This window comes from Canis aureus, chromosome 7 (genome assembly GCF_053574225.1).
Source record: "Canis aureus isolate CA01 chromosome 7, VMU_Caureus_v.1.0, whole genome shotgun sequence".
NCBI lineage: Eukaryota > Metazoa > Chordata > Mammalia > Carnivora > Canidae > Canis > Canis aureus.
The window spans coordinates 61802342-62322513 of record NC_135617.1 but is presented as its reverse complement, the minus strand read 5'-3'; the positions used below and the strand labels follow the sequence as shown (position 1 = coordinate 62322513).

Here is a 520172-nt window from a genome sequence, read left to right as displayed (position 1 = left end):
GCTGGAACTTTCCAAAAACCACATTGAGTGATGGTGGGGAGTGGGATAGGAAAGAGGGCAAGATCTGGAAATAGTCTTTGCTGACTTCTCAGAACTGTCTTGTCCCTTCCTGCTGCTTTCCACCACGATCTGTTACCTTCTTCATCTCTCTGCCTCACCCCTGTCCATGCCACCGTCTCCCCCTGCCCTAATCCTCTGGACACTTGCACAGAGTCTGGGGTGAATCCCTGTTCCTCCTCAGGGCATCTCAGAGGGTCCAGCCCGGTCAGGCCAAGGGACCTCTGCGTGGAGTCTGAGTTACCACCACCCCCAAGCCTCCACCCACAGGTTGGCCCGCCAGGCAGTGTATAAAGAAGTAGCACTGCTGTGTGCTGTCGCCTGGCCCTCCCTGCCCTATGTGGAGCTGTCGGCCCTGCCGGGAGAACCAGCTGCATGTCATCCCTGTGGACAGCGGCATCCCCCGTGATGTAATAAAACAATTACTTAGGATTTCACTGCAGCCACTTCCCCTCTGGGACCCACCAGCCCCCTACGAAGCCCCAGAGAATCCAGAGGTGTCTGCTACCAAGCTCCCAGCTCCCTTACTCTACCCTGGGCGAAGAAGGTTTCTGGTCTACAGACAGGTCCTTCCTGCACCAGAGATGACAACCAGCCTCACCGTCACGACAGTCCTCCCAGGGGTCTAACTTCAGCTTCTCTTGCTTCAACTAGAGTTTTGTTTTTAGTTTTTGGGTTTAATTCTTTCCCTAGAGATACAGCAAATGTCTGGTCAGTGCACTTGGACATGGCGTGAGGATCTGTCTCGGGCTTTGACTGAGGAGGAGAGGGGTCTTGCAATATAGGCAACAGGAGTCTGCTGTGGGCCACCGCCTGCACAAGGCTTACAACTCCATAATTCATTTTCTCGATGATTTCATAGGTTTCCTTGGAGCCCCCCCTCCACTGCCGTTACCTTTTCCCAATAAGAACCAAGCCCCCCTAAGGCCCCTGGGCATGCTAGCTGTCAAGAGGTTTTGCCTACTGTCTTGTCCCTCCTTCCTACTGCGCGTCTGGGTGATGGGTGCAGGTTGGGTTCGTGCTGGCTGCCAGTTTATCCTGGTCTTAGCATTTCTGCCCTGACGGGAGAGGGAGGCTCTCCGCGGAACCGGTCCTCCAGCTGGCAGGAAAAGAGGGCTACTCCAAGCCGCATATTTGGGCGGGTGAGAAGGTAGCAGTGTGGGCTCTGCAGGGGGTACAAGTGCCCCCTTCCCCTCACTTCGGAAAGCTCTTCCCTCCCTCTACCATGAACTGGCCACCCCTGCCCAAGGTCTTTTGCTAACGGCCAGCAGAGGGCGCTTTAGACAAAGCGGCCCTTGGGCTCCTCCTCTGGGCACACGGGCGGTCAGAGGAGGGGAGGGGAGGGGAGGGGAGGGGAGGGGAGGGGAGGGGAGGGGAGGGGAGGGGAGGGGAGGGGAGGGGGTCGGGGAGGCGGGGCTCAACCTCCGGTGAGAACTACAACACCTCAACCGCTCTGGCTGTTTGGGGGCTTCCCGGACCTCTCCAACTCGGCGACCTGAACAGAAATGGGAGAAGGCAGGAGAAACGCTGAAGATCTAGAAAGAAGTGGTCTCGGAAGCCTAGTACCGGGCAGATGGGCTCAATAAAGGTGTTTAGTGGTATTACTAACCCTTAACGAGCTCTCATTTTGTACCAGACACAATTCTAGACACTTTTATCTTTCTTGGGATCCTCACAACAGCTCTGAGTCAAATACCATCATTATCCCCATTTTACAGATGAGGAAAATGAGGCACAGGAATCCAAGAGGCTAACAGATAAAGCCTTAAGAATGAGGAACCTGTGGTTTAAGGTGGGGAAAGGGAAGAGGAAGCTCAGTGGCTTAGTTTCAGCGTCTTAGGGACACTATTTTCCTTGGCTCCCCCCTTCCACCCCTTCTTGGAGACTTTCAATGAGGAAACTGAGGTAAGAGCACCTGGGAGCCAGGGGCTAGGCCCTGGCTTCATAGTTCTGCAGCTGCCACTCTTCTCCCAGCAGAATGAGGTAAGTCGGGGCTCGGAATAGTCGCTGTGGGACAGAGGGAACTGGAGAAAGCAGGCTGGAACACCCTATAAAAATAAGCAACCGTGGGCCTTCTGATGGAGCAGAGCGTCAGAGCAGTGAAGACAAAGAGGCCCTTGTCCAAGGTGGGGAATTCACAACGACCACACACAAGCGTACACCTGAGCATGTGCACAGACACACACGGCACACACACGTGCTGCCCGCTACTCAGGCTGTTTATGCCCAGAGGCCTCTTCCATCTTGAAAGCCTGCAATTAGCCCGTGGACACCCAGGGCAGGGACACACAGCACATGGTAGTCACAGAGACATCCCATCACACGGGCCCAGGACCTCTCCACACCTGCAGTCTGCCTCCACCTCAGATCAAAAGTTTAGAAAAACAGCCCCTCCCAAGAAGGTGGTCATGCTGGCAGCCTAGGCTGAAAGGCCCTCTGTCCTGGCCAGGAGGGGCCGCAGCCAGGGTGTGGAGGGTGAGGGGCCAAGTTAGTAGGGTGGAGGGGGGTCCAGAGGTGGGTTGGACATTCTGGGGAGCTTCTGGCCCAGACTAGGAGGCTTCCACACCCACTAGGGCTCAGTGCCCCTCCTGCTCTCGGACCTGGAGCTCAGATCATCTACATCAGGCCACTGCCTAGGCCTAAGAATGGGCCAAGTGTAGGGGTATAAGGGTGAGCAGACGCCAGAGAACTACAGGACAAGTCTCTGTTCTCAGAGAGCTGGTTCTCTGGCTGAGAAACTGATAGAGATGGGCCTGGTGCTACAAGGAAGAAAACTCAGGCCCTGCAGGAGTCAGCCTAACAAAGATCCAAATCCTACCTCTGCTACTTGCCAGTTCTAGGGCTTTGGGAAACTTCTTGACCCCTCTGGACTTCTGTTTCCTCATCTATAGACTGGGTGGGATTATCATCTTGGCTTCTTGAAAAGAATAATGATATATTCTAAGAGTGGTGCATAGGGGCACCTGGATGGCTCAGTGGTTGAGCATTTGCCTTCGGCTCAGGTAGTGATCCCGGGGTCCTGGGATGGAGTCCCACACTGGGCTTCCCTCAGGGAGCCTGCTCTTCTCCCTCTGCCTATGTGTCTGCCTCTCTCTGTGTGTCTTTCATGAGTAAATAAATAAAAAAAAATTTTAAAGTGGTGCATATTAGGCCCACAGCACATAATAGCTGTTAAGAAAATGTAGTCTTTGGATGCCAATGACCATAGGGGGCACAAAGGACCAGACTGCTCCTGGAGGACTCCTTGGAGGAGAGGCTGGAGCTGGGGAGGCGAAATGCATGGGAAGAGGAGAGACTTTTTAGGTTTGTTCCAAAACCACATGCTTGGCTTTTGGAGGTGTTCAGAGCAGGCCTCTTGGAGAAAATGAGGTTGCTGAGGAGCCCGGAAGGAAAGATAAGACAGGGAGAGCTTGCCCAGTGGGGATGTAAGTGAGCAATGGCAGGGCTGGGAGCGGTTAGGATGCTTGTGGTAGGGGGGCGGACCCAAGGGGCCATGGTACTGGGAGATGACACTGGAAAAGTGGGAGCCAGGTTGGGGGGTGCCCACAGGCCAAGCTTGTGGGGTCCAAGGCAGGTGCATGAGGCAGCGAGCCTGAGAGGAGGTGAGAGCAAGGCAGTGATAGATCGATGTCAGGTTTGGAGGAGAAGGAGGTATGGGGAGAGCAGGCTGGCTGAAATGTTGGTGCTGTGAGGGTCACTCAGGTGGCTGCCTGTGTTGTCAGATGGCAAGTGACGAGGTCCCAAATGGGGAGGGTGCTTTGGGTAATGATGTCAGGAGGCTTGTGAAACAACATTAAAGTTGAAGATGGAATTGGGTTGCTGCATGAGAGAAGAGAGGTGCAGAATGGCCTCACCTGGTATATCTGAAAAGTCTGATCAAAGTGTGGCACATTTTCACATTGGAATATTATATAGCACAGAAAGGGAATGCATAAGAGCTGCTTGCATCCATGGGGTACAAAGTAAGCAGAAGAGAGAGAGTACTGCCGTTTACATAATGCTTGAAAACAAGCATAATAATGCCATATATCATGTTAGGGCACATAGGTGTGTAGCAAACAGTTAAATAATTTGTAGGACCAAGAGAACTAATCCAGGTCACTGCCTTTTTAGGGAGGGTGGGGGATGCAATGGGACGGGGTGCTCAGGGGGCTTCAAGCATACTGATAATAACTCAATTTTGAGCTGGAGTGGGGGCACAGGAGTCCATCCTCTTGCTCCCTGTATCTTTTGTTCAGCTAGAAGATTTTATTTAAAAACAAACAAAAAGGGGCACCTTGGTGGCTCAGTCGGTTAAGTGTCTACCTTCAGCTCAGGTCATGATCCCAGGGTCCTGGGATTGAACGCCTCCTTATCAGGCTCCTTGCTCAGCGGGGAGTCTGTTCCTCCCTCTCCCTCTGCCCACCCCTGCTTGTGCTTGTTCTCTCTCTCTCAAATAAATAAATAAAATCTTAAACAAATAAAGACTGATTGCAAGATTTGGGTCCTGGGCCACAGAACTCTCATCATTGCAACCCCTCTGGGCTAAGATAGGGCCAAGAAAGAAGTCAAATGCTGGGCTTTCCAAAGCAGGTGGGACTTTGTGCTGCCCCCATGCAGAGGGTCTGGGGAGAGAGACAGAGAAAGAGAGAGAGAGAGAGAGAGAGAGAGAGAGAGAGAGAGAGAGACCTTCCTGGCTGGGGCACATCTGGGCTCACATCTGGCTCTAGGGCAAGAGGCACAGCTGTGAAAGAAGGTAGACATGGTCAACGGGCAAGGAGGAAGAGCCAGGAAGGAGGGCAGTCCTCAGGCAGTGATGGGGCTCCAGGGTCCATGGTTGGCAGGCCTGAGAGACCTCCGACCACCTACCACCATGGGCTTGGCAATGGGAGGCCTCTGACACCCTAGGACAGCAGTTTCCAAGGACAGGGATGAACTAAGGAGTCAGTGTGTGGAGTGGAGATGGAGGCAGAGGTGTGGTCTCTTTTAAAGGAGTTTAGTAGCAAGGGGAGAGAGGGGACCCCCAGAGGCACAGAGGAGGGGGACATGGCATGGAATGCCAAGAAAAGGTTTTCTTCCTGACTTGCTCAACTGTAATGATTTTGTGTATTGTTAAGTATTTTTAAGCAGGGGAGAAGGCAGAAAAAGATCAAACCGTGTACTCCCCAGTGTATGTGTGTGAGAGCACACCCTCCCTCCTCCACCAGACTCCGTGATTCTCAGTCTCCTTCCTCATTACTCATTAGCTCCCCCAGGACCCAGGCCCAGCTGCTCAGGAAGACCGGAGAGTCTGGAAACAGTCATGAGACTTATGTCCGGGGCAAGGAGTGGAGTGGGAGTCCCATCCTATCCCATTCCAGAACAGAGGCCTGGGTCTGGCCCTGGCCCGATGACACTCAAGAGGAGAAGGGGAGACTGGGCACACAGTGGGCCAGGGAGGCTCTGACACACACACTACAAGGAGGGAGTCCTGAGGTGAATGGGAGAAAGGGAGCAGGACAGAGGGAGGAGTGGGGCTGGGCAGCCATTGGAGTGAGGCCTCCCACCTACTTCAGCCCTCCCCCCCATCGCGCTCACCACCCCCACCCAGCTGCCATTCACTCCCCTTTCTCTTCTCTCACCATCTAACACCTTCTTTATCCCTGCTTGCTTCCGGCTTCCCAAAGAACACTTGGCTGTGATTGACTGTTCCCAGACATCCTTTCCCGCAAGCTGCTCTGGTCTCATGCTCACCATCACCCCAGGCTTGAACCAGGCCCAGCTGGGCTTCTTGATGTTGCCTCCATGCCAGAGAGTCACCCCAAACTGGCCCACTTATCCTCCACTACCAGAGCAAACACAGTGGAGCGACAAATCTTTACTGAGCCCCATTATGCCCAGGGCTGGGTGCTAAAAGCATAGCTAGGCATGGATCCTGCCCTCGGGGGGCTGACACAGCTCTGATACATGGAGCAGTAAAATAAGAAATCAAGATAAGGCACCATGCAAAAGAGCATATTCTCCTCTGGCCGGCAGCAAATTCTTGGTATAGGGACAGTCTTTCTGTTTTGTTTGTTTTGTTTTAAAGATTTTTTTTTAAGATTTTATTTATTTATTCATGAGAGACAGAGAGAGGCAGAGACAGAGGCAGAGGGAGAAGCAGGCTCCTCACAGGGAGCCCGATGCAGGACTTGATCCCGGAACTCCAGGAGCCCTGAGCCAAAGGCAGATGCTCAACCACTGAGCCACCCAGGAACCCCAAGATGGTTCCTTTTATAACACTTTCAAGGAGTTCAATTGTTAAAAAGATCTTACAAAATTGTTATTAATATGGTAACAACAAAGCCAGCAGCATAGACAGATAATGAAGCCCAGCTATAAAGTCAATCATTCAGACATCGGACGTTTATTGAGAACTTACCAAGCTAGGCCCTGAAGTACCAAATGACCAAGACGTAGTCCCTCCCCTCGAAGAACCCCAAAGAGAGGCAGATACATAAGCAGAGACAGCTTTCCATTTAAGTCTGGGAACCTAGAAAGGATGTGCACGATCTCCCTGGGTAGCAGGGAGCTGTGGGTCAGAGGTCACATTTGAGCTGAGTCTAGAGAAGTGCATGGGCCTAGTGAAGAGAGTCAAAGGGCCAGGGGGCGGTCAATGTATTCAGAGTGACCACGCCCAGCAGAATTAGGCCCCGAGAGGCAGATTGGAGTCATATGCTGGAAACTTGCTTGCCCAACTCAGAAATTTGGACTTTTTACTCTAGACAAAATATATGTGAGCAGGGAGTGACAAGCCCATGGCGGGTTGTTTGGTTTGGTTTGGTTTGGTTTGGTTTGGTACATTCATTCAGCCTGGGTGTGAGAAGGTAGACCTGGGTGGTATCTGGGAAGAGAGAGGGAAGGAAAGGGGAAGGCCCCCAGAAAGGAAGTAGGAAGAAGCTGAGATGTTCCACAGACAGGAGGCAGGAGACAAAGGGGCAAAGGAGGCCCTGTGGTTTCCCCCGGAGTTAAGAGAGTAGCAGAAGCTCGGGCAAAAGTCAGGAGAGGTGGACAAGGAGTTTATCTGGGTAGAAGGTGAGGGATTGGTCAGGGTTGGGTTGAATTTGAGGTAACCACAGAAAATCCAGTAGGCGCAATTTGTAATTAAAGATCGTAGATCAAGCTCATGCATTTCTCTTCAAGCTGACTGAAGCCCTGCTAAACAATAGTAAAGAAACTTTTTTTATCTTTCTTTTTTTTTTTTTTTTTAAGGTGTGGATTTATAGAAACAAATAGAACAAGGCAGAAGAGGACAGTAACACGTTTTGGAGGTTGGAGAGAGGATGGCAGAGGAATCTGAGTCCTGAGCCAGCAAGGACAAGGAGAGCTGAGAGGCACCCAGCTGGAATCATGGGCCTCCCCACTCAGGCCCAGGGATCAGTGGCCAGCAGGATTACCTCTAGAAGTAGGGGTAGGAGTGATTTTTTTTAAATAAACAAGTAAGTGGCTCCCAGGGGGTACAGAGGAAGAAGAGATCTTCAGGCAGAGCACAGAGGATTTTTTTAAGGCAGTGAATTTCTGATGAAGGATAGTGGGAAGAAAGGCAGGCAGGAACAAGGGGCCTGGGGCACCCTAAGAGGAAACCAGCCTTAAAAGGATTTTACCCCACCCTGAAAGGAGACCTCCACTCTTTCCCATGTGATAGGTGGGATGATCATGACCAAAACCTGATTGGGTGACAGGCACAGGGAGGGTTAATCAGATCAAAACAGCCCAAGGAGCCCATAAAAACTCTTAGACTTAGAAACTCTGTGGCAAGCCTCTCGAGTCCCCTCCCTCCTCGGGAGCTGTGTGCCATCACTTTGCTATTGCTCAATAAACCTTGCTTTGCTGCCTGCCACTCTGTCCCACCTCTTCCTTCTTCAAAGCGGCGTGACCAAGAACCACATGCATCGACAGAGAAGAAAATCCTGTAACACTACTCTGTATGAGACTCTAGTGGTGGATACATATCTTTATACATTTGTCCAAACCCATAGAATGTACACCACCAGGAGAGAGAACCCTAATGTAAACTATGGATTTGGGGTGACTATGATATGACAACAAAGGTTCCCTGATTGTGACAAATGTACCACTCTCATAGGGGATGTTGATAGTGGGGAGGTTGTGGGGGCGGGCAGGGGATATATGGGAACTCTCTATACTTTCCCCTCAGTTTTGCTGTGAATTTAAAACTGCTCTAGAAACTAAAACCTGTTATTAAAAGCCAAAAGCACAACACAATAAGCGAGTAAACAACAAAGTGAACAAGTAGAAAATCAGTTTAATGGGCAGTTAGTCCTCCAGTCCTCCTCCCCCACCCTAAGCAGGCAGGTCCTTTCCCTGCCCGGTCCCGTCAGAGACCATGGGAGATGCATATTCTGGAGTGGGTGAGACAGAGGGTCTTTGGGCTGGGGGACACTGACATAGTTAAGGCAGGGACATCACAGGGGAATTAAGTGTAAGACTCTGACATCACGGTTTCTAAAGACCAGGGTAGCGAAGGCTCACCCACCTGCACAGAGCTTTGAGAGTCCCATTCTTCAATAGAAATGCAAGGATCAATACACATATGAGGAAAGTAATATGAAAAAAGAGAGAGCAATCAAAACAAGCAGACAAAAGCAACTTGGAGAACTGTGCTATGCAAAGAAAAGAAGAAAATTTTAAAGTCATTTTTTCTCAGAAAAAGATGATATTGCACTCATGAAATAGGAAGACATGCTAGGGGCACTCAGCTAGCTCAGTCCATAGAGCATGCGATTCTTGATCTCGGGGTCATGAGTTAGAGCCACACATTGGGCATAGAGATTATTTGAAAGAAAGAAAGAAAGAAAGAAAGAAAGAAAGAAAGAAAGAAAGAAAGAAAGAAAGAAAGAGAGAGGGATCCCTGAGTGGCTCAGTGGTTTGGCGCCTGCCTTTGGCCCAGGGCGTGATCCTGGAGTCCCGGGATCGAGTCCCGCATCGGGTTCCTGACATGGAGCCTACTTCTCCCTCTGCCTGTGTCTCTGCCTCTCTCTCTCTCTCTCTCTCTCTCTATCATAAATAAATAAATAAATCTTAAAAAAAAGAAAGAGAAAGAAAGAAAGAAAGAAAGAAAGAAGAAAGAAAGAAAGAAAGAAAGAAAGAAAGAAAGAAAGAAAGAAAGAAGAAAAAGAGAGAGGAAGGGAGGAGGAAGGGTGTTTAAAAAATAGAAAACATGCTATAAGAGTAAACATTTGGAGAACAAAATGAGGTCTTAGAAATTCAAAATATAACAGAAATGAAAACAAACCAGAAATCTGGAAGTTAAAGATATCCTCCCCAAATGACAGCAAACAAAACAATGAAGGAAAACAGAAAAGAAAATGAAATTAGAAGTCCAGTTCAGGTGGACCGACATCTAGCTAAAAGGAAATCTAGAAAGAGAGAAAATCCCTAAAAAGGTAAATGAAACGGCATTTCCCAGGATTGAGTGACATGAGTTTCAAACTAAATAGGCCAAAGAGTTCATAAAAAAGTGCCCTCACCAGAGCACATCCTCATGGAATGTCAGAACACCAGACACAAAGAGAAAATCCTACCAACCTTTAGAGAGAAAAATCAAGTCATGTTAAAGAACTGAAACTCAAAATAGCATTGGTTGTTCAACAACACTGTTGTAGAAGATAATGGAGTATTTGTTGCCTTTGAAGTTCCAAGAGAAAATTATTTCCAACCTAAAATTCTATCCCCTGCCAGACTACTAATTAAGTGTGGGATAAAAAATGCGTCAAGACATGCAAATGATCCAAAAGCTGCAATTCCGGTTTATTGCTTGCCACAGTGGGAGGGAAGAGGATGTGTTCCACCATCCCAAGAAAAGGAACACAGAAGGACAGCATCAGAGAGTGGTTAGCAGCCCATGTCAGGAGTAGAGGGCAGCCAGGCTGCCAGGGGACATCAAAGAGCTCTGGGAGAGATCTCTTCAAGAAGATAAAATGCATAGGATACCTAAAATTTGAACCTATTGTGATGAAAATCTGTGCCACTGATTTGGGAAAGATTTGGGGGATGAATCACTAATATATATAAAGAAAACTAAGCAAATAAAAAAGGACCATTAACTGTGGAGGGAACAAAATTTGCAAAAAGCTAAATAATGTGGTACATGGTTTGGCTAGAAATAATATTTCATCATAAGAGTGAAAACACTGAACCCCGATCTAAATAAGAGGATGATGTAACCATGAACCATACTGGGAGGATGGGGAGACAGGCAGCATTCTGGGGGATGGTTATATGGAGACAGTGGCTGAAAGAGAGTTCAATCTACACCTTATAAGGTGAGACCTTAATTGGTACCTAAAACTGAAAAATCCAGAAGCAGCAATGCACATCTCCTTTATACAGATATGATGCCCAAACTCAAAGGAATCATCTAAAAGAAATGAGAGAGGCAGAGCGTGGGGAGTGGGAAGGGGAGGCCGGGAGGCCAGGAGAGTGCCACGAGACCTTTTCTTAACAAAGCTACTAGAACAAGCTGATGCTTTCAGCTATAGTGCGTAGCCCTCTGGGTTATAATCCCATGCTTCTCCATCTGCCTGTCTTCTAGAAGGTGAGTTCTACAAGGACAGGGCCCAGGCCCCACTCGTCTTGTTGCCCCAGCATCTAGCCCAGTTCTGGTCCGACAGCAAGCCCTCAATTACATGTTTGTGGAATGAATCATGGTAGGTTCAAGCTGGGAGGGAACTTTCATTTAGAGTCTGTCATTTTACAGGTTGGAAAACAGGAGCCCACAGAGAAGAAACGATGTGATCCCCAGTGAGTGGCAGCTCCAGGGCCATGCTGTCAACCTCTGGATCCTCTGTCCACTGCTCCTGCAACACCAGGGGCTGCCTTCTCCTCTGCATAGAAGCGACAGTTCCGGGAGCTCTCTCTGGGAAAGGCTTTAGAGAGGAGCAGGAATGTGGAGAGGGAAGACAAGCCACCCAGGAGCAGGAGATGTGAGTGAAACCTGCTCCTCAACAGTCAGGAAGCTACAGAAAGGAGTTTGCAGAAAAAATGGCACATTTCCACCACCTTTTTAAAAAAGATTAATTAATTAATTATATTTATTTATTTATTTATTTATTTATTTATTTATTTATTTGAGAAAGAGAGCAAGTTCACAGAGAGAGAGGGAGAAGCTTCCTACTGAGCAGAGAGACAGGTGTGGGGCTCCATCCCAGGACGCTGGCATCACGCAATGCTAGGATCACACAACACTAAGATCGTGTGACCAGAGCCAAAGGCAGATGCTTAACCCACTGAACCACCCAGGCACCCACATTTCCACTATCTTACCTGTGAGCAAAAGCAACCACAAAGGGCGCTCTGTGCTGCCTTCCAAAGAGTGCCAAGTGCATGGACAGGAGGCGGGGATGAATTTGCACCTAGGTCACTACTGCCGGTGAGTTCTGAAAAATGTGGCCTTTGCTCTCTGCAGCCTCCAGAGAAGAAGGCAGGACCAGACAGAGGTGGAGAGCAACAGTCCACAGCCCCTGTGGCGCCACGCCACCCTTCTCATCTCTGCCTGCAACCCCGGCAATTGCACCAAAACGTCCCCACCTGGGCATTAGTACATTCATACGAACAGTAAATTCATACAAACCCCTAGCCTAACTCCGAATCCCAGTGTGGGCTTAGCAAGTCCACCCTGCTCTCAGTGCCGGAGGAATTATTAGCATCATTAATGGGCACCTTGTCCTTCCCCTCTCATCCATCAAGGACAGTGTCCAGCACCCAGAGGGGAGGGGGATCTCAAGTCTAACCTGTGACCTGAGGAGGATGTTTGGCAGGATGCCAGAGGGTGATATAAGGAGGCAGGAGGGAGCAGTGTGTTGGAGGGAGAAGCAGCAGCTGATATTCTCTCCAAAGGGACTCTGCTCTGACGCCCCTGTTCGTGGACTTCAGCTCCGTGCCAGGGAAATGCGCGGGGCAGGGGCAGGAGGCTCTCACTGGGCAGCAGGAGGCTGGCCGTGTGGAGCCCCAGGTTGGCGAGCTGGCAGAGCCACGAGACCTTTTCAGACATGATATCCGGTTGGGACTCTGTGAAGCCTGGTGGTATCTCAGGCAGGGGACAGGGTATTGTCTGCCTGGGTCAAAGAGCTCCTGGCCATGAAGCCCCTTCCTCCAAGAGCTCTTGGAGCCACACACCCCCCACAGCCCCAACCCACCCCCTTACCCCCCAGTGCAGAACCCAGTCTCCCCAGTGCATTCCATCCCCCGCTGGTCCTCATTTGCCCTCCTGCACTCCTGCCGTGGCAGCAGGATGAGCCTGTGGGGGGAGTGAGGCGGCCAGCACCGTTTCTCCCTCCCTCCGACATGAGAACCTGGGCCCTTCCCTGGACTCCTAGCCGTCCCCTTGTCCTGCTGAGCTTGGAGTCAGACAGACTTAGGGCCAAATCCACATTCCACCGCTTTTTAGCTGTGAGACTGGGAGCCAGGTGGTTGCCACCCTTCTAGGCCTGGCTTTTCTCAGCTGCTAAAGGGGACATTATCCTGGGGATGTTGTGAGGATTAAATAAATAACATGAGCAAGACATTCAGCTGCACTTGGCACGTGTTTCAGTCGTCTGTCGCTGAGTAAAACCCACTCCAAAATGTAGTGGCTTAAAACAAGAGCTATTTATGATGTCTCACGATTCCCGGGGCTCAGCTGGGCAGTGGTGGCTGGGCTCACTCATTTGGCTGCATTCAGCTGGCAGTTCAGCTGGGGTGGCCAGAGCAGGTGGGCCCTGGCTGGACCTCTTTCTCCAGCAGGATGGGTTTCTTGTGTAGTGGTCCAGGGCTGTAAGAGTGCAGGCTGGAACTTGCGCAGCATCACTTCTGGAGCATTCTACTGGCCAAAACAAGTCCCAAGGCCAGCCCAAGAACCGAGGAGGGGGTTGATAGCTCTTGTTTCCTGGCAGGAGGAGCAACATGGTACAGGAATGGGAGAAATTGTTGGGGTGGTGTCTTTGGAAACAGTACACCTGGCACATAGCATTAAAGCAATGGTAGAGGGGGAATGGTGGGACCTCGGCATGCCCATTCGGATTAGAACCCTCTTAGAGTCTGGCCCAGAGAAGTGTTTCCCAGACAATGAGGGCTGTATCTCTGGCATCCTAGAGATGATTTGATGGACCTGGGCATGGCAAAAAGTAATTTTGCATTTTCAGTTCTTTTGCGATCTTTTGATACCATCAAAGAGAAAGATCCCAACCCAGTGCTAGCTTGCCTCTAACACCTCTCTGACCCTGGCCGTCTCTGGCTGGGCAGCATCTGGCAAGCAACAGTATTTAGCTAGACTCTAATATGTTACTTTGTTTCCTCTGTATTTATTTTTATAATTGCCGGGTAATACAGGCTTTCCATTCCTGAGGATGATAGGGAGTTGGCTGACGTAGAGAGCCAGAGAGCTAAGAACCTAGGCTGCAAACTCTCCCCTAAAAACCCCCTTTCGGTGAGTCTGTTGTCCCCAGAGGGAAAGTCAGTATCCCCGGGAGCCCCCATCTTTAATCTGTACTCCTTACCCCCTTCACCCATCAAAATTCTCCCCCTCAACGTAAATTCTACTCCCTACAGAAGTTCCCAGACGTCCTCACAGGCCTCTTCCAGAAACTTCTCTGTACTTACTGTTCCCAAACACCCTCCCCATTTTCTACAACCAGGCAGTATGGTGCAATGGGAAGCACCTGGTCCTGAGGCCAGACCACCTGGGGGACGTCCTAGGTCTATCACCTGTCAGACAGTTGAACCCTTCATGTTTGCAGCCCAGGGCAAGAAAGCAAAGGAGGCCCCCAAATTCTATTATCTTGACAGTTAAACATTACAAATAAACTTACCAAACCATTACATAAAATAATTTCCAGCTTCCTAGGCTGACAAATACATTTTCCTTATAACCAAAGATTTGTGTGTGTGTGCAGACACAGGGGTATGGTTTTCCTATGATGAAAGACAGAAAAATATAAAAATGACTGAATTTAATTAATAATGTAAATGTATGGGAGTTCTTCTGATAGGTTGGCAATGTTTGGATGAATAATCAATAATCAATTCATGAATTATTATATATTTTTCTATAACATTTACATTCCTTGCTCTAATTTCAGTAGGATCACCAATTATATTTTTATAATTGATTCTCATGTAATTGTTTTATTGACAGTAGTGCTATGACAGATTAAAAAGTAAAATGTAGGGATCCCTGGGTGGCGCAGCGGTTTGGCGCCTGCCTTTGGCCCAGGGCGCGATCCTGGAGACCCGGGATCGAATCCCACGTCGGGCTCCCGGTGCATGGAGCCTGCTTCTCGCTCTGCTTCTCTCTCTCTCTCTCTCTCTGTGACTATCATGAATAAACAAATAAAATCTTTAAAAAAAAAAAAAAGTAAAATGTAATTGTGCTCTAAGTATACATTTCAATATATTTTATTATAAGCACTTTAAAATAAATGTAACAATTTTTAAACTTTAAATTATTTAGATTCTTTAACTTTTCTTATTTTTAAGATATTCAACATGATCAATTGTAATTAAAAAGGGAAATAATAAGATATAACTGATGAACACCAACCAATGATTTGTCTGTACATGAATACCACACTATAATTTTATAATAAATTTTGAAATAGGTTAGTGTAATTCTTCCTAATTTTTACTTCTTTTCGGATTTGCTTTGGCTGTTCTGTCTGTAGATTGCCTTCATTGTCTAAAGATATTTTCACTAAGTATAGAATTCTGGGTTTGACCGTTTCTTTTCCTTTCTTTCCTTTCTTTCCTTTGTTTCTTTCTTTCTTTCTTTTTGGGTCTCAATTGTCCTGTGGCTTGCGTAGTTTTGCATGAGAAGTATGCTGTCGTTCTTTTCCTTTGTTCCTCTGTATGAGATGTGCCCTTTTCTCTCTGGCTGTTTATACAACTTGCCCTTTATCACTGGTTTGCAGCAATTTGCTTATGTGTCTTCATGTGGTTTTCTTTTCTTTTTTTTTTTAAGATTTTATTTATTCATGAGCATACACAGAAAGGAGAGAGAGAGAGAGGCAGAGACACAGGCAGAGGGAGAAGCAGGCTCCATGCAGGGAGCCCGACGTGGGACTCGATCCCAGGTCTCCAGGATCATGCCCTGGGCTGAAGGCGGCACTAAACCGCTGAGCCACCTGGGCTGCCCTTCATGTGGTTTTCTTTATGTTTCTTCTTCCTGGTTCATTGCACTTCTGGAATCTATTGATTTTCTCTTACATTAAATTTGGAAATTTGAGGGAGGGGAGAAATTATTTTATTTTACTTAATTTTTTCATCATGATAAATGTGCTTTTTAATCCCCATCCCCTATTTCCCCCATCTCCCACTCACCTCCCCTCTGGCAACCATCAGTTTATTCTCTATTGTTAAGAGTCTGTTTCTTGGTTTCTCTCTCTTTTTCCTTTGCTCCTTTGTTTTGTTTCTTAAATCCATAGATGAGTGAGATCATATGGTATTCATCTTTCTCTGACTGACTTATCTTGCTTAAATTTGGAAAACTTTTGTCCATTTTTCTTCAAATATCTTTGTCATCTCCTTGCCCTGATCTGGGTCTCCAATTACTCATATGTTTGATTTCTGGATATTATCTCAAATGTCATTGATCTTTTATTTATTTTTTTCACGTTTTTACCTTCTCTCTGGGCTTTATTTTGGATATTTTATATTGCTGTATCTTCAAATTCACTGATCATTTCTTCTACAGTATCTAAATATGCTTTTAATCACATACAGTGTTTTTTAAAATTTAAGATAGATATTTTTAATTTATGGAAATCTCTTTTGGATCTTTTTAATATTATTTTTATAGTATTTTTCTCCTCATATGTTCATATGTTTCTCAAAATTCTTGAACACATGAGGCATATGAGGCATATTTATATTATTTCTTTCAATGTCCTTCTCTGCTAACTCCTTCAACTCTTCATTTCTGGGTTTTTCTATTGAGTGATTTTTCTCCTGATTGTGGGTCATACTTTCTACTTCTTTTATATATAAAATATATATTTTTTCTATGTTTATGTGATATCTACACCCAACACAGGGCTCAAACTCCCAACCCAAAGATCAAGAGTTACATGCTTTACCAACTGAACCATTGTGCCCCATACTTTCTACTTCTTTGTATGTATTTTGTTGTTTGTTTGCTCTTTATCGGATTGACGTTTTTTCTATTCCTAGTCTTCTGTAAGTTTTTATTATGAATGAATGTTGAATTTTGTTTAATATGCTGAATTAAATTGATTGGTTTTCAAACATTAAACCAACGTTGCATTCCTGAAATATACCTCACTTTATCGTGATGTATTATCTTTCTTACATGTTGTTAGATTTGATTTGCTAAAATTTGGTTAGAAATTTTGCAACCATGTTGAGGAATATTGGTCTGTGGTTTGATTAGATGCTAGACATTGTGAATCTTCCATTGCTGAGTGTTGGAGTTTGTTGAATTCCTTTAAATAGTATTGGACTTTACTCTGGCACATAGTTAACATACTTGGAATAAGTTGTATACTTCTGAGGCTTGCTTTTAAGATTTTTAGGATGGATATAGAGTAGCTGTTAGTCTAAGGTCAATTTAGACCTCTACTAAGGCAATACCCTTCTGAGAACTGTACCCCGTGTATTACAAGGTCTTTCTACTCTGCCTTTTGGGAACACAAACTAATCCCTGCCCTGTGTGAGCTACAGGCATAGCTCTGCTTCCAGTGACTCTTTCCCTAGCCATTCCTTTCATGTATGTATAAATCAGTACTCAGCCAAAGATTCAAGACACTTCTGCAAATCTCTGGATATATGTTCAGCTTCCCCTCCCTGGGACTCTGCCCTGTAAATTCTAGCACCTTGGCCTCTTGAACTCTAAATCTGTCTTCTCAATCAGCAAGACATCCAAGCTCTACTTGGATTCCCTTCTCTCTGCACTGAAGCCTGCAAACTGCCTCAGGCAGTGAGCTGGGGTAATTACAGGGCTCACCTCATTTTTTTTCCCTTTTCAGGGGATCATAGTCCTGAGTTGCCTTTGTCCAAAGTCTGAAAATCATTGTTTCATATATTTTGCCTGGAGTAAAGTATTTTAGGGCATGAGAGTAAATCCAGTCTCTTTCACTTCATTATGGCCAGAAACTGAAATCTTGTTCCGTTAATAAATTTATTTTTTTGTGTGGTGATGACTATGCAGAGCCTTCTAAGATGCAGATCTCAGGTCTGAAGCCCCATTGTCTACATCTAAAAGCAGTATTAACTAGATGTGCCACTTTGGGCCAGTTACTAATCCTCTCTTGCCTCTGTTTAGATTATTGTCAAGCAGAGAAGACAATGACAATATTGATTCTAAGGGTCATTGTGAGAAATTGGTAAGATTTTATAAGCTTAGTACCTAAAACGGTGCCTGGCACACAGTGAGTGGGTGTTCTGTAAATGCGGATTCTCTCAGGGACAATCGGATCACCTAATCCAGGCTCCCTCAATCCCCTCTCACCTTTGCTCAGAGAAAGAGGAGTTCTTCTTTATTTTTCCTAAGGCCATCATATCCCCTGGATGATGAAGTAAAAAGACCTTTTATGATTATACTTTCTCCTCATTGACTTTTTTCCCCCTGATTTTTCACCCTCTCTCTTTCCACAGACTCCTTTCCCTCAGACTAAAACATATTCCTGTCTACTGCCTTCTAAACACAAACAAATAAAAACATTCCCTCTTCCCTACCTCCCCCTTGAGCTCCTTTCCTCTGGCTTTATTTCTTTTCCCTGCCAACTTTCCTGAAAGAGGGCTCTGTACTCTCCACTTCTACTCCTCACCTCATGCTCACCCGACATCTCTCCACACCCTGCTCGGCTCACACACCACCCTCTCACAAAGCCCAGGCAACCTTCTAGCTGCAGTGGTCACATCTTAATCCTCACTCCACCTAACCTCGTTGGAGAACTTGACAGTGGATGAATCTTCTTCTTAGGTCAGGGCCTCTACGATTCTATCCAAAATGGCCTTTGGACCCAGACAAGCAGATTCACTGACAGAACCAGGAGCTTATGGGGCCAAAGAAACATGCCCGCCCTTCTAGAACACCAAACTTGTCTTCATGGCCACACTCTGGGTACCCAATATTTAGGAATTCTTTGCCCAAAGAGTCCTAGGCCCACTTGCAGAGTCTGCAAGGGCTTCTTCCCTCAGTTTGCCCTCTTAAAGGGTGGATCATGACTACCACATGCACTCTGGGCCTGAGGGGTGATCAGTGGCACTGTTGGCAGGTGGAGAGCATGAGCAGAGCTTGGCTGTATGGCTGGAATGTGCAACGCATGCTAATGTGAGACCCTCACTCTGCAGGAGAAGCTAAAGGGTGAAAAGAAAGGTGGCAGGCTGTGAGCCAGGGGCCATTTGTGTATTCTCCTGCCCTGAAAATGGATAAGGGTGGGTTTGATTCTGCCCTCTGGCTCTCCTGCAGGTCCCTGACCATTTTTCCTGTCTCCTTCACTGACTTTGCTCTCATGTCCATCTTCCTGAAAGAGGCTTCCCAGGAGCCAGCTTTCGACCTCCATGCTCTTCCTCCCCCTGCCCATCTCTCCAGCATTCTCTGTGCAGTGAGATAGTTCAGCATCTATACACCTGCCTCTTCCTTCAGATGTGAGGTCCTGGAAGAAAGCCTCCCCTGTTACCTTGGTTTCCCTAGCATGGAGTTCACGGGCACCCACAGGTGCTCCATCAATATCTGTTGAATGACAAAGTGAATGAATGAGTACAGCTCACTCACTCACAAATTCATTCTGTGAGGCTAGTATTTCCTCAGCTGATGTGATGAAAAGACTAAGCAGGAGCTCTGCAGTTAGACTCATAACTAGATGTGCTCTAGGGTAGGTCATTCAACTGCTCTGTGCCTCAGTTTATTCTTCTGCAAAATGAGGATAATAATAGTACTTACTCATTTAGGATGTCATGAGGAATAAGAGGGCAAATACACAGGCCTCCACTTCCCTTCCTCTATACCTGTGCTTGTCCTGTTTGTCCTCCCCAGAATGCCACTGGCATCATCCCTGTTCTTCATGACCCAGCTTGAATACACCACCTCCTTGCAGCCTTCCCAGATTCCCACAGCCTTGTGTTGCCTCCCCAGCTAAACAACCATGACATGCTGCCCAAAGACCATAGTCCTACCCTGCTCCCAGATTCTGGTTATGGCTCTATGCCCCACTCTCACCACCATAGAAAGCTTCTGGAGGGCAGGGCCTCAACCGTTGGTGCTTAATGAATGCTTAGTGAATGAATGAATAAATGAACGAACAAACGAATGCATGGTTGTAGGATGTTTCAGACACTCTGATAATATGCTGATACATCTATAAGAATTGTTTTTTAGGGGGTCTTGAACTGAGGTGAGGCTGGCCCTCAAGAAATGAGAGTTTTTTTGGTTGTGGTTATTGCTAGCAAAAACTGAGCACGCAAGGAAAGAGGCCAGTGAGCTGATCCATTTGCAGTTAGCAAGGAAAGATTTCTGATTGAGGGCTCTATCTCCGCTTTCAGCCCCCACGTGTGCTCTGTGGGTCAGAGATCAAACACAGGTGTCATGGAGGTAAACTCATGTCAGGGCTGCCTGCTTTTCTGGGGCCCGAGGCCCCTCCTTCCATCTTCAAAGGTGGCAATGGTAGGTCAGTAGGTCAGCCAGTCGAGTCCTTCTGCTGCCATCTCTCCGACCTTCTGTCAACACATTGTGTATCTGCTCTCTGATCACAGCCAGGAAGGTGTCTTTGCTTGGAAAGATTTGTGTGACTAGATTGGCCCACCTGGATAACCCAGAGTCATCTTCCCATGTCAAGGCCATACCCTTTAGCGCAACTGGCAAGCCCTTTCACCATGTAAGGTAATCCATTCAGACATTTCTGGGACATCTTCTGGAGGGACATCATGATTCTGTCTAACACAGTCCTACAAGTTGTTTCCTGTGTGAGGACTGTCTAATCTCTTCAGAGTATCTTCCCATTGCCACCATAACAGCAAATCACGAGGTAGGGTTTAGCACATGACAGGCACTGTTCTAGGATTATTCATTTCTCTCTTTTTTAAAGATTTTATTAATTTATTCATAAGAGACACAGAGGGGGGGCGGCAGAGACACAGGCAGAGGGAGAAGCAGGCTCCATGCAGGGAGCCCGACGTGGGACTCGATCCCAGGTCTCCAGGATCACACTCTGGGCTGAAGGCAGCACTAAACTGCTGAGCCACCTGGGCTGCCCATAGGATTATTCATTTCTTAACTGATTCAGTCTACACAAATTCCTTATGAGGCACTCCCCCAACCCCCCACACCACTCCTTATGTGTGGGTTGTGCATGGTGACTTCCTTCCAAAAAGCACAGTCAGGAAGAGGTGGTAGGGAAACCTAACGAGCAGGCCCTCAGCCAAGTGATCCAGGGTGACATCCATAGTTGTGAATCACAGTGATCATATAAAATATTGACATGATATGATGAGAAGGGCACATCACCCCTGTGATCTTCTTCCCTCCCTTAAATCCATAACCCAAGTTTGATCATGAAAAAAAATCAGACAAATTCTACAAAGGGGCATCCTACAACATGTCTGGTTAGTACTCCTTAAAACTGCCAAGATCATCAAAAGCAAGAAAAGCCTAAGAAACTGTCGCAGCCAGGACAGGAAGCGCCTAAGGATACATTGACAACTAACTGTGATGTAGTGTCCAGGATGGGATCCTGGCACATAGAAAGCACATTGGGTAAAAACTAAGGAATCCAAGTAAACCATGGGCTTTAGTTAATAACAATGTATTAATACTGGCTGATTAATTTTAACAAATGTTAACAATGGAAAAAACTGGCCATGATGTGTATGGGCAGTCTGTACTTGCTTTGCTATAAATCTAAAGTTTTCCTAAAAACCAGTCTCTTACTAAAAAATAAGTAAATAGTGGATCCCTGGGTGGCTCAGCAGTTAAGCGCCTGCCTTTGGCTCAGGGCGTGATCCTGGGGACCCGGGATGGAGTCCCGTGTCGGGCTCCCTGCACGGAGCCTGCTTCACCCTCTGTCTGTGTCTCTGCCTCTCTCTCTCTCTCTCTCTGTCTCTCTCTCTGTCTCTCATGAATAAATAAATAAAATATTTTAAAAATAAGTAAATAATTTAAGAAAACCCTACAAGATAGGGGGCATCGCCACCCCCATTTTACAGACAAGAAACAAAGGCACAAAAAGTAACTTGTCCTCTAAAATGGTAGGGCCAGCATTTGAATCCAGGTTTCTGCCTCTGAAGTTCATACTCTTAGCCACCATGTTTTCCTGCCTCTCTAGGGGCTGTCTAATCTCCCCCGTCAGCCCAGAAGTCCCCCCAAAGTCAGGATCTGTCTCTTCCCTCAGACAAGGAGCAGGACTGTGCCTGCCTCCCTTGAGGGATAAGGACTATATTTTCTGCCAAACAGTACCAGCTCCTGGCCACTGGGCACATCCAGTGTAGACATTATGTCCTGCATTTGAGGTTGGGGGGGAGGGGATAGACCAGTGCTTTTCAAGCAGAGCGCTTTTGCTCCCCCAGGGAACATTTGGCAATGTCTGGAGAAATGTCTTGGATTGTCACACCTAGGGGAGTGATACTGCCTTTTAGTGGGTAGACAGCAGGGGTGCTGTTAAACATCCTGCAAGGCCCAGGACAGCCTCCAAAAACAGAGAATTATCTGGCCTCCAAATGTCAACAGCACTAAGGTTGAGAAACCCTGGGAGAGACCCCACTTCTTTTTTTTTTTAAGATTTTTTAAAAATTTATTTATTCATGACAGACACAGAGAGAGAGAAAGGCAGAGACACAGGCAGAGGGAGAAGCAGGCTCCATGCAGGGAGCCCGACGTGGGACTTGATCCCAGGTCTCCAGAATCACACCCCGGGCTGCAGGCGGCGCTAACCGGCTGGGCCACCGGGGCTGCCCGAGACCCCACTTCTAATACCATTTTTCTCAGCCAGTCATGTGTCCACCCTCGAGCGCCAATGTTTGATTTGGGAAATCCGGTCACCAGAAGTACAGTCGGGACCCTGCGGTGGAGAGCTCCACCCCAGGGAAGCAGGAAGGAGGGGCCAGCCCAGCACACCCCCCCCTCACCCTAGTCTACCTGACCTCCCCTTGGACCTTTTCGGCAGAGCCACCAGGATGCCCTATTTCCCGGGGCAGAAGGAAGTAACCAGCCCTGAAGAGGTCACGGCTGAGTCAGCCCCTCTTGGCCTCCACTCCAGGAGCACGTGGAGGCCAGAAGGAGGCATCCACGTTGTGCTCAGCACTTGCTTGGGGACAGCCAGACGGGCAGGCGTGACCAGGAGCGGGCAAGCGGTAGCTGCCGAGTCAGCCCTGTGCTTGCCCAGGGCCTTCCTGAGGCTTCCCAGGCAGGCATGTCACGGCAACTGGGTCCCTCGGGGCAAGTCAGGACTTTCTGGACCTTGGCTCCTTTGCATGTTAACAGTGGAGAACATTCACTCTATTGGCGAGAGGACAGAGTGGTTGGGGAAGAGCCTTTTGATTGAGCACTGAGTCAGGTACTGGTTCCAGGTGCCGGAGAAAGTGTGGTGAACAAACAGCACCCCATCCTCAAAGAGGGCGGACTCGGTGAGGGGTGAAAATACAGGGGCAAACAGGGGATCTATTCTGAGTGTGGACCTGGGGTGTGCTGGTGCTTCTCCTCTTGGCTCTCATCCGCTGGCCTTCTGCGCTCTGCAGGTGCCTGAAGCCTAAAAACATTTCCCAAACTCCAGTTTGATTCTGCCAATGGGAAGAACTGGTAAGAGATGGAGAGAGAGAAGCAGCCTTACCTGCTTCTTCCACAGGTGATACTTTTTTTTTTTTTAAGATTTTATTTATTTATTCATGAGAGAGACACACAGAGAGAGGCAGAGACACAGGCAGAGGGAGAAGCAGGCTCCCTGCAGGAGCCCAATGTGGGACTCGATCCCAGGACCCCAGAATCATGCCCTGAGCTGAACGAAGGCAGACACTGAACCGCTGAGCCCCCACGTGTCCCCCGCAGGTGGCTCCTGAAGTGGCAGCAGTGGTGGGTCCTGGGGGAGGCACTTTGGCAGCAGCACTGGGCGTGTGGGCTGGTTGGATCTGCCCAGTGGCAGCCATTCCAGCCATAGCCAGGGCAGAGCTAGTAGCACTCCCAGCTGCTCAACGCCATCCGCAGGCTGTGGGTTCCAGACCAGGGATATTAGCAGCTTCCTAGCCTCTGAGCACCACCTCCTCCCTTCCAAAACATCTGTGACCAATCTCCCCTGTATTCAGTCCCTTTCTGCTTGAAGCACCTAGAATGGTCTCTGTTTTCCCAATTGGACACTAATTGATACAGATGATAATAAGTGAGATGATAAATGTGAAAATGCTCTGTTTCTTCTCACTACAAGGCCCAGAGCAGAAGGGAAACTCTCGGTGACTTTCCCCTTAGTAAGACTCTGGCATATTCCCACCCCTGCCCCATCAGCTGGACGGCTTTAGGCCAGATCACCTGCCACTCCAATGGGAGGCCATCTCCCCAATGGATATCTTCAGGGACCAGGATTCACAACCCCCCACTCAACACCCCCTTCACTTCTACTACCTCTTTCACCCCCCTGCAGTCCTGTTTTATCCTCATGGCTATTAGAAGCACTTTCTGATTATCTGACTCAATCCCACTCTCTCTACTTTCCATCTGTTTTGCTTTGTCAGGTTGCCATCAAAGACTTAATAGCCTCAGAACAGGGCCATGGAGGAAGGTAAAATTCTTGCTCCCTACCTCCAAATACCACTCTGCCACTTCAGAGTGGTCCCCCAAATAATAATAACAAGGCGAATAATCTTAAATGAGGTTTCCTGGGAGTCCCTGCATCTCCCAAACCCCTGTTGGAAAAGCTTTGTTTATTTGAGGGGGAATTTTTGGAGAGAGTGCCCATAGCATTCATCAGATCGTCAAAGAAATATGGGCTCCAAGAAAGCTATAACCAGTAGGTTAAGACCAGTCTGTCAATCACATATATCCCTTTAAGACCAGTACCGCATTGCTCAAAGTGGGATTCAGGAAAGAACATCTGTTTACATTTACTTATTTTTATACCAGATTCGTTCTTATTTTCTTTTTGTCTCATCTTTTTACTTTTCTTTTTTTTAACTTTTACTTATGTACTTTTCAAGATTTTATTTTTCAGCAATCTCTATTGACCAATGCGGGGCCTGATCTCACGCCCCCGAGGTCAAGAGTCACATGCCCCACTGACAGCCAGCCAGGTACCTCCCCTTTTATTTTGCTGCTTTGATGATGTTTGTCATGTACATTTTCTATTAACAATAGCGCAGGTATATAATTTATCAGTCAATAGACACATGTCGGGATTGATATTCAACTTTTCTTAAAGATTTATTTATTTATTTATTTGAGAGAGAGAGAGAGAGAGCACACAAGTAGGGAGCAGGGGCAGAGGGAGAGGGAGAACAGACTCCACATTGAGCAGGGAGCCCGATGTGGGGCTCAATCTCAGGACCCAGAGATCATGACCTGAGCCATAGGCCTAACTCACTGAGCCACCCAGGTGCCCATATTCAACGTTTTGCATTGAAAAAGTTGCCCTGTCAATAGAGTTTGGAGGAAGCAGAAGGGCTCATATACCAGCTTTCACTGCAGTATTATCCATAGCAGCCAGGAGACAGAAACAACCTGAGTGTCCATCAAATACATGGATGAGTAAATAGAACGTGGTCTACTATCCATACAGTGGAATATTTGCCATAAAAAAAAAAAAACACCTGAAGCTCTGATACACGCTACCACATGGCTGGACCTTGATATTATGCTAAGTAAAATAAGCCAGGCACAAAAAGACCAATCTTGTATTCCACTTACATGAAATATCTAGAATCAGCAAATGCATAAGAGACAGAGAGCATACTGAAGGTTTTCATGGGCTCACGGGGAAGAAGGAACTAGGAGTATTATGTGTTGAATTGTATCTCCCCAAAATGATGTGCTGAAGTCCTAACCCCTGGTGCCCCAGAATGTGGCACGATTGAGAAATAGGGTCTGTGTGGACTGAACCAGGTGGAGGTCATGAGGGTGGGCAGCCCTAATCCAATATGACTGGTGTCCTTATAAAAGGAGACATTTTTATCTCATTTGTTTTTATTGAAGTTCAATTTCCCAATATATAGTATAACACCCAGTGCTCATCCCATCCCAGACAGGCTCTCCTCAGTGCCCGTCACCCAGTTACCCCAACCCTCTTTCCACCTCCCCTTCCGCAACCCTTTGTTCGTTTCCCAGAGTTAAGAGTCTCTCATGGTTTGTCTCCCTCTCTAAGTTTTCCCACTCAGTTCTAAAAAGGGACATTTGGACACAGAAACACACATACACAGAGGGAAGATGATGTGAAGACAGGGAGAAGGCAGCCATGTGACTGGAGTGATGTGTCTATAAGCCAAGGAACTCCCAGGATTGCCAGCAAACACCAGAAGCCAGACGAGGCAAGGGAGGAGCCCTGCCTAGAGCTGTCAGAGAGAACGTGGTTCTGCTGACACCTTGATTTCAGACTCCTCGCCTCCAGAACCGGGGAGACAATAAATCACTGTTGTTTTAAGCCACCTAGTTTTTGTACTTTGTCATGGCCATAGCCACCCTGGGAAGCTAACTGTAGGGATTTACAGCTTAGGAGTTACAGCATTTCTGCTTGGAGTGATGAAAAACTTTTGGAAATAGATAGTGGTGATGTTGGCACAACATTTTGAATGCAATGAATGCCAGTGAATTGCACAATTAAAAACAAAGTGGAAAATTTTTGATGTTATATATATTTTACCACAACTTAAAGCAATTAATAATGTAGTACATAAAAACTTATGTCTACCTGCACATGACTGTTTATAATGGCTGTTTATAATTTTGTATATATTTTGCATGCAAAAGGCATGTCTGATAAAGGACTGCTATCCAAAATACAAAGAGCTCTTTAAACTCAACAATAGAGAATGGAGCACCCAACCAAAAAATGGGCAAAAGATCTAAACAGACACCTCACTGACAAAGAAATACAGATGATAAGCAAGCATATGAAAAAAATGCTCCACGTCCTATGTCATTAGGGAAGCACAAGTTAAAGCAGCAAGGAGATACCACTGCACATCTAGTACATGCCTGCATCCAACACCCATGAGAATGGCGAAAATCCAAAACATCGAAGATAGCAAATGTTGGGAGGATGTGGAGCAACAGGAACTCTCATTCACTGCTGGTGGGGATGCAAAATGGTACAGCCGCTTTGGAAGAAGTTTGGCAGTCTCTTACAGAACTAAAATACTCTCAGCATATGATGCAGCAATCATGTTCCTTGGTATTTACCCAAATGAGGTGAAAACTTATGTCTACCTACACATGAATGTTTATAATGGCTTTATTCGTGATTGACAAGACATAGAAGCAACCAAGATATCCTTCAGGAGGTGAGCGGGGAAAATAAACTGAGGCACATCCAGACAATGGAATAGTATTCAATACTAACGAGAAATGAGCTAGCAAGCCATGAGAAGACATGGAGGAACATTAAATACACATTACTAAGTGAAAGAAGCCAATCTGAAGAGTCTACAAACTACGTAATTCCAACTACGTGACATTCTTGAAAAGGCAAAACCTGAAAGGGACCAGTGGCTGCTCAGGGTTAGGGCAGGCAGTGAAATGACTCTGTATGATACCATAGTGCTGGATATACGTCATTACACATTTGTCTAAACCCATAGAATGTGCACCACCGAGAGTGAACCCTAATGTAGGCTCTGGACTTTGGGTGATATATGGGTATATGGTAAATGGTATATGCGTATATGGTGGATGTGGTTTGTGCTCAATTTTGTTGTAAATTTCAAAAAGCTCTTAAAAATAAAGTACTTTTTTATATCCAAATTCTGGCACTGTCCAGATAATTCTAACAGGTTTACTTATAATTGTTACAAAGTTGAATTATGGAGAAGAAGAAGAAGAAGACGACAACGACGACGACGACGGAGGAGGAAGAGTTGTTTGGATGCCACTGACAGAGGACATTTTTATGTGAATAACAGCTCACAGTTAACCAGCTTACCACAGGGATGAAGGAGAAGAGGTCCTCTGTGGGGGCAAGTTACGTAACCCCTCTGTGTTTGGGTCTCCTCATCTGTGAAGCAGGAGAAATATCGGTATTTAATATTAATCTGTATTTACTACCATGACTATTAAATTGGCGGCGAGTTACTGTAAAACGCTGTTGCGCGTATCCCATGGGAAGCAGGGCTTGGTGCTCAGCACAACAGACAGGGGCCCTCTGAAGCTCCCCTCACCTGCTGCTGGGCGAGCGCTGGGGAGGGTAGTGTCGGCAAGAGAGTTAACATTTACTGAGACACAACCAAGTTGTACCAGGTGCTCACTTAATTTCTCCCCCAGTGGCGAGGTAGGAACTCCCCTTCCCTTCCCAAACGGGCGACTCAGAAAGTTCAAGTGATTTGCCCACAATCAAATTTAAAGCTAGGTAGAAGGGACTGAACCAGGATGCAGATCGAGTGGGTCTCCCTGACACCCACCCAACTCATTTCTCCTCTGCCGTGTGCCTGGTACCCCAACCACCAATGAGCCAGAGATGCGTTGCAGGGGATCCTGTCACCATATTCAGCAAGCAGCTTGGAGGTGGTGACACATGATGAAGAACACAGCAGTTCCCGCCATGTGCTAAAGGCCGTGTCAGGAATTGGAATGGGCGCTGCCTGGGGCCTCGGAAATTGTGGCACAAGTCCCAGCTACGTGTACTACTAGTTGTGTGGCCATTAGCAAGTCACTTTACCTGGGCCTCAGTTTCCTCATCTGTAAAATGGTTATATGAACTATCCAGACTGGGGGGATTTTCAAGGAAGCAACAGATCTAGAAATGTCTAGTAAGGGGCTGGCATTTCTATCAGGAAGCGGCGGGGCGAGGTTAGAGCCCAATTCCCCACAAAGTGGCCCTCAGGGAGCTAGTCAGGGAGGGGAGCTGGAGGTTCTGGGTTGGTTCAGATCCAGCAGTCTCCAGGCTACACACAAACACGCCCCCTTCTACACAGCCCTCTGCTGGGAGGTTGCGCCATAATGTCCTGTTCCCCATTCTCCCGGGCATGGTAGAGAGCGCAGCTGTGGTCCAGCTGCGGAGCCCAGCCCAGCCGCTCCCGACCGGCTCTGTGCCAGAAACAGGAAGCCAGGAAGAACTGTGCATGTCTGCTGGACAGTGGGAAGGGGTGGACACCAGGGCCTGGAGCCTGGCCAGGTCTGTGAGTGCATTGTGTGCAAAGGACTATACAGGAGAGCTGTGCAGGGTCACTGTCACCCTTCCTTGCCTGGAGGGCTCTGGGGGGAAGGGATTAGAATAAGCTCCAGGAGGCTGGAAAGAGCACTGGTTTGGGAGTCTGGAAACTTGGGGTTTAGTCAGATTTTGCCACTTGCTCACTGCGTGACTTCCATTAGCCCCTTCCCCCTCAGCCTCTTGTGAAACTGGAACTATCTATTGAGCTGTCTGGGGCAGACACAATTCTAGGGAATATGCTAGCAGACAAACAGAATCCCCTCCTGGAGCTTCCTTCTGCCAATAAACAAGAAAATGTAATAGAAAACATGGTGAAAAGGTCATTGAAGAAGAATAAAGTGGTGTGAGTGGACAGTGAGGGGTCTGGGATGGCCTCTCTGAGAAGATAACATAAGCAGAAGAAATGCGGAAACAACAAAGGAGACCACAGGAAGATTTCAGGGAAGCACATTCTAAGCAGAGAAAAGAGCAAGAACAAAGGCCCTGAGGCAAGCGCATGAGACAAGTAGAAAAACTCAGGAAGCAGTGAGGACAGAAGGGAATGAGTGAGAAAGATGGAGGTGAAGGTGGGAAGAACCCACCTAAAGGAGGCAGGAAGCCATTGTAAGGACTTGGCATTTTACTCTGAACTGATCAGTGGGCTCCAGGAAAGCAAGGCCTGGGCTGGGGAGCAGAGCCCACCTGATGTTGTGTGTGAGTGAGTGGAGGGGGGAAACTTCAACCTATGCTCCTTTACCCTAGGGTCCTAGCCAGGTCCTTCAGGAAGAGTGGTATACAAGGCCTAGAGTGAGCAAGGCACCTGGCACAGGTGCAAAACTTAAAGGGGCATCAGAAGACTCTGCAATGAAGATAAACAATATTTTCCTGCAATATGTCTAAAAATCAAAATGAATGCAAGAAAAAAAATTCCACGATGCACAAATTGCCAACATCTTAAATCAACACAGGATGTAAGTCTGCACTCGCACGATCCCGTCTCACTGGCTTCACTCTAATGCCAGCCCTGGTTCCAATAAAACTTTATAAAAACAGGCAGCTGGCCAGCAGGGCTGTAATTTGCTGTTCTGGCTTTTTTTTAAATACTAAAATATTGGATTAAAACGTTCTTTGTCTCAGCACCCTTCTAAATTTTGCACCCTAGCTAAGTGCCCCATTTATCTTACCCTAGTCCTAGTCCTGGATAACAGTGAAAGGGCCGATTTCTACCCTGAGGGCCCCAATGTTGATCCCTCTGGAGGCTCAGAGAGATGAAAAGACTTCACCAGGGAAACATGGGGATGAGGCCCGCCCCCTGGCCATTACATCCTACTGCGCTCTGTCCTGGAGTGTTGATTTTGATGAGTGTTCATTTTTTTAACTTTTTATTGGAGCATCATAGGCACACCAAAAAAGCGCATGAACCTTAAATGTTCACCGTGCTGAATTTCCACGAACTGAGCACACCTGTAAAACTGGCATGTGGGATTCAACTTAGAGCATATTTTACATTTCCAACAAACCAAACATATTAATTAGTGCAGGGCCAGATTCCTAGGGTTCTGAGCTCAAGCCAGCGACTAACAGTAAGGCTGAGGACTGGGCTGACCCAGAGTTTAGGGGCGGGGATAGGGATTGAGAAGGGGTGCATCACTTAGGGTCAGTGCTTGAGGAGGAGGCCCCATATGCAGGAGAGGACAGAGAGAGAAGGTGGGGGCTGCCCTGGAGACAACGTCCCCTGCCCCCCACCGCCACCCTTGGAGGAGGGCGAGGCCCACGCCGCAGGCCCAGGTAAGCCGGTAAGAATGCAGCAGTCGCGGAGCCCGGCGCGGGTGCGTCCCGGTGACTCAGCCCTTGCCAGGAAGGGGGAGTCCACTCTGCTCTCCAGAGCTCCCAGACAGCAGCCGGATCCGGGCTGGCTCCCGGGACGCCAGGCCAGGGCCCCGCAGCAGGGAGCCCGGCCCCGGGAGCGGGACCCTTCCTCCCGGGCCGGGGCCCCCCCTTCCGGCCGCAGCCACCTGGGCTCCCCGCAGGGACGCGGCGGCGAGGAGCGAGAGCGGCGAGCACCGTGGGGCCACCGCCGTCCTGGCCGCGACGGCGCCGCAGGGGCCTTGGAGGGCGTGAGTAGCGCCTGCGGGGCCGGAGGAGGCCGGGAGAGAGCGAGTCCCCGGCTCGGCCCCCGCTCGGCCCCCGCTCGGCCCCCGCGTCCCAGCCTCGGGCTTCGGGCCGGCGGGAAGGCGGGGTCTGGGGGGAACTGGCCCGGCGCCGCCGCCGCCGCCTCCCTAATTGCTCGCTGGCGGGCGCGGTGGGGCGCCCAGGCTGGGCTCCCAGGCCGCCCGGGTCAAGCGCGGCCCGGAGCTGGCACCTCGGCGGCGGCCCCACCTGAGGCTCGTCCCACGGGCGCGCCCGGCCCCCGCCCGCGGGGCCGCAGCCTCCAAACCCTGGCCCTCGTCGGGTCCTGGCCCCAGAGTCGCGTGGAGGGTCCTCGCCCTCCCCCACCCCGCGCTGCCCGACGGCGGCTCCTTCCGTCCCCAGGGCCCCCGGGAGGGACCCGCACGGCCGCAGATGTGCCGTCGGGCCGTCCCTGCCTGCAGGGGCCCCTTCTGTCCTCTCTCCTCGCGCACCCGCAACTTGGAAGGCCTCGGATTCCGGTCTGGAGCCAAAAGAAGGGCTGAACTCGGGGAACTCCCTCTGCCTGCGAGGTTGGTGTTCTCACGCACAGCTGGCGGGGCTGGGGGTTCGGGATGCTCGGGACTGCTAGGGACGCGGGAGGCCAGGCGGCCACCAACCGGGTTCCCCGAGGGACAGCTTCTGGCGGCGCGAGCGAGCACGAGGTCTGTGAGCCCCCGGCCCCGGGCGGCGCCCTACGGGGTGGGAGAAGGGCCCGAGGTCTCTGATCACTCCCACCTTTGGGACAATGAGATTTGGGGCCACGACTATTGAGGCAATTGCCTCGAGGTGGCTGCGGTCAGAGCGGTTTCTCTCTCACTCTCCTGACTTTCCGAAAACTTTTGCAGAGTTCAGGGCAGAAGGCGAAGCCGCAGCTCCTCCGGCGGCCCCTCGGGGCGCCGGGCCTGGGGGCGAGCGGGGATCTGGGGAGCCTGGGGCCGGGCTCCGAGGTCGCGGAGGAAACGCGAGGAGTCGGCTTCCTGTGGGGGCTCGGGCCGCGGCGCCCCGCGGACAGACGTGTCCGGCCCAGGCGGCTCGGGGCCGGGACGCGGGGGGGAGGGGGCGACGGGGAAGGCGAGGAGGGGGCGGGGAGAGGGTGGGCCTGGGAGGAGGGGAGGGGAGAGGCGAGCCGGGGAGGAGCGAGGGGGCGGGAGAGAGAGAAGGAAGAAGGAAGGGGGCGAGCGGCGCGCGCTGGCGCCGCGATGGGAGAAAGGAGCGAGTGAGAGGGGAGGGGGCGCGGGGCCAGGGCGGGGAGCCGAGCGGCCCCTCGGTGGGGCGCCCTCCGCAGGCGCGCATGGCAGCCCCCGGGCGGTGATCCCCGCGGGCCGAGCGAGTGGCGCGCAGCTTGCACGAGTAAGTCGGTCGGTGGCCGCGCTGGAACGGGGGGAGGCGCGCGTCGGCGGCGCGGTCACCCCCTGCGCGTCCCCCTCTGCCCTGCTCGCGCCAGGGGGAAGGTCGGCCCCGCCCGCTGAGCCCTGTTTTCTGCAGGTCCCGGGCCGATGTCCCAGGTGAGCGGCCAGCGCCCCCCTCACTGCGACGCGCCCCATGGTGCCCCCAGCGCCGCCCCGGGCCCAGGTAGGACCTGGGATGGAGAGCGAGGCTGGAGGGGAGCGGGGCGGGCGGCTGGAAGGGGGGTGGGGGGCGGGGAGGCGGGCTGGGGGAGTGGGTGGGGGCATTTGCGCACCCTCACTCCTTTTCCCTGAAACGCGGGGAGACGGTTCCGGGGAGCTTGGGTGCGGATGGGGGGTGAGGACACTGGGAATCGGGGACCGGGTCCAAGAAGAGTGGAGGGCTGGGGTGATGGGGGCAGGGCCGAGTGGAGACAGCGGCTGCGCCAAATTGGCTCCAACTACCCCCACTCCCAACACCAGACACACACACACCGCGGTGTCTGTCCGTCTGGGATTCGTGTCCTAACCGTTTCTGCCCAGTGTGTAAATATTTATGGGGGCCCCAGGCGGGGCTTGGGGTGTCTGAGTCCTTCTCTCCTTCCCTTCCCCCATCCCAGCCGGAGCGCAGCGCTTCCCGAAAACTTTTGTCCGCCTCGAGCGGCTCCAGGACCCAGCCCCTCCCCTCCTTGCCATCTTGTCTCCCTCGTCTTCCTCCCCACCCCAGCCCGGCCCCGTTCCCTGCAGCTCCGACCCTGCAGGCGCGCACGCGTGCACACGCACGCACACACACTCCAACCAAGTGAAATGCACTTACCCCAACTCCCGGGGTCTGTAATCTCTCTGGGATTCCTGCAGGAGCCTCCCAACCCTGGAAGGCTTTGTGGCTCCCTGGGGGTGCTGGCTGTGGCCCTCAGACCGGTCTCCTTGCGATACCCATGGAGGCCGAGGCTCCCCGTGGCAGGCAGGGCCAGGGAGAAGTCAGGAGCAGCTGGGATTTGTTCGGGGGCAGCCGGGTGGAGAGCAGGAGTCTAGGCCCAGATTTCTGGACTTTAAACCCAGTGTAGGTTGGTCTCATTCTTTTGCCTTCCTCTCAGCCACCCCAATTCTCCTCTTCTCCCCTCTTTGAGTGTCTGAATAAGAAAGAAGGTCTGGTCCTGGACCTCCGTCTGACACTAACTGGCTGATGGCCTTGGACAAGTCCTTCCCCCTTTGGGCCTCAGTCTCCACATCTGCCCAGAGGGGCCTGTGTGCCTGTTGGGGAAGGCCGTCTACCTAGTGCACACCCAAGCCAGGCCTGGTGGGGCGTCTCCTACAGCAGAGTGAGGACAAGTGGGAGATGTCTGGCCAAGGGCCAGCACATACATGGGACTAATGTGTCGGCTGAGCACCCCCCCCCCCCAGCCTCAGATTCTCTCCTCTTCCTGGGGCCCCTGGAGCAGAGACTTCTGGGGGATGAGCTTCTCCAAGAAGTGCACTTCTTTCAGCCTGGAGAGAGAGGTTGGGGCGGGACGGGAAGGATCTTTCTCTCTGAGAACCTCTCTCCTTCTTGGCCTCTCTCACTGGCCACCCCCCTCCCCGCTCCACTTTCTGGGCCTCTCTTCCACCCTCTCCCTTCGCCCTGCCTTTTTTCTCCACTTCTCCTTTTTCTCTGCTCTGTCACCTACTACCTCCTTGCAAGATGTGCTCTCCCGTGTGACCCATTCTGAGGCTCAGCAGGGAGCTGGGGACTCAATGTTCTGGGGCAGGGTGGGCCACCTAGAGGGGTAAGCCCCAGTCTGTAACTTGAGGCACCCTCCCCCCACCCTTCCAGCAGCCCAGAGAGCCCCCTCCCCAGCCTGGGCTGGGCCAGACAATGTGGCTTTCATAATGTGAGGAGGCCTGGCTCTGCCGCCTTGGGAGAATGAACCCTGCTGCCCAGGAAGCCCAAACCGCAAGAGACCCAGCCAAAACCCCACAGCCGCCTGAAGCGTAGACCAGAGTCCCCCACACTCCCTGCTGAGTGCTGAACAGCCAGCCAGGCCATAGCACTGCTCCTAGGGCCCCCCGGCTGGCAGCACTGCCAGGGAGGAAGTCACCCCCCCTCAACTGCCCCAGATGCAGACAGGGTGCAAGGGGACTTGGGGCACTTCTGATTGGGGCAAGTGGCCAAGCCCCCACACCCTCGGCTCCCCCAGTGCCTCCTCCCCACTCCACCCTGTGAGCCCTGGAGAGCCTGGCTCCCTAACCCACAGAAGATTTCTGTCCAGCACTGAGGCGTCACATTCCAGCTCTTGGTTCTCAATTGAATTTCCTGGGGAATTGGAGCCTTCAGACCTAAAATAAAACCAACCCAACCCAGCCTAACTGGCCAACTCAGGCCCTCTTCAGTCCTCAGCCTGGTGGCCAGGATTGTGACTAGTATGTCACAAGTGTGCATCCAGTGAGCCCACATTCTCTCCTTGGGGTTTGGAGCCCACTCCCCCAGGCCTCACCCCCTCATTCTTTTCTTGCCCTAACCTGGGGCATCCTAAATTCCAGGACTCAGTTCTCACCACCAGACATTTGCTGAGTGCTCACTGCCAGAACTTCACTCCCCAGTCCTAAGTAACAAGAGGATGGCTAGATTGATGCTAAGTCCTCAGTAGATGGGCCACTCCAAGGAGGGACCGTTGGCTTGGGTGTCAGGGGAAGGCTTGCTTGAAGAAGAGGAGCTAGAGCTGAGCCCTGAAGGACCGGTTCGATTAGGGGAGTGGGAAAGAAGAGGGTTAGAACCTTCTGGTCAAGAGGAACAATATGAGAATGGGTGGATTGGAGCATTGTCAGAAGGCCCAGTGGTGACCTGGGGCCATGGAGAGATCAGGCTGCCTGGAACACAGGATCTCTGTCCATTCATCAAATTGAAGATGTAGACTGAGCCCTTGAATACCAGGCCAAGGAGAGATTGGAGTGTGGGATTCCAGTCACTGCTCTCTGAGTGGAGAAGTTCTGGCCCTCTCCAGAGATAGTCAGAGCTCCAAGGGGGACGCTCGGCTCCTCTGTTCACAAGACAATGGAGAGGTCTGGGTTTGAGCCACCAGAGATTGTTGCTCCAGAACAAAGGCCCTGTGGGCACTTAACAGGCTTGGAGTGAACCCATCCCACCTGAAAGAGGTCCCCCCCATTCCTCGGTCCAGGAACACCTCTTACTTTGGTGGACAGCAGGCAGCTGTGGGCTCCTGCTGAAGCTGTGAGTCTCTTGGCCTTCCCTCTTGGGCTATGGATTTTTCTTTTTTGAGATTTAATTTATTTATTTGAGACAGTGAGAGAGTGGGCACAAGCATGGGGAAGGGCCATAGGGAGAGGGAGAAGCAGACTCCCTGCTGAGCAAAGAGTCCAATGTGGGACTCAATCCCAGGACTCTGAGTTCATGACCTGAGCCAAAGGTAGACGCTTAACCAACTGAGCCATCCAGGCGCCCCATGCTTGTGGATTTAAACAGGACTTTCCCACTCCATTCTGGGAGGTCCTTCCAGAACTCAAGGCATTGGCTCAAACCCTAACCTGTGTTACAGAAGATAGTATATTGAGGCAAAGGGGCTGCTGCCTTTCTGCATTCCCTGTTGTAGATGGAGACCCTAGAAAGAGGTGTGGGGCTGGGGCTTCTGCTCAGAGATGCCACCAGTATATCGTGTATGGGCCCCTGTGAACATTAGAAAAAAGTGCTCTCTGGACAAATGGAGTAGGTATATATAGCTGGGCGGGCAGGTGGTGCCTCCGGAGAGGATGGGGCCCTAACCAGGGACGCCAGCATCCCACCCCCGCTTCCTGCCCTCCTTGGCAGACCCCTTTATGCCAAACATGAATTGTGCATCCATGTAAGAATCCTTGGCCTTTGCTGGCCACTGCTTCCCTCCAGCCCATGCTGCATTTCTACCCTCTCGAGCATTCTTATGGGAGCTTCTCCCCAGAGATGTCCTCTGTGGCTGACCAGCAGGGGCTCCTGGTCCCAAGAAGCAAAATGAGGCTCTTTTGTTCTCTTGATGGTTGAGCACTTGGGCTCCCCCTTTTGTCTGACTTTTCTGCTCCCTGTGCTTCTAGGGAGAGCTGTTTCTTGGCACCAGGCCTTCTGGGTAGTATCTCCTTCGTAGCTCAGGTCTTCCCCTGAGCTTGATGCCTTCCCATTCTCATTCTGCTTCTGTGTCTCTGGCCACTTAGCACGGGTTCCTCTTAGGCCCTTAGTGTCACATCTGCTGAGTCCCCTTCTGGCTTCAGGAGGCCTGTGCCTCTGTGTTTCCAGGTCAAGGTGACTGCACTGGATTGTCTTTCCTCCCTGATATCTGTCCCCCGTCTGAGGCTCGCCCTAGAATGGCAGGTTTCCTGCAGGAGGGCCTCCTCGGGACTTGGTCCAGGCTCTCTAACTAGCTGCCCCCATCGGCCTCAAGGTCACCAGCCCTGGAGGTGACCCACAAGGAGAGACTGCCAGAGAGTGGCGACAGTGGGGAAGGAGGGCAGAAATGGGGACGAGTCTCCCTAACCCCTCTGTCTTGCCTTCATCCCTCTCCAACCCTGGAGGTAGGCCAAGAAAGCTGCAATCCCTTTTACTACAATCTCCTTTTACTACAGGATTGATGGTGTCATCAGTGTGCACCCCAGTGACCTCAGGAGAAAGCCTAGGAAGTGACTGCGAGGTCCGGGCTCTCTAGGCTCCCCAACTGGCCTCAACACCTCCAATGGCTGTGGCTTCCCTTGTTCATGCTGCAGCCGCTCACCCTGCTGCTTTTCTTGAAATGTCCTTTTTTTCCTTCTTTGCTGATTATCATTCAAGACCCAGGATGGGCACCATCTTCTCCAGGAAGCCTCCTGGATACATGCGTGCACATGCGCGCGCACACACACACACACACACACGCATGTGCACACGCACACACATGCATGCACACCCCCGGGATGGGTGCCCATCTTCTGAGCTTCCACAGCCCTAGTGTACCTCCTGCCCCGAAGTGTTTGGGACTGCCCACCAGCCGCCGCAGAGAACCCCTGAGACAGGGCCCCCCTCTTCCTTGCTTTGGTCTACCTAGCACTTGACCTATTGCAAGGTGCATAATAGCTGCTTAATAAATGGTAAACCAAACAGTGCAGAGAGGGAAAAAGGAAAGAAAGAAGAAAGGAAGGAAGGAAGGAAGGAAGGAAGGAAGGAAGGAAGGAAGGTAGGTGGGTGGATGGAAAGGTTTCATGAATGGCCCCTACATGCCAGGGCACTGCTGAGCAGTTCATTTACTCTAGGAAACCCTGAAGGACAAGCATGAGGACCCTCCTCCCCACCCTTTACATACAAAGGAACACAAGTCCTGGTAACTTGGCCAAGTTGCTTAGTGCTAAAAGCCAGGGCTTGGATCTCCGAGCTCCTCACTCAGGCCTTTTTCATTATACCACACGCAGGAGAGACAGCGCTGCCTGTCCAGCCGTGGCACGGTGCCTCTAGGGCCAGAGGCTGGACCCGGGCAGGCCCCTCCCTTCCTAGGGGCTAGGACCAAGCTCTGAGCCTCTTTCTTCAAGCCAGCTTGGTCTTGGCCCCCAGGAACCACAGCTGACCTGTTGTAGACCAGGATTCGGGCTGGGAGAGGCACCAGCCAGCAGGCATCGCTCCTCCCTGGATGTCCTCACCTGCTCCCCTTGTCCCAGCCCGGGGATCTTCCAAAGCCATTTGACTCCCCACTCATTAGCCCAGTAGTGAGGGGGCTCTCAACTGGCCCAAAGAGTGGATGGGGCAGGACGGAACTGACCCCTGCCTCCTTGGAGCAGCCGAGGTCACCATGAGGGGTGCCCAGCATATAACTCTGCAGCCCTCCAGAGCTTGCAGGAGCCCTGGGCCCCTCTCCCACCCCAACACCTGTCTCTGCTGGGTTTTCCTAGGCAGGTGTAAGCACATCCCTCAAGCCTGCTGTTCTCTCTGCTGCCTCCTTGGGCCCCCTGGGGCACCCTTGCATGGGGGATGGGGATCTTTGGAACAGGGCTTGCTCAGGGCCACCAGTGCAGCTGAGCCCCTGAGTGGTGCCCTCCCCTCAGGCTGCTCCCAGCCCCCCTGCCCTACAGGCCCCACCTTCACTGGCTCCTCTAACGGTGGCCTTCTCCGGGCCTCCTCTCTCAGCCTGGCCTTCATCTGGAGACAGAAGGGAGACGAAGACCAACACATGCAGGCGCCTGCGTTCTCTGTGATTGAGTCTCTTTGGGCTCCCCCTTTTGTCTGACTTTTCTGCTCCCTGTGCTTCTAGGGAGAGCTGTTTCTTGGCACCAGGCCTTTCTATTTCTAAGACTAGTCTTTTGTCTATCTCTCTCGGTCGCCCGGGGCGTGTCTCTCTCTTGGTCACTTTGTGTGGTGTGTGAGGAGGCGGGTGTTGATCATTTACGCTCTGGGTTCTTGCCCTTTCTTTTTCTCCGCCGTTGCCTGTGGCTCTCCTCTCCCTGTGCCCTCGTGGTGTCTGTGTTTCTCTGAGTCTCTCATTTCTGTGTCTGCCCTGCTCTCAACATGGCATATAGTGGGTATATGCCTTCAACACCCTGTCGAAGCCCCTGTCACCCTGAGTGCACAACTGGGGGGTCTGATGAGAGGCTCAGGATGCACCCTACACCCTGGAATGGCTAGCCTGGCCCCGAGCCCCATGACCCCTGACTTGCCTTCCTTCTCCCCCCTTACCCTCAGGCCTTCCTGCAACCCTGGTGGTGCTAAGAGTTGGGAGTTCAAGCCCCTTTCTGCTTGGGCCCCCACTCCCAACCCCCTACTCCTCTTCCCCTGGGCCCAGGGGGCCTAGTCCTGCTGCCTCAGGAGCAGTGGGTTTGAAGGTGGCTCCATTTCTGCCTTCCGCCCACCCTGCGCAGAGGGGCCGAGCTGGTCACTGTAATTACATGTGGCTGCGGTCCGCCTCTTCCCAGTGTCTTGGGCCGGCTCCCTGCCTCCCTTCCTGCCTGGCCCATCCTTCTCCTCACCCCCAGGTCTCTGAACCTCTCTCCTGCTATCATGGTCTCTCCCTGACCTGGCTTCTCACTGCCTGTCCCTCTGGCCCTGCTCGTACAGCACACTCCCTTCTCTGTCGCCCCTGCCTCCCCCTCACGGAGTCTCTGCTGAGTCTCCTTCCTGTTCCAGGCCTGTGTCACGGGGCTTCTGGGGGACCCCTCCTCTGGTGCCCAATCCTGCCTTCTGATGCTGTCTGTCCCTCCTTCTTACCTTTCCTTTGACTCTTTCCCTGTCCCTGTGTCTCCATCCTTGTCTATCTTCTCCTGTGCCGTGTTTCTCCCCACTTCCCTCCTTTCTACTGCACATCCCTGGCCCCTCTCCCCCATGAACTCACAGACCCACGTGCACACGCTCATGTACACACATAGATACACGCACTCTTGACCACTCGTGGCTTGTGTTTTGGCAGCTTTCTATTTTGGAGTCTGGCACTATTGCCAGAGAGGGTAAGGGCTGGGTAGCTGGTATAAAGAGACCAGGAATGAGGGCACATGGCATTCTGGGCTGTGGGAAGGGGACCAGGGCCGGGCAGACAGGAGGGCACCAGGAAAATATACCTTGGTCGTGTGTTTTTTCTCCAGCCCAGACCCCATCCCTCCTGCCTGGGCTGGAGGTAGTAACAGGATCCACTCACCCTTTGGAGACAGCGCTAGAGGAGGGCTCCCTGGAGGAGGCGGCGCCCCCCATGCCCCAAGGCAATGGCCCTGGGGCCCCTCAGGCCCTGGACAGCACTGACCTCCATGTCCCCACAGAAGCTGTGACACGTGAGTCCTGGAGGGCCAGGGGTTGGGAGTGGTAACATGTAGGGGTTGCCCTAGGGGCATCCTATCCATACGGGCTGGCAGCAACATGGTGGGTGCCCGCGGGAGCCTAGCACGGGGCCAGAGCCTCAAAGTGTGGGCAATGAAAAGGTGTAGCACACTGTCAGTGCCCTTGCTGTCTAGGAAAGAGCCCTTCACATACAAAATGATGAGTATAACATCAGTTCACAAGGAGCGTGGACGGGCTCCAGGCAATATGGTTCAAGACAAGAGGGCGTGGGGCCGTATGAAAGGAGGAAGAGAGCTGGGGGTGCTGAGGGCCAGAAGCCAGAGCCCGCTACAGCCCACCCTTCAGGGGATCCAGGGTGAAAAGGAAAGAGAGAAGCCCCTAGCTAATCTGAACAGAAAGGAGCCTATTCCCAGGCTTGTCTCAAGGCCTCCACGGAGGTCCTGGGAGGGAGAGAACTCTTCCCCGTCACCCTCACGAGCAGGGGAGGAGGCAGCCAGAGCCATTTGTAATTAATAATAGGGGTCACAAAATCTATAGACACATTTGCACTTTCCAGCCTTCTTTCCCTGAATGATGCCTCACAAACTCCTCAAACCAGCCTGTAGTGAGGCAGCAGGATGGCCAGCGCCAGGTCCGTTTTACAGGTGAGGAAACCGAGGCGCACAGAACCACGCAGCCTGGACACAGCCGGGGAACTCGGGTCTCCTGGCTCAGTGCTCTTTCCTCTGCCTGTCTGCTCAGCTGGCATGGCTGAGCAGGGAGCCGCCTTCTGCCAGGGCAGCTGGGGCTAAGTTGGACTCCCTGGAAGTCAGGGTTACTAAATCCTGCTAGCGCACTGCCCTCAGCCTCCTCTAGACACACCCACCAGCAGAATTGAGAGAAAGAGGTCAGCGCCGTGGCCACAGAGGAGGGGGCCTGGATGGGAGTTGGACAGACACCTCTGTGTCTAGGGGCCCAAGTGTTTGTTCTGTGACTCAGTCCCCATGGCCACCCCCACGGCCATGGCCACAGCAAGCTCTGTGTCTGTCCGAACCTCCCAGGGCCCTCAGCCTCACCACACACTCCCGCCCTCTGGCCACCGTGCCCATGTGTAGGCATCAGGGCAGGGGGCACGGAAGCTGGCCGAGGACTCAGGCTGGTCTCCCGCCTTGGGGCCAGGAGGTGGGAGCAGGATGATTCAGGCCTGGCTGCTTCCCCTGGCCTTCCCCCTGTTTACCCAGATGCAGGCACCAGCCACACCTCAGGGCCAGAGGCTCCCAGCGTGGAGCTTCTCCAGAGTCCCGTGTCCCATCCTCCCCTGACTCCCCACCTAGCCTTCAGCTCCTTCCCCTCACCTCCATCCTATCCTCGCCCCACTTCCTAGCTGTGGAACTTTGGGCAAGTTTTGCCCTCTCAGGGCTGTGGGACAGTGAACAAGTTACTCTGCTTCTCTGGGACCCAGTTCCCTCCTCTGTGAAAGGTGGATACTGCCCTAGGGAGAAACTGAGAGGGTTCGTGAGAGAATGGCACATCAGGCACTCAGAAGAGTGGCTGGCAGGCAGGAAGTGCTCCATGATGTGATGTCACTACAACCATCTTTCAGCAGGCCCAGCCCTCTCCGGCAGGGGAAGCACTGAGGCCACCTTCCCCTGTCTGCAACCTCCAGCACCACCCTCCAAGACACCTCCTTCTCGTACAGTTCAAACCCAGAGGCCTGGCCTGGAGGGAGTCAGGGACCCAGACCCCCATGCCTATGGGATGAAAGTGCCCAACGTTTAGGCATTTACAGAGGGTGCCACCCAGGAACCAGCAGCCCTGAATGACTGAGGTGTCCCAGAGCTCTCCACGTCCCCTTCTCAGTCCCTTCCTACACACACACACACACACACACACACACACGTCTGCCCCCCATCTCTTGCAAACAGAACCACACCATTCAGGTGAGCAAATCTAGTGTAAGGAAGGAACTGGGTGCTTTATCCCCAGCTTCTCTGTACCCCAGTGATGAAGCTGAAGCTTGGTCCTTCAGCCTGGGATGGGGACTCAGAGAGTTCCTGACCTCAGGGATCTCCCCATGGGCATCTCTTGCCTTCTTTCCCCCCTCATTCTGGGCCCCCTACTAGGTTTTTTCTGCCAGTCACCCCACAAAAGCAGACAGGGCAGGGGAGTTGAAGTGGAAGAGGAGATAGAGGGGCTCCTCTGAGGTGCCCCTGGAGTCCAGGGCCAGGGCGTTCATCTCCAAACAGATGTTTCCAATAAATCACCCAGCACACCAAGGGCAAAAACAGCTGGGGGCTTGGCAGGGGCCAAGGTGAAGGTTAACTGCTTCACTGCTGTCCTCTGCACCCCAGCCAAACAGTCCTTATCCCTCCTCCCTGACCACTGCCACTCCTGCCAAAACCCCAGGACCCCAAGAGCAGAAGAGTGGATTTCACATGGGATAAGATGGTGGGATCCGGGGCTTTGAGCCTCTGCTCTTGCCTTGCACCTCTGTCTTTTCCAGAAAAGACAGGCTCAACTCTACTATTTCCTGATGTGCCTCTGGGCAAGTCAGTTCTGTTCTCTGGGCCTCAGTTTCCCCATCTGCAGAATAGAGGGCTGGCTAGGTGACCCGTGGTATATCTAAGAAAGAAGGCAGGATTAGGGCAGAGCTCTGGGAGGTTGGGCGCCCCCCACCCTCACCCCCATTAATCTTTCTCATCATCTCTCTAGGCCAGCCTCAGGGGAACCCCTTGGGCTGCACCCCACTAGTGGCAAATGGCTCAGGCCACCCCTCAGAGCTGAGCAGCACCAGGCGGGCAGGAAATGGTGCCCTGGGTGGCCCTAAAGCCCACCGGAAGTTGCAGACGCACCCATCTCTAGCCAGCCAGGGCAGCAAGAAGAGTAAGAGCAGCACCAAATCTACTGCCTCCCAGATCCCCCTCCAGGCGCAGGAAGGTAAGCACCCCATCCCCGCTCTCCCTAGACAAGGCCTTCCAAGTTGGGCGCCTCCAAGCGTGATGCAGGGACGAGCAGCAGCACCCTTACCAAGTTGCTGGTTACATGCAGGCTCAGCCCCACTCCAGGCCAATGGGATCTGAACCTCCAGGTGGGGCCCAGGAGACCCGGTGTTCACACTGCCTCCAGGGAATCTGCCAATTTACACCTGCTGGGTAAAGTGAGGCATAGCTCTGTTCTCAAGACTAATCCCTTCCCGTCCATGCTCTCCCAGAATTGCTGTAACAAGGAACAAAACCATCTGGGCTGAGCCAGCATAAGCCAGTCAAGTTCTGGAAACAAAATTTTCCTCAAGGAGTGGACCATCTGTTTAGTGAGAGCAGAATAAAAGGATGCACCATCAGATATTAACTGGGGGTGTGGCAGGAAGTCAGAGAACCCAGATACACTAGCCATTGTTGTGGTAACACGAGGGTCCTCTGCTGGGCCACCCTGGGCAGCTGGCTTCCCTGCCCCACCAGGCATCAGTTCAGTGTGGGTGACAGCAGCCTGTGGCTCAAGTGGTACTTGACCTTCACCCCAGAAGTTTTGAGTGAGTCCTGTCCACGTTGGGCGATGCCAGCCTGGTCTTCTGCAAACAGGATTCAGTGTACACATTTGCACGGAATGTGTTCATCAGCCTTCCCGCAGGGCAGATTCTGCTCACCAGTCTTAATTATGAAGGGAATATTCATCCATTTAAATGTACTGGGCATCTGCTGTGAGCCGGGTACTGTGCTATGGGCTGGGTACCCAGTCCCTGGCCTCATAAAGCTCTCATGAGAAAGACAAACAGGTAATCACCATATGGGGTGATAAATACAGTGATAAAACCACACACGGGACATTATGCAAACACAGGGGACACCCACACCAGCCTAGAAAGCTGAGGAGGGGAGTCTGGGAAAACTCTGGAGGTGTCTGAGCAAGCCTTAAAGAGTCACTAGGAAAAAAAAAAGGGGGGGTCACTAGGAGGATCCAGCCAGGGGAGCATTAGCATAGAAGGGAGAAATGGCTAGTTTGGCTAGATTATCTAAGTCTAGGTGAGGAATGGGGAGAGGTGAAACTCCAAGCAGGCAGGGGCTGTGGGGGTGGGAGGCACCTTGTGAACTGTGGATCAGACCTAGACTTTTTATCTGGAGCGTAAGGGGCGTCTGGGGGCTCAGTCGGTTAAGGGGCTGACTCTTGATTTCGGCCCAGGTCATGACCTCGGGGTTCTGGAACTGAGCCCTGCCTCCAGCTCCATGCTGGGTATGGATCCTGCTTAAGATTCTCTCTCTTCCTCTGCCCCTCACCCCGTGCTTCAGGTGGGCCCACAGGAGTGCTTTCTTGCTCTCTCTCTTAAAAAAAAGTGTTTATCTGGAGGGCAATAGGGAGCCATTGAAGGATTTTAAACAAGGAAGTGGCTTCATCGGATTTGCATTGGAAGAGAACTCCCCTGTTCAGTTTACAGGTAGTTTGCAGGGGTTCTAGCGGTGCAAGACCTCAGTCCCATTCCACGGAAATGGGGTGAGAGAGTCAGACCCTCTGTGGCACGTGGGACTCCCATAGGACCAGCAGCCTTGTGCCAGGGGCACACCTGGTCAGGGGAACTGGATGCTCTGCTGCATGCCCAGCCTCTGGGAGGGATGCCAACTCAGCATCCTGGCAGCGCACGGAGCGGTTCGGAGCCAGCCTGCCTGGTTTCGGTTCCCAGCTCCATCACTTACCAGCTGACTGTCCACGGGTAGGCTCCTGCATTAATTCACTTACCATTTATGTACTCAGCCCCTCAATGTCAGGTGCTTTCTAGGGTCTTGTAACGTATCGGTGACTACAACGAACAAAGATGCCTCTCCTTGTGGTGCTTACGTTTCAGTAGGAGGAAAAAGCTGTGCAGTGGTGTGGAAGGTGCTAAGTCCTTCCCGGGAAAGGCGAAGCAGCCCAGGGCAAGGGGCTAAGGGTGCTGGGGTGGGGCAGCAGGCTGCAGTTTTAAAGAGGGTGGTCTCGGAAGACCGCTGCAGTGATTCAGGAGACAAGAGTGTGGGAGGAGACCAGATCTTACTTCTAGGCAGGTGGAAGCCACTGGAGGGTTCTGAGCGCAGGAGGGATGCACTCTGCCAACCTTTTGCAAGGGTCCCTCTGGGCTGATGTGTGGGGAGTAGATGCAGGGAAGGGTAGTCAAAGGTGGGGACTGGGATGGCCAGTGAGAATATTTTTGCAGTTGCCTGGGTGAGAGATGAGCAGAATGGGAGGATTCTGGGTATATTTTGAAGTGACTTCTATGTGCTTCACATAGTTTCTTCATCTGTAGAGTGGGGCTAATAGTAGCCCCATCTCATGGAGTTGTTGCCAAATTTAAATGAGTTCCATTCATGCCTAACACTTGCTGGGCATGTTCAACACTTGTTGAACAGTGCCTGGGACCTGGGACCACGTGGGTTTGTTAAATAAATGACTAAGGATGAGGAAGAGCAGGGACTCAGAATCCAGACCGCGGGGGCTCAGAGCCCCGCTCTGCAGGGAGCGAGGCAGGTGCGTGCATGTAACTCTGTTCCTTGGGGTCATCAGCCAGAGGGAAGCTGAGCCCCTCATCTCATCCCTCTGTGGGCGCAGGAGCAAGGGGAGGGTAGCCGCGCACTGGGTGAGCCCTCTGTGGCTGGGTTCCTGGCCCGGCCGGCTCACCGGCCCTGTCCCCCACCCCCACCCCCACGCCCGCAGACTGCTGTGTCCACTGCATCCTGTCCTGCTTGTTCTGCGAGTTCCTGACGCTGTGTAACATCGTCCTGGACTGCGCCACGTGCGGCTCCTGCAGCTCCGAGGACTCGTGCCTCTGCTGCTGCTGCTGCGGCTCGGGCGAGTGCGCCGACTGCGACCTGCCCTGCGACCTGGACTGCGGCATCGTGGACGCCTGCTGCGAGTCCGCCGACTGCCTGGAGATCTGCATGGAGTGCTGCGGGCTCTGCTTCTCCTCCTGACGCCGCCCCCGCCGCCCGGGGCTGGGGGGATGTGCCCGGGCCAGCTCCGAGGAGGGAAGGAGGGAAGGAGGGAGGGGCGCCCCCCCCCCCCCCCCGCAGCGCCGCTGCCTCCTAGCGGTGCGGGGACCCTTGGGGCCTGGGCCGCTGAACACTGTGAAGAGGGGGCAGGGGGGGCAGGAACGGGGAGAGGGAGGCGGCGCCGGTGGGCCGTGTGCTTCTCTACCTCTCCCTGCCCCTGGGGCCCGCCTCCCCCCTCTGGCTCCGAGGACAGCAAAATGTGAAGTGAGACACCCCAGCCCGCTCTGGGCCGAGCCCCTGCCCAGTCTCCTTCCCGGGCCCTCATGGGGGCCTGACTCTTACAGTGACCCCTGAGGTCCCCCAGGGGGCAGGGCTGGGCCACGAGGGACAGGAAGGGTATAGAAAAGACTGGAAGGGAAGAGGGAGGGAATGGAGGGAGGGTATGTTCTATTTGTTGCTGTAAATAAAGTTATTTGTCCATCTCAGATCTTTCAGCACTCACGAGTAGTGTCCGTGGACTGCGCGTCTCCAAAGCAAACACACCCCCACCCCAGCACACACACCAAGCACCCAAATGGTAGAGGGGGCCTCCCTGCCCTCTGGGGTCCCTTCCCTCCTTCACGTTCCCACGAAGGCAGGAAGAAGAGGTGTACCAACTCCCCCCCATGATTTCCCTCTTCCCACCAAAGGGAAGGGAAAGCCCAGGGAGGGAAGAGTTAACCCTTGGCATAGAATTAATTAACAACAGATGTGTTCGGGTTTTGATTAATTAATCTCCTGCTGACTCCTGCTTCTTGAAGCCCTTCCCCACCCTTCCCCATGATGGCTCCGAGGCTTGGGTGCTGCCTGTGTTGGTGGCAGAGCAGTGCCCAGGGTGGGGGCAGCTGTGGCGGGGCCCAGCATGGGCTTGCTCCTGGGCTGCACTGGGAGGCAAATATGGCCCAAGTGGGGGGTCACTTGGCCCAGCCTCAGTGCCCTGTCAGAGGGCCCGAGAGGGAAGAAGACCTGCAGGACTAGCAGAAGCCTCGGAGGCCATGTGCGGAAGCCTCAAGGCCAGCACCCTTGATGTCTGTGGGGAGGGTAACCCTGAGCCCTGCAGGGCTCCCCTGGGGGAGAGGGAGCTTCCACAGGGAGGAGGGCTGGCAGGACTGAGGCCTCCCCACCCCATCTGGGACCTGGGGGAAGCCAGGAGGGGTCCAGGGTGAGTGACAGGGCAGTTTGGTGATTGGACTTGGATCATCCTGAGAAGAGAAGGCTGAAGAAGGCCTTGGAAAGTGGAGTAATTGGTGGGTACTGCTTTCACTAGTGGCCTGGAGGGTTTCTGAAAGAAGGAGGGAGCTCAGAAGAGGATGAAATCTGAACTCTTAAAGAACATCATATGATGGAGCAGCCCATGACTTCGGGAGGGGGGTGCAGTCACAGCAGAAGGAGATATAAGAGGCCCTGAGAAGAACTGCCCCGACCACCATGCGCCTCCCCCACATCCCCCCCACCCCCCAACAGGTACACAGTGCTTGCTTGCCAACGGCAAGGTTTCCCTGACCTCTGGGACTTTGTAGGACACTCAGGACACAGAGAGGAGGGTACCTGCCCAGGGTCACATAGTCAACACCAAAGCCAAGAGCAGCCCTATCTCCTCCACCCACCCCACCCCCGCCCCCATGTTCATTTATCTATCTGGTGATCTGAAGTTTTGTGCCTAGTTATTGCACACCCAAAGTACAATAGGCTCAAAAGTCTCACCTGGGCGTACACAAGCTTATATACCTAGTTTCTCTCTCTCTTTTTTTTTTCTATTTTACAAAGATGTCGAAATTCTATACACATTGTCCAGCACTGTTTTTATCACTTGACCATTTGTCTGAGGGACCTTCCTTAGCGCAGCGAAGAACGGCCCAGAGTTCCACTGAAGCCCGAGCCACAACCTGGTTACCCAGCTCCACTTAGTCCCTTCCCTTTTTTTTTCTCTGCTACAAACAAGTCCGCGTGAACACGGACTCTTCCATGCATAAGCTGCGTCTGTAGCATATGCCTGAAGGTGGGATGGCTGTGACTTGGACAGGGCCGCGCCATCAGAGGGTGTGCCACTCTGCTCCCATGGCCACAGGAAGGCCACTAGCTGCCACTGCTGTGGCTCTTGGCCCCCAGGAGGGCAGACGGTGGTGGGGGGCATCCATTCAGTCCCTGCCCCGCCTCAAGGCTTTCCCAAGGCTGGGGTCTGACGTTAGGGAGGCCGGGAGGAGGGGTGCAGTGCGCCTGACCAGGTCTGGTCCAGGTGGGCAGGAAGGCCCCCTCCCTGGCCCTCTCCCCTCCGAGGGCCGTGGCAGGAAGAGGCTCCTCTCCAATCCAAATAGCCATTTCCTGCTGCAGGCTCGGGGCTGTTTTCTTTAGGACAGTGGCTGAAACCCGAGAGGCTGAGCTGGTGAGGGCGGGACAGGGGCAGGCTTCAGCCAGCCTCCCCCCAGCACACACAAGCTCACACTCACACCCACAGACTCTCCTTACAGTCACGTACTCACATACATTCCACAAAGTCACACACACCACACTTACACACACACACACACACACACACACACACACACAATGTACACATATGTACACTCCGGCTCTTCACGTGACATGTGCAGCCGTGGCCAGCTTGCTCGGGGCCTGGGGCTGTGCTGCAGAGCCTCTGTACACTCCCCCCCTCATCCCCTGCCTCCCCTAGCCTTGCCCATGTGGCCCTCAGCCGGGTTGGGAAGCCAATGGCTTCTGTCACATGGGCTACTCACCCACCCAGTCCTGCCCAGATATCCTTCCAGAGCAAGCCCTAGTTCTAGACCCTTCTTCCCCTCTACTCCACAGCTGTTCTCTGTTGGCTCCCCAAGCTGCTTTCCAACTGGCTGGCCTGAGCCAGGTGTCAATTCTAGCCCTGGCTCTGGGGTTGGCCCCCCCACCCCCGCACCCCCCACCCCCCTGGGCTGGGCCCCCCTCACTCCCCCACTCCCCCCCGAGGAAGAGGCTCTGTCCCTTGGCCTCAGTTTCTTTATGTATACCGTGGAACATCAGTGAGACTCTGAAAAGGTAATGGTTGTCACAGTATTCAGGGAAGTAGCCTGCCTATCTGGTTTTCCTTTATCTAGAGAGCAGGTGACGAGCCCCCTTTTGCCCAGGAGACTTCTTGACTGGCAAACCTCATGCCCTGAGTTGTCTAACCCAAGACAGGCATCACCACACCCATGGGAGGAGAAGGTGGTAAAGCCAAGTTAAGTTGTCTCTGGCTAGGACTACCCATGACCACTGGGTGAGCTTATGTGCCAAACTCATAAGATTTTGCCCCATGACCAAGCAAGTAGCTAAGCTAGGGGCTGGCTGATGAGGGGTGTGGTCAGCAGGCCCCTCTGCCCACATGGCTTCCATCAGCCTCTCTCCATTCTTTAGCACAGTTAATTGGCATTCCCCATACTGGTACCCAGAGCTGGGCAGAGCTTCAGGCCCTGCTGATCCTGTGGCTCTGGGGCTCCTAGGACGGGACACCTGTCAGCAGACTCCTGCAACCAGTCATGCCTTGGAGCCTTGGCCTATCCCCATCATCACCCCCACTACCACCACTGGGAGGTGAGGCAGAGGTGGGGGCTGAGGGCTGGTCCCCGAGGCTCTCGAGACAGTTGCTACAGATGCTCCCCATTGCTGAGCAGTGGCAAGGCAGTGGGGTAGCTCCCAGGACTGGTCCTGGAGGGGAGGAGGAGGAAGAAGCAAGAAAGGAGCCTCAGGCTACACGTGGGGGCAGCAGAGGGGCCAGAGGATCACAGACCTGGCCCCTTGTCACTTCCGTGTTTGTGCTCCTTTGCATATTCTGACACTCATGGACAGAGCATAAGGTGGACCCATGGCCACAGCCCTCCCGTTGATGCAGCCATCCCTTCACCCTTCACCTCCCCCAGCCTTGCCTGCTCCTCACCTAGTTTGACTACCTCTCCCCAACCCTTCAGCAGCCTCCTCAGTCCACAAAGCCTTCCATCTCTGGGCATGCCTCTTGTTACAACCTCATTCCCTCCTCCTTCAGAAGGGTAGGGCACTGGGGGGCTGGGGCAGGTGGGAATGGGAGGCATATTCCTGCACTGCGTCTACCCGACATTCCTCTTTTTGCCACATTTTTCTTTTTGCTCCCCTTCCCCAGGCCAATCACCACGTCAAGGGCTGGAGAGCTATGACAGGACTCTGTGGCCAGGGAGGGTGGGTTCCTTGGCTGCCCCTCCAGAACCATGTGGAATCCAGGAGAAGAAGCTTCCCAAAGAAGTAGGGGTGCTGTCACAAAAAAGAGGGAGGAGTTGGCAGACAAAAACAGCAGGTGTCACCATGGGTCGGACTATTATGTGTAGGTCCAGAGGAGGCGCCTGGGTCCCGGAGGCCTGGCTGGAAACCTTGAACCGTCAAATGCCACTCAAGGCCTTTGGCCAAAGAAGAGAAGTCAAGGACGGTGAGCCTCAACTATCCAAAGCTCTGGAGGAGAATGAGGCTTGTTTTGGGGCTCCAGCAGGCAGAGGGAGACCAAGGAGCAGACACCAAGAGAGAGCTCTCAGCCCCAGGCAAGAGAGTCAGCTCTGATAGTGACAACAGCCAGTGACAGTGGTGCGGTTGCCTTCCTATTCCAAGGACTGTTCTTGTGGGGAGGGAGGTGGATGGGGTTGACTGGTGTCCTGGGGTTGACTGGTGGCAGGGAGGACAGGTGATGGGGTCATGTCAGGTGGCCGCCTCAATTCCTGCGACCTCAGACCTTCCACAGCCCAACAATGCTGAGGAGAGAAAAGCAGGGATGGAAGGCAGAGGGGAGATTGTGGGGGGACAGAGTGCAGACAAAGTGTCCTCGAGGCCCTGGAGGCAGAAAAGCCACGCAGGCAGGCTGCAGGACCCCGTCCCCAGCTCCTCCCAAGGTCGCTGGCCGTGGGCTGTGGGGGCAGTGGTGCCAGTCATCCCAGGTCCCTCCCGTGCCTGGAGCCTCCGCAGCACCGGGCAGCTTGGCATTCATTAGGGGCTGGCTAATGGCTCGGAAGATTGGCCAGGGGCGCTGCTGAATAGAGACCTCGGTGAGATTTATTCCTAATTATCTCATTTGTCTCCCCCCATTACTCTTTATGGCTGGGATTTATAGGGCCATTAGTGGGGCCCAGCCAGGCCAGGATGAGCATGAGCCTTGAGATGCTCCATAATAATAACAATAACAATGCTCACCCTGGCCAGATTAATGGGGGGTTTGCCTTCTTGTCCTCCCCACCCCCTGTCCTTGCTGCCCACATGTTCCTCTCCCTTTGGGACCCCTGGTCTTCAGCGCCAGGTCCTCAGCCACCTGTGGAGTTAAGGCCTGTGGTCTCCCCAGTTCCCCAGTCCCCTCTCCACCCCAAGCTTGCCTCTTGGCCCTTCTCTGGTGCCACCGTTTGGGAGCTTCAAGGTGGTAGTGGGGGAATGTGGATTCCAATGGGAATGCCTCTGGAACAAGCCTGTATCAGTAATGGATGTATCAGTAATAGTTGAGTTTGGCTATAAACGGCAAAAAAAAACAAACAAACAAACAAACAAAAAAACCAAATAAAGGTGACTTAATCCATAAGGACATGTATTATGTCCTTAACAAGAAGTACAGAGCTAGGTGACCAACCCTGAGCCAGTTGAGAGACTCAAAGATGCCACTGAGGAGCCTGGTTTCCATCTTTCTGCTCTATCATCCTCAGCATGTGGTCCACATCTCCCCTCATGGTCACAAAGTGGCTACCAGAGCCCCAGGCATTAAGCTCACACACAGCATCCACGCCAAACAAAAAAAGACAGGTGGGGGAAATGAGGCCTTCTTCTCTTGCACCTTTCACCAGTGGAAGGAAATCATGCCCAGATGCTCCTTGCAGGTCAACCTACACCTCTGCCCGATGGGGTCACATGTAGTCTTAGGTTGGGCTCCCCCAGAAGCAGGTCTTAGACAAGGCTTCGAGTACAAGTTTGTTCAGAGATTTCGGGAAACCTCAGTAGGAGAGCAGAGAGAGACCAGGAGGGAAGGCAGCCAATGAAGCGTGTGTTAATTGGTTACCACTGTGAGCGATTGGCACCCAATCCTGGAGGACACGTGCCTTCAATGTTGCTGAGTCACTGGTTGACTCAAACCCACAGTCACTCATTGAAGGCCATTCCCAAAGGAGTGTCAATTTTCTGGCACTTGCTACTCAATTGCGCTGCTGGAGGAAGCTTTCAGGCAAAGGGGTGGAGATGCAGGCAGGCAGAGGTTGGCCAGCCAACTCCTCATTCACTGGTAGGGCCCAAGCATACAGGAGGGCCCCATCACCAGCATTGGGCTTGCCATGACAAGCATCCAGACCAACATGGATTCACTGTTTGGCAAGGAGAACTTGGCTAGCCATCAGGGAGGCTGCCATAGGGCTGGCCACAGCCTTTCTCCACAGCCTGTGTGTATGCAGGGCAGGCAGATGCATGCATCCTAAGCACACATTCTGGGACCTGAGATTTACATGGTAGGAGAAGGTAGTACAAAAGGGAAGAGTCTTCCCAGAGAGAAGAGGGAACTAATACTTAATAAATACTACATTTATTATCTATTGTTATGTAACAAGTAATCCAAACCTAACAGGTTGAAACAATGATAAATATTTATTCTTTCATAGAGTTTTAATGGGTCAGGAATTTGGACATGGCCTGAGCTAGGTGAGTCAGCTTCAAGTTCTCAAGGTTGCAGTCAGGATGTTGACCAGACCTCTGGTCATCTGCAAGCTTGATGGGATGGGATGGTGGCTCCCTCACATGGCCAGCAAGTTGGTGCTAGGCCTTGACAGGGGTCCTCAGTTGCTTGTGTGTACACCTCTCCAAAGGGCTATCTGAGCATCCTCACACCATGGGCAGCTCACTTCTCCCATGAGTGATCCAAGAGACCAAGGTAGGAATCACACTGTCTGTTATGACTTGGCCTTAGAGTCTTCCCTATCTTAGAAGCTGGCTACCATATCTTCTATGAACCAGGGTCCACAGCCTATTTGATCTTCATTCCATTGTTAGAAATTCATATCTAGTTTTTATAGCATGCCAGGCTCACTCAAGTGCTCAGCACATGTAGGATAGGAATCATTATCCCCATTTTATAGATAAGAAAAAGAACTTGGAGAAGTTAACTAACATATTTGGGATGACATCTCTCATGAGGCACTGTGCCAGGCTGGACCTCAGATTTCCTGGCTTCAACACCTGAACTTGTCTCATTTCACCATGCTGCTTTCAAGACAGCAGAATATGCTCTGATCTGGGAGTCAGGGGTCCTATGTTATGATTTAGGCTTTCTGTTGCTGAGACACCCTTGGCCATTATGTTCTATAGCAGATGGTGTTGACTGCCTGCCTGTATTCATTAGGAATATGTCCACTGTCAGTTTATTTCTCTCTTTTGTAGAGAAGTTTGGAGATGATGGTACAGAGCTGGGATAGCACTCTACTCCTTGAGGCTCCCAGAGGCCCAGGCTCCTTACAGATCACTGCTCTGCTCCGGCTCTTGTTCTCATGGTGCGTTGTGGTGGCACCCAAGTTCCTGGCAGCAAGTGCAGAAGAGAATAGAAAGGAGAGCAGAGGGCATATGCCAGATGTCTCTTAAAGAAGATTCCTGAAGGCTGCTGTGTGCAACTTCTGCTGACTTCTTATTGTGTAGAACTTAGTCAAATGGTCATGCTCAGCTTCAGAGGAGGCTGGGAAGTGTACTTTATTCTGGTGTACTTTGTGCCCAGCTGAAAATTCTATTATTTTGGAAGAAATGGAGCATGGCTATTGGGGGATGGCTAGCTGTTTCAACTACCCTACCCAATAGCCATTAGCTTCTCTCTCTCTCTCTTTTTTAAACAGATCCCTGATTTAATTCAGTCTCCTCCAGGCAGCCATGAGCTTCTATGACAGCAGACCTCAACTCTAGGGAGTGAATTATGATTATGATTGATCAAAGCCAATCATGTGGTTTCATTCCCTTGCTAGTAATTTAATTTATTCTAAAAGGGGTAGGTGACACCATCTTGGCCAGTGAGAACCAAAGGTAAGTCTCTGAAGGTTCTAGGACCTAAGACAGGAATATTCCCATTTCCATCCTTAGTGATTGTTGTCTGTATGTAACCTAGGCAGAAAGAACCACCTTAGGAGTATGAAGGGAGCCAGTCTAGGAGGTCAAGACAACCCTTCCAAAGATTTTAGAGTGGAAAGCAGAAAAATATCTGTTCCTGAAGACACCTTTGAGCCACCAGAGTAACCAACCCTGCAACCATACTATCTATAAATACTATCTGTTCAGTGTTGTCCTGTGGTGAATTTTATTTAAGCCACTTTAACTAGGCTTTCTGTTACTTGTAGCTAAAAAATACTGACTTATGGACAATTCTACACCAACAAACTGGGCTAAAAGAAAGCTAAAAGAAATGGAAAAGCTCTTAGAAACATATAACTTACCAAGCCTGAATCAGGAAGAAATAGAAAATCTGTGCAGATCAATTACTAGTAAGGAGATTGAATCAGTAATTAAAAATATCCTAACAAAGAAAAACCCAGGACCAGATGGTTTTACTGGTGAATTTTACCAAACATTTAAATAAGAATCAACACAAATCCTTCCCAAACTCCTCCAAAAATATGGAGGGAACACTCATTGTCAAATTCATTTTACTAGACTAGCATTATCCTAATACCAAAATCCAGAAAAGGACACTAGTAGAAAAGGAAACTACAGGCCAATATCCCTGATGAATACAGGTGCAGAAATTCTCAATAAAATACTATCAAACAGAATTCAGCAGCACATTAAGAGGATCATTCATCATGATCAAAAGAAATTTATTTTTCAGGTGTGAGAATGTTTCAACACACATAAACCAATGAGTGTGATATACCACATTAATAGACTCAAAGAAAAGAATCATGTGATCATCTCAATAGACACAGAAAAAGCATTTGACAAAATTCAACATTCATTCATAATAAAAAATCTTACTAAGTTAGGCATAGAAAGAACGTTATAAAGGCCATATATGACAAGCCACAGCTAACATCATACTCAGTGGTGAAATGTTGAAAGCTTTTCATTTAAAATAAGAAAAAAGACAAGGGTTCCCATTCTTACTACTCCTATTCAACATAGTATTGGAAGTCCTAGCTAAGTCAGGTAGCAAAAAGAAATAAAAGAGGGATCCCTGGGTGGCGCAGCGGTTTGGCGCCTGCCTTTGGCCTGGGGCGCGATCCTGGAGACCCGGGATCGAATCCCACGTCAGGCTCCTGGTGCATGGAGCCTGCTTCTCCCTCTGCCTGTGTCTCTGCCTCTCTCTCTCTCTCTGTGTGACTATCATAAATAAATGAAAAAAAAATTAAAAAAGAAAAACATTAATAAAAAAAGATATTAGAATTGGAGAGGAAGAGGTAAAATTATCTCTATTTACAGATTACATGGTTTTATATATAGAAAACCCTAAAGATTCAACCCAAAACTGTTATATCTAATGCATGAATTCAGTAAGGTTGCAGAATATAAAATTAATATACAAAAAACAGTAGCATTTCTATAGACTAACAGGAAATTTTATGAAAAAGAAATAAAGAAATCAAACCCATTTATGATAGTATCATAAACAATAAAATACTTAGAAATAAATTTAACCAAGGAGGTGAAAGATCTCTACTCTGAAAACTATAAAATATAGATGAAAGAAATCAAAGAAGACACATATAAATGGAAAGATACCCCATGCTCATGGATCAGAAGAATTAATACTCTCAAAATGTCAATACTACTAAAGGTCATCCATAGGTTCAGTGAAATCCCTATCAAGATTTCAATGGCACTTTTTACAGAAATAGAAAAAACACTCCTGAAAGTTATATGGAACCATAAAACACTCCAGTTAGCCAAAGCAATGCTGAGAAAGAAGAACACTCCCTGGTTTCAAGCAATACTAGCTATAGTTGTGGTGTTTGCGTGGCTCAGTCAGTCAACTCTTGATTTTGGCTCAGGTCATGATCTCAGGGTCGTGAGATCTAGCCCTGCTCAGGCTCCACACTCAGGCTTCAGAGTCTGCCTGAGATTCTCTTTCTTTCCTTCTCCCTCTTCCCTTCCCACTTTCAAAATAAGTAAAATCTTAAAAAACAAAACAAACAACAACAAAAAAAACTAGCTACAGTCATCAAAACATAATAGTACTGGCATGAAAACAAATAAACCAATTGAACAGAATTGAGAGCCTGGAAATAAACCCAAGGATATATGGTCAATAAAATTTGACAAGGGAGTCAAGAATACCCAATGGAGAAAAGAGAATATCTTCAATAAATGGTGCTGGGATAATTGGATATTTTCTTGGAAAAGAATGAAACAAGATCTCTATCTTATACTACTCGAAATGGATTAAACAGTTAAATCTGAGACTTGAAATTATGAAACTTCCAGAAGAAAACATAGGAATAAAGCTCCTTCACATGGTTCTTGATAATTGCTTTTTGGATATGACATCTAAAGCACAAGAAACAAAATAAAAAATAATCAAGTGGGACTACATCAAATTAAAAAGCTGCTGCACAGCAAAAGAAGAAAGCATCAACAAAGTGAAAAGACAACCTGTGAAATGGGAAAAAAATATTTGTAAGCCGTATATCTGATAAGGGGTTAATATCCAAAACATATAAAGAACTCATACAGGGATGCCTAGCTAGCTCAGTTGGGTGAGTGCAACTCTTAATGTTGGGGTTGTGAGTTCAAGCCCCATGTGCAATGTAGAGATTACTTAAATAAATAGAACTTTTTAAAAAAAGAATTCATACAACTCAATAGTAAAGAAAAAAATAACCTTCTTTAAAAATGGACTAAGGACCTGAATAGACATTTTCCCAAAAAATCCACAAAAGGCCAATAGGTATGTGAAGAGGCTCAGCATCACATTAGAGAAACTCAAATTGAAACCACAATGACATATCTCTCTGTACCTGTAAAAATGACTTATCATCAAAAAGACAAGAGATAACAAATGCTGGTGTGGATGTGGAGTAAAGGGGACCCTCGTGAACTCTTGGTGGGAATGTAAATTGGTGCAGCCACTATGGAAATCTGTATGAAGGATCCTAAAATATTAAAAATAGAACTACCATATGATCCAGCAATTCTACTTTCCTTATCCAAAGGAAACAATACTAACTTGAAAAAATATCCACATCTCCATGTTCATGGCAGCATTGTGTTCAATAGCCAAGACATGGAAACAACCTAACTGTTCATCAATTGATGAATGGATAAAGAAACAGTGGTATATGTGTACAATGGAATATTATGCAGCCGTAAAAAATGAGGAAATACTACCATTTTCAAGAACATGGATAAACCTTAAAGGCATTATGCTAAGTGAGTAAGTCAGACAAAGACAAATACTTTCTTTGAATGCATGATCTCACTTATATGTGGAATCTAAAAAAGAAAAGAAAAAGAAAAAAAAAAAACCTCATAGAAAAAAAGAGATCAGACTTGTGGTTACCAGAGGCAGAGGGTGAGGGAGGGGGGAGTTAGAGGAAAGCAGTCAAAAGATCGAAACTTCTGGTTCTAAGAAAGTGCTAGGGGGATCCCTAGGTGGTGCAGAGGTTTGGCGCCTGCCTTCGGCCTAGGGCGCGATCCTGGAGACCCGGGATCGAATCCCACATCGGGCTCCCAGTGCATGGAGCCTGCTTCTCCCTCTGCCTGTGTCTCTGCCTCTTTCTTTCTCTCTCTCTGTGACTATCATAAATAAATTTAAAAAAAAATTAAAAAAAAAAGTGCTAGGGATGTAATGTACAAAATGTTGACTGTAGCCAACACTGCTGTGTGATATATAGGAAAGCTGTTAAGACAGTAAATCCTAAAAGCTGTCATCACAAAGAGATATTTTTTCTTTTTTCTTTTCTTTTTATTGTATCTATACAAGATGATGGGTATTGGCTAAACCTATTGTGGTCATCATTTCACAATGATGTGAAATCATTGATCGTATAAGTCAAACGATCACGCTGAATGCCATACAGTGATGTAGGTCAATTGTTTTCCAATAACACTGACAAACAAAACCATACTGACTAATCTACTTCCTTTCTCTTGACTTAGTTGTTCTATGAGAGGAATAGAGAGGTAACTCCCAAATCTCACTTTCCTGGTGAAGAATTCCAGAAAGCTCAATGTCTACCATGCTAGTGACAGAAATCCTATGCAAACGAACTTAAACCAGAAAGGAATTTATTGCCTCTTATAGCTGGAAGGAACACTCTGGTATTTATAAAATTAAAAAGAGATTTTCAGCAATCAGTGGGAGCAGGGGACCCAATACCATCAGGATTCTCCTCTATTTCCTTCCTTCTGTTTCAACTCTGTGACTCCTTGTCTATTGGCCTCAAAGTCTCCTGTTGCAGACAGTTCTTCTCCATGTTGGTAGATGAGGGACAGAGCAAGGCAGAGTAGGAACCAGACGTGCCAGCACAACCCCAATAGGAAAAGGGTTCTTCATATAGTTTGTCAATCCTAGGAGAGGACTCTAATGGCTCTTCTGTATCATATGTCCATCCCTTAGATGAATCCCGGTTGCCAGGAGCATTGGACACACTGATTGGTCAGGCCTGGGTCATCTGTTTACTTCTGGAGGGTTACAGTTTACTGTGACTCTATGTGATTGGTGCCCCCTTGAAGCTGGACAGTGTGTTGCAGAACATGATCATGCCTGGTTGGACCAGGGAGGGTGCCTGAGCCATGAAGGAAGCCAGCCATCCCTTGGGCTCTTGTCCTAAAACTCTAGCCAAAGGGGCCACTCCATTTTGGATGATAGCTCTATGAGTCAGGACCAGTTAGGAAAATGCAGAGTATTGGAAATTGTTATTGTGTTTGGAGAATGAGGGGAGGATTTAATATAGAGAATGGGTTTGATGGGTGGTGGCGGTGGAGGAACTGAGAAGCCAATGTGATGGGGAGGCACCTCAGAGATTAGCAACACGAGGAAGACATGGAGAGAAAAGAGGAGGAGGTGGTGTTACCAGAGCCCAGAAGCCAGGGCCACATGGGGGGGAGCTATACCACTACCAGGGCTGCCTGGTAGAAGTTGTGCCATGGAGTAGGCCTGGTTGGGGGAGCTGGAGCCCCAGAGGGGACCCCCTGCCTCTGGGGAAGCTACTCCAGGCAAACAGAAAGGGAGACAAGCACTCTGGCTTCTCCCTCCCTTCCACCCTACAATGTCTTTCCAGTGGTCCCCCCCTGGCTGAACTCGGCAGGGAAGAGCCCGAGAAACCCAAGCAGCAAAGATCACTGACTCTGTGGTGCAGAGCAGAGCAGAGGAAGGGAAGGAAGGCTCTAAGGACACAGGCAGATGACAAGCACAACAGCCAACTGACCCCATCAGATCCTCTCCCTTGGAAAGAGTGAAGGTCACCAGAGGTGATTCTCATGCTATCTGTTCACATCCTAGTTATGGAAACTCGGGGTCCCTGCATGACTACCTCCCTGTATCTGCGTATTGCTGAGTGTCCCACAATGATCCTCTGAAAGTTCCTCACTACCCATCCTTTCAGCCTGCTCCCCCCCCCCCTTCCTGGCAATTCTGGGAGTCTGAGCTGCTGCTCCCTCCAGATCCAGCCTGGGCTGACAGGATTGAAGCCAAAGGCAGAGCATCCAGCTGTGCGGCTGAGGAGGCAGGCCAAGCCTGTGAAGCGAGCCCCAGGCCAGGAGGGAGGGAGGCCCTCTCACAGCTTCCTAACTTCACCACCACCACACCGCTCTCCAGGAAATATTCGGAACTCAAGGCAAATGAAAACACGTGTCAACGTTTATAGGATGCAGCTAAAACAGTCCTTAACGGGCAATTTAGGCCAGTAAATATCTTATTAGAAAAGAAGAGATTTCTTTCTTTTTTAAAATTTTTTAAAAATTTAGATTCAATTTTCCAACATCTAGTATAACACCCAGTGCTCATCCCATAAGAAGATTTCAATGATCAGAATTCCCACCTAAGGGAACCAGAAAAAAAGCAAAGGAAACCTGAAACTAGCAGAAGAAAGGAAATAATAAAGAACAGTGCAGAAACTGGGGCCCCCGGCTGACTCAGATGATGCAGCATGTGACTCTTGATCCCAGGTCGTGAGTTCAAGCCCCACATTGGGCCTAGAACTTACTTTTCAAACAAACAAATAAATGAATGAATGAATGAATAAACAAGAAATAAAGTTGCAGAGGCATACCTTTAAAAAAAGGGGGAACAGAGCAGAAATCAATGAAATAAAAACTAGAAAACAACAAAGAAAATGAATAAAACCAAAAGCTGATTTTTTTAAAGGATTTTATTTATTTATTCATGAGAGACACACACAGAGAGAGAGTCAGAGACAGGCAGAGGGAGAAGAAGGCTCCATGCAGAGATCCCGATGTGGGACTTGGTCCCGGGTCTCCAGGATCACTCCCTGGGCCAAAGGCAGGCGCTAAATCGCTGAGCCACTCAGGGATCCCCCAAAAGCTGATTTCTTAAGAAAAATCCAATAAAATTGATAAACCTCTAATCAGCCCCAAATTACCCAAAATACATTTATGATAGCTTTGAAAACTATGAAATACTTAGTGATAAATCTGACAAAAGATACACAAGACTGGTACACTGAAAAATTAAAATATGTTGCTGAGAGAATCAAAGAAGAAATGGAAGGGGCGCCTGAGTGGCTCGGTTGAGCGTCAGACTCTTGGTTTCTGTTCAGGTCATGATCTCAGGGTGCTGGGAAGGAGCCCTGCATCAGGCTCCCCACTCGGTGGAGAGACTGCTTCTCCCTCTCCCTCTGCAGCATCCCCACTCGTGCTGGCTCTCTCTCTCTCTCACAAATAAATTTTAAAATCCTAAGAAAAAAGAAAAGAAAGAAACATTCAACATCATTAGTTATCAGGGAAATTAAAATTAAAATCACAACAGGGGGCGGCTGGGTGGCTCAGTCAGTTGAGTGTCCCACTCTTGGTTTCGGCTCAGGTCATGATCTCAGGGTCCTGGGATGGAGCCCCACGTTGCACTCTGCACTCAGCACAGTCTGCTGGAGATTATCTTCCTCTCCCTCTGTTCCTCCCCTGCTCACACTTTCGCTCTCCTTCTAAAGTAAATAAATAAAATCTTAATTAGAAAGTGACAATGAGATATCACTGCATATTGATTAGAATGGCGGAAATGAAAGACTGACCAGACCAAATATTCTGGAGGCAGTGGAGGAACTGGAATTCTCATAGGTTGCTGGTGGGAATGCAAAGCGACGCTAGTAGCCCTTTGGAAAACAGTTTGGCAATTTCTTTAAAAATTCAACATACACCCACCAAATGGCATGTCTGTTCCACTCATAAGTAGTTACCCAAGAGACGTGAAAGCATGTCATACAAAGACTCGTACACAGGTGTTCATAGCAGCTTTATTTACAACAGCCAGACTGTGAAGCAACCCAATGTCTATCAAAAGGTGGACAGAGAAAGGAACTGTGTTATATCTCTACAATGGGCTATGAGCACCAAACAGGAATGAAGTGCAGGTACACGCAGCAACACGGATGAATCTCAAAATGATTATGCCTACCGAAAGAAGCCAGAGTAAAAAGCCTGTGTGATTCCATTTAGGGAAAATTCTAGAAAATGCCAACTAATCTATAGTGATAGACAGCAGACCAATAGTTGCCTGGGGTAGAGGGGGGTTGGAGAAGAGCACGAGGAAGGGATTCCGGAGGATCACGAGGGATCTTTGGGAGGGGATGGATACATTCACCATCTTGATTGTGGTGATACTTTCACGGGTGGAAACATGTGTGAGATTCTACCAAATTCTACACGTTAAATACACTCAATAAATGTCCGGCATATCTCAAGAAAGCCGTGTTAGTAAATGAAGAAGGAATGGTTTCCCGGAGGAAACTGAGGCAGAACAGTTTCGGGGTGAAGGACGGCATAGCACTGTGCCCGAGCACATGGCCTCAAGAGCCAAACTATCTGGTTTCCTGCTTTGGTACCACCACTGACTATTCATGTTGGACATTATAAGTAACATCATTATGGACATCTTGGAACTTAAAACCTTGAAGCACATCTTGGATCATTTCCTTATGGTAAATTCCTACATGTTACTTAACTGCTCTGTACCCTGGTTTTTCTACCTATAAAATGGGGATAACAGTGATATCCATACCATTGGGTTATAGAATTAAATAAATCTGTGTGTGTGTGTGCGTGTGCGTGTGCGTGTGCATGTGAGAGAGACCTGGAATAGCTTCCTGATACATAGTAATTTTGTTAGCAAAAGCTGGCTGGATGCTAGAAAGGCAAAAATACAGATGACCCCTATATCCTTGTGGTGCTGGCAAGTGGTTTCCAAGGAGATCGGCAGCCCCTGGAGCTCGGAGACCAGGGAGGGGACACCCGGCCAGTGGAAGGCTTGGAGACCAGGAAGGGGACACCCGGCCATGAGGAATGGGAGGCAGAAGAGAGAACTCAGATCACCCAGCTTGTTTTCTAGGCAAAGCCCCCAGGAGAGAGAAAACCAAAATGTTGTGAAAACATATTTCTTCCCTAAATTTCATCCTGGTAGAATTACTGGCCAGTAATTACCTAGCAAATTAGAGCATCTACCAGGACCCCAATTGGATACCTGAGGACATAATTGGTCCCTAATTAGAAAAAGTTGTCAAATGGGAACAATTATCTCTGTTCTGTGTTTCATTTTCTCCTCTCTGCCAGCCTAATTCCTCTGCTCCCCCTTCCCATCTGGCCTCCCTGCTATCGTACTGCTGGCCAAGAGGCAGGAAGGCAGGGGCTCCTCTGTGCCCGCCCCTAGCGCCAGCCCGTGGGGGTAGCACTAGCGGCCACCCTGTGTTCCCAGTGTTCTCCCCACCTTGTTTTCCAAGGGTCTGTTTACTCGTCTCCTCTCCCACTAAACTGTAGGTTCTCTGCAGGCAATGATTTGTCTTTCTTTAACTCCCTGTCTCCAGACCTAGCCCAGGGCCAGGCTTCTAGAAAATGCTTAGAAAGGATTGTTGAAATGCGGTGATGACCATGGGCCCCAGAGGGATGGTGCCGAGTGTCTCCTTCCAAGCACAGCTAGAAGCTTGTTGCCTGACCCTCACTTAGCCTGTCCTAGCCCAGAACCGCCACCCTGCCCACATCCAGCAGAGGAAGCTTGGCAGGAGGTGTGATCTTAGCCTGCATCCTACATTCTGCATCGTTCCAAAGTTGGAGACAATACTTCCAGGTTGAAGAATCAGGAAAAGCTGCATGGAGCAGCTGGTGTTTGGTTTGGGAATTCAGAGTTACAAGGCCAAGCCAACAGAAGCCATCACAGAAGGTCAGAGGTGGGCAGCTCAGGCAGGTGAGGGAGCTGGGCTGGTGTGATTATTGAAGTCCTTGAGGGAGGTAGGAAGAAGGAGAAAAGGAAGGCAGGAAGGGAGGGAGGGGGGAAGGAGGCTGAGGGGTGCGATAAAGCTTGAAAGACCACCAAGGAGTGTGGGCTTCCCATAAGCAATGGGGAACAATCCAGCAAAGACATTCCTGGAAGTTGAAGCTACAGTCGGTGATCATGACAAAAGCAGGAGGAGACCAAGGGTGGTGAAAGGTGATGAGAGGTGGTGGAAGGAGGGAAAGGAAGGGCACGAGAAAAACCGGGGGTGATGCCAAATGGCTCCAATGAGACAGTGAAGACAGAAGGGGATGAGAAATAGATCCAACCAAAGGCCCCATCTTTTGCCTTAGCAATTTCATGTCTAGAAGTTTACAGGGGTCTACAGGCGTCTTAGCAATTTCACATCTAGAAGTTCCTAAAGAAATTATTCAAGCTGTGCTTGAAGTCTTATGTTCAAGGTCTGGTGGTCCTGAAGATCTCATGTCCATCACAGTATTTATAACAGTAGAAAGGGTGAGGGAAACACTATGCTAAATGAAAGAAGACCATGTACTGAACAATCTCATTTTTTATGAAATGTCCAGAACAGGCATATCTGTAGAGGCAGAGAGCCGATTAGTGGTGGTCAGGGAGGGACTACTAATGGATCCAGGGTTACGTTTTGGGGTGATGAAAATGTGCTAAAATTAGATGATGATGATGATGATGATGATGATGATGATGATCACACAACCCTATCAATATACGAAAAACCATTGCATTGTTCATTTAAAATGAGTGAACTTTATGTTTGTAAATTATAATATCTCAATAAAGCTGTTAAAAGTTTGAAACAGGGCAGGAGGGAAGGGTTCAGGTCTGACGCCACCCATTCAGAGGAGAAGGCACCCCTGTGTAAAGGGTGTGTAACAAGGTGTGTGGAGGGGGGACCAGGAAGCCTTGGAACCAGCTGGCTGGATGCTGACAGGTGAAAGGGAGACCTGCGGAGCACGACACTCCAAACACAACTGTCCTTCCAAGTGCCCTCATGTGGACACACAGATAGGGCCCCACTGTCCAGCATGGCACAGACGCAGCTCTATCTGCAGCCTCCAGTCTGTAGGAGGGTAACCAGTGTTGCTCTATATCCAGCCACCAGGCCAGGTCGTGGTTGACTAACAGGGGTGAGGGTCAGAGGAGAAAGAAATAAGAAGGAAGCAGTGATGGAAGGTTCTGGAAAGGGGGTGGGGGCAGGAGTTTAACCAGAGATATTGTCCAACTCTGCCCAACCCTCTCCAGCCTTTGGTTCATCTCCAGGGCTGAGAGCTAGGGAATCCCAAAGGAAGCCATGTTGGGGTGGGGGGGCAGGGAAGTGGGGAGCAGAGGAAGGAGGAAGAAGGAAACACTTCATCACCTTCTTTGTGTTCAGCGTGCTTTGGGTCACCATGTGCACGACTCCAGGCCTGTTCAGTCAGCAGATGCTCATTGAGCACTTACTCCATGCCGGGCACCAGGGATAGAGCAGCAAAGTCCCTGCATGCATGGAATTTCCATTCTCTAATTGGGAGACAGGCCACGAGCAAAAGAGTAAATAAATATACAGGCAGTCAGATGGGGATATTTGCCCCGAGGGAACAGGGACAGGGAGTGTGGGGGTGACATTCCATACAGGGTGATCACAGGCTCTCTGATATCTGAGCAGAGACCTGAATGAGTGAGGGCATGAGCCTCACAGGTATTGGGGGACAGGGAAGCATTAGCAAGGGCAAAGCCTCCAGGATCAGGCTGGGTTGCTTGTGGGCTGTGCATTCACTTTCTCAGGCTTAGGTTTTCAGAGCAGGTCCCAGAATCGGGTGGTCCTGGGGTTTAATCCCAGATCTGTCGGTTAACTGGCTGTGTGACCTTGACCGACTTACTTAACCCCTCTGGGTCCTGGTTTCCTCATTCTCCTCAAGGGGGAGCAGCTGAAGCTACCCTAAAACAGGTGTGGAGAAGGGGTGCAGTGCCTTAAGGGCCCGCTTCCATAGAAGCTGTGCAGAGGTGTCATCACTCTGGGGTGACCACACACTGGTAGTGAGGGAGAGCCTCACAGGACCCCCAAATCTCCATGATCGGAACCAGTGGGGATAAGTCATTGATCCCAGAACTGGAGGAGGTGCAAGAGGAAGTGGGGCTCCCCTTCATACCCTCTTTGCATCCACCTCTCCCCATCCCCACCTTCCATTCCGGAAGCTTCCAGCATGAGGGTCTTTCAGGCTTCTCCAAAGAGGGGACTAATTAAGCCTTAATTGACACAGCACTAATTAGCTTCTTAATTACACGGAACCACATGATTAGCCATACAGCAGACACTAATTGTTCATTAGGAAGCAGCCTCCCCTCTCCCCTCCCCTTCTCTAGGATCTACCAGTTAAGACACCTAAGGGGCCTTTGGTGGGCAGCAGCCCACCGCCCCCAGCCTCGCCTGAACCCATTCTGGTGCTAGAAGGGTCAACTGGAATAGGTCACACTGCCCTGGCCTGAAGCCAGGTGCCCTCTCTGATAATAATATAAATAACACCAACTTCTACATTTTGAGCACCTTAGATTCAAGACCCTGCAGCATTTCTTCTTTAAAACCCCTGGCCCATATCAGGGCAGAAGTGTGTTCTGGGGACCCCAGGGCAGGCCCAGCTTAGACAGTGAGAAGCAGGAACAGCACTCATGAAATGCCCACCTTGTCCTACCAGAGGTGTGGACAGGAAGGGGAGTGACACCATGTGTGGATGTAGTGACCACACATCTTGCTTCTAGAACAGTCTATTTTCACCTGATGCCCTGATGTCACTAACAGTAACTTCTTCCATTCTCAGAGTGCCCCAATTTAGACAATAAATGATGTGACCCCACAGCGGACACCCCTTCCCCTGCTTGCCATGGGCCAGGTGCAGCACATACTAGCCAAGAGGGGGCAGGGTTGGGTTGTGGCCACAAAACAGGGAAAACCAAGTGTGGGGATGTGGGCGAGGACTCCCCCAAGCTTTCACCACTAGAAAGGGGAGGCGTTGGGATGCTAACCCACATGGCGGGGCAGGAGGGGATGCTCAGCAGCTCACACCCCTTCTCCTCCTGCCCCCGCCATGCTCCTCCCATGCTCCTCCTGGTTGGCAAGGGGGTGCCATGAAAGAAGGGCCTGGTGGGATGAGGAGGGGCAGACATTACTTATGGGGGAGTGTGGCTCCAAGTTGAATCTCTGGTGGGTGGGGTTGGGGCATGGGATACAGGATACTGGGATACAGGGAAAGTATAAGCAGAGGCATGGCTGAGGGACCCGTGTTGTGGGAACAGCACCTCGGTGTCTGCAGTCAAGGCTGCCTATTGGGGGAGGAGGTTGGACAGTTGGCAAGCGGACTGGGAGCAGGTAAGAGAGAGGAACCTACAGAGGCCAGGGAACAGGGACATAAGCCAATTACCCAAAGAACTGCCCAACCAGAGGCGGCATATTCCATTATCCATTTCCTGCCACCGGCCTGAAGATCTGAGATAGACGGTGGCAGAGTCCCAGAGCGCTTGAACCGAGACGCTCCGAGAGGCTGGGCACTTACGTTGGCTATGATCTCTTCAAGCTGGTGAGCAGATTTGCTTGTCAGGCCTGGGACACTTTGATGGACATGAGGCCAAAAGGGATATGGTGGCCCGTTCGAGGAGAGCCTTGGGCACCCTGACCAGTGGCTTATTTCTTGTTGAAGAGTCCTGGAGAACCAGCGCCTAGGTCATGACGATGCTGGTGTTGGGACAGGATGGGCAGATTCGCTCACGGCCCCTTGTCACCTCTTCAAGTCCCAGCCAGACCTGGTCTCCAGGGCCAAGGTGGTCCGATGATATCCCGTTCCCTCTCTGGGTCTTAGGAGAGGGAGAGGGTGAAGATGCCAGTGCTGCCCCCATCTTAGCATGCTGTGGGCAGTGCCAGCCACCCACACCCCCACCAGGTCCCTGGTGTCACTGCAAGAGACACGGCAAGTAGGTCACAACGTTCCTCCAGATGCTCACCGGCTTCTCATTATCTGGAAACTGTTACAGTGTGTCAAGGAAAGCCCTCTGGGGTGTTTTCCCATCTGTTGCTCTATTTCTGACACATGCTGCTCCCCACCTGGAATTCCCGTGCCCTCTGCTCCTCTTCCCTAAGCCTTCCTGTCCTTGGACAAGGTACCAAGTGTCCTGTGCCTTTTTCTCCTTATGCATAATGTGGACATGACAGACCCACCTCCTGGGGGTCACAGAGGACTCCCAGGGTTAATTGATACAGAGTACTTAGGGCAGGGCCCGGCACCAAGTAGGGGCTCAATAAACAGTGGCTACAGTTCTTTTTCAAGGCCCAGCCTCAATCTCTCTTCCTCCAAGAAGCCCTCCCTGACCACCCCAGCCTTAGGCGGGCACTCCCTCTTGTGCCTTCGCTGCCCACTCCTCAGGGCTTGTCCTTTGTCATCACTATACACCTTGCCTCCACACTTCCTGGGGCTTCCTGTGTGCTGGGCAGTAAGTGCTCTATGTCTGTTCACTCTTTTAACCCTCACAACAACCCTATGTGGTAGGCACACAATCATAATCCCCATTTTACACATGTGAAACACAGGTAAGTTAAGTAACCTGCCCAAGGTCACACAGCAAGTCAAGTGATGGACTGAGGCCAAAGGCCCAAGCAGTCAGAGTCTGTGTTGTTTCCTTCTACTGGGATCTTCACTTGATACGTGTTTGGGAGGGGGCGGTGGGCAGGATCTACACATGACAAGTACCCAGATGCTTCTATGGAGTTTTCAGTAGGTATACTGGGGGGAGGCCCTACACCAGGGCTCTGCGTGTATGTTCATTGTGTGTGCATGGTGCGCGTGCAGAGATGTGTCCAAAGGTTGCCCGTTGCATGTACGGAGAGCCTAGACACCATGTGTTTGGAGTGTGAGTCCTGCACACTGTGTGTATATGCGCACCCAGGGTGTGTTTCTGCAGGGGGTCGTGGGAGGGGACATCTCACCCCTTTGTGTGGCTGTCCTTCTGCCTCAACAACAATTACATACTGCAGAGGGATGTGGAATAGCACTTATCTTCTCTGGAAACTGAGATGCTAGAGCCTGGAGTGGTTTCATGGCTACTGTGCTGTGTGTGTGTGTGTGTGTATGTGTGTGTGTGTGTGTGTAGTGTGATCTTTATGTGATCTAAGCACGTATGCACGTGGACATCTGCCTGTATGTGCCGAGTACACCTGTGTATACATGTGTCAGCAGTGCACCAGCAAAGGTTTGCACGGTGCGCTCGGCAGGTGCCTTTGGGTACCCAGAAGAGATACAGGAGCTGAGTGTGCAAGAGGCGTGTACGTGTGTGGGCATGTGAGCGCCTTTGTGCACGGAGACGCACAAGTGCAAGCATGCGCAAGAGGAAACGTGGACGGTGCCAAGATGGCAAAGCAGGACGGGCTGAACCGGCGCCGCCTCTGCGCCAGCCCGCCGCTGCGTGATCTGGCACCTGGTGCTCCATCTCCCACAGCTCAGTTTCTGAATCACAGAGAGAGAATAGAACACCTGTCTCCAAGGGCGCCGGGAGCATTGGAGATGACGGGCGGGTGGCACAGCAGGCGCTGGATGCGGGCACACTGCTGGAGGGCGTGTTTGTGTGCATGTGTACATGTGTGTGTCCTGGGGATGGGTCCGTGTGCATCCACAGAGAGTGGAGTGGATGTGGGCGAGCATCACGGCGAGCCTGCGTGTCAATGACTGCTGTGTGCACATGGGGGAGGGGGCGGGGAGGGTGGATGGGGGTGCACAGTGGTGCTTGACCGTGTGTGCCATGTTACACGCTGGAGGAGCATGCAGGGGCTGTGCCCCGGGCCCCTCGGTCCAGGTGGGGCTGGAGATGAGGGGCTCGTCTGGGCCCAGGGTGGTATCTCTGGCTGTCAGGCCCGCGGTGGGTGGGGGGCAGCCCCCCTGGCGGTGATCGAACCCCGCTCTCCCACCAGGCCTGCCAAAATACAGCGAGACAGGGTGTAATTACCGGCACTTACCTCGGCCATTACCCCCCTCGCCGCTGCTCGTGACACACGACCCGTCAGCTCCACGTTGGCACCATTAAGGGGCCTCATTAGCATCCCGGCTCAGAAGCAAAATTACCCTCACTGCTCATTTCAAGATGTCATCAATTTTAATTTAGGGCCCAAAGATAGTACAATGGGAAGGCCCTCCCCAGCCCGCTGCACACGGAAACGGGGAGAGGGTGGGGGAGGGGCCGCGGGGCAGCCAGGGCTGGGGGGTGGGGCACGGGCTGGAAGTGCCAGGGAAGGAGGGGGGCCCAGGCTGAGCCGGGAAGGGAGGAAAGCGCTGGTGTCCGCCTGCCCGGGAAGGCCTGGGGCTGGGACCTGGGGTGGGGTGGGGGGCGCAGATTGGGAGGGAAAAGGAATTCAAGGCACCACCAGGCAGGGCCCCCACCCACCCCACGGGGCGAAGGCCATCTGACGCTGAGATGCGGGGAGCCGCATGGGGGTGAGCTGCTGGGCACTTCCTTTCAGCTGTTCCTTTACCCCCACAGCAGCCTCGGCAAGTGTATCTTGCAATCCCCTGTTACAGGAGAGGAAACTGAGGCATAGGGACCTCCCGCCTCCATGGCCTAGGGGAGCCTGTTTGGCCTTTGGGATGGTCTCCGGTCAGCATGACAGGGCAGGTGGGTGGAGGGCAGGGGGTCCTCTCACACTGTGCCCCCGTGTCTGGAACGCCCCCTCCCTCTCCTTGTCAGCCTGGTCCTCACGACTCAGCTTGATGTCCCCTCTCCCTTTCTTTAAACCTCTAGCTGAATCCTCCCTATGGTTCCTGTGTCTGTCTCCCTGCCCCCAAAGCCCCAGAGACTGACTTCTAAACAAGGGCTGTCCCTTAGCTACCCAAACAACCCCAGCATCCCACGGTGGGGGGGGGGGGGACTCAAAGTGGGTGCTGAGTGACTAAAAGACCAATGAGCATCTGGGGCTTAAGACAGGGTTGGGGGGGCTTGAGAAGGGCTATCTCAGCCTCTGTAATGGCACAAGAGCAGGAGTGCCACAAAGGTTAGGTGCATGAATGAATGATTGATCACATGAATGAATGACCCAGCAGGTGGAAAGTGCCTTTCCCTGGGCACTTTCAGGTCCCTCCAGGGACAGTATTTTTTTTTTTTTAAGATTTTATTTATTCATGAGAGACACACAGAGAGAGGCAGAGACACAGGCAGAGGGAGAAGCGGGCTCCCTGCAGGGATGCGGGACTCGATCCCGGGACCCCAGGATCACGCCCTGAGCTGAAGGCAGATGCTCAACCACTGAGCCCCCCAGCTGCCCCCTCCAGGGACAGTAATTGAGCTATTCCTTCACCAAGCCTGGTAGCGACTTGACTTATCAGCACTCGTGGGGCATTTCATTGTACCAGCGGAGCCTGGCACAGCCACACCCTTGAAGAGCCCCTTTCCGGAGGGGAATTCACAGGCAGCTCCATGGGTCTCTGGCCAGTGGAGGTTTTCCAGAAGGCATTATTTGGGAGGCTGGAGGAGGCAGTCCTCTCATTATTTCCAGCCAGCTCTGCCACCCTGGTCTGTTTTAACTCATAGAAGGCCTTCGGGCAAGATTTCAAGTCCTGTGGGCCTCGGTTTCTCCAAGTGGAGAGGAGGAGGCCACAAGGCACGCCTCAGCTCTTCCAGCGACAACGCGGCCGGGGGAGGGCCGGGCCTGCGGACACAGGCTGAGGGGAAAGGACACTGCCAATCACCGCGCCCGCCCTCGTCGGGACTGGACGCTGGACGCTGGACGGGCCCTGCCTGCCTCCCCCGCTGCCCAGCAGCCCCTCCAGCTCCCTGGCCGCCCGGAGGTGAGAGGAGTGTGCAGGGCCCCATCCTGAGCCCCGAGACAGGGTCCTCGCTGGCGGCGGGCGCTGCTCCCCGGCCTCACAGAAGACGGATCGCTCCCTTAATCACTCTGGAAAAGAACCCCAAGCCGATATAATATTATAATTAATTAATTCACTAAAAAGGTATTAAATTTCTCTCCCCCCTGTGGATATTATCTGAATTCATTGACCTTTAGAAAAATCACCCTCTAATTGTAACCAGGTCCAAAAGCATTTGCAGCCCGTCCCTTTTACATTAATAATATCTTCCCGGACTCGGCTCTGGCTGCTTAAATATTGTATAAATTCCACTGCCCCCCTCGGAAAAGAGAGAGTGAAGAAAAAAGATGAGGCTAAAGGAGCGGGGGAAGGGAATGGGGGCCCAGGCCCCTGAGAAGTGGGGGCCCCAGCAGGTGAGGGGCAGGAGGGGCCTCCCAGGGACTGTTTCTAGCTGTTGTAGCTGATATGCTGGGTGGCTGGGAGGGGCTGGGAAGGGGAGTGGGCCCTGAGATGGGGAAGGGGGCATGGGTTTGGAGCAGGAGTGTTACACTTGGAGTTTGTTTTTTATAAGGGCCTATGTGTGGGTGTAGAGGGAGATCCAGAGTGTGTATGGACGCTCAGCCAAGTCAGTTCTCCAAACAGTGAAGGAACAATCTCAGTTTAAAGGAGCAGTGGGTGACGGAAATCCCAAAGAGGACATTCTGGTCCAGGCTTCACTCCAGTTCCAGCTTCCCAGACAGCCCCATCCTAGGGATGCTGGAGCAGGCCTCGGAGGAGACGCATGGTTGGATGTCCAGGGCTCCCTGACACTGAGGATGGAGGTACTAAGGAGCAGAGAGCCAGTGCCCCCCTCCCCAGCCCGGCTTCAGCAGGGCCCACATCCACGCCTGGCCACCTGTCCGAATGACCCGAATGACCCGAAGGGGAGATCTCCGCGGGAGGCGGGGGTGGAAAGCTGCCTTCCAGTGTGTATGTATCAGCGAGTGTGTCCGTGTCTATCTCAGCCTGTGGGACTCAGATCCCAACACCCTCACAGTACAAGGGGGTGAGAAGCTGGCAGCTGGTGGGGACAGGCTGACAGACACAGGAAGTGGAGCTAAGGGTGGCATGAGGATCCTTACGTCCAGCACCTTGCCTCTTGCTTTGGGACCCCACGTGGGACCTGCAGCTGTGACAGTGTCTTATCCTTCCCCTACCTAGCTTGGACCCCTTTCCCAGACCCCAATCCCTTTTTACGCTTTTACTTGTTCTCAAGGCCTGGGGGGGTGGGGAGAGGGAGAGGGCTTCCACCATGAAATGAGGGGGTTGGAAGGATGTGTCTGTGTTTTTACACCAGCCCACTTACCCCCTCTACCTTTTAAAAAATAACTTCCCCCTCGTAGACTTGACATCTGGGAGGGTGTTGTCTACCAATAAAAAGCCTCAGTGAAGAAAGCATCCCCCTCTTATTTAATTAGAGATGTTCAGGGGCAGCTGAGTGGTTAAGCGGCTGGGTGTGTGTTTTAGGCTCAGGTCATGATCCCAGGTCCTGGGATCGAATCCCGCATTGGGCTCAAACCCCACGGAACAGGGGAGCCTACTTCTCTCCCTCTGTCTTTTCTGTCTTTCATGAATAAATAAATAAAATCTTCAAAAATAGTAATAGAGATGTTCATAACCACCAGTCCGGAGCTGAGGGCCTGACTCCATCTCAGCCACAAGCTAAGGGCCATGCAGCCCAGTCTCAGATACGCGAACACTGGCTGGTGGCTTGTGGACATGCACCTGCCAGGGTGCACAGGGGTTGCACCTGTGCCGGCCTTAACCAAATCCCCAAACCCGCAGGACTGGCAGCGCCCGCAGGCTGACCGCCCGGAATGTGCAGTGGCGCTGAGACGCCGCTATCCCCCCGCTAGAGGGCGCGCGCTGCGGCCTGGCCCTGGCCCTGTGGCGCCCCCTTGTGGGCAGAACTCCTCACACCCTTCATCGGCGCCAAGGAGGGTCCAGGCCCTGCTTCCCAGGCTGCAAGTGGTGGCGGGGCTGATGGGCCCTCGGGGACAGGAAGCCAGCAGGCAGGTGGCTGGGGAATACAGCGGTCTTGACGGGTTGCACAAGGAAGCAGAAGGGCGGCTCTCCACTCCACTGCCTGGATCCCCAGGATGAAGGAGAACAAAACAGGATGGGAGAGTCCCCAATTTTGCCTGAAGGACTGGACTTGGGAGTTGCCAGCCCCTCCCGCTCCAGGGTCCACAGGGCCCAAGCCTGGGCCCATCGGCTCTCTCCCAGTGAGAGGCCAGGGCTTGCCCCAGGAGGGGCTGAGTGCATGTGTGGCGGGGGTGTCCCAAGGAGGGACTGTGGGGCAGGGGGAGATGCCACTGCTCCTGGGCTGGCTCCAACTCCGCAAGGTCATCCACGGCTCCATCTGACTTTGAGATTAATCCCGCAGCCTCTGCCGGTCCAGCCACCATGGGCACCCACACACCCGGCTCCCTTCCCTTCTCTCCCCTCACACGTTAATTGCTCCAATGTTGATTTGATCTCCAGTTCTGCACAGAGGAAATTGCCCTCTTAGCCATTTTCATCCTGGGATTCTTAATTTTTTTTAAATTAGGCCCCTTCGGCCTCTTAGGGCCCCGTGAGGGAAAAACCATTTTGGTCTCTGCCTGAAGACTGTGGGAAGAGTTGGAAGAGAACCAGACCCTGTCCTCCCTCCCCCAAGACCCCTGGGACTCAAGAGGCTGCCACTCTGCCCCTCTCCGCCCCAAGCCTACCTCCCCATCCTGGGTGAGGTCATAAAATCCCAGGGTCTCAGAGCAGAGGCGCATGGGGATTAGACGCCCAGAGAGAGGAAAGGATTTGCAGAGGCCTCACTGCCAGACAGTGCCAGAGCAGGGGAATGGGGCCCTCATCCTTGCATCTACCCAGAATCTGGTACTCCTGCCTCCCCCCAAATTAGTTCAGTTGAGGTCCTCTTTCCCCAAGCCCAGAGGACTCAGCTCCTCAGTGCCTAGAGGGCCTGTCCTGCTAGGGCCGTCAAAGAGCAGAGGTGGCCAGCCCTGCCTCCACAGAGCTGCCTGCCCCACCTTCTTTCTCAAGCAGCTGTCAGCCCACCCAGGGAGGGAGAAAATTCAGGAGAGGCCACCACTAAAACAGGCATCCAGGACCAGGAGAAATATGCACCCCCCACCCCGAGCCAGGGGTGCCCCAAAGCAGCCTCTAAGACCGGAAGACTTGGCTTCTGAGCAGCGGGGTCCCCGCACCACCCAGCGCAGCTGTCTCAGACCACAGCTGGAGGTGTGGAACCGCGTGGCTGCAGCGCCATCTTGTGGCCAGGAGGAGGGACAGTGACCCCCCTCAAGTACCCAAGGCCCCCAAGTCAGGCCACATCCCCAGCTTGCCATGAGGCAAGTCTGGGAGGTGGGGGGACCCAGTGACGGGCTTGTTCCTTCCTCTCTGTATCCCCCTACCCAGAGCCCCATCAAGGGTTTTTGAATTCCAAATCCGTAACCGTGTGCACTGGGTCAAACCCTCCCCCGTGTGTCAGCCCCAGACCACACCAAGGAGACTGGACAAGCGGGTACAAAGCACAGTGTTTACTAAAGGCACAAAGTGGGGAGCCTGGAGGGAGCTGCTTTTCCAGCAGTGACCCCGTGCTCTAACAGGAACCCGGCGCCCCCTCTTCCGGCCGCCCCCGCCCTCATACCACCTGGTAGAGAGCTGTTAGCACCAAAGGGGGGTGGGGGTGCCAGGCTGGAGGACAGACTTGTTGCCATCTGAGTCCCAGAAAGGCAGGCCTGGGCACCCCCTGGACCAGTCGCTGCCTCGGAGAAGGAACTTCCTGAACCCCCTGCTCGGGCGTGTCCTCCTTCACCAGCAGGGGTGGGGATCAGACCCAGATGACAGAACCCTCCCAGGACCTCTTCTTACCTCTAGCACCCCTGTCCCCTCCCTTCCCCTCATGGCTTCACCTCCAGGAGCTGGGCCGAAGGGCTCTTCTCCCCCAGCCCCTTCGGGAGGACTATCCCCGGGGAGTCCCGATCCCCACAGGCTGCCAAGCAGGCACTAAGTCCAGACAGGGGGCCAACAGGGAGGAGTGAGGCAGGGCAGTTGGCTACTTCACACACAAGTGCAGCCCGAAGGTGGGGAGGGACGTGGCCCCAGCCCCGGCCCGGCAGGGCAGCGGCAGTCAGGGTCACAGCACGTCGCCTTCCTCCATGCTGAAGCTGCTCCGACGGCTACTGGCCTTGGAGGCCTCGGGGGACATGGTGGAGAAGAGAGGGTCGGAGGCCAGGGGTAGCAGGGAGTCGTCCAGAAGCATGAGGTCCAGATCCTTCTTGGACAAGTTAGGGAACGGGGAGCCATGCTCGGGCCCCAGAGGCTCGGGGTAGCCTGGGGGCCCTTCATCGCCCCCGCCCCCAAAGCTCAGGCTGTGGCTGAAGTCCAGGTGGTGGAATGGGGACGGCGGCTGAGGTGGCTGGGCTGGCAGGGGCAGCGGGGCCTGGGGAGGCACCACCGGCAGGGGCTCGGGATCCGGGACCTCGGGCTCCAACAGCAGGGCCTCCCCGGGGCCCTCGTCACTAGGCAGCTCCTGCTTCACCACCTGCTGGGCCAGCTCAGCCATATTCACGCCTGATGGGGAGGTGGTGGGGAGGCCATGCACTCGAGCCTGCATCTCCAACTCCTGCAAGGTGGGGCAGAGAGGGCTGGGGCGCACACCCACGGGCACCAGCTGCCCTTGCCCCTCCCCTTGTGGCACCCCCGGACCACAGACTGGCTCAGCTGGAAGCAAGTATAGGGTAGCTCCAGAGTCTAGACCGGTGTTTTTTCAAACTACAAGTCACAACTCATTAGTGGCTTGTGAAACCACTGTAGTGAGTCTTGACCAGCTCACTCTCTATTTTTTTCTTCTTAAATTGAAATAGACTTGCCTAGACCGGACCAGAATAGAAATGATCAGAATGCACTGCCTCTATTAAGAAGGAGGGTTCTTTCATGAAACTTTGATTTTTCACTTGGAGTGTGGCTATGTGTGCCGGATTGTAATGTCAATTGTACCATCTCCTCTGAGAAATGGACGAATCAGAAGGCTGCCACCCACCCGCCCTTCGCAGGGACGACCAGCCTCAGATCCAAAGAAGGCAGAGACCCCGAGCACAGCCAGGACTACAACCTTGGGCTCCAGGTGGTAGGCAGGAGTCTCCCAAGCCTTGCTTGTCTCCAGTGGTGAGACTGGGCACTCGGCCACTTTCCAGATCTCTGCCTCCCTCCCCACCTCCCACCCTCGCAGTAGGTTCACACTTCCCCATCCCCTGAGGTGAGGTGTAGGCCTGTACTTGCACTGATCAGGGAAATGTGAGCAGAAGCCACAGGTGTCACCTTAAGAGCTACGCATGGCTTTAAGAGCCCACTCTAGATGGGCCTGTCACTTGGCCTGGGTCCCAGAATGAGGGCCTCACAGAACCTAACTGCTAGCTGGTATCTGTTGCTTAAAGTTGCTGGGGTTTGCCTGTTAGCCAACCAACCCGTCCTCCCTCTTCGTGGGCAATCATCCCCGTTCCCCCAATGTCAGAGGTGTAAGCACTGCCCCTGAGGTCAAGAGCCAGGCTGGGGTCGGGAGGCAGAGCTACCCAACCAGTCCAAGTGTGGGGGCCAGACCTGGATGCGGAGCAGGAGCTGCTTGTTGGTCATCTCCAGGCGCCGAGAGTGGCTCTCAAGCTCCCGGGACTTCTGCAGATCCTTCTGCATCCTCCGGATGTAATCAACAGAGGCTTTGAGGATGGTGCCCTTGTTCCAGCGAACGTCCCTGCAGGCCAGACAGCGTCAGGAGCGGCCAGGTATTTGCCAAGTGCTCCGCAGGTGGAAGCAAAACCCTGCTTTCATTCCAGAAGTCTATGCTGCACATCCCAACTTTGCCCGCAAACCTTAGACACGAACAACTCCCATCTGTGGAGGAGGCCAGGCTCCATCTGCACAGAACGGACCCCCTACTATGCCAGGTGACTTTGCTGCCACTACCCACCTCACTAACCCCATGGAAGCAAATAATTCAGAGCAGCCTCCTTCCCTAGGCCTTCCATTTCTGCCACCAGAACCCATCATATGTGTCCCCCACTCTCACTCCTCATGGCCCTGAACATCCCTCTGTGGTAGTCCCAGGCCCTTGCCATAGGTTCCTAGCATGACTCCTCCTCCAGGAAGCCCCCGCCCCAGCCTCACTTCCGGGATTTTGCTCATCTGTCTCAAGCTGTTCTGATTTGGGTGGAGGGATCTTCTTTCCCCTAATAGATGATAAGCTTTTAGAAGGTAGTACCCAACCATGGGATTGTCTCCTCAGCCCTCTGGCAACCAGCGCAGGCCCAGGTCCGGTGCAGGAAATACAGGTGAGTCACCTGCCAACACTCCCCACCCCCCACAGCCCCAACCCTTCCCCCTTCCCTCCCGGAAACCACTCACAGGTCATTGGCCTTGGGGATCAGCATGCCCAGCTCCTTGATGCGGTCATTGATGTTGAACCTCCGCCTCCTTTCAACTAGAGGTAACAAGTCCCAGAGGGAGCAATTAGAAGGATGAGGACCCCTGTGGGGGAGAAGGGGCCCAGCCCAGGGAGGGATGCCTCGGCCCTTCTGGGAAGTAATGGGGGACTCACGGAAGGGGACTGTTATGGGAATGCGGGGCCAGAACAACCAAGGGGCTCTTAGAGGCAGAGTCACCTGGTCAGCTGGTAGCACAGCAAAGCTGCCAGGGGTAGCCGCGCCCGGCCACAGGGCTAGGACTCCTTCCCTACAGGCAATGATCTGATCCGATATGATAAACCCATTCATTCTGAAGTGTTGGGGATTCTGTGAATATTGCTCCCCCATCCCCTCCTAAAGAGGGGCTGAGGGCAGAGGGCAGTGCTGAACCCCCCCAAGTCCCACCCATGGAGGATGTAAGATCTCGAGTAGGGAAGCCTTCCTAGAACCCATGCAGGTCAGAGTGGCTTTTTTTTTTTTTTTTTAAGTAAACTCTCCCTGCCAACCTTGGGGCTCAGATCAGAGAGGCTTTCTAGGCAGCCCAGATGAGAGCAAGGACAAGGGAGGCAGGGAGAAGGCGCCAGCGGGACTCACTTAGGTTGTGATTGTCTTTCTTCTGCCGCTCCTTGGCCAGGGCCCGGCTCTCAGCGTCTGGAGGTTGGGGGAGAAGGAGAGAGGAGCTGGGAGGGAGGCAGGAGAAAAGGGAGGACTTGGGAGTGGGGAGCACCGTGAGACAGGGAGGTGGTACCTGTAAGCTCTCGCTTCTGGGTCAGGTCAGCAGGGCAGGAGCTGCTGGTGACGCCCACCAGGGAGGCTGTGACCTGAGGGTCACCACTGTACACGTTCAGGTGGCTGCTAGACAGGGGCAACTGTGGGGTGAGGTGGGGAGAGGGACGCGGTGAGCACCCCCTCTCCATGGGCCCATCATCCGGGGGAAAGCCACTCCCAGGGACACCAAGGGGAAGCTGCACTGATGTCCCCCGGGGTCCTGCTTTCAGTTCTAAGGGGTCCACAGCCAGCACGAGGATGTCAAAATCCACACTGGGCCTCTCCAACCAGCAGCTCCACAGGAAAGTCTGTAGGCTTGGGAGCTCAATAAGGTGTGGCTCCTGCCCTCTGGGAGCAACCAACCAGCCTAGTGGCTGGAAGCCCTGCGGAGTGATTGCACCAGGCCTCAGCCCTGAGGGTGACAGATGAGGGGATTAAGTCCCAGGCATTAGGAAGCCCAGGGGAGAAGCACGTAATCTTATTCTGGAGTTTCTGGAAGGTTTCTGGAGGGTGTGGTATTTGAATTGAGCTCTGAGCAGAGAGGTGAAAAAACTCGACAGGCAGAGGGACAGCTGAGCAAAGATGCAGGGCAGGACAGAGCTGGACAGAGCTGGCTGTCACTGGCAGAAGCTCAAGCCGCAGAAGCGGACAGTGTGATGTGAGCAGGCTGGGAGATGCCACCAGACCCTGGGCTTCCAGATTGAACTTGCAAAGAGCCTGGCATGTTGTAATGGGCTGCCGGTGGGGGGGTTAAGCAGAAGCCTGGCAGGGAGAGATTTGAGCTCAGGAATGGTCACCCCAGCTCCTGCCATAGGAACACGCCGAGCAATCACAGGGCCAGAAGCCTAGTGGTACACGGGCATCCTATCAGATACATGGAAAGTGCTAGAGGGACCAAATACTTGTGCCTTCTGGACCTCTGCTCCTCCCCAGCCTTTGGTGCTCTGCTGGCAGCAGGTTTCAGACCCAACTGGCCCTGACCAGTCCCAGCTGAGCCATGGGGCAATGTTGCCAGGGCAGTGGGGCTTCCTACTGCAAGATTTGGGGGCTTCCCCTCATGGGTAGGAGCTGGGGCCACAGTCAGGGTAGTAGGCTCAGTCTCAAGTGGCAGACGTGAGCAGCTGAGGTTTACGGCCTTCCAAAAAGGGGCAGGCACACCTGCTCCGTGTGAGTATCTATCAGCCTATGCAAGGCTCGTTCCCATTTCCTGTGGCTAGACGGCATCACCCCCTTTTTGCTTCTGGGAACACTGGGGTTCAGAACAATTAAGGGACTCACCAAGGCCAGAAGCTAGGCCTCTCTAGTCTAAGGCTGGCTCCTTCCCATCGGCTATCTCACCTCTGCCTGGGAGGCCCAGAGAACATTCACACTGCCAGGAGGCTGCTGGAGGGAGGGGACAGAGCCAGCCCCCCAGCACTTGTCCCTTGCGGTGAGGGACACAGGCCTGTCCCCCCTGGGTCCTAGGCTTTTTAGAGGAGGGAAGCCCCAGATCCCAGAAGAACTCATCAGCTCAAGGCCACCTACTCCCCTCCAGGAATGCTTTCCCTGCCTCCCCTCTGCTGAGGCCCAGCACCACTACCTCCTGCCCTTCCCCTAGCCACCCCTCCCCCAGGAAGCCTTCCCCAACTGCCCAGCCACCACTCCACACTGAAGCCCCATCATGCACGCAGCCTGAGCACGCCTCTGTGGATTCATAATTCTGCTCGGCCTTGGGCTTTGTCACAGAGGTGACTCTTATCTCTTCAGCAACATGGCTCTGCCCAGGTGAGGCCCCTGTCTCTGGTACCTTCCAGGCTCAAAGCCACTATAGAACCTCTCCCTCCTCCCTCTGACATGCCCACCCCACCCTGGCCAGCAGTACCGTGTTGGGCATCTGAGTTTCAGGATTGATGAAGCCCAGGACATCATCCAGACACATAATGTTGTCAATGACGTCAAACTGAAAGAGAAAAGTCCATCTGGGGAGGGCCCGCTAGGAGAAAAGCACGGAGAAAGGGCCCTGGGACAGACACTGACCTGAAGGGACCTTGGAGCCCACGTCACCTAACCTGCTAATCTCCGGGGGAAAGGAAAAAGGTCCAGAGAGAGTGCGAGTTGTCCAGGTCCCACAGGCCCAAGGCCAAGGCTCTTCCCCAGAAGCCAAGTTGCCCAAGAAGATTGCTTTATATACTTTATCTCTGGACATGGCTGTGCAGGTGTGCTGGGCTTTCCTCTAGGACTCTCTCGTTTCTCCTAGCAGAGCTTTCAAAAGTAGGGATGAGGCTTTTCCCATGAGACTGGGGCTCCCTGAGGGCAGGGCTGTGTCTCCCCTCAGACTGGGGCTCCCTGGGGGCAGGGCTGTGTCTCCCCTCAGACTGGGGCTCCCCGAGGGCAGGGCTGTGTCTCCCCTCAGACTGGGGCTCCCTGGGGGCAGAGCTGTGTCTCTCCTCAGACTGGGGCTCCCTGAGAACAGGGCTGTGTCTCCCTCAGACTGGGAGGTACTGTACCAGCAGCACCTTGCCTCTGCCGTCAGACTAGGAACCGCAGGAGCACAGCACCCAGCAGCCACTCTGCTCACGGCCACCACCGGCCACCCCTCACTTACCTCCCTCTCGGGGTTGGAGCCAATGTGCAGCATGGCCATGGGGCTGTTGGGAGCACTGTTGCCGGCGGAGGAGGACATCACATGTCCAGCCCGCACCCCTGGGGAGGCAGCAGGCAGGGGCTTCGGGGAGCCCTGCGCAGGGCTGATGTGGGCGGCAAACTTGTTCCCGTAGGTCTCGGACAGGTACTCTCGCACCTTCTGGTCCCGGGACTGCTGCAGGTGGTAGGAGGTGGGGTTCTCCAGGTAGGACTGCACCTGGGGCGGGGGGAGAAGGCAAGGGTTCTAGGGCTCCTAGAAGCAGGGCAGGCAGGGACAGGCTTTGCTTTAGGACAGGCCCTACCTTCAGGACCTCCCCGGGCACCGGTGGCGGAGACTGGAAGTGGACGGGGGTGTTGATGGCCGGGGTGGGCGGCCCGCCCAGCTGCTGCTGCTGCTGCTGCTGCATGTAATGCATGACAGCCTGCTGCTGCATGCGCTCCCGCTGCTCCTCCTGCTGCGCCTGCTCCCGCATGAGCTGCATGCGCAGCCCGATGCGCGATGCCATGGCGGCCACTGGCACGGGCTCCCTGCGGGCGAGGGGGGCAGGTGTGTGAGGGGCCAGTCCCCCCTAAAGCACTCAGTCTCAGGGAGGGGGCCAGGACTAAGGGACTGCACCCATTGTACAGGAGGACACACTGAGGCCCAGAAGGGAGAAGGGACCAAGGTCACCCAACAAGAGGGTGACAGAGGTGAGACTTGAACCCAGGGTTTCTGGTTCCTGGGCCAGAAGCGGAGACCATCTCTTCTTCGTTAACTGCAGCAGATCGGTCCCAGATAGTTGGAGTCAATCTTGACTCCTTGCTTTCTGTCAGGCCACATGGTGATCCTGGCAGATCTGACCTCAGATACAGCCCTGCCACCACCACCTCCCTGCCATCCATGCCTCCCAACCTGTAGCTTGCCTTATCTTAAGGAGCCCCCTAATGTTCAGACTTCTCCTTTCTTGCCCTACAACATTCTACTCGCAACTCAGTAATCAGAGGGATCCTATTAAATCTAAGTCAGATCCTGTCCCTCCCCCTGCTCAGAACTGTCAATGGCTCCCGTTTCACTTGGAGTAAAAGCCAAAGTCCTTACCCTAAAAGCCCTCTGTGATCCATCCTCACTGCATGGTCCCCTCTTGACCCCATCTCCCCACACTTTCTCTGTTGTTCCACATGTTCCAGCCACACCCTCCAGCCTCCTGACACTCCCTTAAACACCGCAGGCAAGCTCGCACCTCAGGGCCTTTGCACTTGCTCCTCCCTCAGTCTGGGATGCCCCTCCTACCTGCCTCCCCAACACTCCCTTCTGTGTGTTTCCCCATTACCCTTATCACCATCTTAACTATTATGCATTTTTGCTAAGTTATTTCATTCACGGTCTATCTCTTTCTCACTAGGAATGCAAACTCCCCTGAGGGTAGGCATTTTGTCTGCTGTGCCTTCAGCCTTCAGCCCAGGGCCTGGGACGTGGTGGATGTTCTAGGAATGTGTGCAGGGAATGATTACTATTTACACATCAGGTACTGGCGACACAGCAGCAAGCTACCTATATTCACTGAGCTTGGGGAGTTACATTCCAGTGAGTGAGAAAAGCAAGTGCACAGGCCATTACAACCCTGTGCAGAGATGGTCGCTTCAGGGTACCTGGGCCTGCAAGGGTCCATGGAGGGCTCCCGCCACTTAGGATGTCAGCCCTGATTGTGCATGGGTTTCAGTGGGATGGGGGCCTAAGGCCCCAGGCCTAGTCTAGAAACTGGAGGAAAAGACAGAATGGGGCACCCGGGTGGCTCAGCGGTTTAGCGCCATCTTCAGCCCCGGGCCTGATCCTGGAGGCCGGGGATCGTGTCCCAAGGTGGGCTCCCTGCATGGGGCCTGCTTCTCCCTCTACCTGTGTCTCTGCCTCTCTCTCTCTCTCTGTGTCTCTCATGAATAAATAAATAAAATCTTAAAAAAAAGAAAAAGGAAAAGACAGAATGAGTCCCGTAGCTGGGCCCCTTCTGTCCCTAGCTCACTGAGGGACGATGGCACATCCCTTCTCTTTGAGCCTCTCTGTCTCCCTATGCACAAAATGAAAGGTGCCTAAGGCTCCTCCCAGCTAAGAGACTCCCCGAGAGGTACAGAGCCCCCAGGATTCTGGGAGAGGGTCCCATCCTGGCGATATTACAAGAGGCCATATGACTTCATGGTTGAGCAAGAATTATGAAACAGGGCAGACATGGGCTTAAATCCCAGCTCTGCCACTTGTTGACTGTGTGACCTATGGCAAGTCACTTAACCTCTCTGAGCTTCAGCTTCCTCACTTGTAAACAATTTCTACATCAGAAGCTTGGTGAGCAGGGCAGCTGGATGGCTCAGTGGCTGAAAGTCTGCTTTTGGCTTGGGTCATGATCCCGGGGTCCTGGGATCGAGTCCTGCATCAGGCTCCCGACAAGGAGCCTGCTTCTCCCTCTGCCTATGTCTCTGCCCCTCTCTGTGTGTCTCTCATGAATAAATAAATAAAATCTTAAAACAAAAAAAAGCAGCTTGGTGAGCATGTTAAGTGAAAACAATGTGTCTTGAACAGAGCGTAGCACTTGGTAGGCTGAATGGGTAAGTAAAGGATAAACACAAGTTTGGCAGGGTCAGCTGCTGTACAGACTGAAGGCCAGAGCTGCACCCCGAGATCCTAAGGATGAAACCCAGACCTCTGGGGGGTAGCAAAGGAAAGCAGCATAGCCTAATGCCAGACAGACATCAGACTAAGTCAGCATTAGTGGAAGGTACTGGCAAATATTCAGTGAAAACCAATGGATCATGGAAATAATAATAGTTTGCATCTATTTGAGCATTTACTGTGTGCTGGGCGCTGTTCCAAGCACTTTAACCTCAAACAGCCCCACGAGGCAGTTTTGGTTATTATTCGCCTGTTACAGCTAAAGAGAAACAGAGGCACAGGGAAGTTAAGTACCTGGTGACAGAGACAGAGCTGGAACTCACACCAGAGTGGCTCCCCAGCCCATGGGGGCAGTGGATGGGGGACGTGGTGACTGCTCTGTCTCCACACAGACCTGGGAAGGGGCTTGTCCCGGTTGCATGTCTGGTGGGCTCAGGACCACCAATGGGGCCCAAGCCACCTGACCCCAACCAGGGCTCCCTCTACCACCGCAGCTGCTGCCTTGCAAAGCTGGTCTGCACCATCCACCTCAGAGCTTTGAGCACTCAATGACCCCTACTCACCTTCCTTCCTCCCTTCTCTGCCCCCTAGGTCAGGAATGAGCGAAGGGGCTGCCTCAGCCCCAAGGGTCTCTCTGCCCAGCTCCCAACAGGACGGTCCCCAGGGAGAAAAGAGCAGATGCCCCCACCGCCCCCCTTCTCTGTTTCACACAGCTGTGGCCTCCACCCGGTTCCTCTGCTCCTACAGAGACTTAGCCTGTCTTCACCTCCCCGCCCCCCTCCCACTGCAGCCGTGCAGACCTCATGGGCTCCGACCCCAGCCCACTGCCCTGCAGCTGCGTGCCCTGCACCCCTGCATGCTCACACATGCAGTGCCGGGGAGCCCATCCTTCTGGGAACAATCTGACTTCAGTTGGTCCCCGCTGGGGGGAGAAGCACCGGACCTGGCAGTGCCAGCCAGCACGAGGAGGACCGGGGGGAGAACGAGCCCCTTGTTTCTCTGACAAAGGGCTGGGTGCCCGTCCCAGGCTGAGCCGGAGCTGCCTCTGCCACGGGAGAACCTGGGCTAAGCCCCGCTCAGCCTCCCACTGGCTGTGCCAGCCTCAGTTTGCTCATTTATAAAACGGAAGCGGGAATCCCTGCCCAGCCACCCCGACCAGGGCTGCGTGAGCCTCCTGGGAGAGGGTATCAGAGAACTGTGACCGGCGAGGTGTCTGTGCCTTGAGAGGCGTTGATAGCCCGAGCCTGTCCGCCGTCCTCTGACAGAGGGTGGCCAGGTGGCACAGCACAGTGAGGCTGCCCCACCCTCACCCCGCTTGTCAAAGCTGTCACCCCAGCCGCAGAGCTGTTGCTCCCTTCACGTCTCAGCCTCCTCCCCTGGCCCTGCCTGGGGGGCTCTGTGAGATGAGTACAGGGCTAAGGGGGGGGAATCTGAGGGCAGGTGGGGTGACCCAGGAGGGACCCTGGGTGTGGGGACATTCCCTGCCCAGCCCTCAAGTACACCTGCTCACTCTCAACACCTGAGGGCCATTCCCAGCCTCCCCCAGTGCTCAGTCTGGTCAGGAAGAACTGGAAGGAGGGCCGTCCAAGGACCAAAGTGACCCTTGAGCCCTCCCCACCATCTGACCTCCAGGCCAACTGGGCCTGGCAAGGGTCCACCATTCATGCATTCGGTAACACCAGGAACCTCGAGTGCCTACTACGTGCGGACAGCAGGGCTAGCTGTTTCCCTGAAGAACCTTCTCCCCTGCCTCCACCCCTAGGTAACACCCTCCTCCTGAGGGGACAAGGGGATCTAACGCCCCAAAAAATTCCTACCTCTCCCCAGTCCTATAGGAAATGTAGCAGGGACTGAAGTTTCAGCCAAGACCATGGAAACTGACACTATCTGCACCCTCAAAACCCACTACCATCCCCCCCACTCCGCTGTTCACACAGAACCTCCCACCTGACTACCCCCTGCCCTAAGCTGAAGCTGGGTTCCAGCTTAGCTGTGACCAAAACAAGCTTCCCAATCCAACAGGTGCAGTTGAAGCCCTTCCCCACCTCACCCCCCACCCTGCTGTGCCCAAACTGGCTGGGTGGCTTTGGGGAAGCCACTCAACCTCTCTGTGCCTTGGTCTCCCCTTTGGTCAGATGGAACCAATAAGGGCACCTGCCTCTTGGGTTGGTGTGTGGAACTCCCTAGTGTGCCCTCAGGCATCTGAAAACAGACAGATGTTGGGCTCACCTCCAAAGCTGGGCACATCTCTGGTCAGGGCCAGGGCTGGTTTCATGTCAGCCTGTGGGGAGGCCTCCCTCATCAGCCACTTATACCTCAGTATGAACAGGCCCAGAAACAACCTTTCCTGAGGGAAGTTGTGGACGGGGAGGGGAAAGGTAGGGAGAAATCACTGGCCTCCATGAGAGACAGGCAAGGAGAGAGGATCCTCTGAAAGCATCAGAGGAAAGAAGATCTCAAAGATTGAGCACTGAGTGGGAAAAAAAAAACTACAGAATGAAATGTACAGCCTAAGCCCATTTAAGACAGGAAATGGGTAAACCTAAACCTGTAGAACAGACTAGAAGGATCAGAAGTTTTCTTGAAGGCTTGCCCTGGGTCAGGGCTGGTCTATGTGCTTTCACATATTAACTCATCCACTCTTCACAACGCTACGAGGTGACTACTGTTATTGCCCTCAGTTTCCAGGGGGAAACTGAGGCATAGAGAACTGAAATAACTTGCCCAAGGTTGCACAGTTGATGAGTAGCAGAATGGACTTAAACCAGGCTGCCCCTCAAACTTCTACTCTGGGCTCTCCCAATACCCCCAACTGTTCAGAGTGGTTACCTGTGGTTTTGGGGGGTGGTAAACAGGGGTTCTTATAGTTTCTCATTCTTATTCTTTTTTAAAAAAAGATTTATTTATTTGAGAGGAGAGCGTGCATGTATACATGGGGCGGGGGGTGGGGGTGGGAGGGCGGGGGACAGAAGGTGAGAGAGTATCCCAAGCAGACTCCACAGCAAGCACTGAGCCCAAGACAGGGCTCGATCTCACAACCCTGAGATCATGACTTGAGCCAAAACCAAGAGTGGGATGCTCAACCAACTGTGCCATCCACCCAACTGTGCCAAACCAAGAGTGGGATGCTCAACCCACTGTACCCTTCATTCTTACTTTTGAAGCACTTAACTCTTTCAATGTGGATGTGTGCTGCTTGTGTGATTTTTTTTAAGGGTGCGGAAGGGCAGAGGGAGAGAGAATCTCAAGCAGGCTCTGTGCTCAGCATAGATGATGTGGGGCTCAATCTCACACACCCTGAGATCATGACAGGAGGCTAAATCAAGAGTAGGCCGCTTAACCGACAGAGCCACCCAGGTGCCCAGCATGATTCCTTTAATACAAGGTGAAAAGAAAGGGAGACAGCTTGCAAGGGTTTGTGAGGGCCCAACCTGCTTTCTGTCATACCCAAAAGTGGGGTTCCCTCAGTTTCACCTGGAGTCTGGCCCAAGCTTGCCCTCCTCAGTGTGATGATGATTGTTAAGTCAGCTGAGGACTCTGGGTGGGGACACTGAGTGGCCACCAGGGGGTCAGAAGTCACATGCCCATTGGAGCTGGAGGGCCAGGACGCAGGTCTGACTCGGTTGCCACTACAGCCCCAGACATGAGCCTTCAGAGGGAGCACAATCAAGCAGCACTCTTCAAATTGCTCTTAGCTGAGCCAGGACCCCTCAATTAATTGTGGGGCCTGAACTTCTCTGGATATTTTTCTGTCTTCTAGGTGATTCTTTAAAACTTAGAGCTGGGGGATCCCTGGGTGGCTCAGCGGTTTAGCACCTGCCTTTGGCCCACATCAGGCATCCCACATCCTGGGAATCCCAGGATCGAGTCCCACATCAGGCTCCCTGCATGGAGCCTGCTTCTCCCTCTGCCTGTGTCTCTGCCTCTCTCTCTGTCTCTCATGAATAAATAAATAAAATCTTAAAAAAACAAAAAAAAAAAAACAACTTGGAGCTGGAAGGGATACCTGCATGGCTCAGTCAGTTAAGTTTCTGCCTCTTGATTTTGGCTCAGGTCTGATGTCGGGAGAGGGGGGTTGGGAGGTCTTGGGATCGAGCCCCGCATCGGGCTCCATGCTCAGAGCAGAGTCTGCTTGAGATTCCCTCTCCCTCCCTTTCTGCCCCTCCCCCACTCACTCGTGCTGTCTCTCAAATAAATAAATAAAACCTTAAAAAATAAGTAAAAATAAAACCTGGAGCAGGAAAGCAAAAAACATATACCCCATGATTCAGCAACTCCATTCCTAAGCATATGCCCAACAGAAAAGCATCCGTGTGCTCCTCAGACGACACACACTAGAACATTCATAGCAGCACTATGGATAGTGCCCAAGCCAGAAAGCGCCAGATGTCCATCCACAGGGAAATGGATAAGAAAGTTGTGGTACATCCACACACTGGAATGCTACTCAGCAGTGACAGTGAACCCTCTATTGCTACCCACAACACAGATGCCTCTTGCAGACAACGCTAAATGAAAGGAGCCACAAAAACGCACACAGCACCATTGATGTACAGAATGTTCAAACAGGCAAAACGAACCTTCTGTTAAAAGTCAGGATCCTGGCGACCCTTGGGGGCAGTGCCTGAGAAGTGGCACAGGACAGCTTGCAGTGGGGGCATTAGGAATGCTCTGTAATTTGACTCAGGGTGGGTGACACAGGAGTGTCAAGTCTGTGAAAATGCAGGCAGCTGCTCGAAAGGTGTACACTTTGCTGTATGTGTGTTATACAGTCATTAAAATTTACATATGAATGAGGGCAGACCTGAAATAATTTAAAAGAAGAACTGAACAAATGGCCCTCACCCCTGCCCAAGTGCGGCTCCGACTTTAAAATGCCGTTGGTACCAGGCAACATCAACACCCTGCCCCAGGGTAGGGACAGCCTCTTTGGAAAGGCAATCTGGCAATATGTATCGAAGCCTGCGGAAGTCTCCACCAGCCTGAGGAGGCAATCCCACATGCAGCAAAGGCTTTTCTGCAACAAGATGCCCAGCATATTATATAGAGAGAAAAATGAAAAATAATCTCAATGTCCAACAATAGGACGGTTAAATAAATCATGTTGTGTTCCTCCTGGTGAAATGTTATGTTTACAGTTGGCAACCCGGGGATAGATGTCAAGTGACAACACGTAGAATGCAAAATTGTATAGAAGATCTGATCATCATGTATAAATACATGTAGAAAAACCTTTTGGGAGGAAATAGACAAAAATGTCGGACTTTTGATGATGCAATCATGAGTGTAATTTTTCCTTTTTACTCTTTGGAATGTTCTTTTTCTATAATGAAAATGGACATGTTTCTAATCAGAAAAATAAGTATTTTATACTAATAATTAACACCGATGGTGTGCTTACTACATGTGAGGTACGCTTAAAGCACTTTATTTAAATACCACAATTACTTCATGACATGAGTACCAGTACTGCCCCCTCCTTTACACATGAGGAAACAGGCACAGAGAGGTGGTCACATGCCGAGGGTCACACAGCTAAGGAGTGGTGAGACTGGTCTCTGGGATTTAGAGTTAAGCCCCTCCCCATCCTGCGCTTGGGGCAGGAGTGGCCACATTTTGTATTAGGGATTCTCACTGAAGAAACCCCCTACGAATCAAAGGGTTTCAGCAGCCGATCTCTTTCAGCCAGCCTGGGGCCCGGGGCGCCTGGGAGGATGGAATGGTCTAGAATCCCCAAAAGCAAGCAGAAAAAAACTCTGCCCTTCCTCAAAGGGCAGAGATAATTTCCTGTATTCCCAGAAAAACACATGTCTCGTGGCTGAAACAACAAAGGGTACAAGCCCAGCAGCCGGGATGCCTGTTTAAGCCATTTACTACGTTCTGTGCTTCTGTGGTCGGAAGAAGTTTCCTTACTGATTGGGGCTGTTACAAACTACCAGTCGTGTGGCAGCTGCCCAGTGGTGTCAGAAGGGAAATTAAACCAACCACTAAAGGAGGCCTCCTGAACGGGTCCTGAGGCTCCCAGAGGCAGAGGGAAGGACCCCGTGACCTTCTGGGTAACCTTCCAGCCTTGGGAAGGGAAGAGAGGGGGAGATTCCAGGACCTGGGTTTGTTTTGTCTTCCCTGAGCTCCCTCTGGCAGAGGCAGTGGCAAAGGAAGGCCTGATGAACTGAGAAACAGAACAAAAATGTACACACAATCCCCATGCCTTAGGCAGTAGCCATTTGAAATTACCAAGCTGGTCACGGGTCCTGGCAGGGGCTGGGGTGGGGGTGGGGGGCATCCACTGGCCTAGACCCAAAGAGAGCTGGGGTGGGGGTAGGGGAGGAGGTGGCATAAGATTCCCGGGAGCGGCAGTCTTGCATATAAGTCTCTGTAAGAACCTGGCATCAGAATGCTTGGGTTGGAGTCTCAGCTTCAGGCCTGACTGTCTCAGACTAGCCTCAGCTTTTCCATCAGTCAAGTGGGGTTTACCAGCTGGAGCCACCTCTCCCAGAACAGTTATGACCTAAGTTGGGATGCTGGGTATGGGAACCTCTGCAAGAGTGAAAACGTGGAGGGGGGAGAGATGGCACCACTTTGTCACTGTTTACTGTCCCATTGTCCATGATCACCTAGGGTATCCCTGGATCAGTCTCCTCTTACTGTTTCTCTTAAGTTTCCTTTAAGAAAAGGCACACACATACACACATGTGCACACACATGCACACACACACACCCATATCAAGGCCCTGGGCTTGGGCGAGCAGCCGAGTAGGAGCCCCAGCTCGTCTCTCTTGATAGGACAGGGCAGGAAGGCCTTGAGCCAGCTTTTCCTACTGGGCACCCCCTTTGTTTCCTCCCAAAAGCCTTGAGTTTTTAGAAGATTTTCTTTTCCAAAGCTTGTACATCAGATAATTCACTGCAGTGCAATGGAAGAGGCAGGTGGGTCGTCAGGATCCTACCTCAGGGGTCTCAAGAGACCACAAGCAGGCAGAGCACTTGGCACAATGTCTGGCACACTGGAAATACTCCATGATTCAGGGGGTTTGTTATGCGGCCCAGGGGTTCCCTAGAGGTCATGAAAGGCAGCAGCGGGGCCCTCTGGCTACCTCTAATACCAAAAAAGAGCAAATGGAAATCACACTCACTGCCCTTGGTAAGTGTGCACTTTTGATTGGAAGGTACTTGGTACCCGGAGCAGAAAGGTGGTCAGTGGTATGTGCTTTTAATATGCACAGATTTAAAGGGTGTGGCTCAATGCATTTTGCAGGCATGCCCCCTGGGTCATGACCATCTAGATCAAAACGGGGTCCCTACAGGACCCTCCCCTAGAGGGTAGGAATGTCCAGTCTCACCTCCACCCCTTGGCTGAGTGTCACCTGACCCGGGACACATATACAGACGATCACATAGGCTGTGGGCCTCTGTATCTCCCATGGAACACAATCACTCTGCCAAATGGGACCATTCTTGGCACAGGCTAAACAATCCCGTTTGTGATAAATAAAGATTAGGAGACAGGCAGTGACTTAGAGGAGGAAGCAAAAGCTCCAAGAGGGGTCTGCACAGAGCACATCAGTGGCAGCATAGGAGAACTCGAACTCAGGCTTCACCCCATTCCGGCATGCAGAGCACCTGCGTTTAGAGGACCCACCGCGGGAGGCCGCAGGGAGCTGCGGGGCCACGGCCAGGGGAAAAGTGGAGGGCGGACAGGTGCTTGTTTTTAAATCTCTGAACACAGGCAGGAGGAAGGGAGGAGAGGAAGGAGAGGGGAGGCAAAGGGCAGCCACGGGAGCTCCTGGCCTGCTTAGCAGCCTCCAGGGCCCACAGCTCAGGCCCATCAGCCCCACGTCCCAGCTCACATCCCACAGGAAAGGGTGGGAGCTGGCGCCTCCTGGCTGGCCCGCCTGTTGGCCCTGGGGCAAAGCACGGCAATTGTGCAGCACATGGAGAGGCTTCAAAGCCAAAGCCAGACCAGAGAGGCGCCCATCCTGCCCCGGAGGGACCAGCTGGACCCTGGCGTGAGGCCTGCCCCAGGAAGACTGCCACTAGGCTTCGGGGGCAAGGGGTCATGCAGCTGAAGGAAGCATGGAGAAAAGAAACTAGAAAGGTCCTCGTCTACCCTCGTGATGTGTACAGATAGAGCCCAGCCACACATGAAGCCCCTCTGCCTGCCTGTCTCTCCTACACACACACACACACACACACACACACACACACACGTTGGCATATCCCCCACCCTGCCCCTCAGTGGGCAGCTGCCTTTCTGCTCTTTCCCTCACCTGCTTGCCCCCACCTCCCTGACACTTGGTCCACTTTAACATCCTGCCTGTGGCTGCACTGCTTTGTTCTCTAGTCGTTTCCTGGCCACCTACCAGTCTCCCCAGGTACAAGGAAACTTCTGAAGAAATCAGCTTTCTTCTGAACCTCCACCCCATCCCACCCATCAGAATTCCCGGAATGAGACTCAGGGCCCCAGAATGCTGCTTGTCCACTGACCCAACACATGCCCAGTTATCACCTGTTCCCTCTCCCAGCAAATACTCCTGAGTCCCTACTCTGGACAGGGCACTGAGCTAAGTATGTGACCTACATCAGAGCATGTGTCCCCCACAAACACCTCAGGGGACAAATAGCACCTCTGGCAGATGAGAAAACCCAGACCCAGAAAGGTTAAGTGACTTGTCCAAGGTCACAGTGCAGGAACACAGTGAGGCAGGCTTGCAAGCCCAAGTCTGTCTGTTGCGTAACCATCACCAGCTCCTGCACAGATGAGGAAACCAGGGTCCTATAGGGAAGACCCCTATAGATGGATTGTTGTCCCCCTAAACTCCCAGCCCCGCCTCACTCCCCCATCCAGTCACCCTCAGTGAATCCTACAAATGGCTCCCAGGGAGGCCCCCAAATGCAGGTCAGACTCCACCTGCCGGCAGACAGTTCTCTTCTGCTCAACCGCCAAGACTGATGCATTGCCAGGGGCTCAGGAGATGAGAGATCTGGATCTCACAGAGGCAGATGCCCTGGGTCATGAGAGACCCTTGCAGGGACGGGGAAATTATATCAAGCTCGCTAGAGAGAAAAGTGATTACAGAGGTCTGACCTGGACTCCAGCAGGGGTGGGGAGGGGGTTCCCCAGATATGAAAAGGGCCTAAAGCGCAGGGAAGGGACTCAAGATGGGACTCCAAGTGGCCCAAGCCCCCACAGACCTCCCCCAGCCCATCCCAGCCAGCCCACCTCCCTCTCCCAGCCAAGGGAAAAGCAGCTGAGTTTTGGGGGATGCTAGGTCAGCCTGTACAGTCACTGATGGCCCTCACCAAGGAGGATGAGACCTGATAGTTCTGACCCTTGGGAATGAGTCTGTTCCCAAAGGGTTCCCTCAGATGCCTCCCCAAGGGCACAGTGGCATTAGAAGACCTGCATTTGGCTGTCCCACTGCCCAGTCGTGATCTCAGGCAGGTCGTGCCCCTCTCTGGGCCCTGGAAGCTGGTTGACATGAGAGGGCAGGACAGGATCCCTGGCAGGCCCCTTCCTGCTCTGTCTGGGCATGCTGAGCCTCCGGACAGCATGGATGCAGCCAAGGCCACGTGCCCGTGGAGCCAGCCTGTGGGGCTGGGAGCAGGAGAGCCAGCTACTGCGCCCCGCGGTCACTTCTCTGTGGCCGCCCAACATGTGGGGACTCCATCCTTGCCGCCCCAGCCCCACACTGGCCTCCCCAGCCCCCCATGGCTTGGCCTACACATGGTAAATGAACTCCTGTTTGGCTTCCTTTGCAAGAGCTTAATCTGCCTCTGAATACTTTGAAAACAATTTCTTTATAACTTAAGTAACTGGATTTTGCTAAATAAAAGAAGACATGGAGGAGGGGAGGGGAAGGAAGGAAGGAGAAGCCTATGAGCATGACACCTACATTGAGCCCACAGAGGGGGCCTCTAGTCGCTCAGGTACAAGCCAACAGGTGTTCATTGTTACCGGTACTGAGCACTTACCATGTACCTGGCACTGCTCTGAGCTGGTGTATGTTACTGACTTAATCCTCAATGCAAGCTTACCCACCCACCTGTGAGGAAGCTGTAATACATCCCCCATGTCAGAGAGGGAACAACTGAGGCACAGAAGAGGCTGACGATTTGCCCAAGGTCACACAGCTGGTAGGCATGAGACCTGGGGTGCCTGGTCAGGACTCTGCACACCCAACCTCCCCTGGCCCAGGCTCCTGAGTGCAGGGAGCATGGCAGTATGCTAGGTGCCTGGGTGGAGAGTCTGTCCGGAAAGGGCCCACAGAGACAGGTAACAGCAAGCCCATTCATGGAAGGGGTCCGGGTAGGCAGGCGGGGCAAGATGCCAGCCTTACTTAGCTCTTATCCCTCCAGAACTATTCCCCCTTTGGTACCTGCTTCCCTCGGCCCCTGGGGCTGCTCCCTACAGCTTCCTGACAACTTCGTGCCATCTCCTCACCCACTCCCCTTGGCTGCAGCTCTCAGAGCTCTCTGGAAGACACTTGGGCTTAGCGGAAGGCTCACATGTCCTGAACACAGACAGACCAGAGTTCAAGTCTGGCTTTGCCACTTACCAGCCGTGTGACCCGGGACAGGAACTTAGTCTCTCAGAGCCTCAGTTTCCCCATCTGTAAAACAGGATGGTGATGATGCCACCTCTCTCAGAGTAGGCAAAGAGACCCAGGAGCCGAAGTGTGTGATGCTCCTGGCACCTAGGGGGTGGCCATGAGTGTTAGCTCCCTGGCTGGGTGAGCAGCATCAGTCTGGCCAGAGTTTAGCTACATCAGGGCCTTTTAAGCCCTCACCACTCAAAGCAGGATTCCCAGGCATCACATCCCCTGGGAGCTGGTTAGAAATGCAAGTTCTCAGGACATCCCAGACCTACTGAGTCAGAATCTGCATCTTAACATACATCTTAGAATATCTGTGGGTGCATTGAAGTCACTTGTAGCCCTCTGGGGGCTTGGTCACTTGGTTCCAAGCATGACAGTGGGTGAAGGGTAGAAAAAGACGGTGGGGAGGTGCAGGCCCCTGGTGCAGAGAGAAACACTTGAAGGGATGCCGGGGCTCTTCTGTGCCCCCACAGTGAACCTGAACAAACAGACTTGATTCTCAGGCCCAGAAGCCAAGGTGGAGGCAAGAACACAGGGTTCCAGGCTGTCTCTGCACTCAGTACTCACCTAGTGCTGGGGCTCTGGCCTATGCAGGAGGGGGACTAATCCAGGTCTATGGGGAAGCAGCCTGGAGGCCCATATGGTTACCAGTGGAAAAGTAATCCAGACAGGCTGAGTGAGACACACACACACACACACACACACACACTCACAGCATCCCCTACACACAGCATCGCACACTCATGCACACTTACCATCACATTCACGTGGCCCCAGGACTTGCCTGTCCAAAGAACAGCTCCAGCAGAGACCAGACAACTTTGAGGAGAGCGTGCACCTGCGCCCATATGCTGCGTGGTCCACAGGAGGCAGGGGGCATGTGCTGAAGCCCCCTGCAGCAGGCCTAGGACACCAATTTCTTTCCTCCTTACTGCTTTACCCTTGCTTTCACCTGCCGAAACCCCAAATCCATCTGAGCAACGAGAAACCCAAGTCCTACTCACCTAAGGTTGACATTTTAATTGGTCACAACCAACGTGCCTGCTGACCACCCTCCCTGCATGAAACCTACCACCCCAAGTTCCTGAGGGAATAAATGGCAGGGTGAGCTCTGATCTCAGGGTCCCCCCAGAGGCAGCAAGACACAGTGAAGGCTGTGCCCATCTCCCATGCACACACTCACACAGAACAACAGCAAAGCCCACCCCTTCTCAGACCACGTAACTTCAGGAGGGGCAGGGACCCCCTGCACACCCTACGCACGGAGGGGCACAGCTCTCACCTCTACACCTCCGTGTGCAGTTCAGAAACACACACCCTCCCGACCTCTTTCACACCCCCTATACAGGACCGTCTACAGGCTCCAAAGAAACCCTAAAATGTGAAGCCAGGACCTCAAGCAGGCCTAGGATGCCCAAGAAAGAACCATAGATTAGAGGATCGGTTGGGGCTCCCGAAAGTATGTGATGTCATGGGTTCTGGAAAGGCCCTCTACCCCAAAATATCTCCTCTCTGGGTCCGGAAATCCCTCCCAACCCTCTCCGAGTCACTGCCGGGTGAGGCTGCCCCATGTCGCTCACAGCTCCGGAGAGGAGGACAGTTGGCTTCAGGGTGGTGAAAGATAGGAGGGGGAGGGCGCAGGCGGAGAGCCCTGCTGAAAGCCCATCTCCCCAGGGTGCCCTGGCTGTTCCTCTGAGCTCCTGCCGGGAGGGGGCACTCTGTCCCCCAACACCAGAAGGCAGGCTCCCTAGAAGCCAGCACCTCTCAGCCAGGGAGGGGGTCCTCCAAGGGGAAGGACACTAAGCACCCCGCCCCACACATGCCAGAGGAAATCAAGTGCCAACCCGACTGTCCCCTTGAGGAAGGCGGAGTGCTGGTGACTGACCAGGAGGCGGTGGGAGCCCTGAGAGAAGAGGTGGGGGACGGGAGGGGAATTAACCAGGTTCCAAAATAGCACAGTCGGTTCTGCCTCGCTTCACCCCGCGCAGTGTCTGGCAGGTTCTGCTTTCGCTCTGACTCACGCCTGGTGGGGGCAGGACAGGGCGGCCGGCAGCGCGGACAGAGGCCACAGGACAGCCACAGGCCGACCTCCGCTCACTATACGTTGGTCCTCGTCCCTGCCCAGCCCCCCGCCCCGGAGCTTCTGGGGACATCGGTAGTGGCACAAAATCAGGGGTGCCCTTGCCTGGGTCCTGTCCCAGCCCTCACCCACCCCAGGGCCTCCACAGGGCTGGCTGCTGACCCAGACCCCAAACAGGGCAGCTGCCCAGGTACACTCCAGTTGGCACCTCCACCCCTTCTCCACCTGGCAAGACGGGAGAACTGCCCTGACGGGCAACCTCGCCCCTGGCAAGAGCAGTGGCCTCCACAGCAACGTTTCCACCTCAGCCCACCTACAGAGTGAGTGAGCTGCGGCACCTGCCCGTCCCCGCCGCACACACAGCTACGAGAGGAACACCACTCTTACTCTCCAAATTCGCACAGCAGCTGGCCCACCTTTTGTTCCTGTCCTTAAACACAAAAAGCACCCTTCCCTTAGCTGGGCAGAGAGAGGAACCAGGCACCCTAGATTTTGTGCATGGTGGGTTGGCAGAGGAGCCTGTTACTCTGTTCTCCCCATTTCATGATCTCCCACCCACCGTGTCCTGCGGCCCCCCCAGGTCCCCATTACCACCACCACCCTGCCAACTACCACAGAGGTGAGATATGGGCAGCCACCTGTATCTGCCTTATACCTCTTCCTGGAACCAAAGTCCCTTAAGCTCCAACCTGAGCCACCAACAGAAAGCCTCATCATAAAGCCCACCTCTTGGTTCTGTATAAACCGTGTCTGTCCTCCTCTCAGCCCTCACACCAGCATGCCAGCCAGCCCCAAGAGCACAATCACCTTTCTATCCAAGTGGGGGAGGTGCATGATAGACGGGGAATGTCAGAGGTCTCAAGGTTGGCCAGTGCGGTGGACAAACTCCTGCTGCCCACCCTGGCACACGCACCCTGACCAAACCTGGAGGAGAAAGGCTGAGGGCGGCAGCTGGAGAGAGAAGTCAAAGGGAAAAGGAGCTGGCTTGCCCACCTGTAGCCTGATGCCCCACCAGGCCTAGCACCGGCCCCACGTCCCCCTCCTGCCCTCCCCCCACTCCCACACCTAAGGCCTTACCTACGCACCACTTCCCTCTCTTAACTCTTCCCATGCCCTCAGCCCCATAAGGCTTGAGACTGCAATGTGGGTCTGCGGGTAGGAGCAGGAGTCAGCAGGAGGGGGCCCCTCTCCAGGAAGCAGACACAGAGCAGAGCCTTCACCAGGGACACAGGAGGGTACCCTTGAATGAAGTGACCCCCCACACACACACTTCATTGCCCCCACGAATTGCATCCTGTTCCTCATAGAGACACAGAGGGAGGGCACTAGAAGAAACCACGTGGCAGCCATGGGGCTAGTGGCCCCCAGAGGGGAAGAGGCAGGAGCACTGAGAGAAAGGAAAAGGAAGTCAGAAAAACCGCTAAAATCACAGTCTCAGGATGCTCAGGCTGGGAGGGGACTCGAAGATGGCTCCGGGCAATGTGCTACCCAGCACAGCACATCCGTCCCTCCCTCTAGGAGAGGATGCAGCACAGAGAAGTCCACTTGCCTCAGACGGGCCTGGAAATGGCTGCCGGTGTCTGGCAGAGGGGAAGGACCTCGTGTCTTCCCTTTCCTCTGCTCTGAGGGCCTGGAGGGATCCTAACAGCTTCCTCTTTTTATCCATATTACCTGGGACATAGTAGGAGCTCCTTAAGTATCTGTTGAACACAATGAATATGCAGTGGTGACTGGCTCCAGGGGGAAGGGTTGGCCCAGGGCAGCTGGGAGTGGCTGCTCCCTGGCCATGGAGAGAAAGGGAGCCGAGGAAATAGGGCTTGACCAGAGGCATACTCCAAGGGACCAGGCTGGACTGCCAGGCCTGAGTTCAGGGAGTGCAACTGAAGCTGTTGGGGCACCAGCTGCCAGCACCTGCCTTTGTGTCAGAGCCAGCAGGGGCAGCAGCCCGCTGTCCCCCAGCAGCCCTGAGCCTAGGCTGAGGGGCACTAGCAAAGAGACCCCCACCCCGACACTGGGTAACCCTAAGGCAGGGTCCACACGGGTTCCCAGCAAGCCTGCACCTCAGGGTGCCACAGCAGTCATCTACCCCTGAACACACATGTTCTTGGCTTCCCTCCTTTCCCTAGTTCATTTACCTGGCCCACTGCCGGTCACTCCCAAGTAAACTACCTGGACTCACACTCTCGTCTTAGCCAATGGGCCCTGAGGAGGCAGTCAGGCCCAGACACTGAGCAGCTAACTCTAAAGCCTAGAAAGGAAGGGCCGGAGTTGGAAGAGGGCTGGAGAAGCTAAGAGGCAGGTGTTTACAAACCCAGTCCCTGGGGGACACTGGGTACAACGGCGAAGCATGTGTATACCTAGAAATTGTCCACCTGTTAGAGGTAAGAGTGTCCTCAGAAACAGAGCTTGTAAGATGGACAGAAGAAGCAAGGACATGCCAGGATTGCACATTATGTGGTGAAGAAGCCTCCATTCCAGGGGTGGTGATGGCCTCATGAGGTTGCTGGTGGCAAATGCCAAGAGAATTAGAGGTCCTGCATTGCCTCCCACCCCTAGGCTGCAATGAGGATAGAACTATCAGTCCAGCATTCCAGAACCTCAGCATGCCCATTCATTCGATAACATGGCTGTCACACTCCACACTAAGAACTAGGTGCTGAGGACATCAAGGAAGGCCACTTCAGCCCACACTAAGGACACATGTTTCGAAGCAGGTAGAGCGGAACATTCCAGATGTGTTGCTTATTGTCTGTGTGACCTTCAGCAGAGTGGCCATCTTGGAGAATTTCTGTAATGATTAAATGTGAAATCCCTAATATAGGTGTTCAATAAACATCTGACGAATAGGTGGATGCCTGCATGCATGGATTGCATGGATGGATGCATGGATAAAATGCATGGATGGATATAAGGGATGGATGCATCTATGAAATAGTAGATAGATGCCTGAAGGGAGACGGAAAAGACACAATAGTTGTCTGCAGGCTGATTCCCATCTGAGTCCATATCTTTCTGCTACATTGAGTAACAACATGAAGGCCCATCACTCGCTAATTCATCTGTTAGAGAAATCTGTATCTCTATCTATCAGGTTGACAAATGAAACGTAAGATCCTCCTCATGAGCCTTAGCCATGCTATTGGGGGTGGGTCATTCTCTGAAGGGGACAGTAAACTGTGTCAGGACAGGGGGCATCCTGGGGCATCTGGGTGACTCAGTGCTTGAATGTCTGCCTTTGGCTCAGGTCATGATCCTGGGGTCCTGGGATTGAGTCCTGTCTCGGGCTCCCCACAGGGAGCCTGCTTCTCCCTCTGCCTATGTCTCTGCCTCTCTGTGCCCCTCATGAATAAATAAATAAAATCTTAAAAAAAAAAAAACGAGGGGGCATCCTCCTGGCTGAGTCTTCATCATGCCAGGTCCCTGTGAGGTCCCCACCAGGCCCGCAGCCCACTCCTCAAAGGCCCAACTCCACCCAAGCCCTACCCTAGGGAAGGCAGGTCAGGGGCTTGGGAGAGGGAGGGAGAGCCACACAAAGCAGGGCATGGGGAGCAGGCCAGGAAGCCAAGAACAGAGACTGGACATGTGGGAGGGGGTGAGCAGGAATCAGACCGATGAAGCTGAATTGCAGAGAGAAGGGTTTATTGTCTTTGGAGAAACAGAGAAAGAAAACAGCCCTGAGAGAACAAGAGAAACAAAATGGACTGAGCAATAAGGAAAAGTCGTACCCTGCTCCATCACCCCCCATGGTGCCCCACTGTCCGCCAGACCGAGTCCGCCAAACTCTCTACCAGGCCTCAAGGCACCTAGGACGCCCTCCCTACACAGCCCTGGGCCAAGCTGAGGAGCAGCCTTGCTCCTTCTCCCCAACACAGTCTGGGCCTCCAGCTGCTCCCCTGCACTGTCCCCCTTCCACAGAGTGTCCAACCCCTGCTCGCGTCCAGGAGCCCATGGATGCGTCCACTTGGTTGGAGATGTGTTGGCTTGTTGGTGGGAACAGCATATATGCACAAACGGGGAAAGATGAGCCCCAGCAGAGGGAGACAAGGCTCTGGGGTAGGGTGGGAAGGGAGCTGGCTTCCATGTCCCCTTCCAATCTCTCTCTCCCCTACCTGTCCCCATGGCCTAGCTCTGGCCTTGCACAATCTTGTGGGCACTGGCCATTTTTAAGAGGGCTGAGCCACCACCAAAGGAGGGGAGCAGACCCTGTGTCCAGGACAACAGGGTACAAGGAGGGTGGGCCGAGAAAAAGGAGGATTTTCAGCTCTGCCCAGTCCCAGGGGTCAGAGTTCAGGGTGTAAAGGTGAGCCCAGAAAGTAAGAAATGGGACAGACCCCATGAGAGTGGTGTCTGGGCACCTGCCATCTTGCCCTGAGGGGCACGGCCATGAGGCAGAAGCAGGACCCCCATCAGAGCCTAGCCAGGCTGCCCCTCTGTAGGCTGCCTGGCCTCAGAGGTCCCTTCGGGCTGGGAAACCTGAGGAGATGGGGCAGCTCAGGACGGACTCTCAGAATAGAAGTAACTGGAAGCCTTGGCGCCCCGCCTGCAGGGGCATCTAGACTGGGGAAGAGGGGCTTTCCCACCAGTCTGTGGAGCATAAGGAAAGAGTGTGAGGGTCCAGGCTCCCGCCCTCACCACATCTCACCTCTACATTCCCGTGCTCTCCCAAGAAGCACAGGAGAGAGACAATGCAGGTGGAGCAGGGAAACTGAGGCACAGAGCTGCTTGCCAGCTCTGGAGGCCTGCTCTGCCCACTTAGCCTCCTACAACATCCTTGAAATTTAACTACCACACTTTTCACGAGCACATAGAGATACTAGGCTCTAATGTTCCTGGGCCCCCTTTCACCCTGGGAACATAAACTTTCCAGAAGTGGCCTGCCACAAGTCCCCAACATTGGGCAGTGAAAAGCAGGCCTGCCTTTTCCTGACTCCTGACGTGGAAGTAAGTGGTGCAGAGCCCAGGCTCTGGCCGTAAGGCTCCCTGGGCTCAAACGTGAGCTCCACCGCTTGCTGGTGGTGTGACCTTGGAGAAGTCACCGATGCCTCTCAATGCCATGGTAACTGATATTAATGGGGGATAATGCTCTCTGCTTGTACCTCACACATGATGACAGAAACCAATGTATTCATTTAGTTCCTCGAGTGGCTTAATGATCCTGGCCCCTCTACTCAGGACACACTTACCACTCTGATCACCAGTCCTCCTTCCTCCCCACCAGGGGCCCAATGGCTTGGGCCCTGGCAGGGGGGCTGAGGAACTGAGGAGCCACTGCTGTTGATAGAACTGGTGCCAGGCCCATGGCGGGCACAGAGCCCAGGCGTACAATGGGGCTGTGTGTATACCCAGCGTTACCCTGGAGCAGAGCTGGGCAGGCCGGCATCTGGGGTTAGGCCAGGAATTCATTTCTCTGGAGAGGGCCTTCGCACCCCTCCTGGGCTGCACGGACAGCCCTGTTGGGGGGTGGGTAGGGAGGCAGGCACCACCCATTCCCTCAATGAACCCAGGCAGAGGAATGGGGACATGCTAAGTGCTGGACCCTGGGGAATTAGGGAGTCCCGGGTCCAGCTGCTCCACTGGGCTTCTTGCTTGTGAGGCATTTCAGACCCATTATGTAATTTGGGGCTGTGACCTCTGCTATGAGCAAAGGGAAGGTAGTCTGTGGGACCAGGAGAAGGGGCAAGAAAAGTTTGCTGTGACCCTCTCCCCCAGAAAGAGAGCCTTGATCCCACTGCCCACCCCCCTTCCATCTTGCTGGGGCCCTGGGCTCTGTACCAAGGCCCCGAGTGACCCAGGGGAGAGAAGCTGGCTCACTCCCCAGGGGAATGAGTCACTAGCAGGCTGCAGCTGGGATGGTAGGGACGGTGGGCAGGTGGAGCCTCTCCTCTTCCTTCCCTGGCAGGTCCTCTCCAGCTGGGAAACCACTGGGCTGGTGCAGGGTAATGACCACAGCATCCCAGCCTGGGCCTCCGCAGGCTACTTCCTCTGGTTTAGGGGATTACATAGTGCCACGAATTGAGGCCTGGATGCCCTCCCAGTCCCCACACTGACTCCTATAGCTGCAGGTGCGGACCGGCTCCCGAAACCCCCCTGAGAAGGTGTCAGACTGCAGATCAGGGCAGTCTCCTCCCCCTGAGGCCTGTGGAGGGGGAGCTCAGGCCTCTGGCCCGTTGTTGGAGGAAGGAAGGAAGCCAGGCCAACCTATACCTCGGGTTGTGGCCAAAATGCAGAGACCAAAGAGATCCTTTGCATGAAATCACTTTCCATTCTGCTCAGAGCCCTGGCAGCTCCCGGCAACGGGAGATAACTGCCCGTGCTCCCTCACTGCCTCCATTCACACACCCCCTCACACCCTGGCATGAACGCACAAACATGTGCCCTATGGGCAGCCGCCCACACTCCCAGAAGGTCATGCACGAAAGTCACAGTGGCAGCTGCAACCCAGGGGACACAGTCAGATGCCCACCCTTCCTCTCACACCCACCCACAGGCCCCCACGTCCCCAGCTGAGCCCTAACTCCAGCACATCAGAGCCTGAGGGCCCCATTCAGAGCACTGCAGCATCCCAACTTTCACCTCAGGAGAACTTGAGGGGGCTCCTGCCTGGCTGGGAAGAGGGACCTTCCATAGCCAGGCCCACTTCATGGAGCCATATGAGCATGTGCATGTGTGTGTGCACACACACATGTGCCTGACCTGCCCTGAGAACAGAGACTGGCCACCAGAAGGGACCTTCTTTTTTTATTTTTTATTTTTAAAGATTTTATTTATTTATTCATGAGAGACACACAGAGAGGCAGAGACACAGGCAGAGGGAGAGGCAGGCTTCCTGTGGGGAGCCCGATACAGAACTCAATCCCTGGACCCCGGGATCACGACCTGTGCCTAAGGCAGATGCTCAACCGCTGAGCCACCCCAGCATCCCCAGAAAGGACCTTCTGAAACTGAGCCCATCACCTTCATTTTACCAATGGTCAAGCTGGGACTCCGACTGAGGGAGTGTCTTTGTTCAAGTTTATGAGCAGGGCTGAGCCTAGACCCCAGGGCTGGGGCAGCTTCAGGCTGGTCAAACAAAGCAGAGGACAGGGAAGATGGAGTGATGGCAAGAAGGCAGACAAAGGGGTAGGGGAAGACCCGCCACCATAGGAGAGGTACTGTTTTTCTGGGATACTGCACTGGTACCATTTCATTCATTCTGAACTATTTCGTGAGCACCTAGGATGAGCCAGTGCTGTGGCAGCTGCCTGTCCCAGCTCTCACTCCCTCCTGCGAGATTTTGCTTCTGGGCTTGAGTGTTGTCTTCAAGGTACCTGTGTCCTGCAGGCAGCAAGGCCAGGGCAGCACTCACACCTGGTCCAGAGAAGCAGCCTGGCAGCCCCCTCTGTACCCCTACACCCCAGGAGCATCAGTGCCCGTGGCACTCAGGAACCCCCCCCCCTGCACAGGTCACCTCCAAGAATCAATGCCCATCAGAGGACAAGAAGCCTGGGAAGTCACCCACCAGAGATCCCTGGGCTGTTTCTAGCAGCAGAACCCTGTTTTCAGATAAAATTTACCTAGAACCTTGATATGTAAAACAGGATGGTAAAGTAGCTCTTCCGGGATGGGGGAGGGCCAGAGCACCTGGCCTCCAACTGGGGGCCTCCCCACCCTGTGAGTTCAAACAGTCCCCAAATCACTCCCTGGAGTTTGGAGGAAGAGTTTCAAAACCAGCTTTCTCTGGTCTCTTTGCGTTACAGAAGCCCAGGGGAAGCCAGTAATGTGCACAGATCACACAGCGTAGGGAGAGCCAGGGCCACAGCCCCCTATCGCAAGGCTCCTGCCACCTGCTCCTCCCTGACTCCCAAGGCAATGGCACTACATCCCTCTCACAGGAAAGGGACACAGTAGCACCACCCCCCAAAAGTCTTCCGGATTCAGCTCCCACCGTGTTCCTGGCAAGAATTCTATGGCCTACAGTCTCCTGGGTGGCTCAGATGTTGAGCATCTGCCTTCAGCTCAGGTCATGATCCCCAGGTCCCCGGGATGAGTTCCACATCTGGCTCTCCACAGGGAGCCTGCTTCTCCCTCTGCCTGTGTCTCTGCCTCTCTCTCTCTCTGTGTCTCTCATAAATAAATAAATAAATAAATAAATAAATAAATAAATAAATAAATAATAAAATCTTAAAAAAAAAATTCTACGGCCTACTATCACCTCTATCTTGCAGGTAAAGAAATGGATGTTCACAAAGGCTAAGTGACTCACTCAACCTGTGAAGGGTAAAGCCCGCATTCCAACCCACCTGTATGCCCTCCACCCCTTACTGCAGCCCTACAGAAATCACGGCCATCACAATGCCTGGGTATAACCACTCCTTCTGAGCCCCATCCCTAGCTTCATCTCACTCAGAAAACTGAGAAGACCCCTGTCCAACTCCAATACACAAAGAGGACACACACAGAGCTTCTCATTAGTAATAATAACAAAAGTAGTAAGAATGCCACTACCTCCTCATATAGCACTTATTATTCATCACTTCCAAAGTTCTTATCTTAGTCCTCAAAACACTATACTCCCATCCTTATCCCACAGATAAGGAAACCGAGTTACAAAGAAGCTGATGAGTTGCCCAAGGTCACACAGCCAGGAAGCAGCAAAGCCAGGAGTGGATCCCAGGCCATCTGGCTGCACCCCTAACTACTGAGTTATACTCCTCCCCTATAATGGGGGCTATGACAAGGGCCCTAGCTTGGGGCTTGCCTCCTTCCTCTGAGGTCCCTCACTGCAGGAGTCAGAAGCCAACTGGAACCTTGGAGCCAGGGGCATGGGAAAGCCTACCTGATGAACACCGTTAGCTCATGCTGGAGGGGGCGTGCAGGGGGGTGCCTGGAACACTCACCCCCCTTCCCCACCCCCACAGGAGCTGGAGCTGGAAGGATGAGATAGTGGCAGAGCAATCAAGGCCCACACACAAATAGGACACCTACTGCGTGCCTGGCTTCAACTTGTGACAGGTGCGGGAAGGAGAAGACTCTGTCCGCGCTCTCCTGCCAGTGGCTCCAGTCCCCAGCAATGCCCAAAGGGGTCGCCCCTGCCACCCACACCCCCTTCAGTCCTGGCTGCACCAGATGTTGGAAACACATAGAAACAGGGCTAAAATTAGACCCTATAATGAGTCAGTGCTAAGAATAACTCAGGCAAACAGCCCTCCGGGAGAGGACAGTCTGCCAGGGAGGCACCACCTCTTCCCACCTCCCACTGGGCCTGGTAAACCTCTCAGACTCTCCTTCAGAGCCCACGCCAGTCCACAGAGGGCCTAGGGGATCGATACCCTAACTGCTGGGATGACGGAGACAGGGACCTGCTTGCACACCCTCCCAGCCCACAGGCCAGGTGACCAGCCACCCTTGGTGAAAGGTGGGAGGTATCAAGGAGTGAGCAGGGCTGGAGAAGGCCATCCCACTCAAGGCACAGCCGGGCTGAGGCCCTGAGATGCTTGACCTTCTTTCCCCAACCCGAACACCGACTACCCCACAGGAAAGTAGGAAACGGTGCCCTGGCTCCCTCCCCTCCTGGCTCACCTGCCAAATGGGACCAGCCCACCTCATAGGTAGTTGGGGAGCTGGGACCTGAGGGGGACAGCAGCACAGTCAAGGGCAGACAGCACGCGTAGGGGCTGAGACGGGATTTAGGGGTACCAACGTGCTAGATCCCACAGTCCCAGGGTCTCCCTCATTTTTCCCATGTGCTTCCCTCACTGCCCCCCCGCCGCGCCCAGAAATGATAAGAATAGACTTGTCAGCATCTGTACATGAACCATTCACATATGGTGTCAGAGCCGAACCTCTGTCACTCCAGGTGATAAGCCAGAGGATGCGTTTCATGACAGTTGAGAAGACTGGGACTCAGAAAACCCAATTAACTGGCTGGGGCCCCCAGAGTGGGATGCAGCCTTATTGCCATCCATTAGCCGGTCAAGGAGCCCCCTGGAGCCTGTGTGCTGGGCATAGCCCCATCTCCCATCAATGAATGCCCAAAGGGAATAGGACACCCTCTAGTGCTGCTGGGGCCACTAGAGGGCCAGCAAAATGTGAGGAGCCTTCCAGAAGGGAGCATCACTACATACAACATTTCTCTGAGAAGAAAGGAGGAAGGAGTAGAAGGAGGGGATGTCCTGGGCAGAGCACATGAAGTCAGGAGCCCTGGCATCTAGTCCCAGCTTGCATGATCTGGGGAATCATTTCCTAGGCTTCACTCCAGGTCTGTTTTTCCATCTGGAAATTGAGCTTTGAAACCCAGGCCTTTGAGATACCCTGCAGTATATCACAACCACATATTGGAGGTACACAATAACTATCAGCATGTCAAAGGCTCAGAGAAGTCCTGCAGCAAAGAAAACCATTTTGCTTTTTTTTTTTTTTTTTTTTACTCCTACTATCCCATACCTGCTTGACCACCAAACCCTTCCACAGACACATCTGGGGAAACCCTGAAATAGGACTGGGGTTCCCTGGAGTAGATTTGGTGTCACCAATTCAAATGCCTATAAAGGACAGCAGGAAACATGAAAGCTTGAAGAAGGCCCAAACAAAATGCATCGGGGCTTTGCAGTTAGTGGCAAGCCCCCCCACCCCCAAATTCCTGGCAGCCCTGGGGATTCAAGGAGTTTAGCACTTCTGTTCAGAACTGACTCAGTGTTTTCATCCCAATTGATCCTCAACAATTCTGTTGAGAGGGACAAGAAACGGAAAGCAAAACATGTCACTTTGGCATATTGATCGTTTTGAATCAAAGTTACTAAAAAGACAGCAGGTACAAGGACACTCTGACCCTCCTTTGTGCCCCTGAGAGCAGGAAATAAATCTCCCATGTGAAAGGTACCCTTCCTGTACCAAGAGGTAGAGAGGCATCCTCATTACCAGGAATAGGGAATTCTGGGCCTAGAAGGTGGTATTAACAACCTTGTTACTTCTTTGCTAATGAGCTATCCCAAGCCCAAACCCCTGTTTTCTCAATTCCTCACAAATTTATTGTTTCTTTGTCTAAATGGTATAAAAGCTGCCTGCTTGGCCACTTCGTTGAGCCTCATATTTTGGGGGCTCCTGTATATACAAAATTAAAGTCGTTTTTCTCCTGCAAATCTATCTTATGTCAAGTTAATTATTAGACCAGCCAAAGAACCTAGAAGAGAAGAAGGGAAAAGTTTTCCTCCTCTATACTTTTGGTGTTCGACATGGAGCTTCTTTTCCCTGGCTGGACAATGCTCACATTGGGAGCAGCTGAGAGATTCTGGGACTACTTGTAGGAGCCAGCAGACAGCAGAAGGTAAAAATTCTTAATCATGTTGGTCTCCCAGATCTCGGCCTGCTGGGTCTGGTGAAAGTAAGAGTGGTAAGTCCTTTTCTTTTCTAATTTAGATTGGGAAGAGAAAATATTTGTGTAAACTAGTTCCTTGGGTATGGGGACTCTAGTAAAAATGTGTTATAAATACTTTTGTTTTCTATTGATCCTCTGACAACCAGAGATTGTCACTGTTTTCTTTTGTCTCTTTTGTGATGTTTGTCATATGGGAGAGAAGCAGACATCTCCTTTCCTTTCATCTTATTCTATATCCCGAGAGCTTGGCTTTGTGACCAGTGGGAATATTCTCTCTAGTGTCCATAAGCAGAAAAGGGCATGTCCCGGCCTATGTCTGATGGCCAGTTGAATAGACAGGAGTTCTAAGAGACAAAGCCACAAGCAACATTCTCTTTGTCTGACAATGACGACTCTCAGGAGAATCTGTCATAAGAGGTCCCAATCCATCAAGGGCCTTTGTCATCTCAATGTATGTGGTCTTGGTAGTGCTAAAGTCTCATTCTAATAGCACCCACCCAGAGTCACAAATTAGCAGGTCTGTAACTGGAGACATTCAATGTTCCTGTGAAAGACAGAGATGCCATTTTTACTATACCATTACTATCACCTATGATGACACAGGTGTTTGCTTTCTTAGACTAATGCTAGGTGAACTTCCTGGATCTCATAAGGGCTGCATCCTTTACGCCCTCTTTAGGAACACCCCCCCACACACACACCCATGTCCATGGTTAACCAATTAAAAGGCTCTTTGGGTTGAATTGCCATTAAGGTTAATGTAAGATCCTCCTTAAAGATGACCATGGATTCTTTGAGTTGGACAAACTTCTATATTCACACACACAACCAAATTGAGACCTCTCATTCTAAATAACTGCCTCCTAAATAACTAACATTTATCCTAAATACCTGTACCTATGGAAAGATCAAATTAAAAAGAACATACAAGGGAATAGGGTGGCTAGCCTTAAGGACTTTTTCAACAAGATGAAATCACAAAGCCCGTTTGTCTCCACTTTGAGAAGATCCTACAGATTTTTTGTTTACATTTTATTTAAGTTCGATTTGCCAGTATATAGTATAACACCCAGTGCTCATCCTATCAAGTGCCCTCCTCAGTGCCCATCACCCAGTTACCCCCATCCTGCCCCCTGACCTCCCCTCCCCAACCGTTTGTTTCCCAGAGTTGGGAGTTTCTCATGGTTTGTCTCCATCTCTAATTTTTCCTACAGTTCCCCTCTTTTCTCTTATAATCCCTTTCACTATTTCTTATATTCCACGTATGAGTGAAACCATATGATGATTGTCCTTCTCCGATTGACTTATTTCACTCAGCACAATACCCTTCAGTTCCATCCACCTCGAAGCAAATGGTGGATCCTACCAAATTTAAAGAAGAATGAGAACCATTAGTGGTCATTCACAACCCCACTCAGGGACCTTGACTAGCTGCTAAGGAGCATTCTTTCCATCCATGATTATACTATAGTTATCAGACAAGCCAGATGGCCTCCCAGGGAAAAGCACCCCTCCCCTCCTTCACAGAGAAAACAGATGACTAGAAGTTCTCCCAGGCCTTCCTACAAATGATCAGGAAATGAATCAGCTGGAGGCCGATGTTCAGTAATAGGAACAATAATAGAGGCTTTCCCCTCTAAGGTGAATTGGTCCAAGAAGGCCTTTGTTAAACACTTTAGATAGATTTTTAGACACACTGTTTTAAAGCTTGAATCTCGAGGACGTAGAAATTTTCCCATCTCAGTTGAAAATTTCCCTGATATAAAGAAGCAAATTTAGTTGGATGGACAGGTCAGCCCCTTGATATTCAGGCTGCAATCCAGTCCTTGGGGAGCTGGAAATGACTCTTTGTCTTGCAGGCCTCTACAAAGCCAGAAATGTGGCTCCAGACACACTTCAAATCCCACCTATCTTTACCAATCCCCAAACCTCACTTAATCATCTCAAAATGCTTGTAGATATTGTAAAAGATCAGGACATTGGAAACAATTATCCTGCACTTAAGAAAAAGTAGGTAAAATTTAAATGGCAATTAATCTTGACCTCTGATAAGAGGCAAATATACCCCAAAACTCCTTGGAATAGACTTAGATACTTTCTCTGTGCCTTTGTGGTATCACACAAACTTGTTCCAACTGCCAGAAATAAAATTTGGATCCAACTGTTCTATGAACTTGTGATTTTCCTATCATTGCCCCTGACTCCTGGCTAAAATTTTAGAACAATGGCTATAAAGTCTCTGTTTGTGTCTCTCTATATATTTACATGTGTCTATATGAATGCTGTAGATATATGATAATTTTTTACCACCAGATGCTCTTGCCAAAATTAATCTCTAAAAGAGCTCTATTGAGTTGGTGAAGAACAAGCACTTAGAAGGACAAAGTATACTAAAACTCAGAAATATGAAAACTAAGCCGAAAAACTTTTTTTTTTAGTTCCACACTGATCTGGGATAATCTTTGGGAAATAAAAGCTTGTTAAAGCTTGTTGGTTTAATTAAAACAGACATGCCTTCAGAATTATGAACATTAATTATGATGCAAAGATACAACATTTATTCTACTAGGGTTTACTGCCCAAGTAAGGTTATGTTTTATGTTACAAAGTTTGTCAGTGAGAAAAGTAGCTAGGGATGATGTCTGATTTTGTCTATCATCTCATGAAGTTTTTGTGGGTAATTTAAACATACTGCTTAAAACAGGTAATTTAGATAGATGAATGGGATAAGAGGGTTTACGTAAACTTTTCAATAATAATTGTGTTTTATAGTACGTCTACTTAAAAATAGTTTCCCAGGGCGCCTGGGTGGCTCAGTCAGTTAAGTGTCTGCCTTTAAGCTCACGACATGATCTCAGGGTTCTGGGATGGAGCCCTGCATCAGGCTCCCTGCTTAGTGGGGAGTCTGCTTCTCCCTCTGCCCTTCCCCGCTTGTGCTCTCTCTCTCTCTCTCAAATAAAGTCTTAAAAATAAATAAAAATAAATTTAAAAATTTAAAATAGTTTCCCAAATCTCTTAATAACTTCCATTATTAGTTTTGCTAAGTTAAATGATAGAAATTCATTGAATATCAATATGATTTACAAATAAGATAGAACATTAAATATTAATTACCAAATTTAACTTTTTTTTTAAGATTTTATTTATTCATGAGAGACACACAGAGAGAGAGGCAGAGACATAGGCAGAGGGAGAAGCAGGCTCCCTGCAGGGAGCATGATGCAGGACTCGATCCCAAGACCCCAGGATCACCACCTGAGCCGAAGGCAGATACTCAAACACTGAGCCACCTAGGTGCCCCCAAACATAAATTTATCTAACGTTGTCTTCCTATTGCAGAGGAACTAAAGATATTTGGGTCTGTTAAACACATCTTGGCCACATTAAAATACTATTTAAAAAGGCACATGCTTCTAGAAATTATAAAATGTATTTATAAACTTGCCAATTTATAGACTGCTGGTACTACATACAGTTCACCTTTATTTACTTGTTTTCACTATAAGATAAATTTTTAAGGGTTAAAATTTTTAATTAAGTATGTAATTACTACTAGAAATAGTAAGGGAAACAAGTCTATGCAAAAAAAAGTAGGGTGTGGTTTTTTTGGTTAGAAAACGTATGAGGTTTGAGGATACATTTTTTAAAAAGTTAAAGAGGAGAGAGAGAATTTTACCTTGTGTGACCAATCTGGCTAAAATCAAATTGTTATTATAAGGGTTTTTAAAAATAAGCTTTAATATCAATAGTTTGCCTATTATAAAACTAAAACTGCTAAAAGGACAGAGTTTTCTTGGACTATTGGTCTGTTCCTGATAAGAGATTATAAAAGGTCTTTTTTTTTCTTCCTTTTTTTTTTAAGACTTTTATGTTTTTCCCCCCTCTTTGCCCCTCCTTTTTTTTTTAACCTTTTAAGTCTATCTTTATTATCAGTCCTTTGATTACTTAAGAAAACTGTCTAACTCAATATTAAGCTAAGTTTTGCTTAGAACCTTCTGTATTTCCCTTTAAAATCTTTTATTGTCATTTTGGTTAAATGGATAATTAAGTACTGTTTCATTATGATCTATGATCTTTTTAACAAGCATTCAAGTCTTTTTTAATATCATTTGACAAACTTCCCCCAAATCAAATTCTAAAGTCCTTTGGACCTCAAACTAACTTTGGGATTTTCCAGAGGGCTTCTGGAATATCTAGAAAGATTTGTTCTTTCTCCGTTTTTAAAACAAAAAAATAACAACAAAACTTAAAAGGTATTAGGAGGGCATTTTAAACTAATTAGACCTACTATGTTAAATCACATGGGAAGCACTGTCAAAGAAAGTTAACATTAAGTCTTCTTTATATTGTATTAGTAGAGGTATATGTTTTAAGTGTTGCAGAAATTGTATAGAAGTCCTAGATATCTGATATGTCCTAATATAATCTTATCCTTTGTAATTCTAGTTATTATCATAAAATGTATGTCACAGAAATAACCAAATATCCTCATCAATAACATGGTAATGGCCTCTCATCAGATCTTTAACCATAGGCATTTTTAAGTCTTTTGTCAGTTATACAAGTTCTTGTTTTACTCTGACACTTTTACAAGAGTGTTTTATCTTCAGAAAGATTCATGGAAAGGACTCCAACAAGTACTCTAGAATATGGGTTTCTGATAACTTTCAGATCATACCACTGAACTGGGTAAAAACTAACAGACCTCTAAGGAAAAACTGGATTCATAAAACTGTTAAAAGGTCAACATCAGCACAAATTAATTACATGAAACTGAATTAACTAATAAAGATGATTATAATTTTTATGACTTTTTTTGTATATTTTTTTATTGGAATTCCATTTGCCATGACTTTTAATTTAAAACATTGTTGGACTTCTAATATTCAATTTTTTCCAGATTTAAAAAAAAACAAAACTTTTTTTCTTAGGAAAACCATGACTTACAGCAATTTGGTAAATTATACCCTTGTAAGTAGAATTGAAACATTTACCTTTTACTCCATGCCTGATGCCTCCAGAATTTGTAGACTCTTAGTGAGTATTCTTATTTTCATGACACTATAGTTATTTACACAAAAGGGATCCTGAATTCTAGTTTCCTCCAATACTTGCTGACAACTCTCCAAACGGATGCTCTCAAATGTCCTTCTCCTTTTTTTTAAGATTTTATTCATTCATTCATTCATTCATTCATTTATGAGAGACACAGAGAGGCAGAGACACAGGCAGAGGGAGAAGCAGGCTTCCTGCGGGGAGCCCAATGTAAGAATCAATCCTTTTTTTTTTTTTAACTTTCAAGTCGCATTTTTTTTTTTAAGATTTTATTTATTTATTCATGAGAATACACAGAGAGGAGAGAGAGAGAGGCAGAGACACAGGCAGAGGGAGAAGCAGGCTCCATGCAGGGAGCCTGACATGGGACTCGATCCTGGGTCTCCAGAATCAGGCCCCAGGCTGTAGGCAGCGCTAAACCGCTGAGCCACCAGGGCTGCCCAAGAATCAATCCTAAGACCCCAGGATCACTCCCTGAGCCAAAGGCAGACATTTCAACCACTGAGCCACCCAGGTGGCTGTCCTTCCACTTTTAACAAAGAATAACTAAGAACTAAAGCTTCCCTTTGCCCTAAAGCCCTATGTAGTGTGAACAACTTGATAGAAATTTCAGAGGAATTGCCACAACCGCCTCTGTACAGGCAACCTTCGTGCCTATTGTTGTAGTGGCCCCACAGAAAAGATCCCCAGAGACACAAACTGCAAACCAGGAAAATCTAACAGATTTCCCGTCTACCCTCACTCCTTCTGAAGATGCTTCCAGCCTGACATCTAGAAACCTTCTCAACTGGCTGCCTTCAAAACCCAGAAACTGGGATCACAGATTGCTCTGATCACTAACCTTTGTCTTTTCTTTCCATAAAAATGCCTTACTAAATACCTGATTTGTCACACAATATAGGCCTAACCTTAGGAGCCCAGATGCATCACCAGCTCCTAAAATGAAACACAGCTGTTTAACTGGACTGACATATTTTCAAGATTAATTCAATTAAATAATGGAGCTCGGCTTCTAGACTGTGAAATTTCTGGAAGTTTCACGGGTGAAAACAAAGGGGAACAAAATATGCCATCCAAAAGACACCACTTTGGCATATTGGTTATTTTGAATTAAAGTTACTTTAAGAGACAGCAGGTATAAGAAGGATATCTGACCCTCCACTATGCCCTGAGAGCAGGAAATAAATCTCCCACATGCAAGGTACCCTCCCGTATCAGGAGGCAGAGAGACATCCTTACCACCAGGAATAGGGAATTCTGGGCCTAGGAGGCGGTATAAACAAACCTTGTTACTTCTTTGCTAATGAGCTACCCCAAGCCCAAACTCCTTTGTTTTGTCAATTCTTCACAAATTTATTGTTTCTTTGTCTAAATGGTGTCAGAACTCCCTGCTTTGGTCATTTCTTGGGGCTTCATATCTTTGGGGATCTTGTACATACAAAATTAAATGTTCTCCTATTAATCTGTATTATGTCAATTTCATTAGTAGGCCAGCCAAAGAATCTAGAAGGGAAGAAAGGAGAAGTTTTCCTCTCCGACACAAGGAAGGGATCAGTACCCTGTGTCACACAACTGGCCCAGGTCACCCAGCAGGTTATTGCTGCAGGCAGGAGAGATGATGAAGCAGATCATACCTATTGGGCCCTTATTATGGGCCGCAGGTCACCTGCATTATCTCCTGTAATTCTTACAACCACCTTTGAGTAAAGCACTGATATGATCCCCATCTCTCAGAGCGAGAAACTAATGGTCAAAGAGATTCAGTCACTTGTGTCCAAGGTCATACAGCTAGTCAGTGATACCACCCACATTTCAACCCCAGCAATCTGAATCCAGAACTCATGGCCTCAGCCCAGCTCTGCCACTAACTAGGCTAGTGACAGACTTCAACATTCTGGGCCTCAGTTTCCTCACCTATAAAAAAGGATAATGGAAGAGCTGTGTATTTAGTTACTGTGAAGATTAAATTTGCAAATGTATAAAAGTGCTTAACACTGTGTCCAGGAGCAGGTGCTCAGTATATGTGACCTATCATTAGATACCACATTCTACAGTGGGAGCTCACACCTGGGCTCTGGGCTCTGGGCACAGAAGGCTAGAAGTCACCCATGGCTTCCTGGAAATTGGCCTCTGCCAATCAGTCCCAGGGCCCTGCCCCCTCTGTCTGGCAACACTTTCAAGCTGGGCTTCCTAGGATGCCCGGTGTAGAGGAGGACTCTGGAAACTGGGGTTCCCAGACCCAGGTTTGACCTGGGTGTCATCCTTTGAGGCCCTAAAAGGCCACCTTCCCCTCAGAGCCAAGGATAGTCCCAGCTCACCATGGGTCACAGGCCTCTCCCCACCACTGCCCTATAGCCCTAAGTCATGGGATGGGGTGGGGGTGGGGGGCTCTCCAGCCAGGCAGCTGATGAGTTCATGACCTTTCCCAGCTCTCTCAGCCTTAGAAATGACAATGACTACTCACCGAGAGCCCTCTGAACGTCCTACAAACCGGCTTATCCATATTAGGTCACAAGATTAGCATTACCAACCAGAAGGCTGGCTGCTCAGGGGTTAGTATGCCCACTTAACAGATGAAGAAACTGATGCCCCAACTGGCTCTGGGCAGAGATTTAAGTAATGGAAAAGCTTCTGGCCTCTGGACCAGGGCTCAGGGCTGATCCAGGCTCCAGGCCAGATTCGCTGAAGCCAGCTGGGGCAGTAGAGGGGAGAAGGCTCAGGAGGCTCCCAAGGCCCAGGGAAAGGGAGGAAATGGCTAAGCCCTGGGCCCTAGGTCTTACTGAGTCACTGTAGATCCTGCAGGTCGTGGGGATGGGAGGAACATCAGTAATCCTGAGTCTTCTTCTACCCCTCCCCACCTCAGCCAGGGAAGATGGGCACAGCCTTTGCCCAGTGCCCTGGGATGACTCCCACCCATCCTCTCCTCTAGCTAGCATGGGCACTTCTGGCTAGGCCTGGCCCTGTAGCACTCTACCGATAGGGAGCACTCACTTCCCAAGATGGCTCTCTAGCTCCAGACCCCGAGTCAACCATTCATCCCAGGCATTGTCACCCCACACTGTCCCTATCCAATGCATGTCATCACCCAGAAAGCCTTCCCTGACCACCTCACCCTCTGCCTCTGCTGACCTCCCACAGGGCCCACTCACCCATATATGCCATGCCAAGAACTGGGCCCAGAATCCCCAGTCTGGCCCCCAGCATGTGGTGCTGGTCTTGCACTCAGTAGGTGTTCCCATAAACATTGCACAAGAGGGAGATAATCTCTAAGGAAGTGACCCCAAATATTTTGACCATGATCTATGGAAAAATATATTTTATTTGGCCCAGTGTACACACACACATATACAAATAGCACACATACACACACACACGAACCTGAAACAAATAAGTTGCACAAAACACTTGACTAATATCATGCAGTACACTTGGATATTCTCTCTATATCTTTTTTCATTGAAAAAAAAGAAAAATATTCATTGAGACCCATTCAGCTGCTTTCATGGCCAGAAATTAAGGCCCAGTTAGTGGCCTTGATCCACTGTTCAAATTCTAGCCCTCTAGGGAGATCTGTGTGGCTCAAACTCCCTGCCCAGCACATGACCTTCTGTACAACAGGTGCCTAGTAAAGGCATCCATTCGTCAGACACTCACTCTGGGCCAGGCCTGTGCTAAGCTCCTTACTATGGCATCTCATCTGATCTTCACCATCACCCTAAGAGGTAGGGACTCTTACTACCCCCATTTTGCACGTGAGGAAACTGAGGCCCAAAGTCCCACACTACATGGTTCAGACAGCATTGAAAGCCAGATCTGTCTGAATCTGGAGCCACATTCCTAACTCCTGCCCACACCACCCCACACTGGAGGGTCTTCAGCCCCTCTCTTGAGTCCACATCTGGCAGGGAGCTCAGCCAAGGAAGTTCACTCTAACTCCAACCACTAAAAAGCCATTCCCTATGGTCACTTGACTCTGTTAGTTGGCTACTTGACTGGAGACTAGCCCGGGGCCAAAGGCCTGAAAGCTAGCCCTCTTGCCTCCCCAGCAGTCCCTGCTCCCTCCTACCAACCCACCTCCAGCTGAACCCAGAAGAGGGGCTGGGATGGGGCGGCGGGTCCATCTCAGGGCTCTAGCGGACCATTCTGCTTTCCCTCCTCACTGATATAACTGCTCTGCGGCAAGTCACTCACTTCCCCTATGCCTCCGTGTCCCTGGCGATAAAATGGGGTGATGATAACACCCAGCCCACAGGGGGACTCTGAGCATTCAAGGGGCTGATGCAGGTCACACACTTGGCACAGCAGCTTCAATGAAGTAAGGCTTGAGAATTATAAGCTCTTATTATTATCATCCCCAGTGCCAACCAAATCCTTGCCATCAAAAATAATCACACGAACACCAGGCGGTTTTCTGCTATTTGCAAACATGCTTATATATCAGGAAAATCTTCACATTTACACAGCGCTTACTTACTGGGTGCCAAGTGCTGCTCTGAGCACTCTACATGAACAAAGTCTTTTAATCTCCAGAATGAACCCACACAGTAGGTGCTAGAATCATCATCTCCATTTCACAGATGAGGACACTGAGGCATCAAGAGGCTAAACTTACCAGGATCACACAGGGGCAGAGTGGCAGGGCCAGGATTTGAACGCAGGGGGACTGGAGAAGTATCTGCTCCCAATCCCTGGGGTAAGGAGGTATGTACTGTGGCCTGGCCAGTGCCAGGCTATGCATGTCATTACCTCCTCACCAGAGCCTCCAAACAAGCCTGGAGGTGTGGAGGTCAGGCAGGGAGTGCTTAGGTCAACTGCCCAGGGCAGGAGTAGGGCAGGAACCAGCTCTTCTGACTCCTGGTTTCCCTCACTGTCCACTATCCCCATTACCCACCCCTGAGACTGGCCAGGGACCCCTCCTCTGTGCCACCTGCTTCCCCAACCCTGACCCTGCTCAGAATCTTCCCAGCCCTCTTCAAAAGATACCCCAATGCCAGTGCAGCCCTTGGGGCCTCATCCCCACTCACCTGCCTGCCCGAAAACAGGAGATACACCCAAACACACACACACACACACACTCATAGTACCTGGGAAGTGGCAGTCCCCTGGAAGGAGCTGCCTGGAAAGCTCAGCTCCTTTGGGGGGCCAGAGCCCAGGGCCAGGCCCCTGCCCCGGTTCTAGGCCCAGTTTCCTCATTCTCCCCAGCACTGTTTCTCACCCAGCCCCCTGCACCTCAGCTCAGAGGAAGTTGCACAATCCCCTGGGAGCTGCAAGTGTGGCCGAGGATTACTCACAGAGCAGAGGGAACTGTACAGTCTCCCGGAAGGCTCCACACACCCACAAGACTACCCAACACAGACAGGCTCCTGTTCCATCTCACCCCGTCTCACCCCATCTCACCCACTCTGAGCTCCAAGACACCTATCATGCCCTCCTTCTTCCCAGACAGAGCCCCTGACAGCCCCACTCCCCACCTCGCTTCCTACCCAGCCTTAGGGCACAAGCCATCCTACCCCCTGCACCAAGATGGAGAGGCACAGAGGCAAGAGTTTTCAGGAACCCTACTAGGTCCAATGCAGGCCTAATCCTAACCTACACACCCTCCCAGCCCCTCCTGGAGACATGTGTCCTCTTAGCCTGAAGCCCCATGATCCACCACCTTCCTGACCAACCATATCATCTGCTACCTTGGCCTTGGGCCTTCCCAGGGCCTCCAGACACCCAGTGCACGGTCCTCCTATATGGCCCACTTTGAAGTGGACCCCACAACCAAGATTACTCTAGGAAGTTTTGGGAAGATCTGAGCCACCACACAATTTTCACTTGTGACAAAATGTTCTTGCTACACATGTGATTTCAGAGGTTCCTCAGCCCCCAGATACTTCTCTAACAGCCTGTCAAACAGTGTTTCTTTCTGGTGCCTAAGGGATTCCCACCTCTGATAGCTAGTATTCCTTGTCAAGGAAGGCTGGTGATTTTTTTTTTTTTTAAGATTTTACTTATTTATTCATGAGAGACAGAGAGAGGCAGAGATACAGGCAGAGGGAGAAGCAGGGAGCCCAATACAGGACTCAATCCCAGGACCCCAGGATCACAACCTAAGCCGAAGGCAGATGCTCAACCACTGAGCCACCCAGGCATCCCAAAAGGCTGGTGATTATTAAGCCAGGTCAGTCACCAAACCTCAGGGTAGATGAGTTTACTAGGCCCTTTCATGAGAGTATGTTTCAAGAAGGGAGAACAGAGTAGAAATTTCAGACAGGCCATGACTCCTGGAGAAGGCCGGAAATGCCACTGAGGTAAAGTGCACCCCAGAACAGGATGATCAGAGAGGCCCTGGGAGCTCTGACCCAGACTCTGACCCAACCTTGGGCCCTCCCTGGGATAGGAATTCTGGAAGGACACAGTGGGTGAGGAGGAGACTGGCCTGGGGGTACAGAGCCCCCAGGAATGACCTCTGGCTTCTACCCCACACGGCCCAACCTTGCAATGAGGCCTCAGATAAAGAGTATGATAGGCATCTCTTATCGCCCCACACAACCTTGGACTCCCACCCGGGTAAGGACAAAGTCAGAAATGGTTTTACCTGGGCCCCAGGGTTCCCCAGAGAGCCCCTCACTTCTGCTGCCCTCATCAAAAGGCTGGGGCCCTCAGGGCAGTTTTCCCCCAAGCCCTGAGGCCTAGAATAGCAGGAACCAGGGCTGAGCTCACAGCTGGTCACCTGACACCTCCAGTTCAGTGGACTAGGAGCTTGGTCAAGGGGGAGGGGCTGGTACCACAAAGGAAATAAGGATGATGATGATGATGACAACTACGAGGAACAGAGAGGCCCCTTTGCAGAGATGCTTCCCAAAGTGCCTACACAGGTACCCTCTCCCCAGTCCTGACGAGAGTCTCAGGAAAGGGAGGGGGAAACAACCCTCGCTACCCTCACTGTCCCTGGGAGGGCACTGAGGCTTCAAGCACCGAAGTGACTTCCCCAAGGCCATGTAGCAAGCTCAAGGCAGATCTGTTTCTTGGCTCTGTTCCCAGATTGGAGTTTCTCAATCTCAACACTGACACTCAGGGCCAGATGATTCCTTGGGGCAGGGTGGGGGGGGAGGGGGGGCTCTCCTGAGCATTTTAAGATGTTTAGCAGCATCCCAGGCTTCTACCCTCCAAATGCCAGTAGCACTTCCTGAGTTGTGACAGCCAAAATTGTCACCAGACATTGCCAAATGTCCCCTGCGAGGCAAAATCACCACCAGTTGAGAACTACTGCCCTAGGAGACCTTGAAGGACAGGCACCTGCCAATTCTAAGTTGCATGGTACCTGCTGAGGGCTCTAGCCCTATATATAGCCTTCTCTCTCCTCTGCCAGATGTGCCGGGCAAGAGGGCCTGAAGGCACGAGAGTGTACTCTGTGGCCCTGGTACCCTCTGGCCAGAGGTTGCCCCATTGGGGGTCTCCTCTGAAGACCATCTTCCTACCTCCCAACCTGTAGCCCCTCCCTGGCATTTAATTTTATCATAGATTGTCAACAGTCTCTCAGCCCTTTTGACCGCACACTGCTAGGAGTACAAAATTTTGAGCATCCCAGGTATACACGCTTCTTTTCTCATAAATTGCTTATAAATACCAATGTATGAATATATCATGCAGGTCAGCAAACAACCACAAAAAGAGGTTTAAAAAATGAGAAGGGGAATACAAATTATGCCCAGGATGAAACACTGTTACACACTCACCAGCACAGCAGAAGTTCAACAGTCCAGCAACATCAAGTGTTGGCTAGAATATGGAGCAACAGGAACTCTCAGGTGCCACTGGTGAGGAATAAATTGGTATAACCACTTAACAAAATAGTTACTAAAGGTGGGGCACCTGGATGGCTCAGTTGGCTGAGTGTCCAACTCTTGATTTTGGCTTCGGTCATGATCTCGGGGTCGTGGTTTTGAGCCTCGGATCAGGCTCTGTGCTGAGCGTGGAGTCTACTTATCCTTCTCCCTCTCATATCCTGTGCTCTAGCAATTCCATTCAGGCTTATAGGCGCTCAGGAGAAACGTAGGCATCAATGCACCAGGCAACACAAACAAGGATATTCTTTACAGTGCTGTTCCCAGTAGCCAAGAAAGGAAAGTCACCCCATGTCCACAAGTTAGCAGGGTGGATACAAACATGGGAGCTAGTTCATACAGTGGGACGCTGTACACCGTGAAAATGAACACACAATAGCTACGCATAGTGACCTGGGTGCATCTCACAAATGAAATGTTGAGTGGAAAAAAACATGACATCAAAGGCCATGTTCAGTGTCATTCTAGCGGTATCAAATTCGGAATCAGGCAAAACTAAACTCTTTTGATAAAGATTGCAGACATCGGTGGTTCCGTGATAAGAAAAAGCAAGAACTGATTATCAGAAAGAGCAGGACTGTGGTTACCTCTGGGGGAGGGGGTTATGACAGAGGCAGGGTGCGTAAGCTGACCCTGGAGTGCAGGGCACATTCTGTTTCTTCATCTGGGTGGTGGTTACTGGGGGTTTACAATTACTTATTAGAGCATACATCCAAGTTCATGCTCTTATCAGCCATTATGGTGTATTTCACAATAAAAGGGGGAGAAAAGGGTGGGATATAAATAAATAGAAACAGAAGTTCTAATATTATCTCCTCACTCCTGGCTTTGAAAACCACTATAATTAGGCCCAACAAACTGGATGAGAATCTATAGTTAGTCCCAGGCCTGGAGTATCTGGCGATGCTTGGGGCTATCTGTGGAGGGGCACCCCCAGCTGGCCAGGGCTGGCTGCCCCTCAGCCCATCCCTCTATCACCACCTCTAGATGACCCTGCCACCGCTAGCCCCTGGCTACTCTAGGGCAGGGAGATGCATCAGGTTGGACACCTTCACACCCGTCTCACTCTCCCCAGGACCATCCATTCTTTCAGGCGCCAACAGCAGGACTCATGGGCTCACGCTGGGAAGGCACCCTCTGAAGATGGGAGGTGGAAAAAGAAGTAAAGAGGAGGGAGAGAAGGGTAAGAGAGAGCAAGAGAGACATACATGCTTTGGGGGCCGATGTTCCAGATGCAGTGGAAGTAGCTGGAGGTTCAGAGGGAGGGGGCTGTGGGGTATAAAAGAAGGAGGGGAGGAAAGAAGGTACCGGCGGTGCGGGGAGCAGAATCATGACCCCAGATTCCAGGTCAAGTCCCAGGGTGCAGCAACAGGCAGGCCCAAGGAGATCTGAGTTAGGCCTAATTTAGCACACCCTCCATGGCCCAGGGCTTCCGAATGGCAGGTGGGTGGCCAGCCGCCTCCCGGTGGTCTCCCCTTGCACTCAGTAGCCTCTAGTCCTCCTGGAAGGAAGGACTCTGTCCAGGAGTGAAGCTTCCTGGGTCTGTAGAGGTGACTCCCAGGTAAGAGGATCCAGAGAACAATAGAGCTGCCCTTCTTGGGGCCCAGAGAGTGGGTAGGGCTGAGCTCCTATGCTGGCATGAACTCTTTGGTAAAAACTCACTCTAGAACAAGGAAGAATGCTTTCCAGAGTGAAGGGCCAGGCTTAAACACATTTCCATTCATGTCTATGTAATTCTGTATTATCTTACACCAATCGGCCTCTCTCTGTCCTCTGTGGTTACCGAAATTCCTCACCAGGCTGTCAGCTTTAAGGGAGGAGCCGTGTTCTCATCCCCACCCACCCCACTTGGCTGGCACAGTGCTAGGAGCCCGAGAGGTACTCAATTCATGCCTGTTGACTCTAAGGGTGCTCCAGGCCATGGGGTGCTAGAAAGGCTCCCTCACGCTCCCCAGGCCCCAGTCCTCCACTGTCCAAAATATGGGGGTAGCAGCAGCTAGCTTCTAAGGCTCCCAGCCCCACAGCCCCAGCCTGCCAGCAGCAGAGCCAGCCAGCACCACGCCACAGGGGCAGCTGAGAGCACACCTGGCCAGAGCCAGAAGGAGACAAGAGGCACCAGGGACTGGACAGGATAGTGTGTCACCTCCTGGCCACTCTGTACCTCTCAGGGACTGCAGGGGGGGCTGGGGCAGGTGCTGTCCCCAAACCAATTATAAACAAGGCAGAGGACAGGCTGTGACTTCCCTTGGCAAACAGGAGAAAACAAACCAGAGCCCCACCCCACGGACCCACTGGTAGAACTGGGGCAGGGATGGGGCAGGGGGAGGGATGCTGCTGGCAAACTCTGTACAGGAAGGGACAAACTGTCAGCCCTAAACCAGAGTGAAGCTGGACCTGGATCCTGGGGAGAGTAGGGGGGGAGGGTGCGGGGGAGGCGGGCAGAGCCAGGGAAATCCTCCTTGTGCAGCTGTGTACCCATCCCTGAGTAGTAGATGGTGAAGCTGATACCCTGCCTGTGGGGCAGAGACCTATTGTGTCCTCATTTCTAGGTAATTGATGGGGGCTCAATTCACACGAGTTCCTTCACTCCACAAAGGTTTACTGAGCACCCACTGTGTACGAGGCTCTCTTCTGGGTGCTGGGGATACAGCCTCACACAAAACAGATCAGACCTCTGTGCTCAGGGTGCTGACGGTGGAGTGTTCCGTTCATCTGTGGACTGAATGGCTCAGTCACCAAGCTCATCCTGCCACCTCCCTGCAGGGCTGAGGGCCCTGCCACCGCCTCTTCTCACCTCTCTTCTGGGTTTGCTCCAACTCCTCCAGCTTCCAAGAAAGGATCCACCCCAAGGCTCAGGACCTCCTAGAAGATGATGGAGATACCCCTACATCCAATAGTGACTCCCCCTCTCCTCCGCAACATCTCCAGTCTGGGTGAGGAAGGCGAAGGGCACTGCTACTTTTCCTGCATGTTTTATCATTTTTGTTATTAGCAAGAAACACGATTCAAACAGTGATTCCATACCTGCCCACCACGGGGTAGGAAAGTAAAATAACAGTGTGGGTCTTTCTACGGCGTGAAGGGCCACTTTGGAGGACTCCCCCCACCCCACCCCACCCTACATCCCAGCAATGCCACTCTGGCTACAAGGACTTTGGCAGGAGTTTTAGACCCTGCCCCCTGTTCCATGACTCTTGGGGACAGTGCTGTCCTTTCTCGTCTACCTCATCCCACCTTACGCAAGCAGCAAATATTTCCTGAGCACCTGTCTTAGAGGGGGGTGCCGAGACCTCAAGGCTAGACAGTGGTCAGTTTAACAGGAGGTGGGGGCAGAGAGCCAGGGTGGGGAAGGGAGGCTGATTATATGCCAGGGATTGGCAGTCACCAGATGATTTCACAGTGGTCCCTGCCCCTGGGGACCTGGCTTCAGACAGGAGACAGGCCTAAGAGGTCCAAAGCAATCAGAGAGACCCAGAAGACAGAATGCTCTTGCCTGGGTAGCTGTGAAGCAGTGAGTTCTCCAAGTGTGGCCTGGGGACCAGCAGCATTAGCATCCCCCAAGAACACATCCAAAACACAAATTGCAGACCTACTGGGATTTGTAGACCTACTGATTCCAGACCTACTCAGTCAGAAGCCCTGAGGGTAAGGCCCTAGCAATCTGTTTGTTTGTTTGTTTGTTTTAAAGATTTTATTTATTCACGAGAGACACACAGAGAGAGGCAGAGACACAGGCAGAGGGAGAAGCAGGCTCCACGCAGGGAGCCCCATGAAGGACTCGATCCCAGGCGTCCTGGGATCCCATGAGCCACCCAGGCGTCCCACAATCTGTGTTTTAACAATTGTCTCCAGGAGATTCTGATGCCCACTCCACTGCCCTGGAGAAATGGCATTATAATCACTTGGGGAATTTTTGGCTTATTGATGCCTAGGCTCCTCCCTCAAGATTCAGATGCACTAGTATTTTTTTTTTTTTTTAAATAAGCCCTACACCCAATGTGGGGCTTGAACTCGTGATCCCAACATCAAGAGTCACATGCTCTACCAAGTGAGCCAGCCAGGCACTCCGGATGTACCAGTATTTTTCAAGAGCTCCCCTGGTGATCATAATATCCAGCCAGAGCTACTGTCAAATGGAACAATCCTCTGGTCTCCCAGGAAGGTGTGCCTTGATGGACAGAGGATTTGGTTAGAGGGAAGGATACAAAGGAGGGGGTGCCAGCAGAAGGGATCAGCATGAACAAGGACTGGCAGGAGGAAATATGGGCCAGGGATTTCTGGAAAGTCTGCTGGAATTTTGGATGAATCCCCAAGGCATCACATTTTATCTTGGGGTCTCCACTGGATGGGGGTGGGGGTAGTCAGGCCTCCTTTCTCCTCATCCTTACGCCCACACCTAGGAGCCAAGAAGAAAAACCAGTGATGACTCTGCCTCGTGCTTCCGCCTCTCTCAGGTGCCCTCTGTTGTCACCCACTATCCACCATCCCACAGCAGAGCACTTCCTGGGTGTGCAGGAAATCCCAGGTCCTGCCCTGTTGCTGGGATACTACTGAAGCCAAGGGGTGATGTACCTCTGGTACAGGGTGGAGGAGGGGCAGACAGCAGAAGTGCTGGGGAAAGCCATGGGTCAGCGATGGGTAGTAAGTTGCCAGGCCAGATGCTAATCAAGGAATCCCCGCGGGCGGGGTGGACCAGGGGTGGTAGCGATGCTGCAAGCATTGGCAGGTTCTCTGTGCCATCCTGTTAAATGTAGAGACTGGGCTGGGTGTGGTCACCAGGGAACAGTGGGGCCTGTGGCCACAGAAGCTGCAAAGCCCCACAGAAGGCATTTCTCGAGGGTGTTAGGTGCCTGGGGGAGTCCTGTGGCCAACTCATAGGTCTTTTTTTCTTCGCTAGAGCTCTCTGTGCCCCTATGTCCTCACGTGGAAATGAGAAATAAAGAAATAAATGAGTTGTAAGAGTCAGTTATGATAACTAACATTTTTGAGCACAATACTATTCAAAGTCTTATACAGGCAGCATGCATCAACATATTTAGCCCAGATGGGGTGCTGGGTGGCTCAGTCAGTTAAGGCTTTGACTCTTGATTTCTGCTCAGGTCATGACCTCAGGGTCCCAGGATCAAGCCCCAAGTCAGGCTCCTCATTCAGCTTGGAGTCTGCTTGAGATTCTCTCTCCCTCTCCCTCTGTCCCTCCCCCTGCACACTTTCTTTCTCTTTCTCTCTCTCAAATAAATGAATAAAAGCTTTAAAAACATTGTTTAGCCCTCTCTAGAGCACTATTAAGCAGGTGCTATCATAATCCTTGCTTTTTAGGTGTGCAAACGGTGGCACAGCAGGGTTAAGCAGCTTGCCCCGGGTCACACAGCTAGTAAGTGGCAGAGGCCAGATTCCAAGCCAAGCAGCCCGGCCCAGGAGCTCAGGCTGTCAACTATCTCAGGCTAGATGGCACTTCGCTCAGTGCTCAATCCATGCTGGCTAGGACTATGTCCCAAGAAAAACTAGCTGGTCGCACCATCAGGGCCAGCCTGGAGTTCCAGCTCTACGGATTAGACTTCAGCAGTGCTCCCTCCTAGCACGCGTCCCTTTGGGAAGCCTCGCCCGTCCACCAGGTGCCTGTCGCCAGATATCAGTAGAAAGTTCACATTGGAGGAGACCCCACAGATGCTCTAGGTTCACAGACGCAGAAACAGAGCCTGAGACAGGCAGGGACCTGCTGCAGTACAGCCTGCAGTAAGAGGACTCCTGTGCTTTCTTAACCTTAGTCGCTGTTTATTCTCACTCAGGAGCTGCCACAGCCTTTTCCCCACATCTGAGTAAACAAGTGCCTAGTGAGGGCTGCACCATAGGTTAATGTGTGAGGTTTCCAAGGAGACCCAGGGAGCCTTGTCTGAACTCTTCTCCTCCCACCGCCAGTCAGGAGAGTTCTCACCAGAGGTCCTTTGGTCACCTGTGTCAGCAGCTCAGAACAGCAGCTGGGAGACAAGTGTGGTCTCCGGGCAGAGGCTTCAGCAAGTTCCCACCCCTGCTTGGAGCAGGAGACCCTGCATAGGGCAAAGGTGCCCAGACCATGGTTGCTCACCTTTTCAGAGAGAACTCCTGAGAAACCCAAGGTGGCCTTCTTTAGAGATTGAGAATATGGATTTTGGAGGCAGTTGGACCCAGGTTAGAATCCCTGTGACTTCCGGCAACCTGCTTAACTTCTCTGAATCTGTTGATGAAAATAATCATTGCTACTTCATTCTAAAGCGTAAATACATAATAAATGTTGGCAACTATTGTTTATAACTAAATTTTCTCATAATGTTCCATCATAATATAAAGAGACTAGATGAATATTCTATTAATATGTTGGGGCGCCTGGGTGGCTCAGTGGTTGAGCATCTGCCTTTGGCTCAGGTCTGATTCTAGGGTTCTGGGATCGAGTCCCACATCGGGCTCCTCGCAGGGAGCCTGGCTCTCCGTCTGCCTGTGTCTCTGCCTCTCTCTGTGTGTCTCTCATGAATAAATAAATAAAATCTTTAAAATATACATATGTAAACAATATCGTGTTGTTATACTCTCCTAGACACTCACATACACAATTCATATATATACAGGTACCTAGATACCTATAATCTCATAACCACACATACAGACTCCCATCAATTACACACATGACACAGTGAAACACAGAGCAACACTATGGACTCACCATGTACCAGGCACTGCTCCACCCTGAATCCTCACAACAGCCTGGAAGGAGGGTACCTTTTTCTCTCTCTTTTTTCAGAGGAAGATATACACGTTATATGCGTATTCACTTGCTGCATCCTAGGATGTGGACACTTCTAGCAGCTCTGGAAATCCTGACCTCTCTCCTGCTGTATCAGAGGAGGTCAACCCAATTTCCACAGTCATCTCCAGGGCAGCCCCAAGCTGGGCCCCAAGTGCTGACTGCCCTCCATCCCTAGGACAAAGGCCCAACCTGGCTTTCATGCCAGCTGCGGTTGGGGAAACCCCTGCTGCCTGCTGCCTGCCGGCAGAAACCAAGTTGACTTTGAAAAGGAAGAGAGAGAAGCCAGGGGGTGGCTGGGCCACTCCCTGTGGGGGCAGGTGCTAAGTTACTCTATAAACTCCAGCTAATGATACAATTACAGCCATAAACAAAGCCCCAAGAGGGATCAGGGCCAGAAGCCAGACCCTCAAAGGACAGCCAGGCCTGAAGGGTGGGAGGCCCCTCCTACTTACTTTCCAGCTCTGAGGCTGAAAAGGGGCCTCCCCGGCAATGGGGGTGGGCACTGGGTATCCCCACCATCCCAGGCCCCTGGATAGGATCTTGCCTCTCCTGGCCCACCCTCTGCCCACCTCTGACTGTGAGTCACACTGGCCTCAGCCCTCAGAAGACCAGCTCGTTCTCCGTGGATTTAGTGCTCACCTGAGGGGATGTCCCCTGTCCTGTGCCCTGCACCACTTCCGTGGCACCCAGAACAGGATTCCCAACTGTCTGTACCTCACAGAGCTGAGCTGAGGGCAAAACAGCACTGCAGCTGTAACAGGCCTTGTAAATTGTAAGCAATATAGGCTCCCTTCCAGAGAAGCAGAGCAGAGTCTGCAAACAACCTTTCGTTTATGCTTTCTGGTTCCTCACTCTTCTACCCCAGCAGCTAAGGGGCAAGCAGAAAGAAGGGGGCAGAAAGAAACAGAGTGAACTGCTGTTTTTCCTACGGCTGGGGAAACTGAGGCATGGTACTAGCATACCAGCAAACTACCGCGTCGGGCTCTCCCCTTCCGCTGTGTCTAAGACTGGCCTTTATTGCTGGCATCTCTCCCCCAGACTGGTATCTGCCTGAGGGCAGGGCCTGGAGGCTGTCCCCCAGGCTGGACACAGAGAAGGCCTCAGAGCAAACAGGCTAAGGAGCCAGGAACTCCGTTCTGATCTGAGCCAACCGCATCTGGCCGCCCAAGAGGAAACCAGAGCTGCCTCCCCCCCCCCCCCCCAAGAATTGCCAGGTCTTGGGCCAGTGGAATCTTGGATGGGGCGGGTACAGGGGCCTGAGCCCACATCTGAGAAGCATCCCAAGGGCCTGCACCGGCCTTGCCCTTCCTCCTCCGCTCCAGGGAGACCCCCCACTCAGGGTGGGGGCTGGGCGGTAACTGACACTTCCCCGCCGACGGGAAGCCAGAGAAAGGCCTGCGCTCGAGTCGAGTCCAGAACGGGCCGGAGAGAGTCCCGGCTGGCCTGGCCTGGGCTGGGGGAGGCCTCCGCGGGGAGCGGCCGCGGGGGAACGCGGGGAGCGCGTGCCGAGGAGCTCCGCCCCGGGCGTCCTCCCTCCCCCCCGGGGCGCGAGGCTGGGGCGCGCCAGGCGGCTGCGGCGCGAACCTGCTGGCGCAAACTCGAGCGGCTCGGCTCGGGGCAGCCGAGCGTGAAGCCGGGGCCGGGGCCGGCCGGGGCCGAGGGGCGGGGACCGAGCTGGCGTCTGCCCGCCCGCCCGGAGCAGGGAAGTGCACGCGCTGCGCCCCCGCGGCCGACCCGGGTTCGGGAACTCGGGGACCGGACCCCGCTCGGACTTCGGGGGCGGGACCGCAAGGGGCTGGGCGGTGCCAACTCCCGGCGCAAGGGGAAGGGGGCGTGCTTTCCGGGATTCGGGACCGAGGGGGTGGGGGGCGGGGGGCGGGGGGCAGATGGCCGGGAGCCCAGGGGGCAGAAGGACGGGCGCGCGGAGGGGGAGCTCTAGGCTTGGGGTTCCCAGAGGTCGCGCAATACTGCAAAGGGGAGCAAAAGACTGAGCCCGGGGACCCGGGGGAGCCACGCGGGGAGAGGCAGGGGCGGGGAGGGAGGGAGGGAGGGAGGGCGCTGGCACCCGCCCCCACCGGCCGCCCAGCCCCGGGGCGTGGCGCCGCGCCGGCCCGCCCACTCCCCGGACCCTCAGGCCGGGCCTGGCCGGGCGGGACTCGGCCCCCGCACACCTCCCGGGCCTCGGGCGCCCTCCCCGTGCCGCCCGCCGCAGCCGCCTCCCGCGGAGAAGGAGGAGGCGCGGGGCCCGCACGTCCCTCAAACTTGCTGCGAGTTCACTCCCACGACTCCCGCCCTGGGCTCCCCGCTCCCGAGCCGGGAAGGCCCGTGCCCGCCCCGGCCCCTCCCGCCTGGTTACATAAGGTCGCCGAGAAGCCGCCCCCGGCCCGGCCCGGCCCGGCCCGCATGAGGGGCCGGAGCGGCTCCCGGGCTCCGCGGGCGGCGCCGCCCTGGCCCTGCGCCGAGCCCCGGGGCTGGACGGACGGCGGCGGGGTGGCGGCGCGGCACAGGCACTCCGCGGCCCGGCTGCAGCCCGCGCCCTCCACCCACCGGGCTCCCGCACCCGCGGCGGCGGGGGGGGCCGGGTCCGGCGCCCCGGGCCCTCCGAGCACCCCCTGCCCGCGGCCCCTCTCACCTAGCTCTGAAGGTCAGTCCGTCCGCCGCCTGTCCCCCGCGGCTCTGGCAACTTGTCCCAAGTTCAGGTGTCCGGCCGCGAGCTGCGCCCGCCGCCCCCTCCCGGACCCCTCCGGCTGCGCGCCCCTGAGGAGGCCCGCGCCGTCCGCCCTGCCCGCTGCCGTCGGCGCCGCTGCCGCCGCTCGCTGGGTCCAGCCCGCGGCCGCCGCCTCCGCTGTCACCGAGCCCCGCGCCCGGCGCCGGGCTCCCGCTGTCAATCCGCGCCCACTTCCCGCCGCGCCCGGCAGAGGGCAGCACACGCCCCCCACGGTCCGCCCCGCCCCGCCCCGCCCCGCCCCGCCCCGCCCCGCCCTGCTCCGCCCCTCGGGGCCTACCGCGGCGCCCGCGGGGAAATGTAGTCCCTCCCGGCGGCTCTGCCGGGAACGCTGGGATTTGTAGTCCCACTCTGTGGGTCCCGGCCTGTGTGCAGGGAGGGACGGGGACTTGTTCCTCTGACTTGTTCCTATTCTTTCTGCCCCTTCTGCAAGTTTTTTTTTTTTTTCCTCTTCTCACTCAGAGATGCCTTGAACTACAGCTCACTAGGATATGCTCCGGGGCCTCTCTGACCCCAAGGAGAGGCCAGCAGCACCCTATCTTTCCCAGATTCTCGGAAAGATGCGGGGTCCCCGTGGTGTGCCATTGCCATAGAAACTACTAAGTAGCAAACCTCAATTTCCCTCGTGTTCAGAGTGGAGTGCTAGACTTGGATCTTGTATTTCATTCCTGCCCCTGAGCATAAGAAGCAAAGTTGGGATCAGGGTGGAAGAAGTGTGTATAAGGAGCCTATAACCCTCCCATTATGGTTTTCCAGTAATACCCCGCCTCAAGCCTCATCAGTCCTAACTTGCTGGCCACCAGCCCCCTCTCCACCCTATGATGATGCCCAGAAGAAATTTTCACATCCTTCTCCCTGTTGGAAGTTACAGGGCTGAGCACCTTTCTCTGCTTGCTCCCCTTCCTCCCATCCCCCATACGTGTTGCCCAAGGACTGTGGGTCTTTTACCCAGTGGCTCCTAAAAAGAATAGAATGAAGTCTAGAGGGCGAAAATATCTTATTTTGTTCACTTAGAGCAAGTGGGCTTGATCTCATGTGATTCAAGTAGTTTCCCTCTTATCCACAGGTGAGGGCCAGTCCTTCTTCAAATACAGACCTTGGGGCATAGGACTCTACGTGAAAATATGATCAGGTTCATTCAGCCCAGACCTCCTGGAGCCCTCCTGGAAATAGGTTTTGGTAGCATTATCCCCCTTCCAGAAGGACCCATGACTGTCACAAGTGCACATAGGCATCTAGCATTTCTCAGAAGCTCCTAGTGCAAATTCAATCACAGGTGACAAAATGAAGGCCTAGGTATGGGAGGCATGGAAGCCCTCATCACAGAGGTAGTAGACTTGCCTGGGGTGATTCTGCTGGTCATTCGGTCAATTAAGTGAGCAGAACATTTGGGGTTGTGGCGGTTGGGCCCCTTGGCCCCTCACAAAAGAATGTCCTGCCTCAGCGTCACTACCACTCTTTTCTCTCTCCAGAGAGAAGCTGTAGAGAGACTCCCAAGTCTGAAGGGTACAGGGCCCATCCCCAAGCCCTATGTTATGCCCCTTCTCTCTTAGAATCTCAATGATACCCTTCTCTGGCCCCCACAAGCCTCCCAGACTCTGAGGGAGAACAGGGTCCAGCAGAGGCACATCTGCCCCGACTCCCACTCTTCCCTCCCATTCCCTGTGACCAGGAGCTGCCTTACAGGCCACAACCACCTTCTAAAAACAACACGCTGGCCAACAAGGAGAATAACTATTTATTGTGACAGAAAGTCCAGAAGCCAGCAAAAGAAGATGGAATCCAGAGAAGCAGCACACAGGGAACCTCCTGCAGGGCGAGGGTAGGGTGGGGGTTGTGGGGAGGGATTGAGTCCAGAGGAAGAAGGAAGCCCAGGCGTCCAGGCGCTGAGTCTAGGCGGCAGTGGCGCAGCCCACCCTGCTGTTGCCAATGTCAAAGATGGAGTAGTAAGACCTGAGGAAGACAACCCCAAGAATCCACAGGGGCTGGCCACTGCTGGAGGGCAGGTAGGTGGCCTGGACCCCCAAGGCACAAATGCCATTTTCCTGCACAACACGGAAGGGCAGCGCTCATTCATTGGCTCCCACATGGACAGGGCACTGCTCAGCCCTGAGCACAAAGGCAGAAATGAGGGAGCCAGGTGTGCTCCCCTGGAGGCCCCCCAGGCTGACTGAGCCCCAGAGTAGGAGGGATTTCTGCAATGGGTAAATGCAGACCTCGGTGACCACCTGCAGCCTCCTCTCCCCGAGTTCCCACGCACTCCCTTTTGCTCCCGACGTGGAGCAGGTCAACCTGCTGGCAAAGCCTTGAAGCCACACCAACTTGGCTTCCAACCTTAGCTTCACCCCGACTAGCCGTGTAGCCCTGTGTCAGTTTCTCAACCTCTCCAGACCTCCAAGGTTTCACTTGTAAAATAGAAATTAGCATCTCCCTCCTGGAATGTCCTGAAACTTCAGTGGGACAGTGTGGGCACAATGCTTCCCCAAGTGCTGACATGTCAGCGCTCAACAAACCAACCCAGTGCCTTTCTGCACCAATTAAGAATAGTGATCGATAATAGATGACACTCTTCTGTTTAACAGCCTCTTGCCAGAGTAGGGGTTTGGAGCCAGCAAGTGGAAAAAATAAAGCAGCGCTTGCAAGGAGCTAGGAAATGGTACATGATAAGGAGACCCAGCGGCTCCCAGGCCCCCCTCACACCCAGTTGCGTCCCCACAGACTCACTGTGAAGAGGAAGGAGTGGTATGGCAGGGAGAAACGGACACGACTCCCTGATGAGGAAGGTCAAGGTGGGCAGGTTCTGGACGTTGTTACAGTCCACGATAAACTGCAGAGAGGAAGAGGGCCCAGGTGCCTCGAGGTCCACCCGAGCGGACCTACCAACCTCCTCACCTCAGCGCCCTGGGCCCTGCTGCCCTGCTTGGCCTCCCGTTCTGGTTAGTTTGCCTGGGAAGAGTTTAACCCGTTTCCTTGGAGGGGCCAAACCTCCAAGGAAATTCTGACCAGTCATGACCACCCCTTACCCCCTCAGCACAAGCCTCCACACCCCGGACTCAGTCTCCAGGCCTCCAGCCCAACACCCCCCCACCACCTCCAGGGCTTTGGGCAGCGGGAAGCACAGAGGCCAAGAGTGGGGCTACTCCCGGAAGAATCATAAATGCTTCCCAACAAACCTCTCCGAAAGAGGGGGATGCCTCCACCAGACACACCTGTCCATATTGGTCCGCCTGGGCCCCTATGGCCTGCAGAAGGGCACTCAGGTTACTGCTGGGGTACAGTGAGCAGAGATGTGCCTGTGTCCACAATGGCCTGGCAGCCCTGGGAGCACCAGCTGGTGGCACAGCCGCCAATGAGGAACCTGAATGGTGAGGAGAGGAGCGCCCTTAGCAACTCCAGCTCAGGGCATTTCGGAGGTGGGCTTTCCCGGCCTCTGAGGAATAAACAGCTTCAGCCACAGAATCAAGGTACACCTCAGGAAGGTCAGGACTCTGCAGAGGTCAATCCAGCCACCCCCCGGCTCAGTCTGTCCAAGGACACCTAAATGGCCATGGAATGTCTTTCTTAAAAGTTGCAAGGAAGGTTCTAGAAACACTGAAAGCCTGGGTCACTGAATGGTTGTAAGTACGTTGAGCACATTAATCCCCCCACATTCACCATAGTTTACAACCTGTAACACACAGTGTTGGACCACAGAGTCTATAATGTTTGAGATTCTAAGACCTGCCCCTATTATGTTGTCCCCACCTCACCCACTTCTTCAGGCTGAGGTGGGCCTTCAATCTCCAACAGAGGACATCTGTGGCTTTGTAAGGGCAGGCCTCAGGAGTCGCCTAGCCCGACCTCCTAGCGGTACCAACCTGTGTGTGTGTGTGTGTGTGTGTGTGTGCACGCGCGCGTGTGCATGCACGCACGCCATGAAAGGCCTCAAAGCCTGCCACTTCCTCACGTCCCCAGCACACACTCACTCCTCAATGCGAATCTGCCAGTAGTGCTCCTGGGTGACTGGGGCCCAGTAGACTGGTTCCCTTGTGCAGGCTGTGGTCCATCCCTCTGAATATGAGAACTGCTCTGTTCTGAGAGCTCCTATCTCTGCAGAAGGCAAAGGGAAGGGTGAGTCAGGGATGACTATAGAAAAGATTTCCGGTCCAGCAATCGCCTTCAGAGGGAAAGAGAGATCCTGCCCTGGCTGCAGGCTGAGGGTCCCTAGAGCATGAGTATGTCACCTACTCAGACTGGGGCTCCCTGGGGGCAGGTCTGTGTCTCCCTCCCCCACCCACTGCAGACTGGGGCTCTCTGGGGGCAGGGCTGTGTCTCCCCTCAGACTGGGGATCCCTGGGGGCAGGGCTGTGTCTCCCTTCAGACCTCCTCCCTGAGGGAAGGAGTTCTGTCCCCCTTTCTCACTGCGGCTCCAAGCAGAGCCCCTTAGAATTCCCAGTGCCTCTGGTCTAGGTAATGCTGCCCTCAAGGCCCTGCCTCTGGGGAGGCTGCTGGTTGTGTGGCCCACACCCTGTCTCACACCCCTTCCTCTCTCCCGTTCACTTCTTGCTGCTAGTGTTGTGTGTCACTGGGAGTTTGACCCTGCACCCCGGTTGACATTTTTCTGCTGGGACTGGAGGGAGGTGGGGCCTTGGCCCAAGGGAGGGAAGAATAGTCCACCTCCTTTCAGCCTCCCCTGGTAGCCAAATCTGAGTGTGGAATTGGGCGGAGCTCTAGGGGCTAAACTCAAAATGAATTGTAACTGGAGGTAGAGACCAAGTCAGCAACATTAGGAACAGGGAGATATTGTTGAAAGTCACTCTAGTGATTAAGGCCGGATAGCAGATGCTGACTATCTCCAGAAGGTGTTTGGCTCACTGTGGAGAGGAAAGAAGGAAAGCCCATCATCCCAGGCCACACACCCCGCCCCCACCACCTGGCTCCCACACTAAATGGCTGCATTGCTTGTGTTTGTGGTGAGGAAAACACCTTCCTGGGGACAAATGATGAACCTTGACCGGAAGACTCTGGCACCTGGCTGGAACAATACATCAAAGGAGATGAGGCAGTAGATTTTTATACAAAAGAAGTGTCCGGGTAGAAAACATTTGCTCAGGAGGCAATGAGTGAACTGTGGCTCTGGGCAGGAGGTAAATCCCAGTGGTATTGAGAATCAGCAGCCACACTAAAGCTAAGTTCACCCAGATGAGGGAAAGATTCTAAACTGACCACGAAATACAAAGAAAAATCTGAGTGGGCTGGGGACAGACACAGGGATGATGGAAAAGTGGGTGGACAGGGGGACGGTTTAGAAGCCCAGGAGGAAAGTTCTGGACACAAGTAGTAGCTGGAGCCAAATGCCTGCTGGGAGGCCGCCAAACCCCAAAGCATTAAGCCCACCCATCCAGGGTCTGGGGAGGATGGAGGGAGTTGCCTGGGAGCTAAGGACCCCCGTGCAGTTTCTTACCTGCCCAGGTAGAAGCTGAAGACTTAACTGGAGAGGAGGCCTGCCTGCAGCATGCCTTGCAGGGCTGTGATGCTCCTGCCCTCTGCCAGGGCCCGGTAAGCCAAGTCCATGATGCCATCAAACCTGACCTAGAGGAAGTAGGGACTTGGCTCATGCTCACTGAGGCCGAACTGCTAGTTGGAGACCTGGATGCTCTGGACCTGGAAGGGACACACCCAGGCGGTGGGAGGTGACAAGTGTAACTCCACTCACCTTCCCACAACCCTCTCCACAAAGACCCTCAAGGTTCCCTCGTTCGTCCCTCCCTGATCCCTGCCCCTTGCCTTCTTGACACATCTTACAAGAGCCATGTTTTCTCTCAAGTGGCCTTTCCTAACCGCTGTAGCACCCTCACCTCCATCTTCCCCCCCATCCTGGCTTTAAGCTCTTTAACGAAAGGACCAGGTCATCTCATTCATCAGGGTGTCCTGGGTGCCTGGCCCACGAAGCGCTCAGCGAGGGCTGGTTGACTACCTGAAGGAGCGCTTGGCATACTCATGTCCTGGCCTGAACTTGGTAGAGCACTAAATGTTTTTCTGTATTTTCAGGGTCTCCTTGGAAGCTCCCATCAGACTCTGAGGCCTCGGAGGTTCCAACCCAGGTCAGAGCCCTGGGGACAGTTCCCACACCCTGAGGCAGGGAGCAGCCTGCAGCATGGTTCACCCTCAGTGTCATAGCCGTAGACTCCACTGAGGCTGCCGCTGCCATGCTGCGCAGAGAAGATCTGCCCATTGCTGGAGTAAGTCGAGGACATGTTGGGGTTGAAGTGGGGGTGACTGGCTACAGTGGGAAGGAGGATTTGCCAAGGCAGGCTGCAGGTGGAGGGCTGCCCACCCGATTTTTGGCCTGTACTCACATCCTGGAGCCTCGGCACCCCTGGCCACGCAGTCAGGGGATGCCTGGCTGAGGGGATTCCCAAGATGTGAAAACCCATGTGAGGTGGCCAGCCTTGGCCTCGAAGCCCCGTCTTACAGACTCTTGGTGGTCCTTTGACTGTGACCCTTGGTAGGCAGGTTGCTTAGAATCCCTCTCTGTTTCCCTGGCCCCCTGCAGATCATCTGGCACAAGGCAAGTGCCTAAAAATTACCATCAGCTTTAGGAGCAAATGAACCTCCAAGGCATCCCTGCATTCTCCCCGCACTTGCCCCATCAAGAACCTGGCCATGCCAGGACCTGAGACATGGCCTATGAGGGACTCTTTGGACAAGAAGTGTCAGGACCCAAACCCCAAAGCTCCGGCAGGGACCAGAGCAGCCTAAAGGAGGGGAGCATGGCCTGTATCCAAACACAACTGTAAGACAGGGACCAGTGTCTAGGAGATACTCTGTGAGAACTTAGTGAAGTGGGATGGAATAGAAAAAATGTTATAGACCTTGGTGGGACGGAATGGCATTGTCGGCAGGGAACAGAATGAGCAGAATGGAGTGGGATGGATGGAGCAAAAGGGGTGGGCTGGAGCGGGTGGAGGAACACGTGATGGTGAGGGGGAAGACAAAGAGACCACCCAGGTCCAGGGCCAGTCTCTTCCCTCTGTCTTTTTTTTTTTTTTAATTTTTATTTATTTATGATAGTCACACAGAGAGAGAGAGGCAGAGACACAGGCAGAGGGAGAAGCAGGCTCCATGCACCTGGAGCCCAATGTGGGATTCGATCCCGGGTCTCCAGGATCGCGCCCCGGGCCAAAGGCAGGCACTAAACCGCTGCGCCACCCAGGGATCCCTCTTCCCTCTGTCTTGCACATGCCCCTGACTCTCAGGATTGAAGCACCCAGGCCCCACAATCCCTGCCTCATTGGTTCCTTCCCCCCGAGGCTATCAATGCCCTCCCCTTGCCAACCACTCTCCCTGGCAAGCCTTGCACTTACCACAGGCCCGGCTCTGGCACTGGACGGAGGGCACCCACAGGATGGAGGAGCCAGTATCAAAAAGGACCAGGAAGTTCTGCGATGGGGTCCCAATGCTGATTTCCCCAAGGTACATACTCTGGGGGGCCATGGGGCAGGCTATTACCTCTGGAGGGATACAGAGACCCTCAGGCCCAGAGCCTCCTCCATGGACAGAGCCCTTGCCCTACAATGCGATCCAGAGGCAGAGGCCCAAGCCTATCTTCCATCCTTGCCGAGAACACACAGACCTTCAGTCTGGGCTGGCAGGTAGAGAGAAGGGAGCAGGTCCCAGGGGCCAGGTGGGAGGGTACGGAGAGGATCGTGCGGCACCCCCAGGGACCAGCCTCATCAGCCTTTGGCACCGAGGAGAAAGAACCCCCACAGAGGGTCAGGACTCACATCCAGGTAGGCCAGGGGCTTGAAGACCACACTGAGGTTGCCAGAGTGGTACTTGTGGGCAGGGTCATTCTTGGGGTCCTCAAGAACTCCCCAGTAAGCCCTTCTCCTTCATGGGCTCACAGATGGACTCTAATTTCCTCAGGGGAACTCTGCAGACGGGCTGGTGTCAGGGCAGGGACTTCCCTCTTCCCACCAGCATTGCTGATCGTCTGTCCCTCCTTCCCTCCCCACCGCTCCACCTCCAGCCTCGGGCCTCGGGCCCCCAGCCCTGGTGTCCCCTGTGCCTACCACCCTGTGTCTGTGCCTAGCTCCCTCTCACTCCTGCTCTGGCTCTGGCTCCATCCCTTTCTCTCTGTCTCCATGTCTCTTTCCCTGGCTCTGCCCTTCTGTCTCTTTCTCCCTCTGCCTCTCTCTTTCCCTCTCCTTCTCTTTCCTTCAAAGCTCTTCTCAAAACTTGTTCCAAGACTCAGAAAACAAATACGGTTTTCACCATGCATGCCCACGCCCCGTCTCCAGGATGGGTCCCATCCTGCCCTGGCCCTCTGCTCTCAGACATCCCATAAATTCCTTCCCTGGAAGGGGAGGGGGGCTTCAGCCATCACCCATGGCAGGATATATGCATTGTCCTTATGTAAGCTCTACGTCCAATGGAGGGCTTGAACTCAGGACCCTGGGATCAAGGGTCATGTGCTCTACTGCGTCATCCAGCCAGGCAGCCCAGGATATATGCATTTTTTAAAAGATTTTATTTATTTGAGAGAGCGAGCACAGCAGGGGGAGGGGCAGAGGGAGAGGGAGAAGCAGGCTCCCCACTGAGCAGGGAGCCCGATGTGGGGCTCAACCTCAGGACTCTGGGATCATCACCTGAGCCAAAAGCAGACATTTAACCGACTGAGGCACCCAGGCACCCTGGATTTTTTTTTTTTTTTTTTTTTTTACTTATTTAAGATAGTCACAGAGAGAGAGAGAGAGAGGCAGAGACACAGGCAGAGGGAGAAGCAGGCTCCATGCACCGGGAGCCCGACGTGGGACTCGATCCCGGGTCTCCAGGATGGCGCCCTGGGCCAAAGACAGGCGCCAAACCGCTGCGCCACCCAGGGATCCCGCACCCTGGATTTTTAAGTAAGATTTTGGAGATGCAGAGTTCACCCCAATCCTCTCTTATGGTGGCCCTCAGGCACCTGGCCCTGGCTGAATGTGACACTGCATGGGTACAGGGGACAATGCTAGACCGGAACTCAGAAGACAGGGTCCTAGGTCTGCCCCTACTTCTCATGGTCTGGCCTGGGGCCAATCACTGCTCTTCTCTAGACACCAGGTGGTGTGGGGGTTGGCCTGGGTGGTCTGGAGCCCAGATCAGCTCTGGAACTGGAACTGAGGGGCTCTGGGTTTCTGCCTCTGTCACCCTTGTCTCCTCTTCCAAGACATGCTTGCTGCCATGGCCTAGGGGGTCCCTATGGCTCCACCAGGCTCATTCCAGACTCCAGAAGTCCTGCCTCTTTTCTTTTCCCATGTGATTCCCCATTCTCTCAGGGCCCCAAATTCTCCACTAAACCCGTTCACACTGAGCTGTGAAGACTGATGGCCGCTCGGGCTTGCCACCTCTACAGAATGTGCCTGTTACAAGCAGGTTTCTGAGAGGAGCCATGTCTTCAACTGGGGCATCAGTGTTTACGGGTGAGGCAGCAGGCAGGGTGCAGGCCAGGTGCCCTCCGGACATCCTGGGAGCTGTGCCTCCTCGCTTCCTTTCTCCGGACACCCTAGCATGTAGACACTACGTTCCTGGTGTTTCTCCTTAGATCGCTGTGCCATGTGCTAAATAGATTGCGGCCTTAAGGGAATTTTTAGTGAATGCCTGCCCATCCAGAAATAATCGTTCCTTTCTGCGGGAGGAATGCACACTGGCTGTTGAGGGTCTGTTGGGACCAGTCACCCTGGCTCTGTCCCAGGTCCACCTTTTCTCCTCAGATGGGGAAGGAAGCGGCTGTGCTTTTCCTTTGCCTGGAAGTGCAACTGCCAGCGGAGTAAGTCTGCAGAAAGGCCTGTAGCCCATAGTTAACGATTATTGGGAACATACCAGGACACTTTGCTTAAGATAATGAAAATGAGGCTCAAGAGAGAAAGAAATGAATCAGCTTGCACAATCACAAGGTGTGATTTTATTTTTGCTAACAAAGATAGCATCACTGACACACATTGCTGAGATGTTTTGGAGAGCCAGAGTAGGAGAGGGAAGGACCACCCAGTCACAGGTGATGAAACAAACCAGATAGACCAGTGCCAGAAAGACAGGTCATTTGATCTTGAGGTTGACCCAGTCCCTGATCCTTCAGAAGAACCCACCACCTCGAGCCCCTCATCTCTGATTATCTCCCTTAAAAACCCTCCCTTAGGGGATCCCTGGGTGGCTCAGCAGTTTAGCACCTGCCTTTGGCCCAGGGCACGATCCTGGAGTCCCGGGATCAAGTCCCACGTCAGGCTCCCAGCATGGAGCCTGCTTCTCCCTCCTCCTGTGTCTCTGCCTCTCTCTCTCTCTCTCTCTCTCTCTCTCTCTCTCTGTCTATCATAAATAAATAAATAAATCTTAAAAAAACAAAACAAAAAACCTCCCTTACAAGCATCAGGGAGTCTGGGACTTCTGAGCATTAGCTCCCCGTTCACCTGGGTAGTGCCACACCAATGAATGAGCCTGTCTTTCTGCACTGCAAGGCTCAGTGTCAGTATTTTTAACTGACTTGCAGGGCATCTGGTGGACAAACTCTCCTTTGGTTCAGTTAGACACTTTCTGAGGGCAAAGGCTGTAGCTCCTCCTACCTCTGAGTCCCCACCTTACACCTGCTCGGGGAGCCTTCCTCGCCCCAGCAGAAACTCCAGAGCAGAGACAGGTGGAGTGGCCCCTAGCCAGGCCCCAGACTCACTTGACCACTGCTGCCTCCAAGAGCTGGAGGCTGATCAAGGCCATCGCCATCCACTTCATGATGCTGGTTCCCAACTGGCCACAGAGGAAGAGCCCCTCCAAGTGGGGCTGTTGTGGAGTGAAGGCCGGAGCACTCCTGCCTTTATACCTCCAGGTTCTAGCCCAGTCCCTGCCTCCCTGTCCCAGGCAAAATCCTGACCTCAATCCCAGACGCACCTTGTGCTGCACAATCTCTTGTTTCCGTACGTTTTCCTTCTTGACAGTGGCCACAGAGGACCTTAGATCTTCTGCACTTCTTCATACATGCTGGGGGGCCAAGAAGTGTGAATAATAGGAGTTGCCATAAGATGCACCAATGAGGATTTCTCCTTGTCCAGGAACAGAGGCATGATGTGACATTTTGGGGTGAAGGCCAGAGTCAGGTCAACTGAGGGCATAGGACCTCCATATGCAGGTTTCTGATCCTTAGTACTATTGACATTTTGGAACATATGATTCCTTGCTGGGGGGCTGTTCTGTTCTATTTAGATGTTTAGCAGCATCCCTGGCCTCTACCCAGGGGATGCCACCAGCAGTCCGAATGTTGTGAACCAAAATATCTCAGGTTATTGCCACATGTCCCTTTAAGGGTTAAAGTTGTTGAGAATCATTGGTCTGTAGGTGACACTTTCAGAGGTCTGACTCAAGTCCTGGATCCCAGCACCCCCCAGGACCCCATGGGATGCAGTTTGGGTGGCTGGGGATGATGGGGCCGGTACAGCAGATGATGGTAATACCATGTGGTAGTGAGAGGCTGCCAATGGTGGTAATGAAGGCTGTATCCTTAGCACTGAAGCCAGTGGTGGGGCTGGCGTGCCAATGGCTGAAGTCAGAGCTATATGCAGGAGCTTTGGAGGCTTCCACAGTCAAATGGGGTTCAAATTGGACAGATTGTCATCATAGTTCAGCAGGTGCTCGGGACACACCCATGATGTAAATCACACTGGCCTCTGGCTGTTCCACTTGTACAGGTCAGCAACTACAGGAGGCCTGGGGCAGGGGCAGGGGAGGAGGGGACATGCCAGACCTAGCCTCTCTTCCTTGTTGTCTCTCTTCTCCCAACCCATTGAGGCTCTGCCCCCATCTTTAATGTTCCTCAAATACCTTCCTCAAATAATGTTTCCCCCATTACTGTCTTCCAAACTCTCATGTGCCCCTGTCTCACCCCTAAGTCTGGTCAAACCCATGCCTCTCTCTCTTTTATCTCCCAGCCCTCCTTGCTTCCCAGCTATAAGTTTCTCTTGCCTGAGATGACCTGGAGCTGGCCAAATGCCCACAAGCCTGGCACAGGAGAGCTCCCAAGTTTGGGGTGAGTGGAAAAAGCCCCCAAGCTAAACCCATCTCTGCCACCTTGTACCGTACACTCAGCACCAAACACATTTATCATGCAGAAGGGGCTTGAGGGCCTGCAAACACCGATATAATCCAGCCACTGGGGGAGTTTCTCCTCTGGCCACCACCACCCACTATCCACCCAGAGTCCCAGAACCTCCCTTAGCCCTGGATGGGGGAGGAGACAGAGGGCACTAGAGGTCTTCCTAGGATTGGCACAGAATGGGATATACCCACTTGATTGTGTCTCAAAGCCAAAGCAGCCCCCATTCTTCCCTGCAGTCCCCAGGGACACATTTGACTCTGGGATGGTAGACAAGGGAGTGAGGGACTACATTCCCTGGAGCAAGGGCTCTGCAGATTTGGAAGGGCAGGCCAAAGAGAGGCATAGGGTCCTTGCAAGCTTAGCAAATCTTATGAATAGAGCAGAATCCATGGGATCCCCCAAATCTTGTGAGGCCTGCCAGACTCCCAGACAGGGCCTCCAGGGACCATTTCTTTATCTGGTAGGACCCTAGGAGTCTGACAGCTGCAAGGCTAGCCTACCTCAAACCCCAATGGCCCCACGTCTCTTCAGATCATCCCTGGCCCACTGCTTCAAGCCAGGGCTCCCTTCTTGGCTGCCAGGCCCAGGGGGTCTGCAACCCCACCTCCCCAACTTGAACTTCTGATAGCAACCAGTCTCCCCAGTGTCCTCAGACATTCTAAGTCTTCACCTGTCTCTGGCCTGACCCCCAAGACCCAGCCACTAATCGGTGGAAAGCCCACTTCTCTCGCATCTACCTATCCAAATTCTGTCCATCCTCAGTGCCTCTCCCAAATGTGGGGATGTGCAGTCTGAGGACACCTGAGATGTCATCTACAACCATCTCCTACAAAGGACACCCAGGGAGCCTGACCCACTGACTCTGCCCACATTCTCTTCTGCCCCTAAATGCTGCACCCCCTGCTGACCCTCTCCCTTTGGTGCTGGATCTCACACACTCTCAGATGGGTCTCCAGTTGTTTCCTGGGGTATGTTTGCCTCCCCCAAAGACTAGAAGCTCCCAGAGGACAGAGGCTGTAGCCTGGTCCAGAGCTCAGGAAATCCTGAACAGTAACGAAAGCCCATGGAATTGTTCTTAATCAGGGTGGCTTACCTCCCCCGCCTCATTATCCCAACACTATGATGTCCCCCTACATTCCAAAGGGATCTTCTCAAATCCAGCCTGAGATCACCTTATGCCAGTGGTCTCCCAGGAAAGAGGCATTTGCTCAACACCCTCTGGTCTCATTTCCTTCTGAGCACCACCTGCCTCCAAACTCATCATCAATGGCCACTTGTGCCTAAGTAAATAAAATTCCAGCGCATCACCCTTGTCTTGAGAACATGTTGAGTCTGGCCCCATCCTGTTTCCATGCTCAGCTTCCATCACTAACCTACACATGCTTTATCCTGTAACCATAGTGACCCCCTTGCTTTCATCCCTCCCAAGATGGCCTGGTATTTGCCACCCTCCACACCTTCATCCATGCTGTGCCCTCTATCTGGGACACCTTCTCAAGCATCTGCACCTGCAAAACCCCCGCCTCCTTCAAGACCCAGTCCAAATGCCACAAACCTTCCCTGCTGTGCCCACCTACACTCAGACTGACCCCGATTTTGGAGGACTTTGCCTTTTCTTCCCTTGCGGTATTTGTTTTATACAATCTTCTATCCCAGTGACTTGCCCCAATCTTACCACATATAACTAAAAGATGAGGTATCTTCCTGCACGTGGCTCTTTCAACAGCTCATTCATTTGTCAGAGTGTCTACAAAAGTCATGGCTGCTGGGAATATCTTAGGAATAAGGCAAGGACCTAGGTTGCCCACTGCCACTGCTAATCCTTCCCCTGGAAGACATCACTAATCAGATGCATCACTCTTACCCATAGTGCTGAGCCAAGGCCTTAGGATCCTGCCCAATCTAGCTCTCCATGCAGCCATTCTTAATCATTCTTGAAATGAGAATCCCCAGGCCCTTTAATGGAGGGATTTATTGGGGTTTTCCTTTCAATCTGGATACTAAATTTCATTTAGCATCCCATACAATACTGCTTTTTAAAAATCAAAATATCTTGAAACCACAACTATTTTCACTGTTGTAAATTATCTTCATACTCTTACTGTACACACTTGGGTTTTAACATAGCTGTAATCAGTCCGTAAACACTGCTTCTGCTCTGCTCTTGTCACTAAGATTACTACAAACACATTTCCATGCATTAAGAAAAGCCACAATGGGGGCGCCTGAGTGGCTCAGTCAGTTAAGCATCTGCCTTGGGCTCAGATCATGACCCCAGAATCCTGGAATCGGCCCCCGCCACCCCCCCCCACCCCTCAATGGGCTCCCTGGCTCTTTGGGGAGCCTGCTTCTCCCTCTCCCTCTACCTGCCGCTCCCCCTGCCTGTTCTGTCTCTGTCAAATAAATAAGATCTTTAAAAAAAGAAGAAAGAGAAGAAAAAGAAAAAGGAAGAAAGAAAGAAAAAGAAAGAAAGAAAGAAAGAAAGAAAGAAAGAAAGAAAGAAAGAAAGAAAGAAAGAAAAAGAGCAAGCCACACTCAGCATTTTTCAGAGTTGGAACAAAGAATCCTAAAATCTGTTATGGAATTAGAAAAGATCCTGGATAGCTGAAATAATATTGACAGAAAAAAAAAACCAAATTTGGAGGCATCACAATTCCAGACTTCAAGCTATATTACAAAGCTGTAATCATCACGACAGTAAGGTACCGGCACAAAAACAGATACATAGATCAATGGAACAGAACAGAGCTCCCCAGAATGGACCCTCAAATCTATGGTCAACTAACCTTTGACAAAGCAGGAAAGAATAGCTAATGGAGAAAAGATAGTCTCTTCAACAAGTGGTATTGGGAAAATTAGACAGCCATATGCAGAAGAATGAAACTGGACCACTTTCTTACACCACACACAAAAAATAAATTCAAAATGGATGAAAGCCCTACATGTGAGACATGAATCCATCAAAATCCTAGAGGAGAACACAGGCAGCAACCTCCTTGACCTTGGCCACAGCAACTTCTTGCAAGACATGTCTCCAAGGGCAAAGGAGACAAAAGCAAAAATGAACTATTGGGACTTCATCAGGATAAAAAGCTTTTGCACAGCAAAGGAAACAATCAACAAAACTAAAAGGCAACCTGTGGAATGGGAGAAGATACTTGCAAATGTCTTATCAGATAAAGAGCTAGTAACCAAAATCTATAAAGAACTTATCAAATTCAAAACCCAAAAAACAAAAAATCCGGTCAAGAAATAGACAGAAGACATGAAAAGACATTTCTCCAAAGAAGACATACAAATGGCCAACAGACACACGAAAAAAATGTTCAATATCACTCATTACCAAGTAATTACAAAACAAAACTACAATAAGACACCACCTTGCACCAGTCAGAATGGCTAAAATTAACAACTCAGGAAATAACAAATGTTGGCGAGGATGCAGAGAGGGGGCAACCCTCTTATACTGTTGGTAAGAAGGCAAGCTGATGTGGTCACTTTGAAAAACAGTATAGAGGTTCCTCAAAAGGTTAAAAATAAAACTACCCATGATGCAGCAATTGCACTACTAGGTACAATTATCCAAAGGATACAAACATTGTGATTCAAAGGGGCACTTCCACCCCCAATGTTTATAGCAGCAATGTCCATAATAGCCAAAAATATGGAAAGACCCCAAACATTCATCAACAGATGAATAAAGAGGATGTGGTACACACACACACACACACACACACACATACACACACGCTATGGAATATTACTCAGCCATGAAAAAGAATGAAATCTTGCCATTTACAATGATGTGGATGGAACTAGGGAGTATTATGCTAAACAAAGTAAGTCAGCTGGAGAAAGACAAATACCATATGATCTCACTCATGTGGAATCTAAGAAACAAAACAGATGAACATAGGGCAAAGGAAGGAAAAGGAAATAAAATGAAAACAGAGAGGGAGACAAACCATAAGAGACTCTTAACTCTAGGGAGCAAACTGAGGGTCGTTGGAGGGGAGTGAGTGGGGGGATGGGATAACTGGGTGCTGGGCAGCATCACAGCACCTCCTCCTTAAGGAGGGCAGGTGATGTGATGAGCACTGGGTGCTATATGCAACTGATGAATCACTAAATTCTATCCCTGAAACTAATAATATGCTATATGTTAACTAAATGGAATTTAAGTAAGGAATTAAAAAGGGGTGCCTGGTTGGCTCATTGCAGTGGTTGAGAATCCACCTTTGGCTCAGGTCGTGATCTGGGGGTCCTGGGATCGAGTCCCACATCGAGTTTCCCACAGGGAGCCTACTTCTCCCTCTGCCTGTGTCTCTGCCTCTCTCTGTGTGTCTCTCATGAATGAATAGATGGAATCTTTAGAAAAAGAAAGAAAGAAAGAAAGAAAGAAAGAAAGAAAGAAAGAAAGAAAGAAAGAAAGAAAGAAAGAATTTTTTAAAAAGTCACATTCTTCTATTCCTGAAACCAGTGTTGCACTCTGTGTTTACTAACTAGAACTTTAATAAAAATTTGGAAAAAGAAAAAAGAAAAGCCACATTCTTACTCAGTTTTGGTGGTTACACAGTGTGCTACCATTTCATAGCTAGGATCAGTTAGCCCTATTCATTTAGGTGAATTCCAATTTCTTATTCTTATTGATAGCCTGTGGGCCACAAATAATCATCCAGAAGAAGAGAGTAGTAATCTCCTCACTATCAGAGTCATTTGAGCAGAAGGCAAAAGAGCACCTTTTGAGGAATACTGATCCAGGGGTCTCCTGCAGCCAGTGGGAGATTGTGCCAAGGATCTGGGTCTATCTGTGTATTCGGTCCCATGAAATAAGCCCACACAGCTGAAAGACCTACCTCACTGCAGCTCTGGGGACAGGGGCTCTATAAGATTTGGGCAGCTGTCTAATGAAATGTACCTAGATCTGTAGCTGTTATCTTGGCTTTCTGGTGTTTTCCTTAAATTCTGTGTTTGTCTTATTCTTACACCAGGAGTTCAATCAAAACTACTAAAGACATACCTGACCTGAGATTTTTTTTTCCAAGTTCAAGAATGTATGCTTTGTAAAAAAAATTTTTACTTTTATATAATTTTCTACTTACAGAAAAGTGGCAAAGGTAGTACAGAGTATTCCCATATGCCTTCCGTCTAGAATCCCCTAATGTTAACATCTTACATCATGCCACATTGCAGGGTCGAAGCGAGGAAATTTACCCTGATAACCAGTCTATGGACCTTATTTGAATTTCACCAGCCTTCCCACTAATGTCCGTTTTCTGATTGAGGATTCGATCCGGGTTCCCCTGCTGTGTTTAGTTTCCGTGTTGGTCTCCTCCAGGCTCTGACTCCTCGCTTGTTGTCTTTTTTTTTTATTTTATTTTTTTCTTGTTGTCTTTTGTGACCTTGCTACGTGTAAAGAGCGAGGTCGGTTATTTTCTGGAATGACCCTCCATGTTGGCTGTTCTGATTGTCCCAGGACAAGATTGAGGGCATGCCTTTGGGGGCAGAAACCACCGAAGTGACACACCCTTGTCGGTGCCTGATATCAGAGGACATGATATGGACGCGGCTCATTTCTGGGGATTTCTTTTTTTTTTTATTTTTTATTTATTTATTTATTATAGTCACACACACAGAGAGAGAGAGGCAGAGACACAGGCAGAGGGAGAAGCAGGCTCCATGCACCGGGAGCCCGACGTGGGATTCGATCCCGGGTCTCCAGGATCGCGCCCTGGGCCAAAGACGGGCGCCAAACCGCTGCGCCACCCAGGGATCTTTCTGGGGATTTCTACCAGGCTTCTCAACTGTACAGTTACCGTCTTTCCCCTGATAATAAATAAGTATCTTGTGGGAGACACTGTGAGACTCTGCAGGGGTCCTGTTTCTCAACAGAGTTCCACCCATTAACTTAGCATCCATTACTGGGTTTTGCCAGCAAACAGCCACGATGGTGGTGTTTGCCTTGGGGCTCTTCTAGTTCCATCAGTCCTGCTACATTTATCAGTTAGAATTCTCATGTGAGCAAGAACTGGGTTGAGGTTTTAAAGTGGACAATTCCTCACCTGCCAAAATATCCTATCATTGAAGGTATGCGGGACAGGGTATTTTGTATGTGTTTAATTGGGCAACCCTCACAACAATCCCACAAGTTAATTAATTTATCCCCATTCTACACAGGAGTCTGATTTATCCATCTATATCTCAAACAGCTGGAAATTGAGCTCCATGTGTACATGTGGAGAAATAGATGGACTGAAATAGATGCTTAACCGACTGGATGGCTCATAATCCCAGGATCCTGGGATAGAGCCCCACATTGGGCTCCTTGCTCAGCAGGGAGACTGCATCTCCCTGTCTCTCTGCCTGCCACTCTCCCTGCTTCTCCTTTCTCTTTCTGTCAAATAAATGAATGAAATCTTTTTTAAAAAAATAGACAGACTGTTTTTCTCTCTGGTTTATTGATTAACATCCTTTTGCTCTCTGACCACAGCTTGCCTGTCTGGCTTATGTGGAAAGGGAGGGAGGGTGCATTGGATGGTGAGGGGCATGTGACACTGCAACCCAGCTGCAGGAAGGGGAAGGATGGGACAGGGCCTTGGGGTCAGCTAGAAGCCAGCATCCAAACACCACTACGACCTTCTGGCTTCTTCTCATTCCGGCTTTGCTTCCTCCCCTCACCCCCTCTGTCACCGTACACCGGCTTTCTCCATATTACCAACCACAGACAGCTGACTTTCACACTTCCAGAGAAAGAAGGAAACCAGGATTCCCTGAAGAACTCCTTGAGGGATCCCTGGGTGGCGCAGCGGTTTGGCGCCTGCCTTTGGCCCAGGGCGCGATCCTGGAGACCCGGGATCGAATCCCACATCGGGCTCCCGGTGCATGGAGCCTGCTTCTCCCTCTGCCTGTGTCTCTGCCTCTCTCTCTCTCTCTCTGTGACTATCATAAATAAATAAAAATTAAAAAAAAAAAAGAACTCCTTGAATTTCTGACTCATTCCTGGACCAGCCAACTGAGGCCAGCAGCAGGGCCCTGAGAGAACCCAGAGGCTCCCTTGGGAAGCATATTGAAGAGTGTAGACAGAAGTCCCCCAGAAGAAGTAAGGGATGTGTCTGGGAAAATCTCAGAGATGTCCATGCACATCTATTTCTGATGACCTAGGGATCCACCTGCAAACTCTTCATCACCCCTCTTTGCACAAATTAATGTGATGGTCACATGTGACATGCAATTCACTTGAGAGAAGGCCAATCTCTACCATGTGTTGACCCCTAGGCCCCCACAATTCACTTAGCCTTTCTGAGCCTGAGTTTCCCTGACTGTGAGTGGGGGGTAACATCTGCCCCTGGGGATGCTGCAAGCATCCAGGAAGGCCAGGATTGTGAAAGTGCTAGCAGGGGGCAAGCCCCCAGGAATTCTCAGTGGAGTGGGAATCTCTCTCTTAACGGAGCAAGTCTGGAGGCAAGGCTAAAGACGAAAAGGAACCCAGGAGGGCTGAGAATGTTCTGTTTCTTGACCTGAGTTCCTCTTCTGAGGTCTTCCCAAGTCAATGAGTTATATACTCACGATGCATGTACCTTTCTGCATGCATGCTGGACTTCCATTCATGTTTTATAAAGTCACCATTTGAAAAGAAGGAAGGGGAGAAAGAGAAGGAAGAGAAGAAAGGAGACAGGACACCTGCACTCGGAGCACCCCTAAAATGAGGGAGGGAGGTGGTCCCTGCTCAGGGAGTTCCCAACTGATGGGGACCTGACAGGTTTACCTGTGCTACCACTGTCCCCAGCAGCACAGAAGGAAAGATGCCCTTAGGTAAGATAAGGAGCAAGAACTGTGGATTCTGTGCATAGCCATGTGTTAATTGTTATTTATTTATTTATTTATTTATTTATTTATTTATTTATTTTTCATGACATAGGAGTTTATTGTGAAAGTAAATTAAACATACAAACCTGTGGTATGCCTAGTGGTGGCAAAGGCAATCTGGTAGCTTAAGGCAAGTTTTGACGATGGATTTAGAAAAGATGTTGCAATGATGTAACTTTTCAAAATATAGATTATGGAAAAATATCAAATTACATCAATAACTTCATAAAAGTTTTCAAAGCCTGCATGCATGGAGTAAAGGACTCTTGATCTTAATGCTGGCATTAAGACAGACAGAAGCAGCGGCGTGCTGAATGATAAGAAAAATCGAGTATTTTACAGGATGGCAATATGAACATTTAATAACATTGGATATTAATAACTGGTAGAATGAAAGCCCCTAGCTAGAAGCAATAGAGGAAAATGTACCATCATCATCATGGTATTAAAAAAAAATTAAGTGCAGAAGTCAAAACCCAAGGGACTCTGGGATAAAAGTAACCTCAAAACACCATTTCAAGGGCCACCTAAAAGGCGATTCCCTCAGGGGAAATGAGGGCCCTGAATGTGTAAACATGTGAGCTGCACAACACCAATTACCAACTAAATTCATTCATAGATCCTTAGTTACACAAGATCAGCTTGATCTTTTATGATACGTTATTGTTTATAGCCATTGAAACACACTCCTTACCATGCATGACTTCAAATATGTGACAAATATTTTTATTCTGAGATACAGGCTATGTTTATGAATTATAAGACCTATACACAATGAAAGTCACACCTCCCTCATCAATTGTGTGTGTGTGTGTGTGTGTGTGTGTGTGTTTTAGATGCACTGACCTTATTTACCCAAGGAATACAAACATAGTGATCCTAAGGAGCACCTGCATCCCAGTGTTTATAGCAACAATGTCCACAGGAGCCCAACTATGGAAAGAGCTCAGATGTCCACCAAAGGATGAATGGATAAAGATGTGGTGTATATATATAATGGAATATTACTCAGCCATTGAAAAAATGAAATCTGATCATTTTCAATGACATGGGTAGAACTCGAGGAAATAAGTCAGCCAGAGAGACAATTATCATATGATCGCATTCATATGTGGAACTTAAGAAACAAAACAAGGAAGGGAAGGAAAAATAAGACAAAATCAGAGAGGGAGACAAACCAGAAGAGACTCCTAACCATAGGAAACAAGCTGAGGGTTGCTGGAGGGGAGGTGGATGGGGGGGTGGGGTAGCTGGAGGATGGGCAGTAAGGAGGGCGTGTGATGTAATGAGCACTGGGTGTTATATAAGACTGATGATGAATCACTGAACTGTACCTCTGAAACTAATAATGTTATTAACTATATGTTAATTAATTGAATCTAAATAAAATTAAATAAAAAAAATAAATCTGATGACCTTAGACTTTAGTTCCTTTTCTGAATTATTAATAATTAATAATTAATGTCAGTTTTTCACTCTTTATTTTATTTTTTTTTAAACTGTTTTTTTTTTATTTATTTGTGACAGTCACAGAGAGAGAGAGAATGAGGCAGAGACACAGGCAGAGGAAGAAGCAGGCTCCATGCACCGGGAGCCCGACGTGGGATTCGATCCCGGGTCTCCAGGATCGCGCCCTGGGCCAAAGGCAGGCGCCAAACCGCTGCGCCACCCAGGGATCCCAGTTTTTCACTCTTTAAAATAATGCCATTCTATTATGATAAAATACATTTTTGCAAAAATTCAGAAATGTAGTAACATTTAATGAATGTGACCATGAAAAATATTTGTAGAGAAGTGCCAAATGACTTAGCACTCTTTCCAGTCTTGTACGTAAAGAAAAAAGTTGCATTCGATTTGACAGTGAACCTATTTTTAAAATAGTCTCATACCAGTTCATTTCAAATAGTTCTATTAATAGTCCTTTTGGAAAATACCACACATATAACCTGTGAGTTTTTTCCCAGAACAACTAAGAAAATGTACCCTCTACACAGATGAACATTTTCTCTCTAATCTTTCATCACCCAGTACTATTTTTACAAAGGCAAACATTACAAAATACACATAAAAGCAGCTACCTTAAACATGATTTGAAGACAGTATTACTGTGACAGCTGAATCATCAATATCTCCAGTTATTTTTTTTTAGGTTTATTTATTTATTAGAGAGAGAGAAAGACAGCACATGCACACAAGAGCATGCGGGTGGTTCAGAGGCACAGGGAGAGGGAGAGAGAATCTGAAGCAGACTCTGTGCTGAGCATGGAGTCCTAGGCGGGGCTCAATCTCTCAACCCTGAGATCATGACCTGAGCTGAAATCAAGAGTCCGACACTTAACCCACTGAGCCACCCAAGGCACCTCTTCAGTATCTCCAATCAAATATACTGTTTTATACATGAAGAAGCTCCACTATCCCTTTTCTGATTGACAAAAAGAAAAAAAAAAATCCCTGAATAAAACAGAAGCCAGCCTGAGACTTCTTTAGGCATTTCAGTCTATGGAGAATATCTCCACACAAATTCATGATTACAGAACAGAATGTAAAACAGATCTGGGTCAAGTTCAAGTTAACAGCAATTAAAAATGTTTATGTTTAAGGAGGAGAGAAAAAGGAGCCGATTATCAACACTTAAAAGGATACTGCAATTTTAACTACTATTAAACTTCATGTTAAAAGGCTATGGCAGGGGCGCCTGGGCGGCTCAGTCGGTTAAGCATCCAACTCTTGGTTTTGGCTCAAGTCATGATTTCAAGGTCTTGAGATCCAGCCCCAGGGAGGGCTCCACGCTGGGCCAGGATTCTGCTTAAGATTCGTCCTCTCCTTCTGCCTACTGCTCCCTATCCTCACACATGTTTTCTCTCTTCCTCTAAAAAAAATAAAATTAAATTTAACATCTGTAGCAGACAGCTCTACACTACTAGGTTTTTAGCTTACAAATAATGCAAACACATCAGCAGTTTTGAAATGCCATCGACTACAAAAACTCACAGACAAGTAACCAAGAATGGCTATCTAAGCTGAAACTGTGAAAAAATAAAAATAAAAAATAAAAAATAAAAAAATAAACTGAAACTGTGCAAACACATCTAAAATTCCAAAAATAATTAGAACAACTGATTTTGTGGGGGAAAAACCCTCTGATAAAAATTTTAATTTCTTGACTTTTTTTAAATGACACAAACTTTTAACTTAAAATGGAAGGGAAAACGAGCTTTACAAGTGAATAGTTTCAACTCACTAAAATCATGCCATCAAGTAAGCCTGCACAGAAAAAATTTTCAAACTACTGGTTACGTGTATACAAAATTAGAAGTGCAGGTATTATAATCACAGTGCAAATCCATGGCAGTTTGTGATGACTTGTTACTAAGATTGAGGAATAGAGGGACACCTGGGTGGCTCCGCAGTTAAGCGGCTGCCTTCGGCCCAGGGTGTGATCCTGGAGTCCTGGGATCCAGTCCCACATCGGGCTCCCTGCATGGAGCCTGCTTCTCCCTCTCTCTCTCTCTCTCACTCTCGCTCTCGCTCTCTGTGTCTCTCATGAATAAATAAATAAAACCTTAAAAAAAAAAAAAGATTGAGGAATAGACCTCAGGTCCTATTCAGTGACAACAGTTTCTGGCCTTTTAATGACTATTCCCACCAACCAGAAACAATGGATATATGAAGATGGGTGAGTGCATCTGCCGTGGTACTACTTTACGAAATTGAAGGTCGTCACCACGACCTAAATTGGACCCTAAATAAACTAGGGTCTTGTGGTCTTCTTACCTCCACTTCCTCCCGATGGGGCCTGTCTGGTCTTCAAACCCACACCTCCTTCCCCAAGCCTCTTCAAAGGCCCATCGCACTAACGCATCCTTCTGCTGGGCTTGCTCCTCATCCAGGCAGCGCATACCACCCAGTCTCGGGACCTCAATCCAGCTTTTCCAGGTAACACAGACTCCGCTCAGAAGTGGGAGCCTTCACCTGCACCTTGCCTGCCTCTCCTTCTAAGTCCAGGGTCTGTCGCTGGCTGGAAAGCACTGGAGAGACACACTGGTTCCTGTGGCCACTAGAGCAATTTCCCAGTGGCTGTCAGGGCAGGCGTTCTGGAAGCACCAGGCCGATCCCTGCAGCACATGTACTTATTTTTTGCATTCTCAGCTCAGCTTCCTGGAGAACTTGTTCTTGAGTTCTCAAACTTGCGTCTCTGGTCCAGGACGAGGCATGGCACCCTTCGCACCCCAAGGCCGTACTGCCTGGCTCAGGACTTGCCGGGTACCTGCTGGCCTGCTCCATGCTGACCAACTTGATTGTCATATATTTAGTGTAGATGCAACCCAGACACTCATGATTTCATAGACGCTGTAGGATAGGAAGGGCTCCTGAGAGAGTCAGGAAGCAAGAGAACTGCAGCCTGAAATCCTCGCCTCCTGAGCACCTGTCTCCTGGGCTGGGCACCTCGGAGAGGGGCAGAGTCCCCCAGGGCTGCGGTCTCTAAGGGTTAGATTTGTCCTCCTCCCCCACCCTCTGCTCACCCTGGACCCAATGGCAAGGGGCAGTCTGTCAGAGATAAAGTTCAGCCAGGAAGTCCAGCCTGTCCCTGCACCACCAAGGCCCTGCCCAGGGGCCGTCATATCCATTGGAGCATAGTCAGTTGTCATGCCAAGTGGGGGCTCCCCATCCAAGGCTCTGTCCACCCTGCCAACTCAATTCCTCTCAAACTGACCTGATACCCTTTTATTTGGACCCCAGCTGCCTGACTGTTCCCCAAAGCCAGAACCCACAGAGCTGCTTTATTTGGGGCATCCTAGTTCTCGACCCTGAGAAGTTGGGTTTCTCTGGAATGAGTGACAAATAGGGGCTCCCCTGCTTCTAGGAGACCTGGAGACCCAGACAGCACTGTGTCTCTCTGTGTCTGGCCAGAGAGATAGTCAGAGACAGTCTACACAGCAGCGGCCAGGCTCCCCCTGTTGTTGCCCATGGCAGACATGGAGTAGAGACCCTCAGGAAGGCATCATCTGGGAGCTACAGGGGCCAACTGCCCTCCCAGGGCAGGTGCCTGGACTGGAACCCCATGAGGTAGATATTGCACTGACCTGGAGGGAAAGGAGTGAGGTGCTCAGCAGGCAAGTCTTGCTGCATTAAGGCAAGAACCTGAGCTCAGAAATCAAAGAAGCCTGGGTTCCTATCCCAACCCCCTCTGGTTGTGTGACACTGGGAAAACCACTTGACCTCTCTGAGCTTTGGTATCTGCATCCCTGGAGGGAGGGGGATAATGTGACCTACTGCTGCATTCTGCACCATGAATAGCTGGGCAGGTGAGAATGAGAAAGGAGTGGCTCTTGCAGGCAAAATAGCACCTGCAAAGCGCCCAAGGTAGACAGATGACTTGACGGAGCCGTGAGGTTGGACTATAGCAGTGAGACGGGCCTGCTGAGGGAGGCAGAGGCTCAACCACCAGAGCTAAGGCCTTGAGGTTTTTTTGACCACAGTTAGAAATGTATTTTACATCACTAGCTTATACACATACATATAATACATAGTGGAAACAAAAGCCTCACTGTTCTATACAAAGTTCTAGTCCATGGTATGTGTGTGCACCTGATTTTCCTGTTTTATTTCTTTTGAAAGTGCTTGTTCCAATCAACTAAACTGATTTCTAATGAGTTGTGAGCTGCAATTTGAGAAATATTGATGTATGTGGCATTGAGCCCATGTACGCGTGCACAAGCACACTGTCTTGCACACTCAACTGTCATTCCACACAAGTGATTAATCACAGGTGTTTGGGGAGCAGGGTGGTGTTGCTTCCTTCCTCCGTGTCGCTGACGTTCGAGGCACAGAGGATGCTCACTGCACATTTGTTCATCAGGAGCAGGGTTGAAAGCTGGGAGAGAAGAGGAGCACAGCCCACCATACTTGGAGGCGTGAGGAACTTGAAGAGGACCCCATTACCCATCATGCCTCTTGCTTTGGCTTCAGCCCTTTCCCTGGGCAAATAGAATGGAGACCCCCACAGTAGTAAGTACCAAGTCTCAGGCTTAAGAAAAACTGAGTGATCATTTGTGGGAGAGGAGTGACTGCTCCTGGGACTGTTATCAGGATTTGGAGAGTAAATGCCCAAGGAGATTTCTTTATATATCTTCTGTCTGGACATGGCTTGGAGGTGTGCCGGCCTTCCCTGTAGGAGTCTCCTGTTACTCCCTAGCAGAGCTCTTAAACGTATGGATGAGGCTTCTCCTATGAGACTGGGGGTCCCTGAAGGCAGGGGTGTGTCTCCAATGGGGCTCCCTGAGGAAAGGAATTGTGTCCCGACCCTCTGACTGGGGGCATGTGAAGGGGTGCGTAACGTGGGCCAGGGCAGGGTCTGTATAGGATTACGGGGGGCAGAGGAATGGGAGAGACCTCAGGGAAAGGCTGCAAAGTAGCAGAGTGTGGGACCCTTAGGTCAAGCAGGCTGGGTGGGCTCAGGGGCCTAGTGTGTGACTGTGCTGGTACAAGGTGGCGCTAAGGCCCCAGGTGTCTTTATGTGGGACACTTGGGGCACAGCAAGGGCCTTACTTCAGGTTAAGATGACTTCAGAACCTCCCACTCTAGCTTCAGCTTTCCTCTTCCCTACAAGACTGAAGTCCGATCTTAGAAGCTCTCCTACCCCGACTCACTTTGTGTGCAGACCTCCTCATGCAGAGGAACTTTTTGACCACTGTCTGGGGCCCATGGGCTGGCTCAGGGTACCACTCTTCATCTCAGGGTCATGAGGTCAAGCCCCATGTTGGGCAAGGAGATGACTTTATTTTTTTATTTTTTTAAAAGATTTTATTTATTTGTTCATGAGAGATACAGAGAGAGGCAGAGAGGAGAAGCAGGCTCCTGCCAGGAGCCCGATGCAGAACTCGATCCCAGGACCCCAGGATCACGCCCTGAGCCAAAGGCAGATGCTCAACCGCTGAGCCCCCCAGGCATCCCTGAAGAGATGAGTTTAAAAACAAATGCTGGGATCCCTGGGTGGCGCAGCGGTTTGGCGCCTGCCTTTGGCCCAGGGCGCGATCCTGGAGGCCCGGGATCGAATCCCACGTCAGGCTCCCGGTGCATGGAGCCTGCTTCTCCCTCTGCCTGTGTCTCTGCCTCTCTCTCTCTCTCTCTCTCTGTGACTATCATGAATAAATAAATAAAATCTTAAAAAAAAATAAAAATAAAAATAAAAAAATAAAAAAATAAAAAAATAAAAACAAATGCTATCCACCCCATTCGTTAGTGGATTGTGAGGTCAGCCCGGCAGATGCCCATGGGGGCTCTTCGCCTAATGCAGCTGTCTGGAACTGAATAGAGCAGAGTGCTAGTTTAGGCAGCACAGCTCTGCAGGGCTTTGTATGTGCATGTGTGCGTGTACTGGTGTGTCCCAGCTCGCTGTGCAAAACGCTGAAAGGAGGGCAGCCCGGGTGGCTCAGTCGTTTAGTGCTGCCTTCCACCCAGGGTGTGATCCTGGAGACCCGAGATCGAGTCCTGTGTCAGGCTCCCTGCATGGAGCCTGCTTCTCCCTCTGCCTGTGTCTCTGCCTCTCTCTCTCACTCTGTCTCTCGTGAATAAATAAATAAAATCTTAAAAAAAAAAAAAAAAAAAAAAAACGCTGAAAGGAACCCACACTCACACTGTCCTGTCTGGATGTACAAGCACAAACATGCACATGCCCGGAGGCACCCCCTTGCACACAGGCACTCACATCCAGCCTTGGGCTGCGCACAGGGCCTGCTCCCCCATGGGGGCCCTGCGTCCCCCCAGTGCTCCCCGTGCAGGCACACCTTCCTCCTACCTGGGCAAGCAAGAAGAGCTCCCTGCAGTCCTCCTCTCTCCATCCCTCCTCCCTTTTCCCCCCTCTTCTCTTCCTCCCTACCATTCGGCCCCCTCCTCTTCTGCCCTCCATCCCTGTCCTCTCCCCTCCCCAAGGGAGCTGCCTCCTCTAAGGCCCCACTAAGCACCCACAGCCTGGGAACTCCTCTCAGCCCAGCTGAGACCCAGGAAAGCTCCTCTATGTGACTCTGTTTCCCAAGGCCAAAATGAGGACTAGTGGTCGGCCTTTACCACCGACATTTGACATCAAGCCAGCCAGTCCTACCTACCCTGTTCATTGGCTACCCTGTGGGCATGCACGGCCTCAGTCTCTCTTGCCAGTGGGGCTGGGAACTTCCAGAGTCTCTCCCTGGCCCTTGACCAGCCTCCCCTTGAAGCCCTCAGGCCTGTCCAGAGGGGCTACGAACCGGTGCTCCTGCACCCTGTGTCTTCCTGAGACCCTGCTGGGAGCCGGCAGTGGGGAGCACAGCAGGTTAGAACAGGCTGCAGGAAGTTGTCTGAACCATGCTAGACTTAGCCATGCTCGGGTCTCCTTGGGTGAGGTTGTGGAGAGGCCTGGGGTTTGAGAATTGGGTGGTGAGGAGGGGAGTCCCAGGCTTGGGATATCCAAGACCAGAAAATTTAATCACAGAGCCTGGATAAAGAGTAGGAACTGGGATTGTTCCAAGAGTTCCAAACCCAGCATTGATAATGGGTCCAGGAAGCTCCATGTCTGGAGCTCTGGTTGGAGTCCCAGTCCAGATCCTGGCCGATCTAGTTTAGGTTCCAGAGAGGTCAGCCTGTGAGTGGCAGTGCAGCCTGCTAGGGCTCCTGGTGTGGAACATCTGGGTGAGGTAGGAGCCTGAGACCTGGCACAGGGAGCTGGGGACAGGTAGCCTCGGTAAGGCTCTCCCTCAGCAGGTATGGGCACCTCTCCCTGACACCTTGACACCCAAAGGGCTTGGATTCCCATGCCCACTACACAGGGACACTAAGACCTGGAATGGGAAGGGGGACCCAAAGGCCCAGGGTGTCCTCATGCACCCAGCAGTGATGGGGGAGACAAAGGATCCAGAGGCCTCCAACACTCCCTAGAGCTACCCTGATTGCTTTCCTGGCTGAACATCCCCTTTCCCAGATGCTGAGGGAGTCTGGAAGGGGTCTGGCTGGCCTTCCCTAGATCCTCCTCACCCTTCATGGTCTACCTTCTTTAGCAAGCTTCACCGGCTGTGATATAGGGATTTGGTCACTATGCTGTGACCATCCTAACAGATCTCAAACGGGGCTCTGTGCCTAGTACCCACTGGGCCCTCTATGCGCATTTTCTTATTAACACACAACATTATGAGGTAAACATTATTAGTTTCCCTCAATAGATGAGTGAACAGGTACCGAGAGGATGAGTGATCTGCCTGAGGTCACACAGCTTTCAAATGGCAGAGGCTTGCGTCCCCTACTCCTGTTTGTGTGAGCCTCACTTCCTCAACTGCCAGCTTCGGAGAGTTGAGGCTCTGTCAGGATTCAGCCCACACAATCTGGATTCTGGATCCTGGGCCCACTGTGTCCAGCATTTTCTTGGGATATCAAGACTGCTAGACTTGTAGGATTGTGCATCGTGCCCCGCAGCTCAAGCCTGATATATCAATATATCGATCTACTCCTCAGGCTCCTTAGTCCCAGGGAAGTGGAGCTCAGTAGGAAAGAGGTCAGAACCAACCCGTTGGGCCAGAGACGCAAAGAGCCTCAAAGAACACCCGGAAACTCTTCCCCGTCCCCACCCAGCCCTGTGCCCCATGGCCTCCACTCTTCCCACCCAGGCTCCCATCTACTTCCAAGCCCTCCCGAGACTCTCCCCCACCCAAGCAGCACCCAGGCAAAAGGAGAGTTGCACCGCATCTCATTCCCTTCCCCAAAGGGTCAGTCTCCAGCTTCCCCACATCTTGCCCCAGCTGCATTCCTTCTTGGGCCTTTTCACTCAAGGGGCATTCTCACTGGGCCCAGAAAGCGAGGAAGGCAAGTGGCAGGAAGGCTTCCTGCCAACCACAGCAGGCATACTACAGCTTCTAGAAGGGCTAGGGTGAAGGACCCAGTGATGCAGCAAAACTTATGCTCTATGGCCCATAGAGAATCCCCTCCTGGACACTTCTTTCTGATGCCCCCAGCCCCCAGCCATGCTGTCCTGTCATCTCCGTGTTCATGGCAAGAGCTGGAGCCTCTAAATTCCAGGACAGACCCAACTACATCCAGAACCGTTATGTCAGAAAGAACCGTGTTCTGGTGAAAACATCTGCCATTTACTGAGCACTTACTATGGGCCAGCTGCCATGGTTCGTGCTTGGCAGACATTCTCTTATTTTGATCCTCACCACGATTTCATGAGAGAGAGATGTTATCATTCCTCTGTCACAGGTGAGGAAACCGAAGCACAGAGGAGTCCAGGTGTGAGTAAGTGGTGGCGCCAAGTTTCAAAGTTCAGCATCCTTGGAAGAGGGACAAGACAGCCACATGTGGATCTGTGGGCAGAATTAGGCCCTAATGAGAGGCATTTATGGACATCATAACACTGATTGGAGGGAGGACTTTTGAGACAGCCATCTCTCCCTCCTGGGAAGCATGTGAGCAAAGACCTGATAGACATCTCCAAGAATCCAGTCAAAAGGATCCTTGGATGGCTCTTAGCTCAGCTGAGCTACGAGATTGTATCCTGGACTCTGATTCCACAGATGCAGAGCCCCTGGGGCTCCCCGCAGGGCCCCCACCTCTGCCTCAGCTCTCCTTTCCCTTTAGCCTCCTCTCTGGAGTCCAAGGGTCCCTCATTATAAAAGTCCCTGCCTGGGCAGCCCCGGTGGTGCAGCAGTTTAGCGCCGCCTGCAGCCCGGGGTGTGATCCTGGAGACCTGGGATCGAGTCCCACATCGGGCTCCCTGCATGGAGCCTCCTTCTCCCTCTGCCTGTGTCTCTGCCTCTCTCTCTCTCTCTCTCTCTATGAATAAATAAATAAAATCTTAAAAAAAAAAAAAAGCCCCTGCCCCTGCGAGCATGATTCCCCTTTACGGTATTGGTCTGAGGGCACCCCAGAGCTCAGAGAAGCCCTAACCTGACCAGAGGAACCTTCCTGTGAGGCCGACACCTGTCAGGAGAGGGGGGCGGGGCTGGGGGGGTTGGGCCGGTTCCTGCGCGGCCCTCTACAGGCCCTCTACAGAACCGGAGCCGATCGGAGACACTGCAGGAGCAAAGGGGCCCACCTAAGTGTTCTTCAATAGATGAATGGATAAGGAAAATGTGGTCTGCACAATGGAATATGATACAGCCATTAAAAAGATGCAATCCTGCCATTTGTGACAACATGGATGGGCCTAGAGGACATCACGCTTGGTGAACTAAGTCAGGCCGAGAAAGACAAATACCATACAGTTTCACTCATAAGTGGAATCTTAAAAAAGTGAATAAACAAACAAAAAGCGGAATGCGACCAGTAAATACAGAGAACAAATTGATGGTTGTCAGTGGGGAGTGGCTGGGGGTGGGGTGGCAAAAGGGGTGCAGGGGAGTGGGAGATACAGACTTCTGGTCATGGAGTGAATAAGTCACAGGGTTAAAAGGCACAGCTTAGGGATACCGTTGATGATAATGTAACAGCCACTTGACAGACGGCAGCTACACCTGCGAGCATGGAATAATGTAGAAACCTGTCAAATCACTAAGTTGTACACTGAAACTAATGTAACTTGTGGGTTAACTATACTCAAATTAAAAAAGAAAACTTAAAAAAAAAAAAAAAGCAAAGGAGGCAGGCTCTGGGGGGAGCGCATTCACCTGTGCATCAGGCAAGGCCCCGGCTGGGAATTCACAAGGATTCCTGGGTAGAAGCCCTGGAATGTGGCCTCTGCAGGCCCAATCTTACAGGCCAGAGCTCCTGCCACTCTTTCTGCAGCCCACCCAAGGGCTCTAAGCCCCTTCGGGTCAGGTGTAAGCATGGAAAGACACACGCCTGGCATGCAGCCCGAGCTCAAGCCACTAATTACCTTCACGCCCTAAAGCAAGTCACTTTACCTCTTGGCCTGTTTCCTCCTCTGCACAGTGGTGATAACAATCCAGCCCAGCAAGCCCAGGAGAGATAAATGGTGGAGAGGGCCCTATGGAAAGCAGACAGTGTTTATACCATTGTAGACTGCTATTATTACCCAGGGGTGGGCTTGGGGAGGGCCCCTCCTGGTCTGACCTGAAATGTCACTCCCAGACAGGATGCTGGCTCCCATCCTTTCCTGAGGGCAGCCCAGGGGGGTGGGTAGGGCCTGTTTCTAAAGCAGGGAACTGAGCACTCAGCAAACATTCACTGATGTTGGTGAGGATCTTTGAAATGATTCCATCAGGACACCACACCCTGACATCAGTAGGGCAGGCTCCCTGAGGGAGCAGTGGTCGCCCTCCTGGGCCTCACTCCCACCCTCCACTTCCCGCCTGGAGATCCAGCTGTCTGCTCACACCCCATCCACCCCGCCACTGGGAAATTCCTGCAATTGAACTCTTGGGGCAGAGGCAATGACCTGGGGAGGGGAGCAGGAAGGCTGGCAGCCACATTGGGCTAAATCTTCTGGAAGTCCCCAGGCTCCACAATTATGTGCCTAGAAGCTACTAGGACTTGGTCTGGGACTACCCCAGAGGAGGCTGGCCATCCCTTGCGCCTTTCAGCAGGGGTGCAGTAGTGGGCCTGGGGTCTTGGGAATGAGACATGTGACTTCCAGGAGTTTCTTCCTCTGGAACAGCTTTTATTTTTCAAAATATTTTATTTATTTACTCATGAGGGACACGGAGAGAGGCAGAGGGAGAAGCAGGCTCCCTGTGGGGAGCCCAATGTAGGACTCAATCTCAGGACCCCGGGATCATGACCTGAGCCAAAGGTAGATGCTCAACCACTGAGCCCCCCAGGCGCCCCATGGAACAGCTGGGTTGTTAGCTTGCCCACTGTCTACTTACCAAAGTCGTGTCATGTTCATCATCTCATTGGCTACTTTTCCCAGTCAGCTCCGTGTTTTCTAGGTACAAAAGCTGAGGCTGACTGGGAGTGAGCCGTTGCTCAAGGGACCATAGATAATAGCAGAGTCAGATTCAGAATCCCGTCTCTTGACTCAAGCATGGATCCCCTGCCATTGTCCATGAGGAGGGGCCCGAGCAGACCTGTGAGTCACTGGCATGGCCAGGGCCCCTAGGCCCGTCCCAGCATGGTTGTACCTTTCCCGTCGTGGGTCTCCTATTTGGAGAGACTAGCACTCCTGACTAGGAGCCCCCAAAGGAGGAGCAGGACTAGTGTGGGGAGGACAGGGAGAAAGCAGAGCGGAGTTGCCTGGATGGGCTGCAGAGAGGTCACCCCCTACTGCAGGGTGGAAACACTTCCCAGCCTGGAGCAGTCATCCCTCTGGCCCAGAGATCAGAAGGAGGTAGAAGGGTCTGGTGCCAGCTCTGCCACGGTAGCAGCTGCTGTACCCGGGGCCCCTACTGGGCCCCAGGTGAAGGGCTTCTCCCATCCTGCTGTGGCCAGTGCTCTCTTCACCCATTTCACTGACAAGAGAGTTACATCCAAGGGTGGAGAAATCTGGAAGATAGTCAGTTCGATCCCCACCCAGGGAGAGAGCAGTCCCGGAATTGAAGCCTGGGCAGTGTTGTTCTGGAGAGCAGGTGGGGAGGGAACAGGGTAGGCCTCACCTTGGCTGTTTTCCTTAGTCAGGAGGACAGGTGTGCTTGCTCCCCAGGGCAGGGAGCTGGGGCACAAACAATGACCGGAGACAAGGTTTGTCCCGGTCTTGGGCAAACCTTGCTCCCACTCCTCCCTGAGGCCCCCAGTGGCTTATCGCAGATGCTGGATTTCCTTTAAATTAACCATCCAGGGGGCTGAGATAGAAATGGAGTCTTGGAGGCAGGGAGGCTGGTGAGAGGGGGCGGCGGCAGCGGCCTCAAGATAAGTAAAGGGAGCTCCTGCAACAATGCACCAGGCAGGGGGTTTATGCAGTGCCGTGCAGGCCCCAGGCTTCCAGGCAGGTATCCAGATGTGGAGCCTCTGCCAGGGCTGGCCCCTGTGGTAGGGCAGAGGAACCCCAAAGTGTCCATTCCTGGGGAGCGGTTCTCTGGGAAAATAACTAAGCAAGCCTGATTAGTGGGTTATATATTACACTGTGTTTTTTCCTTTTGCTATTCCTGGGCTTTTAGCAAAGTCCTGTTTAAAGGTTCTAGCCTTGATCTAGCCATGCTGCGGGTGCCAAAGGAGGATCCAGGGTCCACCTCTGGGCCAAAGTGTTAAAGGAGATCAGTACCCCTAGGACCTGCCTAGTGGCAGAAGGGAAATCAGTAAGGGGTCCCAGAGAAGGTAAAGCTGGTACAGCCTCCACCCCCTGCTCCCCAACCCCTGCCTTCCCCCACCAACTCAGGAGGGTCAAGGTGTTCCCATTAAAGCAGATTTCCTTCCAGATCCCCTTTCTGCATCCAGGACTCAGCTGTCCTGTCGCTTTCCTTTGGTAGCACATCCATCCCTGGCAACTTCAAGTTCTGGGACAGGGCTTCTTGGAGGAGAAAAAGAAATGGTCGCAGACCTGTCACAAAAGCCACAACCACCCCAAATTTCCCAGAATGAAGCCCCTCTGTCTACGAGGCCTCCCCTACTCCCAGCCAGAACCATGCCAGAAAAGACTCAGTAAGAATCTGACATCATTCGCCCAGCCAGAATTTAAAAATAATCATATTAATAATAAATATGTTAAATTACATTTAAAACAATAAATAGAAAAATAAACTGATAAATAAAATCAACAGGTACAAAATGTTTCAAAATTTCAACCAAAGAAAACACACAGACGACAGATAAGACAAATGGACGTAACGGGAGGGTGCTAGATGCATCGGAGGAACCCTTCACAGTTTACATCATGGCTCCCTCCTCGCCTGGTCACCCTTCCTCTCTCCCCAACTTGGAGACCAGGAGACTTAGTGGCTGGTGTCTTGGGGGAACCAGCCAGCAGAGGGAAGCATCTGGTTCCACCTCAGTGCCCTTCTGCAAAGCAGCCTGGAACCCGGGGTGTGGGTTCGGGGGACAGGAGCGTGAGGCGGAGCGGGAGGAAGGACGTCCCTACAGAGGCAAGTCGGTGCTGTTGTGCCGGGTTTTCCTGGCAGTGCCATCGTCTCGGGGCAGTGCCCTCTGCAGGTTGGACATGGCCACGGTCTTTTTGAGGTCAATCACGGCGTAGGAGTCTGAGCTGCGGGTGGGGTGGGTGGTGGGCGCGGGGGCACGAGGGGCCGAGGGGTTCTGGGGCCCCTTGGGGCGGTCTCCACCCCAGCCCTTCAGCTCCACCTGGATGTAGTTGAGCTGCCTGGGGGGCTCAGGGCCCGGCCGGCGGAAATCAAAGTTGAAGACTCTCGGGGAGCCTCGGCGGCGGCTCAGTGGCACAGGGAAACTGCCATGGCTACGGAGGGCAGCCCGGGCGCTGGTGGGCTTCTGGAGCGGGGTCTCGTCCTCCTCACCATCAGGGAAGCCGTTGGAGGACGGAGTGAGCCCATCCCTTGAGTCTCCGTCATCCCCAGCCTCCTCCCCCAGCCGCTGGGTGTGGCTCTCCCACACAGGGGGCAGGGAGGGCAGGTTTTCGTAGTGTAGCAGGGCTGCCCGGCGGTGGGCAAGGCCATTCCAGCCTGGCTCCTCCGTGCTCAGTCTCCAGCCCGCCCCTGGCCGCAGCCCCGCACTGACGTTCTCATAGGTGCACTTGGGCTGGGCCGGGCACTCAGAAGGGCCCTCGTTGTTGTTGTTATGGTGGGGGGGGGTATCATGCAGGCTGGGGCAGAGGCCCTGGCACTTCATCATGTGCCGCCGAGCCGGGGTTGGGCCCAACACGAACTTCACCTGGCCCGGCTGCAAGAACACCTGGGGGTCACGGGGGTCGGGGGCCCGGACCTGTGGGGGAAAGGGCACCTGGCCCTCGGGCAGGGGCTGCAGGCAATGCCGGCTCCTGTGGTGGTCATCCTCACTGGCTGGCGTGTTGACATAGGTGTGGGACTGGGGGAAGGAGTCCAGGTGAAGCAGGAGAGCCCAAGGGCAGGGAGGAAGGAGAGAGCAGAAGGGACAGGGTAAGAGAAATATGGGGAAAAGAGCTGGAGTTTCCACCTCTTCCACATCCTCCAAACTTCCCAGGGAAGCTGCATCCCTTTTCTGGACAGTAAGGGACCCTATCAATTCTCTTCCCTGCCCATGATCCCTAGGAGGCGCCCTGTTTCCTGATGGCCCATCTCCACCCAGGCCAATGGGGAGGAGCAGGGCAGCTGCTTGCTCACCTGCTCATCAGGAGCAATGAGGGCATGAGTGGACTCTTCCCCAAGCGAGGGGTGTCGCAGGCTGCTTGTCGAAGGGCGCCGGGGTGCTGAGAATCTCGGGCCCTCTCCTGGGCAGCCAAGGAAGCCATTGGAGAAGCTGGAGACAGTGTAGCCTAGAGCTGGACACATAGGAGACAAGCCCATGTGGGCAGTGGGGGTCCTTACACCGCCTGACAACCACCTGCAGCTGAGCATGTGGCTTCCTGGGAGTCCTCCAACCTGAGGGGAAACATTCCCAGGGCCCCCAGGACGGTGGGCCCCATTTAACCGGCAGCCCCCCATCATCTTCCACCTCTCTGTTCTCTAATCCCACCCCCTCCCTCAAAGCTCATGGTGAGCCCCACGTCCCCCAGTCCAACCTCAGCTGAAACACTGAGGGTCACCTTGTCATCATTGAACTGTCCCTTCACGTCATTCTAGCTCTGCCAGTGAGCTCTGGGGAAACTCCCCAACATCAGAGGCTGCATTCTTCTATCTTCTACCCCCCCTCACCCCCTGCCGCAGGCCAGCCCACGAAGAGCAGAACACCGAGGAGGGGCTCAGTGTGGACCCACTGAATAAACCAGAGGAAGGTGTGGGAACCTCTCCAGAAAACAGGCATGGGCAAAGATGCCCACACCAAATCAGGAAAGGTAGATGGGTATGACCCAGTAGACAGAAAGAAGAAAGCAAACTAGCTCCAGACTGCTGTTGCTATGGAAACCCAGTGTCTTCCTGTCTGCTCCCGGACCATCCGTCATTACAAGGCCCAGAACGCCCCAGCCGCAGCTTGAGTCACCTGATTGGCCCAGACAAGGACTTACTTGTCCCCAAGAGTCATCGGATGTCGGGCAACTGTCCTGGCTGGGTGGCCCAGCCGTCCCCGCCTGCCTGCCTGCCTGACTTGTGCCTCCAGGCCTCGCATTGGCAGGGACTGGGCCTGTGTATACAATCATGGAGGCTGAGGATGGGGTCTCCTCACCATTGGGAGGCTGGGGGGCCCGAGGGAGGCCAAGCTCGGCCGGGTGGCTGTTGCGTGTGATGATGACCGGCTCTTCCATCACATTGATGCTGTTGCACTGCATCAGATCCTGAAGCAGGTTGAAAATTTCCTCGGCCCGGGAGCACTTGAAGGCGAATATCCCTGAAGGAAGAAAGGAAAAAAATGAGGCTCCTCTGACCATGTACCAACAGGCAAGGACCAAGGAGGTTGAAGAGACGCACAACACTCAGGGAATGCCTCTGAACTTGTCCCAGGCCTGGAGGGGGCGGAAGGGCCCCTCATCCCAAACACAAAGATCTGAGAGCTCAGGAAGGAACTGGGCCCACCTGTCCCTCCCCTCATCCATTACCACCATCTAGAGATCTATTACCTCACCTGTATTCCTCACAGCTCAGTCATGTGCACAGGTGAGGGGTACACAGGTAAGGGGAGAAGTCAACATCTGAGCAGAAAAGGATAGTATTGCCCCTCATCCAGTCTTGCTTTCTGTGGGTTCAGTTACCCCCAGGCACCTGGGGTCCAGAAGCAGATGAGCCTCCTTTTGATGTCAGAACATCAGTAGGAGCCTACCACTACCTCACACTGCCTACATCATTCCCCTCACTTCCTCTCATCACGTGGGCATGTTATCCTCTCATGTCATCACAAGGGTGGTGTAGTACCGTAAGATACGTTGAGAGAGAACAGACCACGTTCATGTAACTTTTATTACAGGACATTGTTACAATTGTTTTACGTTGTTATTATTAGTTATTGTTGTTAATCTCTTACTGGGCCTCGTTTGCATATTAAACCTATTAAACTGTGTCACGGGCACACATGTATAGGAAAATACAGAATATATATGGGTTTGGTATTATCTGTGGTTTCAGGTACCCACTGGGGGTCTCCTCTGCTGGCAAGGTGGGGGCATTACTGTGTTAAATGAGTGACCACTTCACATGCTGCCCCCATCCTCCTCCACGTACCACCCTTTGCTCCTCAGAAAAAGAGGCTCTACCCAGGGCACCAACTCTTGGCTTGATGCACAACCATGTCCAAGCTCTTTGAGGCAGGAGAGTCTCTCCCTGTTCATTGTTCGTTCACTGTACTTAGTCCAGTACCCAGCCAGAGAGGGAATGTCTACTCTGTACAGGCCCCTGACTTCATGGAACTTAAACTCCGGTGCAGAAAGAAAGAAAGAATGGCAGACTCACTACAAGACACATGTGGCCAGGCAATCATTAGCTCTTCATTGGCTGCCCTATGGCCCTTCAGACCCCAATGCAGCACCTCAGAGTCCCAGGGACAGCAGGATTGGCTGAGGGTGATTCAAGGGATCCAAAGGTACCCCTGGCGTGTTGGGCTTCTGCACACCCCATCCTGGCAACAGCAGGGCCCAAGGCTCAGGGGAGGCTACTTGGGGTCTATGCGCATGCATATATCCAGAACAGAGATCAATAAAACCCGGCTGACATATGAAAAATGAGATTTGCGGGAATGAGACAGCAAGGATAGAGAGGAAGTGATGGAAAAGGACTTTGCTGGCAAGATATACTAGGAGCCAGAAAAGCCTGGGAAAGCCTGGAGTTTGAGGAGAACTCGGTGTGGGGGCCTAGGGCAGCCCCTCTGGAATCCCAAGTGCAGACGAAACACATGACAAGAAGTCCCTTCCTGTCTTCTTTCTGTTCAGCCAACGTAAGCACCTCTGCTTCGGAAGCCCAAAGAGGAAGATGCATGGAGGGGAAGGCTCCCAGAACATCAGAGACTCACTGCTGTGGACAGTGGCCTCATCAGGGGAGCCTGTTCATCCCACCTCCCCAGTCACAACCCTAACCGCATCTAATGCAAGCCTGGCCTGGGTTCTTTCCAGAAACCCAGAGCTTGGGTCTGGGTCCTAAGAGATAAGCCCAGACGATGCTACTCCTTCAAAGAGCCATGGCAGGCTCTAGCCTTGACTTCATTGAAGGATCACCGTTCTCTGACCCTTGACTGCAGGGAGAAAGGGGAGGAAGGGAGAAAACATCACACTCCAGGCGACAGGAGACAAATATTAACCTCCGGGTGGTTACTCAGTACATCAGAGACCCGAGTCTGACCTTGCCAAGCCTAGCATTCCCAAGCCACGCAACCCCAAGGTAACTAGAGCCTCCAGCCTGACCCTTCGTTATTCACGGGCTCCAGGGTCTATGACCTGGGGGCTCAGAAGAAAATTTGTTTCTACATACCCTCAAACTAGGGTACAGAGGAAGGAGAAATCACTTGCTTACCCAGACAGGTTCTGGCCAGGGAGCACTGGCTGTCTCCCACGGGCTATGCAATAAATGCCCCCACAAAAGGACCCAGACTGGAATCCCAATGACTGAGCTGAAAGAGCACTGGCCTGGGAGTCCACTTAGTTTCTTTTGAACACACTATGTGCTCTTGGCCATCACCCTTCCCTTCTCTGGGTAATATCCACCAGGTCAGCAGGCTTCCCCACGGCCCCCTGAGCTCTGACTTCCTGCCCCAGTACTTGCCCTGGGGCACAAACCCCTCTCCTGGTGTGCAGCAGGAGCCATACTCACCCTGGCCCGTCTGACACCGGCGGCCACTCTCAAAGGAGAAGAGGTTGGAGTCGTAGCCATAGCGCCGCAGGCAGAGGTAGGGCCAGCGGACAGCCTCACGCCGATGCAGGTGCAGGACCAGCTCACTCTGTGTCAGCTCCATGACTCCGGAGCCCAGCTCCACCCCCTCGTCATCCACATTTGTCACCTAGGGGGGCAGAGAACAGAAGGGTCAGGGGGGAGTTCAATGAGTATGCGTAGCGGTCCCTGAGCCACTGGGAGGCAGGCCAATGCAGCGCTAGGGCTGGGGAGCCAAGGGGCTCTCTGGAATGCCACATGATCACCAGGAGACCAAGCGGATCCAGCAGTGCCACTGACCACTGCCCTTCGCTAGGCCTCGGCTTTGGCACTTGGGCAGTGAGGTGGGGGTGGTCAGTTGACCTCCTAGGTCAGATGGTTTGATGACCAAGGTTAGAGGACCTTGACGGTCCATGACCCCTGCCCAAGGACCAGATGCCAATGCATGACGTTTCAAGCTAAAATTTTAAGGCCCCTGAGAACAGAACACAGACCTCCTCCACCACTTCCCTAACTCTAGGACCTTGCCGAGGGCTCCCTCTTCTGGCAAGCAGGAGAACCTGTGCCTCAAAAGCTGGGTGTGAGGAGGGGACTCCCCTACAGGGAAGTGAGGTGGCAGGGGCCAGGGATGCCCGGGGCCACTGGGCCTGGCCTTAGCTTCCCAAAGCCACCAGCAAACGCTAATATAGGGCTTACCATGCATAATGCATATCTATGTATGTATACTAACTCACAAACACAGACTTGTTTTTTCCTCCAAAAAAATATATATGTAAAGCTATGAAGAGATACTGGTAGGAGTGGATGTTCCAAAGGCACGATGTTTGAATCCCAGTATTTCTTCATTCTCGGTAGGACATTCATGGTATAGGAGAGCCACGCAATGGGCAGCGGTCTGGGCCTCAAGTCTTAAGGAGCCACCACCTTGGCCTGTCACTTCACCTTCTCTAGGGAGGCAACGGCAACTTGACAGGTTGGCCCAGGAGCCATCCAGGGAGCCCAGGAGAGGAGGAGGTTGCGAGTACCTTGAACTTGGTTGGGTGGTTGTCTGGGACGCTGTCTCTGTTCAGGCAGCTGCAGCAGCTCCCCATGGTGTCAGAACAGCCAGGCCACCCTAGGGGAAAATGCAATGGACAAGGTAATCTAGGTCAGCTCTGGAAAGCCCCACTTTAGGGACTCTGACAGAACCACCTCGTTAAGATCACCTCCGCTTGGACATAGGAAGACTCTGTCCCTCCTCTAAGACACTCATATTCTCAATCCAGGGCCAGACATGTGTCAGATAAACATTAATTCAAGTTAGGATGTGTTAAAGATTAATGCTGACAGAGCAAAGGAAGAGAACTTCTCAGAGGTAACATCTGATCTGGACCCTGAGAAGTGAGGAGCATTCTGAATGAGATAATGCAAGCAATGGGAAGCCTGTAAAGCAGGAAAAGCATGGACAAAGAGGGAGGGGTGCCTAGGTGGTGAGATTGGTCAGTCGTCTGATGCCTGATTTTGGCTCAAGTCATGATCTCGAGGTTGTGGGATCAAGCCCCAGGTCAGGCCCCATGCTCAGCATGAGTCTGCTTGTGTCTCTATCTCTGCTCATCCCCTTGCTTGCATGCTCTCTCCCTCTCTTTTTTGAAAAGATGAATAGAATAGAATAGAAATAGAAATAGAATAGAATAGAATAATAAAATAAAATAAAATAAATAATAAAATAAAACAAAATAAAATATAAAATTAAATTAAATTAAATTAAATTAAATTAAATTAAATAATATAAAAGGCAGGGAACCAGAAAAGTGATTTTCTTCAGAGGGAGCTGGATGCCAATCCAGAGCCTTCATCTGGATTCAGCAGAGAAACTGTAACTTGGGAGTCCCCGACACTTTGGCCTGGACCTTCCTCTTTTTCTTTTTTTTCCCCTCTTTTCTACCTTACCCTTCCCACATCACTCAAATTCTTTTTTCTTCCCTCACCACCATCCCAAAATGGACTTCAAATTTATCTTTTTGATGTTCTCTTCTGTGAGGCATCACATCACAGTCAAGATACAGTAAGAAGACTAAATTCAAAACAGCACATTTTTTATAACCTTGATTATGCATTTCTTCCTTTAAAAAAAAATAAACTCTGGGTTTGCTCCTCTTTGTCTAAAAAGGAGACCAGAGGCCTTAGTATCTGGCTTTTCCCTCCAGGATTATGGCACTTGGATTACATGTCACAACAGTTGGGCCTTTGTCTAGAATGGAGAGGAGACCGCCAAACTGGAGTGACCTTAGGGAGCAAACAAATGCACAGAACAGTCGCAACCAGAAGGGTTGCAACTTGATGCAAGAAATCAATTTATAAGGGATACCTGGGGAGCTCAGTCAGTTAAGCCTCCAACTCTTGATTTCAATTCAGGTCGTGATCTCAGGGTCATGAGATTGAGCCCCACATCAGGCTCTGCACTCAGCAGTCTGCTTGAGATTCTCTCTCCCTCTCCCTCTCCCTCACTAAATAAATATATCTTTAAATAAATATATCTTTGAAAAAATGAATCTGTAAGATCAGATATCCTTCAGGAACTCCCACTAAATGTGTAAAGCCTTGAACAATCCTGACTGATATCCCCCATTCCTCCTGACTTGGAAAACTCCAGAAGAGTGGCTCCTTTACACAGCTCTCACCTCACCCAGGCCATCGGGGAGCTGACCATGGGAGGGGCATGGGGAAGGACCCCCACTTTATTCCCCCTGTTCTTGGTGGGGCATCATGGCAAGTAGTCTGCAGAGAAGTCACCTGGATCCCTCTGGGACACACCTGGGGCTCACCTGGCACAGGAAACAAAGACCACAAGTTAGCGGAAACCTTCCATGCTCGCCCCCAATTGTTAATGAATTCACTTGCTGTCAATCCATCCCACCTGGATATCTGTTCCAGGTCCTGACAGGACACACAATGAAGAGAGTGAGTTCAAGGCCAAAGGGCTACAAATCCAAGCCCCTCAGGCCCTGAAAGGGAGCCACTACCCTAGTTGCAAGGAATCTGAAGTCGGAGACAGCCTTTTCAGTTGCCCCTAGAACCCATCTGAATCCTGTTACAACCAACACCAAAACCACCACCTTACCTTTGCAGAAAACTTTAACTCTACAGAGAGCTTTCTGAAAAGGACACTGTGATGTACTGGAAAGAATGCTGGCTTAAGATTCAGGAAACGAATGATCTAAGCTGGCACTAAGCATCTGGGAGACTCTGGCAAGACAATCCCCTACCTCCCACCTCAAGGCCTTAGTTTTCAAGGGAAACCTCTGTAAATGGCGAGGTTCTGGCTTAATTAACCTGAAAGCGGTTAAGTCCGTAGTAAAATGGTCACGAAAACGGGTATTTGCCCCTTCCAGGACAAGCTACGCTCCCTCCATCTGACATTTGGAAACTTGATAGATATTCTGTTCTCCAAGCTTTGTAACGCCTAAAATTTTAACATAAACGCTAACAATAAATCAAAATTTCAGGGATCCAGGGGATTCAGCCCCAGGTGGACATGTTGACAAGCCAGGGCCTTGGAGATCCTTGAAATCCCACCCTCCTGCTTTCCAAAAGCAATATCCTTTCCCAGGGGACCCTTGTGCTCTGCTTCCTCCTACAGCTTTCCCGGTAAAGGGACCCCCATCCCTCTGGTCTGGCTTATGCTCTGCAAGAAGGAAAAAGGCTGAGGGAGGTGTGCACAGCCTGAAGACAGGCAGCCCGGAAAATACTGAGGCTGGAGCCACCAACAGGGAGTCTGGGGGTGAAACCAAGAACTATAGGGTGCAAGATGGGGGAGGGTGTTGCACCTTTTTCTGTCCCCTTCGTTTGTCTTTAGGATATCAGAACGTATCATGACACTTCAGTGACGGGGGTGGGGTGGGGGTGGTGGTGGTTACAGTGGCTGGGACAGGTAGGGGCTCTGGTCCCCCAGAGGTGTGGATCGGAGGTGGGAGTGTCAGGGTGGGTTATGGGGACTCAAAATATAGGAGGGCTTGCGGAAACATGGGTAAGTTTTCTGCATTAAAGCGTGGTGCAAGGAGAACGGGGCGTATGCAGGATCAGGAACCGCAGCGCTCTGGAAGCATCTGGGGGGCATTCCGGAGAGTGGTGGCTCTGCGGGCGTGAACAGGAGAATTCGCAGGAGTGAGGGGGTTCCAAGGGCTCCAGGACAAGCCGAGGTGTGTCCGGGGTTGGGGGTGGGGTGGTTCTGGGGAATGAGCGACAGATTCGGGTGGCGGGGTTGTCAGGGAATTTCTACAGACACCGGGAAGCGATGGGGGAGGTCGGGGCCGCGCGCCGTCCCAGATCCCCGCCCCCAGCCCCGGGACTCCACCGCCCGCCCGCCCAGGGCTTCCTCGGGAGGGAGCGGAGGCTGTGGCGCGGCGCGGTGCGGCCTCGGTGGAACCGCCTCGTCCCCGCCCCGCCGCGCCCCGACTCACATCGCCCCGCGGCCCGGGCGGCGCCGGGCCCCGCTCCCGGGTCCCGCTGCAGCAGCCGCCGCCCGCCCGGAGCTAAGGCCTCCCCGCCCCGCCCCGCCCCGCGGCCGCGGGGTCGGAGGTCACCGGCAGCACCAACGAGACGCTGCGGGCGGGCGGACCCGATCGGGGGCGACCAGCGCGCAGCCTAGAAGGTCCCCTTGGAGGACTTTGCAGTCGGGAGCGGGGAGCATGCGCAGACGCCAGAGGGCGCTCCGGGCCAGCCGCGGAGCTAGCCCCACGGAGAGGGGCGGGGCGGGGCGGGGCGGAGCGGGGCGGGGGCGGGGCCGAGAAGGGACCCAGAGATGGGACCGGAGGTTTCCACTCCCCGGATCAGAAGAGGGACCGGGGTCGGGGGAAGAGACAAAAAAGATAGGGGAAGGGCCTGAACGGCCTGCCTGCAGGGAGAAAGGCAAGATGAAGAATCCCTAAAGAGGGCTGGGGACCGGGGGAGGCAACTGAGAGGGGTGAGGACACCCGGAGAGGGGCGGGGCCGGAGGAGGGTCTGAGGGGACCTGCCGGCTCGGAGAGGCGCACGGTTCCGCCAATGACTGAAGACCCGGCCCGACGGCGGCTCCCAGGTGTCCGCCCCGTGCCCGCGGGGGCGCAGTGCCTTCGCGAGCCCCTGGGAGTGGGGAGGGGCAGTGGAGCCTGCACTCTCCACCCTGCGGTCCCCCAGATCCTGTCCTTCTGGCTGCAACTCCAGGCCCCGCGCCAGCTGCCCGCTCTTCCAGTCCGGGAGGGGCGGGCGGGGGCCGCGGGAGGCGAGGGAGAGGGCGGGCGGGGGCGGGCGCTGAGGCCTCAGGGTGGGGACTGGGCGGGGGGCCGGCCGGCGGGGTCCGTCCAGAGCTGCCCGGACGCCGGCGCGCAGCGAGGGTGAGACCCCGGCGGAGTCCCGTGCCCTCCCCTAAGCTCCCAGCACCCAGACTGGGAACCCCGGGGTTCCCGACTCCCGGGGACGTCCAAGAACAAGCCCTAGGAATCTGTCGAGGGGACACTTGGCAGGGCCGGGTACTTCTCTCTCTCGCTGTCCGCGGAAAACCTTCCCATCCTTTTACCTCCCTGGTCCCTAGGGCTGTGCAGGCTCTGCCCTCCAGGGCAGGGGCGGATTGGGAAGAGTGAACTCTTGAACCGGGTTGCACCTGCGCGGGGGCGGGAGACAGGGTTCAGCCCTGAGAAGGAGGGGGATTCTTGAAGAAATCCAGCTTGTTAGTAAGACCGGGTCCAGGGCTGAGTGGAGATGGGAGGATGGAAGGGTGAGGGGTGAGAGCTGACTTCTGAGCATTGTTTCTGTGCGGGGCAATTGCAGACAAACTAGAACCTGGAAGAGGGTGCAAATCCACCCTGAGGTCCCAGGTGGCTCCGAACCCTCTCCCAAGTGCCTCTTGCCGCCTGGATGGAGCAGGGGCAGTGCTGTCAGGGGAAGTGGCTACTCCTGGCCCTGAATGTGAACAGCCCATCCTGGCTGCTTTCCACAGGAAACATGACAGAACAGGAAGGAAGCAGATGGGTGTGGAAGCAGGGATGGGTGGCACAGGACGTCTGAAGGGGGTGGGAGGGCTGGGAACCAATATAACTGTTAAGAGTCCAAACCTTGTTCTCAACTCCACAGCTGAGTTTTATAGAGGCCTGGGATCTGGTGAGGACCTCCTGTGCCCTAGCTGCTGTCAAAATCCATCCTAGACCTCAAAGGCAACTTCTTCCTAGGACATCCCCCAGTTTTTTAGTGTGACCTTAGGCAAGTTAACCTCAGTTTGTTTCAGCTCTCAACTGGGATAACAGAAACTACCTGATAGGATTGTTTTAAGGATGCATTCTATTATGTAAAGTGCTATTTTGGTCCCTTGCACAGAGTAAACATTACAGAAAAGTTTGCTCTGGTTATTTTTCTCCTAGAGTGCCATATATACCTGCCTAGAGCTCTGGCCCTATTCAGTCTAGTCTCATCTCTCTCTTATCCACAGGAGTATGAGCTCCTTTTTTTTTTTTTTTTTGAGTATGAGCTCCTTAAGGGCAGGGCCCATCTGTTTTCTACTTCAGTGGTCACCCTCACCCCCAAGATCCTGTGGTCCTGCTAAGGCTGGCCCCAAGGAGGGCCAAAGAGATGTGTTTAGAATTATCCAATAAAATGGGAAATTGCTGCTATAGGTAGAAGCCAAAAGCACACGGGATTTTCCTGTCCTTGAGCTTATAGACAAGATGAGGAACTGTCTTGAGCTTGCAGCTGGCAAAGTGGCCCTTGTGTTGGGAGCATGAGGATGCAGGTTCAGTGGAGTGTTCAGTGCACAATGATGAATGGTGGGAGTTGACACTGGGGAGGTGGGGAAGGGGCCAGTCTCCCAAAGGCTCATTAGAAAGGCAGAATGGCCTCTCCTTCCATTGTGGGCCTCCTCTTTCCTCCTTCCCAATCTTGGGACGACCCAGAATTTGAGCTTCAGAACTCTTGGGAGTTTCTGAAAGGCCTGGCCTCAAGATCTGGCTCAGCCACTTAGTAGCTGAGTGACTTTGGGCATTTATGCTCTGTGAGCCTCAGTGTAGCCATCTATAAAATGGGGACAGGAGAACCACCCACCTCATCTGGTCATTGGGAGGACAGAAGGAGACCATGCCTGCAAAGCACTTAGCCCTGCCTGGCACATCGTACATGAGGGACTGACAAATGGGAGTTCTTGTTTTCTGGACAGACTTTGTCACCAATGTCAGTGCCGAGCTCTGACTGGCCCCATCAAGGGGAGAGCCTCACCCCTCCAGAGCCAGGTCCACCAGCCAACTCAGACAGTGACCCAGGCCACCTGCCAGACAAGCACCCTGAGGAGACTTCTGCGCAGGTAGTAGGAGCCCTTCCCTTCCCTCTGAGGCCAACCTGCCTTCCATCCTACAGGCCTCCTCCCATTTCTACCACCCGCCTGGAAGGTAGCCTTTGAGCCCGATCTCCTGTGGTCCTTTTCTCTTTGCAGGAACCCCTGTCCCTACAGCCCCCTTGGGATGGGGGATGGGGACATGGGGGTTCGACTTTAAACTTATTCACATGAATACCCGTTCCCTCTCTTGGGGAGTCTGTGTTGTCAAAGCCAACTCCAGGCTTTGGCCCCAGACTAATCGGTTGATTTCAAGCATAAGAAAGGATGCCATTTGGGGGTTTGGGGCCTCCCCAGCCTGCTTCAATCAGACCACAAATGCAGGAGTGGATCAGCTGTCCTTGTCTTGATCTTGGAGGGGGGCACATGGTAATCATTCCAGATTGGGAGGAGGAGGGAGGAAAGAAGAGGAAGGCAAAACTAACCACCCCTCTCCTGCCACATCTCCTCAGGATCCCGAAGTTCTGAGCTTGGGGCTCCCTTGCCTGGACACAGACGGGGCCTCCATCTGGCCTGGGCTTCGGATCCTCCTGCAGCAGCTGCCTCCGCAGGACAGTGATGTGGGTCTCCCTCTCTCTGCCTCCCTCTTTTTACTGTGGGGCCAGACTCCAGAGGATAGGGAACTAGGACCCAGCTGTGCCGCTAACTGGGGAACTCATTCCCCTCCCCAGCCTGAGTTTCCAAGTCTTCACAATGGGTACAAAAGCATCTGCTCTGCCCACAATGCTTAGTTGAAGAGCAAATGAGAAAATGGACATGAACAACTTCGGAAACCAATAGTGGAATGTACAAATGTAGAGAGTATGGTTAAGTATTTATTGAGGCCCTAAGTGTGTGCCCAGACAAAAGGCTTACACTTCAGCTAGGCGGGCAAGACCAGGGAACGTGGAATAAATCGGAAAAACAACAGAAAGTGACAGTGAGCTCCAGCTCCCTGGGGGTAAGGATCTAGATAAGTGGTGACAGGGCTTAGTGCTGTGGGCTGTCAGGACCTGAGTGGTGGCCATTCCCGGGGGCAGGTGAGACTGAGGTAGGCTTACTCCAGCTCTCTTCCCTCTCTCTGTGCCCTTCTGTGCCGTTGTCTTCTGCACCTCCAGAAGCTTCTACAACCTTCCTTTGACCCAGCAGCTAACTAAGCCTTCTCCCTCCAAACTCCAGCCTTGCCTGTTGGGGCTCTCCCAGTCTCAGTGGAGGCCTGTTTCTGCAGGAACGCTACTGCCTGGCCTTTGAAGAGGATGAGCTGGCCGAGCTGCGGCTCTTCTGTGCCCAGCGGAGGCGGGAGGCCCTGGGACAGGGGGTGGCCTGCCTGGTACTTTCCAATCTGGTGGAACACACCTGTGAGAAGGTATGTAGTGTGCCCCCCCCCCCATTCCTCCTTGCCTTCTCACTTCTGTAGAAGGGCCTAGCTCCAGGGGCTCAGGTGGGGAAACAGGGGTTGGGGATTGACAGTTTGGCAAATTCCAAAAAGAGAGGCCACCTTTAGGGGTTCTCCGAGGAGCCTGCAGTGGAGGTGGGCCTGCCAGGGGGAACCGTTGGGTTGGGGTTAAGATGGAAGAGCCAGGAGGGAAGCCTCTGACCAGCCCAGCGCCTGACCCGGCAGTGCAGGGAGCCGCTGAGGCCAGGGGAGTACGGAGTGTTCGCAGCCCGGGCAGGAGAGAGGCGCCGCTGGCACCCGGCTTGCTTTGCCTGCCAGGCCTGTGGCCAGGCCCTGATAGACCTCATCTACTTCTACCACGACGGGCATCTCTACTGCGGCCGTCATCACGCAGAGCTGCTCCGGCCCCGCTGCCCGGCCTGTGACCAGGTACAGCCCCAAGAGGGCTGCTGGGAGGGGGCTGCCCAGGGTCCACCGCGGGAGAGGTAAGGGGACACCTCTGCCGGTACCGCGGAGTGGAGGACTCCGAACCAGCCTGGGTCCTTTGTGTTCCCTGTGGCTCTGACTGGAATCCTGGGCATGGGGACCCGTCACCTTGTGCCCTCCCCTGCCGCAAGCAGAGGCCCCCAGACTTTCTGGGACTCAGAGGATTTCTCCGGAGCAGGGACAGGCGTTCATCTCGGTTTGCCGGGTGCCCAGTGCTGTCCTGATCAGGCGAGGAACTGCCATAATGGGAGCCCAAGAGGCAGAGCGGGACCCTGGGTTGGGAGTCCCGGCGACCGGGGTCGCGCTTCTTCAGGCGGTGCCACCTGCTAGCGGGACCCCGGCTAGGCCAGTCAACCCTCCCTGCGCCCGAGTGGTTGAGTAGATCAAAGGGGATGTCGGTAGACGTGCTTTAGCGTTAACTGGGTAAAAGGCGTGGTTCTGGGTGGATGAATGAGTGAATGAATGAATGAACGGGCCGTTCTCCCCCCTCTCCCAGCTCATCTTCTCCCGGCGCTGCACTGAGGCCGAGGGGCGGCGCTGGCACGAGAACCACTTCTGCTGCCAGGACTGCGCCGGGCCCTTGGGCGGGGGGCGCTACGCCGTGCCGGGGGGCGGCCCCTGCTGCCCCCGCTGCTTTGAGCGTCGCTATTCGGCTGCCGGCTCCAGCCAGGCCCCGGCACTGGAAGGGAGGGCGTCCCCTGGTAAGGGAGGAGAAGGTGCAGATCCGGGGGGAAGGGGGCAGCGGCTAGGGCTGGGCCGAGGAGGGGATTCTCCCGGGCCGGGACCCTCGCCCCGGTCCCACGCCGTCCCGTCCCCCCACCGCATCCCCCAGACCCGAGCCTCGGGGCCCGCAGCTCTCACCGCGCGTCCCTGGCCGGAGCGCTTCCAGGGCCTCCCGAGCCCACCCCGCGCCACCGTCGGGGCTGCGGCGCGGGACTCACTCTCGGACTGGGGACGAGGCCGCCCTCTGCTGGGCGGCGGCGGGGACGCGCGGGGGCGGGGGGAGCCCGGGAGCGGCGTCGCGGCGGCGCGGCGGCGCGCACGGCCCGGGGGCGGGGCGGGATAGAGGCCGGAGCCCCAGCTGGATCCGGCTTCTGGCGCCCGCCCCGCCCCGCCCGGATCCGGGAGAGGGGCTCCCGGCTCTGAGACCCGCGTTTCTGGCCCGGCCAGCAACAGGGGAGGCGGGCCTCGACGGAGCGGAGGACGCCGCGGCCGTCTCCCGAGCAGCCCTTCCCGCCGCTGCCTCCCGCTTCGGCCCGGAGGCCCGGAGAGGGCCGCTTCCATCCAGCCCGGAGCAGGAAGATCGAGCTGGGGACCGGACGGAGGCACCCCAAGGGCAGGAACGGGGCCGGCTGGAGAAGCCGCTCGACGCCAGGGAGGACGCCCCCTGCCCCACCTGCTCCTCCTCTTCGGACTCGGAACCCGAAGGCTTTTTCTTAGGCCAGCGCCTTCCCGGTCCCTGGAAGTCCCCCGGAAGCCTCCAGGCTGGGGACAGCGACACCTCCAGGAGACACTGCGCCATTTGCTAGTGGCGCAGCCCGGGGAAGGGGAAGGGGCGCGTGATCGGTTTGGTGGGAGAGCGAGGATCTCCTCACCCTGTAAACATCCTAGATTGAACGCAGTCAGGGGCACCCCTGGGAGAGGCGGCCAGGTCACAAACTTGGAGTGCTCCTCTTAAGCCTGCGCATCCTAAGCCTTCAGACGGAGACTTTCTTGGGGGAACCCCACCCCGCAAAGTTACGCGTCCCCTGCTGAGCTAGCCCCTAGGCCCACCCCCACGGCTGGGGCGGCCCCGCCCCAGCATCTTCCTGAGCCAATGAAGGGAGCACGCAGAGACCACGTGTGGCCGCGCCTAGGCGGGCAAGCCGCAGGCCTGGAGGGAGCTCCCCGCCTCGCGGAGCTCGTGGACGCGCAGCCCGGGACCTCTCGCCCTCCCCCGGGCCGCGGCGCCCCCTGCCGGCCCGTCGCCGGCGGAAGTGCGAGGCCGGAAGTGGCGTGCTCTGCGGGCGCCGGCGCCTACGCGGTGCGTCGGGAGACGCCTTGCGGATCGTGAGGGTGCCGCTATGGCTTCCAGCGGGGTCGGCGTGAGCGCTGCCGGCGCGCCAAATGAAGCACCCGAAATTCCAGACAACGTGGGAGATTGGCTCCGGGGCGTCTACCGTTTCGCCACCGACAGGAACGACTTCCGGAGGTAACCGAGGCCCCGGGAGCTTGTCCCTTTCCGGCCCTCCGAGCCCCCTGCGCCCTGCCTGGCGCCTCTGCGTTGCTCTGGCTGAGCTTTGGAGCGGTCCTTGGCTGGGAGAGTTCCCGTGCGGCAGAAGCGATCTTTTGAGTTACTGGGCTATGTCTAGAGAATTCTCACCCTGACCAGGGGGACCCGGGAAAAAGGCGCCAACACAAACAGGCCTTTCGGCCCTAGGCGAGTGTTTAATTGTCCTTTGCATTTGATTCTGCTCCGTGGATACAGAAACGGACTCCAAGTAACCATGTAGTTCTTGGGCAACCTACCATTGTAAAGCTCTACGTTCTTGCAATTCTAAAAGCGTTTATGCCTCCGAAGATTTTTCCAGGGCGGTGATGGCAAGTCTTTCCCCCCAGTATCCTTCCTTAACTAAAGACAAGTGAGTCAGGGACGACAGGGTTAATGAGATGTTCTTTTTCCAGGAACTTGATCCTCAATTTGGGACTTTTTGCTGCGGGAGTTTGGCTGGCTAGGAATTTGAGTGACATTGACCTAATGGCACCTCAGCCGGGGGTGTAGCCAAATAGGTAAGAACTTAACCTGAGCTCTGCGGGTCTGGGAGCTCTAGAGGTTGAGAGAAGCAATAATATTTGTCATCTATTCACAAAATACAGGAAGGAGATTTGATAGAAGTCCTTGGCTGTTCCTAGTTAAATGTGTTTACAGATGTTATGAGGAATTTTGAGTCTCTTACTAATTTTCCTCCAGTGCTTTTACATTTCTAATGCCACTGTTGTCCTGTTGTCTGATTGCAGACACATGGAACCCCCTGTGCTGTACTTGAACCTTCCAAAACTAGAGCCTCCAATTTATGACCGTCACAAGACTTAGCCATCTTGGAAGTTGAAGCTTCAATCAGACCACCTTCCCTTCCCAATTGCTTCGTCTCCTTGAGCCCACTCAGAACTCCATTCTCTGGTCAGCAGTCAGGTTTCAGCCAAAGTGTTGTCCTCTGTTCTGTAAAGTTCTGTACATAGTTCCTAAGTTTCTGCAGGAGGTGATCTTTGCTCTTGTCCTGAGGAATAACCTAATGATATTTTAAGAAATATTTGGAATAAAGACGTATACAAAGACCGTCATTTTATTCTTTTAATAAGAAACTTCAGCTTACAAAAACAAGGTGTAAAAAGTCAAGATTTACAAAAATCATAAAAACATGATTTTTATTTCACACTCAAGAGACATGAACGAGCCCCAAACATGAATTGTAACAGAGATGGTTTGCTTCATATTAAAAGGAAAAAAAAAAAAAAACCGTAGCCACTGTACACTGATGCCAACATAAGGTGAAACGTGATTTTTGAGGAATTTCCACTGTTGAGCAGAAGTAGGGGAAGAAGCCATTTGGTGTTGCATAGCATTTTACTGCACCAGGTGGGTTTTCCAGGCACCAGGGGGGCATTGTTGCTATAATCGAGTGGGATCTCTTGGGAGAAAGAGGGCAGTGATACGCAGGTGGAGGCAAGGTGAGTCAGCCTGGGCAGCGGGTACTAAGTGACACTGCTTGAGGAAGCTGTTTCCTTCACGAGGAAATAGATGTTCTCTGACCTGAAACTCACGGTAGTGCCACTGTCCCAAGAGTTGGGAGTTCTTTGGAAATGGAATATGTAAGGAACTGGCAGTGGAAAAGACTCATGTAGGCTCAGAAAGATGTGGAGAGAGACAGTTTTCCCCCTAGGCAATTTTGTTCTGGTTGTTTTATTCTAGGCATTTTTTATTTTTTAAAAGTTTATTTATTGAGTCTTTCTACACCCAACATGGGGCTCCAACTCATGACCCTGAGATCAAGAGTTGCATGCTCTGACAGCTAGCCAGGAGCCCATCTATTAGGTATTTTTTAAAATCCTGCTTTTCCACGTCAAGTTTCCTATGGAAGGGATATGGGATTAAAGGGTATGAACTGGAAAGGATGGAGGGGTCAGTATGAATGCACCACAGTGGCCTAACCGGCATAAATCTCGTTAAGAAATCTTGAGAATCAGATTGTGTATGTTTTACAAAGTCCTGTTCTCTTACAGTCGTCAGGTAGGCTCCATCTGTTGGGGAGGAGGTTGAGCATGTGTGAATTCAGGCCTGTGGATGGCTTGCTTACCAAGAAGCCAAGACCCTGAAAGATTCTACGCTAGGACCACAGACGACTTGACAGGTCTTAACACCCATCTTACTAGGTGTTAGGATGAGAAATGGTCACACGCATGAGAGCAAAGCTTGGGTTTGAACCCTCCCCCATGGTGACCAGAAAGGAAACTTAAGCCACAGCATAAATTCTAAGCCCCTTCAGATCTGCATCAGACCACTGCTAAGATAATACAAGCATCTCCTGTTCTTCATAGGCATGAAACAGATCCTTGGTCTGCGGCCTGATCTACTCATAACTGTGAAGAGTTCTATTTTACAAAGTTTTTAAAGATTGAAAATAAAAATCCAGCAAATTAAGACATGGCAGCTTCCAAAGCATAATTTGTATTTCACTCAAAATTTTACGTTTTAGCTTCAAGGAATAGAATTTACTGTTAGTGGGTTTATAAAGCCGTAATACTGGCAAGGTAAAGTTTCATTTAAACTGGCTTAATTCCTCAGTGTTAAGAATTTAGCAAGTAAAGCTATCAAATCTACAATTTTCCCAAATTCTGATGAACAGTTATGAATTCCATAAATTGAAATGCTGGCCTTCACCATTCCACACAACATTCTTCCCAAGCAAAGTCGGTTTCACATTTGTCATATGATTTTTAGCCCTGGCTGATTAACATAGCACTACAAAAATCTCAGATTACGTGGTTAGATTTTAAATGGAAACGTGCCAGCAGAAATAAGTATGGGAAGAGTCCACAAGAATGACCATTTGATCAATGCTGGAGTGGCTAGCTATAGTGTATTTAGAGCAATGTGTGGGTTGAAAGAATAAACACTGGTCAGTTGAAGCCCTAGACCAAGACAATGGTTAAATGTGAAAGATCTAAACTAAACTCACAGTCAGAAGGTGCTTTCAGCTTTAGTGCTGATTTTAAAAAGAATCTGAACCACCAGGGAGATGCATACTTACCCAGTAAAAAACTAAGTTACCATGGGAGATTTTGCTCCAAAAGTACAACCTCACCCAATTAATTAGGCCAGTAATTAGGCCGAAAGAACCAATTTTCAAATGTGCTTCAAGTGGTGAGCTTTTTAAACACCCTTTGGTGAAGTCTCACAAGCTCAATGGAAACCTTAAGATCAGAGTAAAAGGAACAGGCTATAAACAGCCCTGCAGGTGAGCAGACTGGGTCTTCTTCCCTTCCTCAGCCACTCAGCATCATCCCAGTCAGCACCTGCCAGGGGAAGAGGCTGGAGGGCTGGGGTAGGTTCTTTGAGCCTTCTCTTTTACATATTACACAGTGCATGGCTTGCCTTATAATCTAAAGGTTCACATATTGGGGATTGTGTTCTACACTGCTTCCTGAAATTTTGTGCAAAAGAACTTCAGAACTAAGGAAGGTAATCCTTCAGGAGGAACCATTTTTGTTCGACTTCTATCCTAAGTTGTCCAGCATTAGGAAAAAAAGGCCCTTTCTGAACATTTGTGCTCTCCCAACCAGCTGGAAAAACAACTCTTCCACTCATAATATATAACCCGACAAGGGTATAGTATATGTTTGGGAAGAAGTAGCACTCCCAGCCTACCCGAAAAGGCCCAAGTTAATGTTTGGAACGTAAAAGAGGTGCTGAGACAGAACGGGGTATACAGTCTGCCTTGAAAAGCAGCCATTTGATGAATAGTCACAAATCCAAAGATTTTGGACATTACACAGTAAAATTTCAGAACCTGCTGGTAAGAATAATTATCTTTCACACATGAGATGAAATGCTTTTTAAAAGTCTTATATCAAATGTCCTTTACACTGTACAGACCCATTTGTCACCCAAAATGACAAGGAGGCATCTTTTCCCTTAATCTTTTCAATCCCATGCAAACCATAACTGGGTACAAGGCACCAAATGTTATGAATTGTATAAAATTAGTTCACAAAGCTTTATCAATAAGTAAAACAAACTCCCATCTCCCCCTCCCTGCCTGCCCACCCACATCCCACCCCCACAACCCAAGCAAGTTTTCATTCTGTACTACTGTCAACCTCTCTCAGGCTTATGCCCCACTGCCAGCCAATTCACTTCATCAGTTCTTGCACTTGGATGGAGCTATAAGCATAGCCAGAGTAGGGAACTCATACAATCATTGACTCTAGAAGCCTTGCCATTAAAAACAAAAATAAACTCTGCTATTGAGTCCATAGGACACATTAACACTTCTACAGTTTCTAATTTTATTCATGACATTTTAAGAGACATCTGGAAATTCTTTTCAGTGTGGCACTGCCCCCCTCAGAGGGCCCGAGAAGGGGCTGGATCAAAACTGGCAAGAGCTCTGCCCACCATTTAATAAGAGCTTCAGTTCCTGGCTGTTAAGGGCATTCCTAATTTTTTTTTTTTTTTTTTTAAACTAGCATGGATGCTTATCTCAGAGGCAACCACAAGTATGAGGGTCAAACTAGACTGAGGTAAAAATCCTTTTTGAGGGCCAGGGTGCATTCATCTTGGCTGGCTACAGCAGAAAGTAAACACACCAGCCAACTACAAAGGGTTCCTGGAACGGGACACTAACTACTTGTCTGGGAGCAGCAGGCCCCATAAGGTTTAGTTAGGAGATCTTGGGTTTGATTTGGCAGCATCTAGTCAATGTCTACCTTGTTCTTATCTTCTTCTCTTTAGAATGTTTCAGTTTAAAGTAAGATGCAACTAAGAAATCCATCTACTTCCAATATGTAAATAAATTAAAGGCAAAGGGACACTTCCCTCACAACAGCCATTGGCTTATGCAGCAGGGAACTCTTTAATAAAAATCTCCATAAATACTAACTTCTCAACAGCGTCTAGTGCTGCTGCCTCTGGGTACCTGAGGTGTCTGTGACTGCAGGGGCACCTTCGAGAGTATGCAGCTCAGTGAGGACTCTGGTAGTGGTTTCTATTCCAACTTATTTTAAACAATTTTATTAGTTTGATACAGGGGTGCTCAGCTAAGTTAAGGGCTTATTTCACAAAGTCCTTAAATCTGCTTAATAATTCTTATAAATATTTGGTATAAAACTATCTTTAAAAATTAAATTTGAAGATCTTTTAATTTTTCATTAAATGTTCATTTTTCTTAAGTATTTCCCCCTGGACAGCCGGAGGGATGAAGTAGATGCTCTATTAGTTCTTTTCCATTTGTAAGTTCTCTTTTTCTAGAATAATAAATATAGCATTCAAAGACAGATGAGGCACAATTTGTATTTTCTTTTTTACTCTCCTTGGGTTTTGTTTTTTGTTTTTGTTGAGTTAATGAACTTTTCCATTGCTGCAAAAAGTCATCATCAATCCTGCCAACTTAAAAATGTGGATCTAGAGAGTACAGCTTTATATCAGAGCCTCTGGCAACATGGGCAGCTGTAACACTTTAAAACAGTGTCCAGGAGAGGGCGAGCCCAGGCCAAGCTTGTACAAAGAAGCCTGCAGTAGACCATATAAACCAAATAGCATAAAAAATGCCATACGCTATCGCTTCCAAATAAAAGCTAAGTATTACAGAAACCTCACAGTGTTGGAAAAAGCAAGTTTAATTTAAAATATAGTCACTCCCCCTTCTTTATCAGGGTGAGCCATTTTGTCTGAATTTCTTCCATGTCTCAGCGCTATCTGGCAGGTCCTATGGGAGAGTTCATCTCAAAAGAGGTCAACAGCACATGCTACAGATCTGATCTGGAAATGGGGCTCACCGAAACCCCTAAGCTACGACCCTCATTCTTACCCTCTCTTTTCCCAACATCCCACCCTCCCCCAAACTCCCTCCATATCTGCTTCCTTTGAGTGACAACAGTACTGCTACCTGAACTGAAACCTTAATATGAGACACTCAGCTTCATACTGATGGCTGAGGCAGGCTGCAGCAGCCCCTGCAGTGACAGTTCCGGTTGGCGTTTGCTGTTCCTGGTGAGTCTAACTGCAGGTGTGAGAAGGTAAATTCAGTGGTCTCTGATGGGGAGGAGGGTTTCCATCTGGGCAGTTTCATTCCACTTACAAACTTAACCTCTATAAAAAGAAAGATGTATTTTACTAGCACTTAAGTAAAGGACAGGGCACTCTTTTTTTTTCCCCCCCTCCAATGGGCTGAATGCAGGTGGGTAAAGAAACAGGGATTATCAAATTGGGGAGGAAACAGGCCAGGGACAGCAGCAATGAACTGTTTGGACGTCAGGGAGCAGATTCCTAAGCCCTAGGAAAGCAGAAGTTCCCAAACAAGAATGTTCTGGCCCTCCAGGTGCAAGAAAGAAGCTGCAGGCTAAGAAAAGCTGCACCCTGCACCAAGACAAGAACAGGTGATGGGCATTCAGATAAGACTGGGACTGCCAGGCATCCTTGCCTACCCTCAACTGAGTTCTGAGACAGCCTTGGACAACTGACCTAAAGACCAGTTTAAACCAAACCATGTGCTTGCCCTACACCTGAACCAGGGATATGCTACGGAACTGGGCAGCCAGAGATACCCTTAGGCTCAGCATGCAACAAAGAACAGGTCATCTGCCAGTTTATTGCTTCCCCATATGAACTGCTCCTTCTTCAGAATGAAGGGATGTTCATGCCAGTCTTAGATGATGTGGAATGATCAAATGATGGCACTAGCTAGCCAGGGAAGGTAGGAGACTTGAAAAACCTCCCATTTTGCATGGGGAAATTTGTTCTATGCATCTCATTCCGCTTTTCTACTGCTATCCCCTAAAAAAGGAAGTCTGCTAGTTTTCAACCCTTGAGGGTTACTTCCTTTGTGGGAACAAATCCTTATTATTCACCTCCTGCCTTGGAACCAATTCCATCCAGCAAGCTGCCAGCCCAGGCCCCTGCCCCCACCCCTTCACGTGCTGTGTCCAGGGCTGCTCACATCAGGAGGGTTCTTCTGGGGCTGCAAGGAGATCCTGATTAGTGGGGGGATCACATAATGGAAAGAAAACATGGCTGCTCTCCTGGCTGCATATGATCAATTTACCCCCTCTTTCCTCCACCCAGATCCTCTATATTCAGAAGCAACTGATGAAAGAATCTTCATAGAAGTTACTCCTTTTGATTTGTTTTATCAAAGGAGGGAATTCCCAATCCATTCAAAAGGAAGTGACTACAGATTTTAGGATAAGACATGAGTCACCTGGCTGGCACCTTCTGCTGTAGTCCCAGTGAGGCAAACTTAGTATTCTGTTCCTGCACTAAACCTTACTTCCTGTAAGAGGAAAGATGTATAAACACCAACAATTTAAAAGCAAGCCAGTCCTTGAAACATGCCTCCCATTCAGTGGAAGGGCCGTGGTCTGCCCTCATCGTTGTTGCTGGACTGCACCTGAGCTTGGAGTTGGGTTTCTGAAATTCTTGCATTGCCCTGAACTGTTCTTTGAGTGTAAAAAAGGATGTAGGCTTGAGTTTTGCACACTTCCTCGACACTGCATACATTCAGCTTTGAGTCATTGCAGTGGACCCAAAAACCTAGGAAAACCAAAGGAAAGAAAGAGAGAAAGTGACTACCCCACTTGTATTTCCAATTGGCAGGCAAAACCAGGAGATGAAGAAAGGGACAGAGGAGTTCTGTACAGAGCCAACCCCTGACTGGTGGTGCTGGTGGTGGGGTAAACAAACCAATAGATTTCCCTGTGACGGCTGGCTTCAACTCCACCCAAGCCCACCAAAATACTGCTTACAGTATCGACTGGCTGTAATTTCTGTCCTCATTTTATCCAGGCTTTTTCATTGCTTACTAGGGCCCTCTACAAAGGCAGCCTGAAGACGGGCTAAGAGATGGGAAGAGGAGGAGCACAGGTGAAATGTACATGGGGAGGAGTGATGAAGGGAAATTTAGAAGGAATAAAAAGTTATTCCACCCAGCTACCTTGAGGGGTAAGGGGTTCGTTATGAGAAACACAGCCGAAGCCCACCCTCCTCAGTGCAGTAGATGGGAGGCTCTGGTCTGGGATGCCCAGGACTGAAAGCTCCTTGGAAGGGGCCCTTGTATCCCCACACCTCCCACAGTAAGGGAGGGAGGTGGTAAGGACATAGAAAGTACTCGGGAAATGGCTTCAGCTCTATCGTGAGCTGGGGCTAGTGAGATTCATACAGTATCTCCATGAGATTATAAGAGTCATAGCATTTCTGCATAACTACGACGGAAATGGAGGTCTGTAGAAGTATTAAGAATCATGAGAAGCCTCAAACATTAACTGAGCATTATGTGCTAGGAACCGTGCTAAGTACTTTTACATGTGTCAGTTCCTGTCAATTCTTAGAACAATCTTATGTTGTCACTTGGTGTTATATCCAAAAATTGAATCCAACTTTCATAATTCTTTCCACTAGATTTTAATGTATGTAATATCCCCCTATAGATGACATAAAAGGAAAGTGATGGAATGTGGACAAACCAACCCTTTTCCGTGTCCCCCACCCCACAGAGTAAAGCGCACGCACCTCCCTCTGTGTTGTAGCAATAGGCTGTGTAGTGTCCTGAGCCAAACCCTTTCCCGTGATGCATGACCACTGCGGAGAGATCATAGGCAAAGGTCTCTTTGTCAAGAGAGGAGAGCATGTCCCTGCAGCAGTAAGGTTCCATGGTTAATACCTGGTCAAAGACGACATGGACCCCAATCTTCTCTCGATGATTACGGCCAGACCACCTAAAACAGGGATAGAAGTTTCTTATAGTAAAAAATGGCATATGCTATCCTAGGTAAAGGAAGGTAAAACAGGGAACCAAGAAAACGTAACCTTTCAGATTTGGCTTCTGCATCAATAAAACAGTGATCAGTGTCCACATGTATTTCCTGTGAACGTTCCGTGACGTACTTTGAAACTAGAAGTCCCTAAAACAAGCAGTTCAGGCGATAATCTTTTTGTAGTTTACTGCCTGCTCTTCTCTTCACAGACTATGTCATTCTCGGTTCTGAAGATGACTTTACATAAGCCCAGGTGAGGCTAGAGAATCTTCAAGCAACAGACACCCAGCGCGAGCTACCTGATGAAACAGGGCCATGAGAGCTGAAGCCCTGTCCTGGGCCCCCACGTTAACATGCCTTCCTGGGCGGGAAGCATGTCATCTCCATGGAACATGCAAGGTCTCTAGGGAACAGGCTTCCCTTTCCAACACCAAAGGAGACATCTGCCCTCACCAAAGCCTTTGAAGCAGCTATATCCCCAAGCTCACAACCACCTGGGAGGCCCCAGAGCAAGCTCACCTGAATCTTTTAAGGTGCAGCCGGAGGACCTGAGGTAGTCTGTAGATCATTAACTGCTTTCTAGCTTCACTCAGAACAAGGGGTTTGGGATTGGATTTTCGTCGTTTGCCTATATGGTTTGGGAAGGTATAAGACATAGATCGTGAGGAGTCTTGTTCTTTCCTAGCTATGGTGAGACGACTTGCCACCCAATATGCCCTCTCCTTATTTCTCAGTACTGGGACCTCAGTTTCATCTGGAGCAGTGCTGTGACCCTGTCAGACTCTATTTCTCAGCGGACCCCCCCCCCCCAACCCCCCGTGCCTTCCTGGTGCGGCTACAGCTCTTTTGCCAGAGAGGAAAGAGATGATTGTGTGGGGGCACTCTTACGATGACTGCAACTGCTCTTCTTCGACCATGAGGTAACCTTGAGGATAGAAGCCTTGAACTAGTCAAGTTGAAAAATGGAAAGAGCCTGGATCCCCCAATGGCCGTGCAGATACTGTGCTAACCCCTGAATGTCCTTCAGACTTCTTTTATAAAACAGAAAAAAAACAAGAAACAAAAAACAAAACAAAAAACAAAAAAAAAACCCTGTATCTTATTTTAGGTCATTATTATTTGAGTTAAACGAAAAACCAAACCTAATCCTGATATATCCATTTCTAAATTTTTGCATCAGTAGCCTCCAAAACTGGTATGGGTTTAGGGTGGTATATTCCTGATATCATGGATTTATTAATGGAATATACTGAAGGGTCACTGCAACAGCATGCATACAGCATAGATGCACATTAGGGTTCTATGCCTATATATATGGGTTTATCACTTAAATTATGACACACCAGAATATAACTTTAAACATTTTTGTTTTCATCAGGTAGGCCTAATTCAATCTCCTGCTCACAGCTAGTTGTATGCTGTTCAAACTCTCAACCTCCGTTTCTTCTGTAAAATGGGGAATAAATCATATATTTCAGGCTTAGGAAAAAAGTAAGGTGGCACAGGATTACCAAAGGACAGGATATGTAAACAGATTTTTTTTCAGCATGAATTGTTTGTGGCATATACAAATATTTAGAAAAGAAACTGGCTTTATAGTTTTATGCTGTACCTAATTTTTGGATAAAAGCAGACTGCTGGACATGGAGGACCAGGTGGACAAAGGCTGGCCAAATTCATCCAGTCCAAAGAAGAACCAGTGCTCAGACTCTAATTTTGTTTCTAAAAATACCAAATTGTGAGAGGAAAGCATTTCTAAATTACATCAAATAAACAATGGAAATAAAGTTCTCTTAATTTCCATCAGAAGCCTTCTCTATACCCATTTACTAATGACTGCTCGATTATTAAATTAATTAGATTGGTGAATGGATGGGAATATAAAATTAGTGGTCCACTGTGATAATCATTGTCTTTGAGATATCATGGTCTCAGTGTCTGAAGAGCCTGCCATCTAAGTCCTGTCTATACCACTCATGAAAGGCAGCAAATCACAACCAGAGGATGCTTCACGGGGCTTCCTGTGACAATAGGATATGGAGCTGCTGGTTCTTATAATGGACTGCAGCAGAATGGGTGTGTCACAGAACCTTTTACTAGGCCTGGTGGTCATGATATGTGGGGGCATGAACAGAAAGAGAATTCAAAAGGAGTCCTGGCCTTATTTTACGTTCTAATTCACCAGCACATTTTTCAAAATTATTGCAGCACTGCCTAGGAACCCTGGCAGTGACTGCCACTCTCAGTAGAGGGAGTATGTGAGCTACCATGAAAACAATATAGAATCCGGCTTTTGTTTCCCTAAAATGAAATTCACAAAGAAAAAGAAATTACTGACTCTGTCTCCATTTGATTAAGGTGGCCACAAAGAGAGGGAGAAGACTGATAGTTTCAAAACTTCATAAGCAACAATAATGCATCCCATACCTTCACCACAGCTTTCCTTCCCTGCTATTATCTGAACTTGCCTAGAGAAATCCTGATCAACTGGCACACCTGGCAACCAGAAAAACAATCCTTTCTTGCAAAAATAAATAAAAGTATTTCCTCCCTAATCTACCTTGTCTAAGAACGATGGACTTAAAGCTGTTAACATCCTCCTTTTTTTTTTTTTTAAAGATCATCAGGATTTTTTTTGTTTGTTTAAATTTTTATTTATTTATGATAGTCACAGAGAGAGAGAGAGAGAGAGAGACAGAGACACAGGCAGAGGGAGAAGCAGGCTCCATGCACCGGGAGCCCGACGTGGGATTTGATCCCGGGTCTCCAGGATCGCGCCCTGGGCCAAAGGCAGGCGCCAAACCGCTGCACCACCCAGGGATCCCTGTTAACATCCTTCTGTTCCTCACAAGTAAAAAGCTTTATGAATCACTACCTTAAAAAAAAAAAAAAAAAAAAAACTGCTGTAATAAGATAATATGAGTCACTACCTTTATATCTCAATAAGGAACAGGACAGGTGACTCTATAGTTACCCAAGTACAGCATTTCAACTTTTGTTTAAAAATGGCAGAATGATATCAAGCATGACTTTTGATTTTTTTTTTGTCCTGAGGCTCACTAGTTGAAAAGACCATAGACAAATATTTTAATAAGGGTCATCATAAGATTGTGGCTCTCAAAACTTAAAGTACAAACTATTTTATGGATGCAAACTGATTTCAAGATATCTACACAATCCATTAATCTTAGTTCCAAATCCTGATACGTCAAAAACCCAAACAGGAGCTTCAAGTATTTGCTGTGCTGGGTTAGCAAAAGCACTGAATGTTAGAGTGGCAAGACAGAAGGAGCTCTGAATAAGGTGCCTCTGTACCACATGGGGAGAGTTCCATTTTAAAATGAGAGCCATGACAGAGAAATACTTTCTTATGAACTTCCCCATGTGCATGACATGTGAAGACATGTGAAGAAACAAATGCATAAAGTAACCATGAAGCTGATGCACCTTATGACTTGCCTTCATGGTCTCGTACCAATCTATAGCATCGATTCTGACAGACTTGAAATCTACAAATTCAGTACAAGGCACAGGCTTCTGATACCGTAACCCTCAAAGAGTCTATGACACCTGACTTTAGATGAAATCAGGACTGTCAGATCCATGTTCATGAATTTAAATAGGACGCTTGTAGCACCATGTGGCTCAGTACTCATATTCTTAGAGCCCCTATTTCAGGATCCACACTTTCAAATGCCTCCCTAAATAACAGCTAATGTCAATCACAGCAGGAGTCAAAGGAAGCCCAACTCTTAGGTTTTGTTTTGTTTTTTAACATATGATGTCCACACACTTATTTTCAGAAAGATGGGAGAAAAAAAATCTTTAAAATATGCTTTAGAACCACTCAACATTATCAGTGTTACTTTTGACCAAAAGGGCAAAAGCAGCACTATAAACTGACATTCCATGTGAATGTTCCCCCCGCCCCCCCTCTATTCCCCCAGCACTCACTGTTACACTGGTCACAAGCGTAGATTCTCCCTTCCAGAGCCTCTGTCTCTGTGAACTTAGCCAGCATCTCAGTGAGCAGGCACTCTGTCTGATTCAAAGGGACAAACCCCTTTTCTATGCAGTGATACCGTTCAGGGAATTCCAGGGACAGATCCCAAAAGGGCTCAATGGTATTGGATTTGTAATTGCATGATATACATGTGACCTAGAATGAACAGATTGATTTACAGGTTATATAACCATCATGCTTCCCACATACATTTTTGCTCAATTTATAAAAAAAAAAAAAAAAAAAAAACCCACCAAACATAACTTGCCAAAACTACGTTTACAGTTTAATTATAATATTAAAATATTAAATGTGACCTTAAGAGCATTAGAGATAGTACTATCAGTATATATTTCTAACTATGATGCTAGCTGGAACTGGAAAATCATACAGCACACAAGGATTATCACCTACCCCTTTCTCTCCCAAAGCATGCTCTACCATTCAGTGCTGTAGCAATACAGACTGGAAATTATCACGGGACCATTCTCGGATCAGTCTGAGATAGAGGATTGGCAGATTCCTGTCTGTTCTCTCATCCTTACTCCTTCCTTGTCCAGACTTTGTCACTTCTTCCCACTCCAACTTGCCCCTCTTTTTTGCCCTTGTCTCTGGCAGTATCCCTACACAGACCCCTGTATTCAAAGAGCCTCAAAGTACCTTATGATCAGACCTCCTCACCTACTGTCACCTTCCCAGATGCACCAGTGGTTCTTCTTGTGGACCCACAGTGGGTAGAGGAAATGCCCATAAATACTCCCCCTTTACACGCTATAAAACAAAACCTCTTCCCAATCCATTCATCATTCTTTTGAAACCCTAAATACTGAGACACAAACCTCAATAACATAATGTAGAGGTGCCCACGTTTTTAACTCTAATAATTCTTTCTGCACATTCTCACAAAGTTGTATCTATGAGTCTTTGCTTATGTCCCTACATGGCCTATGATCTAGTAAATGAGAGATAATGGGGAACAGAAAGGGGACTTGCTTAGGCCTTTAGCATCCTCCGAGCCACCTCCCTTCATTGTATGTAAAGAATGTTCTGGAAGGAAATAAGGCTCTTTCAAACTACTATGGAACTAGGGTTATAATAGACAAACTGTTCAACTTCCTAAAAATCGATCAAGGATGGCCTGCCAACAAGGGGTTCTTAATTTTAACAATGAGAATGTTATATTACCTATATCGTCACTGAGGGTTAAAGACATTCGCTGAAGATGACGCGATATGGCAAATTCACCAACAAGGCCATTACAACGTACAGCACAGCGAAATGTACAATGGCCACCCTCCGATACGTGTCATCACAGCAGATGCTGGCTATCCTAGTTCGCCCAATGACCCCGGGGGGCATTCACGGGAAGCCCACTCCATCCAGCAAGTCTCCATGCGATGTGACCCCAGGCAGAGTCGGGAGCAGGGTGCGCCAACCTTACCTGACTGAGTAGCTGCCCGTGGAATATGGTGTTCACTACCTTTAAGACCTGTTTGGTGAGCTTCCTCTGGGAGAAGGGGATGAGGATCCGGCGCGTGGTGCCCTCAGACTCGAGCTCTTGCTGCACTTTGTGCAACAGCTCGCAGAGGAATTCCTGCGCGTCCTGCTGGTCGTAGCCACGGAAGGCGGGGATCAGGCTCCACACGGAGTGAAGCATGGCGAAGGGGGACACCAGGGCCCACTTCCCGGACCACATGACTCGGAAGAGGGTGTGCAGTTCGTGACAGAGGGAAATGTGCTTCGAGCTCGGCTCCTTGTTCTGTATGAGTTCTAGGCTCCTGCTGATGGAGGCCCCGCCGTTGAAGCAGAGGCCCTCGCGCTCGCACGCCTCGGCCCCGCCGCTCCTGGCCGACAGCTCCGCGGCCGAGGCGGCCGGCCTGCCCGAGAGCGGGGCCTTCCCGTTGGGGGCCTTGGGGAACAGCTGCTGGGTCTGGGAAGGGTCGAGGTACAGAAAACACTCGCGGAACTTCTGGAGGTGGCTGAGCACCTGCAGGATGGAGTTCATGTAGCAGGTGTTGCCCAGGTTGCGCAGGCCCGTGACGCCCGGCGCCATGGCGGGAGCGCGGCGCGGCGGCGGGCGGCCCCCGGCGGGCGCGCGCGGGGCGGCGGGGCGCGGGGCGGCGGCGCGGGGCGCGTGCAGCAGCAGGCGCGCGCTTTTGCGCGGAGGGGCGCTGGCCAGCTCCTCCAGCAGCCGCCGCTTCACCTCGCGCCGCCGCTGCCGCGCCGCCTCCTTCTTCCGCTCCAGCGCCTCCTCCCGCCGCCGCTGCTCCAGCTTCGCCTGGCCGCGGGAGCTCTTCTCGAACCACAGCCGCAGCGTCTTGGCCAGCAGGCGCTGGCGCCGGTACCACAGAGCCGTGAGCATCTGCGGCTGTCCCTGAGGAGCGCGCTGCGGCAGGACGGCGTCCTCGCCCGAGGCCATGGACCGCAGCGTCCGCCCGCGCCTCAGCGGCGGGTCCTGCTTCTGGCCCCTGACCGCCAGGAGGGAGCTCCTGAGCAGCTTCAGGTCCCCCTCCGGGTTATCGTTGAGCACGTAGTCCTTGCACAGGTAACAGAACACGTACAGGTCCCGGACCTCCATGGCCAGCGGGTGCCCAGTCTCCTCGAAGTGTTTCAGGGCGTGATCCTCGATGTAGCGGCCGCAGGCCACGTGGGAGCACTTGAGACAAGCCCACACGGACTCGGTGGTGGCGCACTCCCTGCAGCACCACTTCTGCGGGTTCAGGATGGAGTGGTCCTGGGCGAGCCGCAACCGCCCGACATGTTTGCATCTATCCATGTCTTATAGAAGGCTCCACTCTTTCAACCTGGCACGACAGAGCCCCCAGAAAGAGAGAGAGAGAGCTTTCAGCAAAATATTCTCGAAAAAGGCTTGCAACTGCCATTGTCAACTCAGTGTTCATTAGTTTTCAATTCAAAATTGGTTCCTTTGGAAGGAAGTTAAAAAAAAAAGAAAAATACTGGAGGGAGGGCTTAGCACCAAGTTGAATCTAAACATTTTCTAAGCTTGTATTGATTCTTGAATATCAGCTAATTTTTATGTGAGGCTGATTTGTATTCCTGAGGAAATGGCATTACTTTTAGTTCACATTGCACCCAACTGGCCACCAGGAGAAAGAAATTTGTAATCTGAATCATCTCTGAACTGATGATGTCCTGGAAGTGAAAGCCTCTACATCTCATACTGATCAAGATCCTAGTTGTATGCACAAAGGGACAGAGGCAAGGAAGAGACATGTTTCACATACCAGTAAGAGATGAAGACCTCCTCAAAAAGGCGACCCTAAGTTTCAATGTATTTCAAAGCAGAAATAACAGGATAAGATAAAGGTAAGAAAGGGAAAGTCCTCTATGGTACAAAGTATCATTTTAATTTTCTTGAGTCTAAAGAACCTCTCTAATAGTCTGTAAGCCTCAATCTAAATTTTTTTTTTTTTAAATAGGCTCTACGCCCTATGTGGTGTTCAAACTCAACCCCTAGATCAAGAGTCACAAGTTCTACCGACTGAACCAGCCAAGTGCCCCAATCTAAATAACACTTTATAGGTCTACTATGGTCTGAATGTTTGTGTAACCCCTTTCATATGCTAAAACATCAAACCCCCTTCCTGCCTCCTGAAGTGATGGTAGTAGGAGGCAAGGACTTTAGGAGATGGATTAGGTTGTGAATGGCTTGACCCTCATGGGATGAGCCTTCACGAATGAAATTTTTAATGCCCTTATAAAACTGCAGCAAAAAGCCAGTGTTACAGTCATGAACCATGAGTCCTTACCAGACATGGAATCTGGTGCCATGATCTTGGACTTCCCAGCCTCTGAACTGTGAAAAATGTTTCCTGTTTATAAGCCACCCAGTCTATGGTTATTTTTATTATAAGAGGAATTAAGACAATGTGAAAAGAACATGTACATCTTATAGAAAGGGTGGGAAAATGGTTACTTTCCTTACTGAAAGTATAGGTAAGTACAGAATTAGATCCGACTCTCAGGACAAATGGTGGAGTGGCTACTGGTTTAACCAAACTACCAAGCAAAAAGAAAAAAAAAGCAAATCTTGCAGACGAGATACATGAAAATGCTTTTTTAAGAAGTGGCAACATACTGAGTTTTGTTTTTTTTTTTCTTTTTCTTCCTGTCTTCCTAACATTGCTTCTTCAGTATTGTTCTTCAGAAAAGACTAATGGGCAATTTATCCAAGGAGAAGAAGCTAGACAATTATTTCAAAAGAAAACTTTATTTGGAACCTTGAAAGTTTTTTTCTTTCCCAGTATCAATATTTGAAATTCCCTAAAGGTAGTCACTCTTATAAAGTGAACTTCCTTCACCCCCATTTCTTCTCCTCTTTCATTTCTGTGAGCAAATGAAATTCCATGATTATGGAGTCACTCCGAGAAGTTTTAGATCTAGTACACTCTGTGTAGTCCCTTCAGTTGGTTTTAAGATGACCTTTTTGGCCTGGTCCTATTGCCAAAACCCACAACTATATCACAGGACCAAGTCAGAGATCCTTCCCATTTTGTAATTGCCCATTCCAGATTGACAAAGGCCATTCCTAGATAAGAAACCCTTAAAATCATACAAAGGAAGCACCTTAGATTATTTTCAATCAAGTCAGAGCATGCTTTTCCTTGAGTTCTTTCAGGATTTAGTTTCTTCTACATTATTTTTTTAATTATTGATTTCTTACAAAGTGCTCTTTAAGTCACTTCTCTAGATGTATTTTTCCATTTCCTAACTAGATACGATCTTCAGAGAGAAGATCATGTGTTATATTTCTTTTTTTACTCCTTTGTAATTTTACAATTTGTGGGTGCTCAACTCTTCATGGTCAAAGGTATTGTCAGAATTACTTTCCCACAAAGTCCAGAATGGTACTGAAATAACTATTTCTGTTTATTTTTTATAGGGCACAAATTAAAACACACATACATTTAAAAAATGAGATGGTGAGTAAATGAATTTTCTTTTTGATACTCATTACCAATTAAGAGTTCAAGTTGGGTACACATGATGCTTACAACCAATTACTGGGGACACAAAAAAGTCAGTAATGGAAGAATGAAGAGGGGAAAATCAAGAGATTGGCAATTCCCAAGTTTCTCACTTATATGATACTTTTTAAAATGTAGTTCCTGAGCCACTTACCAGCATCATAATTCCCTAGGAAATTTGTAATATGTAACAGATTTCTGGTCACAACTCCAAACCTGATGAATGAGAGTCTGGGGAGGGGTCTCAAATCTCCATTTTAAATAAGCCCTACAGATTACTCACTTGTACATTAAAACCTTAGAACCACTACACCAATCCAGTAAATTATTTAGGGATGAAGATATCCTCATGGAAATCAAAGAGAGAATTTTCTTTCTCAAAATCTTCCACTTTGACTAACACTGTCCAATAGAACTTTCTGTAATGATGGAAATACAATTTATCTGTGCTGCCTAATACCATATTAACTAGCCTCATGTGCCTAGAGTATTTGAAATGTGGCTAGTGAGACTGAGGGACTGAACTTTTAATTTTATTTAATTCTAATTAATTTAAATAGTGGCTGCTTGTGGCTAGTGGCTGCAGTACTGGATAGCACAGGCTTAAATACACCAGGACATATGATCTTTAACTCACTTGGCTTTTGTTTTATTTCCTTCGAAAGATTTAGTATTCACTGAATTGTATCTGAATAGCTTCTTCTTAGGACTCAAAACTTGGCAAATCCCCATTTTAGCCAACAGGAGCTTGATAGGTCTTCAGAAATTTAATTGTTACTGAGATCTTATCACATGAAACAGCACAGCTTCAAATCCTATAAAGAGAGTATCTCTGCGAACAGGAATACAATACCCAGAGCATTGATGTCTTGCAAAATCAACTCCTGTGCTAGAAAAAAATATGCTGGAACAACCAAAGCCAAAATAGAAAAACACTAAAAAACCATTCCACACCCTCTCCGTGGAGAGCTGTTAAATGGAAAGGGCATTCTGGAAATTCTTTCTTCCGATTTCATTTTCTGATCTATAAATCTGCTGATCACGCACATCTTTTCCTGCACAGCCCTTTTCCCATTACAAATCTGTCGTGGTGACTCACTAACCTGCCATATGGCAGAGTAAATCCATTCAGGAAAACACAGGGCTACTTTGCACCTCACCACAGTGATTTAAGCTAGGCAGACTAGCTTCTCTAGAGAAAAAACATTTCTGGATCATGAAATAGAAGCCACCCAAAAGTGACACAAAAGAAAAAAGCCACTTTAACCAACATACAAAATAAAGAATAAAGAGAACTCAACCCAGGTATACTCTGTTCAAGAAAGAAATTGTGTTTAATTTACCTCTCACACATACTCTAACTACTTTATTTAAGAAGAAGGGCTAACATCCACAGGCATAAAGGTTTCTATTTTACATTTTTCTGACATGTACATCCTTTCCTTTGTAATTCCCAAAGGTCACTATAGTCCTAACATTTCCACTTAAAACAGACATTACCCAGTATGACAGGCACCCAGTATCCAAGAGGTAAACTTGCAGTGTAACTGGCAAAGAACAAGTTGTGCCTTGATAGTTCTCCATCATTAAGTAGATCAGCAACTTTCAACAACTGTCATGCACATCCTGGATTGATCTGCATATGGGGTAAACTTGACAGCATATTAGCTTTTTGCTTCTTTAATTACCATATTTTAAAAATATGGATCAACTGGAGCTAAAAGACATAACCACTATTTAAAAGCATTCTACTATATTAATATAACTAATATAAAACTAAAAGGTAATGAGATCTTCAATTCATGCCTTTTGTTCTAGAAACTTCTAGATTTATCCCTATTTTTTTAAAAGTCTTTGTATGAGATGACTGAATATTAGAATCACTTTCAAAAATCTATAGTTTAAATACATGATTGTCTTTTAATTGGACTAGTCCAATTTTTTCTCATGTAGCAAATTTCTTAGCTGATCCTAAATGCGTAACTGCATCATCAGAATAAAACTTCTGGGGGAGAAATAAACAAAAAACAAATAGGAAAATAATAATCTCCTTTGGGGGAATTTCCATTTCTTCTGTCTTATCATCTTTTTCAGTTCTTAACTAGGGACAGTGGAATAATCCTGCCTGGTCTTGGTGAGACCAAGTGGCATAAATTCCAGCTTCAGAGAGAGTAGACACTATGGTAACATGCTGACAGCCTTCATTTACATAAAAGAATACTAATTACGTGGTATCATCAACATCTGCGATTCTGCTCACTGCCATATGCGACAGCGCAGGGTATTTTAACCCTTCAACTTACTAAGTGTACCCTAAATTGCATGTACCACAAAACTCGTAAAGATTGCTTGAAAAGGCACAGTGAATACATTTTTATAAACATTAAAAATGAATTTTATTTTCAGCTAACATTTTATTTCCAAGAGACATGTGAAAATAAAATTTAGTACCAACATACAATTAAGGAAAAATGAAAGATATAGTTAACCCAAAAGGGAATAATGCTATATCCTAGAGTATTATGCAGGGTTCTAAAAGGCTGTATTATAAATAGGATGAAACTAGCCTTCTGAATTTTGAGATGATGGCTAAAATAAAAAGATAAAAACAATAAATACAAAGTACAAAGTCGGAGCAGAGCCTGAGAGGGATGAGGTTAGTGCAAGAAAGTGTTCAGAAGCCCTTTGCTAAGGCAGTGCATGTGTGGGGATGTGGCTGAGTGGGTGGTATCCCTACATGCTGTCACCCTTCTTTACCCTCTCTGATTCTCCCTGAATGGGGTAGGGAGTGGGGGTTACCTATAGGTCAGAGCCTGGCTCAGGGACTCCCACGGAGGCAGAATTCTGAGAGACTTCAGAGGCTCCGACTAAATGTGCTCCTTGGCTCTCTGACCAGAGAGCTGGGAAGGATGAACAGTGAAAGAGCAGTGGCTCTTGGCCACATGTTATGGTATGCTGATGTGCTGGGTGTGCCTGAGCCCTGTGAGCTGTGTTATTGCTCACCTGGCCTCAGTAATCAAGTACTGGTGTTCAAGAATGAGTGTCTAATCGTGGGCAACAGCAGATTTAAGGCTATGCCTATGTGGTAATCTCTCTCTCACTTGTATTGGGACCTGACTTCTTCAGTTAAATAGGAATAGGATTCATCTAGGGAGCTCTGGACTGGGCCTACAGGTCTGCTTTGCCCAGGGCAGGGGCTGTGCCTGTGGCCCAGCAGGGAAATGACAAAGGCAGTACAACCATCAAGGAAAAAACAATCTGCTCTGTATCAAACACCAACTTCTCTGACCATATAGTAAGAGCTAGAGTTAGGTGTAAGCCCTCTGTTCCTTCAGTCTCTGCTCTCTTTTGTTCACCTTTCACTCCAGGTACACACATGCCCAAGTCTCTCCTGTCTAGACAAAGAAAGAGAGACATACAGAGAGATACACAGACACAGGTTTGCCCTGCCTCTAGATGATCACTGACAGTGTTGTTAGGCTCATTTTCCTTCTTCTTACTTTATTTCTGGCAAGATAATGTGCAGCTGCATCTTCTTCACAGCTCACTCCTTAACACATTCATTTCATAGAAACTATTTTTGCAAAGGCCATTGGCAATTTCCTTATAGCTGAGTTCATTAGCCTGAATTTTAGGCTACTATTCTCTGGTTTTCTTCCTCTGTCTGAAAATACTTTCCCTGTTTTTATGTCTCTCTTTCTTAAAATGAAGGATTTTCTCAAAGTTTTGCCCTCTGCTCTCTTCTCAGTGATTTCACCTATTCCTAGAATACATAGTATCATTTCTATATTGTATTTTAATTTTTAGGAGTACTTTTTTAAAAGTATTAATATAGTTTATATACCATAAAATTCACTCATTTAAAATGTACAACTAGGGGCATGTGGGTGGCTAAGTCAGTTAAACATCTGACTCTTGGTTTTGGCTCAGGTCATGGTCTTGGGTCCTGAGATTGAGCCCTGAGAGTCAGGCTCCACACTCAGCAGGGAGTCTTCTTGGGATTTTCTCTTTCCCTCTTCCTCTCCCCTTTGTACACACACTCTCAAATAAATAAATAAAATCTAAAAAAAAAAAAAAACCCATACAACTCGACAAGTTTTGGTATATTCAGAGTCCCACAAGTACTTCTGAGTATAAAATCTTCCTGCAGAGTCTCCACCTTAGGCTGAATTTTCACATTCTGATACCTGCATTATAGTATTTGCAAGATGAAGCTATTGAACATGTTCTGCACTTTTTGTTTGTTCGTTTGGTAGCTGAGATGACCATGGGCTGAGATATATACAGTTCCATCTAGGTCTCCAGGTGTTCAAGATACATAAGATGACTGATGGGGTTAGAGATGCCATCTGTGGAACAAAGCTAAGCTAGCTGGCCTTCTACAGATCTGGCTTTTTGATTGATTAGCCTAATACTCTTGCCACAGAGATCTGTGCCTAAAACTTAATCCCTTGTACAAGATGATAGTAGACTGGGTACAAGGTGGCCACAAAAGAGTGCTCCCAAGAAATTCTGAATCTACAGGGAACACACACACACACATATTTGCGTGTGCGCGTATGCGTACTCTTAATAATGTTATCTGTGACTCCACAGAGAAGTGGCAGCTAAGAGAGGATAACCAGGTTGGCTGTGCAAGCATTAAACAGGTCTAATTCAGAGCTACCTCCCAATGAGAGGGGACTATTTGCTACAACCTGATGTTGTTTTAGCAAAGGTCTACCTGACAAGCTAGTGTTAAATAAAGCAAGGTCCAAACTAAAGACTCCCACTTCTACTCCATTGCCATATGGAAAATTTCTATTGCTACCACTGAGAGAATCAGGGATATTAACCTTTAAAAATCTGACCACAGGAATCATGGTTTGTCCCTGCAGGATGCCTCCAAAATACTAGGTTCCCCACAGCAGCCAGGCAATCATCAAAAATGTATACATATGTCAAAGTATGTATGTGTGTGTGTGTGTGTGTGTGTGTATAATATATATATGCCAAAACTTCTTGGATTATGCCCTTTAAGTATGTGCAGTTTATTGTATGTAAGTTACACCTTAGTGGAGCTATTAAAAATTACACTAACACACACCAGTGAACAATTTACCCCTAATGAAATAATGGATTGAGACAGCAGCTCCTTATACTACTAGGCAAAAGCTGGCAGGAAACTATCAGGAGTGGGTAGACTGACGACACCTGACCCCAATGATCAATTTTACACTAAAAGCAGGATAATCAGACACTACAAGTGACATGCTGATACAATATAATAAGGGGTTCACAGTAGCATAACCTATAAAGTACTCTGGCTGAAAGAACTGAACCTGAGTCCAGTGAGGCATTTGGATCTAACTACTAGGGTATGAGAAATGTGGGAAACAGAACATGCTATCACAAAGCTGCACTTAGCCAGATTACCAAATCATAGTGTGGCAAATGCTATAGGATCAATGATCTGGAGTCTTTATTTTTTTTTAATTTTTATTTATTTATGATAGTCACACACACACACACACACACACACACAGAGGCAGAGACACAGGCAGAGGGAGAAGCAGGCTCCATGCACCGGGAGCCCGACGTGGGATTCGATCCCGGGTCTCCAGGATCACGCCCTGGGCCAAAGGCAGGTGCCAAACCACTGCGCCACCCAGGGATCCCTGATCTGGAGTCTTTAACAGATAAATGGCATAAAGAAAAAAGGGGATGAGGAGATGGAACTACTATAGACTATATGAAACCTAAAGGCGTTATCAACTACATTCAACGTGTGATTCATATGTAATACTGATTTGGACAAACCAACTATATAATAAGATATTTTTCAGATAACTGGAAAAAAATGTTTTAAAATATTGTCTGTCTCGACCTATATCAATATATATTTTTTAACAAGCTCATTGAGGTATAAGTGACATACAATAAACTGCATATGTTTAAAGTATACAATTTGATAAGTAAAACCACCACAATCAAAAGAATGAACACCTCTATCACCGCCAAAATTTCTTCATGCCTCTTTGTAATCCTTCCCTCTCCACCACAACTGGAGACATTTAAACACAGACTAAGTGTCGGAAAACATTTGGTATGGTAGCTATACTTTTTTAGTCTTTATATGTTAGAGACATCTCAAGTATTTATAGATAAAATATGATGATGTATGGAATTTGCTTTAAACTATTCTGGGGGGGGACCAGCAGGAAGATAGATGAAACATTGTCAAAACATTCATAATTGTTGAAGCTGGTTGATGAGTATATGGAGCTCATTATACTATTCTCTTTATTTTAGGGTATGTTTATAAAGTTCTACAAAAATTGTTGTAAGCAAAAGGAAATCTTGATACAAACCTATCATAAATTAGAGAAGTTCTGAGACCTTTCTTCTCTATCATCATTTTACCATCATATCTAGTTTTACTTTTTTTTTTTTTTCTAGTTTTACTTTGAAACACAACCTCCCCACTCCACATGAACATACCACATCAGTTTTTCTCAGCAGCATTGGTTCACAGAAGGTAGGTGACAAAATACCCTTTGGTCTGGGCCTCAAACATACCCTCCTTTAGGACCAGGTGGCAACTTCTTTGCAGGCCCTCCAAAGTTTCTTTTAGTTAACTTTACCAGAGTTTTGTCCATAAAAACTTCTGAGTATTTTTGTCTTTTGGGGTCACAAAGCCACTTTAGTCAGTCTGTTGAAATGCTCTTGCTTGGTCTAATGTTTTCTCTCTGAAACTGCTTCTCCTTTATTAAAAAAGAAAAACCTCTTTTTTCACAGTTCTCCTTCCTAATAACTGATAATGCAGGTATCAAGGTATCAAGGAGTTCATCTTGTACCTTCCTAAGTCTTACCGTGGTTCAGCAAACAGTAACATAAATCTCTGACCCTGGGCAAACACAGGTTACTCCCAGGCCACATGATGTTTGGCAAAGCAAATATAGCCACATGGATCCAATCCAATATTCACAAATATCAACCAACAGGTTGTTTTCCAGTTGAGACTTTGGAACAGTCTTCTCAGAGAAACAATGTTTTAAATAGCATGTGGCCCAGTGAAAGCCCATCATGTATCTACAGTATAGTACTAGAATACTAGCACTACCAGGATGGAAGCTAACTACCAAATGTATTATTTTGAGAAAATTAATTCAAAGTTTTAACTTGAAATGCCAAGAATTGCTCTCCCAGCTGCAGCCCAGGCAGTGAAATTGGGAAATCTCCCTCCTCCCACTTCCCCACGGCTGAAGAGGGCTTTCCACACATGGCCATTTGTATGGAAGACACATATATATGTTAGGAACTGCCTGCAGAGGGGGGAAAAAAAAGAACAATTTCTGTGAATGGAAAATAAATCTGACTAGAATTTACAAATGGACTGTCAGGATTAGATGCCAGTGTTGGTTATTTCAGTGGCTGTTCCAAGAAATGGGAACCTCCTCTTCCTAATGTCTTGTTTCTTAAAATGATAGCAGTATATTTAGTTCCATGCCTTTGCCATCAATACACCAAAGCACATCTTTCAGGACAAAGGCCCATCATATTTTGCATGAGCAGAGACACAATTTTTAAGCACTTTATTTCAAGAGCAAAGACGACAAATATCTAGAAAGAAGAGACCAAATACAAAGGGGTATTTGTTACATACATAGAAAAGGAGAAAACTGTAAGCTACAAAGAGAACACTACATTGAAGAATGCTTCAATGGAGAACAGATTAAATAAATTATAAATTGGCCATAGAACGGAAACCATCAGTTGTTTTTTGTTTTGCTTTGTTTTATAAAGAGGCAGACCTATTTGCACAACAATTCAAAATACAATATGTTAAAAAAAACAAAGGGGCAGAATGGTGTATATACCATCATGACTGTTAAAAAAATTATATACACACACAACCTCCCCCTCCCTCTCTGTTACATGTGTTAAGAGATTAAACACACACACCCTGTGGTGGCAAACTGGAGGTGGAGATGGAGAGGAGACTCAGTCATTAACTTTGTACCTTTTGGGAAAAAGAAATCATGTGTTATCAATTTTTAAAAAGGATATAGCACTGAGGAGACTGTTTCAACAGTCTTAAAAACTCAGGCATCAGCAAGATGACTGAAGAGAAGCACAGAGCATCCATGGTTTATTATGTTTTCATTAGAAAAGAAGATATAGAGACAGGAAGTCGGATGATATTTACAGTATACGGAGAACCTACGGAATTATATTCTAGTAGCACTAATCATTGCACAGGGAAAGACTCCCACTCCCTCTCCATAAGCTTATGACTAGCAAAGTGCAGACCTCTTTAGCTTATTGCAGAGTGGCAATATAGCTGAGCTTCCATTGGTCAAGTGTCAATCATTTGAAATTTCATATCAGCCAAGGTACCAAGGTAATTTCTACTCTACTTCCCCAGGGCCACTACCAAAAATTGTCCAAAGAAGTGATTTCTGTGGGAAGACTCTTGCCTTTCCCAACTCTCAAGAGATCTTCCCTTCCTTCAAGGACCAGCTTCTCACATAATTCCCAGTTTACTGGTCAGCAAGCTATCTCTCTCAACACCTAATCAACCCCTCTGAAGGAGTATGAGTGTGAGAGTGTGCGTGCACTAGAGGGTGGTAAGGCAATTGGTTAAATGGTGGAGGACCCTCCTCCAGACCACTGCAAGTACAAAACCCACACCATAAGCCTCAGCTTGTCAAGTCTGTAAAATGGAGAGGCAATGCTATCTACTTCAAGGAAATGTTCTTGAGGGATGCTCAAATAAGATGGCCATTAACTGCACTCTGAAAGTGAATGCCTCTAAGTACTGGCTGACTTGGCCATCTTGTCACCTATCCCTGAAAACAGTTACTTTTGCTTCCACAGGGCCTACATAAAGTTGGGCTGGCTAAGTGAGCAGCTTATAGTAATTGGCTGTCTGATCTTGATTTTATCCAGATAGTTTTGTTTAATATGGCATTCATAATAAAATACCCTTAAACAAGAAATTAGATGATTATTTTGTATTAAAAATGAGAAAAATCACTATTTTTCCCAAGCAAATTAAATATTTTTTCTAATATTATTTATTTTTCTTAGGTCTTTAAGACCTTTAATAGCAACACAAAGCAAGGAAAGTAAAAGTCCAATTGAAATGTTAGAAACAAACCCATAGCACCATAAAATGCAGTTGGATGAAAGAAGCAGAATCAGTCTCTGCTCCCTCTCCAGTGGGGGTATGCCCATTGAATATTTACAGGTCCCACAGAATGTGCTGCATGGCAAAAATATAAAAGAGGCCTTCTTTCAAATAAGGCATAGAAGGCTTTTCAAAGACATGAACTGTGCATGAACCCTCATCTCTCGTATAAGAATAAAGCAGCAGTGCTTCTGGGAACTCAACTATAGTAAGCAGACAGGAGAAAAGAGAGCCAGTGCACACACCCAGGCAATGAACCTCATGTAGTTTAAATCCCACAAATCCCAGCCACCTCTGCTCTTATTTTAAAGAAACCAACCCTTCTACCCTGCCAATGAGTCTCACTTTTTGGATTAAGACAATGACATCTTCATTAAAGGCAAATATAGAATCTTATAAGGGAAACACACAAAGCCAATCAATGATTAACAGCTAAATGCAGATTAAATTACCATAGCAGGAAGTGGAAAGCAGAGCTCTGAAGGACAGGGTGTTATGTAGATAGAGTGAGGAAGAAACTAAAGAGGGAGAGAAAGTCTGAAACCCCACAGAAGGAAAGACTTGAGTCTTAAGGGGTAATGGACATCAAGAAGGGATGGTCCTAAACAAAATATATGAGAACACAAAAAATAAGCTTCACAACTTCACTATTTTTTTCCCCAGCAACTCTCCCATGTTGCCTGTGGTCACTGTGCTGAACATTGTACATACCACCAAATTACATCAGAGATATATAATGAAATAAAGAATGTATGTAATTCATTAGCTCAATACATATGAATAACTAGAAAAGTAATTATTCTAAAGTTAAACCTTTCATTTCTGAACATGTGTTGTCTGAGTCTGACTTCTTAGTAAATTAGTAAAATTTAGTTAAATTTCAGTTAGTTATTTTTTAATTTTTCCTATTTTTTAGGGAGGAGGGATGGGGGAGAAAATCTTTTTTTAAAAGATTTTATTTATTTATTTATTTGACAAAGAGAATGGAGAGAGAGCATTAGCATGGGGAGCAGCAGGGAGAGGGAGAAGCAGGTTCCTCACAGAGCAGGGAGCCCGATGTGGGGCGCAATCTCAGGACCCTGAGCTGAAGGCAGGTGCTTAACTGGCTTGAGCTACCCAGGCACCCCAGGAGACAGAGAATCTTAAGCAGGTTCTATGCCCAGAAGGCAACATGGGGTTCAATCTTACAACCCTGAGATTGCAATCTGAGCTAAAATCAAGAATTGGACACTTAACCAACTTAGTCACCCAGGTCTTCCTTCAGTTTGTTATTTTTAAGTTAATAGCCACTAGCTGGCTATAACCCAAGGGTAAATAAAGTGCCCATCAAACCACCTTACTCACCTATACCAAACTTAATCAAAACATATATATTATTACTATACCTACTCACAATGAGAACCTACCTGAACAAATTAAGAACTAAACTGCTTTGAAGGAACTATTTTTTAATTTTTTTAATTAATTTTAAAAATTTTATTTAAATTCAGTTTGCCAACATATAGTATAACACCAATGCTCATTGAAGGACTACTGATTAAAAATATCTAATATTGGCAGAAGCAAAATAATAAATGTTACATATCCAAAAGACCAATCAACAGACCTCTAAGAGACCATTTAATGCATTACTAATTCCAATTAAGAGTCCAGCTTATGAGTCTGCTGGTAGAGAAAATATATCACAAAGGTCCAAATATGCCCTGGACCTTAAGAGGAAGGAGGGCAGGACCATCAAGGTGTTGGTGTCATTGAGTAGGTTCAGGAAATAAAAAAAAAAAAAAAAAAAAAAAAAAAAAAAAAGGAAATAAGGAACTTTTGGGGCACCTGGGTGGCACAATTGGTTAAGCGTCCAACTTTTGGTTTTAGCTCAGGTCAGGTTTGTGAAATTGAGCCCCACATTGGGTTCTGCGCTCAGAGTGGAGTCAGCTTGAGACTATCTCCCTCTCCCTCTCTGCACCCACCTTCAAGTAAATAAATCTTTAAAAAAAAGGAATAAGGAACTTTGTGTTCTCACATGATAATGATATCAAATATCTCCAAAACAGTAAACAAGGATTTATCTTCTGAGATTGAAATTAGAGGAAAAAAAGTAGTAAACATAATAATGCATCCGTTAAAAATACCAAAACCCTGAGATCTGAGTGACTGCAGAGTTCTGGGTCTCCCAATCCAATCAAAGTGACCCACATATAACCTTAGAGGTTATATGACTGTCCTGGACATATAAGCCTAAACCTGACCATAGACTAGAGGCCACAGGCAAGAGAGAGCATCCTCAGAGTAATAATTAAAGTGTTCTTTCTACATGGGGAACAAGTCCCCAGTCTGTAAATACAACTACTTGAGCCTGGTGGTATCAAATGAGGGCCAGATACCATTCGTCACCAAAACCATTCAACAAGACTTCCTTTGCATTAATTCCTTGCACAGAAAACTAAAATTGATTTTTCCATGCAGCCTGCCATCAGGGAGAAAATGTAATGACCACCAAGTTATAGTATGCTTCACAGTTATATTTGTCACTGTAAATGAATCTTCTAATCATTTTGACTACACAAGTCAGTTCCTAAGAAACTGGACATCCTAACGTGTTCCCACAAAATTGAGGTTCTGAACCTTTAGAGTTAAGGTCTAAACCCTAGTTATGAGTTCACCAAGGTAATGCCATCTGCAAGGGCCAGTAAGAAGCTAGCTAACTAGCTAGGGGTAGTTCTCTATCTAGGATCCCTCCAAGTAGAACATAGTTGGACAAAATTTGGCTAGGGCCAGATACTTTCTAGTATTTTTATAATTAACTTGCATTATAATTAACTGAACTATCATTTGCTGGACATTACTATATCCAGGCACTGTTCCAAAACTTAATGCGCGTCTAGTCTTCCTGACAACCTGATGAAGTAAGTGATTTTAAACTCATTTTTAAAAGAATATAAGGGCTCACAGAGAGGTAAAGAAACCTTTCCAAGGTCACACTGCTGGTATATGGCTAAGCAGTGAGACAGATACCAAAGCTGGCTCTTAACCAAATATGACTGCTACTGTCAGAAGTTTAGATTTTTACAATCTAATGTGACATATCTCATTTAGTTATCATTTGCTTGATTAGTAGCCTAATGTTGAACATCTTTTCAAATAATTATTAAACATTTTGTTTTCTCTTTTGTGAACTGACAAAACATACATTCACCACTTACCTAGCATTCACATAAGAACTTACCAGAACCAGTAAGAACTAAACTGTCTTGAAGGTGCTATCAACAGAAATATATCCACTATTGGCAGCAACAAAGTAATAAGCATTATAAATTCCAAGAAATCAACTAACCTTTGCCTACTTTTGGATCTGGTTGTTTGTCTTTTCTTTATGAAAGGAGTTCTTTATATATTCTGGATATAAGACTTCTGCTGATTAGATGCATTGTAAATATCCTCTCTCAGTCTGATGCTGGTCTTTTGTTTTAAATAAGATTTAGTTAATGCAAACATATGAGGGCATTCCGGATGGCTTGGCGGTTTAGCGCCACCTTCAGCCCAGGGCGTGATCCTGGGGACCAGGATCAAGTCCCACGTCAGGCTCCCTGCATGGAACCTGCTTCTCCCTCTGCCTCTGTCTGTGCCTTTCTCATGAATAAATAAATAAAAATCTTAAAAAAAAATGCAAACATATGATGCAATTTAGGATTTTGTATTTTATGAAATCCTTTCTTTACTCAAGATAATAAAGACATTCTCTTTATAGTATCTTCTCTGTTTTAAAGTTTTACATTTGGATTATTAAAATACCTCTGGACAGCCTGCTTCTCCCTTTCCCTCTGCTTGTGCTTTCTCTCTCCCAAATACATAAACAAATCTTTTTAAAAAAGTAAATAACGGGATGCCTGGGTGGCTTAGTGGTTGAATGCCTGCCTTCGGCTCAGGGCATGATCCTGGAGTTCCGGGACTGAGTCCCACATTGGGCTCCCTGCATGGAGCCTGCTTTTCTCTCTGCCTGTGTCTCTGTCTCTCTCTGTGTGTATGTCTCATGAATAAATAAATACAATCTTTTTTAAAAAAAAAAGTAAATAAAATACGTCTGGATTTATGTTCCTATTCTGTTCAGTAGACTTATCGGACTAGTCCCTTACCAAGACCACACTATTCTGATTACTACAGAGGCAAGTTCTGCAAATCTTGCTGTTCTATACTGCCCCCTTCAAGGATTCTTTTTCAGTGTAGCCTTAGCCATTTTTTTCTCTTTACCATATGAAATTTAGGATAAGCTTGCAAAATCATTTTTTTTAAATCCTTTTGAATTTTTGATTGGTATTCCCTTGAATCAAAACCTTATTTGGGGAGGGGCATCTGGCTGACTCAGTCAGAATAGCATGTGTGACTCCTGATCTCGGGGTCATGAGTTCAAGCCCCATTTGGGTATAGAGATTTAATAAGTAAAACTTGAAAAAATTTAAAAACTAAAATGAGGGCAGCCCGGGTGGCTCAGCGGTTTAGTGCCTGCCTTTGGCCCAGGGCGTGATTCTGGATACCCGGGATCGAATCCCATGTTGGGCTCCCTGCATGAAGCCTGCTTCTCCCTCTGCCTGTGTCTCTGCCCCTCTCTCTCTCTCTCATGAATAAATAAATAAAATCTTAAAAAAAAAAAATGAAATAAAATAAAACCTTATTTGGGGAAAATTAACTTCCTTATGATAGCAAGTCTTTCGATCCATGAACATGGTACTCTCTGTTTATTCAGGTCTTACAATATGTTTACTACACAAGACTAACATATTTCTTATTTAGATACTTCCCAGATATGCTACAGTTTTTTATGGCTATGTGAATAGGATCTTTTTAAAAATATGCATTTAATAAACAGCTATTGCTAGCTAATGTACAGGAATGTGGCTAACATTTGTATTAGGTTGAATCATATGAAATGACTGATATTTGACCATTTTTATCGACAAATAATGTTAATTTCATATGGTTCAACCACGAAATTGCTGAACTTCTATTAGCTCTAATAATTTGTCAATTTTCTTGAATTTTCTATGAATAACCACATTTTCAAATACAGACAGCTTTGTCCTCTCTTTACTATCTATATCTTTTATTTCTTTTTCTTGTTTTTGGCATTCGCCAGGAACTCCAGTTTATTACTAAATAGAAAGATGATAGTAGGTACCATGCCCTGTTTCTATCATTAGAAGGAATGGGTCCACAGTTTTAGTATTAAGTATGATATCTATCATAGGGAGTTTTGCTTAACTTTGGGTTAAGGAAGTTCCCTTTTATTTCTAGTTTGGTGAAAAAGAAATTTTAATCAGACTAAATATTAAACTTCATCTAATATTTTCTTCTGAAATTAAGAAAATTATATGACCATACCTTCTTAAAAATTAATTTGTTGGATTATGTCTGTGGTGGATTTTCTGATATTGAACCATCCTTGCATACAATGATAAACCATTTGGTCATAATGTTTTATTTTGCATTTTAATATAATGATACATTTTTTTAAAGATTTTATTCATTTATTCATGAGACAGAGAGAGAGAGAGAGAGAAAGAGAGAGGCAGGGACACAGGGAGAGGGAGAAGCAGGCTCCATATAAAGAGTCCGACATGGGACTTGATCCCGGGACTTCAGGATCACGCCCTGGTCTGAAGGTAGGCACCAAACCACTGAGCCACCCAGGGATCCACTATAATGATATTTAATCTGTTAATATTTCATTTAGAATTTTCACATCCATATTCAGAAATGTGATTAGTTTTTCATTTTCTTCTATTACCCTTCTCTGTTTTTATAACAAAATTACTCTAACCTCAAAAAATGAGATGGGTAGCTTTACTTCTTTATCTCTTCTCTGAAACAGTTTAATTCCTCCATGGTTTATCTGTTCCATGAAGGTCTAGTAAAACTTACCTGTACAGCTGTCTCTTCTTGGCACTTTTTAGGACTGTTTTTGTGGTGGATATAGCTAAGTTCAAAGCAAGACTCATTATTTCCTCCCAGTGATCACAGGTCTTCAAACTTTGGGGAAGTCTGTCTCGGTAATCCAGTGTCTATTTTTACCCCTGCAGAAAATCTTTGTTTTATACTTTCAAAAGTATTCAAGTAAATAGTAAGTTCATGGTAGAAAAGAGATAACAGTAAACAGATCTGCAAGCAATTAATATTTTTGAAAGCAGTATACACACCAGTGCTAGCTAGCCAGGAGATTCTAATACACTGATACTACTTTTAAAGGCCAACTGACCTTCAGAGTATAACAGGAAACTCCAAACAGTAACCTATATTATGGCTACAAAAAGTGATGCTAGTATTTTTGAAGTAAACTGATTATTCCCCTTCACCACTATCCCTTCTGAATCCACTAGCCTTCCAAAATCCAGATTAACATTAACCATTGCTCCAAACAACAAAAACCCACAACTACCACGTTTAACAGCTTGCCACTATCTGTATGATAAAGTCCAAGTCCCTTAGCCAGAATTTTATAAGTATTTCAAACAATCTGACCCCAAGGTAGCTTCTAATATTATCTCAAACCCTTTCTTTGTATGCAAACAACCAGTCAGACTGGTCTGCTCACCATTTACTCAGAATCCTGGTAATACTCACTTCCTTGGAATACTATCCTGTCTGCTCTATACTTAGCTTTTTCCTGACAACGTCACTGCATACTGAATCTCTCCGTCAAAGAACACCTCTCATTGCCCACAACCTCAGCTGTTTATCTAGTTTCCTAACCATACTCCAAGATTCTTAAGGCAAAGAATGCACCACTCTTTACCACTTCTTACCCACAACTCTTCATATAAAGAAAAACTAAGAACTTGATCCTAAATCTTCCCTGGGCATCTTTTACTCATGTTAGTTGCTTGTCTCTTTAATCCTAGGTAGAACTCCATCACTTTGACAGATAAGCTGAACTGTTCTCTACTACACAGAGATGATTATCTTTTGAAGTTCTATGATAACTGCTCACATCACTGATTCTTCCTAGTTCTAGTTCCTTTGCAGAACATTTTATAGGACTGTCACACTTTTATCACTACATATGTATGTACTGGTAAATGCCTACATCTTAAACAAAATTGGGTACATGCTGTCAAAAAAGTCCACTGTTTAAAAAGAGCTTTCTAGATAGTTCACATATACTGCATATTTCTTGCAAGAGAGAAAACAAGCACAGTAAGAATGTCCTTTTTTTTTTTTTAATTTTATTTATTCATGAGAGACAGAGAGAGAGGCAGAGACATAGGCAGAGGGAGAAACAGGCTTCATGCAGGGAGCCCGACATGGGACTTGATCCCGGGTCTCCAGAATCAGGCCCTTGGGCTGAAGGTGGCGCTAAACTGCTGAGCCACCCAGGCTGCCCCAAGAATGTCATTTTTGATAGCTCCCAACAAAGTGACATATTTGAAAGAAGTTAGTTTCTTTCACCTAGAAACTCACTGCTATTACAGGGACTGTGTTGTTCACAGATACCAGCTTCCTGAAAGGGCATTTCTGGCAACAAATATTTTATCACTACAAATTAATTCAGTTAATACATATTATTGGGATTCCACCTGGGATGTACCAAGAAATATGCTTTAGGCACAGAAAACAGTCAAAACAGGATTAGCAACATTATAAAATATTAATTAACTCAAATGATGGACTATTCTGATGTCTTAGAACACTAGAATAAACATAATTCAATATTTTTAATTCTTTTTGATTAAAGATCATGTGGTACTTCTAGTCACCTTTCCTTTTTTTTTTTCTTTTTAAGGATTTTATTTATTTATTCATGAGAGACACCGAGAGATAGAGAGGCAGAGACACAGGCAGAGGGAGAAGCAGGCTCCATGCAGGGAACCTGACTCAATCCTGGGGCCCCAGGATCACGCCCTGGGCTGAAGGCAGACGCTCAACCTCTGAGCCACCCAAGCATCCCTAGTCACCTTTTCTGACACTCTTTTTTTAAGGGAAAGGGGTTGGAGGTTCCTTTGACTTGAAGTCTAGTTAATGAAAAATTCAGATCTATGTTTAGGGAGGTAAATTTGTTTATTGAAGATGTTTCCTTATTAATTCTTATAGCTGAAATAAATGATTAATAACTTAAGAGTTACAAAAGGTGATAAAATGCTTAAGCACCAATGTACAACACTGCTCTAAAGGTTGTTCCATACTCTAACAATATAAGGTTTTAGAAAGTGACTCCAGTTTGAAATGTGGAAAGAAGTATAAAAAATTCCACATGAAAAACATAGCAAGGCTTGTCTCTCATTTTTTCTCATTGGTTTGACTGAGAATTTCCTTATACCTGCCATACATCACAGGTGAGAATCTGGGCTCAAATAAGACAGATGTGGACAAGATTATCAAAGTATGGGTTTAAGGAAAATAAGAAACAGTAGCAGGACTTCTATATACTACTAGGGGCCAAGTGATAAAGAGTAGGCTAACAGTTAAACTGGAAAACATTTATTAACCTGGTCCAAAACTGCAGTGTCTGATTTCAAAACGGTCTTGGAAGTGTCTCCTAAAAACCTATTGTAGAATTGTACCTTCTTCACAAAACACTGTCAGTGATGTAAAATGAGACAAGACTAGAAAAGTATGTTAGCAGGTATACTAACATATTAACAAACAGGGATTTATTTTTGTTCCAAAGATTTTATTTAATTGAGAGAGAAAGAGAGCTAGAATGGGAGTGAGGGAGAGAGGCAGAGGGAGAAGGAGAAGCAGACTTCCCTCTGGGCAGGGAACCCAACATGGGGTTCCATCCCAGGACCCTGGGATCATGACCCGAGCTGAAGGCAGATGTTTAACTGAGCCACCCAGGTGCCCCAACAAACAGGGCTTTAAAGTCAAATGCTCACATGTTTGAATAGCTAAAAATACTGAAACACACATGCCCATCACTAGGAAGACATCAATGTGGGCAACTAAAAGAAGTATGTCTTATCTTAAAGTCTTCATGAGTTTCTCTGTAGAATAGGGCATTCTTAGATTTTCCATGTCTTTGAGATGTCTGGCCCTTTGAGTCCCAAATTTATAACTATCTACTTCATTCCTGCTTTACCTTTACCTCACTCTAACATAACATCAAATACTATACAAGAAGGCTCCCAGGCTATTGACAAAATGTGAACAATGATTATATGATAGTAACAATAGTAATTATTAAGATACACCAAGGATCAAGTATTTTTCACAACTCTTCTGGGCCCGAAACAGCAATATACCATTATTCCCATTTGATATATCCTTATATATCAAAGGCTTGTGTGTACACAGGCTTATAAAGGCTTATATCCTTGTATACAAGGATATCCTTATATATCCTGAGGCTTTCTTATATGTTAAATAACTTCGTTAAGAACATATAGTTAGAAAAGAATTCAACCAGGATTCAAAAGTAGTACTGCCTATCTTCAAGTTTTGTAACATCTGACTGTATCCAAGATATAGGAAGGAAAAAAGGTAATGCAACAGTAGTGATAGGCAGAGGGTGGCAAGGGAAAGAAGTGGTGGCTATTCTTGGGGAGGTGCACCATTCTGAGACCAAACCACCACTAAAATCTTCGATCTAAGTCTTTACCCACCATCAAGGGCGCAATCCTTAGGTTGGAGCACACAGCTTACCACAGGATTGCTATGTCTTACACTTACTTGGTATCTCCCAGAGTGGCAAAGGCTTAGCAGTACCTTATGGATGAGCTGATGAATAGATGGAAGGAGACAAACACATATTTAGAATGCAAAGGAGGTTTTAGCCAGGTCAGAGAAATGCTTGTGCCATTAACATGTCCATTACAGGGATGCCTGGGTGGCCCAGTGGTTGAGCATTTGCCTTTGGCTCAAGTTGTAATCCCGGGGTCCTGGGATTGAGTCCCACATCAGGCTCCCCACAGGGAGCCTGCTTCACCCTCTGCCTCTGTCTCTGCCTTTCTGTGTCTCTCATGAATAAATAATATCTTTTAAAAAAATGTCCATTACATGATTGTGAAGCACAGTCATGAAAGCCAACTTGACTGCAATTTATTTTTGCTAGGTTATTCACGTGTGGAAAATGGCAGGCATTAGGATATACACACAACTATATACAGAGAATGCAAGTTAACAAAATATAGGAAGAGTTTACAAAATGATATAAATTGAACAGGTAGGAAGCAAATTAACAAAAGTAGACAGGAAGTGACAGGCAGCTGAGAAAGAAGGTTTTTTGGCTCATAGAGAACACTAAGTCTGTCTTTATAAAACAGTACCCAAAAGACCTGAAATAAGACACCTTGACCAGCAGATATGCAGTTTTTCCTGTTAAAATCAAACAAAACCACTTCCATTCTCTGATCTCCCCATTTCCATGATGAGTAGTACCATCACTTTCCCATATATCTAGGGTTGAAAAGTTCTGTCTCATCAAGGATACCTTCCTTTCTCTTTACATTCTATGCACTCACATTAATAAGCCAAACACCCATAATTTAAAAATGCTCCATCATGATGGTGGAAGTAATGTCTACCCAATCTACTCAAAAAGCCCTTCCCAAAAGTAAATGCTCCAAAAATGTCCACAGCACCTTAATATTTTCCGCTTAACATTTAAGACTTTAACCACCTGACCCCTCTATTTCTGATACTATTTCTGAGTATCTTCGTAGGCTTCCTCCAATGTAGACAAATTAAACTATTCATTGCCTCCCAAACATACTAACACACCTTTGCCTTCTCACCTTTGCTTATACTGTACTCCTCCTCTAGGAAAGGTCTCTATACTCTTTTCTGTTCATTTATTCATTCAGTAAATAATTTGAATAACTATTAGGTATTCTGTTGGCCCTGGAAACATAGTGAAAAAAGGCACGTCCTTGTCTTCAGGGAGCTTACCACCTACAGAGGCTTATTATTCTAGGTTCAAGATTTATGTCCTGGGCAGCCCGGGTAGCTCAGAGGTTTAGCGCCACCTTCAGTCCAGGGCCTAATTCTGGAGACCTGGGATCGAGTCCCACATCCGGGTCCCTGCATGGAGCCTGCTTCTCCCTCTGCCTATGTCTCTGCCTCTCTCTCTCCCTGTGTCTTTCTCATGAATAAATAAATAAAATCTTTAAAAAAAAAGATTTATGTACTTATGAAGTCCTACTCTAGGTTCCTATTGCATTTTTAGCTGAGCACTTATTACAGTCTACCAAATACAGGTACTTTTAATTTATAAATCTTGTATTGGCCAGAATATCTATCAATTACTTTAGGGCAGCTTCTATTTCTTCATATTACTAATGCAAAGCAAGACACCTTTAAAATAAAAAGAGGGAATGGAGGGAATGATATCAGCAAAACAGGAGACTAGGAAGTTACAGGCCCTCATTCCTCAACAGAGAAACTGAGTTCATAACATATGGATCAGAACACCTAGGTGAGAATTCCAGAGACCAACTGAGAAGCTATAACATCCAAGTCATTGTAAAACCAGGAGATTTCAGCAAAAGGGGAAGAGAAATTTGTTGTATTCACGTGCCCATTCATATCCCTCTCTCTACACAGCAGAGCATGGAACAACTATGAGGAAAGATCCTCAACAAGGACTCCTTTCTCTGGGCCAAAATAAGAGTGGACAATGCACCCAACATTCTGGCTCATCTGAGGGTTCCCTGAATGAGAGATTTCTGTCTCACCAGACACAGCACTGACCAAACTGGAGTCAGAGTTTGGGAGCCATTGAAAAGACAGAGGTAAATGGTTATGTTTGAGGTACAGTTCTGTAGGCAGACATTAGGGGGAGCAAGAAATCAGAAAAGGTTTCAGGGATCCTAGAACCAGCTGCACTAATTGGTGAAGGTCCTTCCCTACACAAATCTAGTACACAAAGACTGAGATAGGTGGTTGTTTTATCAAATGTTAAAATCTCAGTAAAAAATTACAAGGCAGACAAAGAAAAAGTGAAACGCCCCAACAAAAGGCCATTAAACAAACTGTAGAAACAAACTCTAAACAGATGCACATCTATGAACTACTTGATGAAAAATTTATAATAACTCATAAAGATGTTCAATGAGGAGGTATCTGGGTAGCTCAGTTGGTGAAGTGTTCAACTCTTGATTTTGGCTCAGGTCATGATCTCAGGGTTTTGAGACTGAGCCCCATTGTCAGGCTTCTGGCTGGATGTGGAGCCTGCTTAAGATTCTCTCTCTCTCCTCCTCCTCCTCCCTCTGCCCTCCACTCCTGCTCTCTCTCTCTCTCTCAAAAAAAAAAAAAAATGTTCAATGAGCTAAAAGAGAAAACAGACAACTAAATGAACTCAGAACAATAATGCATAAAAAAAAAAAAGGAATATCAAAGAGATGGAAACTATGAAAAACAGAAATTCTAGGGTACCTGTGTGGCTAAGTCAGTTAAGGGTCTGCCTTCAGCTCAGGTCATGATCCTAGGGTCCTGGGATTGAGCCCTCCCTGCTCAGCATGGAGCCTGTTTCTCCCTCTCCCTCTGCCTGCCACTCCCCCTGCTTGGTGCTCACTCTCTAATAAATAAATAAAATCTTAAAAAACAAAACAAAAACCAAATTCTGGAGCTGAGGGGGTGCCTGGGTGACCCAGTCATTAAGCAGCTGACTTTAGCTCAGGTCATGATCTCAAGATCCTGGAATCAAGCCCTGTACTGGGCTTCCCACTCAGCAGGGAATCTGCTTATCCCTCTCCCTCTCTCTCTGCCCCTCCCCAGTTTGCGCTCTAATAAATAAAATCTTTTTTTTTTAATGAATAAAATCTTTACAAAAATTTAAAAAAAGAAATCCTGGAGCTGAAAAATATAATAACTGAATTGAAAGAAGTCATTAGAGGGGTTTAACAGCAGATGTGATAAAGCAGAAGAAAAAATCAGCAAACCTGCATAGGTCATTTGAAATTAAGTCAGAGACACAAGAAAGAAAAAAGAATGAAGAAAAGTGAAGAGAGACTTAGGGACTTATAGGACACTATTAAGAGGACCAACGTAAACATTATGGAATCTCAGAAAGAACAGAGAAAGAGAAAAAGGTAGAGAGCATATTTGAAGAAATAATGGCTGAAAACATCACAAATCTGAGGAAAGATATGGACATATCTTCAAAAAGTACAAAAGATTCCAACTAAGATAAATCCAAGGAGAACCACAGCAAGATACATCACATTGTTCAAAGCAACAAAAGAAAATCTATTTGTGGGAATCCCTGGGTGGCCCAGCGGTTTGGTGCCTGCCTTTGGCCCAGGGCGTGATCCTAGGGTCCCAGGATCGAGTCCCACGTCGGGCTCCCTGTATGGAGCCTGCCTCTCCCTCTGCCTGTGTCTCTGCCTCTCTCTTTCTATGTCTATCATAAATAAATAAAATATTTAAAAAAAGAAAATCTATTTGTCACATACAAGTGAGCTTCCATATGATTGATTAACAATGATTTCTCAGCAGAAACTTTGTAGGCTAAAAGAGAATGAGAGGCTATATTCAAAGTGTTGAAAGAAAAAAAAAATCTGTCAACCAAACATACAGCAAGATTATCCTTCAAAAATAAAGGTGTAATTAAGACTCTCAGATAAGAAAAGCTGAGGGAAAGAGTTCATTACCACTAGTCCTGCTCTACAAGAAATGCTAAATGGAATCCTTAGAAAGAAAAAGGTAACAGACGATAACACAAAAACATATAAAAATATAAAGTTCTCCAGTAGAAGTAAATACATGGACAAATATAGTAACCTGTACTACAGTAATTTTTGGTGGATAGAATTTAAATGATAAAAACATTTAAAAACTCTATCAATTTGTTAGTGGGTATCCAATATATGAGGATGTAATTTCTAACATCAATAACAAAGTATGGGGATGCCTGGGTGCCTTAGTCAGTTAAGTGTCCAACTCTTGATCTCAGCTCAGGTCTTGTCCTGGGGGTTGTGAGTTCAGGCCCTGTGCAGGGCACCACCTGGCTGGGCATGGATACTACTTAAAAACGAAAAACATAAAGTGTGGGGAGCTATAGAGAAGTAGAGTTTCTGTATGCAGTTGATGTTATCAGTTTAAAAAGAATGCTATAGCTTTGAGATGTTTTATGTAATTGTAACGGTAACCACAAAGACAATATAAAATATACACAAAAGGAAATGAAATAGGAATAAAAACATCAATACAAAAAATCAACAAAACACAAAGAAGGTAATAAGAAAGGAAATGAGGTACAAAAAAACTCTCTAGGACCTACAGAAAGCATTAAAAAAAGGGCAATAGTGAGTCCTTTATTATCATAATTATGTTCAGTGTGAATGGATTAAACTACCCAAAATCAAAAGACTCCCTGTTTTTAGGCAATCTGTGTTTAAAGATTTTCGAAACCTTAAAAAACAGGATCTAACTATATGCTGTCTACAAGAGATTCACTTTAGATCTAAGAACACACAGAGACTGAAAGAACAAAGGAAGGGGAAAAATTTCATGTAAATGACAACCAAAAGAGAACAGGGGCTGTTATACTAATATCAGACAGAATAAACTTTAAATCAAAAACTGTTACCAAGAGGCTGGCTGGCTGGCTCAGTTTGAAGAGCATGCGACTCTTGATCTCGAGGTGGTATGAGTCCCATGTGGGACATAGAGATTACTCAAATAAATAAAATAAAATAAATAAAATAAATAATAAAATAAAATAAAATAAAAACAAGAGACAAAGAAGGACATTATAAATGACAAAAAGGAAAAGTCAATTCACCAAGATTTAGCAATTATAAACATTTACGCACCAAACCTCAGACTCCTAAATATATGAAGCAAATTTTGACAGACTGACTGTAATACAACAGACAGCAACACAATGAGATGCTTCAACACTCCACTTTCAATAATGAATAGAACAACCAAAGAGAAGATCAGTAGGGAAATAGAGAACTTGAACATTATAAACCAACTGAACCTAACAGACAAAATACACTCTACCCAACAATAGAATATACATTCTTCTCAAGTGCACATGGAACATTCTCTAAGAATAAAATCCATGTCAAGCCACAAAACGAGTCTTTACAAATTCAAGAAGACTGGAATTATGCAAAGTATCCTTTCCAACACAATGAAATAAAACTAGAAGTCAATAACACAAAGGAAATTGGAAAATCTTCAAATATGTGGAAATTAAACAGCGCACTCCTAAATAACCAAGCGGTCAAAGAAGTCACAAGGGAACTTAGAAAATACCTTGAGACAAATGAAAGTGAAAAAACAACATAACACAACTATGGGATCCAGTGAAAACAGTGCTTTTAAAAGTAAAGTTTATGGGCGGCCCTGGTGGCTCAGCGGTTTGGCGCCGCCTCCAGCCCAGGGAGTGATCCCGGAGACCTGGGATCGAATCCCACATCAGGCTCCTGGTGCATGGAGCCTGTTTCTCCCTCTGCCTATGTCTCTGCCTCTCTCTCTCTCTCTGTGACTATCATAAATAAATAAAAATTAAAAAAAAAAACAAAAAAACAAAAACAGAACAGGAAAAGGAAAGTAAATGAAACTAAGAGTAGGTTTTTTGAAAAGATCAACAAAACTGACAAACCCTTACATAGACTAATTAGGAAAAAAAGAGAAGACTCAGATAATTAAAATCGGAAATGAAAGGGAAAATTACAGCCAACTCCACAGAAATAAGAAAGATTTTAAGAGATTACTATAAACTACATACCAACAAATTGGATAACTTCAAAGAAATGGATACATTATTTTTTTTTAAGATTTTATTTATTTATTCACGAGAGACACAGAGAGAGAGGCAGAGACACAGGCAGAGGGAGAAGTAGGCTCCATGCAGGGAGCCTGACGTGGGACTTGATCCGGGATCTCCAGGATCACACCCCAGGCTACAGGTGGCACTAAACCGCTGCGCCACCGGGGCTGCCCTGGATACATTATTAAAAACACAATCTAGCAATCTACACAAGACTGAATCATGAAGAAATAGAAAATCTGAAAAGACTGATAACCAGTAAGGAAATTGAATCTGAAATAAAAATCCTCCCAATGGAATATAGTCAGTGGTTTGTTGGTTGTTTTTTAACATTCTTTTCTTTTTTAAAATATTTTATTCATTTATTTGAGAGGGAGAGCACAAGTGAGGGGGTGGGGAGAGGGAGAAGCAGGCTCCTGACTGAGCAGGGTGTCCAATGTGAGGCTGGATCCCGGGCCCTAAGATCATGACCTGAGATGAAGGCAAACACTTAAATGAGCCACCCAGGTGCACCTAGTCAATGGTATTGTAATAGCATTGTATGGTAACAGGTGGTAGCTACACTTGTGTGAGAACAGCATAACTTACAGACTTGTTGAATCACTATGCTGTATACCTAAACTGATGTAATATTGTATGCCAACTATACATCAATAAAAACAAACAACCTCCCAAAACAGAAAAGCCCAAGACCAAATAGTTTTATTGGAATAGACACAAATACATGAGAAGACATATCATATTCATTAGAAAACAATATTGTTAAGATGTCCACACTACCCAAAGTGATCTACAGATTCAACAAAATCCTTATCAAAACCCAATGGCATTTTTGGCAGAAATATCATCCTAAAATTCATATGGAATCAAGGAACTCCAGAAAACCAAAATGATTTTCAAAAAGAACAAAGTTGGAGGATTCATACTTTCTCATTTCAAACTGTTACAAAGCTTCAGTAATCAAAACAGTGTCGTACTGTCATAAAGACAAATAGACCAACAGATTAGGACTGAGAGCCCAGAAATAAACCCTTGTTTTATGGTCAAATTATCTTTGACAAGGATGCTAAGATCACTCCATGAGGAAAGGATAGTCTCTTCAACAAATGATACTGGGAAAACTGGATATCCATGGGCAAAGGAATGAAGTTAGATCTTTATCTTATACCACAGACAAAAATTAACTCAAAATGGATTAAAGACCTAAAACTATACCACTCCTAGTATATAGGGGAAAAGCTTCATAGCATTGGACTTGGAAATGATTTCTTAGATATGACACCAAAAGCACAGGCAACAAAAGCAAAAATAGACAAACATACAAGTTTGAATACATCAAACTTAAAAATTTTGTGCATCAAAGGATACAATCAGCAGAGTGAAAAAACCTACAGAATGAGAAAAATACTTGCAAATCACATATTTGATTAGGGATATGTCAGGCTATATAAGAACTCCTACGATTCAACAACAAAAAATCAAATAACCCAACTGCAAAATGGGCAAAGTATTTGGATAGATATTTCTCCAAAGATGATATATACAAATAAATGGCTAACAAGAATCTGAAAAGACACTCAACATCACTAATCAGAGGAATGTCCACTGACAGATGTATAGATAAACTATAGTATATACACACAATGGAATATTAGCCTCATAAAGGAAGATATTCTAACACATGCTATGATATGGACTAATCTTGAGGATTAAGGCTAAGTGAGATAAGCCAGTCACAAAAAAGACAAATACTGTATGATTCCATCTAAAGGATCTATCAAAGTCATAGAAACAGAAAGCATAATGGTGGTTACCAGGTGTTAGGGAAAGAGTGAAAAGAGGAGTTGTTGCTTACTGGGTACAAAGTTTTAGATCTGCAAGATGAAAAAATTCTGAAGATCTGTTTCACAACAATGCAAATATGCCTCACACTAACGAAATATACACTTAAAAATGGTTAAGATGGTAAATTTCATATATTTTTTACCTCATAAAAAAACAAAATAAAAAAGCATTATAATATTTGTTCAACACAAATAAGACTCATGACTTCAGAGTTTACAATCTCATATGGAAGATAAGGAACAAACACATAAAACCTAGATAGGTAAAGGCATCCCAGGTTGCCAACACAAACACCAAAAACTTACTAAGAAGCAGGATAAATACTAATATTACCTGAACATGCTTCTAATTAATACGATCAAAACATCATTTGGGAAATCACTCTACTCCAAGGTAATTTTTCTTCTAAACCATTAGGATCTACACTTACCAGTTCAGATGAATGAATTCCCCAACTACTAATCTTCAGACCAATAATCTCTTTGGCTAGGGTAAAATTGCTATTTGCTTTGTTCTTAGGAAACTGTTATTAGTAGATTATATCTCACAGCATTCTTGGTGTTAAATGCCCTTTTTTTAATGCCCTTTTTGTAATGGTAATGATAACAGATGGTAGTTTGGGTTGGTGTGTTGGTGTGTGTGTGTGCATGCACATGCAGATGTGTATTTTACAGATCTGTGAAATTTTTAAAATCTGAGAACCACTGTTTTAGATAAAGTTCTCTTAATACAAAGCTTTGGAGAGCCTTTTAACCTTATGACTCTGACTCTAAAATGTTATAGTTAGAGAAATAGGCTTCTTATAGTAATTGCCAGCATGGGTATTGGGTCTTATGCTATTGTTTTCTTCTGGAGAGTACTATTCTTTATTAAAAGTACTTTTATTATTTCATTTTCTGCTTCCCATAACTCTGAAAAAATAGTTTGGTAGATATTTTTCACGTGGCATGTATAAATAGAGAGGCAATATAACATAATGCTGAAAGGTCAGGCCAAGTTGCCTGGGTGGGAATTCAAGCTCTGTCCTTATTAGTTATCTATGGCCTTGGGCAAATCATCTCTTTGGGTCTTAATTTCCTTATCCATAATATGAGAACAATAATAGTTTCTACTTCGTAGGGTTTTTCTAAGGATTAAATGAGTTAATATGTAAAATGCCTGGCACAGAGTTAGAACTCTAGAAATGGCTGTCAACATAGAGAGTAATCCTGTGACTTGCTCCAGATCACAAGCTGACGCTGCCAACCAAGTGTGGACTATGACTAGCCTGCTCTCTACTAAGATCTTTCACTCGATTCCCACATACTCCCTTTTCCCTTTGGCCAAATATTATAAAGGTAATGCAGAGGTATTTTGGGGCAAATTATTATTCTGGGCTCTTATTAGTTACCTCTTCAAGTAGAATCCAACTAGTTTGTCCCTCAAAATCTGATCCTGCCATTTTACTGCTATAAGTTTGTTTACAATTTAAAACTATCTTCATTCTGACCCCTTTTTGCCTGCATAAATTGAAGCTTGACACACTTAAGGCTTTAAGAACTTGTAATATTAGTAAGCTCCGCCACTTTCAGTAGCCTCTCTCTCAAGCATGCTTTCTAAAATTCTCTGCTTTGCATTCCTAAGTAGCTGGTGTGTGATGAGCTGAACAGAGATAATTCAAGCAGAATAGGAAAAAGAAACACTTTGAAGACACACTAACGCAAAACTTCAAATGATATAGCACCGCTGGGAACTCAGAAAAATCATAGTGACAGATCAACCTAGGGAGCATGGATGAGCACCTGGAATATTTCTTTCTGAAGAGAGGAGAGCAGGTGCAAATTGTGCTAAACTTAGTACATCGAGTATGCAGCTATGAATCCCTGACCAGTATGGGCAGCTGGTGGGGACCCTCTAAGGAGATGGCAATGACTGGTCAGTGGTTGTCATCTTCAGCTACAAAAGCTAAAGTGTGGCTCCCTACATCTGCATCCTTCAACTGGTTATTTATTTCAGTGCTAAAATAATGGTTGGCCTTGAAGCATATTTACCCATTTGCATAAAAAATAAAAACAGAATCATATACAAAGGGAAAATACATAATGGGCTTAATAAAATTTATATTGACATCTGACAGGTTCTCTCTTTTCAATCCTCTTTGTACCTTAGTGAAGAAAAGTCTCTTAGAAATCTGAGAACCCTACTTAGGTAAGTGTTTTTAAAGTCTAGAAGTGAGAATTTTTGTTTTTTTCTCTGAGTAGCCACTTTGCCTCCATAGGGCCATGTGCTTCAAAAGTAGATGACCTCAGCATTATCCAGAGGTGGGCCCTGAGAAGTGTCAGCCCATTTGTGCATGGTACTCCCTGGCAATCCATGGTCACTAGGCCAGCAGCAGGCATGTGGCCAATGCTTGCCAATCAAATTTAATGGAAGAGCATAATGCACACGTAGAGTAGAAGTATCATCTTAGTGTGGCCATCTATTGGTCATCTCTCTCACATTAGTTGAGATTTTCCTGGGGCTTTTTTTGTAGGCTAAATAATTTTATATTCTACCCTAAACATTTTCAATATTGTGAGACTCTGCATCTTGTTTATACCCTATGGAAAATGTTGATATTTTTACTTTAGCAGCCTGGTTGGATTCTGGTCCCAAGTTCCAACCAACCTTCTGCAGTGTATGACTTAAATGTCATTTCCACATTCAAAGCCTTTGCAAAGCTATTCAGATATATCTGGCAGGAGCGCAACCCAGTGGCCAGTCTAGAACCTAGACAGGAATTCTCATAGCTCAATACTCAAAAGTCGGCTGTTTGGGAATAGCTTCATGCCATGTGACAATTGGGGGTGTGCCCAGGAGATCACAAACAACCTTATGGGGTTACTTTCCTGTGCTCCTCCCTCTCCACTGTCTTCTAGGTACCTCTCAGGCTCTTGGAGCTCCCCTTTACTGTCTTGCAGCCAGAAATCTGGGGCTTTTGTTATCTCATTCTACCACATAATTTGGGAGCTGGGCAGCAGAAAAACAGAGAAAGGAAAAAAGTAATGGGAGTTCACCCCACATTTTTAGGTCTATAGCTTCTCCAAATGGAGAGAAAGGTTCCCCTCCCTTAGAATTTTAGGCATCTGTAAGCCCCTGTTGCTGACATGGCCAGCACCAACACAAGATTTCCTGGGGGTTGGGGCACAAGAGAATGATAGAAAAACTTTTAAAGGGGGCAGTTTCTACCATTCTCTCTTAGCGCTAGGAGTCTCCTTTTCCACTTGAGTCAGAACTAGAGGGTTTATCCTAGCACCCAATTCCAGGTTTGGGCTGCACCAAGTCCAGGCAGGGGACATGAGAAATAAAAAGGGAAACTCCCAGCTGGATGGTGGTTAATTCAAATCCTGGTCTTCTCTAATCTACCTGCTACTGCTGATTTCTCAGAGTCCTTGAGTTGCTATTCAATGTGTTCTACCCAAGTTTTTAGCTGCATTCAGCGGGAGAGACTGGGTGGATATACGGGATGGAGTGTTATATAAAAATCACATTTTCTCATAAAATAATAGAAAATCCTTAATTCCACAAATATTTTTTTATATGAGGTTCAAGTAAGCTTTGAAGTTAGGAAAAAATAAAGTAGGGGCACCTGGGTGGTTCAGTTGGTTAAGTGTCTGCCTTCAGTTCAGGTCATGATCTCAGGGTACCGGGATCAAGTCCCGGGATCAAGTCACGGGTCAGGCTTCCTGCTCCCTCTGCCCCTCCCCACTGCTTGTGCTTTCTTTCTCTCTTGCTCTCAAATAAATAAAATCTTAAAAACAAACAAACAAAAAAGAAAGTAACTTGGCTTAAAGAAAAATATTAAGTAACTACAAATTTTACCTATGTGTGACAAAAATCATGACAGTGGTATACAAATGTCATAAGTTTAAGTAATGCTGTTCTACAGGATAGAAGCCACTGTATTTTTTGTAAAGATTTTATTTATTTGAGAGAAAGTGCATGTGGGCACATGCCTGCACGCACAAGCAGGGAGGGTGGAGTGGGGAGCAGGCTCACTGCTGAGCAGGGAGCTGGACACGGGGCTTGATCCCAGGACCCTGGGATCATAAACCTCAGTCAAGGCAGATGCTGAACGAACTACTCCACCCAAGTGCCCCAGAAGCCACTGTATATAGTTCTCTTTATTTAACAGTATTACTAATTTAAATTATGAATTAATATAAAATCAACTACACATGAACCTGCTTATACTATTTGCTTTCTGTTAACTGACCCTATAGTTGTTTCTTTCTGGCTATTATAGTCTACAGAATACTGGGAAAGAACAAGGTTGTACAGGCACCTACAAACAAAGCCTTCCTCAGGAAGATGGGTCTGAGCGACTTGGAAAGAAGGACAGAAGTAGAAGGGAGTGTTCCACACAGATTACACAGCACATGAAAATTCCACGGATTTAGAAGTTATCCTCATCTTTGAGAAGTCTGCCTCCCTTAGCCTAAAGCTTAAGGAACTCTCCCCATGATACCTTCTTCACATCCAATATTATCACATGCCTACCTGTGAGCCTGGATTTCCTTTGTCCACCATATTAGATTTTGAAGTCCTTGAGACCTGGCACAATGACCATGTCATTGTCCTCTTTGTCATCCAGGCACCGAATGGAGACTTATGCAGATCATCAGTAAATGAGGATTTAATGGATGGATGCATTTCCTAAAACCATGCTTAGTACAGACACAAAATCATAATGACTTATCTCTCAGTAGAAGCAGCTGCAATACCACTGAATTAGGTTAATGTCAACTAGGAATTTAGCAGAGATCTTAAAGCCTGCAAAGAAGAGCGAAATGCAAATGGGATGTGTGTGCGTCTGTGTATATAGGATGTGGTAATGTGTTGGGGGCAGTTTGCAGTATCCTAAGGGCTCCATCCATATCTAGCCTAGCCCTGCTGCTGTTACTCAGACATTCTCCTGGCTGCTGAGCAGTCAAGTCTGTCCCTAATTGGAGAACTACCAAAACCAAAGGAAAATCCATTGTATGGTGAGAGACTTTTTCCCTTCATAATGGATGTAATCAATATTACCTCTTCCCCAATGTTGTAATAAAAAAAGAGATTTGCATGATAATAGGTATCTAAGCTTATCTGCTCCAGCTGCTTTATTCTCTTAAATGAAGTCAAAATATTCATGTTACAAGATCACTATGTTCCCTCTCCCCTTCCTCCTTTCCACTACCCATATCCAGTCAATCCCCAAATCCTACTGATTCTTCCATTTGAATCTTGACTCTATTTCATCACAACTTCACAATGACCAATAAGCCTATCTCTCTGGCCCAGCTCCCATTATTCTCTCACTCACATATTTCTCTTTAACCATTGGCCCCCTCACTGTTCCTCCAACATACCTGGTACTCTCTGATCCCAAGACATGTACAATACTATTTCTGCTACTTCAAATGCTCTTCCCTCAGATATCCACATAGCTTGCTTCCTTACTTCATTCTAGTACATGCTCAAATGTTGCCTTCTTGGTGAAGCTTTCATTGGTCACTCAAAAAAAAAAAAAAATTGTTCCCCACACGATACTCCCCTATTCTCATCCCTCTTCCTGATGTATCCTTCTCCCAGGCAATTATTACCGGGTAGGCACTGTGTGTGTGTGTGTGTGTGTATTTATTTATTGTCTTTCTCCCCACTGGAGTGTAAGCTCCATGAGTGCAGGGAGTTCTGTCTATTTTAGTCACTGCTGACTCCCAAGTGCCTGGAACAGCACATACCAAGAAACAGGTGCTTAGTAAGTATTTTCTGAAAGAATGAACAAGACTACTTCCATCTCTAATGCCTCTAACCTAATTCAAACCACTGTCGGTTCTAGCTCACAGTACTGCCACTGCTTTTTAATAAGCCTTCCTGCCTTCAGCCTGAAACCTAACTATGTTACCCTTGCTGCTTTGGGGATAAAGCCCAACCTCACTATGGCTCATTAAATCTCTGGTCCTGCACCTCTCTAGCCCAACCCAATTTCCTCACACCACAGCTATGCTCCCATAATTCTAAATTATTTTTAGGTCCCCTATGGAACAGCTTACTATCACTTCTAGGCCTTTCCACAAGCTGCTCCCTCCCCTATAATGTTTTCATCATTCCCCTGGATACTCACTCTTTCTTTGGTCTGCCGCTTACTTATCCTTCCTCCAGGAAACCTCCCACTCTCTTAAGACTGAGTTAGGGGAACCTTTTGTGTGCTCTGGAGCACACACATGTGCCTCTCGCTACTCAGCATCTCCATCCATGTTGCACTGCGATTGCCTGTTTGATGGACTATATCACAACTATAATCAACATGAGACGGACATGGTACCACGAACATAGCAGATACTTAATAAACTTTGTTGAATGAAAGACTGAATAAATGAACAAACAACTTTCTAATCTAGTCTTCTCCTTGGCAAATTATTAGTAGTCATATCTGAGATTCCTTTTACATACACTCAAGAGGGAGAAAAATATCCAGAAGAAAACTGAAAAACTAAAAGTAACTTTTTTCTAAAATATTTTTTATTTTTTCATTTGAGAGTAAAAGTGAACAAGAACACAAGCAGAGAGCAGCCCGGGTGGCTCAGCGGTTTAGCGCCGCTTTTGGCCCAGGGTGTAATCCTGGAGACCCGGGATCAAGTCCCACATTGGGCTCCTTGCATGGAGCCTGCTTCTTCCTCTGCTTGTGTCTGTGCCTCTCTCTCTCTCTCTCTCTGTGTGTGTGTCTCTCATGAATAAATAAAATCTTAAAAAAAAAAAAAAAGAAGAAGAAGAAGAAGAAGACAAGCAGAGGGGAGGGTCAGGGAGAGAGGAAGAAGCAGACCCCAAACTGAGCAAGGAGCCAGACACAGGGCTTGATCCCAGGATCTTGGGTTCATGACCCAAGCCGAAGGCAGATGTTCAACCAACTGAGCCATCCAGGCACCCCAAAAGTAACTTTTTAATTGGGGTTTAAAAAAACATAATGATCCAACTGATCAAATAGAAAACTTTATACCATGATAAAAGGGTTCAAAGATAAACTGGCACACCAATGGTGTGCTGCAGCAACAGCTACAGACAATATAAAAATTTAGAAAGTATTTAAAATAACCCATATCCAAAAATTATATACTTAGGATACTTAATATATTGGCCACTAGCTAATAGTTCCATTTATGGAAGACTCTTACGAATTAGTGGGCCTAGGCAATCATCATCAGTGGCTACTGATATCACACACCAAAAAGATAACCAGACAGGGGTGCCTAGGCGGCTCAGTCAGTTGAGCATCTGTCTCTTGGTTTCAGCTCAGATCATGATCTCAGGGTCATGTTATTGAGCTCCCACACTGGTCTCCGTGTCCAGCAGGGAGTCTGCTTGAGATTCTCTCCCTCTCTGTCTGCCCCTCTCTCAGCTTGCACTCTCTAATAAATAAATCTTAAAAAAAAAAAAAGACAACCAGACATTATGTACTTCGTGATGGAAATATATACTGACACTCACTAAGAATTCTTCCTGAAATGGAAGAATCACTGGGTGATATGCTATATGTCGGCAAATTGAGCTCCAATTTAAAAAAAAAAAAAAAAAAAAAAGGCAGCCCGGGTGGCTAAGTGGTTTAGTGCCTGCCTTTGGCCCAGGGCCTGATCCTGGAGTCCCAGGATCGAGTCCCGCGTCGGGCTCCCTGCATGAAGCCTGCTTCTCCCTCTGCCTGTGTCTGTGTGTGTGTGTGTCTCATTAATAAATAAATAAAATCTTAAAAAAAGAAAAAAAAAGAATTCTTCCTGAAAAATAGAACATGAATCTAATTTGTCTCTGGATTTAACTACTCATTTACAGACAACACAGTAAACAATCTAATAATAGTTAACTAACACTGGGATACAGTCATCAATATTTAGGCTGAAGGAAATTTGACAGGACAAATGACCCAAATAGGACAAAGAGGTTTCAAAGAGGGGCACCTGGGTGGCTTGGCTGTGTAAGCGTCTGCCTCTGGCTCAGGTCATGATCCCAGGGTCCTGGGATTGAGCCCCAAATCAGGGCTCCCCGCTTAGTGAGGAGTCTGCTTCTCCCACTCCCTCCCCTTGCGTGTGCATGCACAAGCACCCTCTCTCGTGCATGCTCTCTAATAAATAAAATCTTTTAAAAAAGATGTTTCAAAGAAAAAGAGCGGATGGAAGCAAGAAAGAGTGATACTATCAGCTAACTGCAATGTTTGAACTTTATTTAGATCCTGATCAAATGAGCAAACTATTTTAAAAAATGAAATAATTGGGGAGATTTGTACACTGACTAATGTATTTGGTGAATTTGGTGATATCAAGGAATTACTGTCAATATTTACATGCATGATAATTATTGTGGTAATGTTTATAAAAAATAATTCTTAACTTTTATTTTTTCAAATATATTCATGAGAGACCCAGAGTGCGTGCGAGAGAGGCAGAGACAAAGGCAGAGGGAGAAGCAGGCTCCACGCAGGGAGCCCAATGCAGAACTCGATCCCGGATCTCGTCTCCAGGATCACAGCCTGCGCCAAAGGCAGCGCTAAACCACTGAGCCACCCAGGTTGCCCTAATTCTTATCTTTTAGAGGCACATAAAAAACTATTTATAGATGAAATCATATGATGTCTAGGATTTGTTTCAAAAGAACCCAGGAGTAGGGTAAGGAAGAGGGAAGGGGTATAGATAAAGTTTGAAATTTTCTTTCTTTTTTTTTTAAAGATTTTATCCACTTATTTGACAGAGAGCGAGAGAGAGAGTGTGAGAGTGTGCAAGCACACTCAGGGGGGGAGCGGCAGAGGGAGAGGGAAAAACAGGCTCCCCACTGAATAGGATCCTAAGACCTGATCATTACCTGAGCTGAAGGCAGATGCTTAACCAACTGAGCCACCCAGGCACCCAAAGTTTGAAATTTTCTATAATAATTTTGTTTTAATTATGGAAAGCAAGGTTCATTATAATTTTTTGTTTCTTAGATAGGCTCCATGCCTAGCACTGAGCCCAGCACGGCACCTGAACCCATGACCCTGAAATCAATACCTGAGCTGAGATCAAGAGCTGGATGCCCAACCAGCTGAGCCACCCAGGCATCCCAGGGTTCATTATAAGTTTAGCAAAGGAGGGGCACGAGGCTGGCTCAGTCAGTAGAGCCTGTGATTCTTGATCTTGGGGTGGGGAGTTCAAGCCTATGTTCAGGGTAGAGTTTGCTTAAAAAAAAAAAAGTTTAGCAAAGGACAACTGGACAACTGGAGTCCTGTTTTTTCCTATTAATTTTAACACTTGAAAAAATAAAACTAAGATGTGTAGAGAATATAAAACTGCAAGAGTACAGCTCTCCCTCTGCTTTCTGTCCCTGGTTGCCTCTCTAGAGGTAACTACTGTTAACTGAGTATCCTTCTGCAGCACATTTCCAGAATATTTTATGCTTTTAGAAACATGTTTGACTTTATCATACACATTATTCTACATTTAAAAAAATATATTATTTATTTGAGCGAGAGAGAAAGAGCACAAGTGGAAGGGGGGCTGGGCTCCCCACTGAGCAGGGAACCCTGTGCAGGGCTCCATCCCATGACCCTAAGATGACCGGAGCTGAAGGCAGACATTTAACCAACTGAGCCACCCAGGCACCTCTACATCTTTCTTTTCTTCTCTTTTCTTTTCTTCTCTTTTCTTTTCTTTTTTTTTAACTTTAAGATACCTTGGAGGTTTTTCCCATACATCTAGCTTTATCTCACTCTTTTTTAAAGACTATATACCATGTTCTATGACATGGATGGCCTAATTCATTTAACTAACTCCTCTACAAATGAAGAATTATGCTATTTTCAAACAATGTGCCACGTGTACTCTTTGACATCTATCATGACACACTTATGCAAGTGTCTATGAGATAATTTACAGAAGATGAATTGCTGTGACAAGGAATACATACATTTAAATTTTATTTCTTTTTTAAAGATTTTATTTATTTATTTATTCATGAGAGACAGAGAGAGGCAGAGACCCAGGCAGAGGGAAAGCAGGCTCCCTGCGGGGAGCCCCAAGTGGGACTCAATCCCAGGACTCCAGGATCATGACCTGAGCTGAAAGGCAGATGCTCAACCATTGAACCACCAAAGGCTGCACTGATTTACACTCCTTCCCTCACCTCCCAGTAGCAATATTTGAGAATTCATGTTTTCCCAGTACAGGATTGACACATCTTTAAATAATTTTCCATCTCACATTTGAAAAATTATACACACACACACACACACATATTTTGTGTGCCTTTAATTATGGTGACTATCAATGTTTTTTTTCTCTTTATCTGAACTGTCCATTCATGTCTTTTACATTCGGTTCCTGGTCTTTAAGAATTGATTTGTAAAAACACTTTCTGTGCTGATGAAATCAGAGTACTTGGTTCCAAAAAGTAAAAAAAAATGGCCTTCAAATTACAGATATAAAAATACTAAAGAGTAGCTCAAAAATACGGGTACCTATTAAGAAATCATGTGACTGAATGAAGTCAGCTTTCTGTAATAGTGTATGGTATTATTATAGGACATTCAGAGAAATGCCAAAAAACAAAGAAAGGAATACAGAAAACATGTCAGATGTTTGTATTTCCAAGAAACCAAGACATTCACATGTAATGTTGTTCAAATTTACTAATATCCCCTTGTGCTTCTTCCCACCTTACCTCAGTACTAGATATGGCACCCCTATTCACCTGACTTGAAAACTTGACATTCTCTTTAACTCCTTCATCATGTCACAGTCAAGGTGGTTACCAAAGTCTACTAATCACATTCAGAAACCAGAGTACAAGGCTCAGGGCTAAGTTCTTTGTTATAGCAGCTCATTTAAGAGAATGGATTCAGGGCAACCTGGGTGGCTCAGCAGTTTAGCGCCGCCTTCAGGCCCAGGGTGTGATCCTGGGGACCCAGGATCGAGTCCCACACATTAGGCTCCCTGCATGGAGCCTGCTTCTCCCTCCACCTGTGTCTCTGCCTCTCTCTCTCTCTCTCTTTCTCATGAATGAATAAAATCTTTAAAAAAAAAAAAAAAAGAATGGATTCAAATGCCACCTCCCCACGCCCTCTCCCCCCCACACACACACACACGCTTGCACATACACAGGTGTGCGCATGTGCACACGCGTTTCTTAAACCTAATTACCTTCCTCATTGCTATTGCTCTCTCCCCCCAAATCTAGGCCCTTAACGCTGTGGGCCATTCATTACACCTTTAAGTGCTAATTGATCTTGATGACTCCTATCTTTTTAGAACTACTATATACCCTAAATATCATCATAGTATTAAGCAAAAGCAGCATTTTCATCCTATACTGTATACCCCTGCTCAAAAATCCACAATAGTTGGGGTGCCTAGTTGGCTCAGTTGGCAAAGCATGGGACTCTTGATCTTAGGGTCATAAGTTCAAGCAGAGCTTACATTAAAATATATATATATATCCACAATGGTCATCTATCTAATATCTTAGAGATAGCTGATACACAGAAAGCTCATTTGTTTTAAAAGACTATCTCAAACCCACCATTACCTTTTACTGGGCCTGTAACTTTAAATTTGTTCCCAGAATCATTAAAATGAGGTATGATATTTATATGCCTTAGAATGGATGTGCTGATCGTATGAAATAGTTTATGTCATAGTGCCTAGCATATAGAAAGTACTCAAAAAATAATAGGTGAATAGCACTAATGTGAATGAATAGTCTAAACTCAATAGAACTTGAAGGGATTTTTTTAAAGGATTTTATTTATTTACTTGAGAGGGTGAGCAAAAGAGAGAGAGAGAGAGAGCATGAGCAGGGGGAAGGGGACGGAGAGAGAAAAGCAGACTCCCCACTGAGCAGGGAGCCCAACCTGGGGGGTCAATCCTAGAAGCCTGAGATCATGACCTGAGCCAAAGACAGATGCTTAACTGACTGAGCCACCCAGTGCCCCTGAAGGGATTTTTAAATTAGAGAAAAGACCAAGTGTCTAGCAAGTCCTAGGATGCTGTATGTACTCGATAATACATGTTAAAACCTGGGCTTCCAGTAAAATATGGCAGAATGAATACACATTTATCTCCTTTCCTCTCAAAATCCCAGTAAAATCAGTATATAAAGGGTAATAAAGGCCATCAATTCATAAAGACAAACAGTGGGAGATAATAAAATAGTACATGAGAAGTATCGAAATTTTGGAATCTGGAAAGCAAACAGAGGAATGGGAAGTGTAATATACAAGAGCATGCTAAAATTTAAATGCTGCTCACACCAGGGTGAAATAAGCAAGCAAGTTGGTTAGAACTTCAGAACCAGGAAAGGCCTGGAAATTAGAGGCTCCACATACCTCTGAAGGTAGAGGTAAGGAGTGGGATTTAAGGGATTACTAAAAAAAAAAAGGTTGGTTGGACACTGTTGAAAGGACCCCTCCGTTTACCCCACCTCTGCCCTGAGCAGCAGACTATGTCTTACCTGCTGGCAAAAGACAGGATTTTATTTGAGCCCTAGACAGTCTGGTCTTTGGAACACCAGGCACAGCTGGAAACTGGGTGCCTGGCAGGTAGCAGTGCTGAAGAGACAACAGCTGTTTGGTGTATTCTGATTAAAAAGCTCCTTTAACACCTTCAATAAAAGGAAGGTCACAATGCCGCCCAATTAAAAAAAAAAAAAAAGGAGCTTCTATTAAAGCGTATCTTAAAAATTAAAATAATCTTTAGAGATAATTTTTGGTCATTCACATTTTGAATGTCAGTTTCTTTTTCCATTAATATTCTAATGGTATTCCCAATCGTCTGCAGTTGGAAATGACTGAAGTTAGTGATATGATAGACGTCCAGCCGGTGAGCAGGAGTCTGATGGCCGCATTAGTTAACCTTCAAGTCATTATTAAGTGACTCAATCTAATGAGCCAAGTAATCTCTTTCTGTACAAAAGTCTATTAAACAAATTACAGGGTCTTGGGAGCAACGCACAGGGCAAGGAAAATCTCATGCATGTATGGACATTTTTCTTCAAATAATGAAGAATAAATAGAATAAATTTAACATCAGTTGGTATTTAATTTTTTTAAGTTAAGGTTCTTAACAAAAATGGCACTAACTTGAAAACAAAATAAGATTAAAACAGCCACAATAAGGGTGAACTAGATAGGCTAGTGTTTCATATATGATTTGAAAAATTCCAAACCATTTGGTACTTCTTTTAAATAATAATAATAATAATAATAATAATAATAATAATAATAATAATAATTTTAAAACATCACAAAATGTCAAGCAGTTTCCACTTTATCCTCAGCAGTCAGCCACTGAGAAATATCAGTCAGTGCTCAAGACACAGAGGCTTGAGCATCACAGCGTCTATTGCCAACTCTGAAATGTTCTGGAAAGGGAGGTGTGACTACAGCAAAGGATTCCAGAGCTGGAATGGCAGCTTCATGAGGACAGAAGTGTTTTTGTTTTTATTTTGCTTACTGACTTACTTCCAGCCCCTAGAACTTGTCTGCAACATAGATGCTCAGTACAACCAAACAGCTATCCTGTAAGGTCCTTTTGGTCCTCCTAAAGTAGGGAGCAACCAACACAAAGAACACTCCAAATATGGCACATATCAGTGAGATCACTGGAAAGGTTGGATGGTATTCCTACTTAAAGTGAAGCCCTCCTTTTTCCAGATTTCCAGAGCTTCCATAATCTGGAATATACCCCCCAGCACAATTATGAAAAAAGAGCATAAGTCTCACTTCTCTAGGCTAGGAGACATAGCTTCAGCCTATCAGGATGTCCCTAGAATGTACACGGAGGTGTTGTGTGGTAGGCACTGCTTGTGACCATTCACAATCCACTCAATTACTAGACAGGAGCACCATGACCTTCTGGCCCAGACTGGGGTCACCGTTACATTCTAACATAGAAACAAACCTTAGTACTTCTCACTGAAAATCTAGAGAAGAGTGGTCTTATTTTACATTTCTGCAAATCTTTTCAATGTCTGAATTAAGGAAAACAGCCAGATTCTCCTATCTATTTCTGTATTCAATTGGTTACACACCACGCAGCTTTTGGAAAACTCCACTATAGACTTGCAAGCAAGTAATGTTTTAGTATTATTATGAACATAGCTTTGACTCCTGAAAGAGTCTCAGGGGGCCCTAGACCACTCCTTAAGACACTGTTGTAAAAGAGATGTATGCTAAAAGCTGTAACTTTGATCAACAATTAGAAGGGATTCTCAAACAGGAAATGGGTGTTAAGATGGAGAGGAAAAAGGAAAACATGCTGACCATATATGGCCACACTTTATTCTTTTTTTTTTTTTTTAAGATTTTATTTATTTATTCATGAGAGAGACAGGGAGAAGCAGGCTCCCTGTGGGGAGCCCAATGCAGGACTCAATCCCAGGACCTTAGGCTAATGACCTGAGCCAAAGGCAGATGGCTCAACCACTGAGCCACCCAGGTGCCCCTGTAGTTGTTATTGTAAATGTTGCTTATCCTTTGTACTTTACCATATTTCAACGGAGAATGAATTGCTATGTGAAGAAAAGAAAAGCCAACGATTCTGATAAAATATAGCCCAGAATGAAAACCATGTATTAGAATTCTTTCCAGTTCCTAGACAAATGTCGATTGTTAATGTACACTGACTTTTTAGACCATTACTTCTAAGTGACATGCTAATTATAAGATCCATAAGTCACCTCTCTCCTGCCCTTCCTTTCCTTGCATAACTTTCTTCTGTCATTCAAATATTATTTAACAGGACAAAAGAACAATTTCCAATCACTAATCAGTTCCAAACTGCTGCACAGCTCAATCTTTCTGAGAGCCCATTTCTACAAATAGCAGCTAACTGGCAATCTACAAATCAACTCATTCTAATCCCTTTTAAACATACATACATATTAATATTAGTCCTTTGCTAGGTGCAAGTGATTTTCTAACTACTACAAATGATTCATAAAGAAGCAAAACAGCTGTATTCATTTAAGGATGGTCCAAGACAAATAATTACTTATGGATAATCATCTCATATTGTCATTTTCCCATACTTAAGAAGATACATGATTTCAAATTTTCCTTCCCATAGGCAAGCAAAATCAGATTAGTTATGGTGACTTGTTCAGGAAATATTTGGTTTTATCATCTTATTTAAATTTACACCCACCTTAACAAACTTTATATGAGTTTTACTAACGAGGCCAGCAGTTATAGGCTCTGGAAAAGAGGATCTAGGTTTGAATCTGAAATCTGCCACTTGCAATTTTGACTTTGGGCAAATTACTTAATCTGTGCCTCAGCTTCCTCAACTTTTAAAATGAAGATTAATATCAGTATCTGCCTTGTAAGTAGATGATGGGATTACATGAGATAATGAATAAGTGGGTAAAACACTTCAAAAAGTGCCTGCCACATAAAAAGTATTCAGTAAATGTTAACTTCTATTTTTATATATTAGTCTTCTAAGATAGTCACAGCAGACAGAATAGTTCATAATAATCTAATAAAGTTCCAGGACAATATAGGAGGAAAATATTAAGAAGAGATGACTATCTTAATGTCCTTCCTTCTTAAAAATAGGTAATTGTCTGCACTACCTAAAAAGTGCTGACAAGTCATGGAAAAGACACCAAAGACATTTTCATAATTATTACAATTCTGTGAAACAAGAGAGAAGAAATTTAAAGAAGACTTTTCTGTCAACATAGACTGAAGGAATCGTAACAAAATTTGACATATCTATCTAGAAACAAGAGAATCATGCAACCTGCTTTAACACAGATACTTCTATGGGCAAGATAAAATTATCACAGCCAGAAGGTAGTTCATGCATATCTGTAAGCATCATACACACCACGACATATGCAGTAAGAGCTGAAGGTGTGTAACTGTTCTCACACATAGCCTAGCAGCAGACTCTGAAAGAATTGAAGCTTAAAGCCAGAAAGAAAATTTTCATGAAAAAATTTAAAATTCTTGCCTCTAGGGCTGACCTTCTACAAGATGACTTACCTCCTGTACTGAATCAGAAAAAGATTAATCTATAGAGGGCTAGCACATAAAAATGCTAACTAGAATACATAACAAAATTATAGCTAACATTTACTCAACACTTACTATGTTCCAGGCATTATTCCAAGTTTTTTAGATGTATTATCCAACTAATCCTCAACATCACGATGAGACAGGAATTTTACGGTCCCCACTTACACCCAAGAATTAAGTTTGTTAAGAAATTAAGTTGCCCAAATATCAAGTTAATGATGGCTAGTCAAAAACAGTACAGCTTCTAATCCCAAGTTTTGAATCATTAGGCAAAGAAGAAGGTTGCACAAATACATATCATACACTTACATACCCTGGGAAGGGGCTAAGACTTAGGTAGAGGGTTTGGTTATCTATAATGTTTGAATTATTGACAATAAAAATGTATGGACTTGTAGCATTAAAACATTTTATATCTCATTAATTTAATCACACATTCTATCAGACCTTCTGTGGAATTCCATGGACACAATCTGCTCTTGCCTAAACAAGCAGGACTGCCACCATAAGCCTAACATCACAGCAGCTGGTAGTATTTGGAAAAAGAGAATCCAACCACCAAAGCTTCAAGACCTACCCTAGACTTGTTTTAATATGTGCCTGATCTCCAGATCCTACCTTTATCTTCAAATATGGCTGTGTCCTCTCTTAGTTTAAGTTAACTCATAGAACTGAGAAATTCACAACAGTATGAAGGAAGAATGTGGTAAAAGTTCAGAAGGGGAATAAGACAAATATAGTAACTGATCACTCACATGAAGGGTATACCAACCTTGGCCACTTGCTACAAATTGGCCATACATAACACTATTAAGAATAATTTTCATTAACCTTTTTTTATAGTTTTATTCTTACCCATTAAACAAGTTTTTTCCATCTTCTTCCATATTATTCCACTGCCATTGATTAGGTTTCCTCTTCTCTATTACCTATAGGGGAAACAATCCATAAGGTTGAACTAATATACAGCAAGAAAAAAGCAATTTCATGAATTTTATTTATAAATTCAAAAAAAGGGTCAGTACCTAGGACATGCAGCTACCTGGAGTTTAAGCTTAAAAGCTCTATGAAACCTCTATTAATTTCAGGAGTAATGACTTCAATAATTGTGATAGTGATCTTGAAAAATGGGAAATTATAATTCAGCTTAATTCTGACAACTATTAATAAGACTCCATATGTCCAAATATTTGCCATCTCAGTTCCACTTACATCATTTAAACTACTGCAATATACTTTTGAATGGGGAGGGGTAGAATTACAGATACATAAAACAAATCACTATAGAAGGAACAAACGAAAATGGAACATCCTTTAAATGGTCATTAAAAATAAAGTCCCTAGCAAGCAAATTTCAAGCTTACCTCCTAGGGAAACTTGCTGAATTCTCATGTTTCTGGTGTCATGAAAGGCAAGAGTACAGGATGCAGAGTAACAAAGACCAGTTATCATCATGGTGTCCACTTACTAGCACAAGATCTTATGCAAATTTCTTATTTGTCTGAGATTGTTTTCTAATATACTTCAGGGCACTGGTAAAAGGACTAAGAATGTAGGTAAAATGCTAGGTCATGGGACGCCTGGGTGGCTCAGAGGTTAAGCATCTACCTTCAGCTCAGGGTGTGATCCTGGAGTCTCCGGGATCAAGTCCCACATCAAGCTTCCTGTATAGAGCCTGCTTCTCCCTCTGCCTGTGTCTCTGCCTCTCTCTGTGTGTCTCTCATGAATAAATAAATTAAAAATCTTAAAAAAAAAATGCTAGGTCATTGCCTAGCACAGAGCTAATGATCAACAAAGGTTTAGCAACTTTCTTTTATCTTTCTATCTTTAGTTTAGAGCAATGTTCAGGGCTTGAGAGGATAAAGCCCATTCTTGAAAAACTTCCTCACCTTATTCTGTCAAAGAATAACAATAACAATGATGATGATGATAATAGCTGCTGATGGCATTTACATGGTTTTAAATGTGTGCCAGACACTCATCTAAGCACTCTCACATATACTCATTCACTTCGTACGACTGAGTTAGTTATTATCTTTATTCCCATTTCACAGACAGTGAAACTAAAGCACAAATAAGTTCCATGGTTATTAAGTGGCAGAGCTAGAATTCAAAAGCAGGCTTCTGCTCTGAAGGAACATTAGCGCCAAGGACTAACATCAAAGTGACAGAAGGAATGCCTTTCCTTAAAGAGCTCTCTAATATTAATGTATGTAGTTAACATACATTAATACATAGGGAATGTTCAGATGGCTCACCAAGTAGAATAGATTCATATTTTAGGTAATTAAGGTTATCTAAATATTGGTATAAAATAAATGTAACTAAATATTAAATATAACTAGGATTCAACATAGTTAATGTATTTTAAAATATAGTTTATGTGTTATATATCTTTTTTTAAAAAAGATTTTATTTATTTATTCATGAAAGACACAGAGAGAGAGAGAGAGCAGAGACATAGGCAGAGGGAGAAGCAGGCTCCATGCAGGAAGCCTGATGTGGGACTCGATTCCAGAACTCCAGGATCATGCCCTGGGCCAAAGCTAGGCACTCAACCGCTGAGCCACCCAGTCATCCAAATGTTTTATATATCTCAAAGTATTTTAAGTATATATTTTATATTATTTTTCAAGTTTATTTTTTTTAATTTTTAATTTATTTATTTATGACAGTCACAGAGAGAGAGAGAGAGAGCGCGCGCGCGAGAGAGAGGCAGAGACATAGGCAGAGGGAGAAGCAGGCTCCATGCACCAGGAGCCCGATGTGGGATTCAATCCTTGGGTCTCCAGGATCGCGCCCTGGGCCAAAGGCAGGCGCCAAACTGCTACGCCACCCAGGGATCCCTATTTTTCAAGTTTAAAAAGTTGATCACAAGAATATCAATACATTTATTTAATTTTTTAAAAAGATTTTTTTAGAGAGAGAGAGTAAGAGAGAGCACAAGATGGGGGAGGGGTAGAGGTAAAGGGAGAAATGAACTACCTGCTAAAAGGGCAACACGACTGGGCTTGATCCCAGGACTCTGGGATCATGACCTGAGCAGAAAGCAGATGAACCAACTGAGCCACTCAGACACTAATCAGTCATATCTAATGAGAGTAAAAAATAGGCCAAAGCCTTGGATGACACAAAAGTAAACTTACACAATAAGAAAAAAAATTTTACATCCATCCACCACTAAATAAAGAAATCTCATGTAAAATTCTTCTAAGAAGACCACAATTAAATGTCTTATATGCTAAATTAGGAAGTCCAGCACAGGCTGGCAGGAAGAGAGAAAGCTAGGTGTCAGTAAACCTGGGTTTCAGTCCATACTCTGCCACTGAAGAGTTTTGTGATCTTCAGGCCCACTCAAATTTGAAATTCCAAAATTTGTACACACCACCCATATTTACCCAGAGTAAATAATTATGTAGAAAGAAAACATGTAACACTCTACATTTCAGAGTACAGTATGGAGAACATGAACAAAAAGGATCAAAAAAATAAAAAATAAAAAGAATAAAATAAAAAAAAAGGATCAAGGTCTGCTGACTTTAATGTTCTAAGTTATTAGTTGCCATGGGTTTTTAACAATGACCAGTGGTGGGAACCCTGGGTGGCGCAGCGGTTTGGCGCCTGCCTTTGGCCCAGGGCGCGATCCTGGAGACCCGGGATCGAGTCCCACATCAGGCTCCTGGTGCATGGAGCCTGCTTCTCCCTCTGCCTATGTCTCTGCCTCTCTCTCTCTCTCTGTGACTATCATAAATAATTTTTAAAAAAATTAAAAAAAACAATGACCAGTGGTTTAAGTTCAAATTTAGGACCTCTGCACAGAAACTGCAAAACAGATTTATGATTTTCTGTGAAACACAAAGGGTGCTAGGATTGTACTGACACACTCTGACCATGGTTCAGAATAATCTAAGTGGTAAAATATAAGTTCACTTGCCAAATGAACTCATTTCTTATAACTTGTTTATTAAAATCCTTTTTCATCATTAAACAGAAATGTGGTCCATGGATTTATGAAGCTGTGTTATACAGTGTACACAGAATGTCAACCTAGACTATGAGCTTCCTGAGAACAGGTTGTTTCTCATTCATTCTAGAGTCCTACTCACTTAATATATATTGTTGGTTGAATGAATTATTGATAGAGGACCTCTTCTTTTAAAATGACCTTTATCTCAAATTTTAATTCTTGAGCAATATGATAATATTTACAAAGTATTTTCTTTTTTTTTTAAGATTTTATTTATTTATTCAAGAGAGACACAGAGAGAGAGAGGCAGAGACATAGGCAGAGGGAGAAGCAGGCTCTTGATGTGGGGCTTGATCCCAGAACCCTGGGATCACATCCTGAGCCAAATGCAGACGCTCAACCACTGAGCCACCCAGGTACCCCTACAAAGTATTTTCAATTAAATATTTCACATGGCAAGGGCGTCTGGGTGGCTCAGTCAGTTAAGCATCAGACTTTTGATTTTGGCTCGGGTCATGATCCCAGGGTTGTGATAACAAGCCCTGCACTGGGTTCCATGCTCAGGGATAGCATGAAATAGCTGCATAAGATTCTCTCCCTCTCCCTTCTGCCCCTCCCCACCCCCACTCACACACTCTCTCTCAAATAGATACTCTTTAAAAAAAAAAAAAAAAAAAAGCAAACCCCTCAAAACCCAAAAACTTCACATGGCATTCACCACTATAAACTGTAATTTTTTTCATCTCTCCACATGTACATGTTTGTTGTAGAACAGAACACTTTCACATTGTTTCCAAAATAAAAACAAACTAGGACCAATACAATGATGTGTAAAAGATCCACAGCCTCAGACTAAAAGATGGTCATGCCCCACATTAGAAATTTTCTTCCCTAAATGCCTGTGTGGTTAAAATAAAAAAGTTTTAGGGGTGTCTGAGTAGCTCAGTCAGTTAAGTAATATGTACTCTTGATTTTGGCTCAAGTCATGATCTCAGGGTCCTGGGATCGAGCCCCGAGTGTAGAGCTCCATGCTCAACATGGAATCTGCTTGGGATTCTTTCCTTCCTCCTATCCCTCCCCCACTCATACTCACATGTGTGTGTGTGCTCTCAATCTCTCTCTCTCTCAAATAAACAAAAAGTTTTAAATAAAAATTTTAGAAATCCATCTGCCTTGATTGGCTTTCTGTATCTAATAAGATATTAGATGGGTCTCTTTACTTATAAGGGGCATAAGAACACGGGAGAGTGCTAGAGTCAGATTTAGAATCATAAGGCTTGAGTTTGAGCGTCACTTATTAGCAGTGTAACCTTGGGCAACTCACTAATGTCCTGGGATCTCTACCTTCCTACTTGTAAGTGGATATAACATCAGCTCTACTCCCTTCCAAGGATGCTGCATAGATCAAATAAAATGTGTGTGCAATGCATTGTAAACTGACAAGAGCTACACATGGGTTAGCTCTTCTTTCTTTGCTACTAAAAATAGGAAAGACTTATTGAGAAGAGACTGATATTTGAACATTCCAGGGGTTTGGGGGAGCATGCTAGGATTCAAGAACCTGACCTTTCCTGTGGAGCTAAAGAATCCTAAAATGTGTTTGGTAACTGCATCTTTATTTTAGTTAAATAACACCCTGGTCTTAACTAACAGCTTATAGGGATTAAAGAGCATAAGCTCTTAGCCACACTGGGAATATCTTCTCACAAAAATTAAAATGACTTAAAAGCAATAGCAGATATACTTGCATTCTCCCCAATCATCCAAGATAAATATATGCAAACAAAAGCAATACCAAATCCCATTTAGTTTGTAGAGCAGCAGTGGCAGCCACGAAAATGGCCTTCCATACAGCATGCACCAGAATTGCTATTCCATCACTGTGCTTAAATCTAATCCTGCTTTTCTACACCCCACATATAACAAAAATCATTAATTGGTAGAGCTCAGTCTGTAGCATACATCCAAATCATTTTAAAAACATTAGTTGTCATTACCAAGAATATTTTTAAAAATACTATACAACAATTTTGTCAGCACAGAGTGGCAATTTTAATGGGAAGAGAACATTTATGAAAATTTATTATACTCCTACTAGATACCATGCTAAGTGAGGTGTTTTCACATATATTTGCTCAGTTAATTCTCACAATGAGGTGGGTGCCAGGGGCACTTTATGAATGAAAGATAGATACTTGAATCAGTTGTTAAATGACTGGTCCAGGACCACACAGGAAAAAAACAGCAACACTTAGGCCCAAGATAACTGCTTTGATTAGTGCAATTCCAGTAACTCAATACCATTGGCAAAGAACAAAGCTTTGTGCCAAGAAGGGACTGAGCTGTAAATCTGCACTCCTTTTTTTTTTTTTTAAATCTGTACTCCTATAGAAACAGTTTCTGATTTTAAAATTTAAACATAATGACTTAAAAATAAAAAATAAAAAAATAAACATAATGACTTATCACTGAAGGCTGGCTCAGTCAGTAGAGCATGTGACTCTTGATTCTGGGGTCATGAGTTGAAGCCCCACACTGGGTGTAGAGACTACTTAAAAAGGAAAAAGAAGAAAGTAAGAATCACAGCTCTTTAATTAAAAATTAAAGCTAACCTACATATCACTATTCACTATACTATAAACATAAAGTGATACTGTTGATTTTCCCTGAAATTCCTATTAAAAAACTGATATTTATAAAATGAACATTTTAGAAGGGCTCTAAAATAGACAACACTAAAGATACGATAAGGTTTAGATCAATTGATGGGCTCTTTATCTGTGCCAAGCAATGAGATGTTAGGAGTATTTGGACAAGAACCAAAACCCTATAGAGCTTTCCAATGGAACAGTTCTAGCAGAAACAATACAGAGCTTGATGGCTCTGTTATCTGGTTAGAGTATTTTAAGATACAAAATAAACCCAGATCTGAAAAATATAAGGTTGTATCAAATTATAAAACAATACCCTAATTAGATGTTGTGGTTAAGAGAGCAGGTTTATTTTATTTTATTAAGATTTTATTTATTTATTCATGAGAGGCAGAGACACAGGCAGAGGGAGAAGCAGGTTCCACTCAGGGAGCCTGATGTGGGACTCGATCCCGGGTCTCCAGGATCACGCCCTGGGCCAAAGGCAGGCGCTAAACCGCTGAGCCACCCAGGGATCCCAAGAGAGCAGGTTTAGACATCAGGTTGGCTGGATCAGAATCTCAGTAGGACCCAATTCCTAGCCTGGGTTCAGTTTCCTCACCTATATCATACAGCTGCTGGGGAGTTATAATGTGGAAAGTGCTCAGAAGAGTCAATGGCATCATCTATTATTTTTCTAGTATTACCTTGTGTAAAAAATAAAGCACATATGTCAAAAGACTGAAGGCCTCTCATTTTAAGCTAATCCATTTCCAAGTTCAGAATTTAAAACATAATAAAAAGAAGCAAAATCCTAACTTTCATGATAACAGTCAGGATGGCGGTTAATCTGGTGTTGGGTGTAAGGGAGGATCACACAGGGAACTTTTACACTTAGAGGATGGTTATCCTGGCTTTTGTTTCACTTATCTTTAAAATGTACATATGTTTAGGGGGACCTAGCTGGCTCAGTTGATAGTTGATAGAGCATGTGACACTTGATCTCAGGGTTGTGAGTCTGAGCCCCACAATGTGTAGAGATTACTTAAAAATAAAATCTTAAAAAATAAAATAAAGTGTACATGTTTTAAAATATATTTCACAGGAAAAAAAATTAGAAAAAAATAAAAGTTAAACTATTTCCAAAGTATAATGAGAAAGCACTGTTTAACCGGAGAAGAGGGGAAGAGGAAAAAAAGCAAAAAATGAAATCAATGCTCTATCATTTAAAGTGTTCTATGTTACGTTAGATTATGTATGCAGCAGCTTAGCTCAGTTATGGAAATATTTCTATTGAACTCCATTCAATCCTACAAGACGGTTTTCTTTGTGGGCTACTTCTAAAAAAGTTGTCATTGACTCACTGGGGGCACCTCTTTATAATCATGAAACCTGGAGGTTGTAAGGAATCTCAGAGAACTTCCCTTACAACATATTCACTTTCCACATAAGGGAACATTAGACCCCTGAGCTCCCAAGCAACAGGCTTTCCCTCATTCTGCTCCCAGCTGTTACTGCTAGCCACCAAGGTGACACAAAGGAAGGGGCAGAGCCCATTCTTTCAATTGCTCTGAAATAGTGACTAGAGAAAAAGGTGAATTTATACCAACCATCAGGTATCTGTTTAAGACTTAATATGCACCCCCCACCCAGATGCTAGCACCAACAGAGGAGCCCGGTACCTCAGTCAGAGAAGGCATTCCATAAATACATGTGTAAGTAAATTTGGTCAAAAGTACAATGTAGGGGGTCTGCCCCCAAAGATTTTAGACAGAAATGAAAATCACCAAAGAATTCTATGCCAAGATATAATGAATCTGGCAGTGTGCTGTGGGCAAATGTACCACATACAGAATATAGGAGGGAATGGGGAAATAAGACAAAGATTTATGTCCCAGGGTGCCACAGGCAGTTGGTTAAGCATCTGCCTCTGGCTAGAGTCATGATCTAGAGGTCCTGGGATCAAGCCCCACACTGGACTCCCTACACAGCAAGGAGTCTGCTTCTCCTTCTCCCTCTGTCCCTCATCCCTGCTCGTGCTGTCTCTCTTACTCTGCTCTCTCACCCAAATAAATAAATAAAAATCTTAAAAAAAAATTTATGTCCCATGGGTAAAATGGAGGAAGAGGTCTTAGAGGAGAAGCACTGAGAACTGAGTTTTGCAAAGTTGGTAAGAAAGCACCCTAGGATTTCTCCAAAGAAACCTGATGATATTTTTACAACACCTGCTTCCCTTTTCCACATTACTTTCAAATTTTAACAGGCATCCTGATTTGTTTTAAATTATTTCACCCAGGGCAGCCCCGGTGGCTCAGTGGTTTAGCGCTGCCTTCAGCCCGGGGTGTGATCCTGGAGTCCCAGGATCAAGTCCTGCATCGGGCTCCCTGCATGGAGCCTGCTTCTCCCTCTGCCTGTGTCTCTGCCTCTGTGTGTGTGTGTGTGTGTGTGTGTGTGTGTCTCATGAATAAATAAATAAAATCTTAAAAAAAACATTACTTCACCTGCTATAATTATATTCAGGAAAGCATTGCCACCTTTCTCCTCTAAGAACTTTTGGAACCCACTGAGAATGGAATAATAGGAAGAAAAAAAAAACCTTTTAAATGCTTACTATAAATTCTTCAAAACAGAAACATCTTTAAGTGGTAAAATGCACATTTTCTCAAGTGTGAAGTTCAACAACAACAAAAAAAAAAACTGGACCCTAAAAATTAACAGAAAGAAAAAAAATCTCCTACACTCATGACTGCAAACTTAAAGCATACACAGGATATTTGGGTATATAAGCAATGGATAAAGGGCTTCTATTTCCAGTTACTTTAGTGGGACAATATAGAACCATAGTGGTAAGGAAAAGACAACTGGAGTACAGACTCAGTTCTAGTCTAGATAGATGAGAAAACATAAATAGACCACTTCTGCACTCTGGGTCTCTTTCCACATCCATAAAAGAACATTTAAGTTACTTAGTGATCTACAGTTCTGTTATTCTATCTGTAAAGTTCCTGATTTTTTTTTTTTTGAAGATTTTATTCATCCGTTCGACAAAGAGAGAGAGAGAGTGCACACAAGAAGGGGAGCCACAGGCAGAGGGAGAGGGAGAAGCAGGCTCCCCATTGAGCAAGGAGTAGGAAGTGGGGCTTGATTCCAGGAACCTGGAACCATGACCTAAGCCAAAGGCAGAAGATTAACTAACTGAGCCACCCAGGTACTCTACTCGTATCTGTGAAGTTCCCAAAGCCACTCAGACGTCATTCTTCTATAGCAAAGTACATGTTAGGCATTAATCCTGAGGATAGCAAACCACAAAATAAACTTTGTTATCCAGAAATCTGCACTGTAGCAAAATCTTGCAATTGCCACAAGCCATTCACCTATTAAGTCTTGTACTGAACCAGGGCACTAGAGAATAAATTTAGATTTTCAGTGAAACATGATGCACTGAACATTTACATTTGCCTCTCTGCTCTCTCTATAATTCCATTGAAACAGGAATAAAAACAAGATCTACAAGGACAAAGAATAGGAGAGGAAAAAACTACAACAAAGTTTGTGGAAGCTGGAAACAGACTGTATTTTTTATTTAGAGCATAAGAGCACGTTAAGGGGAACCCCAGATCAAATTGAATTGTGCTAGAATACACCAGTGAAGCACAGAATACCTCTGAATGTGGGGGTAGCAGGCAGGGATGAAAAAGGAGTACAGAATGAAAGTTCTGCCCCAAGATTTCAACCCTGACTCCAAGCAACCATTGGTCAGGGGATGAGAAGCCTACTTTGCAAACTAGAGAGACCCTGGACTCAAACACAACTAGGGGCATGCCTAGTAGTCTAAAATTTAAAAAAATGGGGATTATGGGAAAGTTGATATCCTAAAAGGCTGATAGCCCCTGCTCTTTCCCCACTCAGACTCCCAAATGTTGCAACCAGGGGTGTAAACTAATGATGGGAGCATTCTCTCTAGGGAAGAACTTGGCCAACAGAAAAATACTTATAAATATCGGCTGCTAGAAGTGAGCTCTTAATTACCTTATAATGAATAATACCACCAGCCAACTTTTAGAAGCCTTCACTCCAGCAAATCCAGCTTTCAGCTTCTCAAGTGGTTCATTATAAAACATGAGTAAGACAGCCAAGGCTATACATTTAAGGAAATCCCCTAAATGAAAAACCAAAAGAAATGATCAAGTAAAGGTATTTTAAGGAAACAGATGGTACTGGAGGCTGAAGAAAAAAATGTAATTACAATTAACATACTCAGAAAAGAAATTTTCCACCCATGAAACAAAAATATACTATTAAAAAGCAACATTCAGAGGGGCACCTGGCTGGCTCAATTGGTGGAGTGTGCGACTCTTAATCTTGGAGTCATGAATTTGTGCCCCCACACTGGGCGAAGAGATTGCAAAAAAATAAAATCCTTTTTTAAAGATTTTTATTGGGACACCTCGGTGGTTCAGTGGGTAAGCTCTGCCTTCGGCTCAGGGCATGATCCTGGAGTCCCAGGATCGAGTCCCACATCGGGCTCCCCACATGGAGCCTGCTTCTCTCTCTCTGCCTGTGTCTCTCTGCCTTTCTCTCTCTGTGCCTCTCATGAGTAAATAAATAAAATCTTTTTTAAAAATTAAAAAAATAAAGATTTTTATTTATTTATTTGAGAGAGAGAGAAAAAAAAATGCACGCATAGAGGAGGAAGGAGAAGGACAGGCAGACTGCACTGAGCACAGAGCCCAACATGGGGCTTGATCTCAGAACTCTGAGATCATGACTCGACCTGAAATCAAGAGTCAGACGCTCAACCGACTGCGCCACCCCAGGCACCCCTAAAATCTAAAATCTTAAAAAAAAAAAAAAAAAGCAACATTTAAAAAAAAACTGGAAATTGAAAGTATGATAGCAGAAACACAGAACTAATTGGAAGAGTCTGAAGATGAAGTTCAAGACATACTCCAGAAAGAGACAAAAAAATGGAAATAGAAAAGATGGCGGTAAAGTAAAGGACCCATCACCATACATTCCATACCAAAGAGAGTTCAGGAGGGAAAGGAAAGGAAAACTGAGGGCAAGGGAGAGACGGGGGAGGTTGGTTAGAATTTAAGAATTCAACAAAATCTCTCAGAACTGAAAAATCTACATTTGTAAATTGAATAGGGCCCCAGTGTGCCCTGCTCAACACAAGGCTCACAATGAGGCAGATTATCATAAAATTTCAGAACATCAGAGGCATCCTAAACCACCTCGAACCAAGGAGGGGAAAGAAAAAAAAAAAAAAAAAGAGAATATCATCAGACTTTTCATTAGCAACAACAGAAGCTAAAAATCAATAAAGCAATTCCTGCTAAACTCAGAAAATTATTCTATATTCTATTCCCAGATAAACTATGAACCAAGTATGAGAGAAAAGGAAGATACTTTCATACATGCAGATTCTCAAATTTACATCCTATGCAGCTTGCTCTTAGGAACCTTAGGGAAGAATTGCTTAAAAATAAACACTGAAGAGGGAAGACAAAGGGTCCCAACATAGGGAGATGAAGGAAATATCTATGTTATACAGTAAGATAGATCCAAGAATGAGAGCTGTGCAGGTCTAGAGAACAAGTTATACAGACTTTTAAAAAGAGCAGCATAAGCCCTACTGCCTACAAGTGTGGCATTAAATACCAAAAGAAACAGCTGGAAGAATAGAAAATGGAGGTCCCTGTAGAGGCCAAATGTTGGGGGAAGGAAAAGCAGGTAGGGTACTTTTTATTTAGCGTTGATAAATGTTAAATTTTAAAAGATTCTTGAAAAGGTTAAAAAGAATGTTTTAAAATCACATCTAAAATCATGGTTTTCCAAGCAAGATTTCTGAAGGAAAAAGAAAATAATAAAAAATGTACTTTTCAAGGCAGTGTAAAATCAAATTATTTGGAAAAAACACACTACACCTTTGCATAGAGTATGGCTTTGTTTGAAAACAAGAGCAGGAAATAATATTTTGCTGATACTTAACTCAAAAGTCATAACCAGAAAAAAAAAAAAGGAAAAATTTAAATATATTACAGTATTATTGGGGAAAGTTCACAGTTTATAGCTATATCAATCATTTCACAAATTAAAATTCCTTTTTCACACAGTCAAGCAGTTTTTTTTTTTAAAGATTTTATTTATTTATTCATGAGAGAGAGAGAGGCAGAGACATAGGCAGAGGGAGAAGCAGGCTCCATGCAGGGAGCTGGAAGTGGGACTCGATCCCGGGACTCCAGGATCACGCCCTGTCCCAAAGGCAGGCACTAAACCGCTGAGCCACCCAGGGATCCCCAGTCAAGCAGATTTTAAACCAAACTCAAAAGAATAACTTGACTGCATCATATTTTGGTAAGAAATGAAAATGCTTAAGACACTACTGTTTCCTCAGGAAAGCACAAATACTGCAGATTTGTCGAAACAAGTCAACATTTTGTTTCAGAGACATTTATCCTTTCTGAAGACAGAAAGAAATAGTAGTGGGATTCACCAGCGAATCTGAAACTGCTGCCCAGCTTTCTCTAAGTCTCTAAGAAATGGCATCTCAGCAAATATGCTCTTCTCTAGAAATCCCCAAATACTATAAAAATATATTTTTTTAAGGTTTTATTCATTTATTCATGAGAGACCCAGAAAAAGGCAGAGACAAAGACACAGGGACAATCAGGCTCCTCACAGGGAGCCCAATGCAAAAATTTTTTTTTTTAATTTTTTATTTATTTATTATAGTCACAGAGAGAGAGAGGGGCAGAGACACAGGCAGAGGGAGAAGCAGGCTCCATGCACCGGGAGCCCGACGTGGGATTCGATCCCGGGTCTCCAGGATCGCGCCCTGGGCCAAAGGCAGGCGCCAAACCGCTGCGCCACCCAGGGATCCCCCAATGCAAAATTTGATCCCGGGACCCCCGGATCAAGTCCTGAGCCAAAGACAGACCCTCAACTGCTGAGCCACCCAGGTGTCCCAGGAGTCTGCGACTCTTGATCTTGGGGTTGAGTTCAAGCTCCACATGATATGTAGAGATTACTTAAATAAATAAAACTTAAAAATAAATATATGTTCATTTCACTCTCTTGGAATCAAGAAGAAAACAAGCTATTGTATAAAGTATCATTTTCTTCCTTTTTTTGAAGTTCGAGAAAATATATTAATATCCTGCAAAATATAATGCAAAACCAAAAACTCCTCCAGCTTTAAAAAATAATAAAATGCCCAGATCTATTCTTTAAGCAAATTAAATTAGCAAGACAGCAGAAAAAGTCTGCACTGCAAAAGTCTACACTGTAAGAAAAAATTTTATAACAATGTATGCTGACTTATTGTGGTGATCATTTCACATTATATACAAACAGCAAATCATGTTATACACCTGAAATTAACATAGTGTTAGATGTCAATTATACTTCAGTAAAAAGAAAAATTTAATACTATGTTTATTCTTTCATGCTTATTTCACAGAAGGGAAACAGTTAACTAAAATATGAGAAATGGGACGCAACTTGCTAATATCAAGTACTGAGAATATGAAGCCTGTAAGGTATATACACTCGGCAGCCTGATAGTACTTATGCTACAATGCCACTCCTGAGTCTGTACCCCAAAGAAATTCTCAGACATGCCCATAATGAACACAAACAAGACTGTTATTGGTAGCATTGTTTATGGTAGCCTAGGCACCCATCACTATGGGAATGGACGTACACCGTGGAATAGCATGTTGCAGGTAGAAGCAATTAGTTAAATGTATATCCAAAACCATTCATAGATCTTAATGCCAAGTGAATAAAGTAAAACCAGAGTAAGAGCTATAGCATTGTTTTTCAAAGATTTTAAGTAATCTCTACACCCAACATAGGACTCAAATTCAGAACCCCTAGATCAAGAGTCACATGCTCCACCAACTGAGCCAGCCAGGTGCCCCAGAGCTATAGCATTTTTACAGGGATAATTCTATAGCCAAATTCTGCAATAGTGTAATGTCATGAACAGTTTTGGAATTAAAGATAAGTATACCAAAAAAATCACTAAACATTTTAGAAAGATACATCTAGAATCAAGGATATACATCGAACACATTAGACAGGGTGCCTGTGGTGTAGGAGAGGAAAATAGGCATGGAAATGGGGGCTGAACAGAAGGCCTTTATACATCAATGCTAGACTGTGTCCAAATCACAGGGTATAAAGTTCAAAATCAAAATAATATTTTTTATTCATGCACATGTTAATTTATTCAATAAAAATTTACTGAAGACTTCTTAATGACAAGTACTGTGCTTAAATATAAACTTTCATTGTTATTTCTACTGAAGGTTTTTTATTTTAAAACCTCAAAAAGGGGCAGCCTTGGTGGCTCAGCGATTTAGTGCTGCCTTCAGCCCAGGGCCTGATCCTGGAGAACCAGGATCGAGTCCCACATCGAGCTCCCTGCGTGGAGCCTGCTTCTCCCTCTGCCTGTGTCTCTGCCTCTCTCTCTGTGTCTCTCATGAATAAATAAATAAAATCTTTAAAAAATAAAATAAAACCTCAAAAAGATACACATTTTACGATACATTTTAACTGGAAGTAGAAAAGAAAAGTAATTACAAAGACTTCATATACTATAAAGCGAGAAATTTATCATTCTTAAAATAGTTTTAGCAATTTTTCCCATCAGGACACCTGGATGGCTCAGGGGTTAAGCATCGACCTTTGTTTGGCTCAGGTTGTGATCCTGGAGTCCTGGGATTGAGTCCCACATCAGGCTCCCCACAAGAAGCCTGCTTCTCCCTCTGCCTATGTCTCTGCCTCTCTCATGAATAAAAAAAATAAAACCTTAAAACACACACACAAATATAAATATACCTTCAAATTCTTTGAATGACGAACTTAAATGAAAGGTTGAAATACAGAATGAACCCTGAAGTCCTACCAAATTACTTTGTCACATCTCAATCCACAAGTCAAACATCTTTTCTTGCGGGTTTCAGTGGCGAAACAATTTCTTTTTGGAGAAGAAATTTTTTCTACTTTATTTGTTCTATGTAATTTTCCCTAAGATATTTCAACTGCTCAGGAACACTTCTTGCCAGATTTCTGTTTTCTAAAAGAATTCACAAGCAGACTGTTGGCTGCCAACGTAGGTGTTGTAGCTAATATGCTCATTACACTGCACTGCTAACAAAAACTGATGAACACATTCAGTGCAAAGTGACATATCTCTTCCACATCCCATGGGCACAGAAAATGTTTTCCCCCCAAATTACCTGTTCCCCTCATTTTTTAAACAAACCTCAAAAGGTAACTAGTATACAAGACAATATTGGTAAACAAAACCAACAGCAACTTGTAGGCCATCATATGTCCCAAGGTCTAAAAATTACATAACCCCCTTCAGTATTTCAGATTTAGATACTAAGAATTAATACATGAGGCACGCCTAGGTGGCTCAGTGATTGAGTGTCTGTCTGCCTTAGGCTGAGGGAGTGATCCCAGGCTCGGGGATCGAGTCCCATATCGGGCTTCCTGATATGGAGTCTACTTTTTCCTCAATGTCTCTGTCTCTCTGTGTCTCTCATGAATAAATAAATAAAGTATTTTTAAAAATAAGAGTTAATAGATGGGAGGTGAAAAATAGAAATGGTTGGTCCAACAATCAGTACTGCTAGAAACACAAAAGCTACATGGTCTGTCAGAGGAGTCAGCAGAATCATCATCATACACAGTAAAAGACAAAATGTTAATTTATCAGGCTTACAAAAGATAATATATTTTCATTTAATAATACTAATAATGGACAATTACTATATGTCAGTTACTGTTCCAAATATCTTATATGCGTTATTTAATTTAGTCCTCACAAGAACCCAATGGTACCCCAGGTACTATTATCATCTCCATTTTCTAGATCATTTTTCACGTCAAATTCAGGCTCTTTATCATTGCCTTTAAAACCTCCACTGAATGGTTTCAATTTTCATTGTATCCCTTTTCTGCCATTCCAGTCCTCATTTATAACTCAAAAACTTGACTGATATATATCATATGAATAAAGCAGTTCTCTTCTCTGGTCAGCTTCCTTCTTCTCCCTTTCTACTACAGAAGATAACCCTGTAGAGATGGTCTCAGTTAACCCATTCCTCACATGCTTATTGACAGTAAACACTGTAGAAGTGTATATAAAGGAAAAAGTGAATACCTCCCCCCAAAAAAGGGAACACATCAATAACACTCCTTATATTTTACAAAAACAGAAATATTTTATACATATTGTTCCGTAACATTTTTTAAAAATACGTAATTTAAAAAATAAAGAAGTATTTTAACAGGGAGGGGTATATGGTTGGCTCAGCTGGAAGAACACATACGTGACTCTTAATCTTGGAATCATGAGTTTGAGCCCCATGCTGGGCACAGAGATTACTTAAACAAATAAGAGCTGCTAGGTATATTTAAAAACAAATAAGTAAAATAAACTTTAACAGTGGCTATCTTTCTACATCAGCAAAGAGAGATCCACTGCATTTCTAACAGCTTAATGGTGGTTCCACTGTGTGGAAATGTCACGTCATTTTTTTTTCCTGTAACAAACAATGCTACAAAGAAAAACTCTGTACTCCTAGTTTTCATGCAAGTATATGAATATATCCATAGGACAGATTTCTAGGAGTGGAATTGCTGGGTCACAGGGCAAATACATTTTAAATTCCAATAGACACTGCCAAATTTACCTCCAAGAAAATTTACATTCCCATCAACAGTATGTGAGAGTTCCAACTACCTCATATCCTTAGCCTCTACTGGCTACCATCATCTTTCAATCTGATAGGTAAAAAGTGGCAATTATGTTTTATTTCATATTTATTTAAATGATTAGGATTACTGAATTGATAGCTTAAGTTGATTTTGAATTATTATTATTTGTAGGCTAAGCTGAACTGCCCATGGAGGAAAAAAAATTCAAAAAGCATATTAACAGGATAATTGGGGAAACTGGTAGGTAATATTTAACCAATCCAGGATTTTAGCATGGAGTAGACAATGATGCCAATCACAAATGAGTTTGGTCTCTTCCTTAACATACTCACCATTCACTTGAAATACAGTTATGAGTTCTTCAAGCTATGTCATGTATTTTAGAAATGTTCTTTTAAAAGAGTATATTTAATTCCATAGTCATGTATTCACTTTGTCATCTTTACTAACTCGTAACATTCCTCTGTTTGGTGCCTATTTCAGTGATATTTTGCTTTATATGAAATGTTGCTTATTAATCTGACCTTTGACCTCTTTTGGATGGTAAAGCACAAGAATATAATCAGTGTGTGGCCATGAACATCCAATATAATTAAGAAAACTGACATAGGTAGCTATATTAGAACACAGAAAGAGGAGAATAAGAGAAGTAGATGTTAGCAATGACCATCCATAGGGATGTTCTGGGCATTTTAGATTACGAAAAAAATAAACACTATAAAGCCCCCAACGTACTCTATAAATGCTTACATAAATGTGATGTCTTCTGTTCATAAATGCTGATTCACTGTCAAAGGCTAGATGCTTATGATTATAATGCTATTTAGCAATGATGGCTGAAATGAGCTATTCACACATTTTCTTACCTAATTTTCTTTGTGGCCACGTCTATGTAACAATTTTTGTCAAGGAGACTCTAATTAGCTCTAACAGGGACTCTGACCTTATTATCCTAACAAATTAGTATTCATAACTGCAAAAATAAGTACTACAAATTATCTAGCATTCTAGAATGGTTTTGGTTCAAAACTGATATATCAGTAAACCCCTCTCTACCATTCCTTTGATTGTCAATTAAAATTTATATTCTTCATAGAACAAACTGACACTTAAGACTTTATCTCGGGACACCTGGGTGGCCCAGCGGTTGAGTGTCTGCCTTTGGCTCAGATCATGATCCTGGACTCCCGGGATCGAGTCCCGCATCGGACTCCCTGCATGGAGCCTGCTTCTCCCTCTGCCTGTGTCTGCCTCTCTCTCTCATTGTGTGTCTCTTGTAAATAAATAAATAAATCTTAAGATTAAAAAAAAAAAAAAAAAAAAGACTTTATCTCAAAGTCAAAAGCTCTGGCTACTCTAATATGTCCACATGGCCAATCCATGTGAACACATGATAGATACTAAACATCATCCTTCCCATGTCAGAGGCTGGCAGAAGGAGATAGAGCAGGGGGCAGGAAAGAGCAGAATACCAACATGACGAGGTGCTAAAGCCATGCTATAAATTATCTTTTGGTCACTCATGGCTGCATTTTAAAAAAAGCTGATAAAAAGGCAGGACCTATCCATCCTTTGGAGGAATACAAGTATTGTATGAAAGCATCTTCATAACTCACTAACAACAGAGCTGTGCTCCCAACCCTCACATAACTTGCCCAATGAGTGAAGAATTGCTAGGTTATAAAGGCAACAACAAGAAGCTCAATAAGAAGCTCTATATGCTGACAATGGGAGGGAGCAATGAAGACTGGTTCCCTGGGCTCTAAACTCTGACAGACTGCCCTGCTAATCCTTCCCAAATCCCACAATGTTGGGGTGGGGGTGGGGGACAGAACAGAAAACAATCCAAAATTGAATCAAGGACAGTAGCTCTGGATTACAGGAGGTTATAACATTCCTATTTGAATGGGGGTTGGGTGGGCAGCAAGGCTGTCACAGGGCATATACAAAAGCCTGTATGTTTATAAAAACACAATACAAAAATAAATTTTATTCCTGATCCCTTTGATGTGGTAACCAACATCTGCCCCCAATCATTTGCCAGCCCAGGCTGCATGGAAGGCACAGAGTAGCAGGCATTTTCACACAGTGAGGCTGGAAGAGATGCTACTAGAGTGTAAATTACTAATTAGCTCAATAGAAGACAAAGAGAGAAAATACCTGTCACAGAATGCTGTTTACAACTTGACATATAATAAAAACAACCCTGAAAATTTCAGAAGAGTGTCTTACTTTTCAGACTTCTATTAACATGTAAATGGCAAAAGAATAGTATTATAGTGTTTAAAAACTGCCCATGCCTCAGAAACAATAATGCATGACTAGAAAGAATGCTTTCCAAATAATTTATAATTTTCTCATCCTTATGAAAGCTAAGTGTTTTTAATTATTACAATCAGCTTTAACAAGGAGCTATATTTCATAGCTTTGGGGTGGGGGGAAGCCCTCAAGTGCTGTATTTTACATACATCAGAATACAGCTAATAGTCCTTTTACTGAAATTGAACAGGCCTCATTTTGCAGGTCATGCTTTTATGAAATGGACTGGTTACCATTTTAATAAAGATTGAGGATGAGCTGGAAGTTAGTAGCGGGATGGGGTCAATTAAATCTCCTTATATGGTGACAATTAAAGACTCCCAAAATTTAGGTTTATTTTGGGGGAAGGATATTTATATTCATTCCCCTACCATAAGGTAAACCTAATTTGTATTAATTGCAACCTTAGGTTCTTACGGAAGTACATTTTACACTTAGATCACTTCCAGCTCCTTGATGCTATAGAAGCATCTTCAATATCTATATTTCACCTAAATATGTCTCAGTTACAGTGATGAACAGGACTGTGGCTCCTGTTTTCACATAATAATCACCCATATGGGGCACCTGGGTGGCTCAGTCCATTAAGCATCTGCCTTTGGCTCAGGTCATGATTTTGGTATCCTAGAATCAAGCCCCATGTCTGGCTCCTCACTCAGCAAAGAGTCTGCTTGTCTCTCTCCCTCTGTACCTCTCCCTGCTCGTGCTCTCTCTCAAATAAAGAAAAACTTAAAAACTAACAAACAAATCATCACCCATACATCATTACCAGGTATCATACCCTGAAGACTCCCGTGTGTATGAACACACCATGCCAGATGCTAAGAAGGTCTCCAACAGAGGTGTACACCATGACATGGTTTTGCTGATGAGGGAGGGACCTACAAACTTGTCATTCACAGGTAAAAGAATGTTTTTCAGAATCCAGTGAAGAAAAGAAAGCATATGACCCCCAAATCCACTTTCAATCCAATCTTGAGATTTCTTTGCATCACAACATTTTTACAAAAATCAAACATGCCAACTTGCTTATACATTCAAAACACTCTTCCCTTTTCTTTTCAAAATTAGGCCTTCCTATCCACTTGTTTTCAAACTTACTTGAAAAATACTCAAGTAAAAGAAAATGATAAAGCAAATGGGGCAAAATGAAAAACTGGTGAATTTGAATAAGGGTACAGAGAAGTTCTATACCATCTTTGCTACTTTTCCATAAGCTTGAAACATCCTAAGAATATCAAATGTCACACATACACAAGCATTAACAAAAGCTCTCTCTCACAGGGTTGTTGAGAGTTTCAAACATTTCACAAACTTAGTTCATGGTGGGCAATTAGTAAATGCTAATTATTAGGTATTTTAAAAAATGAGTGGATCAACTATAACAAATGAACCACTCTGGTGAGGGAGTGTTGATAACGGGGGAGGCTGGTTGTGCATGTAAGGGGACTATGGGAAATTTCTGCACCTTCCACTCAGTTTTGCTGTGAATCTAAGGCTGCTCTAAAAGAAAAAAAATAAGTCTTAATAAAAAAAAAAAGAGTAGACCAATTTATTTAACCAAATTAAAGCATCCATAAATATACTTAGTTTATTATTTACACAAACACATAAAGAGAAGACAATAAAAAACCAGGGGGAGTCTCAACAGACTCTCCTTGCTTATGGATTTCTGCACTGAAACTGGAGTTCCATTTTCCTGACAACAATGTTCCTGGATAACAATCTCTCAACTGTAAGCCTATATGGTTTGTAACAAGCCCTTTTTTACATGAAAAAAAATAGGGAGGCAACCATTTATCTGCAATGCATTTAGTCATTTTATTAGTTTGGGGTTGTTTTATTCTATGAATGTAATTCTGTAATGAAAAAAATAGGGGCATGTAAGAACCCTGATATAATCTTTGCATTAGACATAGCCCTTATGGTGTTTGTCCCAGGTTCCTCATCTAGAAAGCAACTGAGGAAAGGTTTATAACAAAACCACAGGGATAATCTAAAGATTGGCAAACAGGACAGGTTAAGGAATAAAATAAACCAGCACTGTTTAATCTGGAGAAGAGCATGGTGATGGATCAGCTCATGACAGTCAAGCAGGAGTAATACCAGAGCACGGACTGCTTGCAAAATGCCAAGGTTCAAATCCTATCCTCACCACTTCCTAGAATTCTACAAGTTTAAAAAGGAGGGCGGGGGGGGGGGGGGTCTGAGTGTATCCTTGAGTGAGGGGAAATCATTTAATCCCAAGGAGGCTTTATTTCAGTAAAGTAAAATGGGAACAGGAGCAGCACCAACCTCTTAGGGTTGCTGCTAGGAGTAAATAAATTCTAATCTGCAAAGCACTTACAACAGTGGCTGGCATAAAAGCATATGGGTGGGGAGCTACTACTATTAAGTTTATGAAGAACTAGGATTTTAATACTATAGTAAGCAAATATTTTTACTCAAAAATGAAGAATGAGGCAACACAAAACACATATAAATACAGCATTACATGTACGGTGGTTAGAGAGAAAGTAGACTGTCCTAATAGAGAAAATAATTACATACCAGAAAAGACTATCTGCAAAGGTTGCCACATTATCTCTGATGATTTTTGAAAACAGGATAAATTTTTATCTACCTGGGATGATTTAAGTGGGATATTGACTGAAGTTGCAGGACAAACTAGAGGTCTTCTCAAGGTCTCTTCCCATCCAAAGAATCTATGATTAACCAGAAAAACATTTAGGTATGTACCAACTACTCGTTCAAATCTGAATATGCAAATTAAGTGTATTGCTTAGCAAATAAGATTATAACCAAAATAAAGTTCAATTGAGTAGAATTCACCTGATGAACAAATGAAAACAAAGCTCACATTTATTGATGAATAAATGGAGTCCTTATTGATGAATAGTATTATTTGAACCAAAAGATTACCTATTTTCAGCTTTAGAAATATCAACTGAGAAATAACCATTCCCAATGAGAATCAGTGATTTAGCACACTATTGCAGCATATAGAAAAGAAAGGACCCAAATGGATTCTTTCCTACGGCTGACCTTAGAGTTTATATTTCCTTCTTCATCAACATCACATAAGTCTAAAATTATTTATATAAAGACATCAAGTATAAAACAACTATAATATAAAAATGGCAAAACCATAAACAGAATACAAATTGTTAATAATACCAAACATATCGAGACAGCAAGGGAATATGCACAAACATCCAACAGAAACAGGTGCCCCATTCCAAGTTACTCTTAAGATTGAAAGTTAACATTTCAGACTAATCCTCTTCAAATTTAGCAGCAAAAACAGTAATTTCTAAAAATCTTGTATTAGGGCAGCCCGGTTGGCTCAGTGGTTTAGCACCGCCTTCAGCACAGGGTGTGATCTTGGAGACCCGGGATGGAGTCCCACATGAGGCTCCCTGCATGGAGCCTGCTTCTGCCTCTGCCTCTCTCTCTCTCTCTCTGTGTCTCTCATGAATAAATAAATAAAATATTAAAAAAATAAAAGTAAATAAAAATAAAAATCTTGTATTAAATTACAAAATCAATGTAGTCACCTTGAACACTTGCTTAAGAGAATCCAGACAGATTTTAGATTCTGAATTATTGACATATATTAACAACCATTTTTTCTGATATCTACTAATCAAAATATAATTTTGCTGTTACAAATGCCATCATTTTTGCTGTTTATACAAACACCCATAAAACAGTGGCAATACAAAATTTACACAACTTTGAAAAAAAGTTATCTTTGTGTATCTGAATGTACCCTAAAATAACCTCAAATAAGATTCTCAAGATCAGTTTGCATTTTTTTCCTTAAGTAAATTATAGCTATCCTTTGACACTATCAAATAAAAAGTAATAATCATTCACATTCTTAGCTAAATATAAAAGCTGCAGAATAAAAATCATCAAACCAAAATAGTAAGAATAATCTAAATTTTGTACCAAATTTCTCATCCTCCTTTTAATTTCCATGCCTTAAAAGTCAAAAGCTTCTACGAAATGAATATTAATATGGCCTTCTTTATTCACAACTACAAAACAGAAGAGGCAGTGGAAATGTCCAGGCATTGCATTATTGTATAGAGGCTTTTTCATGATAAAAGTTACTCATATATTCATTACGTAACCTAAAAAAGAAGTCCCACTCTAAAATTCTCCTACAAATCTCTTTATTCCATTTAGTTAAATGCGTGAGTTACCTACTATAGTGTGAAATGTCCCACATAAAGCTAAAGGCAGCTTAGAAACTCAAAGCCCTCACAGTCCTGATTTAAATCTCTTCTCCAGCAAACTTCCCCGGTTGGTTATTTGCCTTCTTCTGAAATGATTTCTCAATATTCTCCAGCCATCAAAAAACAATTAGGCCGAAATATGGTTGATTAATCAAAACAAAAAGATGTTCATCTTTTTCTATCTCAACAACAGTGGGCTCTCCACTGAAAATGAAATGCTGTGGATAAAACACTCTACCCAGTGCTGTTAGGTACACCCTGCTACAACACAACACTATCACACTACACAGGCGGAGCCACACTGCAAATAAATAAAACCTGTATTCCCATTATCACAACACTAGCAAAACACAGAGGTTTCCAACACTGAGTTGACGCTTCATCATTCACAGAAGAACAAAATCAAATCAAAATGGGTCTCATCTTTTCAAAGTGGACATGGAAGTCGAATTAAAAGCAATGAAAGGTGGAAAACAGATTTAAGATGTCTTTAAGAGAAAAGGAGGTTTCTGGAATTTCCTACTTTTGTGGACAAAAGGACCCACAGTTTCAACACACTTACAGTTCTCTTCTCAACAAAGAATTCCTTTCCTGCACAACACTCCCCCTCCCCAATCTCCACTCTTACTTTTCAGCGTTTACTCCTATCTCTAGGTCTCTTTTCACTCACCATGGTTCCTCCTCTTCTGCACCAAAGGCTCCCTACACTTGATCCTTCACTATAGTGTCTGTGCCCTGACCCATGCAGACCTTCTGGAGCATCTCCCCATAACACGCACATTTGATTCTCACTCCTGTAGAGTCTAGCCCAGTTCTTCATCCAGCAGGACTTCTCCAGCTTCCCTTAACCCTGTTCTCTTCCCTTACACTCCATCTCATCCTTTAATTCCCAGGGCCCATCTCTTCCTTGCTCCTCTCACCATCCCCTTTCAGCCCTGTCTCTCCACCTCACTGTTTTTACCTTGGATCTGGCTGAACCTCGTCAATTAACACAATTCCCCAGTGACCCTGTCCCAGACCGCCATCACTTCTTTACACCCTCTTTTCAGCTTGTCTGGTGTCAGAATTGTCCTATAAATGCCCCACCTCTCATCTGTTTCCTTTCATCCTTCCACTACGCTTATTCCTAACTCCACCTGGTCCTCATCCAGTGTCTAATTCACCCTCCCTCACTTTAAAGAATTTACACCCATCGCCCACCCACTAACCCATACCTTCCTCAGAACCTCTCGATTCCCACACCACCGCGGGTCCTAGTCCTTCAGCTCATCTCGCTCTGCACTAGTTCACACCCTTGTCACGTCTGGCTCTTAATCACCCTCTCTCCTCTACTCCCAACTATCACCCCAGCTCTGCCCCTCCTTGCCTTCCACTTCCAACTCTTACCCCAGTATGCTAACCCTGCTACTATCCCCCTAGAAAGCTCTGGTCCTCAAACCCCTGCTCTTACACCTAACCCCAGCCTTGGTCTTCCTAACCTCATTCCCGGCCGGCTTCCTAGACACCCACCCTGGGTTTTGCCTCCTTCCTACCTCCTTGGCTGGCTTTTTCTCACTCCTCCTCTCCCTGCCTTCTAACCCTTTTCCCCCTGAATCCTCATCTCATTCTTAGACCCGTTTCCCCCCGCAGCTCCTAAGCCTTCCTTCCCTTCTCCTCTCAAGGCCCCCCCCCAACCTAGTCGTCGCCCACCCCGCCAAAATAAAGCCCCGGCGCGCCCCGACAGCCGGCTCTCGCCTCCGCCGGCCCCCGCCCCGGGCGCCCCCAGCCCGCCGGCGCCGCGGTCCCGCCCCCTGCCGCCGCTCCTCCCGCCCGCGAGGCGCGCGCCGCCTTTGTCGCCCCTCACCCGGTGTATGAGGATTTGGCTTCTTTAAAGGGGAGGGCCACTGTGCCGGAGACTCCTGTCCCCGCCTCCGCGTCTTAGAATGGGCTCCCTGGCCGTCGCGTCCTCCCCGGTCCTCGTCCCCCCACCCCCTGGAGCTACCCCCTTGGCTGCCTCCCCACCTCCTCCGCCCCCTCCCCGACCCCCCTCTATTTACCGCCATCATCAGCACGCGCGAGCTGTCACCAGGGCGCGAGACAACCGAACCCGGCCCCGCCCCCTGCCCGCCCATTGGCCCGCCCGCCGGAGCCCCGCCCCCAGGGCCCCGCATTGCGCCAACGGCGCAGCGCTCGGCCCCGACCCCGGCACAGCCAGCCTCTCCGAGGGTTCGCGCCACGGGCGCAAAGTTTAGGGTTAGCCACAAACGTGCGGCCGATTTGAGCCTGGCGTAAGGGGCGGCGGCGTAGAGAGGCGTCGTGAATCGCGGGTCGAAGTTTGGTTGAAGCACAGGAGAGTAAATAAGGAGGTTTCCAGACAAAGAGACTCTTAAAGGTACAGAGTCTTAAGGCCGTCCCTCCTCCTTAAAGGGCCAGACTCTCCGAGCCCATCTCCGCCCCTTTCTCCCCAGCACTTCAGCCCGCGCGGAACAGTGAAGGAATTCTCCATTAGTTCTCCGCACACTTTTTGAAGCTCCTTTAACATCTTTCCCCACTGCCAAGGGGAAGAGCTTTTCTCACTATCCTATGTTTTCGTTTTGTTCCGTTAAGAGACTTATTGTTAACTTGCGTCGGTCCGAAAGCAGCCGCCTCCGAACCCTGAGGTTTCCCGAGGCAGCAGCGTTTGCGAAAGTTACTATTGGCTACCAGACGGGTGAGCACGTGTCTGACTTTTGCCACTGAAGACCCAGGAGGGACCCAGCTGTTTGATGTAAATCTCCCACCCCACCCTCCCACAAGGAAGAGGTTCACAGCCAAAAACTTAAGAAGTTCAGATTGTAGGGATAGAGACCACAGGGAAACAACAGCGGCTATTTCTACTAGTCTGTTCTGCCCCAGAAAAGGCTTCCTCCAGAGGCTGCATTGTTCTAACATAACTCGCGGGAGGTGACGCTACCCTCCAAATTACAAATAACAGGCCAACACTGTTACATCACCCAATCACATGGCTAAAGCAGGTAAAGGCTTACATGTTAATGGACAAGTTAAAGACATAAACATATGGCTTAACAGCTACACTGGCTCAAAGCTACACACTTGTCAGTATGAAATAGAGAAGCACAAAAGCTAAAGAACAACAAAATTATAAGGGAGAAACAGTAAGTGCATCTGTAAGCATGCACCTACAATGCCTGCAGCCAAGCGTACTTAAGTGTGAAAACATGTCTAAAGGTAATTAACCTGGACATTTTAAAGAGGTTTGATGATGGAAGGAAAGGACCTGGAGATTGATTTGGTGAGGGTCTGCCATGTGGTTCAAGAGCTCAAAGTAAGATCTAAAATTTAGCGTTCCTTTTGTTGCCTATCATCTTTAATTCTTTTAAAAATCTTATATTTTAACTCCTTTAAGATTTTAATTTATTCTTGAGAGATAGAGAGGCAGAGACAGAGACACAGGCAAAAGCAGGCTCCATGCAGGGAGCCCAATGTGGGACTCGATCCTGGGTCTCTAGGATCAGGCCCTGGGCGGAAGGCGGCGCTAAACCGGCGCTAAACCGCTGAGCCACCCGCGCTGCCCATTTTTTTTTAAAGATTTTATTTATTTATTCATGAGAGATACAAAGAGAAAGAGAGAGGCAGAGACACAGGCAGAGGGAGAAGCAGGCTCCATGCAGGGAGCCCGACGTGGGACTCGATCCCCGGTCTCCAGGATCACGCCCGGGGCTGAAGGCATTGCTAAACCTCTGAGCCAACCGGGCTGCCCCATTTTAACTCCTTTATTAGCAGTTTTCTCCCCTGACTCCCCAAAGCCCCTCCAAAATTAAATTTAAGAGATTAAAGACTGTATCTTATTCAATGTTAATTCTTTAGCAAAGCGCCTGATATGTAATAAGAGCCACTTAAGACTTCTGAAGAAAGAGGTGTTCTCAGAATAGCAATCTAGGGAGAAAAGATTCTCAGTACCTTGAGTATGTATTGGATCAGTGGTTCTCAAAGTGTGTCCTGTGGAGCCCTGACACTTTCACAAGGTCCTGAGATCAAAACTATTTTAATAATAATAGGACATTATTTGCCTTTGTCACTGTGATGACATTTGCACTGATGATACAAAAGTAACAATGGATAAAATTACTGCTGCCTTAGTATATATCAAGGCAATTGATCAATGTACTCTTCACTGCCACTCATTCATAGGAAAAAAATAACACTTGTTTCACGGTAGAAGTCTTTGATGAAATACTAAAAATTATGTTTTATATAAGTACCCATCTTTTCAATACTATTCGACGTGGTTAAATGGATGTATGAATAAAGCACTTATGTTCCTTACCTAAGTACCATCTTTTTCTTGAGGAAAAGCACTTGTGCAATGTCTCCACATTTTGAGCTGAATTAGCAACTTTCTTCATGGAATACCATTTTTACTTGAAAGAACAGCTAACAGATAAACTATATTTTGTCAGCTTTGGGTGTCTGACATATTTTCTCAAAGATAAAGTGAGCCTGACAGCACTTGTTACCAACAATTAAACTCAAGCTCTCAAGCAAAACTTCGAATTTTTACAAACCTGTATGTGCCACTGTGAATGTAATAACTTCCCAGGGCTTTTCTGATGAGATTAGTGGTGATATTAACAAATATGATTTTTTAATCTTGTAAAAGAAATGTGTCAACACCTAAAAGATCTGCAATGTTTTCCCAACCAATGCATGATGCTTCAAAATCAGGTATCAGTGGGCAGCCCAGGTGGCTCAGCCGTTTAGTGCCGCCTTCAGCCCAGGGCGTGATCCTGGACACCCGGGATCGAGTCTCATGTCGGGCTCCCTGCATGAAGCCTGCTTCTCCCTCTGCCTGTGTCTCTGCCTCTTTCTCTCTCTGTGTCTCTCATGAATAAATAAAATCTCAAAAAAGAAAAAAAGAAGTATATGTTAAAAAAAAATCAGGTATCAGTAAAAGATCCCTTCAAAGTACAAAATAGGGATCCCTGGGTGGCGCAGCGGTTTAGCGCCTGCCTTTGGCCCAGGGCGCGATCCTGGAGACCCAGGATCGAATCTCACGTCGGGCTCCCGGTGCATGGAGCCTGCTTCTCCCTCTGCCTGTGTCTCTGCCTCTCTCTCTCTCTGTGACTATCATAAGTAAATAAATAAAAATTAAAAAAAAATTAAAAAAAAAAACAAAGTACAAAATAAACCAATGAGTATTATTATATAACAGAGTACAAAAAGTTTACTGATAGAATTTGAGATTCCACATTGCAACTAACAGAGTTGTAATGTAGTATCAAAGAATATCCACAATTATGTGAAAAGATTAATATACTCCTCGCCTTTTCCAACTACACATCTGTGAGGTTGGATTCACATTATTCAACCAAAATGACAAATTTTAATAGACTAAATGCAGAAGCAGATACAAGAATCCATTGTCTTCAATTACGCCAGGCATTCAAGAGATTTGCAAAGATACAAAACAATACCATTCGTGTAAGTTTTTTTGCTTGAAAAAGTTATTTTTTCATTAAAATATTCATATTAACATGTGATGAATTTATCTTTAAATGAATACTTTCTTTTTTCCCATAACTTTTAATAAGTCAAATATAGATATAACCTACAGAAACAAAACCTCTTTGGAACTTAAAAGCATCAAAGAGTCCTGAGACTAAAGGGTTTGAGAATTGTGTATTAGATGGAAGCAGAAATAAAAGACTATTTTATTTTAAGATTTTATTCATTTATTCACGAGAGACAGAGACAGAGGCAGAGACATAGGCAGAGGGAGAAGCAGGCTCCCTGCGGGGAGCTCAATGAAGGACCGACCAGAGGACCCAACAGGACACAGGGATGAATCAATTACGACCTAAGACAAAGACAGATGTGCCATCACTGAGCCACCCAGGCATCCCTAAAAAGACTATTTTAGATCATTTAAATGAGAAGGCTATGCAAAAAGGCTGTAGTGTAGTTTCAGAATTAAGAGCTTCAGTGGTTTATCAACAAGAAATGGAAAACAGAATCAGAAACACTGAGCTTGGGATGCCTGAGTGGCTCAGAGGTTGAGCATCTGCCTTTGGCTCAGGTTGTGATCCTGGGGTCCTGGGATCAAGTCCCCTGCAGGAAGCCTGCTTCTCCCTCTGCCTGTGTCTCTGCCTCTCTCTGTGTGTCTCTCATGAATAAATAAATAAGTAATCTTAAAAAAAAAAAGCAAAACAAAACACTGAGTCTCCCTTAAAGATAAAACTGGTAACAAGTGTAATCACAATACACATGGCACCACACAAATATAGTTCAGAGACAGGCACAACTAAGGCCTAAGAGGTGAAGGGATACAGGGATGGGTATGTTCCACAAAGAAGACAGAGTTAATTCTACCCCAACCTTTTTTTTTTTTTTTTTTAAACAGAGCCTCTTTCCTTTCTGGTTGTAGAAAAACAAGTAAAATCTTTTCACTGTGAATAAATATTAAAAACAGAGTTCCATGCTCCAGAGATGGGTCAAATAACTATGCTCACTGATCGGGTTACAAAAAAAATATACCTTTGCTACGTATACCTTCTTGGGACCCTCTCTCACTGCTCATTCTCTATTACAATAACATTCTTTCCACTGGGGGAGAATTTTAACCTGCCACGAAGCAGTATGACCCTATAACTAACTCCCTTTTTTCTTTAAAGGTTTTATTATTTTTTTAAAGGTTTTAAGTAGTCTCTATACCCAACATGGGGCTCAAACTCACAACCCCAAGATCAAGAGTGGCATGCTCTTCCAACTGAGCCAGCCAGGTACTCCTATAACATCCCAGCTTAAACATCCTAACCAAACACCACTACCTTCAGCACCATCAAAAAGCAAGAGCAGAGAGGGCATCCCCTTGCCTACAAAGCTTTTGACATCTATTCTCCCTTGAGTCCGTCAACAAGCCTATGAAGCATGCAAAGTGGGTACCATTATTCTCACTTTATATGAGACCCAGAAAGGCCAACTTGACTGAAGTCACCTGACAAGTTCAGTACAGTACTACAGCCAGCACCTAGCCACCTATCTCCTAAAAGCAATAGCTGCCTTGGAATACCTGTCACCTCTATGTCCCTAGCTTTGCCCTTCCTACATGACAGATTTCCAATATTGAATTCTGCCTTTGGGACAATCTAGGATATATAAATGTGTTCCCTAAATTCTCTCTTTTAAAGCCTCCAAAGAAATTTCAGCAAAATTCATGCCATTCATTCATGCCCTGATGGGGCAGGAATGGGATGGCAAATAAAGCAGAGAATACAAGAGAATTAGGAACCTTTGCCTCAGAGTTCCAAAAAAATTTGTTTTAACTTGCTAACTTTATCACAGAGGCAAGGAACTACTTCTTGGCCTCATCAATGACATCATTCTGAATGATGAAAATATACTTATTATGTCAAGTTCCATTATGACAGCATAATTATCAGATCCTACAGAATGTGGACTGTGTAATAACGGAAGAGTAACTCCAAGAGTAACCAAGAAAGCTATAAAGATTCTTCATACATTATTTACTTTTACCCATTTCTAAAAGGTTGTGTGCACGGATGTGTAGAGACAAAAGAAGGGAAAACCAATAGAAAGGTAAGAGCAGGAAAATAGTCCCACTTGCCAGAAACTGACCGAAAGGTCTGGAGGACTATGAAATAAAGGAGGAAAAACCCCGGATAAGACCTTAGAGGAGGAGTCTAAGTGGCAGGGGGAAGGTCTCACAATACACAAGTAGAACATTATTTCACGTCTGCTTTTTTTTTTTTTTTTTTAATGGACCTGGAGCTCAGGTTCAGGTGTCTTTTTTTTTTTTTTTTTTTAAGTTTTTTACTTATGATAGTCACAGAGAGAGAGAGAGAGGCAGAGACACAGGCAGAGGGAGAAGCAGGCTCCATGCACCAGGAGCCCGATGTGGGATTCGATCCCGGGTCTCCAGGATCACGTCTTGGGCCAAAGGCAGGCGCCAAACCACTGCGCCACCCAGGGATCCCTCACGTCTGCTTTATCTTTGCCTTCCTGCTGTTTCCCTTCAGGATCTGTTCTTTTAGAGACCCTTTTTTAGATCACAGATCTTTGAGATACTCTAATAAACCCTATAAATCCTATTCCCCCAAAACTAAACATACACATACAAAACCATGTCTGATTCCAAGGCACCTTAGGCCTCTGGGGGCTCCCCTCAGAGGTTAGGCGGCTCTAAGTTAGAACCACTACTTTACAGTCATCATCTGCTCATACTCCAGCAACTAACCAGACTCTCTCATTAAGCACAATACAGTCTCCATAATCTGGGAGGGAATAGACAGGTATGTTGTCAGATATGTTGTCTTGTTTTGTGTTTGTTTCAGTTACTGAGAAAAGATGAAATACACAGGGGGAAGAGATTTCCCTAGATGAGGCCAAGTCAAGACTGCATGACCTCTGGGATGGATAATGTAGAGATCTCAGTCTTGAATCATGGTCAAACGAGGTGACCTAAAGCCCAAGAGACTGATTTTATAATGTTCTACACAATGGCAGAGACTCACCTTGGGGGGAGAGTCCATCCGCAAGAAGAGACTGCTCAAAGTCCAAAGACACCAACCCCAAGGAGAGGACCAAACTTGTAATACAACTAGTTTCAGCCATGCCACGCGGCACTTGTGACTGGGCCTGCAGCCCAGTCCAAAGACACCAACCCCAAGGAGAGGACCAAACTTGTAATACAACTAGTTTCAGCCATGCCACGCGGCACTTGTGACTGGGCCTGCAGCCCAAGGAGCCCAGACAGCTCTAAGATACAGAGCAGATGGCTATAGAGAGGGAAAAACAATATTGGGAATTACAGGTATGAGCCTGGAGACAGTGAGGCCATACATCAGTCGTGCCTGGCTCCAGATCTACTGTATTCACATCTTCAAAATGTTCAGGCTATTGCCCTTCCTATGTTCTCAGAGTCTCAATTCCTGACACCTGGAGGGCATGCATAGGTGGGAATTTCTAACTGCTCTCCTTTACCATCCAGGATTTGACAAGAAAAATTTCACTACCTCATCCTGAAGCCTCATGAATGGAACACTTGGACACTGGGTTGGGGAAGACCTGGTGGTGGAAAGGAATGGTGATGGTGAGTCTTTCAGTATTTCTTCAGTGGAACAGGGACACCAACAGACAGCAGGGGAAATGTGACTGACCATTTGATACTCAAGATCTGAGGCAAGCAAGCAGGAGGCAGCCTGAGAAGGAGTCCAGAGAATCACAACAGCACAGGAGATAAGGAAAGAACAGCCAGAGAAGGAACCACTGATGGATAAAAGTGATGGACCAGACACAAGTGGAACATAGGGTTCCCCAAATCCCAGCATTTGCCTTCTGCCATCACAGATTTTGTCATTTGCAGGTATCACTTGTCAAATAATTTGAATAGTTCTTATAAATGGACTCTTTCTTAAAAACTTACCCTCATCCTAAGGAATAAAGTGCTAGTTCTGCTTTTTCCTAATATACATTAGAATAAGATGTAAGTATTAATATAAGTTTTCCACATCCCACCTAAAATCACCTGGCACCACACAGAGGCCCAGGTTGCCAGGGGTCCTGAGCCTGAAATTTGGTCCCATCTCTAGCCTCATCTCTTAGCATGACCTCTGTGGGAGCCCACAGCTGCCCCCCCATCTCCTAGTTAAAGGAAAACTAGATGAGTCCTACAGCTGCCCTGCATAGCTTTGAGTGTTTACATTGGCAGATTTCCATGTGGTTCTGGCAAAGGTACCCACCAAGGTGACATGTTGGCACAGTCTTAGAAATTTTCCAGTTACTACTCTTTTGGGGGTGGCTACAGATGGAGACAGGGGTAAGGCATCTGCAAGCAAAAGAAGGAGATGTAGGAAGACAAGTCTAGTATAGAAGAAAAAACATCAGATTTAAACCAAAACATATGGCATCTCTATGAACTAGCCGAGTTTAAGTTTACATTTATAAAATGAGGATCAGTTTGCCTTTTTTTCCTTAAATTTATACCAAAGCTCCTAAACTTTCATCCAACCTGAACTTTCAAAAATCATATAGTGATAATCCTAAACTACTCTTGAAAGTCCCATTCAGGCTTGCATACAAAAGCTAGATGACATCTGGACCCTTCCCACTAGTTACCAGTTTAGTTTTGGCAACTTCACTAGTAGAGCCATATTTGCTAAATGAAGAAATGTATTGCATTACCTGCCTTTTTTAGTGATAAACTTTTTTTAGTTGATGCAAAAGGCAAAGACGGACACAAGTACCCAAGTGACAGTTCATAAAGTTTGATCTGGTACTCACTGGACTTAAAACTGATTAAATGTATGCTCGAAATAAGGGAAAAAGAACAAAAGTGAAGAATACTGGAAATGTATGAACCAAAATTGTGTCTAAAAGGCAAACTATAGTAAGTTTATACTATTCATTCATTTTTAGAAAACAGAGTCTCTCCCTAAAATGCATACATCTAGAGTCATATTTACCATGCTCAACCTCTGTATATTTTCAAGAATACATTATATTCAAAATGCTGTCTCATCTCACAAAATATATGAGGTAGCCTACGGAAAAATACAAACAGATAAAGCTGGACAAGAGCAAATATAAATCTGAAAGCCAAAAACTATGCATTTTATTGTGTGTAAATGACATCTAAAACACACCTCAGTTAAAAAAGCAAAAATAGGAAAAAGAGCCAAACAAAAAAGCCAGGGACAAAAGAGAACAAAAAATGCAGCCAGCAGGTCCTGCAGTTATAAAGTTAAACTGAGCTTCCCGCCAGCCAAAGCTACAAGGGAAACATGACTGCCTCCTGATTCTTGTTGCAGAGGCTTTAGATCTGGGTACCTTCAGTGAGGGACAACATTGTAGTATGTACATTAACATGTTTCCTAAGACCATCCCTGCCTGTATATATCAATGTTAGCACAACTGAACATTTCTACAGCAGGAGTCAGGTGGGCAGGCAATGTAAGTCCAATGAGCAGCAAGGAGGCTTAAATGAGATTAGGACAAAGAGCTCAAGAAGCCATGAACCCTTAAGCAAGAGGTGCAGAACTGACTGCCCAGTGTGAAGAAGCCAGCTAAACTCACAAGTGGCTCTGGCATCTATCCTAGCCCAATTGATTCACAAAGAGCTTCATTACAGGGGTTACTCTGCAAAATAACCACCAAGGGCCCACCTGGGCACATCCATTGAGCTTCATGTAGCAGAGGGGGCCTCCACATCCATTTTCTCCTTCATTTTTTAGTCACAGAAGCCCCTGAGTTTTAACTGGACACGTGGCTACCCAAGTAAGAGGCTATATATCTGAATGTCCCTTTCAGCGAAGTGTAGCCACGCTGATAGGAGAGATTCCAGGTCATACCCTTTAAAAAGAAACTGCTTTACTCTCTAGACATGGGGCTGATGAGTCTGCTTTGACCTTGTGGGCAAGATCAACACCCTAAGGTTGGCTGAACAAGATAAAAAGAAACTGAGGTCCTGGTGACCGTGTACAGTTAAACCTGCCCCAGACCACCTGATTACGTCTGTACTATTAGAAGAGAGAATAAACTTCTACTAGGAGCCATTATGATTTAGGTCCTCTTTGTAATAACAGCTTAGCATGTGGCTTAACCTCATTCACAACAGAATGGAAGGATGCCAGAGGGAGACTCCAAAGGAGTCCAGCAACACCCTAGAAAGGTTAATTCACAATTCATTTCAGCAAACAGGTCAGGAAATGATAGCCATCACACCAAGTTATGCCTCTTACTCCTTCTCCAAGAAAGGCCCAGCTGCATCCCTGGAGTAGAGGAAAAGGCCTTTATTATAGCCCAGCCCAGCCCAACCCGTCCACTGCGGACCTAGGCCAAATCCTTGATATTTGGGAGACAAAGACTGCTTTCCCCACCAACACTAGGCAGGGACAGCCCTGTCCTACCTTTTCCCCTAAAGCAGGAAAGCTCCACACTTCTCCACTCTTCATAATTACCATTCTTGAGAACAGGCCAAGTCCAGTAAGGCAGACGTAGGGTGAAGCAGCTGCCGGGGGGGCTGTGTGTGAGGGTCAGGGGAAGGGAGTCCAGAGCCCCAGAACAAAAGTCACAGCTGGGAAGAGGGAGAGAAGCCTCCATGTCTGCCCTGGGTTTCTGGAGTCCAGGGACCTCAGGGTGCAGCACCTGCTCCTTCTATGCAGTCCCCCTGGTGACAGAGCTTGTCTGGGCAGCTGCCAGTCACTAACGAATCCCAGCCACCGGCACCTGCTGCTGCTTGCGGATCTTATTGAAGAGTTCCATGTATTGGACCATGGTATCTGCTGGGCCGTAGACAGCATCATGTCTGTTCCCAAACACTGCTGGGGCTCCTGGCGTGTGGCTGCCTAAAAAACTCTGCAAGAACTCGAGCAGTAGGCTCCAGCAGTCGCTAGCTACCACACAGGGGCCATACTCCACCTAGGGCCAAAAGAACATAGAACAAGGGTGAGTGAGGCAAGGACAAGGTCTTCTGCTTCTCTTATACCTCTTACCCCCTGCTCCTAAATTCTCCAGCCCCAAACCAAAGACAAACACCTTTTAACACAGTGTTGCTCCACAGGAAATACTCAACCCAAACACCTGGGATTCCATATACCCAGCATTATTCCCTTTAGGCATCTCTGGCATTCTCATCTCATCTTAGGAGTTATCAACCTACAGCCCAACCCACAAGACCAAAAGTCCCCTTTTGATACAGGCCCCTTTTGATGATCTCAGAACTGTATAGTCCCTACTATGCTGCATTAAGATCGAAGGAGAGCTAGAAAAAGTCTGAGAGAGAAAATGAAGAATGAGAGAAAAGTAAGGATGTGTGTTTGTGTGTTTGTGTGTGTGTGTGACCAGAGAGAAAAGTAGACACTAAGTCTCTTTAAGACCAAACATTACCCCCAAGATAGACCCCACCTAACTCTAAGAAGTAATTTCCCAACCCATGTGGCAGGGGCCAAAGGAGATACACCTTAGACTTTCTCATTCCTTTTTCCTAGTTTTTCACTGGAGGGATGGCAAGAAAAATAACTAGTAACCATAAGGAGAAACAAGTAAAAAAGAGCTGGGATGTATCTGTACTAAAAAAGCTAGAAATGTGAAGGATAAGCAGACAGTGGGTTCCCAGTGGGACTCAGCTAATGCAAGGTATATCACAAGCCAAAAGAAGTCAGGAAACTTTGGTCCCAGAGGTCACTGGAGTTTCAGAGCAGTAATCACTACTAAGGCCCTTTTCTCCACCTGGAATGCTTTGTGGGCCTCATCTATTCCCACATCTCTACATTATAAATCCCTCTTTACATGCTACTCCTGCAGAAAGCATCCCAATCCCCAAAGTCAGCAGTGCTCTCATTGGCCCGAATTCCCAAAGCAATTTGTGCCTGGGAATGCCTTAAAAATTAACTTAAAAAACAGTCGGTGTGTTTCAGATTCACTCATTTTCTCAATCACACATTTTCAAAAAGCAGGCCCTATAGCTTACTAATTTTTTTTCTCCTCACACAGAGCTGGGCACATAGCAGACTGAGGAATTTCACTGGTTCCAAAGCCAGCTACTGCCACACTCCCTCTTTGCGGTCTCCAACATATACCTCAGAGATGGAATCACCACACAAACTTCTTTCCACCATGAAAGAAAGTTGACAGCATATCAAAAGGAAAGGCTCATCTCTGCTACACAACCTTTGAGACCTATCTTAAAGTATACCATGGAGAGGGGTGTAGTTACATGATTTAGGGCCCACCACCCAAAAGTTACCTGTACACTGTCTCCCCCTGGTTTGCTCCAGTCCTTGTGACAGGTGACCAGTTCCTCCACATCACAATCAACCTGTCTCCCTTGGCTATCCCTTCCCTCCTCCAGCAAGCCAGCCTTCCTAAGCTTTCTGCCACTGCAACCCCAGCTTCCCACTCTCACCCTGGGCCAGAGCCCGAAGGACTAAAGAAAGGATAAAAGATGCAGAGACAGAGAAGCACAGATGCTCTGGGGACAGGATCAGGAAGGCATCAACAGCGGTTTGCACTCAGAGGGACGTGGAAATCCACCAATCCCTCTGCTGAGCAGCCCTTCAGCATATACTGCTCCTTTTCCCCCAAGGTCTTACCTCTACAGAGATGCCTCGGGCACTGGGCCCCATGGTGACTGTGCCCACCTTCACTAGGAAATCACAGTACTGGTAACGGGTACCCCGGGTCTCAATCTTGCTGGCCTTGGCACTCTGGAAAAAGCCCTTGAGCTTCACCATGAGCACATCGAAGTTGGTGTCGGCAATAAGGCAAGGGCCATTCTCAAAAAGGGCGAAGCAGCTCAAAGGGTACTCTGAGTTGTGCATCACGTACATCAGTTTCCCGGCCTGACCTACAGGGACAGAGAGCCTATCAGCATCAGGATCTTTGTTGGCAAGCCTCGGAATAGTCAAATGCATGGAACAGGGCCAGATGGCAATCTGCCACTACCTCAGCCATCTTGGAGGGCAATGGAGGGTAATCCCCTCACCAACAGTCTGTTCCACAAAGAGGAAGGAAGAAGAGCAGTGGGCAAGGCAGTATGTGGTAAAAGCTCATTCCCCAGGAAATATGAGGAGCATAAGGGAACTTCCATAGCACTGGTAAGTTTAGTTCTTGAATGATGGGCTCCACAGATGGGTGCTTAATGATGACAATCAATCACCCACAGAGACTTCCCATAGTCTTCTGTATAATCCTATGTTATGTAATAAGGAAAATAAGAAGTAATATTAAAAGCATTTGAGTATACAAAAATGAAGCAAATGCTCTCTTCTCTGTCCTTCCCTTTCTCCTTTGGCCTCCTTCCTGATATAAAAGAAGAGGCCCCACAGAAGCAGCAAAGGGGAGTATCTGAGCTTGAGGCTGGAAAGGAAGGCCAGAGTGAAGCTATGGTAAGACTTATTTTCCATGCCTCAAGAAGTCTGGACTTTACCCTGAAGGTAATGATGAACCCCTGGAGTGCTATAAGGCATCAGCTGACTTGGGAAGCAATCAGCACTTTCACAGAAAGAACTCAGGATCTGGAATCAGAAGGTCTCATTTCAAGCCCCATCCAATCTTTCCAGTCTCTGAGAAATGAGTTTTCTCATTGATTACTACTAGAGATTTACTGCAAGAAGGAAAGCTACATATGTTTGGTTAACTGAGAAATAGAAAGCAAGATCCCCTGTTTATACACTCTAAGAATTAATGGATACACTACCACAATCCCAAGTATTCATGAAGACTTAGCTATAAAGTATTTACTAAGTACTTAATCATCCCAAACATCGTGCTAGGGTTTAAGAGGCATGCAAATAGAAGACTTAGTACCTGACCTCAGGAAACTGACACTCTCATTAGAGACAATAAGACAATAAAAAACTATTAAGGAGATAGTAAGACCAAAACGCTTATGTGGGATAGACCAGAAATCTTTTTGGAAGGAAGAAAAGACCAGAGCAGGAAAGGATCAAAGTGTGCAAGAGTCAATAGGAAAAACTTTCGTGGAGAAAATAGCACCTGAACTATGATACAAAGAGAAGGTAGGGTTTGGCCACATAGAAAAGGAAAGATATTCTAGGCAAGAATGAGAGCTTAACAGTGGAAACGAGATGGGGCAGAGAGACCTTTACATAGGCCTCCACTCTGCTGCTACTTCCAGAACTCAACAGGCTCTGCACCAACCTTTCTCCACATCCCTCCTGACCACTTGTGCCAATGGGTACCTTTTACCTCCTGCTAAACCCAGAGCAAAACATTTCAACCCTGAAAAACAAACAACCCAAAGCTGATCTATCATTCATTCTGTTCTTGTGCAAACTCACTGTAATTACCTAATTCATACTACAGGAGTCTGCAGGTGCTCTTACTGTCTTGAAAACATTTTGAAAGTCAACTAAGGTTTTTTTAATGAAGAAGGCACTGTCAACTGTTTGTAGACAACAGTATCTTTAAAATCACAATGAAGTATCTTTGTATCAGCACAAACTTTTTTTTTAAGATTTTATTTATTTATTCATGAGAAACACACACACACACAGAGGCAGAGACACAGGCAGACAGAGAAGCAGGCTCCACGCAGGGAGTACGACGTGGGACTTGATCCCAGGTCCCCAGGATCATGCCCTGGGCTGAAGGCGGCGCTAAACCGCTGAGCCACCTGGGCTGTCTGTATCAGCACAAACTTGTGAAGCAAGCAAAACCAGTGTTACTGTGCCCCTTTGACAGAGGAAGAAAATGAAGCCAGTAAGTCTGGACCAGCAACAGCAGCACTACCACCACCACCTGGGAACTTGTTGAAATGCAAATTATCTGCCCCAGCCCATACTTACTGAGTGGAAAACTGTGAGAGGGGCCAAGCAATCTGTTAATGAGCACTCTGGTGATGATAATGCTGGTCCCTATGAAACTTGTGATCTAAAGCAAGGAGCCAGCAAGGAGCAGAACTGGAACTCCAATATAGGCCTTCTGCCCTCAAGTTTATTGCTCCTTCCATTCCACCCCACTATCTGCCACAAATATGTCCTCTCCCCGACTAGACTGTAACTCCTTAAAAATTAAAGGTCAGAATAGGAAAACATGGCTCTACAATAGATAGTTTCATAAACATGGTATGCCATCGTCTATCTATGCACAAATGTTTTGTTTTCCAGATGATTTTGGAACTGTTATCTGTTTTTTATCCCACCTTCTTATTGAAGAAGGCAAAACTACCAGTAACAGTGTCATTTTAGGGATCCCTGGATGGCTCGGCAGTTTGGTGCCTGCCTTCGGCCCAAGGCGTGATCTTGGGGTCCCGGGATTGAGTCCCGCATTGGGTTCCCTGCATGGAGCCTGCTTCTCCCTCTGCCTGTGTCTCTGCCTCTCTCTCTCTCTCTCTCTCTCTCTGTCTCTCATGAATAAATAAACAAAATCTTTAAAAAAAAAAAAAAGAAAAAAAGTTCATCATTTTACTGATGATGAACCTCAGAACTCTTATATTTATTACTTACTATACAACACAACCTCAGTTCTAAGTGCTTTGCACATAGTAACTAATTAATTAGCACAATAACACTAAGGGATCAGTACTATGATATTTTCATTTTACAAATGACAGAACTGGGGATGCCTGGGTGGCTCAGCAGTTGACCATCTGCCTTTGGCTCAGGGCGTGATCCCGGGACCTGGTAAGCCTGCTTCTCCCTCTGCCTGTGTCTCTGCCTCTCTCTCTGTGTCTCTCATGAATAAATAAATAAAATTTTAAAAACAAACAAATGACAGAACTGTCGTGGAAAGATACAGAAACAGAGCCCATAGCAAATAGTTTCATTAGAGGGGATTTAATACAGGGAATGAAATACCAAGGTTGGAGAAACCAAAAAAAAAAACAAATAAATGGTGAAGCCACCCAAATATTAGCAGCAGAGCAAGCTACTACCATCCCGTAAAGCTGGAAGGAAAAAGAGAGGATGTACTGCCATTAGAGCCAGACACAAGGGCCAAACAGCAGGAGCTAACACCAAGGAAGAGACATAGTCATAGCCAGAGACACCACCCAAAGCAGGAGAGATCCTGTACTCTCCCTGTCTTCAGTCCTCTAACCTTTACCAGTGCCCTCACTGGCCAAGAGTGACTAAAAGGGAGCCTGGCAAATGTCTGCAGGAGAGGTCTGGGGAATGGATTTATGGGGAAACGGGCAAATGACTGGCATAGAAACAGTCACAGGTTATGGGACTTCCCTAAGTTGCAGTTGGTATGTGACCAGAACTTAGTTCTCTGGTTCCATGATCTAGATTCCTAATCACTGTGCTTTGGAAATGTCCTAGGTCAAGTTACTGCAGAGCCAAGACTAAGAGAATCCAAGTTCCTAACTCCTATACAAAGGTTCTCTAACACAGGAAACAACAGATGTTGGCAAGAATGCAGAGAAAGGGATCTCTGGGTGGCGCAGCGGTTTGGTGCCTGCCTTTGGCCCAGGGCGCGATCCTGGAGACCCGGGATCGAATCCCACATCGGGCTCCCGGTGCATGGAGCCTGCTTCTCCCTCTGCCTGTGTCTCTGCCTCTCTCTCTCTCTCTCTGTGACTATCATAAATAAATAAAAATTAAAAAAAAAAAAAAAAGAATGCAGAGAAAGGGGATCCCTTTACACTGTTGGTGGGAATGTATACTGGTGCAGCCATTCTGGAAAGCCATATGGAATTTTCTCAAAAATTTAAAGAAAGAAACTACCGTACACCCAGCAATTGCACTATAGGTATTTATCCAAAGGATACAAAAATACAGAGTAAAAGTGGGAACATACATCCTGTTGTTTTTAGTAGCATTATCAACAATAGCTAAATTATGGAAAGAGCCCAAATTTCCATCGACCGATGCATAGATAAAAAAGATGTGGTGTGCAAACACACATAGAGAATGGAATATTACTTGGCTATCAAAAAGAATGAAATCTTGCCACTTGCAACAACATGAATGGGGTGCATACACGTACACACAGAGTGGAGTATTACTTGATCATCAAAAAGAATGAACTGTTGCCACTTGCAACAACACAGAGTGTATTATGCTAAATGAAATAAATCAGAGAAAGACAAATACCAATATGATTTCACTCATACATACAATTTAAAAAACAAAACAACTGAATGTATGGGAGAGGAAAAAAGAGAGAGAAGCTAAAGCATAAGAGACTTAACAAGAAAACAAACTGAGGATTGATGGAGGGAGGTGGGTGGGATCTAAATGGGTGACAGGAATTAAGGAAGACTGTTGTTATGGCGAGCACCTGGGATTATATTTAAGTGACAAATCACTAACTTCTAAAACCAATATGACACTTAATGTTAACTAACTAGAATTTTAATAAAAGCTTAAAGAAAAAAAAAAGATTCTTTGCCTCCCTACCATCACCACCACCATCCACAGCCCATCTCAATATATCAAAAAAAAAAGTTGATTCAATGGTCAAGGTCATGCCAATGAGGTATCTAAGGCTGCTGGCTAGGTGTGGGAATCAGACTTCCTGCAGAAAGTTCTAAAAACTCTAATGTTATGAAAGAATCATACACTTCTGAGCCTACAAGGAGCCTCTCCCAAACTTAAGAGTGCATGAAAAGATCACCAAGGGAGTTGGTTGAAGTATAATTATGAAGCCTGTAGCACCAGTCAAAGGATCAGGATTTAATGGATTCGGAAACATCTGCCACATGTTCAAGAATGCCACGCTTAGGAAATGAGCATAAAGATTTCAATGAATATGAATGTCAATCAACTGCAAGTGAGGGTCCAGTCACCCTGCAGACCCATCTCACAGACCTTGGCTGCCAAGAGTGGAGGCAGCTGTATGGTAGGTTTCACAATCCACACAAAATGTTCCTTGCTTCTCTGCCCCAAGCATCTCCAATTTCCGAGTAAGGAGCTCCACCGTCTGCTGGACACTCTTGCCCTCGGCCACAGGCATCTGGGATACACTGAAAGGGAAAAGACCAAATCATAAGTATTCAGAGGCATATGCACACTCATTGAGCCATTCATTCACACACAGAATCACAGCTCCTCAGGGCCAGGAGTTATCTTAGAGACCATATATCCTGAACGTCTCTCTCATTTTAAAGATGAGGAAATAAGAGGCTCACAGTTCCTAACAGCTCCACTAAGAACTAGAACACAGGTCTCAGGACACTCCTACCAACTTAGTGAAATTCCTATCACAGCAGCATTTTCCAACCAGGACACATGTGCCAACATTCAAGCAGTTTTAGGTGGCACACAGAGTAATCCATAACACTGATGTCCTTTGCAATTCCTTCAGTTCTGCCTAAATTAGGAAAATCTGTTTGAGGTTAGTATGTTTTTACCAATTCTCTAACATTTTGAAGGTGTGTTGTCCAGTACAGTAGCCACAAACCACATGTGGCTATTTACACTTAAACTAATAAAACAAGTTAAATTAAAACTTCAACTGCTCAGCTGCACTACCCCATTTCAAAGGCTCAATAGCCACATGTGACCAGAGGCTAGTATATTGGACAGTGATGTTATGGAACATCTCCGCCAATATGGAAAATTCTATTCAACAGCCCTAGGATCAAAGAGAAAGCAAGCCTCAAGTCTGTAATCTTTAGGAGTCAGAGGCAACGATATGTACAAAAATAAAATCAAAACAATGAGATAAAAATGTTATTTCCAAGATTCCTTCTATGGTAAGTGAAACCGACCCCCCCTTAAGAGTAGTAGGTAACGGGGCAGCCCGGGTGGCTCGGCAGTTTAGCACTGCCTTCAACCCGAGACCTGATCCGGAGACCTGGGATCGAGTCCCGCGTCGGGCTCCCTACATGGAGCCTGCTTCTCCCTCTGTGTCTCTGCCTCTCTCTCTCTCTCTCTTTCTCTGTCTCTCATGAATAAATAAAATCTTAAAAAAAAAAATAATAGTAGGTAACAATCATTAAGCACCAACCACGTGCCAGGCAGTGTCCAAAAGGCCTTTAGACAAATGAACTATTTGGATCCTCACAACGGCCCTAGAAGATGACTATTATTTATCTCCTTGTAATAAGTAAGGAAACTGAAGAACAAAGAGGTTGAGTAACTTGCACAAAGTCACATAGCTTGGTGTGGTATAGCCAAGATTCAAAGCCAGGCATGCTGGTTCCATGTCTGTGTTCTTATTCACTATACTAGATTGCTTCCCTAAACAAGTAGTTGCCGGTTAAAATGCTTCTAAGAAAACGAAACAGATTAAAAAAAAAATTCATAAATACTTCAGGTGGTACACTTAACTAAACAAAAACCATACATATTACTGAATTCTCAAAGACATTACTTTATGATCAATCAACCACAGAGGGAGGGAGGAAAGGAGGGACTACTGCTGTTGCTAAAAATTGTCCCTACTCTCCATCAGAAGATGAACTCAGAAGCAATGGATAACGTGCCTTTACTGACAAACATAAGAGAATATCTAAACTGACGTTACACGGGTCCGAAATACCAGGAGTGTGATATACTTGCTAAGGGTCCCAACAGACTGAGGGCCCATTCCGTCTTTCTGTCTTCTGCTGAAAGAACAGGGGCTTTCAGGTTCCAAGCCTCTATGCTGCAAGCTTTTCCTTCCAACCCTCATACACTCCCTTACACTAGAAAACTTCGAAAAGGCTTAAAATATCCATTGCAGAAAACACAGGTGCAGTAACCGACAAGCCTACAAGAACCTGAGCTATCAGAAAGACTAGCTCCGGGGATCCCTGGGTGGTGCAGCAGTTTAGCGCCTGCCTTTGGCCCAGGGTGCAATCCTGGAGACCCAGGATCGAATCCCACGTCGGGCTCCCCGCATGGAGCCTGCTTCTCCCTCTGCCTATGTCTCTCTGCCTCTCTCTGCCTCTCTCTCTCTGTGACTATCATAAATAAATTAAAATTTTTTTTAAAAAAAAGAGTGGTTCCCACAGGCTCCAGCCCTGACTAGAAACGTGCTAATACTTACCGGTATTCAAAACAAAACAATCCCTAAAATCTAGCATTTCCTCCAAGAGCATTAGGCCCATACCTTTCTCTGCCACCCCACTTATATCATGTTGAGAGATTAAAAGTCCATAGTAATTAGTTACACCAACCATACAATTAAACATAGTAGGAAACGAATTCTGAAGAGGTGACGTGCCTAAACCCCAATCTACCTCCCAACAGCTGCTGCTGCTTATTTTTTTTTTTTTTCCTCTAGACCGAAAATCTTAAGACGGCCGCACCAGAACCAGACACGGGCCGGTCTAACTGCATTAAGTGGCTGTAGGGAGGGGCAGGAGAAAATCTTTACAAAAAGACGGTTTCCTCGTTGCCTATCCTTTACCTCCTCTAGCTACGCCTGTAGATTGGGTCCTAGTTCGGGCATCCTTAATTTCCACCTCGGGCAGCCCTATGGCCTCCTGGGAAGGAGGAACACAACCACTGATGGGCTCCTGGGACAAAACCTTTCACCTGCCGCCTTTCAGGACGAAGGGAAGTGTCTCCGAGCAAACAAGCGCGGAGAATCTGCAGCCCTCGCAGCGTCTCCATCACCCACACGTTCCGAAGATATCTTATCTTCATCAGCTCATGGGGGACCGCGGTCCCTGGTCCCGGCCCTCCTCCCGGTACACTCCGGGCTCCGGGGCCCTTCCCGACCCCGAGCGCCGCCCAAAAAAGTCCCCTGCGGGCCTACCAAGTCACTCCCATGGTATCGGGCCAGGAGGATGGCAGGAACAAACAATCGGATCACAGTAGTCTCTGGCCGCCCACACTAAGTGAAGACCCCTAACGAAAGCTTCGGCCGAGGGAGGTGCTCCGGAAATGACGCAAAAGGAGAGCGTCCAGTCGACGCGCCCACGAGGAACAGGGGCAGGTCTAGGCATCTCCTCGGTGACGCCTCCAGTGACGTCACTACCCAACTCTGGCCCCGGCTTCGCAGCTAGGCAAGTCCACGTTTGGCTGGGAACAGAGGTCCTCGATCTATGAAAGTAGAAAACCACCGCTCGGACTGCCACCACTTGCAGAAGCCAGCGTTAGAAGCAGTGAGTTCATTCGGGGACCGGCTGGCTCCAGGCCCCGCTCTTACGGGGTGTGGCGGCGCTGATGGCCTTCCCGGCCTCCGGACGCCGGGAGGCGCTGTGAGCTCCGCGGGGGCCTCTGGGGAGCTGGGACTTCACGGCGCAAGTGCGCTCAAGGCTTTTTTTTTTTTTTCCTCGTCTGTACCCCACGTGTAAGCCTTTCTGGCAGAGTTCTGGAAAAAAATGCCCAAATTCAAGCCGGCTCGCGGAGCTGCAGGCCAGGAAAAACATGCGCCGCTGGCTGAGCAAATCCTGGCTGGGGACGCGGCGCGGGCAGGGCCCCGGGAGAAGCGGCGGGGTCGTGGGACCAGAGAGGAGGACGAAGAGTATGTGGGGCCCCGGCTGACCCGACGGATTTTGCAGCAAGCGCGGCAGCAACAGGAGGAACTCGAGACCGAGCATGGGACTGGGAATAAGGCCGCAGCCCCGCGCGAGCGCACCACGCGTCTGGGTAAGTGGGGGAGGGGGGGTGCCAGGCAGAGGGTGGTTAGTTTTGGAGGGAGGGGGAAGTAGATAGACGGCCAAAAGGTTCTGCCAGGGGAATCCTTTGGAATAAAAAAAGTGAAATTGAATAAGGAGTCCGCATCACACCCTTGCAAAGGTGATGAAATGGGAGACCCAGCCCTGGAATAGATTCAGGGTGGTCAGAGCTCTCTATGCCCACTTGTTGCTTTAGATGCTTGCGTCTAGGCAGTCTCTAAGACCAACAAGAAGTTAATTGGTCACACCATTGAGCACTCCTAACGTTTATCCATCTGTTCTGTACATTCTTGTAGGTTGTCTAGTCCGTACTTTGCACTGTGCTAGGTAGGAGTTTAGATGGTTTTGAGTAAAAAAGGAAGCAAGATAGCCATGACCCTGACTTCAAGATCTTACGGTCTAACCTGAGAGACAATTAAATTGACGATTCGAATAATACATTTCATGATGAAAGTATAGTTTTGGGACACCTGGGTGTCTCAGTGGTTGAGCATCTGCCTTGGGCTCTGGGCAGGATCGCGGGGTCCTGGGATGGAGTCCCGCGTCGGGATCCCAGCGGGGAGCCTGCTTCTCCCTCTGCCTATGCCTCTGCCTCTCTCTGTGTGTTTCTTGTAAATAAATAAATGAAAATCTTTTTTTTTTTTTAAGTATAGTTTCATCTTAAAACAAGAGCATTAGTTTTGGGGGTCAGGGTTCCTAGGTTACATGACTTTGGTGCTGAAAACTAGTGGAGAGAGAGCTCTAAGCAGAATGAACGATATTGTTTAGGTGCTATAAAGAGGGAGAGAGACTAATAAAAAGATGGTCTTTTTTTTTTTTAATTTTTTAGGGTGTAAGTGTTGACCTCCGGGTCACTTAATCCATTTCTCAGGTCTCATCTTTCATTTGTCCTGAGAGCAGTGTTTGACACAATTAAACACTGGCCTCCTGGGTTCGGTATCTTTACTTGGCTTCTGAGCCATCCCATTCCTGTTTTAGTACTTCTTCACCTCTCAGCATCTTTTGCTGGCTCTTTTGTCCCCAGCCTTTTATCATTGATATGCCACAAGTTTGGTTCTTGGACCTCTTCTTTTCATATCTCTTCTCTGGTGCTGTCATCCATTTCACGGTTTAAGTACCATCTATTTGGTAACTGTTCCCACCCTTGTATTCTTGCCCTGATCTCTTCCATGAAAATCAGATTCTTCTATTTTAGCTGCCTTTTTGACATCCCCAATTTGAAATCTAATAGACGTCTTAAATTTATTTTTTTTAAGATTTTATTTATTTTTTCATAAAAGACACAGAGAGAAGGCAGAGACATAGGCAGAGGGAGAAGCCGGCTCCTCACAGGGAGCCCGATGCCGGACTTGATCCTGAGCTGAAGGCAAACGCTCAACCGCTGAGCCACCCAGGCGTCCCAAGAGATCTCAAATTTAATGTGTCCAAAACAGAAATCCTGATCTTCTCGCCAAACCTGCTCCTCCCACTATCAGCTCAGTTAATAGGATGCTATCCTTCCATTTGATCAAGGCAAGCCTTGGATTTCTTTCTTATTCCACATTTGATATGTTAGGAAATCTTGTTGACTCGTATCTTCAAAATAGATCAGAGTCGGGCAGCCCGGGTGGCTCAGTGATTTAGCACCGCTTTCAGCCCAGGGCCTGATCCTGGAGACCCGGGATCGAGTCCCACGTCAGGCTCCCTGCATGGAGCCTGCTTCTCCCTCTGCCTGTGTCTCTGTCTCTCTCTCTCTCTCTCTCATGAATGAATGAATGAATGAATGAATGAATAAATAAATAAATAAATAAATAAATAAATAAATAAATAAATCAGAGTCAGACCACATCTCATCACCTTGGAACACAGTCCTATTTGAACCACCATAATCTCTCACCTGGATTATTTTTAGTAGCTTCCTAATTAGCATACAGTCACCCTTACAGTCCACTCACAATAATTGGATGACTTAAAAGACCTCCATGATCTGCCCCTGTTGCCAATCTGACCTCTTCTACTACTTTCCCCTTACTCTCTTCATCCATACAGGCTTTATTTTTCCTTAAACATACTAACTTAGGGCTTTTGTCCTGGTTATTCCTTCTGTTTTCTTACCCATGTAGGCTTATTCTCTTGATTGTTCACCATCTCAGAGAGGCCTGCACTTCATTGAAAATGGAAATACACGGGGCACCTTGGTTAAGCACCTACCTCATTTGGCTAAGCACCTACCTTCGGCTCATGTCATGATCTCGGAGTTCTGGGGCTGAGACCCACGTTGGGCTTCCTGCTCAGTGGGGAGGCTGCTTCTTCCTCTCCCTCTGTGTGTGCACATGTGTGTGCGCATGCATGCGCTCTCTCTCAAATAAATAATCTTAAAAAAAAGAAAAAGGAAATTCTCAGGGTCCTGGGGTTGAGTCCAGTGTCAGGTTCTGCACTCAGCAGGGAGTCTGCTTGTTTCTCTCCCTCTCTCTCTCTATTTCTCTCTCTCTTCCTCCCCACCCCCCGGCCAAATAAAATTTTTGAAGAAATACACCTTACCTCTGTTTCTACACTCCTGACTTCTCAACTCTGTTCTTTTTTCATAGCACTTGTCTTCTTTTAATACTTATTATTATCTATCTTTCCTGTTCAAACGTAAGCTCTGTAGGTTTCTCTTTTACTTATTTTTTAAATATTTTATTTAGAGAGAGAGGCAGAGACATTGGCAGAGAGAGAACCAGGCCCCTGAGGGGCACCTGATATGGGACTCAGTCCCAGGACCCTGGGATCACGACCTGAGCCAAAGGCGGATGCTCAACCACTGAACCACCCAGGTGCCCCAAGTTGCCTTTTATACTAATTTTTTTCAACACTCGGAACAATGCCTCACATATAATAGGCTCTCATTGTTCGCTGAATGAATGGGCTAATAGTAGTAAGGTAGGTAGAAGTTAAATCTACAAAAGATTTGGAGGCTATGTTTAGGATTTAAAGCTGTCCTAAAGACAGCAGGGGGCTATTGCAGAATATGGAGACCAGTTAGGGGATTGTTGAATACAGGCAAGCAATGCCCCTGATCTAGGCATAGGCAGAACTATGAAGGATTTGAGAGATAGTCTGAGGTAGAATTCAATAGGACATGGTAATTGATTGTGTAATTGGGGTGTGGGCAGGGGGCAAGGGCAGGCCTACCAGGTTCTGGCTCAGTATTTGGTGATGGTAGTGCCATTTACTTAGATCTGAAACACAGTGAGTAGTATAGACCTAGAAGGAAAAGAGTGAGTTCAGTTGATGACAGGTGAGGTTTTAATTGCCTGTGGCTCATCCAGGAGGTGCTCTACAGGAGGGAGCTAGAGTAAAGGGAAATATACCTACAAGCACAGATTTGGGGTTTGTTAGCATGTAGACACAAAACATCTGGCACATCCCCTCCCCCATTTAGCTTTTATCACACACTGCCTCTTTTCTTAATGAGCTGTTCATGTGTAACATTTCTTTCTGTTCGGATATTACATCCCTTCCCAGATGCCCAACCACCTATAGCTTTCCAATAACCAGTTATAAAAATGGGTTGTTCCAGGGGTGCCTGGGTGGCTGAGTCGTTAAGCATCTGACTTTGGCTCAGTTCATGATCCCAGGGTCCTGGAATCCAGCCTCCTGCCTCATGGCAGGGTCTGTGCTCAGCAGGGAGTCTGCTTCTCCCTTTCCCTCTGCCTCTGCCCCTGCCCTTGGTCCTGTTAGTGCAGACATATGCACAGTCTATCTCCAATAAGTTAGTTCTTTTTAAAAAGAGGGGTTTGTTCATTAAAATCTGAACTGCATTGCCTGACCTCAAGCCCTCCACAATCTGGCTTTACTTTGACCATCTAGCCTTATTTCTTGCTACTGCCTATCAGATGCTCTTGTAACCAAGCCTTCCTGGCAGTGTTGTTACCCATGTCTGGAGCACACTCCTCCAGCTCTTGTACTCCCTGTCCAGAGTCTAACCATCCTCTGTTGTTATTACCTTTTACATACCTGTGGTATACACTGCCTTTACCTTTTATTTTGGCATTTAATGAAGCCCTACAATGTTCATAGAGCAAAAAAAAGTGAAGAATGTACAGTCTAAACTCAGACTACCTTCCTCAGGCAGGTTACTTAACTTTCCTATGCTTAGGAGTCCCTACCTGAAACTGGATAGAAGTAGCTACTTGTTGGCATTATGAAAATTAGGTACAGTGTTTAGAACAGCTCCTGCCAAATAACTGAGTCTAGGGTGTTAACGATTGACTACTCATTGGCATCACTATCTACTTGGCTCATATTTGTACACTTTGTCTCTCAAGCAAGATTGGGACCAGGAAGCCCCTGGGAACTGGAAGACAGTGGGTGCATCCGTGCTTCCACTGCCCCCATCTCTATCTGTTATAAGCACATGTGAGGTCTGTATTTTACATGATGGGTAAAGTTGAATTGACCTCTACATCCCTCCCCAACTCCCTGCCTTGCTCATCTGTTTTATCCTCTCTTCTAGGTCCGGGAGTCCCGCAGGACGGATCAGATGACGAGGATGAGGATTGGCCCACCCTGGAGAAGGCTGCCACAATGACGGGGGCAGGCCATCACACAGAAGTTGTTGTGGATGCTGAGGATGAGCGGGCCATTGAGATGTTCATGAACAAGAACCCTCCTGCCAGGTAGGGCTAGCATGGCCTAGGGATTGGGATGTCAGGTCCAGGTGCAGTTTTCTATAAGGAGGCACATGCCCTGCCAGTTTTGGTTCCCTGCCTTTGGGAAGGGCCCTGAGCATAGCTGATTGTGGGGAACCAACTTGGCAAAACTGGCCCCTCCTCAGAATGACCCCAACTTCCTGCCCACCTGTCCACTTGTTATAGAACTGCTCAGACTGGCTGGGGAAACAGCTACAGGGTCTTTTTTCATGATGCCTCGGGGCGATCCATCCTATTCCATTTGGTTTTGTTATGCTCAGTTTTCTCAGTGCTAAGTTCGATTTCCTTGGCCAGATCTCTTTCACACTCTCAGCTTCATATCAGCTAGGGTTTCTCATCCTCAGCACTACTGGCACTTTGAGCTGGATAAAACTCTTTTTTGTCGAGTCTGTCCTGTGCAGTGAGAGGTATTTGGCAGCATACCTAACTTCTCACTAGCCACCAGTAGTGACCTTTTTCCCCAATCTTGATAACCAAAAAATGTCTCCAGGTATTGCCAAATGTTCCCTGATGGGCAGACTCACCCTTGTTTAGGAGCACAGTTTATTGCCCTGTATCCTAAATGGCAGCTCCAAACAGGTGGGCATTGAAGCTCCTACATGCAAACTCTTTAAGCTGGTAGATTCTGATCCAGGGGAGGGAGGTCTAGAATAAAGACCTTCAACTAGTTCATACTGACCCTGTGATATTTATATGATACTCTTCTTAGTTCTTAGGCTTTTATTTTTTTATTTTATTTTTTTTTAAATTTTTATTTATTTATGATAGTCACAGAGAGAGAAAGAGAGAGAGGCAGAGACATAGGCAGAGGGAGAAGCAGGCTCCATGCACCGGGAGCCTGATGTGGGATTCGATCCCGGGTCTCCAGGATCGCGCCCTGGGCCAAAGGCAGGCGCCAAACCGCTGCGCCACCCAGGGATCCCAGTTCTTAGGCTTTTAGGAGCTAAATGCATCTCTCGTTGCTGATAGTATTGAGAAAAGACACAGAAGCTGAAGGATAAGTTCCGTGGTCACTGAGAACACAGTGAGGAAATGAGCCAGTTTCCCACACTGATGCCCAGCAGCTAAAGTAGACGTCACAAAGTGTGTACTTGGGCTGTATGCTTCTCCTGGCAGAGGGCCCTTGGTTCTCAGCACCTCCAAACTCCTTTGTAATATAGTATTCTGACATGATTGGCAGGATGATTTTATTGCTTGGAGCTGCCAAAACAGGGATTCTTGATAGTCCTGAGAAATGACAGCTGGCAACTTCTGAAAGCAAACCAGACCCATGTGAACTCAGCAGTCAGGGGCCCATGTAGTTGGGGGCACATTATAGTGTATTGTCAAGTACTTGGATTGCAGGCTGAAAGACCAGGGTTTGACTCTCTCCTTACTTGAGAGCTCTGAGACCCTGGGTGAGTTATTGACGTCTCTGGATATCAGTTCCTATGTCTGAATAAGGGCAATAATGACACCTCTATGAGATGTTGTACAGCCTATATGAGATAATCTGGAAAATCCTGCTTCAATGCCTACTGTTGAGAAAATAGCCATTTTTTTAAATTTTTTTTTTTTATTTATGATAGTCACACAGAGAGAAAGAGAGAGGCAGAGACATAGGCAGAGGGAGAAGCAGGCTCCATGCACCGGGAGCCCGACGTGGGATTTGATCCCGGGTCTCCAGGATCACGCTCTGGGCCAAAGGCAGCGCTAAACTGCTGCACCACCCGGGATCCCGAAAATAGCCATTTTAGATATGCCTTAGCAGCCTCTGAAGACATCATTCTACCAAAGCCCAATGTGACAATAATTCTAAACCATCCTGATAAGGTTATGTTTGATATGCTCTGTGCAAGGAAACTGAGAAAAATATTATTAATCTTAGAAATCTTTCCATAAATTTCAAAAAGTGAAATTGGGGGGAAGTTTGTGTCATAGTCTCTCCTTAATGGCCCCAGTTGCTTGAAATCTTGGAAAATAACAGAGATGTGTCTGGCATTCTAGAGAGGCCAGATCAGGACTTTGTAATAGGAGATCCCTTAGCATGTTGCCAGCACTCGATAGATGTGTTTGAAATAGGCAATGCTTACTGTACACTTGCTGTGTACTAAGAGTTCTAAGTAACATGCAAACATTAACTCCTGTAATCCTTGTGCTGACGTTATGAGTTAGGCACTGTTACTGTCCCGGTCTCACAGATAAGGAAACTGAGACATAGAGAGGCCAAGTATGCCCAGGGTCATACAGGGAGAGGAAGAGCCAAGATCTGAACCCAGGCTGACTGACTTCAGAGTCCAGGCCCTCCACCTCCACACAGCTATCAGCTTTGTCCCAAAATGAATGACTTTTGGGTCCTCACACTGCTCAGGATTCTGTGGTGGGTGGTAGGGCTCAGGAAAACTGGGGCCACACATCCCAGCGGGATCACAAGTGTATTAGAGCTCATGAGGGACTGTGCAGGAAGTCTAGAGCTTCCCAGACTGACCACCGCCCTCTCCCCTTCCCTCCCACACCTCCTCTACTCTTAGGCGTACCCTGGCTGACATCATCATGGAGAAGCTAACCGAAAAGCAGACGGAAGTCGAGATGGTTATGTCAGAGGTGTCAGGCTTTCCTATGCCCCAGCTGGACCCCCGGGTCCTAGAGGTCTACAGAGGGGTCCGGGAGGTAAGAGCTGAGAGGAGAGCCGTGATCAAATACCCTCCCAGGGGCTGTGGGCTCCACCTAAGGCTTTGTGTTCCCTCACAAATGAGGCAGAGTGGCCAAAAGCAAACTTAAAAGATACCTGCTCTGCCACTCAGGGACTTGGTAGCCTTGGGTAAGGTTCCTTAACTCTAGTCTTGGTTTCCCTATCTGGAAAACAAGGGCATAAAAGCACATCCTAACAGGGTTGTGGTGAGGATTAAGTGAGCTAATCTGTGAAAACCAACCACATGAGGACATGGCATGCAGCACATGGCTTGTGTGTCATGGGCAGCGATGACTCAGCGCCCTCATCCCCAGGTGTTATCGAAGTACCGCAGTGGGAAACTGCCCAAGGCCTTCAAGATCATCCCTGCGCTCTCCAACTGGGAGCAAATCCTGTACATCACAGAGCCTGAGGCCTGGACTGCAGCCGCCATGTACCAAGCCACGAGGTAGAAGAGGGGGGTTAGGGCGGCCTGGGGTCTGTAGGTGGCAGTGGGGGTGGAGGTGCAGCTTTCTCTGCTACTGTCATTACATCTTTGCCTTGCCCCAGAGCTCTAGCTTGTGTTTCTGTACATCACGGTTTTCCCAGCTTTCCTGTTTCATGTTTCGGAGCCAGGACTTGGTTGAGACTCTGCTGTGATGAGTTTTCAGAAGTGGGGCTTAGAACTACTGGGGGACAACCCCTGGTGTATCAGAGGGGCCTCTGAAGTCTGTGGCTCCCCAGGCACACTTGGGTCCCTCGTGACAGCAAGGTAAAGAAAATCTATGTCAGGGAAGAAAGGTGAAGAGCAGAGAGCTCTGGCTTTCCCAAAGACAGAGCGCTCCCTTTGTTTGGATACATCTTGTAGCCCCTCCTGAGCCCTCCCTAATCTGTGTCTGCACACAGCTTACTCCTACTCACCCCTCAGATCTCTTATGTGCACCATCCACAGTGATTATTTAAAGTGCCAGCTCCAGGTGGCTCAGTCAGTTAGGTGTCTTATCTTTGGCTCAAGTCATGATCCCAGGGCCCTGGGATTAAGCCCCAAATCAGGCTCCCTGCTTAGCAGGGGAGTCTGCTGCTCCCTTTCCCTCTGCCCTTCCTCCCTGCTTGTGCATGTACTGTCTTTCAAATAAAGTTTTTAAATCTTTAAAAAAAAAGTAATAAAGTGCCAGCTCCTGGCTACCAAGTGACCAGGGATCTCCCTCCGTATTCTACCCCCCTACCCCCAAACCTAGGATTTTTGCCTCTAACCTCAAGGAACGCATGGCTCAGCGCTTCTACAACCTTGTCCTGCTCCCCCGGGTACGAGATGACATCGCTGAATACAAACGACTCAACTTCCACCTCTACATGGCACTCAAGAAGGCCCTGTTCAAGCCTGGAGCCTGGTTTAAAGGTGGGAACTGAGAGGGAGGGGCCGGAGCTCCTGCAGGTGAAAGCAGCAAGCCTGACTTGGGAGATGACTGTCTCGGGTAGGTGGGGAACCTGCTCTAGCTCCTTTCTCTCACCCTAGACTCAAAAATGACTGCCTCTCTGACCCTCCCCAGGGATCCTGATCCCCCTGTGTGAGTCTGGCACCTGTACCCTCCGCGAAGCCATCATCGTGGGTAGCATCATCACCAAATGCTCCATCCCTGTGTTGCACTCCAGGTAGTGTTGGTGAGGATGGAGAACAGTCAGCAGATACCCAGATAGGAGTATCCCAGGGTGGGGGCTGGGAGTGGACAGAGTGGGGAAGGACCTAGGAATAGCCCTGGGTCTGTGGCTTGTTTAAGCTTCTGAGCATGTCGCTACTCCACTAGAATGGAAGTTCCCCCCCAAACAGGAGCCCGGTGCCTGGCACATGGCAGGTGCTCAGTAAGGAGTTGAATGAATGAATGGAGAACATGAGAAGAAAGTTTGTTAGGGGTGGAGATCTTCAGATGCTTAAATATATTCTAGCCAGATACTGAGATGAGCAACTGAGTGAGAGGTAGGGGTTTGGTGTGAATCCGCAGAGACCTAACAGGCTGAGGGTGGGTGTAAGATCAGGTAGGTGAGAAGAAGGCCTGAGATGGCCCCCTTAGGAATAGTACAGGGCGGGGGCCAGGAGAGGAGGAAAGGGACAGGGCAGAGCAGATCTTCCCTCCAGCGTCCCCCCCACCACTAACCCTTTCCCACCAGTGCAGCCATGCTGAAAATTGCTGAGATGGAATACAGCGGTGCCAACAGCATCTTCCTGCGACTGTTGCTGGATAAGAAGTATGCGCTGCCCTACCGGGTGCTAGATGCCCTGGTCTTCCACTTCCTGGGCTTCCGGACAGAGAGGCGCGAACTGCCTGTGCTCTGGCACCAGTGCCTCCTGACTTTGGTCCAGCGCTACAAGGCAGACCTGGCCACAGATCAGAAAGACGCCCTCTTGGAACTGCTCCGACTGCAGCCGCATCCGCAGCTGTCCCCCGAGATCAGGCGTGAGCTCCAGGGCGCAGTCCCCCGAGATGTAGAAGATGTTCCTCTCGCCATGGAGTGAGGAAAGTTACTTGTCCTGGTCTGAAGGGCATGGGGGGCTGGTCACCAGGATTCCCTGTTGGTGGCACTGAGCTCTTAACAACTGAAGTCTCAGATCAGGACAGTCAGTGAGAGGGGTCACAGGCATCTGTGGGAGGGAGGACTGAGGGTCTGCTGGCTCCCTGTTCATTCTAGGTCTTCATCCCTGCTCAGTTCTGAGACCTGACTTGAGAGGCCACACTCCAGTGTTACCACTCCCTGGCTGGGGCTTGGAATAGGTTCTTTCTCTCAGGCTGTTGTGTCAAGTCACTGGGATGTGGATAAATACCAAAGGCAGATATTTATTGAACTTCTTTCTGGTGTTTTGATATGATCGGTGGAGTTATTTTTGCTTTCCCTCTTTAGCTGGAGAGAAGTTCTTCCCTATTCCTGTCTAGGACTGGATTCTTTGTAGTTTATAGAGGATACGCCCCCTCCACCTCCTGATTCTAGAAGTTTGGATCTAGAGGCAGAGGCTATTTTGGGGGAATGCCAGCGACCAGGGGGCTGTTCAAAAAGATGGTCCTTTCTCAGCTATGGACAAAGTCCCCAGAGAAAACTGGAGCTATAGAAGCAAGAGAGATCAGAGAATAATAAGATCAGGCCCTGAAACAAGTAGATCCAGAGTCACCACTGGACAGGTTCTCTAACTTTCTTGGCTAATTAAAGCTTTAGACCAGAGGTTGGCAAACCAGAGTCATGCTAGTTTTCTTATGGCCCATGAGCTAATCGTGCTTTTTACGTTTTTTAAATGGTTGGGGTAAAAATTTAACAGCATGGTGTGATAGGTGAAAATTACATGAAATTCAAATTTCAGTGTCCATAAGCAAAGTGTTGGGACACAACCCTGCCTATCCATTTGTTTTTTATGGCTGCTTTCATGCCACAGCAGCAAAGTTGAGTACAGTTGGACCTTGAAGGGTACAGTGGTTAGGGGCACCAACTCCCTCATATAGCCAAAAATCTGCATATAACTTGACTCCCCAAACATAACTACCAATAGCCTATGTCTACTGTTGACTGGAAGCCTTACTAATAACATAAACAGTCAATTAACACATTTTATACAGTATATGTCCTATATACAATATTCCTACAATAAAGTAAGCCAGAGAAAATGTTAAGGAAATTTTAGGAGAAAATACATTTACAGTACTGTATCAATACTGTAAGTTTATGTATCTTTTTTAAAAAGATTTTATTTTTTACTTATTTATTTTTAAGATTTTATTTATTTATTTATTCATGATAGACACAAAGAGGAGAGAGAAAGAGAGACACAGGCAGAGGAAGAAGCAGGCTCCCTGCAGGGAGCCCAATGTGAGACTCAATCCTGGGTCTCCAAGATCACGCCCTGGGCCGAAGGCGGTGCTAAACCACTGAGCCACCTGGGCTGCCCAGTTTATGTATCTATTGGAAAAAAAATGTGAGTATAAGTGGGCCTGTACAGTTCAAACCCACGTTATTCAAGGGTCAGCTATACAATTCTTTTAGAACCCTTCTTACTTGATTCCCGTGAATTCATTTTCCAAGCCAGTTAATGTATCTGGAGAAAAACTGATCTAGAATTTCACATTTATCTGCAGTTTTGTCTTTGAGAAACACTGCGTAAAAACTGCCCAGCTAAGTCAAGCCAGGTACTACGGACTGCACAGGCCTCAAACACCAGAGCTACCTCAGTTTACCTTATATAGGGAACCACACCCACACCTGGTGTCACCTGCCTTCCACAGTTCTCCAACCTCTGCTTCTTTCAAGATAGAAGGCCATATTGTATATGTTTCTTAACCATTTCAAGTAAAAACTAGGCTCTCCATTTCATTTCCTTCTTTAAAAAAAAAATGTGTCATTCATTAAGTTTTTGAGTATTATGCCTCAAGCCTGTTTTCCCATGAGCCCTTTGGTTTTTTATTGTGCAATTTTGCATGGTGCAGTGAGTTTCAGGAATGCATACATCCCATTGTAATGCAGAACTGACTATATCTGGGGCAGAAACCAAATGGCCCACAGAGCCTAAAGTATTTAATACCTTTACAGAAATGGCTTGTGATGACCTTTGACTTCTGCCCTGCTTACACCGTGCATTCTGGGAATAGCTTTTCCCCCATACCACCATCCAACCGAAGAAGCCAAAGCCAGATTTATTCCAGAATTTTTATTAAGGTAGTAGCATGATGGTCCTGGGCCACCAGCCTGGACCTTGTGGCCTTAGGAAAGACCTGTGTCAACAGGGCTTGCCTCTCTCTCCAGACAGGGGCTCAGTCACCTCCAGTTTATCCCTGCTCTGTCCTGTACCCCTGGAGGATGGGGCAGAGGGCCAGAGGGAGAGGAGGGCATGGCCCCACCCCAGGCTATAGCAGCTCCTTGGCCACAAAGATCCTCTAGCCAGTAGCAGAGGGGAGGGATGCAGCAACCACCAGGGTTACCATTTGTGGGGTAGCCGGGCCCCACTACACCCTCTTACAGTTGTCCTCAAAACAATTAATAAATTAAAACCACCTCTTCCTTAAGCACTGACCCCCCTCAATCACACAGGAGAAGCTGAGCGGAAAGCAAAGCAAGGAGGAATTGGTTGGTTCCACCCCTCTGACCAAGGCCTGGGCCCTCCCTCTAGGAGCAGCTGTGAGCATGGATTTATACAGGGACCCCCACAAAGTGTGTCAGGAGGAGCTGTCCAGACTGTTTCCTTCACACGTCTATCAGAATATCTGAAACTCCTTCAGAAAGGCCCTAATCCAAATGCAATAACCCTGGAAGGTGCGACACCTTTACAAGGCACTGGGGGCATGTTGGCATCTGAGAACAGGAGAGCCCCAGAGATGAGGGGGCTCAAAAAGGAATGCTGGCACGTGTTAAAACAATTCACCTACTTCAATTTCATTTCTGACCAGCCTGGCCCACCGCCAGCTAAGATCAGGGAAAGAGGGGAGCTGGTCAGATGCAGAGAGAAAAGGCGGAGCCTGACCAGCCACGCAAACATGACCAGCCAGGCCCCCTAGTGCACACTGCAAGGATAGGTAGGGCCTGACCCCTTCAGCTTTGGAAGGGGCAGATAGGAAGGAGCCCCCTCAGGCCTCAGATGTGGCGTGGTTCATTCCTACAGGCAGGGGGGTGGGGGCAGCATTTGTCCCCTCCTCTGCTGCCAGGGGCCACAGGAGGGGGCCTCTCCAAGGCTACAGGTGGATGGCTGTGACATCTGTGGGAGTGCTGGTCTGGCTGGGCCCCTGGCTACTGGAGCCCCTGGGGGCTTTGGGCGCCGGGCTGGGCGAGGTCTGGGCGGCTTCTCTGAGGCTCTCCCTGAGCGCAGCTTCAATCTGCTCCTGACAGGCCCGCAGGCAGTCCTGCAAACACGGGGGTGGAGGTGGGGGTAGGGGATGGTAAGGAGTGACTGCTGGGTAGGATGGCAGAAGGTCCCCTTTGGGACTGAGGGCTCACTTCCCACCCCCACAGCATCTGGCCACAGGTGTGGAGGAAGGACACCTTCCAGCACACAGGGAAGTCTGGGGAGGTTAAGCCACAGCCCAGCCCCAGGAATCAGCCTTTAGTTCTAAGAAACTGGCAAGAGGATGTGGCAAGGGGGTGTGAGAGCAGCCCTGCATGTGACAGCAGATCCTCCACCCCACCCCTGCACACCATTTGGCAAGAAAAGGGCACCCAGGGACAGTGCCCTTCAGCCCACCCAAGTCACCTGCTCTTCTCCAGACCAAGGCAGGAGATAAAAGGCCACAGAAGCCCCAAGGGTGGGGCACCTGAAACCAGGAGCAGGGACTAGGTTAGGGATGCATGCCTCCCTCTGCTGGAGGCTCCGGGAATAGCACTGCTTCAGGAACTGCTCACAGGCTGCAGCCCAGGGGTCCCACACTCACCACCTCAGTGCCTGTGATCCCTGCCAGCAGCTCCGTCAGCTCATCCCCAGATGTGGAACAAGCACCCAGGCCTTGCACTGCAGCCCCAATGCTGCCTGTGGCGATCATGGATGGCGGGTACATGGCAAAGGTGTAATCTTGGAAGGAGGGAGAGGGAATCATGAGAGAAAGGCTTAGCGTGGACTTCCTATTGCTCAGAAAGTGCCAGGCAGCTGGAATAGAGCAGGGGGCATACTGAGAACTCCCTGCAGTGAGCTCTGGAGGAGCAGCAAGGGAGAGAGGCAGGAAAGGGCCTCTCCTAGAGAGGGCCAGGGTGGACCACAAACTTCCACAGGTCCTCAGGCCCAGGGTGGTTGGGAAGTGAGCCAAGCCAGGGACCGAGGAGTGAATGAGTCTTCCTGGCAAGAAAATAAAACCAGGGTCAGAAAGCCCTCAGTTCTGCTCCCAGCTTAATCACTGTGAGACTGTGAGCAAGTCCTTTCTCTAAGCCACCTACATAATGGGGGGTCTGTCAAATCCCATACAACTCTGATTATGTTCTGCTGCCTTTTCTGCACCCCCTCATCTCAGAGGGGATATTTTGAGAAGAGTCTAACCCAAATTTTGAAAGGAATCTAACTCAAAATCTAGTTACATGCCACCCTTCCAAGTCCTTGGATTTTCTTCACTTGGCAAAAGTGTGCGGGGCTCTTACCTGTGGCACAGAGGGCCAAAAAGGTCTGGGCATGTTTTTTGACCAGGGCTTGTCGGTCCTGGGGCAGAGAGAGCCGGTGCAGAATCAGAGCCAGGAAATCATGGGCAATCACAGCTGCCAGGTCCCACTTGAGCTTCCCCAGGACCAGCACCTCCCAGTCCTAGAGGTTGGGAAAGAGGGTGGCGTCAGTGGCTGAGGAGGGAAGGGAAGGGAGTAAAGCAGAAGTCTCACGGAAGGAAACCCACCAGACTTGAAGGTCAAGCCCCCAGTTCTGCTTCTGGATTTAAAGACTGGTGCTGTGACATGAGGAGTCCAGAGCACAGAAAAACTGGAGGTGTCTGCTTTGGGCATCTACTGCTTATTTACAAAGTATCAGAACTACACATTTGATATAAACTGTCCTTTTCAATCCCGTTTGGTTATCTTCCGGGGGCCAACAATCCAGGTCTTCTCCTGACTTCACACAGAGCTCTGGGCACTTCTCCAGCCAGAGTTGAAAATAAAAACCACCAGCAGCATCATCACCTTGAGCCTCCTCTGGGGTGAAGCAGAAAGACTCTTCGTAATCCCAAGGATTTGTGAAAGGGGAGACCATAGCCTCTCCAGTTCTGCATCCCTGCCAAGGCCACACCCCTTGAAGAAACCGGAATGAACATGAGGCCCCACCTCCTGTGACACAGCCACTGCACCAAGCCTGAGGTTCCTCAAAGGGGGAGGTTGCCCAACCCAACCCACATCCCGTTGGTGGGACACTGGGGGTGGGCCTGAGATGTAGCACCCCACTCCACCCCCTTTACCTGGAACCATAGTGGCTAGTGTCATTTAAGTCTCAGGAAGCAAAGTGGATGCCAAGCCAGACAGGATGGGTCCAGATGATCCCTGAGGGACCAAACTCTATCTCCAATGGCTCATGGCCCACACCTACATAGCACTGCTAGGTCCTGGAGGGAGGCTAGGAGCCCCACCCCAATCCACGCATCTGGGGTTCCTAGTCCTGGCCCCTTTTCTGAGTTAACACATATGAGGATTTCTTCATTGTTTTATCTCAGGAAGGAACTCATGGGTTTGGCCCCTTACTGAGGCAGAATGGCAACCCCGCCCCGCTTCTTCCAGGTCCCTAGTCACAGCTGTCCCTCTCTTGGCCCCCACCTAGGTGTCATCTTCCCAAATCAGCCCCAAGCCCCTCACAGGGCCCTACAGAAAAGAGCCTGGCCTGGAGCCAAAAGAAGTTGGACAGAGAAGCCAGCATTCTAGTCATGCTTGTCCCAGTGCCTCAACTTGTAAGAAGTGAACAGAAAGCACCTTGCCTCCAAAGAAACATCTGGAAAGAAACACCTGGAAACATCTGGAAAGAAACACCTGGAGTGGAGGCATGGGGTCCCATGTGAGGAAAGGTAGCCACCCAACCCTGTGTCCAGGCAACTCCTGAAAATCTTAGCCCTCACCTGGTGGAGGACATACCCCTGGGAGCGATTAGCGGCAGTGGCTGGCGGCTTCCACATCTGTAGGCTTTAAGGCCACCGGGGCTAGCCTAGAGGACCTGGAGGCTCCTCATGTGGCCTCAGTGCAATGCTTCCCTCCTCTGGGCCTCAACCTCCTCTGCTAAACAAGGATTTGGACTGACTAGAGTTCTCTGCAGTCCCTTCCAACTCTGACCTTCCAGGAAGGCATCTGCACACTCCACCCCCCAGCTCACGCAGAGGGAGTGGAGGAAGAGTCCTTGTGGCCTGTTCTAAAAAAACTCCCCTCGCACAAAGGCACACACACCATGCCAGTCTTTTCACAAAAAGGAAGTCCCCTTCTACCTTCCAGCCCAAACCCTCCAAAAACATCTTGCTCACTGGCCCTGGAAACCGGCTCCACCTTCAGACTTGCCAAAAACTACCAGATTCATCACAAAGAGCTGTGGGGCCTCCCGGAGTTCCCAACTCTGGCCTCCTACTCCCATCTCTGAGAGCTACTTGGCAGGAAGAGGAATCCTGTTCCTCGACAAGCAGCAGTCGGGGGGCCCCAGTACCCTGGCTTCCCGGCCAGCCAATCACAGCAAACTGCATGCTGCCCTCCTCCCCAGGAGATGGGGCCCAGAGACTCCTCTCAGGGTCAGGAGAAGACTTGGCTGGCCATAGAGCAAGGTGGAGGAAGGTGCCAGCTCACCCATCCTCTCCCCCAGGCCCCTCCGGCCCCCCAGGAGGTGATCTGCCTGCTCTAAATAACCTCTCCCAGACCCAAGCAGCTCCCCCACCCTCCTCTCCAGGCTCAATGGGGAAAGAGAGCCTTGACTCTCTTGCCTGCCCCGGGAAGAGCCCAGCCCAGGTTCCCAGCAAGAGGCTCGGGGAGCCACTTCCCAAACCACAGGAGTGACAGCAGCTCCCCACAGGGTTATGAAAGACCTCAGGGCAGAGTGGCTGGGCCAGGGGAGGGGGCGGCATTATCACATCGGAAGCAGCTGCAGCCTGGCTCCCTGTGGCTCCCTCAGCTCTGGCCTTTGGCTAAGGGGGAAAGGGAGAGGGGACTCCAGCAGGCCTGAAGCAGCTGCTCAAGTTCCTCAGAACGAGGACATGGAAGGAGCTCTGTCTTCTGGGTTACAAAAGGAAAGAAACAAGGTGGGATGACAACTCCTCAGCCCTTCCTGAGAGCAAACGGCCTGACTTTAAGCCTGACTTTAATCGGCTCTGGCTCTGGGAGGCTTTTCAATCACAAAGTCCACACTGCGGCAAAGAGTCAACCAAGGCAGCCCCCACCCCCACATGAAACACATTCCACTCCCCCACTCCAGTGGGGGTGTGCAGGCATGTCTTTTTGCTGCCAATAAATAACTCATGGTGGCTGTGTAAACCCAGAGGCAAAGTACTAGTGAGTATAGACATGCAGTTTGACTTGTTGCTATCTGGGGGAAAGACCAGGAAGGAATGGCACCCCCTGGAGGTCAGAAGGGGATTCGATTGGTGCTGGCAGCTCCAGCTCAGGCTGGGGAGCTACCCTGACTGTCCCACCCTGACAGTGCCCCACCTTTGGTCCAAAAAAAATAAGCTTCTGCTACCCTCCCCAGGGCAGAAAAGCTTTTGAGGTCTTGGTTTTTCTTTTCCTGGTAAGTGAGGCGGTACTGAGTCGGGGTGGGGAGAGTCATGCACGCACCCGCAGCTGGCGGGGAGAGACAGAGTGGTCGGTGTAGATGCACAGTTTTTCGATGGTCAGGGGCGTAGTCTCGCGCAGCTTGGAGGCCAGCAGCATGCAGACCGCACCCAGGAGCTGCAACTGCGCCTTTCGGGTGGGGACGCAGGACAAGTAGCGATCCAGGTAGTTCATGGCCAGGGGGAAGACTTCCTCCTCGCAGCGCTGCTCCTCACAGACCTGGGGGAGGGCGCACAGTCACTTCTGGGGCGAGGGCATGGGAAACGCTGCCGCACTAAAAGGGGAGAGGGGTGGCGCTGAAAGGGAAGTGGAATGGGGAGCAAAAAAAATGGGAGGGGGGATAAGTGTGCCTTCAGTGACAAGGACTAAGAGACGGAGGAGGATGCGCCTTTCCCCCAAGGTGACGCCCCCCCCCCACTTCCTCTGAGTTGCCGGCCTCCTTTCCCCCTCCCCCGGGGGGTGGGGGGATACGCCAGATACGCCAGAGGCTCCCTTCCTTAAGGATTCCAAACTGGGACGGCCCTCCCCCGTGGCGAGAAGGGGGCCGGGGAAACGGAAAAGTCAGCCCCGGTAGCCAGCGGACTGGGACCTTACCCCCATTACAACCACCCACGGCACACACCCAAAGGGAAGGGAGGAGACTCCCGCCGCCGCCTCCCGCACTTTTCATTTCCCCGACTGCCGGAACCGCGCGCGCGCCACCCCCACCGCGCTCCCCGCCCGAGCCCCGCGACCGACGCAGGCACCGGCTCTGGGCGGGGGCGGCCGAGCCCAGGCTCCTCCAGGCGCGCGCTCCGGAGCCCGAGCGGGGGAGGGCAGGGCAGCGGGGGGAGCGCGCCCCCCGGGAGGCTCAGTGACGGTGCCGAGCGATCGGCAATCAGAGTCAGGGCTGGGGAAGGGACGCGACGGCGCGGGGGCGGCCGGGGGCTGGGGGGGGGGCGGCCCGGGGGATGTCCGGGCCCCGCGGGGCTGAGCCACCAAAGCATCTTGCTGATCGCTCTTGGGACCAGGATGTCCCGACAGGGCGGCCCGGGGGATGTCCGGAGCCGGGCGGTGAGGGAGGGGAGACCCTTCCGGGCGATACCTCCAGCATCCAGTACGCCAGCATCTTCCGCATGTGCGGCTTGATCTCCCTCTGCACACACTGGAAGTAGGAGGCGCGGGGCACGTAACGCTCCTCCAGGCGGAGCAAGCTCTGCAGGACACGCTGGTCCCCGAGCAGCCGCGGGTCCGGCCCGGCCCGGGGCGCGTGCCGGGTGCCCTCGCAGCACAGCAGCTCCATGATCGGGCAGCGCGCGGGCGGGCGGGCGGGCGGGCTGGCGGGAGGCAGGCGGCGGCGGCCGGAGAGCGCGGGGCGCGGGGCGCGGGGCGCGGGTCTGGCGCTGGCGCTGGCGCTGGCACTGCGCGCGGAGCCCCAGCCCGCCCGCGCCGGCGCGCGCGCCGCTTCCCTGACAGGCGCCCCGCCCCTCGCGACGATGTAGCAACCGTGGAATGCTCGGGCGGCGCGGCGCGGCGCGGGGCGGGGCCGCCGGAGCCCCGGACGGAAAGGGCTGGCGGGCCGCCCCCGCCCCCCCCCCCCGGCGGCCGCATTGGTCGGCAGGGCGCGGGCCGGCCGGCTTCCGGGCGCTCCCGGGCCTCCTGACCGCCCGCCCGAGAGCCGCTCCTAGGAGGCGGGCCTCTTCCCCAGCGGCTCGGCCCTCCCCCGCTGGCTTCTCGGGCTCTAGCCGCCCGGGAAAGAACCTTCTTCCAGGGGGTTATTCATTCATCCGTCGGACCCCGCTCGGCCCTCCTAGCGCTCTGGGGGAATGGGAATACGGCCATTCATGAGCCGGCCGCTTCCTGACGCAGCTGATCCGAGCGCTCGGCGTGGAACCGCTTCCCCGACGATCCCGAAAACCCCACGGGCCGGGTAGTCCCCTCACTTGGCGGATGGCGAGGCTGGAGCCCAGCAGCTGGAGCCCAGCTGAGCGTAGCAATCACACATGGCCTGTGGCCCCGCGAGCACCGGGAAGCTGAACCTGGCCCCAGAACCCTCACCGCCTTCCATCCCCACACCCGCGACCCGGCGACACTGGCACTGCGGGGGCTGCCCCATCCCAGACACTTAGCACCTCTGTAGGATCCCTGGTGACCCCTGTGCCCGCGGGGCGAGGCTTGGTCTAAATCTGCCTATTGCAGTAAGACAGCAGGGGGGAAGCCGTGGATTCAAGGCCTCCTCACCTTGTCATTAGTTTGGCTGTGTGGCCTCGGACAAGCCCTGAAGTTGGCCTTAGTTTCTGTTGGAGGAAAACACGGGCGGAGAAAATAGATCCTCTGTGAAGGAGTTCCTTGCTCAGACTCTCAAATCCTCCCGTTGCCATTTCTTCTACTTCCCACACTTTGGGTTGTTTCGCTGTTTTCCCCCAAAGCTGGATTCTATGTGGCCAAGAGGGAGACCACAGGAATCCCCCGTTAGGCCCCGAATGGGAGAAGGCCTGAGGGATCCCTCTGCCTCTCCTGGGGTCCTCCCCAGGAAGGAGCCGCTGAAAGCAGTGAGTTGTTAGAGAAAGGACAGTTACAGAAGAAGCAAGTTTTATGCTAAGCATGTTCTTGATGAATTGTTCTTTTTTTTTTTTTTTTTTTACGTTTTTTTATTTCTTTTTAAATAATCTCTACCGCCCCGGGTGTGGACCTCAAACTCACGACCCCAAGCTCTAGAGTCACAAGCTCTTCTGACAGAGCCAGCCTCAGCACCCCTGTTCTTTCTTATATAATACATTTTACTGTCATCTTCATACCATAGGAATATTCATTGTAGAAAACTTAAGACAATACGTATAAGCCACAAAAAAGGAAATAACTATCCACAATTTTACCACCCAGAAACAACCCTTTAAAATGTCAATGTTTATCTTTCTAAAGTTGTTCTATGAATAAACACTAATTTTTAGGAATAAGATAGCAATCTGTTTTGTAAGCTTTCTTTTTCCCACTAAAAAAAAAATGCTGTTAATACTTTTTCCATGTCATGAAATATTCTACATTTTTAATGGCTACATAGTATATGCCTTTGGTGAATTTATCATAATATATTTTGCCAAAGATGTATTGTTGGAAATTTAAGTTCTTTCTAGTTCTTCCCTGCTAGAAATAATACTGTAAAATATTTTTGTCATAATATCTTTGTGCACACTCAGGATTATTTCTAGAAGTGAATTAATTTCTAGAAGTGGAATTTCTCAATGTAAGGTTATGAAACATTCTAAGGCTTTTGATACAGTTCTTATTACCAAATTTCCCCTATAAGAAGCTGAACCATCTAATGAGCAAACATTAGACAACTTGAAAAAACAAACAAAACACACTACCAACTAGAGGCATGAAAATGTTATACCGTAATTATATATACTTTTAATTCAAGGGCACTTGTATCAACATGTATGTGTGCCATGTGCCTTGTCTGATCTTGTAAGTCCTTTATTGCTGTCTTCAAAAATACAAACATGCAGTTTCTTTAGCTAACCATTGCAATGCACTCTTTCGTTAAAGAGAACACTAAATTTATAATTATGAAGATCAGGTATGAACTTACGGGGAGGCAAAGATGCTGAAGGCTTTTAGGGTGCAAGAGGACTAAAAAAAATTGTAGATTTTGAAGTACAGAACCAGAAATTAGATCTGTCCTGAAGGAAGGTGTCTCATTACTTTCAGAATTGTTGAATAGGGGACGCCTGGGTGGCTCAGCCCTTGAGCATCTGCCTTTGGCTCAGGACGGGATTGAGTCCCACATGGGGCTCCTGCATGGAGCCTGCTTCTCCTCCCTCTGCCTACGTCTCTGCTTCTCTTATGTCTCTCATGAATTAATAAATAAAATCTTAAAAAACAAAAAAAAAGACTTATTGGGTAGGACTGTGGAGATAACAAAACTCTATCTTTGATGAGAAAGTAAATCACCATTATTTCTTATCTTAAAATCTGCTCCAGTCTTATTGAGGTATAATGTAATGTTACTTTAATGTAGACAACACGACTATTTGATATATGTAGATGTGGCATAATGACTACCACAATAAGTTTACATCACCTCACAGAGTAACAATTTCTCCTCTTCTGATGAGAACTTTTAAGATCTGCTCTCTTAGCAACCTACAAATATACAATCCAGTAGTTAATTGTAGTCACCATGTTATGCATTATATCTTCAGGATTTATCTACCTTTTAGCTAAATATTTGTACCTTTGACCACCTTCACCATTTCCTACCCTCTGCACCTTCACACCCCCTGCCTCTGACCACCAACAATCTGTTTTCTGTACCTGACTTTGGTTTTTTTAGATTCTACATGTAAGTGAGATTATATAGTACTTGTCTATCCCAGTCTGACTTATTTCACTTAACATAATGCTCTCAGGAAAAAAACAAAAAACAAAAAAAAACCATAATGCTCTCAGGGTCTCTCAATGTTGTCATAAATGGCAAAAAATTTTTTTCTTTTTTAATGGCTGAGTAATCTTTATATATATATATATATATATATATATATATATATATATATGCATGCCACATTTTCTTTATAGAGAAAAAACTGGACAGATGAAAAGTGGAATATTAGTAATAATATTCTGACATATTATTAGACATCTACATATCTTATATAAATAAAAATGAATTATCTATTCATGTGCTTTGACCATTCTTTTTTTATTTTATTTATCTGAGAAAGAGAGAGAGAGAGCACAAGTGGAGAGGAGAGAGAAAATAAGGCTACTTGTGAGCAGGGAGTCGAATGCAGGGCTCAAGCCCAGAACCCTGGGATCACAACCTAAACTGAAGGTAGATGCTTCATGACTGAACCACCCAAAAGTCCCTGCTTGTTCTTTTAAAGGAATATTTTTCTTATTTATAAGTGCTCATTACATTTGAAGGATATTAACCCCTATTTATACTTTTTCTTTGTTATATATTAAAAAAATTTAGTTCATTGTTTGCCTTTCATTTTTGGTTCATGGAAGATTTTTTTTTTAAGATTTTATTTATTTATTCACAAGAGACACAGAGAGAGGCAGAGACACAGAGGGAGAAGCAGGCTCATCGCAGGCAGCCCAATGTGGGACTCAATCCTGCAACCGGGATCATGCCCTGAGCCAAAGGCAGATGCTCAGCCGCTGAGGCACCCAGATGTCCCGGAAGATTTTTTTTTTTTTAACAAACAAACGTTTTTTTATTTTACATAGCCTTACCTACTGAAATTTTCTATAATGACTTCTGCCCTTGAATCATGCTTGCCCACCTTAAAATTACATAAGCACTACAAGAAAATGTAGGGAATATTTACAGATGAAGTTTTTATCACCTAGGGAACTTATTGAATATACAGTTTTCAGAGCTTTTCATTCCTCAAGTCTATCATGAGGCCCCCAAAATCTGCATTTTCAAGAGTATATAAAGTTTTTTTTAAAGATTTTATTTATTTATTCATGAGAGACACACACAGAGACAGAGAGGCAGAGACACAGGCAGAGGGAGAAGCAGGCTTCATGCAGGGAGCCCGACTTGGGACTTGATCCTAGGTCTCCAGGATCACACCCTGGGCTGAAGGCAGCGCTAAACCGCTGAGCCACCAGGGCTGCCTTTTTTTTTTTTTTTTTTAAGATTTTATTTATTTATTCAAGAGAACACACACAGAGAGGCAGAGACAGAGGCAGAGGGAGAAGTAGGCTCCTCACATGGAGCCTGATGCAGGACTCGATCCCAAACCACGGAATGACACCCAAAATGGAAGGCAGACCTCAGCTGCTGATCCACCCAGGCATCCCCCCACTTTTTTTTTTTTAAGATTTTATTTATTTATTTGAGAAAGAGAGAGAGAGAGCACACCGTCACAAGCAAGGGAAGGGACGGGGGGAGGGAGAAGTAGGCTCTCCACCCAATAGGGAGCCTGACTTCGGGCTCCATCCCAGAACTCTGGGATCATGACCTGAACCAAAGGCAGATGCCTACCCTACGGAGCCACCCAGGCGCCCCAAACCATACCCTTTTTAATGCTATACTGCTTCTTCTTTTTTTTTTTTTTTAATTAATTTATTTATGATAGTCATCAGAGAGAGAGAGAGAGAGAGAGAGAGAGAGGCAGAGACACAGGCAGAGGGAGAAGCAGGCTCCATGCACCGGGAGCCCGACATGGGATTCGATCCCGGGTCTCCAGGATCGCGCCCTGGGCCAAAGGCAGGCGCTAAACCGCTGCGCCACCCAGGGATCCCCTATACTGCTTCTTCTTAAGTAGGGTCTGTGTCCTATACACCTGTGTCTCCTCTGCAAGACCTACCACTGTGCTGTGACCACCAGCAATATCAGTCCTTCATGGAGGGCTCACTGCATCCCAGGCACTGAATGTGCTTGATAGGTATTAAACCATCTCATTGGCTCAGTGGTTGAGCGTCTGCCTTTGGCTCAGGGAGTGATCCCAGGGTCGTGGGATGGAGTCCCACATCGGGCTCCCCGCAGGGAGCCTGCCTCTCCCTCTGCATGTGTCTCTGCCTCTCTCTCTGTCTCTCATGAATAAATAAATAAAATCTTTAAAAAAATAAAAAAAATAAACCATCTCATTTTCACAACAACTTAATGAGAAGTATACTATTATTTTACATAATATATCCCATTTTACATAAAAGGAAACTAATACTCAGAGTAGCTAAATAATTTGCCCAAGGTCACACAGGAAGTCAGTGGTACCAGCAGGATTCAGTCCGGTAATCTGACTGCAGAGTTCCTGCTCTTAACTAATTCATTCTTCTGCCTCTTAATCCTTGTTCCATGAGTGTCTGTTGATTTATTAGTTGTTGATTTATTGAGGAAGAGGCACACAGAAAGTTCCCAGTCCTGGAAGGTAGGGTGGGAACCTGTACCCTGAGAAAGGGAATTCCTGGTGAACAGGGCGTTTTGAGGGATACCTTTGCCTCACCCCTGGCTGGGACTGCCATGCTCAGGGCTGAGTCATCCTGAACCTCCAGGGCCAAGAAACCAGTCAGCTACCTGCCAGGCTGTCTGTCCTGTAAGGAGGCAGGTGAGCTCAGTGCAGGGCCAGGTCAGAGCTGACTCTAGAATGTTGACTGATCCAGCCTGGGCACTTCCCCAGTCAGCTCTACCTCAAAGCAATAGGGGGCTCACCTTGTTTTGTCTAAGAACAAAAACACACACCAAATAAATAAATAAATAAATAAATAAATAAATAAATAAACAAAACAAAACAGAGCGCTGACCCAGGCCAATATGGGAGGAGTTTCTGCCCAGGTGCACTCAATTAGAAAAAGTTGCTCAAGGAAATGGCAAGTTAGAGGAGGGGCAGGAATGGAATGCCACAGGCCAGATGAAAATCCCCAAGAAGGAAGCATTACAATGCCTTCTTCCTCTTCTGTCTTCTCCCACTCCTCCTCCTCGACACTGACACTGACACGTCCCCACCTGGGAACTGAGGGGGTGAGCAAAGTGATGGGGGAGACGAGCTCCATTCCCTTCCCTACCTTCCCCTGCTTCCTCCCACTCCATTCCCACCCTACCTGTCTCCCTGTCTCCATTCTTTTTTCTTTTTCTTTAAGATTTTATTATTTATTCATGAGAGAAGCAGAGAGAGAGAGAGAGAGAGAGAGAGAGGCAGAGACACAGGCAGAGGGAGAAGCAGGCTCCCTGCAGGGAGCCTGATATGGGATTCGATCCTGGGACTCCATCCTAGGACTCCAGGATCACGCCCTGGGCTGAAGGCAGGTGCCCAACCGCTGAGCCACCAGGGCTGCCCTCCCTGTCTCCATTCTGTGGCTCTATTTGTACCTTCAAACCCATTGAGAGGACAGGTAGAGGCAAGGCAGGTTTGAGGCGGAGAAAAGCTCTGGAGTCTGGCTGCTGGAGTGTAAAGCCTGGCTGCAGGCTTTATGACTCTGAGGGAGTTACTGTAACCTCTTTCCTCATTTGTCCAATGAGGCTACTACTTAGCCTATGTTGGGGTTCTGAGGATAAAACAGGCAGAAAACATCTCACCCTGGCCTAGCACAGGGCAAGCCCTCAATGGTGGAAGTTTCTGGGGGAACCTGGGTGGCTCAGTCAGTTAAGCATCTGCCTTCGGCTCAGGTCAGGATCCCAGGGTCTTGGGATGGAGCCCAGCAGCCCAGCATCAGGCTCCCTGCTCAGCAGGGAATCTGCTTCTCCCTCTCTTTGTGCCCCTTCCCCTGCTAATGGGCACTCTCTCTCTCTCTCCTCTCTCAAATAAAGAAAATCTTTTTTAAGAAGTTGGTAGTTTCTGTTGTCATCGTTATTATTGCCTCTCTCAAGGTGTACCCTTTCTTTTGTGAACATGCACCCCTGAGAGAAAAGCAAAAGTCTGAGCAGCGGAAGCCCCCCTCCTGGGGAGGCAGCTCTAGCAAACTTCTGTGATCCAGCCCATGATGTGAAGCGTGTGGTCAGGGGTGGGTGGTGAACAATGCAGGGCCTGGGGCCACAGGGCTCCACACTCCCCATCCCTGGCTGTGTGACTGTGGGCAAGTTATACCACCTGTCTGTGCCTCAGTTTCCTTTTCTGAAAATGAGGGTAATAATAGTACCTCCCCTGCAGAGTGGTTGTGAGGCTAAAATGGGCTCTTTTGTGTAAAATACACAGAACAGTGCCTCACATACAGTACGCCATTAAAAGAAAAGTTGTGACTGCAGGAGTTAAAGACACAAACTTCTTCAGGCGTATGGAGTATTTATGATAACAAATATAATCCAATGGCTATGGAGGCACCTGCAAAATAAAGCACACAGGGGATTCCTCTAGAGTGGTGGTGAAGGTTTGGCAAATTCTTTGCCTCAGAGAGGGTAATGAAGACAGTGATCCAGTCAATGAAACAATCCACTACACTACATGTGGTCTGAGAGATGGGGGAGGGAAAAAAGTTAAAATAAACATGGTCTGATACACCATTATTGGATTTCCTCATTTTCTGAGAACTGAAGGGAACCTATCTGTGAATCTCGTTTTCCCCCAACTTTTTTTTTTTTTTTTTAAGATTTTATTTATTTATTCATGAGAGACTCAGAGAGAGGCAGAGACAAAGACAGAGGCAGGCTCCCTGTGAGGAGCCCGATGCAGAACTCCATCCCAGGACCCTGGGACCACAACCTGAGCCAAAGGCAGACGCTCAAGCACTGAGCCACCTAGGCATCCCTTCCCCCAACTTTCTAGTTGGAAATATTTCAAACCTACTGAAAAAACTGCAAGAATAGTAATGCCCTTCACCTAAATCCATGTGTGTTTTGTTGAACCATGTGAGACCTAATTACAAACATCATGACTCCTTACCCCTAAATATTTCAGCCTGTGTCTCCTAAGAATCCAACAGTCTCCCACATAACCACAAAACAATGACCACAATCAGAAAATTTACACTAACACAATACCATAAATAATCTATATACAAAGTTCCCCAGTTATTCCACCAGGATGTTTTTGTAGGTTTTTTTTCCTTCTCAACCCAAGATCCCATCAAGGATCATGCATGCGTTGTTACTCTAACTCTTAACTCTTTTATTCTAGAGCAGTCCCTGACCCTTCTTTTAAAAGTCTTTGATAGGGCAGCCCTGGTGGCTCAGTGGTTTAGTGCCACCTGCAGCCGAGGGCGCCCTGGATCGAGTCCCACGTTGGGCTCTCTGCATGGAGCCTGCTTCTCCCTTTGCCTGTGTCTCTGCCTCTCTCTCTCTCTCTGCATCTCTATGAATAAATAAATAAAATATTTAAAAATAAATAAAGTCTTCGATAACACTGGTGTTTTTGAAAGTCAATTGCTTTACAGGGGGTGCTCCAATTTAAATTTGTCTGATTGTTTTCTCCTGATTATGTAAAGATTAAATATTTTTGGTAGAGATATTACACAGGTAGTGTTGTGTCTAACTGTACGTTTTAGGGGATCCCTGGGTGGCTCAGCGGTTTGGTACCTGCCTTCAGCTCAGGACATGATCCTGGAATCACAGTATCGAGTCCCACATCAGGCTCCCTGCATGGAGCCTGCTTCTCCCTCTGCCTGTGTCTCTGCCTGTGTCTCTGCCTCTCTCTCTCTCTCTCTCTCTCTCTCTGTGTGTCTCATAAATAAATAATAAAATAAAATACATGTACGTTTTAGGGGCACCTGGGTGGCTCAATCAGTTAAGCGTACAAGTCTTGAGTTCAAATCCTGTGTTGGACTCCATGTTGGGTATGGAGCGCACTTTAAATAAGTAAGTAAATAAGTGTATATTTTTTAAAGATTTTATTTATTCATGAGAGACACAGAGAGAGACAGAGACACCGGCAGAGGAAGAGGCAGGCTCCACACACGGAGCCTAATGTGGGACTCGATCCCGGCACCCCGGGATCGCATCCTGGGATCGCATCCTGGGAACGCACCCCAGGATCACACCTGCAGCCAAAGGCAAACACTCAACTGCTGAGCCACCCAGGCATCCCAATAAGTGTATATTTTATAGAGGAAAAATCAAGCATTAAACCAAACTGAACATAATTTTATTATTTCTTCAAGGATTCGGGAGACATCTCAGGGTATACAGTTTCAGGCCACATTTTTGAGCATCTGTTGTATAATATCTCAAATCAGTAATCTTCAGAAGTATTTCTCCATTCCTCAGTAAAAACTGAGTATATCATTTCTATATAGAATACTTAATTTATAAATGATGTCTATACCTGCTACTCTACTGTATCATGCACACTTTGGAACATATTAAGAAATTTTAAAGGGTAGGACAAAAATACAAAGAAGAGAATTTTTCACATTTTCTTCCCACTCCACAGCAAAAAGTCTTACACCTGGAGTTCACCGGTATTCACTTTACCAGCCCCTAGACAGGTCTCACTATTGATCAAGAAACTCCTTGCCAGGGCAGCCCTCGTGACGCAGTGGTTTAGTGCTGCAGGGTGTGATCCTGGAGACCCCGGATCGAGTCCCACATCGAGCTCCTTGCATGGATCCTGCTTCTCCCTCTGCCTGTGTCTCTATCTCTCTCTGTGTGTGTCTCTCATGAATAAATAAAATCTTTAAAAAAAAAAAAAAAAGAAAGAAAGAAAGAAACTCCTTGCCAAGGTGCCTGGCTGGCTCAGTGGGTACAGCATATGACTCTCAATCTCAAGGCTGTGAGTTCAAGCTCCACATTGGGTATAAGAGATTGGTTAAAAATAAAATCTTAAAAAAAAAAAAAAAGAAATAAGAAAAGAAAGGGCCACCCGGGTGGCTCAGCAATTTAGCGCCACCGTCACCTCAGGGTATGATCCTAGAGACCCAGGACTGAGTCCCACGTCAGGCTCCCTGCATGGAGCCTGCTTCTCCCTCTGCCTGTGTCTCTGCCCCTCTGTCTCTCTCTCTCTCTCTCTCTCTCAGTGTGTCTCTCATGAATAAATAAATAAAATCTTTAAAAAAAAACATCTCAACCCAGGAGTGCCTGGCCAGTTCATTCAGTAGAGCGTGCAACTCTTGATTTCAGGATTTTAAGTTGGAGTCCCATGTTGGGTGTAGAGATTACTTAAAAAAAAAAAAAAATCTTTTAAAAAAGAAATATCAACACAGCACTGCAGGCAGTACTACCAAATCAGAGAAATCAGAGCTGGCATGTGAGTTAACCTGTCCTCTGTTTCTGTTTCACGTAGGAGATTGCCTTCTTGGCTGCTCCATGTGATTGTCCAATAGGCACCTTTATTTTATTTTTTTTTATTTATGATAGTCACAGAGAGAGAGAGAGAGAGGCAGAGACATAGGCAGAGGGAGAAGCAGGCTCCATGCACCGGGAGCCCGACGTGGGACTCGATCCCGGGTCTCCAGGATCGCGCCCTGGGCCAAAGGCAGGCGCTAAACCGCTGCGCCACCCGGGGTTCCCCAATAGGCACCTTTAAATTCAACTTCCCCAAAGCGGAGATCCTAATATTTTCCCTGCTCCAAACCTGCTTCTCCCACAGGCTTTCCCCCATCAGCAAATGGCAACACCATCTTTCCAAAACAAGGCCAAAGCACTTGGTGTCATTCCTGACTCCTGTCTTTCAGATCCCACATCCATCCATCAGCAGAGCAGAGATGTTCTGCTTTTATTTATTTTTTATTTTTTTTAAAGATTTATTTATTTGTGATAGACATAGAGAGAGAGAGAGGCAGAGACACAGGAGGAGGGAGAAGCAGGCTCCATGCCAGGAGCCCAACGCAGGACTCGATCCTGGGACTCAAGGATCACGCCCTGGGCCAAAGGAAGGCGCCAAACCGCTGAGCTACCCAGGGATCCCCGATGTTCTGCTTTTAAAATATCTCCAGAATCCTCCCTCTTCTCTCCTCCTCCTCTGCTACCTCCCTGGTCCAAATTCAGTTCTTCCTTGTCCTTATTGGTCTCCCACATCCACCTCATTACACGTTTCTGGTTGATTCTATGCCCCGAATGACATCTCCAATCCTCCCCTTTCCTCTATTTCCAAGGCCACCACCCTGGCATAGTCGCATCACCTGGCTCACAGTTGCTATAGCCTCCTAGTGAGTATCCCTGATCCACTCTTGCTCCCTCCAGTCTTGTCTCAACACAGCAGCACTCTAGTGGCCCTTCCATTCACTCCCAGTGACCCGCCAAAGTCCTCACGATCATTACAAGACCCTGCACGATCTGCTCCCATCCCGTTTCCCACTATTCTCTCATCCACTCAGCTATTTCTAGAACAGACACTACGTGTGTCACTAACATCCTATACCCACCTGCTCCTTCATCACCCCACCCCAAAGCAGAATGGTGCCTGGTTCACAGTAGGTGTCCAAAAGAACTTTCTTGAATAAATAAACGAATGAATAAAACAATCTAGATGTAAGAAAAATGCCAGCACGAGCCACATGATGGACAGCAAGTTGTTCTTGGTAAGGAAGCTGCTGGAAAGGGCTGAGGCTGGGCACAGGGACAGCTCACGTCCCACTCAAAGCTGGGAGGTACCGCTTAGCTCCAGCCTTTTGCTGCACTGTGGTAATGAGTGCTGCTGTACAGTCCCTTTGTTTTCAAAGCACACATAATGTGGTAGGGATTGGATCTGAGGGGTGGGGAGCAGTTTGCAATCTCTCACACATAAATTGCTTGTGAAAAGAAACCTCAGGTACTAGCCTGAACCTGTTTAGTCTCTCCTTATCATAGAATTAGAGCACAGGCTATCTATGTACATATTTGCTTTTTCTCCCTCCTTCTGGCGATCTGGATTCTAAATAAGTGAAGCTTTCCTGTCTTATAACTCTTTCTGAGATAGGGCACCTGGGTGGCTCAGAGGCTTAAGTGTCTGCTTTCAGCACAAGTCATGATTCCAGGGTCCTGGGATAGAGTTCCATATTGGACTCCCTACTCAGCTGGGAGTCTGCTTTTCCTTCTCCCTGTTTCCCTCCCCTTGCTCATGTGCTCTCTCTCTCTCTCTCAAATAAATAAGAAAACCTTTAAAAAAGAGAAAGAATGGGCAGCCCATGTGGCTCTCTCAAATAAATAAGAAAACCTTTAAAAAAGAGAAAGAATGGGCAGCCCATGTGGCTCAGTGGTTTAGCTCAGTGGTTTAGCTTTCAGCCCAGGGAACAATCCTGGAGACCCGGGATCGAGTCCCACATCGGGCTCCCTGCATGGAGCCTGCTTCTCCCTCTGCCTGTGTCTCTGCCTCTCTCTCTCTCTCTATCTCTCGTGAATAAATAAAATCTTAAAAAAAAAGAATATTCTACGACATTTCTCATATATATATATATATATATATTTCATTTATTTATTTGAGAGAGAGCATGAGAAAGAGAGACAGAGAGGGCCAAGGAGTGGGGAGGGGTAGAAGAAGGAGAAGCAGACTCCTGTTGAACAGGGAGCACCATCCAGGGCTCTATCCCAGGACCTTACGATCATGACCTGAGCAGAAGGCAGACACTTAACTGACTGAGCTACCCAGGTGCTCCAAGATGTCCTAGAATATTCTGGAACTGAGTCAGAAATGAGAAGCTTCCACTTTAAGAGTTTCCAGTTGAAAGTGGATAACTATGATGATCCTGCATCATGGAGAAATCTTGGATGTCATTCAGACAGAAGACTTTTATAGGGGTATTTGCAACACCCATTAGAGGCAGGCAGGGTGCTTTATGTGATAGGAAGGATGGGCTGCATTGGGAGTGGTGGGGGTTGGTGGTCATGGACACCTGATTTCCAGGAGACGCCTGTGGTGAAAGAGGCAGGCTATAGGAGCTAAGAGAATAAGTGGGGTATAAGAAGGGAGAAGAAAGGAGGAGTGTGTCTCAACTGTGGGGTAACCACCCACCATAGCACACTACAGAATTTAAGGTAGTAATAGTAATAATGATGATGATGATGATGATGATGATGCTTGCTAAGCACTTTCTTTTAGCCAGGCACTGAAAGCTTTACCACATTTGCTCTATGAGGAATAGGTGCTGTCAAATATCCTCCTATGATGGACTCAAGAGAGACACACAGAAATTGGTATCACCAACACAGCAGATGGCTCCCTTAATTTGGGCTCCCTGGAAGCAGACTCTGAGACAAAGATTCCTGGGAAGTAATTTACCTGAGAGATGGTCCCAGGAAGCACCCAAAAGGAATGGGGGAAATGAGATGGGAAAGGGAAGGAAGGCAGTAAAGAGTGCATGATTGGCTGAGTTACCACTGTGGACAAACAGAGCTCATTTCTGCTGGAGGTAAGGAAAGGGCTTGCCTGGAAGTCACTGCACGGAAAGGTGAGAGGTGAGAGGCAAGGGAGTGGAGACACCTGTCCACCAACTCCCAACAGCCAGAGTCCTTGAGGGCTGCTGGGGATGGAGGGAAGGTCCTGGAATTAATTACATAGCACTTCCTTCCTGTGGGAGGGCACAGTGGACTGGGACAGAGCTATCAGGCAGTCATAGAGCTGGCACTCCAAAGTAGGGCTGGTGCACTCTGCAGCGGTGAGTGCCATGGGCAGCTGGGTGGATCCCGACTGCATGTGCCCCATTGGCAGAGCTGGGATTTGAGCCCAGGCAGGAGCTGGAGCATGAGTTCTAGGCCTACATAAATATTTTTAATGTTTTGTGCTCATTTTAAAGTAGTGTGTGTTGGGGCTCCTGGGTGGCTCAGCGGTTTAGTGCCTGCCTTCAGCATGATCCTGGGGTCCTGGGATCGAGTCCTACATCGGGCTCCCCATGGGGAGCCTGCTTCTCCCTTTGCATGTGTCTCTGTGTCTCTCATAAATAAATAAAATATATTTAAAAAAATAAAGTAGTGTGTGTGTGTGCATGCGTGCATGTAAATATTAGAGCACCAAACCTAAGACTTTATCAAGTTTCCTTTTATTTATTTATATTTTTAAGATTTTATTCATTTAGGGATGCCTGAGTGGCTCAGTGGTTGAGTTTCTGCCTTCAGCTTAGGTCGTGATCCTGGGGTCCCAGAATAGAGTCCCACATCGGGCTCCTGCATGGAGTCTGCTTCTCCCTCTGCCTCTTTCTCTCTGTGTCTCATGAATAAATAAATAAAATCTTTAAAAAAATAGATTTTATTCATCTATTTGACAGAGAACACAAGCGGGGGGGGGGGAGGCAGAGGGAGAGGGAGAAGTAGGGTCCTCACTGAGCAGGGAGCCCAATGTGGGGCTCGATCTCAGGACAGGACCCCAGGATCACAGCCTGAATGCAGACACCTAACTGACTGAGACACCCACGTGCCCCATTTTTTCTTTTTTTTAATTTAAAGATTTCATTTATTTATTTAGTAGAGAGCATGAGTGGGAGGGAGGGGCAGAGGAAGAGGGAGAAGCAGACTCCCCACTGAGCAGGGAGCCAGCCCTGGGGCTCAATCCCAGGACCCTGAGATCATGACCCCCGAGCTGAAGGCAGACACCCAACTGACTGAACCACCCAAGCGCCCCTCAAGTTTTCATTTAAAATAAAATTTATGTAACAAAAAACTTTAAAAAATCACAAGTAGGGCAGCCCTGGTGGCTCAGCGGTTCAGCGCCGCCTTCAGCCCAGGGCCTGATCCTGGAGACCTGGGATCAAGTCCCACGTCAGGCTCCGTGCATGGAGCCTGCTTCTCCCTCTGCCTGTGTCTCTGCCTCTCTCTGTGTCTCTCATGAATAAATAAATAAAATCTTAAAAAAAAAATCACAAGTAGACAATGGCAGAAGGGGGCACATGGATGTGGCGGTTCTGAGACAGTTGAGAACTCACAGAAGAGGAGTGAGAAAACAGAACTTTGACTGTGAAGACCTCCACTTGAGTCCAGGACCTGGCTCTGTTCTGACAACACACCTGGAACCAGGCGAGCACTTCAACTCCAGAAGCCTATTTCCAGGCTATGAAACACGATAACAACACAAACTGCTTAGAGGGGGATTCTAAGACCAGGGAGATCATGCACCAGTTAAAAAGCACTAAGGAGGGCATCTGGCTGGCTCAGTCAGAAGAACATGTGACTCTTGATCTCAAGGTAGTAAGTTCGAGCCCCACATTGGGTGTAGAGATTACTTACATAAATAAACACCAAAAAAAGCACTAAGGGGGCACCTGGGTGGCTCAGCCGTTGAGAATCTGCTTTCGGCTCAGGGCATGATCCCAGGATCCTGGGATTGAGTCCCACACCAGGCTTCCCACAGGGAGCCTGCTTCTCCCTCTGCCTATGTCTCTGCCTCTCTCTATCTCTCATGAATAAATAAATAAAGTCTTAAAAAAAAAACCACTAAGTAAACTGAAGTAGTAGGCAAATCTAAGGGGTTAATTCCAAGGAATCCTGTAGAGAATGCACAGGGATGGGGATTCTTACTTCACCCCTCCTGTGTGACCCAAAAGTTCCCACCATCATCCTTCCAACTTCTTCCTTGCAAACAGTCCAGATTTTGATGAGGTGTCAGGTCGTCATGTGTTTCAGAGGAGGCTAGACACTCATCTCAGAGGTTGAATCTCAAATTAATCCAAACCAAATCACGATAATCCCACAATTGGTTTATTGGCTAGAAATTCTAGCCAATAAGGTGTGAAGTAAGTCTGCTGAGGGGCTTCAATAAATGGGGTACAAGAGAAAAATAATTCATTTCTGCCCTGTGTCAGAATGGAGTAAGATATGCTAATATTGGGCATCTAGGTGGCTCAGTGGTTGAGCCTTTGGCTCAGGTCTCGATCCTGGGGTCCTGGGTTCAAGTCCCGCATTGGGCTCCCTGTGGAGAGCCTGCTTCTCCCTCTGCCTATGTCTCTGCCTCTCATGAATGAATAAATAATTTTTTTAAAAGATGCTAATATTTATTGTAAGCTTGCCATGTGCAAAGCACCAGTCTATGAGTTAAAAACAAACAAAACCCCTCATTCAAAGGGACGCCTGGGTGGCTCAGCGCTTGAGTGCCTGCCTTTGGCCCAGGGCGCGATCCTGGAGTCCCAGGATCGAGTCCCACGTCTGGCTCCTGCATGGAGCCTGCCTCTTTCTGCCTATGTCTCTGCGCTCGCGCTCTCTCTCCTTGTCTCTCATAAATAAATAAAAATTAAAAAAAAAAACCCTCATTCATTTAATCCATGTAATATTAAACTTTTGCGGTAAAATACTATTACCATCCCATTTTCCAGAGAGTTAATTAAGTAATTACCCAGTGTCATATAGTTATGGGATTTGGAACCATGTTCAGCTGCAAAACCCACCCTCTTTTTTTTTTTTATTTTTTAAAGATTTTATTTATTTATTCATGAGAGACAGAGAGGAAGAGGCAGACACAGGCAGAGGGAGAAGCAGGCTCCATGCAAGGAGCCCGACGTGGGACTGGATCCCGGGTCTCCAGGATCACACCCTGGGCCGAACGAACGCTAAACTGCTGAGCCACCCGGGCTGCCCAAAACCCACCCTCTTAATCACTGTGTTGTGATGCCTGGAGCTACTGCAGCCATCTTGCAGTAAGAGACCTAGCTGACACCTGACAATGATACAGCTACAAGTTCAGAATAAATTTCTCTCCCGATAATGCTGCTGAACTGCTGAATTAACCAATCCTGAGACATCTACTCCTGGACTTTTTGTGATGTATGAGGTATTAGATTTTCCTTATTGTTTAAATTAATTTCTCAAATAAAAGCTCCTTTCTCTACTATCACCCACATCGTGGGACAACCTTCAATAGTAAACAGGCAAAGAGTTCTACCGAAAATTCAAGAAAGAAGCAATATGAATATTACCTAAAGTCTTTCAGAAAATACAAAAAGAGGGTTGTCTTCTCAACTTTTTTTGATTCCAAAACCAAACCAAACAGGAAGAGTATGAGAAAAGAAAACTACGCTCATGAATGCAAAGTCCAACAGCAAGATATTAGCAAACTGATTCCTGCAATATATAAAAGGATACTATGTTATGATTATGTTGACCGTATGCCAAAAATGTTCAGTTAGTTCCTTTTTAAAATCTATGTAATTTATCACACTAAAAGATTAAAGGGTAAAAAAAAAAAACCCATATGATCACATCAACAAATACCCCAAAAAGTATTAAATAAAATTCAACACCCGTTCATAGCAAAAAAAGAACTCTTGGCAAAGCAGGGATAGACAAGAACTTCCTTAGTCTGATATAGGACATCTACTAAAACTCTAAACATCCTGTCTCATAGTGATACATTAATAGTAAAGCAGGCAAAATGCCAAACATCCAGGCCAGTAGGAGAACTTCAAGGGCAAAGGCTGGGAAAGACCCAGAAGTGCCAGTTCCTCCTCCATGTTCAACCTGTCCAGTCCTTTCCTGTTCCCGGTGTTTTCATGATGGTGTAAACCATCATCTTTCCACCTTTCTCTCAACTGGTATATTTTTTAAATTTTTATTTATTTTTTTATTACAGAGAGATGGAGATAGCACATGTGCAGGTGACTGAGTGGGAGGAAGGGCAGAGGGAAAGAATCTTCAAGCAGATCCCCCTCCCCCAGCATGGAGCCGCACATGGGCTCCATCCCACAACCCTGAGATCAGGGCCCGAGCTGAAACCACGAGACGGAGGCTCAACTGACTGAACCACCCAGACGCCCTTTAACTGGTACATTTTTGTTTCTTTAAAGGTTTTATTTATTGGGCGACTGGGTGGCTTGGTTGGTTATAATCCCTGGGGTCCTGGAATCCAGTCCAGCATCAGGCTCCCAGCTCAGCAGAGAGCCTGCTTCTCCCTTTTCTGCTCCCCCTGCTATGTTCTCTCTCTCTCTCCCTCTGTCAAATAAATAAGTAAATAAATAGATCTTTTGGGCAGCCCGGGTGGCTCAGTGGTTTAGCGCCGCCTTCAGCCCAGGGTGTGATCCTGGAGACCCGGGATCAAGTCCCACGTTGGGCTCCCTGCATGGAGCCTGCTTCTCTCTCTGCCTGTGTCTCTGCCTCTCTCCTCTCTGTGTATTCTCATGAATAAATAAATAAAATCTTTTAAAAAAATAGATCCTTTAAAAAAAAACAAAACCTTTTTATTTATTTATTTGACAGAGAGAGAGAGAGTACCATCTTTCTTTTGAGTCCTCAGATTTTAAACTCTGGTGCCATCTTGAATTTCTTTCTTTGGTTTCCGACATCTACTCAGTTAGCTGGGCCAAGGAAACCACCGCTGAAACTAAGGTCCCACTTTTCCTATCCTTCCAGTGGGCTTTTAGCCAATTTCTCAAAACTTGCCACCAAAGCAGACCCTTTGCGGCAGAGAAGAGAGAATGCATCTCTCTGAGGAATCTGGTAGCATAATCCCAAATTGCCTTCTGCAAACCTGAAATTTATTTGAAGTCTAACATTCTGCCTTAGAAATTTATATATATTTAAGATCCTGGTACATAATATAACCATAACTGTTGTAATATAAAAGTAATGGCGCCTGGGTGGTTCAGTGGTTGAGGTTGTGATCCCGGGGTCCTGGAATCTAGTCCCGCATCAGGCTCCCCACAGGGAGCCTGCTTCTCCTTCTGCCTATGTCTCTGCTTTTCTGTGTCTCTCATGAATAAATAAAATCTATAATAATAATAATAATGGTTTAAGTTACTTATGGTTATGGAAAATTGAATTCCAAAGAAGCCACGTATACAGCAAGACTGGCAGGAGTTTCAAACCCTCTTTTGAAGGGTTGGGCTTACATAGTATTGCAAAAGCCTCCCCGAGAGCCTCTCTGTCTTCACACTGCTTCCAGATAGATCCAGATCAATGGCCCAGAGCCATCAGATTAATCTCTCATAGACACTCCTTTCATCTCCTGTCCAAGGACCTGCTTATCGGGTCAAATTTAAAAGTCAACCAGCCTGGCTTTTTAAGTTCTCCTTCAAGAGGCCCCAACTACCCTATCCAATTTTATCTCAGCCAGAGCACTCCAGTCCACCTCAAGGCCTTATCACCCACCACTGGCATTTTGCCCCTTTCTCCAAATCCAGTTCTCTCCTTCAAGGCCTAGCTCCTGCGCCACCAATTCCATGAAGCTTCCAGGGCTGTAGGACTGAACAATATTAGATATTTAGAGCTAGAAGAATCAATGACGGAAAGAGAGAGGAGCTGACTTGCCCAAGGGCACATAGCCAGTTAAGGGTCCTTTTATATTATTTTCCTTGTTTCCTGTTGAATAAAAACACTGGAAACTCTTGAGGGTAGGTACTACATCCTTTCATTCCCAAATTTGGTTATCCTGCTGTAGGTGTGCCACATAAAGCTGTGTGCACTTTGGTTCCAGACTCCCTCCCTGTTCAGGCAATAACCCTGCTTAGAAGGGGTCTTTCTTCCACTTTCTGTCGGCCCATTTAAATACAGTTTCAGGAACGCCTGGGTGGCTCAGCGGTTGAGCGCCTGCCTTCAGCTCAGGGCATAATCCTGGGGTCCCGGGATCCAGTGCGACATCGGGCTCTCTGCATGGAGCCTGCTTCTCCCTCTGCCTGTGTCTGCCTCTCTCTCTCTCTCTCTCTCTCTCTGTCTCTCATGAATAAATAAATAAAATCTTTTTAAAAATAAATAAATAAATCCAATTTCAGGGGCACCTGGGTGGCTCAGTGGTTGAGCACCTGCTTTTGGCTCAGGTTGTAGTCCCAGGGTCCTGGGATCAGGCCCCGCATCCGGCTCCCCACAGGGAGCCTGATTCTCCCTCTGCCTTTGTCTCTGTGTTTCTCATGAATAAATAAAATCTTTAAAAAAAAATCCAGTTTCAGATTCCTCTAATTGCGGGTTACTTTTCCCTTTTAAAACTGTCATTAGTAAAAATATATATATAAATATATATAAATATATATAATATATATATAAATCAATAATATAAAATAATAATATAAAATAAAGTTGTCATTAGTGTTGTTACCTTACTGAACAACAAAAAAATGTATTTTTATTTTTTTATTTTTTTATTTTTTCTTTAAAAAATGTATTTTTAGAAAAGATTCACACTTCTTCCAAACTCACACATCCAGATCAAGTGGCTCATTCTTTTTTTCTCTTTTTACATTCCCTCCAGGAGAGTTTGTATCATTCATTCTCATTCATTCATTTATTCCACAGATCTTTACTAAGACCCTACATACGACATGCCAAGATACTCCTGAACTATACAAATATAAGACAGTTCTTTTCTCTTATTAAAGAGAACACAATCTCCTGGGGGAAATAAAATGTGCTTTGCTTTCCTTCTTAATAATTTACCTTTGCTTGATTCTTTAATTGACTCAAGTATGGGGGTTTTTGGCCTTTGACTCATCGTGTGGCCAGAAAGTTCCCTGAAATCAGGAATTGAATCTTCTCACTTTTTTGGGGTATGTAGGTAGAGTTCAAATGTTCCAGTTACTACTGATTGTCCTGGTATAATTATTAATGGTGTACTCCTTTACCATCAAAAGTGTTCCAGTTTGGAATAACAAGTGTTGGTGAGGATGTGAAAAAGCTAGAGCCCTCAGAACTGATGGGAATGTTAAATGGTGCAGCTACTTTGGAAAATGGTTTGGCAGTGCCTCAAAAATGTTAAACATAGAGTTACCATCTAACTTCGCAATTCCACCCCGACTACGTACATATGCAAGAAAAATAAAAACATATGTCCACACAAAAACTTGCATACAGATGTCAGAGCATCATTATTACTCATAATACCCAAAAAGTGGAAATGATCCAAATGCCTGTCAACACGTGAACAAACACATTGAAGATAATGTGGTATATCCATACAATGGAATATCACTCAGTCATTCACACGAAGAAAGGGGGTCCTGATGCACGCTGCAGCATGAATGAACCCTGAAGCATGATGGTAAGTGAAAGAAGCCAACCACAAAAGACCACAGTTCATATGCTTCCATTTATATGAAGTGTTCAGAATAGGCAAATCTAAAGAGACAGAAAATAGATTAGTGGTCGCCTGGGGCTGGGGTGGTGATTGTAACGGGGAGTGACCACTAATGGGTACTGAGTTTCTTTTTGGGGTGATAAAAATGTTCTAAAATGAGATTATGGTGATGACTGCGCAGCTCTGTAAATATACCAAAAAGAACAGAGAAACTGTATGCTTTATAAAGATGAATTCTATGATGTGAAATTTAGGTCTTAGTAAGACTTTTTTATAATTTTATTTTTTCATTTTTAAGTAGGCTCTATGCCCAACATGGGACTTGAACTCATGGCCCAGCCAGGAGTTCCTCAATAAAACTTTTTTTTTAAGTATCCCAATTTGGATAATAAGTTCTATGATTGCCTCCTACCTAGGGAGGCCTTACTGTCAGTAATTGAGAGCAGAGGGACTTTTGAGTTAGACAGGCCTGAATCTATCACTCACTTGTGTGACCTGGGGGAAGTTATCTGGTTTTTTTAATCTGCAAAACAGGGCAGTCATGCCTACCTCAGATGCTTGTTGTAATGTAAGATGATAATGCACGAAATGTGCTGGGAGCCCCTCAACTCCATATGCAAAGTGTTCAGCTTTATATTTGCAAAAGTCTAATACAGGATGAATGGATGGATGGATGGATGGATGGATGGATGGATGGATGGACGGACGGATAGACAGGCAGATGGATGGGCCAATGGGTGGGCCAAACCTGAAGCAACTCAAGATTCAGAGAGCAGGTTATACCCATTCAGTAAAACAAGATGTTCTCTTAAAAAGGAACTCAAGGATAAGTGGACCAAGTTCATCACAGTCATCCGTTCTGCTTAGCCATTCAGCCCCCTCATTAGTGTTCTGAGCCGCCACAGTGTACAAAACCCTAACTGAGCTTCCTGGAGCATTATGGCAGAGAAGTCAGGATCCCCACTTTCAGGAGATTTCCCTCAACAATGGGAGCCTAGACATGTGTGGAAGAAGAAAACAGCCCACACCAGACCACGTCAACAAACCCAGGCTGACCAGAGGCACTCTTGGCCTCTGAGTGGCTCTGAGCAGACAACCCAGAACAGGTCAATCGTGTGTTCCCCTGAGATGTGGCCTCCATCACCTCCCATCAGCTGCTGAGGTATGTCAAAAGGTCCCAGAGATGCCTTAACCAAAACACTCCTCCTCAGCTCCTTCCTTGGCTCCTCTTCCTCCAACAGCTTCAAGAACTGTAAACATCTTCCAGAGCTTAAGCCAGGGCGCTTCTCTTCTCACACATACATCAGAGACCCCCCCACACACACACACCTCTTCCTTCAGCCTCAGCCTTCATGCTTCTTCAGTTCTTTTTTTTTTTTTTTTTTTGCTTTTTTTTGCTTCTTTAGTTCTAACCTCCATCCCAAACTCCCAGCCTTCACCCCCACCTAGATATCACACTGATGCTTCAAACTCAAGGTGCTCAAAACCTGTTCCCTCTCCTCCTCTCCTTTGTTTGTTTGTTCCCTCCTCCTTTGTATCATCTGTCAGTTAACTGTGATCCACTGAGTCACCCAAGCTAAAAACGCTGACATTATTCTTTCTCAGTGCCTCTTGCTCCAAGTTTCTATGTCAACCTGTAAACAGACCCTGTCACCAAAATGTCTCTGGAATCTGGCCCCTCCACTCAACAGTCAGACACTCCCACCCCACATTTGGACTGCTGCAATCCTCTTCCTTCCCACTGGTCTCTCTCCCTCCATGTACCTCCCCAACCCCTGCTCCCCACTACTGTACAAGCATTCTTTCAAAAACATCAGGAATGCACATGTGCATTTGCTTCTTAAAACCTTAAAATCCCTACAACTACCAAGATAAAATCCAGATCACTTATCTGAAATGGACATGCAAAGGCTGCCATTAAAAAAAAAAAAAAGAAAAGAAAAAGGCTGCTGCCATGATCTACCCTAAATTCTCCCTCTCCTGCCTTATCTCCCCTCCCTCCACAAACACATCCTCCGCATACTTCTACTCCAGATGCACTAAATGGTCCAGCACTGATGCTTCTGGGAAGCTCACATACTTCCTTCTACCTAAATTCCCCAACCACACCTCTCTTGCGATGCTGCAGTGTCTTTTAAGATCAGCTCAGATACCACCTCGGCAAAGACACATGCCTCAGACTCTCCTGTTGATGTTTGAAGCGAGGGGCAGGGTGGGGGGGGGGGGGCAGGCGCGGGTTGGTGGATTGGGCAGGTACAGCAGTTGCCCACAGAGCCTGCTCTGACTACTGACCAGGGAGGGGGAATTTGCTGTGGTGAAGTCACCATATTTCAGGGTCTGGTCCTCAGCTTTGCAGAGAAACTGTGCTTTTGGAGACTGCCTGAAGAGTAGATACAGTCTAATTGTCTCCAATGAAGGCCACAGAAACAGATACACACAAGAGCCAAACAGAGCCACCAAGTGAACCTGAATACCAAGCCAGCCAGTATCAGCCCATGCTTTCCTCGACACAGAAGTCCAACCAGAGGATTGTGTGGTGAACACAGAGCCAGCCTGCCCTCACTCAGCCAAGGCATCCACTGTGTCCCGCAAAAGACAGTGTAGAGTAATGGTTCAGTCAATAGTTACAGGGTGTGGGTTTGCAACCCAGCTCTTCCACTTACTCTGTGACTCAGATTAATCTACCTAGACTCTTGGCTTCCTCATCTGTCAAATGGAGCTAATGATCCTTTTTGCCCTGGCTATTCCCTCTGCCTGCACCACTCTTCCCCTGCATACCCACATAGCTCCTTCTCCTTCTTCCCTCAGATCTCTGCTCAATTTTCACCTCTTCAGAGAGGGTTTTCCTGACCTTCCTAGATAAAAAGAGAAATCCCTCCCCTCATTTCTAGCACTGCCCATGCTGCGTGCCCTGCCATATCCCCAGTGCCCGGACCAGAGCTTAGCCACCCATGTAAGTACAGCAGAATGGATGAATGAAGCATGCCTACCCCATAGAGTTGTGAGGATATGAAGTGTTTAGGACTGGGCTTGGCCCACACCAAAGATGCATAGATGTTAAACCTTATTAGGAGAGCCTCCTGCTGAGAGAGCTGTCACATACCAGGCATCAAGAGATGCCCAAAAGGTGTTGAGGGCTCAAGGGGCTCAGTCTTGTTAGAAAGACGGATGGAAGCCTCGGGAACTTAGTGATGCTGCAGCAAGACATGAGAACCTGGCATACTTGAGGTGTGGTTTGGCACTGCCAACAGGGAGGGTGCAAGACAGGATGGTGCCAGGAAGGGGGGGCGGGACAGGAAGGTAGGGCCTGTGGCCACAGCAGAATTTCAGTTGTGCCCTAAAGGCACTGGAGAGCTATTAAAGGGTTTTCATCTGGACCAGAACCTGAGTACATAAGCATTTGGAGTTTGGGGAAGAGGTAAGCAGAGAAAGCAGTTAAGAGGTTCTTGCAATCACCTTGGGGTACATGGTTGGCTCAGAAGAGCAGGGGACTCTTGATCTCAGAGTAGTGAGTCTGAGCTCTACATTGGGTTTAGAGATCACTTAAAAATAAATAAAACATTAAAAAAAAAAAAGTGCTTGCAATAACCTAATGAGAAATTCCAAGGGTGGCTTCTGAAAATAGAAGAAATGCAGGAAACAGAATCACTGGAACTCAGTGGCCATGTGGATGGTAGTGGAGGTGCAGTCCAGGATGACCCTAGGGACTCTGGCTTTGGCCTGAATTGGACGGAATCTGATTAGGAATCTAAGTGAAAGAACAGATTTAGGGGAAAAGATTCTTTATTTCACATGTTGCTTTTGAAGTGCCCACAAAGCCCTTTGCCAGCTGGACATAATAAATAGGTGCTATTCATAGAGTTCTTACTGAGTGCTTGAAATGCCTGTCTGTTTTCGTCCTCACAACAATCATGTACGGTAGACATTAGTAATCCCATTTTGCAGATAAAGACACGGAGGCTAAAAAACAATGTAAAGAAATTTCTAAGGTCCACAGCCAGCAAGCTCCCCAGTTCGGATGTGCGCTCCAGTGCTCTGGCAACACTTTCCCCTCTCATGTGGGGTATTGCGCCTCTGAAGTTCTCAGCACAGGCAGTCCAGTCGTGGCCTGGATGCTGCAACCTGGGGAATGTGGAGAGTGGAAGAAGAAAACACCCTCATTTAAGGGGCAGGTGGAGAAGGAGGAGCCAAGGAAGGAAACAACAGTTGGAGAGGTCAGCAGAGAACCGAGGGAAACCCAGGGAAAGAGCTGCAGCCAGGTCACGATACCACCGTCAGGGGTCAGTGGGGCCTAAGACCCTTCCCTCAGCCCCCAGAGGGTCAGACCAAAGGGCCCAAGCGCCCTCCCACCTCCACTGACCTCCACTGATGCATTCTTTACTTAGATATGCTAACAGAAGCCACAGGTGAAAGTTGAGCCTTCCTTGGCTCACTCTGGGAGCCTTTGTGTCTCTTTAAATAACTTTGCATATCTTTGCTCTGACCTATCATGTATTGATTTTATAATTGACATCAGAGGGAACAATCTTAATTTCAATTTCTGGGAGGTTTCTTCCAGGCTGACCTCCAGTGGTGTGGAATGTGGCACAATATATTCAGGCCTTAGACTCAGACCTAGTTTAAACAAAGGCTCGGTTGTGTGACCTTAGCCAAATTACTCAAACCTCAGTGTTCTTACCTATAGAATGGGGATGATAGAAGCTGCCTTGTAGGGGAGGTTATAAAGGGGAGAGAAGAGTACCCACCAGTTTATAGAAATGTGCTGTCATGATTCGGTTATCTCAGCATACTGTTGGACTTCATTCCTCATTACCTGGTGAGATTCTTAAGAATTCCAGTGCCCGGGATGCCTGGGTGGCTTGGGCATCTGCCTTGGGCTCAGGGCGTGATCCCAGGGTCCTGAGATCGAGTCCTACATCGGGCTCCCCATGGGGAGCCTGCTTCTCCCTCTACCTGTGTCTCTGCCTCTCTCTCTCTCTCTCTCTCTCTCTGTGTGTGTGTGTGTGTCTCTCATGAATCAATAAATAAATTTTTAAAAAAATTCTGATGCCCTCATTCCACTCCCAGGCTTAGACATCAGAATTTCTAGGTGTGGGACCTGGATACTGTATGTTTGTCCCCGCCAGTGATTCTGAAATGGATCCAGAGTTGAGAACTACTAGCCAGCTCCTAGCCAAGAACTACTGTCTCCTTCCCCTGTGGTCTGGAGATCTTCATACTGAATTTATCAGCCTATCAGTAAATCACCTCTTAGCAGCAGATGTATCTATCCCATGATTGGAAATTATCAGAGGGCCACCCTCCTCCTAGATGAAATGTGGTTATTCCCAAATCAATGCTACTGACTCATGCCCCATTGAGCATTAAAATAATCTCATTTTCAGAGAACAACCCAGAGCTTTCTAATTTATTAATTTATTCACTCATTTGCAGTTGCCCCCTTAAACTCTCTAAAGCATGAATAACTGGGAATCCATGCAAATTCAGGGGTGAGGCTAGAACCAATGGAAAGAGAAGTTCAGCACAAGATCACCCAGGTCTCCAGGCATTAATAACTACTCCATAATGAATTACAAGAACAGTTATATAGTGACTACTCTGTGCCTGGCATTGCCCTAAGTGCTTTACACAGATTAATCATTTTAATCCTCAAATGTACTGTTATCCCCACTCCACAGAAGAAGAAAGGTGACATGACTTGCCCAAAGTGACACAAATGTAAGAAGCATTTGAACTCAAACAATCTTGGGTCCAGGATCAGGATTAGTGATGTAACATAAGCTAAGGAGATGGGCTGAACGGGCCCCTGGTGGCCCAGAACCAGAGACCAGGGAAGAAGGCCTGAAGGCCTGATGCTGTCCCCAGGCCTGGGGAGGAGTCAGGAGGAGGGGCCGAGCCCCAGAGAAACCAGACTAGGGGGTCAGGGCTGACCCCAAGCCCAAACCAAAGGCTTCCTGGATTCCCTGGCAGAGGAATGAGCAACATGAAAGGGAAATTCCTCCAGGAAAAGAAAACATTTTTGAGGGTTGTGTTTTTTGTTTTTTTGGGTTTTTTTGTCTCATCTCTGATTTCAAACCCATGGTTTCTTTGCTGAGTCATGGAGGACATTATGAAAAGGGTGAGGCAGCGTAGGAGTGTCACCTCCCTACTCCCAGGGAGGGCTGGGGGCTTCTGCAGCCCAGCTCCCTGCCTCTGGAAGGTTGATGTCAGACAGCTCCAGTTCTAGACAGAGTTCACCAAGAAGCAAATTCTACTGTTCATCTTCCTGAGTCTCTTCAATGAATAAATAAGAACATTAATGAATGCCTGAATGATAATCAAGTAAAGAAAGGATTCAAGAAACATTTACTGATCCCCTTACTGAAGACTTTGGAATCAGACAGCCCTGGGTTGGGTTCCCAGTTTCTGCCACCTATGACCTTAAGCAAGTGACAGAGCCTTAGTTTCTTCATCTATAAATGGGGATACTGGGGCACCTGGCTGGCTCAGTCAGTAGGGGACGTGACTCGATCTTGGGGCCATGGGTTCGAGTCCCATATTGGGCATAGAAATTACATACATACATAAATACATACATACATACATACATATATACATACATACATAAAATGGGGATATTTGTTTCAGCCTACAGGCTTGAAGTGAGGGCCAAATGAGGTAAAGAGAGGCAAAGCATGTAGTGTGTATTCCATAAGTGGTGCCTCTTGGGTGCCTGGCACTGTGAAGGGCCAGAAATCCAAGAAGAAGACAATTCAACCCTGTAGGAGTTTGTAGTCTGGTGGGAGGGGAAGAGGGATATAATGAATCCACACAATGGGTGACCGCCAGAAACTAGAAGAGAGGCCAGTTCCTGGGACACCTGGGTGGCTCAGTTCGTTAAGCGTCTGCCTTCAACTCAGGATGGAGCCTCGCATCAGGCTCTGTGCTCAATGTGGAGTCTGCTTCTCCCTCTTCCTCAGCACCCTCAACCTCTTGCTCATACTCTCTCTCAAATAAATAAAAACTTTAAAAAGAAAGAGAGAGGCCAGTTCCTAAGGCTAAGGACACAGAGAGGAAAAAGACAGCTGCCAAGCCTGGAAGGACACATCAAGAAGTTCCAGCTCAAGTGTCTGGTCCAGGGCTTCTCCGATAATCACCTGCAACTCTGAAAATGCAGATTCCTAGTCACCAGTCGTGGGTAGGGCCCAAGATTATGCATTTGTCTTCTTTCTTTCCCTCCTTCCCTTCTTTCTTCCCATTGTTCCTTCCTTCCTTCCTTCCTTCCTTCCTTCCTTCCTTCCTTCCTTCCTTCCTTCCTTCCTTCCTTCCTTCCTCTTTCCTTCCTCTCCAGGCCCAATGTGGAGCTTGAACTCAAGACCCTAAGATTAAGAGTCACAAGTTCTACCAACTGAGCCAGCCAGGCACCCCCACTTGCTCCTACCCCCCGATTATGCACTTCGAACCAGCTCCCGCAGCAGTTGCCAGACCAGGGGTCACACTTTGAGTCCACAGGGAGGCTGTTCTCACTCACACACTTTTCTATTATTCTTTGTATCCATTTTAGGGCAACCTGCTCAAAGTGACTTGCAGAACCTGTTAACTAGGCAGTTACCAGAGCTCATCCCCAGATCTTGGAATCAGGCTCAGATACACCCTGCGGACTCTAATGCCCACTAAGGTTCATATCCTTGAAGGTGGTTATTTATTTGCTGCCTCCAGCCTTCCTCTTTCCAGGCCAAATCATCCAAATGCTTCAAATGTTTTCACATCCGGTATTTTGTAATGAATTCCCTTGAAAAGGTCATAGACTTGTGAGAAAGGACTTTAATTATGAGTCTTTCAGTAACATAACCATCCTCATTCCATCTTAAGGGGTGGGAGACGGGAGGCTGGACTAGAAAAGATGAGAGAATTTTTTGCCGATTTAACCCAAGATACTGATAATAAAGATAACATTTAGCGGACATAAAATTGAGTAAGAAGTATCACCAATTCAAAGATTATTTTAGATGAATCACTGCAGCAGAAAACATGAAATGCCCTAAAATCTTACAGAAGAAACTTTGATGGAGGCTTTTCCAAAACTGACAATTATCCTATTATTTATATGACATTACCAATAATGACTTGTGAAGCTGAAATAAACTTTTCTAGACTATCAATAATTTTTAAAAAAAGGAAAAAAAAAACTTCCAATCAACCTCACTAGAGAAACACTGAGGTATCCTTTTTATTTTCTCCAAGGAAAAGATTACAAAATCATTGTCATAGTGGAATACAACCAAAGAGGATGTAGCCAGAAGATGCAGTAAAAAGGTGTTAGAGGAGAGCATCAGGCAGTTATCACAAATATTATGTTATTTTTCTGGAGTTTGTAATGTTTGTGATGTTTGGGCTTTGACATTTTTTTCTAGTACGTTGTGATTTCATTGCAAAATCAGATAAATATCCACTCTTGTTATCTGTAATATTAATATGTGAGTATGTATTACTTTCCTTAAAGAGGACTTCCAAAATTGCATAAGCTTTACACCCAACCAAATCTGAATCTACCCTGGGTAGACGGGGAAGCAATCTGGGGTCAGACCTGGGCTTAAGTTCACAGGTCCACCGCTTGCTGGCTGTGTGCGGTGTGGCCCTTGACAAGTTACTTAACTTCCCTGAACTTCAGTCTTCTCCTTTATCTAAAATGGGATGGGAAAAAAAATAAAAATAAAAAAAAAATAAAATGGGATGGTAATATCTATCTTGCAGACTTGTCCAAGGATTAAATAAGATACCACATGTAAAAGTGGCTATTATGTGGCCCATCTCAATGACCTTGTGGCAAAGAGACAATTGAGACAGTGAGAGGTTCATTCAAGGTCACACAGCTGAGGATAGGTACTTTAGGAAGAATCTGGATTTCCAGTTTATATTTACAATTTCCCTTTCCCTATCTCCCACCCTTTGAAGACAGGAAGTGAAAAGCATCCTGTATTATCTTGAGCCCACCCCCACTCTTCACCAAAGAGAGGTCACAGAGCCCTTTGCCTCCATGTGGGGATGTGCAATGAGCACCCCTCTGACAGTGCCTTTGGGAAATAATGAATCAGATGAAATTAAGAAATACTTGGCCTTTTGTTGAAATCACATATTTGGTTACCAGTTTTGTGTTCTCCTTTTTCTACCAACTCAAACAACCCCAAGATTCTTGTCTTCTTTCCACAGACTTATGCCAGTTTCTTTATAAGCATTGCCTCATTTCATTCTCACAGTGGCCCCATGTGATAAGAAGTTGTAACTCTCACTTCCTAGATGAAGAAACTGAGTCTCAGGGATGGATGTGAATCCTGGTCTGTCCATGTCAGAGCCCAGACTCTCTCTCTTTCTCTCTCTCTTTATGAGAGCGAGAGTGAGAGAGCCCAAGTGGCAGTAGGGGTGTGGGTAGGGGAGAGGCAGAGGGAGAAGTAGGCTCCTTGCTGAGCAGGGAGCCCAATGCAGGCTCCATCCCAAGACCCCAGGATCATGATTTGAGCTGAAGGCAGATGTTTAACCAACTGAGCCACCCAGGCACCCCCGGAGTCCAGTCTCTTAATCACTACACCATGCTGCCTTCCTGCCAATTGCCCGACTTGTATTTTTCTGTACAGTGGAATTAGGATTTAGGTGTATGCTAGAATAGAGAGAGGAAAATCAGGGGATTCTTGTGGTTCCCTATCTCCATGAACCCTAGTGATGTCCAGCCATACTGAACTACTCCTTTTTCTCTATATCTGCCCTATTGGCATATGCTTTTGCTCCCAATCTCCAGAAGAGAGTAGAGCTAAGAGCTGTTTGCCATTCAAGGAGTCACAGGGTGGGCATTAGAAGATCTTGGTTCCAATCTGGTTGGGCCACCATCTTGCTCTTATTCAACTCCATTGATCTCTCTAGACCTCACCTGACACGCTTTTTTTTTTTTTTTTTTTGGACACACTTTAAATAAAAGGTAGAAAAAGGCTGCCGGGGTGGCTCAGTCAGTTGTGTCTGCCTTCGTCTCAGGTCATGATCTCAGGGTCCTGGGATCAAGCCCACATCAGGCTCTCTGTTCAGCAGGGAGTCTGCTTCTCCTTCTCCCTCTGCTGCTCCCTCTGCTTGTGCTGGCTATCTCTGTGTCTCTCTCAAATATATAAATAAAAATATTAAAAAAAAAAAAAAGGTACAAGAGAAATACTTCCAGGATCTTTGCAGTTCTAACATCCTCTCAGGGAACTCATCCCATAAACACATGTGCAGGTAATTGGACATGTTCCTGTTGTTTTGCTGAAGATCCCCCCTTCCCCCTCAGAACTAGAGGGTCCTCTTTCTATAGTGCATCATGAAAGCTGCATGATGTGGCCACAGAGGTTAGATAATTCTGGGTCTGAATCCTGGCTCCACCAATCCCTGGCTACATGGCCTTGGTCAAGCTCTTAACTCCAGGAAGCTTCCTTTCCTTCCTCTGCACGATGACAATTTCTTAATGGTCCCCATTCCATTAAGCTGTGAGGATAGAAGAGGTGAGGCCTGGAAAGGACTCACTACATCATGGTGATGACTCATTTTATGGAGGCCATTATTGTCATCATGGTGTATGAGATGCTCAGGCCTCCTCGTCCATTTTCGATCTGGGACATAGGAACCAAAAGGGGAACTTCAACAGGAGATGGAGTTGGAAAGGGCTGAAAGAGCAAGGGACATGGGATGGACAGATGGTGTGACTCCGGACGGCCACACATGGCTGATCTGGGGAAGAAAACGGCTCACCCTCTGCCCAGCCCCACCCATGTGTATCTGGGCAATGTCAATGAGACACTTGGCTGGAAAATGCAAGAGAACACAAAAATATCCAAAGTGGGAATTACAGATATTTCTGAAATGCATCCCCAATTTTCTATCTCAGCAGGCAATGCCAAATCCCTGGGCTGAAGCACAGGGTCTGTTCTTTCCTTCTCTCCACACTGGCACCATTCCTAATCAGAATTTCATTCCCCATTCAAGCAGTCAACTCAAAGCCTCCAATTCTTCCAGCATCTGAGAGCTCAGCCCATCTGCTCTAAATCCTTGAAAAGAAACAAATAAACTGATAAACCAAACAACATTCCTACCATTTCTCTCTCTTTAAAAAAGACCAAAAAACAAAACAAAACAAAAAAAACCTTGGCAATTATTTATAATAGGGACAAAATGGAAACAACCTAATTGTCCAACAATAGAGAATTCATCAAATAAACCGTAACCTCATAATAGATTATACTATAATAGGGGAATATACTATAACACAAAACTGTACTACATTATATGTAATAATATTGCCCAATACTGTTGAATATTACAGGCAACCATGGATGTAGAATTGAATGGTGATTACTGGTGTGAACCCCGGAGGTGGACTGACCTGGGTTTGACTCCCAGGTCCACCACATACCAGTTGTGTCACTTTGACAATTCTCTCTCTGCCTTAGGTGTGCACTGGAAAAAATGACAATAATAGTAAAATGAGCTCTGAGTCAGACTATCTGCCTGGTTTAAATCCTGGTTCTGTGTCACTTTCTAATAGTTGTACAATCTTGGACCAGTTAATGAAGTCTTCAGTTCCTTGGTTTCTTCATCTATAAATAGGATCTACCACCCCGTGGGTTTTGGGGTTAGCTAATATGAGACTGTCACCCACCACTCTCATGCCACCTCTCACCCAAGTGGTTGCTAAATATAAACCCGCATCCAAGTTGCCTAGAACACATCACCTTGAGAAAGAACACCTTAGCTACTCCAGATGTGCATCATCAACCTATATCCAGCCCATGTGGGCTCCATGGTAGGGATTTCTGTCATGGGCAAGAACTAGTCAAGCAGGCACTAGCCCTCTCCCCTCTAACAGGAGCAGCTGGAGGGTGCTGGGGCTCACTTTAGCCCGGTGGAAAAAAAACAGTCTGAGCTCAGGGTATGGTGAGCCACGTGATGGTGTGCACTGCCCTTGAGCTCTACTAGAAACTCACCGGCCGTGTGCAGAGGGGCTCCTGATGGAGGGTCCCAAGTGCCCCAGTTACCACTCAACAACAACCCGACTTAGCCAGGGTCACAGAGAGGCAGCCACCTGTTGAACCACAGCACAGCTCAGTTCCCATCTTAGTTCTTCCTCTGGGTAAACCCTGGCACTATTATCAATTTTACCCTCCAAGGAGGGGGTGGGGTAGCCAACCTGCTATTTCTCTTGAGCCTAACTGTCAATTTCCCACGGTTCTTGACTTCCAACAGAACTAGGGTAATTCATATGGCACACACGGTCACACTCTACAGAGTTCATACACACAGGATCCCATTTGAACACGATGGTCATCATTCACACACGTATAACGCTCAAACATGTTAAAATGTGTTTTCTCCCCCACTAACTGACTTCATCTTCACAAGAACCTTGGGAGCTGAAGTGGAGGAGCTCCAGCGAGAGGATGGTAAGGCCAATGGAGGTACAGGATGTTGCCCTGGAAAGTAAGTTCCAAGGCCACAAGGGGGGCATGACCTCAGCGAGGGCCAGGCTTCTGAGGCTCCGAAATATGACCTGCCAACATGTCCAGGGTGGGGGGCGGCCTCCACTCCTGGGGGGAAGCTCAAGGTAACCAGTACCCCAAGAGAGAGGTACACCCCACACAGCCAAGCCTAAACCAACAGTGGGAGACACAGCCACTGAGTGGAAAGGACAGAAGCACCTGGGGCCTCTGGCCGGCACATTCTCTCTTTGTAGGCGAGGGACTGGGAGGTGGTGACTGGGAGAAGTGACTTCTTCCACAAAAGGGAAAATCACTAGGCCAAGTCAGGCCCTACTGAGTTGCCTACTCAGCAACCTTGGGCTTTTTTTTTTTTTTAAAGTATCCAGAGCTCATGGACCTTTCTTTGTAACTATGTTAGGTTTTGGTCCAGTGACAATCAGGCCTCATGGTTTGGAAGCCATTCTCTTTAAGGTAACTCTGCACACTTCTGTATCCATTCTGTTTTGATCTCATGGTCTACCTCTCAGAGCCTGCTTTTTCTCTGCAGCTCTGGGCAGAGGTGAGGGAAGGAGGGAGAGATGCATGTTGGTGGCTGTTAGATGGCACTATTATCCTCATTTTATATGTGAGGAAGTTTGATAACAAAACTGTCCTTTGTATATGAAGGATGTCAGCCTCTACACTCCTTGGGGTGGAGATCCTGGTGGACTGACCTCTGTAACACCTCCTGGCCCTGAGGTATGGAGCACAGAGCCTCCCAACCAGGAGCCTTCAGGGTACAACCAGGAGCCTTCAGGGTACAACCAAGAGCCTTCAGGGTATAACCAGGAGCCTTCATGGTACATTTGCAAGTTGGAATACAAGGATGAGTGAAGCTGCTGTTTGCTCGAGGCCACAGGGCAGCTGTCCCTCACACTGGCTGGCTGCCAAGAGAGTATATTGGAAGAATTCTATAATAGAGTAGTGGCGGAGCTGGGCAGAACCATTCACATCTTTATCCAGTCCCTCACCTAAAAGCTCGCATTTGCAGAATGACTCACTGAGTTGAGGGGGTCCAACCGGTGGCCCCAAAATGAGAGAATCTAAGGGTCAGAAGGGTATTCAAAGGCACCTACTTCAGCCTAACCAAATTATTCACTTTCCCCACAACCCTAGTTCCCAGAAATTTACATTTCAAAGACCAATAAAATTTCCCCCAAAATTTTGGAGACCAAAAAGTAAGACTATTGCCAAGTAAGGTTATTAGGGAAAAAACCTCTGGTCTATATATACCAAATTTCATAAAACAAAGAATACCTGAACACCAAACCCTTTGAGGGCTCAGAATAAAGGACAGTACTTTTTTTAAAAATCTAATCTTTATTATTATTTTTTTCCTGTTTTATTTATTTTTAAATTTAAATTCAATTAATTAACATACAGTGTATTATTAGTTTCAGAGGTAGGGTTCAGCGATTCGTCAGTCTTATATAACATCCAGTGCTCATAACATCCTGTGTTCTCCCTTAATGCCCATCGCCCAGTCACCTCATCCCCCCCCACATCTCTCCCCTCCAGTAACCTTCAGTTTGTTTCCTATGATTCAGAGTCTCTTATGGTTTGTCTAATCTTTATTATTAGGATGATGATTTTTTGTAAACCCTACACCCAACATAGGGCTCAAACTTACAACCCCAAGATCAAGAGATCACGTGCTGCACCAACTGAACCAGCCAGGCACCCCTAAAGGATAGTACTTTTAATGAAATGAACTGAGTCACACAGAAAAACCCAGTACGTCCTCTGATGAAAACTGGTTTGGAATCACAGCCCTGTACCAGCCCCAACGATCTGTGCAGCACTTGTAAAAACTTCCTCAGTGTTGGGAGCTCACCATTTGAGGACAGCCCATCTTAGCTTCAAGAAAAACTCTTAACTACTAAGATAGGCAGAGACACAGGTAAGAGGGAGAAGTAGGCTCCCTGCGAGGAGCCTGATGTGGGATTAGATCCCGGGACTCCAGAATCACGACCTGAGCCAAAGGCAGACGCTCAACCACTGAGCCACCCAGGTGCCCCCCCTAAGATTTTTTTTTAATATATAAATATGTTCTTATAAAAAATTGATCTGTTAGGGATAATGTTTCAGTACCCTTCATCCCTTCACTCCACTCCACTGCATTTTTTTTTTTTTTTTTAGATTTTATTTATTTGACAGAGGAAGGGCGAGAGCACAAGCAGAGAGAGTGGCAGGCCGAGGGAGAGGGAGAAGCAGGCTCCCCGCTGAGCAGGGACCTCGATGTGGGGGCTCGATCCCAGGATCCTGAGATCATGACCTGAGCCAAACACAGAGACACTTAACCGACTGAACCACCCAGGTGCCCCTCCACTGCATATTCTGCAACCACCTTCAGCACCAGTTCCACTGAGGCCAGGTGATTGGTAAGAATAATTGCTAAAACGTGGAGGGTCTATGGGCTGAGCACTGCTCTAAGTGGTTAATATGTAGTCACTCAGTTACTTCCTAGAACAACCTCATGGGGTAGGTATAATTATTATTCCTGTTTACAGATTTTTAGAAAGTGCAAAGACTAATTTGTCCAAGTACATGGCCGAGTTCATATTCTAACTCCAGAGGCCTGGCTCCAGAGCCTCTCCTCTTAACTATCACACTTGTTGTATAGTAAGGCTTCCTTATACATCCAATTCAAAGGCAAGAAATATATCCACCACCCTTCTCCTCCCTTGGTCCCAACTTCTTCCATTTCCCCTGGATTGCTGCAGTAAATCCCACCCATATCTCTGCCTCCACTCCTGCACCTCATGTATTCTTCCCTCCTTTCTTGCATACATTTATTTAGTTATTTACTTATTTATTATGTTGGCTCCATGTCTAGGGTGGAGCCTGATGCAGGGCTGGAACTCACGACCCTGGGATGGGATCAAGACCTGAGTTGAGGGGATCCCTGGGTGGCTCAGCGGTTTAGTGCCTGCCTTTGGCCCAGGGCGTGATCCTGGAGTCTCAGGATCGAGTCCCACGTTAGGCTCTCTGCATGGAGCCTGCTTTTCCCTCTGCCTGTCTCTGCCTCCTCTCTCTGTGTGTGTCTCATGAATAAATAAATAAAATGTTTTTTTAAAAAAAGAGTCCGACCCTTAATTCCGATGCGTAACTGACTGAGCCACCCAGGCGCCCCTTGCACACATTTAAATTGCTGGTTTAAGTTTATTCTTTTTTTTTTTTTTTAATTTTATTTTATTTATGATAGTCACACAAAGAGAGAGAGAGAGAGAGAGGCAGAGACACAGGCAGAGGGAGAAGCAGGCTCCATGCACCGGGAGCCCGATGTGGGATTCGATCCTGGGTCTCCAGGATCACGCCCTGGGCCAAAGGCAGGCGCCAAACCGCTGCGCCACTCAGGGATCCCTAAGTTTATTCTCATCAGAAAAGTAGTTACGCTCAGTTAAAGAAAATTTGACAAATACAGACTAGCAGAAAAAATAAAAAGCAAAGAGAATCCAGTCTTATTCACAGTCCTACAAAACACCAAAAACCATCCCTATGAACATTTTAATAATATCCCTTCCAGCCTCTCTTTTTTAATACATGAAGACTTTTTATCCATACGTGAGAATTTTTTTTTTTTAACTTGGGTATAATCACTCAACATCTAAAAGTTTAGTGAAGGATGCCTGGGTGGCTCAGTGAGTGGCTGAGCGTCGCCTTTGGCTCAGGGCATGGTCCCAGGATCCCGGATGGAGTCCCGCATCGGGCTCCTGCACGGAGCCCGCTTCTCCCTCTGACTATGTCTTTGCCTCTCTCTGTCTCTCATGAATAAATAGATAAATCTTTAAAAAATAAAAATAAAAGTTTTGTGAAAACTATCTCATGGGCATTTTTCACATTATTAAACATACAATTGCTATTGTAAAGTTAAGCTCTGATTGTATTAATTATTTTTCAAAAATTTCCAAAGCTCCTTCCATTCCTATCATATAAATTTCAAATTAGTTAGTTTGGCATTCCAGGCCCTCTATAATCTACTGTAGTGTTTTGTTTGTTTTATGGTTTTATTTTTAAGCAATCCCTACAACCCATTGTGGGTCTTGAACTCACAACCCCAAGATAAAGAGTTGCACACTCCACCGACTGAATCAGCCGGGCACCTCTACTGTGGTGTGTTTTCTCTCCCATTGTTCCATATTCTGGCACGTACTCTAACACATACACTTAGCACATGGAGTCTCCCCAGCTTGAACACTTCCTACACACATCTCTTGGGCCTTTGCTGACACATGTTCTAGATTTTATTATTATTATTTATCCTTATTTTTTTTTTAAGATTTTATTTATTTATTCATTCATGAAAGACAAACAGAGAGAGGCAGAGACACAGGCAGAGGGAGAAGCAGGCTCCATGCGGGGAGCCCGATGTGGGACTCGATCCCAGGACCCCGGGATCACACCCTGAGCCAAAGGCAGGCGCTAAACCGCTGAGCTACCCAGGGATCCCTTTTTTTTTTTTTTTTTTTTTTATTTATTTATTTATTTATTTATTTATTTATTTATCGTTCTAGATTTTATTTTATTTTTTTTAATTTTTATTTATTTATGAGAGACAGGAGAGAGAGCAGGAGCACAGAGACATAGACAGAAAGAGGCAGGCTCCATGCAGGAGCCGGATGTGGGACTCGATCCTGGGACTCCAGGATCACGCCCTGGGCCAAAGGCAGGCAGGCGCTCAACCGCTGAGCCACCCAGGCGTCCCACGTACTAGATTTTAAAGGACACATAAATTTTGATTGGTCTATGCTTAAACTGAACTCTTCTCTCACTCCCAAATCTATTTCCAACACCCCCCACCCTCCCCCTACCCCAGGCTCCATCATCATTGGCTCAGGGCAAATACCTTGGAGTTATTTATGACTCCTTTTTTCCCTCACCTGACCCACATTCAACACGTGACCTACATTCAATCATCAACAACTTCAATAGACTTTGCTTTGGAATAGCTATCTTGAACCCAAACACTTCAGCATCTCAAATTCAAATCGCCTGTATTTTTCACCCATAGCCTAAATCTGGACCTCCCTGCTTTTCACTCTGGCCTCCAAGCACACTGCTTCCATTGCAGGAGCCAAAGCATCCTTTTTTAAATTATTATTTTATTTATTTACCTGAGAGAGAGAGAAAGCGCACATGCAGGGGGAGCAGTAGGCAGAGGGAGCTGGAGAAGCCAACTCCCCACTAAGCAGGGAGCCTGAGGCAGGGCTCAGTCCCAGGACTCTGGGATCATAACCTGAGATGAGGGCAGATGTTTAACTGCCTGAGCCACCCTGCACCCCTCTTTCTACTTTTTTAAATGTGGCTACTAGACTCTTTAAAATTATATACGCACTTTGCATTGCATTTCTATTCAACAAAGCTGTGCTAGACCACTGGTTCTCCACCCTGGCTGCACATCAGACTCACCTAAGGAACTTCAAAAATACCAGTGCCTGGGCTCCATCTCCATAGATTCTGATTCATTGGCTTGGAGCATAGGTGGCCAAGGCATTGGGATTTTTATTTTATTATTTTATTTTATTTTATTTATTTATGAGAGAGAGAGAGAGAGAGGCAGAGACACAGGCAGAGGGAGAAGCAGGCTCCATGCAGGGAGCCCGACAAAGGACTCGATCCCCGGTCTCCAGGATCACACCCTGGGCCAAAGGCAGGCGCTAAACCACTGAGCCACCGGGGCTGCCCGGCATTGGGATTTTTAAAAAGCTCCCCCAGCCACGACTGAGAACTACCATGGCTACCATGGCTCTAGACTTTCCTACATCTCCTCATTCAGGTCTCAACTCTAATGTCACTACCTCAGAAAGGCCTTCTCTGACCAGCCCAATAAAAATGGCACGATTGGGGTCCTGGGGGGCTCAGTTGGTTAAGCATCAGACTCTAGGTTTCAGCTCAGGTAATGATCTCAGGGTGGTGGGATTGGGCTCTGTGCTCAGTGAGGAGTCTGCCTCGGATTATCTCTCCCTCTGCCCCTCCCCCTACTCTCAGGGTTGCTCTCTTAAATAAACAAACAAACAAGTAAATAAATAAATAAATAAAATCTTTTTTTTAAGTGGCACCAACATGTCCAGGCATTCACATTCTATGCTCGCATGCTGCTTTATCTTTCTTCATAATTCTTTTACTGTCAGACATTACATTACATACTCATTTGTTCATACACTTGTGGTCTGACCTGCTCCCCATCAGAATGTAAGCTCTCCAAGGGCAGAAAGTGTGCCTCATCCCTGAAATACATTCAGCATCTACAACAATAAAGAGTGAGCAGAAGCTCAATAATATTTGCTAAAATAAATGAATGTTCAAGCCATAGACCCATGAAGCTGAGGGTGCCAACTGCGGGTAGTAGCCACCAGCCATCAACCTGGCCACACTTCAGCAAGTCACCTGCAACAATGGCCATGTGATGTGCTGGGCATCACCTAACTTTATTTTCTCTCCTTCCCTACCACCTCCCTCCCTGTATAAATCTGATAGGTTTCTGGAAGACAGTTGGACTATAAGTACCAAACGCTTAAAAAATATTCATATTCTTCTAGGAATCTAGTCTAAGGAAGCCAGAGAAGGTTACAAATAATTACATATACTTGGACAATCATCCTAAAATTATACAGAATTTTTATTAAAGATTTTTATTTATTTGAGAGTGAATGTGAGTAAAAGAGCATGAGCAGAGGGGCAGAGAGAGAAGGAGAAGCAGGTTCCCTGCTGAGCAGGGAGCCCAAGTCAGGCTCAATCCCAGGACCCTGGGATCATGATCTGAGCTGAAGACAGACATTTAACTGACTGAGCCAGCCAGGTGCCCCCAAAACTTTTAAAGATATGGAGAGGAATGCCTCGGTGGCTCGGCAGTTGGGCATCTGCCTTTGGCCGGGGGTGTGATTCCCGGAGTGCCAGGATCGAGTCCCACGTTGGGCTTCCTGCATGGAACCTGCTTCTCCCTCTGCCTATATCTGCCTTTTTCTGTGTATGTGTCTCTCATGAATAAATAAATAAATAAAATCCTTAAAAAAAATAAAGATATAAAGAAACACTCACTATATTAAGTCAGAAGGGAAAAAAAAAAGAAGAAAACAAATTGAGTAGAGAAAAATGGTTAATATGGTTAAAAACAAAAGCCAACCAACCAACCAACCTGGCTAAAGAAGATGATTCCTACTACCTTAAAAAGTCACTGTATGGGGTGGGAGTGAATGGGTGACGGGCACTGGGTGTTATTCTGTATGTTAGTAAATTGAACACCAATAAAAAAAATAAATAAATAAATAAAAAATAAATAAATAAATAAATAAATAACCAAAAAATAAAAAATAAAAAAATAAAAAGAATCTCTGAACTAGGAAAAAAAAAAAAAAAAAAAGTCACTGTATGGTTGTGTGGGGCAGTGGGGGAAGCAGAGACATGTTCTGTCTCTTGATCTGGTGTTTTATGCTTGTCACATAACACCTATGATTTGTCCTCTTGTTTTATGCCCAGAGAGAAATTTTCTTTTTAAAAAAATTGTAATTAATTTCTACACCCAATGTGGGTCTTGAACTCACAGCCTTGTGATAAGGAGTTACATGCTCTACTGACCGAGATACCTAGGAATTCCTGGAGAGAAATTTTCCAAAACATTACTACTATTGGTCATCTCTACAGAGTGGAATTATGGGTGATTTAAATTTTTTTCTAAATGTTCTGTATTTTCTAAAATAATATGCTGTAGGGCAGCCCTTGGTGGCTCAGCGGTTTAGCGCGGCCTTCAGCCTGGGCCGTGATCCAGGAGACCCGTGATCCTGGAGACCCGAGATCCAGGAGACCCATGATCCTGGAAACCCGAGATTGAGTCCCAAGTAAGGCTCCCTGCATGGAGCCTGCTTCTCCCTCTGCCTGTGTCTCTGCCTCTCTTTCTCTGTCTCTCATGGATAAATAAATAAAATATTTAAAAAAAATAATAAAATAAAATAACATGCTGCATTTCTATATTTAGAAAAAAGTGAAAAAACTGTACACCTCACTCCCATTAGAAATGATCATGCCTTCTTACAGGTTTTTTTACAAAGCAATTTATTAATGGGTATCGAGGCCTTTAAAAATATTCAAACCTTGGATTGGGCAGCCCAGGTGGCTCAGCGGTTTAGCACTGCCTTCAGCCCAGGGTGTGATCATGGAGACCCGGGATCGAGTCCTGCATCTGGCTCCCTGCATGGAGCCTCTTGTGTCTCTGCCTCTCTCTCTCTGTGTCTCTCATGAATAAATAAATAAAATCTTAAAAAAAAATTCAAACCAAGAATAGAAAATGTTTGGAAAAAATCCACAGCAAACCATTAACAGTTAACACTTCTGTGGAGCCTGTCTAGGGAAAGCGATGTTAGGAAACTTTTTTTTTACTTGGTATTTTTTTGTATAGTTTAACTTATTTAACAATGAGCATGTGCTACTTTTAGAATCATACCACACACACACACACACACACACACACACACACTAAACCCTTGACTAGTAATCCTATCTCTAAAAATCTATTCTTTAAAAAGAAATTACTAATAGATAATCTGTGTAGGCCTCTATCTATTAAAGAAATTGAATCAATAACTAATAACTTTCCAAAGCAGAAAACACCAGGCCCAGATGGGTTTGCTGGCAAATTCTACCAAACATCTAAGGAAAAAATTATACCAATTCTCTAGAATCTCAGGACATAGAAGCAGAAAGAATACATCCCAACTATTCTATGAGACCAGCATTACACTAATACCAAAGCCAGACAAAAACATTACAAGAAAAGAAAACTACAGACCAAATCTCTCATGAATATAGATGCAAAAATCCTCCACAAAATATCAACAAATTGAATCCAATAATGTATAAAAATTATACACCATGACCAGGTGAGATTTCTCCTAGGTATGCAAGGCTGGTTTAACATTCAAAAACCAATTAATATAATCCATCATATCAATAGGCTAAAGAAGAAAAGTCACATGATATCAACAGATGCAGAAAAAGCATTTGGCAAAATCCAACACCCATTCATGAATGAAATAGAGGGGGTACTTCTTCAACCTGATAAAGAGCAGCTACCTAAAAACTATAACTAATATCATATTTAATGATGAGAAACTCAGTTTTCCCACTAAGATGAGGAACAAGATAAGGATGTCCCTTCTTGCCACTGTTCTCAATATTGTACTGGAAGTTCTAGTAATACAGTAAGACAAGGAAAGGAAATAAAAGATACAAAGATTGGGAAGGAAGAAACAAAACCATATTTGTTCACAGATGACATGACTACCTATATGGAAAATTTGAAAGAATCAACAACAACAAAAAGTCCTGGAATTAATAAGCAATTGTGGCACGGTTGCACGATACAATATTAATATACAAAGTGAATCACTTTCCTATATACTAGCAAGTGGAGCAAGTGTAATCTGAAATTACCATTTACAGTATTCACTTTGGCAGCACACATACTGAAATTACCATTTACATTAGCAGCCCCCTAAAAATGAAATATTTATTTATTTTTAAAAATCTTTAAAAAAATGAATCTAGATATAGACCTATATTCTTCATAAAAACTAACTCAAAATGGATCATAGACCTAAATATAAAACTCAAAACTATAACTCCTGGAAGATAACATAGGAAGACCCCTAAATGACCTTGGATAAGGTCATGACTTTGTAGAGGGAACACCCAAGGTGTGATCTATAAAAGAAATTATTAAAAATTTAATTTATACAAAAAATTTAATTTATACATATACATAAAATTATAATTATACATATAATTAATAAGCTGGACTTCATTAAAATTAAAAACTTCTGGGGTGCCTGGGCACTCAGTTAAGCATCTGCCTTTGGCTCAGGTCATGATCCCAGGGCTCTGGGTTTATGCCTCAAGTTGGGGGTCCCTGCTCAGCAGAGAGTTTGCTTCTCCCTCCCCCAGCTCATGCTCTCTCTCTCTCTCAAATAAATAAATAAAATCTTTTAAAAAATTAAAAATTTCTGGTCTATAAAAGACAACGTAAAGAGAATGAGGAGACATGGGCTATGGATTATGATAGAATATTTGCAAAAGATACATCTGATAAAGGATTGCTGTCCAAAATATATAAATTAATAAAGCTCAACAATATGAAAATTAATCTAATTTAAAATTGGGGAAAAATCCTGAACAGACACCTCACCAAAGAATATATGGGTATGGCAGATAAGTGTATGAAAGATACTCAACATCATATGTCATCAGGGAAATGAAAAAAAAATATTTAAAGATTTTATTCATTTATTCGTGAGAGACACATAGAGAGAAAGGCACAGGCAGAGGGAGAAGCAGGCTCCCTTCGAGGAGCCCGATTCGGGATTCAATCCTGGGACCCCGGGACCACACCCTGAGCCGAAGGCAAACGCTCAACAGCTGAGCCACCCAGGCATCCCAGGAAATGAAAATTAAAACAAAGATAGGATATCACTTGTATAGGAATAACCTCACAGTTCTCCTATATGTTTATCCTTTACTGTCACATGCCTACCATACTCACAATGCTTCTGACACCAAGCAATTCTGCAACATCGGCTGGGTGTCCTGTAATTTACCTCAATTCTCACACTATCTACTTGGAGATAGTGTCAGATCCCACAGGTTAAGAGCTCACTTCCACAAGACTTCCTTCTACTTCAGATGCCAATCACAAGTAGTAGGTCCCAGGTTATCCAGAACTCTGTCCAGTTGTCTACAGGTCAGAGATTCCTGTGACCTCCTCTTTGGATTTTTTTTTTTCCTCTGTATTAATTTGCTAGTTCACAGATCTCAGGAATACAGTTACTTACGTTTACCAGTTTATTAAAGGATATGATAAAAGATACAGATGACCAGCCAGATGAAGAGGGTCCCAAGCTCTGTCCCTGTGGAACTGGGGTGTATAGCCCTCCTGGCTCGTGGATGTGTTTACCCACCTGGAAACTCCCCAAACCTCATGCTATTGGGATTTTTCTGGAGGCTTCCTCATGAAGGCATTAATTATTCCATTCTGGAGAAAGGAAGGACAGAGCTGAAAATTCCAAGCTTTTAGTCATGGTCTTTCTAGAGACCAGGCCCACCCAGAGGCTATTCAGGAACCGGACCGGACCGGAGTCACCTTATTAGAACAAAAGATACTCTATCACCCAGGAAATTCCAGGGGACTTAAGATCCCTATGTCAGGAACCTGGGTCAAAGATCAAATACCAGAACAAAAGATGCTCCTAGTGTTCTTATCACAGGAAATTAGAGAGGTTTAGGAGCTATGTGCCAGGAACCAGGGGCAGAGACCAACATACTCTTTTTTCTGTTATTTCACACCACTACACACCTATCAGAATGGCCAGTAATCCAGAACACTGACAACACCAAATGCTGATGGTGAGGGGGAGCAATAGGAAATCTCGTTTGTTGCTGGTGAGAATGCCAAATGGTAGAGACACTCTGAAGACAGTTTGGCAGTTTTTACAAAATTAATTACACTCTTACCATAATTCTAGCAATTGTGCTCCTTGGCACAAATGAACTGAATGAACTAAACTGAAAATACATCTACACAAAAAACCTGTGTGTGGGCATTCACAGCAGCTTTATTTATAATTGCAAAAACCTGGAAGAAAGTAAGATGCCCTTCAGTTGGTGAATGGATAAACTATACTTCAACCAGACAATGGAATATCATCCAGTGCTTTAAAAAAAAAAAAAAAAAGGCTATCAAGCCATGACAAGACATGGAGGAAACTTAGTTGCATATTACTAAGTGAAAGAAGCCAATATGAAAAGGTGACATGTTATACAAATTAAACTACTTGACATTCTGGAAAATGCAAAATTATGGAACGAGTAAAAAGATCAGCAGTTGCCAGGGTCTGATGGGGAAGGACTGACAAATATCTGGAGCACAGAGGACTTGTAGGGCAGTGAAAATATGATACCGCAGTGGTGGATACATGTCATTATACATTTATCCAAACCCATAAAATGTGTAACACCAAGGGTGAATCTTGATGTAAACCATGACTTTTGGGTGATAATGATAATTATAGGACCATGATCAGAACAAATGTGACATCCCTTTGGCGCAGGATGTCAATAGTAGGGTTGACAGTGGGAGGCTGTGCATGTGGAGGGACAGGGAGTATATGAGAATTCTCTGTACTTTTTGCTCAGTTTTTCTCTGAACCTAAAAAAGAAGTTTATCAATTAAAAAAATACTTATGCATAGGAATATACAAAGGGTTATGTATAGGGCAACTGGGTGATTCAGTTGATTGGGCGGCTGACTGGATTTCAGCTTGGGTCAAGATCTCAGGGTCGTGGAATCAAAGCCCTGTGTCCAGCTCTGAGCTCAGTGTGGTCTGCTTGGGATTCTCTCTCTCTCCCTTTCCCTCTGCCCCTCTCCCTGCTCGTGCTCGCTCTTATGCTCTCTCTCTTTCTCTCAAATAAATCTTTAAAAAAAAAAAAAAGGTTATTTATGATAGCATAAATGTGTAAACAGGGCAGCCCCGGTGGCTCAGCAGTTTAGTGCCTGCTTTCAGCCCAGGGTGTGATCCTGGAGGCTCGGGATCGAGTCCCACGTCGGGCTCCCTGCGTGGAGCCTGCTTCTCCCTCTGCCTGTGTCTTTGCCCCCCCCCCCCCCCGTGTCTGTCATGAATAAATAAATAAAATCTTAAAAAAAAGAGAGAAAAGTCTTCTCTAAAAAAAAAAAATGTGTAAACAATCTTACAGTTCAAGGGCAGGGAAATGGTTATGTGAATTATGTCCCACAGCCAATCAGTTCTATCTGTGCAGCATTTATAATAAGCAGGGAAAATGTTGAGAAATTGAAAAAAGCAAAGATATATAATTGTATGAATGGAATGATAAAATTATGTATTGCAAAAAACCTAGGAGGGTAAAATACTGAAATTTTGGCAGTGAGTTGTCTTTGAGTTTTAAATTTTGCTTTTACAAATGTGTATCCTTTTTATTGTAAAACTTATGATAAAAACTTAAAAATAGTGGCACCTGGGTAGCTCAGTTGCTTAAGTTGCTCAGTTGCCTTTGGCTCAGGCCATGATCCCAGGGTTCTGGGATGGAGCCCCACCTTGGGCTCCCTGCTCAGCAGGAAGCCTGCTTCTCCCTCTGCCTCTGTCTGTTGGTGCTTTCTCTCTCTGTCAAATAAATAAATAAAATCTTTAAAAAAAAAAACTTAAAAAATACAGAAATGGATAGCAAACAGAAATCACTCATAACCCCATTATCTGCCAGTAACAGAGAGGTCACCTTCACATGTGAGAGAGTGGATGATTTTCTTTTCTGTGTTCTATTATTTGTAGATTTTCTATTATTAGTAGAAAATTAAATATGCTTTGTTTTTATTTAAGATTTTATTTTTAAGTAATTTCTATACCCAACATTGGGCTCAAGCACACAACCTGGAGACCAAGAGTCACAAGTTCTTCCAGCTGAGCCAGTGAGGTGCCCCTCTTTAAAATAATATTCCAGGGCGCCTGGGTGGCTCAGTCGGTTAAGCATCTAATTTTTGGTTTTGGCTTGGGTCATGATCTTGGGTCCTGAGATTGAGCTCTGCTTTGGGCTCTGTACTCAGAGCAGAGTCTGTTTTTGTCTCTCTCTCTTTCTCTCTGCTCCTCTCCCTGCTCTTTGTTTCTCTCTGGAATAAATAAATAAAATCTTAAAAAAAAAAAATCCTTGTCGGGGCCGTGCCTGGGTGGCTCAGTGGCTGAGCATATGCCTTCAGCTCAGGTCATGATCCCAGGGTCCTGGGATCAAGTCCCCCATCAGGCTCTCCACAGGGAGCCTGCTTCTCCCTCTGCCTATGTCTCTGCCTCTCTCTCTCATGAAAAATAAATAAAATCTTAAAAAAGAAAAATCTGGGATGCCTGGATGGCTGAGCTGTTCAGCACCTGCCTTCAGCTCAGGTAGTGATCCCGGAATTCGAGATCAAGTCCCACATCAGGCTCCCTGCAAGGAACCTGCTTCTCCCTCTACCTGTGTCTCTGCCTCTCTCTCTCTCTCTCTGTGTGTGTGTGTATCTCTCATGAATAAATAAATAAATCGTAAAAAAAAAAAAATCCTTGGAAGGGCACCTGGCCGGCTCATTTCATGGAGCCTGCAACTCTCAATCTTGGAGTTGTAAGTTTGAGCCCCACATGTGGCATGGTGCTCACCTAAAACTTAAAAAAAATTTTTTAATAAATAAATAGATAAAAATAATCCTCTTCAGACATCATTTCTAAGGCCTCTCCATGGAATATTTCAAATCCTCCAGTTTGAATGGATCTCTCATTCCTATCTACACTCTAATTTGTGTCTATATTAGTTCAGGATATAGTTTATTCTGTATGCTTATTAATTGTGTTTTTGCATTTCCTTCTCTCCTTGCAGGCAGAGACAAGTCTTACCCTTTCTATATCCTAGCTTTGTATCTAGAAATTTACTGATTAAATGTTCCTGCCATGTTTCCTGTTACGTCCCTGCCCGTACATTCATGTGCCCTCTCTCCAGCCAACACAGTGGATGCTCAGAGAATCTATCTTCTTTTAGGGGAGCTTGATGGCCTAAATCTCTCCCAGCTTCCTAGCTTGAATGTTGCTCCATCTCTCCCTCCCACATACCAGGACACAAAGGGCGGGGCACTTTCTCCAGAAGGGCCCCAGTCATAATGCACCTTTGTGTGAAGCAACAACCTTTGCACTGGCTCTTATTAGTATTTTCAGAGAAATTCGTTTATCAGATTAACTAGTTGGCACTGACATGAAGAATCTGACCCTGGGACAGAGATATAAGCAAACTAAGGTGGGGTGGTGAGCGCGTGGCAGAGCAAAGATCTGGCTGGTGGGGAACAGTATGACTGTTCTGGGGTAGAGGAGGCCGACTGGGGGCAAGACAGGTAAGGGGGCAGGGATTAGGTTGGGGCAGCCCAGACTTAGGAGGCCATTAAAATCAATTTTCACTTACTTTACCAAAGCACTTAGAGCCACAGCGTGAGCTGAAAACCAGGAGCAGCAGGAAAATCTGGCCAGACACCAAGAACAGCCTCAGTCTATCATTTTAGGATTTCAGATGATCACTTCTTTCCTGTCCCCAAGAATGGCAATATCTAATTACATGGCACTTACGTGGTGCCCCTGGTCTACCCTTTTTATTATATTAAGTTGATCAATCTATAAACCAGAGGAGATAAGTATTATTAATATTATGTGACAGATGAGGAAACTGGCATAAAAAGATTAAGTAACTTGCCCAAGTTCCCACAGCCAGATGGGGACAATCTAAAATGTGGGATCCATCAGAACCTGTGCTCCAAGTGCTAAGAGGGCACAATGAGATCCTCCCTTCCAGGATTAGGCCCCCAGGGCCTCTCTGCTCTACCCTTTCACTTTTCCTTTCTGGTGCTACAGAAGGAAGCAAAAGGGCTGGAAAGCCTATAGCACAAAGGCAGTGCTATACTTGGTAGTTTAGAGGTGACTAATAAACAAGCTTTTTTTTTTTAAAAAAAAAAAAAAAGGAGATCCTCCCACCCCTGGTTGTGTAGTATTCAAAAGCTCCCTCTGTCTATCAGCCCACCCAACTGCTGAATTAAATTTAGCCTTGCGGGATCCCCGGGTGGCTCAGCAGTTTAGCGCTTGCCTTCGGCCCAGGGTGTGATCCTGGAGACCAGGGATCGAATCTCATGTCAGGCTCCCCGCATGGAGTCTGCTTCTCCCTCTGCCTGTGTCCCTGCCTCTTTCTTTCTCTGTCTCTCTCATGAATAAATAAACAAAACCTTTAAAAAAAATTTAGCCTTGCAAATAACCTCTAAGCAACTCCTGGAGTGGATAGGAGTTCAGGCATTTAAAAAATACTTATTGTAGGGAAGTCTGGGTGGCTCAGTCAATTAAGCATTCCACTCTTGGTTTCAGCTCAGGTCATGATCTCAGGGTCCTGGGATTGCTCCTTACCTAGCAGGGAATCTGCTTCCCCCTCCTTCCTCTGCCCCTCCCTCCGCTCTTGCAATGTCTCTCTCTCTCTCTCTCTCTCTCAAATAAATAAATAATATTTATTGTATACCTGCTAGGTGTCAAGCACTGGTCTAAATGCCAAAATAAATTTTTTTGGCTAAAAGGATTATCACAGTAAGCAAGATGGCAGAAAAATGTAAGGGTCTTCTCAAGCAGGGATGGAACACATGGGACTACTAAGGTGACTCCTCTCTGCGCCATGGCTCAGGTCTTTCCAAGAGCAGGCATGGGGATGCCCGGGTGATTCAGTCAGTGACGCCTCTGCCTTCAGCTCAGGTCATGATCCCAGGATCCTGAGATTGAGCCTGCATCGGACTCCCGCTGAGCAGGGGGTCTGCTTCTCCCTCTCCCTCTGCCCTCCCTCCCCTCTCACACTCTCTCTCTCAAATAAAGAAATAGAATCTTGAAAAAAAAAAAAAAAAAAAAAAAGGAGCAGCCATAGATAAAAGTCGAGAGTAGCTGAAGTCAAAGATGTCTCCAAGGCAGAAAATGCTTAATAGGGCTTTCAGGGGATCCCTGGGTGGCGCAGCGGTTTAGCACCTGTCTTTGGCCCAGGGCTCGATCCTGGAGACCTGGGATTGAATCCCACGTCGGGCTCCCGGTGCATGGAGCCCGCTTCTCCCTCTGCCTATGTCTCTGCCTCTCTCTCTCTCTCTCTCTCTGTGACTGTCATAAATAAATAAAATTTTTTAAAAAATAGGGGGCTTTCAGGTCTCAAATACTATGTCACCACAAGATGTTAAGAGCCCTGGATTCCTGGATCACTGCTTGGAGGTCATGAAGTGAAAAAAGCTGTCTGATTTCGTGTACCTTTGTTGCAATAAAGTCTGTTGTGTTGGGAGAATGAAAGTTCTGAGATGTTTGGTGAAGCTGGGGTTAATGGGCTTCCCTTAGTCTGGGAAGCTTTCCCCAAACTTGTCACCCTCCTCTCCACAGGGTTCATCTCTTCTGTAAGGTCTCCTGAAGCCCTTTGTTTGAATTTCTACAATGGCACTTCTAGTGGATGTTTTAGGGTCAATCTTCTCTTGAGTGGTGAGCTCCTTAAGGGTAGGACTTAATATAAGACCATCACTTGGGTGTTCAAGAAACTGAGATGATTTGGTGAAGAGGAAGGAAGAACAATGTAGTTTTGGATAGACCATCTAAACCGATGGTAAGATACCTGAGTGTCCCTACTCCACTAGCATTTTAAATAAAGGGCTTTGAGCTCAGTAAGATGTTAGAGGGGATTTGGGCCATCAGAAAAGTCTCAACAGGGATGCCTAGGTGGCTCAGCGGTTGACCACCTGCCTTTGGCTCAGGTCGTGATCCCCGGGGTCCTGTGATCGAGTCCCGCATCAGGCTCCCCATGGGGAGCCTGCTTCTCCCTCTGCCTGTGTCTCTGCCTCTCTCTGTGTCTCACATGAATAAATAAATAAAATCTTTAAGAAAAAAAGTGTCAACATTGAGAACTTTAATAGCAGAAGAGATCCTGTAGATCAAGATCATGATAGCCAGCCACTGTGCCGAGCTCTTTTCATCATTTTTTAAAAAATTTTTTAGACACAGAGAGAGAGGTGGGGGAGAGGCAGAGGACTAGGGAGAGAGAGAGGGGGAGAGAGAGAGAGAGAGAGAGAGAGAGAGAATCCCAAGCAGACTACCCACTGAGCATGGAGCCCCATGCAGGGTTCGATCTCACAACCCCAAGAACATGACCTGAGCAGAAACCAAGGGTCGGACGCTTAACTGATTGAGCCACTCAGGCACCCCTCATCATTATTTTAGTCCATTCTCAGAGCAACCCCAGGAAGTAGTGATTATTACTGCAACTTCAAAGACAAGGAAGCTGAGACTCAGGTTATATATGGTAACATCCTGGTAAGTTGAGGAGCTAGAACTCAGATAAAAGCAAGACCAATACAATAAACATAATCATAAAGACATTGAGTTATTTTTTTTTTAATACTTGGGATGCCCCAGGTAATTTAGTACTTTTTTTAAAAGTAAATTCTATGCCCAACATGGGGCTTGAACTCCTGACTCCAACATCAAGGAGTCACATGTTCATCCGAATGAGCCGGTTGGGCATCCCAATTTAGTACTTTCATATGCTTACATCTTGCAACCATCCTATGAAACAGTATCTACAAATGCAAAAGTATAGTTCTACTGATCAGCTAAGCTCTTAACCATAACTATGGCTTTAAGTAAGCTTTTGGGGACATTCACTATTAAAGGGCTAGAAAGATAATAATTTGCAAAAACACTTTTATAGTTTGCAAAATGATTTCACGTATCTTTTATCATTTGATTCCCACAAGGTAGTGAAGGGGGATGGGCAAGGCAAGTGGAGTTTTTTGTTGTTTTTTTAAAGATTCTTATTTATGAGAGACACAGAGAGAGAGGCAAAGACATAGGGAGAGGGAGAAGCCGGCTCCCCATGGGGAGCCTGATGCAGGACTCGATCCCAGGACCCCAGGATCACAACCTGAATCAAAGGCAGATGCTAAACCACTGAGCCACCCAGGTGCCCCAAGGCAAGGGTTTTGATACCCAATTGAAAGATGAGGAACCTAAGACTCCAGGATACAATCAAGATTCGAATGGAGGTCTTTGACTTCTAATGCAGGCCCCATTAAAAGCACAGGTAGAAAAGAAGCAATACATAGAAAGGGTGAAAATTAAATGATGGAAATAATATAATACTAACTGAAAGAAGTTTATGCCAAATATTAACATGGGATAAAACAGATGCTAGGCAAAAAGCATTATAAAAGATAGTTATCATATGATGATTCAAAAATATGCTACAGGGAACCCTGGGTGGCGCAGTGGTTTAGCGCCTGCCTTTGGCCCAGGGTGCGATCCTGGAGACCCGGGATCGAATCCCACGTCGGGCTCCCGGTGCATGGAGCCTGCTTCTCCCTCTGCCTATGTCTGTCTGTCTGTCTGTCTGTCTCTCTCTCTCTGTGTGTGACTATCATAAATAAATAAAAATTTTTAAAAAAAGATATAAAAATGTGCTACAATAATAATTTGTTTGTTAGAACAATATAATAATTCTAAATCGGTATATCCCAAATAAGAAAAGCTTCAAAATGCATAAAGCTAAATTTGACAAAACTATAAGGAGAAATTGATAAATCCACATTGGGGCAAGAGAGTTTTAATACATCTTTTAAAATAATTGATAGATCAAGGAGTGCCTGGGTGGCTTGGTCGGTTAAAGGTCTGCTTTTGGCTCAGGTCATGACCCCAGGTCCTGGGATCCAGGCCCACATTGAGCTCCCTGCTCAGTGTGGAGCCTGCTTCTCCTTCTGCCTCTGCCCCTCCCCTGCTTGTGCTCTTGCACGCTCTCTCTCTGAAATGAAAAAAAAAATATTTTAAAACACAAAATAAAAAATAAAAAGATAATATATCATGTGACAATTCAGTATATTACAGAAATACAACAAAATTTAACATAAAAATATTAATGTAATTTATAGCATTCCAATGAAGGAAGAAAACCCACAGCATCATTTCAATAGATGTAGAAAAAGCATTTGATAAAATTCAATTCCTATTAAAAAGATTTACCAAAAACCTACAGCATTATTATTAGTAGGGAACTCTAAGAATCACTTGTTCCAGGGGATGGAGGGATGGGCAAAATGAATGAAGGGGAGTAGGAGATACAGGATTCCAGTCACAGAATGAAAAGCCACATGAATAAATACAGTCATTGGTATTGTAACAGCAATGTATGGTGTCAGATGGTAGCTACACGTGTGGTGAGCATGGCATAACCTAATAAACCTGTTGAATCACCATGTTGTACATTTGAAATTAATGTAACACTGTGTGTCAACTATATTTCAATTAAGAAAAATAGGGGGTAACTGGCTGGCTCAGTTGGAAGAGCATGTGACTCCTGACCTCAGCATCCTGAGGTTGAGCCCCACATTGGGTGTAGAGTTTACTAAAAAAAAAAACTTAAAAAAAGTTTTATGTATTTATTTGAGAGAGTGAGAGAGGAAGAGCACAAGCGGGGGAGGGCAGAAAGAGAAGCAAACTTCCCACTGAGCAAAGAGCCTGAGCCAAAGGCAGACGCTTAACTGATTGAGCTACCCGAGCTACCCAGGCGCCCAATAAGTAAACTTAAAAAATAAAAATAAAAAAAAAAAGTAGCATTTCCTTCAAACTCAGGAACAAGTCAAAGAAGTCAGCTGTTCCTCCTTCTAATTGACTACATTGGAGCAACAGCAGAAAGCAAAGAAAAATAAATTCAAGGTATAGAATTAGAAAGAAACAACGTAATTATTAATAGATGATGTGATTGGACAGAATCCGTTCAAGTCCTTAAACTACTAAAATTAGTTATAAGAACGATCAACAAAACTGAGTATGTCAGTAGTGTTTATTGGAGGGATGGGACCAAAAGGGGGACACAGGAAGTGTCCATGGAATTACTGATGTTGTATGTAAATTGTAAGGTGGGTATTACAGGTTTAGTTTTATTACGCTGCTTTATAATTTATACATATATGTGTATATGTATTTATATTCATTTGTGCCATATTCAGTATTCATATTCATAATTCAATTTAAGTTTAAATAAAATGTCTCTCTACTTTCTATGTTACATGTGCTTTTCTATTCTTTTACAAGGCAGGGGCACCTGGGAGGCTCAGGGAGTGGTTAAGCATCTGCCTTTGGCTCAGGGCGTGATCCTGGAGTCCTGGGATCGAGTCCCATATCAGGCTCCCCATGGGGAGCCTGCTTCTCCTTCTGCCTATCTCTCTGTGCCGCTCATGAATGAATGAATACATAAATAAATAAATAATCTTTATTCTTTTACAAGACACATATAAAAATGTCTGTATTTGGAAGAAAAAAATGATTGAAGAAAGAAAAAAAGAAAAGCCAATGAATAGAGGCTAGATGTTTTTTTGTTTTGTTTTGTTTTTGTTTTTGTTTTTGTTTTGTTTTGTTTTGTTTGTTTTTTGCTAGATGGGTTTGATGGATGGGCTGCTGGGTGACAAGGAGGGTCGTTAACAAGGCTAAGCCCAATTAACCTCAGGACAAGGGCTTAGTCAAGGACTGAGAAGAGCCTGGGAGATTGGTGGTGGTGGGGGGCACTGGTAGCAGTGACCTTTAAGAGGGCAGTTTTTATAGGCTGGCAGGAGGCGGGGCCCAAAAGCAGAGGGTTAAATCATGAATGAATAAATAGCAAAAAACTGGAAACCACCCAAAGGCCTAACAATCGGGGCCTGGTTAAACAACCATAGCACCATTCATAGAAGAAATGATGCTGTGTCCACACACAGACGGGCTTACAAAATTAGGTGACGTAAAACATTTCAGGACACAAGATAGCATTTGTGCCGATCACAATCATGAAAGGACACGCGTGTGCAGCGAGGAGCAGATAGGATTGGACAAGACCAAGTCATGTTTGCGGATGCTGTTCTAAGGTTAGGGGATTTTTTTCTTCTTTTTTGGAATGCTGGCAATCAACAAACGAAAACATGTAATGTTTCTTTAAAATCCAAAGAATGGCTGTTGAAGGGATGGACGCAGCCAGTGAAGGCCACTCAGTGGAGAAATCTGCCAGTGCCAGGAAGAAATGGGATGGCAAAGCAGCTGGGGGAGTGTGGAGGGCTTTGGGCAGCAGCTGGTGGGGGGAGGAGAGGGAGAGGCGGTTTCCTTTACTGCCTGTATTTCTTTTTTTAATTAAAATATTAATAATCTTCCTTTTCAACGGATTCGGTCTAGAAGGGTGCGTGTGTGCACGTGTGCGTGTGCTTGTGTGTGTGTGTGTGTGTGTGTGTGGTAAGCGAGCCCTCAGCCCCAGCCCTACGCCCCACTGTTAACAGTCGAATGTAGCTTTCCGGAGCTGTACCATTTTCTATTATATGCAGCTCACTGGTTTTTAATTACTGAGTGAGATAGGCTTTCTCACATAGAGCATTAGAGGGACTTAAATGGGGGAAATGTCCCATCCTCCAGAGTTAACTTCTGTTGGAAAGTGTCCTTCCAGATTTTTTTGTCTGAGTGCCTGTAAATGCCTGCATGTGTATTCGCATATAGTTTTATGGCTGGTTGTTTTTACAAAAGCGAGAACATTTTCTACCCGTAGTTGAGTGGTTTCACTCTACAATATGTCATGATGGATCACTCCCAAGTCACCACATAGAGATTAACCTCATGCTTGGATAGCTGCCTAATATCCCACAGCATACAGATGAAAGGTAAGCTTCAGAGAACACAGGGGCATCGCTTGCCCTACGATTGGCAGGGAAGGAGATCCAGAGACAAAAGATTCAAGATGGCAGGAGGCATTGCTTGGAGGCAGACTGGTCCAGGGAGTCAGAAGAAAGCAGACAGAGAGATCTTTTTTCTGCCCTCTCCTCTTAAGCCAGAGTCCCATCCAAATCTAGCTCAACACACAGAACTGCAGGGGGGAGGATTATGATTTGAGCCTGAGTGATAAAGCCACCACTGAGGGAGAACTTCCTTGAGTGACATGTTCTTCCCCCAGTGGTGACTAAGCTGAGCCTACTTATCAGAAATCTTAAGGGGAGCCCCAGAATAGCAGTTCTGTAAGTGTAGTTAGTCCCTGAGCCCAGAAGCAGCATCGACTGGGGAGCAAGCCAGATGGGCAAATTCTCGGGCCCTTGGTCCTACCCAATCAGAATCTCTGGGAGTGAGTTTTAGCCATCCCAGTTCAAGGGACCCTCTAGGAGATGCAGATGTAGGGAAGGCAACTTTGAATACATTTGTTCTAGAATGTGGCTTTGAGTTTGACCTGCCCCACCCCAGTCTAGGAGATGGCAGAGAAGTCAGCCGAGAAGAGGATGGGTTGGCCAACTTCACAGTTGGTCTTCTTTGAGTTTAGAGGCTGTAGGCACAGTCAGCAAGCAACTCTAGGTAGTCCCTGGAACTGCCCTTCCCTCCCTATGACACCACCTCCATCGCACCACCTCCTCTTCTGGGAGGGTGGCAGTGCAACCCATTGCTTCCCACTTTCCCTTAACTGTGTCCCCTCCCAGGCTAAGTAACCCCACCCCTGGGGCACTGCCCTTGGAGGAATGGAGGACAGAGGAGGCAGAGAGGAGAGCAGCCTTGAAAGTTGGGGAGGAAATGGGATGTGGCTTCAGTGTGGCTGGGTTGGGGGAGGGAGTTGGAGGGAGAAGAGAAAGGAAGAGGAAGAATGTCCTCATTTCACCAGCTGCTTCTGCCCGCACCTGTTCAGCGGAGGCCTGAGGAAGGTCACCAGTAAATGAAACACAGCCCCACCCAGTCTACAGGGGCCCCTTCCCACACCGTCGTGGGGCCCGGGTTAACTGACAGGAAAACTGTGAATGGGTTCAGGTGGCTGAAATGAGGGGCGAGGGGAAACAGCTGGTCTCCTCCGGGGGTAGAGCAACTGTCTTCTATCACCCCCAGGCTCTGAGTTTGGGGCAAGGGGTGGAAGGGTGGGGCAGGTGGGTACCAGGTCTGAGACTGCAGATCTCCCTCAGAAGCTGAATGGAACATCACTGCAGAGCAGGAAGTCTCCGTACAAGCAGGCCACGCCCCACTAGAGCAGGTTCCCTGGTGTGAAGCCCTACAACATTCCACAAAGGTCTTCAGTTACTCCATGAGCAATAACCTTCATTAAAAAACAAAATTGAGGGGCGTCGGGGTGGCTCAGTGGTTGAGTGTCTGCCTTTGGCTCAGGTCGTGATCCCAGGGCCCTGGGATTGAGTTCCGAATTGGGCTCCTAAGGGGGAGCCTGCTTCTCCCTCTGCGTATGTCTCTGTTTCTCTCAGAATAAATAAATAAAATCTTTAAAAAACAAAATTGACTTTATTTGTAGAGCAGTTTCAGGTTCACTTAGAAAAAGTGAGCTGTGAAAAGTGACAGGAAATTTTAAGTTTCCCCTTGGTCTGCCCCCCAGAAAAACACACAGTAGCAGTTCATCCAAGCATTCAATTGGTCAATCAGTCAATCGATCATTTTATACACATCCCAGGAGGTTTTTTTTTTTTTTATAGCTATTTTCATTTATTTATTTATGATAGTCACAGAGAGAGAGAGAGAGGCAGAGACACAGGCAGAGGGAGAAGCAGGCTCCATGCACCGGGAGCCTGACATGGGATTCGATCCTGGGTCTCCAGGATCATGCCCTGGGCCAAAGGCAGGCGCCAAACCGCTGCGCCACCCAGGGATCCCAAATTTATTTATTTATGATAGTCACACAGAGAGAGAGAGAGAGAGAGGCAGAGACATAGGCAGAGGGAGAAGCAGGCTCCATGCACCGGAAGCCCGACGTGGGATTCGATCCCGGGTCTCCAGGATCGCACCCTGGGCCAAAGGCAGGCGCTAAACCGCTGCGCCACCCAGGGATCCCCCAGGAGGGTTTTTGACAGCAATTCTCAAACTTATTAAGAATCACTAGGAAGAGGGTGCGCCTGGGTGGCTCAGTGGTTGAGTGTCTGCCTTCGGATTGAGTCGTGATCTTGGGGTCCTGGGATCGAGTCCCACATCGGGCTCCCCACGGGGGGCTTGCTTCTCCCTCTGCCTATGTCTCTGCCTCTGAGTGTCTCTCATGAATAAATAAATAAAATCTTTAAAAAAAAAAAAAAAAAAGAATCACCAGGAAGTTTATTAACGAGGCAGGCTCTGGGTCTCCCAACCAGAGATTCTGATTCAGGAGGTCTGGAGGGAGACGCCGGTAATGTATCTATTATTTTTTGACATACTCCACAGGCGATGTTGATATATTTGACACACTGGGCCCTATGATGAGAAGAATTGGTGTAGGGTAGAGGGCCAGAGGCTCTGGTGGGAAGTGAGGAAGTGGTGAACATAAAAACCTGAATACTCCTGCCCAACAAAAAAACAAAAGCCCCAATCCCATTCCCCAGCCCCCACCTTGAGAACTGATGACACAGCATATGGATCAATGTAAACTGAGGCAGTGGGCAATGATGGGTGTTCACAGGCCCTGAAAATGTCAGAGAGGACCAGACCATGAGAATGCTCATGGTACTGAGATCCATCCCTTCTAGAGCAACCAGAAAAGACTCAGAGTGAGGAGGAAATAAGCCAGGAACATGTCTGAGAATTTTTTGTTGTGAGGCTTGAGTAAATTAAAGTTTCTGTGCCTCCATTTCCTCACCTGTAAAATGGGGCTCACGATGGTCCTTCCTAGGTAACATTAAAAGAACACTATATGTAAAGAGTTTAGAGCAGTACCTGGTACTGCTCTGGTACATAATAAGCACTAGGTTAATGAAAGTTGTCACTGTTAGCACAAAGAAGGGCCCCAATTGGCAGAGAGGAGTGGAGAGGGCCAGAAGAAAGCCTTGCATCTAGGAGAATGCAAGCATCCTCTTGAGGATGATTAGTGTGGTTTGAACAGAGGGGTCATGGATAAGGATATGCAGGATTAGATTGGAAAGATGAGGCAGGGGTGTTGAATTATGGCCCCCAACATGATATGTTGAAGTTCTAACTCCTAGTATCTCAGAATGTTACCTTATTTGGAAATAGATTGTTGCAGATCTAATTAACATGAAGTCCTATGTGAGTAGGATAGGTCCTTAACCCAATATGACTGGTGTCTTTATAAGAAAAGACACAGAAGAAAATGGACACTTAAAGATAGAGGCAGATCAGAGTGACAGAGCTAAAAGTCAAGGAACACCTTGGGATACCGGAAGATAAAAGAAATAGGAAGGATCCTCTTCTAAAGACTTTGGAGGGACACAGTCTGCTGACACCTTCATTTTGGACTTCTGGTCTCCAGAACTGTGAAAGAGTACATTCCTGTTGTTTTAAGTCACTCAGTCTGTGGTCCTTTGTTATGGCTGCCCTAGGAAATGAATATTGGGGGTGTTTGCATTCCATGTGACAAGCAGCATGGAGCCACACTGTGGCATCTTCAACAGGGAAATTAGTCTTGATGAATAAACCAAAGAAACTTGGACTCATCAAAACCTGCTCCCAGTCTTGGCTCATTTTTTTTTAAAGCCTTTGCTTAAAAGTCCTTTGCCCAAGCGTCAAAAATGTTGGATGTCATGAAAAGACAAAGAAAAATTAAGGAGCCATTTTAGGCTAAAGGAAACCTACAGAGACATGATAACTGAATATAACCCATGATCTGGATCTTTGTTTTTTTTGTTTGTTTGTTTTTGTTTTGTTTTGTTTGGGCTATAAAGCATATACCATTAGGACAACTGCGATGTAAGAATGAGGTCTATAGATCCAAGCATCGTGTCAATGTTAATTTCCTGGGTTTTATCAATCTATTGGGGTTATGGAAGAGAAGACCTTATTTTAGGAGACATACCAAACTATTTAGAAGTGAAGGGATATAATGTCTGTAACATATTCAAATAATGTATATATATATGAATGTACATATATATGAATGATAGATTGATAAAGCAAATGTGATGAAATGTTAACATTGGGAAATCCGGGTGAAGACTATATGAGGATTTTTGCACAATTCTTGCAACTTTTCTCTATCTGAAATTGTCAAAAGGTGAAAGGAAAGAAGTCTGTCGACTAACCCCCTGAAGTCTCTAGAGTCTAAATCTGGACACTGAGCAAATGTGATCAGAGAAAGACTTCTGAGAACTTCTGATTTCTACATGTTGGGATTCTACTTATGCCTTTGGTGGTTATGGGCTATTAAAATGTGGTTAATTAATGTGGAATTCTCTACAATACAAGTTATTTGCAAAAATTACCTGGGACTGGAAGGAGCCATACATATGAAATCCGGCTTCTATCAGATTCATTATATCCTCATTAATATCCTGAGACAGGTGAATGCAGGCTCTTTTTAAACACATTTGGAAATAGAAATCTTATCCCCTCTCACAGCCCATTCCATTACTGGTCAGTTTTGACCATTAGACAATTTCTCAACCTACTGAGCTGGAACCTCCCTTCCTGACACAGGATAATATACAAGTTCCGGTGTGTCACTGTCCTTCAAGAATGTAAATGTAATATTCCAGGTCCAGCCTGACAAACAGAAGGCAGAGAGTGCTTGCTGGGTATTCTGTTCACATAGCGTCAAATGGAATTAGGCTTTTTCAAGACTGAATTACACAGTTGACTCATAATTAACTTAGACTCAACTCCAACCACAGTTTTCTCTTGTGAACCACGGTTAACAGCTATTGGTTATCACCACCCAACATCACATTATGTATCTGAGTGTGCTCAGGGTCAGGCTCTACCTCTAAATGTAAATTTCATAAAGGCAGGGACTTCGTCTTGTTCTGACTCCCCAGCACCTACAAGTCCAGGCCCATTGTAGACATTCATTTTTTTTTAAGATTATTAATTTTAGAGGGGGAGAGTCCTAAGCAGATTCCACACTGAGTGCAGAGCCTGACAGGGGGCTTGATCTCACAACCCTAAGATCATGACTCAAGCCCAGCTGCCTACCACCCCACTCTGATCATAGGCATTCAATAAATATATGCTGAATAGGGATGCCTGGGTAGCTCAGTTGGTTAAGCATCTGCCTTCGGCTTGTATCACGATCCTAGAGTCCAGGATCAAGCCCCATGTTGGCTCCCTGCTCAGTGGGGAGTCTGCTTCTCCCCCTCCCTCTGCCCCTCCCTGCTTGTGTTCTCTCTCTCTCTCAAATGAATAAATAAAATCTTTAAAAAAAATATATATATATATGGTGAGTAAATGAATTCAGCATATCTATAAAATACAAACCATATATCATTTATCTTGTACTTGTATAATATTTTTTTAAAGATTTTATTTATTTATTCACGAGAGACACAGAGAGGGAGAGGCAGAGACACAGGCAGAGGGAGAAGCAGGCTCCATGCAGGGAGCTCGATGTGGGACTCAATCCCGGGACTCCAGGATCACGCCCCAGGGCCAAAGGCAGGCGCCAAACCGCTGAGCCACCCAGGGATCCCTCATTTGTATTTTCTCCTTCATATTTTCCAAAGTTTCTACAATAAGCAAGTATTTCTTGTATAGGAAGAAGAATTCCAATATATGAATATTTATTGTCCTTGCTGTTATACTACTATCTGGACTACATACATCCTCATCAAGGCAGTGAGAACACAGATGACACCTTCCTAAAATTGACCTTGTCCTCAGAAAGTTTCCATTCTAGGAGTACCCAGGTGGCTCAGCTGGTTAGGCATTTGCATCAGCTTGGGTTGTGATCTCGAGGTTCTGGGACTGAGCCCAGCATCCCTGCATCAGGCTCCACACTCAGCAGGGAGTCTGCTTCTCCCTCTGCCCCTCCCCCTACTTGTGCGCACATTTTCAAATAAAAAAGAGAAAATCTTTTTTTTTTAAGAGAAAATCTTAAAAACAAAAGTTTCCACTCTAGTTAATATCAATAACAAATACATACACACATTCACTTTAATCCTAAAACAACTCTGTGAGGAAATCACCATGATCACCTTTATATTATAGATGAAGAAACAGGCTCAAGGAGGTAAAACTACCTTGTTCAAGGTCACTTATCTGAGCCAGGTCACAGATCTGAGCCTGGATTTTAATGCAGGCACTACCAGAATGGACACTCTCAATCACTCCACCATGCTCTAGAAACTCAAACTAGCAGCTTCCCAGGGATGATGACACAGAATGAGTAGGGGTGAGGGCTATGATGAGAAAGATGCCTGATACACAGTACTTCATTCCATTCTCGAAACTACACTGGGAAAGACATGTTCTTTTTTTTTTTTTTTTTTTTTAAGATTTTTATTTATTCATGAGAGAGAGAGAGAAGCAGAGACATGGGAAGAGGGAGAAGCAGGCTCCATGCAGGGAGCCTGATGTGGGACTGGATCCCGGGACACCAGGATCATGCCCTGGGGCGAAGGCAGGTGCTAAACCGCTGAGCCACCCAGGGATCCCCATGTTCTTTTCATCTCCCTGCTATAAATGAGGAAAGTGAGACTCAGACAGGTGCTTGGACCTCTGCTGTGATGCTTTAGGCTTACTAAACCCTTTGCCCTCCAGTTTTTTCTGCTACAACCATGGTGATAATAATAGTTGTTACCTCATTGACTGTTGGAAAGTGAGAAAACAATAGATTCAAATAGAACAACAGATTCAAAACTCTTATCATCGTGCCTAGCATACATTAAATGCTTAGAAAATATTAGTTACTGCTAGTATGATTCTTTTTTTTAAAGATTTTCTCCATTTATTTATTCATAGGAGACAGAGAGAGAGGCAGAGACATAGGCAGAGGGAGAAGTAGGCTCTCTGGAGGGAGCTGGATGTGGGACTGGGACTCCAGGACCCAGGGATCACGCCCTGAGCCAAAAGCAGATGCTCAGCCACTGAGCCACCCAGGCATCTCTAGTATGATTTTTGATTCCAGAGTTCACACTCTTTCAACTGCAAAAGGCTGACCTGCTAAGTGAACAAAGGAGACAGATTAATTCTAAGTGATGCCATCAGGACATTTTTGATGAATGAATGGACTCACAGGGGAGGTGCCATCCGAAGGAGCCTTTCACTAGGTGGAGGGGGGTGGGGGCATGCCTTGAAGCACAAAAGGGCCCGTCTGGGCTCTCTCCTGCTCTGCGGCCTGCTCCTCTCCAGCAGCTCTAGGCCTCCGGCCTCCGTTCCCCACCAAGGCCTTCCGGTTCTCCCGCCCCCTCTGCCCTGGGTGCCTTGTCTCAGCTGTTTCCTTAATCAGGGCCCCACAGCTCCGTAGCAGGGGGTGGGAGCCCCTGCCCCTGGGATGGCCCCTGATAAACAGCTGGAGCCCTAGATCGCTGAATGTGTCATCTCCAAAGGAAAAGCAGAAACAAACCACCAGAGCCAGGGCTGGGTTGGGGTGGGGGTGGGGGGCAGTGTTGGTAAGTCCCATTGCACCAGGGGCCCCTCCATTCTGTCCCAGCCTCTACATTTGGGGGCTCCTGCTCCTTCTTCAAGATTCGAGGTAACAGTGTCTTCTCCCCACAAAGCCTTCCTTGACTGAGCCCTTGCCCCCCTACCCCCTTGCAAGCTTCCATTGCATGCAGCACAGCATCCACCCCTGCTGTTTATTACATTAAGTGGAAACTGCCAGCCTTTGGGGGCTCAACCAGCCTGGGAGTTCTAGAAGGAAAGCATTTTGTCTCATGGGCATAGCCCATGGCTTAGGAAACACTGTGAAAATCCTGCCAACAATTAAGTAAAATACAGGAGAATGATTACGCAGGCATTGAAAAAGAAATGTATTGACAGAAAAGTCTTTTTGGTAAAATGTTATGTAGGTAGAAGTGAAAGCCGAGGGATTTTTTAATTTTTAAAAAATAATAGGGGATCCCTGGGTGGCTCAGTGGTTTAGCGCCTGCCTTCGGCCCAGGGTGTGATCCTGGAGTCCTGAGATCAAGTCCCACATCGGGCTCCCAGCATGGAACCTGCTTCTCCCTCTGCCTGTGTCTCTGCCTCTGTGTGTGTGTCTCTCTCTCATGAATAAATCAATAAAATCTTTAAAAAAATTTTTTTTAAATAATAGTTACCATTTTATATTTTAGCTGTAAGATGTTCATTTGAGGGGCAAGTTTCAAAGTTTCATTTGACTTTAGAGATCTAAGGATAATGCATTTTTCCTTTAGTTTTATATCTGCAAAGCAAAACAAAAAAGGTATCTCTCACTACTTTTAAAAACATTTTAACTGGAGGGGTACCTGGGTGGCTCATTTGGTTAGGTGTCTGACTTCAGCTCAGGCCATGATCTTGGAATCCTGGGATGGAGCCCACCTGGGGCTTCACAGTTAGCAAGGAGTCTGTTTTTCCTCTGCCTCCCCCACCCCATTTGTGCGCGCTCTCTCTCTTTCTCAAAGAAATAAAATCTTAAAAAACATATTTTAACTAAGGCACCTAGGTGGCTCAGCAGTTGAGTGTTTGCCTTTGGCTCAGGTCGCGATCAAGTCCTACATCGGGCTCCCGCAGGGAGTCTGTTTCTCCCTCTGCCTGTGTCTCTGCCTTTCTCTCTGTGTCTCTCATGAATAAATAAATAAAATCTTAAATAAAATAAAATGTACAGTCCAGATTTTCAGGCAAAGGACTCCAGATTTCTAGGTAGTTGTTAAACTACAGTATAACTTGGATTATGTGTTACTGGTATAAATTTGTTTTGTAGAATGTCAGATATTTAAGTATATTTACATAGTATAAAAAAATGTTATGTAAAAAAAAGAGAAATGCAACACTGGGCATGCAAAATGGCCCTAATTTTGTAAAAATAAAAATGATTACACATAAACAACATTCTATGGCCTGGTTTTAAAAGAATACACCTATGAGTGTGCATGCACAGAAAAAATTATTTCAGGACACACACCATCTCCTAACACTGGTTTTCCATTTAAAAATTTAGAGAGTGGGGTGGAATTTGCACCTTTACTTCTTCTTCTTCCTGTCTATAATGTGTTTTTAAAATAAATGTAAGAATTAAATATAAAAGTTACCTATTTAATGAGCTGTTTACATAACTGCATGACAATTATGGGAAGGAAACACACAGAACGTAAAAACCAGCTGTCTTCGAGCAGCAAGAACTAGAAACAATTTTTCTAACTTTTCCAGTTTTCTCTATTGTCCAACTTTCCTATATTGAGCAAGTATTCATTTTAACATTGTTTCAAAACTTTAATTAATTAATTGATTTATTCATTCATTCATTTATTAAGACCCTGTCCACAGATGTGGATGGATCAAGCCTCTATCCACAGTGCCCTCTCCAGATCTGGATGCCTGAGCGGTGGTGGGAGACTGGAGCAAAAATTACTGGCTCTGGTCAAGAGGATCGTGGCTTCTGGCCACACGCTGACCTCTGCCTTCCTCTGCCCCCAACTACACCCATTTACCTCCAAAGACTGCCCAGCTCTCCCGGAATCCTCCCCTCACCTCCAGCCTTCCTGACTGGCCCTTGCTTCAGAATGCCCACAGCATAGTGTCTGTATTCCAAGACTTCATACTTGCAGTCTTCTATCCTGTTTCCCCCACTCATTTGTTGGACTCGCATTTATGGAGAGAGTATCAGCAGTGACAGGCACTGCTGGAGAACAAGCATGGGAGCCCAAAGGTGTCCGGCAGAGAACGGTCATCCTTCATACAGGCTGAGTGGAAGAGGGTGGAAGAAGGCGACAAAAAAGCAGAGCTTGGGGATCCCTGGGTGGCGCAGCGGTTTGGCGCCTGCCTTTGGCCCAGGGCGCGATCCTGGAGCCCCAGGATCGAATCCCACGTCGGGCTCCCGGTGCATGGAGCCTGCTTCTCCCTCTGCCTGTGTCTCTGCCTCTCTCTCTCTCTCTCTCTGTGACTATCATAAATAAATAAAAATTTATAAAAAAAAAAAAAAAAAAAAGAAGCAGAGCTTGTCCTCTAGAAAGGACTAGAAGCTGCACACACATATAACATCCACTAGGACAAGCTACCCAGGAGGTGGGCTTTGTGGGCAGGAGCGGCCAAGTGGATTTTTTTAAAGATTTTATGGATTTTTTCATGAGAGACACAGAGAGAGAGAGAAAGGCAGAGACATAGGCAGAGGAAGAAGCAGGCTTCCTGTAGGGAGGCCGATTTGGGACTTGATCTCAGGACCCTGGGATCATGCCCTGAGCCAAAGGCAGATGCTCAACCACACTGAGCCACCCAGCGGTCCCAGGCAAGTGGATTTAAACTGAGCCTTGAAGAATGGCTACATTTGGACAGACAGGGTGGACAGGAGGAGGCTAAGGGGTATTTCAGGAAGGAAGGGCAGCAAGAGCAAAGTGATAAAAGCAGGAGCACCACAGGAAGGGTCAGGTACTCTTAGTGGCAGGAATTGGGTTATAAAGGTTGATCGTGGGTCAAGGGGCTAGAAAGGTGGATTGAGCCCAGATGCTAAGAGAACTAGAGCACCATGATAGGTTGAACCTGATTTCACAGACCCTGGGAAGCCTCTTCTGGTCTTTTTTTAAAAAGTTTATTTATTTATTTGAAAGAGAGAGCGCATAAGTGGGGGGGTGGGGGGTGGGGGGCGCAGAGGGAGAAGGAAAAGCAGACACCCTGCTGAGCAGGGAGCCAGACTCAGGGCTCCATCCCAGGACCCCGAGATCATGACCTGAGCCAAAGGCACACTGAGCCACCAAGGTGCCCCTCTCTGCTGCTGGTCTTTGAGCAATGGTGCTGTGGAAATGCACAGTGATCCAGGTGGGGGCTCCTGAAGGTCTAGCACAGGCAGGCGGCCACAGGATTAGGGAAGCGGCCCAGGGAGGAAACAGCAAACCTTGTTCCCAGGTGTGCAGTGCATCCTTAAAGGAAGAAACTCACTTGCACTGAGCGTTGACCATGAGCATGTCATTATTCTACCAACTTCAATCCTCCAAACAGTCCTGTGAGATGAGATCATGTGATCCCAGTTTAACGTGCCCGTGGTCACCTTGCTCATAAGCAGCCCGAGCCATTGGAATACCTAAGCCAAAGCACCCTTTCTCCATCTCATTTTCTTTTATAGGTATCTTTTATAGTCACCAGCAACTAGCACTGTATGGTTCAGTACACACTAGAATGAGTGGGTGAAGAAATGAAGGAACAAATGATCGGATCCCAGGGTGGCAAAGAAAGCTTCTGGGCACATATAAAAAGGGTGGAGGTGGGGAAGAGTAAATGGAAAATAAAACAATCGTTTTGTTACCACTTCCTCTGGGGCTGGGTCTCGGTTTTTAACAGCGTGCAGCAGGCACATACAGTCTGGCACACGCGCACACACACAGACACACAAAGAGCTATTTATTTACTTCCTTTGTGAGGGGTAAATAAAGATCAGGTCAAAACAGGCCCCCCCAAACTGCCAGGGGGTCTTCCCCAGGTGTTGATGCAGCACTTGGCTGAGAAAAGTCACAGGTGGCCGCCTGTACGCATGTGTGGGCCTCACTCACCAGTGAGGCCTCACGTGCAGTGGGGAAGTAGGAGAGGGGGTGGGGGAAGAAGTGCTTTCTCTCTCCTCCTCCAGTGCAGGCCAGGGCAGCCAAAGGCACCCACCTGCCCAAAAGAGTCAACGATGGTACAGCATGGATGCTGGCCGAGAGCTGGTGCAGGGTGTGGGCACAGGCGATGGATCCTCAAGGGGCTGAACATTGCAGAGAGTGGCTGACTGCTGGGCAGCGGGTACACACCCACTCATGTGGAGGTACAGTCGATCCTCATTATTCATGAATTTTGCGTTCGCGTATTTGCCTACTCACTAAAATGTATTTGTAGCTCCCAAATCGATACTCATGTCGCTTTTACGGCCATTTGCAGATATGCACAGAGCCATGAAAAATTTGGGTCACCTGACACTCATGCTCTTAGCTGAGGTCACACAAAGCACCCTCTGCCTTCTTGTTTCAGCTCCCATGCTGTAAAAAGGTATTCTTCACAGTCTATTGAGGCTACCTTGTCTACATTTTTTTGCCCTCTTGTTGGTTTTACTGTTGAAAATGGCTCCCCAGGCTTCAAGCTGATGTATGATCTAAAGATTCTTAGCACAAGAAGGCTGTGATGTGTCACAGAAAACACGTGTGTTGGATCAACTTTGTTCAGACATGCGTTATAGTACCACTGGCCAGGAGTTCAATGTTAATGAATCAGCAATATATTTTAAGTAAGTTGTCTTTAAACAGAAACACACATAAAACAAGGTATTATATCAACCGGTTGATGAAAACATTGTGATCAGAGGCTCAAAGGAACCTAACCCTGTATTCTCCTAGGAGCGATGGCTCAGTATTCACTAAATCAGTGTTCACAGCAACTTTATAGAACTTGAATAATGAGAATCACCGTGAGTAATGAGAATCGACATTTCAATACTATAATAATTGGGCACCCTTATTTTTGGGTTCCTGTAGGTGCCAGTTGATATCTTCTCTATCTACCACCTACCATCTACGAACACCTGTTAAGTACAAAATCCTACACTAAAAGCCAAAAATATGGAATGTGGACAGGGCCACTGCCCTCTCAGTGACCACAGAGATAAGGGCCTATGACTCAGAGGGTTTTATTTAATTGGCCTAGGTCCCTGGGTTTATTTGTTTTTAAAAATATTTTATTTATTTATTTGAGAGAGAGAGTGCACTTGCACATGCACACAAGTTGGAGGAAGGGCGGAGGGATAGGGAGAGAGAGAATCTTAGGTAGACTCTGTGTTGGGTGTGGAGCCCATTGCAGGACTCGATCCAGCGACCCTCAGATCATTACCTGAGCCAAAATCAAGAGTTGGATGTTTAACTGACTAAGCCACCCAGGCACCCTGCAGATCCCTGGGTTTATATACCAGTGGGACCTGGAACCTGAAATTTCTGTCAATGTTTTCATCGTAATGACAAACACCTGGATCATAATAATAGCTGAACACTTGCTATGTGTTGGGCACTGTTCTACCGACTGAGACAGCCGGTGCCCCATCAGGCGCTGTTCTAAGTACTATGTGTACAGCAAGCCTCCTAAGGACTCTGTGAGGAAGGTACTAGTGTTATCCTCATCTCACAGACAGAGACACTGAGGCACAGTAGAGAGTTAAAAACTCATCCGGGCTACACAGTTGCTGGGTGGTAGAGACAGAGTGGTTTACACCACTGCCAGTGACAAGAAAAGCAAGACGATAGACTGCGTCCTGTGAGGATCTCAGCCCTCCCCCGATGAAGGGGACTCTGATGGGTCCGTCTCCTCTGCCATGCCACTGGCATTGTTCAGTAGCAAGAGAGTAAGCAGTGACCCTGGGAGGCCACTCAGTTTCCAGACAGGAGCAAGCAGGGCCTGAACTAGGCCAGGACTCGGGGAACAAAAGGTTGGAGGAGGGGACCAGAGAAGAGATCTCCCTGAGGCTCAGATGAGAAGTCACAAAGCTCACCATCTGAGAAAACGCAGATTCCACACCGGTATGTGAGAGAGAAGTGAAACCGCAACTCCAATGCTGCTCACCCCCTCCCCACCGGCACTCCACCCCCTGCCCCAGTCCACAGCGCGCCCTGCTGCCCCAAGATGGCAGGCATCTGCTCCAAGGCCAAGGCCTGCCCCATGCTTCCATGGGCTCCCATTGGACCTTCTGAGCTCTGAGCCACAAAGATGGCTCTCTTAGAGCTGTGATAGCCTAGTCTGTCCTCAGTGGGGGCCAGGGAAAATTGAGGGCTTAAAAGCTCCATAAGGTAAGGAACTGTGTTTGCCTTGTTCTTTTCTCTCTTGCCCACACTGAGTACAGTGCCTGGTGCATCCATGGTAGGTGCTCAATAAACAGACACTGAATGGGTGGGTGGGTGGATGAACGAGTACCGGACCCAGGAGACTGCCTGCTGGCATCAAGCCACCAGGAGATTCATATGATTTTTGACAAAGCTTGACCTCCTGTTCCAACTTTGCTCACTTTCCATCTGTCGCTGAGACTGAGGCTGGCCCTGAGCGTGCTGGAACTGTGTGTGTCTCTTACCCTCTCAATGTCTCCACTTCCTGATGCTCGAGATAATTATTACCTCACTGAGGTATGAGGATATGACCCTCCTCTACCCCTTCTGAGAACAGAAGGGCCCCCCATAGGGAGGAATATGGTGCTCTTCACCCTGACCCTACAGTGCTAATGGGACAAGGGCTCCGTAATGACTTCCAAGGGGCTTTTGGTCAGGTCGACAGAGACTCGAATCCTCTACCTTTGAGCAGAGATGAGATGGTCCAGGACACAGCACAGTAGCCAAGAAGGTGCCAGCCCCTCTGCCTTACGCCTCACCCAGAAAGAAGTCCATCTGCAAACATTTCTCTTAGAGGTTCCCCACAGAAAGCCATCCTCACCATGTGACGTCAGCTCTCTTGATCCCTGCCCTTCTCAATCTACTGACAAACGTTGTTAATTGCCACACTCCTTCCCAGAATCCAGTTCCCATCCTGTACATTTCACACTAGAATCCCTGGTATATATGATTCCCAAACTCTCTTGCAGCTCAGTGTGGTGGGTGACCAACTTTTGGCTACAAGGATAGGTGACCTGTCAGTTTTAGGTCATGTCCTGAAAAGGACAGCAGTACCTCTCCTTTGCCCTCTCTCCCCACCAGCAAGGTCTTAGATCCTGGCCCCAGGAGATACGGTGGTGATCTGTCTTCAACATCCCGGGGTCTGGAGAAGCAACATCATGGAAAGAGCTTGGATCCTCAACACTGACAAGAGTCCAGATCACCCACCCAGACTTGCATGTGAGAAATTTCCATTTTATTTAAGCTCCCGATTTTAGGGAGGAGGAAATCTGTTACAGCACTCTAGTGCCTACCTCCTTGCCAATGCCTATCCCAGTCCATTCCTCGGTGCCAGGATTCAGATGGGTACAAGGTGTGCGACGGGCCTTCCTCCTCATGCATTCAGCCCCAATCACCTAACTCCATGAGGTCTGCTTTCCCAAGTGCCAGAGAGGGCCTTCCAGGTAGATGAGACACCCCAGACCCTGACTCAGTTAATATAAAATGGAGGCAGCAGGTGAATGTCTCCCTCCCTCAGAATATACAATGTCTTCTTCCCTCAAACTGACCACTTCTCAAACTATTTATTGACTTTGCTAGAAAAGGCTCTTCCACACTCAGGGAACCGCCATACCTGGTCAGACCAATCCCGTCCTACGACGAAGATGGTGAGGAAGAGCTGGAAATTGCTGGGGCTTTGGATCTGAGCCCAAGTGTCCTCTTTCCCACTTATCAGCCCTGTAACCCTAGACAATCTCTCAGCCTCTCTAGGCCTTGGTGGGAGAATAATCACTGTTTACAGGTTTGTGGAGGGAATTCAAGGTCATATACCTCTCAAGTCCCTGGTGGCACACCTGGCACATCGTAGGTGCTCACTAAGCTGTCGCTGTTATCATGGAAGTGAGCATGGGTATATTGAGGACAGAGGCGGAGGAGAGCCCTGACCCACCTCCCCCGTGAAGGGTGGCAGGGAAAAGGAAGGGGGAGAAAGCAGGGCTGAGCAGGGAGACAGCGGAGGGCACAGCTGTGCTGTCTACCAGCTGCCTCCAGCCTACACAATCCCTGTGCCCATCTCACCCGTCCCCACCCACACTTCTGCCTGGGTTGGCCACCCTCACCGCCGCTACCATTGTCCCCACACTGTCAGCTGCTGTTTCTTGCCTCATTTTCCTTCCTGCCCCTGATAGGGCAAAAAAGGGGATGGGAAGCAGCTGCCTTGCCCAGCAACCTCCCTACCCTATAGGCTGGGACGGCCGGCGGCGGGTGGTTCAGAGCCCAGGCTTTACTGACAGACAGGCTGGGTTCCTTCCCCCGCTCTGGTCCTTAAGAGCTGGTGACCTCAGCAAGTTATGAGGCTTGTCTAATCCCTCAATTTCCTTGTCTGCACAATAGGGATAATCCGGCTGCTGAGAGGAAGGCATGAGACCACGCATGGTGAGCACTTGGCAACATGCCTGGCAGGCAGCAAGTGGCTGATATGTCAGCTCCGATCGGGGCTGGCTTCGTGGGCATGTGGCCTATGCAGTCACACGGAGCCCCATGCTCGGAAGGGCCCCCGCTTGGTTCAATGCTCTATGTCACCATCCTCAAAGTCTAAATACTTTTTTTTTTTAAAGATTTTATTTATTTATTCATGAGAGACACACACACACACACACACACAGAGGCAGAGACACAGGTAGAGGGAGAAGCAGGCTCCACGCAGGGAGCCCAATGCAGGACTCGATCCCAGTACCCTGGGATTGAGCTCTGAGCTGAAGGCAGATGCTCAACTGCTGAGTCACCCAGGTGCCCCTAAATACTTTTTTTAAAGTAAGCTCTATGCTCTATGTGGGGCTCAAACTCACGGCCCCAAGATCAAGTCGCATGCTCTACCAACTGAGCCAGTCAGTCGCTCCAAAACTCTTAAGAATTTTTGAACAAGGGGCTCTGCTAATTATGTAGTCAGTTCTGGCTATTACAGCATGTACTTAGAGTCTGCTGGCTGTGAAAGCGGGGAGGGGCTCAGCAGTCTGCAGGAGATGTGGGGGCACTGGAGGGCCCTGGGGACCCAGGAGAGACATTGAAGCACAGTGATGAACAACCCTGCCAGGTCGCCAGCAGTTAGTGTGAGGGGTAGTGAGGCTCCCGTACACTCTCGCTGGGTGCTGGGGCAGATGAGAGTGCCCTCTCCTCAGACAGCCAGGCCAACAGGCGGCCTCTGGAGCCCACCATTACCTTCCTCTTGCCACCATCCCCCCACCAAGGGTGAAGATGCCCAACATACCTCAGTGCCAACACCCGCCCATGTCCCTGGCTTTGATACGCTATATGCCCAGGTCATGATCAAACTCAGGAGCACGGGAGTTATGTCCAGAATCTCTACATGTGTGGGCTGTAAAAGTCCTATGTGATGGGAACCAGTGCTGCCCTGAAGCCCCTCAGTGTCTGGGTCCGGCTGAGTCCTGCTGTTCAGGCAGGGACTGGTACGGGAGTGACATAAAGGAATGTGTTAATTACTACTCTAGGTGGCCCAGCCCCAGGAAATAGAAAATATCTGCTCCTTCTATCTTCTTGATTTAAAATCCCAGGCTGGCATGTTTGGAAAGTAGTCTGGGGTGTCTGAGGCAGGGACTTGCAACTCTCAAGAGACATGGGGGCTCCTGAGAGCTGGGGGCTCCCCTAACATGATGCTAAGAAATGACCTCCTGGAGCTGCCATAACCCACGTAAGGGAGGCACATCTTATACCTGCTGACCATCTCCCCTTCTGGATCTGAGACCCCAGAGGGCGGGACCCAGCACAGTGAGGGCTGACCAGATGTTTGCAGACCTGGCCATTAGGACCACTGCACACCCTCCTCCCCATCCACCCCACATGGCCCCAGATCCTGCCTCAGCTTCCCCAGGCTCACCACCACAGCCCAGCTCTCTTCTGTTCCTGGGCCCACGTGTGAGTCTGAGGGTGGCCGAGTCTGGCAGGTGGGGCTGGGCCCTGGATGAGGCCCCTCTGCATCCGCCTCCGGCCACCTGTCCTGAATACTCACTCCCTTCCAGACAGCTGGAGAACAGCTTCTGGTAGGGGGGTGCGGGTGTGGGAAGGTTCTAAGGGAGCTAAGCCAAGGCTGAGGGGAGGCCCTTCTAGCTGATGGGGATGCTGAGTGTGCACTCATGGGGGTGGGGTGGGGGAAGGCACTTGGGAGAAGTGGGAATTGGGGGTGGGATCAGAGAATGGAATGTGGAGTTCATTCTCCTGGGGGCACAGCTGTTGCATATTCCTTATCTTAGGGCTCAATCCAGACTCCACCTCCTTCGCTGTTGCTGAGCTGGGGAAGGCAGATCTTGTGGGATACAGTCCTGCTCCCTGTGCTCACTACCTTAGGTTCCCACTGCTCCAAGCTGCTCAGATGGACAAGGAAAAATCAGGCCCCCCCAAGGAAATGCCAGCCCCACACTTCACTCTGTGCCCATCCACGGGTAACTGGAGCTTGAAAATGTGTCATCTAACGTTAAGATCCTCCCACAACTGCCATGACGACTTGAGTTAGCCACCCCAGAGTTGCCTCGGTATTTCAGTATTACTGGTGCCACAGGACTCAAAGGGTCAGCAGATAAGGCTGCTTTAGTCAGAACATGAGGCAGCGGTCATTCCCCAGGCCTCACCAGGATCTCCCCTGGGTTGTCACACCATATTCCTCATGCCAACTCTATACTTGGCATCTACTGGCTCCAAGGAGATACTACAAGAATAAGACTGATTTTTTAAAAGGGATTTTATTTATTAATTTGAGAGAGAGAGAGAGAGAACGTGCAGAAGCAGGGGGAAGAGGGAGAAACAGGCTCTTCACAGAGCCTGATTCGGGGCTTGATCCCAGGCCCCAGGGGTCATGACCTGAGCCAAAGGCAGACGCTTAACCAACTGAGCCACCCAAGAGCCCAATAAGACTGATTTTCTATATACTTATGGAAATACGACTCATGACCATAACATTGTTCATGTTATTACAGAACCAGAACATTTGGAAAAAAGGGGGAAAGTAGGGGGAAAAAAAACACACACAGTTCTACTGCCCCTAAAAACTACCAGTGCTAACACTTTAGTATATTTTCTTCCAGTCTCTTCTGTGTGTGTGTGTAAAATATATAGTTGCGATATATCATATGTAGAATTTTACATCCTGTTATCCTCCACATTACTGTATAAGTTTTCGTGGTATTACATATTTTTGCAATTGACTTTTTTAAAAAAAGATTTATTTATTTTAGAGAGAGAGAGTATGTGCGTGCACACATGGAGAGAAGCAGAGGGAGAATGAGAGAAAAACTTAAGCAGATTCCATGCTGAGCACAGAGCACAACATGGGGCTGGATCTCACAACCCTGAAATCATGACCTGAGCAAAAATCAAGAATCAGGTGCTTAATTGACTGAGCTACCCAGGCACCCTTGTGATTGAGTGTGCACGCTATTTTTAATGGCTATCTAATATTCTCTTTAATAGATACACCAGACTTTGCTTAATCGTGCTCTATTGTGAGGCAAACTGCTTTCTGAAGGGAGAGTTTACCATGTGACAAGGCCACCAGCAGGGTAAGAAGATGCCCATTTAGGTCCACTATTGTGCAAGGACATACTCACTGTTAGACATTTTTTTTTTAAGATTTTATTTATTTGAGAGAGCGAGAGAGAGAGAGCACACGCACATGAGTGGCAGGGAAGAGCAGAGGGAGAAGGAGAAGGAGACTCCCAGCTGAGCAAGGGGCCTGATGCAGGACTTGATCCCAGGACTCGGGAATCATGACCTGAGCCAAAGGCACACCCTTAACGGACTGAGCCACGTAGGTGCCCCACAGACATCTTTTTTGTGAACAAGCCATGACACCTTTTGTAGACTCCTGTGGCTGTCAAGTATCCAGTCTTCTTTCCTACAGCACTACCGCTTCCTTTTGGGGGCATTTCCTCTTCCCTAGTACAAATCCAGGAGCCAGCCTGCCTACCTGCACCAGACACCAGAGGGGCTGGCCCATCCATTCCCACCCTGCCTGGCCAGGCATTGGTGACCGCTCAGTTGCTGGCATCTTCCTGCAGGGCCCTCTGCCCAGCCCTCAGGCACTTTATCAGTTTCTGTCCATTCCCAAACCTAGTCTTCCAGCTTGTTTGGCAAGTCTGAGTTCCCAGCCTTCTTCTAATAAATTCCTTTTGCCTCATACTGGACAATCTATTTCTGTTGCTTACAGAACTGTGAGAATACTAAGGGATACCTCGCCCACTTCATGTTTTTCCAATTGCAAGTCAGGACGCTTTACTGGATCATGAAGTCTTGAAGCTAATCACGACCAGCATTAAAAAAAAAAAAAAAATTAAACAACAGAATAAAATCTTGAAAGTACATATCTGGAGTAGGGTAAGTACTGCTTAATGGAACTTGTTTTATATACATATCCATGTGTGCTTGTATGTGTGGATATAAAATGGGTTAAAATGAAAACATTTCTAGGTTTGAAAAACATTGCCCTTATTGAACTTGGGTTACTTGAGAACAAAGAATGGAGCAATCTCTCCTAGATGTTTTTATATTTCTCCCCACATCTTTAGAACTCAGGAAAGCATACTCCCTTGCCAACAGCGTGGTATATTTCAAGGGTCCACCCACTATTTTCTCTCTCTTCATAGCTTGGTGTCTCCTCTTACCCTTTACTTAGTGATGCTTAACAGTAATGGATGTCTTTCCCTCTTGGTCTTTAAATTTCTCTTTAAGGGCACCACTATGCTACTAGCCACACAGGCTGAAACATTCTGGGGTGGCCCCGACTACTCTCATACATTCACTTACCGTGGGCACCCACTGTAGCCTAGTCGGAGAGAAGGAGGCACGTAAGCAGCAAACTATAACATACCTCATCTTAGAAGTATGCCAGGTGCCTGGCGGGGGAAGGGCAGAGCAATTTCACAGGGCAGATGATTATTCATACCTTCCTACCAAATAATTACTAAGTTCTGCTGCTTTTACCTTCAAAATATTTTGCCAAATCACCCCCCTTGTTTCCATTTCCATTGGCCTCACCCTAGTTTCAATCCTTGTTAGATTTTGTGTAGACTTTCTCTTGCCAGCTCTGTTCTACTGCTGCCCTAGAAGTTATCTTGAAACAATCTGATCATGGCACTTCCATGCTCAAAAGCTTTCAGTGGCCCCCTATTACCTACCAAAAGAGTCCAAATTCCCCAACCCAACGCTGTTGATTTGGCTTCTTCACTATTGCTCTATGTTCTACTAGGGCCACAGGTTTTGTTTTGTTTTAAAGACTTTATTTTTTCATGAGAGACACAGAGAGAGAGGCAGAGACACAGGCAGAGGGAGAAGCAGGCTCCCTGCAGGAGCCAGACACGGGATTCAATCCCAGGACATCGGGATCATGGCCTGAGCCAAAGGCAATCACTGAGCCACCTAGGTGTCCCAAGGCCGCAGGTTTTAAACCAGTCCACAAGTTCTTCCTTTCCAACTACGTATCTGTCTGAGGCCAGATTTTCTTCATGTACATCAACCCAAACAACACCCTGCAATAGATTAAAGCAGAAACAGACATGATAATCTGGCTGTCTTCTACTAAGCCAGGCATTAAAGAGATTTGTAAAAAATGTAAAACAAAGCCACAGTGCTCACTACTTTTTGATCATTTTTTTAATCATTTAATAATAGTTATTATTTTATAAAAAATACGATGCTATGTTAACACACAATACTTTTTTACAGTTCCTCTAAAGAGATTCATATTCTTTAAATTTTGCATTTAAAATTAAAAGTTAGGGGATCCCTGGGTGGCGCAGCGGTTTGGCGCCTGCCTTTGGCCCAGGGCATGATCCTGGAGACCCGGGATCGAATCCCACGTCAGGCTCCCGGTGCGTGGAGCCTGCTTCTCCCTCTGCCTGTGTCTCTGCCTCTCTCTCTCTGTGACTATCATAAATAAAAATTTAAAAAAAAATTAGAAGTTAGGGCAGCCCAGGTGGCTCAGTGGTTTAGTGCCGCCTTCAGCCCAGGGTGTGGTCCTGGAGACCTGGGATCGAGTCCTGCGTCAGGCTCCCTGCAGGGAGCCTGCTTCTCCCTCCGCCTGTGTCTCTGCCTCTCTCTCTGCATGTATCTCGTGAACAAATAAATCAAAAATCTTTAAAAAAAAATTAAAGTTAGATGGGGCGCCTAGGTGTCTCAGTGGTTGAGCATCTGCCTTTGGCTCCCTGAAAGGAGCCTGCTTCTCCCTCTGCCTGCGTCTCTGCCCCTCTCTCTGTGTCTCTCATGAATAAATAAAGACATGAATTCATGTCTCTCATGAATAAATAAATCTCTAAAAAAATGAGAATAAAATAAATTAAAAGTTAAATGTCAATAGTCACAACCTTCAAAGACAAAAACTCGTTGGGATCCACAATAATTTTTTTTAAAGATTTTATTTATTTATTCACGATAGACATAGAGAGGCAGAGACACAGGCAGAGGGAGAAGCAGGTTCCATGCAGGGAGCCTGACATGGGACTCGATCCCGGGCCTTCAGGATCGCGCCCTGGGCCAAAGGCAGGCGCGCTAAACCGCTGAGCCACCCAGGGATCCCTGATCCACAGTTATTTTTTAAGGGTGGAATACCCTAGCCCTTTTCCTTCACTCATGTCTTAACCTCTCTGCTAGAGGTGTGTCTGTGTATGCTTTTGTGTGTGTGTGTGTTTTAAGATTTTATTTATTTATTTATTTAGAGAGAAAGAGAAGGTGGGGCAGCGGTGGAAGAGGCAGAAGGAGATAGAAAATCCCAAGCAGACTCCCCACTGAGCACAGAGCTGGATTCAGGGCTTGATCCCATAACCCTGAGATCATGACCTGAGCTGAAACTAAGGGTCAGATACTCAGCTGACTGAGCCACCCAGGCACCCTTGGAGTTTTTAAGCCATTAAAAAAACATGAAGTGGTATATTAAAAATAATTATTGTTATAAAAATAATAATTATAGAAATAGTCATTAATTATTTTAGAAAGAAGCAATAATGATATAAAGAGTAAGCCTAATGTCATAGAAATAGGAATCGAAAACCGATTTCTACAGTGCAGTTTTCAGTAAAAACAAAAAATGAAAACTCAGGTGTTTAGAAAAGTAAAAAAATATATATAAAAGCTATCACCATTTAAAATTGCTCAGGAAAAAAAAATTTGCTCAGGGGATCCCTGAGTGGCTCAGTGGTTTAGTGCCTGCCTTCAGCCCAGGGCGTGATCCTGGAGTCCCAGGATCGACTCCCACATCAGGCTTCCTGCATGGAGCCTGCTTCTCCCTCTGCCCCCCACCCCCCGCCCCATGAATAAATAAATTAAAATTTTTAAAAAGATGTTAAAAAATAATAAAATAAAATAAAATAAAATTGCTCCTGGGGCGCCTGGCTGGCTCAGCAACTCTTAAACTTGGGGTCATGGGTTCAAGTCCAATGTTAGGTGTAGATATTACTAAAAAATTCTTGAAAATAAAATAAAATTGCTCCTAAATAATTTCTCCTTAAGTCCACTTCTCTTTTCTCAAATGGCATCTTTGATAAGAAATTCCTGGTTAATCCACCCAAAAGCAAGTGCACCTTCCCCCAGATTCCCCCAGCCCTACCACTTAAACCCTTCCTCTGGCCCAGGGAGCCCACGAGAGCCCATGAGAGAATGCATATTGAATTCCTAAATGTGCCCATTTAACTATCACAAACTCAATTATATTCACTGGAGGAGACACTAATCAACCACAGAAACTTAGATATTATTTATACAGTGTGGTCCTTTAACTCTAGCACAAACATCATGTTTAACCAAGGACTTGGCCATCTGTTCCGATGACAACGGGCCATCTTGGAGATTCTCTGAAATGGGGGAGAAAGCTCAAACTATGCATCTTATGTTCTATGAGCAATTTAATAAGTAAACTTAGAGTGATTCTGAGACGGATTTTGTTTCTCCACTGATCTTGAACCCAGCACCGCAGAAAATGTGACTCTGCTGTAAATGAGCAATGGACAAGACCTCTGTGCCTTACAGATGTTGTTGGAGGAATACACCAGGTGAGTGAGCCCAGGATCCAGACCTATGCAGCCCTGTCCTCTGGACAAGGTATGTGGCATGCTTCCTGGGCCAGGGCTGCTCCTTCTTTCTGGGTAGGGTATCTTGGGTGAAGTGTGCAGGTCCAGTGTTAGGACTCTGCTTAATGCCAACTCCAGAGATGCACCCTCAGCCACTGCAACCCTACTAAAGCCTGAGTCTGGGGGAGAGAAAGGAAAAGAAAAGGACTTGAAGGGCTGGAGGAAAAACTTGTGTGCACCATCACCGCAAATGGGGCGGCTGTGGTCTGGCTGATTCATCCAGGGCTCCCGAGATAGGTCAGGGCCCCAGCCCCACCTAGCAGAGCTCATATCACCACCTCCCACTCCTGCTTCCTGGGTCTTGCATGACACCTGACCTGCCTGCTGGGGCAGGGCTGGGCCATCCTGGCTGCCTCCCTTCCTTGCTTGGCATAGGAGACAACCCTGAAGCTCCCACTAGGAGTGTGGAGGGATGGAGGCGGCTCTGGGCTTTCCTGGGGCAGTTGTACCCACACCATCATCACTCCTCACAGACGTGCACACACACAGATTCACCATCACACACAGAGGCAGTTTGGGGATCTACCAGCCTGCTCTATGTGTCTCAATGCTGTATTTAGGACAGTGCATCAACAGAACCTGGGGGCATCTCACACTCCCCCTGGTGGGTGGGCACACACACGCACAAGCATACGCAACGTGCAGGAAAAGTCTGACTCAGGTCAGAGCTCTTTCAGCCCCCAGGCTCTCAGGACTGACTAGCAATATGACCTTGGGCAAGTTACTTAATCTCTGTGCCTCAGTTTCTTCACCAGTAAAATAAAGGAACCTTGTAGGATTCTTGGGAAGAACAGAGGAGAAATGAGTTAAAAACATGTATATTTATTATAAACTTATCTGCAAATGGTGCATACTGTACAGAGGCGCTCACAACAGGGCCTGGCTATGGAACTATTGTGCAAAAGATATGCTATCACAATCTCCAACATGTTTACTGCCATGTGCCTGGGAAGAAATGAGGGTTCAGAGAAATCCACACAAGATTCCCAAAAGGAATGCCAAAAATGACTCCCAGAAGCTGTGTCAGAGGAAAGGCAGGGAAGAAGCAGGACTTTCTGAGGATGACCCAGGAGGCCTTAAGCTCACATCCAGGGGTAGTAAAGAGAGGGGTTTTTTGAGTTAGAACCCAAGAGGCTGGTCCTAAGCCAAAAAAGACTATTTCTTTGGAGACACAGAGATCCGAGAGAAAAATTCAGCCTGGTCCTAGAGGTGGATTCAAGTAAATTCCAAGAGAAGACAGAGGCTGCCTCCAGAACCAGCAGGTACCAGATGACTGGAGGGAAAAAGGGAGAGGGCTTGGGAAAAACTAGAATGTTCCACACCCTGGCCTATGCTCAGCTCCCCAGTCCATCTGAGAGTCTATAACCCCAAGATCCTCTCTCACTGTGATGAAAATAGATTGCACATGTGAACAGCCTCCAAGTCTGTGGTTCTGCAATAGATACTGTTTAAAGAAAAGGGAATGGAGCTGGAAGGAAGGGGAAACACAGACTTGACTCTCGGGGGCCTGGTGTTGGGAGGAAGCAAGCCTCCCTCCCCTTCATAATCCCAAACCAGCCTGCGACAGCCACTTGCTAGAGAGGAATAAACTCTCCCCTGGGTCTTATCCAGACTGGATTCCTCAGCCCCCAGGAGTAAGCTTAGGAAAGAGTGTTGGAAGGATAGATGCCTTCCTGGGGACAGGCAGCCCAGGGCCCTCTGTGCCCCCATCCTCCCCGCCCCGACCGGCCCCCCCTTCCAGAGCCTCCAACACTTCCAGCTGGAGCCTAAGCTGGAGGCCGAGGTCTGCATGTGAGGCCCTGCTCCTGCTTCCTTTCCCAGAACTCAGGGCCCCCAGGGGAAGGGCAGGAGGAGCAGCCTGGAGGGAAGAGAACAGAGGACAGGAGGGAGGGCGAGTTGGAGCACTCGAAGCTGGGGCCCGAACTGGGAGTTTCTGGGACAGTCCCAATTTCAAGTATTTTGTCCAACTGTCTGACCACAGGCCAGAACTCATGGGCTGGTATTTATTTTAGACAAAAGGACGAAACGGAGTCATAGGTAGGATGGTAAGGAAAGAAACCAGGGTTGCCTCTTGGTTCGGGGAAGGCCCCCGTGCCCACTCCAAGCAGCTCTGGCTGGAAGACGGTTAGGACCATGACAGGACAGTGGAGGCATTGCTTCTAAGGACTCATGACCCGTTTGGCACTTGGCAGGGCTTTGTGTGCATGAATCTCATGCACCTCGTACAGAGGGTGGACTCTGAAGCCTCAGCCCCTTCCTCTGTGTAACCACATTGTGCCTTGGTGTCCTTGTCTGTGAAGACATAACAACAGTGCCTCCCTTGCGAGAATGCTGTGAGGACAGAAAAGATAACACTTGTTTTACAGTAAGCATTCAAGGAAGATCGGCCCTGACTAATCTCCACAATGACCCGGTGAGGTAGGGACTACTTACACCCACTTGACAGGTGAGGAAACTCAGTTTCACACAAGCAGGAAGGAACCAAGCTAGGACTCAAACCAGAGTGGTTTGTCTACTGGGCATCGGCTCTCTTGACCACTCCATGAGAGAAAGCATGAATTAGTGGTTTTATGTGCAGACTCTACAGCCAAACAGCCAAGTCCGACTTCCAGCTCAGCCACTGACCAGCTGTGTGAAAGGAAGCTAGCTGCTTAACCCTTGGTGCTTTGGTTTGCTCATCCTGGAGATCTGGGATCGAGTCCCATGTCGGCTCCCTGCACGGAGCCTGCTTCTCCCTCTGCCTGTGTCTCAGCCTCTCTCTCTCTCTCCGTGTCTCTCATGAATAAATAAAATCTAAAAAAAAAAAAAAAGAAGAAGAAGAAGTAAACACGAGTTAGGAAATGTCTGGAGCACAGTTAGGGCCGCTTTCTCGGGCCTGCCTTCCAGGGCGCCCTCTGGTGGTCTGGCTTGTAACCGCACCCTCCTTCCTGCTCTTGTTGGGCCTTGCCGGTCCATGGTGGGGCCTCTGCAGCTCCTCACACTTCTTTTTTTAAAGATTTTATTTATTTATTCATGAGAGATACACAGAGAGAGGCAGAGACACAGGCAGAGGGAGAAGCAGGCTCCCAGCGGGGAGCCCGATGTGGGATGCAATCCCAGAACCCTGGGATCATGACCTGAGCCAAGGCAGATGCTCAACCACTGAGCCACCCAGGCGACCTGCTCCACACCCTTCTAAGGGTCTTGATGGGGCACCAAGCAACCCCTCTCCTACTCCTCACTCCGAGACAATGCTTGGGCCTCTGCTGTCTCACCTCAGGAGTGGCTGTCTCGGGGGAACTTCAACCAGGGTAGGAGAAGTGCCCGCTGAGGGCAAAGGAGCTGCAGGTTTTGAGGGCCCTCAATGGAGATGACACGGTATTATGTGTCATGCCTTCGAAGGGTACGAAAGGCCATGCCTACAAGGGCTGCTGGTCTGGCCCTCTGCTCCCAATACACCGGGCCTTCTGTCTCAAGGGCAAAGGAAGGTCAGGGATGGGGAAAAGAGAGTGTGGGTGGGAGGGGCCCCAGCGGGAAGGAGGGGCCCCAGGGTCTGGGACCTAAGAGATCATTTTATGGCGGTTGTACTTGGTCAAAAGTGGCTCCCTGAGCTCTGGTGTAGATAGCTGGGGATGGGTGGGGCAGGGGCCCCATGAAACCGGCTGGCAGCTGAACGACCAGATGGTGCTCTCCACCCAATCCTGCAGTCCCGGGGCAACACACTGGGCAACAGCCCCACCTGGTGGACAGACGAGGATCGCCATGGGCCGGGGAGCACAAGGAGCAATGGGATGACCCGGAGAGGGGAAACAGGTGAATAATCACATGGGACGGTTTAGAGGTGGAAGGGGCTTTGAGGTCTTTCAACGAGCAGAAGCCCCTCCTAAGCATGTGCTCTAGACTCCCTTAGACGAAGAATTCACTTCTTCAGACGGGGATTAGGCAACCGTTTGTTAGAAAGTTCTCATGCTATTTCGGAGATCTGCCCCCCACCGGTCTGTCCCCTGGCCCCCTATCTGGCCCACTTCGTGTGGGCTTCCAAAAGCAACCTTCCAAACATTTGAACACAGCTATAATATCCTTCCTAAATCTTCTCCCCATTTGCTTCAACTGTTTGGAGTTTGACGCCCCTTGTTCACCCACTGCTTCTTTTCTCCACTTGATCCTTTTCTAATATATTAAGTTCCAAGGAATCCTTTCCAATTCTCTACATAAGCCACCCCAACCCTAGCAACATCATTTTAAAAACATCTTTGGATCTCAACCTCCTACTCTTCAGGATCTAATATGATATAATACTGTTTGGGCCTGATCTATGTTAATGCTCTGATTTGGGGGCTAATTTAAATTGTCAAGAGCACAGGCTCTGAAGTCAAATTCACCAGTGTTCAAATCTGGGCTCTGCCACTTACTAGCTGTGTGACTTCAGGTAAGTTTATTAGCCTTTCTGGGTTTCAGTTTCCCTATCTATAAATTGGAGATGGGGGTATTCACAACCGGGCATTGTGAGTATCAGATGAGATAAGGCAAGTGAAACACTTAGGACAGCTCCTGGCAGCATCAGTCAGCGCCTAAGTGACCATTATAAATTATAAGCACATTCTTCTGAGTTTCAGGCAAGAGGGGGTGCTTTGAGGGAGAGGAGAAAAGAAGACCTTCTGGAGTTAACTGGCCTTTCCCAAGCAGTGTGAATGCCAGGTGAAATCCAATAAAAGGGTACCTAGCTCTGGTCTCATTTCCAGTGGTGTCTCAGGACAGCCAGGTCACTCTCCCCACCCCCACCCCAACCACCATCACTGTAATGGGGCAGGTCTTGACAGCTCTTTGAAACTCAGAGGGTTTAAAATTTAAATGTCTTTGAGGGTAAGAAAAACACACCAAAATAAACATACCTCCTGCTGAACGGAGAAAGGGAAACTTGGCAGGCACCCCAGAACTTTCCCCACCCCCAGCCCTCCCTAAACTTCCTCTTGTGGTTTCTCAAGAGCACAACCTGTTCTCCCCAGCCAAGAAAACGCCTGGGGCAGGGGGCTGGGGCAAGCCAAGGGTTCCACCCCACCCCACCCTATGACAAGGGAGGAAAGTATGTGTGGCAGAAAGGTGGCCTGGAGGTCTATTTAGTTCAGAATTTCACAACCAGCTTACCTGTTATCTTGGTGTGGCCACCCTCTAAACCCTCAACTGCCAGCATCAACACCCATCCCTCCCCCAACCTATGCCTCTCTCTCAAAGACAGATGCATAGAGGTGATTTGACCGCAGGCAGAGGGGGACCGCTCCAGGCCTCCCCAGATCTGTGCAGAGAACTCTTGTGAAAAAACCTAGAATTTCAGGAAGGTAATGGAAAAGTGGCTGGAATCCCGGGAACCTCTGCCCTGTGGCCTGGCTCACATCAGGGGCAAGGGCCCAGCCTGCCTGGAGGGATGGAGTCAGAGACACACATGCAGCTTTGGGATGCAGCAGCTGTGGGCAAGAGAGGTGAACATCTTAAGATGGTTTCCACTACTGGACCATCTTCCTTACTCAGCTACCAGGTTGGACTGTTCCTCTTGGAATCTAAAATGTGAAAGTCTCTGCTATTCCTAAAAATTCCCACCAAATGAGGTGTCTTAGTCTCGCACATTCCCGGATTCTGGCACATTACAACCATGTTGCCTTCTTTCTTGCAACCTTAGTTTGTTCCTCTTGATGAGTGAGGCTTATTCAAGAAAACACACTAATACACACACAGCCTGAAGGGAAGGATATAACTCAGTGCAGTCCCTACAAGCTTACTCAAGACCTGTTGAGGCTCCATGTAAACCGTTACCAGCACCCACACTCAGCTAAAAGGTTTCTCTCCTCTCTACTACCCAAGATACAGGACCTTTTGGAAACTCCTAAGTCCCTAACTCAAGTGGACATTCTACATGGTCAATCAGGGAAGCAGGGTAGTCTAGTGATCAAGAACAGGGCCTCCCAGGTCAAGTGCCCTGGGTTTCAATCTCAGCTCTGCCATTTATTTCTGGTGTACTCTTTAGAAAAATAACTTAACACCTCTGTGCCTAGGTTTTCCCATCTATACAATGGAGATGATCCTAGTGCTGACCTCATAGGACTTAGTGAAGGTTTTTTTTTTAGATTTTATTTATTTATTTAAGATATTATTTATTTATTTGACAGGGAGAGAGCACAAGCGGAGGGAGCAGCAGGCAGAGGGAGAGGGAGAAATAGGTTCCGCATGGAGCAGGGAGCCAGATGTGGGGTTCAATCCTAGGACTCTGGGATCATGACCTAAGCCAAAGGCAGAAGCTTAACTGACTGAGCTACTCAGGTGCCCCACTTAGGGAGGTTAAATGAGACACTATACCCCAAACATTTAGAACAGTGCCTGACAGGGAGAGGAGTGCCTTATATAGTGCCCTTATATAGTGCCTGACAGTACTATATAAGCATTAGCTGGTATTCTGAACCCTTGAGGGAAGGAAGGAAAAAAGAGGAAGCACTAAAGACCAAGGTAGTCATGGCCTCAAGGACTAGGATCTTGCTGGAATTCTCAGAGATACCTTTGATTGGAAATTCCAGGCAGAGTAGAAGCTCTGACTTGTTTATGTCCCCAACATCTAGCCTGTGCAGGAGATATAGCCATAGCTAATGGATGGTGAATAAATTCATCTAATGTTGTATCAATCATCTCTCCAGGGAGCCGAGGAATTGAAAAAGCAGAAGAATCTGCAGGAACACAATGAGAGATCTAGTTGTCTTCACCTATGTCTGGTCCCCAAGAGAACCGAGGAGGGTGGCATTGAGAAAACAGTGGAAACAGTCTTAAGGCCCAAGGATGAGGAATGGGTACCCCAACATTGTGTGGATGGTCACATAACCCTCAAGTGGACTCCCAGCTGCATGCAGCTGTGAATTTTTGGATTCTTAGGGACCAGCCCAGAAACTTGCCTTTCCCTGAATTTATCCTGCTCATTCCCCCCTCTTCTTCATGCCTAGATAGTAGGTTAAAGAGAGCAGGAACGCTATCTGGGTCCTCAATGTATTCCAATGCCAACCCCACAGTCAGGGTTCAGTACAGGTCTGCAGAATGAACAAGTGGCCCCCAAAGTCCTCCTACCACTTCTCTGCCTGGTGACTATCCATCACCTAGAATCCAACTCCAAAGTCCTCTCCTCTCCTGAGTCTTCCTCGCCAGCCCAACTTGGTGCTTTATGTCTGTTGTTTTCTGTGACCCACACCAGTGGTAGTTGAATAACATCATCGTACCCTCAGCATCCCATAAATCCCAGACACATAGTAGGTGCTCAATGTTTGCAGATGAAATCATTATGCTCCCTTAGTAACAACAACCAATTTCTTCAGTTACTCTTCTTGGCAGTACATTAGAAGATGCAGAAGAGGCTTGTGTGCACATCAGACACCACAGGGACACTGAGGCGTCCCTTCTTCCAGGCGCTTCCTCTGACCTAATCCTTCTGCCCACATCGGTTCTGCCTTCCTACTCACCTCCCATTGCTATCTCTGAGGTATGAAGAACGACGACAACCCAGGGAGGCCACTGGGCTTCTGGGTCAGCTGGGAGAGGGGCTGTGGGGACAGGGCTCAGGGCTTTGGGGGCGTCTCTGCTCTTCACCTACGTGCAAAAGTGAGCCAAGCTTTAGGGGACAATGGGGAGGTGATGAGGACGCAGTGACCCCCTTAACCGACCCCCTTCCGACCCTACCCCGGGCGTCCAGCCTGAGCTTGGAGGCACCCCAGCGAAGGGTGGAGAGGCTGACACCCCATCTACCTAGGCTTCTCCAGCCATCAAGCCTACCTCCAGAGCAGGTGAGCCCCCCGGAGCACCGACTGTGGCCTCATCGTCCCGCCGCCTCGGACTTGCCTCTGGGGAGGGGGGCGTCGCCACCGCCTCGAGCCGAGCCGAGCCGAGGGGCGTGCGCTCCTCCTCCGGGCGCCCCAACACAAACAGTCTCCACCCCCGCAGGCGCCGCGTGTTTACAAAGTCCGCGCCGCGCCGCGGATCCCGAGTTTAAAGCTGGGCAGGAAGTGGGGAAGAGGGGGCGGGGGAGACAAAGGGGCTGGGTGCTCGGCGCCGCTAGTGTGGGCCCCGACTCCTCCCCCGGCCGCCCGCGGTTGGCCCCGCAGACCCCGGCCCACGTGCCCGGGCGAGGGGGCGGGGCACGCCCCGGGCTCAGGTGCGCCTGCGGGGCCCGGGCCGCGCGGGTTCCCAGAGTCTGGCCCGCGGGGCGCTCGCCCGGCGATCGCGCGTCGCGCAGGAAATAAACAACTTCAGGTGCTGGGTCTTGACCTCCGGCTCTGCTTCTGGCACGTGCCCGAGATCCTCTGCGGGTATTAGCTTATTTTCTTCTCTAGCAATCCCACCCCTGTTCCACACACACACAAAGGAAACTGAGGCACAGTGCGGTTAGGTAACGTGCCCGAAGCCTCACAGCCTGCGATGTTAGGATTCAAACCCGGCGTGCGCGCCCTCCCAGGCACCCGCAAACGGAACTGAAGGAGGGGCAGTGGGGGTCCCCGGTCCCGGCGAGGAGAACCCCCGTCCAGGGCGGCTGATGAGCGAGTGAGACGCAGAAAACCACAGGCACCGCGGGGTCGCAACGCCTCGGGACTGAGGCGGGCCCCGGACAGCTTCTTGCCGCCCGCGCCTCCCGACTCGCCGCGCACATCGCTGCGGATCGAGGGCGAGAAGGCAGCGGGATGCAGCGGAAGACCTGGGCTAGCGGGTCTAGGCTCGAGGGGCAGGTGGACGTTGGCGGGCTGCGGGGCCGGTGCGCGCAGAGTAAGGTTTCCCAAAATTACTCGCTCAGGATAATCACCTGCAGAGCTTCACAACACAGAGTCCCAGGCCCCGTCCCCAGAGAGGGAGTCCCTGGGACCGAGCGGGACGCAGCCAAAGGTGTTGCTAACAACAGGCAAGTTTGGAGCGCCCCAGGGATGTGCTCTGCGGGAGAAACGATCTCCTCTAGAAACAGGTGCGAAACCCGAGGGCGCATCTTCCTAGCCGATTCCGAGGCACACCGGGGCCCCAAGAACCTACCACTCACTGTAGGTCACGTGAGCCGGGATCCTCAAACACCGCCGCCCCCCCCGCCCCCCGCAACCCGCCTGGGCTTAGGAGAGCTCCGAGGGGTGCGCGCCGCCCCGCCCCCTCCCCGCCTCTCCCCGCCCCTCCCCGCTCGGCGACTACAAGTCCCATCCTGCCCTGCGCTCGCGCACAGTACGCCAGAGCAAGATGGCCGACACGGCGGCCACTGCCGGGGCCGGTGGCTCCGGAACGGTAAGGGCGGGAGGCGCGGGGCGGAAGCCGAGAGAGCCTGGGCATTCTGCAACTTCCCCCTAGTGTGGGCAACAAGCTCGCAGCCAGAAATCCAGCCCCACCATGAGCTCCGGGTGGAGGAGCGTCTTTCAGGCCGTAAATGCCCCCCTCCTCGGGACTTGGCTGCGGCCTCCTGAGTTGGCGGACCGGTGTACTGATGGGCTCCTCCGCTGTTGGGGGTTGGGAACCCGGAACACCTCCTGATTGGCTCGGGGAGACCGGCTTCGCCTTCTTATTGGCCAGCCTGAGTTAGGAGGGATTCCCGTTTCAGAATAATTTAGCTTTCCTACTTTTCTGAGCGGTTGCCCTTTGCCTTCCTATGCCCAGCATCGTGTGGTGCTGTTTTAATTTTTCTTTGTAGTGACAGAGTGTGGAGATGCGAGGAACAAGAGAAAGGCCTTTTTTTTTTTATTTTTTCTGGGAAATGGATGTGAATTCAATCCCATCATGCATGTTTTTTCAGCTATATATTTTGATAATCTGCTAAAAAAGTAAGAAAACTTATTAGAATCTTAAGTTTTAGGTAGCTCCTTAGGATTTAGAACCCCTTGGGTACTCGATGATTACTCAGTTGGCCAGGATTTATAAATCTTAACACCAGGGGCTACCGTATTTTATTAAGCACTGATAAATACGTATTTAGCGAAGGAACTTTTGCTTGCCATTGACGTGTGAACCGCCGGATTGCATTCTTGTCCTGTGGGTGAATTAATTTTTTTAATGGGGTGCTGATTCGCAGAGATCAGGAAGTAAACAATCCACTAACCCTGCTGATAACTACCATCTGGCCCGGAGGCGAACCCTTCAAGTGGTCGTGAGCTCCTTGTTGACAGAGGCAGGGTTCGAGAGTGCTGAAAAAGCATCCGTGGAAACATTGACAGAGATGCTGCAGAGCTGTAAGTACCAGGAAACAATAGCTCCTTCTCGAGTCAACCAGACATCTGTGCTGTGTCTTGCACTCTGATAGTGTTAAAGAGGATTTAGGAAAAAGAACAGCATAGTAAAGTGACTTTCAGGCTTTAGAATCAGATGGACGTGGGTGTAAGTCATCGCTCTGCCACTTAATAGCTTGAACAAGTTGCTAAACCTCCTGAACCTCAATTTCCTTATTTGTGAAGTAGGACAATAATTTGTATCTCCTGGAGTTGTGAGGATAAGTGAGGTGCATGTGTAAGACACTTGATATTAGGAACCTGGTAACCTCTTGATGGTTTATAAGTGCTGTTGTTGCTGCTTGTTCTCTATATTCCAGGAAGTTATAGTTTTGTTGCAGAGTCATGATCAAGTCCCATGAATAGATGCTATATATTGGATAATCAAATGCTATAGTATGTGATACAAAGAGGGAGAGTAAATAAGTTTTATAGAACGGAAAAAAAAATGCTTAAGAGGAAACACGTTGAGTTGGAGAAGCCTAGAATGGTCTCACACAGGCTTTTCTGCATATACAGTGTATTTCCCTGCTTGGGTTTTATTAGTGGTGGTGGCAGTGGCAGCATGGCAGGGTGGTGGAAAGTAGAATGGGATGAGAGATGGGCTAACTTAACTTGTCTTTTGAGGGATCAACACAAATCAAAGTGAGAGAAAGCTTTAGGCAGGGGGGAGATTAACTGCAATGCAGGCCAAATAAAGAATTGACTGACTCAGTGGGGACCTCTGGAGCACCTGTACTTCAGAGTACACCACATCAGGCTGAAAGGGCCTTGCATTTGTACTCAGTTCTTGATCGGACACTCGATGTGGGCTGCCCCAGGAAGGACGTGGTCTGAGGTGAGGTGGCTCTCTGCAGCTGGTGTTTGGAACTTTTATTTTTTTATTTTTTATTATTATTATTTTTTGTTTGGAACTTTTAAATACCAAATGTTTTCCTAAAGCAATGATCTCAAATGTTTTGATCTTAGAACCTATTTAGACTCTTTTTTTTTTTTTTTTTTTTTTTTTAGACTCTTAAATATTGAGGATCCTGAGGAGTTTTGTCTACATGGGCTTTATATAGAGCGATTTTTGCCACATTAGAAAATAAAATTGAAAAAAAAAAAAAAAGAAAGAAAGAAAAGAAAATTGAGGACAGCCCGTGTGGCTCAGCAGTTTAGTGCCGCCTTCAGCCCAGGGCCTGATCCTGGGGACCTAGGATCGAGTCCCACATTGGGCTCCCTGCATGGAGCTTGCTTCTCCCTCTGCCTATGTCTCTGCCTCTCTCTCTGTGTGTGTGTGTGTCTCTCATGAATAAATAAATAAAATCTTTAAAAAAAAGAAAAAGAAAATTGAAAAAAATTAAATATAAACATATATGAGTCCACATTCTATTATCCCTCAGAGCCATGATATCATCATAGCCCATGTAACCTCTGGAAAACTACATGAGACAATGAGTTAAAAAGTCAAAGAATGTCTTCACTTAATTATAAACATAGTTTTGGTCTGTGGACTCTGGAAAGGATCTCAGGGCTGCCTGAGGACTCCCAGGCCCCACTTTGAGAACTTTTGTCCTCAAAGAACGGACTAATAGTTCCCAACAGAATTCAGTTTTTGAAAAATTCTTGGAATTCAGAGTTTAAAGATCCTCATGATTAAGGCAATTATTTCTGATACCACTGGACAAAAGGCCTTTTTTCTCTCAGAAGAAATAGTTGCCACCAAGCGGGATGGAGCTGAGATAGTTGTGTTGGAAAGCTGTGAATATTGAAACTAAAAGGCTTGAAAATGGCATAAAAGTCTGCCACTCCAAGGCACCTAAGTGGTTCAGAGGTTGAGCATCAACTTTTGGCTCAGGTCGTGATCCCAGGATCCTGGGATCAAGTCCCACATCGTGCTACCCACAGGGAGCCTGCTTCTCCCTCTGCCTGTGTCTCTGCCTTTCTCTGTGTCTCTCATGAATAAATAAATAAACAAAATCTTTAAAAAAAAAAAAAAAAGTGCCACTTCATTCCAAGGAATACCAAGGATAGATGGCTTAGGCTGAGGTCTTGCTCAGGCTTGAGCAGCTCCATGTTGTTAAGAGCTCTGGGTATCAAAGTTTTAGGATTTGTGTTAGTTATAAGCATGAGGCAGAGTTTTTGTGCTTATTGCCTACAGTCGCTTGGTTTCTAGGGACTCCAATCTTAAACTGGGTTCAGAGCAAAGTCTCTGAATACTATTTTCTACATTTCTTATACATGTCCTTTGAAATCCTAGGACCTACTAAGAAAAGAAAGAAAAAAGCCAAATGGGTGAAGATACTTTAACTGACACTTGGCTTATTTCTAAGACATTCTATACCAGGATTCTAATTAAATTTTTCCCACAGTAAACAGATGCTGCCCACCATTTTCCTGTATGGGAGCCAGTACTAGTGACTTGCCCAGGGTAGCAACGAGTTGATGGTGGGTCTTGGTGAGTTGGTGGTGGGTCTTCAGTTTGACACCCTTCCCTCTCAGTCACCACTTGCTCTTAACTTCTGAACCATTAGGGCCTCTAGAGCAGGAGATCCTTACATTTGGGGGCTCCTTTTGCGTCTGGTGAAATCTGTGGACCTATCCTCAGAAAAACGCTTTTCTGTATGTAAAATTCAGCAGTTTCAGAGCTTCATACCTCCTCTTTCCCTGAAGAACTTGTTTTTTTTTTTTTTAAGATTTTATTTATTCATTCATGAGAGACAGAGACAGAGAGAGAGGCAGAAGGAGAAGCAGGCTCCATGCAGGGAGCCCGATGCGGGACTCGATCCTAGGACCCCAGGATCACGCCCCAGTCCGAAAGCAGGCGCCAGACCGCTGAGCCACCCAAGGATCCCCTACCTGAAGAACTTTGGCAAAACTTTTTTTTAAAGATTTTATTCTTAACTAATCTCTACTCCCAACATGGGGCTTGAACTTAGAACCCCCGGATCAAGAATCGCATGTTCCACCTGCTGAACCATCCAGGCACCCCAATAACTTTTTTTAAAAAGATATTTATTTATTCATGAGAGACACAGAGAGAGAGGCAGAGACAAAGGCAGAGGGAAAAGCAGGCTCCATGCAGGGAGCCCAATGTGGGAGTCAATCCCGGGACTCCAGGATCACGCCCTGGGCCAAAGGCAGGCGCTAAACCACTGAGCCACCCAGGGATCACACACACACCCCAATAACTCTTACATAGAAGTTCGGCTTCAGGCCGAAGAAACAAAAACTTGTTCAGTGGCATTAAATACAGTCACAATATTTTTCTTTTAAAGATTTTATTTATTTGACAGAGAGCATAAGCAGGGGAAGCAGCAGAGGGAGAGGGAGAAGCAGGCTTTCAGCTGAGCAGGGAGCTTGATGCGGGCTTGATCCTAGGACCTTGGGATCAGGACCTGAGCTGAAAGCAGACATTTAACTGACTGACCCATCTAGGTGCCCCTATATTCACAATATTGAATACTGTTAATAGTAGCCATTTCCAGAACTTTTTCTTCATCTAAACAGAAACACTGTATCCATAATGCTAATTCTCCATCCACCACCACCACCCCCCCAAGCTCCTAGTAACCTCTAATCCACTTTTTGTCCCTATCAATTTTCTTTTTTCTTGGTGCCTGAAATATAAGTGGCATCTGAAAATATTTGACTTTCTGTGGCTGACTTATTTCACTTGGGGTAACATTTTCAAAGTTTGTCCCTGTTGTAGCCTGTATCAGAATTTCATTCCTTTTGAAGGCTGGATCACATTCCATCGTATGTGCAGACCACATTTTGTTTAGCCATTCATCTGTTGATGAGCACTGGCTTGTTCCCACCTTTGCTATTGTGAATAATACTGCAGTGAACATTGGTGTGCAATGATCTGTTTTCAGTTCACTTGGGTATATTTCTAGGAGCAGAATTGCTGGCTCTTACATTAATAATTCTATACTTTGCTCTTTGGGAACTGAGAATAAGACATTATGCCTTTGACCCTTTTCTAGACATTTCAGAAATTGGGAGGAGTGCCAAGTCCTACTGTGAGCACACAGCCAGGACACAGCCCACACTGTCAGATATCGTGGTCACACTTGTCGAGATGGGTGAGTACACCCCCAGTTTCCAAACCTCTGGTGTGGCTAAAGTGGAGTTCTGAGAGAAAGAATAGTCTCCAAGAGTCAGCCACATCCACTGAATGTTCTTGAGTTCCCTTGTGAGTCTCCAGGTTTGCTTTTAGCTGGAGAGAGGGTTCCCTGAAAGGGGGCTCCTCTGAACCCATTGAAGAGACCTCCTACTTTCCTGTTGGGGGATTGATTCTCCTGGAGCTGCTTTTGAGTGGCAGCAGAGCCCTCGAGCTGGGGGTTCAAACTCTTTAGCTGCAATATTACTCCCCACTCTGTGTTCGATTGCCAGTCGTCTGGGCAGTGTGATTCTTGCTCTCCTGTTTCTTAGGTTTCAATGTGGACACTCTCCCTGCTTATGCAAAGCGGTCTCAGAGGATGGTCATCACTGCCCGTAAGTGACTTTGAACTGAGGCAACTAAGTAAGCACTCAACTAATAGTTGTGGGATGAATGCACATTGAATAGGGCTGGGATGGGTTTGTAGCTCCTTCCCATTGTGGGCTACCTGCAATATGATCTTCATTTAGGTTAATAGGATGGTGGTGTGAAGTTTAGTTACCAGAGAGGTAACCCATGTCTGAGGTATTCCTGTGGCTCCTGTGCTTCAGTCCCAGAAGAGGACTGTTTGAAAAATGTGAAAGGCCTCAGTCTTCAGTCAAGTAACCTATGGCCTGTAGGTCTAATGTGGCCTACTGCCTGTTTATGTAAATAATATTTTATTGGAACACAGCCATATTTACCTGTTATCCATGGTGGCTTTCATGTTATAATGGCAGAGTTAAGTGGTTGTGACAGACTGTATAGCTGGCAAAACCTGAAATATTTACTCTGTCCCTTGACACAAAAAGTTTGATGACCTCTGCCTTTGATAAACTGAGGCCATAAACTTGACTTGGGAGTACCTAGTTGTTGCTTGTAGGACCTTGGGGAGAATATACTAGATTTTTTTCTCAGCACTCTTTTCACGCTGGCACCTTTTTAAGAAATTCTCTCGGGGTAGCATTGGAAAGGGCTATTTTTAATCCCTCCTTATTTCCCTTAGCCCACACTGACCTACCCTGCCTCGCTCAGTGTTTGTCATCTGGGTTCTATGGAAAAAAAGACTACTAGCCCACTCAATTTCCTTAGCTCCTTGGCATGCTCCCCTATGTAGTTACCTTGTCACAGCCCCCCATTCACCTACCTGAGAAGCATGCAGGCAGATGGTGGTATGTGGTACTGGCCCCCTAGGTCATCCAACAGGGCCGAGCATTACAGGGGTGACCTCCTCAGGTCCTCAAACCATTAAAGGATCTTTATTGATAGAAATACAAAGTGCTTGTACAGAGAACATGGAGGTCTGGCATTTACTTCAAGGAAAGGAGGGAAGGGGTAGAGACCCACAGCCTTGGATGTAGGAGTAATAGGTTGTAACTCTGTTGCAGCTCCAGTGACCAACCAGCCGGTGACCCCCAAGGCCCTCACTGCTGGCCAGAACCGACCCCACCCGCCACACATCCCCAGCCACTTCCCTGAGTTCCCTGACCCCCACACCTATATCAAAACTCCGGTGAGTGATGGGGCCACACTGGGGGCTGTGAGTAATGCAAAAGTATTCAGTTCCTACCAACTGTCAGACTCGAGTCCAAAAGTTTGTTGGTAAAAGAGTGGTTCAGAATTTCTGTCCTCATTGATACACAATCTGGTAGAGGAGGCTTATGTTTTCCATGGTTCAGATGTATTCTCGGTTTGCCAGACTAGCAGTTTCACCTTCCCTGGGGAAGATGTGGTGTGCCCAGGGGTTTTCCACACTTCCTTTGTCCTCCCCTCCACCCCATGTACTGGTGCAAATGTGGCCATCAGGCAGGCTGTTGGGGCAAGTCCTCTAGGACATTTGTGCATACCTCAGGAATAGATGGTCACCCACCATTGCAACACAGCCATTGTCCTTGACCAGTGGGCTCTGTGTTAGTGTCCTAGGGCTGCCTGCTGTAACAAAGTGCTACAAACTAGGTGGCCTCGAACAACAGAAATGTACTGAATAAACAAATAATCTTTAAAAAGGTTATATTTATTTGGGAGAGAGAGTGAAAGAGAGAGAGCACAAGTGAAGGAAAGGAACAGAGGGAAAGGGAAAAGCAGAATCATCACTAAGCAGGGAGCCCGATGTGTGTCTCAATCCTGGGAGTCTGGGATCATGACCTGAGCCAAAGGCAGATGCTTAGCTGACTGAGCCGCGCAGGCACCCTTTGTAAAACTTTTCTATTACATTTCCAGATTCTTGAAGGTCAAACAGTTGTCTTTTTCTTTTTTTTTAAGATTTTATTTATTTATTCATGAGAGACACAGAGAGAAGCAGAGACATAGGCAGAGGGAGAAGCAGGCTCCCTGCAGGGAGCCCGATGTGAGACTCGATTCCGGGACTCCGGGATCATGCCCTGAGCTGAAGGCAGTTGCTCAACCACTGAGCCACCCAGGCATCTCAAACAGTTGTCCTAAAAATAATTATAAGATCTTGCATTTTAATGTTTTTGACAAGTATAAATCCAATCCACCTAAATTCACAATCACCTAAATTTTTTATTTGGGTAAGTTTTTTTTTTTTTTTTTAAAGATTTTATTTATTTATTCATGATAGTCACACAGAGAGAGACAGAGAGGCAGAGACACAGGCAGAGGGAGAAGCAGGCTTCATGCTGGGAGCCCGACGTGGGATTCGATCCCGGGTCTCCAGGATCGCGCCCCGGGCCAAAGGCAGGCGCCAAACCGCTGCGCCACCCAGGGATCCCTGGGTAAGATTTTAATTAGCAATAATCATGCTCAGATAAACCCCATTGGCTACGATACTGCCACTGTGCAAAGCTTATTTGGAAAAGATTTTAAACAAGTCTGAAAATCCTGTTTCTGTGTTTAAGTATAGATAGGGGAACTTACATTTAGGTGACACATTTGAATTAACATTAAAAACAGTGGGAATATTTCCAAATATTTCCAATACCTCTTTTTTTTTTTTTTTTTTTAGTAAACTTTAAAAAAAATCACAAACACACAGAAAAGCACGATAATAAGTGTACAGTTTGATGATTTTTTTTTCTAAGTGTACATATACATTGAACTAGCACCCAGAGCTAAAAAACAAAAGAAAAACAAAAAGCCATGGGGGCACCTGGCTGGCTCAGTTGGTGGAGGATGTGACTTTTACTTTTTTTTAAATGACTCATACGTGGAGTGCAAAGAATAACAACTTATTTTTTTAAGATTTTATTTATTTGTTTAAAAGAGAGAAACCGGGCAGCCCTGGTGGCCTAGTGGTTTAGTGCTGCCTTTGGCCCAGGGCCTGATCCTGGGGATCCGGGATTGTGTCCCACGTCAGGCTCCTTGCATGGACCCTGTTCTCCCTCTGCCTGTGTCTCTGCCGCTCTCTCTCTCTCTCTCTCTTTAGTAAATAAATTTAAAAAATAAAAAGAGAGAAACCACAAATGGGGGAGGGGCAGAAGGAGAAGCAGATTCCCCACCAAGCAGGGAGCTGATGCAGGGCTCAATCCCAGGACTTAACCAACTGAACTTAACCAACTGAACCACCCTGGCACCCTGAGGATGTGACTTTTGATCCCAGAGTTGTAAGTTCAAGCCACACGTTGGGTGCAGAGATTGCTTAAAAATAAAATCTTTAGGGGATCCCTGGGTGGCTCAGTGGTTCAGTGCCTGTCTTTGGCCCAGGGCATGATCCTGGAGTCCTGGGATCGAGTCCTGCATCAGGCTCCCGACATGGAGCCTGCTTCTCTCTCTCTCTTTTTCTCTCCATCTATCTATCTGTCTATCATGAACAAATAAATAAAATCTTTAAAAAAAAATAAAATAAAATAAAATCTTTAGGGATCCCTGGGTGGCTCAGCGGTTGAGCATCTCCCTTCAGCCCAGGGCATGATCCTGGGGACCTGGGATCGAGTCCCACATTGGGCTCCCTGCATGGAGCCTGCTTCTCCCTCTGCCTGTGTCTCTGCCCCCCTCTCTCTCTCTGTCTCTCATGAATAAATAAATAAAATCTTTAAAAAATAATAATAATAAAATCTTTAAAAAACACCACTATCATCATAAACTAGCATTCCTAAAGGTGCCTATTTCCCTTCAGTGACTAGCTCCCAAAGGCAATCTAATTTTTATCACCATAAATTCTTTTGTCTATTGTTGTATTTTATGTAAACTATGTGGCTTCTCTCACTCAACATTATTTTTGATATTCCTCCATGTTGCTGCATGTAGTTGAAGTTTATTCAACATATATATAATCTTTTGGCATTTGAGCTAATCTAAGTTTTGGCCTACACAAATGGCACTGCTGTGAACATTCTAGCTTAGGTTAAACCATGGGAACTACAATTTTTGTAAATCAACAACTGTCAGATACTCACAATTATATACATATGGTTCAACCCATTAATGTCTTTTAGTGCACATATGTTTGCATTCTGTTGAACATATACCCAGGAGTGGGATGGCTGGGCCATCGGGGATGCATGTGTTTAGCTTTAGTAGATACTGCCAAGTGGTTCCAGTGCTGCTTTCAAAAATCTAGTTTCGGGCAGCCCCTGTGGCTTAGCAGGGCAGCCCCCGTGGCTTAGCAGTTTAGCGCCGCCTTCAGCCCAGGGCATGATCCTGGAGACCCAGGATTGAATCCCATGTGGGGCTTTCTGCATGGAGCCTGCTTCTCCGTCTGCCTGTATCTATGCGTCTCTCTCTGTCTCTCATGAATAACTAAATAAAATCTTCAAAAAAAAAAAAAATCTAGTTTCTGTATCATGAAGAGTAGTTGCTTTTTTGGTCATGTTTAAAATGTCAGTTTACCGGGATCCCTGGGTGGCGCAGCGGTTTGGCGCCTGCCTTTGGCCCAGGGCGCGATCCTGGAGACTCGGGATCGAATCCCACGTCGGGCTCCCGGTGCATGGAGCCTGCTTCTCCCTCTGCCTGTGTCTCTGCCTCTCTCTCTCTGTGTGACTATCATAAATAAATAAAAATTAAAAAAATAAAAAATAAAAAAATGTCAGTTTACCGTTACAGTTTAAAATGTTGTAGCTAAGTTCTCATCCTCATGAGATCTCGGTTCTCTTACACTCCATGACGTGATTGCTGAAGAGCTCATAATTAGGAGCCAGAGGAGTGTCAGCCCACCATTTTCTTTTTATTTTTTTTTATTTTTTTTTATTTTTTATTTTTTATTTATTTATGATAGTCACACACACAGAGAGAGAGAGAGAGAGAGGCAGAGACACAGGCAGAGGGAGAAGCAGGCTCCATGCACCGGGAGCCCGACGTGGGATTCGATCCCGGGTCTCCAGGATCGCGCCCTGGGCCAAAGGCAGGCGCCAAACCGCTGCGCCACCCAGGGATCCCAGCCCACCATTTTCTTGTTCAACTTGCTTTTACATTAATATCCTCAGTCTGTGTTTCTTGGAGGGACTCCTTTGGGACAGCGTATCCACTTTGCAAAAGTTGGGTTTAAGAAAGCAAGCTGAAGGCACCTGGGTGGTTCAGTGGTTGAGCATCTGCCTTTGGCTCAGGTCGAGTCCCACATCAGGCTCCCCGTAGGGATCGAATCCCACATCAGGCTCCCCATAGGGAGCCTGCTTCTCCCTCTGCCTATGTCTCTGCCTCTCTCTGTGGCCCTCATGAATAAATAAATAAAATCTTTAAAAAAAAAAGAAAAGAAAAGAAAAGAAAGCAAGCCGATACTTAAGCAGCTGCTCACATACTGCAGGATGTCACATTACACCGGTGGAATTGGGTGCCCCCTGTCAAGGCTTTCCTGGGTCGGAGTGGAGGATTCCCACTCTTCCTTTGGGGTGCATTTCTTATGCCTGAGACCAGCTGTCCCAGAAATTACCTGAAGACCAGGGGCAATCACTATAGTAAATGTCTGTGCCTTTCTTAACTTTTAACTTAAAAATAAATATTAGTGATAGTTACATAATTTTCTTTCTGCTTTTCCACTGCTCTTGGGGATCTCGGCTCCAGATAATGTCAGTGGGTCATTGAGAGGGTGAAAGGACATCGCAACAGCAAGAATGATCCATTGGTATTACTCTAGTGTTTCTGCTGTTCTCCTTACAGACATACCGCGAGCCTGTGTCAGACTACCAGGTCCTGCGAGAGAAGGCTGCATCCCAGAGACGAGATGTGGAGCGTGCGCTCACCCGCTTTATGGCGAAAACAGGCGAGACCCAGAGTCTTTTCAAAGACGACGTCAGCACGTTTCCATGTGAGAATCTCTCCCCTCGGTGTACCCTGCCTTGTCATTTGAAATAATTGCACTATCTTCCCTTTTAGTATGGTAGGAAGAAATGAAAGCTCTGTCCTTGTCTTGGGGCAGCTTATTCTTCACATTTCTGGCTCCTTTTCCCAGGTCTTCAGGCCTTGTCCCTAACTGGTGACTGTAAAATGTTATAGCCTCTCTTGGGATTGGCTGTTTGAGATTGAGGTTCAGCTACCTTGAGGATGACTGACCCTGGGCAGTAGAAGTGGCAGCCCTGGTAGTAGGAGGGCAGGGCAGTTACAGAACACCCCCCAGTCTTTGCCTTTCATGATGTCCTTTCACAGGTTCTATGTCACTGAATTTCTCATCTCAGTGGTACCATTTCACAGCATGCCCACATTGCTTCATCTCCGTAGGCCTCAGTTTTTTCAGATGTGAGTGAGAGAGATTGGTTTGGGTGACTGATTCAGTCAGCCGGGCCCTATTGAGTGCTCATGTGTGCCTGGGCCTGGAGTAAGAGCTACTAACAGTTCATAAGTGTCAGACACTGTACTAATCACACCCCTTATCCTCTCGTGAACCTATGAGTTAGGAACTGTTACCACCACCATTAGCTGAGGCTTTTAGAGAAAAGAAACGAAGTCATTTGCTCCAAGTCACACAGCTGGTAGATAGAATTTGGCTTAGCTCTTTCTGAATGAATACAGGACCCTACATCAGAGCCTTAGCAAAAATAATCTCAGTGTCTCCTGCTAATCACATTTTGCTATAGAAATATATGTAGATGATTTCTTTCTTTTAATTTTTTTTAAGATTTTATTTATTTGACAGAGAGAGAGAACAAGCACAAGCAGGGGGAGGGGCAGAGGGAGAAGCAGGCTCCCCGCTGAGCAGGGAGCCCCATGCTGGGCTTAATCCAGGACCCTGGGATCAGGATAGCCACTTGACCGACTGAGCCACCTGGGTGCCCCTGGTTTTTTGTTTTATTAATAATTTTTTCTCTTAATCCGTGCTTTTTGGAAGAACTGGAATGCTTACTCACCTGAAGTGCCCTCTGGTTCGGTGGATATATAACTTGCATCTAGAGAGTTCTCAGGTGCAGTTTTTGGACTTCAGTCCTTTAGGCTGAAGAGATCAATATCCGAGCTCAAGAAATGAGGCTGAGAGGGATCTAGGATCACTAAGCTGATACTCTGTGAGGATTCAGCCCCAGTTATGAGTTTAGTTATACTTGTAAAAGTGGGCTCTGAGGTCGGATTGCCCAAATTGAGATGCCACTCTGCCAGTTTCTTTGTGCTTGACGAGGCTGCTCCATGCCTGGGTCCTCATCTGTAAGATGGGGCTGGCAGTTGTACTTAATAGGGTGGAGGCAAGGATTACAGATAGCATGTAGGATGTCACGTGACCTTGATTGAGTGTTGAGAGCGCGTCACCATGACTGTCGTTCGTTGCTGCTCACGACTCTGTTGTAAGGCTGTTGGGCAGCTGCAAGGACGCTATGACTGGAATGGTGCCTCTCTTCCAACTTCCCAGTGATCGCTGCCAGGCCTTTCACCATCCCCTACCTGACAGCACTTCTCCCGTCGGAGCTGGAGATGCAACAGATGGAAGAGACGGATTCCTCGGAGCAGGATGAGCAGACAGACACAGAGAACCTCCCTCTTCATATCAGCACGGTGGGTCCTGCCTTCTGCCTGCTTCACAGTACCCCCAAAACTCACCCCTGCTGCCCTCAGCCTGTCACCCTGTGAAGTAGACACCACCTACCCTGGGTCTCTGGGCTTGCATGACGGGCTCATGATGATCCAAGTGTGACATGATCTCTTGGGTGAGAGACAAGTCCATGTCCTGGGGCTTCATTCATCCATTCACCAAGTATCAAACAAGTATCTGCTGGAGCCAGGCAATTTCGAGTACTGGGGAATTAGTAGGAGACAAAATAGACAAAACTTCCTGCCCTTGTGTCACTACGGAAAAATGATAAATTAGGAGATAGGAAGTAATATGGGTATGAGAGAATGTGGTACTAGATAGGGTGACTGAGAAGGTGACATTTGAGGGAAGACCTGAAGGGAACAAGGTTTGTACATATCTGGGAGGAGAGCATTCCTTGCAGAGGGCATAGGAGATGCAGAGGCCCTGAGGTGGGAGCTGTTGTAGTAAAGGACAGCAAAGCTCCCAAGGTGACATGAACATCTTAAAGGCCATATTAAACATGACGGCTTTTTCTCAGTAAGGTGGGAGCTATTGGGAATTCTGAGCAGAGGAAGGTTGGGATCTGATATAGGTTTATTGACAAGGTCAGTCGAGTTGAGAGTAGACTGCAGAAGGTAAGGGCAGAAGCAGAAGCAGAGACATCTTAGGAGGCTCTGCAGTAAACTGAGGGTGTAGAAGCGAAGACAATGAAATGTGGCCACATAGATAATTTGGTCAGATTTTACACTATTTTCAAAGCAGAGCCAAGCAGTGGTGTGGGTGTGAGATATGAGAGAGAGAGAGAGAGCCAAAGAGGAATGCCAGGCATTTTGCCTGAACAACAGGAAAGGTGGAGTTGCCTTCAGCCAAGATAGGGAACCCCTGGGTGGGCCAGGTGGATGGTGGAGGGGCAGGAGTTCCCGTTAAACAGGGAAGCCTGAGATGCTTATTAGACATCCAGGTGGTGGTGGTGTCAGGTGGAGAGATGCATATATGAGTTGGAGTTTGAGGAGCCATTAGGGCTAAAGATGCAACTTAGGGAGTCACCAATATGTCAATCATGTTTAAAACCATGAGATGGGGTGAGCGCCTTGGGAGTGGGTAAGGATAAAAAGGAGAAGAGGAATTGGGCTTCATAAGTATAGACTTGTGCTGTTACAGTAGGCACATGTGTCCATTTAAACTGAAATTAGGGGTGCCCGGCAGGCTCAGTTGGTGGAATATGGGACTCTTGATCTCGGCTATGAATTCAAGACCCATGTTGGGTGTAGAGATTACTTAAAAATAAAATCTTAAAAAGAAATTTAAAAAATAAACTAATATAATTGAGATAAAACGAAAAATTCTTAGTTTCTTTTTTTTTAAAGATTTATTTTTATTTATTTATTTGTTTGTTTGTTTATTTATTTATTTTAGACAGAGAGAGAGAGGCAGAGACACAGGAGGAGGGAGAAGCAGGCTCCATGCCGGGAGCCTGACATGGGACTCGATCCCGGGACTCCAAGATCGCGCCCTGGGCCAAAGGCAGGCGCTAAACCACTGAGCCACCCAGGGATCCCCAAATTCTTAGTTTCATAGTCACACCATCCACTTTTCAGATAGCTACCTATGGCTAGTGGCTACCATATGGAGCAGTGCAGATGTGAATACATGCCATTGCAGAAAGTTCTGTTGGGCAGCGCTCCTGTTGACAATTGTTTCAAGGAATTTTGCTGTAAAGGGAAGGAGAAAAATGAAGTGGTGGCCAAAGAGGGGACGTTAAGGCGTTAAGAGAGGCGTTTTTATTTTTGTTTGTTTCTTTAAGATAAAAGAAATAACAGGATGTCAGTATGCTGATGGGAATGATCTGGTAGAGAGGAAAAGAGGATGCAGGAGAGAAAGAAACATTTTGGATTGATGGTCTTTGGTAGGTGAGAGGTAAGGGATCTAGGGGACAGGGCATGGTGGAGGGGTTGGCCTTGTTATGGGCATTTCATTCCCAGGGGAGGAGATAGAGTGCGCGGGCACAGGGATAGCGGTGGGTGAGATGTGCCCTTCATAACTCGTGGATGTTCTCATCTGGTTATCAATGGGTTGTACTCAGCACATACAAGTATAAGACCCCACTCTTGTTCCTGCATCATTGTGAGAAAGTGCCAAGTACAGCCACAGAACTGTGAGACACTCAGATGCCTTTAAGGCCTGCAGGGCCCTATGGTCCACTTACCATATTCATCCATCCTTTAAGACCAGCCCTGGCTTTGAAGCAAAGGATGCCTTGGTGGTTTTAGTTGAACCAAGCATTCTGCATGTTCTCCAAGGTCCATGCAGCAGGTGGCAGCCAGCAGCCCCAGTATGGGGGTGGAAAGTTGCCTCTGCTGTCTTTTATTATTTGCCGACAGGCCTCCTTGCTTGAACACAGATTTCTTTAATGTTGGATTATTCCTTTCAGAATTAGGGCTGGAAGCCCATGGCTTTACCTAAAGCAGAGGAACTTGTTATTCTACACTTCCGTGTTGGACTCAGTTAATTTGGTGTGAGATATGGTGATTGGGTCATGGACTAAGATGAGGTTCACCTTATGAAAAGGAGGACTCTTCTAAGCAAAACTACCATCCCTTTGTAAGTACCAAGTAGCTAAATGGCCTGCAGATGTGTTACCTGACACCCCAGGTGATGACCCAGGCGAGGTCGTGGCCGTGAATGAACCCAGGCTGCAGGACCTTGGAGCCGCCAGTGGGGCTCCAGGGCACTGAGAAGCCAAGCCAGACTGCAAAGAGTAGGAATACCCGACCCTCAGAGTCACGCTGGCCTGGCTCTGCTTTCCAGATAACGTGACCGGGCTTGCAGACCCTAACATCTGAATCTGTGTCCTCACGAATAACAAGCAAGAATAGGAACAGCTAACCCAGCAACAGACATCAGGTGCCTGGCAGCTCCTGGCACCCATTGTATGCTCCCCTCCCCCAGCCTCCCACCGTTTTAGGCTGTATGACCACCTGCTTTTCTATTAAAAGTAAATAAATAAATAAATAAATATAAAAAGACCTCAAGCAAAGGATTCTAGCAACACTTGATATACAATTGATTGGATTTATTTGTATTATTCTGTTTGAATGACAAATAGAATCCTGTTTCAGAATTTACCGTGTAGAAAGAAATGTATGGCCAAAAGTCTTTATCCCTTCCTTGTTCCCTGTCATCCACTTTCCCTCCTACAAAGCCACCAGGATCACCAGTCTCATGTATCCTTCTAAAGATGCAATTTCCTCATTTTTAACACAAATAGCAAATCACAGACCACTCTCCCTTTGTTTTCCTTTATTGATATATCTTGGTGAGCATTCCGTATGTAGAGGTCAGAAGCTTCTTTAGCCCTCCTTATGGTTTCATCGTGTTCCACTGTATGGATATAACTGTGGAATGTAACTATAATACGTAAACCACAATATAGACATTTGTCTTTTCTATGTATGCTTTACAGATGTCATTACAGTGAATTAAACAGCAGGTACTTTAGATTATTCTTCCACTTAGCAGTGGCAGCATGTCTTTCAAGGACTGTTGCTAGGTGGTTACTTTGTTTAACCTGGTTCCTGTTTCTCCATCTACTTGAACATATAAAGGGGCTATTCATTTTGAATTAGCGTATAAGAGCATTTTTTTCCCCTTGTGTATTTGCACTAGCTGCCTCCTGCAGACAATAGCAGTCTAAACTTTTGTTCTTTTATGAACAAAGGACCATTCATTTACTCAGCCAGTATTGATTCAGTCCCTGTATGTGCCAGATACTGTTCTGAGTGCTTGGGATACCTCGGTGAACAGAGCAAACGAAACATCTGCCTTTTGGAAGCCTGTGTGTCGGCAGTAGGGGAACACCAATAAATGTGATATGTAAATAAATCATTCACAGTACATTAAAGATGCAGATGCTATTGTCGGGGCAAGGGGACCGGGCAGGACAAGATCCAGGGTAAAAGATGGAAGTTTCGGTTTTAAATAGGGTGGTCAGGGTAGATATCACGGAGAAGGAGACATTTGACAAGAGACTTGAAGAAAGTGAGCAAGTGAGCCATGTGGCTATGTGGGGAAGAGCGTTCTGGAAAGGGACAGCCAGTGCAGAGGCCCTGAGGAACAACACAGAGGTGAGTCGGGCCATGGTGGAGGGCAGCAGGGGAAGAGAGGCAGAGGGCGGGTTAGATCGGACCCTGCAGGCAGCTTTTGGAAACTGGCTTGTAATGGGGTGAGATGGGTGTCAGGGGAGAGTGTGGAACAGCAGAGGGACCAGGACTAGGGGGGAGGCCTGCTGGCTGCTGCGGTAGTCTTAACAAGAGATCCGGTGGGTCCAGCAGGGTGCCTGCACTCGAGAGAGTGGAGGTGCTCAGATCCTACCTATACTTTGAAAGTCAGGCCAAGAAGTTATCCTAACAGTTTGGATGTAGGAGGTCTGAGAAAGAAAAGCCAGGAGGACGCTTTGTCTTAAAAAGCTGGAAGGTTAGAGATGGCGCTCAGGGGCTAGGCTGGAGTTCAGTTTCTGGCACAGAGCTTTGAAGCGCCTCCTGGATGCCAGGTGGAGATGTGGAGTGAGCAGGTGGCGGTGCAGGTGGCAGTGTGAGCCTGGGGGTCAGGAGAGAGGTGAGGGCGGAGGGGTGCACACGGTCAGTGTAGAGAAACAGTGTTGGACACTGTGAGATGCTGCAGTCACCCCAGGGTACGTGGGGCTCACCAGAGCTCACCCCAGGAGCTCCCGACAGACTTTTAGAAGCAAGTCTCAGTTAGTTTGGTACTTTACTTTTATCCACTCCTATCCCTATGTCAAGGCTGCCTGTCCCTGAAAGAGGCAAGCAAGTGACAACATTTCCAGCTCTACTTGGGAGAAGAGAAGCTGTTGTCCGATGACTCGGGACCCACATCCTGGCCCTGTGAGACAAGTGAGCCAAGTGGAGGGAGCCTAGTGCCCTCCGGCAGAGGTTCCAGGGCTGGCCTTTCTGTGCCCCTGGTTGGCCCTTCCATCCTTATTATCTCAGGAAACACTTCAGGCATGGTTGAAATGAGCTTTCAGCGACTGCAAGACAGGGAGCTTCCAGTAGAGAAAGGACAATAGGGGAGCAGGCGGTGAGTTACTAAATAAGCCATTAAGAACTTCAGAAAGATTGGGAGCCAGATATCCCAGGCAGGTCCGATCATGGTCAGACCCCGTGCCTGGCATGAGCAAGGTTGACCTTGGGGCACTTGTTTTCAAGAGAGCCTCTTTAGAAAGTCCACAACAACCCTAGATCACGTTGTGATCCCACTGAATCAGGTTTTGGGGAGGCAAAGCACAGGGACCCTGGATGGAGCTGGGTTTGGAGGGAGAACAGAATTGGTGGGGCGGGGATGGGCGTGCAGCAGAATCTGAAGGGTTTCTTGAAGCTCTCTAAGCCTGAGACTGGAGTCCCTGTCCTAGGCCTGCCATCCCTGTGGGAGAACCTGTCATTCATGTCATCCAATCACAGTATCCTCTACCCTGCTGTCTTTTGACCACAGAATCTCCTGGTTGAGGTCCGGTCCTCTTTTGCCTCAGTTAAGGAATGGGAATCTCAGTGACCAGTCACCAGGGGGCGCAGCCCAGACAGCTTCTTCTGGTCACTTCTAGTCCTTCAAGCCTGGCCTGAGCTTCTGGGTCAGGTCCTTGATGTGATTTTTCTCCACCTTACCCTGCAGCTTCTGCTCATTTTAAAGAACTTGGAAAATGGAAGAGAGTATAATAAGAATCAATCACGCATATTCCCAGAATCTGTTTTTAATATTTCAACCTATTTTTACTATGTGTACACACTTTATAGTTAAAAAATGTTTTAATCGAGATCATGTTGAATATATGTAAACCTATAAACTTTTCTTCCAAATCACTTTCCTCAAAAAGCAAACTGGAAGAGCTGACCCACAGGTCACAGATGGGGATTATCATTGGCATTCCTGTGTTGGCACCTTCATGCTGTCTTTGCCCTGGTGGGAATCCTCAGGGCTCAAGAAATGTCTGGCGTCTGTTGCAATACGATCGTTGGTACCTGTTGCAGGTACCAGATATTTGAGAATCTGGGGGAGATCAATTATGATTTGCATTCAGTTTGGTCCAGGAGATGCCCTGTGCACATGATTTGTTCTGGCCCTGTGTCCTGCAAAACATCATGGGTCACTTCTCTTTTTCTTTATCTTCCTATAGGCTGGGTTTCCTCCTTGAGGATCTAAATGTTCGTCCCTGACTCCCTGCCCCTGCCAGGGCTCTATTCTAACTCATGCCCTTGCCTTTTCAGGAGTTTCACAGTTTGGTGATCTCTGTTCCCCCGTGTCCAAGCTGTTGGTCTCATCTTCCTCTGATAGCTGGCCCCTGCTCATTTCTTTGGACAGAGATAGATACATTAGAAAGAAAATGGTCTCTAGGCTTCTAATTTCTTTTTTTTTTTTTTAATTTTTATTTATTTATGATAGAGAGAGAGAGAGAGAGAGGCGCAGAGACACAGGCAGAGGGAGAAGCAGGCTCCGTGCACCAGGAGCCCGACGTGGGATTCGATCCCGGGTCTCCAGGATCGCGCCCTGGGCCAAAGGCAGGCGCCAAACTGCTGCGCCACCCAGGGATCCCTAGGCTTCTAATTTCTTGACGAAAGGGATGCTAATAGTAGTTCTTATTATGGGCATGATCTCTTTCCTTATGCCATTGGTATTTTGCTTTATTTCGGGTTTTGCTCAAAGGATGATTCTGGAGCTGAGAAGGAGAACACCTCTGTCCTGCAGCAGAACCCCTCCTTATCAGGAAGCCGGAACGGGGAAGAGACCGTCATTGATAACCCCTATCTGCGACCTGTGAAGAAACCCAAGATTCGCAGGAAGAAGTGAGTTGGAGGCTGGGTGCGGAGAGGCTTCTCTGGCCAACTGATGTGGTCTTTTCTGCTCCCTGGCAAAAAAGAGAGGCTCCCCAGTGGGTCTGAGCCTTGGGGAAAGCTCCTCTTTTCCTTTTCCCTCTCCTCACTCATCCCCTATATATACCTCTTGTTGGAAAGAAGTTGATCTGTCCTGCAGTCCTGCAGCCTGGGGACCAGCCCTCACCACCCTAGAGCTCCCTAGAGTCCCCCTCTAGGGAGAAGGAGAGCAGGTGGGGCCCCCACCAGGCAGGCTCCATGGATTCCTCTTCTTTCTAGGTCCCTCTCGTGAGCCGAGAAAGAATTCTGCCTTGTACAGAGACGCAGACACCACTCTCCTGGGGGCAGTTAAAGCCACTGGAGGGAAGCAGAGAGGGTGGCCTCCTCATGGTCAAGCTAAGGCAGCAGGGTGCGACTGAGCATGATTTTGATAGCAAACTCCATATGAAGATTACCTGTTTTCACTGGATATTTGGGTGGAGGAAGGCATGATGGTAACGATCAGACTTTGTTAATCAACCTGGTGAAACTGTGGGGCACAGGAGCAGCCAGTACTTCCGTTGTGTCAGGACTTTATTTCCTTGAACCCTAGAAGACAGGTCTGCACAGATGATGTTAAACACAGAGGAGAGTGACACTTAAGGGCAGCACTGACTCTGTCATCAGCACTTGTAGGGTAGCGTGCTCTCCTGAGGGATTTATCCCTGACTGTCCTGTCCCTCTGTGGGATGTATGCTTGGGAACTGCCAACTAAGTCCTGCCTCATCCCAGGAAAAGAAGTTTTCTTGGACAAGAGCCTAAATCAGTGGATATTTGATACTGTGACTTGTAGAGGAATCACCAATTTTAAACAACAGGAAGAAGATTTGATGGTGGGGAGTGGGGGTGGAGAATGAGATTTTGAGGGATGGGCCTGGCCATTCTGCCAAAAGTCCATTGCGGACAGAAGGCCATGGTCCTACCTTATGGTGCAAGTGGGCTGGGAAGAGCCTGCAGGCCAAGCCAGGGTGTTCTTCTGGAAGCAGGTCTGAATCTGTTCCACCTCTTTTCCTCTCTGGGGAGAGAAGACTTCATCCTGATGTACCCTACAAAACAAAAACAACAACAAAAAAAACCCAAATGTTAAGGAAGATGTTGGGTAAGTTGATCCCCTTTGGCTGGTCTCCAAAGGAAGAGATTTAAAAACCCAAGTCCAAAGAAGAAAAATGCCTGTGATGCCTGGAAGTTCACACAGGATAAACAAGTTGTTCCCTGGGTTAGTGTCCTCAGGGCCATACTGAACTTTCCTGATGCTCTGCTTCCAGAGTCCTCTTCTCATCTTCCATGCTGTTGGTGACTGAAAACTTGAAAAACTTGACAGCGGGTTCCATGTTCCTCTGGCCTCACAGTTGCTCTAGGGCCCTCAATCCCATTGCCTGAAGGCAAAGAGCCACTCCTCAGTCCCTGAGGCATGCCCGGGAGATGTTTGAGTTCTCCAGCTACGGAGCGTTTTTTCAGGTTTGTAGTGGCCTGAAACCCTCCTACTGGACTGGAGTCAGAGTGGGCCTTTGCTGAGTTTGTGATCCGGCTCCTGGCAGTTCTTGGCCAGCTGAGTTTACAGGCCCAGGTTTGAACCCTGGCAGATCCAGGGCTGAGACCTTTCCAGTTTGCTCTTCTCTGCTCTCGGAGCAGCCACCCCAGTCAGCACATCTGCTGTTCCTCTTTCACCACTACTGTCCAAAAGCAGCACCTGCCCAATGCCACGATGCTGAGGGGAGAGGTGGGTTTGGGACAGAGCTGCCACTTGGGCTGTTGAGTAATTCTGGATGAGAGCCCCAGGGAGATGATTAGAAAGGTTGAAAGGCTGACCTGACTATTGTTGTGTAAAAACTGTGCATAATTTTCAACGTATATTTATAAATTTCTATTTTTTATAAGTTTGGGAGACTTCTCAGAGGGAAAAAGTAGTAAACAGAGACAGATTTAAGAATGCGATTTATGAGCTCTCAATAAAAGATCATAATAAAAACTTTGCAAATGAAACAGAATGATGTACTTTTTTTTTTTTAATTTATTTATTTATGATAGAGAGAGAGAGAGAGGCAGAGACACAGGCAGAGGGAGAAGCAGGCTCCATGCACCGGGAGCCCGATGTGGGATTCGATCCTGGGTCTCCAGGATCGCGCCCTGGGCCAAAGGCAGGCGCTAAACCACTGCACCACCCAGGGATCCCCAAATGATGTACTTTGAACTTAATTTGTATTCAGAAGTCACAAGAATGAATAAGACTGCAGACAGATAAAAGTTTAGTCCTTCTGTTGGACTAAGTATCCCTGGGAACTATATAAAACTTTCTACACTGGAAATTTTCAAATACAGAATGAGAAAGTATGTATGTTTTCCTTGTATATCCTTCACCCCAGCTTCAACACTGAGCAACATCTTTTTAATTCTGTTTCATCGATTTCTCCCACTTTTTTTCCTTTATTTTTTTCTTCCTGGAGTTTTTGGTTTTTTTAAGATTTTATATATTTGAGAGAGAGCACGAGTTGAGTGGGGGTGGGGGGCTCAATCTCATGACCCTGAGATCACAATCTGTTCAGAAACAGAGTCAGAGAACCGTTAACCAACTGAGCCACCCACATGCCTCTCTTCCTGGGGCTTTAAAGTAAAACCAAGACTGTGTCATTTAGTCTGTAAATAGGTCATCCTACATCTCTCTCTGAGAGACTTTTTTTTTTTCTTTCTAATTTTGAAATTACAGATTGACAGGATGTTGCCCCCCCCCCCAAAAAAAAGTCCCATGTACCTTTGGCCCAGGGTCCCCCAGCGGTAGCATCTTGTATAACAGATACAGTGTCAAACCCAGGAGACTGGCATCGGTACAACCCACAGAGCTTACTTGGATTCACCTTGTCCTCTGTGTGTGCACAGTTCTGTACAGTTTCGTCATGTGTGGATTCATGTAACAACTGCCACAATCAAGATAAAGAACATTTCTATCACTGCCAGCACCTTCCTCGTACTGTCTCTCCATAATCCCCGGCAGCCACTCTTCTGTTCTCCATCTTTATAATTGTATTTACAGATTGTTAATTGAAATGGGGGCACCTGGCTGGCTCAGCTGCTGGAGCATGCAACGCTTGATCTCAAGGGTCATGAGTTCGAGCCCCATGTTAGACATAGAGTTTACTTTAAAAAAAAAAAAGATTGTTAATATAAATGGAATCAAAATTAGAACCTTACAAAGTTGGTTTTTTTCACTCAGCATGAGTAAGAGCCATCCAAGGTTGTGTGTCGGTAGTTCCTTTGGGTTTTTTGGCTGAGTCATATTTCATGGTATGGATGTACCACAGTGTGTTTAACCATTCACACTCTGAGGAACCTCGAGGCTGTTTTCAGTTTTGGCCTCTCATGAATAAAGCGGCTATGCACATTTGTGTATCAGTTTTTATGTAAACATAACTTTCGTTTCTCTGCAATTCACATCCAAGAATGTGATTTCTGGGTCCTCTGTTAACTGCAGGTTTAATGTTAAGAGGGAATCTCTTTCCCAGAGTAGCTGTACCATCTTCATTCCTGCTAGCAATGTATGAGTAATCCAGTTTCCCCACATCCTCACCAATATTTGGTATTACTATTTTTGGTTGCTTTAGCCATTCTGACAGATGTGCAATAATAATATCTCATTGTGACTTTAACTTGTATTTTTCTAATGGTGAGATGTGCTTATTTGCTATCTGGTGGAATCCATTGGAGTCTTTTGCCCATTTTCTCACTGGATTGTTTCTTTGTTCTGAGATTTCTTTACTCTAGATACAAGAACTCTGTCAGGTGTGTGGTTTACAGACACGCCTCCCCACTCCGCAGCTTATCCTCTGTTGTCTCCATGGGATCTTCGGCAGAGCAAAAAGATTTTAATTTTGAAGACTGATTTATCAGTGTTTTCTTTTCTGGGTATTTTTAGTGTCAGATCTAAAAACTCTTCACCCAGTCCTGGCTCCCCAAAAGTCTTTTTGTTTGTTTGGTAACATGTTTATAAATTTATGTTTTAATCCTTAATCTATTTTGAGTACATTTTTATTTAAGATGTGAGTTTTTTTTTTTTTTTTTTTGAAAACCAATATCAAAACGCAGCGTGTGTATGCAGGGGAGGGTGTTGCGATGTCGCAACAGGGCAGCAGTGGGCAGGCGCACAGGGAGGGGACGGTGCCTGGATGGTGGGTGCAGCTTGCCGCAGGCGGGCCGTGCACGCAGGGAGGCTACACAATTCTTCCCGCACCGCAGGTGGTTGTAGAGCGACAGCACATAGGTGAAGACGCACTTGGGGTCGGGCTTCTTGCCCATGATCATCATGTCCTCCACCTCCACCAGGGGCACCGCTGAGTTCACCGCTTTTGCCTGTAAATGTCCAATTGATCCAGCTCCTTTTGTTGAAAAGCTGCTTTTCCTTCACTGAATTACATTTGTACCTTTGTCAAGACTTAGTTTTTTGTGCTGTGGGGGCAGATTTATGTGGGTTGATAGCTTTCTTTTTTTAACATAACCACCATGTCAATATCATACTTAACAAATGAACAGAGATTTCATTTGTATCCCTTAATATCCAGTTCATATTCAGATTTTTCCAGTTGTCCCAAACATGTTTGTTTTTAATAGTTGGCTTGCTAGGGCAGCCCCGGTGGCTCGGCGGTTTAGCGCCGCCTTCAGCCCAGGCATGATCCTGGAGACCTAGGATCGAGTCCCACGTCGGGCTCCCTGCATGGAGCCTGCTCCTCCCTTGGCCTGTGTCTCTGCCTCTCTCTCTCTCTCTGTGTGTCTCTCATGAATAAATAAATAAAATCTTTAAAAAAAAATAGTTGGCTTGCTAGAATCAAGATCAAAATAAGATCCACACACTTAGGAGCAGTGTTCATGGCTCCTAAGTGTACCACAGTCCCTCTGCTAATTACTGATGAGCACATCCCTTCCTCAACCTCACCTCCGAGGTCGGTAGACCCCAGTCTGGCCTCTGGGGGCTCCTCTGTTTCTGACCAAGGGGAAGTTAAATGGTAGCCAGTGAAAACTAAGAAACCAGGAATGAAATGGCCTGGTCTTCTCGGGAAACAGTGTAAAAGGAACTGACATTCTTGAGCTTTGTTTTTCTAGAATCCTGAAGTTGCTCTAAGAGGGCCATGTGGTTCATTAGTACAAAGATTGCTGACATTTGTATTTATGGCCACACAACTGACCAGCTGTGAAATCTTAGGCACATCCCTAAACTACCAAACAGTTTCTATAAAATGGGATAATGATGGTTTAATGAGCACTGTAACTGTAGCATATTACAATGTTATTCCATTGCCAGGCTTTTCTTTTTTCTGTTGCTTTATTTTTTTTAAATTTCCTTCTGAAGCTTTATTTTTTTTAAAGATTTTATTTATTTATTCATAGACAGAGAGAGGCAGAGACACAGGGAGACGGAGAAGCAGGCTCCTTGCAGGGAGCCCGATGTGGGACTTGATCTCAGGACCCGGGATCATGACCTGAGCCAAAGACAGATGCTCAACCAGTGAGCCACCCAGGTGCCCCAGTATTAGTTTTGTATGTAATTTTTAAAGCAACAGAAAAGGGCAGCCCCGGTGGCACAGTGGTTTGGCGCCGCCTGCAGCCTGGGGTGTGATCCTGGAGACCCGGATCAAGTCCCACATTGGGCTTCCTGCATGGAGCCTGCTTCTCCCTCTGCCTGTGCCTCTGCCTCTGCCTCTCTCTGTGTCTCTAGTGAATAAATAGATAAAATCTTAAAAAACAAAACTAATACTAATTGATAACCCTTGTCAATCACTGTTTTACATGTATTGACTCATTTACTCCTCACAGTTATCTCAATAGTAGATTTTCTTACTGCCCCCTCCCCGTTTCCAGTTGAGAACGAGGAGGCCCAGGGAGCTCAATGGCTTACTGTAGTCCACATGGCCCGCTGAGTCCTGGAGCTGTAGTCTGCACCCAGCATTCTCCCTCCGAGCTCGTGCTTTTTACCTTTTGTGTTGCTTCACAACCATACTTGCCTCTGTTCCTTCCTCAAATGCACTGTGTGCTACTGTGTGCAAAGTGATTCCTATAACACACCCACGCTGTCATTGGCCTGTGGATGGGAGGAAAAGGGGTTAGAAATAGAACCAGTGACACAGAGAGGGTGATGGGGAGGTAGACTGAGGCTGCTAGTCACAGTTCTTGTCCATTCCTTGATGAAATAGATAGGGACAAAATTATTTGTGAAGGATTTCAAAATATGATTCTGTAGCAGATCATAAAGGAGGCTAAGGATTTCCTGGTACGAGGAGAGTGGGGATCTTGTCGGGGGAAATGCCTGTGGCCCCTTTCACTATCCTGTGGAAGCCCTGGTAATAATGGGCTGGAACAACTTTTGGGTTGATCTAAGGTGGTATTTCTACTGGATTAAATGGTCTGTTCCAATAGGAGTTGGCTGTAGAGTCCCCCAAAGTCCCCAAAACATAGGGGTTTAAGACAGAAACATATGCCTTCTATGAAAGTCTGAGTAGGTGGTCTAGGCTGGCTTGGTGGCCTGATGGTGTCAAGTGCCTTATGACATGGCTCCTTCATCGCCTCACCCGCTGCTCACATCCATGTGATGGCAGGTGACTGCCACCCTATCCACTGGGTCCGCATTCCAGCCCAGGGGAAGGAGGAGAGGGGAGGCATATGTAAAGGAGATCTCAAGCCCCAGGAGCTGCCCCATCCCAGCCAATGGCTCCACCAAACTGCAAGGGAAGTGAGGAAATGTGGGTTTCGCTGAGTGTCTAGGTAAAATTTGGCAGCTATGTCACCATGGAAAGACCAAGAGAATGGATTTGGAGGACAACTGGCAGTCTGCCACAAATGAGGTTGAGGGCATGTGCCCAGGAATGCCTTGGTGGGACAGGCAGCAAACCCTACCTGAACACGGAAGCCACCCAACTTGGCACCCCTGGCTCTCCCAGCCAGGGCCAGAGGCCAACAGGCAGGTGCTCCTCTAGGATGGGGCCCTCAGTGGAATCCAACCCAGCCTTTGCCTCCCATGTGTGACTTTGTTGGCTGCCCCTTCCTTCAGAGTCAGTCCTTGGCTTTTACATTGCTCTCCTTTCCTTGCTATCCTACTTCTTGGCTTCCCTTGTCTTTGCTGGCTCCTCCCCCTGACCCACCCAGCTAAGGATGGTCTCAAACACTGCTCTGCTTGTTTAAGAAGTAGGCTCATCTGCTCCTCCACTTGCGGCCAGTACCTCCCCGGGAGTCCTCAGCGTCCGTCTCTCTCTAGCTTGCTCTCCACTGAGCTGTCTGGCTATACTAGCAATGCAACACAGATCAGGTCTGACTCTGTCCTCCCAAACCGTGTCTGCTCCCCAGCTTTCCCACTTTAGAAGGGAGTTAGAAACAGGCCAAGAGGGGCACCTGGGTGGCTTGGCAAATGAGGATCTGCCTTCGGCTCAGGGCATGATCCTGGGGTCCTGGGTTTGAGTCCCACATCAGGCTACCTTCATGGAGCCTGCTTCTCCCTCTGCCTGTGTCTCCGCCTCTCTCTGTGTCTCTCATAAATAAATAAAATCTTAAAAAATGGAAAAGAAAGGAAGGAAGGAAGAAAGAATGAACGAAAGAGGCCAGTGCGGCTGGCCCTGGAGCACTTGCGTTGGGCCACGGTGGCAGGCCTCATCCTCCCAGCCTCCTCCCCACCCCACCCCTACTCCAAGCAGGCTAATCGCTGCGGGGTCTCCGTCCTTCCCCTGCCTCTGGTCGGTCACTGAATTCTAACCCCCCTTCCCCCTGCAAGCCTGATGCTGCAGCTCCCTGCTGTCCCATCATCCTACAAGCCCTTTCCCTCCCCACCAGGCGCCCCATAGTTCTTCACTACTGCTCCTTACCCCAAGCCAAACCTGCCTGAACCTGCCGGGACCTGCCTGACCTGGCTTCCTGGGTCCTCTGCCACTTCACGGTTCCCTTTGGATGACGCCATTCTCTTATTTATTCAGTGAATGTGGATGTAGCACCCCCGTGTATGCCAAGTGTTACACCAGGCCTCCAGGGTAGCACAGTGGCCAAGACGGACATGGCCCCTGCTCCCCGGGGGGTGCAATTCCAGTGGGAAGAAAACCAAACCAAGAAAGCATCAGAGGTTGTGGAGAAATGTGAAGATGATGGCAACAGGGACATTTTGCCATGAGGAGGAGGCCATTCTCGTCACTGCTGCATCCTGGGCTGCCTTCTTTTTTTTTTTTTTTTTAAGATTTTATTTATTCATGGGAGACACAGAGAGAGAGAGGCAGAGACACAGGCAGAGGGAGAAGCAGACTCCCCGTGGGGAGCTGGATGTGGGACTCGATCCCGGGACCCCAGGATCACACCCTGAGCAGAAGGCAGGCACCCAACCACTGAGCCACCCAGGCGTCCCCATCCTAGGCTCTTCTTTTGTGCACAACCTCCCGAAATCTTGTCTGTCCTTCCAGCCTCTATATCTCCTCTCCACATTATACTGATCCTTCCTTTCCTCATCCAGTCATTCAACAAATGTTAACTGAGTACAACGTGCAGGCGCTGAGCCAGATGTTGGGACACAGCACAGAGTATAGTAAAGTCATTGCCTTCTTTGACCTTATGGTCCAGCTGTAGGAGAGACAGCTCACAAACAATGACCCAGAATGTTGGGTGGTCGAGCGGGGTCCTGAAAGGAAAGTGATAGGCTGCTTTGCATAATTTAAAGATTTATTTATTTATTTGAGAGAGATAAGGGGGGGGACACACATGCCTGGGGGGTAGGGGCAGAAGCAGAGGAAGAGAAAGAATCTCAAGTAGGGGGGATCTCTGGGTGGCTCAATGGTTTAGCGCCTGCCTTCAGCCCAAGCGGTGATCCTGGAGTCCAGGATCGAGTCCCGTGTCGGGCTCCCTGCATGGAGCCTGGTTCTCCCTCCGCCTGTATCTCTGCCTCTCTCTCTGTCTCTCATGAATAAATTAAAAAAAAAAAAAAAAGAATCTCAAGCAGACTCTATGCTGAGCTCAGAGCCCACCATGGGGCTCGATCTCATGACCCACGAGATCATGACCTGAGTCAAAACCAAAGGGTCAGAGGCATAAATGACTAAGCCACCCTGGTGCCCCTGCTTTGGGTAATTTAAGGAAAATTTAATAAAGGGATTACCTCCAACAGTGATGTAGGGGATAGGAGCATGCGAGGGTGGTATGCTGCCTGAGGGAGCAACAGGGAGGGAGGGAGGGATTACCAGAACCTGGAGAGAGAGGCCTGTGTGGGTGCCTTCTGCCAAGAGCTGAGGCCTCCATCACTGAGGTGCCCAGCCACACAGCAGGAAGGAGCCAGCAGGGGAATTAATACCCAGACCTTAGGCTCCTGCTCCTGCTTGTGCTCTGCTGAGTGGAAGCTGGAAGCCAGAGGGTGAGCCTCCCAGGGCACAGCACCGGGTGCGGGTGGGAGTGATTGGATCTGGAGGTGCAGATGAGAGGGGCCAGGTGCCACAGGGGTTGCTATTTTATTTTGTTTTATTTTTTTAAGATTGTATTCATTTATTTGAGAGAGAGCATGAGCAGGGGGAGGGTTAGGGTGGGGAAGGAGAGAGGGCCCAAGAGGGGAGAGGGAGAAGCAGACTCCCTCCTGAGCACAGAGCCAGACACAGGGCTCCATCCCAAAACCCTGAGATCATGACCTGAACTAAAGGCAAACGCTTAACCGACTGAGCCACCCACAGTGCCCCAAAGGGGTTGCTATTTTAAAAAGCATAGGGAAGGAAAGCTGTCTTTGAGCAGGGTCCTGAATGCATCGACGAGGCCAGCGGAGTGGAAAAGCATTGCAGGAAGACGGAAAAGCAACCACTGTGTGCCTGGGGAAGACAGGAGAGGGGTCAGGGAGGAGCAGGGGGCCACACTTCACAAAGCCTTCCGGGCCTGAGTAAAGCGCTTTGGGTGTTACTTAGAGGTGAGTAACAAGGGAGTGTCAGGGATCTTTCTGGCCACTGGGTGGTGTCTCGGCTAGAGGGGCAGGAGACTACTTGTCTGCAGTTAGTTTCATGAAGTCTGACATTGAGCAAACGTGAACCAACCAGGACAACTGGCACCCCCCAAACTGGAGAGAATGTTAGTTCTGGCTCCGAGAGCACCAGCCGAGCCTCTGGGCCTCTCCCTGCTGGGAAGAGAGAAGAAAGCAACATGCAGTAACTCCCTTCCCCCCAGGCGATCCCTCGTAGCCAGGGAGACAAATAAACACAAGAACCTGTGTAACACCACGTACCTAGACAGAGGAGCAAGTGTCAGGAGAGGGTTGGACTTGAGGACTGAAGACTGGCCTGAATGGGGTGGGTTTGGCGAGTGAAGCTTCTGGAAGAGGTAAGGGACTGGGGAGAGCTGGGGTGGCCTGAAAGAAGGTGGGAGGTCAGGTGACCCAGCCTCAGAGGACTCTGGTGCTCAGGTGCCCACCATCCCCAAGGCCCCCACCTACCCCTGCACGGCCCCCGAGGCTCCTGTGACTCTCCTGGAACATCTTTGGAGGCCAGTGTGGTGTCAACTGTAACCAGCCTTCTCCCTCGTAAATCTGGCAGAGGTCCCTTCCGTGGCATTGGTCCTCAGGTTGCACCCCAGCTAGGCAGGTTGGGTTTGGGAACATATCTTCCAGCTCTACACCAGTATTGCCCCAAGAAAGGGGCCATTTGAACTGGGGGGGTCTGGGATCAGAAGGGGCTCGGCTCCAGCTCATTCAACCAGGCGAGTTCCTGATGATCAGCGAGGCTTTTCGGTAGTCGGGGTCAGGAGCCTCAAAGGCCCTAAGTAGTACCTGTGCCCTGGCTGTAACAGGAGCGACTTGAGCCTTAGCAGTTATCCGCCGGCATGAAAGAGCCCTGGGGTCCCCAATTCTTTTTTTTGAGATTTTATTTATTTATTCATGAGAGATACAGAGAGAGAGGCAGAGACACAGGCAGAGGGAGAAGCAGGCTCCGCGCAGGGAGCCAGATGTGGGACTCGATCCTGGGTCTCCAGGATCATGCCCTGAGCTGAAGGCAGCTCTAAACTGCTGAGCCACCCGGGCTGCCTGAGGTCCCCAATTCTAATTTGATTTCTTTAGATCTTTGTGGTGCATCCACTTAGGAATTTTCCTCAGCCACTGATGGTGGGTCTATCATTCTTCTGTTTTACTCAGGCTCATACTGAGACATGTTTTTAATTCTCTGCATGTGAGGCAGCCCAGTGTCCAGGTGCAAGTGGGGGCAGCCGGCCCGAGGGTAAAGATTTCCCATGGACATGTCGCTTCTGGAACACATTCAAGGTACTTCTCTTGGAGCGAGCGGCTGATCCTCATCTCCATTTTATTACCAGCTTTTCCTTCTTTACTAAAAAGTTATCTTATTTAATTTTGAATAGATAATATTTGTCCACAGTATAAGTAATTTCAAAAATGGAGAAAGATGAAAGTGGTGACTAAGCAGCTCTTTCTTTCCGTGTTTCCCAGACTCCTGGGTCTCGTCTACCGGGTATGATACCGGTATGATAGTAGCAATATTATCTTACATGCTCTTCCAGAAATAGTCTGTGTTTCGAAGGCAAGTGCTTATATATACTCTCTCCTCTTTTTACATAGTAGTAGATACCATATAAACTATCCGTGCTTTCTCCCCTCTTCTCAGTGTGCCATTTGGCAATGGTTCTACGTAAGTAATAAAAAGTTGCTTCCTTCTGTTCCTTGGCTGCATGGTGTTCCATAGTGTGGCCCTACCACTAACTTACTCAGCCAGCTCCTGGGCTATGGACATGTAGGTAGTTTCCAGGCTTCTATGACCACGCATGGAGGCAGCAAACACACTTGTGCACATGTCACTTTGCCATGCGTGCCCACTAACCGTGGACCAGTGTCCCCAGATGTCTCACTAGTCGTGGCAATGATTTACACTCTCACCCCAGTGTCTGCTGAGTACACTTCCACCTCCTGTGTCTCGAAACTTGTCGGAGGCTCACCAGCCTGAGAGGTAGAAAATGGTACCTTGCCGTGGTTTGGCCTGAGTGAGTGGAGAGTCTTTTCCTGTTCATTGTATCATGGCAAGCAAGCGTGTGGGTGGGTATCAGCGGGAACTGGGGACTTGAGCACCATGTGGAGTGATGGTGCCCCTCAGAGGGGCACCCCAGACAATCACAAACTCCTTCTGGGCTGAGACTTTAGGAAGAGCATCTCAGGGATGGTGACGTGTGAGTTGGCCCTTGAAGGTGACCAAGTCAAGCAAAGGACAGACGGGACTTTTTTTTTTTTAATATTTTATTTGTTTTTTGAGAGAGATCATGAGCAGGAGGGAAGGGCAGAGGGAGAAGCGAACTCCCCACTGAGCTGGATGTGGGGCTTGATCCCAGGATCAGGACCTGAGCCAAAGGCAGATGCTTAACCGACTGAGCCACCCAGGTGCCCCAGAAGGGACATTCTAGGCAAAGAGAACAGAGACCACAGTAGGTGAGGGGGACACGGGGCTGCCCATGGAAACGAAGATTAAAGTTGGACCCTAAAATCCTCATTGGCCTCACCAGGGAGTTTCTGTTTTGTTGCTGTAAGGGTCAGGGGGCCAGTGAGAAACCAAGATGTATTTTGGAACAAATCCATTGGCAGAGCACCTGCTCTACACCAGACACCACACTAAGCACTTCACATAGATTTCCTGTGTGCATCTCCCAGTGGCCTGATGAGGTGGTACCATTATCACCCCCGTGGACACACGGCTCATCTCATTCATAGTGCTATCATTCTCGCTGCTTCATGCTGCTTAACAGAAGAGGACACAGAGGCTCAAAGGTTTAAAAAAGTGTGTGAGGTCCCCAAACTATTGAATGGCTAAATGGACTTCAAGCCCTGCTTCCTCCTGGCCACTGCCTGCCACCTCCAGAGTCACCAGTTGGGCCATTTCTTGGCTGAGTGGGGCCCGAAGGGGACAAGAGCCCTCACAGGGAGTAGAGGCAGCTGCAGGAGGCAAGGCCCCCTCCCGACATGCATCCTGTGATACCAGTGCCTGAGGCATCTTCCAAGCGAGCACTGTGCGCATCAAGCAAACGCAGACATGCGTTTTTCCCTTTTTTACACAGGTGTTAGCGTACTGCATCCATTTTCCTGCATTTGTTTCTTTCCCCATTAATATCTCTTGGAATTCATTCCATACTGGTTCATAAAGAGCGTCCTTATTTGTTTTTATGACTGCAGAGTGTTCCATTGTGTGTCTTATTCTAATTTATTATCATTTATTTAGAGAAACTGAGGATATTTCCAACAATGATGCAATGACATGATGTCATTTTGCTTGGATATCTGTAAGCCAGCTTCCTAGGAGTGGAATTCTCAGCCCACAATATATATTTCACATTTTGATTGCTATTGCCAAATGCCCTCCATTGGGGTGGTATCATTTTAGCCTCCCTCTGGGGAAAAAGAGCCTGTTTCCCTACACCCTTGTCAAAACAATTTGTGATCAAAGTTTTAATCTTTTGCCAACCTAAGTGAAAAATGGTGTTTTAGAATAGCTTTAGTTTGCATTTCTGTTATGACTGAGGTAAACTTTTCCGTGGTGGATTTTGAAATACAGTGTTCCCAGCACAGCATCCCTGCTGAGGAGGGACCCCAAATGTTCTCTGGAACACAGCTTTCTCCACTGTCCCTGAGCAACTGTGGGCACATGCCAGTCATTTCAATTCATCAATTGTCCTGGCGTGCATGCCCAGGAGCAGAGTGAAACTTGGCATTCTCAGAGAGGGGTGTATTCCATATAAATCATCCTAGTGGCAGCCCCCATATGCATTATTTCTCTCCAATGCCAGGAGCTATCCTTTTCCTTGACCATCATCCCCGGAAAATTCAAATAGGATTAGCAAAGCAGTGTTCCTTCTCCCTTCCCCCATGTTTCTGGGCCAGGTACATTCTGGAGAATGATTAGACATTCTAGGCTCCCAGGTGCTCCCAAGTTGGCCAGTCTCCAGGAAAACAAAAAGGTTAAATAAGACATACATGTAAGGAAGCCCAAGTTTTGTACTCCTTCCAACACTTGCTGGTGTGGGATGCCGTCCCCACAAGCTTGTCAGAGATAGCGGTACCTGGGCCTGGTCCCTCTCTTGAGGCCCCAGGTGACAGGGCCAGCTGCTGCGCTCTGGAGAGTCTTTCAGCCAACCCAGAGGACATGGACCCTGTCCTCAAGGAGCCCTAGGCTAGTCCTGCCTTGTCCTCTGAAGTACTTAGTTCATATTATCAGAGGCCCAAATGAACTGGGTCTCAAGATCTCCCCTGAAGTCTTCTTCTGGCTTCATGGAATGTTCTGGGAACTCTGGGATCTTGTCAGGGAGTATGTCCCAGCTTGTATGAGAGAGGCCTGCATCCTTCCTGAGCTCTCAGAAGGACCCAGGAACGCTGTCCCCAGTAGCTCTCCTTGCAGGGCAGGGCCATCTCCAACTCATCCACCTGGACCCCTCCCACCCCATCAACCCCAGCTCTACTCTCCCTTCCCTTCCAAGTTCTCTCTACCTCGAAATAATTTTATATGATTTTTAAATAATAATGACAACAGCATATAGTTCCTTTTAAAAAAATATCTATTTATTTGAGAGATAGAGAGGCCGAGGGAGAGAGAGTTTTTTATTTATTTATTTTTATTTATTTATGATAGTCACAGAGAGAGAGAGAGAGAGAGAGAGAGAGAGAGAGAGAGGCAGAGACATAGGCAGAGGGAGAAGCAGGCTCCATGCCGGGAGCCCGACGTGGGATTCGATCCCGGGTCTCCAGGATCGCGCCCTGGGCCAAAGGCAGGCGCTAAACCGCTGCGCCACCCAGGGATCCCGAGAGAGAGTTTTAAGTCTTAAGTAGACTCCACACTGAGCATGGAGCCCGATGTGGGGTGTGATCTTATGACCCTTGATCACGTCCCTGAGATCACGACTTGAACCGAAACCAAGAGTCTGATACTTAACCCACTGTGCCACCCAGGTGCCCCAACATATACTTCTATAATATTTAACATGTGCCAAGTACTATTTAAATGTTTATATTAAATGATAAATGGACATAGTACAAAATTCAAAAGGTAGAAAAAGATGCACAGTAAAAACTAAGCCTTCCTCTTCATGCTGTTTCTTCCTCCACCCCACCCCCCGCTCCAGAAATCACCACCAATCCCTGTCTCCTGTGTGTCCCTTCAGAGCTCTTCTATGGATATATAAGCACACAGGTATATATGTTCTCTCGTCACTGTCACACAGATGGTGGCCTAAAAAACGCCACCTTCTGTACCTTTGGCTTTTTTGGTTAATTTTTCCAGGTTTGCTTTTCACTGCCCTCAGAGTCTTACCCTCCTTCCCATCTCTAAATGCAGTGCGCTGTGATGGGGTGGAATGGTGACTGGCTTTGAGACGGCAGGTCTTCGGTCAGTCCTGGGCCCCTCTGCTCAACTAGCTGCAAGTGACTGAATCACGTGCTTCTCACTTTTCTCACCTGCAAAGTGGGCTGATACCTCAAAGGTGTTACTGAGAGAGAAGGGGGAGGGAGAGAGAGGTGTGATATTAGAGATGATACGTGTGACACTCACGCTTATACCAGCATTATCCCCAGTTTCCTCCCGGCACCCCTGGATTGCTGATTGTGGCCAGGGTCTGGGTTATGGAGCAAGGGCACATCCCCACATCCCAAGGGAAGGTGACAGAAAGTGCAAAGGCTCTGGGGCAGGAGTGGCCTTAGCATGTTAAGGAGTACAGTGTGACCAGCATGGACAGATAAGGGGCAAAGTGGCAGAAGAAAGGTCAGAGGTGAAGAACGAGTGGATCATGGGGGGCCCTCATGGGAGGGAAAGGGCGAGTCTCCAGGGCACTCAGGTCCCTGTCTTCTCACTACTCATATACCCTCTTGATTCTCCAGTTTCCTTATCTGTCAAATGGGGATAGTACTGGTTCTTCAAGGATTGCAAAGTAGGACATTTGCCCTCCAAACCCTCTCCAAACATCACGCTCAATCAAGTACCTCTGGCCACCTTCACCAGAGCCTACTCTCAAGTAGCCATCATGCTGGGACTTCTAGGAGACCAGATTTTAACGTAGATTGCAGGGTTTCTCAGTCTGACATTTTGGGCTGGACTGGGGGTGGGGGAGGCTTCCCTCTGTGTTGTAAGACTTGGGTAGCATCCCTGACTTCCATCTACTAAATGTCTGTAGGATACCCCAAGGTCTGACAACCAAAAGTGTCCAGACATTGCCGAATGTCCCCTGGGGAACAAAACTCCTCCCAGATGAAAACAGCTGAGCTAAAATTAAGCACCAAGTCTGTGCATGTTCAGGCATCAGCAAGAGGCTAGTGAAAAGGATTGGGGGCAACAGAGATTTTTTTTCCCTGTCACATCAGAATGTGTCTTCAGCCATTCCCTTTGTTTGATTTCCCAGAGGCTAGATTACAGAAATGTTCTGGAAGACAGTGTTATGTAACACTTGGGAGTCTAATCCTGGCAATGCCACTTGCTAGCTCTGTGACATTGGGCAAGTTACTTTGCCTTTCTGTTCCTGTTTCTCATCCATAAACTGAGGCTAGCAAAGTACCTACCTCCTGAGGCTGTTGGGAGGATCCCATGACATAATAGTGTAAATGCTTAGAACAGAACGGAAGGAGTCCTCGCAGGCCAGGTTCCCTGGGAAACGGAGATTCTGTGTGCAGGGAGTTTCTCCGGGGAGTGCCTTCAGGATGCACAGCCAGTGCGGGAGGGGTGGGGCAGAGGAAGGGGCTGGGCTGCCTGAGGCTGCTGCACCAGGCCATCAGAAGCCCTGCAGCTAAGCTGGCCCTTCAGAGTTGTCCTGAGCTGGGGCCTGGGATGCCCCATCCGTGAATGTGGGCTGCCCCCAGAGAGCAAAGGTGGCTTTATGGTGGAGAGGACAGTCCCCAGGGAAGGACTCAGCTGAGCGGAACTTCAGTTCTGAAAGGGGAAGGGGGTAGGGCCGAGAGCGCCTGTTGGCCAGTATTGTGAGATTAGATTTAAGTAGAAATAAAATGTTTTTATTTTTATTTTTTTAAGATTTTATTTATTCATGAGAGACACACAGAGAGAGGCAGAGACACAGGCAGAGAGAGAAGCAGGCTCCCTGCGAGGAACCCCATGTGGGTCTCGATCCTGGGACCCCGGGATCATGACCTGAGCCAAAGGCAGACGCTCAACCACTGAGCCCCACAGGCGTCCAAAGCTAAAGTACTTTTAAAACACCCCGGACTTCGGAGGAATTACTCCCAGCCCCACAGTGCCCCATGGCCCTCTCCTAGTACCTGTGTATCCCTAGCCAGCTCTCTCTCTTATTGCCCTCCTGGAGGGAGAGGGGCACACAGAATCCAGAGAGGTGTGGCCACCTGCCCCAGCAGGAGACAGCGGCAAGGTCACCTGGCCTGTAGTACTTGAGATTCTTCTTTGGTGTGTTGGGAATGGTACTGCCTACCCCGAGTGAGGAGACAGGATTAAATGGGATACCACATGGCAGTTCTCAAGGCATGGTCCCTGGGCCATCATGACTAGCAGCCCCATTGGGGAAGTTGTTGGAAATGTGAATTCTCAGGCCCCATCCCAAATCCACTGAGTCAAGAGCTCTGGGAACAGTGTTTTGACAAGTCCTTCAGTGCTACTGATGCACGCTCAAGTTTGAGAGCGACTGGTGTACCAGACAGTACTTGGCTCTGAGCCTGGATCCTGGAAGGAGCCACGTCAATCTCAGTTGAATCTGAATCTGGACTCGGTACACCTGCCAGGCTTGAGGTCGCCTGTGAGCAGAGTGCCACCTGCTGGTGACAGCCGGCCTGTGTCTGTGCACACATAAGGATCACACAGGGATTCAGGGCTACTACACCCACCGGCAAGGAAAGCAGAGCTGGACACCAGGGCCAACTACCTGGATGTCTGCTCCTCCCTCCCCTCCACTCTCCCTGGAGAAATCAGGTTAGAGTGAATGTCAAGGGCAGCTTTCAAGGGCCCAGAAAAGTCACCAAAAGACAGCAGCAGTGAGTGTGTTTGAGTCAGTGATAGCAAGTACTCCTCACCACGGGTTTAAGTGTCGGATACACTGAAGGGAAAACAAACAGACGGCAGCCCTCCTTCCTCTGCTCCACTTATGCACGTGCTCCCACTGGAGTCACTAAGCTGGGGACAGCTTTGATGACTGGTCATAGGCCACAAGAGGGGCCACCCATAGTGTCCCATGTGGCCACCTGCTCTGTTGCTACCCAGCTCTCCTGGGTGGGAGAACTTTGTATTTTCCTGCTTTTTATTCCAGCTGTGTGTGTGTGTGTGCGCGCGCGCACATGCATGTCTCCTGAACTGGATCGTGATCCTTTTGCTTGGTTCTTTGGCTTGTACTGAGCAGCATCCCCCCAGCAGTATTGAATGGAATTGATGAGGCTTTGTGCTCACCTTAAGTATTTGGAACAAATGCTGAAAAGTTTTGAGCCAAAACATGGAAAGATCACAGAGAGAACAGAAGAGAGAAAGAACACACACAGGAGCCTACCAAACCCTGTTTGTAGTGGCTCAGAAAATAAACTAGAGAACAACAGGATAGCAGGAGATACACCTCTGCAATGAGGAAAGGTAAAAGCAATCTGGAGGCTCAGTCTGTGGAAGACAAGACTGAAGAAATTCAATTTTCTTTTCTTTAAAATTTTTATTTATTTATTAGACACACACACACACACACAAACACGGAGGCAGAGAGAGAAGCAGACTCCATGCAGGGAGCCGGACGTGGAACTCGATCCCGGGTCTCCAGGATCACATCCTGGGCTGAAGGCGGCGCTAAATCGCTGAGCCACCCGGGCTGCCCAGAAATTCAATTTTCAAGAAGGCAGAGGGAGCATCTGGCAAAGGGTGCTGGCTGTGGCCAGCTTCTGAGAGGAGTGCTAGGGGTCGTGATCCTAACACTGACGTGGAAGAGACTGAGACAGTGAGTCTGGTGCGTCTGTGTTCTCTGCGCTTCGATCTCTCCTGGGCCCTGAAGACCCCACGCAGGCTGTTGAAGGAGCAAGTCTGACCACTGTAAGGCTTCCCTCCTGAGGGAGGACTCTCCAGGGGGGAGGGCTGGAGAACGGGTGCTGTTCCTTCTCATTCTCCAGCCCACGTTGGGCAGAACCTTTCTCCTCGATCCCCGTTCCATAGGTGGGATAGGCTGTGGCTCCAGACAACATTGCTGGAGACTAAAGGATGTCGGAAGAGTAGACAGAGCGAGAGCCTTCTGGATGGTTGGAGCTGGCAGCCCTAGGAGGCTGGCTCACTCGCAGGGCACAGGGGCCCTGACCTGATAGGAGGGCTGCCTGCCACCCCGCATGCTGGCCCTTTGTAAGGACAGGAACAGCCTCACCTGGTAGCCACCTCCTGGCCTTCCTGTCTCCACTTAGAGGGTGGCGTGTCTTACCTCACCAGGCAGGAGCCACTCCAATGCACCCTGACACCTTCGGGATGAAACCCAAGAGACTCCATCTCTAAAAACCATGATTTTGTGCCACCCGAGAACCTCAGCATTGGGTCAGGCTACACACATCTTAGAAATAAGACAGTTGTGTCATCACTAGTCCATGGGAGACATGATTTTTGCTCTCGAGGAACCTAAATAGTGCTTGACAGTGTTTAATTAAATACTAACTTGTGGGATCCCTGGGTGGCGCAGCGGTTTAGCGCCTGCCTTTGGCCCAGGGCGCGATCCTGGAGACCCGGGATCAAATCCCACGTCGGGCTCCCGGTGCATGGAGCCTGCTTCTCCTTCTGCCTATGTCTCTGCCTCTCTCTCTCTCTCTGTGTGTGACTATCATAAATAAATAAAAATTAAAAAAAATAAAAAATAAATACTAACTTGTATTCATTCAACAAACACACATTTAGGGGCGCTGCTAGTGCCAGGAGCAGCACCAGATGCTGGAGATACTAGGATAATGAATAAGACCAGTATTCCTTGCCTTGTGGAACTTATCAGCTGCAGGGGGAGGGAGATGTGGAACAAGTAATACCGATGTGAGGGGGCCAGGGGACCCCAGGAGCCTTTAGCAGGAACGAATGTAACTGAGGGGGTGAGAGATGTCTGGGGGACCCCAGGAGCCTTTAGCAGGAACCAATGTGACTGAGGGGGTGAGAGATGTCTGAGCAGAGCCGGCAGGGTGAGGAAGAGCCGGGCAAGGGAAGTCGGTGCAGAGGCGTGGAGGGAGGCGTTTCTGAGCAGCAGGGGCCTGGGGAGGGCTTCCTGCAGGAGCTCTGAGTTCAGCTGGGCCTTGAAGCAGCGAGGCAGGTAGCAGTATTTAGGGATGGCACAACCATGGGCCTGGGTGCTCCGGTCTCAAAACTGTAAGAAGGAAGTAAGGGAAAAAGAGTTCCTTTTGGAGAGGTCCAACTTGAGTAGCTGGCCAGGCATCCACCTGGGAATGTTCAGGGGGCACTTCCACATTAGAAACATGGACCTCTGGTGCAGAGGGGTTCAGTTTTCCAAAGAAGAAACTATAGAGAAGGAGACTGGAAGCCAAGGTCCAGGTGCTGAGACACGTGGGTGGAAGAAGGGAGCCAGCCTAGAAGACAGAAGCCCGTAAGAACACGTTCTGTAGAAGCTCAGAGAACGGTTCTCCAGGAGGGAAAGGAGTGGCTTCTCCGTGCCAGACGAAGCTTCTAGGTCCCCAGAAATTGGCAGGGGAGCACAGGATAATTCACGTAAATGAGTGAGCATTCAGAATGCATTGTCTTAGTCCCTACCCTTCTCCCAGAACTTCACCTTCTCTCACCTTCCTGCTAAAAGTATCCCCAGAGGCCCCAACACCAGATCTACAGCAGATGGCCATCCCTGCGGCTTCGGAGGGAGGAGGCCCAGGTTCTCTGCCTGGTATCAGTGGCCACCTGACCTGGACAGCTAATGATGGGACGCCAGCATTGCCTTTGAGTGGCAATGAAGGAGGCCATGGGCTGCTGTGGGTAGGCAGGTGGGATGAGCAGGCTAGGGCAGGCCTGCCTGACTGCTCGGCACTGAGGTAGCCTCCCTCCCACACCGGCTGTCCCAAGTCACTGCCATCCTTCACTTCCCACAGAAGGGAGTGCAAGGCTCACTGGGAGCGAGAGAAGCCTCTCCCCTATGTAACAGCTATGCTCCATCGAGGAGGATAGGGCTTTCACGTACCACTGACTGCAGGCCCCAGGCTTCCAGCACAGCCTGCCCTGGGCGCTGCCTCGCTGCTGCTTTGGACCCGGCCTGGCCTCACAGGAGAGGTGGCGTTCTGGCCACTGGGGCTTGAGCCACACCCAGGGAGCCGCTGGGAGATTCCGGAAACCAAGGTGTAGCCAGCCTGATCCAGGAACACATGCCACCCAAGCCAATTAAGCTTTTCTGGCACCAGAGTACCTGCACACACACCACCCCCCCTTAGGCCCCCAACCCATGCTCTGCTAGAAAGATATAAAGTTTGGGAAGAATGGGTGAGTGGATACAGCTAGAAGGGAGACAGTTGTAATGAGGTTTGCAGTTTGGAGGCAGGTGGGCTATTCTGAGCAACTCACTTTTCTTCCTAGAACTTTAAGCTTCCCACCAACAAAATGGAATTAGGCCACCTGGTTTCGGAGGATTGTCGTGAATAAACAGAGAACCAGTGAGCTTTCCAAACTGTCAAGGTCAAGTGTTGCTGGTTTCCATGACCAATGTCGCATCGAGAATTTTCTTCTTCCTTTTCTTTTCTTTTTTTTATATTTTATTTACTTATTCATGAAAGACACACACAGAGAGGCAGAAACATAGGCAGAGGGAGAAGCAGGCTTCTGGAAGCTTCTGGAAGCCTGATACGGGACTCGATCCCAAGATCCTGACCTGAGCTGAAGGCAGATGCTCAAATACTGAGCCCCGCATTGAGAATTTTCAACGTGAAGTCCATGGAGCCCTATTTGGAGGGAATTTATAGACTGCCTGAAATAATGTGTAAAAATGCATGTAGGGGGCATCTCTTTGGGGTGAGGATGTGTAGCTCTCAGTAGTTTTTAAATTTTATTTATCTATTTATTTTTTTCTCTCCCCCATCAGCAGCTTTTTAAAGAGGTCTGGGACCCTACAAGTGTAAGACCCACACACAGCACAAGTCTGTCCCTGTCACATTTCAGATGAGTTACTGGAGACCCATGATTGCACAGCTTGTCAGAGGCACTTGCTCAGGTGGGACCCCGGCCTCCCACCCTCCACTGCTCCCTACGGCTCCTTCCATGTCAGATGAGGGGAGGAAAAAGTTAGGGAGATCAGGAAGGGGTGAGTAGTCAAGAGGCAGAGCCCCGTGTCCTACTGGGAGTCAGGAGCCTGTCCTCTGTGTTACCAGGATAAGGGGAGGGGAGAAGTGTGAAGCCCCAGGCTAGGGAAGGCCCAGGAGGCCCCTCCTGGAAGCACAAGCTGCTGAATAAGTGAGTCATCCTCCTGGTCTCCCTCCCCTTCCCTGCCCCTTAGAAGACTCAGAGGAGGAAATAAAACTGTCTCCTTGACACTGTCTTGAGATGACCTCTCTGCTTCTCAGATTCCTCTTCTGGAAAAGTTAAAGATACCATGTCAAAGCTTTACGGAAACCTGTGAAAGGCCCCATGCAACTTAAGGTAGTCATAAGCCAAAAATGCAATTTATTGAGCAACTACTGAACAGCCACTGGCTGGATGCTTTGATGGAACTGGCATAAATGTTGCCACTTCAACAGGCCTTCTCTGACCATCTGGTTCAAATAATCCTCTCCTCTCCCCCACCCTCCAGTAATTCTCACGCTCCCTGTTTCTTTCCTTCCCATCACTTACTATAACGCATGTTCTTTTTCTGAGTGTTCTTTTTCTCCCCTCTCTCCTCCACTAGACTTGCCATGAGCAGGAGTCATGTATGTTTATATTAACACACAGCCTACCACCAGTCATCCCTCAAATACTTGTTTGTTTGTTTTTTTCAAATACTTGTTAATGACCACATGCCTGCCTCTGATCTTCACAGCAGCCTTATTAGGGAGGGATTACTTTCATGCCCACTATACAGAAGAAGAAACTGAGGTTCAGAGAGTCAAAGAGACTCGCTTAAGGACACAGTTTGCTATCACCTGACTTTAGCTCTGCTTTTTCCCCTTGAAGGATTTAAAGACCGAGAGAACCTAAGGGTCAGAAGTGGAAATGTGGGTCCAGCAAAGTGGCTCACGGGTTTAGCCACCACCCTGTGCTCAGCCTTCCCCAGCCGAGCTCTTCCAACCTCTCATTCACCCCAAAGGAGCTCCGAGTCATCAATCCACAGCCACAGAGCTGAGGCCAGTCCAAACTGGCCTGTTTATTTTCCAAGCCAAGTGACAGCCAGTCCTTCCCCTCCCTCCAGAGCTATATACAGCTGGGAGTCCACACCCCACTCCTCTTGAACCTTATACAGCAGATAAATTAGCGAACTCTTTTATAAAACATTGTACAGGGAAAATACATACATATACATAGGGCCAGTGCTAGTGTTGGGGTGGAGTTCGCTTCTTGAACACAGGTAACCAGATCCTGCCCCATCAGGGTACTTAGCACTCTCCTTCCCTGAAATGGCTCACCTGCTGTCCCCACAACCTGGTACGGTGTGTGGCTGGTTACCTCGAGTCATAAAGGTTCAACATCTTGCCCCCAAAAGGCACTGCTTCCTGGCTGCTCCTACCACCCTGCTCCTCAGGTGGGCCCCTCCCTGCCCTTCCTCCTTACCGAGGCAGCCTGCCTCAGCCTGGTCCCAGGAATTAGGCCCATCAAAGCCCGAAGACAGGGAAGACAGATAGAGGACTATTGTCTCCTGGTATGTGTGGGGAACATATATCATCCAAACTAGGGCTTCTTTTGAAAGTGGATGGGGGTCTAAGTCACTGGAAAACAGGCATGAACCCACACTGCCTGGGCAAAGGACAAATGGTCATCCTACTGATTGGTCTCCCCTGATCTGAACAAGCCCAGTCCTCCCACTCTAGACTTCCCAAAACGCACTCCCCATTGCAGCAAACACCCCTTGGATCTCAGTGCCCATCTCCACCAGCTCTCTCTGCCTTCAAACATCCCTACTATGCATTTTAAAGCCTCAATAATACTGGGGACCTGTAGTGTTGGGATTGGGAAGGGTGGTTGGGTTTGATGCCACCACCAAATCCCAAATGGGTTCTGGCTATGTTAGACCTTTGGTATCAAGCCCCCACACCCTCTGGCTCGTTGCACCCAATCCCCAAAATCATGGCTGCTTGGATCTGAGAAGGAAAACAAGGCTTTATCCTCTGTCTTCCAATCCCACACTGGCCAAGTCTTCTTTCCCTAGGCTTCCTGGCAGCTAAGGTAGCTAAGAATCAGGGCCAGAGCCAATGAGTCCCCCAGCCCCCCAACCTCACCCTTGGCCAATGCAAAGAACGCTGTCCCAGTACCTTCTCCACATGTTGTATGTGAACATTCCTAATCCCATCTCAATATGGCTTCTATGCTAGGGACTCCAGGAATCACCTCTTGGGGTGGCAAATGGCGGGCTGGCTAAAGAGATCAATCTATAGTGCCCTGCACCTCTACCCAGATGGAGCTGGGCCTCAGCCCTCTGGGGGCACCAGACCAACAATCACAGTCATGGAGATGGATTCCCATTCACAGTTAGAGCCCTGCCCCTTGCTTCTAGAACTTGCCCGTGGGCCACGCTTATAAAACTGCTCTAAGTAAGTCTTGCTAAAGTTAACAGTCCCAGGTAGGGAAAACTCAGGCTCCAGGCCCTTAAAAGTTCCTCCCACCTTCCCAGGCCCATCCCAACATGCAGACAGTCCACAGCCACACCAGCGCTTTGGGAAACAGAAGCCCACTCTTGACCTTTCCACTGTTTCTCACTCATCATCTGCCTGTATTTGGGTAACAAAGACTCCTCCATGTTTAAGTCAGGGTGCCTAACACCTGCCTCCTCCCTCCCACCCCCACAAAAAAAAAAAAAACGAGTGCCCAGATCTGACCCCCTCGGAGTAGAGCTGAGAACACCACCCTGGGCTCAGGATGGGGGTTTCCGGTGGTTCCCAGAGTACACGTAGGAGATGGGATGGCGGGTCCCAGGCCTCACGGTGAACGTGTTAATGGGGCTTCCGTAGTGGGGGGTGCCGTGGGGAGACCTGGGATGGGGCAGAAGCAGGAGAGAGGTGAGGTTAATATTTGCAGCCAGTTCACCAATAGCCCTCCCATCTCCCTCAGGGCACAAGTGGAAAAGATACGGGCTGAGCACTGTGGTATCTGCCCAGCAAGCCGGTGTGGACAGGGTGGGACCCCAGTCAACCAGTATTGTTTCAGCAGACCCAGGGCTCCTCCTCCCGTCTGGGCTTGGCTGGCCACAGAATAGGGCCTAATACCCTGCTGCTCTGGATCCTTCTCTGGATGGATGGGAAATCCCCACTCGCAAGGACCATTCAGATCCCCCTGCAGACACCACAGCACTCTTAGCCTGAAGCCCTGAGTCTCTAGAGCGTGGGAAAGAGAGCGCAGAAAGAGGGGGGGCTGGTGGAGAAAGCAGGAGGGTGGGGAAAGAGGGTAAGGGAGATGGTGGGAAATAAGGAAGCGGGTTCTGGAAGCGCCAACAGAGCCCTTTGGAGGTAACGCGCCTCGCGTGCCTCCTCTGCCCAGGGAGCGGGAGGAGAGAAAACCCGGAGACTGTCCCCGCGGGGGGCCCGGCCCGGCGGGCTCCTCTGCCCCCCCCCCCCCCCCCCGCGTTCCTCGCCCCGCCCCCTGCTCACCTGCCGGCCGCGGGCCCGAGCCGGTAGTCGCCTCCGCCTCCGCCGCCGCCGGGCGCCTTGAACTTGGCCTCGCCGCGGGCCGCGCCCTCCGCCGACAGCCTCCGCGCGTGCAGGCCTCCGGGGGGCGCGCGGACGCGCCGCAGGTCGGGGCCCCCGGGCGGCCCGAAGCAGCTGGGGGAGCTGAGGCTGCGGCCGGGGCCGCCGCGGGGCTGTCCGGGGCTGCGGGGGGGCTCCCCCACGTACAGGCGCTTCTTGATGAGCGACCCGCCCCCGCCCCCGCCCCCGCCCGGGCCGCGCTCCGGGCCCCCCGGGAGGCGCGAGAAGCCGCGAGGCGCCCAGGCCTGCTCCACGGCCGCGAAGGTGTTCCGGGGAGGGGACGCCCGGCGCCCCAGGTGCGGGGGGGCCGGGGCCGGGGCCGGGGCCGGGGGCTCGGGGTCGTTGCTGAACTCGGGCGGCGGCGGGATGACCTCAAAGTGGAACTCCCCGCCCTCGTCGTCGTCGTCGTCGTCGTCCCTCTTGCAGGAAGGAGAAGGAGGGGACGAGAAGGATTTGGGCAGCAGGCGGCCCTGGGACAGGTTGGAGGACGCCGGCCTCTCCCGGGCCGCGGGGGCCTGGGGCTCTGCCTTTGTCGCGTTGTGCCTGAGGCTTGGCTCCCTGGCCTCGGGGGCTCCTCGGGGCTGCGGCTTCCACTGACTGAGTCCGGCGGCCAGCTGGGGGTCCTTCTCCGCCTCCTTGGGTAGCTTGGGGACCACGGTGAAAGAGTTGGGCTGGCCCTCCGTGTGGCAGATGCTGTCCGAGCCTGCTTGGGGCTGGCTGCTGTGGTCACGGAGGCTCCCTGGCAGGGCGGACCGGCCCAGGGCAAGGCCTCCCGGCCGCCCCTTCTGCGCCCTCTGCCTGGCTGCGAGGAGCAGAGCCATCGGGGAGCCTGGCTGCACCAGCTCCCCGGTCACCGGATGTCTGAGGACGTCATCTGCAGGCTGGGCCGAGGCGGGGGTGTTGGCTGGCTGCCGCTGGGGCTCCTTCACCTCCGCAGGGTCTCCCGACCCTACAGCTGAACCTGTGGCCGGCGGTGCCAACCCCATAACAGCCTCTTCTCTGGGGCTTCTCTGGTTGCGATGGAGCTTGTAGAGAAATGTCCCCTCTTCTCCGCCAGGGGATCTCTTTGGTGGGAGGGCTGGAGATGGGTGGGTTCCCAGCATAGGAGGCTTACTGGCCTCTGTGGGGTGCCCTCCTGCCTCTATCTGGAGAGGCTCCGTAAGTTCTTGAGGTTTCAGCTTCTCCCACTGACCACCTGGGACTAGGTTCTTCTCTATCAGCTGGGATGATGTGGTGGGTACCGCTGTGGCTGCGGATGGGAGGACAGGCCCAGGCGTGGCCTTGGGTGGTGCGGCTGGTCCAGGCGTGGGCTTGGGTGGTAAGGCTGGCCCAGGTGTGGCCTTGGACTGAAGTGGTGTGGTTGGCAGAGGGGTGGTGGATTGCGGTGGCAAATTCTTGGCCACAGGCTTAGAGAATTTCCCATTATCACCCCTGTTTTCAAAGATTCTTCCCCCTTCCAGCCGAGGTTTGGGAGGCAGAGACCCGATGCTGGGCTTGGCTTCCTTCTCTGCTGATGAGGAGAGCCGGGCCTCCAGCTCACTCCGGATCTGCCGGACACTGGGAGTCAGGGAGTCTTGGGGGATGTAGTCCACGGGGGGGAGGGTCAGGCTGGTGGCAGCCCCCTTCTCTGGCAGGCTGCAGGGACTCTTCTCAGGAGCGCTTGGGAGGACCTCCTTCTCTGGCAGGCTTGGAGGAACCTCCTTCTCTGGCAGGCTGGGGCCGTTCTTGCCCTCCTTCTCCTGAAAGGCCGCTGTTGGGCCTGCCTTGTGACTGAGGGGTCGGTCCTCCCTCCTGGAGCCACAGAGATAGGCCGCGAGCTCACTCCGAAGCTTTTCCATCTGGCTGGGATCCCGCCAGTCCACAGGCGCTGAGGAGGCCGTGTCCTCTGGGCTGGGGGGGTTAGGTTTGGGTTTGGGAGCAGGGGAGCTGGGTTTGCGGCTTTTTGTGAACCCAGAAGGTAGAGGAGCTGCCTTCTGAGCAGAAGGTAAAGGAGGAGCAGCTGGGGGCAGTGGCGGTGCTGGGGGAGGTTGCGGGGGTGCAGGAGGTGGGAGGGGAGGGGCCGGTGGTGGAGTCTCTGCATGTTCCTTCGTCCAGGACTGGGCCTGGCCCAGCCTGGGGCTGCCTGGGGCTGCAGCGCGCTGCTCCCCTGGGTGGTCTGGCTCAGGGGCCCTGTTCGGGTAGACCTGGGACGCGGGGCGGATGTGGAAGGTGGGAGGCAGTGGGAGTCGATTGGGGGCTTTCTTGGTGGCCACTTCTTCCTCTGGAGGAGTTCCCTGTGCTTCCTGAGCTGGGATGGATGAAGTCCTGACTGGGGTTGGGGGAGGCACTTTGAGTGAGCGGGGGAAAGTAAGGTGGGAGTCCGGCTTAGGTCCCAGAAGGCTCCCCTTTGGCTCAGCTGGGCTCGGCGGGGGGCTGGTTCGGGGGGTCTCTGGCAGCCTGCCATTCAGTGCTACCTCCGATTTCCACTTGGTGACACCCCCAGGGGGGAAGAGGTGAGTCCCTGTTGTATGAGGAGATGCTGGGGGTGCTGGGGCTGGCAAAGGGGGTGGGGGTGGGGCTACAGAGGCCAAGGGTGGGGCAGGAGGAATGAAGTCCGGAGGGGTAGGTGTGGATGGGGAGGAAAGGGTGGAGAGGGGGGCTGGGACCCCTAATACTGGGGGCGGAGGTGGGGCCATGCTGGGTGGGGGTGGGGGTTCCAGCAGCAGGGGAGGCGGTGGGGGAGCCATGGGAGGTGGAGGTGGAGGTGGTGGGGACTCCTCTCGAGGTTGCCAAGTGTCTGGGGGTGGCCCCGGGGCTGGGCCTGGGGGCGGTGGGGGGATGAGTGGGTCCTGCCCATAATGCCCAGGTCTTAGGTCACCCACAGAGCTGTACAGTCGGAGGTTGCCGTTGACTAGTGAGCTGGTACCTGAAAGAAGGGAGAAGCAAAGAAGAGGGCACAGTGAAGCAACCAGCCTGACCCATCTCTGTGTGCACAGGGTAGGGCGGCGCCCAAGAGAATAACTGGCCAGTTTCATGCCTTTCCTCCTGACCTGGAGGGATGTCTCCAGTCTCCTGAGCTGTGCTGGGAGTGAGCCTCTCCCTTCTGGGGCGGGGTGGCTGACTATGCTGGGCACAGCCTCTGGAGCCTGGACTGAATATTCTGTTTGCTTCACTCTTCTCTGCCCTGCTGTATGCCAGGACTCCCTTATTCTCTGCCTACAGAGGGATTGAGCCGATGGGAGCTGCTGGCAGATCAGAGGGTGGGGGCAGAGAGGACAGGGCATCGATCCTCGGCTGCCTTCTTGATGGGCCCGTAGTTAGCAAGGGCTGCTCTTCCATCAACTTAGCCACTGTCCCACAGCTCAGATACAGGAGTAGCTCCCTACTGCTCCTTCGGCCTCTGGGGGTATCACCATCCTCTTCAGTCCTCGAACTCTGTTCACACTCTTGTATATCATCCCTTTATTAAATGCTTTGGTGATGCCCTTTGAGTGTGCCAGTTGTTTCTTACAGGGGCCCTAGCTGATACAAAGCCAGAAAGGCTGGGGTTCAAATCCCAGCTCTCCCACTTAACCCAATGCGTGACCTTGGACACACCAATTAACCTTTCTGAGCCTCCGTTTTGTCATCTACAAAATGAGCATGACGTCAGTGCTTACCACATAAAGCCGTGGTGAGGATTCGTAAGAGAATTCATGTAAATACACATAAAGGGCTTATCATGGTGCTAGGCCCAGAGTGGGCACTTCATGAACAGTGACCACTTTGATTCCTACCATCTGCACTTAACTTTTCAGACTGTCAGATGGGGAAAATGAGGGGGAAAATGAGAAGTCGTGGATCAGGGGCAGGCTCCAGGAGACCTTCTCAGTAGGAAGTTTGGGTGAAAGATGCGCAGGAGGGAGCAATATACACAAGCAACTCCAAAGATTCCAGCTTCCCACCTCACAGAGAGCTCCTGGATCAACTTCTGGACTATGAGATGGAATGAGGGTATGTAGAAAGAAGGTGACCTGAACTACCCAGGCACTAGAGAGATGCCAGCACCCCTGGCCCTAACAGCTCGCACCCCTCCCTTCTTGGGGCTGGGCCCCAGCGCCTCAACTCTGCAGAGTCTGCAGACCACAGGGATGCCCTGGTTACTTCTGCCAGGTGCCCTTTGCTTCGCCTCCTCTCAGTTTCTAGCACAGAGCATGACAAACCTTGGGAACGTGCTGCTCTGAAGGCTCCTCCCAGCTGTCTGACTTCAAGACAAAAGACATACTGAGGGTGGGGAGGAGAAAAAACTAACATTCATTAAGCACGTGTTAGGAGCTGTGACACAGCAGTGAAAACAAAACAAAAATAGTCAAAATACTGGCCCCCCTGGAGGTTACATTTTAATGGGACAATGAGACACACAGCAAACATAACACATCAGTAAACTATTACCACGTTAGATGATGAGTACTAGGTGAAAAACACCCAGGAGGAGCGCTGGGGATACGATTTGAATAGAGTGGTCAGAGAAGAAGCCTCACTGAGAAGGTGACATCTGAGCAGAGGGGCAGTGAGGGAGGGAGAGAGCTGTCCCTAGGTACAGGGGAAGAGCAGCCGAGGCACAGCGAATGGCAGTGCAAAGACCTTCGGGTGGAAAGGCGCCTGGTGTTGAAAGGCAACAAGGAGACCAGGACAGCAGACAGTGTGAGACAGAGAAAGAAAGCAGGAGGTGAGGCCAGGGGAGGCCGGATTCTGGAAGTCCCAGCAAGAACCTTTTCTTTGCGCGACACGGGAAGTCACTGACAGGTTTTGAGCAGAGCGTGACAAGAAGTGACTAATGTCCCATCCCATACTTCATTCACTCTCTAGAACTGGAATTGTCTTGGCTGTGGCTCATTTGCAGATACAGAGGTGCAAGGTGTTAAGTGATTCACCCAAGGAAGCAGAGCTAATGTGTGGGGGGAGCTGGGACCCAAAGCCAGGTCTGTCTGACTCCAGGGGTTCTTTCCCTCCGATTCATGCTGCCCTTGGCCCTCATCATCCTTCCCCTACTGGAAGTGGACCTTAGTCAACCTTGGCTCTCTTCAACTCCCACCCACTGCAGCCAGTAGCCAAAAGGCCAAGGGACTCCAGCTTTATCCCCAGGTGGGGAGGTGGGCCAGAGGAGGAAAGAAAGACGGACAAGCCCCCTGCCCAGGGTCCTCTTACCTGTCAATTCTTTGTCTGCAAAGTCTCCTGGGACAGAGGGGGTGGGCACAGCCAGTCCATGGTTTTCCTGGGCATTCTGAATGAGGGCAGAGAGGGAATAGAGAAAGACAATTCTTAACTTGCTGCTCTGAGAGGTCATTTTACTGCTCAAAAATCAGTAGCATTGGGGAGGGTTCTATAGCTTTGTGAATATACTAAAATATAAAAGGGCTAATTTAAAAGGATGAATTTTAGGGTGCCTGGGTGGCTCAGTTGGTTGAGCGTCTGACTCTTGATTTCGGCTCAGGTCATGATTTCAGGGTGATGGGATAGAGCTCCAGGCTGGGCGTGGAGCCTGTTTCAGGTTCTCTTTCTCCCTGTCCCTCTGCCCCAGCTCCACCCCTCAAATAAATAAATAAACCCTTAAAAGAGTGGATTTAGTATACAGGTGAGTCTTGCGTGTTTCTGTTTAGACACTGTATTTTTAATTTAAAAAAATACTTTATTGGGATCCCTGGGTGGCGCAGCGGTTTGGCGCCTGCCTTTGGCCCAGGGCACGATCCTGGAGACCCAGGATCGAATCCCACATCAGGCTCCCGGTGCATGGAGCCTGCTTCTCCTTCTGCCTGTGTCTCTGCCTCTCTCTCTCTCTCTGTGACTATCATAAATAAATAAAAATTTAAAAAAAATTTAAAAAAATACTTTATTTACTTAAGAGAAAGAGAGAGAGAGAATAAGCAGGGGGAGCAGCAGAGGGAGAGGGAGAAGCAGGCAACCTGCTGAGAAGGGAACCAATGTGGGGTCCGATCCCTGGACCCTGGGATCATGACCTAGGCCAAAGGCAGATGACCAAAAACAGAGCCACCCAGGCACCCCTAAAGACACCTTAATCGATAATATTCTTTACTCGATGACATTGAACCCATGGTCAATAGCACTATAACTCAAGCCTGAACAAAGCTTATCTAACATACATATTTTTTCCGTAAGGTTCATCACAGCTTTTTTTTTTTTTTATAAATTTTTATTTATTTATGATAGTCACACAGAGAGAGAGAGAAGCAGAGACATAGGCAGAGGGAGAAGCAGGCTCCATGCACCGGGAGCCCGACGTGGGATTCGATCCCGGGTCTCCAGGATCGCCCCGGGCCAAAGGCAGGCGCTAAACCGCTGCGCCACCCAGGGATCCCCATCACAGCTTTTTGTACTTAGGGATGTTAGCACATGAGCACTATGCTTGAGGCCCATTTTAAACAGTGAAATCACCAACAAAAAGTGAATAAACACACACACAAAAAAACCCCATGGCACTAAAGTGCAATTTATATACAGTATAAGAGCTGAAGCACGAAGGCAAAGTGTCTTGTTTGATCTCAGCTGGGACCATGTGCATCAGGTAACATAAAATTTTCACAGCTCTACACAGGTCCAAAGTGTCTGGAGTATTGCTTTGGATTCACAAATAAATATTTGCAAGTAGGCGAATTTGCAAATAACCAAATCCGCAAATAATGAGTCAACTGCCTATGAATTAGATCCCAATTAAAACAAAACAAATCTGCCTTGCTCCCCCATGTATGTCCACAAATTAAAAGCCAAATTCTTCAACCTGGCCTCCTGTTCACTCTTGGTTTTCATTAGGTATTTCCAGAAAAATAAATAAATTAAAAGTAGTGACCTAGAATATTTATAGGACTGCAGATGCCCTTCTGATCTTAAGCCTAACAGTGCATAATATGTTTACACAGCTGTCCGTTTGTACTTACTATTTTGCATTCTATTTTTTTTCCAAATACACATTTCCATACATCAACAAAATCCACACACCTGTGTTTTGAAGTGATGTGGAGCATTTTATGGTAGCTTTCAAAGTCCTCGATACCCTGGCCTCATACTTCCCAGCCAGGTTTTATTTCCCACTCAAGCTGATAGACCCATCCCGCATCCTAGTTTGACCACTTCCCTTCCAACTATCAATTTCCACTATCCTTCCAACTCATACATGGAGTTCATGTTCATTTCTGAGGCTGGGTGTTGGTCAGGCTGTGCCCCTCTTCCCGCCCTCTATTTCTAACAATAATATCCCTTGCTCTATTGGCTGGCTTTGGAACCAGACTACTTGGATTTGAATTCCAGATCTGCCACCTACTGTGCCAGTTGCCTAAGCTCTCTGTGTCTCTGCCTGTGAGGTGGTGATAAAAATAGAATTTACCTCTTCTAGGGCAGTCGTGAGGCTAAATGACACAATACACAAAAAGTACTTCACTCCTGGCATGTAGTGAAAGCCAGTTAAGTGTGAGCTCAATAAACGTTATTACTAGGAGCCCTCTCTGACCTGATGCTCTTCAGAGTAGCCCACAGCCAAGCTCCTCAAAGGAAGATATTTATTTGCTCTCTCGATATTCCCCTAGTTCCTCCAATGAGATGTGGTTGACCTTGGAGCCCAGGGACTATGTCCTATGCGGAACCCCCACTCAAGCTGATAGACCCATCCTGCTAGACACACAGTAAGCTATATTGTTATTGTTACTCACTGATGGGCTGATGGTGCTAACTCACTTTCTGGGCTTAATGGCCTAATGGCTTCATATATAAGTTGGGGGATTCAAGACAGGTGTTTTGAAAATATCCATGAGACTCTGGGTTACCAAAGGCAAACTCTGAATTACTCTTTGGCCAGTTGGGGCAACAAACCACTCATCTTCATGTTCTCAAAGAATTCTGAAGCTGGAGTAGCCACGAGGCATCATTCTTCTCCTCTTAGTAATGTTTCCCTGCCCCTACCTGATTCACATGGCCAACACACACTTGTTCTTCATGTCTCTCAAACCCAGAGATCTGGATGGGGGGAGGGCAGCCTATCTAAGGAGTGTCTCCAAAGACATTCTGAGATGCAACACACACTGATTGTCTAATAAACCTTCATCAAGTATATACCCTCTGATTTTGATGAGGTGGAGGCCAGACCTTTAGAATCCATGGTTGAGACTTCTGTTTCCTCTTTTGAACATAATTGGAAAATAAAAGAACATTGGGACTCAGCATAGAAAGTCTCGGATTCCATGCATGCTCTGAATTTTGCCACGAGTGTGATCTTCCTTGGATGAGCAGTGGTGGCGGTGTTGTTAAACCATCACTCACATCACTCACTACAGTGATGTTAAACATCACTCACTACAGTGTGCCAGCACTGAGAGCTTTACTTGTGTTGTCTCAGATCCCTTAACAGAGCCAGGGTGCAAACCTAGGCCTCCCAACTCACCTTTTCTACAAATCACCCGTTTTTCTTCACTTACAAAATGGGGCTAATATTTCCTACTTTGTAGGGCATTATGAGGATTAAACGAGATGATATTCCTAACCCAGGAAACCAGTGTTAGTTGAAGGGTTGTGTCTTCCAATCGTCTCTCCCGCAAAGGTGAAAAAATTGTGAATGATCAAAGCTAAGCTGCCTGGAATCCTAGAAGCACCTTCTGGATCACCTTAGATGCTTCAGTATAATTATGTGTGGAAGAAGGAGACGGACAGACTTTATGGGCCGGAGGTACAACTGCCCATCCCACCCTTTGATCTTCAAGAACTCTGCAAACACATTAGACTCTCAAGACCACAGATTGGAAGTCTGTCTCATGAGCGGCCCTGGAGCAACCGTGCAGGCAGAGGTCAAACTTTTCAGGTTCTCCTTCCAGACATGGGGGTCCCAGAACACTCCCACCATCTCGCTGCACTGCTTGAGGTGCTGTGGCTCTCCACTGTTCACCACCCTTGGCGCAGGTCCCAAAGTCTAGCCTCATCTCAGGAGCTCCCAGTACTGAAGTGAACTAACCTTGCATCCCCAAGTCCCAGCTGGCCCCTCCCCTGCCCACACAGCCCTAGCAGCTAGCTCACTTAGCTCTCCCTTCCACCGCTGTGCGTCCCGCCAAGGCAAATACAAATTCATTTTAACTTTCATCCTAGAAAAACAGACCCAGAAGATGAGAGCCCCTCACTTATCAGGGTAGACTCGAGGCTGGCTTGGATGGTGCCATGTTTTAGTGGGCAAATGCACAGATGTAGACAGCGTCCACCTCCATGAGTGCTGAATTCCCTGACCTGCCTTCTTTAGCCTCAAAGAACTGAGGAAAAGCCTCCTTCAGAAGGGGGCTTGCAGGTGGCCTCTAAATGCAATGTTTGATCCTCAAATGGATCCTGGGATGTGTGCCATGAAGAACATTAATGGGATAATTGGCAATATCAATATAAATGTGCATCAGGTAAAAGTATCATATCAGTATTAAATTCCTGAATTCAGTAATTGTGCAGGAAAATTCTCTGTTCTTAGGTTACACACATAGAAGTATTTAGCAGTAGAGGGATGTAGTGTCTCAGCTTACTCTTCAATGGTTCAGGAAGAAACAATGTGTCTGTATCAAGGATGGAGGAAGCAAATAAAGCAAATGTGATGAATGTGGGTGAAGACTCTAGAGCATTCTTTGCACTAGTCCTGTAACTTTTCTGCACATTAGGATTGGTTGAAAGAAAAAATTACATGATGCCACTGAATTATACATTTTAAAATGGTTGCAATGGCAACTTTTATGTGTATTTTTTAAAAGACTTTATTTATTTATTTGACAGAGAGATAGAGCACAAGCAGGGGGAATGGCAGAGGGAGAAGGAGAAGCAGGCTCCCTGCTCAGCAGGGAGCCTGATGTGGGGGCTGGATACCAGGATTCTGGGTTCATACCTGAGCCAAAGGCAGACACCCAGCTGACTGAGAGTCACCCAGGCACCCCTATGCTATGTGTATCTTAAAATTTAAAAAAAAAGTTAAAATGTAAGATAAAGACCATCCAAAAAGAAGGTGCTTCCCACGTCGGGCTCCCTGCATGCAGCCTGCTTCTCTCTCTGCCTGTGTCTCTACCTGTGTCTCTGCCTCTCTCTGTATCTCTCATGAATAAATAAATAAAATCTTTAAAAAAAAAAAAAAGTGCTGAGAGAGCCTCAGAGCTTCTCCACTCCCGGGACATCAGCACCTCGCACCATCCTTCTCCCCCACCGCCCCCATCTCCAGTACTCCCAGTCTCGGCTGTCATAATGGAAGTTGCTGATTTCCTAGCACTTACTCTGTGCCAGGTGCTCTTCCAGTGTTTTCTACCTCTTAACTCATTTGCTTTCCACAACAATCTGATGAGATAGATGCTGTTATAGCGACCTCCCTTTTACGGAAAAGGAAACTGAGGCATAGAGAGGCTAGGTGGCTTGCCCAAAGACCCACAATTAGTTATATACCCCCCTATCGTTCTGGGCATACAGTCATCACCCAGCTTGTCACCAGATTCTGCTCATCCCTTCTTCAGTCCTTCCTTACCCAGACAAACTACTGTCATTGTCTCCAGATACTTCTCTGGCCTCTGCCTCACTCTATTCTTTAAACCAGATGCCAGCATGTTCTTTCTGAAATGCATCTCAACACAGGTCACTTCCTGCTCAGAAAGCTTCCACTGGTCCAGAAGATGAAATTCAAGCACCTTCACACGGCATTCGAGAACTTTCATAAGCTGTCCCCTCTGCAGCTCCTGCCATCTTCTCCCCAGCCTCTCCGCAAACCCTGGGCTCTCATCAGCGGTTCTCATCTTTTTCCCACTCCAGTGTACGTGGGGACCTGACTCCCTCACGAGCCAGTGGGCTCCTTGCCGCAGGGATCCTCAGGAAGCCAGAGACACCACCCTCTCCAGAGCCTTCACCACCCTCTGAAGAGGTTCTGTGGGTGGGTGAATAACTTGAGAAAGCCCCTAGGTCATTTGGCCACACCTCCCTCGCCCCACATGTTGAGAACCACTGCAGCTGCTTGGGATTCATTCCCGAATCTTCTCGGGTCTCCACAGCCTTGCTCTTGCTCTGACTCTGCCTGAGATGCTCTTCTTTGCCAGGAAAACCCTTAGTTATCCTTTAAACCCCAGAATAAATGTCCCTTACCCATGAAGCCCTCCTTGGCAACTCCAGCCAGAGTTAATTTCTCTACCCTGTGTGCTCATCACCCTGTGTGCGTTATGACCAGAGCTGACATTTCTCAGGTGCCTACTCGGTGCTGGGCGCCATCGTGGGTGCTTGACGTGTAGCAACCCAGTAAGTCATAGTGACCCTAAGAGGAAGGTTGTTTGTATTTTTTAGATGAGGACTCTGAGGCACAGAGAGTGAGGAACATTGCTCACAGTCGCACAGCTAGTAAGTGGCCGGGTCAGAATTGGAAGGTCAGAGCCAATTTTGCCACCACAATAGTGCCCCCATGCTGCACGGAACCTATCATAGGTGAGTGGAGTCTGCTGCCCAGCCCAGCCTCCTTGTGGGTCGGATGACAGCTAATTCTTTGTTTATGCTTGGCACAGAATGGACAACGCAACTAGTGTGTTAAGTGAATGAGCTCTTGGCTGAGTGACTGAGAGGAAGAAAGAACACAGGAGAGCTGGAAAGCCTGTGTTCCGGAGCCACCCTACCACCAATGAACTGGGAGCACAGTCACTTCTCCCTCTTGGCCTCCCTGCCTCTTCTGCAACCGCTGGCTAAGGATCACTTCAACCATGGTGCCCTGTGAGGCCAGGCCCTCCAGGTGTCCTGCCAGTGACCCCGCTCACCCTATGCCTTGTGGGGTGGCCTGGGCACTCCGCGGCCAGGCCTCCATGACGGAGGTAGGACAGACATTCCAGATGGTTGTCTGTCTCCTGGGAGGGGAAGAGGCAGGTGGGGAAGAGGAGTTGCCGAAACTGCTTTTCCAGGGGCCACGGGGTGAGGCCAAGCGGGCAGGGCTGGGCTTCAGGTCACTGCTAACCTCAGACAAGGGGCTTTGACGGGGGCAGTCAGTCAAGGAGCTGGCCATGTGCCATCCTGGGCACGCTGGTGCTGAGAAAATGACAGAGCCTGTGCCCCTGGTGCGCTGCTGACAGCAGCTGGCATGCGCCTCCAACAGACTCGGGGGACAGGGGGGTGTGGCCCTTTGAGGCAGGCAGCCCACCTTGACAGAGGCCCACATTGACCTGTGCGTGGAGAAACCAACCGAGAGAGAGGGACGCCTGGGTGGCTCAGCGGTTGAACGCCTGCCTTCGGCTCAGGGTGTGACCCTGGAGACCCAGGATCGAGTCTGCATCAGGCTCCCTTCAGGGAGCCTGCTTCTCCTTCTGCCTGTGTCTCTGCCTCTCTCTCTCTGTGTCTCTCACGAATAAATAAATAAAATCTTAAAAAAGAAAGAAACCAACCGAGAACAAGCGAGTGAGCCTCTGAGCACCCCGCCCCGGCCCGCCGTGCCCCTCCCTGCTGCAGAGCTTTCCCCGCGGGTGCCTGGGGCAGAGTCCAGCCCTGGCGCTGCCAGGTGGGGCACTCCACCTGAAACTGGGCCTCAGCCCCAACCTGTCCCAACACCCGGACAACGCCTAGAAGCTAAGATCATTGATCACCTCACTCTGTTCACACAGGGTGCAAGCCAGCTCCCTGGCTCAGCCAAGCAGCTTTTTACAAACCATCACAGCCTAGTATATTGGAAAATTGTCCAGAAATGATTAGTTGCTAGGGAGGACGGGAGTGGAGGCAATTCCAAGAATATTTATATTTATTTTCTTCCTTATATGTGTCTCTAGTTCGCAGTTCTTAACAATGAACTCCTGTTTCCTTCATAATTAAAAAACCCCAATATAATAGTTATTAAAAAAAAAAAAAAACATGAACTTGGGGGACCTGGCTGTCTCAGCTGATAGAACACGCAACTCTTGATCTTAAGGACATGGGTTCAAGCCCCACATCGGGCCTAATTAAACAAAACAAGACAAAACAAAAATATAACATGAACTTTGGAGTCAGACAAACCAAGCTGGGCAGTCTTAATATAACTCCACCGTCTCAAAGGAATCAAAGACTGTATCTGACACGAGGTCGGTGCTCAATAAGTGTGCGCCTCTCTTGCTTTCTGAGGCTGTTTTCTCATTTGTAAAATGAGGATGATCCCGTTTCCCTTAAGTTAGGAGAAGTTACCACATGCCTAAAGAGATCCTGCAGAGTTAGCTAGCACTCGAGAAAGGTCATTTCCCCTGGGGCTCTCCTTCCTCGGGTCTTAACACAGCTCAGTGGCCCAAGAACTTGGAGACTTGGTTCCGTGGCACAGCCTCCAGCTTGTTGTGTCTGGCTGAATCCGAAGAGACAGATGCTTCCCTGTGGTCAGGGTCATGTCACATAAAATCCCTGCCCTTTGACTGTAAACATTCCAGAGTTAAGAAAGAGGAAAGATAGAAAATACCTACTATTTGAGGGTAGGTTATCTTCCCCCGTAAAGTTTTAGGGGATCAGAGACCCACCAAAGGCTCAGCGGAACATAACTCATTTCTACCAATGGCTCCAGCTTACCTTATTGGCCTCCTCATGCCTGGGATACATACATCCTCATATCTGGGATTCCTCAAAATCCAGCCAAGCCCCAAGGGTGGGTCACCAGGGGCTGGGCCAATGGGCAACACATGGTTGACCTTGGGCGTAGGCCAAGTCTGAGTCTTAGCCACATATTGTGGAATGCAAGCCTCCTCATCACATTGCTCCTGGAGCTTGGCTGGGGCACCTCAGAATGGGGTGTGGAGATGCAGGAGGAAAATGACCCTGAGTCAGACTTAGAGTTGGCCATGATTGGGGGAAACCACTGTAGGCTGCAGGAGCAGGGAGGGTGGAACCCTAGAGTGACAGTCACAAGGAAACTCCTCCAAAGTGCCAAGCTGGGTGAAGCCCAGCTAGGTGTTGCTTGGCTTTGAAGAGTGTGAAGGTAGGGGGTGCTGGCCAGGGGCAGAAGGGCAATTGTGCATTCTCCACAGAGCAGCTTGTCTGAAATGGGGAGCTAGTGAGCATTTTATAAAAGAACTTCAGGGATCCCTGGGTGGCGCAGCGGTTTAGCGCCTGCCTTTGGCCCAGGGCACGATCCTGGAGACCCAGGATCGAATCCCACGTTGGGCTCCCGGTGCATGGAGCCTGCTTCTCCCTCTGCCTATGTCTCTGCCTCTCTCTCTCTTTCTCTCTCTCTGTGTGTGACTATCATAAATAAATTTTAAAAAAATAAAATTAAAATTAAAAAAAGAACTTCATTTCTTCCTCCACCTTGGCCTCTACCTTGTCACAGCTCCAACTCCCTCCGGGGGGTCAGAGAAGAATCTCTACTAACAAGGCCATCTTCCTCTGAACCTACATGCTGTCTCAAACTGCTCTTGGACGCAGGGCCCTTCCCCTGGCTCTGTGCTAGGAAGGCCCTGCTTTGGTTCCCTACATAGTGAAGAGTCTATGGGATCAAGGGGACATTCCCTTGGAGCTCATACCACTCCCTTTTTTACCTTGCTCTGGGCCCCAAGACCCTTAGAATCCCCCACTTAAATGACCCTGAGCCCACTTTTAGAACTTCTTTCCCAGTTAAATCTCCTGAGTTCAGCCCAAGTTAGGGGTACACATATCCCTGAGCCCAGAGTATGGCCAAGGGGGTGCTGTCTGCGGATAGGATAAAGCTGTAGAGGTTGAGAGTGAGGCCCTTGATCACTGTGAGGGTAGGAGCCAGGTGGGTAGAGGAGGCAGTGGGCTACCATGGGGATGGGAGGCTCCATGTGCTCCATGTGCACTTCATCTTGTTACAGGCCCCTGACACCCACCCCCACAAACACACAGTGCTCCCTCACCCCACAACCCTTCCAGCTAATGTCAGCTACACAAATCAGGCAGGCATAATGGCTGCCCTGCTTGGCTCATCCCAAGAAGCTCAAACACAACCCCAAAGGGCAGCGTGGACCTTGAGTTCAGAGCTGAGTTGAAAGCGGGTGGAGCAGAAACCAGAAATCCCACTGACTTGGAGCTTCAGGCACAGAGGAATAGAGGGAGGGATCCAGAACAGATGGAGTTTCCTGCCCCCAGCCCAGCCTTACACCTCCCCAGGCACAGCCAGGCCTGCCTGACTCATTGGGTGGGGTGACCCAGGGAGCTCTCATCGCCTGGGGCTCCCCTAGGGACCTGTCCAGCCAGTTTCCCTATATTTGCCACATTGGCATTTAATTTTTAATTCCTTAAATGCGTCACCCTGGGGACGGTTTGATTCAGACCAGAGGATGGTAAGAAAGAGCCTCAGAGAGAAGTAAGCACAAGCTTCCCACTACTGGCTGTCCTATCAGCTAAGCTCTAGAAAACGTGTGCAAGCTCTGGCTCGAGCTCTGGGCCTGGCCTCCCCTTGGGGGTAGCAGTAAGTGGAGAGAAAGGACCCTTCCTCCACTCAGCCCAGGCCCACGGTGGTATGGACAAGGACCGGTTTGGGAGGAAACCTGGGCTCTGGTCCCGCCTCTGCCTCTGTTGAGCTGTGTAACCTGGGCCCTCCCCTCCCTGGGCCTCGGTTTTCTCATCCTCATGAGTGCCAAGGTCCTCACCTATTCTGAAGTTTGGTGATTCCCATCCAGGTCCTCTGAGCTCTCGGAACAGGAAGTAGGGTGGCTGGAACACTGCCCTTTACGGCAGTGGAAACAGAGCTCAAGCAGTGATCCGTGTGTTGTGAGGGGCCTGGCTTCTGTGGGAGGGGGGGCTCCTGCTTCTCCATTATGAGTTACTTAACACAGAAAGTCACAGCTGGGGAGACCCCGAAGGACCATCTGGTGTAACCCCATTGATGGGTGAGGAGCCAGGGGCCCGGGGAGAGGTAGGGCTTGGCCCTCAGCCACTGCAGCGGCAGAGCCCAGACTGGTTCCAGCTACTCGAGGATCAGTTGGGTCCCATCCCAGTCACTGAGGGATCCAGGGGTACTTTCCATCACTGGCCTTTGGCTGCTGGCTGCCTGAGAAAGTATTTCTTAGTTCTCTGCCCTCCTACTGCAAATAGAGTGAGGAAGCTCCAGGAAGCAGTCAGAAGCATCTGCCCTCGCCCTTCCCTTTCCCAAGAGCATCCTCTTGCTCTCCCTTCTTGCCCCCCGTCCCTTTGCAGGGCAAGTGCTGACAGGAAGGGTGTGTTCAGGTGGTGGCCAGGTGCACGCAGAGCTCGAGGAAGAGCATGGGCCTTGCCGGGCCTATCACCTGGTTTCTCAGACACGGCTGTCTTGTGCCGCCCCTGCCCCAGGGAAGCCTGGCCTAGGAGGTACCCTCTGCGTATGGGAAGGGCCAGGGAGGGGCGAGGCCTGCCTGGCTAGGACAATGTCAGGCAGGGCTTGGGCACTGACCCAGCTCCCCACCCACCTTAACTTGGTTGGGCTGTGGGGGCGGGTGTGTGTGTATCTATGTGTGAACCCACACCCACATGGAGCTGTGTCCTCCTGCTTCTCATTCTCCCAGTCTCCTGCCGCTGCTGGAAGAAAGCAAAGGACCTGGCCCAGAGCCTAAGGGAGAGGAGTCAGATTACCCTCAGCCTAGGAGCAGGTGATAAAGTAGACTCTTGTGAGCTGAATCAGGAGCACAGGGATGTCCCCAGGATGCAAGCCATCAGGCCAAGTGTTCCTAATCTAAAGGTGCATCATAAATGGGCTGCCAGGGGCCTGAAAGGGGCCTCTGCTGAAATTGTAAGCAACATTGCATAGATGTGGCCCACAGCCTCATCAAAGTATCAAAAGGGTCTATAACCCCAAAGAGGCAAGAGACCCTGGTGTCCAGAGGCCCCAGCTGCTGGACAGGGGTTCAGAGGGGCAGACAAGAGAGATGCAGGTGATTCTGCAGGTAGGCACTGGGAGGGAAGAAAAGAGCTTCTAGGTTGTGGGTAGAGGGGAGAATAGGATGGCCTGAATAGAACTAGGACCCTGGAGTCTGGCTGTGGGGCTCCAAATCCCCACTCTGCCACTTTCGAGCTGTGCGACCGTAAGCAAGTTACTTTCCCATTCTGTGCTCCAATTTCTCCATCTGGAAAATGGGAAGTACTAACAGCACCTTTCTGATAATGTGACTCTGTCGACTCTGTTCACACATCGGAGGCACTTGGAATGGTGGCCGACACACAGTAAGTGCTCCATATGCATTAGCCAGGGTCCCATGGCCCGGCCACTGGATGGGACCTTACAAGCTGCAAGGTGGTTTGCCAGGGAAAAGCCCCCATCTCCTGACTGGCTTGGAGGCTTGCCTGGAGGACTGGCCCCCAGAAGGCTGTCTTGGATCTCCAGGCCTGACCAGCCGGCCAAGCCCACTCCAGTGTCTTCTCCCCACTCTCCCCCAAACCCCACCACCAGCCTTCGGTATGGGTCTGCTGCTGCCCAGGATCTGCCCTGGAGGGACCAAACAAGAAGAGGGGAGGGCAGAAAGGCTGGGACAAGCCAAGCCCTAATCACTGAAGAGACCCAAGTGGGAAGGTGGTCTAGTCAGAATAAACTCAGCTGCATTGTATTAACCCTTTAACGGCTAGAATCATTCAAAGGGCAACAGCCATTTATTTCAATATTTTGACAACCAGAACAGGTGATAGGTGGGTCAGCTCTGGGCTCATACCACTGTAATTCTGAGTATGTGTCTCGGGGGTAGGTGAGGGGAGGGAATCTAATTCACCTTTACCAATAGAAAATTTCAAAATGATTTTATCTGCATTTATGGGGGCAATGACCCCTGTAACACTTATGCATCTCTGGATGTTAAGGGCTGACTCATTTGCTTTATTCCTTTTTGTTGGTGGTGTCGTACTTTCTATATTTATCTATCATGTTCACAAGTTGCTTTTATTTATTAATTTTTTGAGAGAGGGAGTGCAAGGGAGAAGGGGAGGGGCAGAGGGAAAGGGAAAGAGAGAGAGAATCTTAAGCAGACTCCACACCCAGCACAGACCTCAAGGAGGGCCTCGATCCCACAACCCTGAGATCATGACCTACGCCAAAATCAAGAGTCAGACGCTTAATCAACTGAGCCACCACAAGTTGCTTTTATAAGCAGAAAATAAATTAACGTTGTATTCCCAGAAGACAGGGGGTTCAGCCCTCCACATGGGGCTTTGGGGATGCAGCAAGGAGAATATAAGACTTAGTCTCTCCCATCTAGAATCTCAGGGTCTGGTTAGTGAGATTGGACAAACCAAAAAAATGTTTAAAAATCAAGTGTTGGAGAGGGAGGTGGTTATGCTCAGCAGGGCTAGCCATCGTCAGTCTAGGTGACACGAATCCTCAAGGACACCAGTGATAATATTATCCCAACCAGGGATCAGGCCTGCCAGATAGGAGTGAACCTAGAAATTAGACTCTAGACATGGCCTGTCCAGTACAGTAGAAGCCACCAGCCACAGTGAAATGTCCCTCATCAGAAGAGGGATGTATAGTTGTATGACACGTCAGATTTCAAAGACTCCGTAGGAAAAAAAGAATATAAAACATCTCAGTAGTACTTTTTAACATCGATTTAATGTTGAAATGATGATCTTTTGAATATTTTGGATTAAGCAAAATATATCATTAAAATGAATCTTGTCTATTTCTTTTTACTTTCAGTGTAGCTACCAGGAAATCTGAAATGACAATGACAATGAGGCTTGCATTGTAGTTCTATTGGACAGGGCTGGTCTACACTGTCCCAGCAAAGCCAGGAACTCGTAGCACGGTCAACAGAACCAGTCAGAGAGCAGTTCTTTTGAGTCTGTCTCCCTTGCCAAAAAGCAAAAGCTCAACCATGCCTCCAGAGGGGAGTTTTTGGTTTCCTTTAGTTTCAGACCCACAAAGAATTCTGTCCCGAATGCCCTTCTCCCAGGGGTCATTGCTGTTTATCCTTCAAGACAGCTCAGATGTTACCTCTTCCAGGAAGCCCTCCTGACTCACCCCCGTGGCTGGATTGGCTGCCTGTGCTCTGAGCTATGTTCTGACAGTCTGCTGACTTGCTCCTGTCCTTCCTTGAGAGCCTCAGTGCTGGCTCGGCCGTCTCTGAATGCCTGCACCTGGCAAAGCCTGGCACGGAAGGCAGTGATCAGTGCTCGCAGAACACAGATACGAACCCTGCTGAGCTAGAGGTACCCATCGCTGTGTGGCCTCTGCACTCAAGTTCCCCATAAGCTCTCCTTGGGCTTCAGTGCGGAGGACCTGACACCCCTAATCTCAGCCTTCCTGCCAGGAGTCTCAGCCACGCCTCCTCCCAGGAGGCACCCTGGGTTGGCACCAGGAAGGAAGGGAATGAACAGAGGGTGAGGCCGATGTCCGCTGGGGCAGGGGCACGTTCTCTGCGGCGGCTAAGGTGGCCCACCCAGAGCGGCCCTGCAGGCCCCAGCGCAGAACCGTACTCACCAGTGGAAGGAAGGTCAGGAGGGGCCGGACTCTGGGCCGAGCTTTCAGTGTGGCTGTTCCTGACTCACTCACGGAGTCAAACCGATTGTCTCCAGCATAGATCCCACCTGGAGGAGACAAGTGCGGGAGCCCATGAGTCCATCGCCCTGCGGTTCCCAGGGAGGAGCCAGGGCCTGCGGCTGGCCTGTCTGACTCAGCTCAGCGCCTCTTACACAAGATCCTGTCAACGGGGTGGCTGCGAGTGGGGCCCACTGCTGCAGGGACCCCAGGGGGCTGGTCCTCGGGGCCTCTCCCAGCTCTCCCAGCGGCATGTTCCTCCTCGTCCCTCTATACAGCTCCTGAGTCTACACTTCTACAAGCCGCCCCTCCTTTTGGGGGCCCTGGGAGTGTGGCCAGTGTCCCAGCTAAGGCTTATCTCACAGGGCGAGGGAGGCATACAGGGTGGCTTTTCTCTCCAGTGTTTGACTTGCTAATCTGGAACAAGCAGAGCAGATGAGGTCACCTGCTGCCCCAGTGGCCCAGCACCCACCTTCTGAACGCTTCTAACTCAAGATTTCCTGAGTCCCGCAAACCATCAATGGTTGTGAGCATGGCTCCATTCGTTGCACCCTTGAGGGCAGAGCAAGAAGAGCGAGACGGTAGGGTCTCTGTGACCTAGTACAAGTCCCAACTCGGCTAACTACCAATAGTATTGTTTAAGCTCTCTGGGCCTCAGTTTTCCTATCTGTACAATGGGAGCGATGTTAGTGCCATCCTCATAGGACTGTTATGAGGAGTTAGTGTGGTCTACACGTGGTAAGTGCTCAACAGAAGCGGTCCCTTCCCCTATAGGAAGGTGATACAAAGAGCTTTTTCTTCCTCTAGTTACTGAGTCTGTGTTCTGGGCTGTTTCCACAGCAGTGGAGAGAGCATGAGAAGCTATTCACATTTTCTCAACCAATCTTCCTCATGACCCTTAATGCTCATCGATAAGGATTTCACAGCCTGTCTCAGGCTCACACTGTCACCTCCTAGAAGCAGGGGTCACTGTGGGCCTCCTATTACAGTCACAAGCAAGAAGGGTTTTCACTCATTTAACAGGGCATGAGGGACTTTTTCTTCCTCTATAGCCAAAGGGGAAAGAGAAGAAAGGTCAAAATTCCAATTATCCAGAATCCTCTAACTGGAATATTGAACAAATCATGACTACTTTTCTCTTGGCACATGAGTTCAGGAGCAAACTGCAAGAAAGCTAAAAGGTTTATTCAAGAGAGACTGGGCTTATCAGGGAAGTCCTGAGATCAGAATACATTCACCCCAAATTCCCATGCCTGCCACCACAGCCCTCTCTCTGCGTGAACATCTGGGTTTTGAATGTGATATAAAGGCTCTCGGGAACACCAACTGGATGCAGAGCCCTTTGTGTGCTGCCCCACCAGGGAGAGAGTGGCTGGAACATTGAAGATTCTCCACCTCCCAAAAGGGACCAAAATGATGAGTTCTCTGTGTGTGCCTCAGTTCCCAGTAACTCCGGTTGCCAGCAGTGCCTTGCCCAGCTCACTCCAGGAAGACATGGTTGCCCAGTCCCTACCAGGCTCTGTCCCTGAGGCCAGAGATCAAGATGCCAGGGGGCAGGTGGGGGAGGAGACAGGAAGCACAAGAGTACACAGATTTGGCTCAAGCAGAAACCACAAAACTAGAGTTCATGGGAAAACCAAACAGCTACTGCTAAGCCCACCTGATTCTCTCTGGCTTCTAAAAGTTTGAGTGTTGGCACCAGGATCTCCTTGGGATGTTCCCTAGTAGTGCTGTGTGGACACCAAAGTCCTAAATCCGACGTGCAGGATATGGCTGCTGGGTCCTTAACAGGACTGGGAGGTGCGGTGGGATTAACACAGAGATAGCAAGAGAGGCATGCTCCCAGGCTGACCTTTTCTCTAAGCATTTCATCTCTGCACTAGTGTTGGGGTCTACGCAGCCTCCTTTCTACATCTGGATTGTCAGGGTATTGATGGCTGGTATTACTGTGTGCCTCGGAGCTTTAGAAGGGAGCAACCTGGCAAGGGAATCACTGGAATAGTAGTAATAATATAATAGTAGGTAAAACTTATTGAGCAATTTTAATGGGCCAGGCACTGTTCTAAGCATCTTACACATTATTAATTCACTTAATTTTCGAAAGCAGTTCCATGCAATTGGTATAGTCATCATCCCCATTTTACAGATGAGGAAACTGGGGCACAGAGGTCTAATAACATGCCCAAAGGCTCAGGTGAAGCCGGGGTTTCTGCTCCAGGACTGATTTCTGAACCACTACATGCACTGCTTCCAGAGTAGAGAATCCTAATCGTGCCACGAACGGGATGTGGATGGGAGGATGGGGTGTGATGGGCAGGGGGCCGTTTGAGGGTAAGAGTCTTGGCTGTAAGCCCTGGAGCAGCTCTGGGGAGGGACAGGAGGTGAAGCTTGCCCCTGGCTGGGGCAGAGCCAAATCTGACCACCACACAGGCACAAATGCTCTCAGCACCTCACAGATTCCATGGTTCTAACTACCTGGTAGATTCCATGACTCAACCCTGGCTGTGAGGCACTGTTGTGTTGGTTTGTGGTTGTTGTCAGCAGGGGAACCCTTTCTAAAAATACAGTGGAACCGATCAGAGGTGAGTGGCTGTGCTTGAGGCAGGAGAGGAAGGCCCAGGTGGCTCCGTCCCCACTAGGGCACTTCTTGGAAATCCAGTTCAATCCCCCAGTTCTAAGACGTGAGCCTGGGGTCAGGGGTCAGGGCAGGAAGTGTGGTGACAGAGTTGGAGTGGTGTGATGTGAAAAAGAGATTCCCCCCACCACTGCTGGCTTTGAAGTTGGGAGGGGCCATGAGCCAAGGAGCGCTGGTGGCCTCTAGAAGCTGGAAAGGCTGAGAAAACCGATTTCCTCTACAACCTCCAAGAAAGAACCGAATCTTGCAGACACTTTAATGTTACCCCCATGGGATCAGATGTCAGACGTCTGACTGACAGAACTTGATAATAAATGTCTGTTGCTTTGAGAAAACACCCAAACAAAAGAGAGGTGTGGCTAGAATCTTCCAGACTTTCTCTGGGCCCCTTGTACCTGGGCTCAGTTCCTGACTGGTAAAGGCATACCAGCAGGTGAGACCGGAGGGGCCACCACCATGAGCTAGGTCCTCCATGGGTTCAAGGTCAGGGCTGGGCTTTCTAAGCTTCAAGAGCGAGGTCCAAAGGAAACAGAAAGACAATAGAGTCCAACTATGGGGCTTTTCCTATGGAAGTAAATGAACCTGGCTCCAATCACATGATCTGGGATGCTAGAATGGGCCTTCCTGAGAAGCAGCCCCCTCCTCAATTGACGAGGTAAAGGACGGCCAGGCCACCTCTTGACAAAGAGGAGGTGGGACAACTCACCTTCTGAGGACACATTGAACCTGCTCAATAAGAAAAGATGCCATCCTGTGTCTTGTCTACCCCCAAACCTGGAAATTCCCTCTGTGTCTGTCTTTTTACTCAGTCTCTTGCCCACTGGAAGAGTCATTGGAGATCTCAGAGGTCTCGAGCTTGCCACACAGCCCAGAGGGACACCTGAGGAACATTCCAGTAGGATCCAGAAAGAAGGAACATGGAGAGAGCCACCATAGACTCAGAAGCTTCCAGAGAAAGAAGGTATCTTCAGGAAACCCCTAGAGCAATTCCAGCAGCTAGGAAGCCTTGGGAGATCCTAGGAGCAGGGTCTGAGCAGAGCCCAAGCCCCAGGTGGACCACAGCCCTGTCAAGATACAAACAAGCCTCCCTGCCTGGCAAATTCATCTAAAAGGAACCCAGTGGTAAAGGAGGTGGAAATTCGGATCTGCCTGCATATACCCAAACCTGATCATTAAAACAACCCCAGCTTGCCCCCAAATGAAATCCTCTTTCTGACAGGCCTGTGTGCAGGATTCCTTTGCATTTGGGTACACCTCTCTCACATAAATTGGCAGGAAACAAAGGCAGCTTTTCATTTACACTTCCTCAAGGGTCTGAGTTCACATCAGTATCACCTAATTTCTGGAAACCTGGTTCAAAAAGAACTCTTGGTGGCCACACCTGTTTCAGCAGGAAGGCTTCCCCTCAGACATCAGCTGAGGATGGCAGCTCCCCTCCTCTACAGCCTCACTTAGGAGAACATCGTCCTGCCGTTGGCTTGAGGGGTATCTGTGTTGAGGCTGGGGCTGCGCGGGTCCTGAGGAGGTCAAAGCAAGGCAAGGAGACAGCCAGCAGGCCACAGCTCCCAGCTCCTCAGCTGGGAGGGGAGGTAGGATGGGGCAGGGCCCAGCTGAATGTGGTTCAAGCCCCTGCCCCATCCCTTCATTAACTGTAGGGCCTTGGGCATGTCACTAGGTCTCTCGGAGGTTGCTCCTCATCTTTGTAACTGTGAACGATGATCCCCACTGGGCGGGCTGGGGGGTGGGGGGCTAAGTGAGAGATACGGTGTACAGCAGGTAAGCACAGTGCCTAGCAGGTAATTTCTGCTCAATGATTGAGTGGGCTGCTTATCATCATCACCACCATTCTCATCCTTGTGTCCCTCTGCTCCACCTTAGCTTGCCCAGCAAGGGTTTGGCTCTGAGCTTGAATCACAGTAAATTAAGAGTAAGTAGCTATAGCCGTGGGTGAGAGCCACGGGGAAGTGGGTGGGCCCTTTGGTCTGCTGTCGGGGAGAACTCTGAATCTGGACATTTGGGGCTGCTCTTTGCAGATGGGAAGACAGAGGCCCAGAGTGGGTGGGGCTGGCTTTCAAGGTCGCAGAGCAGCTGTGGTGCCAGGACCCAAACAGGGTGCCTGAGTTGTAGTGCTGGGCTCCGGGACATGATGCAGTGCTTTACATATGGCACATGGCTCGCTGCCTCTCCCCAGACTGGTTCTCTTGGTGTGTGTGTGTGCGTGTGTGTGTGTAAGTGCAGGGGGGTGCGGTGGCCTGCTTTGGGGAAGCTGAGGGCTGGGCACAGCTGCTGCCTCCCTTCCAGCCCACTCTTTCTCTCCTTCTTGCCAAAGGGAGCAGCATCTCACTGGGTCTTTGGCATTTCTTTTCTCCCAGAGATCAGAGTCGAAAGCCTGGAAAAATGCTCTTCCTAGCCCAGCCTCAAAGCAGCCACAGATCTCCATGGAGGCTGAGGCTTGGGACCTTCGTTTAGCTCTTTTCCCAAATCCTAGGCAGGTGCAAACGAGAGAGAAAACTAATAATAAAAATGCAAATGAAAAAAAAATGCAAACGTCTAACATCTATTAAGCATGTCTTATGAGCTTGGCAGGATTCTAAGTGATCTCTACATTCCCATTCACAAACCCTGGGGGAGGCAAGCTTATTATTCCCATTTTGCAGATGAAGAAGCCAAGGTTCAGAGAAGTTAGGTCTCCTGCCTGAGGTTCCCCAGCTCAGCTGGTGAGTGAAAGGAGCCAGGATTCAAGTCAAGGCAGCCTGACTCTAGAACCCCTCTGGTCACAGCCAGCATGCAGGGAAATAATGCAGAGACCTGGCATCTCTCCTCTCCATCTCCTGGTTTTCCAGAGACTCAAAATGGGGTGCCTCCTAGAAGAAACAAATAGACCTAAGAATCAGATCTGGGGTCACACCGAGACTCCCTCATGTGTTGCCTGAGGATTTCTGAGCATTTGGTGGGGCTTGTTTGGGGCTTGGTTGCCCCACCTGTCAAACCGGGATCATTACTCCTATGTTGCAGGAAGCCTCCCAAAATCAGTGGAGAGAAAGGAGCTGGCAGGGACAAGAGGAGGGCTGGAGTGGGGGTGTGAGGCCCCAAATTGCCAGAAGCCCCCAAATGGCCCCAAGCACTGACCCCAGGTCTAATCCCAGAGGCTTAGGAGGGGTGAGTCTGTAGCTGAGCGAGTTTGATGCCTTGACGCAGAATAACCCAGAACCCCTCAAAAAGACCCCCTATCTTTACCCCACTGAGGTGGAGCATCCAATCCTTGGTCACTAAGGAGCCCCAGCCTTTCAGGGAAGCAGCAGATGGGCCCCACAAATGTAACCCGCAAATGACGTTAATGAGGCCCTTCCTTGCTAATTAACAGGTCCACATGACAGGAACCTGAAAAGGCCAGTCTGTCCCAGCAAGCCCCAGCAGGCCTGACCCAGGCACCAGAGAGAGGCCTTTGTCCAAGGGCAGAGGGGACGCTGAAGGTTGGGCTGGGCTGGAGCAGGAAGCCACAGGTGGGGGGGAGGGGAGAGGCCTGGGGGCGGGGCCTGGAGAGGGCCTCTCTTCAGACCCCACCCCCGCCTCCTAGTTAGGACGCCTTACTCAGAGAGTGCTCTGCAGACCTGCCCAAGGACTTCACCTGGGGACTGGCTGGAAATGCAAGTCCCCCATCCCGAACCTACTGCATCAGTATCTGATCTTGACAAGGCCCCAGGCGGCTGGATGCACATCAATATTTGAGCTGCCCCTGGGCCGAAATGACTGTGTCTTTTCACCTATCTGAGCCTTTTGAATCTGTTTCCTCAATTGAGAAAACACATGTAGTTTCTAGCATGGTGCCTGGTTCAGTAAATAACTGATAATAATAACGATGATCTTATTGTTATTGTCACTCATTTATTGGCTGGGAGGGAAGGGGCACCCGGTAGCCGGTCTGCTGTGGTCAAGGGAGAGCCTGGCTTTCCGGGGTTGAGCCACAGGGACGAGAGGAGCTTACATAATGGGTGTGCATGTGCGCACTGACCTGCCAGCAAACTGCAGCACGCCTCCAGGGGACAGGAGTAAACAACAGTCTCCTTCACACCCCCGCAAGGTACACAGGTCAGCTTTCGGGAGGCCGGTGCCAGCCTGACCCAGGCAGGAAATATGTGCCCAGCTGCAGGGATTCACGGCTTCCTACCTTTTCATCTGGCCAGAGACACAAGGCCAGGGGACCCCAGGAGCAGGGATGCCAGAACCAGCAGCCAGCCCTAGGGAGCATCAGGGTTCTCCTGATCAGGGGCTGGCTGCAGTCCCTGCACATTTATTTAGATCTGCAGAAGTTCCAGGAGGAAAGAGAATAGCCATACCACATCCAGGGAAGGAAACCCCACAAATCTCAAGTCTCCCTGTACAAAAGAATCACCCGAGAGCTGGTGAAAACTCCAGACCCTAGGCCCTCGCCCAGTGATTCTGACATTGTGTGCCTGAGTGAGACCCCAGGAATCTACATTTTTTTTTTTTAACTTTTACTTATTTATGATAGTCACAGAGAGAGAGAGAGAGAGGCAGAGACACAGGCAGAGGGAGAAGCAGGCTCCATGCACCGGGAGCCCGACGTGGGATTCGATCCCGGGTCTCCAGGATCGTGCCCCGGGCCAAAGGCAGGCGCCAAACCGCTGCGCCACCCAGGGATCCCAGGAATCTACATTTTTAACAAGTGTCCTATGTGGTTATGACAAAAGCAACTTACATTTGGAGGAACAAGGCAAGAGATATAGGACAACCCACTGCTGGGGTAGGGTGGAGTGGCAGGGGATAGAGAAGGTCGGGTAATTAATCCAAGGAGTCCAGAAAGAGAGATAGCCCTGTTTCTGGCAGCTGCAGCCCAACCCTCATCAAGGAATTTGCAAAGATTCACATCTCTGCGGTCTCAAGCACTTAGCAAACAATCGAGGGGCCTTTTAACATCTCTCTGTGGGCTGGGGGGAGGCTGGAGACTTAATTAAAATTGCATTTGCATTAAGTGAAGCTCTCCTAATAGTTATTAGAATACTTGTCAAGGAAATTGTTTAAAGAAAAACATACTCGTCACCACCGTCACCTGACTGTTTGCATTTTACCCACTGCACCAGCCTACCCTTATGCAAACAGACTTTTACATGGTTGTAGCCACAGTTACTCCTTAATTCCCATACACACCTCCACATCAATTTTCCCCTCTGTTCCACTGCCTGTTCTCTAGGGCCAAATACCACCAGCACCTCAGAGAATGTTACAGACTCCAGGACCCTATGGAATACTAATCTCAACCCCTCTGAGACCTTAGGATGGTCCCAGTTTCCTCTGGTCTACAGCAGCGTTAGGAATTGATGACAAGGGCAGGAAGTGCTCAGAGTCAAAATGGCTTGGACATAATAAATCATACAGTAGTCATCCCTTTTTTTTTTTCTTCCTGTAAAGGCCCACCTAGTAAATATTTTTGGCTTTGTGAGCCATACGGTCTCTGTTGTGGCTACTCAGCAATGCCACCGTAGCATGAAAGCAGCCACAGACCATATGTAAATGCTGGGCATGACTGGTTGTCTTAATAAAACTTTATTTATGATAATAGGCCATGGGACAGATTTGAGCCACGGCTATAATTTGCCAATTCCTGCTCTTAGGGCTTTTCTTTTTAAGAGTCTTCAAACCCCTGCCATGTACGAACCTCAGGCAGCCATTCTGTAGACAGTCTAGACGCTATCCCCATTTCACAGAAGAAAAAAACTGAGGCCCAGGCAGTGGCTAGCCTTTACTCTATAGACAGAGGCAGGTCTGGTACCTCCATCCCATCGCAGAATCTCCAACATTGGCCCCTCCTGTCCCCACTCCAAGCACACGCCCTGTTCAACAGGGAAGAAGACCTGGGCTACACCCACTGGCACCCCTGGGAAACACCCCGGAAACACTGGGAGCCATCCTGCTGGGTGCACGTTGTTTTCCACCCCCTATGTGCAGGGTGCAACCAGGCTGAGTCAGCTGGAGGCCCAACCCTGCCCTGGGAATGGGAGGAACTGGCCCTGGGGCTCCAGCCCTGCCCCAGCTGGTGAAGGCTGCAGCTGGCCAGAGGTGACAGGACACGATGCTTTCACTTCTCTCACCAGAGGGACTGATCCCCACCAGCAGCCTGATTAGTGCAGGCAAAAATATAGAGAAGGGTCTCTGGCATTTTTAAGGTCTCCCCTCAGGAAAGGAATGTGTGTGTGTGTGTGTGTGTGTGTATGTGTGTGTGTGTGCGTGCGCGTGTGTTGGGAGAGGGGTGGCAGGAAACACGTTCTCAAGCAGGTGTCCCTCAAGTCAAATTCACCCTTGAATCGCCTCCCAGTAAGTTAATGCAGCAAGCTGGCTAAGAGTGTGGTCTCTGGAGCCTGGCTGCGGGGTTCAAATATCAGCTCTGCCTCAAGAGGGAAATTTTGGGGGTACTGGAAGTGTTCTCAAACCGAATTGTATGGCTGCACAACTCACGGAGTCTACCAATAATCAATGAATTGTATTCTTAAGAAAATCCTGGCTTGGCCATATAAAGCTGTGTGATCTTGGGCATGTTACTTACCCTCCCTCTGCCTCAGTCTTCCCATCTGACCAACAGGAATTATAGTACCTGCATCATCAACTACAACGGGATTGCTAGGGGATCCCTGGGTGGCTCAGCGGGTTAGCGCCCCCTTCAGCCTAGGGCGTGATCCTGGAGTCCCAGGATGGAGTCCTGCATCGGGCTCCCGGGCTCCCGGGCTCCCGGCATGGAGCCTGCTTCTCCCTCTGCCTGTGTCTCTGCCTCTCTCTCTCTCTCTCTCTCTCTGTCTCTCATGAATAAATAAATAAAATCTTAAAAAAAAAACACAAAACAAACAAAAGGATTGACAGATGAGGGTTCAACAAGTCAACAACATAAGGACTTTGGAACGGTATCTTGCACCTAACAAGGGGTCAGCAAGCATTTGCTACATGGGCGGGGAGAGGTGTTGGAGCTTCAGAGTCAGACTTGGCAGCACACATGTACTAGTAAGTTCCTAAACTGTGCCTCCAAACTGCTCTGCCCCTCCTCGCCTTTGTTCCTGCTGTTTGCTCTACAAAATGCTGGATGCCCTTCCGTCTCAGCTCGAACGCTAGTTCCTTTTTTTTTTTTTTTGAAAGATTCTATTTATTCATGAGAGACAGAGAGAGAGAGAGAGAGGCAGAGACACAGGCAGAGGGAGAAGCAGGCCCCATGCAGGGAGCTCCCCATGTGGGACTTGATCCCGGGTCTCCAAGGACCAGGTGCTGGGCTGAAGGCGACGCTAAACTGCTGAGCCACCGGGCTGCCCTCAAATGCTAGTTCCAATCACAAGTCACCTCTCTTCTCTGCTCCTTAAGCACTTCGTTTTTTTTTTTTTTTAATTTTTTTATTATTATTTATTTATGATAGGCACACAGTGAGAGAGAGAGGCAGAGACACAGGCAGAGGGAGAAGCAGGCTCCATGCACCGGAGCCCGACGTGGGACTCAATCCCGGGTCTCCAGGGTCGCGCCCTGGGCCAAAGGCAGGCGCTAAACCGCTGCGCCACCCAGGGATCCCTGCACTTCATTTTTTATAGCAAAGGCTCAGAACGGTCTAAATGGCATATGGTTAGCTCTGTTCCCCCACTGGCCTGAGATCCTTGGGCCAGGGAGAGGTGATATCTTGCTTGTCCTGCTCCTGTCCAGGTGACTTGTGTCCCAACTATGACAACCCAGGTGCTGAACTGAATCCAACAGCAGGGGCTGAGCTATATACCACCCTCTTGTGGGTCATGGTACAGTGGCCATAGAGGTCAGTGAAGACGATGGGGTGACCACGAAGGTAGGTGAGCTAAAACAGTGATGGGCGAATTAAGTGAATTGCAGTCCCCATCCAGCCGGTTTCCCTCAGTTATAGAGGGTACAAATCGCAAAAAGATGCAGTGATCAGGTGACCCAGAGCCAGGCCCCAGGGCTGGGCTGGCACCGTGATCCCGGATGCCTGCAGAGGCATACCAGCCTGCCTCAAGGGTCCAAGGGCGGCTACGGGTCAGGAGGGACTTCCTTGTCCCATCTTGGGCTCCTGCGTCTCGGCCTATTGACAACCCAGGCCCCACGCTGAGCTGGCATGAGCCTGTGACCCCAGTGAGCCACTCCATGTCTTGCACCGACTGCTGTCTGGCCAGCAGTGGCTTCCGTTGGCTTTTCCCGGGCCTCTCCCGGTGCAGAGCCAAGCGTGCCAGCGCCCAGATCGCAGCCCCCTCTCTGTGCCTATGATCTGGGCCAGGAGAGGAAGGGAGCGGGGCAGACAGGGTGAGGGCTGCAGGGACAGCCCCTAGTCCTCGACTGGGGGCAGGAGACACTACGGACCCGCGGTGCAGCCGGCGGAGGGGGGCGCGTCGCCCAGCCCGGGAAGCCCTGCGGACCACGAGGAGTCGGACCTCATCTGCACGGAGGAGGGAGAGTGCCGAGCCCGGGGCTCCCCTCCCGGCGGCGCCTCGGCGGCGGGGCGGCAGGTTGCGACGTGTTCCTGCCCCGCCGCTCGGGGCCGCGCCTCCCGCCTCCCGCCTCGCGCCTCCCGCCTCCCCGAGGCCGCCGCGGCCGCCCGCGCTCACCCAGCTCGCGGCTCCCCTCCTCCGGGGCCTCCCGGGTGAAGATCCAGGGGGGGTTGGTGGCGTAGAGGGAGGTGCCCGCGGGGTTGGCGTGCTTCCTGCCGAAGAGTTTGCTAAAGGTGCCCTGCACCGTCTGGCTCTTCTTCATGCTGCCGCCGGCCGCGCGGCGCCCCGGGAAGGAGCCCCCCGCCGCCGGCCCGGCCCGGGCCCGGCCCCAGCTCCGCACCGGCTCCCCGGGCCTCTAGCGGGCCATGCCGCCCCGGCCCGGCCGGCTCCCCGCCGCGCGCCCCGGCGACAGGTGCTGCGGGCGCCGCCGCTCGCCGGGAAATGCGAGCTACCTGGGCAGGTAAGAGGCTGCGGCCGAGGCCGGCCCCGCCCCGCCCCGCCGCACCCCCCCCCCCCCCCCCCGGCCGCATTCCTGCCCGCCTCCTTCTACAACAGGCCATTGTTGGCACGGCCGGTGGGCTGGGGACCTCGCCCGCCCCCCACGCCCCGCCTGGAAGTCGAGCCCCGGCCTCCCCCGGGCCCTCGGGGCCTCCTGCCCGCCCCGCCCCGCCCCGCCCCGCCCCGCTTCTCCCGGGGCCGGGGAGGACGCGGCCGGTTCCCGACTTGCGAGGAGGTTCGAGGCCGGGTCGATATGCGCGCTCGGGACCAGGCTGGGGACGCCGCAGGGTTCTCCGCGCCCCCAAAACTGTGGGCCGCGAGCCTTCCGTGGGTGATAAGGAAGTGCCCACTGGAAAAAAAAAAAAAAAAGAAAAAGAAAAAGGAGGAAAAGCAATAAAGGAGTATCCCCACCGGATGGCAAAGGTGGAAAACAGCCGCGGTGAGAGAGCTCCAAAGAGAACCGTACGATGCGATGACTAAATCTTGGCATTTTTTGTACATCAAATTCCCTTTTCTTTTTGAGAAGTCAAGTGAATATAATTTTTAGAAACCCAAGGTGAGCCGGGTGCACCTGGATCCAGTTCCCTTCCCAGGGAGAGGAGCTGTGGCCCTCAAAAGTGCTCGGAGAAAAAAACAAAAAAAACAAAAAAAAAGTGCTCGGAGAACAATCCTAGCTGAGGTGGGCTGGTTCCTCCTAGGGAGGGTCCTGGGGGTTGATGACTGGGTGGCCCCGTGCTAGGTGCTGAGAGTAGGGGACTAGCCAGGCCAAGGCGTTGGATTTCCATGCTTCCTGGAGGCAAGAGTGGATGGCTGCGTGGGGGTGCCAGTCACAGGCGACAGAGTGCTTCCTCTGAGCCTCCCACCCCAACCCAGACAGTTGCAGTTGTCCAGCTCTTTGTACTAAAGGCAGTTGATTCCCCTTCAACTTTTCATTCTGAAACATTTGAAAGACTAGTAAAATGACCACCTGTACACCTTTCTCCTGGATGGTCAACACATCACCACATTTGCTCAGGTGCCCTCTCTCTCTACATGCACACACCTACACGCGCCTTTTTATTTTTCCATGTTCATCTTGCTGAAGATGGAAACTTGTAGATATCCTGGCCCATCTCCCCATGCATACCAATACTTCAATATCCATTGCTAATAATAAGGATATTCTTCTAAATGACCACAATACAGTTACCACAATGAAGTATGAAAAATTTCCCAATTATCTCCCAAATGTAATTTTCATTTATTTTTTTTGTCCAATCCACACTCCAGCCAAGATTCACACATTGCATTTGCTTGTCATGTGCCTTTACATATTTAGTACCATTGCCTACTTTTGTTTTTCATGACAGTGACATTTTTTAAAAGTCCCCTTTACTTGCTCCAGGTTAAGGGACAGGATGAGTTGGGCTTTTAGGGCTTGTGGCTATGAGATCATTATTTTCTCAGCAGGAGGGAAGAGACTGAGGAACAGATGGGCTAGGGGTGGGGTGGGGACAGGAGCATCTTTAGAAACACTTGTGTTCCCCAGATGTTCTTGGTTGGAGACATGCCTGTGGTCAACCACGTCTTACCCCACCCACTACCATGGCACTCTTGGAACCTATTGCCATTCATTCAAGGAGTAGTTGTGGAGGCTCTCCCAATTGCCTAGTTCTGGGTTGAGGGTTTGGGGGTACATGGGAATATAAGCGAATTACAGAAGTTTTATTTCTACCATGGAGGATCTTGAGGTCTCATTAGGGAGATGGATTTGATGATTCAAGATGGCAGGCCACGATGACTAAGTTCAGAATAGTCATTGGTGTCACTCATTACACATAGCAGGAATTCAGAGGAGGGGAAGTCAACATGGGCTGGAGAAGTCCAGGAAGGCTTCTTGGGAGAATTGAGACTTGAGCTGGCCCATGAAAGATGACAAGGATGTTAATAGAGAAGGGAAGGAGCTGTTCTAGCATATGCACATACCCATACCATCCATCCCTCCAACCTCCTACTTCTGCATCATGGTTTCTCCTACCGTCCACACAGGGAAGGCACAAGGGAAACCCAGATGCCCCATCATGCCCTGGACATCATCATAACCTGCCCAAGGGCTCTAGACACTCAGGCGTGAGACAGAGGCTTCCTTCCTGGAGACCTTGGAGCCTTGAAGTGCTCCCATTTAGGGTAGCTCCTGGGCTCTTCTACTCTGGACCACCCCCAAGCAGAGCCACTGAGGAGGAGCTCCATTTATATGCAACATCCACTACACACTTAGTATTCTGGAGAACTGTTCTGTGCCAGCTGTGGGCTGCAAAGGATCCAGAGAAATCAAAGACATGGCATCAAAGTTCAAGTTGCTTTCATCTATTTGGAGACACACACACACACACACACACACACACACACACACACAGATGATTAGGGGAAATAATGGGGAGGAGAAGACAAGGGGGACAGAGGTTCAGAGGGGCAGCAGTCAGGGTAAACTGGAGTATCTGGGGAGGGCACGCAGGAGGCTCAGCATGGTGGAAGCTGGGAACTGCGGGGTGAGAAGGAAGTCACGACAAGGTTGGCCAGGGTATCCTGGGCTTAAAAAGACCAGTGGGTAAGATTGGAAACAGCCTAAATTGTCCATCGGGAGATGACTGTTTAAATAAATTACAGCACGTCCACACAATGGAATAATAATGCAACTCAAAAGAAGAATGAGTCAACTGACTGTGTCCAGTTATCTCCAAGATAAACTGATAAACTGTTGACAAAACGGTGTGTGTAGTTTGCTACTATTGGGGCAGGATAAGTAGGTTCTTATTTGCCTGTTTGTATTGGCACAGAAGAACTTTGGAGAGATGCATAAGAAACTGATAGAAGTGGTTACTGGGAGTGGAGATGGAGGGAACTGGGCAAATGGGATAGAAGTGGGAGGGAGAGGGATCCCTGGGTGGCGCAGCGGTTTGGCGCCTGCCTTTGGCCCAGGGCGCGATTCTGGAGACCCGGGATCGAATCCCAGCTTCCAGTGCATGGACCCTGCTTCTCCCTCTGCCTATGTCTCTGCCTCTCTCTCTCTCTGTGTGTGTGACTATCATAAAATAAAAAAAAAAAAAAAAGAAGAAGTGGGAGAATTTTGAGCCTAAAATGCTTTTTTTTTTCTTTAAGATTTTATTTATTTATTCATGAAAGACACACACACACACACACACACACACACACACACAGAAAAGCAGACTCCATGCAGGGAGCCCGATGTGGGACTTGCTCCTGGGACTCCAGGATCACACCCTGGGCCAAAGAAAGGCAGGCACTCAACAGCTGAGCCACCCAGGTATCCCGCTTTTTTCATTTTCCAACCATGTAAATATATTTGATGTTTAAAATTAAAGAAAAAGTGTGTCAGCCACACTTCAATTAAAAATAAAGAAAAATAAATAGGGGCATCTGGCTGGCTGGCTCAGTCAGTTAAGCAGCTGCCTTCAGCTCTGGGTCTACAATCCCGGGGTCCTGGGATCAAGCCCCATGTCCCGATCCCTGCCCAGCAGGGAGTCTGCTTCTCCCTCTCCCTCTATCCCTCCCTCCCCTTGCTCACGCTCTGTCTCTCTCTCAAATAAATAAAATATTTTTTAAAAAATAAAGAAAATTTTAAAAAAATAAAATAAAAAAATAAAAAAGAAATAAAGAAAAATTAAAAAGAAATAAGTAGGCAGGAGAGTCTAGAAGTATGGTCTGTAACCCAGAAGCATCTGTATCACCTGAGATCTTACTAGAACTATAGAACCTACTAGAACTGTAGAAACCCTCTCCCTGACATTGAGCAACCTCTCTGGGCCTCAGTTTGTTTGTCTGTCAAACAGGCTATTAATTTAAGGTTGTCATGAGATGCAGTGAGCTGATGGATTAAGGTGCCCAGCAAAGGATCTGTGTTTTAACAAGGTCCCCAGGTGACTCAGGAGCTTGTGAAGGTTTGAGGAGCTGTGGCCTAGAATCAGTGGTTACCAGGAGGAGGCACTGGTGACTGGTAACAGCTGGGGGGTTTTGTGTATTTGCTTTTTTAAGTAATCTCTACACCCAACGTGGGGCTCGAACTTACCACCCTGAGATCACGCGTGGCACGCTCCGCTGACAGAGCCAGCCATGCCCTCCAACAGCTGTATTTTGAAGATGTTCATCTAGTAGCGGATGAAGGACAATGGGAAGAAATGTAGGCTGAGGGGCTAAGTCAAGCTGCTCGATTGATCTGTTAATTGGTTAGTTAGTTAATTAATACAAGCAGTTGTAGGGGGCCATGGGGGGCAGGACTAGTCTGCTGGTGGTAGCAACAGAGCCAAGCTTTTCTGTGGGACATTTCTTAGGGAGGAAGGAAGGTGTTGATGGACAGTTTGCACACAGGGGAAGTAAAAAATGCTCTGATGTGCTCGCTTCGGCAGCACATCTACTAAAAAATGCTCTGAGCCTGTTTCCTCGTCTGCAGTGGGGGAGCAAGAGTGGCCCTCATAGTGTTGTCAGGAAGATGCAGTAAGATCATGGGTGTGAAGTGCCAGCACAGGGCCTGGTGCCCGCAGGCCACCCCCCCTCTGAAGCATTTGTTCATTTCTCTGCCCTGTTGACTCCCTTGCTTTCTGGGGGTGTTTTGGCTGGGATTGGGGGAGGAGAGGGAATCCGTGTGATCGTGTGATCGTGAACAGCAGAAGGCCATCGGGCTGCAGAGTCTGGATGTCAAGGTTCTTTCTGCCCATCCCCCCACTTCACCCGGATTTCAGTTGCCCATTGGCAGGGGCTGGGTGGGGGGCAGTCTCTGGAAAGCCTGGGTTCAACAGGGGGCACTCCCTCTCCACCAGTCCAGCTCCCAGCAACACCTCAACCTGCTCCCCTGGTAAAAGAAACAGCCCAATAACAGGCTCTCCTAGAAACAGCCAAAGCCCAATCCTGTAATTAAATCTTGGTTCAGCAATTACTTAGTAACAAGAGCCGACTTTACTGGCCGCTTCTGGACTGTGGGGTGAAATTGGGGCCCAGACACTATAGTCTTCCCAGAGACTCGGCTAGGACTTTGTCAGATTTATGGCTTTCCCTACATCCAATGAAGCCAAGCACTCCTGGCTGAGAGAGTGCACTCCCAGTAGGAGAAGTGCAGGCCTGAGAGGTCCTGAGGTTCCCCTTCACCCCCACCTGGGTGACCCTGCAGGGACAAAGGTCAGCACTCCCAATTCCCACTTGCTACTGAGCTATGGATCATCTGGTCCAGCCTCTTGTTCCAGGCTGGAGACACCTTTTGCCAGAACAGCCCCTGAAACTTTCCTTTGGCCTCTGGTGGGGGGGTGGGCTCCGTCCCCTGACTTCTGCATTCCTCTGGCCAGGTGGGTGCCAGGAGATGAGGTCAGGCTAAGAAGAAGTCCAGCTCGCGGGAGGCAGAGGGAGACTCCCACATCCTGAAAGCGGGCTCAGAGAAAGTCATTACCTGGTGCCCAAGAGTGTGGAGATCAAGCACAGCCCTAGGTGGGGGAGTGGTATGTTGCGGGGTGCTGGGGAGAGACACATTTCCCTTGGTAACTAACCATGGGCTCTGCCCAGAGGACCATGCCAGAGTGGGAAGGATCCTTGCTGGGAAATAGGTTTGAATCCTGACTCTGCTGTTTAGCAAGGGTGTGGCCGTGGCCGAGCTACCACCTGAGTGTGTCAGTTTGTTCATCTGAAAAACAGGGGCTATTATGTGAGGTTATTATGAGATTCAACAAGATAGTGGGTCAAGGCATCTGAGAGGCTGACTCATGGTAGGTACCTAGAGGCTGCATGCTCCTGCCCCTGTTCCCAGCCCGACTTTGGGTGCAGAGGGGCTACCCGGGGAACAGCAAAGAGAACAGTAGCCCTGACAGGCTGGAAGAGGGCAGTGACAATTCAACAAAAGAACCTCAAGAAGGAAAGTTCCACTGGGGCCCAGGACACGGGGTGGGGCGGACGTCTGCAAGATCGCCTTGAAGCCCAGGCAAAAACATCCCATCGTAAAACACGTCCTGAAATTTGAAATCACGTGTGTGTGCACATGCGCACTTAAAAAAATAAATAAAAGGTTGCTAAGTACAAAAAGCAAAAAACAAAACTCCATGTAGATTGTGACTACAGATATATAAACTGTATTTGTAAATGGCCAGGGATTGGAAAGGAACAGAACCATGGAGAAGATTCAGCTGGAATGCCAGGACTACATGTGGGGTTTTTTGTTTTGTTGTTGTTGTTTTTTTTAAGATTTTATTTATTTGTTCATGAGAGACAGAGAGAGAGAGAGAGAGAGGCAGAGACACAGGCAGAGGGAGAAGCAGGCTCCATGCAGGGAGCCCGACGTGGGACTCGATCCCAGGTCTCCAGGATCACGCCCTGGGCGGAAGGCGGAGCTAAACCGCTGAGCCACCTGGGCTGCCCTGTTTTTCGTTTTGTTTTGTTTTGTTTTGTTCACTTTTTAGTAATGTGCTCTGCTGGTAGGTCATTTGTTTTAACTGAAAAGTCCATAGATAAGAAAGAACACAATTTAACATGGGATGCATTTTATTTTTATTTTTATTTTTTGCATTTTCTTTTAAAGAGTACTAGAAGGGAGAACCTGGAGATGCATATTCTAGAGCCACTTCCACCACTAACCTCCTGTGAGACCATGGAGCTATCCTGAGCCTCAGTTTCTCCATCTGTACAATGGGAGGGTGGGATTCAGTACTCACTCGGGTGTGGTTTCATGTCTGAGTAAAATGCTCATTGGCTGGCAGAGCAGGAGCAGAACAACAAATAAGGCTGTCTGGCACCTTCTGTGTGAGGAGGTGACTCTGGCTCCCAGGAGAGAGTGACAGCTGGGTTGTAGTAAGCATTGCCTGGGACACCAGGACCTGTGTGCAGGCTGTGGGAGCTTCAAACGTTCTGGATTAGTCCATACCCTCCAGGAATCAGCACAGCCCCACATACTTCTCACGGGCTCTGCAGAACAGCCCTTGAGCTGGGACTTTGAGCCCTGGGTGCCTTTCTCTGTGAGCCAACCTGGGTCTGGCTTACCTCCACCTCTCCCTGAGATCTGGAAGGAACAGCCACTGAGCATCTCTTCTGTGTCAGGAGTGGGGCCGAGTGGATTGCATGTATAACCCACTGCCATCATCAGCGCCACAAGGGACGGGACAATATACTCCTCATATGGGTGGAGAAAAGACTTTAAGTGATGTTTACTCCTAGTCTGTGACAAATCAATTCTGCTCTTAGGAATATGCCCCCAGAGAAATCATAGAGGGCCAAGGAGGTGATATCAGTGCAGTGTTGTCTGTGGGGATGGGGAGTTGGAGGCCCCCGGGTAGGGGGGTCTGGGAGGAGCAGAGACATAAAATGTGGTGGATGCACTGCATCGACTACATCACGATCAGAAGCGAGGAACCAGATGCTGGTAACAGCAACACAGATGGATCTTAGAAATCAGTAGGGAGCCATCAAAGTAAACAGAATGAGGTCTAAAACACAGCATGCCACTTATGTAAATGAAAACTGCCTGCATGCAAAACAAGAATACATATATTTTGTAAGAATATATGAACAAGAAGATGCTCATTAAGTACATTAGAATGGTTGCCTCCGGCGGGGGTGGGTGGGGAATGTGGTTGGAGACTGGAGATGAAGGGGGAAAATTAGTGCAAGAGAGGAGTCCTTTGTAGACCAGGGGTGGTAATGCACCATGCACAAGGTGTATGAATAACTCAGCCCTCTGTACTTGAAGTCCGGCAAAGGAAAAACAAATAGGATCAGAGAGGCCAAGTAATTTGCCCAAACCGCACTGCAGGTGAGGAGAGGTGGAAAGACTGTCCAAATCACCAGGCCTACATAGAGCAGGGCGGTAGCAGGGCACTTTGGCAGCAGAGAGGCAGGAGGGGTGGCTGTGTGTGGCAAGGTGTGTGTGGGTACCTGGTGAGTTTCCTGTGCTCCAGTTCAGCCCACTGAGGAGTACAGGTCAGTCCTTACCCTCCAGGAACTTTGATGATGAATAAAATGAGATGATGCTTGGAGTGTGGCAAAGAAGTCAGAGAAAGGTGGTCTTCCAGGAGGCAAGACTGAGTCGGTATCGTCTGGGGTTTAGAAATAATAAGATAACTCCTCGCACCTACCTTGCAGCAGGCACTGCTCTAAGCTCATGGTGGTGAGGTGGGTGGTGTGTGCACAACAAGCCTTCCAGGTGGATTCTGTTATCAGATTAGGAATTGAGGCAGAGACAGGTTAAGTGATTTAGGCAAGTCATGTAGCTGAGAAGTGGCAGTGCTGGGATTTGAACCTAGGCAGAGGGGGTCCAGAGGTCATGATCTTTTTTTTTTTTTTTTTTAAGATTGATTGATTGATTGATTTGAGAAAGAGAGGGAGAGAGGAGGGACAGAGGGAATGAAGCAGACTCCCCTCTGAGTGTGGGGCCCAATGTGGAGCTCGATGCAGGCAGGGCTCTTTCTCACAACCCTGAGACCATGACCTGAGCCGAAACCAAGAGTCAGATGCTTAACCTACTGAGCCACCCAGGTGCTCCCAGAGGCCACGATCTTAAACCATCCCATGATTTACAAATGAAATAAGACAGATCTGGTTTGACTGGCCAGGCTTTGCTAAAGGAGGTCTCCCCAGCCATGTCCTGTCTTGAGGTCCCCACGAAGAGGGTGGCATAGCCCGGGCTGGAGATGCTCCTGCCAGGGTCCAGGCCTATGGTCAGTCATGGGGGAGGGGTTCCTACGTGAAGTCCTCAGGATGAAATTCAACTCACCTTCCTTCAAATGTTCAAGATGGAGAGACCCAACATCCTCATGGTGCACATATAGAAGCTGAGGCCCAGAAAGGTGGTGGGACTTGTCTCTGATTACCAGGCAACCAGCCCAGCACCTCCCTCTTTGGCTGAGACAAAGTGTGGAGAGGGCTAAGTTGTGGTGATCTGCTTACCAAACCCCTGCCGGTCCCCTGGGCTCCTTCCTGACAGCTTTAGGCCCCGGGCTGGAGCCAGGCCACTTTCCTCGGAGCTGGCAATGCTGGCCACATCTGCCACAATACCGTGTCCCCACTTCCTTCCCTCTCAAGCAAGATAGCATCACCTCAGAGCCTTAGAAATCCCTGATCAGAAGCTCTGGGAAGGGAAGCCCTGATTACCACACACACACACACACACACACACACCCCGCCAGGAGCCTCCCCTCCTGGGCCCTCCCACCCTCTCAGAAATTAGGGGTCATTACCATCAGGGTGTGAGATCTGAGCAGTGCACAAGTCATCAACACCCCAACTCCAATCTGCCACAGGGCCCCAAAGTCCACCCCGTAACCCACAGTCAGTGCTGACACAGTGCCAGGAAGGAAACAAGCCCTTGCCCAGCCCAAGCCATTGTGGCAGAGGGCAGGAAGTCACTGGCTTGTTCTATCTCCTTCCCCCGGTCCTATCCCTTCGTCCCCTTTGAAACCCAGGTCCCTCCCATATGTGGGATTTCTGACCCATTCCTAGAAGGTGCCTATCAAGTCTGGTGTTGGGCATGGGTCTGGTTCTTGAAGATGGGGATGGGATGGCCCATTCAGCCACCTACCCATCAATCCAGTTACCTGCTCACACATAATAATAGCTAATACTTACCAAGTGCTTACTCTGTGCCAGGCCCCATCCTGAGTCCTCTGCCCATCCCTAGCAGGTAGAGACCTGTAGTCTACCCATTTTACAGATGAACAGACTGTCAAATACTATCTACAGAGAAGTCAACTACTTGCCGGAGGTCATACAACTAGTAAAATGGTAGAGCCAATTTCAAGCTTGAGGAGCCTGACTCTTGGGCCTGCTATCCTGTCTCTACAGCACAACCACCCAGCATGTTAGCCATTTACTGGCCATCTATCTATCCATTCACCCCCAGGCACCCTGCCCAGCCTCCTGTCCACAGAACAGCATAGGTAGAGGCTTGGAGTGGAAAGAGCAGGGTGTGTTTAAGAAATTAGCTACTGCATAGAGTGAGGGGAAACATAGCAAGAGATGAGGCTAAAAAGGTGAGCAGGTCTCAAATCAGGGGCGTCTGGGCATCCACAGTCTATCTACCTACAAACTTATCCTCCTGCCCATCCACTTTCCCACTCCTCTGTCCATGCATCCAGCCGTCCCTTCCTCCCTCCCTCCATCATTTCTGCAATGTGGAAGGCAGAGAGAGAGAGAGGGAGACAGAAGGAGAATGGAGAGTTGACTGGGGACATTTCCTCCCTGCTGGTAATTTCTTATGACATGTTGGGGTGCTGGGGGAACATTAGGACTTCTGAAGTTACCTGAGTAACTGGGATCACTTCCTCCTCTCTCTACTCACTCTACTACCCACAAGTCACAGGTCCTGAGAGATTGCGAAAAGAGGGCATCGCAGGGGTCAGGGAAAATGTCAAGGTTAAAAGATCCTCCCAGGCCTTGCGATTTTAGCCCCCAGCCCTGCCTCTGTGTCTCCTTAGGAAGACAGAATTGTGCTGTCAAAGAGGCATCACAATGCCCCTGCCACGCAAATTCTCCCCACCCCAGCACTCCCAGTACTTCCCAAGAGTCCCTGGGAGACCCCGGAGCCCCTGACCACCAGAAACTCCATCTCACCGACAAGAGAGGCCCTGGTCAAGGATGTCCCAGGTGGGATGACATCACAGGGTTGCATCAGGGCAGCCCAAGGCCATAAGAAGCCTGATGGGCAGGAAAGTGTATGAAGGCCCAAGCCTGTGTGGCTGGGAGCTGAGGGCCTCTTATAAAAAACTTGGTTGCCAGCCCACCTCAACCCAACTCTTATTCCCCTACAGTGGAGCCCCTGCTGTCTCCCCAGGGGAGGGGGCAGGAAGGCGGCCACCATCTCTACCCCCTGGTGTTCCTCTGCCCCTTCACTTCCCCAGACACTTCCTGGATAGTCAGTGCGCATTTCCCCTTCTAGGCAAACTTGGTGACAAGTAGCAATGATAGCTAAAGTTTACTGAATGCTCAAGGGATCTAGGCTCTTTATCCAGTATATCTCATTAAATCCTCATGGTGACCCTATGAGGTAGATACTGTAGTTGTGCCCACTTTAGAGGTGGGAAAACTGAGATACAGGATATTTTAAATTCTTGAAAGATCGGCCACCTAGTGCGAGTGGCAGAGCTTGAATTTGAACTCCACGCCACAATGCTACACGGCCTCACAAACGAGGAAGCTAAGGCCCTCGCTTGGCCTCCTCATCTGCTCCCTTCCCAGCCCCTCTGCCCACTGCCGGCCAACCGGCTCTCACCAAGGTTCTGCTGAGCGTGTTTGAAACCTACAGGGGTAACTGCTGGATGAGGCTGATGATAATTACTATTTGCATTTTGCTCGCACAGTTCCCACACTCACTGCCCCCCCATGGCATGCTGGTGAAGGAGACAGCCTCATTATCCTCATCTTGCCAACATGGCAACCAAAGCTCAAGGAGGTTCTGAGCTTTGCCCAAGGCTGCCTGACCTGTAAGGCCAGTGAGGCCCTGAGCTCAGACCTTCACACTCCAAAGCCCAGGCACATTCCACAGGGCCAGGTGCCCTGGGAGGCCTCATCCGCTGCCTCACCCAGTGCCATTTGCATTTCAAGAGGGCACAAGGCCTTCTCCCCAAGAGTGAGGTGCTAATGGTGGAATGTCAGGCTCTGGGTAGGCTAGAGGATGTACCTGTGGGCCGGAGGTATTTGTGAGAGGGCAGTGTCTTCCCAGACCTGCACAAAAACCCTATATGAGGTCTTCTGGCTCTACTTAGAAAGCCTCACTCTTGAGTCACCCTCTTCCCCATTGTAGATCTTGGTAGAAGGGACAGACGCATAGATTTGTGTACCTAAAATGCCTTGGGAGGGTCTGGCTGCGGGGCAGGGCTCATAAAGGGAGAGGTCTCTTCTTTTGGCTCTGCTGGAAATGCAGATAAAAATAGGGTAGTGGGAGGGTACCTGAGTGGCTCAGTGGCTGAGCGTCTGCCTTAGGCTCAGGGTATGATCCAGGGGTCCTGGGATTGAGTCCCACCTCAGGCTCTCTGCAGGAAGCCTGCTTCTCCCTCTGTGTCTCTGCCTCTCTCTGTGTGTCTCTCAGGAGTAAATAAATAAAATCTTTTAAGAAAATAGGGTAGAGGGATTTGGAAAGGAGGGAAGGGGCAGGTTAGACCCTTTACCTGCCCTTTAGACTTCCTTGCTCCCTGGAATGGGAGGCTTAAGTGCACACTGCGGGAAGCAGGTAGGAGTTAGAGGTGTTCCTCAAAGCTCTAAAGCAGGCTCCTCAGCCTGGGCACCGATGACATTGTGTGCTGATAATTCCTTACTGGACGGCTGTCCTGGCACCATAAGATGGATATTTATTTATTTACTTATCTATTTATCTATTTTTAAAGATTTTTATTTATTTATTCATGACAGACACAGAGAGAAAGAGGTAGAGACACGGGGAGAGGGAGAAGCAGGCTCCATGCAGGGAGCCTGATGTGGGACTCGATCCTGGGTCTCCAGGATCATGCCCTGGGCCGAAGGCAGGCACTAAATAGCTGAGCCACCCAGGCGTCCCACCATATGATATTTAGCGGCATCCCTGGCCTCTACCCACTGGATGCCAGTAGCATCCCCACTGTGACAATCAGAAGTGTCTCCTGGCATTGCCAAATGTTTTCCTGGAGAGAAAAACACCCCAGGTTGTGAACCACTTCTCTAAAGTCACACACGTGCACCCTCCACAGCCCCCCCACCTCCCGTGCTCTTGACAGGAGAACCCGAGAGGGGAGGAGATGGTTCAATGAAACCAGACTTGGAAAGTATGCATTCAGGCCCCGCCCTCCCCCTAGAGCTGGCCCTGCTGGGCCCTGGGCTGGCATGGGGTGTTCTCAGCCCTCTGATGTTAGTCACCTGGAGCCCAGCTGGGCCCTCAGAAAGGGCAGGGCAAGACTGGACTGCCTGGGCTTCCTCTTCCTCCTCCCCTTCCTCCTCCCAGGTATCTTATTCCTCCTCCCGGGACTGTCCCTCTGCTCCAGTTTCTATGAGGGCCTCATCCCTGAATGTGCTGAAGGCACTGGGTGCCCCCCTCCCCAGGACCCCAGATGTTGCAGTAGCAGTCACTGAGGCATAGCTGACAGGTGGACCCAAGACAGGAAGGTCCCGGACACCAGCCTCAGAGCCTGAGAAGCAGAGTCCAAATGGCCAAGGCTGAAGGGAGGAGGCCCTGCGGGTCCTCACCTCCACAGCCACGGGCTGGGCCCTTCTGTAGTATCAAAAGGACCAGAGCCCCACATTCTCAGAAACCTACTTAATATACCAAACGTCCTGCAATGTCCAGAACTGCCCCACAACAAAGAATTATCAGCACACAGCATCCGTGGTGCTGGGGGCAGGAAGCCCTGCTCTACAGGGCTTCCTATTTCTATTTAGTCTTACTTGCACGCCCAGGGCCTGGCATGTAAGAGGAATAGTTTTGAATGAATGAATGACTGAACAAAGCAAATAATGTCATATCCCCAGCTCTGCCAAGAGATGGTCATGCCAAAATCCAGCATTCAAAACCCCACAGTGTCCCTGCCAAACTGGGAGGCCTGGCTGCCTTTCCCTTCAGCTGCTGCCCTGCTGCCCAGCACCACGAGGAAACGAGGGCAGAGATGAATTGGATGAATTGGCAGCCCCAGGCCCACTCCCAGTGCAGTGGTCGTGGTCTGCATCATGGGGGAGAGGGTGTGGGCCTTAGGGTCAGACAGCCCTGGGTTCAGTCCCAGCCTGGTTCTTTACCGGCCACCTGGCCCTAAACGTGTGACTAACCCCCTTACTACAGTTTTCTCAACTATAACTAGGACTAGTAATACTATCTTCCTTAAAGGGTAATGTGAGGATTAGAGGAGATAATCTCTGTAAAGAGTTTGATGTGCTCGCAGCAGGTGGTGAAGAACCCCTGCTGATAACGCTGTCAGAGCTCATTTCTGATGTTACCCCTCGGTGTGTAAACTGCACCCCACCCCCAGCACCACTGAGCCCCAGAGAGTCTGGGAAGGCTGCTGAACACTTGTTTGCCCCTGTCTCCAGCTGGGCTGTGGGCCGGCATGGGGGTCAGCCCCAGGGACACAGAGGTGAACAGGGTGAGGTCCTGAACATGGGGAGCAGTTGACAGACCATTGGAACATTGGTGTGAGCTTGGAAGGACCAGGATTTGGGGTTGGGGTGAGGCAAGCACAGAGCCCAGGGCAGCAAGATGTAAAGTAGCATTCAGGGGGCCCTGGCTCCTCCTTACAATGCTCACTTGCCCTTGTCCCTGCCTGGCAAAGGACCGCACAGCCAGAAAGGAGGGCCTGAAGGCAGAGAGGAGGGTGAGACGGGGCAGGGGCTGCAGTACCGGAGGCTTCCTGGAGGAGATGTCCAGAGGGTTGCTGGCTTGGAAGGATAGGAAGAATTTTGAAAGGCACAGCAGACAACACACGCGTTCCTGGGTAGGAATCAGAGCCTGCTTGGGAGGAAAGCCCTGGGCAGGTTTGAGTTGGGCAAGTAGTTTGAAATCAAATGCAAAGGAGTGTGCATTATCTCTTGAGTGCCAGGGATTTCCTCTGTAAGATGGCAGGGGTTCAACTTGCAGCAACTCTGTAGGTAGGGTTCCCTCCCGTTTCCCTGCCAGGGCAGGGGCAGGGTTGGAGGGCCATGAGGCTGGGCAGAGTGGGAATGGGTTCCCCTCACAGCAGTAGCCTGGAGGAGCAGGAGAGGGCCAGCCCGACACCCAGGCATCTCATCCTTTGGGTTGTACCGTCATGTCTGTGAAGAATCCCAGTAAGATGGGCATCCGATACCTGGGAGATGGTGTGGGGGGGCTCAAGGGTGAACCAAACAATTCGATCATGGGGCAGTCTTGAGAGTGGCAACAGAGAAGTAAATAAATGTCACTAAATGTGGCCAGTGGGGCACTGGGGTGTCTTCGGGGAGTAGACCTCTGTGCCTAAACAACCGAGAGCAGTGATTGTGAAGAGCTGGCATTGTCACTCTGTAACAATGAGAGGTGTTCTAAAATGGAATGGACTGGCTGGTTGGAAGGGGAACTGCCCCTTAGTAGATTCCAGTTCAACTGGACCAACATTTATTGAGTGCTCACTAAATGCCTTGTTCTGGAGTAAAACAAGGAACAGGACTTTGGAGGCCATTATGTCAAGGGTAAGGGTGAGAATGCACTGCCCTTAAGGAGCTTAAGGCTGAAAGGGGAAAGAGACTCTCCCTGATGGATGAGGGGAGCGGTAGGGGAGGGCTTGCTGGGCTGGGGGAACCGCCTGAGCAAAGGCCCCGAGGCCTGGAAGGACAAGGTGCCACCAGGGGTGATAGGCAGGCCATCTAGCAAGTGCACAGGGTGACGGGAGCCCTGTCCCTAAAGCTCTTGCCTTCCAGGCCAGGGGTCCTAGAGATTTCTGTTCTAGGCAGCAGAGAGCCAAAGACGCTTTGAGGAGAAGAGCTATGTGGTCTGGCCATTGGTGTGCAGAGGCCCAGGCTGGAGAGGCCCTGCAGGAGACAGGATGGAGGCCTGGCGGGAGCCAGGGCCAGTTGGGAGCCCCGTGGAGGACACTGACAGACAGCTGGACACGGGGCAGAGGGGAGAGGGGTGAGGGGTTGAGGACGAGCCTGGCTCCCAGCCTCTGAGAAGCAGGCTGAGGTCTGCACTGGAGGGGGTGGGTCAGGGGGCCCTGAGGGTCACCCCGCTCCTGGAGGTGTCTGGCCACCAGAGCTGTCTTGGGGGTGGCTCTGGAAGCTTCTGACCAGTGGCACCTGCCCCCTCACTCCCACCCTTGGCCTTAGCAGTGCAAGCCCCAGAGTCTGATGCCTCAGCTCTCTCCTTCTCCCCACCCCCCAGGACTCAAAGAAACCCTCAGGACCCAGCCGGGAGCCCAAGACACTGTCAAGCAAAAAGGAGAAGTCTCCACGGCCTCCCCTGTCCCGGTCGTGGAAACAGGACCGCGAGCAGACCCTGGCGGCAGCCTATGTGCCCGTGGTGGTAGACCCGAGGGGACAGAGCCTGGAGAAGCTCAGGTTCGGCTTCTACACCTCCCAGTACTCCAACTCCCTGAACCCCTTCTACACCTTGCAGAAGCCCACCTGCGGCTACCTGTACCGGAGGGACACTGACCACACCCGCAAGTGCTTCGACGTGCCTCCTGCCAACCTGGTCTTGTGGCGTACCTAGGCCTCTGCCAGTCAGAAGGCCCCCCACCAGCTACACCCCGACCCCCCCGCAACCCTGGGTCCCGGGGAGAACGGCGGCTTGCTCCCGGGGAAGCAAGGGCTAAGACAGCTGTGCCCGGGCTAAGACAGCTGTGCCGTGCCCACTGTCATCAAAGGCAAAGGGAGGTCTCTGTTCTCGGCAGCAATTAAAGTTTGTCCTTCCTTTCCCTGGCATCTGAATGGGTGGCTGTGGGTGGGTAAACTGAGGCCGCAGGGGGGCGTTTTACGATAGGTTAAGTCCAGAGAGGCCGGAAGACTGGGAAATGAAGCGATAGTTTATGAAACAATGAGACAGAGGAAGCTCTCAAAGGAGCGCGAGGGGTCCTGACAGGGTTGCCAACGTGGGCCTCCACCGACAGTCTTTTATTTAGAACTGACAGGGAACTGTGGCCTTATCATTCCTGGGATGTCTTGGTTTGAATAAGGACTGGTGATAACATTTTTTTTTTTTAAGATTTTACTTATTCATGAGAGACACACAGAAAATCCTGGATTCTCTACTGTGAGGGACCTCTAGGGGGGCTCACATCCTTCTTCCCTACTCACCATCTTCTTTTCAGAGAATGGCATCCAGGGAGGCCTGTGCACTTGCTAGATGGCCTGCCTATCACCCCTGGTGGCACCTTGTCCTTCCAGGCCTCGGGGCCTTTGCTCAGGCTGTTCCCCCAGCCCAGCAAGCCCTCCCCTACTGCTCCCCTCATCCATCAGGGAGAGTCTCTTTCCCCTTTCAGCCTTAAGCTCCTTAAGGGCAGTGCATTCTCACCCTTACCCTTGGCGCTCAGCCAGTGAGTCACTCAGGCGTCCCTGGTGATAATATCTTTAATGGCTTCCTTCTTTTAGGGTCTGGCTATTCTTTCTGGTCACAGGTGACTGTCACAAAAAAAGACCCCCACACACACATCTAGGGCAGTATGGTCTGCTTTGTTCCCTTATCTGTGGTTTCCTGACACCTCATCATTTTGGGGATTTCTGTGAGGCTGATCCCGCAGGCCCCTACCTACCTCTCCCTACCCAGCCCCACCAGTCCCTTACTCAAAAAGACTTGATTCTCGGTCCCCTCTCCCCAAGAGAGGCCTCAACACCCCTCCAGAGCCTGAGTCCGGAGCAAAGCTGGTGCTGGCCACACCCTCCCCATAAGCCAAGGTTGGCAACCCCTCCAAAGTCAAGAGAGAGGGAAGTCACCTGAATGCGATTCCACATTGGTGCAGCTGCCGGCCCCCATCCCCCCCCGCCCCCCCGCAGCCCTCATTTTACATCAAACTGCCTCTTCTGACTTGGAGTTCGTTGGTGGGCGGGTGGATTTCTCATCTTGTCTTCTCTCCTCTGGTCCAGAAGAGCCATGAAGGCAGAGGGCCCCTGACGCGGTGCCGGGTGGCCTGAGTGAGTCCCTGGCCACTGCCACCTAGAGGCAGATCCAGCGGTGTGCTGGAGCCAGCTCCCATGGGCCTGAGGGGGAGGACTGGGGGCATCTCTCAACTCCACAGCCAGTGACTTCATGTTGGTGACCTCTGAAGCCAGCAGCAGAGGCCTGCAAACTGGGGTTTCTTTTTTTCTAGACAGCCTGTCGTTAACTCTTTGCCAGCACACCACTGGGTGAATCCATTTCTAGGAGTCCCAGCTCATTCTAGGTGGGGAGATGCATTCAATGGAGCATCCTTTTGGAGCATAAGAGTTTGGGGCTGGGATGGGATGGAGGGACAGGATTCTGGAGATCCAGACTTGCATCAAGGCCCCAGGCCTCCCTGGATGCCATTCTCTGAAAAGAAGATGGTGAGTAGGGAAGAAGGATGTGAGCCCCCCTAGAGGTCCCTCACAGTAGAGAGTCCAGGATTTTCTGTTTGTTGTTGGTAGGCGCACTCTCTCTCTCAAAAGTCAGAGGCTTTCCTCAAGTGCCTGGCAATCCTCGGCGGGAAGCCGGCCACTTGGCTTCTGTACCAGGTCTCTCCTGCCCAGTTATCGGTATTTGCGGAGCGGCAGGGGAAGGAGCCTGGGGTCTCTTCGTATGCAGACTTGCCCTTAACTCCCAGCTTCTAGAGCGACCCTTCTCTCTACTCCAGCCTCTCCAGTCCAAAGCTCCAGAATGATCTCCAGCCAGGGGCGAGAGATGGATGCCCAGAGATGTCCATCCTGCTGCCTTGCAGAAGGCATCTGGGGAACCCTTTGCTCCTTCCACAGGCTTTCCACTTGTCCTCCTATTTCTGCTCCACTCCGTCCTGCACCCCAGCTTCCAGGGCACCTCTGCACCCACTCTGAGCCTGCAGAGCCCTGTGCCAGGTGTAGGTGCTGTGTCCCTACCAACCTCCACATCCTCCTGTTCTCTGAAAGTGTTTGGGTTTCGACTTCCTGAGCGCTGAGATCCATCTGCCTTCTGTTGTCCAACATTTTATTAGAACCTCTCACCTGCTGTCTTCTCTCCCTTTGTCTCTGTGGGTTGGTAGGTTTAAACATTTTATTGCCATTTTAGTTGATTTTGAAAAGCAGAGAAAAATTCAAGTTTTTGGTCTCGGTGTAACTAAAAGTTATATATCCACTCAACCACCCAGGAGACCCTTGCTGAGTCCCCGAAGGTGGAGTCTTTAGGTTGCAAAGATGAACTGGAACCATGTCTGCCCTCCCCACCGGAGAACCTGCTGGGGTGTGATGGGGGCCCAGCATTTTCACTCCAGCTGGGATACCTTCTCCTCTCCACTGGGAGTGGTCTCCCCCTTGAGGTTCACCTTGGTAGTGCAGCCTTGATGGAAGCTTCAGGGACCTTTCAAAGAAGCTGGCCCAGGTCCCCATCGGTGTGGGTGGGATAGTTTTAGAAGGCAAAGACCGGGTGCTTAGAGCTCTGCTCTGTTTCTGTGGAGGTGGAGAGTGGGGGACAGGATCAGTCAGGCCCTCCCATCTCTTAGCTCGGCTTCCACCTCCGCACACCTGCCCCCCACACTCCCTCTCCTTGGCACCATTCGGCCAGGTGTCTCCTCTCACCTGCTATGGCACCTGTCCCAGGAGGGATTCCTGTAGACAAAGCAGCCTGGGGAAGCCACCAGGCCTCTCTACTGTGTCCACCGCATAAGCTGTCCACCCTGCCCCTCTGTACCTCTCTTGTGTGTCCACCTCTTCTTGCAGGCCTCGGTATGGATCCCAACCCTCCTGACTTGGTAACCGTGTCTGGGAGAATGGAGAGTGGGATAGAGAGAGGCCACAGGAGAGGGAAAAGCTGGGCTCTGGGATTGGGAAGCTGGCGGACTTCTTTCCCACCTTGGGACAGAGAAAAGGGGTGAGGAGCTCCCCATCCAAAGGTTTTGAGACCCCTGTCACTGGAATTGTTTCTGCAGAAGGGCCACAGGGAAGACGTTGGAGTAGGAGCCCTAGGGCTTTCCCCCCACCCCCACCTGGGCCTTCCTCAGAGATTTAAGGGTTTAGGTTAAAAGCATGGTGGTGAGATGGAAAACTTTGGTACCACCACTTCAAATTTCTGTGAACCTCAATGATTTTCTTTCTTTCTTTCTTATTTATTTATTTATTTATTTATTTATTTATTTATTTATTTATGAGAGACACACAGAGAGAGGCAGAGACACAGGCAGAGGGAGAAGCCGGCTACCTGCAGGGAGCCTGATGCAGGACTCGACCCCAGGACCCTGGGATCACGCCCTGAACTGAAGGCAGATGCACAACCTCTGAGCCACCCAGACATCACTCAGGATGATTTTTCTGTCCCCTGTTCCTCTTGTGTCACGTGGAAATAATCCCACCTCACAGGGCCATTGTAAGCCTATTCCGAAAGCTTAGCTCAGCACCCTGGACACAGGAGCCGTTGGTTGGTAGCTCCATCCTACTTCAGCCTTTAATTCCTCCTTCCATCGTGAGTGCACGCACTCACTCACTCAATGTTTTCCTGCGCTAGAGCCCCTGTCAGGTGTCACCCTCCAAAGGTAACTGAGGAGTGTTGCCTGAGGGGAGTGATTGCAGAGAAGTGGGCATAGCTCAGGGACTGGTGACCTGCTCGGGGAGTGGCCACAGGTGGAAGCTCTTCTGACTCCCGAGCCTGAGTGGTGGAGGGAGGCAGCTCTGTCCCAGGAGCCCAGAGAGGGAGCTTTCGTAGGAGCTGTGGTTGAAGGTAGAAGAAAACAACCAGGGCCCAAACTGGGACCCAGTAGGGAGGGCGGGGAACAAATACCCAGCCTTTTCTCTCCTACTGGTCTCCTTCCACGGCTTCCCAGTGGATGAATTCCCAGAGGGCAGAGGAGCCCCAGTGATCCCCATCCACAGGGGTCAGCCCCCTGGGGCTCAGGGCACGCAGCCTCTACCCGGAGTTCCTGAAGACAGGCTGACAATATTTTTTTGTATTTTATTTTTTAAACGATTTTATATCTTTCTTCATGAGAGACACAGAAAAAGAGGCAGAGACATAGGCAGAGGGAGAAGCAGGCTCCCTGCAGGGAGCCTGATGCGGGACTCGATCCCAGGACCCCAGGATCATGACCTGAAGGCAGACGCTCAACCGCTGAGCCCCCCAGGCATCCCGACAGGCTGACAATGAACAGCTGCTTATAATTCGAGAAATAAATGAGCACCATGTATGTTATTGTAGAAGTATGAATGTTGTCACACATGTGAAGGTGACTTCTGTGACTTCCACCTTCTGCTGTTCCTGCCTTTGCACAGTCCTCCTCCTCTGAGTGTGGGGGACACCCGTGACTCGCTGCTAACCCACAGAACGTGGCAAAGGTAATGGGTTGGCGTTGCCTTGCTTAGTTATGTTATATAAGCTTCAGTTGTAGCAGACTGGAGAGAGATTCTTCTTGCTGGCTCAATGAAATAAGTGGCCACATTGAGGAGTCCATGTAGCAAGGAACTTTGGACTGCTTCTAGAAACTGCAGGCAGCCTCTAGGACCTGAGAGTGGCCTCTAGACTGTATCCAGCAAGAAGCCAGGGCCCTCTGTCCTATAGCCAGGAAATGAATTCAGCCAACAACCTGAATGATGTGGAATTGGATTCTTCCCCAGTCAAGCCTCCGGATGCCAACACGGTCCAAATGACACCACAGCCCCTTGAGACCTGGGGCAGAGGACCCAGTGAAGCTATGCTCAGACTCCTGGCCCCCAGTGACCACGGGATAATAAATGTGTAGAGTTGGAAGCTACTGACCTTGTGGTAATGTTCGAGCAGCATAGAAAGCTCATATAACACATAAGCAAACTGTCAGTGCACTGAGGTCAGAAAACTGAATTCTGCAGAGGGGGGGGGCATGTTTGTGCTCTGGAGGGAGGGTGGGGAGGATGTAAATAGGGAGTGATGGAAAGATGAGCTGTTCCCTCATCCTTGAGGCTTTCAGTCCAAACCCCGAACCCGAGAGGACTCCATGGACAAAGACGCCAGCCTGGGCCCCAGGTCCACTGCCTCCAGCCCCATATCCAAGACACACCCCAGACAGCTTGATGGAAGCGGGCAGGCCCCAGCGGCCTGCATTCATCACTCTGCCTAGTGCGCCCTGCATTCATCACTTTAGGCAGAGGAGAGGCAAAGCCGTCCTGTTTGGTTTCTTTTTCAAAAATAGCTATCCTCTGTTTTTGTGAGCAACATGCGTTTACTAGAAACCATTTAAAAATACAGATAATTCTTAAAAAGCAAAGATTAAAATTTCACTGGTGATGTCATGACCCAGAGATGAGCCCTGTTAACATTTTGACTGCTTCCTTCTAGTTACAAGTATCATGAATACAACAGTGCTATGTGATAGGGACAACCCTCATCACAGATGGGCCCCTAAGATTGGCCTGGGAACTTTCTGGGAGAGGCAGTAGCAGCTTACCATGCACCTGCATGCTGTCACCCTCACACACACACACACACACACACACACACATGTCCCCTAGTCCACTAGGCATGCATTCATTGTCCCCTATCCCTATGCCCCTGGCAGGCGGTGGTATCAAGTGTGGAATCAAATGGAAGGTTGAATTCAGGCCTTTCAGGATGAGAAAGATTCAGTCCCTAGGAATGTAAGAGTGTAGTCAGAAGAGGACCAGTGAGTGTGTGTACATGGCCATGTGTACTTGTACAGTGTTAGGTAGGAGGACTTTTCCCCCTGGCTGCTCAGGACTCTGTCTCGGAAGCCCACAAACTGCATCACTCAGGTGCTCTCATATATTAACTATCCGTGGTGTGACTGGAACCCCTTAATTGTGATGGCCAAGTGCAGTGCACAGCCTCGACAACTGTACACAGCAGCCCTGTCAGGAGCCCACAGTAGGGCCAGCTGTTGAAGAGGAACCAGCTCTATCTCCTATGTACCTCAATTCCACGTCGGAGGACAGGGACCAAAAACACTAAGAACGCACTCAAAAACAGAAGGGAATGGAGGTAACAGGATCAGAACAACCACTGCCTGGTAAGAAGGGATAAGGAGATTGCAAAATGGGTAAGAAAATCCTCTCACCTATCAGCTCAAGGCTGTAATCCTGGGCCTCTGCTTCCCTAAGCTTTGTTCTATTTTCACTCCTCTTTCCTAGGAGCGGTTCCCATTGGCTGCAAGGGTTTAGTGGGGACTTAACACTGGTTCTCTGGCATCTCCTGGTTTGCACGTCCCCCCATCACCTTTGTCCCTCTGCTCACCTCCTCCCCACATTTCCTTGCCCCGTCAGACCCTCTTTGCTCAGCTCTGGAGGACTCTGGCCTGTGAGCGAGGAGGACCCAGCGCTAGAAGGCCCAGCGCCCCGTGTGCAGCGGCGGCGAGAACAGGACCCGTCCGCCTCGGGCCCCAGCCACCCGCAGGCCCAGGAGATGGGCAATGTAATGGACGGCAAGTCGGTGGAGGAGCTGAGCAGCACCGAGTGCCACCAGTGGTACAAGAAGTTCATGACCGAGTGCCCCTCCGGCCAGCTCACCCTCTACGAGTTCCGCCAGTTTTTCGGCCTCAAGAACCTGAGCCCGTCTGCCAGCCAGTATGTGGAGCAGATGTTCGAGACCTTTGACTTCAACAAAGTGAGCAGAGGCCTGGGTGGAGGGGGGCGCTGGAGGGTCCCCCCGGGAGGCACGGCCTGCACAGGCTGCGGGGAGCAGGTGCCAGGACGTGGTGTCTGCCGGAGGAGGGAGCGTGCCTCTGTGTAGCTGGGGCTACGTTAGGGAGTCAATTGACCTAATATTCACTGAGCACCTACTGTGAGTCAGGCACTAGGGGTTCAGAGGTAAACCAGACCCCTCTGTGCCCTCACTTGCCAGCGGAAGACAGAGCGGTCTGCAGGTTCGTGTACCCAGGAGCCCAGTCTAACGGCTTCCCCTGCCTCTTGCACACACATGTCTTGGTTTACTCCAGAACAAGGGCAAACACTTACGAGACAGTCACCGAGCACCCTACTAAGTGGCAGGTGCTGCACCTGGTGCTTTTGCCCAGACCCTTAGGTGCTCACAGGGTGGAGGAGGAGAAGGAGGAGTGGAGCGGAGAGAGCAGGGTGAGAAGCCTCCATTTCCTGGTGGCCTGGCACAGGCAGGCCCTTCTTATGTGGCTCGTCCCTGATGCTCTGTGGTCACTTCTGATGCTCTGGTGACAGGCAAGGCTGCCTGGTCGCTGGGACGTCCAGGTTCCTCCCAACTCCAAAGTGTCCAGTGACCTCAGCTCACCTTCTCTCAAGTGGGTCTGAAGGTCTGCACAGTGGTCAAGTTGTACTCTCCCTGTGCAATCACCGGGACACTGGGTGAGGACCTCCTGGTTAGCTAGAGGCTGCACAAGGAGCTGGGCACAGTGAGTTTTCATCAGCTTGTGGCCTTGTGCCCAGCATCTCCCCCATCCTCAGCTCAGTACCCACATCTGCCATGGATGTTGAGAGCATGAGTTAAGATGTGTGTTGGTTTCAAGAGCAAATTTTCCATTTATTTGGAGCAATTGAGTCAAGATGCAGTAGTAGAAGGACCCAAGTCTCTGAACCAGTCTCCCCACCCCCCCCACCACCCCCCCGCTGGCGCTCACTTGAAGCACAGGATGTGGCAATGCTCTACCGTGAGTCCACCTCCAGCCAGGGAGAGGCTGCCCAGAGCCTTCCTGGCCCCCCTCGCTGCCCAGAGGTCCAAACACCACTGTGCCCAGGGCTTCTAAGGATAGCTGGGGCTCAGAGGCTATTTAAAACTCACTAATATTTAGGGTCAAGGGCCAAAGCAGATTATGGGCTTTGGGTCCCAAGCTCAAGGGCAGCATCCTGGTGCTCACTGGCTTTCCTGGAGGAGCTGTGGGGGAACAGAATACTGGAGCCTGTGGCATGGAGACCAGAAAGGATGGTTATCTCTCTGCTGGAGCCCCCAGTGCTCCAGAAGAAGGAATAACTCCTGAACAGGAGGAGGAAAGTCAATGGTTGAGCCTCAACATCTTACACCCCAACACACCGAAATATCTCAGCTTCTCATCTGCTAGGGAAACCTTTGGGGTCAAGACACATCTCCAGAAGGACCCCCTACAGTCACATGTCTGACTCCAGGGAGGGACAACCCACCAACCCTGCATTTGCAGGCACCACCTCTATTGTCCCAAACCTGACCTCTTTGATTACACCACACACGCCTTCACCTTAGGGCCTTTGTCACACCCGGGATCCTCTTCCTCCAGAATTCTGCTTGGCTCACACCTTCCCCTGCTATAAGTCTCCATCCCACTGACACCTGCCCAGATGTCCTGGTTGAAACCCTGTTTAACTGGGGCTAGCCCCTGCCCCTGCACTTCTGGTCCCATCATCCCACTCCAGAGCAGGTCTCATCTTCTAAGACATGATACCAAATAACACTTTGACACTATTTGTTTTCTGTCTCCCTTGCTGGAATGTGAGCTCCACAAGGGCAGAGATTTTTTCATCTGTCCAGTTCAGTCCTGTATCTTCAGCACCTAGAACAGTGCCTGGACCATCGTAGGTGGTACTTAACAAGTATTTGTTATATGAGTGAATGAACATGTGAGAAATCATGAGTTCTATGGGCGGATTATGTGTTTTATAGTACACATTAATTTAAATGCATCACTGGGAACCCTGGGTGGCTCAGCAGTTGAGTGTCTGCCTTCAGCTCAGGTCATGATCCCGGGATCCTGGATCGAGTCCCACATGGGATCCCTGCAGGAAACCTGCTTTTCTGTCTGCCTATGTGTCTACCTCTCTGTGTGTCTCTCATTTTTATTAAAAAATAAAATTTTTTAAATATTTATTTATTTTCTAAAGATTTTATTTATTTATTCACGAGAGACAGAGAGAGAGAGAGAGGCAGAGACACAGGCAGAGGGTGAAGCAGGCTCCATGCAGGGAGCCTGACATTGGACTCGATCCTGGGTCTCCAGGATCACACCCTGGGCTGTAGGCAGCACTAAACCGCTGCACCACCAGGGCTGCCCAATTTTTTAAAAATTTAAATACATCACTACTAAAATGAAGAGCATCTTTGTGACCTTTCAAGGGCCTCATCTATACCAATGGTATAAATCACACTTGGGACAATGTTGCCTTCTACCCATTGTCCTGAGCACAGAGCAGTGGAGCACATGGGCTAAGACACGGGACACCCAAATGGGAAACTTTTTTTTTTTTTTAAGATTTTATTTATTTATTCATGAGAGACACCGGGAGAGAGGCAGAGACACAGGCAGAGGGAGAAGCGGGCTCCATGCAGGGAGCCCGATGCGGAACTCGATCCCAGGACCCCGGGATCATGCCCTGAGCCCAAGGCAGATGCTCAACCACTGAGCCCCCCAGGTGCCCTCCAAATGGGGAGTCAAACAGGGCTGTGCAAATGATGGCCTGTGGGCCTGTTTTTACAAATGACGTTTCATTAGAACAAACCCCACTCCCGTGTTTACACATCGCCCAAACTGAAATATTTGCTGTGTGGCCCTTTGCAGAAAAAGTCTGCAACCCCTGAGTGAGCAGGCAAGTAGGATCCTAGGGGACTGTGCTGGACGGGCAGGGCTGGGGGTGCAGCAGCGTGAGCGCTGAGTGTGGCGGGGAGGGGGGCCGGAGGAGGAGGTAAGCATGTGCTTTGCTTGCTTCAAAGTTTTGCCTGGGCTTGGCCATGCCTGGCACTCGCACAGGTGCACACAAATTGATGTAAATCTTCACTTCTGCATCTGAGCGCCAGGTAGGATTTAGGAGACCTGGTTTCTAGCCAAGGCTTGCTCGTTCGTTGGTTGTGGGATCTAAGTCCTCTCAACTTCAGCTTTCCTCTGAAAATGGGGACAAAAATCCCACCTCCCAGGGGGTGTGATTAAATGAGGAAAGCATATCATTACTGAATCTAACCCGTCCCACAGTCTTGAAAAGTGGGCACTGTCATTCCCCACTGTCCAGCTGAGGAACCGAGACCCAGAGATACCCCCTGACTTACCCAAGGTCACACCTCTCCTAGGACGTCAATTAGCTCTTCCTGGTGCGAGAGCCCCCTACTTTTCCATTGCCCCTTTTTAGCCTTTTTTTTTTAATTATAAAAGTAATTTTGAAAAAAAAAGTAATTTTGTACAGCTCGCTGTAAACATTTCCCACAATAGACAAAAAAAGTGAAAAGCACAAGTGTCCTCGCCCTATGTCTTTGCCCCGTTTCCTCTTGCCCAGGGAAAACCTCCTTGATTGTTTCTCTTGCTTCTCTGAGCATTGTGGCATGGGGGGGGCTTGCTCTATTCTGAGGACAACCCGGGCCTGGATTGGGCAAGGATGGAATGAGCTAAGGCGTACGTGAAAGCCTATGAACACAGGGAAGCACCACGCGAAGGTTCACTATGATCATGACACCCACTGTGGGGCTGCGGCTCATCAAGGCCTCACCTGAGGCCCAGGGCTGGGACAGCCCAATCTCAGAGGCCATCCTTCCCAGCGTCTGACACATCTTTAATAACCGAGCTCCAGCCCCTGCTTGCATACTTTCAGTGGCAGGGAGCTCATTACTACATAAGGCTGGCAAATCTCCCTGTCAGAGGTCTTTTTTCTGACCCCAGATATGCCTCTGGGTAACTTCCTGGTCCCAGGACCAGGGTCATGAGTAAGTGGAGGAACAGGAGCCGGACTCCAAGTTCACACACTCTGAGTCCAGTGCTCCTTACCTTAGCCTCTCTGCACAACACAGGCTTCCCTCCATGAGCTTCCCTCGGCTTGGGGGCCAGATGAGCAGAGGCAGGCCTCTGTTCTCGGTTTCCCTGACCCCACTGGTGGGGCTGGCAGGGGTGAACAGGGGGTCAGCCTGTGACATTTGGGGGACCCCGGAGAAATACCCCACAGGCAGGTCCAGTGCCACTCTCTCCCATGGTCAACCCCTTTCCCAGGAAGCCTCCCCAAGCCTCTTCTCTGGCCTTTGCCCCGGCAGAGTTGTGTGTTCTTGGTCTGTGACTCCATCCTGTCCTGTCTAGGTGTGTTGTCGTTGCATTACGTCGTGATGGCACAGTGGTCTCATTATAAAAATGAGCACAGGAAGTGTAGTGACAGTAATAGCTAACATTTCCTGAGGGCTGGCTGTATGCAAGGCAATGTTGAGTGCTTTAGATCCAGAAACTCACTTAATGGGGCGTCTGGGTGGCTCAGTGGCTGAGCGGCTGCCTTCGGCCCAGGTCGTGATCCTGAGATCCTGGGATCCTGAGATCCCAGGTTGGGGTCCTGGGATCGAATCCCACCTTGGGCTCCCTGCATGGTGCCTGCTTCTCCCTCTGTCTGTGTCTCTACCTCTCTCTCATGAATAAATAAATAAAATCTTAAAAAAAAAAAAAGAAATTCACTTAATCCCACCACAATCCCACAGAGGTAGGTACTATCATAACTAGTATAGATGAGGAGATTGAGACATCGAGTCCTTTGCCCCAGACCCCACAGCTCTGAGAGGGTGAAGGCAGGATTCAAACCTGTGCCCCAACACCGCATTCCCACCAGGACCAGGTCCATACCCTACTGAAATCTGAAGCCACTCTCAGGGGCGTAGCAGTTGTTCAGCAGAGTTGGAGGAATGGGAAGGAGAAGGGTGCTCCCTGCCTCCCCATCTACCTCCTGCCCTCTCCGCAGCTGGGAAAAGCATGCATTTCCCCGGCAGTGGGGTTTCAGTTCCTCTTCCCCCACCTGCACACCTTTTCACAACAGGAAGGGCTCCAGTTTGAGAATCACCTGGGAGCAGCCAGTGCCCGCAGGCACCAAAATACCAGTGAAGGGAGAGCACCACCTTTCAGCCTGGGGCCAATGGGGCGCCGGGCGGGCAGCCCGGGCGGGACACAACGCTGGGGGGCTGGGGGGCGGCTCCGGGCAGGAAGGCTCAGCCTGTGGCACGGCCTCTGGGAGCGGCTCACGGCGGCCGCGCCTCTCGCCCAGGACGGCTACATCGACTTCATGGAGTACGTGGCGGCGCTCAGCCTGGTCCTCAAGGGGAAGGTGGAACAGAAGCTGCGCTGGTACTTCAAGCTCTACGACGTCGATGGCAACGGATGCATCGACCGCGATGAGCTGCTCACCATCATCCGGGTAACTGCAGGTGCAGAGGGCCGACAGCCCGAGGGCCAGGGCGGGGCGGGTGGGCAGGGTGGGTCTTCAGCAGGCGAACTGCGGTCTCAGGAGGGGACAGGATTGGGACCCAGGGTGAGTCCAGGGCAGGGGTAGGGGGAGGCAGCTGCAAGACCTGGGCCTCCCGCCATCCTGTCTTGGGAGCTTTTTCTTTTTCTTTTCTCTCTTCTTCTTCTTCTTTTTTTTTTTTTAAATTTTATTCATTCATTCATTCATTCATTCATTCGTTCATTCATTCATGAGAGACACACAGAGAGAGGCAGAGACACAGGCAGAGGGAGAAGCAGGCTCCTTGCAGGGAGGCTGATGCGGGACTCCACCCCAGGACCCCGGGCAGACGCTCAACCACTGAGCCACCTGGGTGCCCCAGGCCTGTTTTCTCACCTGTACGGACACAAGCCCTTGCACCCCAGCACGGTCTCCAGTGCCCACTCGGTGGCTCAGGCACCAGCTAGGAAGGCTCCTCTCACTTCTTCTCCCCAGGCCATCCGAGCCATTAACCCCTGCAGCGACTCAACCATGAGTGCCGAAGAGTTCACCAATACGGTGTTCTCCAAGATCGATGTCAACGGGGATGGTGAGGAGGCGGAGATGGGGGCTGCCAGGGGCGGGGCAGGAGGGGAGGAGGAGGCACAAAGGGGCTCTGCCCTCGGCCCCAGGAGTTGGATTTTAGGGACCTCCAGACCAGACTTTGGTCCCTGGCTCCTTTGCCTGCTACCCGCTCAGTCTTGGCTCTGAGCCCCCCATGTAAGACTCCAGCTCGCCCCCCGCCCCCACGATCCCACCAAGGAGATGGGAGGGAACACCCTCCCTGCCCTGACTCCCTTTTCTCTCTGTCCCAGGGGAACTCTCCCTGGAGGAGTTCATTGAGGGCGTCCAGAAGGACCAGATGCTCCTGGACACGCTGACACGGAGCCTGGACCTCACCCGTATCGTGAGAAGGCTCCAGAACGGGGAGCAAGAGGAGGAAGGGGCGGAGGGGGCAGGCGGTGGGGGCACTGAGGCAGCTGGCTGAGCCCACTGCCAGTGTCCTTCTGTACTGGGGAGGGGATGTGTGTTGGTGCCTGGGGTCGTCATTGTAATACTAGATCCAGTCTACTGAACTGAAAGGCACAGTCGCCTCTTTGGGGTGCACGGCCGGGGCAGAAGGGCAGGGGTGGGAGTCCAGAAGGATGGTTCCTGAACCCTGTGCTTGACTCAGCTGGTGGTGACTGCTCCCTGCTGGGGACCCCCAGAGCCCTTCCCTGGCTTCTCCCGGCTTCTCCCAGCTTTCCGTACTGAGCTTCTCCAGTCCCACTCTTTCTTAGGCCAGGAGGCTCTGTCGCAGAACTGGGCTTTCATGGACTCTGACGGAATCCTATAGATCGGGGGGCTGCAGCTTCCGTCTGGGCGTTTTGATCACACACTCAACCTGCACCCAGCACCCTGGAGCCTACTTCTGTGGTGCGTTGATTTGTTCCTCCCTTCCACAAAGCATTTATCGAACACCTCCTTTGTATTAATGCTAGATATTGGACATGCCAAAAAGAGGATAGTTCTTATCCGTAAGGAACTAACAGGCTAAGCATCATTATAATAAAATATGCTAAGAGAAGCTATGGTACTGGACAAAGTCCTCATTTATCCAGAGGAAATCGGTCTTTATGCAGAAGTGACTGCACAGCACCTGTACTTCCGCTACTGGCCCTGCAGTGGTGCCATGTGGTTTCCCACAGCTCTGTGACTCGTTGCCTGTGGTGAGCGTCCTGGCCATCCCTGGTCTAACCTAAATCCCTCTTGCTGCAGTGACACCTGACACCAGTTGGGAAGTGGGACAGGCTATTGGAGGGGGTGGGCATTCCCATTCTTTGCACACCCCAACTTTAGGAATACCTGTCCAAGAACTTGGGGAGAGACACAGGCCGAAGTCGTTGTGATCATTTTTTCAAAGATGCTCCTTCTTCTGGGCTTTGAGTCATCACTTCGGCTGGGTGTGGGGAAGTACAAGGAGTGAATAAAAATCCAAGGGTAGGAGAGAGAAAATAAGGGGCAAGAGGAATGAAGCCTCAGCTGGCAGAGAGCCCCTTCCTCACCCCAAGGGGTGGGGTGGGGACAAGAGGGTCCTACCCATCACCGGGACCACCCTAGACCAGGAAGGCAGCCAGGGCCTGAGCACAGACATGGTGGGAAGGTGGAGGTCAGTGCCAGGAACAGCCAGGGAAAAACATGGTTGACATTTCTTCTCCTTCTCTTGGTGGCTGCCTCTTGGGAAATCCTGAAAGTGGGAGGTGGGAGGGTATTTGAACAGAATTAGGACATTTCCCCAAAGTCAAGGCACATACCACCTTCATGACTTGGGGACAGATCTATGTCCCACCTGGGTTAATTATTTTTCAATCAGCTGTTTTTTACCTAAGATTTGTTTTAAAAATTCTTTTTCAAGATTTAATTTATTTTAGAGAGCAAGTGAGCATAAACAGGGAGGAAGGTCGGAGGGAAAGAGAGAAGCAGGCTCCTCACTGAGCAGGGAGCCTAACATATGGCTTGATCCCAGGACCCCGGGATAATGACTTGAGCCAAACGCTGACGCTCAACCACTGAGCCACTTGGGTGCCCCCCTAAAATTTATTTCTGAAGGAAACTTTATACATTAATATCATGCCTGTGAAACTGCAGTTCAGTAGGTGAGTTTTATTTTTCATCCATCAACATAAAAACATATCTATTCAAATGAGTTCCTGTTCTGAGTTCCTCACCCCCACCCCCTACCCCCACCAACTTTAGCCAGAATGACTCCCTTTATTTGAAATCTAGTTTGTACATTGAGGTTGCACACAAAGTTTGTATGACAAAGTAATTCCACATTTAAACATAATAATCAGAAAACTGCCTGTTTTGTCCAACTTGCTCACTGTGCAGGTAAGATCATTGAGGTTAGGGAGAGAGAGAAAGGGCCATCTTGGGTCCATACCAGCTGGAGGCAAAGCCTGGCCTAGAACAAGTTCTCCCCAGAGACAGAGAAAGGTCTCCTGTCCTTCAGGGAGACTCAACCGGCTTGTGGCTGGGAATCCCTCGTGGCTGGGAATCCCGGCAGGCAGGTCCATGGGGTGGGGGTTGGAAAGGCCGGTGTGGGAGGAGGGGTAGGAAGGTGGGGAGGAGGGTGGTGTCAGGGTGTGGGCTGGCAGCAGGGGCTGGGGGAGCAGCACCAGGGCAGAGCTGAAACAGCTCCTTTAAGCACAGCCGGGAAGACGGGAGCCTTCCTTACTGGCTGCAATTTTCCCTTGCGGACAGACTTCCAGCCCCCTGCCTTCTAGCAGGCTGCCTCACACTGTGTGGGCAGTCTCATTGCCGGTTTGATCTGTGGGACCCCTCCATCCCTCGGTCTTCCCCTGCTTCCAGCTATGAACCATGCAGGAAATTGTGGATGCCCCACAACCACCCAGCCAAAGCATTTTTTCCCCAGAAGCCTCTGGCAGGAGAGAAGAAGCCATTTCCCTTCACCACGCCAGTAACTCCTCCCAGGGGACTGTGTCCTGCTGGCCACTTCAGACCAAAACCCCTATCCACCCCCCTCGGCCCCAACCCCTTTCATAGTGGGTGCCAGATGAGAGTGAGCATCAGTAGGCTGGGCCTGGCACCCTCTCACTATTCTGGAAACCTGGCGAGCATGGAGTCTTGGAGGGGCCTGTGGACTAGTCCAGACTCCTCAGAACATGGCACTTCTCCGCCTCTGCTGGGAGATCCAGCCACCGGGATTCACATCCATCTGCAGCATCTTCATCACCCACTTGTCGCGGCGGGCGCCTTCAATGAATTCATTCAGGGAGAGCTGACCTGAGCAAGGGGTGGGAAATAGTGTGGGAGCATGGAAGAAATGGGGTGGGGGCAAGAGGAGAGGCCTCTCCTAGCGGGGGCATCCTCTAATGCTAGCCTACACCTCTTACACAAATGAGCCTGCAGTCTCAGGGCCTAAGCCTGGGGCTTGTCAATTCTCCCATTCTCCAGAAGTCTCCTGGAACCTTCCAGGAGTTTAAGGGACTTGCTTTGCAAATGAATTTAAGTTCACTTTGGCCCAGGGGTACCTTACAAATGTTCCTGAGGGCTCTTCTGGGAGTGTTCCCAGCTTGCTCCCTCCCTCCACAGCCTTGGGGCTGGTGCATCAAGCTACAGGGAAGAGAGCCTCAGTAGCCTTCCCTATGCCCATCTCTCAAATATATTGCCCCATTTACTCCTCGAAATCATTATTATCCCCATTTTCCAGATGAGAAAACTGAGTCCAGACTGAGTGGTGAAATAGTTTGCCTGACTCAAAAGCCCCTACTCTTTCACTGTGCCTGCCTGGCCTCCATCAGCAGCTCCAGTAGGAGCTTAAATCGTTCTTAGGGACATCCTGTGCCAGGGACACTCCTGTTATTTTATGTCCTCCTCTCTGTACCCAGCTCACAGCTGAGGATGACAGTTGCTGGCAGGTGGAGGGCCTTGCCCAGGGTCACACGGCCAGAAAGTGGGGGTGCTGTGGAGTGGGCAGTCCCCTATCTCCGCTCCCCCATTACCATCTCCGTTCTCATCCACCAGAAGGAAGATCCTGTCTACCACCTCCTCAGGTGTGAGCAGTTGTCCTTGCTGCTCAGACTCCATCTCCACCCTGCAGGCTTTCTTCAGCTTGTAGATCGCCTGAGGAAAGAAACCAAGCTGCAGCCACAATCTTGTGGCCCCCAGGGCCTCCTTGCCCAGCAAAGAGTCTGGGACACGGTGGGCCCCACCGACCACGGCCAGCCCCAACACCTTCCTGGGATGGATGAGCTTGGGCAAGTCACAGAACTGCCCTAAGGCCACTTCTATATCTGTGTCATGGATGGACCACCGCCACCTGAGAGCACAGTTCTAGGGAGGAACAGGCTGACCCAGGTCAGGGGTCAGAAGTCAGTTGGCAGGACTTTTCCCTCCTTGTTTATTCTTGCTAATCATCTATCAGCCTGGTTAGTCCTTCAAAGAACCAGATCTTGGTTTTGTTGACTTCTCTTCTCCGTGCGCTTGTTTTTCTATTTCATTAGTTTCTGCCTTATAGTATTTCCCTTCTTCTATTCTCTGGGTTTAATTTATTCTTCATTTTTCTAATTTCTTGAGATGACTTCTATAATCATTTATTTCCTGCCTCTCACTTCCAGCACATGCACTCTAAGGCTACAGAAAGGCTCTGTAAGCCCAGCTTTGGCTACAGTCCCCAGTTTGGTTACGTTACATCTGTAGTATCACTCAGTTCAAAACACTTGGCACGTGTATGTGTGTGATATAATTTGTACGATTTCTGGAATATTTGGGAGTATATTGCCTTATTTCCAAACAGATGGGGATCTTTTAGATATCTTTTTTTTTAAGATTTTATTTATTTATACATAAGAGACACAGAGAGAGAGAGGCAGAGACACAGGCAGAGGGAGAAGTAGGCTCCCTGAAGGGAGCCCGATGTGGGACTCGATCCCCAGTCTCCAGGATCAGGCCCTGGGCTTAAGGCGGTGCTAAACCGCTGAGCCACCTGGGCTGCCCTCTTTTAGATATCTTTAAAAAAATATTTTATTTGCTTATTTGAGAGAGAGAGAGAGAGAGAGAGGGAGGGAGGGAGGGAGGGAGAAGCAGACTCCCTGCAGTGAGATTGATGTGGGACTCGACCCAGGACCCCGGGATCATGACCTGAGCTACAGGCAGATGCTCAACCTACTGAGCCATCCAGGTGCCTCTATCATTTTGTAATTGATCTCTAGCTTAATTCTGACTGTGGTCAGAAAGCACCCTCTGAATGATTCCAGTGCTGCCCCTTACAGCCCCAGGGGCCCCCACTCCAGGGGCCAGGGGCAGCCACTCACCTCCACAATGTCAAGCAGCTCCAGCCGGTCAATGCAGCCATTGCGGTCCTTGTCATAGATCTTAAAGGTCCACTTGAGCTTGTGCTCCAGGGTGCCCCTCAGCACAAGGTTCAGGGCTGCCACATACTCCAGGAAGTCAATGGTGTTGTCCTGTAGGAGGGGAGCGGCAGCTGTGAGGCCCCTCCCGCCTTCCCTGGAGCAGAGCTATGGGCCTGATTCTGGGCCATCCATCCCTAAGAACTCAGGGCTTTGAGCCTGGCCATCCTCGTGGCCTCTCTGGCTTTGCTCATGGCTGTTCCTCACCCTAGCACCGTTGCCTGGTCTGGAATCACCCAATCCTACCCGACCTTCCAGGCCTAGCTCAAGGGGCCCCTCCTCCAGGAAGCCTTCCTTCTCCCACCCCTTCGGCTACAGCGGTCTCTCGCTCCCTCTTCTAGCATTCCAGCATCTGTACTCTATTCTGCTCAGTCTGGGTCTTACTCTGGTGTCACTTAGCCGTTTTGCACGTATGTCTCATTGTCCAGCTGTATTATATACCTGGAGAAAAGAGGGGTTTGCTATGCCTTTGTCTCTCCTTTGTCCTCAGCCCAGCGCCACCTCTGTGCAGAGTCAGGGTCTCATAAATATTTACGAATCAATGAATAAATGATTGGTTTAATTTGAATTTGGGATACAGGCAGTTCTGGAAGATTAGGAAGCAGCGCTCACCCTAAAAATGTCCTTTATCCTTTCACTCACTCTGAGCCCGAGGAAGGCAGGCAGGCAGGGGCTCTGGCTCCCTCACATCTAGGCCCTGGTGAACATTAGCCTCCCTGAAGGACAGGCCTCCTCCACCCAACCCAGGAAGGGGTAGGGGAGATGGAACCTAGGGGCTGACTGCCCAGAGGGAGAAGGAGACAGAGTCCACCTCTGTGGGGAGACTCCGATCAGGTAACCAAAACTCTTAATAAGAATGTGACAATGAGGGACGTCTGGGTGGCTCAGTGGTTGAGCATCTGCCTTCAGCTCAGGTGGTCCTGAGATGGAGTCCTGCATCGGGATCCCCGCAGGGAGCCTGTTTCTCCCTCTGCCTGTCTCTGCCTCTGTGTGTCTCATGAATAAATAAAATCTTTTTTTTTTTTAAATAAAATCTTAAAAAAAAAAATGTGACAGTGATTCCAAAAGCAATAAACCAGAGGCAGAGGGAACATTCACTTCTTGTTCTTCTACACCAAGTTGGAGGTGAGAGGCTGGCAGCCATGGTGCCTACAGGGGGCTAATCAGGCTGAGCTTCACCCAGCATTCCCACCTATAGGCACTCCTGTCTTGTAAGGGTGGGGACCTCAAGGCTCTGAAGCCAGAACCTGACTCATTGCTCCCTCAGGAGTGGCTGGCATGCACAGGGCTTTGTAGTGGGAAATGACACTGCTGGCCTAGAGCACCCCTGTTCCACTGGGTCATATGCTTGGGAGCCCCACACCCGGATCATGGGGTACTTGAGTGAGCAAGGTGTGAGCAACAGAATACGACAGAAAATGAGGTAAATAGCAAAAAGCCTATGGAAAAACCAAGAAGGAAACAAGACAGGCCTGCTTCTCCCTCTGCCTGTGTCTCTGCCTCTCTCATGAATAAATAAATCTTTAAAAAAACAAAAAGACAAAAAAAAATAAGAGTAGAAAAATGTATCCAAAATGGCTGGTAGGCACCATCTATATCACATTTGTCAACTCCCTCAGGTTTGTTATACCCACTTTATGGATGAGGAAGCTGAGGCTCAAAGGTCAAATAGGTTGCCCAAGGAAAACCCACGTAGGAAGTGGCAGAGCCTTTCAAGCTATAAGACTTCTCTAGTTCAAGTTGGAGAACTTTCCTTCTCTCCTCAAGGTCTATTACTGTCTGAAAAATGAGCCTCCGTATCTAGCACCACGGAGAGAAGAACAAAAAAAAACAAAACCACCAACAAATCCTTACCCTCCAGATCTATAGATTCTCCCACATTCTATGTCTAGAACATTCTGTTCTCACAACATCCTCCCTCTGCCTGAGGGTACCACAAAGAGCCCTTGGCTCCCGTGAGGCACACTGTAGAGCAACCATTCCTGAGGAGTGACCTCACCTGTAAGGTTGCTTCATCCTTCACGAGTCCTGGAAAGCTCCGAGCTGGGACTAATCTCATCCCCTGTGCTAGGCCTTCAGCCCTCATCAGCTTCAATTACTCACAGAGGCAATGGGAAGATGATGGAAATGCCTGTCGACTAGAGAGCAGGAGCAGAAGTGACAGGCGTGTGAGCTGCTCTGTGGGATTATCTGCCCTACTTCTCCCAGAACTGGCTGCATATGCGCACCAACCCTGACCCTACAGCAGGTTACATAAGGATCCCAGACGACATTTGATTTCTCCCTCTCCTTTCTTCCATCCCAGTGAGTCAAAGGCCAACTGCTAGAGACAAGGGTGTTACAAGAAAGAGGAACTTTCAGAGGCAGATGCTGACCTCCTTGCCTCCTCCAAACCCCCATTTCCACCCCAGCCCCCCACAGAATTGACATGTGAGCTAGGTCTATGAACTCTTGATCTTATTTGCCTCACAATGTTCAGCCCAATTGCCCAGAAATGAGACTCACTCATGGAAAGATGGTGCCAATGCAGGGAGGGAAATGAGTATGGGTTTGGAGACAGAGACTATGTGGTGAAAGAAAAGAAGAAAGTTCCTGATAGAGGAACTTAACACTCGTGTAGGGAAGCTCTTTCTTCATTGTAGGATTCCAATGAATAAACAAGGAACTGATGGTAGAATTAGAAAATTATCGATGGATGCCAAGCCTAGCAGAGGAAAATCTGTGGAGTCACAGAATATTTACTTAGTCTCAAAGTATCTCCCTATAAGATGCTTGTTAATTATAAAGGAAAAATGGTAACTCTACAGTGGAGAAACCTGGCAGACACCATGCAACCAAATGACAGAAGTTAACCACCCAGCAATGGGACAGACCAACATCACGTGCCCCTGACAGGAAGCCCTGAAAAGGCACATGACATCATGTCTGGGACATCGACGCCAGAAATGGAAAACCTGAAGCTAATCACAAAACTACACTGAACAAACCCAAATTATGAGACATTCTACAAAATTAATTGCCTTGCAATCTTCAAAAATGTCAGGGTCAAAAAAGACAAAGAAAAGCTGAGACTAGGGATCCCTGGGTGGCGCAGCGGTTTGGCGCCTGCCTTTGGCCCAGGGCACGATCCTGGAGACCCGGGATCGAATCCCACATCAGACTCCCGGTGCATGGAGCCTGCTTCTCCCTCTGCCTATGTCTCCGCCTCTCTCTCTCTCTCTGTGACTATCATAAATAAATAAAAAATTAAAAAAAAAAAAAAAAAAAAGAAAAGCTGAGACTAAAGATTCTGAGTTAAAGGGATGCCTGGGTGGCTCAGCAGTTGAGAGTCTACCTTTGGCTCAGGTCATGATCCTGGAGTCCCGGGATCGAGTCCCACATCAGGCTCCCTGCAGGGAGCCTGCTTCTCCCTCTCCCTGTGTCTCTGCCTCTCTGTCTCTCTCATGAATAAATTTAAAAAATAAAGATTCAGAATTAAAGACTGAAAAGACAGGACAAGTAAATGCAATGTGATTAGACTAAAAAAAGAAAAAAAAGAAAGCAGGCAATCTTTTAAGAGGAGAGCACGGGCACACACATGGAGGGGAGCTGACTCCATGTCCAGCACGGAGCCTGACACAGGGCTTGATCTCTTGACCCTGGGATCATGACCTGAGCCAAAACCAAGAGGTGGGTGCTTGATCAACTGAGCCACCCAAGAGTCCCTGAATTTTCTGATTTTGATCTTTGTATTAGGTTATTTAAGAGAATGTCCTTGTTCTTAGGAAAAGCACACTGAAATGTGTGGTAAAAGGGCATGATGTCTCCAACTTTCTCTAAAAGAGAGGGACACACACTGATAAAGCAAATGGGGTAAAATGTGAACAACTGGATAAAGGATAAACTGTACATAAGAGTCACTTATACTATTCTTTCAACTTGGTATAAACTTAAATTCCTATCAAGATAAAAGCTATAAGAAAAAGAAAAAAGTAATCGATGTCTATCTTGTGCTAATTTTTAAGAAGAGATGAGGTATAAGAGGTACAGCTATATTATGCCCACAAGCTTGACAATCAATCCCTTTTGGATCTTGAATTGTTATCATACTGAGTTTTCATTTTTAAATTTTTAATTTATTTTTAAAAAAGATTTTATTTACTTATTTGACAGAGACAGAGCGAGAGAGAGCACGCGCATGCACAAGCAGTGGGAGAAGCAGGAGAGGGAGAAGCAGACTCCCCACTGAGCAGAAAGCCCAACAAGGGACTCAATCCCAGGACCCTGGGATCAATGGTCTGAGCCAAAGGCAGACACTTAACTGACTGAACCACTCAGGTGCCCCACTGTACTGAATTTTTAGATGAATATGGGAAGATTGATATATTTATAATAGTAAGTCTTGTCACATTTGACCTTTTTTTTTTTTTTTTTTTTTTAATCATTTCTCCAGACGCCTGGGTGGTTTAGTGGTTAAGCGTCTGCTTTCGGCTCAGGTCGTGATCCCAGGATCCTGGGATGGAGTCCCACATTGGGCTCCCTGCATGGAGCCTGCTTCTCCCTGTGCCCTTGTCTCTGCCTCTCTCTCTGTGTGTCTCTCATGAATAAGTAAATAAAATCTTAAAAAAACAAACAAAACATTTTCTCTTTCTCAAAAAAAACAAAAAAACAAAAAAACACAAAAACCCAAACCAACAAAACCCAAACCAAACTGCCTTCTAAGCAGGTACACTTGTCTGGGATTCAGGACCCTTCTGTATATGATCTTGGGTAAATCAGTTCACTTCTTTTTGTTCTGGTTGTTTTGTCATTTAATTTGGATAATTAAGTGGGCTATGGTGGGCTTGGAGGGGAGGGAGCAGAAGAGGAGCTTGGCAAAGTCTGAAGGCTCACTCTGTGCCATGCGAGGGAGTTCACAGGGATCATCCTTAGAGGTTTCTGGTGCCCTGAGGACTCTGAGCCCACCCTCCCATCCCACCCCCCACAAAGGTGCGGAGGAGGAGATGTGCGCTAATGGTCCCTGGACAAGGTCAGACCTGAAGAGCACTGATTCAGCCTGGAGAGTGAAGCTTGCCACTCCACACCTGGAGAAGTGGAGTATAGAGGCTTTCTCCAGATCAGTTATCTATATCCAACACCCTTCCCTCAATTTTGGGGGGCCGAAATAGGTACTTGAGGCAATTTTAATGATTTAAAGGACCTTGGAGGCACTGGATGGATGACCTTACATAATGAAGGGGTTTCCATTTCTAAATTCAGTTTCCAGGTGCGTACATACAAAAACATAGTATCTTCTCAGCTGCAGGAGCCATTGGGGGGCTTAAAGAAACCCCATGGTTATATGATTTCACAAGATCTTCTATGGCTTGGAGACATGGAAGGGAGTTTTGCATAGTCCATCCCGTGGCCGCATCAGCACAGGAGTCCCCCTCCAGCTGCCCCAAGATGCTGGGTGGGAAGACCTGATTGGTCTTAATTCCAAAGCCCCCAGTGAGGCGGAGCTCAGGGTCTAGGCCAAGATAGCTCATCCCTTTGGGACAGCTCTTTAGCTCCTTATCTTTAAAGTGACAGGGGCTCTAGAAGGTATGAAAAGGGATCCCTGGGTGGCGCAGCGGTTTGGCGCCTGCCTTTGGCCCAGAGCGCGATCCTGGAGACCCGGGATCGAATCCCACGTCGGGCTCCCGGTGCATGGAGTCTGCTTCTCCCTCTGCCTGTGTCTCTGCCTCTCTCTCTCTCTCTCTCTCTGTGACTATCATAAATAAATAAAGAAAAAAAAATTAAAAAAAAAAAAAAAGAAGGTATGAAAAGCTGAGTCCCGAGGCTGTAGAGCCTTGGCCAAAAATACACAAATCGAGGATTGACCTGTTTGCCCTTCTGCCCAGCCTACTTTTGGCTCTCAGCAGGGGAAGACTAGGTGTTCAGGAAGAGCAGGGAGACGGGGAGAGAGGGTGAGACAGAGAGGAGGGAAGGAAAGATGGGAAGGGACAGAATAATGGAAAGAGAGGAGTCTGGGAGAAAGAGAGAGAAAAGGTGAGCAGGGAATGGAGAGAAAAGAGCCAGAGGACCAGGGACTGGGGGCTCCCTCCCACCAGCGATGCTCCTTCAGCTCCATAGGGAATGAGCCAGCAGGACTAGCCAGGCGTCCTCCCTTCTAAGCGCCTCCTTACCCCATTCTTGTCGAAGGCTCGGAACATGCCCTCTACATACTGGGTGGCCTCCTCATTGCCCGTGACCTTGAAGAAACGCTTAAACTCGTGCATGAAGAGAGAGCCGCTGGGGCACTCCACCACGAACTTCTTGTACCACTCCTGGAGCTCAGCCACGTCCATCTCGCCGGCCGCCTCCGCCTCCTCCCAGCTGAACTGCTGCCCCATCCTGGCCTGGAGCAATGTCAAGGAGCAAGGGTCCGCACCTCCTCTGGGCTGCTGTGGATGATGCCTTAGGCCTGCAGTCACTTCCTGCCTCCCCTCTACTTAGCCAGTCTCCTCACCATCTACTGGCAACTGAACAGGACAGGCAGGGTAGGGGGCAGGTGGCAGGGGGGTGGGGGGCGGGACCAGGCCAGCTAAGCGCCCTAAGATCATTAGAAGATTCCTCTGGAAGGTCTGACCTCCAGTCAGCTAAGCTCCCCCAGCCTCACCCCTCCCCTTCAGTCTCGACAACCATGCAACTAAGCCTCCCCAGCAGATCCTGAAGGGGAAGGCCAGGAAACTGACACGCTACCATCTCACACATGCCCCCTATTCCTTTAGTTGGACACCATGCGGGAGACACAGACTCCAAAGTCCAGAGAGGGAGCAAGACCAACTCCTAGCCCAACAAATAGAAGCGGCTGGCGATCTGGGCCTCACTCCTCCACCTGGTCCAACGAGAATCAGCAGAATCTATGATGTGACTTAGGCCCAGCAAGTCACACCCTTGAGTCTTGGAAATGTTCCATTTTCCAATTTAAAGTACAAATGCTTCCCTCCAACACTCTTCACCCAAGGCCGAGAGACAGGGCTGTGGCTACTTTCTCTCCTAAGCATGAATACTTGAGAAGCATCTGGGCGAGTGGCTTGAACTCTGAGGCTCTTGCTTTTTTACACTGAATGCCCTGCAAATTTATTTTTTAATCAATGATATATTTGTGCTTATTTTAAGGTAATATTAAAATGATATCTTCAAGGGACACCTGGGTGGCTCAGAGGATGAGCATCTGCCTTCGGCTTAGGTTGTGATCCTGGGTCCTGGGATCGAGTCCCGCATCAAGCTTCTCCCGCTGCCTATGTCTCTGCCTCTCTCTGTCTCTCACGAATAAATAAATAAAATCTTTAAAAAAAATGAAACCAATCTGATGCACTTTTCTAGGTTTTAGGAGCAACTGTTCCAGTGAGTCTTACAATCTCAGGTAACACTGCCTGTCTTCTGTTGGCTCTACGTTCAAGTGTTGTATAAGCCTCCAGGCCTGACCCCTGCTCTCACATATCTCCCTGCCTCCATACATCCCTAATCTCTTGAAGTTCTAAGTTCTTGCCATTCCTGAAGTAGGAACCCCACCTTCTATCATCCATTCAAGCACTCATGGATTTTTTTCTCCCACATCCCACATCCGTAGGGGTCAAGAGAGTAGGGTCAGTTACTTCTCTGCTCCTAATTGTTGCCTCCACTTTTTCTCTTTTCTGCCTCAAAAATGCTAGTCCCTTTGAAGCCATTTCTAACTCAATCCATTTGCCATCATTCACTGGTGGCTTCACCACTCTCTCTCAGAGTACCAGCTTGGTAACTTCCACAGCCAGGTAGAGAGCGGATCTATCCCACACTCTGCCTTTGGAGGTCCCCAACCTCCTTTGTTCCAGAGAACTTTTCTTCCACCCAACCCTGGCGTCCCATTCACTGTGGCCTCTTGGACTAGCAGCTATGGCATCCGGGAGCTTGTTAGAAATGCCAAGTCTCGGGCCCCACCTCTCCTGATGAACCCAAAACCCTGGGGATGGGCATAGCAGTGTGTTTGAACAAGTCCTCCGCACACTTCCAATGTATGCTGAAGTTTGGGTACCACCACTGCAGGTCTTGCAATCACACATTTCTAAACCACCTCTGAAATATTCACTTCTAGCTCATTCCCTAACACCTTCACCCACTAGTGCACCAGCCTGAGACCTGCAACCTGCTCATCTGTTATTTTTTTTTAATTTTATTTATCTATTCATAGAGACACAGAGAGAGAGAGAAAGTGGGGGGAGAGAGGCAGAGACACAGGCAGAGGGAGAAGCAGGCTCCACGCAGGGAGCTCGACGCGGAACTCGATCCCGGGTCTCCAGGATCACACCCCGGGCTGCAGGCGGCGCTAAACTGCTACGCCACCGGGGCTGTCCTCATCTGTTTTTAAATATATCATTTCACTTGCTTTCCTTCTTATCCACACCCCAGCACTCTGCCATAACCTTGACCTTTGTGCCTCTCTCTCCAACTACTCAGTTGGTAACACCTGACCCTGGCTAAAAGCCACTAAGCAGTCACTAACAGCTCACCTGCACCCAGGAGGCAACAGTATTACATGCTCCTGCATGCTAATGTCACTCTGCTCCTCCTGAGATTACTTTTCCACAAGCTGCCTGCCCTCAAACCTTCCATGCACTCCCATGTTCAGCAGTTGGCCTTGTCACAAACTTTGCTTCACAGAGAAACGGGTGCATCAGATGACTACTTCATCTTCATGGGAGACGTCGCTGCACCGCCCACGTTCTCTGCCCCCTTCCTGGGTCAATGGAGGCAGTGTCTCTTTCCTCCTCCACCTGTCCACTGCTCTGCTAGGTCTCCTCTTTCTCTAGCTACCCAAGCACTTCAATCTCAAAATTATTCCCTTTCTCTTCTGCATCCTTGGTTTATCGTCCTCTATTGGATCATTCCTGCCTGCGGACTGCCTTAATATCACCTTTATTAAAATGAAACAAAAGTCCTTCCTTAACTCCACATTCAGGATCCCATTATGGGATCCTTCCAATGGGCCCATACACTCATACACTTTTGTCTTCATGGGTTATAAGAGAAATATTAAGTAAATAAATGTTAAATAAATAAATATTAAGAATATTTTATCACTCATTGGTCTGCAGATGAACATAATCCAGCCTGGACTCTTTTTTATTATTTCTTCTGATTTTGAATGAAATTAGACATTTAAAAGAAATTTAAAATCCTGCAGGCCCTAGGCATTGTGCACCAACTGCATCCTATTGGCTCTTCCAGCTACGGTCTTAATATTCGTTCCTCTTATAACAAAACATTTTGTGGAAGACATTATTTTCCAAAAACGGCACAGCAACAGATTGGGTCTGTTCCAACAGATTGGAACGAGTGTTCCTCCCATCAAGGGGAAGAATTTATTTCTCCTTCTCTTCAACCTGGATGGAACTTTGTGGCTACTTGTTGAAGAGAATAGGCAAAAGTCACTTGCAAGGCTCAGCCATCAAAGGTGATAGGGCTTCTGCCTGGCTCTCTCTCAGAGCTTGCCCTAGGAGCCTAGCATTGTATTGTGGGAAGGCAAGAGCACCTGCAGGGGTTCTGGCTAGCAGCCAGCCTCAATCACTGAGTGTCAGATGAGTGACTCTGCAGATGCCTCTAGCCCTCATGTTCTAGCTACTGCAGCTGATAACAAATGGAGTGTTGTCCCCACAGAACTGTGACGGAGCTGCAATTTGTGTGCAAAGTGTCACTGAAGCTACTAAGTGTTGGGTGTTTTAAGGTAGCAATGGATAACCGAACATTCTCAAAACTGTTTTGCAGCCTCTTATTCACTCAGCTTACTCCAGTTGGATGCTCATCCTTGTCACTGCACGGAGAGGTGGCCACCACTGACCCACTTTTCTTAATCTGCCAACAGATTTATCCCAGTCCCACCAATGAGTTCTTTCCTCAAACACTCCAGGTTTCAAGAACCCACATTCTTCTGACTTCACTCTAACCTCACTGACTGCTCATCTCCTTTTCAGCACCTCCTCCTGTTGAACAAATCTCTTCATGCTTGAGGCACCCAGGCTTGTCACTGGTACACTTCTCACCTTCCCATATTGCCCCCCAGGTGAGCTCACTCACCCCTACTTTACATACCATTGGTAGGCTGATAGCTTCCAAATATGTAACTTCAGCCCGAACTTCTCCTTAGAATGCCAGATTTATGAACCCAGTTGCCTATCAGACTCTACTCATTGCAAATGTGGCAAAGCCAAAACCAGACTCCTGATTTCCTCCCTAGATCCCTCCTCAAGCCTTTTCCACCTCAGTAATAGCATTACCATGTATCTAGTTGCTTAGGTCAAAAACTAGGAGACATTCTTCACTCTTCTCTTAGATCTCACTTCAACCTACCAGTAGGCCATTGCATCAGTTCCACCTCCAAACTATATTCTGAGTCCAACCAATTCTCATCATCGCCCATGACTGCATCTCTTGTCCAGGCCATATGCTCACACCTGGTCCCCTGCAGTAGGTCCTAACAGGTGTTTCTGCCCCCTTTTACATACAGTCCATACCCAGCAGCCAGAGTAGTGTGTTGTAAAGCATAAATCTGATCTGTCACTCTCCTGCTCCAAACCTTCCTTTGGCTTCCAATTCACATCCAGAATTTAAATCCATGCTCCTTTCCACAGTCATGATGTATTACCCAATCTAGCCTTTGCCTACTCTTCACGTTCCTCTGCCCTCGTACCCGGACACACCGAACTCATGGGGCCCTCACCATTGATTGTTCCTGCTGCTTGGGTTGTTCTTTCCCAAGAAAGAACATGGCTGTCTTCTTGACACTCTTCCCTCCTCAGAGAGAAACTTCCCAACCACAACTCAAGTAGCCACTCAAGTAATTCTGACACTTCTGTTCGCTTCATAAAGCATAATTGAATCTTATTCTTTCTCCTCTTATTGTGTCTTCTCCACCAGAGTCTAAGATCCCTGAGGAGAGGACTTCACCATATACACTGAATGCCCAGTGTCCAACACAGTACTTGGCACACACAAAAATTCAATTTTATTGAGTAACTGAGCAAAGTGCTCAGCAGTCAGGGCTGAATAAATGTGAGCTGTTGCTCCTTAATTTTATTAGTATTTTATGTATTTATTTGACAGAGTGAGAGCGCACAAACAGGGGAGTGGCAGGCAGGCAGAGGGAGAGGGAGAAGCAGGCTGTTACTCCTTAAATTTTACAGAACTCCCTTAATTCCTTTGAATTAAGGAATTCAACCCTCCTGCCTGGGTTAGCAGGCAGCTGTGGAAGAGAAATGGCAATGTTATTTTAGAACTGGGAGAGGCCCTGAAGATCATATAGCCCTGCAGCTCCTATGGCTCTGTACCATGAGCATTTTAACTGGCTGGGTGTGAACATGGTGTCATCCCTATCTCTTCATGTTTATTGATATTTAAGCAACACTGAGTCGTCACTAAAAGTACGGCACCCATGCTCAAGTTAACTAAATGAATCAAATATAACTTGATTTAGCCTCTGGCCAAGGAGTCTAAAATTCAATTGGCTTTTTTCATGTGGGTCAGTTGCCCATGACCTGCCCTTAAATACCGCTGAGCTGCTGAGGTATAAATATATCATTTTAAAGAGGATTAGGAGTTACACAAAGAAGTGATAGCTGGAAGTGAGTAACAATAGCAAGGATTTAAGGAGGGCAGCATTAGGAATTGAGCAGGGATTTGCAAAGAGAACCCTGGGGATCGCAGGTGGTCAGCCATAAGCCTGGCTCTAGTAGTAAAGAAATGTTTGAGAGCAATAAGCCAGAGTCTGCTGAGCCCTGTAGGGCCTGGCCTGAAGCCCTACTGTAAATCCTCTCCATGCCAGTTGTTCTCTTGACCCAGAGGGTTCCCCTTGCCGAAGCCTCAACTTTCCTGTTGCCCCCTTGGCCACTTAGGACCGGTGTCAGCCCTGAGACCACAGGGATTGCACTGTGTATTGTGCTTGCCTTTATTCATACACATTTATATCTTTTATTCTTTAGAGGTTTTCCCCCTAGTCAATCTCCTTACTACTATTTTTTTTTCAAGTTGTCTCCATGCCCAGCATGGAGCCCAGTGTGGAGTTTGAACTCACGACCTGGAGATCAAGACCTGAGCTAAGATCAAGAGTCAGATGCTCGGATGCTAACTGAATGAGCCACTCAGGTGCCCCCAATCTCTCTACTTCTAAGCTTTACAGAAATGAGGACATTTTGATAATGTATAAGAGGAAATAAATCTGGGTTTTAGGTTTGAATATTCTGCATTTAATATGTGGACAGCTTGAGTACTTCCTAGCCTTTAGGCTGTCCCTGTCTTTAACTGGAACTCACACTAATCAGTGTCACCTTTTTTGTCTCAGCTTTATCTGGAAACTGGAGGGGTGATTGAGTGGGCTTGTTGTAACTTGGTTTTCTCTCCTGTAAAATGGAGGTAATAATTGTAACGATTTTATTGGGTTGTTATGAAGATTAAGTAAGATAGCATCTGTAAATGACTATGTAAAATGCTTGGCATAATGGATGGTGGTGATTATAATAAGTATGTTATGTGTTTTCTCATCTAAATTGAACTACGCATCAACTTCAGTAAGTAAATAAGACTTCGCAGCCACTCTAAGTGTTGTCCTCACCTCGGAAACACTCCGAGGTCCTTTCCAGCTATTTTTTAAACAGTACATACAGCACACAAGCATCTGGAGCATCACCAGATTCTTACTATCATCCTGTAATAGCTATTATATACTGGATGTCTATTATCTGCCTGGTATGATGTGAGGTGCTTCTAAGCGATCTAACACTCCAAACTTAATAGATAGGTATTGTTTCCTACGTTTTACTAATGAGTAAACTGAGGGTTAAGTAGCCTACCCAAGTTTAAAGCAGTTGGGGGACTGAACTCTTCTTATCTGACTCAGGCCTGTCTCCCAAGTCTGTGTTTTCTCTACTCTACTACTCATTAATGTTGTGGTAAAACTAAATAATATACTATA

General features: G+C 48.3%; 15 protein-coding genes, 4 long non-coding RNA genes and 1 pseudogene across 58 annotated transcripts; 9 read left to right on the top strand and 11 right to left on the bottom strand.

The window, feature by feature from the left end:
• Window positions 1-30169: 30169 nt before the first annotated feature.
• Window positions 30170-46032, top strand: MDFI (MyoD family inhibitor). Of its 2 annotated transcripts, none has more exons than XM_077904067.1 (5): window positions 30170-31018; window positions 31974-32060; window positions 39428-39610; window positions 42309-42533; window positions 45273-46032. In XM_077904067.1, the coding sequence occupies exons 2-5, from the start codon at window positions 31985-31987 to the stop codon at window positions 45527-45529; spliced, it is 741 nt and encodes a 246-aa protein (XP_077760193.1). In that variant the 5' UTR covers window positions 30170-31018; window positions 31974-31984; the 3' UTR covers window positions 45530-46032. The 2 variants fall into 2 exon arrangements, with proteins under 2 accessions (XP_077760193.1, XP_077760194.1); XM_077904068.1 differs by lacking the exon at window positions 30170-31018 and adding an exon at window positions 31744-31838.
• A 13867-nt stretch (window positions 46033-59899) lies between these two features.
• LOC144316884 (uncharacterized) lies at window positions 59900-67921 on the bottom strand. The gene is made up of 3 exons (XR_013382716.1): window positions 66509-67921; window positions 64339-64481; window positions 59900-60666 (listed from the first exon to the last, which is right to left on the bottom strand). It is a non-coding gene; the product is annotated as an uncharacterized LOC144316884 (long non-coding RNA).
• A 6431-nt stretch (window positions 67922-74352) lies between these two features.
• Window positions 74353-129796, bottom strand: TFEB (transcription factor EB). 9 transcript variants are annotated; one of them, XM_077904063.1, is made up of 12 exons: window positions 129637-129781; window positions 126921-127089; window positions 126309-126437; window positions 120119-120196; window positions 80979-81204; window positions 80639-80893; window positions 79916-79993; window positions 78035-78155; window positions 77881-77937; window positions 77228-77303; window positions 76430-76577; window positions 74353-75455 (listed from the first exon to the last, which is right to left on the bottom strand). In XM_077904063.1, the coding sequence occupies exons 5-12, from the start codon at window positions 81180-81182 to the stop codon at window positions 74967-74969; spliced, it is 1428 nt and encodes a 475-aa protein (XP_077760189.1). In that variant the 5' UTR covers window positions 81183-81204; window positions 120119-120196; window positions 126309-126437; window positions 126921-127089; window positions 129637-129781; the 3' UTR covers window positions 74353-74966. The 9 variants fall into 9 exon arrangements, with proteins under 9 accessions (XP_077760189.1, XP_077760185.1, XP_077760188.1 ...); XM_077904059.1 differs by lacking the exon at window positions 120119-120196 and adding an exon at window positions 93868-93921; XM_077904062.1 differs by lacking the exon at window positions 120119-120196.
• A 1716-nt stretch (window positions 129797-131512) lies between these two features.
• PGC (progastricsin) lies at window positions 131513-142678 on the bottom strand. The gene is given in 13 exon segments (XM_077902614.1): window positions 131513-131774; window positions 132454-132501; window positions 132503-132556; window positions 132939-132992; window positions 132994-133087; window positions 133695-133750; window positions 133752-133797; window positions 135155-135372; window positions 135786-135991; window positions 137076-137193; window positions 137496-137580; window positions 137582-137644; window positions 140414-142678. Coding segments are annotated over 13 exon segments (1254 nt in total). The 5' UTR covers window positions 140473-142678; the 3' UTR covers window positions 131513-131621.
• A 21543-nt stretch (window positions 142679-164221) lies between these two features.
• Window positions 164222-179587, bottom strand: FRS3 (fibroblast growth factor receptor substrate 3). 3 transcript variants are annotated; one of them, XM_077904037.1, is made up of 7 exons: window positions 179499-179587; window positions 172104-172247; window positions 170469-170557; window positions 169387-169573; window positions 166820-166981; window positions 165820-165977; window positions 164222-165544 (listed from the first exon to the last, which is right to left on the bottom strand). In XM_077904037.1, the coding sequence occupies exons 3-7, from the start codon at window positions 170532-170534 to the stop codon at window positions 164627-164629; spliced, it is 1491 nt and encodes a 496-aa protein (XP_077760163.1). In that variant the 5' UTR covers window positions 170535-170557; window positions 172104-172247; window positions 179499-179587; the 3' UTR covers window positions 164222-164626. The 3 variants fall into 3 exon arrangements, with proteins under 3 accessions (XP_077760163.1, XP_077760162.1, XP_077760164.1); XM_077904036.1 differs by lacking the exon at window positions 179499-179587 and adding an exon at window positions 173883-174005; XM_077904038.1 differs by lacking the exon at window positions 179499-179587 and adding an exon at window positions 172544-172731.
• PRICKLE4 (prickle planar cell polarity protein 4) lies at window positions 173475-180489 on the top strand. Of its 10 annotated transcripts, none has more exons than XM_077904043.1 (8): window positions 174204-174330; window positions 175531-175656; window positions 176603-176746; window positions 177229-177336; window positions 177984-178121; window positions 178377-178580; window positions 179134-179338; window positions 179808-180489. In XM_077904043.1, the coding sequence occupies exons 3-8, from the start codon at window positions 176615-176617 to the stop codon at window positions 180164-180166; spliced, it is 1146 nt and encodes a 381-aa protein (XP_077760169.1). In that variant the 5' UTR covers window positions 174204-174330; window positions 175531-175656; window positions 176603-176614; the 3' UTR covers window positions 180167-180489. The 10 variants fall into 10 exon arrangements, with proteins under 10 accessions (XP_077760173.1, XP_077760167.1, XP_077760169.1 ...); XM_077904044.1 differs by lacking the exon at window positions 174204-174330 and adding an exon at window positions 174940-175428; XM_077904047.1 differs by lacking the exons at window positions 174204-174330; window positions 175531-175656 and adding an exon at window positions 173475-173621.
• A 137-nt stretch (window positions 180490-180626) lies between these two features.
• TOMM6 (translocase of outer mitochondrial membrane 6) lies at window positions 180627-191453 on the top strand. Of its 2 annotated transcripts, none has more exons than XM_077904056.1 (3): window positions 180627-180828; window positions 181302-181406; window positions 189854-191453. In XM_077904056.1, the coding sequence occupies exons 1-2, from the start codon at window positions 180701-180703 to the stop codon at window positions 181396-181398; spliced, it is 225 nt and encodes a 74-aa protein (XP_077760182.1). In that variant the 5' UTR covers window positions 180627-180700; the 3' UTR covers window positions 181399-181406; window positions 189854-191453. The 2 variants fall into 2 exon arrangements, with proteins under 2 accessions (XP_077760182.1, XP_077760181.1); XM_077904055.1 differs by lacking the exon at window positions 189854-191453 and adding an exon at window positions 181635-181953 and having other exon boundaries at window positions 180634-180828.
• On the bottom strand, window positions 181951-263738 carry USP49 (ubiquitin specific peptidase 49). Of its 3 annotated transcripts, none has more exons than XR_013383528.1 (8): window positions 263674-263738; window positions 242250-242323; window positions 195089-196451; window positions 193599-193803; window positions 190164-190272; window positions 189400-189605; window positions 188093-188424; window positions 181951-186984 (listed from the first exon to the last, which is right to left on the bottom strand). XR_013383528.1 is itself a non-coding variant. In XM_077904035.1 (7 exons), exons 3-7 carry the CDS (start codon window positions 196421-196423, stop codon window positions 188234-188236), a joined length of 2046 nt encoding a protein of 681 aa, XP_077760161.1. In that variant the 5' UTR covers window positions 196424-196451; window positions 242250-242323; window positions 263674-263738; the 3' UTR covers window positions 187464-188233. The 3 variants fall into 3 exon arrangements, 1 of the variants encoding a protein (XP_077760161.1); XR_013383529.1 differs by lacking the exon at window positions 181951-186984 and adding an exon at window positions 187464-187852; XM_077904035.1 differs by lacking the exon at window positions 181951-186984 and having other exon boundaries at window positions 187464-188424.
• Window positions 263739-268293: 4555 nt separating this feature from the next.
• LOC144317533 (uncharacterized) lies at window positions 268294-285466 on the top strand. 4 transcript variants are annotated; one of them, XR_013383537.1, is made up of 5 exons: window positions 272539-272869; window positions 274281-274655; window positions 278783-279885; window positions 280103-280176; window positions 283075-285466. It is a non-coding gene; the product is annotated as an uncharacterized LOC144317533 (long non-coding RNA). The 4 variants fall into 4 exon arrangements; XR_013383538.1 differs by lacking the exon at window positions 278783-279885 and having other exon boundaries at window positions 272709-272869; window positions 283075-283313; XR_013383536.1 differs by lacking the exons at window positions 272539-272869; window positions 278783-279885; window positions 280103-280176; window positions 283075-285466 and adding an exon at window positions 268294-268501 and having other exon boundaries at window positions 274281-274752.
• MED20 (mediator complex subunit 20) lies at window positions 277012-290662 on the bottom strand. Of its 2 annotated transcripts, none has more exons than XM_077904054.1 (4): window positions 290520-290662; window positions 284566-284720; window positions 279382-279635; window positions 277012-277708 (listed from the first exon to the last, which is right to left on the bottom strand). In XM_077904054.1, the coding sequence occupies exons 1-4, from the start codon at window positions 290528-290530 to the stop codon at window positions 277493-277495; spliced, it is 636 nt and encodes a 211-aa protein (XP_077760180.1). In that variant the 5' UTR covers window positions 290531-290662; the 3' UTR covers window positions 277012-277492. The 2 variants fall into 2 exon arrangements, with proteins under 2 accessions (XP_077760180.1, XP_077760179.1); XM_077904053.1 differs by lacking the exon at window positions 290520-290662 and adding an exon at window positions 287444-287603.
• BYSL (bystin like) lies at window positions 287639-298851 on the top strand. Its single transcript, XM_077904039.1, has 8 exons — window positions 287639-287792; window positions 287998-288279; window positions 292786-292948; window positions 295492-295630; window positions 295967-296100; window positions 296870-297030; window positions 297182-297284; window positions 297798-298851. Exons 2-8 carry the CDS (start codon window positions 288012-288014, stop codon window positions 298141-298143), a joined length of 1314 nt encoding a protein of 437 aa, XP_077760165.1. The 5' UTR covers window positions 287639-287792; window positions 287998-288011; the 3' UTR covers window positions 298144-298851.
• Window positions 298852-300300: 1449 nt separating this feature from the next.
• CCND3 (cyclin D3) lies at window positions 300301-394721 on the bottom strand. Of its 3 annotated transcripts, XM_077904052.1 has the most exons (6): window positions 394459-394721; window positions 364090-364203; window positions 305856-306071; window positions 302721-302880; window positions 302027-302163; window positions 300301-301501 (listed from the first exon to the last, which is right to left on the bottom strand). In XM_077904052.1, exons 3-6 carry the CDS (start codon window positions 306024-306026, stop codon window positions 301334-301336), a joined length of 636 nt encoding a protein of 211 aa, XP_077760178.1. In that variant the 5' UTR covers window positions 306027-306071; window positions 364090-364203; window positions 394459-394721; the 3' UTR covers window positions 300301-301333. The 3 variants fall into 3 exon arrangements, with proteins under 3 accessions (XP_077760178.1, XP_077760177.1, XP_077760176.1); XM_077904051.1 differs by lacking the exon at window positions 364090-364203 and having other exon boundaries at window positions 394459-394720; XM_077904050.1 differs by lacking the exons at window positions 364090-364203; window positions 394459-394721 and adding an exon at window positions 306937-307165.
• Window positions 376026-388177, top strand: LOC144317534 (uncharacterized). The gene is made up of 8 exons (XR_013383539.1): window positions 376026-376495; window positions 377657-377794; window positions 378947-378988; window positions 381799-381947; window positions 382034-382122; window positions 382770-382936; window positions 386518-386601; window positions 387855-388177. It is a non-coding gene; the product is annotated as an uncharacterized LOC144317534 (long non-coding RNA).
• A 1157-nt stretch (window positions 394722-395878) lies between the features above and the next one.
• On the top strand, window positions 395879-427425 carry TAF8 (TATA-box binding protein associated factor 8). 7 transcript variants are annotated; one of them, XR_013383526.1, is made up of 10 exons: window positions 395879-395940; window positions 396719-396875; window positions 400883-400981; window positions 401331-401393; window positions 402426-402550; window positions 407089-407236; window positions 408764-408906; window positions 410730-410842; window positions 411357-411526; window positions 415637-415771. XR_013383526.1 is itself a non-coding variant. In XM_077904031.1 (9 exons), the coding sequence occupies exons 1-9, from the start codon at window positions 395896-395898 to the stop codon at window positions 416093-416095; spliced, it is 933 nt and encodes a 310-aa protein (XP_077760157.1). In that variant the 5' UTR covers window positions 395879-395895; the 3' UTR covers window positions 416096-417830. The 7 variants fall into 7 exon arrangements, 5 of the variants coding, with proteins under 5 accessions (XP_077760157.1, XP_077760158.1, XP_077760159.1 ...); XR_013383527.1 differs by lacking the exon at window positions 415637-415771 and adding an exon at window positions 411734-412547; XM_077904031.1 differs by lacking the exons at window positions 410730-410842; window positions 411357-411526 and adding an exon at window positions 416083-417830 and having other exon boundaries at window positions 415637-415776.
• LOC144317958 (U4 spliceosomal RNA) lies at window positions 403769-403844 on the bottom strand (annotated as a pseudogene).
• An 11612-nt stretch (window positions 427426-439037) lies between the features above and the next one.
• On the bottom strand, window positions 439038-472480 carry C7H6orf132 (chromosome 7 C6orf132 homolog). The gene is made up of 5 exons (XM_077904027.1): window positions 472245-472480; window positions 460953-461059; window positions 446774-446849; window positions 441512-444512; window positions 439038-440896 (listed from the first exon to the last, which is right to left on the bottom strand). Exons 1-5 carry the CDS (start codon window positions 472387-472389, stop codon window positions 440779-440781), a joined length of 3447 nt encoding a protein of 1148 aa, XP_077760153.1. The 5' UTR covers window positions 472390-472480; the 3' UTR covers window positions 439038-440778.
• A 1453-nt stretch (window positions 472481-473933) lies between these two features.
• On the bottom strand, window positions 473934-483166 carry LOC144317522 (uncharacterized). 2 transcript variants are annotated; one of them, XR_013383525.1, is made up of 4 exons: window positions 481366-483166; window positions 480728-480802; window positions 476692-476770; window positions 473934-474522 (listed from the first exon to the last, which is right to left on the bottom strand). It is a non-coding gene; the product is annotated as an uncharacterized LOC144317522 (long non-coding RNA). The 2 variants fall into 2 exon arrangements; XR_013383524.1 differs by having other exon boundaries at window positions 480728-483166.
• On the top strand, window positions 483078-488966 carry CIMIP3 (ciliary microtubule inner protein 3). 2 transcript variants are annotated; one of them, XM_077904029.1, is made up of 2 exons: window positions 483078-483233; window positions 488434-488966. In XM_077904029.1, the coding sequence occupies exons 1-2, from the start codon at window positions 483225-483227 to the stop codon at window positions 488761-488763; spliced, it is 339 nt and encodes a 112-aa protein (XP_077760155.1). In that variant the 5' UTR covers window positions 483078-483224; the 3' UTR covers window positions 488764-488966. The 2 variants fall into 2 exon arrangements, with proteins under 2 accessions (XP_077760155.1, XP_077760154.1); XM_077904028.1 differs by lacking the exon at window positions 483078-483233 and adding an exon at window positions 487590-487745.
• A 3376-nt stretch (window positions 488967-492342) lies between these two features.
• Window positions 492343-503747, top strand: GUCA1A (guanylate cyclase activator 1A). 2 transcript variants are annotated; one of them, XM_077904026.1, is made up of 5 exons: window positions 492343-495181; window positions 495303-495774; window positions 501099-501248; window positions 501771-501864; window positions 502130-503747. In XM_077904026.1, the coding sequence occupies exons 2-5, from the start codon at window positions 495574-495576 to the stop codon at window positions 502300-502302; spliced, it is 618 nt and encodes a 205-aa protein (XP_077760152.1). In that variant the 5' UTR covers window positions 492343-495181; window positions 495303-495573; the 3' UTR covers window positions 502303-503747. The 2 variants fall into 2 exon arrangements, with proteins under 2 accessions (XP_077760152.1, XP_077760151.1); XM_077904025.1 differs by having other exon boundaries at window positions 492343-495774.
• A 197-nt stretch (window positions 503748-503944) lies between these two features.
• On the bottom strand, window positions 503945-513717 carry GUCA1B (guanylate cyclase activator 1B). Of its 2 annotated transcripts, none has more exons than XM_077904023.1 (4): window positions 513373-513717; window positions 507131-507280; window positions 505820-505940; window positions 503945-505100 (listed from the first exon to the last, which is right to left on the bottom strand). In XM_077904023.1, exons 1-4 carry the CDS (start codon window positions 513577-513579, stop codon window positions 504973-504975), a joined length of 606 nt encoding a protein of 201 aa, XP_077760149.1. In that variant the 5' UTR covers window positions 513580-513717; the 3' UTR covers window positions 503945-504972. The 2 variants fall into 2 exon arrangements, with proteins under 2 accessions (XP_077760149.1, XP_077760150.1); XM_077904024.1 differs by lacking the exon at window positions 513373-513717 and adding an exon at window positions 509226-510299.
• Between the last annotated feature and the right edge of the window lie 6455 nt (window positions 513718-520172).

Excerpts from the sequence above, each read along its gene's own strand:
- MDFI (XM_077904067.1), top strand. The coding sequence starts at position 31,985 with ATGTCCCAGGTGAGCGGCCAGCGCCCCCCTCACTGCGACGCGCCCCAT. Across the intron at positions 39,611-42,308 it reads CCCCACAGAAGCTGTGACAC|GCCAGCCTCAGGGGAACCCC; the intron begins GTGAGTCCTGGA and ends TCATCTCTCTAG. Across the intron at positions 42,534-45,272 it reads CCCCCTCCAGGCGCAGGAAG|ACTGCTGTGTCCACTGCATC; the intron begins GTAAGCACCCCA and ends CCACGCCCGCAG.
- TFEB (XM_077904058.1), bottom strand. The coding sequence starts at position 81,182 with ATGGCATCGCGCATCGGGCTGCGCATGCAGCTCATGCGGGAGCAGGCG. Across the intron at positions 80,894-80,978 it reads TGCCCGGGGAGGTCCTGAAG|GTGCAGTCCTACCTGGAGAA; the intron begins GTAGGGCCTGTC and ends CCCCCGCCCCAG. Across the intron at positions 77,304-77,880 it reads GAAAGACAATCACAACCTAA|TTGAAAGGAGGCGGAGGTTC; the intron begins GTGAGTCCCGCT and ends TGTTACCTCTAG.
- FRS3 (XM_077904037.1), bottom strand. The coding sequence starts at position 170,534 with ATGGGGAGCTGCTGCAGCTGCCTGAACAGAGACAGCGTCCCAGACAAC. Across the intron at positions 165,978-166,819 it reads GGCCCCCCAGCCTCCCAATG|CTCTAGGCTACACTGTCTCC; the intron begins GTGAGGAGACCC and ends CTATGTGTCCAG. Across the intron at positions 165,545-165,819 it reads TCATTGCTCCTGATGAGCAG|TCCCACACCTATGTCAACAC; the intron begins GTGAGCAAGCAG and ends TCCTTCCCCCAG.
- PRICKLE4 (XM_077904047.1), top strand. The coding sequence starts at position 176,615 with ATGTCAGTGCCGAGCTCTGACTGGCCCCATCAAGGGGAGAGCCTCACC. Across the intron at positions 176,747-177,228 it reads CTGAGGAGACTTCTGCGCAG|GATCCCGAAGTTCTGAGCTT; the intron begins GTAGTAGGAGCC and ends ACATCTCCTCAG. Across the intron at positions 177,337-177,983 it reads TGCCTCCGCAGGACAGTGAT|GAACGCTACTGCCTGGCCTT; the intron begins GTGGGTCTCCCT and ends CTGTTTCTGCAG.
- TOMM6 (XM_077904056.1), top strand. The coding sequence starts at position 180,701 with ATGGCTTCCAGCGGGGTCGGCGTGAGCGCTGCCGGCGCGCCAAATGAA. Across the intron at positions 180,829-181,301 it reads GACAGGAACGACTTCCGGAG|GAACTTGATCCTCAATTTGG; the intron begins GTAACCGAGGCC and ends TTCTTTTTCCAG.
- USP49 (XM_077904035.1), bottom strand. The coding sequence starts at position 196,423 with ATGGATAGATGCAAACATGTCGGGCGGTTGCGGCTCGCCCAGGACCAC. Across the intron at positions 193,804-195,088 it reads ACGGGCAGCTACTCAGTCAG|GTCACATGTATATCATGCAA; the intron begins GTAAGGTTGGCG and ends TGTTCATTCTAG. Across the intron at positions 189,606-190,163 it reads CTGCACCTTAAAAGATTCAG|GTGGTCTGGCCGTAATCATC; the intron begins GTGAGCTTGCTC and ends TCCCTGTTTTAG.
- MED20 (XM_077904053.1), bottom strand. Across the intron at positions 279,636-284,565 it reads CTCCACTCTTGGCAGCCAAG|GTCAGGCCGGGAAACTGATG; the intron begins GTCTGTGAGATG and ends CTGTCCCTGTAG. Across the intron at positions 277,709-279,381 it reads CCCGAGGCATCTCTGTAGAG|GTGGAGTATGGCCCCTGTGT; the intron begins GTAAGACCTTGG and ends TTTTGGCCCTAG.
- BYSL (XM_077904039.1), top strand. The coding sequence starts at position 288,012 with ATGCCCAAATTCAAGCCGGCTCGCGGAGCTGCAGGCCAGGAAAAACAT. Across the intron at positions 292,949-295,491 it reads AACAAGAACCCTCCTGCCAG|GCGTACCCTGGCTGACATCA; the intron begins GTAGGGCTAGCA and ends CTCTACTCTTAG. Across the intron at positions 297,031-297,181 it reads GCCTGGAGCCTGGTTTAAAG|GGATCCTGATCCCCCTGTGT; the intron begins GTGGGAACTGAG and ends GACCCTCCCCAG.
- CCND3 (XM_077904050.1), bottom strand. The coding sequence starts at position 307,134 with ATGGAGCTGCTGTGCTGCGAGGGCACCCGGCACGCGCCCCGGGCCGGG. Across the intron at positions 302,164-302,720 it reads TTTGGCCCTCTGTGCCACAG|ATTACACCTTTGCCATGTAC; the intron begins GTAAGAGCCCCG and ends CCTCCTTCCAAG. Across the intron at positions 301,502-302,026 it reads GGATCACAGGCACTGAGGTG|GACTGCCTGCGGGCCTGTCA; the intron begins GTGAGTGTGGGA and ends CCGTGTTTGCAG.
- TAF8 (XM_077904030.1), top strand. The coding sequence starts at position 395,896 with ATGGCCGACACGGCGGCCACTGCCGGGGCCGGTGGCTCCGGAACG. Across the intron at positions 401,394-402,425 it reads GAGGATGGTCATCACTGCCC|CTCCAGTGACCAACCAGCCG; the intron begins GTAAGTGACTTT and ends ACTCTGTTGCAG. Across the intron at positions 402,551-407,088 it reads ACACCTATATCAAAACTCCG|ACATACCGCGAGCCTGTGTC; the intron begins GTGAGTGATGGG and ends TTCTCCTTACAG.
- C7H6orf132 (XM_077904027.1), bottom strand. The coding sequence starts at position 472,389 with ATGAAGAAGAGCCAGACGGTGCAGGGCACCTTTAGCAAACTCTTCGGC. Across the intron at positions 461,060-472,244 it reads GGAGGGGAGCCGCGAGCTGG|GTGGGATCTATGCTGGAGAC; the intron begins GTGAGCGCGGGC and ends TGTCTCCTCCAG. Across the intron at positions 446,850-460,952 it reads TCCTGACCTTCCTTCCACTG|AATGCCCAGGAAAACCATGG; the intron begins GTGAGTACGGTT and ends GCCCTCATTCAG.
- GUCA1A (XM_077904026.1), top strand. The coding sequence starts at position 495,574 with ATGGGCAATGTAATGGACGGCAAGTCGGTGGAGGAGCTGAGCAGCACC. Across the intron at positions 495,775-501,098 it reads AGACCTTTGACTTCAACAAA|GACGGCTACATCGACTTCAT; the intron begins GTGAGCAGAGGC and ends CCTCTCGCCCAG. Across the intron at positions 501,249-501,770 it reads AGCTGCTCACCATCATCCGG|GCCATCCGAGCCATTAACCC; the intron begins GTAACTGCAGGT and ends TCTTCTCCCCAG.
- GUCA1B (XM_077904023.1), bottom strand. The coding sequence starts at position 513,579 with ATGGGGCAGCAGTTCAGCTGGGAGGAGGCGGAGGCGGCCGGCGAGATG. Across the intron at positions 507,281-513,372 it reads GAGCCTTCGACAAGAATGGG|GACAACACCATTGACTTCCT; the intron begins GTAAGGAGGCGC and ends CCCCTCCTACAG. Across the intron at positions 505,941-507,130 it reads AGCTGCTTGACATTGTGGAG|GCGATCTACAAGCTGAAGAA; the intron begins GTGAGTGGCTGC and ends TTCTTTCCTCAG.